At 47.9% G+C, this 540,786-nt stretch overlaps 3 protein-coding genes and 1 long non-coding RNA gene across 18 annotated transcripts in view; 1 reads left to right on the top strand and 3 right to left on the bottom strand.

Moving 5' to 3' along the window:
* Window positions 1–13,108: 13,108 nt before the first annotated feature.
* On the bottom strand, window positions 13,109–26,992 carry LOC142255997 (potassium-transporting ATPase alpha chain 2). 2 transcript variants are annotated; one of them, XM_075327471.1, is made up of 23 exons: window positions 26,875–26,992; window positions 25,431–25,595; window positions 24,771–24,830; window positions 24,029–24,232; window positions 23,457–23,570; window positions 22,934–23,068; window positions 21,743–21,860; window positions 21,313–21,581; window positions 20,802–21,000; window positions 20,597–20,706; window positions 20,377–20,511; window positions 20,102–20,294; window positions 19,829–20,004; window positions 19,486–19,622; window positions 19,242–19,392; window positions 18,879–19,047; window positions 18,068–18,222; window positions 17,801–17,924; window positions 17,569–17,714; window positions 15,893–16,026; window positions 15,595–15,696; window positions 13,725–13,816; window positions 13,109–13,357 (listed from the first exon to the last, which is right to left on the bottom strand). In XM_075327471.1, exons 1-23 carry the CDS (start codon window positions 26,887–26,889, stop codon window positions 13,329–13,331), a joined length of 3,132 nt encoding a protein of 1,043 aa, XP_075183586.1. In that variant the 5' UTR covers window positions 26,890–26,992; the 3' UTR covers window positions 13,109–13,328. The 2 variants fall into 2 exon arrangements, with proteins under 2 accessions (XP_075183586.1, XP_075183587.1); XM_075327472.1 differs by lacking the exon at window positions 26,875–26,992 and adding an exon at window positions 26,190–26,417.
* A 50,681-nt stretch (window positions 26,993–77,673) lies between these two features.
* On the top strand, window positions 77,674–115,938 carry SCN3B (sodium voltage-gated channel beta subunit 3). 2 transcript variants are annotated; one of them, XM_075327474.1, is made up of 6 exons: window positions 77,674–78,222; window positions 95,959–96,122; window positions 98,216–98,444; window positions 98,823–98,961; window positions 100,137–100,225; window positions 112,925–115,938. In XM_075327474.1, exons 1-5 carry the CDS (start codon window positions 78,159–78,161, stop codon window positions 100,201–100,203), a joined length of 663 nt encoding a protein of 220 aa, XP_075183589.1. In that variant the 5' UTR covers window positions 77,674–78,158; the 3' UTR covers window positions 100,204–100,225; window positions 112,925–115,938. The 2 variants fall into 2 exon arrangements, with proteins under 2 accessions (XP_075183589.1, XP_075183588.1); XM_075327473.1 differs by having other exon boundaries at window positions 77,676–78,222; window positions 100,137–100,242.
* Window positions 115,939–119,663: 3,725 nt separating this feature from the next.
* Window positions 119,664–380,218, bottom strand: GRAMD1B (GRAM domain containing 1B). 13 transcript variants are annotated; one of them, XM_075327717.1, is made up of 22 exons: window positions 306,154–306,228; window positions 292,552–292,601; window positions 290,676–290,719; window positions 231,436–231,646; window positions 220,912–220,935; window positions 195,316–195,336; window positions 145,147–145,231; window positions 143,738–143,841; window positions 142,016–142,111; window positions 141,811–141,891; window positions 141,618–141,733; window positions 134,949–135,102; window positions 134,645–134,822; window positions 134,236–134,379; window positions 133,662–133,780; window positions 133,316–133,458; window positions 133,127–133,230; window positions 132,268–132,471; window positions 130,534–130,618; window positions 125,923–126,030; window positions 125,723–125,843; window positions 119,664–125,276 (listed from the first exon to the last, which is right to left on the bottom strand). In XM_075327717.1, the coding sequence occupies exons 2-22, from the start codon at window positions 292,555–292,557 to the stop codon at window positions 125,193–125,195; spliced, it is 2,232 nt and encodes a 743-aa protein (XP_075183832.1). In that variant the 5' UTR covers window positions 292,558–292,601; window positions 306,154–306,228; the 3' UTR covers window positions 119,664–125,192. The 13 variants fall into 13 exon arrangements, with proteins under 13 accessions (XP_075183832.1, XP_075183841.1, XP_075183839.1 ...); XM_075327726.1 differs by lacking the exons at window positions 290,676–290,719; window positions 292,552–292,601; window positions 306,154–306,228 and adding exons at window positions 166,274–166,297; window positions 379,877–380,218; XM_075327724.1 differs by lacking the exon at window positions 290,676–290,719.
* A 125,341-nt stretch (window positions 380,219–505,559) lies between these two features.
* LOC142256361 (uncharacterized) overlaps window positions 505,560–540,786 on the bottom strand; it is a 243,463-nt gene continuing 208,236 nt past the window's right edge. The window contains exons 4-6 of the long non-coding RNA XR_012727519.1: window positions 533,094–533,248; window positions 506,366–506,573; window positions 505,560–505,625 (exon numbers count right to left, since the gene is read on the bottom strand). This is a non-coding gene — a long non-coding RNA (uncharacterized LOC142256361). The remainder of the gene's footprint in view (window positions 505,626–506,365; window positions 506,574–533,093; window positions 533,249–540,786) is intronic.

Genomic DNA, 540,786 nt, shown 5'->3' with positions numbered 1-540,786 from the left:
GCTCTGACGCCGGGCTCCATCCACAGACCCATTTGAACCTGCTGGATACGGAGCTGGAGTACCGTTCAGGGACATGGCCCTGCACCATTACAGGTACTCTGTGTCCCCGGACACACAGACACAGCACACTCCAGACTTGCTGGGTGTGCTAGTGCGCCGGGGACAGTAAAGGGTTACAGTCACTGCAGCTTTGCTGAGTGACTTTGTGTATTGGGAACTACCGCGCCGGACGCTCCGGGAGCGGCGGCGCGGCTGGGACTTGTAGTTCGCCGGGGACTGGGCGCCGACCGCGCTTTTACGGCGGCGGCGCTTATAAATCCAGTCCCCGGCTTCTGCGGCCTAGTGCCGCTTCGTTCCCGCCCCCTCCCTGTCACTCAGGGAAGGGGACAGACGCTGAGCAATCAGCAGCGCCGAGGGCTGGAGCCTTATTTACATGCTCCAGCCCTCTCACTGCACACTGTCGGACGCCGGATTCCCGCTCTGACTTGGGGCACGCCCACGGCCCGCCCCTCCTCACACGAGCTGGGGAAGACGCCGGCAGCCATTACTGCAGTCCGAGCTCGGACTTTCGGCAACCAGGCAGGACGGTGGCGACCATACACCCGCTTATAGGCGGGCGGTAAGCGGCACACATAGTGCTGACCCCAATATATACTGCAGTGTATACATGTGTATTTTAACTGCATAGGTCGCTATATGCCCGCTTGGAGAGCGACACATCAGCAGCAGGAAAGCAGGTGTGCTAAGGCACAGGCTTTCTATGCTGCTTGTATTGCACGTACTGAAGTGTTCATTTGTATTTATGCTTGTATGCTATACATTGCACTGTACAGTCGCTAGTCTTAGCTATATTCTCCTGGAATGGCTAGACTACAGCAGCAGAAAACCAAGGGTGCTGGGGCACAGGTTTTTTTCTATGCTGCTTGTATTGCATGGGCTGCAGTGTGCATTTGTACTCGTGCTTGTATGCTATACATTGCACTGTATGGTCACTCTTCTGGGCTATATTTCCCTAGATGACTAGTCTACAGCAGCAGAAGAGCAGAGGTGCCAGGGCACAGGCTTCTATGCTGCTTGTATTGCTTGTGCTGCAGTGTTCATTTGTACTTGTGTTTGTATGCTATACATTGCACTGTATGGTCACTCTTCTGGGCTATATTTCCCTAGATGACTAGTCTACAGCAGCAGAAGAGCAGGGGTGCCAGGGCACAGGCTTCTATGCTGCTTGTATTGCTTGTGCTGCAGTGTTCATTTGTACTTTATGCTTGTATGCTATACATTGCACTGTACGGTCACCAATCTTGGCTATATACTTCTAGATGGCTAGTCGGCAGCGGCAAAAAAGCAACACAGATTTTCAGTGCTGTTTTTACTACATGGGATGCTGTTCATGGCACCGTCCCATTGTGTGCATGCTCCCCTGTAGCACTTCGTCTGCCGGGGTCTCTAGCACTTCGTCTGCCGGGGTCTCTACTAGTCGTGGCCAAAGAAACCACCTGTCATCCCTGTCCAAGGACAGGGACGGAGTTGTAGTTTCGACAGATATATTGTCATAAGATAGAGACTTGCAGTCCAGACAGGCCATGGGCAATCTTCCTGACCAACCTCATTTGGAACGGGGGGGTCCCAGGAGGACTCTCTGTATGATAAGGCAGCTCTCCAGGACTTTGATCCTGACATCGCTATCAATCCGGATACACCGGATGGTAACGCCATACGGAATGATCCTATAGCGTCCATCAATGGAAGGTTGGATCTTTCTCCCTCAGCTCCCCCAGTGGAGGAGTCGGCTTCCCAGCAGGAGAAGTCCCTTTTCAGTATCTCAAACGGATATTGAGTATTTTTCTGGCCACGCTGACTTCAGAGAAGCAGTCCAGAAACACCACGCTTACCAGATAAGCGTCTTCTCCAAACGTTTTTTAAGATACACGTTATCCCTTTTCCCCTGACGTGGTCAAGCGCTGGACCCAGGGTACAAAGGTGGATTTTCCAATCTCCAGGCTTGCGTCTAGAGCCATAGTTGCACTGGAGATGGGGCTTCACTTAAAGATGTCATTCACAGACAGATGGACTCTGGTTGAAATCTGTCTAGGACGCTATCGGCGTGTCGGTTGCTCCGGCATTCACAGCCGTATAGGCAACCTAACCTTTTCAGCTGTTCTTGCGCAGCTGGCCTTGAGCACATGTACATCTGTACCGCAGAGGCGTCCGTAATCCCGCAATGTCTGCACTGCGACTTACCCTATTCATGCTGTCCTAAAAGTACAGTCGAGGTTTCGGTCCTTCCCATGCTCGGGCAGGTCCCAATTGTCCTCGTGCAAAAGGGCTACAAAACCTCAGACGGGCTCAGATTCCGGCCGGGCTCAATCACGCCCAAGGAAGGCAGCCGGAGGAACCGCTACCAAGGCGGTCTCCTCATGACTCTCAGCTCTCTCTCTCTCTCTCCGCATCCGCGGTTGATGGCAGACTCCCCCGCCTTTGGCGACATTTAGCTGCCACAGGTCACAGACCGGTGGGTGACGGACATTGTGCTCACGTGCACAGGACAGTGTTCTGTTCTCGTCCTCCGACTCCATTCTTCAGAACGGCCCCACCTCCCCACCGAGCAGATGCCCTGCTGCAGGCGGTGGACGCTCTAAGAGCAGATGGAGTGGTGATCCCTGTCCCCCCTCAGGAACGAGGGCGAGGGTTTGTACTCCAATCTCTTTGTGGCTCCAAAAAAGGACGGCTCCTTCCGTCCTGTTCTGGACCTAAAACTGCTCAACAAGCATGCGAACGCCAGGCGGTTCCGGATGGAATCCCTCCGATCCGTCATTACTTCAATGTCTCGAGGAGACTTCCTTGCCTCAACAGACATCAAAGATGCCTATCTCCACGTGCCAATTGCTACGGAGCACCAACGTTTTCTACGTTTTGTGATAGGAGACGACCATCTTCAGTTCGTAGCTCTGCCATTCGGTCTGGCGACAGCCCCACGGGTGTTCACCAAGGTCATGGCAGCAGTGGTAGCAGTCTTGCACTCTCAGGGACACCCGGTGATCCCTTACTTGGACGATCTACTCGTCAAAGCACCCTCCCTCGAGGCATGACAACGCAGCCTGAATGTTACGCTGGAGACTCTCCAGACTTTCGGGTGGATCATCAATTTGGCAAGGTCAAATCTGTCACCGACTCAATCACTAACGTATCTCGGCATGGAGTTTCACACTCTATCAGCGATAGTGAAGCTTCCGCTGAACAAGCAGCGTTCACTGCAAACAGAGGTGCAGTCTCTCCTTCAAGGCCAGTCGCACCCCTTAAGGCGCCTCATGCACTTCCTAGGGAAGATGGTGGCAGCCATGGAGGCAGTTCCCTTTGCGCAGTTTCATCTGCGCCAACTGCAAGGGGACATTCTCCGCCAATGGGACGGGCAGTCAACCTCCCTGGACAGGAAAGTCTCCCTTTCCCAGACGGCCAAGGACTCTCTGCAATGGTGGCTTATTCCCACCTCATTGTCACAGTGAAGATCCTTCCTACCCCCATCCTGGGCAGTGGTCACGACAGATACGAGTCTGTCAGGGTGGGGAGCAGTTTGTCTCCGCCACAGGGCTCAGGGGACGTGGACTCAGCAGGAGTCCACCCTTCAGGTCAATGTTCTGGAAATCGGGGCAGGGTATCTTACCCTACTAGCTTTCCAGCAGTGGCTAGACAGAGGGCAGTTCCGAATCCAGTCGGACAACTCCACAGCGGTGGCATACATCAACCACCAAGGAGGGACGCGCAGTCGGCAAGCCTTCCAGGAAGTCCGGCGAATCCTCATGTGGGTGGAGGACACAGCATCCACCATATCCGCAGTTCACATCCCGGGCGTAGAAAACTGGGAAGCAGACTTCCTCAGTCGCCAGGGTATGGACGCAGGGGAATGGTCCCTTCACCCGGACGTGTTTCAGGAAATCTGTCGCCGCTGGGGGGTGCCGGACGTCGACCTAATGGCGTCTCGGCACAACAACAAGGTCCCGGCATTTATGGCACGATCGCGCGATCACAGAGCTCTGGCGGCAGACGCCTTCGTGCAAGATTGGTCGCAGTTCCGGCTCACATATGTGTTTCCACTTCTGGCACTCTTGCCCAGAGTACTGCGCAAAAAATCAGATCCGATTGCAGCCGCGTCATACTCGTCGCCCCAGACTGGCCGAGGAGATCGTGGTACCCGGATCTGTGGCATCTCACGGTCGGCCGACCGTGGTCACTACCAGGCCGGTCAGACTTACTGTCCCAAGGGCCGTTTTTCCATCGGAATTCTGCGGCCCTGAACCTGACTGTGTGGCCATTGAGTCCTGGATCCTAGCGTCTTCAGGATTATCCCAAGGGGTCGTTGCCACCATGAAACAGGCTAGGAAGTCCACCTCTGCTAAGATCTACCACAGAACGTGGAAGATTTTCTTATCCTGGTGCTCGGCTCAGGGAGTGTCTCCCTGGCCATTTGCATTGCCTACTTTTCTTTCCTTCCTGCACTCGGGGTTAGAAAAGGGCTTGTCGCTCGGCTCCCTTAAGGGGGAAGTCTCGGCACTATCCGTGTTTTTTTTTCAGAAGCGTCTAGCACGTCTTTCTAAGGTGCGCACGTTCCTACAGGGGGTCTGTCATATCGTACCCCCGTACAAGCGGCTGTTAGATCCATGGGATCTCAACAGGGTATTAGTTGCTCTCCAGAAGCCGCCTTTCGAGCCTCTGAAGGAAGTTTCCTTTCTCGCCTGTCACAGAAGGTGGCGTTTCTCGTTGCGATCACATCGCTTCGGCGAGTGTCTGAGCTGGCAGCTCTGTCATCCAAGGCTCACTTCCTGGTGTTCCACCAGGACAAGGTAGTGCTGCGCCCCATTCCGGAGTTTCTCCCTAAGGTCGTATCCTCATTTCATCTTAATCAGGATATATCCTTGCCTTCCTTTTGTCCTCATCCGGTTCACCGGTATGAAAAGGACTTACGTTTGTTAGATCTGGTGAGAGCACTCAGAATCTACATTTCCCGCACGGCGCCCATGCGCCGTTCCGATGCATTTTTTGTCCTTGTCGCTGGTCCGCGCAAGGGGTTGCAGGCTTCTAAAGCCACACTGGCTCGATGGATCAAAGAACCAATTCTAGAGGCCTACCGTTCTGCGGGGCTTCCGGTTCCTTCAGGGCTTAAAGCCCACTCAACCAGAGCCGTGGGTGCGTCCTGGGCATTTCGACACCAGGCTTCGGCTCAACAAGTGTGCCAGGCAGCTACCTGGTCCAGTCTGCACACTTTCACCAAGCATTATCAGGTGCATACCTATGCTTCGGCGGATGCCAGCTTAGGTAGAAGAGTCCTGCAGGCGGCAGTGACACCCCCGTAGGGGAGGGCTGTTTTGCAGCCCTAACATGAGGTATTTCTTTACCCACCCAGGGACAGCTTTTGGACGTCCCAATCGTCTTGGTCTCCCAATAGAGCGCTGAAGAAGAAGGGAATTTTGTTACTTACCGTAAATTCCTTTTCTTCTAGCTCTTATTGGGAGACCCAGCACCCGCCCTGTTGTCCTTCGGGATGTTTTTGTTGTTTGCGGGTACACATGTTGTTCATGTTGAACGGTTTTTCAGTTCTCCGATGTTACTCGGAGTTAATTTTGTTTAAACCAGTTATTGGCTTTCCTCCTTCTTGCTTTGGCACTAAAACTGGAGAACCCGTGATACCACGGGGGGGTATAGCCAGAAGGGGAGGGGCCTTGCACTTTTTAGTGTAGTGCTTTGTGTGGCCTCCGGAGGCAGTAGCTATACCCCAATCGTCTGGGTCTCCCAATAAGAGCTAGAAGAAAAGGAATTTACGGTAAGTAACAAAATTCCTTCTTTATATTCCTAAGATAAGATGATAGTTGGTTTTTACAAGATTCTATGCAGAAAGGATGGGGAAGGATGAGCACTATCTCTAGGTCCTGCCTTCTACAATAGAATCTTCTTAGTAACTTCTGCCATCTCCTATCTTAGTAATATAAAAATTTGTATTCACTGAAGACAGATTTTACCCAGGAATTGAGAATTTGAGAATGAAAATCAGTTCAGGTTTGCATACTTGCATGTACCGTATTTTCGGACTATAAGACGCACCCTGGTTTTAGAGGAGGAAAATGGGAAAATAAAACTTTAAAGCAAAAAATGTGGTCATGACACACTGTTATGGGGCGAGGATCTGCTGCTGACACTGTTATGGGGGTAATGTCCCCAAATTCTCTACTAAGGTACCCCATCCTGGTAATGATCCTCCTGCCTTGTATATGATCCTGCTATAAACTCCCATCCATCCTGTTCACATACCCCCCCATCCATCCTGTTCACATACCCCCCCCCCCCATCCAGCCTGTTCACATACCCCCCCCCCCATCCAGCCTGTTCACATACCCCCCCCATCCAGCCTGTTCACATACCCCCCCCCATCCAGCCTGTTCACATACCCCCCCCCATCCAGCCTGTTCACATACCCCCCCCCATCCAGCCTGTTCACATACCCCCCCCCATCCAGCCTGTTCACATACCCCCCCCCATCCAGCCTGTTCACATACCCCCCCCCATCCAGCCTGTTCACATACCCCCCCCCCATCCAGCCTGTTCACATACCCCCCCCCCATCCAGCCTGTTCACACACACCCCCCCCATCCAGCCTGTTCACCACACACCCCCCCCCATCCAGCCTGTTCACACACCCCCCCCCATCCAGCCTGTTCACAACACACCCCCCCATCCAGCCTGTTCACACACACCCCCCCCATCCAGCCTGTTCACACACACCCCCCCATCCAGCCTGTTCACAACCCCCCCCCCATCCAGCCTGTTCACACACACCCCCCCATCCAGCCTGTTCACACACACCCCCCCCATCCAGCCTGTTCACACACACCCCCCCCATCCAGCCTGTTCACACCCCCCCCCCCCATCCAGCCTGTTCACATACCCCCCCCCATCCAGCCTGTTCACATACCCCCCCCCATCCAGCCTGTTCACATACCCCCCCCCATCCAGGCCTGTTCACATACCCCCCCATCCAGCCTGTTCACATACCCCCCCATCCAGCCTGTTCACACACACCCCCCCCATCCAGCCTGTTCACACACACCCCCCCCATCCAGCCTGTTCACCACACACCCCCCCCCCATCCAGCCTGTTCACACACACCCCCCCCATCCAGCCTGTTCACACACACCCCCCCCCATCCAGCCTGTTCACACACACCCCCCCCCATCCAGCCTGTTCACACACCCCCCCCCATCCAGCCTGTTCACACACACCCCCCCATCCAGCCTGTTCACACACACCCCCCCCCATCCAGCCTGTTCACACACACCCCCCCCCCATCCAGCCTGTTCACACACACCCCCCCATCCAGCCTGTTCACACACACCCCCCCCCATCCAGCCTGTTCACACACACCCCCCCATCCAGCCTGTTCACACACACCCCCCCCCATCCAGCCTGTTCCACACACACCCCCCCATCCAGCCTGTTCACACACCCCCCCCCCATCCAGCCTGTTCACACACCCCCCCCCCCATCCAGCCTGTTCACACACACCCCCCCATCCAGCCTGTTCACACACACCCCCCCCCATCCAGCCTGTTCACACACACCCCCCCCATCCAGCCTGTTCACACACACCCCCCCCCCATCCAGCCTGTTCACACACACCCCCCCCCATCCAGCCTGTTCACACACACCCCCCCCCATCCAGCCTGTTCACACACACCCCCCCCATCCAGCCTGTTCACACACACCCCCCCCATCCAGCCTGTTCACACACACCCCCCCCATCCAGCCTGTTCACACACACCCCCCCATCCAGCCTGTTCACACACACCCCCCCCATCCAGCCTGTTCACACACACCCCCCCCCATCCAGCCTGTTCACACACACCCCCCCCATCCAGCCTGTTCACACACACCCCCCCCATCCAGCCTGTTCACATACCCCCCCCATCCAGCCTGTTCACATACCCCCCCCCATCCAGCCTGTTCACATACCCCCCCATCCAGCCTGTTCACATACCCCCCCCATCCAGCCTGTTCACATACCCCCCCCCATCCAGCCTGTTCACATACCCCCCCCCCATCCAGCCTGTTCACATACCCCCCCCATCCAGCCTGTTCACATACCCCCCCCATCCAGCCTGTTCACATACCCCCCCCCATCCAGCCTGTTCACATACCCCCCCCATCCAGCCTGTTCACATACCCCCCCCCATCCAGCCTGTTCACATACCCCCCCATCCAGCCTGTTCACATACCCCCCCATCCAGCCTGTTCACATACCCCCCCCCCCATCCAGCCTGTTCACATACCTTCCCCATCCAGCCTGTTCACATACCCCCCCCCCATCCAGCCTGTTCACATACCCCCCCCCATCCAGCCTGTTCACATACCCCCCCCATCCAGCCTGTTCACATACCCCCCCCCCCATCCAGCCTGTTCACATACCCCCCCCCCCATCCAGCCTGTTCACATACCCCCCCCCCATCCAGCCTGTTCACATACCCCCCCCATCCAGCCTGTTCACATACCCCCCCCATCCAGCCTGTTCACATACCCCCCCCATCCAGCCTGTTCACATACCCCCCCCATCCAGCCTGTTCACATACCCCCCCCATCCAGCCTGTTCACATACCCCCCCCCATCCAGCCTGTTCACATACCCCCCCCATCCAGCCTGTTCACATACCCCCCCCCATCCAGCCTGTTCACATACCCCCCCCATCCAGCCTGTTCACATACCCCCCCCCATCCAGCCTGTTCACATACCCCCCCCATCCAGCCTGTTCACATACCCCCCCCATCCAGCCTGTTCACATACCCCCCCCATCCAGCCTGTTCACATACCCCCCCCATCCAGCCTGTTCACATACCCCCCCCATCCAGCCTGTTCACATACCCCCCCCATCCAGCCTGTTCACATACCATCCTGGTATATGGCCTGTTCACATACCATCCTGGTATATGGCCTGTATCCTATAGCAGAGAGAAAAAAATAAACGTTTATAGTCACCTTTTCCTCACTCCCTGCAGCCGATCATCTTCCTCTGTGCGCCACTGACGTGTGTGTGTGTGTGTGTGTGTGTGTGTGTGTGTGTGTGTGTGTGTGTGTGTGGAGCCATTCCCCTGCTGCATCGCGATGTCTTCCTGTCTGTGCCGATCAGCTGACCGACACACACAGGAAGACATCGCGTGCAGCAGGGGGGCGGCTCCACACACGGGGGACGGGTGAGTGTACTGATTCACTGCACCCCGCACTGGTAATGACACGCGGGGGGCAGTGAATACAGCCGCACATGATCACTCCAGGCTGTAATTGCCAGGGGTGATCATGCGGCCGGCTCTTTACTATGCGCGCGTCCCCGCTCATCCCTCCTCGCCCACCTGTCAGTGCCAGCTTCAGCGCTGAGAGATGGGCGGGAGGATGGGCGTGCATATGTAATGAGCGGGCCCACGTGGTCACGGCAGGCGCTGCTGCTGCCTGCTCGTGCCCCCGATGACCTGCAGCACCCTCATTCCCAGCCGCAGCCCTATAGTCAGACCATAAGACGCACCCCCAACTTTCCCCCAACATTTGGGGGAAAAAAAGTGTGTCTTATGGTCCGAAAAATACGGTATGTGTAGTTCTTCTCTTGTTAAACTAAAATGTTAATAAAAATTATCTGATTTAAAAAAAGAAAATCAGTTCAGGAGAAGAAAGAAGCACAAATATATACACAAACAGAGCAGAGGCATGGTATAATAAAGGGACATTTAAATAAACCCTAAGCTTAGAAACTGGATGCTTAATTAGCTTTGATTAGTGGTGTGAAAGTTTTATTGTCCCAATATCCAGGATCAGAGGCCTGGTGCTCACAGTCCAGACTCCTCAGATTCTCTAGTGACTCATAAATCCTCCTGACAGGTCGAGTTCTATGTGGAGAGAATCAAACATAAAAATCAAAATGTAATCAATTTGTGTTCCCAGACCCTTTGATCTGAAGTTGCCTTTTAATATGACAACTTTCATGTGGTTTATGTTGTGTCGTGGAGCACAGAAATGTTTGGCCACAGGTGAATGGTTTTTTTTTGTCTGTAATTGCGTGGCTGTGAGATCTTATTCTTGCTCTCAGTCTCTGTCCTGTTTCTCCAACATAGAGACCCCCAATAGGACATATAGTGCACAGGATTAAGTACACCACGTTGGAGGAGAAACGTGAATGTCCCAGGAATCTTATAGTTCTTGTGTGTGTTAGGGATCTGTATCCGGTGTTTGGTCTCTACATGAGAGCAGGTTTTGAACATTGCAAGGATAAGTTCCTCTTGGTGTATCTGAGGGCACAGAACTTCGGGTCATGATGCTCCTTAAATTAGGAGGTTGTCTGTAGCACAGCAATTGAGGATCTTTGAATATTGTTTTTAACCGGTCATCCTTGTGTAGAATGTGGTGCAGTTTCTTGGCCGTTCTTCTCAGTACCTCAAGCTGTGGGTTGTAGGTCACCACCAGAGGTACTCGACTATTTTCCTCTTTTTGTTTGTATTGCAGCAGTTCACTTCTAGGGGTTCTTGGGGCTCTAATGAGCTGATCATCTATAGAGGTGGGGTGGTAGCTTTGGTTTAGAAATGTCTTTTTAAGATGGGTTAAGTGTTCATCCCTGTCTGCTGGGCTGGAACAGATACGATTATATCTGAGTTCCTGGCTGTAGACAATGGATTTTTTTATGTGTTTTGTGTGGAAGCTGTCCCATCTGAGGTATGTGGGACGGTCAATAGGATTCCAATACACTGATTTCTGGATTGAGTCATATTGAATTTTTATGATGGTATCTAGGAAGTTTATTTGCATTTTTGAGTGGTCCAAAGTCAGGTTTATGGTAGGGTGAAATGCATTGAATTTGTCGTGGAATTTTAGAAGCTCTTGTTCGGACTTAGTCCAGATTATTAAGATGTCATCGATGTAACAGAAATAGGCCCATGGTTTGAGGGAGCAGGATGCTAAAGTCATTTTCCAGTTTTGCCATGAAAAGATTGGCATACTGTGGTGCCATTTTGCTGCCCATAGCAGTTCCAGTGCGTTGCATTGAGACAATAAACCTTTCACACCACTAATCAAAGCTAATTAAAGCTGGTGTCACACATAACGACGACGTCGCTGCAACGTCACCATATTCTGTGACGTTGCAGCGACCTCAACAGCGACGTCGCTGTGTGTGACACATAACAACGATCAGACCCCTGCTGCGAAATCGTTGCTCGCTCCTGAATGCTCGAAGTCATTTTTTGATCGCTGCTATCCCGCTGCGCCATGCTGATAAGCTGATAATCCTTGTGTTTGACACCGCAGCAGCGACGCTACGCTACGTCTGAAACCACACAACGACCGTCGACGTCGCTATGATCGCTGCTCCGTCGCTGCTTTTTCTAACATGTTTGACAGCTTACTAACGATCATCTATGGTCGCTGCTACGTCACAGAATATGGTGACGTTGCAGCGACGTTGTCGTCGTCGTCGTTATGTGTGACACCAGTTTAAGGATTCACTCTCTAAGCTCAGTGTTTGTTTATTATACCATGTCTCTGCCCTGTTTGTGTATATATTTCTGATTCTTCAGATTTGTTGTTATACCATGCCTGATGAAGACCTGAGAAGTCTGGAAAACTGCTCTGTAACATCATTTATTTTATTTTAGTTAGCCATTAAAAGGTATCACAACTACAAGATTATAATTTTGTTTCAATCACTGAGAACAATCAATCAAGCAGAAAAATGCAATGGGAATAACACCAATCCGCACACCTATGTGGTGAACATATGCAGTCTATCACATCAATCCACTGTTGTATATATTATTCCAAACCAAAATTACACAGTGGTCCACATAGAAATTACAGGGAAAGTGGAACAGTCATCATGTACGGTACTAAGCAAGCTTTAAGAAGGAAAGGTTGGCACTCACCGGTTTGCAATCATGTCTTAATTTCATCTGTATAATCGGATTGCAAGGAAGGGGGATGCGGGATAGCGGGTGGACGACAGTGGCTATTTCGCGCGAACACTCGTGTTTCAACAGTCATCATGTACACATATCAGGTAAAGTGCTGTGTGCAGATTCAGTGCAAGTTGGAACTTCAATCACCACTTATTCATGTAGATAGTTTTGTATGCAACTGACAACACACCGGCATCAAAGTCCATGCATGCGCAGGGGAACCCAGCTGTTACCATGGTTCCCAGACGCGTGCCTGTAGACCCGACGACGAGGGGAGCAGGGAGGGGAGTATCGCAGAAAGCACGCGCGGACACTGACCGATCACAATGCAGATTCTGATGCAAGGTGAGTGGTGGTGGAAGAGGTTGGGGGTGTGAGACGGTGGTCACGGGTGTGAAGGCACCGAGAAAACGTACCACATTGGTTTAATATCTAGTCATGTGACCATTGTCCCGGTGATTAAGGTCCTGTCAGTTGCATACAAAACTATCCCCATGAATAAGTGGGGATTGAGTACGCGAAACACGCATCGGTGCTCTTCACTTGGAGTTCCAACTTGCACTGAAGCCGCACACAGCACTTTACCTGGTATGTGTACATGATGACTGTTCCACTTTGCCTGGAACTTCTATATGGACCAGTGTGTTCTTACGTTGGGAATAATATTGATGTGATATACTGCATATGTTTACCACATAGGTGTGCGGATTGGTGTTATTCTCATTGCATCTTCCTTCTTAACATGGGTGTTTTTTGCTTTTGTACCTGTCTATATGTGTGAAGAGCTCACTATGTTTAATACTGTCTCAATAAAGCTAGTTATATTTTAATGACCAAAAACTCCTGTTCTTTTGGTTATTTTCATACATAGTATTGATTTATTAAATAAAAAGTTAAGCTTTGAGGCTTCTATCTATTCCCAGAAGAACCCCAAAAACATTTAGTTTTCTCCTATACAGGAAAGGACCTTGCTGGTCTAAAATGAGGACTGTGACTTTTGGGCTGTGCACACATCAGTGATGCCCTTTGCTCTGTGCATGAGGCTGATCTTTCCTATTAAATTTAACATATACAAGGATCGATTTGTCATGTAATAAAAACAAAGTAATTTCATGAAAAAGATTTTTATTGACACCGTTTGGTCTATACACAAAATCTACATGTCCAGTACTGAGGAACGGAGCAATGCTCTTCTTTTTACATGACTTTTTTGGTAAAAATATTTTTTTATAACAACTTTATACATCACATTTACAATATATAAGATTATCCTCCTTATTTGTTCAACAAACAGGACAGGAAAAATAATGAAGTGAGTCCACACCACCAGGGACGGTGCGAAATGGTCCAGCCACTTCAGTAATACATGTTCTGGTCCCACCAGCCTGGAAATAAGGAAAGACGGGTTAATTAAACATAACTGAAGTGGACAGATTGTATCAGAGGCTGCTAAATACAAGGTAATTACACAGCATTTCCTTCACTTTTACAGGATCCATGAGACGTGACTAAACCCATAGCCTTTTTTTGTGGGTCTCACTATCCGTTATAATGTCTGGGACCTTGATATCATGTGTAGGTAAGTTTGAGCTGCTTTCCCTCTTTAGTCATTCTTCTATAGGTAAGTAGGACAGTTACAAGAATGCCGGTAGACGTGAAAGCCCAGCAAGCTAAGGCCTATAATAAATGTTATATATATATATCTGTGGCCGTCCAACAAAAAGACCAAACACAAAGAAAAGTAATACTTACTGCCAGGATAGCGCCGTATGAACAGCTTCCGGATTTCATCATAGATAAAGATCAGAATTGCATATGGAGTGGCCACAAACCAGTACTGAGCCCTGAGCATAAGGAGGAGAGGACATTATAACACACAAGTTTTATACTCTAAATAATTATCTGAATTTATACAGATAAAACATTTGCCTAAAGTAGACTGCGTATTGTACCAACTCCACCCAACCCCATCACATGCATATGTCCTTGCTATTCCTTGTACATATATGATGGGCATGGGTTCAGCTACCTTGCTCCTTAAGGTGGCCATTGACATTGGTTTAGTAACCGATGCTGTTACTTTTAGTTGGTCAATCCTCAGATTCTGCTAAATCCATCTGCCTTGTGATAAAGTATAAGCCAGCAGGGACATCTGCGAGAACTCCCCAGCATAGGCCATTTATCTCCCTAGACCCACTTCTCAGCAAACTTTCAGATCAGACAGCAGCCTTCCAAGATAGAGTCCAAACACAAATCAGGTTCAAGGGTAAAACACCCTATAGACAGATTAAAGAAGGCATGTAATGGGTTTGACGACTCCTGACCCTCAGCAGATAGCTGATGCACTGAAAACCTGAGAACAGACAAGATGGCGCTATCATTGCTTTCATCAAAATGTTCACATTATTCCAAATGTACCCTCACTTACCCTTGCACATCCAAACCATTGCACTTTTCTACCACCTCTCCCTGCAAGTGGCAGTTGTGTCCAAACCCATTTAATTTACTATCTTTCAGCTCACTCTCTTCTTGACCTTTCACAATCTTGAATGTCTAGCCAGTCCACTGCTGCCTCCACCCTGTGCCAGTCCACTGCTGCCTCCACCCTGTGCCAGTCCACTGCTGCCTCCACCCTGTGCCAGTCCACTGCTGCCTCCACCCTGTGCCAGTCCACTGCTGCCTCCACCCTGTGCCAGTCCACTGCTGTCTCCACCCTGTGCCAGTCCACTGCTGCCTCCACCCTGTGCCAGTCCACTGCTGCCTCCACCCTGTGCCAGTCCACTGCTGCCTCCACCCTGTGCCAGTCTTTGCACTGGTTGCCAGTCCACTGCAGTGTCCAATATAAACTTACCAATCTCCTCTCTCACCTCTGTCTCTCACCGTACCTGACATCTCCATTCCACTAGTGATCTAAGACAAACATCCTCTATAATATGAACCTCCCATCTATGTCTCCAAGACTTCTCTCATATTGTGCCAGTTGTCCAGGGTAGTACAATCCAGAAAATTGAGTTAATTCCCAATATCCATGGTTTTAAGCATGCCCAACTCATTTTTATAGACTAGCCTATTACCTCACCTCACTCATCTAACTAGTCCCTGTTCTCCCTTCCTACATTTTCCTTAGACTGTGTTCCCTCCCGTAATCGGTTTCTACACCCACCATGCACTCATTAGCACTCTGTATCTGTATCATGCAGCATTATATGAATGCCCCTATTTATTATACTGATGGCTGGGCCTTACAGTACAACCAGTTTTTATTTATTGCTCTGTGTTCCCCCTCCCTCATTTCTTTATAGATTGTAAGCTCTTGAAATCAGGGCCCTCACTCCTATTGGTAAGTGTTGAATTATGTTACACTGTGATGTCTGCAGTTGGGAGGGGGCAAGTACAGATGATAAGGTGCTGTGGAATATGTTGACGCTATAGAAATACAAATAATTATTCCAATTATTACTAGTAGTTGAGACATCTCACAGGAGACGTTTCCTCACCCATCCCGACATTTGAGTTAAATGAAGGAGGATATTTTATTATATTCCTAAAAACCTTTCAAGCCCCAACTATGTCATAATCCAAATATAACAATTTGACTTTGCTCGTAGCTTGTAACACTTACCTTAATGGGGTAAATTTCAGGGCATCCGGCATACCAGGGCAATAAGACATAAAGGCTGCAATGATTATTTGTGATGCCAAACCCATCAGGAGAAATTTATTTCTGAAAAAACATCAAAAGCAGAGAGTGAGCGGATCAGATAATGTGAAGACGTCACGTGTCTTTCTACAAAAAAAAGTGTGTGAGGCGTTTGGCACACTCCACCACTTCATGTTGGCATGGATGTAGAATTCCAGGTATGTGTGCACAGTGGAGGCAGAATACCACGGCACAATGCAATCCCAAAGAAGCAACTTACTTAAATACACCTTGTTGGAATAGTGAGTTTCTCCTGGTCTTCCGGATGATCAGATCCGCCAGCTGCTCCACCACGATACTGACAAAGAAAGCCGTGTACACTGTCCACTCCAGGAACTGCCTCTGACGGAACGTCTGCAATAAGACCGGAGACACAGGATCAACAACAGATGGGTATTATTTGCCTTATTTTATCTTTATATAAATTGTAACTATATTTTCCTGGGGTTGCCTCTTCTAAGTAGAGGTCACATAACATCAGTGGTTGGAATACTTAGGCGGCTTTCACACCTCCGGTTTTAGCAGTGCGGCTAAATCCGGCTCTAAAACCTATGCAACGGATGCAGCAAAAAACCTGCATCCCTTGCATACGTTTTTACATGCGGCCCGTCCGGTTTTTGCCGGTTGCGGCACGCTACTGAGTATGTGCAGTGCAAAAAAAAACGCATGTGGCCAGATGCGGTTTTTGCCGCCTTGCACCGCATCCGGCGTCCATAGGCATGCATTGGAAAAAGTGCCGCATCGGCTGGATGTAGCGCGATGCGGGTTTTTTTTTTGCCGGACAAAAAAACGTGCCAGGCAACGTCCCATCCGGCCGCCGCATGGGCTAAATATGCCGCATCCAGAAAAAAACGGACCGAACGCAAGGCCATGCGGCACAATCCGGCGCTAATAAAAATCTACGTGGAAAAAACGCAACCGGCGGCAAAAAAAAAACAAACTGTTGCGTTTTTTCTGCAAAGAGCCGGATTGTCCGCACAGCCAAAACCGGATGTGTGAAAGCAGCCTTAGGGGACGATTCATCAAGGTGCTTGCTCCATAATAAGTTGTAATGATTAGGTTGGATTGTGTTTTTCATGTAGAACAGCACATTATGCTGCTGGTGAAGAGGGAAACAACAATTCTACTTTATACCTCGTAACTAGCTGTAGTACCCGGCGTTGCCCGGGATAGTAACTAAGTGTCTCCCTGTCTGCCTCTGTGTGTTTCTGTCTCTACCGCTATCATATCCCCTCACACATAAGCTTCTTAAAGTAAGAATGTGCTTCATTGCCTATAGCAACCAATCACAGCTCCTATTAATGACCTGTAGCTCCATTCACTTTAATGGAAGCAGGTTTTTTGGCAAATAACTGTAAAGCGCGGGGTTAATTTTTCACCTCAGAACATAGTGTATGATGTTTCCTTAGTCAAATGGGGTGTCTGTGCAAAATTTTGTGATTGTAAATGTGACTGTGCAGATTCCCTTAGCGGATATACATACATACATACACTCAGCTTTATATATTAAATAGAGAAACATGAATGCACTTGTAAGGCTCTGTGCACACGTTAAGTATTTGGTGAGTTTTTTTACCTCCATATTTTTAAGCCAAAACCAGGAATGTGTGAAAAATGCAGAAGTAGTGCTCATGTTTCTTTTATACTTTTCCTCTGATTGTTCCTATCGTGGTTTTGGCTTAAAAATACTGATCAAATATGATTATGATTCGTACTTCTTTATATTGTCTCCCGATGCACAGCAAGACCTGACCGCATAAACACAAAGACGCTGGGCAGTATAATGACAGATTACTTATGGTGCATGGTCGTATCACCCGGTGAGCAATCAGACACATATAGGGAATACTTTGTTTTCTACCCTTTCCCCCTCTTGACATGATTGTGAGCACTTACCCATTCTTGCCCATAACTGTCCTCCAAATCCTGATTATTAATTGCTTCCCAGGAAACACGAATGCCCAGGAGGGTGTAGGGCAGGAAGCCTTGTTCAGCCAGAACAGTGAAGTAGGTGAGAAAAGCTCCCACAGACTGGATGATCCCTGTGTGGAGAGCAGGCTCAGCATTAGATGGCTCACTCATCTCAGGTACCTACGTTTTCCTTCCAGGTGCGGCATTTTGAGCTCACCGATCTGCAGATAGGCATAGAGCGCCAGCTGCTGGTTCACCAGTCTGTCTATGTTCTTCCTGCGAGGTGGCCTGTTCATAATGTCTCTCTCTGCCTTCTCATAGGCAAACGACACGGATGGGATCTGTGAGAACAGTCATTGTACTTAGAAGCTGGATTCTTGAGGACAAAATTAAATAGATATCCACTATCAGCAGGACTATATGTACGGTGACTACAATATACACCGTTATCCTTCCCTCCAATAATTAAGACCATTGTACTCACAATGTCTGTGCCCAGGTCAATGAAGAGAATGGTGATGGTACCAATAGGCAGAGGGACGCTGGCAATGATGTATATCAGGAATGGGCAGAGCTCAGCAATGTTCTTAGTCAGGGTGTAGCCAATGGACTTCTTAATATTGTCAAAAATTAAGCGACCTGTGAAATAAAACATTGGTGAGACGGTGTAAATGTCCCATCTAGTACATGTGTATGGGTGCAGCGGTAGTGAGGAGTTCCTGAACTCCATGTGTCTGAGCCCTAAGGTGATTTTGATTCCCCGGTGAAGTAAGACTGAAAAACTTTAGTCCTTCGTTTAGTAACCACAACACACCTGTTCCAGGAGGATATACAGTAAGAGTCTGTTCATATCTAGTCTGAGCATTATGTCAGACTTGTACTTCAGAAGTATCCAGTGCACACCATGCTAAGCCCGGTTTCACACAACTTTCTTTTTGCCGGATTGGCCGATGCAACGAACTCAGTACAGTGTATACAGTACAGTGGCAGCACGACAAGCACCGGTCACATGCTGTCATGTGACCGGAGCATGTGACCCAGAAGTTACAGCTACAGCGCTGTCATTGTACCGTATACACTGTACGGGAGTTCACCGCATCCGCCAAACCAGCGAAAAGAAGGATGTGTGAAACCGGGCTAACAGATGCAAAAAATAAACTTTCAGCTTCTGCTGGGGAGGGGAATGGTGACTGCAGATGTATTTAGTGTTTGGGTACATACATCACACCTAACTCACCAGCACTTAGACCTTCTCCTGCCCATTATTATTCAACTGGATGAAGCCTATTCCTTACCTTCTTCTACTCCAGTGACAATAGAAGCAAAGTTATCATCCAGCAAAATCATATCTGCAGCATTTTTGGCAGCATCTGAACCAGCAATACCCATGGCGATACCAATGTCTGCTTTCTTCAGAGCCGGAGAATCATTAACACCGTCGCCAGTCACAGCAACCACAAAGTTCTGGAATAGAGAATGCGGCAATAGTAGATCACAGTCATGATGAGGAGACCTCCGGAGGGTCAGGAGGCCTGCAGGTGGTGAGGAGACCTCCAGAGGGTCAGGAGGCCTGCAGGTGGTGAGGAGACCTCCAGAGGGTCAGGAGGCCTGGCGGGGGGTGAGGAGCAGTCTGGATGGTGAGGAGATCACCCTCTTACCTGTCTCTGACATCCTTCCACTATGATCAGCTTTTGTTGAGGAGAGGTCCGGGCAAATACAATCTCCGAATGATTGGCCAGAATGTCGTCTAGGTCTTCAGACGACATGTCCTTCAGTTCTGCACCATTCACCACAGCTGCTTTTGCGTCTCTGTACCAGAAATAAAATTAACAGGTCAGGGCTCTAGCTGGGGACAGCCCAGTGGTCTCACCATCCCAGGAGACCCCCATCTATGGATCTTACCGATTATTAACCTGCTCCACAGAAATGTTAAGGCGTTTGGCAATCTCATCCACTGTCTCACTACCAGCTGAAATGATACCGACACTTTTAGCTATTGCCTTTGCGGTTATTGGGTGGTCTCCAGTTACCATTATAACCTGTAGGAAATAAACATGGTGTATTTAGTCAAAAAGACAATGGTTGTCCATGACTGTGTACACTGCTATGTATATAATTGCTAGGCGCTCTTTGCATCTAAGGGCTAGTCATCCCCAACACAAATTAACACCTGCTTGCAGGGAATGCTGAGCATTGTAATTCCACAACTATTGCATTATACAATATAGCCATTGATGATTCCTACCTTAATTCCTGCAGACCGACATTTGGAAACCGCATCCGGTACAGTTGATCTAGGAGGATCAATCAAGGATAGGAGCCCAACAAAGCAAAGGTCTGAGGTTGGAAAATTCATGGATTCTGAGTCGAATGCATAGGATGAGGGATATTCAGCGACCGGGAGATAGAAATGGCAAAATCCTATAACAAGGCAGGAACAGTGAGGTGAATGATAATTTACCACATACACAAAACATACACGTCCCATCCTCTTATACAAATCTTTATGGTACTGTACCTAACACTCTCTCCCCGAGTCCTCCGAGCTCCATGTACGCCGTCTGGAAGGCATCCTTCATAGTCTCATCCAAAGGCAGCTCCTTGCCTCCAATCATAATGGTGGCGCATCGGTCTAATATTCTCTCCGGGGCACCCTTCATGACTAGCAGGAATCTCTGGTCTTGGGGATCATCGGTCTCATGTATAGATAGCTGTACATACAAGCATCTTCCAGTTAGCTTACAAGACCCGTTTATGTCTGTATGTGTCTAAGATCAGTAGGAGATTTCATACCTGGAACTTGTTGGTGGAATTGAAAGGAATTTCGCAGACCTTGCAGTTCTGACTCCGGATGTCCATCACGTTCCCGGTGAGCACCTCTGAGAACTTTAACAGAGCCGTCTCCGAAGCATCTCCAACTACAACTTTCTGGAGAGATACAGAAGAGAGTTAAAGACCTACCGTATCTACAAGCAAGGACACATGTATCTATACACAGACAGAACGGATGTACCTTCATGACTGCCACGTCATCCTGGCCACCCTTGAACTCCGCGCGATTACACAAAGACACAATCTTGATTAATGAATTCCATGTATCAGACGTCTGCTCAAATGAGTGATCTGGAGAGAAGAACATCCTATGTAAAGACTACTCCATGACCTCTGATGCAGTGACAGCGAGGGCCAACGCTGCTCTTCTATATTTACACACGTACGTGATTGGTCTTCACTTGTGTCCGCTGCGTGGATATGATCATCAAACCAGAGATGGGCCACAGTCATCCTGTTTTGTGTCAGGGTTCCTGTTTTATCAGAGCAGATAATTGCGGTTGAGCCAAGGGTCTCCACGGCCTCCAAGTTCTTCACAAGACAATTCTTCTTTGCCATACGCTTTGCAGTTAGAGAAAGAGTTACCTAAAAGACAAAAGATCGCTGAGGGTCAATATTTGTCCTCAATACCTGTAGAGATCAGATCACCTTCCAGAGGAAAAGTTATAAATTTATAATTGCAAGGGACTCGAACACATGGTGACCCCACTGACCCCAAATCCCCAGTGATGTCATAATTTATCATATGTCTCAGATATCCGTGTTCTGTGTGGTTTATGGTGGTTTAAACGATATAAACTATAAAGTGATGTTGTCTCTGGTAAAAAGGTGCCATGTTTGTTTGTTTCATACTACCCCATGTAACACTAACTTGTCCTTAGGGAATAAAGTACTCACTGTCACAGTAGCGAGGAGACCCTCGGGCACGTTGGCCACAATGATGCCAATGAGGAAGATGATGGAGCTCAGAGCAGAGTACCCCATACACATTGCAATGATGAAGAACAGAACTCCGACTGACACAGCCACCCCAGCCACGATGTGAACAAAGTGCTCAATCTCTACTGCGATTGGGGTCTTTTCATTTCCCACTCCCGATGCCAGTGAAGCAATCCGCCCAATAATCGTCCGGTCACCAGTATTTATCACAAATCCTTTTGCTGTACCTACAGAAGAGAAGAGAACTTGTAAGAGGCCATAGCAATATCCACGATATGAGGGCAGAATGTCAGGAATGTCCCTGATGGAGCTGTGTGAGTCCCAACACTCCAGCAGGTCCTCATCCGTCAGCTTTACACCTCAGAATAAGCCATAGTAGTCTCCTTACCTTCCAGGCAGGTGGTAGAGTAGAAGGCGATGTTTCTCGTCTCAAGAGGGTTTTCATGTGTAAATTCACAGGATCGAGGTTGAGCTTCAGACTCCCCAGTTAGAGATGAATTGTCCACCTGGAATAGAGTCAAAGGTGAAACTCTGACTGATGATATATACATAGTAATCGGCCCTAAACGACCACCCGTGCTCATCACAATGCAGTGTACAGCCCCATATATAGATCATATATTAGCTTATATTTCTGCTACTTATAGCAAATAGACCCCTGAAGAGGAATTGTGGGGGGCTGTAAAATAAACTACATGAGACATTCTAGAGTATTGAAATATTGGTAACAGCTCCCTTGTGCTTAACTTGCAACTTGGTGATACTGCTGAGGGTAAACCATTGAGAGCATAAACTGTACAGACTTGTATAACATTAGACCAGGCAGCTGAGTAAATCAGTGCACAGAGCCGCTGTCCACGTCAAACAAGACTGAAGAGTTCGGCTATTAGGCTATGTGCGCACGTTGCGTAAATACATGCAGTTACGCTGCGCTTTGTAGCGCAGCGTAACTGCATGCGTCCTGCATCCCCTGCACAGTCTATGGAGATTGTGCAGGGGCCATGCGCACGTGGCGTTTTAGAGCGCAGCGCTTCGGCTTCTGCCGAAATTTCTGCAGCGATCTGAAGAGCACATGTGCGCTTTAAATCGCTGCAGAGATGTCCGTAGTGGAAAAAAAAAAAGCCGATTCCATGCGCTCTGCCTGCAGCTCCTGCCATAGACAGAGCGGGAGCTGCCGGCAAAGCGCACGGAAGAAGTGACATGTCACTTCTTAGAACGCAGCGCTTCGGCAGTAGCCGAAGCGCTGCGCTCTAAAACGCCACATGCGCACGGCCCCTGCACAATCTCCATAAACTGTGCAGGGGACACAGGACGCATGCAGTTACGCTGCGCTACAAAGCGCAGCGTAACTGCATGTATTTACGCAACGTGCGCACATAGCCTTACATGTCACTTCTTCCGTGCGCTTTGCCGGCAGCTCCTGCTCTGTCTATGGTACGGACATTTTTGCAGCGATTTAAAGCGCACATGTGCTCTTCAGATCGCTGCAGAAATTTCTGCAGTGACTGTACGCAATGTGCGCACATAGCCTAACCATTAAATAGGTCACCGATAACAGCGGGCCAGAAATGATTATTACCTTGCAGCCTTGGGCAAAGGTTAGCCTGAGATCTGCTGGAATTCGGTCTCCACCTTTAATCTCCACCAGATCTCCTACTACAAGTTCGGTGGCCGGGATCTCCAGCTTCTGTCCATCTCTAGTGATGAGCGCTTGCTGGGGACACATAAATAAGAGTTAGTTATCCTTGTAATTTACAGCTGCATTGTAATTGAGCCTCTCAAGAAACTGCAGCCAATTAATAAAACACATTCAGAAGCACGTCTTACGAGCAGACCATTTTGTGCTCCTTCCTTCATTGTGCCATTCCTCTGGACACTTTCCCTTGTACATGGTTTGCGTCTGGCATTGCACGTTACCTCTACTAAACTACATGGGGCTGAGGTGCAGTACCACACACAACCTGTAGTCAGGTGGGCGCAGTTTTCACATAAAAGCAGCCATGTTTTTAGAACCTCTTAAAGCAGCTGTATATTTTTTTGTTTTTACAACTCACACAGACAAAATAAAAATCCAGAACACTCCATGATCATTGTGCACGCACCTGTGGGATCATCTTATTGAAGCTTGCCATGATGTTAGTGCTTTTAGCCTCTTGAAAATAGGCAAAACAGCCGGTGAGAATGACAACCGCAGCCAGCACAATACCCAGGTACAACTGAGAATAAAAGCAAACGTCAGTCACAAAGGTGGAAAGTATACAAGGGACATATACAGAAGAGGGGTGTAGGATACTTGTGATATATCCGCAGGGATGATATCTTTCATCTCTTATATAACAGTAGTGATCAGAGCTGACTGCACCCTCCGGCCAGCAGTATTACCTCCCCCTTGTCTATTGTGTGCAAGTCATAGGATAACAGTACAAGAACCCCGTAAATTTACATTGTGTTTCCGTTCTTTGCACTTTCTCGATCGGTTGACAAGAAAGCCGAACATAATGTAGTTTTATTTTACTGAGGCTATATGGGAAGTTGTATCACTTATGTAAAACTTCATCTATAACTAGATCTGTGCCAGGGTAATTGATCGGCTTATCCCGGAGTATAATTGTCTCTGTGTAATAACATAACACAAATATCTGAGGTCTGTGGTGACCTGGTGGAGGCGGCTTACATTATCCCGGGGTGTGGTGTTGTCCTGAGCATACACAATTCCATACGCGATCCAGCAGAGAACGGCACCGGCCCACAGCAGGAGCGAGAAGCCTCCGATCATCTGCTTCATGAACTTAACGATTTCCGGGGTGCCTTTAGGGGGTGTAAGTGCGTTGGGACCATCACGAGCCAGAATCTCTGCAGCTCTTGCACTGGTGAGACCCTTTAAGGAAGGAAAAGTAAAACAACCATTAATTACTATGCACAGCAGGAGTCGTTACAGTGTTTTATATCTGCATGGTAGGGAAAGTGTTCAAAAACTGAGACCAAAGAACAAGTACACTCATCACCCAAAAGACAGATTGCTCCCGCGTGTTAATATAAATTGTTAAAATAACATAAGGGACTTTTACTGCTTATTCAGGTTGACCCCGATCAAAGTGACTGATGTGACCGATACAATTTCTGGAGACTTCTTGTTCGGTTCCCATTGACTATAAACTTTGTCTTCAAAATAAAGAATTCCTGGTGTAATTCTGAGTACTGATTAACCAGCGCAATATCCTGCAGGTCATGGGGATTGCATCGATAGTATCTTAACAGCGACAGTCATTGCAGCTGGCAGCCGCCCGGAACAGGCTCGTGTCTCCAGCCGGGCACAGGCTGGATGAAGCCACTTGTCGCAGGCAGATGCCTACATTCTCTGCCAAGCTCGTGAAAGGGATGACAGCCCACAATGCACTGGGATCCGCATTACTTACTTTAACAAGATTGGTTTCATATTTAGACTCCACTTCTTCAATGTCAAGTTTATGGTCTTCCTAAGAGTAAAAAAACAAAGCCATGAAAACATAGCAAGATAGGAGAGCACCAATATCATAACTATACTGATGTGTCTCCAATGGATACAAAGTAACACTACTGTCTGATTGCGATACCACGACATAAACCCACATTTAATACTCACAATGGAAACACTGTACTGCCTGGAAATTCTTCATTGGGAAACACCCCACAATGTACATAACCAAACCACTCACCGAGCACACGCCAGACTAGTACATGTATGTATGCTGCGGAGGAGACGAAGGCAAATACTACGCTAACGAAAGATCTAAAGGGCTGTGGAAGAGGGGCCCAGCAGAGTGCACAGGAGTAAGTGCATATGGAGCCTCGCCCAGCGCAGTCATACCAGCGCTATAGTAATGCCACCAACTACACTGCATCACCACATCAGATAAACGGCTACATAAAAGAGCTACTGGCATGAACTATACACAGGCTAAAGAATACAGCCTCGTTCTGCTCATCTTATAGTTATCAGTGTGTATATAAAATATTGTAAACATGACTATCTACTATGATATAAAGACGATTCTGTCTACTACAGCATGAAGATGTTGGGAGCAGTAGTTTCTCACCAGCTCGAGCTCTTGCTTCAGGTCATTAACCTTCTTGTCTTTCTTCTTTTGTTTCTTCTTCTTCTTCTTCACGTCCTGACCCAGGTCTTCATCATCCGTTCCCTTATCTGGTTTTTCCATGTCTTTTTTTCCATTAATTTCTACACTGAAATCATCAGGCTTCACCTGTAATAACCACAAGATGCCAACTTTATTAAAAGCACTTAGTAAATTACAGAAATGTGACAGAAGATTAGTAATAAACATTTACATTGCGAACGTAATTGGTGGAGGAAGGTTGAACTAGATGGACCTAGGTCTTTTTTCAACCTATGTAACTTATGTGATTATCAGTGATCGGAGATATCACAGAAGTGACAGTCTGATCTGAAATCTCCAGCATTGGGTATTATTTCATGTCAAAGTGATCAGTGAAATAAAGCAAATATTCGTCCATCAAACCTTGACTACATAACCAGTGACGGACCATAATGGACAGTGCAGTGGGTGCCGTTTGCTTTGACTGGAATTTATTTTTCTACTGCATTAGTCGTAAGACGTCCACTACTGAAGTCTGTCAATTTTCATCATTACCATGTAGACTCTGCAGCCACATCGTATCAGAGCCGAACGAGGATATGAAGTGAGATATGGCAATGGGCCGCAGTGATTTACATCAATCAGAACAATAAGGACATCATCTCCTCATCATCAGTGTTTTCTCAGGTTCTAACGTGAATATTTGCTCTAGTTTGTGCTTCTCCAGGTAGCGTGACTTACCTTGGTTCCCATTGTTTCTTATTTTATTTTAGATGCAGAAACCTGCTGCTCACTTCTGAAATAAAGTCACAGAGACACCAAGACCAGTAATGATATCAGGCCCGGGAAGGATTGCCCACTAGGTAGTGCAAATGCAAGAGCTTTAGAGGTTGTGGCTGTCCCAACGAGGAGCCAATGTTAGCTGCAATCTTCCCCGCACCTTGACATCTTGAGGCAGGACAGGAAGCCTTCCAGAGCCCTGTACCTGAGCATCCAGCCGCTGGTCCTATTTGTAGCTCTGAGCTGCTGCTGCGACTCCTCCCTACAGATAGGGATCTCCTGTAACCCTGCCCCAAATCCTCACCTGCCCAGGTGGAAAATAACTACACAAAAAAAAGACTCCTCTCCATGGAACCTGCTCTCGTGCCTCAGTGTCTATATATATATATATATATATATATATATATATATATATATATATATATATATATATATATATATATATACACATACACACACACACTCATAATTCTATATAACGTACACGTGCAGAATAATAATTTTATTGTTCTACATTTATTTTTCAAATCCACTATGTACAGACTATAGATATTTAATGCCTTGGAATCACACACAAGGGAGGAAGAATTGTACTGTGTACTTCGTGTGTGGCCCTGATCTATTTAGTCATATAGCATATACTTACAGTCATACACCACATACGAGCTGTCAGGGGGGCCACTCATCCGCCGGTGTAGTATCTGGGCATACACAGGTTATCTGCTTCTTCAGATTATAGGATCACAAGGAACACATGATGTGATCTACAACACAAAAAGGACATCCCTCGTTACTGCAGCCCCAACTCAATATTGTAGAGTACCAGTCATTAAAGGGGCAGCACGTGTAGAGTTGTGGCCAGTATGGCAATCGTGCTTCATCTGCATCGCTTATCTCACACAGCTGCTGATAAGCTGTACTTTAGCTACGATCAGTAATAAATACAAAGTGATCCAATTATTTTACTTTGCATCTTGGAATATTAAAGCCTAATATTTATTATAAGTCATTTAGTGGTGACAATCTTGTTTCACATAAGCACAGGCTGATGAGCATCATGCATGGCAGACAGGGGGCGCTGCACTCCCAGCAGTCAGGACACTGCGCGATCTCTACCAGACTGTTCTTTTTACATCATTCTTCAAATCTACACTTTAACTCTCTCTATACAAGATCATGATCATTAAATCTGAGAAATATGAAAAAATTATATCTTTCAAGACCATTATTTAAGGCCATGATGCTTTGTAGTGGGCACTATTTGGGCAGATCTACCATGAAGGCTGGGGAAGGGGAGTGACAACTATGATATAAGTGACCTTATATAAAAGTACATGACAGTATCCTTACAGCAAAAGGGTTTGGGTCCAATGAACGTCTAGATCAGGATTCCCCAGCCAGAATTATTTTCATGTGAATGATATTTTTCAGAAATTTCTTTGGCTATCTGAATTATGTTTGCAGAAATTCATAACCTGCAGCAAATACAAACGTACAAACGTGTGGAGCAGATACGTCAGACACAACCGATTGTGATACATATGAATGTAACCATAAGGGGCTTGGATGCCTTCAAACTCCAGGGTCAGGATGTGACCGACACATCTGTACACCCTATAGCTACACGTGTGTGTGTGTGTGTGTGTATATATGTATGTATGTAAATATATATATATATATATATATATATATATATATATATATATATATATATATATATATATATATATATATACACACACTAGAAGGTGGCCCGATTCTACGCATCGGGTATTGTAGAATTTACGTATTGTGTAGTTCATGTATGATTTTTGTTATATATATGTATAGATGTTGTGTGTAGTTGCCAAGTGTTTGTGTAGGCGCTGTACATGTTCTGGGTGTTGTCTGGGTGTGGTGGGGGTGAGAGCGGTGTTGTATGTGTGTTGCGTTGTTTGTGGAGCGCTGTGTGTCTGTAGCGTTGTGTGTGTGTGTGTTGCGCGGTTTGTGTGGGTGTGGTGTGTTTTGGGGGGAGGTATGTTTTGCGCAATGTGTGTGTTGTGCGGTATGTGCGTATATTTATGTATGCCGCGGTGTTTGTGTGTTGGGTGTTGTGTGTGTGCGGCGTTGTCTGTGTGTGTGGGTGTCTGTGTATGGCGGTGTTTGTGGTTCCCAGTGTGTGTGTGGTGTGTTGTGTGTGTGTGTTGGGGGGAGGTGTGCACCTCCCATCGTGCTCCATCCCCCATGCTGCGCACCCCCCATCGTGCCCCATCCCCCATGCTGCGCACCCCCCATCGTGCTCCATCCCCCATGCTGCCCATCCCCCATCGTGCTCCATCCCCTATGCTGCGCATTCCCCATCGTGCTCCATCCCCGATGCTGCGCACCCCCCATCGTGCTCCATCCCCCATGCTGCGCACTCCCTATCGTGCTCCATCCCCCATGCTGCGCACTCCCCATCGTGCTCCATCCTCCATGCTGTGCACTCCCCATCGTGCTCCATCCCCCATGCTGCGCACCCCCCATCGTGCTACATCCCCCATGCTGCGCACCCCATCATGCTACATCTCCCATGCTATAATAGTTCTCCTATTATACTCAGAGAGGAGTATAATAGGAGGACTATAATAGGAGGAGTAGTCCTGGGGGGAGAGGAGTATAATGCCGGCTCCCTGCACATGTGTACCGGGAGCCGGTGTACGCTGGTAACTATGATACACATCGGGTAACTAAGGGACCTTAGTTACCCGATGTGTATAATGGTTACCAGCGTTCACCGGCTCTGTCAAGATCCAAGCATCGCAAGGTTATGTCTGGCGCTGCTGGGATCCTGACGGAGCCGGTGTACACTGGTAGCTATGATACACATCGGGTAATTAAGGGACCTTAGTTACCCGATGTGTATAATGGTTACCAGCGTTCACCGGCTCCGTCACGATCCCAGCAGCGCAAGATTATGTCTGGCGATGCGTGCGGAGGGCCGGGGCAAGTGGCCAATCCATGCGGAGGGCGGGGCCAGGCCGAGGCGAGCGACCAATCCGTGTGGGGGGGGGGGGCGGAGGCGAGGCGAGCGGTCAATCCGTGCGGGGCCATGTCGAGCCCAGCGGCCAATCAGCTTTGGAGCAAGACAGACAGACAGACAGACAGACAGAATAAGGAGAATAAGGCAATTATATATACACACACACACACTATATATATTTATATATATTTATTTATTTTTATAGATGGAAAGCTTCAAAAGGAATCTGAAGACCCTCCTCTTCCGGCAGGCCTACAACAACCCTCCGGCCAGTACTGTACATCACTGCGCAACCAGCTCTGCCCTCACCTACTGTATCCTCACCCATCCCTTGTAGAGTGTGAGCCCTCGTGGGCAGGGACCTCTCTCCTCCTGTACCAGTCTGTGACTTGTTTTGTTCATGATTGTTGTACCTTTTATGTATACTCTTTTCACTTGTAAAGCGCCATGGAATAAATGGCGCTATAATAATAATAGATCAAGGATACCAGTAAGGCTTCAGATAATATATTATGTATTTGTTATTTATGCTGCGTTTCCTAATGTCAAATATAAAGAGAAGGGACTGGGTTCACACTGCAGCCAGGACAAGTATAGGAGAGGAGGAGCAGCAGGGAATGGCAGAGGGTGAAGCGTGGGCTAATGTTTCAGGGATAGGAGTTTCATAACATTCTTCCTTATCATTTTCCATTGTGTTCCAGACCTTTACTGAGCAGCATGGACCAGACGGGCAGGATGAGCAAGTCTCACTGCATAACTGTCACTACCAGCAGCTGCAAGAGGAGTGAAGGCCCATCAACAACCACCTGCCAGTGAGCGAGGGGTCGCTTACTAACCAATCACTGCACACTTAATATTGCGATTCCTCTCCAGTGCACTTGTCACTTTCATTTACGCTACGCAGGCAACACGGAGCCACAATCGCTTCTGCTTGGGAGAGATTGATAATCACAAATTAATTTACTTGGGGTCTGGCTGAACTGTCACGGTCCGGGAGCAGAATATGATCACGGACCGGTTGCGGGGCTCCTGTACCAAACTTGACTGCCTCGTATATGTCTATGAGGCCGCTGAGTTCTAGTTAAGGACCTGCGGCCGGTCCATGATCATGTAACACAGATATGTAAATGCAGCCTTGTGATGTGCAAGTGTTTGCTTAATTATTTTGACCAGTTTACTAAAATATAACAAGAACAGATCCGTGAACAGCATCCTACTGACTGTCTCCAGATTGTAATAGTTAACATTAGGAGATACTGTATTGTTAGCACTGTACAGAGAGCACATGTGCTAATATCGCATAATAGGGAAATATATACATAATTATCTGTGGAGCTGGTATCCATATCAACTGCAGCACGGCCCCAGGTAATACCTCTATATAAATGCAACAGATTAGATACTTACTGCTTTTCCTTTCTCATTTGTCAGTAGGAGCAGAGTATTGTGTAGGGTAAAACCGCCAATTCTGCAGCTATTATATGGTGATTTTCAGAGACAGAAGCTTTTCCATAAGAAGCAAAAATGAAAACTGGCGAATGTCCATGCGGAAAGATGCGAGATGGAAAGCTAGATGAATGTGAGAGACGTAATGGGGGGCTGCAGCCACAGATGGGCAGATACAGTATAGACAGCTTGCCATTAAAGTTATTGTAAATTCAATTTATTAGTGAAATGTCAAACTTTCTGCCGTTTGCAATAAACCAATAAATTAAGAACATTGAAAATATATACATTTTTTAATTGGATGAACTTTATATTAAAGATTTGTACAGTACAAAACATAGCAATAAAAACACCCACCCATCCTGCTCCTCTGTTAGCCATCTCTGGACACATTCAGTGTAATCTTATACATATATACTAATATCAGATTATATACAAGAAACAACTATTAGCAACATTAAAGGGAACCGGTCACCAGTTTTTTCCCTATTAAACCAAAAGTGTCACCTTCTGCAGCTCCTGTGCTGCATTCTATGAAGGTGCACCTTGATGCTGGCCCCCTTGCAGACCCCAAAAAGAACTTTATAAAATCTCACCGTTGTCTATGCAAATTAGTTCTGTTGGCCAGATGGGCGGGCTCTATTTCGTCTCCTGTACCCCCCCTCCTGCCATGATTGAAAAGGATGGCGCCGCCGTCATCATCCACTCTGCTGCCCAAGTCCCGCACAGGCGCAGTTCTCTCTGCCCCTATCGCGGACCGAGCATAAAAACACTTTCCCTCTCGCGCGCCAGTGATTTATCTGCGCAGGCGCGAGATCATGGTCGGCGCTGTGCATGAACTGCCAGCCGCGTCATCCTCGTTCACGATCATGATGACCATGCATGACACTATTGAAGATATTGGTAGAAATTTTTATGTAGGAGCAAAAACTCATCGCACACTTGCTGAAAACTTTTAAAGTTCCCATTCTCCTGCTTTTGGGCTATAAACTGGATTCCCCCTCGTTTCCAAGGATTAGTCCTTTCAGCCTAAACATCTCCAGGAGTTTGGGGTTTTGCCAAGTGAGAGTAATTGGAGTGTATCCATAATAATGCAAATATCGGAATACAACTCTCGTATAACAAGTATTTTCTCCAAATACACCACAAAATGCCATTTCTACGGCCTCCTACTGTCTCAGGATTATTCACCCTTCATGACCATCATTTTTAGCACTCAGAAGAGCTCCTCTGACTGTTGGACCCTGCTGCGGACATGTATAGACAGACACCAGCTTCTGGTTGTGTTCTTGAGGGGTCTTAGTCCATGCCTCATTGGCAAGGGCCTCCAGGTCACTAGTATTCTTGGGTTTCCCTGCTACTGCCGCCTTCCTAACACCTCATGGAAACTTTTCCATTGGGCGACTGCTCCAGGATCTTCCAGGACTTATGAAACTACTCCCAGGTGGACTGTGAGGTGTACTTGGGATAAGCCTGTTGGAAGATCTAATGTTTTCTCCTAGGAATCCCTGATATTTGATTGAATCCATCTTCCAATGCTTTACTGTAGCCATCATGATTCTTCAGTGTAGACCTCACTGACCCCCTCTGTGCTTCACTGTACACCAAGCCACCGTTATGCTTTACTGTCCAGCAAGCCTTCACTGTGCTTTACTGTACACAGAATCCCTCAATATGCTTCACTCTACACCGAGCCCCAGCCATCCTTCACTGTAGCCATCACAATTCATCCATGTACACCGAGCCCCCGCTGTGCTTCACTGTACACCAAGCCACCGTTATGCTTTACTGTCCAGCAAGCCTTCACTGTGCTTTACTGTACACAGAATCCCTCAATATGCTTCACTCTACACCGAGCCCCAGCCATCCTTCACTGTAGCCATCACAATTCATCCATGTACACCGAGCCCCCGCTGTGCTTCACTATACACCAAGCCCAGTTATTCTTCACTGAAACCCCTCCATGCTTCACTGTATACTGAGCCCCAGCCATGCTTCACTTTAGCCATCACAATTCATCCATATATACCAAGTGCCAGCCATGCTTCACTGTACTCCAAGTCTTTGTCGTGCTTCAGTGTACACAATGCCCCAGTTATGCTTCACTGTACGCCAAGCTCCCACCATGCCCCACTGTAGACATCACCAAGCCCCCACCGTGCTTCACTGTAGACATCGCCGAGCCCCCACCATGCTGTACTGTAGACATCGCCGAGCCCCCACCATGCTGCATTGTATATATCACTGAGTCCCCACCATGCTGCATTGTATATATCACTGAGTCCCCACCATGCTGCATTGTAGACATCCCTGAGCCCCCATTGTGCTTCACTTTAGACATCACCGAGCCCTTGCCATGTTTCACTGTAGACCTCACCGAGCCCCCACCATGCTTCACTGCACACATCACCGAGCCCCCACCAGTGACAACTTTTTATTTGTTTAACCAATATCATCCAAACCAATAAAGTAATACAAAAAATATTGAGCGTGCCATAAGCAATTGTAGATTATGTTGGTCATAGATAGGTGACTAATCCTGAGGCTGCCAGAGTAAGTAAAAGTGTCATTTTGTGCTGAATTTGGATAAACCACTTTTTATATTAGTCATGTTGCTATTTACATTGCTCTTCTTTCCGTTTATGCACAATACATCCAATTACGCTGTTCTTACCCCCAGTGTGAGCCATTCAAACACTGCAAGCGGAGAACCAAGTGTACCCGAGCACAGCGATGCTGGCTTGCATGGTTTGCATGCGCAAACCACCCGAACTCCGAACTTTAAGGCTCTGTGTACACTAGAAAAAGGATTTTTCTCAAGAAATTTCTTGAGTGTGAAAGATTAGCACACCTGCGTTCAAAAAACACATGCGTTTTTGGTGCGTTTTTTCCGCAGGTTGGTCCCTGCGTTATTTTACCATTATCTATGGCAAAAAACGCAGGTAACTGCAGAAAATAAGTGACATGCACATTCTTTTTCTCAAGAAATTCTGCAGAAAGAATGTTCTTGAGAAAAAAACGCAGTGTGCGCACAGCTATTTTTTTTTCCATAGGTTTTGCTGGGGAATGTCTGCAGAAAGGTTACAAATATTTTCTCAAGAAATTTCTGCAGCAAAAACGCAGGTAAAAACGCAGATAAAAACGCAATGTGCGCACATGGGCCTAAAGCTCGGATTAGCTCATCTCTACTCATTTCTCATTATAATTGTAGTTGTTATTAATAATTGACAAGATGATGAAGCTTGAATTGCATGCTGATAGTATAAACACATACAAGGGTTTGATGCCCAGTGAGCCAGGAATACGTTCTGCAATGTGTTATTAACTGGTAAAGCCCAAATCCAGCACAAGGTAACCACAGAGCCACCCTGTATATCTGGTCATTAATACCGGATTGTCTGCTAGCGGAGAACTAGATATTCCCAGTGTGATATCCTAACTATACCCAAAAATACATTTGGAAGTCATGACCCCAATCCAAACTTTATGACTTTCCAAAGGTTTAAAGGACCTGCTGAAAATCCCTAAAAAAAAAAAAAAAAGAAGGTCTATCCATTTCATAGTGATTGAAATAGTGCAACAAAGAGAATATCCCATAAACTCAGTTCACAGGCAGCAACTGGCCCACTGTATTTTAGAGGGACAGAAATCCCTTTACAAATCGGTGTCCGATAAAAAAAAAAATTGCGGACTGTTTACAAAACCATCCAACAGAACTGTGAGTGCAGCTCTGGAGTTTAATACAGGAGGTAACTCAGGATCAGTAATGTAATGCATCTACACAGTGACTGCACCAGCAGAATAGTGAATGCAGCTCTGGAGTATAATACAGGAGGTAACTCAGGATCAGTAATGTAATGTATGTACACAGTGACTGCACCAGCAGAATAGTGAGTGCAGCTCTGGAGTATAATACAGGAGGTAACTCAGGATCAGTAATGTATGTACACAGTGACTGCACCAGCAGAATAGTGAGTGCAGCTCTGGAGTATAATACAGGAGGTAACTCAGGATCAGTAATGTAATGTATGTACACAGTGACTGCAGCTCTGGAGTATAATACAGGAGGTAACTCAGGATCAGTAATGTAATGTATGTACACAGTGACTGCACCAGCAGAATAGTGAGTGCAGCTCTGGAGTATAATACAGGAGGTAAGTCAGTATCATTAAAGGAGTTGTCCGACATTTATCTGTGCTGTATTGTCATATAAAACACCCCTACATTGTTATTTTTTGTTTTCTAACTTTTGTTCCTCTTGAATTATGACTTTATTCTCTCAGCTGTTTGTTTACCTGCAGCTCCAGCAAACTGACCTCTTCCTGTGCTGAACCTCCCAGTCACGGCTGGCACCACCCGGCCTCACTGTCCAGCCCCGCCCCCTGCCAGCCCCGCCCTCTGCACACACATTCCCTGTCAGTATTCTGCCCCAGCACCTGAGCGGTTATCACTACAGCATTGGAAATAACAGCCCCACATCGGGCTCTACGCCCCACACCACATCAGGCTCTGCAACCCTCCCCCCACACACACAGCGCTCTGTACCGACCCCCTCACCATCGTACCATCGTTCTGTACCGACCCCTACCCCCATAGGGAACACATGTAGGCTACATTCACATAACTGTTCCATTTTTGCGGTCCGTTTTTTTTCACGGATGCCTCCGTGTGTCATCCATGTGCCTTCCGTTTTTTTTGCGGACCACAAAAAATGGAAGCAGCAAGAAAGATAAATAGATGAGTAGATCCAGAGATGGATAGATAGAGAGAGATAGAGGGATGGATGGATGAATGAACAGAGGGATAGATAATAAATGAGAAAGACCTATATAATGTCCCACCCCCCTGCATAGTCTAAGCTGGCACCCTTTAGTGACTTTCATGTGGCACTAAAGTGTGCTTAGCCTTGTATTTAAACAAAAAATAAATAAATAATTAACAAAAAACGACGTGAGGTCCTTCTTTTGTAGCCAGATAGGGTAAAGCAGATTGCTGCAGCCTGCAAACCACAGCTTCCAGCTTCACCTTGACTGGTAATCCAAAACAGAGGGCACCCCACGCTGTTATTTTACATTAAATAATTTAAAACAAAAAACGTGGGCTCCCCCCCAAATTGGATCACCAGCCAAGGTAAAGCGGACAGCTGTGGTCTAGTATTCTCAGACTAGGGAGGTCCACTGTTATTGGACACTCCCCAGCCTAAAAATAGCAGGCCACAGCCACCCCAGAAGTGGCGCATCCATTGGATGCGCCAATCCTGGCGCTTCATCCCAACTCATCCCTTGCCCTGGTGCGGTGGCAAACGGGGTAATATATGGGGTTAATAGCAGATGTGTAATGTCACCTGGCATCAAGCCCTGGGGTTAGTGATGTCATGGTGTCTATCAGATACCCGACATCACAAGCCCAGTCAGTAGTTAAAAAAAAAAATAGACAACAAATAAAGTTTTATTTGAAAAAATTACTCCCCACATTCCCTCTTTCACCAATTTATTGAAAAGAAAAATAAATCCGGGTCTGGCGTAATCCAATAAGGGGGTCCCACGACGATCCATACAATAGTCACTGTCCCAGTCAATGAAGAACAGAATGTTCCCCATTGGCTGGGAGAGCATCGCAGTGACCTGAGCTAACATCAATAGGTCAGCCCAGGTCACTGCAGGGGATGACGAGCGCTGCCATCAGGAGGTTAGATGAGATCATTACCTGCTGTGATGATCTCCTGCTCTGCTGACGTCAGCGCTGTCACTGACTTCTATGCCCGCCGCGTTCTCAGCAGTATCGCCCGTGACGTCACCGCTAGTGACGTGAGAATGCAGCGGGCATAGAAGGCAGTGACAGCGCTGACGTCTGGAGTGCAGGTAATGATCTCATCTAACCTTCTGACAGCAGCGCTCGGCATCCCCGCGGCTGCACGCACTGCAGCGTGACAAGCTGCCGATACTGCAGTGCACTCCTGCAGTATCAGCACTCCAGGGCTGGAGCGGGACACAGACTGCAGGTCACTCCTGCTATCCTGAGCAGGGGGCCCGGTGCTGGCAGCGACACTGTGGACGGGGAGAGTACGGGGTGCAGAGGAATGTGTGGGAGGGTGCAGACTCCATGCACTGTAGCCGCCCAGCAGGGCGGCAACAAGCTGTTCACAGATTTGCATGTCAACATGGTCCTGCCCATGTTGACATGAAATGACCGGAAGCAGCAAAATCGCGGCAGAAGCGGTTACATGACCGCTCTGAGCCGGGGGAGAGGGGCTGACAGCAGGGCAGGTAAGTGCTCACTATCTACTTACCTGACCCAATGTAGCCCAATAGGATAATAAAAAAAAGTCAAAATAAGTCGGATAACCCCTTTAATGTAATGTCCCATAAATCCACAATTATAATTCCCCATAATCAAAAAAATATATATCCCATGCTGTGCCACTGAATAAATAACTGCCCCCTCATTGTGCTTCTTAAACACCACCCTCCTCCATAATATCCCCCCACCCACAATGACCACCTCCATATTATCCCCCCACATTTCCCTTCTCCATATCGGCTCCCCACACTACTCTTCCCCTAATAGCTGTAATATTGCCCCCACTCCACCCACACTGCCCTTCTTCATAATATCCCCATATTGCCCTCCTCCACATTGATCCCCCAACACTGTCCTTCTCTGTGATATCACCCCACCCTTCACACTGACCTTCTCTATGATATGCCTCCTCAATCACACTGCTGAAGGATGCAAATACATTTGAATATACAAAAGAAGGGAGTACAGAGTGATGTCTGTATAATTCCTCATCAGTTTCTAGAGCTGTTTGCGGTTAGGTATTTTTGGTCAAGGCAGTGTAAATTTACTGACACGGGGGCCGGGCTTCTTACATTGAATCAAGTGAACAAAAACGTTTCCGGTTATTCACAGCAAGCAGAGATCTTGAACATGGTGATGAAAAGAACCATAAAGTCTACTAAGTTACAGACATTTCTCTGACGCCTCATTGGGGGACACAGGACCATGGTGTTATGCTGCCTATCCATAGGAAAACACTAAGTAGATGCAAAAGCATAGCTCCTCCTCTGCAGTATACACCCCCTGGCCGGGCCAGGCAACCTCAGTTTTAGCTTAGTGTCTATAGGAGGCACATCTCTGCAGACTACTGCAGCAAGAATTTTTTGTTTTTAGAGGGTGACGGTTCCTTCGGGGACCGATTTCCCAAAACCATCAACAGGCGGGAACGCGGAGTGTTGCCTCCCCGTACCACCTCCTGCGACGCTGGATCCTGGGCTGTTACTCACTGGACGACAGGTCTCATGGCACTGATTTTCTAGAGCCCAGAGCAGATGAAAACTTCCTCAGCCCCTCTTGCAGGCTCTGAGTTGATATTCGCTCCGCACCAGCGTTACCAGACTGCCATCTCCACAGCAGCTGAGGTGAGATAATTCCGATTTTTCCAGAGCCCCGGAGCATTCCTCAGTCCCTCTGGCAGGCTCTGAGTTGATACACGTTCTATGACCGGGCACAGCAGGCGTCAGAATCTGAACACTGGCTCCCTGACAGGAAACTGGAGCAAAGGTCACACTGATTGGATGCACATGGGCTGTGATTGCAGACACCTGCAGAGCATTCCACCTGTGGCGGGGGGAGGGGACAACTCCCTGGACTAAGTGCACCCGCAGCTGCGGTACACTTAGAGGTTTTTCTGTCCACCATTGTTGTACAGGGCTGGAGGGGGGAAGGGGAGTCCCTTCCCACCATTTTTTTGTTTATTATATTTTCTCATGCCTTGTCAGAGCTAAGCCCTGCCCCCTACAACACTCGATAAGCCACGCGCCCTCACGAAAGCACACGTAACCCTCCTCACACAGGATCTGCAGAGCATTGCTCCCTCTTGTTGTGATCAGAGCCTGTGGGCGTCTCCCAGAGCTGGCTTCCTCCTTCCCACAGGAACTGTGATGCAGGAGGGGGAAAGGGTCATCAGGGTTCTGGATGAGTTATAGCCTCACTTACATATTAACTCTGCAGAGCATTGCTCCCTCATTACAATCAGAGTTTGTGGTCATCAGCCAGGGGCTGCAGTCACATGTTTTATGCCCTGCACAACTACAGCAACAACTATAAGACTATTAATGTATCCTGCCACGCTGAGCTACTAGGGGATGATAGCACCTCTTCCTTCTGTGAGTCCTGTGCCTTTGTAGCCCCCCCACCCCCCTGCCACCACCGCAGCAACCACTGCCAGCCCAGAGCCTACGGCTTCCAGTCCCCAGAACCTGGTGCTGGCTATGCAACATCGTCCTACACCCCTCGGGGCCCCTGGACAGAACGCAGCCTGATGACACCTCTAAAGAGGGTCCTTCTGATAAGAATCAGCCCTCTGCTTCACCGGTTGCAGATCAGAAAAAGAGCATGACCCCCATGGGTCTCCCTCTGGGGTTCACAGATGGGGTTCTCCCACATGTTCCGCGGTCTCTGAGGAGCCGGAGGAAAGGGAATGATGTTTGTACCGGGATGATTCCTTGGTTTCAACCTCCCCGAGCGATCAAGCTGCGATGGACTCCCTTATTGCAGCAGTCTACCAAAACTCTGCATGTGGAAGATCTCCCATCCACTACTACTGACCCTGCGGTCTCCTTTAAAAGGGTAAAGAAACTTAAAAAAAAAAAAGAGCTTTTTTGACGCCGCTTCGGTATCCGTAAACTCATGGAGTCCCGGTACCCCTTTGGCTTAGCTGTCCCTAAGGGCTGGGCCGATTCGGCCTCGGTGGACCCTCACCCGGCTTCTGCCTGCCCGAAGGACCCTCCTGTCTTTTACTTGATGGATCCTCCTTCAAGGACCCGACAGACAGACAAGTGGAGCAGCTCGAGCGCTCTGCCTCGAGGCCGCGGGTCCCTCTCCCCTTCCGTGTGGGTCGCACATGCACCAGGACTACCAGTTTTCCTCAGACCCTCACAGATGTAACTGTTCACATTGCTGCGGTGGCGGAGTACCTCATGCAGGCCTCCCTCGGCGCTGCTACCTGCGCAGGTATTGCCGCCTCAAATACCATAGCCATCTGTAAGGCCCTCTGGTTCCGATAATGGAGAGCGGACTCTGTCTCTAAGAAGCCTCTCACAGTACTCCTTTCCAGACCGATGGTTTGCCGATCGTCTGGACAGGCTCTTTTCTTTTTGTCTTACGCCACGGGAGGAAAAGAGTACCTCTCTCCCCCAACTCTAGCCCAGGATGTTTTTTACTAGACACGCAGGGCCCGACCTTCTCAGCCCTCCCCGAGTCCACCTCGTCCTGGCAGTCTAGACAAAGACCGAGAAGTCTCGTCCTTCTCCATCTGGGCCGCCGCCTCAGAACACAAATGGGTGTGATACCTTGTGTCTTCCGGTTACCACATTGAATTCTGGACCCGATCCCCTGGTCAGTCTTTTCTCTCAAACCCCCACAAAAGCTCCAAAACACCACGAGGCCTTCTCCTCAGTAATCCACTCCCTCCAAACGGCGGGGGTGATGGTACCTGTTCCGGACGGCGTGAGGTTCAAGGCTATACCTATCGTAATCGCCAAAGAAAGACAGGTCAGTTCGTCCCATCCTGGACCTCTAACACCTGAGCAAACATGTGCACGTAAGGAGATTCAGAATGGACTTCTGTGAGGTAAATCCGGAGATATGACGATAAATCATGATATTCAAGTATGTCAGGAAGCCCTCTCCTGGTGTCACCCCCCCTTTCCTTCACACAACTGGTTTAGCAACAAATCCCATGGCCATGTCCTGTGATATGGAAATGAGGTGGTGTGGGAACAATGGACACAGGATGACTCCCTGCCGTCACCCTGTAGTAGGAGCTGCTAGCTAGTTAGCAAGGCTATGGAAATAGCCAGACAGAACGACTCCAGTAAAAAATGGTTCATATCTCGCAAGCCATATTTCCGATAAATATGGCAACCATAAAAATGGTGTCTCCGCATGCAGACGATGCCGGCACACCCTTTTTATGGGAGCAGGACATTGGGTAATGCCCCAGGCGTGATATCAGCCAATGGGGAACTGGCAGACAGGTCATGAGTCCCCTCGTTCTGTAGCTAAATTCATAACTGTCACAATGAGAGCATTGGCGTCCGCCTACGACGCTCCCAGGCCAAGTTATGGCCATATTCCATGTTGTGGATTTTGTCCATAACTCCAGCCAGGGGTGGAGCAGTGCTCCCTGTGAGGTCACTAAGGTAGGAGGGGACCTGGATTGCCCAGGTTGATAACCCTACTTCGGCCATTTTCCAGTGTTCTTCTGCTCGGGGGCCTGGTTGGGAAGACCTGTGAGGGAGTTCCTGGAAACCTGGTCTACAGCGCCCCCCTGTGGCCAGACGCAACAAGGTAACTGCTGGAACTGTGTATGCCTGTTTGTAACCCATGCTTTGATTGTAACTGTACTCTGACATAACTGTATATTCTGTAGATTCCCTATTGTATATATTGTAGTTCTAGTGTGCTTTAGGCTGATTAAATTATATAATTAATCTTGGGCTGTTCTGTTATCTCGATCTTGAATCCCACGTCTGTGTGTTCGGCTAATAGTTACCGTAAATCGGTTGGTGGCAGCGAATTGTGCCAAGGATTATTGTGGGGAGGCCAGTGAGATTCGGGGAGATTTTATATATTCCGCCCGCGGAGGTCGGGGGAATATATACCTTACTCTCACCGGGGACCCTTCAATAATCGGCATAAGTAGTATAGCGGCCTCCTTGCTTATTGTCGGGCAATTCCATAATTGGCCTGACTATAAGAGGGGCGCTAGAGAGCGCGTCACGTGCTCTGTCTGTCGGTCGGGAGGTATAAAGGAGGGGTGACCCCCACTTGTTACCCCCCGATTGTGACGTACTGGTAGCCAGCGCGGGGGATTTCTGAGTGACCCCCCCGGTGGTTTGTGACATATTGGTGGCAGCGGTGGGATCGAGATAATAGTGTGTGTGAGTGTGAGACCCATACTCCCAGACACTAAAGACTGCCTGCAGCAGCTGTGGCTGCTGGGGTCTTCAGACTAGCTCAACACTAGAGTGTCAGAGTGCAGATACTGTAAGGTGTGTGGAGGCATCAGGTGTCAGTTCTGTGTCAGTGACCAAAAGTCTGCAAGAATGGCTGATGGCACCAGGAGCAGAGCTATGCAACTGGCCAATGCTAAGGCAGGAGCCGAAGAGAGGGAGGACGGTGCTGTGGACAGCAATGAGGAGGTTGCCCACGAGTCCTCCAGGAGCTCGACGCCAGAAAACCGTTCTGCCGAGGACATTGCGCAACCTGGCACTGCTGGACAAGATGAGGAGGAGCTCACCCAAGGTTCCTCAACGAGCCAGATGCCAGCCCTCCGCTCTGAAAGGGACAGTGAATCGCCTAGCTCTGCAGCGTGCCGCAGATCACCACGTGCCATTCCACCGAGCCTGGGAGGCTCGGATAGCCTTCTTCAAATGGCTATGGCCCTTCTCCAGGCTGGAGACCAGAAGGGCTACAAGGAACTCCTGGCAGAGCGCAGGGCAGAGCGGCAGGCAGCGCGTGACGCTGAGGCTGCGGAGCGGCACGCAGAGCGTGAGGCTGCGGAGCGAGAGCGGCAGGCAGCGCGTGAAGAGCGAGAGCGAGAGCGACAGGCAGACCGTGACTACCAGCTGCAGCTAGCTCAGCTCCGGCCCTCATCAGCCACATGTGACCTTCAAAACACCAAACTTCCAAAGGTCCGTGTTGAGGACTTCCCAGTGCTGGAGAAGGATGGAGACTTGGACTCTTTCCTGACTGCTTTTGAACGGACTTGCTTGCAGCACCATCTGAACAAGGACCAGTGGGCCAAATACCTGACCCCCCGTTTAAGGGGTAAGGCCCTGGATGTCCTTGGGGACTTGCCTGCTGAGGCAGATCAGGGCTACGACACCATCAAGCGGGCCCTGATCCAACAGTACAACCTCACCCCGGAGTCCTACCGCAAGAAGTTCCGGAGCCTACAGAAGGGACCAAAGGACTCCTGGGCTGACCACAGGCGGGCACTTGCCCGAGCTGCCGACCACTGGACCCAAGGCCTGCAGCTTTCCACCGGACCGGAGATCCTGGACTTGTTCATCACGGAGCAACTCTTGTGGAACTGCCCTGAGGATCTCCGCCAGTTCATCCGAGACCAGAAGCCAAAGGGGTCCACGGCTACAGCTGCCCTTGCCGATGACTACACCAACAACCGGGCCCCTGAGGCCAGGAGAGCGGCCACCAGCAGCACCTGGAGAGGGGGTAAGATGAATTCTGTGACTGCCCCACCTGCCCCTAGACTGCAGGGGGTGTCCCCCTCAACTCCCCTCTCCAGGCCCGTGGCAGAGCCAAGACGGTGCCACCAGTGCAACCTACCTGGACACTTCAAGGCCATGTGCCCTCAGCGTCCCAAGGCCCCGGCTCCGTCCCCGTCCCAAGGGCCGCCCAAGGTGTATTGTGTGGGTGGGGGTGGTGGTAGGTCCCTGGACAGCTTCCAACCTGTCACCGTCGGCCGGTCTGTGACCATAGGACTGCGAGACAGCGCCTCGGAGGTGACTCTGGTGCGGCCTGAGATGGTGTCCCCCCAAGACTTGATCCCTGGAAAAACCCTCGCTGTCTCCGGGATTGGAGGCATTGACCCGGCGCTGCCTGTTGCTGACATTTATGTGGACTGGGGCGCAGGGCGAGGGGTGAGGGAGGTGGGGGTAACTGATCGGATCCCTGCAAACGTGCTACTTGGGACAGATTTGGGGCAGATAACCTCCCAGTTTGGGCCCCCCCCAAGGGCTGAACCTTCAGCCCGTACTGACATGACTCCTAACAATGTTAATGTGTTATCTATGAATGATGTAAGGGAGGAGGGAGTGAACTCTGATATTTCTGCTTGCATAGACACCATAGACACACACTCAGCTGCAGCTGTGACAGGGGAGGGGGTCAGAGAAAGGTGTGACAATGCCTCTACAAGTAACCAGCCTGTGAGCTGGGATCTGTTGCCCTCTGCAGGGATAAGCAGAGAGCAGGGTGCTGCAGGGGGAGGACCAGTGTGTGGGGTGGGGGCTACCACAGCAAATGTGGGGTCCCCAGAGATTTCACAGCGGGGTTCTGTTGCTGCAGGGGGGGAACAGGCAGGTGAGATTGGGGCCGGTCCAGGAGCGGAAGTGCTCCCAGGTAAGATCTCGGTGCATGGTTCCCCCACAACCGGGGTGTCAGGAAGCCAGGTAGGTCTGCCTGAACCGGCGACTTGGTCAGGAACGGAGGAGGAGCAGGCACGACCCACGGTCGCAGCGGCTGTGGCCGCTGTCACCCGCAGTGGGAGTGCTGGAAGCCAAGGGGCCTCCCGGAGGTCCGATAGCTCTTCCCCTTCTGACCAAGTGGCAGCCGAGTCAGGTGGAGGCCAGGACACAGGTCCCGGGGTACTGACTGAAGATGTGACAGTCTCGTCGATTCTGGCCACATCTAGTCAGGGGTTTCAGGCAGCGTTAGAAGCTGACGACAGCCTGAAAGCTCTTAAGGAGCAGGCGGCACAGCCTCCCTCGGACTCGGACCCGGAGCGAGTGGTCTGGGACCAAGGACGGCTGTACCGGGCCACGGTCCAGCAGGGTTCACCGGAGGCGTGGCCCAGGGACCGACAGTTAGTGGTACCCTATCCGTTCCGGACGGAGTTGTTGCGGATCGCACATGAGAGTCCGATGGCCGGACACCTAGGGATCGCTAAGACCAAGGCCAGGTTAAACCAGCATTTCTACTGGCCAAAAATGGGGGCCGATGTGGCTGCCTACTGCCGTTCGTGTGAAACCTGTCAGAGAGTGGGGAAGGCGGGGCCACGCCCCAAAGCCCCACTGGTATCTCTGCCAATCATCGATGAGCCTTTCAGGAGGGTGGCTGTGGATCTGGTCGGCCCGCTGGCCATCCCCAGCAGCTCCGGGAAACGCTTCATACTGACGGTAGTGGACTATGCCACCCGGTACCCAGAAGCAGTGGCCTTGTCGTCCATTCGGGCTGACAAGGTGGCCACCGCATTGCTGGAGATTTTCTCCCGAGTGGGTTTTCCCCAGGAAATGCTCACTGACCGGGGGACCCAATTCATGTCCCAGCTGATGGAGGCCCTCTGTAAGCAAGTCCAGGTGCGACATCTGGTGGCCAGCCCGTACCATCCACAGACTAATGGCCTGTGCGAGCGGTTCAATGGCACCTTAAAGCAGATGCTTAAGATGTTGGTCGACTCCCATGGGCGTGACTGGGAGCGGTATCTCCCACACCTGTTATTTGCTTACCGGGAGGTTCCACAGGCCTCAACAGGATTCTCACCGTTTGAGCTCCTGTACGGGCGACGTGTGCGGGGCCCCCTGGCTCTGGTGAAAGAGGCTTGGGAAGGGGATTTGGCCACCCCTGGAGTGTCGGTTATCGAGTATGTCATGCGCTTCCGGGACAAAATGCAGGCCTTGACGCAACTGGTACACGACAATATGGCTCAAGCCCAGGCCGATCAGAAGCGTTGGTACGACCAGAACGCTTGTGAGAGGACCTACCAAGTGGGTCAAAAGGTGTGGGTACTGGTCCCCGTACCACAGGACAAGCTTCAGGCAGCCTGGGAAGGCCCATACCTCGTGTACCAGCAGCTCAACCCTGTGACGTACCTGGTCACCCTGGACCCTGCCCGTGGAAGGCGGAAGCCCTTCCATGTGAACATGATGAAGGCACATCATGAGCGGGAGGCATGTGCGCTCCCCGTGTGCAACCTGCCCGAGGAGGGAGAAGCGGAAACCCTCTTGGATATGCTAGCCCAGGTTAGGGCAGGCGGATCCATTGAGGATGTGGAGGTTGGCCACCAGCTCTTGGAGGACCAACGGTCCCAGCTGTGGGCCACCCTACACCCCTTCCGGGGGTTGTTTACCAACCAGCCCGGAAGGACTGACTTGGCTGTCCATCACGTGGACACTGGGGATCATCCCCCGATCCGGCGTTCAGCATATCGGGTCTCCCTGGAGGTGCAGCAACACATGCGCCAGGAGATTGACGAGATGCTGAAGCTGGGGGTGATCCAGGCATCCAACAGCGCTTGGGCCTCGCCTGTAGTCCTCGTCCCTAAGAAGGACCGAACCACTCGGTTCTGCGTGGACTACAGGGGGCTCAATGCGGTCACGGTCGCCGATGCGTACCCAATGCCACGCATCGATGACCTGCTCGATCAGTTGGCCGGGGCTCAGTACCTGACCATCATGGATCTGAGCCGGGGATATTGGCAGATCCCCCTGACTCGCAAGGCCGGGGAACGCTCTGCCTTTATTACCCCATTTGGACTGTACGAGTCCACGGTGATGCCATTCGGGATGAGGAATGCCCCTGCCACCTTCCAGCGGATGGTCAACACCCTGCTCAAGGGACTTGAAGGGTACGCGGCCGCGTACCTGGATGACATTGCCGTCTTCAGTCCCACCTGGGAGGACCACCTAGAGCATCTAGCACAGGTGCTCGGGCGGATCCACCGGGCAGGTTTGACCATCAAGCCGGGAAAGTGTCAGCTGGCCATGAGCGAGGTCCAGTACCTCGGTCACCGGGTAGGTGGGAGAACACTGAAGCCCGAGCCTGAGAAAGTGGAAGCCATCGCATCCTGGCCCACCCCCAGGACCAAGAAGCAGGAGATGTCCTTCTTGGGGACCGCTGGGTACTATAGGAGGTTTGTTCCATGCTATAGTAGCCTGGCAAAGCCCTTGACGGACCTCACCAAGAAGAAGCTGCCCTCTGCAGTCGATTGGACAATGGACTGCGAGACAGCCTTCCGGGCCCTAAAGGACGCCCTGTCCAGCCCGCCCGTGCTACAGGCAGCCGACTTCACGCGGCCGTTTGTAGTACAGACCGACGCCAGTGACTTCGGCCTCGGTGCGGTGCTCAGCCAGGTGGACTCTGCGAGCCAAGAGCACCTAGTCTTGTACCTGAGCAGGAAGCTGTTACCAAGGGAAGTTGCCTATTCCACAATGGAGAAGGAGTGCCTGGCCATAGTGTGGGCCCTGCAGCGTCTGCAACCCTATCTATACGGGCGCCACTTCATCGTGGAGACGGACCACCATCCCCTCAGCTGGTTGCACACCGTCTCTGGGACGAATGGGCGATTGTTGCGATGGAGCCTTGCGCTCCAGCAATACAACTTCACCATTCGCCACAAAAGGGGCCGTGACCACGGTAACGCAGACGGGCTGTCCCGACAAGGAGAGGTCGCGGACGGGCGCACGGGGGAACACCGGAGTGTGCTGCCCCCTAGCGCCCTCAAAAGGGGGGAGGTGTGAGGTAAATCCGGAGATATGACGATAAATCATGATATTCAAGTATGTCAGGAAGCCCTCTCCTGGTGTCACCCCCCCTTTCCTTCACACAACTGGTTTAGCAACAAATCCCATGGCCATGTCCTGTGATATGGAAATGAGGTGGTGTGGGAACAATGGACACAGGATGACTCCCTGCCGTCACCCTGTAGTAGGAGCTGCTAGCTAGTTAGCAAGGCTATGGAAATAGCCAGACAGAACGACTCCAGTAAAAAATGGTTCATATCTCGCAAGCCATATTTCCGATAAATATGGCAACCATAAAAATGGTGTCTCCGCATGCAGACGATGCCGGCACACCCTTTTTATGGGAGCAGGACATTGGGTAATGCCCCAGGCGTGATATCAGCCAATGGGGAACTGGCAGACAGGTCATGAGTCCCCTCGTTCTGTAGCTAAATTCATAACTGTCACAATGAGAGCATTGGCGTCCGCCTACGACGCTCCCAGGCCAAGTTATGGCCATATTCCATGTTGTGGATTTTGTCCATAACTCCAGCCAGGGGTGGAGCAGTGCTCCCTGTGAGGTCACTAAGGTAGGAGGGGACCTGGATTGCCCAGGTTGATAACCCTACTTCGGCCATTTTCCAGTGTTCTTCTGCTCGGGGGCCTGGTTGGGAAGACCTGTGAGGGAGTTCCTGGAAACCTGGTCTACAGCGCCCCCCTGTGGCCAGACGCAACAAGGTAACTGCTGGAACTGTGTATGCCTGTTTGTAACCCATGCTTTGATTGTAACTGTACTCTGACATAACTGTATATTCTGTAGATTCCCTATTGTATATATTGTAGTTCTAGTGTGCTTTAGGCTGATTAAATTATATAATTAATCTTGGGCTGTTCTGTTATCTCGATCTTGAATCCCACGTCTGTGTGTTCGGCTAATAGTTACCGTAAATCGGTTGGTGGCAGCGAATTGTGCCAAGGATTATTGTGGGGAGGCCAGTGAGATTCGGGGAGATTTTATATATTCCGCCCGCGGAGGTCGGGGGAATATATACCTTACTCTCACCGGGGACCCTTCAATAATCGGCATAAGTAGTATAGCGGCCTCCTTGCTTATTGTCGGGCAATTCCATAATTGGCCTGACTATAAGAGGGGCGCTAGAGAGCGCGTCACGTGCTCTGTCTGTCGGTCGGGAGGTATAAAGGAGGGGTGACCCCCACTTGTTACCCCCCGATTGTGACGTACTGGTAGCCAGCGCGGGGGATTTCTGAGTGACCCCCCCGGTGGTTTGTGACAACTTCCTAGGGTCCATTATTACCTTTATGGTCGAAGGAAAATTCCTTGCTTCCCTAGCTATCAGGGATGTGTACCTGCACATACCCATCGCTCCAGCTCACCAAAGTTTCTCCGCTTCGCGGTTCAGGACTTCTTTTTTCATTTGTGTCCCTACCCTCGGCTCTGCCACAGCACCAAGGGTCTTAACTAAGGTCATGGCGGCCGCCATGAGTGCCCTTCACGCCAGGAGAGTGGCTGTTCTGCCATGCTTGGATGAACTCCTCATCAAGGGCTCAACCAGTGTGCAGATCTCTGTGGGCACCCTATCCCGCTTAGGGCGGCTTCTGACTCCAGTCAAATCATCCCCGGTTGCGTCAAAATCCATCACCTCCCTGGGCATGTCCCTGGACACTCTTCGGGGCTTGATATTTTTCCCTCAAGTCAAGGTGACCACTCTACAACAAGCGGTATACTGCCCTCTACGTACTCCTGTCACTTCATACGATTCAGTATGAGAGTGCTAGGTACGATAGCGGCAGCTATAGAGGCAGTGCTGCTCGCTTAGCCACACCACCGCCCACTGCAGCTTGCGCTTCTAGCTGCCTGGGACAAGAGCCCCTTTTCCTTGGACGAACTTTTCACCTGACACCTTCAGTCAGGTATGCGCTTTACTGGTGGCTTCAGTCCTCTTCTATATCGAGAAGGAGTTTTTCTCCCCCAAGTGGACTGGCTACTCCTGACCACGGACGCCAGCCTCTTAGTCTGGGGAGCAGCGTACTGGCTCCACACTGCTTCGGGACATTGGACACCCCAGGAGTCTTCCCTTCCCAGAAATCATCCTGAAAATCAGCGCGATCTTCACGCACTCAGGTCATTCCCCTTTTCTGCTAGCAGGTCGTTTGATTCGGGTCCAATTGGACAATGCAACAGCTGTGGCCTATGTCAATCAGCAGGGAGGTACCAGCAGCAAGACAGCTTATCTCGAGGTCCTCAGGATCCTCACCTGGGCCGAATCGATGGGGGTCTGTGTTTTCAACGTTACACATACCGGGAGTAGAAAACTGGGTGGCGGACCTTCTAAGTCGCCAAGGCCTGGCCGCCGGAGAGTGGTTTCTCCACCCAGAAGTGTTCCCACACATCTGCACTCACTGGAGTACACCAGACGTGGAATTAATGGTGCTCTACAAATAAATAGTAATAAATAATAATAATCTAATGGCCTCAAGGTTGAACGCAAAGGTACCCGCGTTCTTAGCCAGGTCACGTGACCCACAGTCCATCGGTGCAGATGCTCTAGTCTCCTGAAGTCGTTTCCGTCCAACTTACATGTTTTTCGCCTCTGCCCCTGCTGCCGCGAGTAATCAGGAAGATCAAGGCAGAAGGAGTCCTGGTGATACTAATAGCACCGGACTAGCCCAGGTGCGCCTGGTATGCTGAATTAGTACAATTGCTCATGGCGCCTCATAAGCTTCCCAGACCTGCTGACCCAAGAGCCCATTTCCCATCAGAACTCCAGAGCCCTGAAGCTGAAGGCCTGGCCATTGAGACCTGGACTTTAACAAGAGCGAGATTCTCTCCCGTGGTCATCTCCACCATGTACCGTGCCCGAAAGCCGGCCTTCATCCCAGATTTACCACCGTACGTGGAAAACTTTCCTTTCCCAGTGCAGGGAATCTAATGTCCAACCTATGCCTCTGGCGATCCCCAGAATTCTTGATTTTTTTTTTTTGCAGTCAGGTTGCAAAAGGGGTTGGCCCTCAGCTCCCTTAAGGGGCAGGTTGCATCTCTCTCAATATTCTATCAATACCGCCTAGCTTGCAATCAGCAAGTCAAGACTTTCCTCAAGGGTGTTTCCCATCTAGTTTCCCTGTATAAACGGTCGCTGGACCCATGGGACCTCATTCTCGTTTTGGACGGTATCCAGAGGTCCCCTTTTGAACCTCTTAAGGAATCTTCTCTTGCTCTTCTCTCCTGGAAGGTAACATTCTTAGTGGCGATTACGTCCATCAGACAAGTTTCGGAACTGGCATCACTCTCTTGCCGCAAACCCTTTCTGATCTTTCATCAGGACAAGGTGGTTCTACGCCCCTTCCGGTTTTTCTTCCGATGGTTATTTCCCCGTTTCATATGAACGAGGACATTGTTCTGACTTCCTTTTTGTCCACACCCAGTCCATAGGGTGGAAAGGTTTCTACATTCGCTAGATCTTGTGAGGGCTCTCAGATATTACGTACCCAGGACAGCCCCTTTAGGAACATAGACTCCTTGTTCGTCATTCCTGAAAGGCCTAAGAAAGGACAGGCAGCTTCATAGGCAACGCTGACTTGCTGGATTCGCTCTGCGATCCAGGAAATCTACCACTTGCAACTTAAGCCCATTCCTAGTGGGCTGCGGACTTATTCCCCGCAAGCAGTTGACGCCCCTTGGGCCATTAGGCATCAGCCTTCAGTGGAACAGAGGTGTAAGGCTGCGACCTGGTCTTGCCTACATACTGTTTCAAAGCATTACTGAATCTATACCCAGGCTTCGGCTGAGGCGAACCTAGGTAGGAAAATTCTGCAAACGATAGTGGAGTACCTATCTCAGTAGGCGCTCCTGGCTATCTGGGACTGGTTCCTAGTCCTTGGGTTGCGTTGTTTATTGTTTACCCACCCATGGACTGCTTTAGGACGTCCCATGGTCCTGTGTCCCCCAATGAGGCGTCAGAGAAAAACGGATTTTTGTGTACTCACCGTAAAATCGTTTTCTCTTAGCCATCATTGGTGGACATAGCACCCACCCTGTTGCCCTGGTTGGCCTTGGTGCTCTCAGTACCTATTTGGTTATGACTCTTTTTTCTCATGTTCCTCTGTTGAGGTAAGTTTTTACTGTTTTTTTTTCTCCTACTGCTTGTGTACTAAAACTGAGGTTGCCTGGCCCGGCCAGGGGGTGTATACTGCAGAGGAGGAGCTATGCTTTTTCATCTACTTAGTGTCCTCCTATGGATAAGCAGCATAACACCATGGTCCTGTGTCCCCCAATGATGGCTAAGAGAAAACGATTTTACGGTGAGTACACAAAAATCCGTTTTTCTATTACACTATTTACATAAAACAACGCGCTCCTTATAGTGCCATGAGCATCTTATATTTGCGCCCCCCTAAAGGAACATACATGGTGGGCTGCAATGGCGCATTCCTATGATTTCATTATTATGCCACGTTTTATCTATTTATAATCAGATACCATTAGAGCCAATGCAGGCCACAGCGCCACACTTTACATATCAGTGTCAGTCATGAGTCATCTATATAATTATATTGCTCCTCGTTACGTAGATTTCACAGCTATTCTACATAATCATCAGCTTACCTGCCGCTTCCTTAATTCCACAAGTATTTACATACTTCTGCAGCACAATGTATTCTCCCTCCCTGATGATCACAAGTTCCATCTGCGGGTGTGAAGGTGACAATTGCACCCGGCCCCGGTGTCAGTGTAAGAGGTTGCACACACCTGGATGCGGGTCGTGCTTGCAGACACCTAGCCTTCACGTTTTCATCTGCACATCACTTTAATTTCAAAAATGATGATTATTGCCTTCATATACAAATGTCAGTCAGGAGGGTCCCTGGTCAGCGTTGATGTGTGATGCTGCATGCCTCTATAGGAGGGACGAGTACAGTGCTGAAACAGCAGCAAAAAGTATATTAGGCCTTGATAGCTTGGAGGAGAGATAGTGGGCTGAGAGTATTGCCATTTCCACATTGCTGTACCCAACAGTGGGGAGTGACCAGACCCCGTGAGATACAAGCCTGATTAAAGGGAGACTGACCCCCGTGGTTGCCTGGTGCATGTGTTTGAAAAGGCTGTGTAGCCATGTGTTAACTGTAACCGCCAAGATGTGTGCCGTAGACTGTAACCACAAAGTACTGCCACCTAGACCGTAACCACCAAGTACTGCCACCTAGACCGTAACCACCAAGTACTGTCACCTAGACCGTAACCACCAAGTACTGTCACCTAGACCGTAACCACCAAGCTGTGTGCCGTAGACTGTAACCGCCAAGTACTGTCACCTAGACCGTAACCACCAAGCTGTGTGCCATACACTGTCACCAAGTACTGTCACCTAGACCGTAACCGCCAAGCTGTGTGCCGTAGACTGCAACCACCAAGACTGTCACCTAGACTGTAACCGCCAAGATGTGTGCCGTAGACTGTAACCACAAAGTACTGTCACCTAGACTCTGTAACCACCAAGTACTGTCACCTAGACTCTGTAACTACCAAGTACTGTCACCTAGACTCTGTAACTACCAAGTACTGTCACCTAGACTCTGTGACCACCAAGTACTGTCACCTGGACTCTGTAACCACCAAGTACTGTCATCTAGACTCTGTAACCACCAAGTACTGTCACCTGGACTCTGTAACCACCAAGTACTGTCACCTAGACTCTGTAACCACCAAGTACTGTCACCTAGACTCTGTAACCACCAAGTACTGTCACCTGGACTCTGTAACCACCAAGTACTGTCACCTGGACTCTGTAACCACCAAGTACTGTCACCTGGACTCTGTAACCACCAAGTACTGTCACCTGGACTCTGTAACCACCAAGTACTGTCACCTAGACTCTGTAACCACCAAGTACTGTCCCCTGGACTCTGTAACCACCAAGTACTGTCACCTGGACTCTGTAACCACCAAGTACTGTCACCTGGACTCTGTAACCACCAAGTACTGTCACCTAGACTCTGTAACCACCAAGTACTGTCACCTAGACCGTAACCACCAAGCTGTGTGCCGTAGACTGTAACCGCCAAGTACTGTCACCTAGACCGTAACCACCAAGCTGTGTGCCATACACTGTCACCAAGTACTGTCACCTAGACCGTAACCGCCAAGCTGTGTGCCGTAGACTGCAACCACCAAGACTGTCACCTAGACTGTAACCGCCAAGATGTGTGCCGTAGACTGTAACAACAAAGTACTGTCACCTAGACTCTGTAACCACCAAGTACTGTCACCTAGACTCTGTAACCACCAAGTACTGTCACCTAGACTCTGTAACTACCAAGTACTGTCACCTAGACTCTGTAACTACCAAGTACTGTCACCTAGACTCTGTGACCACCACGTACTGTCACCTGGACTCTGTGACCACCACGTACTGTCACCTGGACTCTGTAACCACCAAGTACTGTCATCTAGACTCTGTAACCACCAAGTACTGTCACCTGGACTCTGTAACCACCAAGTACTGTCACCTAGACTCTGTAACCACCAAGTACTGTCACCTGGACTCTGTAACCACCAAGTACTGTCACCTGGACTCTGTAACCACCAAGTACTGTCACCTGGACTCTGTAACCACCAAGTACTGTCACCTGGACTCTGTAACCACCAAGTACTGTCACCTGGACTCTGTAACCACCAAGTACTGTCACCTAGACTCTGTAACCACCAAGTACTGTCACCTGGACTCTGTAACCACCAAGTACTGTCACCTGGACTCTGTAACCACCAAGTACTGTCACCTGGACTCTGTAACCACCAAGTACTGTCACCTAGACTCTGTAACCACCAAGTACTGTCACCTAGACCGTAACCACCAAGCTGTGTGCCGTAGACTGTAACCGCCAAGTACTGTCACCTACACTGTAACCACCAAGTACTGTCACCTACGCTGTAACCACCAAGCACTGTCACCTAGACTGTAACCACCAAGTACTGTCACCTACACTGTAACCACCAAGTACTGTCACCTACACTGTAACCACCAAGTACTGTCACCTACACTGTAACCACCAAGCTGTGTGCCATACACTGTAACCACCAAGTATTGTCACCTAGACCGTAACCGCCAAGCTGTGTGCCGTAGACTGTAACCACCAAGTACTGTCACCTAGACCGTAACCACCAAGTACTGTCACCTAGACTGTAATTGCCAAGCTGTGTGCCATTTACTGTAATCACCAAGTATTGTTACATAGACTGTAACCACCAAGTGCTGTCACCTAGATCGTAACCACTAGAGTCGATGCTACTGCTGGGCCAAGGCACCGCAGCCCGATACCGCTCAAGAGGATGGCTGCATTCGGCATGGACCTCTATCGCTCTTATGTAGAAGAGGGATAGAGGTCCTCCTATAGGAAAGCTTTATGATCATTTCAGACCAGGGGGGTCTTCTTATGTCTGTCCCTATCCAAATGTCTTTTATACAGGTGTCTCTAATTCTTGCTATTACGTAAAGAGTCTGTTTCTCTGTAGTATAATAATAAGAGAGAGGAGAAGCTGCACAATTAGAGTTGAGCGGACTTCTAATAATCCGGGTCCGGCGGATTCGTCGCGGGTTAGAAAAGAAGTCCGGATCCGATCCGGACCAATGTATGTGAATGGGAAGCGGATCCTGGACGAGAAAGAGACAGAGAGAGAGAGAAAAAAAAAATCCGGATCGGACGCAAAAAACAGCACGGATCCGGATTTTTACAGTTCGGATCCGCTCAACACTAAAAATCATCACATTTTCTGAAGTCGGAGAAATACAATTTTTAGTTAAATCAGGAAAACAAAATATGTCTGTGATTTCGATGCTGCTGACAGGTGTATAACAATGTGACAACGTCCAGACAGAGGAGCCGGTAATGGATAATCCTAGTGGAAATCATGTAATGTTTTGTATGATGTAACAAAGAAAAATGAATATTAATAGTGGGACAAGCACAGAACAAGGCGGCAGAAGGTATATGGGTTAATGGTATCTTCAAGCAGCCATTTACTGCTCTTGGTCTCCACACCTTGATTTCTGCTTTGTACCTAGTTTTTTCTGGAACCGGGGCTCACCTATACATCAATCACTGGCGTCTAGGAATAATGACAAATATTGATGGAGAGCTGTATGTTCCGCATCTTAATATAGTAACAGTACTGGCTTTTATGGCTCTGGAAAGGAGGATCCCGCAGGTGTGGACAGGATTTAAGATGTTCATACACCTAAGATGCTGTCAGCTCTCCTTAGGATCGGTCATCAATAATGAATCAGTAGGGACCAGACGATCAGTGGTCTGGTGTGCACAGTGTATGGAGCCAGGACAGTACGGTTCTGTACTGTGCAATGTCCGTTGTCGGTACTGTAGCACAGATCCCAATCACTACAGGAGGGTCTGCGCTGCAGTAACAGAACAAATACAACAGTGTGAGGAGCTGAGGACCTACGCGTTTCGGAGTTTTGCTCCTTCATCAGAGCCAATGTAGAGAAAGAGAAGGAGGCTGGCTTAGCCAGTGAAATAGACAGTCATCCGCCATCACTCACAGTCCTAGTCATGTACTGAGCACAGGACCAGAAGTATAGTGTATGGGGACCGGATTATGGGGCCCTAACCTCGTCTATTCTGGTCTTCCTCTATTGGACACGTTACACTGTGATTTTCTGTTCTTTGCATCATTCTCTTTGGGCTGAGTCTCACATTATTGCACAATTGTCATACTGATAATACAAAGACAGTAATTATATTGGATGTACGCCATGTGCTGGGTACAATGAAAACTAGCACAATCCGGGCGTCTGATATCCCTCCAGTGATAAAAACTATCAAAATGTCAGTGTTTTAAGCTAAACCCCCAGACCCGCTCATCCTGTGGAAGACCCCCAGTCCGGTGGCCACGCCTGCCCTAGTGAGAAATGTGGCCACAATTTGCAATATTTACAGTTTTTAATTATATTTTATCTCCCATTTTTTTTATTTCACATTTCTTCTCTGTAGTTTGCCATCTGGATGTCGGGCCCTTGTACAGAACATCCCCAGTCTCTACAGGTACTTCTTATGGTGCCTCCCACAATAGTGTTACACATGGTCCCCTCTGTGCCACGACCCCCAAAAATGACAATACTAAAAAATACTGTACTACCACAGTACACCCCAAATATATTCATATATATATTCGTTATATATATTAACGTGCAGCAGATATTGATCCTCACAGGTTCACTGCCCCTTGGCAGTAATTCTCCATTATTGAAGTGGCCCACAGAAGCCCCCCAGTGCCCTTTTAGACATAATCACCCCACTGGCTGCACGCACCGAATCCAGAGCCAAAAGAAGCAGATACAAGTGTATGGAGCACTGTGTCCCCATCCTCCCTGTTTGGAGGAGCCGCTACATTACACCCCTATAGAAGCCGCACACGTCCATCCACTCTTCTTGTGGATACTCCAACGTCAATGATGAGACAATACTGAGCAATGTCTAAAGAAAACTGAAGTTGTGGGGGCGCCGAGCACAGATTTCTGATTACTGTGATCGCACAGGTCTGTGGCAGATCCTTCTACATTTCGGAATCTCTTTCACCATCTCGTATGCAATGGAAAATCATTCTGTAGGTGCAATCCCCACAGACGTGTTCTCTGCAGGACTAGATGGCACAATCTGGGTGAAAGTGCAGATTGGTGAAGCTAAGTAGGGCAGCGCCTGAGTCACACCGTGTAATTAATACCAGGAACGTAGAGACGCTGCCGAGATTTCCTGATCACGGACTCAGGCTCCTGATGTACTCAGTCCACCGATATCATCTGAATGATGGAGACGGATTTCCAGGTCATCCCCATTTCTCCTCTCTATGTAACACCCCCCTTCTATGTCACCGCGTCATTCACAGACTGTGACAAGTCCAGCCCGGGGCGGCCCGAAGGAATTAGCTCAAAAATGAAGCCAACGCTGATTGGCATAATTACTATTGTCCATTGTCTGAAGGAACAGAGGATTCTCCCATCTAACATACAGAACATTTAATGGGTGGGGACCAGGCAGAGTGATATTCATGTCCTTGGCTGTTGTATGATGGGGTTATTTTGCACCGGTAGATTCTACAATTAAAACCAATTTGCAAAAGCAACTAAAACCCTAAACTAACGACTAATTTAAAATATAACTTTTATTACTACATTAATAAGTGCACAGGGGATGACGATCAAATATTAAAAGCACTGAGTGCTGTGATGTGAAATCTCCCTGGGTAATACCATAGTATCAACAGTGAAGCAGAGTATTGCGGTCAGTTCCATATTGTAAGAGCGCAGCGTCTCTGCGCATATTCATCAACTATGCTTAAAGTATTCATCGGGAACCCGGATACCATTTGGGCTTCTTTTTTGGTGACATCTGCATTATTTTGCTATGTAATATCAGTGCTGATATTAAATGTGTCAAATTATATATATATATATATATATATATATATATATATATATATATATATATATATATATATATATATATATATATATATATATAGTCTTCCTAAAGATAGCTGGTGATCAATCAACCTGAAAAACACAAGGAAGTGTATAATGTGATGCCAGTAAGTGTCTCTAATTATAGAGATTACTGGAAGGGAAGCTGTACTGCATTTCTAGAGCAAATATGATCCCCACTACTGATAGGGCCCGATGGGAGAGAACATCGTTCATATATCCTCTGGCATCTGACCAGTTTGGTCTATAGACACATGGCCCCAATCTCCCCATAGAAATAGATTTAGAAACGTGCAGCAGAGGATACAGACAACACAGCCATATCCTGCAGAATAAAGCATTCATGGCGGTCAGTCAGGACAGTAGGAAAGTTCCTATAGTATACTTCAGAGCTGCACTCACTATTCTGCTGGTGCAATCACAGTGTACATAAATTATTGACCATCAGTTACATCCTGGTGCAGTCACTGTGTACATACCTTACATTATTTACCCTGTACTGATCCTGAGTTACCTCCTGTATTATACTTCAGAGCTGCACTCACTATTCTGCTGGTGCAATCACAGTGTACATAAATTATTGACCATCAGTTACATCCTGGTGCAGTCACTGTGTACATACCTTACATTATTTACCCTGTACTGATCCTGAGTTACCTCCTGTATTATACTCCAGAGCTGCATTCACTATTCTGCTGGTGCAGTCACTGTGTACACAGAGCTGCACTCACTATTCTGCTGGTGCAGTCACTGTGTACATACATTACATTACTGATCCTGAGTTACTTCCTGTATTATACTCCAGAGCTGCACTCACTATTCTGCTGGTGCAGTCACTGTGTACATACATTACATTACTGATCCTGAGTTACTTCCTGTATTATACTCCAGAGCTGCACTCACTATTCTGCTGGTGCAGTCACTGTGTACATACATTACATTACTGATCCTGAGTTACATCCTGTATTATACTCCAGAGCTGCACTCACTATTCTGCTGGTGCAGTCACTGTGTACATACATTACATTACTGATCCTGAGTTACTTCCTGTATTATACTCCAGAGCTGCACTCACTATGCTGCTGGGGCAGTCACTGTGTACATACATTACATTACTGATCCTGAGTTACCTCCTGTATTATACTCCAGAGCTGCACTCACTATTCTGCTGGTGCAGTCATCTTTACCCCAGACAGTATACAAGCTCCTGAGAACAGAACTCATTTTCCTTTAAATATGAGCGGATGATTGCAGAACATTTTCCTAGAAGAGATGGTTGCGTTCCTCTCCCCTATAGCACAGAATATAAATATAAACACCAACAAATATAACACAGGAAGAGATCATTGAAAGAATCATCAACACATAATTGTAGTTAACAACCTGCAAATGTTCTAGTATAGTCTCATAAACCACAAGAATGTACAGATCTGAGCCGGCCTGAAAGCCACAATTAGTAGAAAAACAAGAACCATAAAGCCAGAAATTGTGTGCACACTGCCTCCTAGTGATCCATGGGAGTAATAGCACCTGGTTTATACGCTCAATATAAAAATTGTTAAACCGTAATGGAAAAGTCATGGCGTTACGGAAATCACAGGATGGAGACATTACTGATCTGCAAATGAGAACAAAATGGACACATTTTCAAACCATTCATTCATTATAGAATATGAGCGCCATGTGCAGAAATCCAGCACTTACAGCCTGGATGAGGTTATTAATGGTCATCTGAGGAAGGTTCCACCACTGAATGCACTTGGGCATTGGTATTCACTGCCAGCAACTCCTGTGTAATCACCGACCAATGATGTTCCCTATGTGCTCGATGGGAGACAAGTCTGGAGACTCTGCAGCCATGGGACCACGTTTAGGCCACTTAGGAGGCTCACAGTATTAGGGACATATGGCCTGGGGTTGTCATATTGAAAAACAGCTTCTGGGACACTGTTGAGAAATGGCTGCAGCACCGGCTCCACACCGAGCTGTTAGTGCACCTGGAATGAAGACCAGAGTGGGTGGGCTACCGTACATTATGCCAACGCCCCCCTTCCCCACACCAAAATCCCAGGAGTAGGACCGGTGGTAATAGCTCAGAGTTCCATTGATTTGTTGTTGTTGGACCAGTGGTGCAATCATTTGTCAACAGTCTCCCAGGAGCTGTTTTTCAGCACAACGCCAGTATGTTCCTCATACTACTGTGAGCCACCTACGTGGCCTGAACATGCTCCCATGGCTGCAGCATCTTCGGAGTTTGCTCCCATGGTTGCAGCGTCTCCGGACTCGGCGCCCATGGCTGCAGCATCTCTAGACTTGGCTCCAGTGGCTGCAGCGTCTCCGGACTTTGCTCTAGTGGCTGCAGCGCCTATGGACTTGGTGCCCATGGCTGCAGAGTCTCCAGACTGGTCTACTGTGGCTGCAGCATCTCCAGACTTGGTTCCCGTGACTGCAGCTTCTCTGCTGGACTTGGCGCCCGTGGCTGCAGCATCTCCGGACTTGGTTCCCGTGACTGCAGCTTCTCTGCTGGACTTGGCGCCCGTGGCTGAAGCATCTCCAGACTTGCTTCCCGTGGCTGTAGCGTCTCTGGACTTGGTGCCCATGGCTGCAGAGTCTCCAGACTGGTCTACTGTGGCTGCAGCATCTCCGGACTTGGTTCCCGTGACTGCAGCGTGTCCGTACTCAGTGCCCGTGGCTGAAGCATCTCCGGACTTGCTTCCCATGGCTGCAGCATCTCTGGACTTGGTGCCCATGGGTGCAGAGTCTCCAGACTGGTCTCCTGTGGCTGCAGTATCTCCAGACTCGTCTTCCGTGTCTGCAGCATCTTTGGACCCGTCTCCAATGAGCACAGCTAAACATCATTGGTTGGTGATTACACAGGAGCTGCCATCAGCGGAGCCTGATGATTTTTACAAATGCACTCAGTGGCAGAACCATCCTCACGTGACCATTAATAACCTCCGGAATGGCAGACGAGGCTGGAAGTGATGAGATTTCTGCAGGAGGCTCAGACTCCAGACTAGAGAAATCCAGAGGTTGTGATAAAGTTTGTTTTGGAGTCATCCACTGACTTCCAGAATTCCACAACTTTTCTTTGTGATGCAATGTAAATATTGAGGAGTGTATAAAAACTATTGTGAGCCTTCAAAAAAACAACAAAAAAAAAAAAACAACCAAAAATCCGTTTATCCAGACCAGATCCCCTGTGACCGACGTTCAGTTCTATTATACGGTACACTGTGATTACTTGCCTTCTTGAAGACCATTTGTTTAATGAATCTTAGATGGTTCTCTGAAGCCCGCAGTCAGTAGGATGAGCTTCTCAGGTCCTCTGTTGCTCCTCACATACTGTATATAAAGAGAAACTACAAACAATCCCAAAAATACAGAGATTTCTCCTAGTGATCAGTGTTTCCCCAGGTGATGAGATGATAAATGTCCATGACAGGACAATGCCTCACCCAGTAATGTTCAATTCTCCAAACTCAATAATCCCCAATATCTTGTTACTGTAATAACCTCTGAGTCCGTGCGCTTCTCTAGTTACTGGCCCATTAAATACTAGGAATATACCGCCATCTGGTGGACAATCTTATTACCTCACCTATTAATCATGTACAGTATCAGTGATTAGTTTTCCAAACCCTTTTTCCACATGTAGAGATTTAGTAGCTGCTGACATGACAGCTGCAGCCTGTACAGACTATGGCACCTTTGTTATCGGGGCAGCACGCCGCTCCGTTATTGTGATTGATGTAGAAGGTCGGCCATCATGTTTACTGGAAAGAAGTCAGAGCACAATTGTATCATATAAAAGAGGCTGAAATCCCTCCAAAATCCAGGCAACGTGTCACTTCAGAGAGAAACTTGCATCCCTCCTATGCTCGGTCACACTCAGTGACCACTAGATGTAAATACAGTCACTATTGCGGCACCCAGCTCTCCCAGACTCCTGAAATACAGGTGCACACAATGGAGCTGATTTACCATCCCACAGGTAACAAAAACCTGGCTTCAGTTATGGTGAAAACCTGCTCCGGCTGTGACCACGTGCAGCACAGACCCAAAATGCGACTGTCCCGAAGCCGATCCTACATTCCTCAGTGGATCATTAGAAATTAATTGCTAACGGCTTAATTATTGGTCGCAGCTGCAGAATTTCTGTAAAACGTTGTGGCCATTACCAGTAAGAAAGTCGTTAGCAATCGATCTGTAATGAAGCAGCACTAAGCTGTGGGATGTGCAGGCAGCGGCTCCTCGGTAGTCGCGTGCTCCTCGCCGTCGGGCGCTGTCCGTATCCCCAGCAGGACATTTATTATGTGTTTTAAACACGGTTTTCGAGACACTCATCAGGGGGCTGGGAGTTTTGGGAACCTGGAGATCAGCCCTTTGTGGCAAAACTGTTCCATATTTTCCATTACATATTGACCCAAAGTAAATCTAGTAACGGGCGTGTAATCCAGTCTGGGCTCACACGGTCTAATGGTCGGAGAGTTGTAGTAAATCAGCAAAGTATCACTAATGTAGATATTAATAATTCAGGAATATATCAATTATGTTACTTAATAAATTAAAGGATGAACACACAGAACTGTGGGAGCACTTTACTGTGACCGATGTGCATTGCTGTCAGGATCTGTTCACACTATGGATCACCATTCACATATGTGTCACATGCAGCCATAGACGTCTATGGAGCTGAGGTATGAATGAATGTGTTGGTATACAGGCAGTTGCCTTTGTTATATACCTTGTCATAGTGACCTGATGAGGCTTCTACCAGTGTAGTGAATGTAACCCATTGCTGACCGGTGTATACATATCCTCATGCCACGTCTGGCTGCAAATAGGCCTCAATAAAACACATGTAATATCTTGGGTTTATGCTCCGTACAATCTGCACCTCTAGTACCACGCTAGTGTCTGCACCATGCTAAGTATATAGCGGCTCAGGGAGGTAATTTCATTTATTTAGGTGCATTGAGTCACCGCCACACGGGGGGCAAATCACAATCTGGGAATGGCGTCAGCTGTATGATCAGGCCAGGTCTGGACGCCTCTGCATGTACAATATAATCTGCAGACGTCAGTCGTATCAGTAGGACACCTGACAGTCTGCGGAGACGTCTGACTCCAGCTCCTGCACACATGGATGTCGGACATTTCACACTCCGGGTGCAGACAGATATTTCTGTGAATGATCTGAATTTCCGGTTGGTTTTTTATCATTGTGTCACCACTGGAGGACTGTTCTCACCGCCAAATGTTCCTTTCCTCCCACTCCTCAATCATTCTCTGGCAGCTTCTATTATAGGAGCCGCTACTAAAAATATCATTCACAGCAGAATGATTGTGGCGGGGGTTGTGAATGGGGAAACTCGGCCAATCTGTTGTCCGTACACGCAGCAGATCCAGCACCTTTACTACATGACAATAGAAGAGAGACCTCACCTGTCTGGAGACACGGAGCGCACGGCCAGAAGACTCCGCTACTCTAGAAACTTCCAGAATTTCACTCTACAAATGTAAAACATTCAAAAGGTTATTACTCCTCCTGGCAGTGTGCACATTCACAGTCAGTATCCACAGAAATGTATGGGAGACACAGAATCCACAGAACCACGTGCATGCTCACATTCACCGGCAGGAGCCACGTGGCCAGGTGATATCTTTGACACTTTCCTTTCACACTGAGTATATATTTTGTCAAAATATCACTCATCCAACATGTCACAAGTACAATATATAAAATACTAAATCAAAGACAGAAATGACCAAATGGACGACGGCCAACACAACAAAACACAGGACAGTATAACAACACATTAATGGGGGCGAAGCGACCCATAAAACATGGCTACAATCGTGCAGCGAGGCTGGAGCTAATGCGAGCTTTAATAGTTTAATTTTGGTGATCGCCCGTCACCTCCATCACTTGCACACAGGCTATGGAGGAACAGGAGGTTGTAGATGTGTACGAATGACAAGAAGATGGAAAATGGAAAAAACTATTAAGGATTCTATTTATGACAGCTTTCTTTTCATTGTGCAGCATAATTCCCACCTGCCTAACACTGTTGCACAGTACTGTATGTGTGAAGGTGGTCTGAGCTGTAGTATGTTTGTTTAAACATAATAAGAATATCTGTGTATGTAAATAATCAAAATATAGATGTAGTTGCATAATTATCTGTGTGTCTATGTAGCAATTGCACAGACCTATAATATAATTCAAAGCTGTATAGTCATGAAGGGGTTACCAAGAATAAGTGAACAGATGTACAAACGATGGAAGTCTTTTAATGATGAGTAAAAGTCTTATCAGTAGTGTTCACACAGAAAGAATGTACAAGGAACAAAGATGTATTTTATAATATGCTGAGAGAAATTAAGGAGTGGAATACTCCTTACTCCCTGTTTAGCTTCAAGGCCGAAGTGGCATTTTGTATAATTAAGTTTTCTTCAAAATACACGAGTTCAGTTGATGACGCTGGCTGAAGGAGAGAACATGTCTGTGTGTTCATTGTCTGATACATTGATATATCGGCAGATATACAGCTAATACGGCACCGGTCTCTGGATTCCCTGTATGAAGATATCATTAGCTATCGTTGCCCAAAATCTCTACCTTGACATATGTGTATAAGTATATATAGATAGATGGAGATAAAGTATATATGATACACACATGTATAGCCAGATTATATATATATATATATATATATATATATAATATATATATATATATATATATATATATATATAAAACCTTACAGTGGGAAATTCACCAAACCACAGCGTAACAAATGTGCCCAGTGTTGCTGCAGGGTGATATGGATTTTACCACCGGGCTTTGGACATTCAAGATTTTGTAAAAGATGGGTGAAAAAACAAATATATCACATTTGCATGATTACAGCACCCAATGCCAAGGACTGATCCGTTTGTATAGAATACCCATTGGACTGGTCCTGGCTAATTAGCAAATCATGAGCGGCAAAATCCAAGTGTTTTTCCCCCTCTAGTTCCCAAGTTTTCTCATACCAGACACTTGATTAAAATGCAGAGATGGCTCTGAATGATGTTGGTCCCTTTAATGAGCACACACTTGTATAAATGGATGGACGAGTGATAGAAGGATCGCTAGATATGGAATAAACAGATAGATCTATCATAGATAGAGAGCTGAGATAAATAGAGGAGACAAAGGCAGATAGCGTTCTCTGTACAATCTGTCCTCACTATTTTGTGGCCGGGAAGCTGACATTCTCCATCTGCATGTTCTTTCTAAGCAGTATTTTCTGTTGGAGGGCTGCTCAGCTGTCACTTTGCATAATTTAGCAGTCGGTAACCATGCAAAGCAATTTAAACTCATCAAAATTGCAAAAGATCAGGAAAAAAAGTGAAAATCAATGTTAAGTCTTTAGCGTCCAATCTGCTAATACATCCCAGGTCTGGAGAGCCAGGAGGGCAGCAGCCTGGTGAGAGCGGTGCGTTCCCGTCATCTGCTGGGTGGTACATTCATTTTGATGGGTTACAATGTTTCATATAGAAAGAGGCCAATAAAGCCTAATGACCGTATAGAATGAATTCTGTACCTTTCACGCATACTTTCTGCTTTAGTTTTGCATCTTTCTTTAGATTCTCTGCTTGCTTACAGTGAATGATAACCCCGCTCTATTCAGGTTGACTTGGTGAGGAATCGTTTCCAAACATTGACCGTAAACAGAATTATTTAATTTGTTGAAGTCAAGCGGAGATCTTGAAAATGTGTGTTCTGGCTGCAAGAAAGATACAAAGACTTCAAACAATGGAGAATCATCTGGAAAAATGAGAAGGATTAGTGCCTTATAGATCTCTGTGCCATCACGTGTGACCCGAGATCCCTCCACCTCTTCTCTCTGCTCCTGCTACACATGGCCTGAAATCCTTCTGCCCACCCAGTTATAAGTAATAATAGAAGAATAATCATCTTTATTTCTATTTTACAATTCAGAGGTTCATATACAAAGAGTCAAAAGTAACAGTTATAAAAAGTACAATAATTAAAGCAAAGACAAAGACGACCCTGCTCATAAAAGCTTACAATCTACAATGGGGTGGGGGTAACAGAGTACAGGGCCTTTTTTTTACAATGATGGTCCAGCCATCTTGAAGAAATGTTGGATAGATAAAGGCTGCATGAGTCGGTCACCAAAAAATATTTGTGCTGCTTTTTTTGAAGTTTGATGGAGAATTACGTTCAGAGAAACAGTGAATGGGCTGTGTATCAAAGGACTTCGATTAGGGAACGTGACAGGCAGCCCTAAAAAGATGCGTGTTTACGGAGCGTCTGAATCTGAGTAAATGTGGTTTGTCCTAGTTTCTTGAGGTAGAGCATTCTAAAGAATTGGTGCAGCTCGGGAGAAGTCTTGGAGCCGCGAGTAGAAGGTTCGAATTAGTGTGGATGTTAGTTGAAAGTCTTTGCGGAGCGCAGAGAATGGGTAAGGTGATAGACAGGGATGAGGGTGGAGATGTGGGGGTGCCGCACTGCGAAGAGCTTTGTGGGTGAGAACAAGAAATTTAAATTGAGTAACAATTAGCCAGATAGGTGAGCCTGGCTGCTGCATTAAGGATGGACTGTAAAGGAGAGAGTCTAGTGAGGGGGGCCAATTAAAAGATAATTACAGTAGTCAAGGCAGGAGTGGATCAGGGCTACAGGAAGGGTTTTTGTTGTTTCTATTGTGAGAAAGGGGCAAATTGTAGAGATGCTCTTCAGGTGCAGGCGACAGATTGTATATAGGAGAAGAAGGAAAGATTGGTGTCAAGTATAAACACCCAGACAGCGAGCCTGTGGCTTAGGCGTTATCGTGGTGCCGCACACAGGGAAGGATATGACAGACCTAGGGAGATTAAGCTGCTTTCACACATCAGTTTTTTTGGCATCAGGCACAATCCAGCAAAAAACGGATAAAACAGATCCAACGCCAGATGCGTTTTATTCCCCATAGACTTGTATTAGCGCCAGATTGTGCCGGATGGCCTTGGGTTGCATGCGGTGTCCGCCGCAAAATTTCTTCGACCGGCTGATGGAAAGGAAGCAGCATGGAATGTTTTTTGACGGCACCGTCCAGCATGTTGTATAATGGGAGCCTATGGGCGCCGGGTCCGTCGTCATCTGGCATATGCCTGAAACCATCAATGGATCCAGTTTTTGTTTCTGGGCATGCCCAGATGTGCAAATTTAGATCTGGTCACAGAAAAAGTCTCTCTCTCTCGCTCTCTATGTCGATCGGTCCCTCCTTCTCTCCCCCTCCCTCATACTCACCGATCACCGGTGCCTATGATTGGTTGTAGTTAGACGAGCCCACACGCTGAGTGACAGTTGTTTCACTGCAACCAATCACAGCCGCCGGTGGGCGGGTCTATATCTTGCAGTAAAATAAATTAAAAAAAAAAAAACGGCGTCCGGTCCCCCCCAATTTTGATACCAGCCAAGATAAAGCCACAAGGCTGATGGCTGGTATTCTCAGGATGGGGAAACCCATGTTATGAGGACCCCCCAGCCTAAAAATATCAGTCAACAACCGCCTGGAAATGCTGCATGTATTAGATGCGACGGTCACGGGACTCTACCTGGCTCATTGCAATTGCCCTGGTGCGGTGGCAATTGGGGTAATAAGGAGTTAATGGCAGCCCATAGCTGCCACTAAGTCCTAGTTTAGTGATGGCGGGCGTCTATGAGACACCCCCCATCACTAAACTGTAGTGAAAGTAAATAAACACAGACAGTGAAAAATCCTTTATTTGAAATAAAAGACAAAAAACACCCTCTTTCACCACTTTATTAATCCCCAAATACCCCTTCAGGTCTGACGTAATCCACACGAGGTCCCACGACGCTTTCAGCTCTGCTACATCGGAAGCTGACAGCGAGCAGCCACAGACCATGACCGCTCTCTGTCAGCTCTACAGAGCAACTGAAGTGAGTTGCGCTGTCAGCGGTGACGTCACTCAGATAGTGCCTGCATGTGTGCTGTGATAATGTGGGTGGTAGTGCCTGCGTGTGTGCTGTCATGATGAGGGCGGTAGTGCCTGTGTGTGCGGTGATGATGGGGGTGTTAGTGCCACTGTGTGCGGTGATGATGGGGGCGGTAGTGCCGGTGTGTGCTGTGATGATGGGGGAGGTAGTGCCCGTGTGTGCTGTGATGATGGGGGAGGTAGTGCCGGTGTGTGCTGTGATGATGGGGGCGGTAGTACCGGTGTATATGGTGATGATGGGGGAGGTAGTGCCGGTGTATGCGGTGATGATGGGGGCGGAAGTGCCGATGTGTGCAGTGATGATGGGGGAGGTAGTGCCGGTGTGTGCAGTGATGATGGGGGAGGAAGTGCTGGTGTGTGCAGTGATGATGGGGTCTCTCTCTCCTCCCTCTCTCTCTCTCCCTTTGGCATGAAAAAAAAAACAACAAAACCTGGATCCGTTTCTTTTGCTAGATCCGTCGCATCAGTTTTTACACAATCAGCGACGGATCTGTTGCATAAGGCACAAACCGGATTGTGCCTGACGGCAAAAACCAGATGTGTGAAAGCAGCCTTAGTAGAGAATGGGAGCAGATGACGTTCAGTTTTGGAAAGGTTGAGTTTCAGACAGAGAGTAGATACAGTGCTGGCCAAAAGTATTGGCACCCCTGCAATTCTGTCAGATAATACTCAGTTTCTTCCTGAAAATGATTGCACTCACAAATTCTTTTGTATTATCTTAATTTATTTTGCTTGCAATGAAAAAACACAAAAAGAGAATGAAACAAAAATCAAATCATTGATCATTTCACACAAAACTCCAAAAATGGACCAGACAAAAGTATTGGCACCCTTAGCCTAATACTTGGTTGCACAACCTTTAGCCAAAATAGCTGCGAACAACCGCTTGCGGTAACCATCAATGAGTTTCTGACAATGCTCTGCTGGAATTTTAGACCATTCTTCTTTGGCAAACTGCTCCAGGTCCCTGAGATTTGAAGGGGGCCTTCTCCAAATTGCCATTGTGAGATCTCTCCACAGGTGTTCTATGGGGTTCAGGTCTGGACTCATTGCTGGCCACTTTAGTAGTCTCCAGCGCTTTCTATCAAACCATTTTCTAGTGCTTTTTGAAGTGTGCTTTGGGTCATTGTCCTGCTGGAAGACCCAGCTTTCTCACACTGGGCCCTACATTATGCTGCAAAATTTGTTGTTAGTCTTCAGACTTCATAATGCCATGCACACGGTCAAGCAGTCCAGTGCCAGAGGCAACAAAGCAACCCCAAAACATCAGGGAACCTCCGCCATGTTTGACTGTAGGGACGGTGTTCTTTTCTTTGAATGCCTTTTTTTTTTTCCTGTAAACTCTATGTTGATGGCTCTTCCCAAAAAGCTCTACTTTTGTCTCATCTGACCAGAGAACATTCTTCCAAAAAGTTTTAGGCTTTCTCAAGTAAGTTTTGGCAAACTCCAGCATGGCTTTTTTATGTCTCGGGGTAAGAAGTGGGGTCTTCCTGGGTATCCTACCATACAGTCCCTTTTCATTCAGACGCCGACGGATAGTACGGGTTGACACTGTTGTACCCTCGGACTGCAGGGCAGTTTGAACTTGTTTGGATGTTAGTCGAGGTTCTTTATCCACCATCAGCACAATCTTGCGTTGAAATCTCTCGTCAATTTTTCTTTTCCTTCCACATCTAGGGAGGTTAGCCACAGTGCCATGGGCTTTACACTTCTTGATGGCACTGCGCACCGTAAACACAGGAACTTTTAGGTCTTTGGAGATGGACTTGTAGCCTTGAGATTGCTCATACTTCCTCACAATTTGGATTCTCAAGTCCTCAGACAGTTCTTTGGTCTTCTTTCTTTTCTCCATGCTCAATGTGGTGCACACAAGGACACAGGACAGAGGTTGAGTCAAGTTTAATCCATGTCAACTGGCTGCAAGTGGGATTTAGTTATTGCCAACACCTGGTTTTAATACCAAAGAATTTGTGATTGCAATCATTTTCAAGAAGAAACTGAGTATTATCTGACAGAATTGCAGGGGTGCCAATACTATTGGCCAGCACTGTATGATGTTGGAGACTGCAGACAGTCACTGGTGTTCTGTAGAACAGCGGGGGTGAGGTCAGGGGATGAAGTGTACAGTTGTGTGTCATCAGCATAGAGATGGTACTGGAAGCCAAATGTGCTGATGGTCTGTCCTATTGGGGTAGTGTAGAGCAAGAAGAGGGCCGAATACTGAACCTTGAGGGAACCCAGCAGTGAGAGGAAGAGAAAATGTAGATCAAGCAAATGGTACACTGAAAGAGCAGTCAGAAAGATATGGAGAGAACCAGGAGAGCAGTACAAGAGATAGGAAGAAAACCAGGAGAGAGCAGTCCGAGATATAGGAGGAGAACCAGGAGAGAGCAGTCCGAGATATAGGAGGAGAACCAGGAGAGAGCAGTCTGAGATATAGGAGGAGAACCAGGAGAGAGCAGTCCGAGATATAGGAGGAGAACCAGGAGAGAGCAGTCCGAGATATAGGAGAAAAATTAGGAGTGGTTGGTCCAAGTGATAGGAGGAGAACCTGGAGAGAGTGGTATGAGATATAGGAGGAGAAATAGGAGAGAGCGGTGTCCTTTAGGCAGACTGAGTGGAGCATAGTGAGTAGAAGTTGGTGGTCAACAGTGTTGAAGACTGCAAAGAGGTCAAGAAGAATAAGTAATGATAAAGTGTTTGAAGCAGGAGGGGAAGATACCAGAAGAGAGAGAGAGATTGAAGATCTTAGTTAGGTGAGTAATGACGACTGGAGAGAAAGACTGGAGTAGGTGTGAGGGCAAGGTTCAGTACTGCATGTAGTATGACAAGAAGAAGAACCTGGAGATGTCTTCCTCTGTGACTGGGTCAAATGTGGAGAGTGAGCCAGATGAGATATGGAGAGGGATGGGAATTAAGTCACTTAGTGACCGGGAGCCAATTTCTTTACAGATATTTTCTCTTTTCTCTGTAAAGTAGGAGGCCAGATCATCAGCACGAAGGTTTGTGATAGGGGTCTGCACTTTAGGACTGACTGAGGAGGGAGTGAAAGGTGTCGAAGAGTTTTTGGATTGTTGGATAGCGAGGAGATCAGGGTGGTGAAGTAGGTCTGTTTGGTGAGGTGAAGGGCAGAGTTACAGGTATTTAACATAAACTTATAGTGGATAAAGTACTCTGGTGTGCGGGTTTTCCTCCATCTATATATATAATTGCCTTATTCTATCTGTCTGTCTGTCTTGCTCCAAAATTGTGTCCTTACAGTGACAACCGTCGGATTGGCCGCTGGGCTCGGCCTGGCCCCGCCCCCCCACACGGATTGGCCGCTAGGCTCGGCCTGGCCACGCCCCCACATGGATCTGGCCAGGCCACGCCCCCTCATGCGGTGCCGCTAGGCCACGCCCTCACGCGGTGCCGCTAGGCCACGGCCCTCACACTGTGCCGCTAGGCCACGCCCCCTCACGATCCCGCCAGGCCACACCCCCTCACGATCCCGCCAGGCCACGCCCCCTCACACTATGGTGCTAGGCCACGCCCCCTCACACTATGCCCTTAGGCCACGCCCCTCACATTATGGTGCTAGGTCACGCCCCTCACACTATGGCGCTAGGCCACGCCCCTCACACTATGCCCTTAGGCCACGCCCCTCACATTATGGTGCTAGGTCACGCCCCTCACACTATGGCGCTAGGCCACGCCCCCTCACACTGTTACGGTGAACTCTTAACCAGAGATCACTAGTTGCCTACTGCCTGGTCTAATTGGTGTGGGTCGAGTGCATGCTTGAAAAATGAGATCAGACACAGTCGGATATTCATCTTTCCTCGACAGAAGTCAGCCCATGCTCTGCTTTATTACAACTGAGCTTGCTGTGATATAACCTTGCAAAGGGGCATGTCCGGATGTGTTCATTGGTCAGTGGGTCGAACAATGTATTAGTCCATGAGCTGATTGATAGGCGTCATTGTAGGCGGGTCTATGACATCATTGGATGGATCCATGGTGATGGTGATGGTGATGGGAGGGACGTCATCTGGTGGATCCATGCTGGATGGTCTGGTCTGTAATGTCATCTGATCTTTGGTTTGGTCTTCTCTTATATGGTATCTTCTTACACCTGGACATTCCTTGCATTCCAGGCAAGGTGTGGAGAAACAGGCAATGACAGCCACCTTTATATCTGTGTCATGTATATGATCTGAAACCTGAATTATGGAAGGCAAATCGACATATTTCCCACAATGCTCTATGTCCAGAGGTTAATTAAGTATTTCATTTTATGGCTCTCCTCAACAACACTATGGCACTAGGCCACGCCCTCTCACACTATGGTGCTAGGCCACACCCCCACTATGCCGCTAGGCTATTATACTCCTCTCTGAGGGGTTTGCAGCATGGGGGATGGAGCACGATGGGGGGTGAACCATGATGGGGGGTGCCCAGAATGGGGGGATGAAACACGATGGGGGGTTCGCAGCATGGGGGATGGAGCACGATGGGGGGTGCAGCATGGGGGATGGAGCACGATGGGAGGTTGAAACACGATGGGGGGTGCGCAGCATGGGGGATGGAGCACGATGGGGGGTGCAGCATGGCGGGGATGGAGCACGATGGGGGGGTGCCCAGAATGGGGGGGATGAAACACGATGGGGGGTGCCCAGAATGGGGGGATGAAACACGATGGGGGGTGCGCAGCATGGGGGATGGAGCACGATGGGGGTGTGCAGGATGGGGGATGGAGCACGATGGGGGTGTGCAGCATGTGGGATGGACACGATGGGGGATGGACACGATGGGGGGTGCACACCTCCCCCCAAAACACACACACACCGCCACACACACACACCGCACAACACACCACACACACTGGGAACCACAAACACCCCCCTACACAGACACCCAAACACACAGACAACGCCGCACACACACAACACACAAACACCGTGGCACACACAAATATACGCACATACCGCGCAACACACACACATTGCACAAAACATACCTCCCCCAAAACACACACACGCACCCCACACCCACACAAACCGCGCAACACACACAGCACCACACACAGACAACACTGCAGACATACAGCGCTCCACAAACGCAACACACACAACGCAACACACACAACGCAACACACACAACGCAACACACACAACGCAACACACACAACGAAACACACACAACGAAACACACACAACGAAACACACACAACGAAACACACAAACAACACCGCTCTCACCCCCCCCCAGACAACACCCAGAACATTTACAGTGCCCTACACAAACACTTGACAACTACACACAACAACATCGATATATATATAACAAAAATCATACATTAACTACACAATAAATTCTAGAATACCCGATGCGTTAGAATCGGGCCACCTTCTAGTAGGTGTAATAATAGGCGTAATAATAGTGCATAAGCACTCCTTGAGCATCGCTACAGAAATCAGGTTTCCGCTGTGAGCCAGGGCTGTTTTACTCTGTGTTTGGAGATTCTGAGGGTGATGGGCGCTACTCGGTCCAGGGGGCTTCTGATAGCGTCATTGTAGTAATTTAGAACCAGATCAGGACAGGAAAAAGAAAAGATTGGGGACAGTGATGAGTGCAGAGTCTGTGAGTGTATGAGTGTCAATGGCCTGTAGATTTCTGAATGTGCGATAGGTGGGGTGTGCTGGGGTGGGCGAGGGTTTGTCAGCCTGAAGGAGAGAATATAGTGGTCAGATAGGGGAAGAGGTGAGTTATCAACATGAGAGATTGAGCAGAGGCGGATAAAGACCAGGTCAAGGGTGTTACCGTCTTTGGGTGTCTCAGAAGTTGAGAGCTGTGAGAGGCCAAGTGAGGTGGTTAGAGATGGAAGCTGGATGTAAGTAAGTGACCTGGGGTCTCTCTGCCTCTGGTGTATGTGACCTGGGGTCTCTCTGCCCCTGGTATTTGTGACCTGGGGTCTCTCTGCCCCTGGTGTATATGGTCTGGGGGTTTCTCTGCCCCTGGTGTATATGATCTGGGGTCTCCCTGCCCCTGGTATATATGATCTGGGTCCCTGTGTCCCCCTGGTATATATCTTCTGGGGTCTCTCTGCCCCTGGTATATATGATCTGGGGTCTCTGTGTCCCCCTGGTATATATCTTCTGGGGTCTCCCTGCCCCTGGTATATATGATCTGGGGTCTCTGTGTCCCCCTGGTATATATCTTCTGGGGTCTCTCTGCCCCAGGTATATATGTTCTGGGGTCTCTCTGTTCCTAGTGTATATGATCTGGGGTCTCTCTGCTCCTCGTATATATGATCTGGGGTCTCTCTGCCCCTGGTATATATATGATCTGGAGTCTCTCTGCCCCAGGTATATATGTTCTGGGGTCTCTCCGCTCCTGGTATATGTGATCTGGGGTCTTACTACTCCTAGTATATGTGCCCTGGGGTCTCTCTGCCCCTGGTACATATGATCTGGGGTCTCTGTGTCCCCCTGGTATATATCTTCTGGGGTCTCTCTGCCCCTGGTATATTAGATCTGGGGTCTCTCCGCTCCTGGTATACATGATCTGGGGTCTCTCTGTTCCTGGTATATATGATCTGGGGTCTCTCTGCCGCAGGTATATATGTTCTGGGGTCTTTCCGCTCCTGGTATAGATGATCTGGGGTCTCTCTGCCTCTGGTATATATGATCTGGTGTCTCTCTGCCCCAGCTATATATGTTCTGGGGTCTCGCTACCCCAGGTATATATGTTCTGGGGTCTCTCTGCCCCAGGTATATATGATCTGGGGTCTCTCTGCTCCTGGTATATATGATCTGGGGTGTCTCTGCCCCTGGTATATATATGATCTGGGGTCTCTCTGCCCCAGGTATATATGTTCTGGGGTCTCTCCGCTCCTGGTATATGTGATCTGGGGTCTTACTACTCCTGGTATATGTGCCCTGGGGTCTCTCTGCCCCTGGTACATATGATCTGGGGTCTCTGTGTCCCCCTGGTATATATCTTCTGGGGTCTCTCTGCCCCTGGTATATATGATCTGGGGTCTCTCCGCTCCTGGTATACATGATCTGGGGTCTCTCCGCCCCCATGGTATATGTGCCCTGGTGTCTCTCTGCTCCTGGTATACATGATCTGGGGTCTCTCTGTTCCTGGTATATATGATCTGGGGTCTCTCTGCCGCAGGTATATATGTTCTGGGGTCTTTCCGCTCCTGGTATAGATGATCTGGGGTCTCTCTGCCCCTGGTATACATGATCTGGTGTCTCTCTGCCCCAGGTATATATGTTCTGGGGTCTCGCTACCCCAGGTATATATGTTCTGGGGTCTCTCTACCCCAGGTATATATGTTCTGGGGTCTCTCTGCCCCAGGTATATATGATCTGGGGTCTCTCTGCTCCTGGTATATATGATCTGGGGTGTCTCTGCCCCTGGTATATATATGATCTGGGGTCTTTCCGCTCCTGGTATATATGATCTAAGGTCTCTCTGCCCCTGGTATATATATGATCTGGGGTCTATCTGCCCCTGGTATATATGATCTGGGGTCTCTCTGCCCCTGGGATATATGATCTGGGGTCTCTCTGTTCCTAGTGTATATGATCCGGGGTCTCTCTGTTCCTAGTGTATATGATCTGGGGTCTCTCTGCTCCTGGTATATATATGATCTGGGGTCTTTCTGCTCCTGGTATATATGATCTGGGGTCTCTCTGCCCCAGGTATATATGTTCTGGGGTCTCTCTACCCCAGGTATATATGTTCTGGGGTCTCTCTGCCCCAGGTATATATGATCTGGGGTCTCTCTGCTCCTGGTATATATGATCTGGGGTGTCTCTGCCCCTGGTATATATATGATCTGGGGTCTTTCCGCTCCTGGTATATATGATCTGGGGTCTCTCTGCCCCTGGTATATATGATCTGGGGTCTCTCTGCCCCTGGTATATATGATCTGGGGTCTCTCTGCCCCTGGTATATATGATCTGGGGTCTCTCTGCCCCTGGTATATATGATCTGGGGGTGTCTCTGTCCCAGGTATATATGTTCTGGGGTCTCTCTGCCCTTGGTATATATGATCCGGGGTCTCTCTGTTCCCAGTGTATATGATCTGGGGTCTCTCTGCTCGTGGTATATATGATCTGGGGTCCCTCTGCCCCTGGTATATATGATCCGGGGTCTCTCTGTTCCCAGTGTATATGATCTGGGGTCTCTCTGCTCGTGGTATATATGATCTGGGGTCCCTCTGCCCCTGGTATATATGATCTGGGGTCTCTCTGCCCCTGGTATATATCATCTGGGGTCTCTCCGCTCCTGGTATACATGATCTGGGGTCTCTCCACCCCCCTGGTATATGTGCCCTGGTGTCTCTCTGCTCCTGGTATACATGATCTGGGGTCTCTCTGTTCCTGGTATATATGATCTGGGGTCTCTCTGCCGCAGGTATATATGTTCTGGGGTCTTTCCGCTCCTGGTATAGATGATCTGGGGTCTCTCTGCCTCTGGTATATATGATCTGGTGTCTCTCTGCCCCAGGTATATATGTTCTGGGGTCTCGCTACCCCAGGTATATATGTTCTGGGGTCTCTCTACCCCAGGTATATATGTTCTGGGGTCTCTCTGCCCCTGGTATATATGATCTGGGGTCTCTCTGCTCCTGGTATATATGATCTGGGGTGTCTCTGCCCCTGGTATATATATGATCTGGGGTCTTTCCGCTCCTGGTATATATGATCTAAGGTCTCTCTGCCCCTGGTATATATATGATCTGGGGTCTCTCTGCCCCTGGTATATATGATCTGGGGTCTCTCTGCCCCTGGGATATATGATCTGGGGTCTCTCTGTTCCTAGTGTATATGATCCGGGGTCTCTCTGTTCCTAGTGTATATGATCTGGGGTCTCTCTGCTCCTGGTATATATATGATCTGGGGTCTTTCTGCTCCTGGTATATATGATCTGGGGTCTCTCTGCCCCAGGTATATATGTTCTGGGGTCTCTCTACCCCAGGTATATATGTTCTGGGGTCTCTCTGCCCCAGGTATATATGATCTGGGGTCTCTCTGCTCCTGGTATATATGATCTGGGGTGTCTCTGCCCCTGGTATATATATGATCTGGGGTCTTTCCGCTCCTGGTATATATGATCTGGGGTCTCTCTGCCCCTGGTATATATGATCTGGGGTCTCTCTGCCCCTGGTATATATGATCTGGGGTCTCTCTGCCCCTGGTATATATGATCTGGGGTCTCTCTGCCCCTGGTACATATGATCTGGGGTCTCTCTGCCCCTGGTATATATGATCTGGGGGTCTCTCTGTCCCAGGTATATATGTTCTGGGCTCTCTCTGCCCTTGGTATATATGATCCGGGGTCTCTCTGTTCCCAGTGTATATGATCTGGGGTCTCTCTGCTCGTGGTATATATGATCTGGGGTCCCTCTGCCCCTGGTATATATGATCCGGGGTCTCTCTGTTCCCAGTGTATATGATCTGGGGTCTCTCTGCTCGTGGTATATATGATCTGGGGTCCCTCTGCCCCTGGTATATATGATCTGGGGTCTCTCTGCCCCTGGTATATATCATCTGGGGTCTCTCTGTTCCAAGTGTATATGATCCGGGGTCTTTCCGCTCCTGGTATATATGATCTAAGGTGTCTCTGCCCCTGGTATATATATGATCTGGGGTCTTTCCTCTCCTGGTATATATGATCTAAGGTCTCTCTGCCCCTGGTATATATGATCTGGGGTCTCTCTGCTCCTGGTATATATGATCCGGGGTCTCTCTGCTCCTGGTATATATGATCTGGGGTCTCTCTGCTCCTGGTATATATGATCCGGGGTCTCTCTGCTCCTGGTATATATGATCTGGGGTCTCTCTGTTCCCAGTGTATATGATCTGGGGTCTCTCTGCTCGTGGTATATATGATCTGGGGTCCCTCTGCCCCTGGTATATATGATCTGGGGTCTCTCTGCCCCTGGTATATATGATCCGGGGTCTCTCTGCTCCTGGTATATATGATCTGGGGTCTGTCTGTTCCCAGTGTATATGATCTGGGGTCTCTCTGCTCGTGGTATATATGATCTGGGGTCCCTCTGCCCCTGGTATATATGATCGGGGGTCTCTGCTCCCGGTGTCTGTGACTTGGGGTCTCTTCACTCCCCTCTGCTGTGTGCTCGGCTGTCTAGTGTATGACTCATCCAGCAGACGCTGCTCTCCACTGCCACCTAGCGCTTGCACAGATCATGTCTCCTCCTAGTCGCTGGGCTTGCTCTCCTGATAACCATTGTGCTCCCTGAACACCTTCAGGATCATTAGATCTGCGCTGGGAAGACGCTAATATTTCCTTAAAGGGACATGCTTATTCCTTCCTGCCACCCCGATCTCCTGGAGAGGAGGGGATAGTGACCGCCCATCTGCACGCCCGCTGCACTGCACGCCCGCTGCACAGACAGGCTGCACAGACAGGCTGCCGCTGCACAGACAGGCTGCACAGACAGGCTGCCGCTGCACAGACAGGCTGCACAGACAGGCTGCCGCCGCCGCCGCCACAATCTTCCCTGCATCTGTCACTGCTGCTCTCTCCAAGGTGCTGAAGACATCCATGACCCCTCACAGGGTCCCCACCCCGGGAACATGGCAGCGCTGAAGATGTAGGAGGAGGGGGTCTATCCATTACCATCATCATCCTTCTCCTCTTGCCCCAGTAACCTGACACAAATCCTGGCTCACGAGACCACCCTGGAAGGAATGAAGACCATCATGGCTACCTGCAGGCACCGTGTGCTGTGGGGGCTGCTGCTGCTGATGTGGGGTATGTGATCATTTCTAGGTCAGTGCTTGTGTGATCGCACTACTAATGGCAGAACAATGGAGGAGGCAGAGGAGAGGCAGAGCTCAGAGAAGGGGCCTGGGCCCCACATATCTGATACATGGGGGTCACTGGCACCCACCACATGTCTGATACATGGGGGTCACTGGCACCCACAACATGTCTGATACATGGGGGGTCACTGTCACCTACCACATGTCTGATATATGGGGGTCACTGGCACCCACAACACGTCTGATACATGGGGGGTCACTGTCACCCACAACATGTCTGATACATGGGGGGTCACTGTCACCTACCACATGTCTGATACATGGGGGTCACTGGCACCCACCACATGTCTGATACATGGGGGTCACTGGCACCCACAACATGTCTGATACATGGGGGGTCACTGTCACCTACCACATGTCTGATATATGGGGGTCACTGGCACCCACAACACGTCTGATACATGGGGGGTCACTGTCACCCACAACATGTCTGATACATGAGGGGTCACTGTCACCCACAACAAGTCTGATACATGGGGGTCACTGTCACCCACCACATGTCTGATATATGGGGGTCACTGGCACCCACAACACGTCTGATACATGGGGGGTCACTGTCACCTACCACATGTCTGATATATGGGGGTCACTGGCACCCACAACATGTCTGATACATGAGGGGTCACTGTCACCCACAACAAGTCTGATACATGGGGGTCACTGTCACCCACCACATGTCTGGTATATGGGGGTAACTGCCACCCACAATGTGTCTGATACATGGGGGGGGGGTCTGTCACCCACAACAAGTCTGATACATGGGGGTCACTGTCACCTACCACATGTCTGATATATGGGGGTCACTGTTACCCACAATGTGTCTGATACATGGGGGGGGGGTCTGTCACCCACAACAAGTCTCATACATGGGGGGTCACTGGCACCCACAACAAGTCTGATACATGGGGGGTCACTGTCACCCACCACATGTCTGGTATATGGGGGTAACTGCCACCCACAATGTGTCTGATACATGTGGACTGGTCACGGTCACCCACATCTGATATATCGGGGTCACTCTATATCAGTGAATGTATATATACAGGATCAGTCTATGGAGCCAATAACTAAGGCTGTTATATACATTTGTATAAGGATTATATATTGAATCCTTTTAGGATTTTGATACATTTCCATGCATTTGATGTCAGCGAGTTTTGGGAAAGACTCCAGACCCGCAGGAGGACTGTGCAACAGGAATATCAGAGGGACAGTAACTGAAGGATAGCCATCTTATTCCCTTTGTTGCACATACTGTATATACACTAAGACCTATATAGCATTATATTGCAGCCTCCACCCATGGGTCCTTATTCCTTCACTTGTAGACCAGAGACTGGCATCGCTCATGCCCAGGGCACATATACCAGCCGCCATGTGCGCACACTTCAGAGGCCCCATGGGGAGGTCAGATGTATGGTAACTCTGCCAGGTATGGACACTGAGGAGACAAGGCGGGGGCCACGGCCTTCCCAGTGGGTGGGATGATGGGAGTAGTAGGTCACAGGCTGGTAGCACTGGTGACGATGGCACGGACACCTTGTGTGGATCTCATCTCTTTCACTGCTCTAGTAAATTACAATATGTAAGGAGAGAAGTCATCTATAGACAGATCATGGGACTTTAGGGCCAGGTGTCAACTGGAAATTGTACCACCAACAGATAACCTATGCGGTTTATCCACCATGCTGCACACTGCAGCTCTGCCTGTTTAGACTGGGTCATGTGTATGGGGAGCAGATTTGTATTACTGCGAGAAGGGAACGATTAGATTTTTTCCCTCCATTGTGGATTAGTTACCTGTAGTTTATATAGGCATTCCCTGACCCCCGCACACATGGCAACAGGGGAAATGAAGAGTGTCCTGGGGATTAACAATAGGTGGAATACTAAATCAGCAAGTATGTAATTTCACTACACATAGCCCAAACACAGACCCTGCACTGCGCCCGCAGCGATCACCTAAAATACAGATCCAAGGCTGTGGGTCGCCTCATACACCAGCCCGATAGCCCCTGGGGACATTTCAGTGCAGGGAGGTCACTGGCTGCACCTAGAGGACGGACAGGACCCTGTACACACTAATGTCCACCTTGCATTGGCGCCGCTCAGAGGCCGCTGCCGGCTGCTCAGATCCACACTCTGGTCTTGGATCTTCTGCTGTAAGTATGCCCTTCTCTTATATTGTTACCATAATATGCCTGAAAGAGTAGCCGTCATTAGATCTTCTTTCATAAATCAATAGTACATGTTAACTTTGTAACAGATCTGATCAGAGAAATCTGCCCCTGCTCCTCCTGCATTTATCATTCATTCTCAATTCACAGGAAAAAACATGGATTATTACATTACAGAGGCAGAAGACGGCTGGTGCTCATAACGATCTATGGAGGAGTGTAACTGCAGAGAACTTGCAGCAGAATGTCTGTTTCTGGCTCCTCCCCCTCCATAAAACTTCATGAGCACCAACCGTCATCTCCTATCCCAATAATGGGAGAGTCTTGTCTTCACTGAAGGAATCAGTCCAGAAGGAGGAAGAAGCAGATTTCTCAGATAAGATAAAATACAAATGTGCTTATTTTCATGTGAACTATTGATTTATTAAATGAAAATTAAAACAGTTACTCTTTAATAATGGGCATTCACTCCACAGGCATTTATCCCCCACACACTGGGGGCAGCACTGAATTATGCCAGTCACGGACCATACAGGTGGAATATTTTGGCTACATTTATACATCCACACATCTACTTTCCATGTGTCCTCAGTTTTTGTATCCAGTTTTTCTTATCTGTGTTTCACATCTGAGGTAGACGGTCAGAATTCCTTTTTTCATTCATTCATTCATTCATTCATTCATTCATTCATTCATTTAATTTGTTTCATTGTTGTTATAAATGGATCAGTTAAAAATGTACAGAAAATTGATGAAGAATGTAAATGTTCAGATAGTCGTTTTTAACAGATCCCCATAGAATAGAATGGCCAAATCTGATCCGCAAGAAGTGATAGGACGTTTACTGAGCTTAACGGATGGGACACATGAATCTGTAAACAAATGTTATGTATCAATGGGGAACGAAGAAAGAAAAATTCAGCTCACCCGTATATGGATCCGCTCAGTTCAGATGGGATGCAGGATGTCCACCGGACAGGCAGGTCCGTAGAGGCAATAGCAAGGAGAAAGGGCGGGACTCAGCACCATTTCCAGGATAGGAAAAATATAAATCCAACAAAAAATATATAAAAGTGTAGAAACTTTATTCAACGATTAAAAATCCAAGAAAAACATCATCGGTTCCATAAAAACATCATGGCTTGACGCGTTTCGGACAGTTGGAATGTAGCTAAGTCCTTAATCATAAGCATCATTCTTATGATTAAGGACTTATCTACATTCCAACTGTCCGAAACGCGTCAAGCCATGATGTTTTTATGGAACCGATGATGTTTTTCTTGGATTTTTAATCGTTGAATAAAGTTTCTACACTTTTATATATTTTTTGTTGGATTTATATTTTTCCTATCCTGGAAATGGTGCTGAGTCCCGTCCTTTCTCCTTGCTTATGTATCAATGGGTCAGACAGTTCAATGATGAAACAACAGATGTGTACATTGGTAGACCTACAGTGCCTTGCGAAAGTATTCGGCCCCCTTGAAGTTTTCAACCTTTTCCCACATTTCAGGCTTCATACATAAAGATAAAATGTTAATGTTCTGGTGAAGAATCAACAAGAAGTGGACACAATTGTGAAGTTGAACGATATTTATTGCTTATTTTAAACTTTTTTAAAAAAATAAATAACTGAAAATTGGGGCGTGCAATATTATTCGTCCCCTTTAATTTAATACTTTGTAGCGCCCCCTTTTGCAGCGATTACAGCACAAGTCTCTTGGGGTATGTGTCTTATCAGTTTTGCACATGGAGAGGCTGAAATTCTCGCCCGTTCTTCCTTTGTAAACAGCTGAGCTGAGTGAGGTTGGATGGAGGCGTTTGTGAACAGCAGTTTTCAGCTCTTTCCACAGATTCTCGATTGGGTTCAGGTCTGGACTGTGACTTGGCCATTCTAACACCTGGATACGTTTATTTGTAAACCATTCCATTGTAGATTTTGCTTTATGTTTGGGATCATTGTCTTGTTGGAAGACAAATCTCCGTCCCAGTCTCAGGTCTTTTGCAGACTCCATCAGGTTTTCTTCAAGAATGGTCCTGTATTTGTCTCCATCCATCTTCCCAACAATTTTAACCATCTTCTCTGTCCCTGCTGAAGAAAAGCAGGCACAAACCATGATGCTGCCACCACGTTTGACAGTGGGGATGGTGTGTTCAGGGTGATGAGCTGTGTTGTTTTTACGCCAAACATATCGTTTGGCATTGTGCCCAAATAGTTCGATGTTCTTCCACATGTTTGGTGTCTCCAGGTGGCTTGTGGCAAACTTTACATGACACTTTTTACAGATATCTTTGAGAAATGGCTTTCTTTTTGCCACTCTTCCATAAAGGCCAGATTTGTGCAGTGTACGGCTGATTGTTGTCCTATGGACAGACTCTCCCACCTCAGCTGTAGATCTCTGCAGTTCATCCAGAGTGATCATAGGCCTCTTGGCTGCATCTCTGATCAGTCTTCCTCTTGTTTGAGATGCAAGTTTGGATGGACGGCCGGGTCTTGGTAGATTTGCAGTGGTATGATACTCCTTCCATTTCAATATGATCGCTTGCACAGTGCTCCTTGGGATGTTTAAAGTTTTGGAAATCTTTTTGTAACCAAATCCGGCTTTAAACTTCTCCACAACATTATCACGGACCTGCCTGTGGTGTTCCTTGGTCTTCATGATGCAATCTGTGCTTTAAACAGAACACTGAGACTATCACAGAGCAGGGGCATTTATACGGAGGCTTGGTTACACACAGGGGCTTATATTTATCATCATCAGTCATTTAGGACAACATTGGATCATTCAGAGATCCTCAATGAACTCCTGGAGTGAGTTTCCACTGAAAGTAAAGGGGATGAATACTATTGCACGCCCCAATTTTCAGTTATTTACTATTTAAAAAAGTTTAAAATAAGCAATAAATTTAATTCAACTTCACAATTGTGTCCACTTGTTGTTGATTCTTCACCAGAACATTAAAATTTTTATCTTTATGTTTGAAGCCTGAACTGCGGAAAAAGGTTCAAAAATTCAAGGGGGTCGAATACTTTTGCAAGGCACTGTATATTCTATTTGTTCAGAAGGTGTGGACAAGAGCTAGAAAGTGTGTGTGTGCCCTGCTGTGTGCACCCCCTGCCCCCTAACCAAATATCCTGCATGGGGCTATGCGGCTGAGCCCCATCACTGTGTCTAGTAATGGTGGCTGTAAGGCTAATAAGTTAGGGAGACTAGATGTGACATGTGCTCTGTGTATCCCCATGTCTTGCCGCAGCTTCAGACTAAGCTGACATATGTGCCGGATCCAGGGCACAGACTCTGCCCACGCTCACATATAAATATTTCACATTTGCTCTAGTTTCCCGATTTTTCTATGAAAAGCGACGTCTCGTCTAAACTTTCGACATCGGAGACATCAGAACTGAGAATACAAAAAGGAGAGATTCACACAAACTGATTGCTCAAGCATCTGCAGACTCAGGACTGTAGGGGGGTTTCTAATCAAAACCGTCTGTAAAGTTGCTTCATTTTGTTTTTATAGTTTTGATGCATCGGAACAGTTAAAAAAAAATAAAAACAAAAAAAAAACAGCTGCAAATGTGAGTGCAGTTTTCATATTGGAATGAGTGCAAATGTCAATCCCATAGCGGCTTCTGGGGGCTTAGAGTCGTCCTAAATAAATGCTCCTTGTACTTTCAGACAACTTGTCTCCATCCAAAAGCTACTGACCTAATTATCAAAAGCGCAAGTCACTATGTGACGTCTTCCATAAAATCTTACTAATGTGCTGTCCACTAACGGCCTCCACTGCTGGGAGCTGGGGTACGGGTATGATTCAATGAGGTGGATTTCAGGAAGCTGGTGCAGGTCTCTGATACCAGAACCGTACACAGACATGGCAGAGAGATGGGTTTTTTTACCTGGAGGCATGAATCTGATTGGACAATAAAAGCACTAAAGCCACTAAGGAAATGGATGTCCCAGAACATGTAGTGCTGGTAAGCTTCAGTGCTGTGGATTTGACCCGAATGCTGCAGTGGAATGTAAGCAGTGGTGTGGTAGTAAGTGGGCACTTTGACAAAATAGACAGACATGAAACAAAATCAAGTATTGTACATTTTAGCGCATGGAGCACCTCAGGCAATGATATCAGGTTTACTTGGGCCACAAGAGAACTATATCGATGTATCATTCTGGCTGGCGCTGGTAGCTGCAGGTCAGTAAATACACTTTGTACTGACTTCAGATACAGTGTACGCCAACAGCTGAAACACTATCCTCAGATAATGCATCGCTAATGTACATTACAGACATTACTCTGAGTGCTATCAGCACCTGAACAGCTGCCCATATGGCACCGCTACCGCCACATAGTGCCAACAGCTAATGCAGGGCAGATCACTGCGATGACATAGAAGAGCCACAAACCTTGAGAAATGATTATTACAGCTCCAGCTTCTGAATGGGATAAGCCCTGGTGTTACTTCAGACCTGTAGAAGACCTACATAACACCAGTACCATGGAACCGGTACCAGTATAGGATGATTGATGATGAGGATAATCATTGTAAAGCGCTGCGGAATATGTTGGCGCTATAGAAGAAGGGAATTTTGTTTACTTACCGTAAATTCCTTTTCTTCTAGCTCTAATTGGGAGACCCAGACAATTGGGTGTATAGCTACTGCCTCCGGAGGCCACACAAAGTATTACACTTAAAAGTGTAAGGCCCCTCCCCTTCTGCCTATACACCCCCCGTGGGATCACGGGCTGCTCAGTTTTAGTGCAAAAGCAAGAAGGAGGAAAGCCAATAAACTGGTTTAAGCAAATTCAATCCGAAGGAATATCGGAGAACTGAAACCATTCAACATGACTAACATGTATACCCCAAAAAAACAGGGGCGGGTGCTGGGTCTCCCAATTAGAGCTAGAAGAAAAGGAATTTACGGTAAGTAAACAAAATTCCCTTCTTCTTCGTCGCTCTATTGGGAGACCCAGACAATTGGGATGTCCAAAAGCAATCCCTGGGTGGGTAAAATAATACCTCGTGATAGGCCGTAAAATGGCCTTTTCCTACATGGGGGCAACCGCCGCCTGCAGGACTCTTCTACCTAGGCTGGCGTCCGCCGAAGCATAGGTATGCACCTGATAATGCTTGGTAAAAGCGTGCAGACTCGACCAGGTAGCCGCCTGGCACACCTGCTGGGCCGAAGCCTGGTGCCGTAATGCCCGGGACGCACCCACGGCTCTGGCAAAATGGGCCTTCAGCCCTGAGGGAACCGGAAGCCCCGCAGAACGGTAGACTTCAAGAACTGGTTCGTTGATCCACCGAGTCAGGGTGGATTTGGAAGCTTGCAACCCCTTACGCTGACCAGCGACAAGGACAAGAGTGCCTCCGAGCGGCGCAGGAGCGCCATGCAGGAAAAGTAGATTCTGAGAGCTCTCACCAGATCCAACAAAAGCAAATCCCGATCACATTGATGAACTGGATGACAAGACGGTAAGGAGATATCCCGATTGAGATGACAGGGGGATACCACCTTAGGGAGAACTCCTGAATCGGGCGCAGAACCACCTTGTCCTGGTGAAAACACCAGGAAGGGAGATTTGCAAGACAGCGCTGCTAGCTTGGCCACTCTCCGAAGAGACGTGACCGCCACTAGAAAAGGCCACTGTCCGTGAAAGGCGAGAAAGGGAAACATCCCTCATAGGCTCGAAAAGCGGCTTCTGGAGAGCTATTAGAACCCTGTTCAGATCCCAGGGCTCTAACGGCTGCTTGTAAGGAGGGACGATCTGACAAACCCCTTGCAGGAACGTGCGTACCTGTTGGAGTCTGGCCAGGCGCTTCTGAAAAAACACAGAGAGCGCAGAGACTTGTCCCTTAAGGGAGCCGAGCGACCAACCTTTTTCCAACCTGGATTGCAGGAAGGAAAGGAAAGTAGTCAATGCCAATGGCCAGGGAGAAACGTCCTGAGCCGAGCACCAAGCTAAGAATATCTTCCACGTCCTGTGGTAGATCTTGGTAGAGCTTGGTTTCCTAGCCTATCCCATGGAGGCAATGACCTCTTGAGATAATCCTGAAGACGCTAGGATCCAGGACTCAATGGCCACACAGTCAGGTTCAGGGCCGCAGAATTCAGATGGAAAAACGGCCCTTGAGACAGCAAGTCTGGCCGGTCTGGTAGTGCCCACGGTTGTCCTACCGTGAGATGCCACATATCCGGGAACCACGACCTCCTCGGCCAGTCTGGAGCGACGAGGATGGCGCGGCGGCAGTCGGACCTGATCTTGCGTAGCACTCTGGGCAACAGCGCCAGAGGTGGAAACACATAAGGGAGCCGGAACTGCGACCAATCTTGAACTAAGGCGTCCGCCGCCAGAGCTCTGTGATCGTGAGACCGTGCCGTGAAAGCTGGGACCTTGTTGTTGTGCCGGGACGCCATTAGGTCGACGTCCGGCATCCCCCAGCGGCGACAGATCTCCTGAAACGCGTCCGGGTGAAGAGACCATTCCCCTGCGTCCATACCCTGGCGACTGAGGAAGTCTGCTTCCCAGTTTTCTACGCCCGGGATGTGAACTGCGGATATGGTGGATGCCGTGTCTTCCACCCACGTCAGAAACCGCCGGACTTCCTGGAAGGCTTGCCGACTGCGTGTCCCCCCTTGGTGGTTGATGTATGCCACCGCTGTGGGGTTGTCCGCCTGAATTCGGATCTGCTTGCCTTCCAGCCACTGCTGGAAGGCTCGTAGGGCAAAATACACTGCTCTGATTTCCAGAACATTGATCTGAAGGGTGGACTCCTGCTGAGTCCACGTACCTTGAGCCCTGTGGAGGAGAAAAATTGCTCCCCACCCTGAAGACAATGAGGTGGGAAGAAGCCACCACCGAAGAGACTCCTTGGCCGCCTGAGAAAGAGAAACGTCCCTGTCGAGGGGACGTCGACTCCCCGTCCCATTGGCGGAGAATGTCCCCTTGTAGTGGACGCAGATGAAACTGCGCGAAAGGGACTGCCTCTAATGCTGCTACCATCTTCTCTAGGAAGTGCATGAGGCGTCTCAAGGGGTGCGACTGGCCTTGACGGAGAGATTGCACCCCTGTCTGAAGTGAACGCTGTTTGCCCAGCGGAAGTTTCACTATCGCTGATAGAGTATGAAACCCCATGCCAAGATATGTTAGCGATTGGGTCGGGGTCAGAATTGACTTTGAAAAGTTGATGATCTACCCGAAACTCTGGAGAGTCTCCAGCGCAACGATCAGGCTGTGTTGGCATGCCTCTTGAGAGGGTGCCTTGACGAGGAGATCGTCCAAGCAAGGGATCACAGAGTGACCCTGAGAGCGCAGGACTGCTACTACTGCAGCCATGACCTTGGTGAAGACCCGTGGGGCTGTCGCCAGACCGAAAGGCAGGGCTACGAACTAAAGGTGTTCGTTTCCTATAACGAAGCGTAGAAACGCTGGTGCTCTGGAGCATGTCCATTGATGCTAGGAACTCTTCTTGAGACATTGAGGCGATGACGGAGCGGAGGGATTCCATCCGGAACCGCCTGGTCTTCACATGCTTGTTGAGCAGTTTTTTAGGTCCAGAACAGGACGGAAAGACCCGTCCCTTTTGTGGCACCACAAACAAATTGGAGTAAAAACCGTGACCTTGGTCCTGGAGAGGAACAGAGATCACCACTCCTTCTGCCTTTAGAGAGCACCCGCCTGCAGACGAGCACCGGCTCGGTCGGGAGGTGGAGAAGTTCTGAAGAATCGGGTCGGAGGACGAGAACTGAACTCGATCCTGTGCTCTTGAGACAGAATGTCTCTCACCCAACGGTCTTTGACCTGTGGCAGCTAAATGTCCCCAAAGCGGGCGAGCCTGCCACCGACCGAGGATGCGGAGAGAGGAGGCCGACAGTCATGAGGAAGCTGCCTTGGTAGCGGTTCCTCCGGCTGCCTTCTTTGGGAGTGACTGAGCCCGCCAAGAATCTGAGCTCCTCTGAACCTTTTGAGTCCTTTTAGACGAGGACAATTGGGCCCTGCCCGAGCCTCGAAAGGACCGAAACCTCGACTGTCCCCTCCTCTGTTGGGGTTTGTTAGGTTTGGGCTGGGGTAAGGAAGAATCCTTAGACTTGAACTGTTTAACGATTTCATCTAATCTCTCACGAAACAGTCTGTCACAGAAAATGGCAATTAAGCACTTTTTTGGAAGCAGCATCTGCCTCCATTCCCTTAACCCCAAGGCTCTGCGTACAACCACGGAGTTGGCGGACGCCCCTACCGTACTGCTCGTAGAGTCCAGGACAGCATTAATAGCGTAAGACGCAAATGCAGACATTTGAGAGGTTAAGGACGCTACTTGCGGAACAGATGTACGTGTGACGATGTCAATCTGCGCCAGACCAGCTGAACTAATTTGTAGTGCCCATACGGCTGCGAATGCTGGAGCAAACGACGCGCCGATAGTTTCATAGATGGATTTCAACCAGAGCTCCATCTGTGTCAGTGGCATCTTTAAGGGAAGCCCCATCTTCCACTGCAACTATGGATCTAGTCGCCAGCCTGGAGATTGGAGGATCCACCTTTGGACACTGGGTCCAGCTCTTGACCACGTCAGGTGGAAAGGGATAACTTGTATCCTTAATACGTTTGGAGAAACGCTTATCTGGATAAGCGTGGTGTTTCTGAACTGCCTCTCTGAAGTCAGAGTGGCCAGAAAAGTACTCAATTTACGCTTGAGATACTGAAATGGAATTTCTCCTGCTGTGAAGCTGACTCCTCCACTGGAGGAGCTGAGGGAGAAATATCCAACATTCCATTGATGGACGCTATAAGATCATTCACCATGGCGTCACCATCCGGTGTATCCGGCTTGAGAGCGGTCTCAGGATCAGAGTCCTGATCAGCTACGTCTGCCTCATCATTAGAGTCCTCCTGCTGGGACCCTGACCAGTGATGAAGCCGAGTGCCGCTCCCAGCGAGCTCGCTTAGGCTGTCTGGGACTGTTGTCCGTGTCAGAGCCTTCACCCTGGGATGCATGGGACCTCCCCGGAGCACTGATTTGTTCCAAATGAGGGTGGCCCGGGAGCATTGAATCAACATTGCCCATGGTCTGTCTGGACTGCAAAGTCTCTAAGATGTTAGTCATAGTCACAGACAATCTATCAGCCGAAACTGCCACTCCGTCCCTTTCCCTGGACAGGGTTCACAGGTGGTTCCTTTGGCCACCTCTAGCAGAGACCCCGGCTGAGCGAGTGCTACAGGGGAGCATTGCACACAATGGGGGTCAGTGGAACCTGCCGGTGGAACGGTATCACATGCAGTACAAGCAGCATAGAAAGCCTGTGCCTTGGCACCCTTGCTTTTTTGCTGCTGTTGTCTAGCCATCTAGGATAGTATATAGCCAAGAATAGCGACCGTACAGTGCAATGTATAGCATACAAGCATAAAGTACAAATGAACACTTCAGCACATGCAATACACGCAGCATAGAAAGCTTGTGCCTTAGCACCCTTGCTTTTTGCTGCTCTTGTCTAGCCATCTAGGAGGGTATATATCCAAGAATAGCGACCGTACAGTGCAGTGTATAGCATACAAGCATAAAGTACAAATGACCACTTCGGCATTAGTGGGGTCAGCACTTCAGGTGCTGCTTACCGCCCGCACAAAAGCGGGTGTGTGGTCGCCAGAATCCTGTGACTGGTTGCCCAGAGCTTGTCTCCCTTCTCCAGCTCGGACTGCATGCAGGAATGGCCGCCGGCGTCCTGTGAAGAGGGGCGGGCCGTGGGCGTGCCCCAGACAAGAGCGGGAAACTGGCGTCCCACTGTGTCCAGTGAGGGGGCTGGAGAATGCAAAGCAGACTCCAGCCCTCGGCGCTGACTGTCTGTACAGCGTCCCGCCTCTCCCCTGACTGGCAGGGCTGGGGGCGGGAACGAAACGAAAACTAGGCCGCAAAGCCGGGGACTCGAGTAATAAGCGCGGCCGTCCTATGCACGGCCAGCGCGGAAGTCCCCGGCGCACCACAAGTCCCAGCCGCGCCACAGTGTAAAACACCCAGCAGCGGCCGGCGCGGCAGTTCCTAATACATAAATTCACTCAGCTAAGCTGCAGTGAATAAAAGCACAAGCGCTCCGCGCTGTTGTCCCCGGCGCACTAACACTCCCAGCAATGCTGGTGTGTGTGTGCGCGATGTGTACGGAGACACAGAGTACCTTAATGTAGCAGGGCCCTGTCCCTGACGATACTCAGCTCCATATCCAGCAGGTTCTCTGGGTCTGTGGATGGAGCCCGGTCTCAGTGCCTGGAGACCTGTAAGATCCCACTTCACCCAGAGCCCTGAGGGGGATGGGGAAGGAAAGCAGCTTGTGGGCTCCAGCCTCCGTACCCGCAATGGATACCTCAACCTTACAAACACCGCCGACAGAAAGTGGGGTGAGAAGGGAGCATGCTGGGGGCCCTAGTATGGGCCCTCTTTTCTTCCAACCGACATAGTCAGCAGCTGCTGCTGACTAAAAACAGTGGAGCTATGCGTGGATGTCTGACCTCCTTCGCACAAAGCATGAAAACTGAGCAGCCCGTGATCCCACGGGGGGTGTATAGGCAGAAGGGGAGGGGCCTTACACTTTTAAGTGTAATACTTTGTGTGGCCTCCGGAGGCAGTAGCTATACACCCAATTGTCTGGGTCTCCCAATAGAGCGACGAAGAAATAAAGATTATTATTATTATTATTATTATTAATGATAGAGTAGAAATGTGTACAGTATACTTTATACAGTGTGTCCATCCATATCCTGTATACACCACACCTATATACAGTGTGTCCACCCATATCCTGTATACACCGCACCTATATACAGTGTGTCCACCCATATCCTGTATACACCGCACCTATATACAGTGTGTCCACCCATATCCTGTATACACCGCACCTATATACAGTGTGTCCACCCATATCCTGTATACACCGCGCCTATATACAGTGTGTCCACCCATATCCTGTATACACCGCGCCTATATACAGTGTGTCCACCCATATCCTGTATACACCGCGCCTATATACAGCGTGTCCACCCATATCCTGTATACACCGCGCCTATATACAGTGTGTCCACCCATATCCTGTATACACCGCGCCTATATACAGCGTGTCCACCCATATCCTGTATACACCGCGCCTATATACAGCGTGTCCACCCATATCCTGTATACACCGCACCTATATACAGTGTGTCCACCCATATCCTGTATACACCGCACCTCTATACAGTGTGTCCACCCATATCCTGTATACACCGCGCCTCTATACAGTGTGTCCACCCATATCCTGTATACACCGCACCTCTATACAGTGTGTCCACCCATATCCTGTATACACCGCACCTATATACAGTGTGTCCACCCATATCCTGTATACACCGCACCTATATACAGTGTGGCCACCCATATCCTGTATACACCGCGCCTATATACAGTGTGTCCACCCATATCCTGTATACACCGCGCCTATATACAGTGTGTCCACCCATATCCTGTCCACCGCGCCTATATACAGTGCGTCCACCCATATCCTGTATACACCGCGCCTATATACAGTGTGTCCACCCATATCCTGTATACACCGCACCTCTATACAGTGTGTCCACCCATATCCTGTATACACCGCACCTATATACAGTGTGTCCACCCATATCCTGTATACACCGCACCTATATACAGTGTGTCCACCCATATCCTGTATACACCGCACCTATATACAGTGTGTACACCCATATCCTGTATACTCCGCACCTATATACAGTGTGTCCACCCATATCCTGTATACACCGCACCTATATACAGTGTGTCCACCCATATCCTGTATACACCGCACCTCTATACAGTGTGTCCACCCATATCCTGTATACACCGCACCTCTATACAGTGTGTCCACCATATCCTGTATACACCGCACCTATATACAGTGTGTCCACCATATCCTGTATACACCGCACCTATATACAGTGAGTCCACCAATATCCTGTATACACCTCACCTATAACCAGTGTCCACCCATATCCTGTATACACCGCACCTATATACAGTGTGTCCACCCATATCCTGTATACACCGCACCTATATACAGTGTGTCCACCCATATCCAGTATACACCGCACCTATATACAGTGTGTACACCCATATCCTGTATACTCCGCACCTATATACAGTGCGTCCACCCATATCCTGTATACACCGCACCTATATACAGCGTGTCCACCCATATCCTGTATACACCGCACCTATATACAGCGTGTCCACCCATATCCTGTATACACCGCACCTATATACAGTGTGTCCACCCATACCCTGTATACACTGCACCTATATACAGCGTGTCCACCCATATCCTGTATACACTGCACCTATATACAGCGTGTCCACCCATATCCTGTATACACCGCACCTATATACAGCGTGTCCACCCATATCCTGTATACACCGCCCCTATATACAGTGTGTCCACCCATATCCTGTCCACCGCCATTAACTTGAGAGCGGCAGCTATAGGCATAGAAGTGGTGTCTAGGTTTAGTAAAGTAGCCATGTGCTACTCAATGAAACCACCTATAGCGCCACCTGGTGGAAAACAACGGAATTAGCATTTTTATCTCAAAAACGGAACGAGGTAGAGACAAAAAGTGAATTACAAAGTTGTAGGGCATCATCAATTCAATATGAATCCACACTTTGCATACAGAAATGCTATGATTAGAACGTGTAAACCTCACAAGGCTGCGTACGTGAAGCGATACCTCATGGAGACCTTCCTACAAGTCATTGGGTATGGTGGCTGTGTGGAGTGGCCTCCGCTCACCTGACCTGACCCCATTGGACTTCTTTCTGTGAGGTCATATTAAACAGCAGGTGTATGCGACCCCTCCACCAACATTGCAGGACCTACGACCACGTATCACAGATGCCTGTGCAAACGTGTCACCTACCATATTGCACAACGTGCAGCAAGATACAGTATGCTGTGCAGAGGCCAGATGTGCATTGCAGCAAGATACAGTATGCTGTGCAGAGGCCAGATGTGCATTGCAGCAAGATACAGTATGCTGTGCAGAGGCCAGATGTGCATTGCAGCAAGATACAGTATGCTGTGCAGAGGCCAGATGTGCATTGCAGCAAGATACAGTATGCTGTGCAGAGGCCAGATGTGCATTGCAGCAAGATACAGTATGCTGTGCAGAGTCCAGATGTGCATTGCAGCAAGATACAGTATGCTGTGCAGAGTCCAGATGTGCATTGCAGCAAGATACAGTATGCTGTGCAGAGTCCAGATGTGCATTGCAGCAAGATACATTATGCTGTGCAGAGTCCAGATGTGCATTGCAGCAAGATACAGTATGCTGTGCAGAGGCCAGATGTGCATTGCAGCAAGATACAGTATGCTGTGAAGAGTCCAGATGTGCATTGCAGCAAGATACAGTATGCTGTGCAGATTCCAGATGTGCATTGCAGCCAGATACAGTATGCTGTGCAGAGGCCAGATGTGCATTGCAGCTGACGGGGGCCACTTTGAGCATCAAAGTTAAATGAGCGCCATATGCGTGACCAGCATTCAATGTTTTGGGGGGGTCATGGGTTTCATATCACAGCATTCCTGTATGCAAGGTGTCGATTCATATTGAATTGATTATGCCCTACAACTTTATAATTCACTTTTTTTCTCTATCTCGTTCCGTTTTCGAGATAAAAATGCTAACTCCGTTGTTTTCCACCAGGTGGCACTATAGGTGGTTTCATTGCGTAGCGCATGGCTACTTTACTATACCTAGACACCACTTCTATGCCTATAGCTGCCGCAGTTCTCAAGTTAATGGTGGTGGACAGGATATAAGTGGACACACTGTATAGAACGAGGGGCAATTTTCATCTACAACTAGTAGGTGCTAACAGTGTCAATACATACCCTCGTAACCAGAGTCAGTGCCATCGATACTGAGGTATAGCCGCGACAGTGCCATAAGGGCAGAGTCATATCTTCCAGTTTGCTGGTTTTAGTAAATATATTTGTATATTTATTGGCCACATTTAATATAGGTTGCTGGCTATATCCTAAATATTCCATTGTGTATTGGGCTATGAACACCTCTGAGCTCGTGCCCCCATCATTCCCAGGGTGTTTAGCACAGATGGATCCAGTCCTTCATCTAGGCACTTAAAGAGAGGCGAATATATAGTGTCCCATCTCAGGTGAGGTCGCCTTGTTGCTGGTAGGTGGGCTGATGTAATGATGATCAAAATGGCAACATTTCTCACAAATTGTACGGTTGTAGTTTTAGTGGACGTCATGTATCCATTCCTTGCAGTGCATTGCTGCAGCGTTTGTACTCGTCTCCCAGCGTGTCGCCAGACAGTGACACTTTAGACACAGGCATCTATAAGAGCCCAAGATGGAATTGTGCATGCAGAGGTGATGAAAGCCGCTTGCTCCTCCAATCTCTGCCCCGCTGTAATAACTCTTTCCTGCAGATAGCGCTTTGCATTTTGTGTAATAATATGTTGCTTGGCCAGTCCAGGTTCTTAGCTTTGGGGCCGCACTAACTATTGGAATGTGGAGGCAAAGCTCAAAATAGTCAATGCTGGGGATGTGACCCTGCAAACATAGCTGCTCTGAATGGGATATGTAAAGAGCCAAGTAAGCCATGAGCCATGCTGTCGCCATATCTCTAGAAACCGGTCATCAAAATAGCTTGAAGCGAGTGATGTGGGAGGTGTGGACGGCACCACGAGGGGCTGGGGTGCTGTGTGGGCCCACTACGGTCCTTCGCAGTTCTTACACCAGCTGTTCACTAATCAGCGTCTCCTAACGATCCAGCCCGCTGATCCCTGGAGCGTTTATGTGATCCTCTCATATCAGATTTGTGCTTCTCCTCTTGTATCCCTTACATTGTATTTATAACCTTCATTACTAGCATAAACATTGCTCCGCTGACCCTCTTCTTGACTTACGTGTCAGGCACGAGGTTCTTCTATTCTTTGCTGGGTAATACAATATGTTATAATAAAAGATCTTGTGTACATTTTGGAGAAGAGCTGGATGTGCTAGACGCGGCCAGGTTGCACTTACCATTGATGTGGAGCTTGCAGCTGCTATGGGCCTGTGTAAGGGGGGGTGGGAGGATTCCAGCTGGACCGATGGAGAAAACCACAGGATGGTCGGATCATTGTGAAATATCGCTGTAAACACAAAGTGGAGAATGTAATCTGCAGCCGGTGATATTGTGACGTGCACTAACCAGAGTATCTTCTTTTCTGTCTCCCTTTTGGTGTTTGTCCATGTCATGGTGTCGTTGTTTACCCCATTGCTGTTCCTACACTTGTCCATTCTGTTGTTTTTCCCTTTCTATTGTAATTGAACCTGTTGTGGCTGATCCGTCACTGTGTCCCACTACCTTTGATTTATCGTGTTTGCTCCTTGTGGACTGTTGCCCCCTCCCCGTTTGGTTTATGTACCACCCCCATCTTTCCCTGTGACCCTCTGCAGCGGGGCTGTGCTTACCTGTGTGTGTGGAGGTTCCTTCTGGGACAGAGGCCGTCCAAGGACACAATATGACCTTACTGTGCATCTCCTGTATGCAGAGAGAGGAAGTATACGCCGTTACCAATGTGGAGTGGTACTATCAACCTCGCAATGGAAACCGATCGCTTGTATGTATTACATATCTAATCTACATGTTGTCACGCCATGAGTCTGGTCATAAATGAGTTTGGGGCCACATCGACCTATTAGGGTAATAGAGAGCCCTGAGACCCCACTGTGCTGAGTAGAGAGGTGGGAAAAAAAGAAGCAGCGTATGGGCTGGGCATGCGGCTCCTTCCACTGAAGTCTATGTGAATATCCTGGAGCTCAGAGGTGTTAGTTAAGCAATGAACAACATGTATCACCTGTCCACGGGATTGGTGAAAACTGTATAATAGGAGGACGGTGGGTGAACGGAGTGGTAGTGCGTGTGTGCTCCTATTGATGGTGGTAATGCCCGCACCTGATCACAAAGGTGACTAGAGCGCAGCTGAAGGAGGCTCCATAACACTCCACTCACATGGCCCCCAGGGGCCCCACTGATCAGACAATTACCATAAGCGCAGTGGAAAGGTGATACAAGTGGTTTATGGGACAATCCCATTAAATATAGTAATGATATAGGGTAAATAAAAAATGGGCAAGTCTGTACTGACCAAAACATTATAATATATGTGCATACATACATATACACTAATATACACAACCCATAAAAAATTAGGGGTGTTATCTGGCTTTTGGGTGAAATTTCAGGATGATCCTAAATTGCCCTCCAATTATTTCACGTGACCTTAATGTGACCTTCTCTAAATTCTTGGATGCACATGTCCAACTGTTCAGTGTGGGCCGGTGTATGTAGTCAGTACAGAACTACCCTACACTGTGTGACTGGTACAGTGACAGCCCCTACTACTGGAATAATATCAGTAATCCAGTCAAAACAAGACCGGATTAATTTAATTTTCATGGAGGACAATGCTTCAGCTCATCGAGGTCACATCATTAGGGAACGGCTGCTGGAGACTGTGGAACCTCAAATGGAGCGGCTGCACTTTCTCCAGACCTGAATCCCATAGAAAACCTATGGCGTCAGCTGAGGCTGTAACTCTGTACCCCAAAACCTCAATGATCTGAAGTCTGCCCTTCAAGAAGAGGGGGATGCCGACCTCTGCATGTACTTTTTATGTTTTACCAGAAAGAATCCCCCGACAGCCAAATATCCTTAATTTTTTGTGAATAGTGTATATATATTATAGATTTATTTTAAAGAGTATTTATGTTAAAAAATTTTAACTGACTTCAACATTGACAATAACAGGAGATTTGCATGTCGCAGACTTAGGTTAGCTGTACTAACTGGCTATTCCCATCTCATACATATTTGCGACATTATGCCATAAATGTAGGATTGATGCGAATCCCCCTATCACACAGGCACTTGGTAATTTTCAGGACTCCCATACACCTGAATGAAGCATGCACAGCTACACCTTTTCTCAGAGTGCGATGTGGCCCATTCCTGTGATAGATCCGGGTCCTAGAGGTGGCCGCATCCATTACACATTTATTGCATGTATGTACAGAATGGGAAGCCTCCAGTGTCCTCCTGAGCTATAATCAGATGTGTGATTGTCAATAGCAATTTCTATGATTAGCTCATTACAGGGAACCAACCAGCAGGATTTTCATATATAAAGTAAAGCCACTGGTGCTGGGATGCTGGATGGAAGCATAGCTTGTGTACTGAGATTATATGTTTTCTTTCAGAAATATGTGTAAGTTCCAGCAATGCACTGCTATTTGATTGACAGGTGCAACAGGAAGCGAATATGTGGGTCAGGTTTTGTTATCTATTCCCACCCCTGTGTCTGTCTGCGCCGGAATGTAGGTCTATGACAGCAACGGGTGGAGGAAGGCCAGGGAGGCAGACAGGGTTGGGAATATATAGCAAAACCTGACCCCCATATTCCCGCCCCTGTTGCACCTGTCAATCAAATAGCAGTGTATTGCAAGAGCTTTACTTGCCCAGATTTCTGAAATAAAACCTCCAATCTCAGAGCACAAGCTATGCTTACATTCAGTATCCAGCACAAGTATAGCACTGGCTTTACTTTATATATGGAAATTCTGCTGGTTGGTTCCCTTTAAGTATTACTATTATAGATGTGTAAATCGATACTGCAGTGGTTGTATTCTGACGGTCGCTCTTCTACTTGTACAGATCTTTGAATACAATGAGGGAAAAACCCGCGAGCATTTGAGCCCATTCAAAGGTCGTCTGCAGTGGATCGGAAGCAAAGACCTGCAGGACGTGTCCCTCATATTACACAATGTAACCATCACAGATTCGGGGCTATACATCTGTATTGTTAATCGCACGCTCCATTTCGAGGCGCACCAACACTCAACCATGAGCAACGTGGAAATTGATCTGATGGTCTCCGAAATACGTAAGTAACATGACACCGCCGGGTAGGATACTCCTGGTCAACTGCACCCCCCTACTCTATCCATGCTGAGTGCGCACCTCATTTCCCCAAATACGTCTCCCCGCTGAGGGTTTGGACAATTCTATCCAATCTCAGCATTCATTGATGCATTTGTTGTTAATTCTTTAGTATCATAGGGTTAATATTATTGTACTAAACGAGGCACCTGGCTATTGTCCCGGCTGTCACCAATGTGACCACAGACGACAGGTTTGATATTTACGGTGAGGATATCAGAGTATCCGCTGCGAGGAGCCAGGAGAGAGGATGCGAGTGTTGATGTTACAGTCGGAAATGACGGAGCTCAGTCCTAACGATGGTCTGGCTGTGTCTCCACAGAGAGAGAAGACTTTACCTCTGTCCTCTCGGAGATCATGATGTACATCCTTCTGGCCTTTCTCACTCTGTGGCTCCTGATCGAGGTTGTTTATTGCTACAGAAAGATCTCCAAGGCTGAAGAAGTGACCCAGGAGAGCGTGTAAGTTTGTGCTCCTCTCAATACTGGAACATGAAAAGATGTATATTTATATATGCGGGTTTGCACCAAATAAAGGTAGTCTGTAATAACCCCACTTTACTCCTCGTACCCCCAATACATTCAGAGAACAGGAATAGTCTACAGTGTGGTTTACATCGCTCTCTGAAGTATATCATAATGCTAAACGTATGGCTCAGGATCAGACTACACGGGGATTGTTTGTAGTCTGTAACCATGGGAACACATTGCCTTGCACTGGAGTCTCAGACATAAAACAGGAGAGTTTTATCTAGGATTTGTTAGGCTCACGCCATTTCTGAGCTTTCCTTTAGAGGCACACGTACATTATCTACAATGTGATGTAAACTAACCATGACTCACATGTTTATTAGAGATTTGTGTTGTCCTCGTCTGGCGTCCAGTCCTCCGTGGTTTAGGCTAAGTTCACACATCCTGTGTTTTCAATCCGTCAGGTCCGTCAGCAACGGATCAGTCATTTTCAAGATGTCAACTGATGCAACTGATGTGTTTTTCACAGGATTCCTTTCACAGGAATCCTGTGAAAAAACTGATCAGTTGCGTCCGTTACATCCGCTGTGCATCCGTTTTTTGACGGATCAGTCATGATCCGTTTGTGTTTGGGACAGCCCAGTGGGCGTGCCAAACATGCTGGGCATGCTCAGTAGAGCATGGCGGAATCCAGCGCTGGATTCCGTCGTAAGACGGATTACGACGGAATCCAGCACCATAGACATACATTGCAAGTGTGGCGGATGGCGACGGATTCCTGCGCGGCGCGTTAATTTTGACGGCCCGAAAAACGTTACATTCTGCGTTGCTCCCCGCTCGGCGGTCAGTCAAAAACGACGGACCGCGACGCAGCGGATGCAACGCAGGGTCATCAGTCGCAATCCGTCGCTAATAGAAGTCTATGGGGAAATACAGGATTCCTGCAAAATATTTTGCAGGATTCCGTAATTCCCCAAGGCGACGGATTGTGACTGATGCAAAACACAGGATGTGTGAACTTAGCCTTAGTAAGAGCCGGAGGTGCCCAGGGTGTTTGTGGGTTGTAGAAGTGAAGACCCGGCTGCTGAGGACAGGACCCCAGACCAGGGCGGTGCAGATCAATCTGCTCATCTCTGATGTGTGCCGATATACCCTTTATCTTCCAGCACTGATTATCTAGCAATACCTTCAGAAAACAAGGAAAGCTGCCCTGTTCCAGTAGAGGAGCAATAGCTGGAAGCATCAACACACAGCGGTGGGTGTCATATCCTGGTGAGTACGACCGGGCTGCTCTGATGTAGTATCTCCACTGTAAGGCTATGTTCACACGTGGCACCTTTTTGCCAGTGCATCTTGAGTGAATGTTCAGTGCATCAAAAATGCACTAAAGTCGCACCGTGGCAAAAACACATTGCGTTTTTACCGCGTTTTTGCCCAATGTGTTTTTAAGTCAAATCTATTGACTGGAAGGGCTCAAAAACGCTGCAAAAATGCAAATATAATTGACAACGTGCATCTTCAAAAATGCAGCCAAGAAAAGATGCTCAGTGTGGACAGTAAAATAGAAATCTCATAGACTTTGCTGGAGGAAGAAAATGCTGCATATAGGTGTATCTCTGTGACCTCAGAAACACTCCAAAGATGCATCAAAACATGCCCTGTGTGAACTCTGCCTTACGCGGCCTCCTGTACACAGTATATATATCATATTCATTTAAAAATTCTGTGTCTGACATGCGTCCAATGGAGAATAATCTGTGCACCCAGCAGATCGGAAACATTACCTTTCAATGAAAACACAATGGATAGAATACCTTATGCAGTAAACTGCCACTAACGTAGCTTGGCACGGCCGAAACATCCCAATAATCAGGCACGGTCCCGTATTATCAGAATGGGCACTCAGTGGCTCCGTGGCAGCTCTGCATTGGTGTTGATGCGTGTGCACATAGGACATATGTGGAGCTTTTAGGGACTTCAGTACAGGGAAACATTGGGGGATGAGGCGACACATACATGTGTGTCCTAGTCCTTCTTATGGTGCAGAGCACCCGGTTATCCAGCACTTTGGCCGGATTATTAGGCTCCTAAAGAACGCACACGCCAGGCTATTACAGATAAGGCTGGTTTCACACTACGTCTTTTTAACATCCGTCCATAACGTTTTTTTAGCGGAAGTACGGATCCTGCTTTTACAGCAAATAACGTATGCAAACGCATATGTTATTTTGCAGGATCCTGCACTGGATGTTTAGGGGCGGGCATTGGAGTCATGTGATCGGGAGTGAGGGGAACTAGACTGGGAGGAGGCTTCTGACAGCTGCAGACGCTGGTAACCAAGGTAAACATCGGCCTTGGATACCCGATATTTATCTTGGTTACGAGTGTCTGCAGCTGCTAGGAGCAGGGCTGCCTGCACGCGTAACCAACGTAAACATCGGGTAACTAAGAGAAGTGGTTACGCGATATTTACCTTGGTTACGAGTGTCCGCAGCTCTCAGGTGGGGGAGAGGTAGGGAGGGAGGAAGGGGGAAAGACATAGAGAGAGAGGGTGAGGGAGGGAGGAGGAGAGAGAGACAGATCACGCGAGACTGGTTCTGGGCATGCTCAGTACTTTCTGGGCATGCTCAGTACAAAAGCAGTATCCTGTCTATCAGCACGCCAGCGTTCACCTGCGTTCGCGTGCGTTATAGTGCGGATCCGGTGACTTGCAGTATTTTGACGCAGCTCAAAAACGCTACAAGTAGCGTTTTTGAAACATGTTAAAAAACTGCAAGTCACCGGATCCGCACTATAACGCAGGCAAACGCAGGTGAACGGATGTTAACGCGAGTCCATTGCAAATGCATTGAAATGAAAACGCATTTGCACTGGATCCGTACTTCCGCTAAAAAAACGTTTTCAACGGATGTTAAAAAGACGTAGTGTGAAACCAGCCTAACCAGCAAATTTGTATGGGGCCTCCTGACACCCCCCCCCCCTGCCCCCAATAGATGATGTTGGGCAGATAATGATAAAATCAGCATTCAGCCGTCTAAGATATATGGACACCTTTATGATTGAGTATCTCATTTTGTTATTATATCTTCTTGGATGGAGTCACTGTGGAACGGTGTGTATTTAGATATGTTTTACCATATAGATTTCTATATAAGGTACATGTAAGCATTGCAGCTGCATTGTAGGAGCAGAATCCCAGCATTTCTAAAAGTGCATTACAAAAATATGCTTCAAATCATCCCCCCCTCCCGAAAAGAAGAAACCGCAACAGAAAATGCAGCAAAAATCGATGTTTTACCATATACACCCCTATATAAAATAGATGTAAACATTGCAGCTTCAAACCGAAACTGCAACAAAAAATGCAACAATTGATGATCAGAGAGGAATGCTATTGCAGATGAGCAGACACCTGCAGAAAAAACATACAGGAAAAAAGCCGCTTGTTTTGCAAGTTGGATCATAGCTTTAATCTACTGTGAATGATGATTATTTACCTCTATCATGACCGGCTTGCAGTCTCCGCTCCGGCCTCGCCTGTTCTGGAATCCGCCGTTATCTGGCCTCCGCTGTCACGGGACGCGGCGCGGGGCTGATGACAGCTGCGGCTTTCATTCCATGCACAGCGGAATAATAACACTGCTTGCTGGAGCCTGTGCAGATTTTTCATATTGAGAGTGTAGTTAATATTAAGCTGAAATGATAGACCCGGAGCTGTGGCCATGTATCTGCACATTCACAGTACGGGGTCCTATCAGCAGCTCTGCTGCCACTTTCCAGAGACACCAAGTCCCAATTCTGCCTTCTATATTGATTACATCTGTGGATATAAGGAAACTTGTGCTGGATGTCTCGTCTGGAAGATGCTCTGCTAAGTGCAGGAGCCACAAGACACAGACATTGTGGAGACAGTGCAGAAAATGAGGAGTCTGTGTACAGGCGGTATTATAATTATCCTCTGAGGTCACTGAACCCCAAAGTATAATAAACGGATGGGGCAAGGTCTAAAAGCTAAAAAAAAAAAAAATCCCATACTCCCCTGACCCCTCACCTTTTCCTGCGGTTGCAGCTCCCCTCCAGTCTTCGGCTGGATCCCTTGGCCCCTGATCCTTTCTGATCTCGCTGAGCTGTACCCCAGCTTTCCTGCTACTGGGAAGCAGCTTCACTGTAGTAGTAGTAGTGTATATCAGCTGCCGTGTAGTGGAAAAGCCGGGTTACAGCTGAGCTGTAGAGGGGACATGCTGTGATCATTCTGCTCCCAAATTTTGTACAGAGGGATTCTGAAAGTACGCTATGCACTGGAGCTCTCTCATGCACAGGTATTAGTGAATAAACTGTGGAAAAAAGAAGCGCAAATAGGGTCTTACCCCGGTAGCAATGGGGGAAAGAAGGAAATTTTGTTTACTTACCGTAAATTCCTTTTCTTCTAGCTCCAATTGGGAGACCCAGACAATTGGGTGTATAGGCTATGCCTCCGGAGGCCGCACAAAGTATTACACTAAAAGTGTAAAGCCCCTCCCCTTCTGCCTATACACCCCCCGTGCTCCCACGGGCTCCTCAGTTTTGGTGCAAAAGCAAGAAGGAGGAAAAAATTGTAAACTGGTTTAAAGTAAATTCAATCCGAAGGAATATCGGAGAACTGAAACCATTCAACATGAACAACATGTGTACACAAAAAAACAGGGGCGGGTGCTGGGTCTCCCAATTGGAGCTAGAAGAAAAGGAATTTACGGTAAGTAAACAAAATTCCCTTCTTCTTTGTCGCTCCTTTGGGAGACCCAGACAATTGGGACGTCCAAAAGCAGTCCCTGGGTGGGTAAAATAATACCTCGTAAGAGAGCCGTAAAACGGCCCCTTCCTACAGGTGGGCAACCGCCGCCTGAAGGACTCGTCTACCTAGGCTGGCATCCGCCGAAGCATAGGTATGCACCTGATAGTGTTTCGTGAAAGTGTGCAGGCTCGACCAGGTAGCTGCCTGACACACCTGCTGAGCCGTAGCCTGGTGCCTCAAAGCCCAGGACGCACCCACGGCTCTGGTAGAATGGGCCTTCAGCCCTGCGGGAACCGGAAGCCCAGCAGAACGGTAAGCTTCGAGAATTGGCTCCTTGATCCACCGAGCCAGGGTTGATTTGGAAGCCTCTGACCCTTTACGCTGGCCAGCGACAAGGACAAAGAGTGCATCCGAGCGGCGCAGGGGCGCCGTACGAGAAATGTAGAGTCTGAGTGCTCTCACCAGATCTAACAAGTGCAAATCCTTTTCACATTGGTGAACTGGATGAGGACAAAAAGAGGGTAAGGAGATATCCTGATTGAGATGAAAATGGGATACCACCTTGGGGAGAAATTCGGAACCGGACGCAGAACCACCTTGTCCTGGTGAAACACCAGGAAAGGGGCTTTGCACGACAACGCTGCTAGCTCAGACACTCTCCGAAGAGAGGTGACTGCTACTAGGAAGACCACTTTCTGCGAAAGGCGTGAGAGAGAAATATCCCTCATAGGCTCGAATGGTGGTTTCTGAAGAGCCACCAGCACCCTGTTCAGATCCCAGGGTTCTAACGGCCGCTTGTAAGGAGGGACGATGTGACAAACCCCCTGCAGGAACGTGCGTACCTGTGGAAGTCTGGCTAGGCGCTTCTGGAAAAACACAGAGAGCGCTGAGACTTGTCCCTTAAGGGAGCCGAGCGACAAACCCTTTTCAAGTCCAGATTGAAGGAAGGACAGAAAAGTGGGCAAGGCAAAAGGCCAGGGAGAAAAACCCTGATCAGAGCACCAGGATAAGAATATCCTCCACGTCCTGTGGTAGATCTTGGCGGACGTTGGTTTCCTAGCCTGTCTCATAGTGGCAATGACGTCTTGAGATAACCCTGAAGACGCTAGGATCCAGGACTCAATGGCCACACAGTCAGGTTGAGGGCCGCAGAATTCAGATGGAAAAACGGCCCTTGAGACAGCAAGTCTGGTCGGTCTGGTAGTGCCCACGGTTGGCCGACCGTGAGATGCCACAGATCCGGGTACCACGACCGCCTTGGCCAGTCTGGAGCGACGAGGATGACGCGGCGGCAGTCGGCCCTGATCTTGCGTAACACTCTGGGCAACAGTGCCAGCGGAGGAAACACATAAGGGAGCTGAAACTGCGACCAATCCTGAACTAAGGCGTCTGCCGCCATAGCTCTGGGATCTTGAGACCGTGCCATGAACGTCGGTACCTTGTTGTTGTGCCGGGACGCCATGAGGTCGACGTCCGGCACCCCCCAGCGGCAACAGATCTCCTGAAACACGTCCGGGTGAAGGGACCATTCCCCTGCGCCCATGCCCTGGCGACTGAGATAATCTGCTTCCCAGTTTTCCACGCCCGGGATGTGAACTGCAGAGATGGTGGAGGCCGTGGCTTCCACCCACATCAAGATCCGCCGGACTTCCTGGAAGGCTTGCCGACTGCGTGTGCCGCCTTGGTGGTTGAAGTATGCCACCGCTGTGGAATTGTCCGATTGAATTCGGATCTGCTTGCCTTCCAGCCACTGCTGGAACGCTTTCAGGGCAAGGTACACTGCCCGTATTTCCAGAACATTGATCTGAAGTGAGGACTCTTGCCGGGTCCACGTACCCTGAGCCCTGTGGTGGAGAAAAACCGCTCCCCACCCTGACAGACTCACGTCCGTCGTGACCACCTCCCAGGATGGGGGTAGGAAGGATTTCCCCTTCGATAATGAAGTGGGAAGAAGCCACCACCGAAGGGAAGCTTTTGTCGCCTGAGAGAGAGAGACGTTCCTGTCGAGGGACGTCGGCTTCCTGTCCCATTTGCGAAGGATGTCCCATTGAAGAGGACGCAGGTGAAACTGCGCGAAAGGGACTGCCTCCATTGCTGCCACCATCTTCCCCAGGAAGTGCATGAGGCGCCTCAAGGGGTGTGCCTGACCTTGAAGGAGAGATTGTACCCCCTTCTGTAGCGACTGCTGCTTGATCAGCGGAAGCTTCACTATCGCTGAGAGGGTATGAAACTCCATGCCAAGATATGTCAGCGATTGGGCCGGTGTCAGATTTGACTTTGGAAAATTGATGATCCACCCGAAACTCTGGAGAGTCTCCAGAGTAGCGTCGAGGCTGTGTTGGCATGCCTCTTGAGAGGGTGCCTTGATCAGGAGATCGTCCAAGTAAGGGATCACCGAGTGACCCTGAGAGTGGAGGACCGCTACTACAGTAGCCATAACCTTGGTGAAAACCCGTGGGGCTGTTGCCAGGCCGAACGGCAGTGCCACGAACTGCAGGTGTTCGTCTCCTATGGCGAAGCGCAAGAAGCGCTGGTGCTCTGGAGCAATCGGTACGTGGAGATAAGCATCTTTGATATCGATCGATGCAAGGAAATCTCCCTGGGACATTGAGGCGATGACGGAGCGGAGGGATTCCATCCGGAACCGCCTGGTCTTTACGTGTTTGTTGAGCAGTTTCAGGTCCAGGACAGGACGGAAAGACCCGTCCTTCTTTGGGACCACAAACAGGTTGGAGTAACAACCGTGACCCTGTTGCTGAAGAGGAACAGGGACCACCACTCCTTCTGCCTTCAGAGTGCCCAGCGCCTGCAGAAGAGCCTCGGCTCGCTCGGGAGGCGGGGATGACCTGAAGAATCGAGTCGGGGGACGAGAGGTGAACTCTATCTTGTAACCGTGAGACAGAATGTCTCTCACCCAGCGGTCTTTTACCCGTGGCAGCCAGGTGTCGCAAAAGCGGGAGAGCCTGCCACCGACCGAGGATGCAGATTGCGGAGGCCGAAAGTCATGAGGAAGCCGCTTTGGTAGCGGCACCTCCTGTGGTCTTTTTTGGACGTGACTTAGACCGCCATGAATCAGAGTTCCTTTGATCTTTCTGAGGCCTTTTGGACGAGGAGAATTGGGACCTGCCCGCGCCCCGAAAGGACCGAAACCTCGACTGCCCCCTCCTCTGTTGGGGTATGTTCGGTTTGGGCTGGGGTAAGGATGTATCCTTTCCCTTGGATTGTTTGATGATTTCATCCAAACGCTCTCCAAACAATCGGTCGCCAGAAATTGGCAAACTAGTTAAGCGCTTTTTGGAAGCAGAATCTGCCTTCCATTCCCGTAGCCACAAGGCCCTGCGGAGTACCACCGAATTGGCGGATGCAACCGCCGTACGGCTCGCAGAGTCCAGGACAGCATTAATAGCGTAAGACGCCATTGCTGACGTCTGAGCGGTTATGGACGCCACCTGCGGCGCGGAAGTGCGTGTGGCTGCGTCAATTTGCGCTTGACCTGCTGATATAGCTTGTAGCGCCCATACGGCTGCGAATGCTGGGGCAAAAGAAGCGCCGATAGCTTCATAGATGGATTTCAACCAGAGCTCCATCTGTCTGTCAGTGGCATCTTTGAGTGAAGCCCCATCTTCAACTGCAAGTATGGATCTAGCCGCCAGTCTGGAGATTGGAGGATCCACCTTGGGACACTGAGTCCAACCCTTGACCACGTCAGGGGGAAAGGGATAACGTGTATCCTTAAGGCGCTTAGAAAAACGCTTATCTGGACAATCATGGTGATTCTGGACTGCCTCTCTGAAATCAGAGTGGTCCAGAAACATACTCGGTGTACGCTTGGGAAACCTGAAACGGAATTTCTCCTGCTGAGAAGCTGACTCCTCCACCGGAGGAGCTGAGGGAGAAATATCCAACATTTTATTGATGGACGCAATAAGATCGTTCACTATTGCGTCCCCGTCAGGAGTATCAAGATTGAGAGCGGCCTCAGGATCAGAATCCTGATCAGCTACCTCCGCGTCATCAACCAGAGATTCCCCTCGCTGAGACCCTGAACAATATGATGATGTCGAGGGAATTGCCAAGCGAGCTCGCTTAGTCGGTCTGGGACTGGGGTCTGTGTCAGAGCCCTCAGCCAGGTTTCTATGATAATCCCCGGGGGGACATTGTTGGTCCAACTGAGGGGGGCCAGGGAACAATGATTCAACAGAGTCCCTGTGCTGAGATACCGGTCTGGACTGCAAGGCTTCTAGTATCTTAGCCATAGTCTCAGAGAGTTTATCCTTAAAGACTGCAAACTCCGTCCCTGTCACCTGGACAGTGTCAGCAGGTGGAGCCCCCTGGGCCCCCCCTAGCAGAGGCTCCGGCTGAGTAAGTGCAGCAGGGGCCGAGCAGTGCACACAGTGAGGGTCAGTGGAACCTGCCGGTAGCGGCGTCGTACATGCGGCGCAGGCAGCATAGTAAGCCTGTGTTTTGGCACCCCTGCCTTTTGTGGGCGCCATGCTATGTCTTCCCTGAGTAACACAATAGGGAATATAGCCAGAAAGCAACTGTGCACTATACAGTGTAAAATATCAAACATATAATTACACTTCTGCACACTGGGGCTAGCACCACAGGTGCTGCTTACCACCCGATTAAAACGGTTGTGAGGCCACCATAATCCCTGCCTGGGTCTCCCAGAATTTGTCCCCCTCTGCAGCGTCCGAGGAGCTGACAGGAATGGCTGCCGGCGTCCTGAGGAGATGAGGGAGCCGTGGGCGTGACCCAGAAAGTGCGGGAACTGGTGCCTCACAGTGCACAGTGAGGAGGGTGGAGTATGCAAAGCATGCTCCAGCCCTCAGTGCTGCTCGTTCTGTGCAGCTTCCCGCCCTTCCCCTGCCTGTCAGGGCTGTGGGCGGGAGGAGGAAACACTAGGCCGTACAAGCCGGGGACTCAAGTAATAAGCGCGGCTGCCATAAAAGCGCGGCCGCGCGGAAGTCCCCGGCGCACTACAAGTCCCAGCCGCACCGCAGTGTTAAAACATGGCGGCGGCGGTAGTCCCCCTACATAAACACACTCAGCGACGCTGAGTGTGTAATGGCACATTAACCCGGTCAGCGCCGCGGTCCCCGGTGCACTAGCACACCCAGCAATGCTGGGGTGTTGCTGTGCGCGGTCCCCACAGGGACACAGAGTACCTCCAAGTAGCAGGGCCATGTCCCTGAACGATACTCAGCTCCTATCCAGCAGGCTCCCAGGAGTTGTGGATGGAGCACGGTCTCAGTGCCTGGAGACCGATAGGATCCCACTTCACCCAGAGCCCTAAGGGGGATGGGGAAGGAAAACAGCATGTGGGCTCCAGCCTCCGTACCCGCAATGGATACCTCAACCTTAACAACACCGCCGACAAGAGTGGGGTGAGAAGGGAGCATGCTGGGGGCCCTATATGGGCCCACTTTTCTTCCATCCGACATAGTCAGCAGCTGCTGCTGACTAATCTGTGGAGCTGTGCTGTGCATGTCTGCCTCCTTCGCACAAAGCAAAAAAACTGAGGAGCCCGTGGGAGCACGGGGGGTGTATAGGCAGAAGGGGAGGGGCTTTACACTTTTAGTGTAATACTTTGTGCGGCCTCCGGAGGCATAGCCTATACACCCAATTGTCTGGGTCTCCCAATGGAGCGACAAAGAAAGAAAGAGATGGTGTTACTCACCTATAGGGGTTGTGACAGTCACAACTCCTATAACCGCATGTATGTTATTAAATCCACGTCCCGGCAGCAGTCCCTCGGTAGGCAGATAACAGAGAGCAGTAGATGGAGGGTTTTCCAGCCGCGCCAAGGACCAACCAATCAAGGTGGTAGATTAATGTTGCTTTTTATTCCATATACAGGTCAACGCGTTTCGGAAGGTACCCCTTCCTTCTTCAGGACCAACAGGCAAGAAAACATCAAATCTCAAACATCAAATCAGATTTGATGTTTTCTTGCCTGTTGGTCCTGAAGAAGGAAGGGGTACCTTCCGAAACACGTTGACCTGTATATGGAATAAAAAGCAACATTAATCTACCACCTTGATTGGTTGGTCCTTGGCGCGGCTGGAAAACCCTCCATCTACTGCTCTCTGTTATCATGCACAGGTATAGCATGTTAGATTAGTACTGTAAAAATGTACTTCACCCTACACCAAATGTCTGTCTGTACCAGAGGGAGGCGCTGCGCTCTGAGTAACCGCCACTAAATCCTACTAAAGTCAGACATTAGGTACAGCAGGCGGGGGGACATGAACCCTCCCTGATAGTTTCATGCTGCTCCCTAATACAGGGGAAGAAAATGAACTCTTTATAATAGTGTCTGATCATAAGATTGCTATTAGCTTTCCTGTGCTGCTATAATGCAGCACACAGATTGTACGGTAGTTACTATATCAGAGGCTTATACATGGCACAAGTTATAGGATGACACTTCACAGATTGCAGATAACCAGAACAAGCCCTATACACACTCTGAACAAGCAGGAAATGCTGGAATATTTTTGATCAAAGGCCTGCAAAATGGTGAGCGCAGCTCTGGAGTGTAATACAGGATGTAACACAAGATCAGTACAGGATTAGTAATGTATGTACACAGTGACTGCACCAGCAGAATAGTGAGTGCAGCTCTGGAGTATAATACAGGATGTAACTCAGGATCAGTAATGTATGTACACAGTGACTGCACCAGCAGAATAGTGAGTGCAGCTCTGGAGTATAATACAGGAGGTAACTCAGGATCAGTAATGTACTGTATGGACACAGTGACTGCACCAGCAGAATAGTGAGTGCGGCTCTGGAGTATAATACAGGAGGTAACTCAGGATCAGTAATGTAATGTATGTATGTATACAGTGACTGCACCAGCAGAATAATGAATGCAGCTCTGGAGTATAATACAGGAGGTAACTCAGGATCAGTAATGTACTGTATGGACACTGACTGCACCAGCAGAATAGTGAGTGCGGCTCTGGAGTATAATACAGGAGGTAACTCAGGATCAGTAATGTAATGTATGTATGTATACAGTGACTGCACCAGCAGAATAATGAATGCAGCTCTGGAGTATAATACAGGATGTACAGTTAGGTCCAGAAATATTTGGACAGTGACACAATTTTCGCGAGTTGCGCTCTGCATGCCACCACATTGGATTTGAAATGAAACCTCTACAACAGAATTCAAGTGCAGATTGTAACGTTTAATTTGAAGGTTTGAACAAAAATATCTGATAGAAATTGTAGGAATTGTCACATTTCTTTACAAACACTCCACATTTTAGGAGGTCAAAAGTAATTGGACAAATAAACCAAACCCAAACAAAATATTTTTATTTTCAATATTTTGTTGCGAATCCTTTGGAGGCAATCACTGCCTTAAGTCTGGAACCCATGGACATCACCAAACGCTGGGTTTCCTCCTTCTTAATGCTTTGCCAGGCCTTTACAGCCGCAGCCTTCAGGTCTTGCTTGTTTGTGGGTGTTTCCGTCTTAAGTCTGGATTTGAGCAAGTGAAATGCATGCTCAATTGGGTTAAGATCTGGTGATTGACTTGGCCATTGCAGAATGTTCCACTTTTTTGCACACATGAACTCCTGGGTAGCTTTGGCTGTATGCTTGGGGTCATTGTCCATCTGTACTATGAAGCGCCGTCCGATCAACTTTGCGGCATTTGGCTGAATCTGGGCTGAAAGTATATCCCGGTACACTTCAGAATTCATCCGGCTACTCTTGTCTGCTGTTATGTCATCAATAAACACAAGTGACCCAGTGCCATTGAAAGCCATGCATGCCCATGCCATCACGTTGCCTCCACCATGTTTTACAGAGGATGTGGTGTGCCTTGGATCATGTGCCGTTCCCTTTCTTCTCCAAACTTTTTTTCTTCCCATCATTCTGGTACAGGTTGATCTTGGTCTCATCTGTCCATAGAATACTTTTCCAGAACTGAGCTGGCTTCATGAGGTGTTTTTCAGCAAATGTAACTCTGGCCTGTCTATTTTTGGAATTGATGAATGGTTTGCATCTAGATGTGAACCCTTTGTATTTACTTTCATGGAGTCTTCTCTTTACTGGTGACTTAGAGACAGATACACCTACTTCACTGAGAGTGTTCTGGACTTCAGTTGATGTTGTGAACGGGTTCTTCTTCACCAAAGAAAGTATGCGGCGATCATCCACCACTGTTGTCATCCGTGGACACCCAGGCCTTTTTGAGTTCCCAAGCTCACCAGTCAATTCCTTTTTTCTCAGAATGTACCCGACTGTTGATTTTGCTACTCCAAGCATGTCTGCTATCTCTCTGATGGATTTTTTCTTTTTTTTCAGCCTCAGGATGTTCTGCTTCACCTCAATTGAGAGTTCCTTAGACCGCATGTTGTCTGGTCACAGCAACAGCTTCCAAATGCAAAACCACACACCTGTAATCAACCCCAGACCTTTTAACTACTTCATTGATTACAGGTTAACGAGGGAGACGCCTTCAGAGTTAATTGCAGCCCTTAGAGTCCCTTGTCCAATTACTTTTGGTCCCTTGAAAAAGAGGAGGCTATGCATTAGAGAGCTATGATTCCTAAACCCTTTCTCCGATTCGGATGTGAAAACTCTCATATTGCAGCTGGGAGTGTGCACTTTCAGCCCATATTATATATAGAATTGTATTTCTGAACATGTTTTTGTAAACAGCTAAAATAACAAAACTTGTGTCACTGTCCAAATATTTCTGGCCCTGACTGTAACTCAGGATCAGTAATGTAATGTATGTACACAGTGACTGCACCAGCAGAATAGTGAGTGCAGCTCTGGAATATAATACAGGATGTAACTCAGGATCAGTAATGTAATGTATGTACACAGTGACTGCACCAGCAGAATAGTGAGTGCAGCTCTGGAATATAATGCAGGAGGTAACTCAGGATCAGTAATGTAATGTATGTACACAGTCATTTTACCAGCAGAATAGTGAGTGCAGCTCTGGAATACAATACAGGGTGTAACTCAGGATCAGTAATGTAATGTATCTACACAGTGACTCCCGCTGCAGAATAGTGAGTGCAGCTCTTGACTGTAATATGGAAAACCATTCTTGTGTGAACTTTTCATCTCACATTATATATTTTTTTCCACATTATAAGCCTACTCACGTCAGGATACTGCTTTAATGATTGATGTCTTCACTTCCTAGGTGGCCGATCACTCTCCTATCAACGTGTGAACAGGAGTTAGCCATACAGACCCATCTCCCATATATCATATCTCTTACTGGCTATTACATGACAATCTCCGTCTATAATGCCTTACCTGCTTTTTAAACATTTACATCGTCTCACACATGTATGTAATGTGCTGTATGGAATCCTGAAGAATGCACCGAACAGAAAAGAAACATTACAATCCAGGACTTGAAGGCGCAGGGATCCTAACTATTGACTCGTTCCTGATCAATGGAGGAAAAAAAAAAAGAAAATCTTACAAAACAAAGCCGTTCATATTGAATATTTTGTCATGTCTAAAAAAGCCCAAAAAAACTAGTGCACGGAAAAAAAATGATATTTTCAGTAGCAACCAAAAACCTAAAAAAGATATAAGGGGAGATTAATTGTTCTGAGATTTTTTTTTCTCATAATGCAACATCCTAAAATTAATTTTATAGATCTGCCCCTTCCGGGTTTGGTGCTAGTGGCCCCATGAATGCACCTGACACCGGTCTAGGTAAAGCGGGGTATTTACTGGTGCCGGAAAATGTACACCATGGAAATACCAAACCACTGCTGCTACAATGTGGAAGCTGCAAGGAAGCAAAGCCGGTACATCAGCAGCTGAGGGACACATAAACCAGAAGTTTACATACACTAGCTATAAAGACACATCTGCAGGTTTTTCCCTCCACTCCCTATAAAGACACATCTGCAGGTTTTTCTCACTATCTGACATGAAATCAGAATACATTTAATTAGGAACCAAAATTATTTATATTTGCCAAATGCCAGTATAATGAGAGAGAGAGAATGTTTTAAGGCATTTTTATTACTTTAAACAGTATGGGACCGCCCATATGATGATGTCATGTCTTTGGAAGCTTCTGATAGGTTTATTGGCAACATCTGAGTTAATTAGAGACACACCTGTGAATGTATTTTAATGCACACCTGAAACACACGGCTTCTTTGTGTAGCATTATGGGAGAGTCAAAAGAAATCAGCCAAAATCTGAGGAGGAGAATTGTGGACTTGCACAAGTCTGGTTCATCCTTGGGTGCAATTTCCAGATACCTAAAGGTGCCTCGTTCATCTGTACAAAAAAATAATACGCAAGTACAAACAAGGTGGGAATCTCCGGCCATCATACCGCTCAGGAAGGAGACAGGTTCTGTGTACAGAGATGAACTTGCTTTGGTCAGACATGTGCAGATCAACCCAAGAACAAAAGCAAAAGACCTTGTGAAGATGCTGGCGGAATCTGGAGATTGTATCATTATCCACAGTGAAATGTGTAATGTAAGGCTACTCTGCCAGGGAGAAGCCATTACTCCAAAAGAAACATAAAAAAGCCAGATTAATGTTTACAAATGCACACAGGAACAAAAGACCGTAATTTTTGGAGACGTCCTGTGGTGTGACGAAACTCAAATTGAACAGTTTGGCCATAATGACCATTGTTACCTTTGGATGAAAAAGGGAGAAACTTTGAAGCCTAAGAACATCATCCCAACTGTGACACACGGGGGCGGCAGTATCATGTTTTGCTGCAGGAGGGACTGGTGACTTCACAAAAAATAGACAGCATCATGAGGAAAGAAGATTATGTGGCAATACTGAAGAACATCTCAAGACGTCAGCCAGGAACTGAAAGCTTGGGCAGAAATGGGTCTTCCGAATAGACAGTGATCCAAAGCTACTGCCAAACTGGTTACAGAGTGGCTTACGGATAACAAAGTCAATATTTTGGAGTGGCCATCACAAAGCCGTGATCACAATCCTATTGAAAATGTATGGGCAAAGCTGTAAAGGCCGGTGTGAGCAAGACAACCTCATAACATGGCTCAGCTCCACCAGATCTGTCAGGAGGAATGGGGCCAAATTCCACCAACTATTGTGAGAAGCTTCTGGAAGGATCCAAATCATTTCCCCCAAGTCACACAGTGTAAGGGCAATGCCACCAAATACTAATGAACTGGAGGAAATTTCACTGTGCAGAAAGGAAGAGAAATGCCTTAAAACATTCTCTCTCTCTCTCTCCTTATTCTGGCATTTGGCAAATAGAAATAATTTTGGTTCCTAATTGACTGAAAACAGGAAAAGTTTATTCTGATGTCATGTTGGATAGTGAGAAAAACCTGCAGATGTGCCTCTACAGAAAGCGGAGGGAAAAACCTGCAGATGTGTCTCTACAGAAAGTGGAGGGAAAAACCTGCAGATGTGTCTCTACAGAAAGCGGAGGGAAAAACCTGCAGATGTGTCTCTATAGCGAGCAGAGGGAAATTTCTGGTTTCATTTGTACAATGGGACATGGGGGTTGGGGCTCTTATCTGGCTGCTATTGGCAATATCACCATTTTCTGCTGCACTCGTATTATATGCATGACCTATGATATATCTATATAACAGCTGAATTTTGTGTAATGAACGGATATGGGAGTTTTTCACACTTTTGAAGCCACAATCTGGCATATCTCATGTATAGCACTGCCATCCTGTGACCAAAGGGCACGGGAACGTCTGCCGACCCTAATCCCCCTATAAATACAGCCCCAAACAGAAGGCTGGTCTAGTGAAGTTGTCTTATATCTGGCAAGTATCTGCTTTTACTGACTTGGCTCATCCGGTATGTTACAGTATAAAGCAATGGTTTCATCTCATCCTCTCTGATGACGTGCTTTGCTATTTTGTGACTGATGCCAGCGGACGTTGCGACCATCTTGTGACATTTCTGTGATTCCTGGCACCTTGTATGACTGGGCTGGCGCCACATCCACCATCTCCTCATCCTTTTGATATTCATAGTCACAGTCTGTCACTATCGCACAGAGTAGAAAACACAACCAAGACTGTTTACTTCTATAGGAGAGGATGTCACAATTGTCTTTTTTTCTCGAGGGGGCGATGTCTTCCTGATACTTTATTTAGCTGTTACCTGCCAAACACTTTTTAAGACAAATAAACTTGTGGTTTTGAAGTCTCTTTTGAAACAAAGACAATAAGAGATGTTTGTTTTTTGAAATTGTAAAGCAAGTAGGAGCGGGTGATCAGGGCGAGGAAGGAGCAAATCACAGGAGGAGCGGGCGATCAGGGCGAGGAAGGAGCAAATCACAGGAGGAGCGGGCGATCAGGGCAAGGAAGGAGCAAATCACAGGAGGAGCGGGCGATCAGGGCGAGGAAGGAGCAAATCACGGGAGGAGCAGGTGATGAGGGCGAGGAAGGAGCAAATCACAGGAGGAGCGGGTGATCAGGGTGACGAAGGATCAAATCACGGGAGGAGCGGGTGATCAGGGCGAGGAAGGAGCAAATCACAGGAGGAGCGGGCGATCAGGGCGAGGAAGGAGCAAATCACAGGAGGAGCGGGCGATCAGGGCGAGGAAGGAGCAAATCACAGGAGGAGCGGGCGATCAGGGCGAGGAAGGAGCAAATCACAGGAGGAGCGGGCGATCAGGGTGAGGAAGGATCAAATCACAGGAGGAGCGGGCGATCAGGGCGAGGAAGGAGCAAATCACGGGAGGAGCAGGTGATGAGGGCGAGGAAGGAGCAAATCACAGGAGGAGCGGGTGATCAGGGTGACGAAGGAGCAAATCACAGGAGGAGCGGGTGATCAGGGTGACGAAGGATCAAATCACAGGAGAAGCGAGTGATCACGGCGAAAAAGGAACAAATCACAGGAGGAGCGGGCGATCAGGGTGAGGAAGGATCAAATCACGGGAGGAGCGGGCGATCAGGGCGAGGAAGGAGCAAATCATGGGAGGAGCGGGCGATCAGGGCGAGGAAGGAGCAAATCACGGGAGGAGCGGGCGATCAGGGTGAGGAAGGATCAAATCACAGGAGGAGCGGGTGATCAGGGCGAGGAAGGAGCAAATCACGGGAGGAGCAGATGATCAGGGCGAGGAAGGAGCAAATCACAGGAGGAGCGGGTGATCAGGGCGAGGAAGGAGCAAATCACAGGAGGAGCGGGTGATCAGGGCGAGGAAGGAGCAAATCATAGGAGGAGAGGGTGATCAGGGCGAGGAAGGAGCACATCACAGGAGGAGCGGGTGATCAGGGCGAGGAAGGAGCAAATCACAGGAGGAGAGGGTGATCAGGGCGAGGAAGGAGCACATCACAGGAGGAGCGGGTGATCAGGGCGAGGAAGGAGCACATCACAGGAGGAGCGGGTGATCAGGGCGAGGAAGGAGCACATCACAGGAGGAGCGGGTGATGAGGGCATGGAAGGAGCAAATCACAGGAGGAGTGGGTGATCAGGGCGAGGAAGGAGCAAATCACAGGGAGGAGCGGGTGATCAGGGCGAGGAAGGAGCAAATCACGGGAGAAGCAGGTGATGAGGGCGAGGAAGGAGCAAATCACAGGGAGGAGCGGGTGATCAGGGCGAGGAAGGAGCAAATCACAGGAGGAGCGGGCGATCAGGGCGAGGAAGGAGCAAATCACAGGAGGAGCGGGCGATCAGGACGAGGAAGGAGCAAATCACGGGAGAAGCGGGTGATGAGGGCGAGGAAGGAGCAAATCACAGGGAGGAGCGGGTGATCAGAGCGAGGAAGGAGCAAATCACAGGAGGAGAGGGTGATCAGGGCGAGGAAGGAGCAAATCACAGGAGGAGCGGGCGATCAGGGCGAGGAAGGAGCAAATCACAGGAGGAGCGGGCGATCAGGGCAAGGAAGGAGCAAATCACAGGAGGAGCGGGCGATCAGGGCGAGGAAGGAGCAAATCACGGGAGGAGCAGGTGATGAGGGCGAGGAAGGAGCAAATCACAGGAGGAGCGGGTGATCAGGGTGACGAAGGATCAAATCACGGGAGGAGCGGGTGATCAGGGCGAGGAAGGAGCAAATCACAGGAGGAGCGGGCGATCAGGGCGAGGAAGGAGCAAATCACAGGAGGAGCGGGCGATCAGGGCGAGGAAGGAGCAAATCACAGGAGGAGCGGGCGATCAGGGCGAGGAAGGAGCAAATCACAGGAGGAGCGGGTGATCAGGGCGAGGAAGGAGCAAATCACAGGAGGAGCGGGTGATCAGGGTGACGAAGGATCAAATCACGGGAGGAGCGGGTGATCAGGGCGAGGAAGGAGCAAATCACAGGAGGAGCGGGCGATCAGGGCGAGGAAGGAGCAAATCACAGGAGGAGCGGGCGATCAGGGCGAGGAAGGAGCAAATCACAGGAGGAGCGGGCGATCAGGGCGAGGAAGGAGCAAATCACAGGAGGAGCGGGCGATCAGGGCGAGGAAGGAGCAAATCACAGGAGGAGCGGGCGATCAGGGTGAGGAAGGATCAAATCACAGGAGGAGCGGGTGATCAGGGCGAGGAAGGAGCAAATCACGGGAGGAGCAGGTGATGAGGGCGAGGAAGGAGCAAATCACAGGAGGAGCGGGTGATCAGGGTGACGAAGGATCAAATCACAGGAGAAGCGAGTGATCACGGCGAAAAAGGAACAAATCACAGGAGGAGCGGGCGATCAGGGTGAGGAAGGATCAAATCACGGGAGGAGCGGGCGATCAGGGCGAGGAAGGAGCAAATCATGGGAGGAGCGGGCGATCAGGGCGAGGAAGGAGCAAATCACGGGAGGAGCGGGCAATCAGGGTGAGGAAGGATCAAATCACAGGAGGAGCGGGCAATCAGGGTGAGGAAGGATCAAATCACAGGAGGAGCGGGTGATCAGGGCGAGGAAGGAGCAAATCACGGGAGGAGCAGATGATCAGGGCGAGGAAGGAGCAAATCACAGGAGGAGCGGGTGATCAGGGCGAGGAAGGAGCAAATCACAGGAGGAGCGGGTGATCAGGGCGAGGAAGGAGCAAATCACAGGAGGAGAGGGTGATCAGGGCGAGGAAGGAGCACATCACAGGAGGAGCGGGTGATCAGGGCGAGGAAGGAGCACATCACAGGAGGAGCGGGTGATGAGGGCATGGAAGGAGCAAATCACAGGAGGAGTGGGTCATCAGGGCGAGGAAGGAGCAAATCACAGGGAGGAGCGGGTGATCAGGGCGAGGAAGGAGCAAATCACGGGAGAAGCAGGTGATGAGGGCGAGGAAGGAGCAAATCACAGGGAGGAGCGGGTGATCAGGGCGAGGAAGGAGCAAATCACAGGAGGAGCGGGCGATCAGGGCGAGGAAGGAGCAAATCACAGGAGGAGCGGGCGATCAGGACGAGGAAGGAGCAAATCACGGGAGAAGCGGGTGATGAGGGCGAGGAAGGAGCAAATCACAGGGAGGAGCGGGTGATCAGAGCGAGGAAGGAGCAAATCACAGGAGGAGCGGGCGATCAGGGCGAGGAAGGAGCAAATCACAGGAGGAGCGGGCGATCAGGACGAGGAAGGAGCACATCACAGGAGAAGCGGCTGATGAGGTGAGGAAGGAGCAAATCACAAGAGGAGCGGGCGATCAGGTGAGGAAGGAGCAAATCACGGGAGGAGCGGGTGATCAGGGCGAGGAAAGAGCAAATCACAGGAGGAGCGGGCGATCAGGACGAGGAAGGAGCAAATCACAGGAGCGGGCGATCAGGGCGAGGAAAGAGCAAATCATGGGCGGAGCGGGCAATCAGGGTGAGGATGGAGTAAATCACAGGAGGAGCGGGCGATCAGGACGAGGAAAGAGCAAATCATGGGCGGAGCGGGCAATCAGGGTGAGATGGAGTAAATCACAGGAGGAACGGGCGATCAGGACGAGGAAGGAGCAAATCACAGGAGGAGCGGGCGATCAGGACGAGGAAGAAGCAAATCACGACTCGGAGACAGGCTGGAATATTTATTTTTATTCATAGTTGAGTTGTCCTAGCTATTTCACATTGAGTTTTGGCTGAAAAGCCATTGATATATCTATGCTACCAGGCCCCCTGGACACAATGCCCCTGCGCACAGCGCAAAGGTTTTTTTTTTTAAAGTGTTTTTTTGTATTTTTTTTCTTAAATATTTTTTACAGTTCAAGTTCCTGACGTTCAGAGGCCAGTAACTCAATAACACCATAGAACAACCAACATCCCCATAGATGATTGTAGAGATCTCTGGACTGACAGGCGGCACAAGTGCAATATATCTGCAGGAATGGACTAGTGGTGGTGAATGGGCAGGCGCCTACGATCTACTGCATATAAAAGAGTCATCTTTATACAGAAGCGGTGGGCTATGTGTTCACGGAGGGCGCTCACTGCTCGGATAACACTCCCTACGCTCCTGGGTGCAGAGACCCCACAACCTCAGTTAACACTATACCCCCTGGATAAACCTCTCGTTACTTGTCATTCCCTTAGTGACCTATAGGGGGCAGAAGTCAGTCTCCACAATAGAAAAGCAGCTTTGCCTGTCACGGGCACCCTCCATTGTCTGCATAAACAGAACTTGCATACGAATACCGTACAGTCCGCCGTCGTTTCCATACAGAAACCACTTCCCACGATACACAGCCACCGTCCCTTTAAATTTCACAAAAATATAACATCATCTCTGCGTCAAGCACAATAAATAGAGCAACGTCATCAATATACAATGTATTATTGTAGAACATAAAAATAGAACAATAAATGCCCAGTCCCAGTAAGCAGAGTTATTATCTTACCATATGTAAGCACCATCCATACTGCTCAGTGATAGCTCGTCAATGTATTAGCACCAGACAACTGTAATAATGGAGATAAAGGAGAACCCCGGGCCACACACGCAGAGGATTATGGGAAACATAGACCCTGGTGTACGGTGATGGCCTGCACGTGTCGGGAGCAGATTATTACCAACGTGGCCATACTGTGACTTATACTTTGGCCAGTCTGTGTGTGTAAGTATAAGAGGGTACACGTGTACCCTCCGTCTGGTGAATGGCGCCTGCGGGCACAGACGGTGGACTTCGCTTTAGTTTCAATGGAATGGAAAGTGCACGATACAGCAGAAGTGGATTTGTCAGATACAGCAGGTCTGGGTTTGTCATTTGGCACAGCTTACTGTAGTATCTCTATGCGGTTTTACATAGGACTGCGTGTAAAGTTAGTGAGTGATCACAATAAACAGATATGTGACAAATTAACCTCTGCTGTACTTACAGACGCCAGGTGTGCAGGTAATAGAGATGATGGGATGGCGGCGAGGGCTCATATACACGACTGAGCCCGGCTGCCAGGTAGAGAAGATGGCGAAAAAGACCAGGGATGGAAAGTATAATACTGCAGCGACTGTGAGAGACTGGTCAGTTTCCCCTATACATCCCTCCTACATAACACGCGGCGTCTGACGCTGCACCGTATAGCGGGCGCGCAGCAGACGTCTCCTCCAATTCCTCCCTAGTCCGGTGTCAGTGAATGGGAAATCCTCAACCTCCTCATGATAAAATCGTGTGCCTGTGTCATCTACACATCAATGTGCGTTTCTGCCTCCGTTCACTGACAGCAAGCAGAAAAAAAAATCTATAAAAAAAAGAAGCAAAATTGGATGAAACTAAAATACACCCTTAAAAAGCAAACGATACCTATGGAGATGAGGCGGGCGAGGAGGCACGAGGGTGGATAACCGGGTGATATAGAGCTACATGCCACCATGCTGGGTTGGAAGCCCATGGATATGTCGTCCGTGCAGACAGCGGAGTCACATTCCCTCACCATGGACAGATGTTCCCGGCCTCGTGCAATCCGATATCCCCATTAGCTCCATTCCAGAGCTGGAAACATTGTGTACAGGATCCACAAATCTACGAGGACGCCCAACTCCAAAACAACAAGCACGATGTGAAATCCTCCAACATTCAGAGATATCGCCCATTTTTTTTAGCTATTTTCTCTCTCTCTATTAAATCCCTCAGATTTTATTTAATTTATGCTGGAGATCAATGAGGAAATCTACAGTAAATATCTCCTAATATGTCGCCATCTACTGGGCATGCTGGGAGTTGTAGTGTACCAGCTGGAGACTCGGCCAGGAGACCTCTGACTGACGGTTACCGATATCCCCTTGTTTCTGCAATGAAATGTTAAGACTTTTGTTGTGCATAAAGTGCCAGATAATTGGGGGTCCGGGGTCTCAGGACGCCGAGGCTACAGGGGCTACTGGGATTTAGGCATGAAATCAAACCGAAACATCCCCCACAATAATCCGTTTCCACCCGCGCCTCTCCAGCTGTCCCCATTAGAGAGCTCCTCTCCGGGCCGGACGTGCGGAGAGGCCGGGACATTAATCTGTGTCCCCCATAAAGGGGTTGTCCAGGATTAGGAAAACAGGAACAGCACCGCACATTGGTTGCGTCTGGTATTTACATCTCAGCGATTGTGGTAGAGATGCAATACCACACGTGACCTGCGGACAGAGGCGGCGCTATTTTTTGGAAGAAGGCATTTTTACTTATCATGTGCAATCACTTTAATTGTCCAATTCTCAGATATTGAGTGGATCTACCCTGTGCACCGTTCTGTAGAGTACTATGTGGCGGTATTATCACAGGACACGGCATGCACAAACGCTTTATAAATTCCCTAGGGGCTTTAGCCATTCTACATCGACTACAGAAATGGCTCCAGCTCCTCTCCGAGCGTCGAGGCCTCGGCTACGTGTCGGCATGCAGCATCCTATTGTGCAGAATACATCTTATCGCCCGGACGTGTCATTCACCCCCTAAATAAACTAAACATGTAGGAAAAAAAAATCTGGGGCTACAGCCAAGGACAGGAAGCCTTAAGATTGCATTACCACAAAGGCAAACCAAAAATAGCAGCATGATCATTAACGCGAGACTAAGATAGGGCTACATTCACACTCCCCATTATCATCAGCTGCGGAGCTGGAGAAGATATCGGCGCGGGAGGAAAACATTAACTAGGACGTGGAAGGGAAAGGCGTCCATCCCTCGTCAGGTCGCGGTGTCCCCACGTAACAGGTCATGCCCCAGATAAGAGAGTCTATACAATCATCCGCAAGCCTAAGGTGACAAAACAGCTAATATCCATGCAAAGGGGACTGGACGCGCCAGAAGGGGACTGCTCCTACCAAAAAATAAACTGAAATATGCAGTTTAGATTTGTGCACAATTGGGTAAGGTCGGAGAAGCCTGCGGGATAAAAACCAAGAGCCTCAATGCAAAACACAAGCCGCGGGGAAGGGGAATGGATGGGGGCGGCTGAAAAGGGGTTAAATCGGGATCAAATACAAAACCATCATAATAAATAGCAATAAAAACTTTAGTCCAGTATATCTGCAGCGGTTATCGCCTATGACCCTGTATACGCGCGTCTCAATCCCTCAGTGGGGGGCAGCCGGGCGGGGGGACTGCACCCTTCAGCAATCTTTGGATTCTCAGACCTGCTCTATGGATTTGGAAGAACGAGCATGATTTTGTGACATGAGGATGGGTTCAGGGGCCGCGCTCACACCTCACTGAAGAGATAGGTGAACTTTTCAATCAAATGTCTTGCAAATTGTCTTGATTAAAAAAATATCCTATACAGCTCCAATGCGGAGCCATACGTCTCCATGGTGACAGACTACAAATCCATCCTTGTGTAGTCTGATCCTGCAGGGAGGGGTCACTTCACGCCATCAGTTATCTTCTTACCAAAAGATGAAGACTGGACCCGCTGTCCTGAAGACTCAGACGTATAAATCGCAGGAGAAGGAAGATTTTGTTTTTTTTTGATCATGACTATTTGCAATTTAATTTTAATGTAATGGAAAAAATAAAAAAAAAAAAAGGTAACAGAACCTCTAAACCCAACCTAATCGAGTCATGTAATGGGTTAATAAATAGAGCACAGAAACCTGCCCAGCTCTCCGACAACAGGCTGCAGAGTAACCGAGGCATACACCCCTGATCCCAAAATACAGGCAGCCAGCTACCGGACAGAGCATCCTCGGCTCCACTAAGCAGATATATGGCAGTGTCAACCAAAGCCTGCTGGTCAACAGAAAGCCCTTCCTAGGGGGGCAGGAGACCACACGAGACCGCTCCTGCCCCATCGTCTGGTCTTCATCATTGTCTTTAGATATTCGATAGTTTCTAGCAGCATTCCCTTATATAATCAGATTGGTTTTTTCCTCTAATCGGACACATTCATATTTTGCCGAACAGTCATTCATATAGTAAAGTGGAGCGACGGTTGTAATCATCACCGGTGAACGCTAAATACAATGCGGGACGTGTGGACGACACTCGGGAGACTCCTCCCAGATGCGTCCCCCTAATTAATTGGTAATTTACAATTATCTGAAATGTTTTTTCTAATTATTTTTTTGCATTGATGGAAATCATATTCTGTCCAGATTTTCTAGCGGATGACACCTCACGACTGGGCACCCCGGTAGATAAAAGTCCTAGAGTCCTCTGAACACTGGCTATCAGATCGAGCTGGAACTTGTAGATCACCAGATGCATGCGTCTTTTATACTCTGCACAGATATCATTATTTCCCCTCATTGTATTTAGGAAGAACCGACACTGATTAAAAAAAAAAAAAAAGGTAAAATAAATAAGGTACAAGTCGTAACCACCAAACATTGGTGTGACAAGGTTCCTCCTCGGAGCCTTTGAATCCCTGCAGCTGCCACGTGAGACGAGCTGGAGGCACTCCTGCTTATTCCAAGAAGGAATTCACATACAATTGAAATGTAAGACAAAGAAATCCCTAATATTCAAGCTTTAAATTACTGAAAAAAAAAAAAAAAAGAAAAAAACCCCTCAAAAATATTATAAAAACTTGCTTCTTCTATGTATTGCTCCGTACAGGAGACAGGACACTTCTCAGATTGCGCACTGTCGAGGTTGGATGGACCAGTGCTCGGTGGCAGTGGAGTCTTCACGGATTTGTCCTAAAGTTTGTGATGAAACAAGACATCCGTCTGGAGCGATTGTGCCTTTGGCTCCTCTTCTACTCCTGGATCTGGGGGTGACTCTGTTTGTCTCCTCAGCACCTAACCACTTGGGCACCAGCATAGACCTCTGCGGTGCCGGGCAGCGTCAGGCTGACATCGGCAAAGTTTGCAGGTGTCGGAGGTAGAGCAGCGGCGCAGAATTGTACACTGGGTGGAGAAAGGTCCTCGGATGGAGGAAGTGCTGCGCCAATCATTCTTCACAACGCTGAGAAAATAAAAGTCAGGAATCCTCATTCCCAGCAGCATCTCCGAGCCGAGAGTCTCCGGCAGCTGGAGGAAACATCGCCTCTGTGCAGCTGCTCGCTTGTAAAATTCATTCTAGAATATAAATCTGTATTCATAGTATACATATATATATATGTATCTACATATAAATCTTCTCTATACACATATTGCACACTATCTCCTTTCGTCCATTCTCACGACCTTCATTGGTACGATTTGTCCTCTGACTCGGAGCCAATGTCTCGAGAAACAATTCCATTCTGAAGGTTTATCAAGGAGTCTTTCATCTGGAGAAGGAAATACATTCACATGTCAGAGACAGTGCAAAAGTCTTCACACAGCAACGCGGCATAAGGTACAAGTGCACGACCAAAGGCAAGCGATGTGGAGGGAAAGGGAAGGCATTTTTGGAACTTGTCATACAGCAATAATCACCGGTGGAAACGGTTTGGAAAATGTCACAGTGGGCAGCCGTTCTATTTGCCCTGAGATAAGCTCGGCCGGTGACCTGTGACAGCAGCTCATCTATTTCCTCATCTTAAAGGCACAGCAGTTATTACAGGAGCTGCTGCCATGTAAATGCATCAGGAGGCTTTCCGCACCTCTCAGGATGTTCTGGGGGGGTTCAGTCAGCCTGGCTGATAACAGAGAACACCAGTGTGCATTGTATAGCTAATAAATAGAAGACCGGCAGGTTATACACGAGCGCTCCTCACTGGTTGCAATCATATACCTGGTCCAGAAGCATCACTGATGACTTAATGATCTGCCTCCACTTCTGCAGCTCGGAGTCGTGGTGTTTCTGCTGCGTCTCTAATAGCTGGGTCCATTCGGCTTGTGACTGTGGGACTGAGCTGTTAATGAGAAATTGGGGTTATAACCAGGAACGCTGAGAGATGCCCCTATTTTCAGAGTGGTTTGTGATTTATGTACCTTTCTTGTATTCGGAGGCCCTGCCATGTGGTAAGTGCTTGTGTGCTGTACTCCAACATCCACAGCTTGTAAAACAGCATCATGTTCAGCAGGACCAACAGCACCAGACTGCAGAAACAATGCCGGAGAAATCAGTGAGTGGTGTCCGGGGCGGACAGCTGCTCGTGGTGATACAACCAGCACTACTGGCAGCAGCCCTGGCGGGGGCGCCGTACACATCTGCTTCATATATACAATATGGATCACAAAGGGTTCCCTGTCTAAAACAAGGCTCCAGAGCTCGAGGTCCTTTACCTCTGGGTATTAGGCCCTCACTTTGAAAAAGTCTACAGGTAGAGAAAGAAAAAAAAACAGATACAGATTTTGCCCTCCATTCATAGTTACATGGAGACTGTTGATTCTACAGCAAATCCATTGTGGATATAAATGGGTCAAATCCACAGAGAAGATCTGCAACAGAACGGACATGCTGCAGATCTAGCAATGCGAGCATGCTGATCTAGTGCTGACTTTCTTCTCTTCGCCATATTGATGGGGTTTTCATGCCCCTCTGTCACATGCATTGTAGTGTAATTTACAGCAACCTGTGGCTGAGCAGCTTCTGCCGGTGTGAGGATGCAGGAGGCAAGGTCTGTAGTGATAGTGCCCATAAGGCCATACACACTGGTCAGATTAAAGGGACTTGGACAACCCTTAACCGGCGCAATTCCAGTGATGTCATTACCAGGTCTCCTGAGGCTTGCCTGACTTTATTATGCCACATGAGAGCTGCAACCAATCAGCAGCCACGAACAAGGCTCTCATAGATTAGCATAAAGTTGTGACCTCCATCACGCTCCTTTAAATACTGGAGCGGCCGACAAATCACAAAAGTGTCGGAGATTAAGGGTACCATCTCACTAAACGCCGTATCAGCGATTCCGACCACAATATGACCTGGTCAGGATCACTGGTGCGTCGCTACATGGTCGCTGGTGAGTTGTTAATCAGGCAGATCTCACCAGCGACCAGCCAGCAGCGACTCGTGGAAACGATGCTGCGCTTGGTAACCAAGGTAAATATCGGATAACTAAGCAAAATGCTTTGCTTGGTTACCCGATATTTACCCTGGTTACCAACGAACACCGCTTAGTGTTGGCTCCCTGCACTCGTAGCCAGGGTACACAGCGCTTCGCTTAGTTACCCGATGTGTACTCTAGCTACGTGTGCAGTGAGCCAGCACTGGCAGCCTGAGAGCGGCGTACGCTAGTAACCAAGGTAAATATCAGGTAACCAAGCAAAGCGCTTTGCTAAGTTACCCGATGTGTACCTTGGTTACCAGCGTCCGCAGCTTCCAGACGCCGGCTCCCTGCTCCCTGCACATTCAGATCGTTGCTCTCTCGCTGTCAAACACAGCGATGTGTGCTTCACAGCGGGAGAGCAACGAGCAAATAAATGAACCAGCACTGTGTGCAACGATCAGCGATTTCACAGCAGGGGCCAGATCGCTGCTAAGTGTCACACACAGCGAGATCGCTGATGAGGTCACTGGTACGTCACAAAAACCGTGACTCAGCAGTGATCTCGCTAGCGATCTCGCTATGTGAGAAGTACCCCTAACTGGAGCCGAGGAGATAACAGATGAAGACACCGGAGAGTAAGTATAAGATAAGGGGCAGGGGACTTAGAATTAAAGAACCACATAAAAAAAAACACTAGACTGGTGCTTTAAGAAAGGATGCCTGTGTAGTGGACAATCCCTTTAATGTCAGAGTATTCCACCAATTCTAACCAGATCCACCAAAAAGTAGAGGGCAGACTGAATTCTTATTTTTCCATCTTCCATTGATCCTAATATTGGTGATTTAAGATCACATTTTTTTCAGTGTTCACAAGAACACCCATTTTTGATGTATTTATGTTTTATAAAAAATTTTATATCTGCAACCTCCCATTTCTTATTGGGGCATCTGTGGCTAAAAAGACCTGGTAACAATAGAAACATTGTTAAACGTTTCCGGAATTCTAAATTAGGCTTATCTTATTTTTTCTGCAGGAGAAAGTGGAGATACCAGCTATCTCCTCCTCTACAAAACATCATGGATATTTATTTACAAATCAATATATATAATTGCCTTATTCTATCTGTCTGTCTGTCTGTCTTGCTCCAAAATTGTGTCCTTACGGTGACACAAAGCTGATTGGCCGCTGGGCTCGCCATGGCCCCGCCCCCCCGCACGGATTGGCCGCTTGCCTCGGGCTGGCCCCGCCCTCCGCATGGATTGGCCACTCGCCCTGGCCCTCCGCACGCATCGCCAGACATAACCTTGCGCTGCTGGGATCGTGACGGAGCCGGTGAATGCTGGTAACCATTATACACATCGGGTAACTAAGGTCCCTTAGTTACCCGATGTGTATCATAGTTACCAGTGTACACCGGCTCCGTCACGATCCCAGCAGCGCCAGACATAACCTTGCGATGCTGGGATCTTGACGGAGCCGGTGAAAGCTGGTAACCATTATACACATCGGGTAACTAAGGTCCCTTAGTTACCCGATGTGTATCATAGTTACCAGTGTACACCGGCTCCGTCACGATCCCAGCAGCGCCAGACATAACCTTGCGATGCTGGGATCTTGACGGAGCCGGTGAACGCTGGTAACCATTATACACATCGGGTAACTAAGGTCCCTTAGTTACCCGATGTGTATCATAGTTACCAGCGTACACCGGCTCCCGGTACACATGTGCAGGGAGCCGGCATTATACTCCTCTCCCCCCAGGACTACTCCTCCTATTATAGTCCTCCTATTATACTCCTCTCTGAGTATAATAGGAGAACTATTATAGCATGGGGGATGGAGCACGATGGGGTGCGCAGCATGGGGGATGTAGCACGATGGGGGGTGCGCAGCATGGGGAGTGCGCAGCATGGGGGATGGAGCACGATGGGGAGTGCACAGCATGGGGGATGGAGCACGATGGGGGGTGCGCAGCATCGGGGATGGAGCACGATGGGGAATGCGCAGCATAGGGGATGGAGCACGATGGGGGGTGGGCAGCATGGGGGATGGAGCACGATGGGGGGTGCGCAGCATGGGGGATGGGGCACGATGGGGGGTGCGCAGCATGGGGGATGGAGCACGATGGGGGGTGGGCAGCATGAGGGATGGGGCACGATGGGGGGTGCACAGCATGGGGGATGGAGCACGATGGGAGGTGCACACCTCCCCCCAACACACACAACACACCACACACACACTGGGAACCACAAACACCGCCATACACAGACACACACAGACAACGCCGCACACACACAACACCCAACACACAAACACCGCGGCATACATAAATATACGCACATACCGCACAACACACACATTGCACAAAACATACCTCCCCCAAAACACACCACACCCACACAAACCGTGCAACACATACACACACACACACACACACACACACGCTACAGACACACAGCGCTCCACAAACAACGCAACACACATACAACACCGCTCTCACCCCCCGCCACACCCAGACAAAACCCAGAACATGTACAGCGCCCTACACAAACACTTGGTAACTACACACAACAACATCTATATATATATATATATATATATATATATATATAACAAAAATCATACATGAACTACACAATACGTAAATTCTAGAATACCCGATGCGTAGAATCGGGCCACCTTCTAGTATATAAATATATGTAATGTGACAACGCAGCCAATCAGTATCCTGGAGTAGATTGATTTCCATAATCCCGAAGTGCATATCCTGAACTAAGGGGTACTTCTCACATAGCGAGATCGCTGCGGAGTCACGGTTTTTGTGACGCAGCAGTGACCTCATTAGTGATCTCGCTGTGTGTGACACTGAGCAGTGATCTGGCCCCTGCTGTGAGATCGCTGCTCGTTACACACAGTGCTGGTTCATTTTTTGGACCTTGCTCTCCCGCTGTGAAGCGCACATCGCTGTGTGTGACAGCAAGAGAGCAACGATCTGAATGTGCAGGGAGCAGGGAGCCGGCTTCTGGCAGCCTGCGGTAAGCTGTAACCAAGGTAAATATCAGGTAACCAAGCGAAGTGCTTTGCTTGGTTACCCGATATTTACCTTGGTTACTAGCGTCCGCCGCTCTCACTCTTCCAGTGCCGGCTCCCTGCTCACGTAGCCGGAGTACACATCGGGTAAATAAGCAAAGCGGCTTGCTTATTAACCCGATGTGTAATCTGGCTACGTGTGTAGGGAGCCAGTGCTAAGCGGTGTGCGCTGGTAACCAAGGTAAATATCGGGTAACCAAGCGCTTGGTTACCCGATATTTACCTTAGTTACCAAGCGCAGCATCGCTTCCACGCATTGCTGGGGGCTGGTCACTAGTCGCTGGTGAGATCTGCCTGATTGACAGCTCACCAGCGACCATGTAGCGACGCCCCAGCGATCCTGACCAGGTCATATCGCTGGTGGGATCGCTGGAGCGTCGCTAAAGTGTGACGGTACCCTAAACCCTCCGATATCTAGATTGGTAATGTTCCGGATGACTCTATACAGCTAAGATTATCATAGTAATTGGAACGTGTTGATGATGGAGGAGCACATATACACATCAGACGTATACGTACACGCAGCTGATCACCAGCAGGAGTTTGGAGATGCTCTGCAGCTGACTCTGTTTTTCTTCAGGAACATGTCGCGTCTGAGTGGAACCTAAATGAAATGAAAAGTTTAGAAAGACCAAAGAAAACCCAAGAGAAATGTAAAGTTTACCATTTCCCTTATCTGATTTGTGACCACCCTATAAATCTGCAGAAGCGGCATCACCCTGGTGCACATAGGTCTGCATGGGAGCTGCATACACTTTTTTTTTATTTTAGATGCATTGGAACAAAGAAAAAAAAAACGTGGTGGCAAAGTTGAACCTAGGCCTTAAATACTGAAGGAAATACTGGTTCTCATTTACATCTATGCTAAGGTCAGCTGCTCGTGTATATTCCCATGGATTCTTCTACTCATTTGCTATTCTTCAGGTGACTTTGCAGATTGTTACATGGCACAATGAGAAGACATCTCTGTCAGTAATGACAGCGCCGATCACCCCGGCAGCTCGCAGTCTGAATAACAACGCTGCCAGGTCTGACGCAGGTCAGAACAAAAATAGGATTTAATGGACTGAACAGAAGTGAAGGCGTCCTGTGCTGGGCGCTCACCAGATCTCCAGAGGAAAGTGGTGAATCTGAGGGCCGCTCTGACCTTACATATAACGCACCAGAATATGCCAGGTCACACAAGTTTGTAAAATAATTATCTAGTTTAATTCAATAATAAAGAGTCCTGTTACTCTGTATGATACTTTGTGCTTTGTTTCATCACCTCGCTTGCTGCCATGAATCCCTTCTCCTGTCTTGTACCGAGCCCCGCACCTGTGTCATCTGGACATGATCATGAGGGTATTTAGCCCCTAAATGTAAAAGGAACCATAGCAGCAAGCAGAGATCCTGACCGTGGTGATGAGTGGAATGAAAGAGGTTTTCTACAATCAATATGTATCAGCTATTCACAATGATTAAGGAGACATGTCTGATCACAGGGGGCTCCACTGCTGGGACCCCAGTGCCTAATCACTAAGGCTGGGGGGTCCCAAGTTATTCTCCCCTCCACGTTGCGCTCTGAATGCTGAGGAGGGGCTGGAATGGATCGGTGATCCAGCTGTCGTCCTGTGGATGGAAATAGATGACGGCAATGTCCAGGAGTCTCTGCCAGTCATATACAGTTTGATGTTACTGCTCTGTATATTCTCAAAAAGCCAACTGAATCCCTGGACCGGACATACTAGTGATCGATAGGAGGCTCAGACATTGAGCCCCCAAAGCATAGGTAAGGTAATAAGTGTCTGCAGTGGGAAAACCCTCTTAAGAGGTGTAAATTCACTGTCAGCAAACAGAGACCTGGATAATTTGAGCAATATAAAAAGTATAAAGGAAAGTTGCAGAACTATTATGAACTGAATAAGCATTTACAGAAAAACAGAAATGCAATTTAACTAATGAATCTGAGCTGCTGTTCTGGGCTCACATTACTGCCCAACGTGGTGCTTTACATTATATCGAGGGGCTTATTTTATTTGGGTAGTGCGCAGTTTGTTTAAGATGCACTGCATAAGTAGCATAAAGCGTTAAATCACCAGTCACCGCAGTAATCTAACCGCGTGCTGAGCAGGCATTTGCCGCTTGCTATATTTGTAGACCATGCCCTTTCAGGTTACAGAATTAATCTGAATTGGATTCTTGCTTCACACATAAATCATCTTTAAATCCATATCTAAGGTAAAGTACACAGAGAGCCGGACGTCTGCTGACCTGCTACATGTCGGACCCGATGTTGCCGCTCCTCGTCTGTGGGGGTGGTGACTGGGCTCAGCACTTCCTGCAGATGGGGGATCCGCAGGTGAGTATGAGGACGCTTCCTCCGGCGAGTAGACGTGATCTTGCTGCTCTTCTCTTTGGGGGACTGTCGATGGAGGTCAGACAGATATGCCGTTTCTGCTTTGGTCAGTTCATTCTCTGAAAAAAATATAATCCAATAATGAGTATACAGCAATTAAATTGTGTGAGCGTCTACTCAACACATCAGATTCATAAGACCCCCCCCCCCCTCCAATATCACACTCGGGGTACAGCCGCATCACTGCAGTAATTGAGGATCCTAGAAAACAGATTCTGCCTCCTGACCCAGCTTGTTCTGGATGAATTAATACTGCAAATTATAGATTTTGGGTGATTAAAAGGACATTATTAGTAGAAAAGGGTCAATATTGAACAATTATACAATATTGAAGCAGAAATGAATAGAATTTCTATTGACCATAGAATTTTTCAGTGACCAGAAACAGTCATAGGTTACATCCAGGAGCCGAGAACACGTAAGTGGAAGAGGTGCTCGGATATATGAACCTGCGTCTACAAGACATAGTCGTGAACGCCTTCAGCCTCTGAATTCAGGTAATGAAGGTTCCCAGTCAATGGAGTCAAGCGGAGATCTTGTATTTTCTTGTACACCGATTCTCTTTGATTACTCATTACCGTGCTAAACCCGCAGATAAATCTACTCCTGATATACAGGGCACATCACAGCTAAAGACTTTCTAGACTGTGAAAGTTAGAGGTGGTGGATTGTTGAGAAAACTGAAGATTACATTGCTTGGGGGATTAAACTAACCTAAATGGTGAAAATATTCATCGAGACCGCTCCAGAAGTTTTTCTCAATAAAGGTCTTGACAAGCCCCCATGGCTGTTTTCGGTAGCGGAGCTCTGTTGAAATCCTACAATCCAAGAGAGAAACTTGGGTTTGATGGAATGATCTTCATATTAAAGACTCACGCTGTAACGTGGCCGATGTAGACGTACCTTAAGCGGCTCTTGTTCCGGGCCACTCGGGTCAGCGTGTATCGGTTGATGGTGTAGAAGTAATCATGATAAGGGATATCGTGCGTCAATACCTCAGCATCGATCACGTAACATTCGCTTTCCTGACTGGCTTTGTATAACGTCTGAAAAACACAAACGTTGTGAAGAAGACTTAAAGAGAAGAGGCCACATATGTTGGCAAATACCACACTCGCTCCCTACACTGGATATTATTCCAAACTGACTCATTTACTCTCCAAACACGCTGCGCCCATTGTAATAAAGACAAATAATATCAGGGTATATGCATCCGATCCAATGCGAGTGCTCAGGAGGAATCACTTACTTGTGTTTCTGTTACTGTTGCCGACTTTGGTGCCAGAGGATTCGTCAGAGCAATGGTGTACAAGATAACCCGCGTCTGGTTTCCATTTTCTTCTTTCTTCCAAGGATGAAATATAACTTCTGTGAATAAATTTTAGTAAAATATATCAGACTTCTCTTGTTGTATATTATAAATGAAAGTCAATTTAAGATTTGGGAATACCACATTGATCGCTGGGGCTCAGACTGCTGGAACCCCTAGAGAGCACAGTCTTCAATGGAGCAGTGTGGAGCATGGCCGACCTCTGCTCCATTCATCGTCCATGGGACTGTCGGAAATAACAGAGCTCTGGTCTCGATTCTCCGGACAGTCTCACAAACAATAAATGATCTAGAAGTCAGGCAGGAACCCAATCATTTTATTCAAGAGGGGTCTAAACTCCAGCTCCACCTTCACATCCTCCTAAATTCAGGTCAGGAATTGATCCAAAGCAGAAAAACACTGATATACAGTAGGTGACATAGTACTAATGACTATATTTTCCAGAATCCTCATTCTCCGAGACCGGACTGAATACACAGAAGTAGTAGCTCACCTGTAAACCTTCTCTGCTCCATGAAATCCCTCTGGAACTGAGACTCTGTGAACAGGAGACTGAACAACTTGTCCACGCTGAAGTTGAAGACCTCGTTCATATACTGCCGGCCATTGAGGTCCTCATAGAACGCCTGCACTTCACCTGCAGAATAAATACATTATTATTGACTACAAAACGTAAAGCGAAACTGAACCATAAAGCTGTGTGAGGCCATCACCGCCATTATTACTAAAAAATACAGATGTAGCAAGCACCAAAAGTACCCCAGTATTGAGTGTGCAAACTGCGTATGACGGCCACTTAATTCACGTTGATTCAGGCAGCTGAGGACACAGCCATTGTTTGTAGACAGCCTTGGCCACACAAAAAGGAACTAAAGTCTACAAGAGGTGAAGTAAGAATTCACCTTCATCGTGTGTTTCTGAGGAGTCGCTGAGCTCGGTGGGTAAGTCTTCATTATCATTAAAGTCCAAGGATGGAGATGTGACGGGCGGCAGCAGCTCCACCTTCTGCTCCTCAAGGTTTGCAATTAGCATCTCCCTTTCTAATGAGCTGTCAATGTCATCAAGGAGGCCTCCATCAAACTATTAAGAGAGAGGATTCATCAACTAAAACTCAACCCACGGAGGATGTAATGTAAATGAAGACAAATCTATCTATAAAATGGTAACGTACGTCCAGACGTGGGCCCCTGCATGAGTTGTACATACCGTGGGGGGGTCACTACTGGTGGTGGATGGCACATTACTGCTTGTAAGAGATGGTTCCTGGAGGTTGCAGTTTGCTTCGGGCTTAATATCTCCGCTGCTTTTGGAAGAATTGTCATTTACTTCTACATCCTCCACTGGGATTTCTTCACAATAGCTGAAAACAAGCAATTCACGGATAGAAAAAAAAAAACAAGAAAAGCTAAGTACATCTGAAGGCATGCAATACTGATATCATATAGAACACTTACCATGTGAAAACCCACACTACCGCAAAAGATGCCATTCATTAATATATTATTAGATCTGATCTCCTCACAGAGGTCGCTCTACAGAGGACAAGACTCTGTCACCAGGGTATGATCATCAGGGCATGATCAACTGGGTATGATCATCAGGGTATGATCATCAGGGCATGATCATCAGAGCATGATCAACAGGGCATGATCATCAGAGCATGATCAACAGGGCATGATCATCAGGGCATGATCATCAGGGTATGATCAACTGGGTATGATCATCAGGGCATGATCAACAGGGCATGATCAACAGGGCATGATCAACAGGGCATGATCAACAGGGCATGATCAACTGGGCATGATCAACTGGGCATGATCAACTGGGCATGATCAACTGGGCATGATCAACTGGGCATGATCAACTGGGCATGATCAACTGGGCATGATCAACTGGGCATGATCAACTGGGCATGATCAACTGGGCATGATCAACTGGGCATGATCAACTGGGCATGATCAACAGGGCATGATCAACAGGGCATGATCAACAGGGCATGATCAACAGGGCATGATCAACAGGGCATGATCATCAGGGCATGATCATCAGGGCATGATCATCAGGGCATGATCATCAGGGTATGATCATCAGGGTATGATCATCAGGGTATGATCAACTGGGTATGATCAACTGGGTATGATCAACTGGGCATGATCAACAGGGCATGATCAACAGGGCATGATCAACTGGGCATGATCAACTGGGTATGATCATCAGGGCATGATCAACTGGGCATGATCATCAGGGTATGATCATCAGGGTATGATCATCAGGGTATGATCATCAGGGTATGATCAACTGGGTATGATCAACTGGGTATGATCAACTGGGTATGATCAACTGGGTATGATCAACTGGGTATGATCATCGAGGCATGATCAACTGGGTATGATCAACTGGGTATGATCAACTGCATATGATCATCAGGGTATGATCATCAGGGTATGATCATCAGGGCATGATCATCAGGGCATGATCATCAGGGTATGATCATCAGGGCATGATCATCAGGGCATGATCATCAGGGCATGATCATCAGGGCATGATCATCAGGGCATGATCATCAGGGCATGATCATCAGGGCATGATCATCAGGGCATGATCAACTGTGCATGATCATCGAGGTATGATCAACTGGGTATGATCAACTGGGTATGATCAACTGGGTATGATCAACTGGGTATGATCATCGAGGTATGATCAACTGGGTATGATCAACTGGGTATGATCATCAGGGTATGATCAACTGGGTATGATCATCAGGGTATGATCATCGAGGTATGACCAACTGGGTATGATCCTCGGGGTATGATCCTCGGCGTATGATCAACTGGGTATGATCATCAGGGTATGATCAACTGGGTATGATCATCAGGGTATGATCAACTGGGTATGATCATCAGGGCATGATCATCGAGGTATGACCAACTGGATATGATCAACTGGGTATGATCATCAGGCATGAACATCAGGGCATGATCATCAGGGTATGATCATCAGGGTATGATCATCAGGGTATGATCATCAGGGTATGATCATCAGGGTATGATCATCAGGGTATGATCATCAGGGTATGATCATCAGGGTATGATCAACTGGGTATGATCAACTGGGTATGATCAACTGGGTATGATCAACTGGGTATGATCATCAGGGTATGATCAACTGGGTATGATCATCAGGGTATGATCAACTGGGCATGATCATCAGGGTATGATCAACTGGGCATGATCATCAGGGTATGATCAACTGGGTATGATCATTGAGGTATGATCAACTGGGTATGATCATCAGGGTATGATCAACTGGGTATGATCATCAGGGTATGATCATCAGGGCATGATCAACTGTGTATGATCATCGAGGTATGACCAACTGGGTATGATCAACTGGGTATGATCAACTGGGTATGATCAACTGGGTATGATCATCAGGGTATGATCATCAGGGTATGATCTTCAGGGTATGATCATCAGGGTATGATCATCAGGGTATGATCATCAGGGTATGATCAACTGGGTATGATCAACTGGGTATGATCAACTGGGTATGATCAACTGGGTATGATCAACTGGGTATGATCAACTGGGTATGATCAACTGGGTATGATCATCAGGGCATGAACATCAGGGCATGATCAACTGGGTATGCTCATCAGGGTATGATCATCAGGGTATGATCATCAGGGTATGATCATCAGGGTATGATCATCAGGGTATGATCAACTGGGTATGATCAACTGCGTATGATCAACTGCGTATGATCATCAGGGTATGATCATCAGGGTATGATCATCAGGGTATGATCATCAGGGTATGATCATCAGGGCATGATCATCAGGGCATGATCATCAGGGCATGATCATCAGGGCATGATCATCAGGGTATGACCAACTGGGTATGATCAACTGGGTATGATCAACTGGGTATGATCAACTGGGTATGATCAACTGGGTATGATCATCAGGGTATGATCAACTGGGCATGATCATCAGGGTATGATCAACTGTGCATGATCATCAGGGTATGATCAACTGGATATGATCAACTGGGTATGATCATTGAGGTATGATCATTGAGGTATGATCAACTGGGTATGATCATCAGGGTATGATCAACTGGGTATGATCATCAGGGTATGATCATCAGGGCATGATCAACTGTGTATGATCATCGAGGTATGACCAACTGGGTATGATCAACTGGGTATGATCATCAGGGTATGATCAACTGGGTATGATCATCAGGGTATGATCATCAGGGTATGATCTTCAGGGTATGATCATCAGGGCATGAACAACTGGGTATGATCATCAGGGCATGAACATCAGGGCATGATCAACTGGGTATGCTCATCAGGGTATGCTCATCAGGGTATGCTCATCAGGGTATGCTCATCAGGGTATGATCATCAGGGTATGATCAACTGGGTATGATCAACTGGGTATGATCAACTGGGTATGATCAACTGGGTATGATCAACTGGGTATGATCATCAGGGTATGATCATCAGGGTATGATCATCAGGGCATGATCATCAGGGCATGATCATCAGGGCATGATCATCAGGGCATGATCATCAGGGCATGATCATCAGGGCATGACCAACTGGGTATGATCAACTGGGTATGATCAACTGGGTATGATCATCGAGGTATGATCAACTGGGTATGATCAACTGGGTATGCTCATCAGGGTATGCTCATCAGGGTATGATCATCAGGGTATGATCATCAGGGTATGATCATCAGGGTATGATCAACTGGGTATGATCAACTGGGTATGATCAACTGGGTATGATCATCGAGGTATGATCAACTGCATATGATCATCAGGGTATGATCAACTGGGTATGATCAACTGGGTATGATCAACTGGGTATGATCAACTGGGTATGATCAACTGGGTATGATCAACTGGGTATGATCATCAGGGTATGATCATCAGGGTATGATCATCAGGGCATGATCATCAGGGCATGATCATCAGGGCATGATCATCAGGGTATGACCAACTGGGTATGATCAACTGGGTATGATCAACTGGGTATGATCATCGAGGTATGATCAACTGGGTATGATCATCAGGGTATGATCAACTGGGTATGATCATCAGGGTATGATCATCAGGGTATGATCATCAGGGTATGATCAACTGGGTATGATCATCAGGGTATGATCATCGAGGTATGACCAACTGGGTATGATCCTCGGGGTATGATCCTCGGGGTATGATCCTCGGGGTATGATCATCAGGGTATTATCATCAGGGCATGATCATCAGGGCATGATCATCAGGGCATGATCATCAGGGCATGATCATCAGGGCATGATCATCAGGACATGATCATCGAGGTATGACCAACTGGGTATGATCAACTGGGTATGATCAACTAGGTATGATCAACTGGGTATGATCAACTGGGTATGATCAACTGGGTATGATCAACTGGGTATGATCAACTGGGTATGATCATCGAGGTATGATCAACTGGGTATGATCAACTGGGTATGATCATCAGGGTATGATCAACTGGGTATGATCATCAGGGTATGATCATCGAGGTATGACCAACTGGGTATGATCCTCGGGGTATGATCCTCGGGGTATGATCAACTGGGTATGATCAACTGGGTATGATCAACTGGGTATGATCAACTGGGTATGATCAACTGGGTATGATCATCAGGGTATGATCATCAGGGTATGATCAACTGGGTATGATCATCAGGGTATGATCAACTGGGCATGATCATCAGGGTATGATCAACTGGGCATGATCATCAGGGTATGATCAACTGGGTATGATCATTGAGGTATGATCAACTGGGTATGATCAACTGGGTATGATCATCAGGGTATGATCATCAGGGTATGATCATCAGGGTATGATCATCAGGGTATGATCATCAGGGCATGATCATCAGGGCATGATCAACTGTGTATGATCATCGAGGTATGACCAACTGGGTATGATCAACTGGGTATGATCATCAGGGTATGATCAATTGGGTATGATCATCAGGGTATGATCAACTGGGTATGATCATCAGGGTATGATCATCAGGGTATGATCTTCAGGGTATGATCATCAGGGTATGATCATCAGGGCATGAACATCAGGGCATGATCAACAGGGTATGATCATCAGGGTATGATCATCAGGGTATGATCATCAGGGTATGATCATCAGGGTATGATCATCAGGGTATGATCATCAGGGTATGATCAACTGGGTATGATCAACTGGGTATGATCATCGAGGTATGATCAACTGCGTATGATCATCAGGGTATGATCAACTGGGTATGATCAACTGGGTATGATCAACTGGGTATGATCATCAGGGTATGATCATCAGGGTATGATCATCAGGGTATGATCATCAGGGCATGATAATCAGGGCATGATCATCAGGGTATGACCAACTGGGTATGATCAACTGGGTATGATCAACTGGGTATGATCATCGAGGTATGATCAACTGGGCATGATCATCAGGGTATGATCATCGAGGTATGACCAACTGGGTATGATCCTCGGGGTATGATCCTCGGGGTATGATCCTCGGGGTATGATCCTCGGGGTATGATCCTCGGGGTATGATCCTCGGGGTATGATCACCGGGGTATGATCCTCGGGGTATGATCACCGGGGTATGATCACCGGGGTATGATCACCGGGGTATGATCACCGGGGTATGATCACCGGGGTATGATCACCGGGGTATGATCACCGGGGTATGATCACCGGGGTATGATCACCAGGAACCCAACCAATCTCAAAGACGGGGTGGGATGGATTGGTAGAGAGCATATGTGACCACGGCTCCATTTACTTCTATGAGCAGTGACAGCTGTTCCGTCAGTCCCATAAAAGTGAATGGTCACACGGGAGCACTAGTGCTCACACAATCGATTTTGGGACCCTGGTTCTTTTGGTTGGAGGGGTCCCAGCAGTCAGAATCCCAATGATCCATACTCTTACCACAATCCTTTGGACAACTGATAAATGTACTTTGTGTGACAGCCTGTTTAACCCCTTAAGGACAGAGCCACTTTGTAGGTTAATGACTGAGCCTCATTTCTTTACATCTGACCAGCGTCCTTTATGAGTTAATAACTCTGGAAAGCGTCAACATATCCCAAATTTTTATGAAAATTTCGAAAATTTGGCAAAAAGAATGAAAATGTCACAACTTGCAAACTTAGGAGTGTCCGAACTCCATATACAGAGCCACTAAGTGCCGGAAGAGCAAAAGCCTCCCTCAAATGACCCCAATTTGGAAATTACACCCCTCTGGGAAATTATCTACTTGGGTAGTGATGATTTTGACTTCATGGGTGTTTTCCAGAAACAAGCAGCAATGGATGTTGCAAAATAAAAATGGAATTCTGCTATTGTAGTGCCCATACATTGTAGTGCCTGTACATTGTAGTGCCTGTACATTGTAGTGCCCATACATTGTGCCCAGCTTGAGCTTCTCGGGACCTTAATTAAGCGGGCTGTCCTCAGTAATGTCAAACATGTGGATGCAAACGGTAGTTTAGGCGCACTGTGAGGCTCAGAAGAGGGGGCATTTGGATTTGGGAGTACAAATGTTGCTGGATTTCCTTGTCACTGGGGGAGTTACAATTTGAGGGTGTGTCTCTATTAGCCAATCAGAACTGACAGCACCAGAATCTGTAAAAACACACCCACTTGGCTATTGGCATGGTAACACCCACTTATCAATTTTTTCATACATTTCTTGGAGGAATAACAGAGGAAAGCAGAACACAGAGTTCTAAGAAGAATGATATTCCTCCTCAGTGTGAATGTGTCGATAACATTGTGCAGATACGCAGGTCCCCTCCACAATACGCTGCACACTCACCCCATGGTGTTGAAGTCGTCATCTGGTGGAACATAGTCTTCATCGTCACTCGTCAGGCCCAGCTCATTGCCGTAACACTGGTGGACAAAATGCCACAATTCCTTCGGACACAACGGCTGCAAGAAGCAAGGAACGCAAATGAGCAAGGAGCAAAGCTAAGGAATACCTACAAGCGTAACGTGAAGATAGCTACCTTTTCAAGCAAAGCATTCTGCCAGAGACGGAACATCATCATGTAGGTTCGATCTCGAGCCCCGAAGGATGTGAAAAAGTGCTAAGGAAAAAAAAACTCACATTGTCAGGACAGTCGGATATTTCTACAGGAAGCCTTGTAGAGGTGGGAGGACTGTAATGACACTAGTCTGCGGATACAGCGTGGATACACCCGGTCATCTCACCTTTTCAGTGTCTGTGCAAAGTTGGATTGCATTGGGAATGAGTCGTGCCGTCTTCTCCTTAGTCATTGAGCAGATGTCTTTTAAGCGTACCGTCAGCTAAAGGAGAAAAAAAAAGGTGCCAGTGATTGACAGACTGCAGGAACCCACAAAGTATTGGGGTCTGATACAATTTACAGCTAAAGTTCATCATCTAGAGAATCTTCATTACTGGGCCATGGAGAGCGACAACCAAAAAGGCAACCTGGATAAAGTAAATGGCCGATTCTAACACTCCCCAACATAGCCTGTGAAGGTGGTCTGAGCTGTAGTATGTTTGTATAAACGTAATAAGAATATCTGTGTATGTAAATAATCAAAATGTAGATGTAGTTGCATAATAATCTGTCTGTCTATGTAGCAATTGCACAGATCTATAAAAGTTGTATAGTCATGAAGGGGTTACCAAGGATAAGTGAACAGATGTACAAATAATGGAAGTTTTCAAATAATGAGCAAAAGTCTTATCAGTAATGTTTACACAGAAAGAATGTTTTAACGAACAAAGATATGTTGGGAGAAAATAAGGAGTTGAATACTCCTTACTCCCTTGTTCTAGCTTCAAGGTTAGAAATGCAGATTGTATAATTGGGTGTCTTAGAATACACAAGTTCAGTTGGTGATGCTGGCTCAAGGAGAACATGTCTCATGTATTCATTGTCTGATACATTAATATCGGCTCTGATATATATAGCTAATACGGCACCGTCTCTGGATATCCCAAACGAAGACTCCATTAGCAGTCTTCACCCAAATTTCTCCCTTGACAAGCCCACAAAAGACGAATCTTCCTAAATCGCATTGCTGGATCCTTACAAGCATCAGTTCCCTGCACTTCTCCCAAGCGGCAAGGTCAAAGATGCCTCTGCTGACACCATTGGAAGTGCCAGATATGGACCAGCAGTGTGACCATGCCAATACTCCAATACTCCTGTGCACTGCTCCGCCAACTGGATCCACACGTCCCCCACCTTCCTCACTGGTGATTCCAGGATATATTTCATCATCAGATTGTGCCCCCGGGGTAGGTGCGCGATTCTAGGCTTTACTGCAGTCCTGCTTGTAACTATTGATACAGGGGAAGTTTCTAGTAGCAAAATCATTTACTGTTATTTGTATCATGTTTTACAAATTAAGTGAAAAATTCCATAAACAACAATAGAAGAGAACTCTGTTTAATTATTGGAAAAATTCACCTGTAAGAAAAGTAACAAGCAATTCTCAGGACCGCACACCTGCCCGGCGGGCACTGTCCGTCCCTCTGATGATCCCATTGTATCAGGGACTCGACACTTGTGGGATTGTAAGCGCTAGGGTCATCAGTTCTTTGCCCAAACCAAATCTTAAAAATATCTTTTAAGTATTTGGTTTTGAAGAAATAAACCTTGCACTGCTGTTATTAGGCTGAATTATTGCAGGGCACATTTTTCCTGTCGGCCATGACTGAACTGATCACCTATATCGGGTGCACAGACAGGAGTCCGGACGTTTGCTCTAATAGGCAATGCTGAGTTAAAAGAGAGAAAAGCTGCATTTTAAGCAGCGTGTAGAGTAACGTCTGTCACAATGCAAGGCAAGACGAGCCTTTACCCAGGGGAAGGAAAGACAAGGCTTCTCAGATATTTCTGTAATTGATTGTCAATCAATGCAAACCTAAATGTGTCAGAAGATGAGTACGGCACTAACCAGAGTCTCCCAGCGGAAGATGTTACTGTAGAAGCAGATCCAGTTCTCAGACAGGTAGAGGCGTCCCTGCAGCAAGATGTCCCTCTGAAGTGCACAGGAGTAATCTGCAAGAGCAATCACAATCAGGAATAATACACCAATATCCTACGTACGGCCCTGATCCAATGCAGGAGGGGAACGAGGATTAATGCTCAGACACAGAAGCATGAGAAATTAAACTAAATAGACTGCAAGACCCCCCCGATACCTGAGAAACAGATTGTAACGTACTGAAGAGCAGCTGTCACAACAGCTGCATGGTACAAAAAAGCAGGCTAACAGACGCACATGTACAGTGACTGCACCAGCAGAATAGTGAGTGCAGCTCTGGAGTATAATACAGGAGGTAACTCAGGATCAGTAATGTAATGTACACAGTGACTGCACCAGCAGAATAGTGAGTGCCGCTCTGGAGTATAATACAGGAGGTAACTCAGGATCAGTAATGTAATGTATGTACACAGTGACTGCACCAGCAGAATAGTGAGTGCAGCTCTGGAGTATAATACAGGAGGTAACTCAGGATCAGTAATGTAATGTATGTACACAGTGACTTCACCAGCAGAATAGTGAGTGCAGCTCTGGGGTATAATATAGGATGTAACTCAGGATCAGTAATGTAATGTATGTACACAGTGACTGCACCAGCAGAATAGTGAGTGCAGCTCTGGAGTATAATACAGGAGGTAACTCAGGGTCAGTAATGTAATGTATGTACACAGTGACTCCACCAGCAGAATAGTGAGTGCAGCTCTGGAGTATATACAGGACATAACTCAGGATCAGTAATGTAATGTATGTACACAGTGACTCCACCAGCAGAATAGTGAGTGCAGCTCTGGAGTATAATACAGGATATAACTCAGGATCAGTAATGTAATGTATCTACACAGTGACTGCAGCAGCAGAATAGTGAGTGCAGCTCTGGGGTATAATACAGGATGTAACTCAGGATCAGTAATGTAATGTATGTACACAGTGACTGCAGCAGCAAAATAGTGAGTGCAGCTCTGGAGTATAATACAGGGTATAACTCAAGATCAGCATCAGTAATGTATGTACACAATTACTTCACCAGCAGAATAGTGAGTGCAGCTCTGGGGTATAATACATGATGTAACTCAGGATCAGTACAGGATACCAAATAGATTATTGTAACAAAGCTCTATATGAGCACTTGAATGGTACTGGATTCCCAATTTTAGGACAAAAGTTAACATTGAAAGTTGGATTATTGAAATGATCTTGATTTTCATATTTGGTCACAATTTTGCACCCATACGGAAACACATAAGTGGTCCAGGTTGTGTCTAATATCTATGGAAATTACCAGTGTGGTTCCTGTTTGTGCACAATAGGAGATCTCTTACCTACAATGAGACGCTCAGAGTCTGGCAGCTGTTTAAAGAGTTTCCGAAAATCCTCATTTCTTTGTTTATACGTTGGACTCAATACCTGGAAAAACAAACTTTAAATATTTAGATACAAAAAGAAAAGCCGCACGCACAAAAAGATCAGCAAGAGCGCAGGCTCAAGGGAAGGGAACAGAAGCACAGCAGCAGATAGATGTGTAGGGCATTGAGTGGGAGCCAGCCTAATAAAAGCAGAGCCAGGTCATCTCCATACTAATGTTACAATGAAAACAACTGTATCTGAAGGGCTAAAAGGATGCCCCCTGCAAACACTCGGGTTTCGCCAGCAGCATATCTGTGTGTTAGGGCTGCATGATCAGGTCGTGATGATTGTGTAACAGTATGGGTATTGGAAGCAGAAGCGGCGCTCACAGTGGTTTACTATGAGGGTATTGTAATCAGTCACAGTCTCATCCAGCTACAGACGGATTTTCAGGCTACTTCCACATTACAGAGGATGTGTCATATGGAAATCAAGCCAACAATTGTGCAATCGCCTCCGTTTTGTTTGTGTTTTTAGCTGCAAGCACTTTGTGATGTGAGCCCGTATATGACATGACCTATAGGCCGGGGAAGCTCTACGATCGGCAATGAGGACTTCAGGAGGAAAGGGGAAAAGGGGCATTGTGATGTGTGCATCCATGAGCCGGGCGTGCAAACTCCGCTCTGCACAAAGCTCCTCAACCGAAAGACCACAAATTACACAGGGGGCTAAACAAAAGGCACCGTATCTTTGAGAACAATGAACGTGGGGCATGTGTGGGTTTTCTTGGCAATAGGTGTCGCAATACAGATTAAAAGTGGGTAAAACACAGGGAATGTACAAAACGTACAGCTCCTGCAGCTGAATGTACGATGAATAGAGCAGACGCCGATAGCCATTATCCATCACCAGTGATTTCTGTATGATGCATGGACGTATCCTATTATAACTCGCTTATTAAAGGGCATTAGTCAGTAGGATCAACCCCCCAGGCAGGGGTCGCAGTGTTTTCTCCTAGGGCAGTGGCTCCGTTGGGGCTTATGTGTAAACCTCTGTGCAAAAAGGGATTTGTGCATATGCATTGACTATAATGGTGCAGATGTGCAGTCACAGTGCGCTCCTTTGTGCATCAGTTTTGGCTGGATACATCATATTGTAGGCAGGCAGCGAGATGTAGAGTCGACTCGGTCTTGGTGCTCGTCCCAACTAAATGTATATGGTTGAAAATGATGCACAACAGAGCACATTGTGGCTGTCTGGACCACTGTAGTCAATGCAAGCTCACAAATCATTATCCCGGACATAGCCCCAATGGAGCCGCCGATTGTAGGAGAAAACGCTATGTGAACAGATGCTGGGTACACGGGCGGAGTGCAGGCAGGGCCTGGGCACAATAATGGTTGCTGTCCGGCACTGGGAGGGTCAGTTCTGATATAGTCCTGGTATGTGTAGAGCTTGCTCCACATGCTGGGACCTGGGCTGGCCTCTATCCATAATTGCCTCTTTTGCAAAATAGAAGCGGTTATATACAGGTTACAGGTATGTGTGCTCCATTATGGTTCTGCTTTTAACTTTATGTAGGAGGCCGCATGGCACATGAAATACATAATATAGTGTAGGACCCCCCTATTGAGATTTGCCGTGACGTTGGCAGGGGTGGCTCAAAGAATAGATCAATTATTTGCTAAAAATCTCATTTTTTTATTGTAGTACAGTTGGAATAAATCTGTGAATTTGCACCTTTTATATGATGCATGCCAATTTCAGATCGTGTTGGCTCCCTTTTTTTCTCTGGTTACAATAAGGCACATACAGCTAAATAAGCCCCACATACAGTAGTATTCCCAAACCTGCCCTAATGTAGCAGCACCTTTGTGATTGGCCGAGTGCTGCTGTGCTCAAGATCTAAGTGCCAGAAACAAACATATTCTGTCACTTCCACCTTGATGTATGAGCCTTAAAGTGACCGGGCCCTGCCTGCACTGCCCTCGTGTACCCAGCATCTGCTCTTAGGTACAACCAGTATATGAGATAGGTGGGGGATTTTTGTGAATTCAGTTCACAACCATTAAAAAAACGATCCCTGCTGAGCCCCATGCCCCGTCTGATCACCCTGAGATTGAGAGAGATTGAGAGAAATAGAGATAGATAGAGAGAGAGATAGAGAGAGAGAGAGAAAGAGAGAGATAGCGAGAATTAGAAAGAGAGAGAGAGAGACAGAGAAAGAGAGAGAGAGAAAGAGAGAGAAAGAGAGAGAGAAAGAGAGAGAAAGAGAGAGAAAGAGAGAGAAAGAGAGAGAGAAAGAGAGAGATAAAGAGAGATTGAGAGAAAGAGATTGAGAGAGATAGAGATTGAGAGAAAGAGATAGAGATAGATAGAGAGAGAGAGGGAGAGAGAGAGGGAGAGAGATAGAGAGAAAAAACAAAAAAAAACGGATCCGGATCGTGCACCCCGGATTCCGGGGACTGGACGGACTCGGATCAGAACCTCGAACCGTGCGGATCCGGATTTTTCAGATCCGGGTCCGCTCAACTCTAGTCCCAATGACATAAAAGTTACAATCCTCGTGGCCAGCAGAGATCAGCAGCTACAGTGCTCCGATATCACGTCCTCATCCGGCCGTTGTACACCGCTGGGGGGCACCCAGGGGGCCGTGATGGGGGGACAATAAAACGTTTAGGAACATAAAACTTGGGATGGCCTAATATTTCCTTCTCTAATGACTTCTGATTTCTGTGGTTGATATTTGTGACAAGCCGAAAACACCTGTCCATCTGATCACATAGACCTATTGTAGGGCTTGATGCACGCGGCTGAGATGCACGCGGCTGAGATGCACGCGGCTGAGATGCACGCTCTGTCAGCCCCTCACAGTTTGATATCAAGCATCTGATGTTATGCACACTCATGTCCCCCACATTCACAGTCATAGTGTGTCGTCAATGTGAACGCTGCGGCCTATACATAGAGCATAGGAGGGGGATTCTCTGCATTCTTCTCATAGTCCCCGTCTATATTCATCTCCTGAGGAGTCTCCTGTGGATGGAGGAGGCACAGGGTGACCCCTGAGGTCGGGCAGTCGTGTAAGGTTACTCCGGGCCCCTCTGTCTGGATTCCAGATGTAGTGTTACCTTACATACTAGTACATGACACTGCCCGTCACTGCATGCCGCAGCACATTGCCCTCATGTTGCCACACGTCACTGCATGCCGCAGCACATTGCCCTCATGTTGCCACACGTCACTGCATGCCGCAGCACATTGCCCTCATGTTGCCACACGTCACTGCATGCCGCAGCACATTGCCCTCATGTTGCCACACGTCACTGCATGCCGCAGCACATTGCCCTCATGTTGCCACATGTCACTGCATGGCGCAGCACATTGCCCTCATGTTGCCACACGTCACTGCATGCCGCAGCACATTGCCCTCATGTTGCCACACGTCACTGCATGCCGCAGCACATTGCCCTCATGTTGCCACACGTCACTGCATGCTGCAGCACATTTTCCTCATGTTGCCACACGTCACTGCATGCCGCAGCACATTGCCCTCATGATGTCACACGTCACTGCATGCCGCAGCACATTGCCCTCATGTTGCCACATGTCACTGCATGGCGCAGCACATTGCCCTCATGATGTCACACGTCACTGCATGCCGCAGCACATTGCCCTCATGTTGCCACACGTCACTGCATGCCGCAGCACATTGCCCTCATGATGCCACACGTCACTGCATGCCACAGCACATTGCCCTCATGTTGCCACACATCACTGCATGCCGCAGCACATTGCCCTCATGATGCCACACGTCACTGCATGCCGCAGCACATTGCCCTCATGTTGCCACACGTCACTGCATGCCGCAGCACATTGCCCTCATGTTGCCACACGTCACTGCATGCCGCAGCACATTGCCCTCATGTTGCCACACGTCACTGCATGCCACAGCACATTGCCCTCATGTTGCCACATGTCACTGCATGCCGCAGCACATTGCCCTCATGTTGCCACACGTCACTGCATGCCGCAGCACATTGCCCTCATGTTGCCACACGTCACTGCATGCCGCAGCACATTGCCCTCATGATGCCACACGTCACTGCATGCCGCAGCACATTGCCCTCATGTTGCCACACATCACTGCATGCCGCAGCACATTGCCCTCATGATGCCACACGTCACTGCATGCCGCAGCACATTGCCCTCATGTTGGCACACGTCACTGCATGCCGCAGCACATTGCCCTCATGTTGCCACACGTCACTGCATGGCGCAGCACATTGCCCTCATGTTGCCACACGTCACTGCATGCCGCAGCACATTGCCCTCATGATGCCACACGTCACTGCATGCCACAGCACATTGCCCTCATGTTGCCACACATCACTGCATGCCGCAGCACATTGCCCTCATGATGCCACACGTCACTGCATGCCGCAGCACATTGCCCTCATGTTGCCACACGTCACTGCATGCCACAGCACATTGCCCTCATGTTGCCACATGTCACTGCATGCCGCAGCACATTGCCCTCATGTTGCCACATGTCACTGCATGCCGCAGCACATTGCCCTCATGATGCCACACGTCACTGCATGCCGCAGCACATTGCCCTCATGTTGCCACACGGGTAAAGCTGCGTCCTAAACCCTCTAGTGCCATAGATCACTATACGAGTGGGCAGGGAACCGAAGCCCCCACCACAAAAAAAGAAAAATAGCTCAAAACATTTATAGTGCAGTAATGTAATCCTAAAATACAAACTAGATGAAATGTTTTAGTAACAATTTGATCATTTGTGCATCGTGTCCCAATACTACATTACAGCAAGTTCTTCTGTTGGTACAGCCTCATGCACACAGGTGTATATCTCCGCATGAAGCCTGAACACGAGACCCCTGGAAATCCACGAAGTTCCAATGCAACAAAATATGATCCAACTGTGTACACCGTGATATGATCCATCATATGCCGGATCATTGCTCCCAGGGGAGAGAGTGGGCACCATATGGCAGCATACAGCATTCACAAGGGTCAAAGTAATGGAGTCGTAAGGACTCTATACATGATGGCTGGACAGCGCCCATAGGGGTGATGCTGAGCTCCAGACCAGGCACCAATGTCCTGGGACCCCAACCTCTGCAGACACCGCACCCAAAGCGTCTGCACAACCCGGCAACATGGAAGCAGAAGATGCATCCTAAAAGCAATGTATGGCTTGTAATTAGGGCTTGGTGGTCACCTTTGATACCAGTTCATTAGACATTGGGGTCTAGCCTGGTGTTGGTGCCCTTTGTGGCTTCATGACTCTAGTGCCCATCCCCTCCTGCCCGTAGTTTTGCAGCAAAGTGATGCAGCCAGTGGTCAGTGACAAATCAGTTTAGAAATCATCTCGTCCTGCTGCTAGCAGCATTACACCAGTGTGCGCAGCCATGTGTGCGCAGCCATGTGTGCGCAGCCATGTGTGCGCAGCCATGTGTGCGCAGCCATGTGTGCGCAGCCATGTGTGCGCAGCCATGTGTGCGCAGCCCTGTGAGGTTACTAGCGTGCATCTGAACAGCCCCGCACTATTCATGCTAGAACATCGGTCATGTGAAAGCCGCAATCTTTCCTGGAAAGCAAAATGCTCTCTCCCCTAACTGAGGAATTTAGCCTGCGGGGCGGACCCCACTATATGCCAGCGAGAGCAAAGGCGAAGGGGCGAGAAGGGGCTGCACCAAACAATAAGTCATGGGAGACGCAGGCACAAACACCAAAACATAGGGAAAGCGGACCCTGAGCCAAGCAGATGTGACTATGTGGCGGTGTGTCCTGTGTGTGACAATGTGGCGGTGTGTGTCCTGTGTGTGACAATGTGGCGGTGTGTGTCCTGTGTGTGACAATGTGATGGTGTGTGTCCTGTGTGTGACAATGTGGCGGTGTGTGTCCTGTGTGTGACAATGTGACGGTGTGTGTCCTGTGTGTGACAATGTGACGGTGTGTGTCCTGTGTGTGACAACGTGGCAGTGTGTCCTGTGTGTGACAATGTGGCGGTGTGTGTCCTGTGTGTGACAATATGACGGTGTGTGTCCTGTGTGTGACAATGTGGCAGTGTGTCCTGTGTGTGACAATGTGGCGGTGTGTGTCCTGTGTGTGACAATGTGGCAGTGTGTCCTGTGTGTGACAATGTGGCGGTGTGTGTCCTGTGTGTGACAATATGACGGTGTGTGTCCTGTGTGTGACAATGTGGCAGTGTGTCCTGTGTGTGACAATGTGGCGGTGTGTGTCCTGTGTGTGACAATGTGACGGTGTGTGTCCTGTGTGTGACAATGTGATGGTGTGTGTCCTGTGTGTGACAATGTGGCGGTGTGTGTCCTGTGTGTGAATGTGGCGGTGTGTGTCCTGTGTGTGACAATATGACGGTGTGTGTCCTGTGTGTGACAATGTGGCAGTGTGTCCTGTGTGTGACAATGTGGCAGTGTGTGTCCTGTGTGTGACAATGTGGCGGTGTGTGTCCTGTGTGTGACAATGTGGCGGTGTGTGTCCTGTGTGTGACAATGTGGCGGTGTGTGTGACAATGTGGCGGTGTGTGTCCCGTGTGTGACAATGTGGAGGTGTGTGTCCTGTGTGTGTCCTGTGTGTGACAATGTGGCGGTGTGTGTCCTGTGTGTGACAATGTGGCGGTGTGTGTCCTGTGTGTGACAATGTGGCGGTGTGTGTCCTGTGTGTGACAATGTGGCGGTGTGTGTGACAATGTGGCGGTGTGTGTGACAATGTGGCGGTGTGTGTGACAATGTGGCGGTGTGTGTCCAGTGTGTGACAATGTGTGTCCCGTGTGTGATGAGCTGGTGGAGCAGCCGTGTTATATGTAGAAGAGCAGGGATGGGTGACCGGCATCACCCTGGCACTCACAGCTGGCACCTCGTCGTGTTCGGAGCTGCTGTGCACCTGGTCATGCTCCTGGTACTGCAGTTGGTCCATATACCACAGCAATGCCTCCTCCGGTATGGAGTCCATCTGCCAGTCTGTCAGGCAGTCTTCAGTGTCCGTCATCTGCTGCTCCATGTAGTCCTCCTCATCCATCCAGGCAAGTGTCTCTGCTCCCGCCTCTTCCTTCATCCTCGTCCTGGGCTCCCCTCTTCAGGGGCTATTATTTCTAACGGTGTAACACCCTTCCTCGCTGCCCCGGCCAGACACCAGAGGACTCTCCATAGAAGACGCAGGGCGAGTATCTGCTGCTCACACTATGGCTATCCCTCACTAGTCACTCCCTCCCCCAGCAGCACCACGTGGGGCTGTGCCCTACAGTAACCCTGGCTGTGTCAGTCCAGCCCCCAGCAGATGTTAGAGAAAAACACAGCAGGAGCAGGCAGGAAGCGAGATAACACAGGCATCCCCAGCCAGGGAGTCACTATAGTGCACGACCTCCCTGCTCATCCAGCGCCCCACAACCTGCAGGAGGTCACTGACCGGGGACCGCACCTACAGCAACTTCCCGGATCATTAGTCACTCCGAGGTTTCAGTCAATACCTGGCTGCAATGTCCCGAAACCCGACCTGTGGCTCATAGCTCTCCCAATGATTAACCCCAGCCCTCGCCCGGTACACGATAGAGGCTGAAACCGAGTCCCATCATCACTGAGGCTGGCCATAGGTTTAGAGATGGGGCTCTGTTCACACCTTGCTCTACACTCCTCCATCACCGCCGCGCTACCAGCTGTGGCCTATCTTTACCCTCTAGGTCAGGGGCTCACACTCATTTTCACCAGGGACCACTTCAGCATTATGGTTACCTCCGCTGTAATTGTAAGGGTTCAGGCAGATCTCCATACAACACGGTACAAGCATGGACTGCAATGCTCAAACTGGACAGGAGCTGTAAGGCTATGTGCGCACGCTGCGGGGGTTTTTTTTTAACGTGTTTTGCAGTGCGTTTTTGGGCTCAAAACTGCATGACTTTGGTTCCCCAGCAAAGCCTATGACATTTCATTTTTGTTGTCCGCACAGTGCAGTTTTGTTTTGCTGCGTTTTTGTGCAGAAAAAAAAAAAATGAGCGTGTCAAATCTTTCCTGCATTTTCCTGCGTTTCTCCACCCATCCAATGCATTTGAAAAACGCAAAACGCAGCCAAAAATGCGGTAAAACACAATGCCTTTTTACCACTGCATTTTTTGCCGCGGGTGCGTTTTTTAGCGGCAAAAAATGCACAAAAACGCAGCATCTCAAAAAAGCAATGTGCGCACATAGCCTAAAAAAGCTGTCCCTGGGAAGAAGGTAAATACGAGAGCTGTCCCTGGCAAGAAGGTCAACATGAGAGCGGTCACTGGGTAGAGGGTCAATACAAGAGCTGTCCCTGGGTAGAGGGTCAAGACGAGAGCTGTCCCTGGGAAGAAGGTAAATACGAGAGCTGTCACTGGGAAGAAGGTCAACATGAGAGCTGTCACTGGGTAGAGGGTCAATACGAGAGCTGTCCCTGGGAAGAAGGTAAATACGAGAGCTGTCACTGGGTAGAGGGTCAATACGAGAGCTGTCCCTGGGTAGAGGGTCAATACGAGAGCTGTCCCTGGGTAGAGGGTAAATACGAGAGCTGTCCCTGGCAAGAAGGTCAACATGAGAGCGGTCACTGGGTAGAGGGTCAATACGAGAGCTGTCCCTGGGTAGAGGGTCAATACGAGAGCTGTCCCTGGGAAGAAGGTAAATACGAGAGCTGTCCCTGGGTAGAGGGTCAATACGAGAGCTGTCCCTGGGAAGAAGGTAAATACGAGAGCTGTCACTGGGTAGAGGGTCAATACGAGAGCTGTCCCTGGGTAGAGGGTCAATACAAGAGCTGTCCCTGGGAAGAAGGTAAATACAAGAGCTGTCACTGGGTAGAGGGTCAATACGAGAGCTGTCCCTGGGAAGAAGGTAAATACGAGAGCTGTCACTGGGAAGAAGGTAAATACGAGAGCTGTCCCTGGGAAGAAGGTAAATACGAGAGCTGTCACTGGGTAGAGGGTCAATACGAGAGCTGTCCCTGGGTAGAGGGTCAATACAAGAGCTGTCCCTGGGAAGAAGGTAAATACGAGAGCTGTCACTGGGTAGAGGGTCAATACGAGAGCTGTCCCTGGGAAGAAGGTAAATACGAGAGCTGTCACTGGGTAGAGGGTCAATACGAGAGCTGTCCCTGGGTAGAGGGTCAATACGAGAGCTGTCCCTGGGAAGAAGGTAAATACGAGAGCTGTCCCTGGGAAGAAGGTAAATACGAGAGCTGTCACTGGGTAGAGGGTCAATACGAGAGCTGTCCCTGAGTAGAGGGTCAATACGAGAGCTGTCCCTGGGAAGAAGGTAAATACGAGAGCTGTCACTGCATAGAGGGTCAATACAAGAGCTGTCCCTGGGTAAAGGGGCAATACGAAAGCTGTCCCTGGGTAGAGGGTCAATACGAGAGCTGTCCCTGGGAAGAAGGTAAATACGAGAGCTGTCACTGCGTAGAGGGTCAATACAAGAGCTGTCCCTGGGTAAAGGGGCAATACGAGAGCTGTCCCTGGGAAGAAGGTCAATACGAGAGCTGTCACTGCGTAGAGGGTCAATACGAGAGCTGTCCCTGGGTAAAGGGGCAATACGAGAGCTGTCACTGCGTAGAGGGTCAATACGAGAGCTGTCACTGGGTAGAGGGTCAATACGAGAGCTGTCACTGGGTAGAGGGTCAATACGAGAGCTGTCCCTGGGAAGAAGGTAAATACGAGAGCTGTCACTGCGTAGAGGGTCAATACGAGAGCTGTCCCTGGGTAAAGGGGCAATACGAGAGCTGTCCCTGGGAAGAAGGTCAACATGAGAGCTGTCACTGGGTAGAGGGTCAATACGAGAGCTGTCACTGGGTAGAGGGTCAATACGAGAGCTGTCCCTGGGTAGAGGGTCAATACGAGAGCTGTCCCTGGGTAGAAGGTCAACACGAGAGCTGTCACTGGGTAGAGGGTCAATACGAGAGCTGTCCCTGGGTAGAGGGTCAATACAAGAGCTGTCCCTGGGTAGAGGGTCAATACGAGAGCTGTCCCTGGGTAGAAGGTCAATACAAGAGCTGTCCCTGGGTAGAGGGTCAATACAAGAGCTGTCCCTGGGTAAAGGGGCAATACGATAGCTGTCCCTGGGTAGAAGGGCTGTATGAGAGCTGTCCCTGGGTAGAAGGTCCACACGGGAGCTGTCCTTGGGTAGAGGGTCAATACGAGAGCTGTCCCTGGGGAGAAGGGCTGTATGAGAGCTGTCCCTGGGAAGAAGGTCCACACGGGAGCTGTCCCTGGGTAGAGGGTCAATACGAGAGCTGTCCCTGGGAAGAAGGTCAACACGAGAGCTGTCCCTGGGTAGAGGGTCAATACGAGAGCTGTCCCTGGGTAGAAGGTCAATACGAGAGCTGTCCCTGGGTAGAAGGTCAATACGAGAGCTGTCCCTGGGAAGAAGGCCAATACGAGAGCTGTCCCTGGGAAGAAGGTCAACACGAGAGCTGTCCCTGGGTAGAGGGTCAATACGAGAGCTGTCCCTGGGTAGAGGGTCAATACGAGAGCTGTCCCTGGGTAGAGGGTCAACACGAGAGCTGTCCCTGGGTAGAGGGTCAATACGAGAGCTGTCCCTGGGTAGAAGGTCAATACGAGAGCTGTCCCTGGGTAGAAGGTCAATACGAGAGCTGTCCCTGGGTAGAGGGTCAATACGAGAGCTGTCCCTGGGTAAAGGGGCAATACGAGAGCTGTCCCTGGGGAGAAGGGCTGTATGAGAGCTGTCCCTGGGAAGAGGGTCAATACGAGAGCTGTCCCTGGGTAGAGGGGTCAATACGAGAGCTGTCCCTGGGTAGAAGGTCAATACGAGAGCTGTCCCTGGGTAGAGGGTCAATACGAGAGCTGTCCCTGGGTAAAGGGGCAATACGAGAGCTGTCCTTGGGGAGAAGGGCTGTATGAGAGCTGTCCCTGGGTAGAAGGTCCACACGGGAGCTGTCCCTGGGTAGAGGGTCAATACGAGAGCTGTCCCTGGGGAGAAGGGCTGTATGAGAGCTGTCCCTGGGAAGAAGGTCCACACGGGAGCTGTCCCTGGGTAGAGGGTCAATACGAGAGCTGTCCCTGGGAAGAAGGTCAACACGAGAGCTGTCCCTGGGTAGAAGGTCAATACGAGAGCTGTCCCTGGGTAGAAGGTCAATACGAGAGCTGTCCCTGGGTAGAGGGTCAATACGAGAGCTGTCCCTGGGAAGAAGGCCAATACGAGAGCTGTCCCTGGGTAGAGGGTCAATACGAGAGCTGTCCCTGGGTAGAGGGTCAATACGAGAGCTGTCCCTGGGTAGAAATGCTGTATGAGAGCTGTCCCTGGGAAGAGGGTCAATACGAGAGCTGTCCCTGGGTAGAGGGTCAACACGAGAGCTGTCCCTGGGTAGAGGGTCAATACGAGAGCTGTCCCTGGGTAGAAGGTCAATACGAGAGCTGTCCCTGGGTAGAGGGTCAATACGAGAGCTGTCCCTGGGTAAAGGGGCAATACGAGAGCTGTCCCTGGGGAGAAGGGCTGTATGAGAGCTGTCCCTGGGTAGAAGGTCCACACGGGAGCTGTCCCTGGGTAGAGGGTCAATACGAGAGCTGTCCCTGGGGAGAAGGGCTGTATGAGAGCTGTCCCTGGGAAGAAGGTCCACACGGGAGCTGTCCCTGGGTAGAGGGTCAATACGAGAGCTGTCCCTGGGAAGAAGGTCAACACGAGAGCTGTCCCTGGGTAGAGGGTCAATACGAGAGCTGTCCCTGGGTAGAAGGTCAATACGAGAGCTGTCCCTGGGTAGAGGGTCAATACGAGAGCTGTCCCTGGGAAGAAGGCCAATACGAGAGCTGTCCCTGGGAAGAAGGTCAACACGAGAGCTGTCCCTGGGTAGAGGGTCAATACGAGAGCTGTCCCTGGGTAGAAGGTCAATACGAGAGCTGTCCCTGGGTAGAGGGTCAATACGAGAGCTGTCCCTGGGTAGAGGGTCAATACGAGAGCTGTCCCTGGGTAGAGGGTCAATACGAGAGCTGTCCCTGGGTAGAAGTGCTGTATGAGAGCTGTCCCTGGGAAGAGGGTCCACACGGGAGCTGTCCCTGGGTAGAGGGTCAATACGAGAGCGTAGATGGTCAATACGAGAGCTGTCCCTGGGTAGAGGGTCAATACGAGAGCTGTCCCTGGGTAGAGGGTCAATACGAGAGCTGTCCCTGGGTAGAAGTGCTGTATGAGAGCTGTCCCTGGAAAGAAGGTCAACACGAGAGCTGTCCCTGGGTAGAGGGTCAATACGAGAGCTGTCCCTGGGTAGAAGGTCAATACGAGACCTGTCCCTGGGTAGAGGGTCAATGCAAGAGCTGTCCCTGAGTAGAAGGTCAATATGACAGCTGTCTCTGGGTAGAAGGGCTGTACGAGGGCAGTCCCTGGGAGGTAAGGCTGTATCACAGGTGTCCCTGGCTAGAAGGCCTATACAAGAGCTGTCACTGAGTTGTAAGACTAAGGGCAATGCCGCTGGGTAGAGGTCAATAAGAGAGCTGTCCCTGGGTAGAAGGTCAATACGATAGCTGTCCCTGGGTAGAAGGTCAATACGATAGCTGTCCCTGGGTAGAAGGTCAATACGAGAGCTGTCCCTGGGTAGAAGGTCAATACGAGAGCTGTCCCTGGGTAGAGGGTCAATACGAGAGCTGTCCCTGGGTAGAAGGCCTATTCAAGAGCTGTCCCTGGGTAGAAGGTCAATACAAGAGCTTTCCCTAGGTAGAAGGTCAATACGAGAGCTGTCCCTGGGTAGAGGGTCAATACGAGAGCTGTCCCTGGGTAGAAGGCCTATTCAAGAGCTGTCCCTGGGTAGAAGGTCAATACAAGAGCTTTCCCTGGGTAGAAGGTCAATACGAAAGCTGTCCCTGGGTAGAAGGTCAATACCAGAGCTGTCCCTGGCTAGAAGGCCTATACCAGAGCTGTCCCTGGGTAGAAGGTCAACACAAGAGCTTTCCCTGGGTAAAAGGTCAATACCAGAGCTGTCCCTGGGTAGAAGGTCAACACGAGAGCTGTTCATAAGTAGAAGGTCAATACCAGAGCTGTCCCTGGGTAGAAGGTCAATGCAAGAGCTGTCTCTGGGTAGAAGGGCTGTACGAGAGCTGTCCCTGGGAATAAAATCAATACGACAGCTGTCTCTGGGTAGAAGGGCTATACGAGAGCTGTCCCTGGGAACTAAGGCTGTATCACAGGTGTCCCTGGCTAGAAGGCCTATACAAGAGCTGTCGCTGAGTTGTAAGGCTAAGGGCAATGCCGCTGGGTAGAGGTCAATACAAGAGCTGTCCCGGCCTGGGTAGAAAGTTAATACGAGAGCTGTCCCTGGTTTGTAGGGCTATGCAAGAGCTGTCCCTGGGTAGTACGTCTAAGTGCGCTGTCCCTAGATTATACGGCTAAGGGCGCTGTCCCTGGGTTGTAGGGCTGACATGCTGTCTGAGTTGTAGGGCTAAAGATCTGTCCCTGGGTTGTAGGGTTAAACGTGCTATCCCTGGGTTGTAGAGCTAAGCGTGCTGTCCCTGGGTTGTACGGCTAAGTGCACTGTCCGTGGGTTGTAGGGCTAAGGACGCTGTGCCTGGGTTGTAGAGCTATGTGCACTGTCCCTGGCTTGTAGGGCTAACAACGCTGATCCTGGATTGTAGGGCTAAGCATGCTGTCTCAGAGGGCAAATCCCAATACAAGCTTGTCCCGCAGAATAAGACACACGGCATATCCCACCACAGACATCCACAAAGCATTATACACCACCTAAACCCGACATTTCACACAGGCGTCCCTCAAGCATTGCACACCCCCAAACTCCCACCAATGGCATCTCCCAGCAGTATAGATACCCAAATTACACCATTGGGGTCTCCCAAGCATCACACTCTCCCTAAACTCCCACCACAGGCATCCACACATTATAGACACCCAAAATCCCACAGTAGGCATCCCCCAGCATCCTACATCCCAAAATTCCACCGCAGTCATACCTACAGCATTGTACACCAAAAAAATTCCCATCACAGTCAATCTCCAGCATCATACGTTCCCTACATCGCAAGTCCCAACACAGGCGCTCCCCCAAGATTCGCACATCCCCTAAAATCCCATCAAAAGCATCCCACCTCATTGCACAAACCACAAATCCCACCACAGCCATCATAGACCTCCAAAATTCCACGGAAGGCATGCCCACAGCATTATAGACCCATAAAATCCCACCACAGGTGACCCCCAGAATTGCACACACCTCAAAATCCCATGACAGGCATCCCTACTGCTTTGCACAATAAATCCCCCCCCCCCAAAACCCAAGACAGGTATTCCCCACAGGATTGTAAACCCTTAAAATCAAACCACAGGCATCTCCCTAGCATTGTACACCCCCCAAACCCAAAACCCGTCACAGTCGTCCCCCCACAAATCTCACCAAAGGCATCCCCCTATATTATAGACTCCCTAAAACCCACCGCAGGCATCCCTAAACATTATAGACCCCACTAAACCCCATCACAGGTATACTCATGGCAGTATAGACCCCCCCAATCAATGCCTCCCTTAGACCTCTTTTACTTGCAGCTTGATTGATGAAGTGAATGAGGGTTAAAGATGGGGGGCGCACATCACGTCTCTCCTGAGTCCCAGCCACGCCATCCAATAGCACCTGCACTCCAGACCGAAGATGATGCAGACAACACGTGATGGAAATGACGGCACACCTACCAGGAGCCCATACATTCTAGCATCTAACGGTTGTACTTTGCATGGCAGCCACTTTAGTGACTTTAAAAAAATCACGAACGGGGCCTTTTTCTGCTGAACGCTATGGACATCAGAGAAAAGCACCCGGGTTTTACTGGCAATACAGCTCGTGGGCCACATAAAACGATGCGGTGGGTCCAATTTGTCCTGCGGGACCGGATGTTTGACACTAAAGGTTCATTTCTATTATTAAGGCTCTGTTCCCTACGAAGAGCTGTGCTTGGTGTGAACAGTCGTTATGTGCGGACAGAGCAGAACATTATTCCAGCACATCAGACATCCTAGATGCATGCTACAGATTCACACTGCAAACTGCACCCTAATCCTCTTGAGAAAGGATCAATATTGCATTTATTAATCCCAAACCTGCACATGTAGTGTTTAGTGAATATCAAAGCTGCTAAACTCGTATTACAAGTACGTCTGAGGGTAAAGCTCCCTTACTCTACATGCTACAAGATCATGCTACACTATATTAATCCTATTCACCCGGGCGAGAAATGACGGGGTCGTCTCAGTTTTCTATAAACATGTAAGGAAAGAATGTGCAGGAGATTGTGCTTCACTTTTTCCACATTTTTTATAGTGCTCATTGAATAGAAAGTCATCATTTACATACAAAGGTGGAAAACCTTGGTTTGTTAAAGGGGATCTCCGCTCAGGACAATCTCTTCTTATTAGGAGGGTCTTTTGATAAGTAGATCATAAAGGGTCCCTTTGCCAGGACTGTCAGTGATTACCATCATCTATGAGGAATCCTCGCATATTGAAAAATTGCCCCCAGCACCAACATAAAGCACAGTGCCCATACGTAACTAAGGGTCAGGTCCTCTTATAAATGTTCTCCACTCTCACCGAGAGATGAGGGATCCTGAATAGAGATGAGGGACCCTGAACAGAGATCTGGGATCCTGAACAGTCTCCTCCCTGAGAGATGAAGGACCCTGAACAGTCTCCTCCCCGAGAGATGAGGGACCCTAAAAAGATGTGGGATCCTGAACAGTCTCCTCCCTGAGAGATGAGGGACCCTGAACAGTCTCCTCCCCGAGAGATGAGAGACCCTGAACAGTCTCCTCCCCGAGAGATGAGGGACCCTGAACAGTCTCCTCCCCGAGAGATGAGGGACCCTGAACAGTCTCCTACCCGAGAGATGAGGGACCCTGAACAGTCTCCTCCCCGAGAGATGAGGGACCCTAAAAAGAGATGTGGGATCCTGAACAGTATACTCCCTGAGAGATGGGGGACCCTGAACAGTCTCCTCCCCGAGAGATGAGGGACCCTGAACAGTCTCATCCCCGAGAGATGAGGGACCCTGAACAGTCTCCTCCCCGAGAGATGAGGGACCCTGAACAGTCTCCTCCCTGAGAGATGAGGGACCCTGAACAGTCTCCTCCCCGAGAAATGAGGGACCCTGAATAGAGATGAGGGACCCTGAACAGAGATCTGGGATCCTGAACAGTCTCCTCCCTGAGAGATGAGGGACCCTGAACAGTCTCCTCCCCGAGAGATGAGGGACCCTGAACAGTCTCCTCCCCGAGAGATGAGGGACCCTAAAAAGAGATGTGGGATCCTGAACAGTCTCCTCCCTGAGAGATGAGGGACCCTGAACAGTCTCCTCCCCGAGAGATGAGGGACCCTGAACAGTCTCCTCCCCGAGAGATGAGGGACCCTGAACAGTCTCCTCCCTGAGAGATGAGGGACCCTGAACAGTCTCCTCCCTGAGAGATGAGGGACCCTGAACAGTCTCCTCCCCGAGAGATGAGGGACCCTGAACAGTCTCCTCCCCGAGAGATGAGGGACCCTGAACAGTCTCCTCCCCGAGAGATGAGGGACCCTAAAAAGAGATGTGGGATCCTGAACAGTATACTCCCTGAGAGATGGGGGACCCTGAACAGTCTCCTCCCCGAGAGATGAGGGACCCTGAACAGTCTCATCCCCGAGAGATGAGGGACCCTGAACAGTCTCCTCCCCGAGAGATGAGGGACCCTAAACAGTCTCCTTCCCAAGAGATATGGGACCCTGAACAGTCTCCTCCCCGAGAGATGAGGGACCCTGAACAGTCTCCTCCCCGAGAGATGAGGGACCCTGAACAGTCTCCTCCCCGAGAAATGAGGGACCCTACACAGTCTCTTTCCCGAGAGATGAGGGATCCTGAATAGAGATGAGGGACCCTGAACAGAGATCTGGGATCCTGAACAGTCTCCTCCCTGAGAGATGAGGGACCCTGAACAGTCTCCTCCCCGAGAGATGAGAGACCCTGAACAGTCTCCTCCCCGAGAGATGAGGGACCCTAAAAAGAGATGTGGGATCCTGAACAGTCTCCTCCCTGAGAGATGAGGGACCCTGAACAGTCTCCTCCCCGAGAGATGAGGGACCCTGAACAGTCTCCTCCCCGAGAGATGAGGGACCCTGAACAATCTCCTCCCCGAGAGATGAGGGACCCTGAACAGTCTCCTCTCCGAGAGATGAGGGACCCTAAAAAGAGATGTGGGATCCTGAACAGTCTCCTCCCTGAGAGATGAGGGATCCTGAACAGTCTCCTCCCTGAGAGATGAGGGATCCTGAACAGTCTCCTCCCCGAGAGATGAAGGACCCTGAACAGTCTCCTGCCCGAGAGATGAGGGACCCTGCACAGTCTCCTCCCCGAGAGATGAGGGACCCTGAACAGTCTCCTCCCCGAGAGATGAGGGACCCTTAACAGTCTCCTCACTGAGAGATGAGGGACCCTGAACAGTCTCCTTCCCGAGAGATGAGGGACCTTGAACAGTCTCCTCCCTGAGAGATGAGGGACCCTGAACAGTCTCCTCCTTGAGAGATGAGGTACCCTGAACAGTTTCCTCCCCGAGAGTTGAGGGACCCTAAGGGTATGTGCGCACGTTGCTTTTTACCTGCTTTTTACCTGCTTTTTTGCTGCTTTTTCTTCTGCGCTGTTTAATGCCAAAATGGATGTGTTCTTCTATTCAAGCAAAGTCTATGGGAATTTGGGTTTCTTGTTCACACTATGTTGTTCAAAATGCTGCCTTTTTGTGGCAGAACTTTGGTCAAAAACTCAGCTTTGCAGTGCAAAACCCAAATGGCAAAAACAATTGACATGTTGCTTCTTTGAAAAGCTGAGTTTTTGACCAAAGTTCTGCCACAAAAAGGCAGCATTTTGAACAACATAGTGTGAACAGGAAACCCAAATTCCCATAGACTTTGCTTGAATAGAAGAACACATCCATTTTGGCATTAAACAGCGCAGAAGAAAAAGCAGCAAAAAAGCAGGTAAAAAGCAGGTAAAAAGCAACGTGCGCACATACCCTAAAAAGAGATGTGGGATCCTGAACAGTCTCCTCCCTGAGAGATGGGGGACCCTGAACAGTCACCTTCCTGAGAGATGTGGGATCCTGAACAGTCACCTTCCTGAGAGATGTGGGATCCTGAACAGTCTCCTCCCTGAGAGATGGGGGACCCTGAACAGTCTCCTCCAAGAGAGATGAGGGACCCTAAAAAGAGATGTGGGATCCTGAACAGTCTCCTCCCTGAGAGATGAGGGATCCTGAACAGTCTCCTCCCTGAGAGATGAGGGATCCTGAACAGTCTCCTCCCCGAGAGATGAAGGACCCTGAACAGTCTCCTCCCCGAGAGATGAGGGATCCCGAACAGTCTCCTCCCCGAGAGATGAGGGACCCCGAACAGTCTCCTCCCCGAGAGATGAGGAACCCTGAACAGTCTCCACCCCGAGAGATGAGGGACCCTGAACAGTCTCCTCCTTGAGAGATGAGGGACCCTGAACAGTCTCCTTACCAAGAGATGAGGGACCCTGAACATTCTCCTCCCCGAGAGATGAGTGACCCTGAACAGTCTCCTGCCCGAGAGATGAGGGACCCTGCACAGTCTCCTCCCCGAGAGATGAGGGACCCTGAACAGTCTCCTCTCTGAGAGATGAGGGACCCTGAACAGTCTCCTCCCCGAGAGATGAGGGACCCTTAACAGTCTCCTCACTGAGAGATGAGGGACCCTGAACAGTCTCCTTCCCGAGAGATGAGGGACCTTGAACAGTCTCCTCCCTGAGAGATGAGGGACCCTGAACAGTCTCCTCCTTGAGAGATGAGGTACCCTGAACAGTTTCCTCCCCGAGAGTTGAGGGACCCTAAAAAGAGATGTGGGATCCTGAACAGTCTCCTCCCTGAGAGATGGGGGACCCTGAACAGTCACCTTCCTGAGAGATGTGGGATCCTGAACAGTCACCTTCCTGAGAGATGTGGGATCCTGAACAGTCTCCTCCCTGAGAGATGGGGGACCCTGAACAGTCTCCTCCAAGAGAGATGAGGGACCCTAAAAAGAGATGTGGGATCCTGAACAGTATACTCCCTGAGAGATGGGGGACCCTGAACAGTCTCCTCCCCGAGAGATGAGGGACCCTGAACAGTCTCCTCCCCGAGAGATGAGGGACCCTGAACAGTCTCCTCCCCGAGAGATGAGGGACCCTGAACAGTCTCCTCCCCGAGAGATGAGGGACCCTGAACAGTCTCCTCCCCGAGAGATGAGGGACCCTGAACAGTCTCCTCCCCGAGAGATGAGGGACCCTGAACAGTCTCCTCCCTGAGAGATGAGGGACCCTGAACAGTCTCCTCCCCGAGAGATGAGGGACCCTGAACAGTCTCCTCCCCGAGAGATGAGGGACCCTGAACAGTCTCCTCCCCGAGAGATGAGGGACCCTAAAAAGAGATGTGGGATCCTGAACAGTATACTCCCTGAGAGATGGGGGACCCTGAACAGTCTCCTCCCCGAGAGATGAGGGACCCTGAACAGTCTCATCCCCGAGAGATGAGGGACCCTGAACAGTCTCCTCCCCGAGAGATGAGGGACCCTGAACAGTCTCCTTCCCAAGAGATATGGGACCCTGAACAGTCTCCTCCCCGAGAGATGAGGGACCCTGAACAGTCTCCTCCCCGAGAGATGAGGGACCCTGAACAGTCTCCTCCCCGAGAGATGAGGGACCCTGAACAGTCTCCTCCCTGAGAAATGGGGGACCCTGAACAGTCTCCTCCCCGAGAAATGGGGGACCCTGAACAGTCTCCTGACTATTCGGATATACTAAAATGTTTATTTTTTCTAAACCATAAAAAGCTGCTTTAAGTTCATTTTTTCTATCATAGATGCAACCATGATTCCATTCACTGGTCAGCACGCAGATGTTTGTCAGTGCAACAGAAATTACCTTTATTTACATACTGGCTGTAGTACCCGGCGTTGCCCGGGATAGTAACTGTCTCTCTCCCAGTCTCTGTGTGTCGTTTTCTGTCTCTCTCTCTCTGTCTCTTTCCTTGGGTGTCTCTTTGCCCGGGCTGTCTCTTTCCAGGTCTCTCTTTGCCCGTCTATCTCTCTGTCTCTTTCCCCGTCTGTGTCTCTGTCTGTCTGTCTTTTTCTGTGTCTCTCTATCAGTCTCCCCACTGACATCTTATTACCTCACACATTAGCTTCTTATACTAACAGTTTATTTTGTTACTATAGCAACCACTGACAGTTGCTATTTATAGCCTGTAGCTCCCACCTCCATTCAGTTTAATAGAGGCCGGAATGTTGGAGAGTAAGTGTAAAGCGCGAGGTTTAATTTTCCCGCCCAAATATAGTCTATGACGTTCCCTGAGTCACATGGGGCATCTGTGCAAAATTTCGTGATTGTAAATGCAACGGTGCGGTTTCCTTTAGCAGACGTATTATACACACACACACACACACACACACACACACACACACACTCAGCCTTATATATTAGATTTGTTACCCATTGAGGAGAATATTATAAATTTTCTACACCAAACAATGTATCTATTTTCCTCTTTTGCGTTTTATGTCAGTTTCTCAGATGAACTGACCGTCCGATCGATGATCGCGTTGAATTTGCTTACAAAGGGAAATGATTGATTAATGATTGATTAATGTGTTCGGTGTGTGGAGGTTGACTTTGCACGTGTGCTCAGCGGGGTAGGCTCCCTACAGTAGCTCAGGTTATAGCTGGCTCACACTCAGATAAGGACCTGGAAGAGATAGAACATTAACTGTATGGTAAACAGACAGAGCCGGGACAGGCTGGTACCTCCTGGCCGGGGAAGGACAGGGGGCATCCTCACAGATGACAGATGGGGTTAGGCTGTGGCTTAATTAGAGGAGGAGCTGCTGATTGCAGAGTAATAAATGCTGTTTGCAATGTAATCAGGATAATGAAAGGTAAAAGGGAGGGGGAGAAGCTGCGGGGTGGTGGATTCCATATAAAATGTGGTAAATGTAGTATCATATAAGATGGGCAGCGGGGACAGATGTCCCATCTTATACTAATACTCTGCTCCTGTGGAAGAGGAGGATGGGAAGAGCACTACGGGAATCTTACTCTGCGTATGTGCTGCCGTTCATGCTGAGGAAGAGAAAACAGGAGACATGACAACATGCAGAAACAGAGAAACCAGAGACATAAAGACATTCGTAGGGCAATGCACACGTCCCATGCTCCCCATTATATGGTGAATTGCTCCTCCTCAGCAGACCAGATGGAAAAGAGCTGCGCACAATGCCGGCTTTCATGGTAACAAGCGGCCTCTTATTAGTTACCACTAATGAGGACATTTGTATTTGCATACAGTAGATGCACAGATAATAATGGCCGAGCGACGCTCCAGTCCCAGCAGATGAATCCTGTGTAAGGCACAATGCGCGCTCCGAGAGTGGCGGATCTGCCCCATATACCCATAGTAATAAAGCAGTCAGTGGTTCTATATAAAGGGCTGTACAATCTTATGTAAGAAAATATCAGCCCCCGCCCAGACCAATCCCTCCAATATCTTCACTGTCAATGCTTGAAAAGTTCACAAATCCTGCCAGGAACTTCTGAAGTCATTTTTGAGAGTTAACGGTCTTTCCTTAAAGACGTTGTACACTGCTGGACAACCCCATACGTAGCATCTCTGTCCGTGCTGCGTCTCCCTGCAGATACATAGTATTGATATCACCAGTCCCGGACTGACCACAGAGGGATAAGTGAAGCCCCCGGTGGCCCCAATGCAGCGATCATCCCCCAGCCTCTGCATAGGCAGCATAGACGCCACTATATACAGGTAGGCCACCTGCCATGGTATGAACCTGTATCAGCACTGCCATATATGCCCCCTCGCAGATCCTCACTTATCAGCACTGTATCCCACAGTGGAGATGTAGCTGCACACACAAAGCAGCCATCTTTCTATGCAAACATATAAAGAACCAAACTGATGTCCAAGAGGTAGAAATCTGCGGCAGACTCCATCCACTATTCCAAAGTGCTTTATTCCATCATGACGTGCAGTTAAAAGTAGCGGGGAGAGAGCCGGGTGCAGGCCCCCTTATGGACGACAGCCGTTTTGCACCTCCTTGCGCTTCAACGGGTCTAAAAGAACCCGTTGAAGAACGGGTTGGAAGGAAATTTGGGAACATGGGTAGTTATTATTATTATTTACTATTATAGCACCATTTATACCATGGCGCTTTACAAGTTCACTGTAGAGCGGCCCCCAGAATCAAATGTTATTGGAGGGTCCTTGGCCTCCCAGTCCAATTCTGCACATGACTACAGCAGACAGTCTGTGTGTGACATTTCAGAAATTTTACCTAAAAGTGGACAACCCCCAGTCTGCCCCTGCAGATTACAGGTAGATCACAGACCCGGCAGTGCATACAACTATGTAAAGCTCCTCACAGCAGAGTTTAGATGGATTATAGTGCTGGATAGGGATCCACAACTCCTGGAGTGTCTGTTTATTCAAGAACAGAGAATGTGAAAAATGAGGAGCGACCCAGAAGCGGATACAGAGGGATGGGAAGGTGGGGGAGGGGAGCTCACCCCTCAGGTCATGGGACCACATGCACTATCCATGTGTAGCTATGGGGCGCAGAGAACAGGACAGGCCATTTATTCCTGCTGGAGCCAATAAATGAGTTGGTCGCAGGCGTGAAGACCTGATGTACAATGGGGCTTATTTTCTTTCTTCTGTACAGTGAGCACGGGTGTTACCGCTATTCCCGTGGGCGGACACGGCGTTCTGCCACACATTGCTATCTATAGAAGTGGTATGAAAATCAAGGCGCATCAGTGACACCGGCAGCGACAGCCAAGTGCGATCAATATTATTCACAATTAATGCGGATCCTCTGACCACAGGAAGACATTTCTATCAATGGGGACTTTTATATGATCTGCTCGCCTTTTTATTGTTACTATTAATGTTATAATATATACAGTTAGGTCCAGAAATCTTTGGACAGTGACACAATTTTGGCGAGTTGGGCTCTGCATGCCACCACATTGGATTTGAAATGAAACCTCTACAACAGAATTCAAGTGCAGATTGTAACGTTTAATTTGAAGGTTTGAACAAAAATATCTGATAGAAATTGTAGGAATTGTCACATTTCTTTACAAACACTCCACATTTTAGGAGGTCAAAAGTAATTGGACAAATAAACCAAACCCAAACAAAATATTTTTATTTTCAATATTTTGTTGCGAATCCTTTGGAGGCAATCACTGCCTTAAGTCTGGAACCCATGGACATCACCAAACGCTGGGTTTCCTCCTTCTTAATGCTTTGCCAGGCCTTTACAGCCGCAGCCTTCAGGTCTTGCTTGTTTATGGGTCTTTCCGCCTTAAGTCTGGATTTGAGCAAGTGAAATGCATGCTCAATTGGGTTAAGATCTGGTGATTGACTTGGCCATTGCAGAATGTTCCACTTTTTTGCACTCATGAACTCCTGGGTAGCTTTGGCTGTATGCTTGGGGTCATTGTCCATCTGTACTATGAAGCGCCGTCCGATCAACTTTGCGGCATTTGGCTGAATCTGGGCTGAAAGTATATCCCGGTACACTTCAGAATTCATCCGGCTACTCTTGTCTGCTGTTATGTCATCAATAAACACAAGTGACCCAGTGCCATTGAAAGCCATGCATGCCCATGCCATCACGTTGCCTCCACCATGTTTTACAGAGGATGTGGTGTGCCTTGGATCATGTGCCATTCCCTTTCTTCTCCAAACCTTTTTCTTCCCATCATTCTGGTACAGGTTGATCTTTGTCTCATCTGTCCATAGAATACTTTTCCAGAACTGAGCTGGCTTCATGAGGTGTTTTTCAGCAAATGTAACTCTGGCCTGTCTATTTTTGGAATTGATGAATGGTTTGCGTCTAGATGTGAACCCTTTGTATTTACTTTCATGGTGTCTTCTCTTTACTGGTGACTTAGAGACAGATACACCTACTTCACTGAGAGTGTTCTGGACTTCAGTTGATGTTGTGAATGGGTTCTTCTTCACCAAAGAAAGTATGCGGCGATCATCCACCACTGTTGTCATCCGTGGACGCCCAGGCCTTTTTGAGTTCCCAAGCTCACCAGTCAATTCCTTTTTTCTCAGAATGTACCCGACTGTTGATTTTGCTACTCCAAGCATGTCTGCTATCTCTCTGATGGATTTTTTCTTTTTTTTCAGCCTCAGGATGTTCTGCTTCAGCTCAATTGAGAGTTCCTTAGACCGCATGTTGTCTGGTCACAGCAACAGCTTCCAAATGCAAAACCACACACCTGTAATCAACCCCAGACCTTTTAACTAGTTCATTGATTACAGGTTAACGAGGGAGACGCCTTCAGAGTTAATTGCAGCCCTTAGAGTCCCTTGTCCAATTACTTTTGGTCCCTTGAAAAAGAGGAGGCTATGCATTACAGAGCTATGATTCCTAAACCCTTTCTCCGATTTGGATGTGAAAACTCTCATATTGCAGCTGGGAGTGTGCACTTTCAGCCCATATTATATATATAATTGTATTTCTGAACATGTTTTTGTAAACAGCTAAAATAACAAAACTTGTGTCACTGTCCAAATATTTCTGGCCCTGACTGTATATATATTATCTATAAAAATGGATATCAGTGCAAAACATAAAATACAACTATGCGTCCTTCCCATGCTGCCCATAGGGGAATGAAGACACCAATATCCGGATGTCTGATCACCAGCCTTGCATCCGTGTCAGTTGGGATAGGGCTTTAGCATTACACGCTTGCCGCAGCAAGCAGAGATCCTGAAAATAGCAGGGAAAAGGCACAAAGTGTATTAGAAGTGGCAGAACTTTTCATTATTCAAAAACTTCTGGGATTATGTCTTAGGTAAATGGACGTCGTCATAGTGAATGGATGTTACATTAAATGGTCCCAATTAAGAGCCGCTTCCCTCTAGACTGACCCAACAGAACCAAGTAGTAACTCATCACCTATTCCTTTGTATCCATTTTTCCTCCGCTGCTCAGAGCTCCTGGATTTCCAGCTGCTTTACACCTCCCTAGAACTTTCTCAGCTGTTACTTCTATGGATTTAACAATAAAATGGATTTCTTTTTTTAATAACCTGACATTTTCATTTAGCTGGTAAACGCTCTTCGGTCTGGTGCCCTCTCTCGGGGATAGTTGAGCCATGGGTCACTGCTGACTTCATTATATAGATGACAGATACTCGTATTATTAGGAACGTGCCCCTCCGGAGACAGTACAGTGTGATCCGCCCTCCGTGCTGTTTATTTGTAGAAGAGCGGAGCGGGGTGGGGTGGTGGCTGCACCCCTGGAACCGACCCAAGGAGCCATGGAGGATTACACTCTGTGGACTTGGGAGGAGCTCGCCTTCCCCTGACCCGTGTGTATGTGGAATATATGGACTGCACCTTTATGGAAACGCGTTACAGAGTTTACATGCCGGCATCCTGAGGACGAGACATCTACAGGATAGTGATAGGACACATATACTGTAATGCTGTCATCTGCACAACAGTGACATGCACTCATTATAATGCTCTGCTCTGTAATATCAAAATGTATTAGGAAAAGGTCTCATCCTATAGGTCAGCGCTGAACATCGCATTAAGATATGCTACATCTGTTGTCTGTAAAAATGTGCTTCAGCCTCTGTGCAGTGATCTCCCAACACAGAGGTGAGGAAGAAGAGCCCATCATGTATGTGCTATAGGAGGGAGGGGGCTACAGAGAAGTATATATATATATATATATATATATATGTGTGATATAGGAGGGAGGGGGCTACAGAGATTATATATATATATATATGTGATATAGGAGGGAGGGGGCTACAGAGGTATATATATATATATATATATATATATATATATATGTGTGATATCGGAGGGAGGGGGCTACAGATATATATATATATATATGTGATATAGGAGGGAGGGGGCTACAGAGATATATATATGTGATATAGGAGGGAGGGGGCTACAGAGATATATATATATATATATATATATATGATATAGGAGGGAGGGGGCTACAGAGATATATATATATATATATATATATGATATAGGAGGGAGGGGGCTACAGAGATATATATATATGTGATATAGGAGGGAGGGGGCTACAGAGGTATATATATATATATATATATGTGATATAGGAGGGAGGGGGCTACAGATATATATATATATGTGATATAGGAGGGAGGGGGCTACAGAGATATATATATGTGATATAGGAGGGAGGGGGCTACAGAGATATATATATGTGATATAGGAGGGAGGGGGCTACAGAGATATATATATGTGATATAGGGGGGAGGGGGCTACAGAGATATATATCTACTAGAAGGTGGCCCAGTTCTAAGGTATCGGGTAGTCTAGAATGTGTATGTAGGTAAGCAGATTGAATAATAAGGTAATGAATGGACTGGATGGGTTAGGTTTAATTTAGTATATTCTTATAATTGTTTATTGGTTGATAGGCTCTTTAGCGCAAGCGGTGTGGCGATGGTTGTCACTGTAATGATGTCATTTTGGAGCAAGACAGACAGACAGAATAAGGCAATTATATGCAGCATCCTGGTCTGTGTCCCATCCTGGTATAGTCTCCATCCTTGTATGACCACCATCATGGTATGTGGGATGATGCTGTGATGTGGCCCAATACTGGTATGTTCCCCCATCCTGCGGGGTAATGTGTGCGGGGGGCGGAGCCGAGCGGGGCCATGGCGCTGAGGACGTCAGTGCCGGGACTGCATGGCTGGGGACAGGTGACTATCCAGGTGTGTGTGTTCAGTGTATACATGCGGAAGGAGGAGTGCGGGAGGGGGGGGGGGGCAGAGCCGAGCGGGGTAATGTGTGCGGGGGGGCGGGGGTGGAGCCGAGCGGGGCCATGGAGCTGAGGACATCAATGCTGGGGACTGCATGGCTGGGAACAGGTGACTATTCGTGTGTGTGTGTGAGTGTGTTCAGTGTATACATGCGGAGGATGGAGTGCGGGGGGGTGGAGCCGAGTGGGGTAATGTGTGCGGGGGCGTAGGCGAGCCGTGGGTATGTGTCGGCTGGGTTGCTGGTGTGGACTCCCGGGGATGCAGCACTCACCAGGGAGTTGGGGCTCCGTGTGGGTGCGGGGAAAAGTGTCGGGCGTTGTCCTGTCGGCCAGTAGTTCGGGCTGTTCAGTTAGCTGAGCCATTGGTCGCAGGCTCTTTAGCGCGAGCGGTGTGGCGACGGTTGTCACTGTAATGACGTCATCATGGAGCAAGACAAACAGACAGACAGAACAAGGCAATTATATTGTATAAAAATATATAGATATATTTATGTGATATGGAGGGAGGGTGTTACAGAGATCTAGATATATATATATATATATATATATATATATATATATATATATATATGTGTGTGTGTGTGTGTGTGTGATATAGGAGGGAGGATGCTACAGAGATGCATATATGTGATATAGGAGGGAGGATGCTACAGAGATGCATATATGTAATATAGGAGGGAGGATGCTACAGAGATGCATATATGTAATATAGGAGGGAGGATGCTACAGAGATGCATATATGTAATATAGGAGGGAGGATGCTACAGAGATGCATATATGTAATATAGGAGGGAGGATGCTACAGAGATGCATATATGTGATATAGGAGGGAGGATGCTACAGAGATGCATATATGTAATATAGGAGGGAGGATGCTACAGAGATGCATATATGTAATATAGGAGGGAGGATGCTACAGAGATGCATATATGTAATATAGGAGGGAGGATGCTACAGAGATGCATATATGTAATATAGGAGGGAGGATGCTACAGAGATGCATATATGTAATATAGGAGGGAGGGTGCTACAGAGATGCATATATGTAATATAGGAGGGAGGATGCTACAGAGATGCATATATGTAATATAGGAGGGAGGATGCTACAGAGATGCATATATGTAATATAGGAGGGAGGATGCTACAGAGATGCATATATGTGATATAGGAGGGAGGGGGCTACAGAGATGCATATATGTGATAAAGGAGGGAGGATGCTACAGAGATGCATATATGTAATATAGGAGGGAGGATGCTACAGAGATGCATATATGTAATATAGGAGGGAGGATGCTACAGAGATGCATATATGTAATATAGGAGGGAGGATGCTACAGAGATGCATATATGTAATATAGGAGGGAGGGGGCTACAGAGATGCATATATGTGATATAGGAGGGAGGATGCTACAGAGATGCATATATGTAATATAGGAGGGAGGATGCTACAGAGATGCATATATGTAATATAGGAGGGAGGATGCTACAGAGATGCATATATGTAATATAGGAGGGAGGATGCTACAGAGATGCATATATGTAATATAGGAGGGAGGATGCTACAGAGATGCATATATGTGATATAGGAGGGAGGATGCTACAGAGATGCATATATGTAATATAGGAGGGAGGGGGCTACAGAGATGCATATATGTGATATAGGAGGGAGGGGGCTACAGAGATGCATATATGTGATATAGGAGGGAGGGGGCTACAGAGATGCATATATGTGATATAGGAGGGAGGGGGCTACAGAGATGCATATATGTGATAAAGGAGGGAGGATGCTACAGAGATGCATATATGTGATATAGGAGGGAGGATGCTACAGAGATGCATATATGTAATATAGGAGGGAGGATGCTACAGAGATGCATATATGTGATATAGGAGGGAGGATGCTACAGAGATGCATATATGTAATATAGGAGGGAGGATGCTACAGAGATGCATATATGTGATATAGGAGGGAGGATGCTACAGAGATGCATATATGTGATATAGGAGGGAGGGGGCTACAGAGATGCATATATGTGATAAAGGAGGGAGGATGCTACAGAGATGCATATATGTAATATAGGAGGGAGGGGGCTACAGAGATGCATATATGTGATATAGGAGGGAGGATGCTACAGAGATGCATATATGTAATATAGGAGGGAGGATGCTACAGAGATGCATATATGTGATATAGGAGGGAGGATGCTACAGAGATGCATATATGTAATATAGGAGGGAGGATGCTACAGAGATGCATATATGTAATATAGGAGGGAGGATGCTACAGAGATGCATATATGTAATATAGGAGGGAGGATGCTACAGAGATGCATATATGTAATATAGGAGGGAGGATGCTACAGAGATGCATATATGTAATATAGGAGGGAGGATGCTACAGAGATGCATATATGTAATATAGGAGGGAGGATGCTACAGAGATGCATATATGTAATATAGGAGGGAGGATGCTACAGAGATGCATATATGTAATATAGGAGGGAGGGGGCTACAGAGATGCATATATGTGATATAGGAGGGAGGGGGCTACAGAGATGCATATATGTGATATAGGAGGGAGGGGGCTACAGAGATGCATATATGTGATATAGGAGGGAGGATGCTACAGAGATGCATATATGTAATATAGGAGGGAGGATGCTACAGAGATGCATATATGTAATATAGGAGGGAGGGGGCTACAGAGATGCATATATGTAATATAGGAGGGAGGATGCTACAGAGATGCATATATGTGATATAGGAGGGAGGATGCTACAGAGATGCATATATGTGATATAGGAGGGAGGATGCTACAGAGATGCATATATGTGATATAGGAGGGAGGATGCTACAGAGATGCATATATGTAATATAGGAGGGAGGATGCTACAGAGATGCATATATGTAATATAGGAGGGAGGATGCTACAGAGATGCATATATGTAATATAGGAGGGAGGATGCTACAGAGATGCATATATGTAATATAGGAGGGAGGATGCTACAGAGATGCATATATGTGATATAGGAGGGAGGATGCTACAGAGATGCATATATGTAATATAGGAGGGAGGATGCTACAGAGATGCATATATGTAATATAGGAGGGAGGATGCTACAGAGATGCATATATGTAATATAGGAGGGAGGATGCTACAGAGATGCATATATGTAATATAGGAGGGAGGATGCTACAGAGATGCATATATGTAATATAGGAGGGAGGATGCTACAGAGATGCATATATGTAATATAGGAGGGAGGATGCTACAGAGATGCATATATGTGATATAGGAGGGAGGGGGCTACAGAGATGCATATATGTGATAAAGGAGGGAGGATGCTACAGAGATGCATATATGTAATATAGGAGGGAGGATGCTACAGAGATGCATATATGTAATATAGGAGGGAGGATGCTACAGAGATGCATATATGTAATATAGGAGGGAGGATGCTACAGAGATGCATATATGTAATATAGGAGGGAGGATGCTACAGAGATGCATATATGTGATATAGGAGGGAGGATGCTACAGAGATGCATATATGTGATATAGGAGGGAGGGGGCTACAGAGATGCATATATGTGATAAAGGAGGGAGGATGCTACAGAGATGCATATATGTAATATAGGAGGGAGGATGCTACAGAGATGCATATATGTAATATAGGAGGGAGGATGCTACAGAGATGCATATATGTAATATAGGAGGGAGGATGCTACAGAGATGCATATATGTAATATAGGAGGGAGGGGGCTACAGAGATGCATATATGTGATATAGGAGGGAGGATGCTACAGAGATGCATATATGTAATATAGGAGGGAGGATGCTACAGAGATGCATATATGTAATATAGGAGGGAGGGTGCTACAGAGATGCATATATGTAATATAGGAGGGAGGGGGCTACAGAGATGCATATATGTGATATAGGAGGGAGGGGGCTACAGAGATGCATATATGTGATATAGGAGGGAGGGGGCTACAGAGATGCATATATGTGATATAGGAGGGAGGGGGCTACAGAGATGCATATATGTGATAAAGGAGGGAGGATGCTACAGAGATGCATATATGTGATATAGGAGGGAGGATGCTACAGAGATGCATATATGTAATATAGGAGGGAGGATGCTACAGAGATGCATATATGTGATATAGGAGGGAGGATGCTACAGAGATGCATATATGTGATATAGGAGGGAGGATGCTACAGAGATGCATATATGTGATATAGGAGGGAGGATGCTACAGAGATGCATATATGTGATATAGGAGGGAGGGGGCTACAGAGATGCATATATGTGATAAAGGAGGGAGGATGCTACAGAGATGCATATATGTAATATAGGAGGGAGGATGCTACAGAGATGCATATATGTAATATAGGAGGGAGGATGCTACAGAGATGCATATATGTAATATAGGAGGGAGGATGCTACAGAGATGCATATATGTGATATAGGAGGGAGGATGCTACAGAGATGCATATATGTGATATAGGAGGGAGGGGGCTACAGAGATGCATATATGTAATATAGGAGGGAGGGGGCTACAGAGATGCATATATGTGATATAGGAGGGAGGATGCTACAGAGATGCATATATGTAATATAGGAGGGAGGATGCTACAGAGATGCATATATGTAATATAGGAGGGAGGATGCTACAGAGATGCATATATGTAATATAGGAGGGAGGATGCTACAGAGATGCATATATGTAATATAGGAGGGAGGATGCTACAGAGATGCATATATGTGATATAGGAGGGAGGATGCTACAGAGATGCATATATGTAATATAGGAGGGAGGATGCTACAGAGATGCATATATGTGATATAGGAGGGAGGATGCTACAGAGATGCATATATGTAATATAGGAGGGAGGATGCTACAGAGATGCATATATGTAATATAGGAGGGAGGATGCTACAGAGATGCATATATGTGATATAGGAGGGAGGATGCTACAGAGATGCATATATGTAATATAGGAGGGAGGATGCTACAGAGATGCATATATGTAATATAGGAGGGAGGATGCTACAGAGATGCATATATGTAATATAGGAGGGAGGATGCTACAGAGATGCATATATGTGATATAGGAGGGAGGATGCTACAGAGATGCATATATGTGATATAGGAGGGAGGGGGCTACAGAGATGCATATATGTGATATAGGAGGGAGGGGGCTACAGAGATGCATATATGTGATATAGGAGGGAGGGGGCTACAGAGATGCATATATGTGATATAGGAGGGAGGGGGCTACAGAGATGCATATATGTGATAAAGGAGGGAGGATGCTACAGAGATGCATATATGTGATATAGGAGGGAGGATGCTACAGAGATGCATATATGTAATATAGGAGGGAGGATGCTACAGAGATGCATATATGTGATATAGGAGGGAGGATGCTACAGAGATGCATATATGTGATAAAGGAGGGAGGATGCTACAGAGATGCATATATGTAATATAGGAGGGAGGATGCTACAGAGATGCATATATGTAATATAGGAGGGAGGATGCTACAGAGATGCATATATGTGATATAGGAGGGAGGATGCTACAGAGATGCATATATGTGATATAGGAGGGAGGATGCTACAGAGATGCATATATGTGATATAGGAGGGAGGATGCTACAGAGATGCATATATGTAATATAGGAGGGAGGATGCTACAGAGATGCATATATGTGATATAGGAGGGAGGGGGCTACAGAGATGCATATATGTGATATAGGAGGGAGGGGGCTACAGAGATGCATATATGTAATATAGGAGGGAGGATGCTACAGAGATGCATATATGTAATATAGGAGGGAGGATGCTACAGAGATGCATATATGTGATATAGGAGGGAGGGGGCTACAGAGATGCATATATGTGATATAGGAGGGAGGGGGCTACAGAGATGCATATATGTAATATAGGAGGGAGGATGCTACAGAGATGCATATATGTGATATAGGAGGGAGGATGCTACAGAGATGCATATATGTGATATAGGAGGGAGGATGCTACAGAGATGCATATATGTAATATAGGAGGGAGGATGCTACAGAGATGCATATATGTGATATAGGAGGGAGGGGGCTACAGAGATGCATATATGTGATATAGGAGGGAGGATGCTACAGAGATGCATATATGTAATATAGGAGGGAGGATGCTACAGAGATGCATATATGTAATATAGGAGGGAGGGGGCTACAGAGATGCATATATGTGATATAGGAGGGAGGGGGCTACAGAGATGCATATATGTGATATAGGAGGGAGGGGGCTACAGAGATGCATATATGTGATATAGGAGGGAGGGGGCTACAGAGATGCATATATGTGATAAAGGAGGGAGGATGCTACAGAGATGCATATATGTGATATAGGAGGGAGGATGCTACAGAGATGCATATATGTAATATAGGAGGGAGGATGCTACAGAGATGCATATATGTGATATAGGAGGGAGGATGCTACAGAGATGCATATATGTGATAAAGGAGGGAGGATGCTACAGAGATGCATATATGTAATATAGGAGGGAGGATGCTACAGAGATGCATATATGTAATATAGGAGGGAGGATGCTACAGAGATGCATATATGTGATATAGGAGGGAGGATGCTACAGAGATGCATATATGTGATATAGGAGGGAGGATGCTACAGAGATGCATATATGTAATATAGGAGGGAGGATGCTACAGAGATGCATATATGTAATATAGGAGGGAGGATGCTACAGAGATGCATATATGTAATATAGGAGGGAGGATGCTACAGAGATGCATATATGTGATATAGGAGGGAGGATGCTACAGAGATGCATATATGTAATATAGGAGGGAGGATGCTACAGAGATGCATATATGTGATATAGGAGGGAGGGGGCTACAGAGATGCATATATGTAATATAGGAGGGAGGATGCTACAGAGATGCATATATGTGATATAGGAGGGAGGATGCTACAGAGATGCATATATGTGATATAGGAGGGAGGATGCTACAGAGATGCATATATGTAATATAGGAGGGAGGGGGCTACAGAGATGCATATATGTGATATAGGAGGGAGGGGGCTACAGAGATGCATATATGTGATATAGGAGGGAGGGGGCTACAGAGATGCATATATGTGATATAGGAGGGAGGGGGCTACAGAGATGCATATATGTGATAAAGGAGGGAGGATGCTACAGAGATGCATATATGTAATATAGGAGGGAGGATGCTACAGAGATGCATATATGTGATATAGGAGGGAGGATGCTACAGAGATGCATATATGTAATATAGGAGGGAGGATGCTACAGAGATGCATATATGTAATATAGGAGGGAGGATGCTACAGAGATGCATATATGTGATATAGGAGGGAGGATGCTACAGAGATGCATATATGTAATATAGGAGGGAGGATGCTACAGAGATGCATATATGTGATATAGGAGGGAGGATGCTACAGAGATGCATATATGTAATATAGGAGGGAGGATGCTACAGAGATGCATATATGTAATATAGGAGGGAGGATGCTACAGAGATGCATATATGTGATATAGGAGGGAGGGGGCTACAGAGATGCATATATGTGATATAGGAGGGAGGGGGCTACAGAGATGCATATATGTGATATAGGAGGGAGGGGGCTACAGAGATGCATATATGTGATATAGGAGGGAGGGGGCTACAGAGATGCATATATGTGATAAAGGAGGGAGGATGCTACAGAGATGCATATATGTAATATAGGAGGGAGGATGCTACAGAGATGCATATATGTGATATAGGAGGGAGGATGCTACAGAGATGCATATATGTAATATAGGAGGGAGGATGCTACAGAGATGCATATATGTAATATAGGAGGGAGGATGCTACAGAGATGCATATATGTAATATAGGAGGGAGGATGCTACAGAGATGCATATATGTGATATAGGAGGGAGGATGCTACAGAGATGCATATATGTAATATAGGAGGGAGGATGCTACAGAGATGCATATATGTGATATAGGAGGGAGGATGCTACAGAGATGCATATATGTAATATAGGAGGGAGGATGCTACAGAGATGCATATATGTAATATAGGAGGGAGGATGCTACAGAGATGCATATATGTAATATAGGAGGGAGGATGCTACAGAGATGCATATATGTAATATAGGAGGGAGGATGCTACAGAGATGCATATATGTGATATAGGAGGGAGGATGCTACAGAGATGCATATATGTAATATAGGAGGGAGGATGCTACAGAGATGCATATATGTGATATAGGAGGGAGGATGCTACAGAGATGCATATATGTAATATAGGAGGGAGGATGCTACAGAGATGCATATATGTAATATAGGAGGGAGGGGGCTACAGAGATGCATATATGTAATATAGAAGGGAGGATGCTACAGAGATGCATATATGTAATATAGGAGGGAGGATGCTACAGAGATGCATATATGTAATATAGGAGGGAGGATGCTACAGAGATGCATATATGTAATATAGGAGGGAGGATGCTACAGAGATGCATATATGTAATATAGGAGGGAGGATGCTACAGAGATGCATATATGTAATATAGGAGGGAGGATGCTACAGAGATGCATATATGTGATATAGGAGGGAGGATGCTACAGAGATGCATATATGTGATATAGGAGGGAGGATGCTACAGAGATGCATATATGTGATATAGGAGGGAGGATGCTACAGAGATGCATATATGTAATATAGGAGGGAGGATGCTACAGAGATGCATATATGTGATATAGGAGGGAGGATGCTACAGAGATGCATATATGTGATATAGGAGGGAGGATGCTACAGAGATGCATATATGTGATATAGGAGGGAGGATGCTACAGAGATGCATATATGTGATATAGGAGGGAGGGGGCTACAGAGATGCATATATGTGATAAAGGAGGGAGGATGCTACAGAGATGCATATATGTGATATAGGAGGGAGGATGCTACAGAGATGCATATATGTGATATAGGAGGGAGGGTGCTACAGAGATGCATATATGTGATATAGGAGGGAGGGTGCTACAGAGGTGTATATACAGTGGGTACGCACAGTTTTCAGACCCCTTTAAGTTTTTCATTCTTTGTTTCATTGCAGCATTTAGTAAATTCAAAAAAGTTCAATTTTTTTTCTCTCATTAATGTGCACTCTGCCCCATCCCCCATCTTGACAGAACCTCCCCCCCAGAAATGTAGACATTTTTGCAAATGTATTAAACAAGAAAAGCTGAAATATCCCATGGTCATAAGTATTCAGCCCCTTTGCTCAGTATATCACATGGTCATAAGTATTCAGCCCCTTTGCTCAGTATAAGACATGGTCATAAGTATTCAGCCCCTTTGCTCAGACACTCATATGTAAGTCACATGCTGTCCATTTCCTTGTGATCCTCCTTGAGATGGTTCTGCTCCTTCATTGGAGTGCAGCTGTGTGTAATTACACTGATAGGACGTGATTTGGAAAGGCGCACACCTGTCTATATAAGACCTCACAGCTCACACTGCATGTCACACCAAATGAGAATCATGAGGTCAAAGGAACTGCCCAAGGAGCTCAGAGACAGAATTGTTGCAAGGCACAGATCTGGCCAAGGTTACAAAAGAATTTCTGCAGTACTCAAGTTCCTAAGAACACAGTGGCCTCTATAATCCTTAAATGGAAGAAGTTTGGGACCAGCAGGACTCTTCCTAGACCTGGCCGTCCAGCCAAACTGAGCAATCTTGGGAGAAGAGCCTTGGTGAGAGAGGAAAAGAAGAGCCCTATGATCACTGTGGCTGAGCTCCAGAGATGAAGTAAGGACATGGGAGAAAGCTCCACAAAGTCACCTATCACTGCAGCCTCCACCAGTCGGACCTTTATGGCCGAGTGGCCCGACGGAAGCCTCTCCTCAGTGCAAGACATATGAAAGCCCGCATGGAGTTTACAAAAAAACACATGAAGGACTCCCAGACTATGAGAAATAAGATTCTCTCTTCTGATGAGACGAAGATAGAACTTTTTGGTGATAATACTAAGTGGTATGTGTGGAGAAAACCAGGCACTGCTCATCACCTGCCCAATACAATCCCCACAGTGAAACATGGTGGTGGCAGCATCATGCTATGGGTGCAGGAACAGGACGACTGGTTGCAATTGAAAGAAAGATTAATGCGGCCAAGTACAGAGATATCCTGGAAGAAAACCTCTTCCAGATGCTCTGGACCTCAGACTTGGCTGAAGATTCACCTTCCAACAAGACAATGACCCTAAGCACACAGCTAAAATAACAAAGGAGCAGCTTCAGAACAACTCTGTGACCATTCTTGACCGGCCCAGCCAGAGCCCTGACCTAAACTCAATTGAGCATCTCTGGAGAGACCTGAAAATGGCGTCCACCAAAATTCACCATCCAACCTGACGGAACTGGAGAGGATGTGCAAAGAAGAATGGCCGAGGATCCCCAAATCCAGGATCCCAAGAAGACTCATGGCTGTACTAGCTCAAAAGGGAGGGTGCCTCTACTCAATACTGAGCAAAGGGGCTGAATACTTATGACTAGGTGATATTTCAGTTTTTCTTGTTTAATAAATTTGCAAAATTTTCTAAATTTCTGGGGTTTTTTTCCTGTCAAGATGGGGGATGGGGGCAGAGTGCACATTAATGAGAAAAAATGAACTTTTTTGAATTTACCAAATGGCTGCAATGAAACAAAGAGTGAAAAATGTTAAAGGGGTGTGAATACTTTCTGTACCCACTGTCTGTGATATAGGAGGGCGGGTGCTACAGAGATTGCCCCATGTGTATCACTGCAGAGATGAGCGCTCCTGTCTATAGGGGAGTCGGAGTGAATTTCGGGGCTTTTTGAACTCTACTTTGTGGTATTGTTTCACACTAACTGACAATTTATTTTTCCTATTAACAGCTTTAAAAAGAACATTTCACCAAATGTTTCATATTGAACTGGTCACACGATGTAAGGCTATGTGCGCACTTTGCGTTTTTTCATGCGTTTCCGCAGCGTTTTGAACTGCAGCGTTTTAATGCCAAAATGCATGCGTTTTGATTTTCAAGCAAAGTCTATGGGAAATTGTGATTTCTTGTGCGCACAATGCTGTTAAAAACGCAGCGTTTCAGTTGCAGAAAATTTGGTAAAAACTCAGCGTTTAAAGAAGCAACATGTCAATTGTTTTTGCCATTTTGGCAGCATTTTGCTAACATTAGAGTCAATGAGAACTTTCAAAAAGCAACCAAAATCAAAATCCCAGCGTTTAACATGCGTTTTTGACTTTATAATAAGGGCATGATATGTCCCTTTACATACACACACAGTCCGACAATTAAATTATTGAAAATCCATAATTTAACGTAATGTTATGCATAAATATGATAACACAATAATTTTAATAAAATTAGCTATTTTGTGCATGATTTTAACCCTTTCAGCCCCAGAGCCTTTTCCGTTTTTGCGTTTTTGTTTTTTTGCTCCCCTTCTTCCGAGAGCCGTAACTTTTTTATTTTTCCGTCAATCTTGCCATATGAGGGCTTGTTTTTTGCTGGACGAGTTGTACTTTTAAATGAAACCATACGTTTTACCATATGGTGTACTGGAAAACAGCAAAAAAATTCCAAGTGTGGAAAAACTGCAAAAAAAGTGTGATCGCACAATAGTTTTTGGGATGTTTTATTCACCGTGTTCATTATATGATAAAACTGATGTGTTATTGTGATGTCTGAGGTCGGTGCGAGTTTGTAGACACCAAACACGTGTAGGTTTACTTGTATCTAAGGGGTTAAAAAAATTCACACGTTTGTCCAATAAAAGTGGCGCACGTTTTGCGCCATTTTCCGAAACCAGTAGCGCTCTCATTTTTCGGGACCTATGGCTCAGTGACTGCTTATTTTTTGCGTCTCAAGCTGACGTTTCTAACGGTACCATTTGTGCGCAGATGCTACGTTTTGATCGCCTGTTATTGCATTTTGCGCGAATCTTGTGGAGACCAAAAAACGTAATTTTGGCATTTGGAATTTTTTTGCAACTACACCGTTTACTGATCAGATTAATTGATTTTATATTTTGATAGATCGGGCATTTCTGAACGCGGCGATACCAAATGTGTATATTTTTAAATTTTTTAACCCTTTAATTTTCAATGGGGCGAAAGGGGGGGGGGGTGATTTGAACTTTTAGGTTTGTTTTTTTTTTATAAAAAATTTTTTAACTTTTTTTTTATTTTACTAGTCCCCCTAGGGGGCTATAGCGATCAGCAATCCGATCGCTCGCCCTATCTGTAGATCTCAGTTACAGAGCTAAGATCTGCAGATATGGTGCTTTACTCTCCGTGCTGGCACTATGCCGGCATTGAGAGGAAGTGACTCATGTTAGCTACAGGTGTCATCACATGACCCTGTGCTACCATGGCAACCACCGAAAGTCACATGATCACACACGTGACTTCCGGTGGGGGAGGCGGTAAGTAAATGTAATGGCTGCGCACATATACATCTCACTGCCAGACTTTGGCAGCAAGAAGTAAGCGGTTAAATATTGCGAGTGGAAGCGATTCCACTCGTAACATGCAGGAACACATGTCAGCTGTTAAAAACAGCTGATATGTGCGCAGATCGCCACATCCTGCCCGCGGCAGGGGGTAGGGCTTAATGTCACACGCTCCATGACGGATGGATCCGTCATTGGTCGTGAAGGGGTTAATCATGATATTTATCATTTTTTTCCATTTTTTTCATAGTGTTTGAATGTTTAAACTTTATTTAGTAGTGTATTTGTATTCAAAATGCATTTGACTTTAAGCAATGAAAAAGCATGTAAATCGCGGCTAAAACGCGGTAAAAACACGGTAAAAACACAAGCGTATTTATAGCGTTTTTGTGGTCAAAACCAAATTTGACAAAGACAATTTCTGCCAGAGGATGCGTTTAGAACTGCAACTACCTCGACGCAAAGTGCGCACATGGCCTAACAGACGCTGCAGAGCAGAATACAATATTCTTGCTTTTTTGTAATGTCACCTCTTCTTTGTGGAGATTTGAGCAATGTTTTTGGCCCCTAATGTAAATGTTTCTAGAAATGATTGTAAAATAAAAGCTGCTAAGAAAAATACAACACGTCGTACGGACGCTAGTTTGAAAAAAAATAAATAGAAAACGCACACTTGCATGACATATGGAATACCAAACGGATTTAACTTGTCTGGATTAGAATGGGAGCGATTTTTTAGACGCCAGTGTGAGCGAACCCTCACACGTCCGGGGTTCTCCTCTCCTAGTGCTGCCGACTCTGCCAAATAAGCAGGCATCCACACATAAGGGGAATAAAAATGCCCCCATGGTAGGTTAGAACAGGCTCTGTGTGAGACATGACAGTCTGCTCCCCCCAATGCAGAGTGGTTGCTGTATTTGTCAGACTAGAAGATGCACTTTTCCACCCCAATTTTGGGAGGAAAGTGGAGAGTGCGTCTTATAATCAAAATGTAGCGTACCTGGCTACTGTGGGGTGGCGGTGGAATGGGATTACGGCAGGTAGGAGCATAGTCACCTGTAGGAAGCCGGCAGCAGGGGCAATCACGTGTGCCCGCTATTTAGGAAAATGAATATTCACTGCTCCCCACACCCATAATCCCACCCACTGAAACAAGCACAGAGAGGTGCACAGGATTAGTAGTGAATATTAGTTTTGGATTAAGAGGAGGCAGGAGCAGAGTGCCAGTGATGCCCGGTCTGTCAGCGCCACAGCAGTGCAAATTTTCTTCAGCCGCCAGCACGCCAGGCTGCATCAGCCCTGTGCTCAGGTTAATGATTTCTCCCTGGCCCTGCCGCCGCGCTAGACGGGAGGAAGTGGTCAGTCTCCCATCCAGACTATAATGACGTAATGTAGAGGCAAAGCCGAAGCAGCACAGACTAGCAGAGTGCGCAGTGCCCCTGACTCTGCCCTTCATTAAGTCACTGCAGCTCGGGATCTGGAAGGGAGACGGCCACTTCCTCCTGTGTAACGCGGCGGCGGGGCCACGGAGAAGTCATTAACGTGAGTGCACAGAGAAGCTGTTAAGAGGTAAGGATTAAGCACTAAGAAAAAAAAAGAAGAGTACTATAAATAAAAGCATTGTACCACTCCTCACCCCTGTGGTGAACTATAACTCCCAGCATACCATAGGATCCGCAGGACATGCTGGGAGTTATAGTTCTCTTCAAAGGCAAAAGGCTAATGGTCAACCACTTGACATGAATGGCACCTATGGGATGTTAAATGGAAGCTGTCTGCCGGTACAGGCTGCCCAATCCACAGGCAGCATGCATCAGGTACTGGCTGTACCACTTCAGCGACATATGTGTTTCCTTGATACGCTGCGGCCGAGCTGCACTGAAGACTAGTCACCACATTTTTTGCTTCAAATTTTTTTCCCCTATTTTCAACCTCTAAAACCTAGGTGTGTTTTATGGTCCAATGCGTCTTATACGCTGAAAAATACGATACATGCGCCAGAGCACAACATACCTGCTCCAGCAGTCAGTGTGGGAGGAGGGGCAGTACAGCAGAGGTGACAGCACTGCACGCACTTTGGTTAATACAAAGGTATATTTAGTTCTGACAATAAAGCTCGCTAGATGTGTTTGTAATGATTCTCAACTTCTGCAGCACGGCCCCTCCACCCACACTGACTGCCAGGAATGGGAGGTCCGGCAGATAATCTTCCTCAGCTCTGCTGTTCTCCAGCAGATGTCTCCACACTGAGCTTGTCCTACGCTATATTGGGGCATGATCTTTCCCCAGTATGTTCTTGTCTGCTTATGATTGATCAGCATAAGGCCGGAGTCACACTTGTGAGGCTCGTGCGAGTCTCGCATCACATCACCCGGCACGGCCGCATGCTCTGCGGCCAGGAGCAGGTCGGCTGCATGTATTTCCAGCGTAAGTCTGGATTCAGACGTCCGTGTTTTAGGTGTGTGTGACATCCATTTTTAACACGGATGTCACACGTACACATGTTACCCTATTGTGTTTTCACACGGACCGTGTGGCCCCGCTATTTCACACGAAGACGTGTCCGTTTTTTTCTCTGGCAGCACGGGTGTCACACGGACCGCACACTGATGTGATTCGTGTGACATCAGTGTGACACGGACCGGAGAAAACACGGGTATTTAAATAAAAATATTTCCTATATTTACCTCTCCCCAGCGATGCTGTCTCCGGATCTGCTACCTCCCGCTCCTGACCCCCGCTCATTATTTTCATTGATTATTCACTGCAGTGGGCAGCTTGGAGCAGGGGAAGTGCGGTGACAGCGCTGGATACAGCACCGCCGAGGACAGCATCGCTAAGGACAGCATCGCTGGGGACATCGCTAGTGACAGGTGAGTATCCTGCCAGCAGTGTGTGTGTGCAGGGACGTCCAGGAGGTCATCGGATTTCCCAATGAACTCTGATGACCTCCTGATGACACACCTGCGACAACTGCGGAACAGCGAGTGTCACGATGGTGAATTACAGGGGTTCATGAGAGTTCATTGGGAACTCCGATGACCCCCTGGATGTCACTGCACAAACTGCTGTATACTCACCTGTCATCGGCGATGTCCCCGGCGGTGCTGTCCTCGCTGTCCCCGCAATACTCCGACTTCCAGATACTTGGGTCAGGAGCGGGAGGCAGCAGAGTTGAAGACAGCATCGCTGGATACAGATAAATATAGAACATCTTTTCACTGCAGAGACACGTGTTTTACTCGGTGTCACATGTATGCAAACACGGATGTCACACGTGTAACACACGTATGACACACGTATGACCATAACCATGCATGCGACTGGTACCTGATTAAACACGGACGACTGAAACCAGCCTAAGAGTAAGGAGTACACACACGCCTCAAGTGAAATCTCTCTGTTTATGCCCATTTGGATTTTAAAAAATATTAACCACTTAGGTGCAGAACAAGAATCTCAACAATAGAAAGGTAACATGAAAATAAAAAAAATACTGCTATGCAGCCAAAATTACATTATGTGTCCAATTCAACATCAATAACTTGGAGAAAGGTTCTCATTAATTCTTTTGTATTCAGTGTGAGTCCCTGCATTAAATTATGCGGGCACCCTGTTATTTGTGGGTTGTTGATGTTTGTGTTTTAATGTTTTTATTATATCTGTGCTTCACTTATTGTGTAGCATGTATACTTTACACTTTGTGTGATAACAGACTAGTTCCCTACATTATACAGAAGCTTTATACTTATACCGTGTGATATCAGACTTGCTTCCTCTCTTATATAGAAGCTTTATATTTATACCGTGTGATATCAGACTTGCTTCCTATCTTATATAGAAGCTTTATACTTATACCGTGTGATATCAGACTTGCTTCCTATCTTATATAGAGGCTTTATATTTATACCGTGTGATATCAGACTTGCTTCCTATCTTATATAGAGGCTTTATATTTATACCGTGTGATATCAGACTTGCTTCCTATCTTATATAGAGGCTTTATATTTATACCGTGTGATATCAGACTTGCTTCCTCTCTTATATAGAAGCTTTATATTTATACCGTGTGATATCAGACTTGCTTCCTATCTTATATAGAGGCTTTATATTTATACCGTGTGATATCAGACTTGCTTCCCATATTATATAGAGGCTTTATATTTATACCGTGTGATATCAGACTTGCTTCCTATCTTATATAGAGGCTTTATATTTATACCGTGTGATATCAGACTTGCTTCCTATCTTATATAGAGGCTTTATATTTATACCGTGTGATATCAGACTTGCTTCCCATATTATATAGAGGCTTTATATTTATACCGTGTGATATCAGACTTGCTTCCCATATTATATAGAGGCTTTATATTTATACCGTGTGATATCAGACTTGCTTCCTATCTTATATAGAGGCTTTATATTTATACCGTGTGATATCAGACTTGCTTCCTGTCTTATATAGAGGCTTTATATTTATACCGTGTGATATCAGACTTGCTTCCCATCTTATATAGAGGCTTTATATTTATACCGTGTGATATCAGACTTGCTTCCTATCTTATATAGAGGCTTTATATTTATACCGTGTGATATCAGACTTGCTTCCTATCTTATATAGAGGCTTTATATTTATACCGTGTGATATCAGACTTGCTTCCTATCTTATATAAAGGCTTTATATTTATACCGTGTGATATCAGACTTGCTTCCTATCTTATATAGAGGCTTTATATTTATACCGTGTGATATCAGACTTGCTTCCTATCTTATATAGAGGCTTTATATTTATACCGTGTGATATCAGACTTGCTTCCTCTCTTATATAGAGGCTTTATATTTATACCGTGTGATATCAGACTTGCTTCCTATCTTATATAGAGGCTTTATATTTATACCGTGTGATATCAGACTTTATGATATAGGGTTAGTTTCTCTAACAAAGAAATACAATGCCGGAAACCTAAAACTCTGGTGTGTTTTCCTGGGATACCCCCGATGTGTCATCCACCAATATAATCCTTATCTATTCTCTGCTATTCACAGAGACGTCGGTGCTGTCGGCATTTATTGAATGTCGCCCACACTCATAATCAGTTAGTAATAAAAACGCTCCTGATAACATTTCCATTTTTAGGTTTTATTTAGAAACAACTAATCAGAAATGTGTTGTTACAAAGGTAACAAAGACCCGTCACTCTGGGTTTATAGTGGCTATATGCACTGAAGTCTTCAGTCCGAACACAAGTCACTGTGATATAGACATTCAAGACTACGTGTTTTTATTGATAAGGAAAAAGATAAAGCATCTGAATGTATCTGTAACAGTCAATGTCCTAATTCAGGACAAACTTCGTCTCTGATCACATTACATTCAGGCCACGGCAGTGACACTGTTGGGGTTTCCATCTGAAGACCTGAAAAACAGGATTCAAGTGTATCCACCAACATGGCCATTGGGTTTGAAGAAGGAGATGGAAGTCACTTGAAGACTTAAGGCCCAGTCACACTAAACAACTTACCAGCGATCCCAACAACGATCCAACCTGATAGGGATCGCTGGTAAGTTGCTAGGAGGTTGCTGGTGAGATGTCACACTGCGACGCTCCAGCGATCCCACCAGCAACCTGACCTGGCAGGGATCGCTGGAGCGTCGCTACACGGGTTGCTGGTGAGCTCACCAGCAACCAGTGTCCAAGCCCCCAGCGCCGCGTGGAAGCGATGCTGCGCTTGGTAACTAAGGTAAATATCGGGTAACCAACCCGATGTTTACCTTGGTTACCAGGGCACACCGCTTAGCGCTGGCTTCCTGCACACCTAGCCACAGTACACATCGGGTTAATTACCCGATGTGTACTCTGCTACGTGTGCAGACAGCAGGAGCCGGCTTCTGAGGACGCTGGTAACCACAGTAAACATCGGGTAACCAAGAAGCCCTTACCTTGGTTACCCGATATTTACCTTCGCTACCAGCGTCCCCGCTCTCAGCTGTCGGTGCCGGCTCCTGCTCCCTCCACTCCTAGCGACAGTACACATCGGATTAATTACCCGATGTGTACTCCGGCTACATGTGCAGAGAGCACGCTACGGGTCACGGAATATGGCGAAAAACGTGCGCCATTTTTTTTGGACAAACTTCCGATTTTTTTTAACCCCTTATAGAAAAGTAAACCTATACATGTTTGGTGTCTACGAACTCACACTGACCTGAGGCATCACACCCACACATCAGTTTTACCATATAGTGAACACAGTGAATAAAATATCTCAAAAACCATAGTGCTATCGCACTTTTTTTTGCAATTTTTCTGCATTTGGAATTTTTTTGCCGTTTTCCAGTACACTATATGGTAAAACTGATGGTTTCATTTAAAAGTACAGCTCGTTCCGCAAAAAATGAGCCCTCACATGACCATATTGACTGAAAAATAAAAAAGTTACGTCTCTCAGAAAAAGAATGGCGAAAAAAAACCGGAAAGCGAAAAATCGGCCGGTCATGAAGGGGTTAACTAGTACCCGCAAACCGCCAGTGTCAACGTCTACAGTGAAGAGGCGACTCCGGGATGCCGGCCTTCAGGGCAGAGTGGCAAAGAAAAAGCCATATCTGAGACTGGCTAATAAAAGGAAAAGATTAATATGGGCAAAAGAACACAGACATTGGACAGAGGAAGATTGTAAAAAAGTGTTATGGACGACGAATCGAAGCTTGAGGTGTTTGGATCACACAGAAGAATATTTGTGAGATGCAGAACTACTGAAAAGATGCTGGAAGACTGCCTGACGCCATCTGTCAAGCATGGTGGAGGTAATGTGATGGTCTGGGGTTGCTTTGATGCTGGTAAAGTGGGAGATTTGTACAAGGTAAAAGAGATGTTGAATAAGGAAGGCTATCACTCCATTTTGCAACCCCATGCCATACCCTGTGGGCAGCGCTTGATTGGAGCCAATTTCATCCTACAACAGGACAATGACCCAAAGCACAACTCCAAATTATGCATGAACTATTTAGGGAAGAAGCCGGCAGCTGGTATCTATCTGTAATGGAGTGGGCGGCCCAGTCACCAGATCTCAACCCTATAGAGCTGTTGTGGGAGCAGCTTGACCGTATGGTACCAAAAAGTGCCCATCAGCAATCCAACTTGTGGAGGGGGGAAGCATGGGGTGAAATATCTCCAGATTACCTCCGCAAATTACCAGCTAGAATGCCAAAGGCCTGCAAAGCGGGAATTGCTGCAAAGGAGCGTTCTGTGCCGAAAGCCAAATGTGAAGAGAAAATTATTATTTCATGTAAAAATCATTATTTCTAACCTAGTCACTGTCCGGACGATATTCTCTATTCATTATGCAACTCATCTGATAAATAAAAGTAGGATTTTCATGGAAAAGACAAAATTGTCTCGGTGACCCCAAACCTTTGAACTGTAGTGTATGTCCTTATCCAGACAGAGCAATCATAGTGTGGCAGATAAAAGGGTAATTACTGACTTACTAATCATGGATATTCCCCTAATCATCTCACTGTCAGTTCACAAACATCTCATTGATCCACTGTGCACCCACTGGCTCTAGGCTTGGTAGGAGGTTGTATAGACTAGTGAAGTATATCTGGAGAGCATGGACTGTGTCATTGTGATCAATGTGCACCAGAAGAGAAAGGTGAATGCAACAGAGAATGACAAGAAATAGCTGACCTTCTTATAGCCGCAGGAAGTCACAACGGAAATAAAGAACAAGGTGACATCTTCAGATGTGTTACATCAATACTAGTGATGGGCGGGCGTGCTCGGCACTACTCGATCGAGTATCCTGGTGCTTAGGTGCTATGCTCGTCGTAATCTACGATCCAGGACTCCAACTCTGGCCGCAGTGATTAGCCGTAAAGTACAGCTCTTCACAGGCTCCGGATGACTAGAATACTCATCATCAGAGCTGCCGGCCCAACGTCGCACTCAGGAGACCTGGCAGCTCTGATGATGAGCGTTGTAGTCACCAGATGCTTGTGAAGGGCTCTACTTTATGGCTATTCACAGTGGCTGGAGTTGGGGTCCTGGATCATAGATTATGTGGGAGCTTCTGGAAACATTTTTTACTTAACTGGTGCACAAGGGAAAGTGTGACGGAGCCTTTATTCAAATAAACTATTTCTTTCCTGTGTGTTTTCTTTTAACTTTGCCCTTACAGGTTTAGTAACAGAGGCGTCTGATAGCCGCCCGTCAATTATTAACATCTGGGCTTGAAGCCAGCTGACGTTACACAGCTGACATCAACCCCATTAACCTATTACCCTGATTGCCACCACACCAGGGCAATCAGGAAGAGCTGGGCAAAGTGCCAGAATTGGCACATCTAATGTGATGTGCCAATTCTGGGGCTGCTGGGGGCTGATATGTTTAGGCTGTGAAGGGTCAAATAACCATGGACCTTCCCAGCCTGCTAATAGCAGCTCCCAGCTGTCTGCTTCACCTACCTTGACTGGTTATCAAAAATGGGGGGGACCCCATGCTTTTTAAAGAAAAAAAATACATTTTTTCCTTCCCAGCAGCAATCTGGGAGTCAGAGATGCATCCAGGTGTCTTCCCCATGCATTCTTCCAGCCTTCCATGCCCTCCAGCGGGGTCTGTGGGAAAAAGGCTAGAGTTCCCCATTGACTTACATTATACTTGTTACTCAAATCGAGTGGGTCCGAGAGTCAGACCCGCTTGATTCGAGTAACAACTACTTGAGGATTTTAGTGGTCGCTCATCACTAATCAATACATCAGAAAACTAGTGAGGGATCCAGAAGAGTGAAAGATATGGTCCTAGTGCTGCTTAACTCTCCTTCACTAAGGTAACACTCAAAAGATTTCTGATAAGTGCATGGCTTGGGAGGTGGGAGTGCGGGGCTCGGGAGGCGGGAATGCTGCATGGCTCGGGAGGGGGGAATGCTGCATGGCTCGGGAGGCGGAAGCACACAGCTCGGGAAGGCGAGAGCGCGTGGCTCGGAAGGGGGGAATGCATGGCTCGGGAGGGGGGTGCGCACGGCTCGGGAGGGGGGAAAGTATAGCTTGGGAGGTGAAAGCGCACGGCTCGGGTGGTGAGAGCGCACGGCATGGGAGGGGAGAAAGTACGGCTTGGGAAGCAAAAGCGAACGGTTAGGAAGGTGGGAGCGTATGGCTCGGGTGGCTGGAGCTCACGGCTCGGGAAGCTAGATAGCACGGCTCGGGAGGCTGGAGCACACGGCTCGGGAGGCTGGAGCGCACGGCTCGGGAGGCTGGAGCGCACGGGAAGCTGGAGCGCACGGGCTCGGAAGGCTGGAGCGCACGGCTCGGGAGGCTGGAGCGCACGGCTCGGGAGGCTGGAGCGCACGGCTCGGGAGGCTGGAGCGCACGGCTCGGGAGGCTGGAGCGCACGGCTCGGGAGGCTGGAGCGCACGGCTCGGGAGGCTGGAGCGCACGGCTCGGGAGGCTGGAGCGCATGGCTCGGGAGGCTGGAGCGCACGGCTCGGGAAGGGGGAGAGAGCATGACTCGGGAGGCGGAAGCGCACGGCTCGGGAGGCGGAAGCGCACGGCTCGGGAGGCGGAAGCGCACGGCTCGGGAGGCGGAAGCGCACGGCTCGGGAGGCGGAAGCGCACGGCTCGGGAGGCGGAAGCGCACGGCTCGGGAGGCGGAAGCGCACGGCTCGGGAGGCGAGAGCGCACGGCTCGGGAGGCGAGAGCGCACGGCTCGGGAGGCGAGAGCGCACGGCTCGGGAGGCGAGAGCGCACGGCTCGGGAGGCGAGAGCGCACGGCTCGGGAGGCGAGAGCGCATGGCTCGGGAGGCGAGAGCGCACGGCTCGGGAGGAGAGAGCGCACGGCTCGGGAGGCCTGAACGCGCGGCTCGGGAGGCCTGAACGCGCGGCTCGGCACCAGACAAGTTTTGAAAAGTATTTGTGTTCTGTATGACTTAACTATTCTTGAGTATAATTTCTTAGACCTCTGCTATGTATCGTTCCTCTATAATCCCTTCAAAAACCGTGAGACTAAATTCACAACAATCTTTCAATTTCGCTACCTTCCGCTATAACTATAAATGTTGTCAATTTGTTCCAAGATTGTTTCAACTGCTGAGAGGAGCAATACTGCACTGTGGCCTGCAGAGGGCAGCACTGACCAGTAATGTGCATGCAACGCGTTCATTTCATACAGTAAGGGTACTTTCACACATCCGGATTTTTGCTCTGCGGCACAATACGGCGTTCTGCAGAAAAACCGCAACCGGCTTTTGTAACGCCGATTGCGGTTTTTTTTTGCATTGACTTACATTAGTGCCGCATTGTGCCGTAGGGGCTTGCGTTCGGTCCGGTTTTTGCCGCATGCGGCAGATTTAGCCGATGCGGCGGCCGGATCGAACGTACCCTGCAACGTTTTTTGCTCCGGCAAAAAACACCGCATCGCGCCGCATCCGGCCGCTGCGGCGCATTTTTCAATGCATCCCTATGGAGGCCGGATGCGGCGCGATGCGGGAAAAACCGCATCCGGTCGCCGCATGCGGTATTTTCCACTGCGCATGCTCAGTAGCATGCCGCAACCGGAAAAAACCGGACCGGCCGCATGTAAAAACTGATGCAAAGGATGCGGTGTTTTCACCGCATCCGTTGCATAGTTTTCACAGCCGGATTGAGCCGCAGGGCTCAAACCGGATGTGTGAAAGTAGCCTTAGTAGGGAGAATCAGACACATTAGCATGCAGATAATAAGACATGGAAAATCGAAGTGTACTCACATTGTACCAGCTCTGGCTCTTCTGCAAAAAGAAGAAAAAAAAAAAGTTACTTCTTTATGATCATTTACATAGTGTACAACACAGCAAAAAAGGGTTAAATGAGGATTTTGGAAAAACTAGGTCACAGAGAGACATCACATGATATATTATCACTGCAAGAATGAATGTTCTTGTGTGGAAATCTACAGCACCCGCCATCTTCTGCAGCCGGGCACCCAGTGCCAGCCATACTGATATATACACACATACATACAGTATATATATATATATATATATATATATATATATATATATATATATATATATATATCATGTCTATATCAGTATGAATGGCAAAAGTCTTAGTACTCAGGTGACTAAAAAATGAGACATCATCACTCCCCAACAACTTTAAGATATGGAGATGCACTGACCCCGTCATCTCGACATCACTATTTGACTTTTGTTACATTGTTAACAAAAATAAAAAGCTTTACACGTAACTGATATACAGCTCGTCTGTGGTGTAATCACAGGCGTCACCAGTAGGAGGCGCTGTGGATGCCTGTATGTGCCAGTTACAATGTGGGTGATCTATGAAGATTGTGCCTAATCCATGCCCACGTGGCGTATTAGAACGCAGCGCTTCGGTTACTGCCCAAAGCGCTGCGTTCTAAAAAGCCACATGTCACTTCTTACATGCGCTTTGGATGCATCCCCCGCTCTGTCTATGGGAGAGGCTGCATCCAGAGCGCATGAAATCGGCTTTTCAGTACGCAGTGTTTCTGCAGCGATTTGCGACATGTGCTGTTCAAATCAATGCAGAAATTTCTGCAGGGACAGAACGCAACATTAGGTCGGGCTCACTCACTGGCCGTGGAGTGGGTTCAGTTTGGGTACTGGCTGTAGGGTGGGCTTAGTTTGGGTACTGGCCGTGGAGTGGGTTTAGTTTTCGCTACTGGCTGTAGGGTGGGCTCAGTTTGGGTACTGGCAGTGGGGTGGGCTTAGTTTCAGAACTGGCCGTGGGGTGGGTTTAATTTGGATACAGGCTGAGGGGTGGGATTAGTTTGGGAACTGGCCGTGGAGTGGGCTTAAGGTCCAGTCACACTAAGCAACTTACCAGCGATCCCAACAACGATAGGGATCGCTGGTAAGTTGCTAGGAGGTTGCTGGTGAGCTGTCACACTGCGACGCTCCAGCGATCCCACCAGCAACCTGACCTGGCAGGGATCGCTGGAGCGTGGCTACACGAGTTGCTGGTGAGCTCACCAGCAACCAGTGACCAGCCCCCAGTCTCCTAGTTACAGCACACATCAGGTTAATTAACCCGATGTGTGCTGCAGCTAAATGTGCACAGAGCAGGGAGCAGCGCACAATGCTTAGCGCTGGCTCCTTGCTCTCCTAGTTACAGCACACATCGGGTTAATTGCCTGATGTGTGCTGCAGCTACATGTGCACAGAGCAGGAGCCGGCAGCACAGGCAGTGAGAGCGGAGGAGGCTGGTATCAAAGGTAAATATCGGGTAACCAAGGACAGGGCTTCTTGGTTACCCGATGTTTACATTAGTTACCAGCCTCAGCAGAAGCTGGCTCCCTGCTCACTGCACATTAGTTGTTGCTGTCTCGCTGTCACACACAGCGATCTGTGCTTCACAGCAGGACAGCAACAACTAAAAAATGGCCCAGGACATTCAGCAACAACCAACGACCTCACAGCAGGGGCCAGGTTGTTGCTGGATGTCACACACAGCGACATCGCTAGCAACGTCACAAAAGTTGTTCGTTACCAGCGATGTTGCTAGCGATGTTGCTTAGTGTGACGGGGCCTTTAGTTTGGGTAGACTGTGGGGTGGGATTAGTTTTCGCTATTGGCCGTGAGGTGGCTTTAGTTTGGGTACAGACCATGGTTGGTGCTGGTCTGGTGACGGGGAGGGTTTTTTATAAGGGGAACCTTTGCTGGTCATGGGGTGAGTTTTGCCCAAGTGTGAAGAACTGTTAAATGAAGAAAAAGGAAGAGTTCTGCCCAGCGCAAGAAGGAGAAATACGTCAGTAAATTTCCAGGTGCTTTATTCTGCTTGGTTTCCAATAAAAACGGTCATATAAACATATGAACAGTTAAGACATAGTCCTCCATGGATATTGACACAACAGCGACGCGTTTCGGCTACTGGAGTGTAGCCTTTGTCAAGGCCAAAGCAGAATAACCAAGCAGAATAAAGCACCTGGAAATTTACTGACGTATTTCTCCTTCTTGCGCTGGGCAGAACTCTTCCTTCTTCATTATACACAGGTAACAGCACCTGCAGCCCGTGCAGCAGAAGGAAATCAGAGCACATGGAATGGGTGAGCTGAAAGTTTCTCTTTTTGTCTCGTTAAATGAAGAAAAGACCTTAAAATTCAGCCCCCAAACCAGACCTGTGTTCTTATTCCCCAATTCCTGCTCCTGACCCCTCTGTGTGCTACTGTCCAGAGCAATACAGGAGCTGGGGGCGAGAAGCGGTTAATCATAATATATAAATAGATAATGGTGTACTGTAGATTACAGGAAAAGCAGTGATCGCTTCCGCCTCTAAATCAGCTTTGGGGAAGGGCAATGTTGTCTCTGAGGCTACACCATTTACATCATCATAAACTTTCCAAAAACAGACTACCTGCACAGCAGTCCTATGCAAGACCCAATGAAACATCAGCAGGAGCGGTGCCTAATGACACCTTAGCTCAGCCGCATCTGTATTATTACCATCTGTGAGGTAAATCCAGAGATATGACGATAAATCATGATATTCAAGTTATGTCAGGAAGCCCTCTCCTGGTGTCACCCCCCCTTTCCTTCACACAACTCCTTCAATCAGAAAATTTACCACAGGGATAAACGGTTTGTTTAGCAGATAGGTGTCAAAGGAACTGGTCTGTGTTCCACTTAGGGTACCTTCACACTTAGCGATGCAGCAGCGATCCGACCTGGTCAGGATCGCTGCTGCATCGCTACATGGTCGCTGGTGAGCTGTCAAACAGGCAGATCTCACCAGCGACCAGTGACCAGCCCCCAGCCAGCAGCGACGTGCAAGCGACGCTGCGCTTGCACGGAGCCGCCGTCTGGAAGCTGCGGAGACTGGTAACTAAGGTAAACATCGGGTATGGTTACCCGATGTTTACATTAGTTACCAGTGTGCGCAGGGAGCAGGGAGCCGCGCACACTGAGCGCTGGCTCCTTGCTCTCCTAGCTGCTGTACACATCGGGTTAATTAACCCGATGTGTACAGCAGCTACATGTGCAGAGAGCCGGAGCCGGCAGCACAGGCAGCGTGAGAGCTGCAGAGGCTGGTAACTAAGGTAAATATCGGGTAACCACCTTGGTTACCCGATGTTTATCTTGGATACAGCTTACCTCAGCTGTCAGACGCCGGCTCCTGCTCCCTGCTCGCTTCATTTGTCGCTCTCTTGCTGTCACACACAGCGATCTGTGTGTCACAGCAGGAGAGCGGCTTTGAAGAAAACGAACCAGGGCTGTGTGTAACGAGCAGCGATCTCGCAGCAGGGGCCAGATCGCTGCTCAGTGTCACACACAGCGAGATCGCTAATGAGGTCACTGCTGCGTCACAAAAAGCGTGACTCAGCAGCGATCTCGGCAGCGAGCTCGCTGTGTGTGAAGCACCCCTTACACCTCCAACGGCCATCTCCTGTGATATGGAGATTAGATGATGTGGGAACAATGGACACAGGATGACTCCCTGCCGTGACCCTGTGGTAGGGGCTGCTATCTAATTAGCAAGGCTATGGAAGTATCCAGACAGGACGACTCCAGTAAAATATGGTTCATATCTCGCAAGCCATATTTCCGATAAATATGGCAACCATAAAAATGGTGTCTCTGCATGCGGACGATGCTGGCACACCTTTTTTATGGGAGTAGGACATTGGGAAGTACCCCAGGCGTGATATCAGCCAATGGGGAACTAGTAGACAAGTCATGAGTCCTCTCGTTCTGTAGCTAAATTCATAACTGTCACAATGAGAGCGTTGGCGTCCGCCTACGACGCTCCCAGGCCAAGTTATGGCCCATATTCCATGTTGTGGATATTGTCCATAACTCCAGCCAGGGGTGGAGCAGTGCTCCCTCTGAGGTCACTAAGGTAGGAGGGGACCTGGATTTGCCCCGGTTGATAACCCTACTTCGGCCATTTTCCAGGGTTCTTTCGCCGGGGGTCACGTGTAGGAAACATCTGTGGGAAAGATCCTGAAAACCTGGTCTACAGCGCCCCCCTGTGGCCAGACGCACAAGGTAACTGCTGGAACTGTGTATGCCTGTTTGTAAACCATGCTTTATCTGTAACTGTACTCTGACATATGTATATTCTGTAGATCTCCTATTGTATATATTGTAGTTTCTAGTGTGCTTTAGGCTGATTAAATTATATAATTAATCTTGGGCTGTTCTGTTATCTCGATCTTGAATCCCACGTCTGTGTGTTCGGCTAATAGTTACCGTGAAGCGGTTGGTGGCAGCGAGTTGTGCCAAGGATTATTGTGGGGAGGCCAGTGAGATTCGGGGAGGTTTTATATATTCCGCCCGCGGAGGTCGGGGGAATATATACCCTACTCTCACCGGGGACCCTTCAATAATCGGCATAAGTAGTATAGCGGCCTCCTTGCTTATTGTCGGGCAATTCCATAATTGGCCTGACTATAAGAGGGGCGCTAGAGAGCCTTTCACGTGCTCTGTCTGTCGGTCGGGAGGTATAAAGGAGGGGTGACCCCCACTTGTTACCCCCCGATTGTGACGTACTGGTAGCCAGCGCGGGGGATTTCTGAGTGACCCCCCCGGTGGTTCGTGACATATTGGTGGCATAGCGGTGGGATCGAGATAATAGTGTGTGTGAGTGTGAGACCCATACTCCCAGACACTAAAGACTGCCTGCAGCAGCTGTGGCTGCTGGGGTCTTCAGACTAGCTCAACACTAGAGTGTCAGAGTGCAGATACTGTAAGGTGTGTGGGCACATCAGGTGTCAGTTCTGTGTCAGTGACCAAAGTCTGCAACAATGGCTGAGAGCACCAGGAGCAAAGCCAAAGGAATGGCCGATGCTCAGGCCAGAGACGATGAGGAGGTTGTCCACGAGTCCTCCAGGAGCCCGACGCCAGAGAACAGCTCTGCAGAGGACATCGCACAACCTGGCACTGCTGGACAAGATGAGGAGCAGCTCACCCAAGGGTCCTCAACGAGCCAGATGCCAGCCCTCCGCTCTGCAATGGACAGTGAATCACCTGGCTCTGCAGCGTGCCGCAGTTCACCACGTGCCATTCCACCGAGCCTGGGAGGCTCGGATAGCCTTCTTCAAATGGCTATGGCCCTACTCCAGGCTGGAGACCGGGAGGGCTACAAGGAACTCATGGCAGAGCGCAGGGCAGAACGTGAAGCTGCAGAGCGCAGGGCAGCGTGTGAGGCTGAGGCTGCGGAGCGGCAGGCAGCGCGTAAAGAGCGAGAGCGCCAGGCAGAGCGTGAGGCTGCGGAGCGACAGCAACAGGCAGAGCGTGACTACCAGCTGCAGCTAGCTCAGCTCCGGCCCTCATCAGCCACCCGTGACCTTCAAGACACCAAACTTCCAAAGGTCCGTGTTGAGGACTTCCCAGTGCTGGAGAAGGATGGAGACTTGGACTCTTTCCTGACTGCTTTTGAACGGACTTGCTTGCAGCACCATCTGGACAAGGATCAGTGGGCCAAATACCTGACCCCCCGTCTAAGGGGTAAGGCCCTGGATATCCTTGGGGACTTGCCTGCTGAGGCAGATCAGGGCTACGACACCATCAAGCGGGCCCTGATCCAACAGTACAACCTCACTCCGGAGTACTACCGCAAGAAGTTCCGGACCCTGCAAAAGGGACCAAAGGACTCCTGGGCTGACCACCGGCGGGCACTTGCCCGAGCTGCCGACCACTGGACCCAAGGCCTGCAGCTTTCCACCGGACCGGAGATCCTGGACTTGTTCATCACGGAGCAACTCTTGTGGAACTGCCCTGAGGATCTCCGCCAGTTCATCCGAGACCAGAAGCCAAAGGGGTCCACGGCTACAGCTGCCCTGGCCGATGACTACACCAACAATCGGGCTCCTGAGGCCAGGAGAGCAGCCACCAGCAGCACCTGGAGAGGGGGTAAGATGAATTCTGCGACTGCCCCACCTGCCCCTAGACTGCAGGGGGTGTCCCCCTCAACTCCCCTCTCCAGGCCCGTGGCAGAGCCAAGACGGTGCCACCAGTGCAACCTACCTGGACACTTCAAGGCCATGTGCCCTCAGCGTCCCAAGGCCCCGGCTCCGTCCCCGTCCCAAGGGCCGCCCAAGGTGTATTGTGTGGGTGGGGGTGGTGGTAGGTCCCTGGACAGCTTCCAACCTGTCACCGTCGGCCGGTCTGTGACCATAGGACTGCGAGACAGCGCCTCGGAGGTGACTCTGGTGCGGCCTGAGATGGTGTCCCCCCAAGACTTGATCCCTGGAAAAACCCTCGCTGTCTCCGGGATTGGAGGCATTGACCCGGCGCTGCCTGTTGCTGGCATTTATGTGGACTGGGGCGCAGGGCGAGGGGTGAGAGAGGTGGGGGTAACTGATCGGATCCCCGCAAACGTGTTACTTGGGACAGATTTGGGGCAGATAACCTCCCAGTTTGGGCCCCCCCCAAGGGCTGACCCTTCAGCCAGTACTGACGTGCCTCCGGACAATGTTAATGTGTTATCTATGAATGATGTAAGGGAGGAGGGAGTGAACTCTGATATTTCTGCTTGCATAGACACACACACAGCTGCAGCTGTGACAGGAGGGGAGGGGGTCAGAGAAAGGTGTGACAATGCCTCTACAAGTAATCAGCCTGTGAGCTGGGATCTGTTGCCCTCTGCAGGGATAAGCAGAGAGCAGGGTGCTGCAGGGGGAGGACCAGTGTGTGGGGTGGGGGCTACCACAGCAAATGTGGGGTCCCCAGAGATTTCACAGCGGGGTTCTGTTGCTGCAGGGGGGGAACAGGCAGGTGAGATTGGGGCCGGTCCCAGAGTGGAAGTGCTCCCAGGTAAGATCTCGGTGCAGGGTTCCCCCACAACCGGGGTGTCAGGAAGCCAGGTAGGTCTGCCTGAACCGGCGACTTGGTCAGGAACGGAGGAGGAGCAGGCACGACCCACGGTCGCAGCGGCTGTGGCCGCTGTCACCCGCAGTGGGAGTGCTGGAAGCCAAGGGGCCTCCCGGAGGTCCGATAGCTCTTCCCCTTCTGACCAAGTGGCAGCCGAGTCAGGTGGAGGCCAGGACACAGGTCCCGGGGTACTGACCGAAGATGTGACAGTCTCGTCGATTCTGGCCACATCTAGTCAGGGGTTTCAGGCAGCGTTAGAAGCTGACGACAGCCTGAAAGCTCTTAAGGAGCAGGCGGCACAGCCTCCCTCGGACTCGGACCCGGAGCGAGTGGTCTGGGACCAAGGACGGCTGTACCGGGTCACGGTCCAGCAGGGTTCACCGGAGGCGTGGCCCAGGGACCGACAGTTGGTGGTACCCTATCCGTTCCGGACGGAGTTGTTGCGGATCGCACATGAGATTCCGATGGCCGGACACCTAGGGATCGCTAAGACCAAGGCCAGGTTAAACCAGCATTTCTACTGGCCAAAAATGGGGGCCGATGTGGCTGCCTACTGCCGTTCGTGTGAAACCTGTCAGAGAGTGGGGAAGGCGGGGACACTCCCCAAAGCCCCACTGGTATCTCTGCCCATCATCGATGAGCCTTTCAGGAGGGTGGCTGTGGATCTGGTCGGCCCGCTGGCCATCCCCAGTAGCTCCGGGAAACGCTTCATACTGACGGTAGTGGACTATGCCACCCGGTACCCAGAAGCAGTGGCCTTGTCGTCCATTCGGGCTGACAAGGTGGCCACCGCATTGCTGGAGATTTTCTCCCGAGTGGGTTTTCCCCAGGAAATGCTCACTGACCGGGGGACCCAATTCATGTCCCAGCTGATGGAGGCCCTCTGTAAGCAAGTCCAGGTGCGACATCTGGTGGCCAGCCCGTACCATCCACAGACTAATGGCCTGTGCGAGCGGTTCAATGGCACCTTAAAGCAGATGCTTAAGATGTTGGTCGACTCCCACGGGCGTGACTGGGAGCGGTATCTCCCACACCTGTTATTTGCTTACCGGGAGGTTCCACAGGCCTCAACGGGATTCTCACCGTTTGAGCTCCTGTACGGGCGACGTGTGCGGGGCCCCCTGGCTCTGGTGAAAGAGGCTTGGGAAGGGGATTTGGCCACCCCTGGAGTGTCGGTTATCGAGTATGTCATGCGCTTCCGGGACAAAATGCAGGCCTTGACGCAACTGGTACACGACAATATGGCTCAAGCCCAGGCCGATCAGAAGCGTTGGTACGACCAGAACGCTTGTGAGAGGACCTACCAAGTGGGTCAAAAGGTGTGGGTACTGGTCCCCGTACCACAGGACAAGCTTCAGGCAGCCTGGGAAGGCCCATACCTCGTGTACCAGCAGCTCAACCCTGTGACGTACCTGGTCACACTGCACCCTGCCCGTGGAAGGCGGAAGCCCTTCCATGTGAACATGATGAAGGCACATCATGAGCGGGAGGCATGTGCGCTCCCCGTGTGCAACCTGCCCGAGGAGGGAGAAGCGGAAACCCTCTTGGATATGCTAGCCCAGGTTAGGGCAGGCGGATCCATTGAGGATGTGGAGGTTGGCCACCAGCTCTTGGAGGACCAATGGTCCCAGCTGTGGGCCACCCTACACCCCTTCCGGGGGTTGTTTACCAACCAGCCCGGAAGGACTGACTTGGCTGTCCATCACGTGGACACTGGGGATCATCCCCCGATCCGGCGTTCAGCATATCGGGTCTCCCTGGAGGTGCAGCAACACATGCGCCAGGAGATTGACGAGATGCTGAAGCTGGGGGTGATCCAGGCATCCAACAGCGCTTGGGCCTCGCCTGTAGTCCTCGTCCCTAAGAAGGACCGAACCACTCGGTTCTGCGTGGACTACCGGGGGCTCAATGCTGTCACAGTCGCCGATGCGTACCCAATGCCACGCATCGATGACCTGCTCGATCAGTTGGCCGGGGCTCAGTACCTGACCATCATGGATCTGAGCCGGGGATATTGGCAGATCCCCCTGACTCGCAAGGCCAGGGAACGCTCTGCCTTTATTACCCCATTTGGACTGTACGAGTCCACGGTGATGCCATTCGGGATGAGGAATGCCCCTGCCACTTTCCAGCGGATGGTCAACACCCTGCTCAAGGGACTTGAAGGGTACGCGGCCGCGTACCTGGATGACATTGCCGTCTTCAGCCCCACCTGGGAAGATCACCTAGAGCATCTAGCACAGGTGCTCAGGCGGATCCACCAGGCAGGTTTGACCATCAAGCCGGGAAAGTGTCAGCTGGCCATGAGCGAGGTCCAGTACCTCGGTCACCGGGTAGGCGGGAGAACACTGAAGCCCGAGCCTGAGAAAGTGGAGGCCATCGCGTCCTGGCCCACCCCCAGGACCAAGAAGCAGGTGATGTCCTTCTTGGGGACCGCTGGGTACTATAGGAGGTTTGTTCCATGCTATAGTAGCCTGGCAAAGCCCTTGACGGACCTCACCAAGAAGAAGCTGCCCTCTGCAGTCGATTGGACAATGGACTGCGAGACAGCCTTCCGGGCCCTAAAGGACGCCCTGTCCAGCCCGCCCGTGCTACAGGCAGCCGACTTCACGCGGCCGTTTGTAGTACAGACCGACGCCAGTGACTTCGGCCTCGGTGCGGTGCTCAGCCAGGTGGACTCTGCGAGCCAAGAGCACCCAGTCTTGTACCTGAGCAGGAAGCTGTTACCAAGGGAAGTGGCCTATTCCACGATGGAAAAGGAGTGCCTGGCCATAGTGTGGGCCCTGCAGCGTCTGCAACCCTATCTATACGGGCGCCACTTCATCGTGGAGACGGACCACAATCCCCTCAGCTGGTTACACACTGTCTCCGGGACGAATGGCAGGTTGTTGCGATGGAGCCTGGCGCTCCAGCAATACAACTTCACCATTCGACACAAAAGGGGCCGTGACCACGGTAACGCAGACGGGCTGTCCCGACAAGGAGAGGTCGCGGACGGGCGCACGGGGGAACACCGGAGTGTGCTGCCCCCTAGCGCCCTCAAAAGGGGGGAGGTGTGAGGTAAATCCGGAGATATGACGATAAATCATGATATTCAAGTTATGTCAGGAAGCCCTCTCCTGGTGTCACCCCCCCTTTCCTTCACACAACTCCTTCAATCAGAAAATTTACCACAGGGATAAACGGTTTGTTTAGCAGATAGGTGTCAAAGGAACTGGTCTGTGTTCCACTTACACCTCCAACGGCCATCTCCTGTGATATGGAGATTAGATGATGTGGGAACAATGGACACAGGATGACTCCCTGCCGTGACCCTGTGGTAGGGGCTGCTATCTAATTAGCAAGGCTATGGAAGTATCCAGACAGGACGACTCCAGTAAAATATGGTTCATATCTCGCAAGCCATATTTCCGATAAATATGGCAACCATAAAAATGGTGTCTCTGCATGCGGACGATGCTGGCACACCTTTTTTATGGGAGTAGGACATTGGGAAGTACCCCAGGCGTGATATCAGCCAATGGGGAACTAGTAGACAAGTCATGAGTCCTCTCGTTCTGTAGCTAAATTCATAACTGTCACAATGAGAGCGTTGGCGTCCGCCAATGACGCTCCCAGGCAAAGTTATGGCCCATATTCCATGTTGTGGATATTGTCCATAACTCCAGCCAGGGGTGGAGCAGTGCTCCCTCTGAGGTCACTAAGGTAGGAGGGGACCTGGATTTGCCCCGGTTGATAACCCTACTTCGGCCATTTTCCAGGGTTCTTTCGCCGGGGGTCACGTGTAGGAAACATCTGTGGGAAAGATCCTGAAAACCTGGTCTACAGCGCCCCCCTGTGGCCAGACGCACAAGGTAACTGCTGGAACTGTGTATGCCTGTTTGTAAACCATGCTTTATCTGTAACTGTACTCTGACATATGTATATTCTGTAGATCTCCTATTGTATATATTGTAGTTTCTAGTGTGCTTTAGGCTGATTAAATTATATAATTAATCTTGGGCTGTTCTGTTATCTCGATCTTGAATCCCACGTCTGTGTGTTCGGCTAATAGTTACCGTGAAGCGGTTGGTGGCAGCGAGTTGTGCCAAGGATTATTGTGGGGAGGCCAGTGAGATTCAGGGAGGTTTTATATATTCCGCCCGCGGAGGTCGGGGGAATATATACCTTACTCTCACCGGGGACCCTTCAATAATCGGCATAAGTAGTATAGCGGCCTCCTTGCTTATTGTCGGGCAATTCCATAATTGGCCTGACTATAAGAGGGGCGCTAGAGAGCGCGTCACGTGCTCTGTCTGTCGGTCGGGAGGTATAAAGGAGGGGTGACCCCCACTTGTTACCCCCCGATTGTGACGTACTGGTAGCCAGCGCGGGGGATTTCTGAGTGACCCCCCCGGTGGTTCGTGACACCATCCATAGGATGGAGAATCACTGGACAACCAGTGGGTTAATATGTAGGGAAGTGGGGAGACATATATCCAGAAATAGAAAACCATTTACTTAATGCTGACAATCTGATCAAAAATGGCTGAGCGCAGCTGTTTCCAGACGCCACGCACAGCACCATGGGGTTCTTGTTCCTGAGGCTGTAATTACCATGGTGCTCACGCGCAACAAAGGAATGAAAGTTCAAGGATGGTTAGAAAAAACTATTTTTATTTGCAAATATTCACATAGAGAGCGCCATTGCCAAGTATATAAATCATATAAAATAGCAGGACCATAAAACAGAAAAATAAGGAGATGACCGGCTATTACGATTTTTCATCTCCTGATGGGTGAACTATAATGGCCAATAGCATAGATCTGTATCCGATCCACCCCGTCCGCTGAAGTCCTGACTCCTCGGTGGTGTACGTGTGCCTTGTGCTGGACAAAAACTTTCCATACCCCTCACATCAAGGGAGGTTTCTATCTTCACCCCTTTGTTCTGAAGGTTGTTTCCAGCACATAATGTAATATTGGAATCTGATTCACCATTGCCCGTTACTCCATGGAGCATCAGTGTAAAAATGCTCGCGTTTACCATTCACTTCCATTATAGTCGTTACTCCATTTGCACCCAAGAATACCGAGGCTCGATGGAGTACCGAGCAGTGGTGAGCACGCTCGCTCATCACTAATTATAATGTGCTGACAAATTCCCTTTCAGTAATTTCTACCTGTCTTATGCAAATCAATAACAGCCATCTGCCTCAGTCTACCGTCATAGGGAGCACCCTGGTTCAGGGGTCATTTGGAGATTATCACAACTTTATTATTAATTTAGCAGGTGCATTTCTGTGGCCTGTACTCTGCAGTGGCCTGTACTCTGCAGTGGCCTGTACTCTGCAGTGGCCTGTACTCTGCAGTGGCCTGTACTCTGCAGTGGCCTGTACTCTGCAGTGGCCTGTACTCTGCAGTGGCCTGTACTCTGCAGTGGCCTGTACTCTGCAGTGGCCTGTACTCTGCAGTGGCCTGTACTCTGCAGTGGCCTGTACTCTGCAGTGGCCTGTACTCTGCAGTGGCCTGCTACCATCTCATACACTTAACACAAAGCTCCTGAGCTCTATACTGGGATTGTATAGACAACCACGCTGATACTGGTCCTGATGCAGCCATCAGCTGAATAGCACGAGTTCACCTTCCAGCGTCCCCAAAAAGCAGCAGATTTTGTTGGACGGGAAGACACAAGCAAAGAGAGTAAGTCTGAGGTCATTGGCAGAACATAGGGCACTTGTGGGGTGATAGACAAGTATGAAGGAGGCCTGAGGTGGAGTACTGTGGAGAGGACTAGTAGGGTGGTAGAGATGAGGAGATGTCAGGTGGTGCAGCACTGTGGAGAGGACTAGTAGGGTGGTAGAGATGAGGAGATGTCAGGTGGTGCAGCACTGTGGAGAGGACTAGTAGGGTGGTAGAGATGAGGAGATGTCGGGCGGTGCAGCACTATGGAGAGGACTAGTAGGGTGGTAGAGATGAGGAGATGCAGCACTATGGAGAGGACTAGTAGGGTGGTAGAGATGAGGAGATGCAGCACTGTGGAGAGGACTAGTAGGGTGGTAGAGATGAGGAGATGCAGCACTGTGGAGAGGACTAGTAGGGTGGTAGAGATGAGGAGATGTCGGCCGGTGCAGCACTATGGAGAGGACTAGTAGGGTGGTAGAGATGAGGAGATGCAGCTCTGTGGAGAGGACTAGTAGGGTGGTAGAGATGAGGAGATGCAGCACTGTGGAGAGGACTAGTAGGGTGGTAGAGATGAGGAGATGCAGCACTGTGGAGAGGACTAGTAGGGTGGTAGAGATGAGGAGATGTTGGCCGGTGCAGCACTGTGGAGAGGACTAGTAGGGTGGTAGAGATGAGGAGATGTCAGGCAGTGCAGCACTGTGGAGAGGACTAGTAGGGTGGTAGAGATGAGGAGATGTCGGGCGGTGCAGTACTATGGAGAGGACTAGTAGGGTGGTAGAGATGAGGAGATGCAGCACTGTGGAGAGGACTAGTAGGGTGGTAGAGATGAGGAGATGCAGCACTGTGGAGAGGACTAGTAGGGTGGTAGAGATGCGGAGATGTCGGCCGGTGCAGCACGATGGAGAGGACTAGTAGGGTGGTAGAGATGAGGAGATGCAGCACTGTGGAGAGGACTAGTAGGGTGGTAGAGATGAGGAGATGTTGGCCGGTGCAGCACTGTGGAGAGGACTAGTAGGGTGGTAGAGATGAGGAGATGTCAGGCAGTGCAGCACTGTGGAGAGGACTAGTAGGGTGGTAGAGATGAGGAGATGTCGGGCGGTGCAGTACTATGGAGAGGACTAGTAGGGTGGTAGAGATGAGGAGATGCAGCACTGTGGAGAGGACTAGTAGGGTGGTAGAGATGAGGAGATGCAGCACTGTGGAGAGGACTAGTAGGGTGGTAGAGATGAGGAGATGTCGGCCGGTGCAGCACGATGGAGAGGACTAGTAGGGTGGTAGAGATGAGGAGATGCAGCACTGTGGAGAGGACTAGTAGGGTGGTAGAGATGAGGAGATGTCAGGTGGTGCAGCACTGTGGAGAGGACTAGTAGGGTGGTAGAGATGAGGAGATGTCAGGCGGTGCAGCACTGTGGAGAGGACTAGTAGGGTGGTAGAGATGAGATGTCGGGCGGTGCAGCACTGTGGAGAGGACTAGTAGGGTGGTAGAGATGAGGAGATGTCGGGCGGTGCAGCACTATGGAGAGGACTAGTAGGGTGGTAGAGAGGAGGAGACGTCGGGTGGTACAGCACTGTGGTGAGGGCTAGTAGGGTGGTAGAGATGAGATGTCGGGCGGTGCAGCACTATGGAGAGGACTAGTAGGGTGGTAGAGAGGAGGAGACGTCGGGTGGTACAGCACTGTGGAGAGGGCTAGTAGGGTGGTAGAGATGAGATGTCGGGCGGTGCAGCACTATGGAGAGGACTAGCAGGGTGGTAGAGATGAGGAGATGTCGGGTGGTAGAGATGAGGAGATGTCAGGCGGTGCAGCACTATGGAGAGGACTAGTAGGGTGGTAGAGATGAGGAGATGTCGGGTGGTACAGCACTATGGAGAGGACTAGTAGGGTGGTAGAGATAAGGAGATGTCGGGCGGTGCAGCACTGTGGAGAGGACTAGTAGGGTGGTAGAGATGAGGAGATGTCAGGTGGTACAGCACTGTGGAGAGGACTAGTAGGGTGGTAGAGATGAGATGTCAGGCAGTGCAGCACTATGGAGAGGACTAGTAGGGTGGTAGAGATGAGGAGATGTCAGGCGGTGCAGCACTGTGGAGAGGACTAGTAGGGTGGTAGAGATAAGGAGATGTCGGGCGGTGCAGCACTGTGGAGAGGACTAGTAGGGTGGTAGAGATGAGGAGATGTCAGGTGGTACAGCACTGTGGAGAGGACTAGTAGGGTGGTAGAGATGAGATGTCAGGCAGTGCAGCACTATGGAGAGGACTAGTAGGGTGGTAGAGATGAGGAGATGTCAGGCGGTGCAGCACTGTGGAGAGGACTAGTAGGGTGGTAGAGATGAGGAGATGTCAGGCAGTGCAGCACTATGGAGAGGACTAGTAGGGTGGTAGAGATGAGGAGATGTCGGGCGGTGCAGCACTGTGGAGAGGACTAGTAGGGTGGTAGAGATGAGGAGATGTCGGGTGGTACAGCACTGTGGAGAGGACTAGTAGGGTGGTAGAGATGAGGAGATGTCAGGTGGTACAGCACTGTGGAGAGGACTAGTAGGGTGGTAGAGATGAGGAGATGTCAGGTGGTACAGCACTGTGGAGAGGATTAGTAGGGTGGTAGAGATGAGGAGATGTCGGGCGGTGCAGCACTATGGAGAGGACTAGTAGGGTGGTAGAGATGAGGAGATGCAGCACTATGGAGAGGACTAGTAGGGTGGTAGAGATGAGGAGATGCAGCACTGTGGAGAGGACTAGTAGGGTGGTAGAGATGAGGAGATGCAGCACTGTGGAGAGGACTAGTAGGGTGGTAGAGATGAGGAGATGTCGGCCGGTGCAGCACTATGGAGAGGACTAGTAGGGTGGTAGAGATGAGGAGATGCAGCTCTGTGGAGAGGACTAGTAGGGTGGTAGAGATGAGGAGATGCAGCACTGTGGAGAGGACTAGTAGGGTGGTAGAGATGAGGAGATGCAGCACTGTGGAGAGGACTAGTAGGGTGGTAGAGATGAGGAGATGTTGGCCGGTGCAGCACTGTGGAGAGGACTAGTAGGGTGGTAGAGATGAGGAGATGTCAGGCAGTGCAGCACTGTGGAGAGGACTAGTAGGGTGGTAGAGATGAGGAGATGTCGGGCGGTGCAGTACTATGGAGAGGACTAGTAGGGTGGTAGAGATGAGGAGATGCAGCACTGTGGAGAGGACTAGTAGGGTGGTAGAGATGAGGAGATGCAGCACTGTGGAGAGGACTAGTAGGGTGGTAGAGATGAGGAGATGTCGGCCGGTGCAGCACGATGGAGAGGACTAGTAGGGTGGTAGAGATGAGGAGATGCAGCACTGTGGAGAGGACTAGTAGGGTGGTAGAGATGAGGAGATGTCGGGCGGTGCAGCACTGTGTAGAGGACTAGTAGGGTGGTAGAGATGAGGAGATGTCAGGTGGTGCAGCACTGTGGAGAGGACTAGTAGGGTGGTAGAGATGAGGAGATGTCAGGCGGTGCAGCACTGTGGAGAGGACTAGTAGGGTGGTAGAGATGAGATGTCGGGCGGTGCAGCACTGTGGAGAGGACTAGTAGGGTGGTAGAGATGAGGAGATGTCGGGCGGTGCAGCACTATGGAGAGGACTAGTAGGGTGGTAGAGAGGAGGAGACGTCGGGTGGTACAGCACTGTGGTGAGGGCTAGTAGGGTGGTAGAGATGAGATGTCGGGCGGTGCAGCACTATGGAGAGGACTAGTAGGGTGGTAGAGATGAGGAGACGTCGGGTGGTACAGCACTGTGGAGAGGGCTAGTAGGGTGGTAGAGATGAGATGTCAGGCGGTGCAGCACTATGGAGAGGACTAGTAGGGTGGTAGAGATGAGGAGATGTCGGGTGGTACAGCACTGTGGAGAGGGCTAGTAGGGTGGTAGAGATGAGATGTCGGGCGGTGCAGCACTATGGAGAGGACTAGCAGGGTGGTAGAGATGAGGAGATGTCGGGTGGTAGAGATGAGGAGATGTCAGGCGGTGCAGCACTATGGAGAGGACTAGTAGGGTGGTAGAGATGAGGAGATGTCGGGTGGTACAGCACTATGGAGAGGACTAGTAGGGTGGTAGAGATAAGGAGATGTCGGGCGGTGCAGCACTGTGGAGAGGACTAGTAGGGTGGTAGAGATGAGGAGATGTCAGGTGGTACAGCACTGTGGAGAGGACTAGTAGGGTGGTAGAGATGAGATGTCAGGCAGTGCAGCACTATGGAGAGGACTAGTAGGGTGGTAGAGATGAGGAGATGTCAGGCGGTGCAGCACTGTGGAGAGGACTAGTAGGGTGGTAGAGATGAGGAGATGTCAGGCAGTGCAGCACTATGGAGAGGACTAGTAGGGTGGTAGAGATGAGGAGATGTCGGGCGGTGCAGCACTGTGGAGAGGACTAGTAGGGTGGTAGAGATGAGGAGATGTCGGGTGGTACAGCACTGTGGAGAGGACTAGTAGGGTGGTAGAGATGAGGAGATGTCAGGTGGTACAGCACTGTGGAGAGGACTAGTAGGGTGGTAGAGATGAGGAGATGTCAGGTGGTACAGCACTGTGGAGAGGACTAGTAGGGTGGTAGAGATGAGGAGATGTCAGGCAGTGCAGCACTATGGAGAGGACTAGTAGGGTGGTAGAGATGAGGAGATGTCAGGCGGTGCAGCACTGTGGAGAGGACTAGTAGGGTGGTAGAGATGAGGAGATGTCGGGCGGTGCAGCACTATGGAGAGGACTAGTAGGGTGGTAGAGATGAGGAGATGTCGGGTGGTGCAGCACTATGGAGAGGACTAGTAGGGTGGTAGAGATGAGGAGATGTCGGGTGGTACAGCACGATGGAGAGGATGGGTAGGGTGATAAGAAATAAGAAAAATGTAGGGCGGTGCAGCACTGTGGAGAGAATGTATAGGGTGGTAATTAGATGAGGAGGAGCGGTGGAGATGTGAGTGATTGGATAAAAAGAGTGAAGGAAAGATCTGGGCTAAATATACAGTGGCTTGCAAAAGTATACACCCCTTGGCATTTTTCGTGTTTTGCTACCTCACAACGTAGAATTTCACCATGTCCTTTTTTTTTTTTTTTTTTTTAACATGCCTACAACTGTGTACATTTGCTGTTCTTTTTATTGTGAAGCAAACAACAAATAGCACAAGATAACTGAAAACACTTCAGTGCGTACTTTGTAGAGCCTCTGTTAGCGGCAATTACAGCTGCACATCGCTGTGGATAAGTCTCTGAGTTTTCCACATCTTGCCACTGGGATTTTTGCCCGTTCCTCAAGGCAAAACTGCTCCAGCTCCTTCAAATTAGATGTTTCCTCTGATGAACAGCGATCTTCAAATCTGACCACAGATTTTCAATTGGATTAAGATCTGGGCTTTGACTAGGCCACTCTGTTTACCCTTAAACCACTTGGGTGTTGCTTTAGCAGTCTGCTTTGGTTCATTGTCTAGTTGTAAGGTGAACCTCCGTCCCAGTCTCAAATCACTGACAAACTATCACTGAAACAGGTTTTGCTTAAGAATATCACTATATTTTGTACCATCCATCTTCCCTTGACTCACACCATTTTCCCAGTTCCTGCTGCCACAACCATGTTTCACTGTAGGGAGGGTGTTATTGGGGTGATGACCTTTGTTGGTTTCGTATCAGACATAGCATTTACCTTAGTTGCCAAAAAGTTCAAATTTGGTCTCACCTAACCACAGCACTTTCCTCCATACATTTGTGGAATCTCTCGTATGTCTTTTGGCAAACTTACAATTTTTATGTGTAAAGCTTTTTTCTAGCCTCTCTTCCATAAAAGCCACGTCTATGGAGTGTACATCTTATTGTAGTTGCTGGACAGATACTCCAGTCTCTGCTTGGGAACTCCGCAGCTCCTTCAGCGTCACCACGCTGTCTCTCTGATTAATGTCCTCCTTGCACGGGCTGAGAGTTTTGGTGGGTGACCCTCTCTTGGCAGGTTTGTTGTGGTACCATATTCTTTCCATTTGATAATAATGAATTTGATGGTGCTTCAGGGGATCATCAGAGATTGGAATATTTTTTTTAGACCCCAACCATTACTTGTACTTCTCAAAAACTTTGTCCCTCCTTGTTTGCAGATCTCCTTGGTCTTCATGGAGTTGTTTGCAGTTCTCCTTGGTCTTCATGGTGTTGGTTGGAGATCTCCTTGGTCTTCATGGTATTGGTTGGAGATCTCCTTGGTCTTCATGGTATTGGTTGGAGATCTCCTTGGTCTTCATGGTGTTGGTTGGAGATCTCCTTGGTCTTCATGGTGTTGGTTGGAGATCTCCTTGGTCTTCATGGTATTGGTTGGAGATCTCCTTGGCCTTCATGGTATTGGTTGGAGATCTCCTTGGTCTTCATGGTATTGGTTGGAGATCTCCTTGGTCTTCATGTTGTTGTTAGGATATCTCCTTGATCTTCATGGTGTTGTTTGGTTAGAGGTGCCTCTTGCTTAATGATGTTGCAGCCTCTGTGGACTTTCCGAAAAGTTATGTATATACTGACAGACCCCGGGACAGTTAGATTGCATACAGGTGGTTTTCCTTTCACGAAGCATGTGAGTTATGAAGGTAATTTCTTGCGCCAAAAATCTTAAGGGGCTTCATAATATAAGGGGTAAATACATATGCACATGCCAATTTTTAATTACTTGATGGCTTTAATTAAATTTTGGTGTCTATGTTTGTTACTTCACGAACAGACTATTTAGTGCTGATGCATCACACACAAATTGGATTACAAAAATATTTAAAAAACAGGTTGTAATTTAACAAAATAAATAAAAAGCCAAGGGAGTTAAAACTTTTGCAAGCCACTGTAACCCCAAGATGGCAGGCGCACTGCCCCAAAGGAAGGGTAGTACACTACACAATGAAATGGAAATATTATGCTTAGGTAAGTTAGCAAAAGGTAGAAAAACATAAGGGAAGAAATTCCCAGACAGACATGACTCTTAAATTTGGAGAATCTGGTACAGTCCGTGCAGCACAATTTATAATCTCCGCCGGCTCATAGCTCACGGATACTGGTTTAGATGCAGTACATTTCTTAGGGTGCACGGAGCCTTACCCCCCTCACACTAAATCCTGCTCAATAACAAAAAAAAAAAAAGTGGTGGAGGTGACGGAAGGGGATCGAAAGTACTTTCTCCAAAAATACAGGAATATAACTCCTGTATACTAGTATGAGGACAATGTATATAGAGAAATCTATATAACCTCTAGCCCACCCAATCCAGACTATATCCCGCATGGTCGTGCAGCAGGAGCTGCGGCTCGTCACATAACGCTCCGGGCGTGTATTAGATCCTCGCCTGACTTTGATACAAGATAACGAGGAGTTTTCCATTTCGATATTGTAGCAGAATCTGTAGTTCACTTCTCCAACATCAGCTTCATATAATCTACAGCAATTACCATCAATGGCCATAGAAACAGCTCGAGGTACAACCAGCAGACGCTGCACATCTAGGAGGAAAACCACTAGGGGGCGCTCATCCCAAAGACATTACTTTTTCCAACACAACAATCTGCACATTACTTGTAAAATCACAGGAGACGAATATATACATTGTGCCACTAGACAAAGCTCAAGCACATATAGTATATATCGCCTTAATCTACTATACAGAATCATACATCTAGCATGCCGTCAAAAGAGATCATATGAGAGACGGCATTTCTAGGACGGTGTATTGTATGGCAGCATTATGCTGGGAGCAAAAGGAGCAACACATTTCTTTTGTATCACTGGGGATTCGAGGAAATTGAGAGTTTAGTCAATTCTCACAAATTTAAAATAACAGTATTGTGTCCAGATGGCGACAGGACGCTGCTAAGGCTACTTTCACACATGCGGTTTGAGCCGTGCGGCTCAATCCGGCTGTGAAACCTATGCAACGGATGCGGCGAAAACACCGCATCCTTTGCATAAGTTTTTACATGCGGCCGGTCCGGTTTTCTCCGGTTGCGGCATGCTACTGAGCATGCGCAGTGGAAGAAACCGCATGCGGCGGCCGGATGCGTTTTTTTCCGCATCGCGCCGCATCCGGCGTCCATAGGCATGCATTGAAAAATGCGCCGTAGCGGCCGGATGCGGCGCGATGCGTTTTTTTTGCCGGAGCAAAAAACGTTGCAGGCAACGTTCCATCCGGCAGCGGCATCGGCTAAATCTGCCGCATGCGGCAAAAACCGGACCGAACGCACGCCCATGCGGCACAATACGGCACTAATGTAAGTCTATGCAAAAAAAACCGCAACCGGCGGCAAAAAAAACGTTTGCGGTTTTTCTGCAGAGCGCCGTATTGTGCCGCAGAGCAAAAAACGGATGTGTGAAAGCCAATCCCGTCTATGAAGGAGTAAAGATAAGTAAAAGACTAAGGGGTACTTTGCACGCTGCGACATAGCAAGCCGATGCTGCGATGCCGAGCGCGATAGTCCCCGCCCCCGTCGCAGCTGCGATATCATGGTGATAGCTGCCGTAGTGAACATTATCGCTACGGCAGCTTCACATGCACTTACCTGCCCTGCGACGTCACTCTGGCCGGCGAACTGCCTCCTTACTAGGGGGGGCGGGTCGTGCGGCGTCACAGCCACGTCACACGGCAGGCAGCCAATAGAAGCGGAGGGGCGGAGATGAGCGGGACGTAAACATCCCACCCACCTCCTTCCATCCGCATTGCAGCCGGGACGCAGGTAGGAGATGTTCCTCGCTCCTGCGGCTTCATACACAGCGATGTGTGCTGCCGCAGGAACGAGGAACAACATCGTAACGTCGCAGCAGCGGCATTATGGAAATGTCGGACCCTACACCGATGATACGATAACGACGCTTTTGCGCTCGTTAATCGTATGGAAAAGGCTTTACACACTACGATGTCGACAGCGACGCAGGAAGTGCGTCACTTTCGATTTGACCCCACCGACATGGCACCTGCGATATCGGAGTGTGCAAAGCCCGCCTACGACATCGCAGGTGCGATGTCGGTGGGGTCATGTCGAAAGTGACGCACTTCATGCGTCGCTCTCGACATTGTAGTGTGTAAATCCTAGATGATACGATTAACAAGCGCAAAAGCGTCGTAATCGTATCATCGGTGTAGCGTCGGCGAATTCCATAATTGCGCTGACGCGACGGTCCGATGTTGTTCCTCGCTCCTGCAGCAGCACACATCGCTGTGTATGAAGCCGCAGGAGCGAGGAACATCTCCTAGCTGCGTCACCGCGGCTATGCGGAATCTCCGCCCCTCCGCTCCTATTGGCCGCCTGCCGTGTGACGTCGCAGTGACGGCGCACAACCCGCCCCCTTAATAAGGAGGCAGCTTGCCGGCCAGAGCGACGTCGCACGGCAGGTGAGTGCATGTGAAGCTGCCGTAGCGATAATATTCACTACGACAGCTATCACAAGATATCGCAGCTGCGACGGGGGCAGGGACTATCGCGCTTGGCATCGCAAGCATCGGCTTGTGATGTCGTAGTGTGCAAAGTACCCCTAAGAGGAGCCTGATATGTCATGGACTTCAATCCCCCACCCTGGAGGAACCTCAATCCCCCATCCTGGAGGAACTTCAATCCCCCACTCTGGAGGAGCCTCAATCCCCCATCCTGGAGGAACTTCAATCCCCCACTCTGGAGGAGCCTCAATCGCTCACCCTGGTGGAGCCTCAATCGCCCACCCTGGAGGAGCCTCAATCCCTCACCCTGGAGGAGCCTCAATCCCCTCAATCCCCCACCCTGGAGGAGCCTCAATCGCCCACCCTTGAGGAGCCTCAATCGCCCACCCTTGAGGAGCCTCAATCGCCCACCCTGGAGGAACCTCAATCGCCCACCCTGGAGGAACCTCAATCGCCCACCCTGGAGGAACCTCAATCGCCCACCCTGGAGGAGCCTCAATCGCCCACCCTGGAGGAGCCTCAATCGCCCACCCTGGAGGAGCCTCAATCGCCCACCCTGGAGGAGCCTCAATCGCCCACCCTGGAGGAGCCTCAATCGCCCACCCTGGAGGAGCCTCAATCGCCCATCCTGGAGAAGCCTCAATCGCCCACCCTGGCAAGACCTTTAAAACCCACCCTGGAGGAGCCTCCATCCCCCACCCTGGAGGAGCCTCCAAACCCCACCCTGGAGGAGCCTCCAAACCCCACCCTGGACGGGCCCCTAACCCATCCCCATTTTTACCACTTGCTTTGGCAATGCCAACATGTACTTGGTCCTGTCAATAAAGCTATTTTGAATTTGAAATTTAATATACTTATAAAAAGTGCAATGCTGCAGGGAAATGAAGCCAATGTATGTTACACTGGAGGACTATAACCCTCATCAGATCATTAACAGAAAACATATGTTTCTAAAATACAGAAAAATCTGCAAATGTAATATCTGGAGGTTTAAGGGAGTTTGTCACCCCAAAATGACAATTAAACTGCATAACATTTATACAAAGGACGTAACCCCTAAAAAAATCTTACCAGAATACACGTGGACAATCTGCTGCATTTCATGGGGACGCACGAGAGTCTTCTCTAATGGTCACGAGAGTAATAATTTTTGTTTTCCGTTATCTGAATGGGTTGTTTTGAAAAGTAAAGTGTATATACTCCCACTAGTATATAGGTTAATAGTCATTTGATATTGTTTGTATTTTACATTGTGCTTTGCTTCTCGGAGGGTTTCCTAGGTGGAACCGTTTCACAACAGGAATGAGATGGTTTTAGACTATGTTTTCAGCATGAAATTTGCACATTTTGGCAGAAAAATACACAAAAAACGGATGCGTTTTTTTGGAGCATTTTTTTCATGCTTTTTTTATGAAGTCAATGACTGTAAGGGCTAAAAAACGCAGGTAAAAAACACCCCAACAATTCACATGCTGCAGATTTTTTCTGCACTAAATATGCAAGGAAAAACGCAATGTATGCTCGGCACTGCAGAAATCTCAGATTTTCATGACTTAAGGGTAGGCATGCAGATTTTGGTGCAGATTTAAAAAAAAACAAAAAAAAAAACCACCCCAAACAAACGCATAAAAACTAGAATTAAAAAAACGCACAGTGTCTACATAGCTTTAGGATACAAACCCAGGATCACTGTTTGCAGTGTTTTGGATGCAAAATGCTTCAGCTGCACCCAAAATGCTGCAATGTATAGTACAAGCACAGTGGATGGGATATGTAGAAATCCTGTGTTCACGTGCGTGTGCGGCCCGCAGCAAACACTGATCTGCGGTGCGGCTTTCCTGAGCCACAGGATGGCAATTCTTTGTTGCGGAGTCGCAAGCGTTCTCTGTAGGGAGAACAGTAGAGAGACCGCAGAGCACCGAACCCTGATCATGGGCAGCTGCGGTCTCCTGCATTCTCTTGTGGAGGAGCCTCATGGCCCCGCAGGTCAGGATCCTGATCGTGGGCCCATACCCTTACATTTGTGTAAACCTGCCATCCCCAGATATCCGTCCCACCACTCCGCACCGTGTCAGCGGTCTACAATCTTTCTTTGATATCTTATATGACATCAGTCATTTATTCTTTGCTGACTACTGATAAAAAAAAAAAGGAAAAAAGCCAAATAAAAATAACTAACGTAGATTATTAAAAAGTAAAAAACCAAAACCTTAAATGTCAGATATGCTTATAATGCCGTGGTCCTGCAATGGATGCTCTGGTGGATGTGAAGCAGCATCTGGTGCCCAATGAGGAGGAGAATAATGTCACAAAAGATTGACTATAACAGGGAAGCTCTGATCAGTCTGCGATCCAGCGGTCATCTCCCTCCACCGGGACCGGACGGGTACGCTCCTACGGCTGCAGCCTAACATAAGGGGCTAAACTGGATCTTTAGAAACCTGTGTGTGGCTGCTGACTCGGCCTCCTATTAGTATGGAATACCATAACCCTATCCGGACCACAGCTTAGAACAGAAGCCGTCCAATTTCATAGTTTCATAGTGTTTAAGGTTGAAGGCAAACTTAAGTCCATCGAGCTCAACCCACGATCTAGCATGTTGATCCAGAGGAAGGCAAAAAAAAACATGCAGCAGACAGTAAGCCCAGGGGAAAAAATCCTTCCCGACTCCACATACGGCAATCAGACGAGTTCCCTGGATCAGCGACCAATCACATCATCCAATCACAGAATCTGGTGCATTAATTGGGATCCCCTGAATATAAGTATTCAAAAATTTATGGGAAGGACTCTTTAATAAAGTGTTGAATTCCCCAGCAGCGCCCCTGCAGGAGAGATGAAGTAGTACACAGTACATATGATCCTTCCATCTAATCCATGGGCATGTTGGGTTCTCAAGAGATCCCCTCCTTATGTCTGCTCTTGATCTTATTAACCCATGAAGGTCCAGGACATATCCTCCCACCTATTAGCTGAATATGAGTTTTAGAAAACAAGATTTTACAAGAGTCAGATAACCCTTTTAAAAATGTGCTGTTTAACACTAGAAGTCCCAGAGAGGGGTCATTTAACATTTCTACCACTGGAACCCTATGGAGCTCGAAATTTCTGGGATTTCTAGTGTTAATGCAAAAAATGGGAAAGTTCATTGTTGTTTTTTTTGTGGAGTGTCCCTTTAAAGCCCAGAAGACAACAGGATGACTGACACATACTTGGAATATTTTTCTTTTTAGGCAGGGGTGGTCACTGGTTTTGCAGATTATGGTAACACAAGCAGTGGAGTATTTCTCAGGAGACATCGGTTATAACCAGACACTGTACACAAGGGCAGGCACATGAAGGATAAGGAAGCCGTCTAGCCACATACACTGGAGGTGATGCCCGCGGGCAGCCTAACCACCGCTAACTAGCTGCCATCTCTACTGAGCGAGGACCAGGGGAGGGGAAGAAGGTGACAAGATAAAGAGAACATCTTACTTTGATGAGGTTAAGTCTGTCATACTGAAATGAAAACACAGAGAAAATTAGAGCCAAACACTTTACAGAAGGCAGGAATATCACACAGCAATGGACGAACGCCAGGACGGGGCGGCCTCATCGCTGGGTTACTTATCGCTATTGGCAACGATTAATGCAGAGAAGCAATTTTAGCAAAAGATGGCTACCGACGCCAGGCTCATATGTGGGAGGCTGGAAAAAGCAAATATTGTGCTCTTCCCTCCGGGATCTGTTCCCATTTTTCCCCAGTCGTGAGCCTGGTCTCACTACTGGGGTTGTGCCTGTCTGGCTGTGCATGCAATATATGAGGACCACACATAGAAACATAGGAGCAAAGAGGCACTAAAGTAGGGACTGACTCTACAAATAACATCGCTCCATACAATAAAGCACAAATTAATGCGTTATGTAACCTTATAGATCCATGTTATGCAGACACTACCTCTGCTTTGATAGATCTCTTGTGCTGGGATAAGCATTGAAGGGTTAACAAATGCAGACATCTGCTGGAAAATGCTTTAGAGACAGAACATATTTTATATATATATATATATATATATATATATATACATACATATATACATAATATATATATATATATATATATATATATATATATATATATATATATATATATATATATATATATAGATAGATATATATATATAGATAGATATATATATATAGATAGATATATATAGATATATATATATATATAGATATAGATATGCATATGAAGATCCAGGGTCTGATAGAGTAGATTGTTAATAGATGACGGATCCAGAGCGGCGCCCTCTTGTGGTCACCAGCGCTACACACAGCTATTCTGTAAACTTGTTATTGATGACAGCCCATCGCCTGGACGAGGCCACAGAAGGATGACGGCTTCTATATCTGGTGGGGTCCATTACATTAGACATTTCAGAAGCAGATATGTGCTGAATGCAGCGTATAAAACCGCACCCCATATACAGTAAAGTGACATTAATCAGCTTTCCAGGAGATCAGGACACAAAGTAATGTGACATATATCAAGTAATGAGAATAAAGCCGATTCTACGGCATTACGCCCTCTGTCAGAGAACAGTCCACATCATTGTGGGAGAAAGAGGGAGATTCTGGGAGACAACCCCCGTTTGGCCATTTTCAGGTAATGCCGGGGTTGTCAGAAAGCTTTAGTGGGGGGATCTGAATAGGTATTTTGTTCATGAGGTGAGGGGCTCATCAATGTCGTCCTAAAAACCTGTGATGTTGGCATTATACCACCCCAATGTGTTGCCAAACACCCCACACGCTATAAGGGGACAGAACGATCGCTCTACAATGTGTACATAGCTGATCACACTCATCAAAATCTGCAAAAAGAGATGAAGATGGCCAGACTGTGGTCTTCTGTCAATGCAGTACACTAAAGCCCCCCATACACACAGCCATCTTTCCCGACTCACCCATACACAGGAGTGCCCAGTGGTCTCTATGACGGAGACTTCTAGACCCCTCTGGCATCAGCTTATCTCAGGGGAACTACAGAAGTCAGGTGTGCTGGATAATCCTCTCCTGACATCATCTGTTGGGGAGATTTGGAAGACCCCCATACACAGGCTGTCGATACCGGCGGGATCAGCTGACATAGGTCTAATGTGTATGGGGGTCTTTAGTATTGAGCTGCAGGGTGCATGTGTGACCCATCGCCCCGCTGCACTCCTCTTGGCCATTGTCACACATTGATCATGATCTGATAATTATCACCTCTATTCGGTGGATGCATGAACATTTCTGGAGACCACAAAACCCCCCAAGTATTATCATTAATCTTACAAGGAACCGGTCACCTCGAGAAACACTATACATCCGCAGGTGAGTAGTGTTTGCTTCCTGTGTATTCGGCGGCTCCTGCAGGCGCTCGCTTCCAGTCATCGGGGCGGCGCAGGGAGCAGCGCCAGTCACCACTCACTATACAGCCAGCTCTGCAGTGTCAGTGTGCAGTGCTGGCGGTCAATCTATATGGTGGGACGTGATGACAGCCACTCTCACCGTATAGTAAGCGGTGACTGCGAGCGAGCAGCTCCAGAGAGGATAGAACGTCTGCTCCAGTAAGCCGGCTACACAGGATTTATGTGCCGGTTACCCGCGGATTACCCCTATAGCTGCTGGTAAATAGCATTCCTCCATGTGACCACTTCCCTTTAAATTCAGAATATGTGAGGGATTTAATGGTGAAAATTTCTTCCATTTTGCAATAAGAAACCATTTTTTGCACTTTTCTTGTTGCTCTAATTCTGGGGTGATACAAAACCTACCACTGTTCTAATTGTGGACGTCAGCTCAGTTGGATAAGACAAAAAAAAAAAAAGGGGCCAAACAGTATCAAAATAAAAAAAAAAAAATAAATAATGTTAAAAAATGGAATCAAGTCAGATATACAGTGCCTTGCGAAAGTATTCGCCCCCCTTGAATTTTTCAACCTTTTCCCACATTTCAGGCTTCAAACATAGATAAAATGTTAATGTTCTGGAGAAGAATCAACAACAAGTGACACAATTGTGAAGTTGAACGATATTTATTGCTTGTTTTAAACTTTTTTAAACAATAAATAACTGAAATGTGGAGCGTGCAATATTATTCATCCCCTTTAAGTTAATACTTTGTAGCGCCCCCTTTTGCTGCGATTACAGCACAAGTCTCTTGGGGTATGTGTCTATCAGTTTTGCACATGGAGAGGCTGAAATTCTCGCCCATTCTTCCTTTGTAAACAGCTGGAGCATAGTGAGGTTGGATGGAGGCGTTTGTGAACAGCAATTTTCAGCTCTTTCCACAGGTTCTCGATTGGGTTCAGGTCTGGGCTGTGACTTGGCCATTCTAACACCTGGATACAGTTATTTGTGAACCATTCCATTGTAGATTTTGCTTTATGTTTGGGATCATTGTCTTGTTGGCAGACATATTTCCGTCCCAGTCTCAGGGCTGTTGCAGACTCCAACAGATTTTCTTCAAGAATGGTCCTGTATTTGGCTCCATTCATCTTCCCATCAATTTTACCATCTCCCCTGTCCCTGCTGAATAAAAGCAGGCCCAAACCATGATGCTGCCTCCACCATGTCTGACAGTGGGGATGGTGTGTTCAGGGTGAGGAGCTGTGTTGCTTTTACGCCAAACATATCGTTTGGCATTATGCCCAAATAGTTTGATTTTGGTTTAATCTGACTAGTGCACCTTCTTCCACATGTTTGGTGTCTCCAGGTGGCTTGTGGCAAACTTTAAACAACACTTTTTATGGATATCTTTGAAAAATGGCTTTCTTCTTGCCACTCTTCCATAACGACCAGATTTGTGCAGTGTACGACTGATTGTTGTCCTATGGACAGACTCTCCCATCTCAGCTGTAGATCTCTGCAGATCATCCAGAGGGATCATGGGCCTCTTGGCTGCATCTCTGATCAGTCTTCTCCTTGTTTGAGATGATAGTTTGGATGGACGGCCGGGTCTTGGTAGATTTGCAGTGGTATGATGCTCCTTCCATTTCAATATGATCGCTTGCACAATATGATCACTTCTTGGGATGTTTAAAGTTGTAGAAATATTTTTGTAACCAAATCCGGCTTTCAACTTCTCCACAACAGTATCGCGGACCTGCCTGTTGTGTTCCTTGGACTTCATGATGCTCTCTGTGCTTTAGGTCTCTTTCACATGTCCCTGAAAATCACGCACATTTTTCACGGACGTGTCAAAGGTGCGTATTGTCCTCCGTGTGCCGAGTTTATGACGCACGTGTGTTCTCCGTGTGTTATCCGTGATCACACACGGAGAACGGGAACTTTCTGCTCACCTGTCCCTGGCGTTGCTGTCTGTGGTGCTGATCTTCGGTCTCCGATCCTGCCGACTCCCCGCTGCTGCTTCCGGCCCGCAGTGGAGTGAATATGCAATGAGCATAATGAGCGGTGGTCGGAAGCAAGTGACAGCAGCGGCAGAGACAGCAGGGCTGGAGAAGGCGAGTATAGAAATTCTTTTTATTTCACAGGCACGTGTGTTTTCTCCGGTTCGTGTCACACAGTCCGTGTGACACCCGTGATGCCAGAGAAAAACGGACATGCCTACGTGTGGAGCACACGGGCACACGTATGCTCCACACGGACACACTTTCCATGGCAAATCACACACGTGAGCGCAGACCCATTGATTTTAATGGGTCTATGTGTGCTCGTGTCTCCAGCACGTGAGGAAACGGACCAAACACGTACCGGAGACACGGACGTGTGAAGGAGGCCTTACACAGAACACTGAGACTATCACTGAGCAGGTGCATTTATATAGAGCGAGTTTGTTGCACTGAAACTAAAGGGGATGAATATTATTGCACGCCCCAATTTTCAGTTATTTATTTTTTTTAAAAAAAGTATAAAATAAGCAATAAATTTCGTTCAACTTCACAATTGTGCCCCACTTGTTGTTGATTCTTCACCATAACATTAAAATTTTTATCTTTATGTTTGAAGCCTGAAATGTGGGAAAAGGTTGAAAATTCAAGGGGGCCCAATACTGTATGCCAACATTTGCCACGTCCTGTCAATGACATATTTCTTAAGGTCTCATGAGGAACTAGATGCTGGGAAGAAGGATTACTAAAGAGTCGGTACAGCGGCCCCCACGAACACTGACGCGCGTTTCGCAGCTGTGCTTCGTCCAGGAGTGACACGAAACGCGCGTCAGTGTTCGTGGGGGCCGCTGTACCGATACCTTATTTGGATACATTATTTTTGGTAACATGTTGTGTGTTTTGCATCTTTTACCTCACTGTCTTTATACATAGTAACTTTACATTTGATTGATATCTTATATACAACTATTAATATATAGACTGAGCTTTATTGCTAACCATACATTCAGTAATATCTCTTTACTATTCATTTTGGTATATGGTAGTATGATTATTTCACCACAGATGCCGTGTCCCCCATGTGAAATTATTCCATCCGTCATCTGGGTGGTTCCATTCAATTAATTTTTAACTAAAAACTTATTAATAAAGGATTTTTTTAAATCCAATTTTGCAAACTTGCTTGCTTTAGTTCTACATTGGTGGTCATATGTAGCAATCTCTTGGTAGTATTGTGGCATTGGTGTTATACATAGTGCTCAGTAAATCAGATTTTTTTTGCCCAAAGCTGATCATCTTAGGAGATGTCACTCATCTCAGGAGATCTTGAGACACTTTTATATTTGTTTGTTGTTGCTTTCTCCTAAATGCTACCATAATAATAGTAAATAGTAAATCTACCTATTCTGCATTGATACTAAGTCAGTTTGCCATGCAGGGTTATGAGAAAGCTGGGTGGCGTTCCCAGCAGTAGCCGTACTCTTGGCCTTTAGACGAGAGCTGAAGAGAGACAGCAGAGTATCACGTTTATCCACTTGACACAAGAGGACGGCTCAAGGACTTCGATTTACTGGAGATTTGGGAGATTTTAAAGGGGAAAGCTCTTTAATGACGCGGTGTTAGTGGCTGCACGGTGCACTCTGCTGTTTCAGCGACTCTGCTCTTCTCAGTAATGTACAAGCTTTAGCACAGAAATCATCCCCAAAACCTTAATCCGAAATTATAAACTACAACTTCCAGCAATTTGCTTCACCCATGATTTCTCCTTATAATGGCTGTGACCTTGGGGAGCGTGGCACGGTTCTGCCACTTGGGAGGTGACACAATGTCAGGAGTGTTTGGTTCCAGGATTGGATGTCGGGTCTTGGCACCGCTCCTTGGCTCCTGCACACAAGACTCGGGGAGGGTGACGGCTTTATTGGCTGTAACTGGGAGGCAACTGGTGATGACAACCTCTTGACTGCGGCTCACTGACTTGTAGTTGTGAGATAAAGCGAGGCTTCCTGGAAGGCAGCTGATACCCGCTGGAGAATATGAGATCCGGAAGCTTCCGTACAGCTCGCTATATGCCGCCATCTAATGCAGGGTATTATTATTTTTTTATATTCTCCGCAGACCGGCCACTTGGGGCTCGTCCCAGATAGCATGTAATCAGATTGAGCACAGATTGTACGCGGTGATAACTACTTATTTAAGGTGCAGATGACAAGTTATGAGGAATAGAGCTATCAATATACTCGCGAGGGGAGTCCAAACAAATAATACGGACCCCATAGACCCCCACGGTCAAAAATGTGTGTCTACCATGTACATAAATACACGTTATATTCACATCATTGGCTGGGGGTCCTGAGGAAGGGGCGACATGTTTGGTGCATTATATACAGATTGGATCCTGGCCTCTTGAGCAGTCAGATGAGCCAGGTTGGCCAATGTAGGGGGTTCTTCTGCCTGTGCAGATTTGAGGGTTACTGCATTCATGGGAAGCAAGGAGCTTAAAGGGGTCTCTCCTATAATCAGCATTTCTCATTCATCCATTAGAGGGTAAATGTATGATCGCTCGGGATATGAGGCTCCTGCCAATCCCAAGCATGGAGCAGTAGTGAACATGTGCGACCACCGCTCCTATAGACATCAAGTTGACTGCTCTACTCACGCACGGGACTCTAGGACCCCTGTTCCCTTGATCAGAGATGGTCCAAGCAGTTAGACTACCAGCAATTATACATTTTTCACCTGTGCAATGTTATTTCATGGGACAACCGCTTTAAGATGTTACAGTAAAAATAAACACTATGTCCTTGAGCCTCCACACATCCCTCTGCCGCTCATTAGTGGCCCTGGTTCTGAGCCTTGCATACTTCTCACGCTACTCTTAGGCCCGGGCTTCATGACATAAGGCATCCGGTCACCTTCAAAGTTGCATTGCTATCCAGCACAATGATGATTTAGAGACATTTACCCCTAGAGAGGGGCAGTAGATGCACAACGCTGAGCCCAAGCACCGTAACCCAGGTCTTATTGTATAAAACCATATCTCTGTGTGACCGGAGGGAAGTGGTGGTGGGTGAAGTGTTAGCATACAATCATCGCGAGGCCCGTCCTCCACCATGTGTCTGCAGATAGAGAACTCACCTCTATTTTTGGGATGTCTTTTTCTCAGACACCGCATCTATCAGTGAAGGATCTCTTCTCAGCAATACTGTAACTTTTTTTTAGTCCTTATTGTTAAATACCCTATTTCCAGTAAACAGTAATTTGCAGATTACAAGTTAATCATCCCCTATAGAGATAGAAGCTATTGCCTGAAAGATGGGTGGTCTGACAAGAGATCCAGTAGAAGTGTCATTATCCAGACCCTCACTCAGATTCAGCAGTCACAGATCAACTGAAATGTGTCAGGTTATGACAATAGAGGGCCGATGACCATAAGCAAGGTGCCCGTCACTAACAGAAAGGAGCCTGTCACTCTAAGTAATGAATGTGTGGACATAAGTAAGGAGACGTCACTGATAGCAAGGAAAACCCTGACCATCAGTGAGTGGACCCCAGGCAGGCAAGAGTCACGGGTGCACCGACAGGCAAGAGTCCCGGGAGTGCACAGGTAGGCAAAGGTCCTGGAAGTGCACAGGCAGGCAAGAGTCCCGGGTGCACCGACAGGCAAGAGTGCCGGGTGCACCGACAGGCAAGAGTCCCGGGAGTGCATCGGTAGGCAAAGGTCCCGGGAGTGCACAGGTAGGCAAAGGTCCTGGGAGTGCACAGGTAGGCAAAGGTCCCGGGAGTGCACAGGTAGGCAAAGGTCCCAGGAGTGCACAGGTAGGCAAAGGTCTCGGGAATGCACCTGTAGCCAAAGGTCCCGGGAGTGCATCGGTAGGCAAAGGTCCCGGGAATGCACCTGTAGCCAAAGGTCCCGGGAGTGCATCGGTAGGCAAAGGTCCCGGGAATGCACCTGTAGCCAAAGGTCCCGGAAGTGCAGGTAGGCAAAAGATCTGGAAGTGCAGGTAGGCAAAGGTCCCGGAAGCGCAGGTAGGCAAAGGTCCCGGAAGCGCAGGTAGGCAAAGGTCCCGGAAGCGCAGGTAGGCAAAGGTCCCGGAAGCGCAGGTAGGCAAAGGTCCCGGTAGCGCAGGTAGGCAAAGGTCCCAGAAGCGCAGGTAGGCAAAGGTCCCAGAAGCGCAGGTAGGCAAAGGTCCCAGAAGCGCAGGTAGGCAAAGGTCCCGAAAGCGCAGGTAGGCAAAGGTCCCGGAAGCGCAGGTAGGCAAAGGTCCCGGGAACTTTGGTAGGCAAAGGTTCTGGGCGCACCAGTAGGCAAAGGTCTTGGGAGCACCAGTAGCCAAGGGTACCGGGAGCACTTGTAGCTAAAAGGTCCCGGAAGCACAGGTCCTGGGAGCACCCATAGGCAGAGGTTCCGAAACAAAAGTTAAAAGGATCTGTGACCATAAGTAAGGGGTGCATGACCATTTTTGCCTTGATGTTCTCACTCTTGTGAATTGTATTCCTACTTACACGAAAAGAGCTCATAGGCAAAAGTCCCAGGAGCACAAATAGGCAAAATCCAGGGAGTACTCTTCGGCACTGGTAGGCAAAAGTCCCGAAACCAAAGGAAAAGGGTCTATGACCATAAGCAAGGAAACCACAATTATTTTTGCCCTCATGTGCTCCCTTTTGTGATTTGTATTGCTACTTACACTGCAAGAAAAGTGGCGTTATCAGATTCAGGTCAAATAAAAGTGATATGAAATGTGATAAACAAAACAAAAATAAAAACCTGGAACTCATGCTTGAACTTTCCCACTTTAAGGCTAGAGCAACATGATGGCCCATGGAGATATAACAAACCTGCAATGTTACAATACACCATGTCTATGACAGCTGGCGGATATCAAAGCTTGTAGGACCACAGTGCCACCATATTCATTATCATTTACTATATATTGGGCGACCACACATGGCCAAGCAGCATGAACTGTGTAACGGTTATCGGAGTTCCCATAATGCACTGCTCCCTGGTACATGGAAATGAGCAGAATAATGAATTTAGCTTTAAAGTGAACCTGTCAGGTGTAATATGCACCCGGAAGCACAAGCAATTCTGGGTGCATATTGCTAATTCCTGCCTAACCATCCCTGTATCTAGTAGCATAGATAAAGGGGTCTTTAGAAAGATCTAAAGATCTTTTATCGTCTGCTAATAAGGCCAGGGACTAGTTGCAAGGGCGTGATTTCCCCTGGCTAGCCGGCCCCTTAGCATGTTATTGCGCCCCTGTGGGTGTGATATCATGCTAATGAATGCGTAGCGGCAGAGGATCAGCGCGTCCGAGCCCTGGATTTGGGCTCAGTGCGCATGATCCCGGAGTTTCGGTCATGCGCACTACATGCGTTTGAAGCCAGGATTCGTACAGCCGGCGGTCATGCATGCTATAAAGCCGGGTGTATGTGTCCCGGCTTCAAACCCATGTAGTGCACATGACCGAAACTTTGAGATCATGCGCACTGAGCCCAAATCCATGACTCGGAAACAAAGGCAGCAGAGAGGTGAGTGCGACCATCCTCTGACGCTGCGCGTTCATTAGCATGTTATCACGCCCACAAGGGCGCACTAACATGCTAAGGGGCCAGCTAGCCAGGAGCAATCATGCCCTTGCGACTAGTGACTGCCCTCATTAGCATACGATAAAAGATTTATAGAATTACTTTTTCTAAATTTCTCTTTATCTATTCTACTAGATACAGGGACGGTTAGGCAGGGATTAGCACTATGCACCCAGAACTGCTCGTGGCTTTGGGCGCATATTGCACTTGACAGGTTCCCTCTACGCTCCATCAGTGAATAGGAGCGTAGATAGAAGTCAGCCCAAAATAAGAATAAGAATAACATTTTACAATTAGTTTGTTATAGTTAATAGTGCATTATACTAAGAAATCTCCCCAAATAAAAAGCAAGAATCACATCCTTCCCAACAAGTATTCATGGCGACGAGTGAGAGATCAGATACGTAGTAACAGAAGCGGAGAACAACTGAGTGTACAGGATCCTGCCCGGCCAGGACCAAGGGGGCCAAAATCCTCAAAGAAGAAGCTGAATATCGGATAGGACGTATTACTGCTGAGTGATGGGGGAGACTGAACCCACAGCACAGATGGGTGCAGCCCGACACCCTCTATAATCCAATACCAACGGCGGAAACTTCAGAAATTATCACCTCCAAAGTCCACAGTCACATTTAGTAACAATTAGTGAAGTGTTTTTGGCGCAGATCTTTGCCCATATGACAGTATCGAGGCGTAGAGGAGTTGAATTTTCCATTGCAAAATAGTAGATTTCAGAAAACCTAAATTATATAAATAACTAAGCACAGATTTATCTGCAGTTTTACGTAAAAAAAAAAAAACAAAAAAAACAAACAACACAATGTGTTATTGCAAGATGTCAGCCCTAGCTCTGCTACACTGCTCATATTAAATCATACAAACAACTAACCACGCCGATGCGGGAGGACTGGATAATGATGTTGTCTTTGCATCGCTATTAACCCTTTCTTCCCATATAGTATAGAGCACGTTCTCAGATCCTTCGGTCTATGTGACGCAGTTCTGCGGTATGTATTTCAGCCCTCAGAGGCAGCACGCACCTTGGAGTTCTTGCCTCCGCTGCGGCCTGACTGCGAGGATCCACTCCGCTGCACTCCGGGTTCTGGGGTCGGAGGTGATTTGTCTGATGAATGGTCCGAGCTTTTCTCCACCATGACTTCTCCTTCACTCTGCTGGGGTGTCGGAGAGCGGGAGCGCTTGCGCAGGATGGGGGAGCAGGCAGGCGAGCTTCGGTTCGAGTTACTTGCCGTGCTAAGGTGAAAAGAAAACATGGTTAACCGGCAAAAACGGATTAGTCTCCGATACATATCGGACCTCGCATAGGTGTTTTCCAGTTTTATGTAGATGAGGCCTTCTGCTATAAAATGAAAAGTTCTGCACCTTCCTAATAAACTGTTTCAATTTCTCACCATATTGATGGCCTAGTCCTGTCTGCAAAGCAGAGGGTTTCCTACAAATGTATCCAATCTGGAGCACACACATCTGCAACACAAGAAACCTCTGTCCACGTCAAGGTTTGTTACAATTAGCGGGTACATTTATTGTCCAACCCTCTTATTTTTTCTCAAAAAAGCAGGCCTAGGTCTAAAAATAAAAGTCTCTGCTCATGTTCCCATCCCTTGCCGCTTCTGTCTCTGTTCATGTTCCCATCCCTTGCCGCTTCTGTCTCTGTTCATGTTCCCATCCCTTGCCGCTTCTGTCTCTGTTCATGTTCCCATCCCTTGCCGCTTCTGTCTCTGTTCATATACCCATCCCTTGCCGCTTCTGTCTCTGTTCATGTTCCCATCCCTTGCCGCTTCTGTCTCTGTTCATGTTCCCATCCCTTGCCGCTTCTGTCTCTGTTCATGTTCCCATCCCTTGCCGCTTCTGTCTCTGTTCATGTTCCCATCCCTTGCCGCTTCTGTCTCTGTTCATGTTCCCATCCCTTGCCGCTTCTGTCTCTGTTCATGTTCCCATCCCTTGCCGCTTCTGTCTCTGTTCATGTTCCCATCCCTTGCCGCTTCTGTCTCTGTTCATGTTCCCATCCCTTGCCGCTTCTGTCTCTGTTCATGTACCCATCCCTTGCCGCTTCTGTCTCTGTTCATGTACCCATCCCTTGCCGCTTCTGTCTCTGTTCATATACCCATCCCTTGCCGCTTCTGTCTCTGTTCATATACCCATCCCTTGCCGCTTCTGTCTCTGTTCATATACCCATCCCTTGCCGCTTCTGTCTCTGTTCATGTACCCATCCCTTGCCGCTTCTGTCTCTGTTCATGTACCCATCCCTTGCCGCTTCTGTCTCTGTTCATATACCCATCCCTTGCCGCTTCTGTCTCTGTTCATATACCCATCCCTTGCCGCTTCTGTCTCTGTTCATATACCCATCCCTTGCCGCTTCTGTCTCTGTTCATATACCCATCCCTTGCCGCTTCTGTCTCTGTTCATATACCCATCCCTTGCCGCTTCTGTCTCTGTTCATGTTCCCATCCCTTGCCGCTTCTGTCTCTGTTCATGTTCCCATCCCTTGCCGCTTCTGTCTCTGTTCATATACCCATCCCTTGCCGCTTCTGTCTCTGTTCATGTTCCCATCCCTTGCCGCTTCTGTCTCTGTTCATGTTCCCATCCCTTGCCGCTTCTGTCTCTGTTCATGTTCCCATCCCTTGCCGCTTCTGTCTCTGTTCATGTTCCCATCCCTTGCCGCTTCTGTCTCTGTTCATGTTCCCATCCCTTGCCGCTTCTGTCTCTGTTCATGTACCCATCCCTTGCCGCTTCTGTCTCTGTTCATGTACCCATCCCTTGCCGCTTCTGTCTCTGTTCATATACCCATCCCTTGCCGCTTCTGTCTCTGTTCATATACCCATCCCTTGCCGCTTCTGTCTCTGTTCATATACCCATCCCTTGCCGCTTCTGTCTCTGTTCATGTTCCCATCCCTTGCCGCTTCTGTCTCTGTTCATGTTCCCATCCCTTGCCGCTTCTGTCTCTGTTCATGTACCCATCCCTTGCCGCTTCTGTCTCTGTTCATGTTCCCATCCCTTGCCGCTTCTGTCTCTGTTCATGTACCCATCCCTTGCCGCTTCTGTCTCTGTTCATATACCCATCCCTTGCCGCTTCTGTCTCTGTTCATATACCCATCCCTTGCCGCTTCTGTCTCTGTTCATGTTCCCATCCCTTGCCGCTTCTGTCTCTGTTCATGTTCCCATCCCTTGCCGCTTCTGTCTCTGTTCATGTACCCATCCCTTGCCGCTTCTGTCTCTGTTCATATACCCATCCCTTGCCGCTTCTGTCTCTGTTCATATACCCATCCCTTGCCGCTTCTGTCTCTGTTCATATACCCATCCCTTGCCGCTTCTGTCTCTGTTCATGTTCCCATCCCTTGCCGCTTCTGTCTCTGTTCATGTTCCCATCCCTTGCCGCTTCTGTCTCTGTTCATGTACCCATCCCTTGCCGCTTCTGTCTCTGTTCATGTTCCCATCCCTTGCCGCTTCTGTCTCTGTTCATGTTCCCATCCCTTGCCGCTTCTATCTCTGTTCATGTTCCCATCCCTTGCCGCTTCTGTCTCTGTTCATATACCCATCCCTTGCCGCTTCTGTAGTACTGCTTGGGTCGTCCATCGGTCGATCCTTTCTACCACTTTTGACAGGGACGGCACGAGACCGCTGAAGCCAATTGCTCAACACATTGGTCACAGCAACGGTCCCGCACTGTCCCCACTAGAAGAGGGATAAGTCAGACAGTAAAGCAGGGGATCGGCAGAAGAGTGTAGATTATTTTTTAGTTGACGAAATACCCAGTTTAAAAAAAGAATCTAAACAGGGCCTGAACCTCTAAAGGTATTTCCCCGGATTTTAGTGCAGGGATTGTCCCGCAAGGCTAAGAAGAATGAATGAAGACTTGTGATATTCAGTTTCTGGACGTCTAGATTTTTTGCATTCACTGACAGCAAGATTTTGCTAACGGTGAGAAATTTACACATAGTTCATCAGAAAGTTGGAAAACTTCATTATACATTTAAGCCTCATTTAGATAAAACTGCAGAACTCCATTCAAGTTTACAAGAAATATACAAAGGATACGTCTACAAGCTACAGAATACTATAAATTAAAGGCTCTAGATAAAGGTATATAAAAGTGCAGCAGCCGCTGTGCAATTGTAGTTATCGGGACTGGAAAGCAGAAGCAGAGACTCTGAATCACAGCGGAGGCCGAGCCCCGAGTCCTGAGCAGATCACAGGGTCAGACAATGATTTTATTAATGGTGAAGGAACAAATGATGCAGGATCTAGAGGCGAGCAGCCGGGGAATTGCACAGACCGGCAACGAAGAACACAGCCAAAGTCACAAAGCAGCAAACAGAAGGAGCTGCAAGCACGGAGGAGCGCAGTGTCCTGCAAGCATGGAGGAGCGCAGTGTCCTGCAAGCACGGAGGAGCGCAGTGTCCTGCAAGCACGGAGGAGCGCAGTGTCCTGCAAGCACGGAGGAGCGCAGTGTCCTGCAAGCATGGAGGAGCGCAGTGTCCTGCAAGCACGGAGGAGCGCAGTGTCCTGCAAGCACGGAGGAGCGCAGTGTCCTGCAAGCACGGAGGAGCGCAGTGTCCTGCAAGCACGGAGGAGCGCAGTGTCCTGCAAGCACGGAGGAGCGCAGTGTCCTGCAAGCACGGAGGAGCGCAGTGTCCTGCAAGCACGGAGGAGCGCAGTGTCCTGCAAGCACGGAGGAGCGCAGTGTCCTGCAAGCACGGAGGAGCGCAGTGTCCTGCAAGCACGGAGGAGCGCAGTGTCCTGCAAGCACGGAGGAGCGCAGTGTCCTGCAAGCACGGAGGAGCGCAGTGTCCTGCAAGCATGGAGGAGCGCAGTGTCCTGCAAGCATGGAGGAGCGCAGTGTCCTGCAAGCCATGGGTCTAGGAACAGGCCATGATACATGCAAGATAAAAGGAAGCAACGGGTCACGGGGAGTGGGTGCCAACATGGAGACACTAATTCCTTGATTGTGGGCTGAGGAGGAAAGAAAATGAGACAGGTCAAGGAAAAGAACGAGCACATATGAATGTAATGGTCTACAACATGTGGCTCTATGATAAAACTACAACTTCCAACATGGTCTTCAAGCTGTATCCACTGATACAAAGCATCTCCCAGTGCTCTGCGTAGGTGCCCACAAGTAATGACGGGTAGTCCTTCTGAGATGGGACAAGCACCGTGTCAATGTTTCACAGCAGTAATTGTGAACCGCATTTTTTCTCGCTAGTGTTAGTCACCCCCTTCCTGAGTGCACAGACTCCTAACTATGGCCACATCCATAGCTGAACTACTACTTCTGCCATTGACATATGGGGCCCTCTGACAACGGCTAACTAGTGATGAGCGGGCACTACCATGCTCAGGTGCTCAGTACTTGCAACTAGTGATGAGCGGGCACTACCATGCTCGGGTGATGAGCGGGCACTACCATGCTCGGGTGCTCAGTACTTGCAACTAGTGATGAGTGGGCACTACCATGCTCAGGTGCTCAGTACTCGTAACTAGTGATGAGCGGGCACTACCATGCTCGGGTGATCAGTACTCGTAACTAGTAATGAGCGGGCACTACCATACTCAGGTGCTCAGTACTGGTAACTAGTGATGAGCGGGCACTACCATGCTCAGGTGCTCAGTACTGGTAACTAGTGATGAGCGGGCACTACCATACTCAGGTGCTCTGTACTGGCAACTACTGATGAGCGGACACTACCATGCTCGGGTACTCGTAACTAGTGATGAGCGGGCACTACCATGCTTGGGTGCTCAGTACTCGTAACTAGTGATGAGTGGGCACTACCATGCTCGGGTGCCCAGTACTCGTAACTACTGATGAGTGGGCACTACCATGCTCAGGTGCTCAGTACTGGTAACTAGTGATGAGCGGGCACTACCATGCTCGGGTGCTCAGTACTGGTAACTAGTGATGAGTGGGCACTACCATGCTCGGGTGCTCAGTACTGGTAACTAGTGATGAGCGGGCACTACCATGCTCGGGTGCTCTGTACTCGTAACTACTGATGAGTGGGCACTACCATGCTCGGGTGCTCTGTACTCGTAACTAGTGATGAGTGGGCACTACCATGCTCGGGTGCCCAGTACTCGTAACTACTGATGAGTGGGCACTACCATGCTCAGGTGCTCAGTACTGGTAACTAGTGATGAGCGGGCACTACCATGCTCGGGTGCTCAGTACTGGTAACTAGTGATGAGTGAGCACTACCATGCTCGGGTGCTCAGTACTGGTAACTAGTGATGAGCGGACACTACCATGCTCAGGTGCTCAGTACTGGTAACTAGTGATGAGCGGGCACTACCATGCTCAGGTGCTCAGTACTGGTAACTAGTGATGAGCGGGCACTACCATGCTCGGGTGCTCAGTACTGGTAACTAGTGATGAGCGGGCACTACCATGCTCGGGTGCTCGATACTTGTAGCTAGTGATGAGCGGGCACTACCATGCTCGGGTGCTCGATACTTGTAGCTAGTGATGAGCGGGCACTACCATGCTCGGGTGCTCGATACTTGTAGCTAGTGATGAGCGGGCACTACCATGCTCGGGTGCTCAGTACATTGGAGCATGTGATTAATTAGCAGCAGTGATGAGAGGGCAGTAGGATGCTCGGATGGGCACAACTCAAGCACCCGAATATAATGGAAGTCAATGGGAAACTTGAGCATTTTTTTTGGGAAAACTTTCAGAAAAATGCTGAAGTTCCCCATTGGTTTCCATTATACTTGGCTACGTGAGTTGCGCCCATCCGAGAGTCTGACTGCTCGCTCATCACTGCTGCTAATTAATCACATGCTCCAAATGGATGGGAAAAAAACAAAGAGGTGGAAACTTCTGCAGGTCTGGTACAGTGTTATCTGCATCATCTAAGCACTGCGCAGATCTAGATTGCTTTTTTTTTTGTTAGCTGGCTAATATTTTTGGAAAAGACAAATCCATCCCACCCCCGTGATGTAGAGGTCCCCCCCTCCCTGTGCTCCTTGTAGGCCCGTACTGGTCAGTTTTCCTCCAGTCTGAGGACTTCTTGCCCCTAGGATATGTTGCATACACCTCTTACTTGCTGCATCTTAGGACATGCACATTGAATTAGGACCATTTTTGGTCCTAAGAAGGTAAACGGCCGTTGTGCGAGTGTCCATGTGGCAGAATGTAAAGCCAATGATCAGTAATGATCGCCGTGACTTCTCGGCCAGCATCAGACGCACTTCACAGCAATCTGCGCTGCTGTCTATACTTTTGCAGTGTCTTGTCCCTTGGTAACCTACCTTATGGGGTGAGTTTCAGGCCGTTCCCAGGAGGTATTTTAATAGAAGGGCAGGACACAAGGCATCCACCTGCTCATCCCCCCGGGAGTCGGCAGCTCACCAGCGTACAAGCATCGGCCAGCACAACTTCACAATCACAATGCCAAACTAGACACAAAAAGAAGAGGCGGCGACACCCTGAGTGGGCCCGATGCACCGCACGAGGCGCACCAGTCCCAGCTGGGGACAGGACATGGCACATGTGCGGGACATGGGCACCCTGCTCGCTTCCATGCACACTGCAGTGATACCCGGGATGACGCATTGGTAATTTAAGCATCTCTCGGGGCAGCCGCAGCCTTTGTCAGAGCACCGTTCCCAGCACAGCATGAAGAGGGGACAGCATCAAGTCCGCAGCAAAATGTGTCACAATGCAGAGATGGTCCCACAGCATGCACGGAGCATCGCTCAATACACCCCCGTCATGAAAGGAGGGGGCTGCTAGGACATGGATCCATCTGTGCATACACATCACTGCAAGGTCACAAACTGTGGGCAACATACAACACACAGAAGCGTCAGCAGCACTAACCTGGCAGCCATGAGAGGATGAGCCAGCAGCATTGCTTGATCCATTCATTCATGCAGAAAAAGCAGCAGGGGGCAGGGAAGACAGCAGCGGGCAGGAGGGCTACTCACCTCCAGATCCATCTCAGTGCCCCCGTTACCTAAACAAGGGGGTCTTAACAGGCTGCTCAGATAAAGGAAGGGAAAGCCTTTAATTTCAGCTGTTTCTCTGACACCCTCCTGCAGCTGAGTCTGAGCGATGGGAGGGAACAGTCATTCATGGACCACCCTCCTCCCTGACTCACAGCTGCTGCAGCCCCTCGCCTGTCATTACACTCTTCCCTTTACATTCCCCAATTGTGTTCTTCCCCAGGAGGATGCAGACGGATGCCCGCAGCTTGGATGCAGTGCCACAATCCTGCCTACATCCGTGGTGATGCCCGCTGTCACATGACCCTCACACCTGTGCATATAGCGGCACCAGCAATATACCCGGGCTGGGCCTCACACCTGTGCATATAGCGGCACCAGCAATACACCCGGGCTGGTCCTCACACCTGTGCATATAGCGGCACCAGCAATATACCCGGGCTGGGCCTCACACCTGTGTATATAGCGGCACCAGCAATATACCCGGGCTGGGCCTCACACCTGTGCATATAGCGGCACCAGCAATATACCCGGGCTGGGCCTCACACCTGTGTATATAGCGGCACCAGCAATATACTCGGGCTGGGCCTCACACCTGTGTATATAGCGGCACCAGCAATATACCCGGGCTGGGCCTCACACCTGTGCATATAGCGGCACCAGCAATACACCCGGGCTGGGCCTCACACCTGTGCATATAGCGGCACCAGCAATATACCCGGGCTAGGCCTCACACCTGTGCATATAGCGGCACCAGCAATATACCCGGGCTGGGCCTCACACCTGTGCATATAGCGGCACCAGCAATATACCCGGGCTGGGCCTCACACCTGTGCATATAGCGGCACCAGCAATACACCCGGGCTGGGCCTCACACCTGTGCATATAGCGGCACCAGCAATATACCCGGGCTGGGCCTCACACCTGTGCATATAGCGGCACCAGCAATATACCCGGGCTGGGCCTCACACCTGTGCATATAGCGGCACCAGCAATATACCCGGGCTGGGTAGCAGTGACTGCAGTGTATGGCTGGGCCTCACACCTGTGCATATAGCAGCACCAGCAATATACCCGGGCTGGGCCTCACACCTGTGCATATAGCGGCACCAGCAATACACCCGGGCTGGGCCTCACACCTGTGCATATAGCGGCACCAGCAATATACCCGGGCTGGGTAGCAGTGACTGCAGTACATGGCTGGGCCTCACACCTGTGTATATAGCGGCACCAGCAATATACCCGGGCTGGGTAGCAGAGACTGCAGTATATGGCTGGGCCTCACACCTGTGCATATAGCGGCACCAGCAATATACCCGGGCTGGGTAGCAGTGACTGCAGTATATGGCTGGGCCTCACACCTGTGCATATAGCGGCACCAGCAATATACCCGGGCTGGGTAGCAGTGACTGCAGTACATGGCTGGGCCTCACACTTGTGTATATAGCTGCACAAGCAATATACCCAGGCTGGGTAGCAGAGACTGCAGTGTATGGCTGGGCCTCACACCTGTGCATATAGCGGCACCAGCAATATACCCGGGCTGGGTAGCGGTGACTGCAGTGTATGGCTGGGCCTCACACCTGTGTATATAGCGGCACCAGCAATATACCCGGGCTGGGTAGCAGTGACTGCAGTGTATGGCTGGGCCTCACACCTGTGCATATAGCGGCACCAGCAATATACCCGGGCTGGGTGGCAGTGACTGCAGTACATGGCTGGGCCTCACACTTGTGTATATAGCTGCACAAGCAATATACCCAGGCTGGGTAGCAGAGACTGCAGTGTATGGCTGGGCCTCACACCTGTGCATATAGCGGCACCAGCAATATACCCGGGCTGGGTAGCGGTGACTGCAGTGTATGGCTGGGCCTCACACCTGTGTATATAGCGGCACCAGCAATATACCCGGGCTGGGTAGCAGTGACTGCAGTGTATGGCTGGGCCTCACACCTGTGTATATAGCGGCATCAGCAATATACCCGGGCTGGGTAGCAGTGACTGCAGTATATGGCTGGGCCTCACACCTGTGTATATAGCTGCACCAGCAATATACCCGGGCTGGGTAGCGGTGACTGCAGTGTATGGCTGGGCCTCACACCTGTGTATATAGCGGCACCAGCAATATACCCGGGCTGGGTAGCAGAGACTGCAGTATATGGCTGGGCCTCACACCTGTGCATATAGCGGCACCAGCAATATACCCGGGCTGGGTAGCGGTGACTGCAGTGTATGGCTGGGCCTCACACCTGTGCATAAAGCGGCACCAGCAATATACCCGGGCTGGGTAGCAGTGACTGCAGTGTATGGCTGGGCCTCACACCTGTGCATATAGCGGCACCAGCAATATACCCGGGCTGGGTAGCGGTGACTGCAGTGTATGGCTGGGCCTCACACCTGTGTATATAGCGGCACCAGCAATATACCCGGGCTGGGTAGCAGTGACTGCAGTGTATGGCTGGGCCTCACACCTGTGCATATAGCGGCACCAGCAATATACCCGGGCTGGGTAGCGGTGACTGCAGTGTATGGCTGGGCCTCACACCTGTGCATATAGCGGCACCAGCAATATACCCGGGCTGGGTAGCAGAGACTGCAGTGTATGGCTGGGCCTCACACCTGTGCATATAGCGGCACCAGCAATATACCCGGGCTGGGTAGCGGTGACTGCAGTGTATGGCTGGGCCTCACACCTGTGTATATAGCGGCACCAGCAATATACCCGGGCTGGGTAGCAGTGACTGCAGTGTATGGCTGGGCCTCACACCTGTGTATATAGCTGCACCAGCAATATACCCGGGCTGGGTAGCAGAGACTGCAGTATATGGCTGGGCCTCACACCTGTGTATATAGCTGCACCAGCAATATACCCGGGCTCGGTAGCAGAGACTGCAGTATATGGCTGGGCCTCACACCTGTGTATATAGCTGCACCAGCAATATACCCGGGCTGGGTAGCAGTGACTGCAGTACATGGCTGGGCCTCACACCTGTGCATATAGCTGCACCAGCAATATACCCGGGCTCGGTAGCAGAGACTGCAGTATATGGCTGGGCCTCACACCTGTGTATATAGCTGCACCAGCAATATACCCGGGCTCGGTAGCAGAGACTGCAGTACATGGCTGGGCCTCACACCTGTGCATATAGCGGCACCAGCAATATACCCGGGCTGGGTAGCAGTGACTGCAGTATATGGCTGGGCCTCACACCTGTGCATATAGCTGCACCAGCAATATACCCGGGCTCGGTAGCAGAGACTGCAGTACATGGCTGGGCCTCACACCTGTGCATATAGCGGCACCAGCAATATACCCGGGCTGGGTAGCAGAGACTGCAGTACATGGCTGGGCCTCACACAGGGGACACCATAATGACAGAGTCACTCAGGGCAAGATGACAATTAGATTCCTTCATAATTACTGCACAATGCGGCTGCCAGAAAAACATTATTCCATTGCCCCAATGAAATTTGTTTTCGATCTATATAAAAGTCCATGTAATTAGATGTGTTCTCGGCTCTTGTTCTGAGACTTCATATGCAGCGTTACTTATACACAGGGCGGGGGGACACAGAGGGGCTGAGGTCCGAAAATGAGAACCAGTAATCACACATCCCCCAAACCCCACAGAACTATGCCCCTGCTATCACCCAGAAAACACCACGGAAATAGAGAAGCTTTTCTATCCAAACACCATTATATAAAATGCATATTACTGACGATACATTGCCACTCGGGGTGCGGGACAGGGACACGGTGACGCTCAGGGTGCAGAACGGACACTCGGGGTGCACGACAGGAACACGGCGACGCTCGGGGTGCAGAACGGACACTCGGGGTGCAGAACAGGGACACGGCGACGCTCAGGGTGCAGAACGGACACTCGGGGTGCAGGACAGGGACACGGCGACGCTCGGGGTGCACGACAGGAACACGGCGACACTCTGGGTGCAGGACAGGAACACGGCGACACTCTGGGTGCAGGACAGGGACATGCTGCCACTTGGGGTGCAGGACAGGGACACGGCGACGATTGGGGTGCAGGACAGGGACACTCGGGGTGCAGGACAGGGACACTCGGGGTGCAGGACAGGGACACTCGGGGTGCAGGACAGGGACACTCGGGGTGCAGGACAGGGACACTCGGGGTGCAGGACAGGGACACTCGGGGTGCAGGACAGGGACACTTGCGGTGCAGGACAGGGACACTCGGGGTGCAGGACAGGGACACTCGGGGTGCAGGACAGGGACACTCGGGGTGCAGGACAGGGACACTCGGGGTGCAGGACAGGGACACGGCAACACCTGGGGTGCAAGACAGGAACACGGCGACGATTGGGGTGCAGGACAGGGACAGACCGATGCTCAGGGGTGCAGGAAAAGGACAAACCGATGCTCAGGGGTGCAGGAAAGCGACATACCGACGCTTAGGGGTGAAGGACAGGGACACTCGGGGGATATAAAAGAATGACACACTGCTGATCAGGGTGCAGGACAGGGACAGGCAGACAAATAGGGTGCACTACAGGGACTGACAGACAAATGGGGTGCAGCACAGAGACAGGCAGACACACGGGGTGCAGGGTAGGGACACGGCGACACACGGGGTTTAGGATAGGAACACGGCGACACACGGGGTGCAGGATAGGGACATGGCGACACTCGGGTGCAGGATAGGGACATGGCGACACTCGGGTGCAGGATAGGGACATGGCGACACTCGGGTGCAGGATAGGGACATGGCGACACTCGGGTGCAGGATAGGGACACATATAGTTTGTTAGCACTTATTACTGATACTTTATGTAGATCACTTGGAGTCTGGCTATCCTCACCTGTCACTGGCAATACACAGTACTGCACCTAAGGTACATGTTTTACCCCTTTTCATCACGTCATGCCCTTACATGTGAATACACACACTCGGACAAACACGTGGCAGCTATGGTCACAATGCCTATGGAAGGAAATAAAGGGTGATCACCTGTATACCTCCATCACCTGTAATACCTCCATCACCTGTAATACCTCCATCACCTGTATACCTCCATCACCTGTAATACCTCCATCACCTGTAATACCTCCATCACCTGTATACCTCCATCACCTGTAATACCTCCATCACCTGTAATACCTCCATCACCTGTAATACCTCCATCACCTGTATACCTCCATCACCTGTAATACCTCCATCACCTGTATACCTCCATCACCTGTATACCTCCATCACCTGTAATACCTCCATCACCTGTAATACCTCCATCACCTGTATACCTCCATCACCTGTAATACCTCCATCACCTGTAATACCTCCATCACCTGTAATACCTCCATCACCTGTAATACCTCCATCACCTGTAATACCTCCATCACCTGTAATACCTCCATCACCTGTATACCTCCATCACCTGTAATACCTCCATCACCTGTATACCTCCATCACCTGTAATACCTCCATCACCTGTAATACCTCCATCACCTGTAATACCTCCATCACCTGTAATACCTCCATCACCTGTAATACCTCCATCACCTGTAATACCTCCATCACCTGTAATACCTCCATCACCTGTAATACCTCCATCACCTGTAATACCTCCATCACCTGTATACCTCCATCACCTGTAATACCTCCATCACCTGTATACCTCCATCACCTGTATACCTCCATCACCTGTATACCTCCATCACCTGTAATACCTCCATCACCTGTATACCTCCATCACCTGTAATACCTCCATCACCTGTATACCTCCATCACCTGTATACCTCCATCACCTGTATACCTCCATCACCTGTAATACCTCCATCACCTGTATACCTCCATCACCTGTAATACCTCCATCACCTGTATACCTCCATCACCTGTATACCTCCATCACCTGTATACCTCCATCACCTGTAATACCTCCATCACCTGTATACCTCCATCACCTGTAATACCTCCATCACCTGTATACCTCCATCACCTGTAATACCTCCATCACCTGTATACCTCCATCACCTGTATACCTCCATCACCTGTATACCTCCATCACCTGTATACCTCCATCACCTGTAATACCTCCCCTATCATCGGAGATCTTAGCAGGTTTACAGTTTAATGAGAAACACTGACCATCTGTCCGTACAAGGCCCGTCCTATATTACACCAGACGCTTACAAAGCATCTCCTGATGGCGGCTTTCCCCCAGAATCTGAATTTCAGCATTACCGGCTCCACAGCTGGGCCACATGTGGTCTGCAGACTTCACCACAACTGATAAACTGCCACCCTCCGATAAATAAACCGAAAATAAATCACCTGGAGCCGTGAAGCCCGGAAACCATGTTCTCTAATAAACAGTATATGGAGTATAATACACAGCACGAGGTAGTGATAGTGAACCTCCGGGAGCTTCATGTGAGGAGGAGACGCTCAACAAGTAGATAACGGATGCCATATCCATAATCAACCACAGACCAAAGAACATATCCACAGGAGATGAAAACTAAAAAGATGGACTCATGTCATTAAGAATGGCAATCTGCAGGTTAGTCCTAATGATAGTAATAGTGATGCGTCCATTCACACATGACAGACTCAGTGATGCCGCACACATTCATTTTTCACATAGGAGAAAGAAAATGTCCCATTTGAGTGAGGCCTAAAAGTGATAAGTTAATATGTATCCTGCAGACGCTCTGGGTCACAGTCCGGGCAGGGGGAGCTGTACCCCCAGATTTCTGGACTGGCAATGTGAATAGTAGATTGATAAAGGCTGATATACCCTCTGAGGGTCTGCGTAGGGAGAGTAAGGGGTAAGGACAGACCCGGCATTTGCGCCCCGGCTGAGAAGTGCCGTGATCGTCTGCACCTGATGGCTTTGCTTCTCGGCCGTGGCACAATTGCATCTTTTGGCCTTACCCATAGGGGAGCAGAATTGTGGATATTCATACGTAGGGTTTTGATGTTATTTTAGGGGCTGCGATCATTTATTAACTGTTCAAAGATTTTCAAAAACCAACCTTAACCCTCCACACAATTAGTCTGAGAGGTGCGCTCGGCCCGCAGTGGGTCATCACATCTGAGCGGCACAAGGGCTCTGTCAGGGGCTCATGAATGGCTCCCAATTACTGAATGATTGACATTACATGGGAACAGGACGAGTAACGTGCCAATATACTGCTCTTACAGAGGGGCCTCTGATGTCTGCGTCTTTCACCGTTATTGACATTAATGGGGAAAATCATGACACAAAAAAACCCATAACTACATTCTCTACATGTATGTCTGCCACATTCACACAGCAGCTCTACCGCTGATCACCACTGAGCACCATGCCTTTCATTATGCCCTGCTGCAACACAATGCCTTATTGCTAATGAGGCAAACACTGCATGAAAATGCATGGATTTTTGTAGGAACCCTTGAGGTGGCCATATACATCAGAAACGCCGTATCCCCCCATACATGAGAAACGCCATTTATCCCGGCTCCTCCATACATGAGAAACGCCATTTATCCCGGCTCCCCCCATACATGAGAAATGCCATTTATCCCGGCTCCCCCATACACGAGAAACGCCATTTATCCCGGCTCCCCCATACACGAGAAACGCCATTTATCCCGGGTCCCCCATACATGAGAAACGCCATTTATCCCGGGTCCCCCATACATGAGAAACGCCATTTATCCCGGCTCCCCCCATACACATGAGAAACGCCATTTATCCCGGCTCCCCCCATACATGAGAAATGCCATTTATCCCGGCTCCCCCCATACATGAGAAACGCCATTTATCCCGGCTCCTCCATACATGAGAAACGCCATTTATCCCGGCTCCCCCATACATGAGAAACGCCATTTATCCCGGCTCCCCCCATACATGAGAAACGCCATTTATCCCGGCTCCCCCATACATGAGAAACGCCATTTATCCCGGCTCCCCCATACATGAGAAATGCCATTTATCCCGGCCCCCCCATACATGAGAAATGCCATTTATCCCGGCCCCCCCATACATGAGAAATGCCATTTATCCCGGCTCCCCTATACATGAGAAACGCCATTTATCCCGGCTCCTCCATACATGAGAAACGCCATTTATCCCGGCTCCCCCATACATGAGAAACGCCATTTATCCCGGCTCCCCCATACATGAGAAATGCCATTTATCCCGGCTCCCCCATACATGAGAAATGCCATTTATCCCGGCTCCCCCATACATGAGAAATGCCATTTATCCCGGCTCCCCCATACATGAGAAATGCCATTTATCCCGGCTCCTCCCATACATGAGAAACGCCATTTATCCCGGCTCCCCCCATACACGAGAAACGCCATTTATCCCGGCTCCCCCCATACATGAGAAACGCCATTTATCCCGGCTCCCCCCATACACATGAGAAATGCCATTTATCCCGGCCCCCCCATACATGAGAAACGCCATTTATCCCGGCCCCCCCTTACATGAGAAACGCCATTTATCCCGGCTCCCCCATACATGAGAAACGCCATTTATCCCGGCTCCCCCATACATGACAAATGCCATTTATCCCGGCCCCCCCATACACATGAGAAATGCCATTTATCCCGGCTCCCCCATACACACGAGAAACGCCATTTATCCCGGCTCCTCCATACATGAGAAACGCCATTTATCCCGGCTCTCCCCATACATGAGAAACGCCATTTATCCCGGCTCCCCCCATACATGAGAAACGCCATTTATCCCGGCTCCCCCCATACATGAGAAACGCCATTTATCCCGGCTCCCCCCATACATGAGAAACGCCATTTATTCCGGCTCCTCCATACATGAGAAACGCCATTTATCCCGGCTCCCCCATACATGAGAAACGCCATTTATCCCGGCTCCCCCCATACACATGAGAAATGCCATTTATCCCGGCTCCCCCATACATGAGAAATGCCATTTATCCCGGCTCCCCCCATACATGAGAAACGCCATTTATTCCGGCTCCCCCCATACACATGAGAAATGCCATTTATCCCGGCTCCCCCATACATGAGAAATGCCATTTATCCCGGCCCCCCCATACACACGAGAAACACCATTTATCCCGGATCCCCCCATACATGAGAAATGCCATTTATCCCGGCCCCCCCATACACATGAGAAACGCCATTTATCCCGGCTCCCCCATACATGAGAAATGCCATTTATCCCGGCCCCCCCATACACATGAGAAACGCCATTTATCCCGGATCCCCCCATACATGAGAAATGCCATTTATCCCGGCTCCTCCATACATGAGAAATGCCATTTATCCCGGCTCCCCCATACATGAGAAATGCCATTTATTCCGGCTCCCCCATACACGAGAAACACCATTTATCCCGGCTCCCCCATACATGAGAAACGCCATTTATCCCGGCCCCCCCATACACATGAGAAACGCCATTTATCCCGGATCCCCCCATACATGAGAAATGCCATTTATCCCGGCCCCCCCATACATGAGAAATGCCATTTATCCCGGCCCCCCCATACACATGAGAAACGCCATTTATCCCGGATCCCCCCATACATGAGAAATGCCATTTATCCCGGCTCCTCCATACATGAGAAACGCCATTTATCCCGGCTCCCCCCATACATGAGAAATGCCATTTATCCCGGCTCCCCCATACATGAGAAATGCCATTTATCCCGGCTCCCCCATACACGAGAAACGCCATTTATCCCGGCTCCCCCATACATAAGAAATGCCATTTATCCCGGCTCCCCCATACACGAGAAACGCCATTTATCCCGGCTCCCCCATACATGAGAAATGCCATTTATCCCGGCTCCCCCATACATGAGAAATGCCATTTATCCCGGCCCCCCATACACATGAGAAATGCCATTTATCCCGGCTCCCCCATACACGAGAAACGCCATTTATCCCGGCTCCCCCATACATGAGAAACGCCATTTATCCCGGCTCCCCATACATGAGAAACGCCATTTATCCTGGCTCCCCCATACACGAGAAACGCCATTTATCCCGGCTCCCCCATACATGAGAAACGCCATTTATCCCGGCTCCCCCATACATGAGAAATGCCATTTATCCCGGCCCCCCATACACATGAGAAATGCCATTTATCCCGGCTCCCCCATACACATGAGAAATGCCATTTATCCCGGCTCCCCCATACATGAGAAACGCCATTTATCCCGGTCCCCCATACACATGAGAAACGCCATTTATCCCGGCTCCCCCCATACATGAGAAACGCCATTTATCCCGGCTCCTCCATACATGAGAAACGCCATTTATCCCGGCTCCCCCATACATGAGAAACGCCATTTATCCCGGCTCCCCCCATACATGAGAAACGCCATTTATCCCGGCTCCCCCCATACATGAGAAACGCCATTTATCCCGGCTCCCCCATACATGAGAAACGCCATTTATCCCGGCTCCCCCATACATGAGAAATGCCATTTATCCCGGCCCCCCCATACATGAGAAATGCCATTTATCCCGGCCCCCCCATACATGAGAAATGCCATTTATCCCGGCCCCCCCATACATGAGAAATGCCATTTATCCCGGCTCCCCTATACATGAGAAACGCCATTTATCCCGGCTCCTCCATACATGAGAAACGCCATTTATCCCGGCTCCCCCATACATGAGAAACGCCATTTATCCCGGCTCCCCCATACATGAGAAATGCCATTTATCCCGGCTCCCCCATACATGAGAAATGCCATTTATCCCGGCTCCTCCCATACATGAGAAACGCCATTTATCCCGGCTCCCCCCATACACGAGAAACGCCATTTATCCCGGCTCCCCCCATACATGAGAAACGCCATTTATCCCGGCTCCCCCCATACACATGAGAAATGCCATTTATCCCGGCCCCCCCATACATGAGAAACGCCATTTATCCCGGCCCCCCCATACATGAGAAACGCCATTTATCCCGGCTCCCCCATACATGAGAAACGCCATTTATCCCGGCTCCCCCATACATGACAAATGCCATTTATCCCGGCCCCCCCATACACATGAGAAATGCCATTTATCCCGGCCCCCCATACACACGAGAAACGCCATTTATCCCGGCTCCTCCATACATGAGAAACGCCATTTATCCCGGCTCCCCATACATGAGAAACGCCATTTATCCCGGCTCTCCCCATACATGAGAAACGCCATTTATCCCGGCTCCCCCCATACATGAGAAACGCCATTTATCCCGGCTCCCCCATACATGAGAAATGCCATTTATTCCGGCTCCTCCATACATGAGAAACGCCATTTATCCCAGCTCCCCCATACATGAGAAACGCCATTTATCCCGGCTCCCCCCATACACATGAGAAATGCCATTTATCCTGGCTCCCCCATACATGAGAAATGCCATTTATCCCGGCCCCCCCATACACATGAGAAACGCCATTTATCCCGGATCCCCCCATACATGAGAAATGCCATTTATCCCGGCTCCTCCATACATGAGAAACGCCATTTATCCCGGCTCCCCCCATACATGAGAAACGCCATTTATCCCGGCTCCCCCCATACACATGAGAAATGCCATTTATCCCGGCTCCCCCATACATGAGAAATGCCATTTATCCCGGCTCCCCCATACATGAGAAACGCCATTTATCCCGGCTCCCCCATACATGAGAAATGCCATTTATCCCGGCCCCCCATACACATGAGAAATGCCATTTATTCCGGCCCCCCATACACGAGAAACACCATTTATCCCGGCTCCCCCATACATGAGAAACGCCATTTATCCCGGCCCCCCCATACACATGAGAAACGCCATTTATCCCGGATCCCCCCATACATGAGAAATGCCATTTATCCCGGCCCCCCCATACATGAGAAATGCCATTTATCCCGGCCCCCCCATACACATGAGAAACGCCATTTATCCCGGATCCCCCCATACATGAGAAATGCCATTTATCCCGGCTCCTCCATACATGAGAAACGCCATTTATCCCGGCTCCCCCCATACATGAGAAATGCCATTTATCCCGGCTCCCCCATACACGAGAAACGCCATTTATCCCGGATCCCCCCATACATGAGAAATGCCATTTATCCCGGCTCCTCCCATACACGAGAAACGCCATTTATCCCGGCTCCCCCCATACATGAGAAACGCCATTTATCCCGGATCCCCCCATACATGAGAAATGCCATTTATCCCGGCTCCTCCCATACATGAGAAACGCCATTTATCCCGGCTCCCCCCATACATGAGAAACGCCATTTATCCCGGCTCCCCCCATACACATGAGAAATGCCATTTATCCCGGCTCCCCCATACATGAGAAATGCCATTTATCCCGGCTCCCCCATACATGAGAAACGCCATTTATCCCGGCTCCCCCATACATGAGAAATGCCATTTATCCCGGCCCCCCATACACATGAGAAATGCCATTTATCCCGGCTCCCCCATACATGAGAAACGCCATTTATCCCGGCTCCCCCATACATGAGAAACGCCATTTATCCCAGTCCCCCATACACATGAGAAACGCCATTTATCCCGGCCCCCCATACACATGAGAAATGCCATTTATTCCGGCCCCCCATACATGAGAAATGCCATTTATCCCGGCTCCCCCCATACATGAGAAACGCCATTTATTCCGGCCCATTTATTCCGGGTCCCCCCCATACATGAGAAATGCTATTTATCCCGGCTCCCCCCATACACATGAGAAACGCCATTTATCCCGGCCCCCCATACACATGAGAAATGCCATTTATTCCGGCCCCCCATACATGAGAAATGCCATTTATCCCGGCTCCCCCCATACATGAGAAACGCCATTTATTCCGGCCCATTTATTCCGGGTCCCCCCCATACATGAGAAATGCTATTTATCCCGGCTCCCCCCATACATGAGAAATGCCATTTATCCCGGCTCCCCCCATACATGAGAAACGCCATTTATCCCGGCTCCCCCCATACATGAGAAACGCCATTTATTCCGGCCCATTTATTCCGGGTCCCCCCCATACATGAGAAATGCTATTTATCCCGGCTCCCCCCATACACATGAGAAACGCCATTTATTCCGGCCCATTTATTCCGGGTCCCCCCCATACATGAGAAATGCCATTTATCCCGGCTCCCCCCATACACATGAGAAACGCCATTTATCCCGGCTCCCCCCATACACATGAGAAACGCCATTTATCCTGGCTCCCCCATACACGACAAACGCCATTTAACCCGCCCCCCCATACACATGAGAAACGCCATTTATCCTGGCTCCCCCCCATACACGAGAAACGCCATTTATCACGGCTCCCCCCCATACACGAGAAACGCCATTTATCCCGGCTCCCCCCATACACGAGAAACGCCATTTATCCCCGATCCCCCTATACATGAGAAACGCCATTTATCCCCGATCCCCCTATACATGAGAAACGCCATTTATCCCCGATCCCCCTATACATGAGAAACGCCATTTATCCCCGATCCCCCTATACATGAGAAACGCCATTTATCCCCGATCCCCCTATACATGAGAAACACCATTTATCCCGGCTCCCTGTATACACATGAATGATCGGGAGGCCGCAATACATACACTGTGTGCAGAATTATTAGGCAAGTTGTATTTTAGAGGGGGTTTTTTATTATTGATCAAGAACTCCCGACGTATTGTGACCCCTCTATAAATCACTTGTAAGGCCACATCTGGAATATGGGATCCAGTTTTGGGCTCCACATTTTAAAAAGGACATTCAGAAGTTAGAGTCAGTTCAAAGGGGGCAATAAGATTATTACAAGGAATGGAGGCCGCCCGTATGATGACAGGTTGAAAAAGTTAGATATGTTTAGCTTAGAAAAAAGACGTCTCAGAGGAGATCTCATTTATATGTATAAATACATGTGTGGTCAATATAAAGGACTGGCACATGACTTATTTCTTCCAAAGACAATACTAAGGACCATGGGGCATACACTGCGAGTGGAAGAAAAGCGATTCCGGCAGCTAAATAGGAAAGGGTTCTTTACAGTTAGAGCAGTCAGACTGTGGAATGCCGACCACAAGAGGTAGTAATGGCAGACACTATAACAGCTTTATATCAGGGTCAGATGATTTCCTCAGTACACAACATTGTCTGTTATAAATGACTTAGTGACTAAATGTAGAACTGGTGGAGGAAGGTTCAACTAGATGGACCGAGGGCTTTTTTCAACCTAAGTAACTATGTTCGCAATCAACCCAAAATACTCATAAATATCAAAGATTAATATTTTTGGAAGTTGGAGTGGGGTTTTTTTTAGATTTGGCTATCTTAGGAGGATATCTGTTTGTGCAGGTAACTATTACTGTGCATAATTATTAGGCAACTTAATAAAAACCAAAATATATTCCCATCTCACTTGTTTATTTTCACCAGGTAAACCAATATAACTACACAAAATTTAGAAATAAACATTTCTGACATGCAAAAACAAAACCCCAAAAAATGAGTGACCAATATAGCCCCCTTTCTTTATGATGACACTCAGCAGCCGACCATCCATAGATTCTGTCATTGCTTGATCTGTTTACGATCCACATTGCGTGCAGCAGCCACCACAGCCTCCAGACACTGCTCCCAGAGGTGGACTGTTTTCACTCCCTGTAGATCTTACATTTTATGAGGGACCACAGATTCTCTATGGGGTTCAGATCTGGTGAACAAGGGGCCATGTCATTATTTTTCATCTTTTAGCCCTTTACTGGCCAGCCGCGCTGTGGAGTAGTTGGATGCATGTGATGGAGCATTGTCCTGCATGAAAATCATGTTTTTCTTGAACGATAGCGACTTCTTCCTGTACCACTGCTTGAAGAAGTTGTCTTCCATAAACTGGCAGTAGGTCTGGGAGTTGAGCTTCACTCCATCCTCAACCTGAAAAGGTCCCACAAGTCTATCTTTGATGATCCCAGCCCATACCAGTGCCCACCTCCATCTTGCTGGCGTCTGAGTGGGAGTGGACCTCTCTGCCCTTTAGTGATCCAGCCTCTGGCCCATCCATCTGCCCATGAAGAGTCACTTTCATTTCATCAGTCCATAAAACCTGTAAAAAAATCAGTCTTCAGATATTTCTTGGCCCAGTCTTGAGGTTTTATCTTCTGTTTCTTGTTCAGAGGTGGTGGTTTTTCAGCCTTCCTTATCTTGGCCTGTCCCTGAGTATGGCACACCTTGTGCTTTTTGATACTCCAGTAACGTTGCAGCTCTGAAATATGGCCAAACTGGCGGCAAATGGCATCTTGGCAGCTTCACGCTTGATTTTCCTCAATTCATGGACAGTTATTTTGCGCCTTTTTTGCCCAACACGCTTCTTGCGACCCTGTTGACAATTTGCCATGAAATACTTGATTGTTCGGTGATCACGCTTCAAGACTGCGGCATCCCTCTGCAAGACATCTCACAATATGGACTTTTCAGAGCCCGTCAAATCTCTCTTCTGACCCATTTTGCCAAAGGAAAGGAAGTTGCCTAATAATAAAGCACCCCTTATATAGGGTGTTGATGTCATTACACCGCACCCCTCCTCATTACAGAGATGCCATCACCTGATTTACTTAATTGGTAGTTGGCTCTCAGCCTATACAGCTTGGAGTAGGACAACATGTATAAAAAGCATCATGTGACCAAACTACTCATTTGCCTAATAATTCTGCACACAGTGTATTAGATGGATCGGCTGACTTTACTAAGGGGTCTATGGTAACATTACAATACAAGCCAATGATCAATTCCTGATTATAACAAAACAGCAGAGCGTGCGTATCATTACGTGGAGGTGCCGCTGATGGTGACAACCACATGTATATACACCGCTATATAATGCAGGGGTCAGGCACTTACACAATGAGACTCGCACACAATCATCACTCAGGATTCGCATCTTTGTAAGCGGAGAGCTTGGTTTATACAATGAAAGTTTTCTGAATGAGAATAAAGAAAATGACCGTGTATCCAACACTTCACTATGACTCTGAACACAGGGAACTGAGATACTTGACACTTGTAAGAAAAAAAAAAAAGCCAAAAAAACCCCAATGACTGGTGGCTGCAGTTTCAGGAATGAAACGTTAGACTGGATTTATAAAGACCCCAAATATTAATGAGAATAAACCTAGAAATGTTTCAGGAGAAGCAAACTACAACACACATTCCTGATGATGAAGCAGAGTCGAGGTGGTCTCGGGGACAGAATATTGTGCTGCATTATGTTAAAGGGGTTTTTCCAGGATCAGACACGGACGGCCTATCATTAGGTGTCAGATCACAGGGGGTTAGCTCTCGGTTCCCCCTTCCCTTTATGTTGGAGGAGCCTAGGTCCTCCACACTGTGTCCGCATATTCTGGGAGCTGTGATGGGATTTTGCTGCACTGTATCTGCACAATGTGATGCAGGCTCAGTTTGTGTTTGGAGAGAATAGCCTCGATGATGCAACGAGGGCCGACCAAGACTAGTCACCTCATGTGCCAATCCCAGTTACTATTAAATACTGCCTTGTTAATTGCCCGGGGGATACTACGGACATAATCTCCGACACAAACTAATGCTTTAATCCCTGCACTAATTTGTTGAGGGAAGTTAAAGCTACGTTATAAGGGGGGGGGGGCATCTATAAAGTGTGGGACATCAGGGAAAAGTTGCTTTGTGTTAAAGAATTAAAAATAATTTTTAGTTAAAAACCTAAAAGGTAAAAGAAAATAATATCATGTGATGTTCTGGGGGTATGGCCGCTATTCAGAAGCCAAGGCAAGGCAGAGTTAACCCAGAAAACCAGGAAAATAGGGGCCAGAGCGAAGATATTAATCCTGGAGGTCTGAGGGAGGGGAGGGAAGGAAGCAGGATAAATGTTAAGAGGATTATGGGCTCCGTCTACAGATGGCACCCGGCAGTCTCCCTGCTCTCTCACTTCTTGCCGTACATGTTACATGGCATGACGGGGCTATCAGCACAATCTATAGGAGGTCTACAACCTATAAGCCTCCTGACGGGTGTGAATAAGTCCCATACTCACATGAATCCGGGGCAGCATGCGTCATACTCACCTGAAGGGCAGGGTGCACCATGACAGGGGCTGCTGGCCATCCAGAAAGAAATACGGAGCTGAGGACAGATTCCCCCCATGCCCCCATGTCCATTTTTCTATTAATGGAGCGCTCTGTTTTATTAAGCGGTGATAACAGACATTGTAAGTGACAAGGCAGACATGTAAAAAGTGCAGACCAGGACAAACGGTGCACAGCGAGAGCGGACGGACTTTTAACTCCTTAGGCAGCAGCATGGCCACACAAGGGGTTAATCCATCGTTCATTTTACTACAGCCGACTCCTCTGGAGGAGAAATAAAAATCAGGATTTTCTTGTGACTTTAGAGGAGGGCAGGGTGCGGGGTGGTCGTGCGCTCCTGTACCTGCCGGGTGGTCTCGGTGCAGTTTTTCATGCATATTTCTTAGTGGAGATACATAGGATTACAATTCTGCTCATTGTGACTCCTATCACAGTTTTGGACAATAAAAGTGCACCGTGAGGACCCAGCCTTACTGAAATAATCCAGTGTAATGCTACAAGACACCGACAACTGGCACATGGAGTTACGCAACGCACTGCATCATACAGAGGACACATGCAGAGGAGTTTACTACATCTAGCATCTAGAAATCCCATCGAATCCTTGTACAGGCTATGACTAAGGCTTCTAGGGGATAATCAGGAGGTTGGGGCTCACTAGCCTAGTCTAGAACAGTACTAGCAGCATACGGAGCATGTAAAACCTGCAAGCCATCCTGCGGTCCTCCCAGGAGCTGGGCACAGTGCGTCTCTTCAGTCCATGGAGATGCTCCTGACAGCTGCAGTCTGGCAGCGGACGCTCACAGTAAGTGCTGCAGAAAACGAAGAACCACAAGCCAACTTCCCTCAGCCCATATCCAATCCAAAAAGGGGAGCGCTATGCCGGGATAGGGGGGTGTGATGGGGTGCTAGAAGGTGTGGAGAAGGACCGGTGTCTCCGCTTACCAGACAAGCCGGAACCCTTTCATTAGTGCAGAATATCTAAATCCTTGGGCACATTGCAGCCTGCCCACTCAGTGCTGTCTGTGTTCCAGGACATATTGGAGAAGATGAGGCGACTGATAGGCCTGATTGTTAATGTATATGTCCCCTCTTGTCCTCTCGCACTCTTCCTCTCCTCGCTCTCCCACCAGCGCTGGAGAACACAGCTCTGCAGCTGACAGTCTCGCCTGAGCATGTGCAGAATACAGCAAGATGTGGGAAGCACAGGGAGAATTGGCATTCCTACCAGACACACTGATCCTGAGTGGGAGGGGGAAGAATGGGGGGGGGGGGGGGGTCTTTAAAGTAGGGGACAAGATGGCAAGAGGTTCCTCAGGGATCCAAGGGCATAATCTTAGGATACAGTTGTGCGAGCCATCCTCTCCTGACAGTTTCCTCCTTGGTGCATCCCCCCCCCCCTGGACCATTCGCCTGTGCAGTAATTACTAGGACCGGGACACATGTTCAGCGAGTGATCTCGAAAATAACATCCTGCGCCCTATAGTTAACGCACTTCTCTCCCAGAACGTTTGATTATTCAGCCACAGACTAAACCAGCGGCTGCTTTTTTTGGCTTTCCTGTTCTGCAGGGGCTTTTTTTAGAACGGCTAATATAAAAGTAGAAAGGAGATTTTGTTTTTATATATATTTAATGACAGGAATGTGACAAATAGCTGGATCCATCCCCGTAACCTGTCCCCAATGTAAAGGGGTAATTATTTGGTGCTGTCTGTGCAGTGATGAAGCAGTCGTGTCATTGTACGGCATGATGTCACAGTGACCAGTGTGAACAGACACCTGTGACAACATACAAGCAGCTTTCTGTTTTGTACAGGCTCTGATTGGTTTATTATAATATTATAATACATATATAAGGAGAGTAGATTCGGAGAAAGAAGCGCTACAGAATATGTTGGTGCCACATACATCAAGCTTTCCTTACTTTGTTAAAAAAAAAAAAATAAAACCCGTAAATAGAGAATTCCTCTTTAAATCCACAGATGGACCTCCTGTTGTTTATATCATGGAAGAGGGACACAGGACGGCGTTTCCCCTCCAAAATAGAGAATGGCACAAATCCAAACTGGCTACAGCATTATGAAAAGTAAAGCAGCAATTCAGCCATTTTTGCACATATGGTAACTCAGTGGTGGTATTTTTGCTGTGTACATTGACAACCTTCCTCTGCCATCATCATCATCATCTATCAAATCCCTACTGGTACATCCCAAACCCCAGCCTACTTACTGTAAATGCACCCTACTTGTGGCTCTGTGTGCCCTCCCTAAAGGGGGCTTTACACGCTGCAACATCACTAGCGATAGCACCCGCCCCTGTCGTTCGTGCGACATTTGGTGATCACTGCCGTAGCGAACATTATCGCTACGGCAGCGACACACGCACAATCTCTCCTTTAAGGGGGAGGTGCGTTCGGCGTCACAGCTGCGTCACTAAGCGGCCACCCAATAGCAGAGGAGGGGCAGAGATGAGCGCGTGGAACATCCCGCCCACCTCCTTCCTTCCTCATTGGCGGTGGACGCAGGTAAGGAGATGTTCCACGTTCCTGCGGTGTCACACATAGCGATGTGTGGTGCCGCAGGAACGACGAACAACCAGCGGCATGCACCACCAACGATATTATGATAAGGAGCAACGTGTCAACGATAAACGATTTTTGAACTTTTTGCGATCGTTGATCGTCGCTCCTTGGTGTCACACGCTGCGATGTCGCTAACGGCGCCGGATGTGCGTCACTAACGACGTGACCCCAACGATACATCGTTAGCGATGTCGCAGCGTGTAAAGCACCCTTAAGGCTATGTGCGCACGCTGCGGATTTGCTGCAGAAAATGTGTCTAACATTGCTACAGTCATTCCCCAGCAAATCCTGTGTTTTAAAAAATGCTGTGCACACACTGCGCTTTTGGTACCTGCGGATTTTCCGATGCGGAATGAATGAGCATGTCACTTCTTCTTTTCCACAGGTACCTGCGGTTTTTGCCATAGATGATAGTAAAAATCCAAAGGGACAATCTCTCTTGAAGGTTGAAGGGCCCACGGGGTATTGGCCGCTATGGCGGAATCCGGAATTGCAAGAAGTACAGAGGTTGGTTGGCTTTAAGGGATGGGAAGACAAAGGGGTCTGCTTGGTGTCCCATGTTATGCAGTACAATGTTCTTAAAAGTTTTGAACAATTGCGGACGGAGTTTTGTCTTCCACATTCCTTTTTCTATCAATATCTGAAGTTGCGACACGCACTGGAGAAGCAGGGGAGGTTGGGCCCCGTGAAGGTGACACACAACTCCACGCTAGATACCTTAGCTATATCTGAATCCTCTAGAGGCCTCATATCCGAACTATATAAAAGACTGTTGTCCTCCCATTTGAATGGATTTCCGTTGGCGGTCAAGGCTAAGTGGGAAAAAGACCTAGGTCCCATAACAGATGACCAGTGGTCAGATATATTGGAACAAATTCCCAAAATGGCAGTCTCAGAGAGTCAGAGGCTTTCTCAGCTGTTTCTTATTCATAGGGTATACAGAACACCTAGGTTCCTGTTCAAGATTGGACTTAGACCAAATGCGCAGTGTGTTAGATGTGGACAAGAGGGGGCTCACTTGTTGCATGTAATGTGGGAATGTGGACACATAGGCGAATTCTGGAATGAAACCTTGGGACTCATAGAACAGGTGTATAATATCAAGATTCATCCCTCACCCCGTACTTGTTTGGTGAACCTGTGGGAGGATGGAGTGGATCCGGATTCCCCAGTGGCCCTGGGTATATCTCGCATCCTATACCAAGCGAGGAAGTTACTAGCGTATCACTGGCTTGATCCCTCGCCTCCAACCATAGTAGAGCTAAAAAATAAATTGAATAATTTACTTCGACTGGAGAGGGGAGTATATCTGAAGAGGAGTGCACTGGGCAAATTCTATAAGATCTGGCGGCCCTGGATGGATGTTCCTTGTCTTCCCTCCAATGTGTTAATACAAGATGGCATACTGGATAATTTGTTGTTATGTTTGCAGTAGGGGGGCACCACTAAGGTACTGGGGGCTTGGAAATTCCATATGGTATCAGAACCTCTGGGGGGTACTGAGAGAAACGGCAGAAATAATTTGATATACCGGGAAGGGAGGGAGGGTTAGATGTGACTGAATGGAAAATGTTATGGAGTGACATGGTCGGAGAAGGAGTGTTGAACGGGACAAACATGGTAGGAAAAATAACTTTTATCCTTAATAACTCTTTGTTTATTTAAAGAAGTTAAGTAGTTTAACTGGTTAGTTTATAGAAAATCAAAATACTATCATAAATGTGTATGAGGAGTAATTATATAGCTCTGCATAATATGATGATGTTTAACTTACTATGAAAATGTGTATTTGTTATGCAATGATTATTTCTCTGTTTTGTACCAATGTTTAATAAAAACGATCGGATTTAAAAAAAAAATCCAAAGGGACAACCTATGGCAAATCCGCGGCAAACCGCGACAAAACTACATGAGGATTTCGTTGCTTTTTTTTACCGCGGGTGCAGGATTCTTTCAGAGGGTCCGGTTTTTCCTTAAGAAAAAGTCACTTTGTATCGCCCACATGGCCTAAAAGCGGATTATTTGTGCTCCATATAAAAGCACAGCAGTATAGTAGACAAGTCCATACAATGATTAGCTGTAGCAGGTAGACACCCCTGTCTGTAGTGATGTGTACAGTCTCCAGTGTATTTATAGTAGATGCCAATACACACTACTGGTCCGGTCTATTGTTTAGTTAACAGGGAGAAACCTTTCACAAGCAGGGAGCAGGGAGACCGGAGACAGCTGCACCACAGAGGATACTATGACACTCTGCTATAGGCTGAGCACACCTGGCGAGAAAAACGGAGGGAGTGGAATGCGATAAAAAAAAAAAAAAAAAAAAAAATCACATTCCACCCGGATCCATGTTACTCTATGAGCAATTTTTTTCTCAGCCGTAATCGGACCAAGAACAGTCACAGCATGCTGCGGGTGGAATCTGATTTGTATTCACTCGCACCTATATAAGTCTATGGGTGCAAGAGAAACATCGCATTGCACTCGCATTACACCGGTGTAACGCGAGTGCAGAGCGAGAATCGCATCACCTGACAATGAAGGAGATGGGGAGATTATTCCCTCCCTCTCCTCCGCAGCGCCTGCCCTGTCCTCCTCGGCTGTGCTGTGATCGCAGGATCGCATCACAGTGGCATGACACTCGCATAACACTCGGCTTATACTCCAGCAGAGCAGGAGCCGAGTGTTATGCGACTGACTCACATTAATGCCCGTGTGTCCCCAGCCATAGCCATCTAATGGCCATATATAACTTTCCTGCATACACTACATAGGATACCCTGAGACTATGCTGTATACGTTACATAGGATACACAAACTGCAGTATAGATTAGATACACAGACTGCAGTATACATTACATAGGATATACTGAGTCTCTGCTGTATACATCACATAGGTAGGATATATAGAATGCGAGAGATTGGGGTCACAGTGAATTACACACGCAGCAGAGTTGGAGCCGAGTGTCATTAGCAGATCGTGTCTGATACTCTGCCATCGGATGCTGTATGCTCATGTGACCCCGACCCTAGATGTAGTATATAAATTACTTCCAAAACAAGCTCTTTTCTAAAGTATCGAGACCCTCTATAGCCCCATCAGAGACTGACTTTCTTGGCGATCTTAAGATGATAACCTCATCCCTGCTACATCAGTATAAACACCCCAATGCAGTGTCCAAATCCACTAATGACTGAATCTGCCTGCATGGCTACCTGGCCTGTCATATGTGCAAAGAAAAGAAGATAAATTTAGGACACGAGAGCTGTGAACGTGGGGCATCTGACCATCTGTTCCCTGTGTCAGATGACTGATCACAGCCAATCAAGTCTGTCCAATCGCTGTCAGATGACACGGCTCTGCTGTCACTCCTAGTAAGCATCACATTCTCTGCCTCTCTGAAGTATCCTGGCATAGCAAAACCATGGGCCGTGTGGTCATGTAGTTTAGTGCCCGGGTCAGGGTGGCACAGGAGTAAAAATCTAATCTGCATTGTAGGCAGTGCATTTTGTGCCAGCATCTATCCAGGTGACACTAGGTTAAAGCAGAAGAAAGCGTGTCACCACAGCTATTCACAGACTCAGCACCCGGGTGTACAGCGCTGCGCCTCGGGCAAAGCTGACTCATTTCAAGCACCAGGGAAGTGCAGATAATTAGGGCAGAGCAGGTGCCAGGGAGATGGTGCTTTTCTATGCATCTTCATTAGAAACGCTCTTTCTGTAGGAATCAGATTTGTGGAAACTGCACCTTAGTTTGTGGTCACACATAAATGTCAGCTTCTGGGGTAGAAGGCTCCACAGACACTGCGGCACCAGTAAATATAGTGTATACAGGTCAGGGTGGAAATAGACTGGATAGGACAGTGGACGTATTCATTCCCCAAGCAATGGGGATCTCAGTTATAAAGCATAAAAGGAGTTGTCTTAGGAGGAGAACATCGCTCCCCTGCATCCCGGCTTCCTACTTGGGGGGGCACTGCGCTCCTGATGACTGACGGGTCCTGCACGTGGCACAGTTATGGCCTGAAGTGTGCACTCTCTGATTGCAAGCTATATAGCAAACCGGTTGCAAGCCCTGCACTTCCTGCCTAGGAAACCAGCCTCCGATGACTGCAGAGGTGGTGGGTAACCAAAGCAACAAGCCGTAAACAATAAAATGAAATATCCCTCTGTTCTTGAGAAAAGAGAGGATTTTTACTAAAGTGGCAAACTGCTTGTACAAACAAGTTTACCAACTGACCCATCAGAAAACCCTTTACGGGCTTATCCAGGGCTCTGATATATTGATGGCTTCATTACAGAATGGTTTCTCCTCCCCCAGGGGCTGATCGGTGATGGATGTAGTGACATGCGATAGTTAAAGGGTGTATTCACACATAGAAGCTATGCCATATAGATATAGGAGTGAACCACAAGTGCTTTATCAATAATAACCCCACACTGCCTGCAGTGAAATAAGAACAATTTTGGTAAAAACGTGCATTTTTTTTTTTGTGTGCTAGAATTTGTTGCACAGTAAAGTAATACCAGTTTGGAGGTTTTTTTGTTTGATCATCACTAGTCTCCAAAAAAGAGGACATGGAGATATCACAGTCTTTACTAACATAAGTGTAAAGTCGTGGCCAAACATTAATCTGCATTTTTCTAGTTTCATTTTTTTATATGAAAAGATTTTTCAATAATTCATAAGACAACAGACATACAATGAGAATGACTATATGAGGATACGGGAAGTCAAAAGAAGTGGAATTCTGACCTATAACTTATCAATGGTTATAAAGTAATAGCACAAAGATAATTTGAAGAATTCCAAGAAATGTAGTAATGTAACAATTTCTAAAAGTTATCCCGTCATTGAGAAAATGATGTTTATGTATCGTAATTGCACAAATGGTATGTTTGTATGTTCACAACAGTTTCGTCAGTAAAACGGATTTGAAATAAAGTCGTGGCCAAAAGTTTTGAGCTGACATGAATTTTGGTTTTCACATTTTGCTGCTTCACTTTTCAATTTTATCAGATGTTTCCATAGAATTATCCGCATAATTTTTTTTTTTTTCTTTTATTGATAAATAGATAAAGTTTATGTAAAGACTCAACATTTTCAGCGTTGACCCTTGTTGATTACGACGTCTGCCCTTCTCCTCGGCAGCTGGATATCAGCTCCTGGGTCAAATCCCGACTGATGACCAGCTCTCGCCTAATCAGGGCTTGGAGTTTATCACAATTTCTGTGTTCTTTTTGGTACATGCACTTTTTAAGAATTGACCACAGGTCCCCCATGGGATTGAGATCTGGGAGATTCCCGGTCATAGAGACAAAATGTCAATGTTTTGTTCACTGAGCAATGAAGTTCTCACTTTTCAATTGTGCAGGGGAAAAAAAACAAAAAACTGTTCATTGCAACATTGCTCATGGAAGGTTGGGGGACGTTGCTCATTTACATACAGATCCGAATTCATGGACATGATCTTAAGCAACATCGTGAGTGAGCCCCCTCTCTGGATGAGACGCCCTCACAAATGAGCGGTCTCTGGATGCTTTACTGACCCACGACTCATGGGAGCGCTCACCTTTTCTTCCCCACACAATCATTCTTTGAGTTGTAGTCAAAGCAATCCAAGAATGTGGACAGAGACTCGGTCAACAGAAATATACAATTCGTAAGAAGATGATAGACCACAAAGTATCACAAGTGGGGTTTAGAATTATTGATGGCGTGCCCCTTTTAAAGCAGAGGTGATAGAAAGGTGCAACAAAAAGGGAATCCGTCAGCATTGCAGGCTTTTCCTATTACTCTGAATGCAGCATAATATGGGGACAGAGACGTGCCTCCTACTGGGCTGTTTGTTTTAGTTTCAATGAAATAAGTGTTTTATAAGCAGAAGATTATGATTAGAGGACTACCGTAGCTGTACTGTGCAATGTACAGAGGTCCTTCTGCTCTGCATAACCTCAAACATACCAATGATTAGTAACTTTATACCAATGTACACTGTACACAGAAAGCTGCCAATCAGCTGTGTGGATGGAGCTGTACAGAGCTCAGCATGTAGAGAACCGGTGGATCTGCAGCAGAGAAAACGGTCATTTTATAAAAACTGCAACAAGCAGGCAAGAAAGTAACACATAGCTAGAATCAGAGTCTCTGTCCCTACATCATGCTGCTGTAAGATAGCATAGTAAAAACCTGGTGTCATATTTTCTTTAAAGGGAGGTGTCATTCAGTCAGGTTCGGGGTTCGATCCAGTGATCTTGTTCTGCGTGGTCACTTTCCTTTCCTGTGGAGCCACAGCCTGGTCAGTCCATGTGCAAGTGCTTATGGTCTTTTACCTTTGCTTCTATCTTTTTGGTTTGCGGTTATCCAGTGTTCTCACTTGCTCATTTTCTCTGTCCTATCACATCCCTGGTGGGGCTATTTATACTGCCCTGATAGAAATATAGCACGGAGATGGCTACTATGTTAAATCCACTAAAGAGTTCCAGTCCCACTGCTAGGGATTTATTGCCTGTTAGACAGAGACCAGTGCGGTATTTGTGCTGTACTTTCTTGTGTATCTAACCTACAGCTTATTCCTGTTAGCAGTTAGGTTGTAGGAGGTTATGCTAGCTTGCATTTGCCATTTCACCTTTTCACTTGACCAAAAGTTTGGACACACCTTCTCACCTCTAGAACAACTGTTAAGAGGAGACTTTGTGCAGCAGCCTTCATGGTAAAATAGCTGCTAGGAAACCCCTGCTAAGGACAGGCAACAAGTAGAAGAGACTTGTTTGGGCTAAAGAACCCAAGGAATGGACATTAGACCAGTGGAAATCTGTGCTTTGGTCTGATGAGTCCAAATTTGAGATCTTTGGATCAAACCACCGTGTCTTTGTAGAAAAGGTGAACGGATGGACTCTACATGGCTGGTTCCCACCGTGAAGCATGGAGGAGGTGTGATGGTGTGGGGGTGCTTTGCTGGTGATGCTGTTGGGGATTTATTCAAAATTGAAGGCATACAAAACCAGCATGGCTACCACAGCATCTTGCAGCGGCGTGCTATTCCATCCGGTTTGTGTTTAGTTGGACCACAATTTATTTTTCAACAGGACAATGACCCCAAACTCACCTCCAGGCTGTGTAAGGGGTATCTGACTAAGAAGGAGAGTGATGGGGTGCTACGCCAGATGACCTGGTCTCCACAGTCACCAGACCTGAACCCAATTGAGATGGTTTGGGTTGAGCTGGACCGCTGGTGAAGGCAAAAGGGCCAACAAGTGCTAAGCATCTCTGGGAACTCCTTCAAGACTGTTGGAAGATCATTTCCGGTGACTGCCTCTTGAAGCTCATCAAGAGAATACCAAGAGTGTGCAAAGCAGTCATCAAAGCAAAAGGTGGCTACTTTGAAGAACCTAGAATATAAGACATATTTTCAGTTGTTTCACACTTAAGTATTTCATTCCATATGTTTTAATGCCTTCAATGTGAATCTACATTTTCAGAGTCCTGAAAATAAAGAAAACTCTTTGAATGAGGTGTGTCCAAACTTTTCGTCTGTACTGTATATATTATATATATTGTGGACGGATGAACCGGTTACGAAGAATCTTCTTTCAGCATGATACAGATCTTCCAGTTTTCTGTACATCTTTTAGTGATACATCCGTGCAAGTTTTATTTATTTATTTTTTGCTTATTTTGAAGCCATTTGGATTTGCCTGGAAACTATGGCGCGTAATAAAGGTTATGAATATAATCTCATTGATTATGGGCAGATATTGGAATTTATTTGCTATTTATTGATGACATGCTCCATCCCTCATGGCATGACTATGATTCTGTGTGTGCTAGGGGTGAGGACCCTACATTCACTCCATCACATTGTTTCCGGTGGTATGAGTTCCCTCACCCTGGTGCTTCTGTGATGATGATGTGGTGAACAGGACATTTTCCTAACCTATGTATTCATCCAATCTAAATGGATATATACGGTACTTTGTGGGTTGGAAATAATGCATATACGTTATTTAGTCAGTGAACGACGTGTTGTATTTTAATTTTTACCATAATATGCTCAGATAAATGCTTGTGATGCCTTGTACATCTTTATTTAAGTGCCCGGGGTCTTCCATGAATCCGCATATTAGAATATGTTGCTCTTCACTTCCTTATCTAGATGTTCTGTAACTATGGATACAGGACACTTAGATATAAAAAGTCTTCACACCCCTGTTAAAATACCAGTTATTTGTTATGTAAAAAAAAAAAACACATCCAGAAGAATCATCTCAGAACTTTTTCCACCTTTATTGTCCCCCATAATCTGTACAATTGTAAAATAGAATTTTTTCCAGATGGAAAAAGAAAATTAGTTTAAAGAACTAAAATAATGTGGTTGCATAAAAATGCACGCCCTTAAATTAATACTTTGTTAAATTCCTCTTTGAATGACAGCATTTGGTATTTTTGGGTCGGAGTCTGTCACATGGCACATCTAGAATTGAGGAGTTTTGCCCTAACTTTCTTGCCGTAGCTCCAAATCTGTCAGACTGTGGGGTCATCTCCTGTGTACAGCGCCCTCTTCAGGTCATAGCCTTAGATTCAGGGCTGGGCTCGGGCTGGGCCATTCCAGAACTTTCATCTTCTTCTGGATAAGCCATTCTCTGGTTCATTTGGATTTCACTACGGGTCGTTGTTGTGCCGAAAGGTGACATTCTTCTACATCTTCAGCTTTTTAGCAGAGGTCTGAAGGTTTTGAGGCAAAATTGAGATACTTGAAACTCTTCATAATTCCCTACTCTTTGACTAAAGACCCAGTTCCAGATGCCCAAAAAACAGCCGGAAAGCACTGTGCTGCCTCCGCCATGCTTTACTGTGGGTATAAGGTTCTTTTGGTGATACACCGTGTTGGCTTTGCAACAAACATAACATCTGGAATTAAGGCCAAAAAGTTTAACTTTGGCCAAAGTAGAACACATTTCCAACATCCTTTTATAAAAACATTATTGGGCTTAGAGGTTTTTCTTTGCAAGAAAAGGCTTCCATCTTGCCACCCTACCCCACAACCCGGACATACACTACCACAACTTGCCAGAAATTCCTGCAGCTCCTTTAATGTTGCTTCTTACAGCCTCCTTACCAATTGTCATCTTTTCTTTTTATAAATTTTTCAGTGGGGTCCAGTGCTAGGAAATGTCACGTTTGTCACAAATTTAAGTCACTTCTTGATGATGACTTCACAATGTTCTATGGGAGATCTAATGCCCTAGATTTTTTTTTGTAATTTACTCCAGGTTTATAACTTTTACAAGGAAATTCTTTGCTGTGTTGTAAGCTGTTTATGCACCTTGGCTTTTACTATAAAATGCAACTAAAAAATCCTCCTAGAACAGCAAAACTTTCTATGGGGTTAATCAGAAACCCTATAAATTTTGGCAGCCGTGCCCTGACTTATGTAAATTGAGGGTAAATGTGGTTGTATAATTCTGAACACAACAACATCTCCAATTATAAGAGGGTGTTCACACTTATGCAACAACGTTATTTTAGTTTTGATATTTTTTATTTCCCCTTTTCCACCCGCGCCTCTTAACTAGATTACATTGTCAAACTCGGACAGCGCAATCTAGCAGGCACCGGCAGGAATTGAGCCATTCCTCGCCACCAACGTCATGGGTTGACATGACAGCGCGGAGTCAGCTGAAGACCCCTGCTACTGTCATGACAAAGTTCCCATAAATGCCGGCATTCGCAGCAGAGCAGCATATCTGCTGTTCAGAGGGATCCTGAAGCATTGATCTGAACAGCAGGAGCGATCGGATAGCGCAGGCTTCAAGTCCCCTAACAGGACTAATAAAATCAATTAGAAAAAGTAAAAAAAAAAAAAAGGATTTAAGAATATTAAAAAAAAAAAAAAAGTCCAAAACTTAAAAGTTTAAATCACCCCCTTTTGCCCCCACTAAAAAGAAAAAAACTTTTTTTTTTAAAGACACACATTTGGTATTGATGGGTTCCGAAATGTCTGATCTTTCAAAATATAAGATTAATTAATCTGATTGGTAAAGGACATAGTGAGAAAAAAATTAAAACCGCCAGAATTAATTTTTTGGGTCGCTGCAACACTGCATTAAAACAGACATCAAAATAGCGCATGTACAAAAAAATAGTATAATTAAAAAAGTCAACACAAGAAGCAAAAAATAAGCTGTCACTGAGCCCCAGATCCCGAAAAATGTCAACACTACAGGTCTCAGAAAATGGCAACAAAAGCGCATTTACGTTATTTATTTATTTTCCAAATTTCTGAAATGTTTTTACCACTAAGGCCGCTTTCACACTGCGTCGTGACCTCTGCTCACTGGTCCCATGGGAGCTTCCACCCGAACTCTCCCCCCCCTCCCGCACAACGTGTTTCGAATGCATGCGCCGACAGGGCCATTGACTATAATGGTGCAGAAGGAGTCACCATGTGCTCTGTCATGAATCATTTTCGGGCGTATATGCTTTCGGGAGGCGGACACCCAGTAGACTGCAGAAAGCATATACGCCCGAAAATGGGCTCGGATGGACGCCCCCGATGGGACCACTGAACGGAGGTCAGAACGCAATGTGAAAGGGGCCTTAGAAAAAAGTAAAACTATACATGTTTGGTATCTACAATAATTGTTCTGAACTGGGGAATAATATTACCAGGTCAGTTCTACCATATAGTGAACATGGTGAATAAAAAAAAACAATTGTGGAATTGCGCTTTTTTTGCAATTTCACCGCACTTGGAAAGCTTTTTCCATTTTCCAGTACAATAAAGGGCAGAATGGGGCAGAATGAATGGTGTCATTCAAAAGTACAACTCGCCCGGCAATAAACAAGCCCTCATATCGCTATATTGCCAGAAAAATAAAAGTTATGACTTTTAGAAGAAAGGGAGAAAAAAAACGGGAAAATCGCCCAGGGGTGAAGGAGTTAAAATAATTTCACTTTGTTTCTCAATGGATTTGTACAGATAATGGGAGATATTTAAGGTGGGAAAAGTTCTGAAATTATTCTTCTTGGTATGATTTTTTTTCCTTTCGTCACGACAGCACCCACGAGAGAGGTGGAGCTCCCCTCGTGGACTCCGTCCTCCGGTGCATCTCGTCCTCTTTCTCCTGGTCCGGCTTTGCCTCCGGGAGATATGACGCCTGCAGCAGGGTGTGCTTCTACCAGACGTGTGCGCGGCGGGGGGGGGCCCTGCCGCGTCGAAGGTACACGCTTCCCTGCTGCAGTGACCCGGAAGTATACAGGAGCACTTCCGGGGGAGCGGCCGGGAAGGTTCCTAGTGAAGCCCGTGGTCCCCTCCATCCTGGCCGGACGCTGCGATGCTGGTGAGTCTATTGCGGTCGGGCCAGAGCCTGTCCCTGACGCGTGCCTGCGTCTTCACCGCCACACGGCGAAAAATCTGTGCTCGGAGGCCGGCGCCTCTCCCTGTGGCGCGGGCTGCGCCTTCCGGCTGCACGGTGGGTGCGTTGTGTCCGGGGCCGCGTCCACGCGCTGTCTCCTCGGCGGTGTCCCGGCAGTGCACGGGGGATCATCCCGGAGTCCCTGCCTGCGCTAGTCCGGGGTCGGTGCGTGGCTTCGGGCCGGGCTGTGTGGCTTCCTGATCGGGCTTTGGAGCTGGATTCTGCCGCATGGCCTGGGGCCCCTGTAGCCTCTGTGTTTGCCTGGCCCCCTGTGCCTCTGTGGACTCCTGGACCCTGTGGCCTCCGTGGACTTCGGGGCCCTATGGCCTCCGTGGACTCCAGGCCCCTGTGGCCTCTGTGGACTCCAGGCCCCTGTGGCCTCTGTGGACTCCAGGCCCCTGTGGCCTCTGTGGACTCCTGGCCCCTGTGGCCTCTGTGGACTCCGGGCCCCTGTGGCCTCTGTGGACTCCGGGCCCCTGTGGCCTCTGTGGACTCCTGGCTCCTGTGGCCTCTGTGGACTCCTGGCTCCTGTGGCCTCTGTGGACTCCTGGCCCCCGGGGGCCTCTGTGGACTCCTGGCCCCCGGGGGCCTCTGTGGACTCCTGGCCCCTGTGGCCCCTGTAGGCTCCTGGCTCCTGTGGGCTCTGTGGCCTCGTGGGCCCTGTCGGCTCCTGGCCCCCTGTGGGCTCCTGGCACCTGTGGCCTCTGTGGGTCCTGACCCCTGTGGCCTCTGTGGGTCCTGACCCCTGGGGCCTCTGGGGCCTCCTGGTCCCTATGGGCTCCGGGCCCCTGTGACTCTGTGTCTCCTGGCCCTTGTGGCCTGTGTTTTTCTGGCCCATGAGGCCTGTGTGTGTCCTCCCGGCCTCTGGGCATCTGTGCCTCCTGGCCTCTGGGCCTCCTGGCCTCTGTGGCCTCTGGGCCTCCTGGCCTCGGTGGCCTCTGGGCCTCCTGGCCTTATGTGGCCTCTGGTCCTCCTGGCCTCTGTGGCCTCGGGACCTCCTGGTGTCTGTGGCCTCTGTGTCCTCTGTCCTCAGGTCTCGCGCCCTCCTGGCCTCTGGCCTTCCCGGTCTCTGAGCCTCCTAGCCTTTGCGCTTCCTGGGGGTTGGATCTCTGGACCTCCTGGTCCCTGTACCTCCGGGCCTCTGGACCTCCTGACCTCGGGCCTCTGTGTCTCTGGGCCTCGTGCTCCGGGCCTCGTGCTTCATGGCTTGTGCCTCGGTTCCTCTGTGCTGCCTGCCCTTGGTCCTCTGTGCCTCTTGGCCTTGGTCCTCTGTGTTGCCTGCCCTTGGGCCGCTGGGCCTCCTGGCCTGGGGCCGCTGTGTCTCCTGGCCTGGGGCCGCTGTCCCTCCTGGCCTTTGGCCGCTGTACCTTCGGGCCTCGGGCCTCTGTGCCTTCTGGCCTCGGGCCTCTGTGCCTTCTGGCCTCGGGCCTCTGTGCCCTTCTGGCCTCAGGCCTCTGTGCCTTCTTGACCTCGGGCCTTTGTACTTCTTGGCCTCGGGCCTTTGTGCCTCCTGGCCTCGGTGCCTCCTGCCTTCGGGCCTCTATGTGTACTGTCTCTGTGCCTTGGGCTTCCTGGCCGCGCGCCTTGGTTGCCTCCTGGCCTCGTGCCTCCTGCCTCGGTGCCTCTGGCCTCTTGGCTTCCTGGTCTCTGTGGCTTCCGGGCCTCTGTGTGGCTTCCTGGCCTCTGTGTGGCTTCCTGGCCTCTGTGTGGCTTCTTGGCCTCTGTGTGGCTTCTTGGCCTCTGTGTGGCTTCCTGGCCTGTGTGTGGCTTCCTGGCCTGTGTGTGACTTCCTGGCCTGTGTGTGTGGCTTCCTGGCCTGTGTGTGGCTTCCTGGCCTGTGTGTGGCTTCCTGGCCTGTGTGTCACTTCCTGGCCTGTGTGTCACTTCCTGGCCTCTGTGTGGCTTCCTGGCCTCTGTGTGGCTTCCTGGCCTCTGTGTGGCTTCCTGGCCTCTGTGTGGCTTCCTGGCCTCTGTGTGGCTTCCTGGCCTCTGTGTGGCTTCCGGGACTCTGTGTGCCTTCCGGGACTCTGTGTGCCTTCCGGGACTCTGTGTGCCTTCCGGGACTCTGTGTGCCTTCCGGGACTCTGTGTGCCTTCCGGGCCTCTGTGTGGCTTTCTGGCCTCTGTGTGCCTTCCGGGCCTCTGTGTGCCTTCCGGGCCTCTGTGTGCCTTCCGGGCCTCTGTGTGCCTTCCGGGCCTCTGTGTGCCTTCCGGGCCTCTGTGTGCCTTCCGGGCCTCTGTGTGCCTTCCGGGCCTCTGTGTGGCTTCCTGGCCTCTGTGTGGCTTCCTGGCCTCTGTGTGGCTTCCTGGCCTCTGTGTGGCTTCCTGGCCTCTGTGTGCCTTCCGGGCCTCTGTGTGCCTTCCGGGCCTCTGTGTGCCTTCCGGGACTCTGTGTGCCTTCCGGGCCTCTGTGTGGCTTCCGGGCCTCTGTGTGGCTTCCGGGCCTCTGTGTGGCTTCCGGCCCTCTGTGTAGCTTTGGGGCCTCGGGGCCTCCTGGCCCCGTGCCTCTGTGCCTCCTGGCTTCCGGGCCTCTGTGCCTCTAGGCCTCTGTGCCTCTTGGCTCCGGCCTCTGTGCCTCTGTGCCTCTTGGCCTCTGTACCTCTTGGCCTTTGTGCCTCTTGGCTTCTTGGTCTCTGTGCCTTCTTGGCCCCTGTGCCCTCTTGCCCTCTGGGCCTCCTGACCCCGTGCCTCTGTACCTCCTGGCTCCGGCCTCTTGGCCTCGGTGCCTCTTGGTCTCTGTGCCTCTTGGCCTCTGTGCCTCTTGGCCTCTGTGCCTCTTGGCCTCTGTGCCTCTTGGCCTGCCGTGCCTTCCTGGCCTCTGTGCCTTCCTGGCCTCTGTGCCTTCCTGGCTTGGGCCTCCTGGCCCTATGCCTCCTGGCTCCGGCCTCTATGCCTCTGTGCCTCTTGGCCTCTGTGCCTCTTGGCCTTTGTCGTCTTGGCCCTTGTGCGTCTGTGCCTCTGGGCCTCTGTGCCTCTTGGCCTCTGTGCCTCTTGGCCTCTGTGCCTCTGTACCTCTTGGCCCTTGTGCCTCGATGCCTCTTGCCTCTTGGCCTCCGTGCATCTGTGCCTCTTGGCCTCTGTGCCTCTTCGCCTTTATGCCTCTATGCCTCTTGGCCTCTGGGCCTCTTGTCCTCCGTACCTCTGTGCCTCTTGGCCTCTTGCCCTCTGTGCCTCTGTGCCTCTTGACCTCTGTGCCTCTTGGACTCGGGGACTCTTGGACTCGGGGACTCTTGGACTCGGGGACTCTTGGACTCGGGGACTCTTGGACTCGGGGACTCTTGGACTCGGGGACTCTTGGACTCGGGGACTCTTGGACTCTGTGCCTCTTGGACTCTGTGCCTCTTGGACTCTGTGCCTCTTGGACTCTGTGCCTCTGTGCCTCTTGGGCTTTGTGCCTCTTGGGCTCTGTGCCTCTTGGGCTCTGTGCTTCTTGGGCTCTGTGCCTCTTGGGCTCTGTGCATCCTGGGCCCTGTGCCTGTGTGCCTCTGTGCCTCGGGACCTCCTGGTCGTGTGGGCCTGTGTTCTCATCCTGCGTCTCTGGGACTTGCGCTTTTGTGCTTGCTCCTTGCGGCGCTCCTGCCTTGCGCCTCTGCCGCCTTGCGCCTCCCTGGCTTTCCGCCTGGCCTGGCGCCTCGGGCTTCCTGCTTCTCCTCTGAGTCTCTTCTCCTCCTCGTCCGGTACGGTGCTGTACCTGTTCCTCTGTCTCTTGGTCGCCCTTGCCTCTCCTGGGCGTGTTCGCGCCTGTCCGGCCCTGTCCGTTGGTCCTTCCCTCCTTGGGGTGTTCCGGTTCAGGTTGTTCTCCTGCAGCGCGGGGTGTCTTTGGGTTCTTTCCCGCGCGGGGTGTTTTCTCCATTCCTTCGTTTCGGGGGGCTCTGTCCTCGCCTATGTCGCTAGGTCGGCCCCTTGGCGGGGGGGTTGGTCTTTGTTATTGTCTTTCAGGATTCCGGCTGTGGTCCTCGCGTGGCGTGCCGTCCCTTGTCCCGATGGCTGTGGGATGCTGTTTCCCTATCGTCTGTGGTGAAGCGAGTTCCTCTGGCCTCCTCGGTGTCGGATCCTTCTCCTGGGCGGTAGCCTCCCCCTTGGGTGGATGTGACCAGTGTCTCCATCGATGGTATTGTACGGCTGCGCCCTGGTCCTCTCCGTCCGCCTTTCCGGGCTCTGCCGGCTAGCCTTTGTTCTTCACCTGTCTTCCGTTGGAGGCTTGGCCCTTCGCGCAGTTTTTTCCCACCCTCTGAGTGTATTCTCTCTAAATCTCTCGTGGGTGCTGTCGTGACGAAAGGAAAAGACTATATTACTTACCGGTAATGGGATTTTCCTGAGTCCACGACAGCACCCTTTACACCCCTGCCCTTTCTTGTTTGTTTTTTTCACCATTTGGTGTCCTGGGATTTGTCTATTTTGTATATTCATTCATTGGCGGTTCCTCTCCCGGTTCTCTGCAACCAACTGATGAGGGAGGGGGACTGCCCCTTTTTTTATCTGTAGGTTTCCTGTCCTGAAGGGGGCGGATCCCTCTCTCGTGGGTGCTGTCGTGGACTCAGGAAAATCCCATTACCGGTAAGTAATATAGTCTTTTACATGACAAAAACTTGCTATTTTAACACGTGTGTGTAGACTTTTGATACTTGCTCTGCTTAGGAATGCAGTAGCAGAGTCACATGATCGGCATGTAGAGGTGTCATGTGACCACTAATAGAAGCATCCCTTGGTTTAGTTGTTGCTAGTTTTTCAGGTGTTTGGAGGTGGGCTATGGATGAGTTATTACTATGCACACATGGATATTTGAGGGTATTGGGCATCGGAAATAAAATGATTTTTGTAGGTTTTTGCCATATTTTGACCTTGCATTCTATGTATCTACACATGAGTTACTGTGTAATATTAATTGTACACTTACGATTAACATTTATACTTAAAACGTCCGTCCTAAATATCTAGCCTTACACCTTAACCCCTTTTTTACTTCACGTCCTGTAATGTTTCGCTTGGAGGAGTCTCAAACGGGATATCACAGGAGGCTCACTCGCTTCCCTGCAGCATCTATCGCCCACCCTGGAACAGGACGTCATCAGGGGGCAGCGCTGAAGTTACTACCTGCATCACCGCCCCTTTTAAAGATGTCATGGATCTATGGTGATAGAAGCTGTGGGAGCGGCGAGTGCAGCGCCGGCACTCTACTTCCATCACCGCTGCTGCATCATATAACTGTGAAACAAGACGTTGTCACGGGATGAAGATAGAAGCAGAGTGTCGGTGCTGCACTCACCTCTCCTACAGATTTTACACCATGGATTCAGGATGTGTTCATAGGGTGATGATGCAAGAAACACTAGTAAGTAACTTCAGCGCTGTCCCCTGATGACTTCCTGTTCCAGAAGGGGGTGAAACACATTGCAAAAAAGCGAGTGCAGCCCCCGACTCTTGTGACATCATATTTGAGACTTCACTTAAATTAAATGTCACAGGAAACTAAAACAAAGAAGTAATACAGGACTTGAACCTGCTGATGTCTGATCTCCTATTCTATATATTGCAATACCACTGTATTGTAGGATAAAGCTAAAATCAAGAGTCCTCTATGAAGCCCACCCTGCGGCTTCTGGAGTGTGCAGCAGAAATACAACCATGGCTGGCATGTACGGTATTCAGCAAAGACTACTATGCATACAGAGGAACATGGCAGGAGGGGTGGGGGGCATGGGGGCACGCTGATCAGGGATACATTGCACTCTGCTGGACGGAAATATTAATACATAGGTTCTCAAACACTGCTGCACGTTAATATAGGAGCACAAGACCACGTAATTCACAGCATTTGTCATCACTTTATGCTGCCTCCAGAAAGGGCAGAATTATAAGGTCCGCTTTAAAGGGAACCTCACAGCAGCATTTACTCCTAATATCTAATTACTGCGCTGCATTCAAAGGTTCTACTTTATGGACCCAAGTCGTTTATTTTTCGACCTCGGTGACTAAGCATTTGACATTTAACATCGATTATTAGTAACCACAATTTTAGACAAAGAACCCAGCATAAGCATAAAATCAGCTTTATAATTTTGTGGTGCCACATGGTATAATTATCTGGACTCGTCCAAGAGGTGTGCGCTTAGTGCAGGCGAGTCCAGAAAGCCGATATCGCGCCCCCTGTCTCCTGCGGGTTTCCTAAATTACAATAAAACACCCCAGTAACAGTCGTGACGTAAGGCATGGACCGAACTTCTGTTTATGTGCCACTGCCTTCGGGTCACACTGGACTTGCCCTAAGACATCAGACAATGAGCACAGTGGCATACCGCTAATAGTGGCAGACCACATGGCAGCTGTCAGGCCCATGAGTTGGAGGGGTCAACTCTGAGGCCCTCATACTATAGAGGAATAGTGGAGACAGCGTACTGTGTCAGAGGGCACTGCGGGGACAACATCCTGTGTCAGCGGGCACTGCGGGGACAACATCCTGTGTCAGCGGGCACTGCGGGGACAACATCCTGTGTCAGGGGGCACTGCGGGGACAACATCCTGTGTCAGCGGGCACTGCGGGGACAACGTCCTGTGTCAGAGGGCACTGCGGGGACAACATCCTGTGTCAGAGGGCACTGCGGGGACAACATCCTGTGTCAGAGGGCACTGCGGATACAACGTCCTGTGTCAGAGGGCACTGCGGGTACAACGTCATGTGTCAGAGGGCACTGCGGGTACAACGTCATGTGTCAGAGGGCACTGCGGGTACAACGTCATGTGTCAGAAGGCACTGCAGGTACAACGTACTGTGTCAGGGGGCACTGCGGGGACAACGTCCTGTGTCAGGGGGCACTGCAGATACAATGTCCTGTGTCAGAGGGCACTGCGGGTACAACGTCCTGTGTCAGGGGGCACTGCGGGTACAACGTACTGTGTCAGGGGGCACTGCAGAGACAACGTCCTGTGTCAGGGGGCACTGCAGAGACAACGTCCTGTGTCAGGGGGCACTGCGGGGATAACGTCCTGTGTCAGGGGGCACTGCGGGCACAACGGATTGTGTCAGAGGGCACTACGGGGACAACGTCCTGTGTCAGGGGGCACTGCGGATACAATGTCCTGTGTCAGAGGGCACTGCGGGTACAACATCCTGTGTCAGGGGGCACTGTGGGTACAACGTCCTGTGTCAGGGGGCACTGCGGGGATAACGTCCTGTGTCAGGGGGCACTGCGGGGATAACGTCCTGTGTCAGGGGGCACTGCGGGGATAACGTCCTGTGTCAGAGGCAACTGCGGGGATAACGTCCTGTGTCAGAGGGCACTGCGGGGACAACAACCTGTGTCAGAGGGCACTGCGGGCACAACGGAGATTGTGTCAGGGGGCACTGCAGGGACAACGGATTGTGTCAGGGGGCACTGCGGGGATAACGTCCTGTGTCAGGGGGCACTGCGGGCATAACGTTCTGTGTCAGAGGGCACTGTGGGCACAACGGATTGTGTCAGAGGGCACTACGGGGACAACGTCCTGTGTCAGAGGGCACTGCGGGCACAACGGATTGTGTCAGAGGGCACTACGGGGACAACGTCCTGTGTCAGAGGGCACTGCGGGCACAATGGATTGTGTCAGGGGGCACTACGGGGACAATGTACTGTGTCAGGGGGCACTGCGGGGACAACCTACTGTGTCAGGGGGCACTGCGAGGACAACGTACTGTGTCAGGGGGCACTGCGAGGACAACATACTGTGTCAGGGGACACTGCAGAGACAAACTAATGTGTCAAAAGCACCGCAGGGATAAAAAAATAATACATGTTTGATATCTACGTGCTCATACTGATGTGGAGAATCATATTGCCATGTCAATTTTACCATATAGTGAACATGGTAAATAAAATCCCCCCCGAAACAACTGCGGAATTGCACTTTTTTTTTCCCAATTTCACCGCACTTTAATTTTTTTCCTGTTTTCCAGTACAATATGTGGCGAAATAGAAGGTGTCATTTAAAATTATAATTCATCCCGCAAAAACAAAACCTTTTATGGCTATATTGGCAAAAAAACAAACAAAACAAAAAGCGCAAAACTGAAAATTGCATGGTCATAAAGAGGTTAAAGCAGAGTTTTGTCACACAATATTAATAACCATTTCCCACATCTACTTCACATCAGCAGCATTCTAGGAAGGTGGAAGGGCTCAAAGATTAATCAACAATTTCTCATTTTTCAAACAAAATTAGCAAAAAAATTTTAGGGACCACATCAGATTTCAAATAACTTTGAGGGCCTTATGTGATAGAAAATTCCCAAAAGTGACACCTTTTTTTAAAACCTGCATTAACCTTATTAACCATTCAGGTGCTTAACAGCAATTGAAGCAACGTGGAAAAATGAGTGACATAGATTGTGGACGCCATGTCACATTGGTAGATTCTCCGACATGCCAAAACAGCAGAAAGTCCCCACAAGTGAACCCATTCTGGGAACTACACCTCCCAGGGAATTCACCTAGGGGAGTAGTGAGCAAATTTAACCCTCAGATGATTGACAATTGTATAACATTGGGCTGTGGAAAAAAAAATACCATTTGTTTTCAGTAAAATGTTGCTTTGGCCCCAAGGTTTTAATTTTCAAAAAGGGTAATAGGAGAAAGCGGACCATACAATGTGTTACTTCACTTTATCCTGAGTGCGCCAATACACCGTATGTAGCCGAAAACTACTTTTCAGGCACAGCTCAGGAGGGAAGGAGCGCGATATCGGAGTGCACAATTTACTGGAATGGTTTGCGGGTGCCATGTCACATTGGCAGAGCCCCCAAGGTGCCAGAACAGCAGAAATCCCCCACAAGTGACCCCATTTCACAAACTGCACCCCTCAAATTGATCTAGGGATGCAGTAAGAATATTGAACCAAAAATGTGTCATAACATTTTATATTGTTAGGCAGTGAAGAAAAAAGAATTACACATTTTTAAATCACTAAAATGTTGTTTTAGCTCCAAATTTCCATTTTTCACAAGGGGAAGAGGTAAAAAAAAACAAAACAAAAAAAACCCACAACACTGCAGAGCTCTGGAGGGATGGCGCGCCCTTTGACTTTTGGAGCACAAATTTTCCTAGAATACCGTAATTTGTGGCCTCCATTTGCAGAGCCCCTCACTGCCAGAAGAGCACAAACACCATCAGATGACGACATTTTGGAAATTACACCCCTCTGGGAATTCATCTGCGGGTGTAGTGACAATTTTGTCTCTGGAAAATACCCATGGAACGCAGTGAATGTTGCAGAATTAAAAATTGCATCTAAGCCCCAGTGGTGCCCAGTACATTGTAGTGCCTGTACATTGTACCTGTAAATTAAGCGGTCTTTCCTCACTACAATAATAATGCCAAACACGTGGATGTTAACTGTGGTTTAGGCACATTGTGGGGCTCAGAAGGGAGGGGGGCATTTGGATTTGGGATTGCAGATTTTCTGATTTCTGTTTTTTGGAGGGAGCCATAGCACTTTTCCAGAGTATTTGTACTGCCAATTACGTGGCAGGGCCCTTTATTTCCATTAACAGATGATTGACTTAAGTGGTCTCTTGCTTTTTTTGGATTGAGTTGAATGCTTTTGGTCGAAATTTGGGGTGCAAAACATTTTGTATTAGTTCACATTTTTCCTGTGCTCTACACTGAGCGCTTACATAGGGTTGCCATGTACATCCCTGAAATACGTGATTCAGATGAAAACCCCGACAGATTCAATCCTTAATGAGACAGCAGAGTTACTCCAGACTCAGTTTGGCCTCTGTTTAGCAATGTCAATCTTCTCAAAAGGTGCAAAAAAAAAACTGTTGCTGACCGCACTTCTTTTTTAGCACACGTATAAAGATTAATACCGCCGGACCACAGGCCCTTACGAGGGTTCAAAATGACCCCCCTCTGCCTCATTACAGGGAATTTTCTATTTAGAATTTTGTCTGAATCAGGTTTTTCTGAGATTTACATGTAAACCCCAGAGTAAGCGCTCAGCGTATAGAGCGCAGGATAAATGTGATCTTTGGGAGGCATAATAAACAAATTAAAACCGGTAAACAAATTGGCTTTATCATTTTTATGACGTTCACCTTGCGGTATACGTGATTAGGCGGCTTTATTCCTCAGGTCAGTACAGTTACAGAGATACCAGATTTATATAGTTTGGGGGTTGTTTTTTTTGTTAGTTTGCTGTTTATTTTAGGTGTGGCTACTAGCACACAAAAAACCTCGCAAAAGTCTTTTTGCACCCCCGAATTTTGAAGTCTATATATAATTTTTTTTGTCTGCCGACAGACATTTGAGGGCTTTGTTTTTTTGCGGGATGAATAGGAGTTTTTATTGGTAGCATTTTGGGCACAATGTTGTTTGATCGCTTTCTATCCGCTGTTGGTGAAGCAGATTCAAGAAGAAACAGCAATTCAGGATTTTTTGTTTGTTTTTTTTGTTTACACCACTCACTGTCATCCAAGTGATGAGACAGCTTTATTCTTCGGGTCAGTATGAATACAACAATACCACATAATAAAGCACCTTTTCATTTATACTACGGACTGGAGCATCATCTTATGCAGAGCAGCGCAGATAGAGCCACGTTTTGCCAGGGTCCTGTTTATTTCCTTCAGCCTTAGGGCTCGTGGACCTTGCGGCAGCGGATATCGCTTTCATACTGGCTGCGTCACACACAAGGTGAGCGGCCGGCTTTTTCATCTATTTCCTTTATATTGGGTAAGACCCTATTGCGCTTGTTTTATCCACAGCTCTTTACACTGGTATGGACTCTGTAATGAAAGTGGTTCCTGTCCGGTGCAGAAGGACGCAGATACCATTACAAGTGCTGAGGACCAGTGCGGCCCACTGCCAAATGGCAAATGGCCAGTCCAGCATTGGCAGTACCTATAATTAAGTATTTTATATAATTGTGGCACCATGTGGTTCCTCTGTACAAAATCTGCCATACAATGCTACTGGCAAATTGCCACAATGTTCTTACATACTTTTATTTAAAATTTTGTAGAAAATACATAAAAATTGGTAAAGCCCCATAGATGTATATACACGACATATTACGCATACATACAACTCAAATCTAAGCTATGATCATGTATGCAAGTCAGAGGAAGAACAAAGTGCTGATATAGACCTAAAAGAAAACTAAAGTTGGAGAGAGCAAAACAAGTATTCTGACTGGTGAGGGAAGACTAGAGGTGCGGAGAGCAACACAACCCCATGAGTGACACAATGGCTTTATGGTCAGCACATTCATTTACATTAAGGATATTGCCAAATAATCAGGATGGGACATATGTCATAATGCCCTTGTTAATGTTAGGAACGGGCGGGGGGTAGCAGATGATGGCTTTGTCTGTCCGGTACATGTTCGGTGTATGGGAAGGGAGCTGTGATGACATTAGCAGATTGAAAGAGTCACATTACTCCGCGTTAGCAGAACAAGCCTTGTTTTGTGACAATCAGCAGAGCATTAATAAGGGTTGGGCTTGGCAAAATAATCCCACCGCCGGCACCCTGAATCCCCCAACTACAGAGATTCCTGTCTGATGTCGGTAAGTATTGAGCCACAGGTAGTAAACCATCCCAATGACAAGAATGTCCAAGATATATTGCCTATATATACTATTGCCTGGAAAAAGCAGTAAAAAAAACAGTTTACTGTCAAGATGCCAAGTGACAAGATAATCAAAAGCCAGGACAACGTATACGAGATGGTCAGTTAACATGGTTTAATAATGCCGCGCAGTGTCAATCCCTGAGGACAGATACCGGGACTGACTCTAACATCATTCCTGTTCATCACTAGGTAGATTAAAGGGACTGTCCAGATAACAATAACCATTTATACATGATGTTCGGGAATTCTATGTTAATGGCAGGAAGGGATCCCGTGCTCCGGATACTCCGCTCGTGGCCGGCATAGAGCGCGGTTACATAGAGCGTCTCTGGGGGACCTGTATGAAGAAAGTGCAATGCTTCAGATTCCCTGTGAAGCTGCTGCAAGAAAATTGCTTTTTCCACAGCTTACTGCGGATTGTTGGGGAGTCCAGCAGCAATTTTTGGGGGATGTGCTTATTATGGAACAGAGGACAATTCCCCCATTGTGACAGCTATGATATGGAGGTTATTCATTGCAGACATGTTCACTGTGCCAGCGCTTATATCTAAGTGCCGATTCAGAAAACACAATCTGTGGCCGACCACCGATCAGCTACATTAGCGGGCAATTTAAGGCCGGTTGGACAGGCAGACCGCACTTACAACGTGCACAGAACAATTAGTAACCGATTGTTCTGAGCGCATAGCCTGTCTTTGTTCTCCGCAGCAGACACGGTTTACACAGAATGATGAGCTGTCGAGAACAAGGAGTCTTTTTTTTACACCAGCCAAAAGATCATTTCAGCAGACAACTCCCTCCAGATAGCAAAATGGAAAGAAGTCAAAGGCTAAAGTGTCCATGAACTTTAGATAACTATAGGCAGCATGCACATTCAATCTACAGGTTTTCCTATTTAGTGTTTTCTTAAACGGGAGAGGGGAATAAGCCACTGTTAGGCATTTTGGCAGTGAATTAACGCCTTTAGAAAGAAAAAAAAGATTAAACATGTTGAAATCCAACATGCCCAACCCATCCCTACCCTAGAATCTGCAGAAGGCAGAGAGTTAAGACTTCCCTCATATACAGTCTATCATTGGGTGACATTCAGCACAGTCTATGGCAATGAAGTATCTTATGTATCATCCCAGCTTCTATCCGGCACTTATTTCCTTTTCCTCTTTTTCTAACCTCTCTGAGCCTCTACATTCTCGCTCCCCTATCCACAGCGTGGAGCTTCGTATACAACCACCTCCTTGCTGTAATGACAGAAGGGAGGGACGAGAAGGAGCTCTGAAATATTTGTATCAGTTTTGCAAAAGCACTAAATTAGCAACTTAGGCCGTTTTCACACTACGTTTTTTTTAACATGCGTCATGAACGTTTTTTTGCTGTAAAAGTGGATCCTGTTTTTACAAAGAAAAACGCATGCAAACGCATGTTATTTTACAGGATCCTGCCACTTGAAGTTTATGGGCGGGCATTGGAGTCATGTGATCGGGAGTGAGGGGAACTAACGTGATAGAAGGGGAGCTGGCATCTGAAAGCTGTGGACGCTGGTAACCAAGGTAAACATCGGGTAACTAAGCGAAGTGCTTTGCTTGGATACCCGATATTTACCTTAGTTACGAGCTTCCGCAGCTGCTAGAAGCTGGGCTGCCTGCTCCCTGCACATGTAACCAAGGTAAACATCAGGTAACTAAGCAAAGTGCTTTGCTTGGTTACCCGATATTTACCTTGGTTACAAGCGTCCGCTGCTCTCAGGCAGGGGAGAGAGAGAGGAGAGAGAGGGAGGAGGAGAGAGAGGGAGGGGGAGAGAGGGAGGGGGAGTGAGGGAGGGGGAGAGACCGATTACGCCAGGCTGGTTTCTGGGCATGCTCAGTAGAGCAAGCAGGATCCTGTCTATCAGCATGCCAGCGTTCACATGTGTTTGCATGCGGTTTAGTCAGGATCCAGCGATTTGCAGTATTTGGACGCAGCTCAAAAGCGCTACAAGTAGCGTTTTTGAAAAAAGTTAAAGAACTGCAAGTCGCTGGATCCTCACTATAACGCACGCAAACGCATGTGAACGCATGTTGACGCGAGTCCATTGCAAATGCATTGAAATGAAAACGCATTTGCACTGGATCCGTTTTTGCGTTAAAAAAACATTCATGACGCATGTTAAAAAAACGTAGTGTGAAAGCCGCCTTACTGACACACTTCAGAAACAAATCTGTTCTTTCTTTTAATTAAGGCCTTTAAGTCCTGCAGTTATGAATCAAATGAGTATTAAAATAAATTGTGTGCAAAGGGTCACAAAACAAGGTTGGTGTGAATCTGTGCATTATTGGTAACTTTTCAATACGATGCACGAGATGATGTGATGATGATGATGATGATGATGATGATGATGAAGTGTCTGATATCAGTAGTGTATGGCCGGGACAAGTCATCTGCAAATATAAGGAAATTATCGTAATCACATTTCACTTTTTTCTTCAGGACTACATGACAGTTGTCTAACCCTTGTCTACTTAATAAATAGACTTATGTGAAGAGTCCCAGGAGAAATAACAGAAGCGATAACATCAGACACAGTATTAACACCACAATGGTCATCAGCCGCCTGCACCTGTACAATAGTGCTGCACTCGGAAATGTTCAGCTCCGACCAGACCCTGAACTCGCACAGACCAGGACTATAAAGTCCACTGCAGAAGCAATGACCATTTCTATTAATGTGCTTCTGGCTTCATTTATGCAGAGAAAACAAAGGATAATTAAATGACTAACATGCAGATCAAAATGGAGCAAGTGCATCTTATTAAAGTCACGCACATCCAGCAGAGCGACACTAAGTAATTAGTAAAACATTGCATGAGGGTCCGCTTCACCAAGCGCAGCCTTTCTGTAGAAACACCTGGGGTGCGAGGTGCAGCTGCTGGAGGATCAGATAAGCTTTGATATCTAGTCCACTTCTGTCCATAGAAAAGAACTCTGGCGGAGCAGTGTCAGAGAACACGTACACAATCCTCTATTTAAACTGGGTTTCTCTCCACCACTAGATTGAAAACTGCACACCCTACCAGGCTGCGAGTGGTGGCGGATGGTGGGACAAAGTTTTTTGACACTCCAAAGGATGCAGCCGCATGGCTCGATACCAATGAAAAAGGACTGCGCAGAAATCACCGCTGAGGATTATTGCGGATTCCTTGCTGTTGGACTTGCTGAGGTGAACGTGCTATGTTTCCCGGCTGGAACACTTATGGACGGTTGGCAGGAGCCACCCAGATAGGTTACTATGCAGTTGATGACTGTTCAGGAATTTAAACCGTTATGTGCTCTTAGGGTTATGTTTAGCCCCACTTCCCTCTGTTTGAGAGGAATGTCCTGGTTTACTGCGTATGTTTTTATGTTGTTTGACCTTTTCGTTTTATGCACCTGTTTGGTCTATGCTCATCTATGGGAACTGCTGCAGATGGGTCCGGAGGTCCCCGCTTGCTGCCCCCTGCTGTTACATATGTGTACTCACCCTTATGGCGAAGGAGGTTACTATAGTGGCCTGGAATGTGCGAGGATTGGGTGAAGCCACTAAAAGATGTGCAGTTTTTCTGTTTCTACAGCAGCTTAAGCCAGACATAATATTCTTATCAGAAACGCACTTGGTGAAGGAGCGGCTCCACTTGCTCCACAAAAAATGGATAGCCCATGAGTATCACTCTGTATATACCACACATTCCAGGGGGGTGAGTGTCCTGATACACAGGACAGTGCCGTTTGAGTGTCTTAAAGCTTCTGTGGATCAGGAGAGTAGATTTGTATGTCTTTACTGTGTCCTTCATAATGTGCGCTGTGTTCTAGTTGCAATTTATATTCCGCCGCCATACACAGGGGAACCATTGAAACGTATTCTCAATTTTGTTGCTTCCCTCCCTGAGGTCCCCACCCTATTAGTAGGAGACTATAATAATTACTTGCACCCGTATTGGGATAAGTTACATACAGGGAATATCTCAGTGGGGGCGGCAGCTACATCCCTTGCCAGACTGATGGAGGAGGTGGGATATGTAGATATTTGGCGTATTAGAAACCCGCAGGTCCGGCAGTATTCATGCTATTCTAGTTCTCATCATTCACTGTCCCGGATTGACCTGGCCATTGGAAATGCTCAGCTGCTGCCTTGTGTAGCTTCAGTCACGTACCTGGCCAGGGGGGTGTCTGACCACTCCCCACTACAGGTCCGTCTAAGGCTTGGGGACCCGGACCGGCTGGCGGGGATACCTTGGCGGCTCAACCCTTTTTGGATACAACTGATAGGGGGCACTCTGACTGACACTATACGGGAATATTTTGTGACAAATGACGGTACGGCATCTAAACATATAGTGTGGGACGCAATGAAGGCGTATGTTCGTGGGACATATATTAGGGAAATTTGCACCCGAAAGGCGAAAACAAGAGAGCGCACTAAGTATCTGACGGACACTTTAGGTGATGCAGAACGACTTCTTATATCTAACCCTACAGATGATGCCAAGCGGAACTTAGAGAGGGCACAGAGAGCTCTGAGAGACCATATGACTTCCTTGGCCACTAACAAACGCTTTTTCCTTAAGCAGCGGTACTTTACGGAGGGGGAGAGTGTGGGACATCTCTTGGCTACAATTGCTAGGGCGCAGGAGGGATTGACCTATATCACCAAATTGAAACTTGACACTGGAGAGGAGGTGAGGGACAGCGGGAGGATTGTGGAGGTCATGCAACAGTATTACACCCAATTATACTCCTCTAAATCGCATTATGGGGATGAGGAACTGCGGGACTTTGTGGAGGAGATCACTCTCCCCAGTCTGTCAGATAGTGAGAGAGAATCCCTGAATAGAGATATAGACCTGGAGGAGCTGGAGGAGGCGCTCGGTCAAATCCAAAATGAAAAGGCCCCAGGTGCGGACGGACTCCCGGGTGAATTCTACAAATTATATACCCATCTGCTGCTGCCAAGACTCTTGGATGTGTTCAGAGATGCTGAGGAGAAGGGATCCCTCCCTGCATCCATGAGGGAGGCTATTATTGTTCTGATTTTAAAACCCGGGAAAGATCCGACCGCGCCTGACTCCTATCGCCCAATCTCGCTGCTTACATTAGATATTAAATTAATCGCTAAAATTCTAGCTAACAGGTTGTCCCGGGTGATCACGTCAGTGATCCACGAGGATCAGACTGGATTCATCCCCAATAAATCTACTTCCATTAATTTGCGACGTTTATTCCTGGGGATACAGCTAAGTTCTGAGGGGAGAAACAAGGAGAGAGCAGTCCTGTCATTAGATGCAGCCAAAGCCTTTGACAGTATTGAATGGAATTTCCTATGGGTAGTTTTGGAGAAATTGGGTCTTGGCTCCAGATTTATTGGCTGGGTCAAATTGTTATATGCCTCTCCGCGGGCCAGGATTCGAGTTAATCGTTGTACCTCCTCGTCTTTTAATTTGGCCAGGGGCACGAGACAGGGCTGTCCTCTCTCTCCATTACTATTTGCAGCGGCAATTGAACCATTGGCGGCTATGCTTCGTGCATCCGCTGGCGTAAAGGGGTTTGAGATAGGCGGTCTGGAGCATAAGGTTTCCCTCTATGCGGACGATTTGTTGCTGTATCTCAGGGAGGTGGGGACATCGGTGGGCCCAGCAATAAATATTATTATAGAATTTGGTAGGCGCTCGGGACTCCTAATAAACTGGAAGAAATCGGCCCTGCTCCCTATAGATCCACTCCCATCTAATTTTAGTACTCTGGGGCTGCCAATTCCGACGGTGGATAAATTTAAATACCTGGGGATTGTGGTTAGTGCCCGACCGCGTGATTACTACTCAAAATCTGGAACCAGTGTTGGCTCAGTTTAGGAACAAGATAGATGCCTGGTGTCGACTCCCACTGTCCCTTATTGGCCGTGCTAATCTACTAAAAATGGTACTGATGCCCAAACTTCTGTATCTTCTCCACAACGCCCCAATATGGATCCACTGGAAATTTTTCCGTAAAATCAACACTTTGTTTCGGGAACTCTTGTGGCAAAAGCAGCAGGCTAGAATCCGCCTTGAGACCCTGCAGAGAGGGAAGGAGGATGGGGGTCTGGCAGTCCCCAACCCGTGGGTTTATTATGTTGCGGCACAGATGCAGCACTTCAGGGGGTGGGGAAAGGATGAGGCATATGACGCTGGGGGCAAATTGGTGAGGGGCCTTGCAGAATGGGGACACCCAGTGGCTTTTTTGGATGCAGGATACTCACCCAGAGGAGGAACATTATATCCAACATTATCATTGATGTACAAGGTGTGGGATAGAGGGAAGCAGTTGCTGGGAATATCAGGAATGACTGAGTACTGGCCCTTATGGCATAATCGTGGACTGGCGGAGCTGCAGAGACTCCCGGGTTGGAGAATGTGGGTGAGCAGGGGGGTGCATCAGGTGTCTCAGATTCTTCAGAATAATATACTTAAAAGATTTGACCAGCTTCAAGCTGAGTTTGGGATACCGCACAGTTCCTTTTACCAATACCTGCAGCTCCGTCATGCCTATGAGACACAGACACGTCGTATGGACATTAGGATAGAGCGGAATCACACTCTTACTGAATTGTTGACATCTGATCGCTCCTATGGTATTATTTCTAGGTTGTATACAGTGATGTTATCTAGACACCTCGACAAATTCCCTTTGCAGGCTAGAGAGAAGTGGGAGAGGGACCTAGGCCCTATGACAGAGGAACAGTGGGGTGAGGTCCTGTCTCAGACTCCAAGCCTTGCCGTATCTGAAGGCCAACGACTGTCACAGCTATTCCTGTTACATAGAGTATATAGGACACCTAGTCTATTGCATAAGATGGGAGTTAGGATGGATGATCTGTGTCCTAGGTGCGGGCAGGAGGGTGCTAATCTGATGCATATGATGTGGTCCTGTGGGAACATTGAAGATTACTGGAGGGCAGTACTAGATTTGGTTAGACAAGTTTTCAATATCCGTCTACAGCCAAGACCTATTATATGTATCCTGGGTCTACTGGAGGGGGGGGTGGACTTGAGTTCGCCGGTAATGGTCGGTATTACACGTCTCTTGTACCAGGCTAGGAAACTGTTGGCCTACCACTGGTTGGACCCAGCGCCTCCGGTCATCGGGGATTTTAGGGAAAGAGTAAACGCTATACTTCGACTGGAGAGAGGAGTATACCTTAAAAGAAATGCATTGAAAAAGTTCTATAAGATCTGGGGGGCATGGTTGGATACCCCAGGCCTTCCCTCCTCGGCGTTACTGCAGGACAGTGCGAGCGACCAGGTCCTTCTCCTTCTGACCGGTTAACAAATTTCCTCAAATAGGGTGATATGCGTACTGCTGGAATGTGTGTGCATGTATATGTGTGTGCATGTATATGTGTGTGCATGTATATGTGTGTGCATGTATATGTGTGTGCGTGCGTGCGTGCGTGCGTGTATGTATATGTGTATATATATATATAATGTCATAATGATGCTGGGTAAGCTATACTATGGAGAATATATTGGGAAATAATATGCACTTTGAGACCCATATTGAAATGAGACGTGGACTGCGGGTGCATTGTTTATTATGTTATTTGTGTGGTTTTTCTTATTGACTAAAGGTTTTTTCCCTTTCTGTGATATTTCTATGGAGGGAATTATTTTATGTGTTGTATAATTTTGATGTTAAATAAAAATGAACCTGATTTAAAAAAAAAAAGATTGAAAACTGCACTGTGTGAACACGACCTTGCGTCTTCTGCGTGCTTACATTATTTTATTAGCAGAAGGATGTACTACTTCTTCCAGGAAGATGTCAATCGCATTACACACACAAAAAAAGCTTTTCAGCCCGTTAGTATTGTGTGAGTGAGGCTGAGCTTATTCCCATCCTAAACCCGGGCCCTGATCTGTCCCAGGAGATGCACACGCAGTAAACGGAAAGGTTTATTTTGAAAGTCTTCTGCCTACCACACGCTGACGGCTTAAAGCTCCTCACAGCAGCACCGGGGACACGTGCGGCCGCCATGAAGAGGTATTAAGGGAGATATATGCATTAATAGTTTTTGTGACTTCTCACAATAGATTAAAGTATATCTGTCAGCAGATTTTTGCTATGTAATTTGTGAGCAGCGCGATGTAGGGGCAAAACCTGCGGATTTATCTTGATTTTCCAGATAAATCCGCAGGTTAACACAAGTACAGACACTCCCCATGTTATCCTATGGGATTTGGGGAGTGCTGTATCAATGCTGCGGTATGTGCGGCTGTGGAATATGCTGCGGATTTCCCGCAGCCGCACGTAACTGCATGTCAATTATTCATGCGGAAATATCTGCGGATGTCCCGCCTTTCCACTATGGAGATACAGGGCGGGAATTCCGCAGGTATTTCTACACTTGGCCCGCAGGTTTACCTCAACAAAAATGTTCGAATCCCGCAGCAGCAAGATAACTGCATATTCCGGGGAGCAGCTGCGGGAAACCTGCGGACAAACCTGCGGCAAAGTCCGCGCATAGCCTTAATCTGTTTTCCCCCGTACTGTGTCATCTGTATCATGATCTATGTTGCACTTGTGCTTTTTTTCTTAACCAATAATAAAAAGATGAGCGTGGCTAATCCGGTGTAGAACCCAAGCTGGGAGCGAAGCTGCCAAAACCTGGGACTGGATCTATAGAGCACGGCACCTTTGAAAGCCTATTTCTACAATAGATACCTTTTTCCCCATTGGGTAACCTCTTTTAGTACAGAGATGTGCGTAACCTAACACATTAAACTATCAACGAGAGACTGAATATTCATTCCCAGCAAAATCACAATTTTTCTGATATGGATTTTACTATTGTGAAAAAATAAAACGCCCCAGACCAAATTAATAAAATGCTACTGACTTTACATGTTATTTTAGTTCCATTTCATTTAGCAGCGTCAGTCTCCATCTGATTGAATCCCATGAAGACGCTGCTGCATTTCTCCTAGAATCCTGGATGCCGATGCCCTGACCCCAATGAGGTGGATGGATATTTAGTTTTCTATTTTCACCATCTAATCATGCAGAATATTATAAACTGAGCACAACAGCAACTTACACCAACCTATTAGAGTTTATCAAAATGTCATATTAAGGAGTCATTATCTCTGGCCACACAGGGCCTAACAACGGCCATAGACGTATAGATGTTTGTTGCCAATCTAAACATATTGCATTGATTATTGATAATTATTATATCCGAGGTAAATGCAATTAGTTGTGACTGGGGGAAGCTGGTCACACTGGAAGGTCTAATCCTTCATACACGATTCAATTTACTGAATTTCGGGGGGAAGCTTTACCTCTATGGCCAGTTTAGGACCAGTGTGCAGAATTTAATGACCAGCAGATGGTTGCACCAATATTTCCACACTTCTGATCAGACACTCTTTAGCCGTGATTCCATTACTTTCATGCAGTGTTGCCTTAGAAGTGCACAGGCATAAAAAAAATGTAAGAAAACGAGGGACGTGCCACGTTGTGGGGGTGAGTCAGGCACAGGTGAGGGGCTGCGGCCCTCAGCTGCCCGCTTTGCATTCAGAAGCATGGATTCATTCTGGAGGAAGAAGTCACTTACGCACAGGGAGCAGGGCAGCATTTCCATCCTACCTTTGCTGTAACCACATCAGCCGCCTCCATGCTGTGCACTCGGCCTAGCAGTAAACAACCATTGGAGAGAGACGTGGATCAGGTGGGACAGTCTGTGCGAGGGTCCATGGAAGGGGTGTAGGTGTGCACAATGAAAAGATGATAGTTTGTGGCTTGTGTGGAACACGTGCGTGTATATGTAGTTCCAAAAACAGGATTGGGTCCCTATTTTTATAGTAAATCTATAACTTACAAATCTTGATACATTTTTAGCTTCCCGTCCCCGGCCATAGCACAAGCAGTGACCTGATAATTTGCTGAGGACATCTCCTTCACTGATTTGGCCTCTTAGGACAAATACAGCAATAAACTGGGTTAGATTATGAGCTTGGCTTCCTTACATTCACCACTAGAGGGCATGTTTCCGGCAGAGAGCACAGCGAGGAGCTGAGCAGTCAGCGCAGCCTGAAGCTTTTGTCAGCAGCATTTTTTTTTTTGCTAAATACACAAAGCACTGGAGTGAGGGTAATATGGAGACGGGTGCACTGACGGGGTCAAGCTCCGTGGCCTCCGCTCCTGTCCTATCTTCAGTGAAGCCACATCCGAATAATGATCCTCATTCATTTATTATCTATATTGCTTCTCTAACTTCTCTTCCCGTTACCAGCAGAGTATGATCTGGTGTCTGCTGTCTGAGGCAGAATACAGGCTGTCTGAGGCAGAATACAGGCCGTCTGAGGCAGAATACAGGCCGTCTGAGGCAGAATACAGGCCGTCTGAGGCAGAATACAGGCCGTCTGAGGCAGAATACAGGCCGTCTGAGGCAGAATACAGGCCGTCTGAGGCAGAATACAGGCCGTCTGAGGCAGAATACAGGCCGTCTGAGGCAGAATACAGGCCGTCTGAGGCAGAATACAGGCCGTCTGAGGCAGAATACAGGCCGTCTGAGGCAGAATACAGGCCATCTGAGGCAGAATACAGGCTGTCTGAGGCAGAATACAGGCCGTCTGAGGCAGAATACAGGCCGTCTGAGGCAGAATACAGGCCGTCTGAGGCAGAATACAGGCTGTCAGAAACGACAGGCGGCATCGTGCTAATAGAGTAAACATTTGATGGGTGCGGGGCTGAAAGTTTCAGGAGCAACTTCATTTTCGGAGAAGCTTTTGACATGATACATACAGTAATATGTCAGACGTGTTTGCTGGTAGGGGTCTGATTTCACTGATCTATAAAACAATGGTGCAAGTGCTCAGCCGAGCTCTTCTCTCCTCCGGTGCCCACAATATGATGACGACTGTCTCAGATTTTCTCTAAATCTTATAGATCGCCGCGGGCGACTGCTGATTGGCTGCAGCATTCAACAGTTTCACACAAGCCTGAGAATAGTGCTGTGTACCTGTGCGGGAGGGGAGTATCTGACATTTTTTATCTCTGCTGGGAATGTAGTAATTAAGAAGTCATTAAGTTGTCCATGTAGTGGATAACCAGAGAAGAGGAGGTGAGCTGTGACATCACCTACAGTGAATGTAGTATCCTGTATTATCTATATGTAGGTGATATCATTGGAATCCTGTCTGTGCTGATAATGAGATGCCTGCTAAGAACTGGGCAATACAGACCAGGAATCATCAGCCTGTTATGAAGGGACAACTGCAAGATTTAATGTTTGTTTTTTTAAATATAAATACAAATACTGACATGGATACCAAAATTCTTAAAAAAAATATGTACAGCATAAAAACAAATTTCAACAATAGAGACTTTTCTGGTGACACGTTCTCTTTAAAACGAATGTCCACCTTGTAACTTGTCGCTCCACAGATATCGTAATAGTGTCTCTAATACAAAGGTCCAGTTCCCATGCACAGTCAGACGTAAGACATAAAATCCTACCTACCTGCATCCACAAACTGGGGCAGTTCACTGCATGCTGGTTACATATTGAACCTGAAAATATAACATGATACAGTGAATTTCTAAACTCCCCTTAGTGGCTGCAGGATGTTATACGTTACAGGGATCATCCAGAACATATACATCGCTGACCCATACTTAGGGCAGGTCATCCATATCGGATTAGTAAGAGTCCGTTACCCGGCACCATAGAGTCCGATCAGCTGTTTGCAGATCCCTCTGCAGCCGGATGTAAACAGTGCACGGAGCTTGAACAACACAGCGCCACTCTCTATGTAGTGGCCATTCTCAGATACTGCAGCTCAGCTCCCATTTACTTCTATATGAGCCAAGCTGCAATACCTGATAATGGCCACAAAGTGTTGCACAGACCTTGCATTCTTCGCTCTCTACACTGTACATCTGGCCGGAGTCAAGCACACATCTAAATGGGTCGTCATTATACAAGTCGTGGACAGCACCCTGCAAAGGGAAGGGGTCGCCAAAAAAAATTTTTTTTCCAATAAGGCTGCTTTCACACTACGTTTTTTTAACGCAAAAACGGATCCAGTGCAAATGCGTTTTCATTCCAATGCATTTGCAATGGACTCACGTCAACATGCGTTTGCGTGCGTTATAGTGAGGATCCAGCGACTTGCAGCTTTTTAACTTTTTTCAAAAACACTACTTGTAGCATTTTTGAGCTGCGTCCAAATACTGCAAACCGCTGGATCCTGACTAAAAAGCACACAAACGCATGTGAACACTGGCATGCTGATAGACAGGATCCTGCTTGCTCTACTGAGCATGCCCAGAAACCAGCCTGGCGTGATCAGTCCCTCTCTCCACCTACCTCCCTCCCTCCCTTCCCCTGCCTCCCCACTTCCCTCCCTCCCCCTCCTCTCACCACTCTCCCCCGCCTGAGAGCGGAGGACGCTCGTAACCAAGGTAAACATCGGGTATCCGCGGTCTTAGTTACCCGATGTTTATCTTGGTTACGTGTGCAGGGAGCAGGCAGCCCTGCTCCTAGCAGCTGCAGACGCTCGTAACCAATGTAAATATCGGGTATCCAAGCAAGTTACCCGATGTTTACCTTGGTTATGAGCCTCCACAGCTGTCAGATGTCGGCTCCCAGTCTTTCACGTTCAGTTCCCCTCACACCCAATCACGACTCCAATGCCTACCCATAAACTTAAAGTGACAGGATCCTGCAAAATAACACATGCATTTGCATGTGTTTTTCTTTGCAAAAACAGGATCCGCTTTTGCGTTAAAAAAACGTTCATGACACACGCTAAAAACACGTAGTGTGAAAGCAGCCTAACTGAAAAAATATAACGTATTCAAGTTTTAATGTTATGTTTAAATCATTGTTATTAATTGAGAAAAATATATAAAAAAAACACAAACTAAAAGTTTGATATTTTCCACTCTTAAACACTAGGGGGAGCAGCTGCTGACATCCTGCTGTATAACTACTGTAGAACTAGCTCACATTACAGCTGCAGTAAAGGTGGCAGAATCGGGGGGCGTGTCTGGGACTCCATGGAGCAGGACGTGTAAGGGCTGAGCTCCTCCGCCCGGGATACCTAAAAGCCCTTAACATAAGCTTTGCATAAGCAGGAATGGGGGAGAAGAGACCCCCAAAAGCTACTAAGGATCCGGTGATCCCAGCACTGCTCACCCTGGACTCCTACCTTACAAAGGAGACGCCAGGGGAGCGGGAACAAGAGACGCCACAGGCAGCAGGAGCGCCACAAAGCAATCACCCCGGGACAGCCGCGATGGAGGATTGTGCAGGAGGGACGGAGCGGGGATTACCCACCCGAGCCGCGGACGGAGGAGAAGGAAGAGATCGGGAGCCGGTGGATCCCGGCGGGAGCGGGCCTTCCCTCGTGGGCAAGATGGCGGCGGAGGTGGCGGAGGCGGCGTGCAGCAACTCACCAGCACAGCTGCACGAGCCGGAGCATCGCCAGGCAAGTGACGCTGCGGATCTCCGGAATGCCGGCCCAGGTGAGAAGTATGTGTTCCCCCCTGACGCGAGCGCCGGTGATGCAGAGGAGATGGAGGTGATCATGCCGCCCCTCCCCCCCATAGAACTGTTGGAGCGTGGCGGTGGCTGGAGCCCGGCTGCCCACACAGATAGCGTGCAGAGGGGGTTGGAGCAGGCAGAATGGGCATATGAGGACATGGAGCTGAGGAGTGATGGCCCTGAGGAAACAAGAGATGAGGAAAGGAGCGACGGGGAGACTCTGGGGGAAAACTTGGGGCATGATAGGTCAGGCCTGCAGCCTGCTGGAACCCCCCGGCTCCCAGGGGATACAGTAAATATAACAACAAATGACATGCTCTCCCCATCGGGACCTCCAACATTACTAAGTGAGGCCCTTACACCCAGACCTCAAAGAGCCCATAAACCACCCAGGGACATAGGGCCCCGGAACCCGGGCCCCGCGGCTCGATGGAGGGGAGACCCTGAGCCACCCCCTGGCCCACCTACTCTGGAAAGCAACAAAAAAAGGCCCCCAGACAGTATGAAGGCCAGTTCAATGACCACACAACCGGGGTGCCCCCCACCAGAATGGTGGGAATTTATCAAACAAGTCCCCACCAAGACAGATTTCCAAACACTCATCTCAGAAGTCAAGGACGCCTGCAAATCTGAAATAGCAGCAGTCCGAAAAGACGTTCTTTCCATCTCCAAACGAATAAACCAACTGGAGAATGAACATGGTGAGGCTAGAACAACCATCCGCCACCTCCAATCCCAAACCTCCTCCCAGGCTGACGTCATAAGAGAGTTACAGCGCCATGTTGAAGATCTGGATAACAGAGGCAGGCGACATAACATCCGGGTCAGGGGCATGCCTGAGGTCCAATCAAAGGAAGACGTCACCACAATCTTGCAAACCATATTTAATTCGCTCCTCCAACGGCCCCCAGACAACCCAATACCCATGGACAGAGCGCATAGAGCTCTCTGCCCCAAAAATCTAAAGGGGAACCCAAGAGACATTATATGTCACATCATTGACTTTCAACTTAAAGAGGAAATAATGCTCAAAGCCCGACCGCCAAAACAAGTGATGTACCAGGGCACCAAGATCCAGCTTTTTCAAGACCTATCGTGGATAACATTACAACGGAGGGCTCTCCACCCTCTACTGTCATCCTTGCAGGCTCATAAGGTTCTTTATAGATGGGGGTTCCCGTTTAGCCTCACTGCACGGAGTGGAGAGGCGTCGGCCACAATCTTCTACTTACAGGTATGCGTCTCACCAAATGCAGAGGGGTTCATGGAGTGCAGTTTTTACACACACCAAGTCGAGGTACCGGGCACTAGCCTTTACATTAGAGTATGCTGAGATTTTGGGATGGCTAGGTTAATGAGCCTTAATGTTAAGGGGCTGAATTCTGATGTAAAGAGGAGGCTGGTCCTCCAAGAGATGCGAAAATCAAAGGCGGGGGTGGTGTTTCTGCAGGAGACGCACTTCACAGGGAAAAGTTCCTTTAAGGGTATGTGCACACGTTGCTTTTTTTTCCGCGCGGAAAAAAACGCACCCTCTGGCAGAGGGGAGAATTGTAAACAATGCTTTTTGAGAAACAACGCATCGAAAACGCATGCGTTTTTCATGCGTTTTTCATGCGTTTTTCATGCGTTTTTCATGCGTTTTTTTAGGTGCGTTTTTTAAGACTTGTCAGTGATAATAAAGTTGGTTGAACACAGACCTTTGGAAAAAAAAACCTGTGATGTCATTTCCTTCTCCACATTCTGTTTGGATAAATGGGAGGGCTTGGAATGGAAGGAGCACCATTTGAATTTTGGAAAAGTTGAAATAAACTTCGCGCACCAAGCCCCTTAGGTACCTATACGTCAGAAAACCCCCACAAGTGACCCCATTTTGGAATCTGCACCCATCAAGGATTTTATTCAGGAGTATATTAAGCATTTTGAATCCACAGCTACTTCACCCAAAATGTTGCTGTAGCAACAATATTCTCACTTTTAGGCCCGCTTCACATGTAAGTGAAAAACACTGACGTTTTTCACTGGCGTGTAAAACACGCACATGTCCCTCCGTGTGCCGTGAATCACGGCACACGTGGGTTGTCTAAGTGCAATCCGGGCTCCGTTCTCCGTGGCCCGTGATTGCACTTAGAGATTAACTCACCTGCACCCGCTCCCGCTCTCCATGGTGCTGATCGCTCCCGCGGTGCAGCATCCGGCCGGCGCTGACCCCCGCAGCAGCTGCTTCCGGGTCGGCTGTGTCGTGCATCATGAATATGCGCGTCAGTAATGGGCCGGCTCAGAAGCAGCAAGCTGCACGGGCTGCAGAGGACATCGCTGGAGCCGGGTGAGTTAAAATGTTTTTTATTTTAAAAGCACGTTTTTTTCTGGCACGTGTTTCACGGATCACACCACTGCGTGGTCCGTGGGACATCAGTGATGCCAGAAAAAAATGGACATGTCTCCGTGCGGCAATCACGCACACGCGGGTACGCCGCATGGAGACACGTGCAGTGAAAAATCACTGACGTGTGAGCAGACCCATTCATTATAATGGGTCTGCGTATGTCAGTGATTCTGGTACGTTTAAAAAAAAGCACAAACGTCCCAGAATCACTGACGTGTGAAAGGGGCCTAAGGCTATGTGGCCATGATCCAGCGACGCGGCGTCTAGTACACAGTGCCAGCCTTCCTGCAGCTGCCCATGCCCACGATTTGGGTTCAGGCTGCTGTGGAGCTCTATGCTACCTGCAGAGAACACTCTCGTCTCCGCAGCATAAATTGACATGCTGAGGCTCGGGAAGCCACGCTACCGGTCAGTTTATGCTGCGGAGAAAAGAAGCCCAGTGGGCATGGGATCTCCAAAAATCCTTCCACTGTGCTTCTCCTGCACAACGCAGCGTTATGGACGCAGGGAAAACACTCAGCGCCCATAACGCTGCAAACCCTGATTGTGGACACACAGCCTAAAAAGCGTCAATGGATGAAGGGATGTCAAATATATAGAACGTCCTACCCCCGCCTGCATATTCTAAGCTGGCACCTTTAGTACCTTTCATGTGGCACTAAAGGGTGCCTAGCTTAGTATTTATCCCAAAAAAAAACAATGAAAAAAATGGCGTGGGGTCCCCCCTATTTTTGATAGCCAGTCAGGGTAAAGCAGACAGCTGTAGCCTGCAAACCACAGCTGGCAGCTTCATCTTGGCTGGTGATCAATTTGGAGGGCTCCCCATGTTTTTTTTTTTATTTTTAAATAAAGAATAAAAAAAAAAATAACGTGGGGTCCCCCCAAATTAGATCACCAGCCAAGGTGAAGCTGACAGCTGGGGTCTGGTATTCTCAGGGTGGGAAGAGCCATGGTTATTGGACTCTTCCCAGCCTAAAAATAGCAGGCCGCAGCCGCCCCAGAAGTGGCGCATCCATTAGATGCGCCAATCCTGGCGCTTCGCCCCAACTCATCCCGCGCCCTGGTGCGTTGGCTAACGGGGTAATAAATGGGGTTGATACCAGATGTGTAATGTCACCTGGCATCAAGCCCAGCAATTAGTGATGTCACGGCGTCTATCAGACACCCGACATAACTCATTGACAGTAAACAAAAGCAAAAAAAGACAACAAAAAATGTTTTATTAGAAAAAACACTCCCCAAATCATTCCCTTGTTCTCCAATTTAATAAAAAAAAATGGGTCCGCAGAAATCCATATGGATGTCCCACGTCGCCTCTGGACCTTCTAGAATATGGGGGCACGTTCAGGAAACGTATCCCCCATTTTCTAGGAGGGCAGACCCTCCATTTGAGGAGAGTGGGTGCAAAAATCTGCACCCACTCTCCCCGGGTCACAGCTGCAGAGTGCGAGCAGCCAGCACAGCTCACACTGAACACTGTGCTGGCTGTCAGCTGCTCTGCACATGTGACCGGCCAGCGTGCACTGAAGGAGGAGGGGGCCGCGGGGGATCAGCGCTGCGACCGGACAGGTATGTATGACACCGGGGGGGGAATTGGGGTGAACGGGCAGGGCCTGGGGAACAGTTTTCTGTCGCATGTGTTATTGCACATGCGACAGAAATCATAGGAGCAGGGCGGCCGGTGCGCTACTGTGCGCGCGGCCATGTTGGATTTTCGGGAGGGGGGTCGGGGGTCGGGGCGGGCACTTTGGCGACACCGGGGGCTTTGCCAGGAAGTGAGGTCAACAGGAAGCCTCTTGACCTCACTTCCAGGTAAATGCCTGCGTTCTGGCGTGCCGACAAAGGCCGCGGACCGCAACAAAAAAGCAGGTCCATGCGTTGTGGCTGCGTTCTGACCCCACATCATTGATTTCAATGGGGGAGAGAACGCAGCCACAACGCACAAAAGAAGTGACATGCTGCTTTTCTTTCCGCACCGATTTTTGGCATCCAAAACGCTGCGGAAAGAAACGCAGCATGTGCACTGATTTTTCAGCTTTCCCATACACTTTGCTGGGAAAGCTGAACGCATGCAATTTGCCACTGAAACGCTGCGGTTCAAAACGCAGCGTTTCCGCGGTAAAAAACGCATCGTGTGCACACAGCCTAACTTTGCCCGCCACTGGTTTCCCCAATCCTTCTCAGCCACAACCACAAAGAAGAAGGCAGGAGTGGCAATACTGATCTCTCGCACCTGCCCACTCCAAGTGAGTAAGTGGGAAGCAGATCCCTCGGGTCGCTTTTTGATCATCCAAGGTACTCTAAATGGAATACCACTAATTTTGTGTAACATGTATGCACCAAACTCTAACCAGCTTAGATTTATTTCTTCAACGTTGTCACGCCTCCCGAGGGACCGTGGGATCATCCACATCATAGGAGGAGACTTTAATACGGTATTCTCAGACAAGGCTGATAGAATGCTTGCACCTTCACATTCGGCAGGCTCACATAGATCACCACATCTATCCACTGGGTTCCGCAAATTGATCCGCAAACATCAATTATTTGATCTTTGGAGAATCGATAACCCGACGGCGAGACAATATACCTTCTTCTCACATCCCCATAAATCGCATAGCCGAATAGATTACTTTTTGGGCAATATCCTTACACTTAGAGCACTCCAACATGCACAAATTGGCAGTATCACTTGGTCGGACCACGCTCCTGTGTTGATATCTCTTAATCTGACAACCCCTCTCCTGAAACGCACCCACTGGAGACTGAACGAATCCTTACTCACTAACACCACCTCTCGAGAATCTCTTCGTAGAGTCATACAGAACTACTTTACAGAGAATTCTCAGTCCCTCCCATCTTTCCCATTAATATGGGAGGCCCACAAGGCAGTAGTTAGAGGGGAATGCATAGCCCTGTCTTCTAAACTCAAAAAAGATTCACAACAGCGTTACCGTCAGTGCGAAAGGGACCTCCGCACAGCAGAGAATCAGCTTCAAACTCACCCCACTAAAACTCGCCTGAAAAAAGTGATAGACTTGAGAACTAAACTAAAAGAGATCTCGCATGGAAACATAGAAAGACTCCTGCGTTACTCCCGCCAGAAATACTATGAATACGGTAATAAGCCCCATACGATGCTAGCTAGGAAGCTTAGAGACCAAGCGATAACTAGTGCCCCATGCGCAATAAAAGATACTGAAGGCACCCCTCACTATGACCCCACGAAAATAGCTCAACTTTTCCACACATACTATACGTCGCTGTATTCTATCCCCCCGCGGTTACCAATAACGCATCCGAATAGAACACAAATATTAAATGACTATTTGACTGACTGTCACCTCCCAAAACTGTCTCAGGAGGCATTGGAGGACCTTAATCGGAGGGTGGAGCCAGAGGAAATTCATCAAATCATTAAGGACTTACCAGGCCACAAAGCCCCGGGTCCTGACGGGTTTACCTATCTATATTATAAGACCTTTGAGGGGGAGCTGTCCACCCATCTAACACACCTTTTTAACCTTTTCATGGAGGGTGACGCCATGCCAAACACATTCCTACACTCATACATAACTGTTATTCCTAAAACAGGAAAAGATCCTTTGGAGTGTGCGAGTTACCGTCCTATTAGCCTTCTAAACTCGGATCTTAAGATATTCACTAAACTACTGGCTGACCGTCTAAACAATTGTCTCCCACATCTGATCCATAAGGATCAGGTTGGTTTTGTCCGTTATCGCCAGGCAGGAGACAACACTCGAAGGATTTTGAATTTGGTGGACGTGGTGAATAAGGGGGGAATTGAAGCACTTCTTGTGGGGCTAGATGCAGAGAAGGCTTTCGACAGGCTGGACTGGTCCTTCATGTTCTCTGTTTTGGGCCATTTCGGCCTGTCGGGGCCATTTGTTTCGGCGCTCGGGGGATTGTATTCTTCTCCTGCAGCGACAATCCGCCTCCCCAATGCAAAATTTTAAGTACTCTTGGCGCACAGACTCTCTGCGATATCTCGGAGTCAAGATAACTTCTAATTACAAGACAATATATCAGGCAAATTTCCCACCCCTGATACGAGAAGTTGAAAATAGTCTAAAGAAATGGTCTTCCTTGCAGATCTCTTTTCTAGGTAAAATTGCCACAATTAAAATGTCAATCATTCCTAAATTCCTGTACTTGTTTGAAACTCTCCCAGTACGAGTACCCCTAGGAGTGCTAAAAAAGGTTCAATCATCGCTCTTGCGTTTTATTTGGCACTCGGGACGACATCGAATCCCAGATTCGGTCCTATGTGCACCACGCACTAAGGAAGGCTTGTCCTGCTCGAATATTACACTCTATTACTATGCTTCACACCTACGTTGCCTGGCCTCCTGGACGACTCTACCAGCCTTCAATAAATGGACAGAAATAGAGAAGCTTTGGATGGCTCCTTTTCATCCAAGCTCTCTAATCTGGGGCCGACCTGTCGAAACCCCCTCTAGAGATCTCCTGGGCCCAATGGCATTCACAAGAGACTTGTGGCGACAGTGTAGGATGAAGTTCCAGTTGGCATCACAGTCTTCCCTGTTGACCCCCTTCCTGTTCACCCCACATCTAACTTCAGGTATGAACCCAGAAGTGGTCGGGCGGTGGGCAGAGGCAGGTCTCTATTGCTTTCGGGATATAGTTAATCCAACCACATTAAAACTCAAGCCATTTTCGGACTTGCGACACCAATATAAGCTACCTTTTCACCTATATTTCTCGTATCAGCAGATATCACACTTCTATGCGGATGTTATGGGACAGAGGGAGGTAGGCCGCCCCTCGGCATTTGAGACTCTCTGCTCAGGCCGATCCTCGACCAGGGGACTAATCTCAGCCATTTATGCAATACTGGTGGCGGGGAATCCCTCGGACACAGTGAAGCACACATATATGAGGAGATGGGAGGGCTGGGTGGGGAGACCGCTGTCGGAGGCACTCTGGTCGGTCATATGGGCGAGGACATTCAGGTCCTCAATTAGTACTCTCTATAAAGAAAACCAAGTTAAAGTCCTTATGACATGGTACCATACCCCGGAGCTACTGCATAAGTTTAACCGTGCTTGCCCAGATGTCTGTTGGAGATGTGGGCTCAGCGGGGCATCCTTATACCATATATTTTGGACATGCCCAGCCATAGAAGGTTTCTGGGGGGAGGTGGAAACCCTGATAGGCAGATTGGTTGGTAAAAACATAAGCAGGGATCCGGTGGTCTACCTGTTGAATGCCCTCCCATCGTTTCTAAGTAAGCCAGAGATAAAATTGCTGCTTCATATCCTCACAGCTGCCAAGTGCTTGGTGGCTTTGTTCTGGAAAAGGGTGGCGCCTCAGTCGGTCTCAGATCTGTATGCTCGAGTAACAGATGTCAGATGTTTGGAGAGACTGACGGCCCAGCTTCATAACACAATGGATGGGTTTATAACAACTTGGTCTTTGTGGGACACTTTTGCGAATTCATACCAGATATAGGGTAATGACGGTCTCTATTGTATTGAATGTTTTTGCACTATATATTAACGAGATCTGAGAATTTGCTATTGAGACCTCCAGGTTGGGCTCTGACCTCTATCTTCTCTTACTCTTATATGGGATAACAAACTGTTTACTTTCCATTTTTCTTCTGATATGCCCCTATTGCATTGTATTTGACTGCATGCCTGAGAATTATTTCTGATACCTGTGTATTTGTCTTAATTTTTGGTTGTAAAAGATGTTAAAAAATCTTCTCAAAATAAAAAGTTGAAGAAAAAAAAAAGTGGCAGAATCTGCTCTCCTGGGTGTGAGGTCACAGCTCCCCCCCAATCTGTTTCCAAAAAGATAAGAGAGAATGAAGTTTAGGATCACAGTGCAGAGCCATTTAGTTGGTGCCCGCAAACTGATTCTAATATGTCTAAAGTGTCACTCAGGCCAGCTGCACAGTGCTCCCCTGTCTCCCTATGCCCCGCTCGCTGACTGTCTCCCAGGGCCTCGTTGTATTTCGCGCCCCCATATACTGTGCTGCCGGCCGGCACCAGAACTCACCCCATCCATCCCGGCGGGTGACCGGGGGAAAGTGGGGCACACAGCATACGCAGTGAGCTCCACAAAGATGGCGCTGATCTCCTCCCTCTGCTGTGATCTGAACAGTCCAGGGGGCGCGTCCATTTCACAGCAGACACTGTCTCTGTATTAAGTGTAGGGGTCGGAGTCTGACTATCAGAGTGAATGCCCTGGGGGCTGCCATAGTTACACACAGCAAATCCAAGATGGCAGCCCCCAGTGCTCCAGTAAAACTAGAATTAAATAAAACTAAATAAACTGTGAGTTTAATTTTGTATTAAAATACTTGATATAATAATCACTATTATTAATACAAAATAAAAAATGTGACACCTTCCCTTTAACTCTACAGACATGCAGGAGATTTGGTGCTCTGTATTAGCAATGCAGGAGATTTGGGGCTGTGTATTAGCAATGCAGGAGATTTGGTGCTCTGTATTAGCAATGCAGGAGATTTGGTGCTCTGTATTAGCAATGCAGGAGATTTGGTGCTCTGTATTAGCAATGCAGGAGATTTGGGCCTCTGTATTAGCAATGCAGGAGATTTGGTGCTCTGTATTAGCAATGCAGGAGATTTGGGCCTCTGTATTAGCAATGCAGGAGATTTGGGCCTCTGTATTAGCAATGCAGGAGATTTGGGGCTCTGTATTAGCAATGCAGGAGATTTGGGGCTCTGTATTAGCAATGCAGGAGATTTGGGCCTCTGTATTAGCAATGCAGGAGATTTGGGCCTCTGTATTAGCAATGCAGGAGATTTGGGCCTCTGTATTAGCAATGCAGGAGATTTGGGCCTCTGTATTAGCAATGCAGGAGATTTGGGCCTCTGTATTAGCAATGCAGGAGATTTGGTGCTCTGTATTAGCAATGCAGGAGATTTGGTGCTCTGTATTAGCAATGCAGGAGATTTGGGGCTTGTGTATTAGCAATGTAGGAGATTTGGTGCTCTGTATTAGCAATGCAGGAGATGTGGTGCGCTGTATTAGCAATGCAGGAGATTTGGGGCTCTGTATTAGCAATGCAGGAGATTTGGGGCTGTGTATTAGCAATGCAGGAGATTTGGGGTTTGTGTATTAGCAATGCAGGAGATTTGGTGCTCTGTATTAGCAATGCAGGAGATTTGGGGCTTGTGTATTAGCAATGCAGGAGATTTGGTGCTCTGTATTAGCAATGCAGGAGATTTGGGCCTCTGTATTAGCAATGCAGGAGATTTGGGGCTCTGTATTAGCAATGCAGGAGATTTGGTGCTCTGTATTAGCAATGCAGGAGATTTGGTGCTCTGTATTAGCAATGCAGGAGATTTGGTGCTCTGTATTAGTAATGCAGGAGATTTGGTGCTCTGTATTAGCAATGCAGGAGATTTGGTGCTCTGTATTAGCAATGCAGGAGATTTGGGGCTGCGTATTAGCAATGCAGGAGATTTGGGCCTCTGTATTAGCAATGCAGGAGATTTGGGGCTGTGTATTAGCAATGCAGGAGATTTGGGGCTCTGTATTAGCAATGCAGGAGATTTGGGGCTATGTATTAGCAATGCAGGAGATTTGGGGCTCTGTATTAGCAATGTAGGAGATTTGGTGCTCTGTATTAGCAATGCAGGAGATTTGGGGCTCTGTATTAGCAATGCAGGAGATTTGGGCCTCTGTATTAGCAATGCAGGAGATTTGGGCCTCTGTATTAGCAATGCAGGAGATTTGGTGCTCTGTATTAGCAATGCAGGAGATTTGGGCCTCTGTATTAGCAATGCAGGAGATTTGGGCCTCTGTATTAGCAATGCAGGAGATTTGGGGCTGTGTATTAGCAATGCAGGAGATTTGGGGCTGTGTATTAGCAATGCAGGAGATTTGGTGCTCTGTATTAGCAATGCAGGAGATTTGGTGCTCTGTATTAGCAATGCAGGAGATTTGGGCCTCTGTATTAGCAATGCAGGAGATTTGGGGCTGTGTATTAGCAATGCAGGAGATTTGGTGCTCTGTATTAGCAATGCAGGAGATTTGGGCCTCTGTATTAGCAATGCAGGAGATTTGGGCCTCTGTATTAGCAATGCAGGAGATTTGGGCCTCTGTATTAGCAATGCAGGAGATTTGGGGCTGTGTATTAGCAATGCAGGAGATTTGGTGCTCTGTATTAGCAATGCAGGAGATTTGGGCCTCTGTATTAGCAATGCAGGAGATTTGGGGCTCTGTATTAGCAATGCAGGAGATTTGGTGCTCTGTATTAGCAATGCAGGAGATTTGGTGCTCTGTATTAGCAATGCAGGAGATTTGGGGCTCTGTATTAGCAATGCAGGAGATTTGGTGCTCTGTATTAGCAATGCAGGAGATTTGGTGCTCTGTCTTAGCAATGCAGGAGATTTGGGCCTCTGTATTAGCAATGCAGGAGATTTGGGGCTGTGTATTAGCAATGCAGGAGATTTGGGCCTCTGTATTAGCAATGCAGGAGATTTGGGGCTGTGTATTAGCAATGCAGGAGATTTGGGCCTCTGTATTAGCAATGCAGGAGATTTGGGCCTCTGTATTAGGAATGCAGGACATTTGGGGCTCTGTAAATATTACCTATAATTAGCCCTTCTGGGTGACTGTTTTCCTGTGACAATTCCATTGTGGGATAATAGTAGTTGGCAATGTCGGGTAATATTTGCACATACAGATAAGGTTCCCTAAACTGGGTAATTAGTTGATTGAAACATTGAATGGGAAGTTATTCAATAATTGTAAGATGCTGTTATCACGATTATTTTGTGAATGGTCCATATAAATATTATGGTAGAAGTGGAGCACGGCATGCCCAAATGTGAGTGTCATGTGTACGTAGAAATGTAGCTGACGGGGCAGTGAGATACAAGTTGGCAGTGGATGGTATAATCTGGGTTACATGAGGCCGCAGTCGGCCACGCTTCTGATAGATGCAGCCAGTAAGCAATGGCTTTGTAATTTTGTGGTTGAGGGGGTGGGAGGCAGAATCTGGGTGCAGTAGGATGTGGCAGCATAATACTGGGTGTTGGTAGGGGGTATTTGGTGCAGAGGTCACAGCAATGAGAGGATTGTGTTGGACAGTGCAGAGGAGAGGAGGGGGTGATGCATTCACAAGCAGAAAGCAGAGTCTGAAAAATGCAAATCCCATCCAGCACTCACCTTATGCCTCATCCAAAACACAGGACCTCATTACTAGAGCCTGTCAGGGATTTGTTCCCATTGTGACAGTGCTGATGCTCCTCTGCAGAAGCTGCTCAGCCTCGCTGAAAGCTGCACAGCGATTGGATGATCCCCGTGACTTCATCCAGCCACATTCATCATTGTATACTCAATGTCCCCAGCACTGGGAATGCAGATCTGCCTTTGGCCTAGTTACACTGAAATCAATAGATGCCAGGAGACTACCTAAAACCGGATGATGGGCGCCTGGTACCAAGAATAAATGGCTGGGTGTCATCCGTACACACGAGTGCTCGCCTGCATCCCGGGCTCACATCATAGGCTTTATGAACTGCATGCTCAGCAATTAGGGGATTCATGGACAGCGTTCCTGATCTCCCCCACCTCGGATGACAGCACTGCAGCCTAGAGCGGGGTCTGCGGCCACTTCTCACAGCTCCAGGGTCACTTTCTACAGTGACAATGGTGCAGGCTCCCCCCGAACATCTGCTGATGGAGGAAAAGCCGGCGTGAACATTTATCATCAATCAACGTTCATTTCACGTGAATGAAGCGGATTACACTGCGACTGATGCACCGCTCTATATGCCCCTATTACCAGTGTGGGACTGGGGCGGATTACACTGCGACTGATGCACCGCTCTATATACACCTATTACCAGTGTGGGACTGGGGCGGATTACACTGCGACTGATGCACCGCTCTATATGCCCCTATTACCAGTGTGGGACTGGGGCGGATTACACTGCGACTGATGCATCGCTCTATATGCCCCTATTACCAGTGTGGGACTGGGGCGGATTACACTGCGACTGATGCACCGCTCTATATACACCTATTACCAGTGTGAGACTGGGGCGGATTACACTGCGACTGATGCACCGCTCTATATGCCCCTATTACCAGTGTGGGACTGGGGCGGATTACACTGCGACTGATGCACCGCTCTATATACACCTATTACCAGTGTGGGACTGGGGCGGATTACACTGCGACTGATGCACCGCTCTATATACACCTATTACCAGTGTGGGACTGGGGCGGATTACACTGCGACTGATGCACCGCTCTATATACACCTATTACCAGTGTGGGACTGGGGCGGATTACACTGCGACTGATGCACCGCTCTATATACACCTATTACCAGTGTGGGACTGGGGCGGATTACACTGCGACTGATGCACCGCTCTATATGCCCCTATTACCAGTGTGGGACTGGGGCGGATTACACTGCAACTGATGCACCGCTCTATATACACCTATTACCAGTGTGGGACTGGGGCGGATTACACTGCGACTGATGCACCGCTCTATATACACCTATTACCAGTGTGGGACTGGGGCGGATTACACTGTGACTGATGCATCGCTCTATATACACCTATTACCAGTGTGAGACTGGGGCGGATTACACTGCGACTGATGCACCGCTCTATATACACCTATTACCAGTGTGGGACTGGGGCGGATTACACTGCGACTGATGCACCGCTCTATATACACCTATTACCAGTGTGGGACTGGGGCGGATTACACTGTGACTGATGCACCGCTCTATATACACCTATTACCAGTGTGGGACTGGGGCGGATTACACTGCGACTGATGCACTGCTCTATATACACCTATTACCAGTGTGGGACTGGGGTGGATTACACTGCGACTGATGCACCGCTCTATATACACCTATTACCAGTGTGAGACTGGGGCGGATTACACTGCGACTGATGCACCGCTCTATATGCCCCTATTACCAGTGTGGGACTGGGGCGGATTACACTGCGACTGATGCACTGCTCTATATACACCTATTACCAGTGTGGGACTGGGGTGGATTACACTGCGACTGATGCACCGCTCTATATACACCTATTACCAGTGTGGGACTGGGGCGGATTACACTGTGACTGATGCACCGCTCTATATACACCTATTACCAGTGTGAGACTGGGGCGGATTACACTGCGACTGATGCACTGCTCTATATACACCTATTACCAGTGTGAGACTGGGGCGGATTACACTGCGACTGATGCACCGCTCTATATACACCTATTACCAGTGTGGGACTGGGGCGGATTACACTGTGACTGATGCACCGCTCTATATACACCTATTACCAGTGTGAGACTGGGGCGGATTACACTGCGACTGATGCACTGCTCTATATACACCTATTACCAGTGTGGGACTGGGGCGGATTACACTGCGACTGATGCACCGCTCTATATACACCTATTACCAGTGTGGGACTGGGGCAGATTACACTGCGACTGATGCACCGCTCTATATGCCCCTATTACCAGTGTGGGACTGGGGCGGATTACACTGCGACTGATGCACCGCTCTATATACACCTATTACCAGTGAGACTGGGGCGGATTACACTGCGACTGATGCACCGCTCTATATACACCTATTACCAGTGTGGGACTGGGGCAGATTACACTGCGACTGATGCACCGCTCTATATGCCCCTATTACCAGTGTGGGACTGGGGCGGATTACACTGCGACTGATGCACCGCTCTATATACACCTATTACCAGTGTGAGACTGGGGCGGATTACACTGCGACTGATGCACCGCTCTATATGCCCCTATTACCAGTGTGGGACTGGGGCGGATTACACTGCGACTGATGCACAACTCTATATACACCTATTACCAGTGTGAGACTGGGGCGGATTACACTGCGACTGATGCACCACTCTATATACACCTATTACCAGTGTGGGACTGGGGCGGATTACACTGTGACTGATGCACCGCTCTATATACACCTATTACCAGTGTGGGACTGGGGCGGATTACACTGCGACTGATGCACCGCTCTATATACACCTATTACCAGTGTGGGACTGGGGCGGATTACACTGCGACTGATGCACCGCTCTATATGCCCCTATTACCAGTGTGAGACTGGGGAGGATTACACTGCGACTGATGCACCGCTCTATATACACCTATTACCAGTGTGAGACTGGGGCGGATTACACTGCGACTGATGCACCGCTCTATATACACCTATTACCAGTGTGAGACTGGGGCGGATTACACTGCGACTGATGCACCGCTCTATATACACCTATTACCAGTGTGAGACTGGGGCGGATTACACTGTGACTGATGCACCGCTCTATATACACCTATTACCAGTGTGAGACTGGGGCGGATTACACTGCGACTGATGCACCGCTCTATATGCCCCTATTACCAGTGTGGGACTGGGGCGGATTACACTGCGACTGATGCACCGCTCTATATACACCTATTACCAGTGTGGGACTGGGGCGGATTACACTGCGACTGATGCACCGCTCTATATACACCTATTACCAGTGTGAGACTGGGGCGGATTACACTGCGACTGATGCACCGCTCTATATGCCCCTATTACCAGTGTGGGACTGGGGCGGATTACACTGCGACTGATGCACCGCTCTATATACACCTATTACCAGTGTGGGACTGGGGCGGATTACACTGCGACTGATGCACCGCTCTATATACACCTATTACCAGTGTGGGACTGGGGCGGATTACACTGCGACTGATGCACCGCTCTATATACACCTATTACCAGTGTGGGACTGGGGCGGATTACACTGCGACTGATGCACCGCTCTATATACACCTATTACCAGTGTGGGACTGGGGCGGATTACACTGCGACTGATGCACCGCTCTATATACACCTATTACCAGTGTGGGACTGGGGCGGATTACACTGCGACTGATGCACCGCTCTATATACACCTATTACCAGTGTGGGACTGGGGCGGATTACACTGCGACTGATGCACCGCTCTATATACACCTATTACCAGTGTGGGACTGGGGCGGATTACACTGCGACTGATGCACCGCTCTATATACACCTATTACCAGTGTGGGACTGGGGCGGATTACACTGCGACTGATGCACCGCTCTATATGCCCCTATTACCAGTGTGGGACTGGGGCGGATTACACTGCAACTGATGCACCGCTCTATATACACCTATTACCAGTGTGGGACTGGGGCGGATTACACTGCGACTGATGCACCGCTCTATATACACCTATTACCAGTGTGGGACTGGGGCGGATTACACTGTGACTGATGCATCGCTCTATATACACCTATTACCAGTGTGAGACTGGGGCGGATTACACTGCGACTGATGCACTGCTCTATATACACCTATTACCAGTGTGGGACTGGGGTGGATTACACTGCGACTGATGCACCGCTCTATATACACCTATTACCAGTGTGAGACTGGGGCGGATTACACTGCGACTGATGCACCGCTCTATATGCCCCTATTACCAGTGTGGGACTGGGGCGGATTACACTGCGACTGATGCACTGCTCTATATACACCTATTACCAGTGTGGGACTGGGGTGGATTACACTGCGACTGATGCACCGCTCTATATACACCTATTACCAGTGTGGGACTGGGGCGGATTACACTGTGACTGATGCACCGCTCTATATACACCTATTACCAGTGTGAGACTGGGGCGGATTACACTGCGACTGATGCACTGCTCTATATACACCTATTACCAGTGTGAGACTGGGGCGGATTACACTGCGACTGATGCACCGCTCTATATACACCTATTACCAGTGTGGGACTGGGGCGGATTACACTGTGACTGATGCACCGCTCTATATACACCTATTACCAGTGTGAGACTGGGGCGGATTACACTGCGACTGATGCACTGCTCTATATACACCTATTACCAGTGTGGGACTGGGGCGGATTACACTGCGACTGATGCACCGCTCTATATACACCTATTACCAGTGTGGGACTGGGGCAGATTACACTGCGACTGATGCACCGCTCTATATGCCCCTATTACCAGTGTGGGACTGGGGCGGATTACACTGCGACTGATGCACCGCTCTATATACACCTATTACCAGTGAGACTGGGGCGGATTACACTGCGACTGATGCACCGCTCTATATACACCTATTACCAGTGTGGGACTGGGGCAGATTACACTGCGACTGATGCACCGCTCTATATGCCCCTATTACCAGTGTGGGACTGGGGCGGATTACACTGCGACTGATGCACCGCTCTATATACACCTATTACCAGTGTGAGACTGGGGCGGATTACACTGCGACTGATGCACCGCTCTATATGCCCCTATTACCAGTGTGGGACTGGGGCGGATTACACTGCGACTGATGCACAACTCTATATACACCTATTACCAGTGTGAGACTGGGGCGGATTACACTGCGACTGATGCACCACTCTATATACACCTATTACCAGTGTGGGACTGGGGCGGATTACACTGTGACTGATGCACCGCTCTATATACACCTATTACCAGTGTGGGACTGGGGCGGATTACACTGCGACTGATGCACCGCTCTATATACACCTATTACCAGTGTGGGACTGGGGCGGATTACACTGCGACTGATGCACCGCTCTATATGCCCCTATTACCAGTGTGAGACTGGGGAGGATTACACTGCGACTGATGCACCGCTCTATATACACCTATTACCAGTGTGAGACTGGGGCGGATTACACTGCGACTGATGCACCGCTCTATATACACCTATTACCAGTGTGAGACTGGGGCGGATTACACTGCGACTGATGCACCGCTCTATATACACCTATTACCAGTGTGAGACTGGGGCGGATTACACTGTGACTGATGCACCGCTCTATATACACCTATTACCAGTGTGAGACTGGGGCGGATTACACTGCGACTGATGCACCGCTCTATATACACCTATTACCAGTGTGAGACTGGGGTGGATTACACTGCGACTGATGCACCGCTCTATATACACCTATTACCAGTGTGAGACTGGGGCGGATTACACTGCGACTGATGCACCGCTCTATATACACCTATTACCAGTGTGAGACTGGGGCGGATTACACTGCGACTGATGCACCGCTCTATATACACCTATTACCAGTGTGGGACTGGGGTGGATTACACTGCAACTGATGCACCGCTCTATATACACCTATTACCAGTGTGGGACTGGGGCGGATTACACTGCGACTGATGCACTGCTCTATATACACCTATTACCAGTGTGGGACTGGGGCGGATTACACTGCGACTGATGCACCGCTCTATATACACCTATTACCAGTGTGGGACTGGGGCGGATTACACTGCGACTGATGCACCGCTCTATATACACCTATTACCAGTGTGGGACTGGGGCGGATTACACTGCGACTGATGCACCGCTCTATATGCCCCTATTACCAGTGTGGGACTGGGGCGGATTACACTGCGACTGATGCACCGCTCTATATACACCTATTACCAGTGTGGGACTGGGGTGGATTACACTGCGACTGATGCACCGCTCTATATACACCTATTACCAGTGTGGGACTGGGGCGGATTACACTGCGACTGATGCACCGCTCTATATACACCTATTACCAGTGTGGGACTGGGGCGGATTACACTGTGACTGATGCACCGCTCTATATACACCTATTACCAGTGTGAGACTGGGGCAGATTACACTGCGACTGATGCACCGCTCTATATACACCTATTACCAGTGTGGGACTGGGGCAGATTACACTGCGACTGATGCACCGCTCTATATGCCCCTATTACCAGTGTGGGACTGGGGCGGATTACACTGCAACTGATGCACCGCTCTATATACACCTATTACCAGTGTGGGACTGGGGCGGATTACACTGCGACTGATGCACCGCTCTATATACACCTATTACCAGTGTGAGACTGGGGCGGATTACACTGCGACTGATGCACTGCTCTATATACACCTATTACCAGTGTGGGACTGGGGCAGATTACACTGCGACTGATGCACCGCTCTATATGCCCCTATTACCAGTGTGGGACTGGGGTGGATTACACTGCGACTGATGCACCGCTCTATATACACCTATTACCAGTGTGAGACTGGGGCGGATTACACTGCGACTGATGCACCGCTCTATATACACCTATTACCAGTGTGGGACTGGGGCGGATTACACTGCGACTGATGCACCGCTCTATATGCCCCTATTACCAGTGTGGGACTGGGGCGGATTACACTGCGACTGATGCACAACTCTATATACACCTATTACCAGTGTGAGACTGGGGCGGATTACACTGCGACTGATGCACCACTCTATATACACCTATTACCAGTGTGGGACTGGGGCGGATTACACTGCGACTGATGCACCGCTCTATATGCCCCTATTACCAGTGTGAGACTGGGGAGGATTACACTGCGACTGATGCACCGCTCTATATAAACCTATTACCAGTGTGGGACTGGGGCGGATTACACTGCGACTGATGCACCGCTCTATATACACCTATTACCAGTGTGAGACTGGGGCGGATTACACTGCGACTGATGCACCGCTCTATATAAACCTATTACCAGTGTGGGACTGGGGAGGATTACACTGCGACTGATGCACCGCTCTATATTCCCCTATTACCAGTGTGAGACTGGGGCGGATTACATTTTGACTGATGCACCGCTCTATATACACCTATTACCAGTGTGAGACTGGGGCGGATTACACTGCGACTGATGCACCGCTCTATATAAACCTATTACCAGTGTGGGACTGGGGCGGATTACACCGACTGATGCACCGCTCTATATGCCCCTATTACCAGTGTGAGACTGGGGCGGATTACACTGTGACTGATGCACCGCTCTATATACACCTATTACCAGTGTGAGACTGGGGCGGATTACACTGCGACTGATGCACCGCTCTATATACACCTATTACCAGTGTGAGACTGGGGCGGATTACACTGCGACTGATGCACCGCTCTATATACACCTATTACCAGTGTGAGACTGGGGCGGATTACACTGCGACTGATGCACCGCTCTATATACACCTATTACCAGTGTGAGACTGGGGCGGATTACACTGCGACTGATGCACCGCTCTATATACATCTATTACCAGTGTGGGACTGGGGTGGATTACACTGCGACTGATGCACCGCTCTATATACACCTATTACCAGTGTGGGACTGGGGCGGATTACACTGCGACTGATGCACCGCTCTATATACACCTATTACCAGTGTGGGACTGGGGCGGATTACACTGCGACTGATGCACCGCTCTATATACACCTATTACCAGTGTGGGACTGGGGCGGATTAAACTGCGACTGATGCACTGCTCTATATACACCTATTACCAGTGTGGGACTGGGGCGGATTACACTGCGACTGATGCACCGCTCTATATACACCTATTACCAGTGTGGGACTGGGGCGGATTACACTGCGACTGATGCACTGCTCTATATACACCTATTACCAGTGTGAGACTGGGGCGGATTACACTGCGACTGATGCACCGCTCTATATGCCCCTATTACCAGTGTGAGACTGGGGCGGATTACACTGCAACTGATGCACCGCTCTATATACACCTATTACCAGTGTGAGACTGGGGCGGATTACACTGCGACTGATGCACCGCTCTATATACACCTATTACCAGTGTGGGACTGGGGCGGATTACACTGCGACTCATGCACCGCTCTATATACACCTATTACCAGTGTGAGACTGGGGCGGATTACACTGCAACTGATGCACCGCTCTATATACACCTATTACCAGTGTGGGACTGGGGCGGATTACACTGCGACTGATGCACCGCTCTATATACACCTATTACCAGTGTGAGACTGGGGCGGATTACACTGCGACTGATGCACCGCTCTATATACACCTATTACCAGTGTGAGACTGGGGCGGATTACACTGCAACTGATGCACCGCTCTATATACACCTATTACCAGTGTGGGACTGGGGCGGATTACACTGCGACTGATGCACCGCTCTATATACACCTATTACCAGTGTGGGACTGGGGCGGATTACACTGCGACTCATGCACCGCTCTATATACACCTATTACCAGTGTGGGACTGGGGCGGATTACACTGCGACTCATGCACCGCTCTATATACACCTATTACCAGTGTGAGACTGGGGCGGATTACACTGCGACTGATGCACCACTCTATATACACCTATTACCAGTGTGAGACTGGGGCGGATTACACTGCGACTGATGCACCGCTCTATATGCCCCTATTACCAGTGTGAGACTGGGGCGGATTACACTGCAACTGATGCACCGCTCTATATACACCTATTACCAGTGTGAGACTGGGGCGGATTACACTGCGACTGATGCACCGCTCTATATACACCTATTACCAGTGTGGGACTGGGGCGGATTACACTGCGACTCATGCACCGCTCTATATACACCTATTACCAGTGTGGGACTGGGGCGGATTACACTGCGACTCATGCACCGCTCTATATACACCTATTACCAGTGTGGGACTGGGGCGGATTACACTGCGACTCATGCACCGCTCTATATACACCTATTACCAGTGTGAGACTGGGGCGGATTACACTGCGACTGATGCACCGCTCTATATACACCTATTACCAGTGTGAGACTGGGGCGGATTACACTGCGACTGATGCACCGCTCTATATACACCTATTACCAGTGTGGGACTGGGGCGGATTACACTGCGACTGATGCACCGCTCTATATACACCTATTACCAGTGTGGGACTGGGGTGGATTACACTGCGACTGATGCACCGCTCTATATGCCCCTATTACCAGTGTGAGACTGGGGCGGATTACACTGCAACTGATGCACCGCTCTATATACACCTATTACCAGTGTGGGACTGGGGCGGATTACACTGCGACTGATGCACCGCTCTATATACACCTATTACCAGTGTGGGACTGGGGCGGATTACACTGCGACTCATGCACCGCTCTATATACACCTATTACCAGTGTGGGACTGGGGCGGATTACACTGCGACTCATGCACCGCTCTATATACACCTATTACCAGTGTGAGACTGGGGCGGATTACACTGCGACTGATGCACCGCTCTATATACACCTATTACCAGTGTGGGACTGGGGCGGATTACACTGTGACTGATGCACCGCTCTATATACACCTATTACCAGTGTGAGACTGGGGCGGATTACACTGCGACTGATGCACCGCTCTATATACACCTATTACCAGTGTGGGACTGGGGCGGATTACACTGCGACTGATGCACCGCTCTATATACACCTATTACCAGTGTGAGACTGGGGCGGATTACACTGCGACTGATGCACCGCTCTATATACACCTATTACCAGTGTGGGACTGGGGCGGATTACACTGCTGACTGATGCACCGCTCTATATGCCCCTATTACCAGTGTGGGACTGGGCGGATTACACTGCGACTGATGCACCGCTCTATATAAACCTATTACCAGTGTGGGACTGGGGTGGATTACACTGCGACTGATGCACCGCTCTATATACACCTATTACCAGTGTGGGACTGGGGTGGATTACACTGCCGACTGATGCACCGCTCTGTATGCCCCTATTACCAGTGTGGGACTGGGGCGGATTACACTGCGACTGATGCACCGCTCTATATACACCTATTACCAGTGTGAGACTGGGGCGGATTACACTGCGACTGATGCACCGCTCTATATACACCTATTACCAGTGTGGGACTGGGGCGGATTACACTGCGACTGATGCACCGCTCTATATACACCTATTACCAGTGTGGGACTGGGGCGGATTACACTGCGACTGATGCACCGCTCTATATACACCTATTACCAGTGTGGGACTGGGGTGGATTACACTGCGACTGATGCACCGCTCTATATACACCTATTACCAGTGTGGGACTGGGGCGGATTACACTGCAACTGATGCACCACTCTATATACACCTATTACCAGTGTGAGACTGGGGCGGAATACACTGCGACTGATGCACCGCTCTATATGCCCCTATTACCAGTGTGAGACTGGGGCGGATTACACTGCGACTGATGCACCGCTCTATATACACCTATTACCAGTGTGAGACTGGGGCGGATTACACTGCGACTGATGCACCGCTCTATATGCCCCTATTACCAGTGTGGGACTGGGGCGGATTACACTGCGACTGATGCACCGCTCTATATACACCTATTACCAGTGTGGGACTGGGGCGGATTACACTGCGACTGATGCACCGCTCTATATACACCTATTACCAGTGTGGGACTGGGGCGGATTACACTGCAACTGATGCACCGCTCTATATACACCTATTACCAGTGTGACCAGTGTGGGACTGGGGTGCGTAGAGTTCACCAGTAGAAGAGACTCTAGGGGACCAGACTACAGTTACATGTTACATGTCAGTCATTATCCCATTATACTGTAAAGTACAGTTGGCTCCTGCACATCTAGGCCCACATCATAAAGGTGGTCTACAAATATGGTGGTTTGCAATAAAAGCATCTCTGACACAATGTAATAATGCATTTCCCAGGACAGGGAGGGGTGAAACTTTCAAGTATTTAAAGAGAAAGTCAGCAGAATCCCCCCAAACTATTTATATGTACATGTAATTGTTTCAATACCTTGACATGATCAGTTCTTTTCGCGGTTACTGAGAAATCAGCATGTAAATGATATGCAAATGTGGCTGAAGGGCTAGGGTAGATCTGAGGCCTCTGTCACTCCAGCTCTATTCCCCTCATCACTCACCCATCAACTCCTTCTCTTGCTTGGCTGACAGCCTCTTTGCTCTGTGACTTCGAATTAAGGAGCAGTCAGAAAAGGAGGAGGAGATAAAGTGAATCGGGGAAAAGAGCTGGAGTGACAAAGGCTTCAGATCTACCATAGCCCTTCAGCTTCACTTCCATATCATTCAAACAATGATTTCTTAGTAAGGGAGGAAAGGATCGGCCATGTAAAGGTATTGCTAGAATGGTCTTTTAAACACCTACATGCTCATAAAACACCTACATGCTCATAAAACACCTACATGCTCATAAAACACCTACATGCTCATATAAATAGTTTGAGGTTGGAAATAATTTGATCAGATTCACTTTAATTTCATAGGAATAAAAAAATCTACTTGTTGATAGCAGAGAACAGCCGTCTCTCTGAACACAGCAATAAAGATGTCAATCAGCAACAATATAGTTAGGGTTAAAAACTGCCACACCCTGACCACAAATCATCACAGGGTCTGAATACAACCACCATCCAGATACTAACAAAACACTCCACACACCTATAATACCAGCTACAAGGGAGAAATACCGCCACATCATAACCACATTAAGCACCTCATAGTGACCATATAATACCATCTAAAAGGGATAAATACAGCCACATATTAACCATCTCATAGTGACCGAATAATACCGCCATACTGATCATTAACCAGAACCCCAGTGACATTTTACACAGGAGTCTGTAGATGGTAAATAATAGTGTAAGTGTACAGGTAAATCCGGTCATCACCGGTGACATCTCCAGTTGACGTCATTCATTTTCGGCATTGCTTTTTCACCACTATCACTTCTTCCAGCCACGACTTGTCCTCGCAGAACATAACACGCACACATTGATGGCTTATCACTTCTAGAGCTCCCTCCACAGTTATTCCCCAAATTATATACTGCAATGGATGAAGAAAAAAAAGTGCCATATTGTCGCCCTTGTGCTGACACAGGCAGTGCTTATCTTTTACCCTGCAACACTATCCCTAAAAAAAACTTATTATAGTAGTGATTTCCCCTTTGAGACTCCCATTTAGTAATATTCCCTATTCTGGCCCTAATACAGTAATAATAGCCTCCATTCAGCCCCAATATAGTATTTGAAAAAATATATATATTCCTCCCACTTGTCCCCACTCCCATGGCAAGTAGCTGGTTCCGTCCTCTCTTGGTGCAGGCGATGAAAAAGTAGTGACATTGCGGTGCCTACGACAGGATGTGGCTTGTAATGGGCCTGCAGCTTGTAGAGGTGTTGCTGAGCAGAGACCCAGTGGCTCTCTGCTCCACAATATATTTCAACTGGATGTGTTTCTGAAAACTCTCATCCAGCTGAGAATAGCCGTCCGCCTGGGACCAGTGGCATCATCTGTAACCAAGAACGAACTGTATGTGATCAAAACCAGGGTTCAGATACAGAACCACTCGCCCATAGCGGTGTCTGGCATTACATCAGAGTCCCAAAAGAGGAAAAATATGATCAGCTACCCATACATCTGGCTGCGGTCTGTGGTATGTATACCCTCTAATGAGAGATCTACTGGAGGGGGGGTTACACAGGTGTGACCTGTGGTCTGCAAGCTACCTATACTTCATACATCTGTAGATAGTACGGAAGACTATACTCCGGGATGCAGGGTGCCCAAGGAATTAATGGCTCTGGAGCACTGCTGGCTAAAAGCTGAGACTAATGCCTGCTTTACACGAGACGACCGATTGTGCGATTTCACGATCGATCGTGTCCGTCGTTTGTGCGTCACGGGCAAATCGCTGCCCGTGTCGCACAAAGTCGTGGAACCCCCGTCACATGCACTTACCTGCTGAGCGACCTCGCTGTGGGCGGAGAACATACTCTTCCTAAAGGGGGAGGGACGTTCGGCGTCACAGCGACGTCAAACAGCCGCCGGCCAATAGAAGAGGAGGGGCGGAGATGAGCGGGACATAAACATCACGCTCACCTCCTTCCTTCCGCATAGCCGCCGGGAGCCGCAGGACGCAGGTAAGCTGTGTTCATCGTTCCCGGGGTGTCACACGGAGCAATGTGTGCTACCCCAGGTACGATGAACAACCGGCGCCATTTTAATTAAACAATTTTTTAAAACTGAGCGACGAGTACACGACTCACGATTTGTGAGCAATACTGCGTCGCTCGGAGGTGTCACACGAGACGACGACGTGAACGATGCCGGATGTGCGTCACGAAAACCGTGACCCCGACGATGCATCGCACGATAGCTCGTCTCGTGTAAAGCAGCCTTTAGAAAGGGATCGGCCGGTAATCCAGGAAGGATCATCAAAGACAGACATGTAGTCATTCCAGAGTGACATCTCCAAGCACTCGCCTTATACGTAAGCTTCTGGGAAAGAGCTGCTAAATAATTTATCATATATATTTATACACACCCACACACCAAAAACATAACATCACATAAAAATAGCAGAAGGCTGGAAGGGGTCCGTGAAAATTGAGTAACAAAAAAAAAAAAGAGACAGTTGCACTCTGCCTCTTTTTCTTAGGGGTCTCGCCTTCTGATTGAGCACTCCTGCTCTTCAGCCTTAGGGGATTTTAATTCTTCATTAGCAGGTTCCTGTCCGCCCATAAATTGGAGGGACGCATTAGAGTAGGCAGGAACCAAACAACAAGAGGTGGCCTTGGCGTTTGCTGTTGGGCTCACATAAAACTGCCCATTTGTGTGTGCTAAGTATTTCATTGTTTTGCATAGCAGTATTGTATGTCTATATACATTGTTACACATCTTAGCACTAGAGTGCAGTGGTCTTTTTTGTTACTATGTTTCATGCTCCGTATGCACCCATTCACATTAGAAAGTTAGGAAGTGCCATCAGTCATATTTAGTGAAGATTGCGGAGACCCTATAATATAAATGGGTTCGCAAGAGAGAACCAAATATTGTACAGGTGGGGATTGCCTTACAGCTAGGAGAAATGGGTGTTCCACAACTCTTCAATCTCCTAATTTGCACCAATTCTGTTCTACTCTGGACAATCCAGGCCCAAAGCAACCAAACTGGGAGTTAACCCCTCAACCTCCACCGCCAGCTCCTGTTTGGCAAAAGATCCAATCAAAGAAATGCCGTACCTCTCCTTTGGGGTTATATCAAGAAAGACATGGCCTGCTCGCCTGGTAAGGGTGAGATCACTGGGCTGGCACTTCTGTATGCTTCAATGACAATGTACTAAGATCACATCATTTTCTCATACTTTTTGGCTGTACAGGGACAAGAGAAGGCACCTTTATGGCAACATTCCAAATTTAATTGTCCCTCATAGTCTTTTTGATTTATTTTTGATTACTTTTCCCCATTGGGGCTCTTCCAGTTTCCTGGTGCCCGGTTTTGCATTAGAGATGGGCTTCATTAGAGCTTGCATGTTATTTCTTTTCTATTAGCCAGCCTCCGGGTCTGGATTTACTTTAAAGACTGGTTCAATGATGAAATTGTGACTAATGTGGTGGCCATTTTTGTGTTATTGTTCCCTTGTGTTTCATGTCTCGCCCTCCCTCTTTCCCCTCTCCATTTTTCCTTTCCTTTCTTCTCCTCGGGTATGAACATTGATGATACGTCTGGTGCTGAACTGCGCAGTCTGGTCGCACGTCCTATTTACGGATATGTGGGATTGAGGGATGGCGGAGTGGGCACGCTGACTGATCTTGCTTGCTACATATTCATAGCGCACAACCGAAGTGATTGGCCATAGTGCTTCTTCTTCCATCAAAAGTCAAGGGGCTGTACTCCAATGTTCAGAGGCGTCTGGTCCTACAGGAGTTAAAAACCTTGAAGGTGGATGTTGCCTTTCTACAAGAGACGCATCATGGCAAATTAGGTTCATTTAATTTTGCCCTTGCAAAATTTCCTACAGTATTGATATCTATGCAAAATAGAAAACGAGCAGGGGTAGCTATTTTGTTAAAGGTTGTCCTTTACATATTGACAAATCTGTATCCAACCCTAACAGGCGATATCTTATCTTGTATGGCACTTTTCGATGCCTTCCAGTCATACTATGTAACATTTATGACCTTAAATCTGGACAGTTTCCTTTTCTTGAGCGTGTTCTGGCTAGACTGGCCCTTCCGTTTTATGTTGGAGGTGATTTACCTTCTTCAGATAATTGTGATAGGTACTCTCTCCGTAGTCTCCCAACGCCTGTAAACCTGCTAAGGCTAGTTTCACACTTGCGTTGAACGGTATCTGTTGCATTGCGTTGTGTGACGGATGCAACGGATGCATTGCATATAATGGCACAATGGATCGTACAAAACAACGAATCGCTTTTTTTTTTTTTCTCCTTCTTCTTTACAGTTTTACCGGCAGCAGACTATTGTGAACGATCACCCGGCTGCCGGGCGCTCAGCTGAGCGCTCTCAAAAGCCGGCTGCCGGGCGCTCAGCTGAGCGCTCTCAAAAGCCGGCTGCCGGGCGCTCAGCTGAGCGCTCTCAAAAGCCGGCTGCCGGGCGCTCAGCTGAGCGCTCTCAAAAGCCGGCTGCCGGGCGCTCAGCTGAGCGCTCTCAAAAGCCGGCTGCCGGGCGCTCAGCTGAGCGCTCTCAAAAGCCGGCTGCCGGGCGCTCAGCTGAGCGCTCTCAAAAGCCGGCTGCCGGGCGCTCAGCTGATCGCTCTCAAAAGCCGGCTGCCGGGCGCTCAGCTGATCGCTCTCAAAAGCCGGCTGCCGGGCGCTCAGCTGATCGCTCTCAAAAGCCGGCTGCCGGGCGCTCAGCTGATCGCTCTCAAAAGCCGGCTGCCGGGCGCTCAGCTGAGCGCTCTCAAAAGCCGGCTGCCGGGCGCTCAGCTGATCGCTCTCAAAAGCCGGCTGCCGGGCGCTCAGCTGATCGCTCTCAAAAGCCGGCTACCGGGCGCTCAGCTGATCGCTCTCAAAAGCCGGCTGCCGGGCGCTCAGCTGATCGCTCTCAAAAGCCGGCTGCCGGGCGCTCAGCTGAGCGCTCTCAAAAGCCGGCTGCCGGGCGCTCAGCTGATCGCTCTCAAAAGCCGGCTGCCGGGCGCTCAGCTGATCGCTCTCAAAAGCCGGCTGCCGGGCGCTCAGCTGATCGCTCTCAAAAGCCGGCTGCCGGGCGCTCAGCTGATCGCTCTCAAAAGCCGGCTGCCGGGCGCTCAGCTGAGCGCTCTCAAAAGCCGGCTGCCGGGCGCTCAGCTGAGCGCTCTCAAAAGCCGGCTGCCGGGCGCTCAGCTGAGCGCTCTCAAAAGCCGGCTGCCGGGTGATCAGCTGAACATTCGGTCACCGAGAGACAAAATAAAGTTTCTGTGATAAAAAAAAAAAAAAAAAGAAGAAGATGAGCATGCGCAGTGAAAAATAGAGGATTCCGCCGCTCAAAAAACGTTAGATGCTGCGTTCCTTCCGCTCGGCGGAAGCAACGCAGCGTCGGCCAGTGGAAGCAACGCAGGTACATTTGGCACAATCCGTCATCCATACAAGTCTATGGGAAACAGCGGAATCAGTTAACGGATTCCGCTGTTTTCCAAAAGGGCGGATTGCGCCAGAAGGTAATTAATGCAAGTGTGAAAGTACCCTTAGACAGACAAGAGCTTTTGATAGACTGATCGGTTAACATGGTCTCTATGACCTATTGAGCACTTCTAACCAAACTAGATAAACGTTTCATTCACATCCTCATTACACACGCACCCCAATAGACGTCTTCTTTGGAAATCTCTCTGGTCTAAGATTGGCTTCATCAGCTGATCTAGGCTGAATATCTTGTGCAGACCATGCTCCACTTATACTGGACCTGTGTCCAGCCTCTTCTTTGAAAAGGGAATATTGAATATTTTGCGTGAAACATTGAAATTTGCGTGCAGAGACACTAAACTTAAATATGTAGGTGTATGGTTATATGGTTTATAGTTAACAGGTTCTTGTGAATTTCTTTATAGGCATAATTTTTCTGATTTTTTTCCAGGAGATTAATTTGTTACTCTCCAAATGGTGTAAATTGCCCATCTCATTTTTTGGAAGAGCAGCTGCAAATCAAAATGACCATCCTGCCTACATTTGTATATTTGCCAGAGACCCTGCCCATACCAATTTCACGACCAATACTTAAAACATTCCAGTTTTTCTTCCAAATTTTTTGTGGAAATATAGGCATCATAGTATAGGTAAATTTACTCTTTTATCAGCTATGGCAAGGGGAGACCCAGCGTTCCTGGACACTTGGCAGTACTGTTTAGCAGCACATTGTCAGCGGATCCCGCCCTAAACCTCATTAGGACCATATCAGTGGTCAGAAATTGAAAAATTGTAGATGGCTCCTATTCACCCTAATTGCTAGGTCTTATGTCCTTTACTCAAAATATCTGGACACAAAGTAGTAAAACTTAATCTCCTCCATATCTCCCATTATTCCATCCCTATTTACACCATTGCTATAGAACAGTCTCACAGTGACCAGGACACAGTCATGGTTACAAGCGCATCTTTATTATTATGCCGATATAGTGGGAGTATTTTGCCCTTTCAAACCATTATGAACAGTTTGAAATTCCTGGTAGTGCTCATTTCTCATATATGCAAATTCAATATTTGGCACTTACTGTACCAAAAAATACATTTTCGATGCCCACCGTTTGCACGTTTGTGTAAGCAAAAAGGACTCATCACAGAAATCTATAACAATTTGTCCTCTTCTGATCTTCCCTCTACACATTTATATGACTAAGTGGGAGGTGTTTGGACGGGGACATTTCTCTGCCTCTTTGGCAGGTTATTTGGTTGAGAGCTGCTATGTGTAACACAGAAGGAGAATCAGTGTAAAATATCAATGCATTGGTACCATACACAGGATGTCTTACATCGCTTTTCCCCTTCTTCTGACCAGTGTTGGGGGTGCTTTGGAGCGGTGGAAACACGGCCACATATATTTTGAGATTATACAATAATTTCACCATTTTGGCTAAAGGTTAAGAATCTCACACACCAAGTTTTAGCTGCTGTGGCCGCCTTAGGCTCGGTTCACATTTCCGTTGTTTTGCATCAGTCACAATCCGCCTCTCTGATAAACCACGCAATCTGTTTGGCGGATTCCGGTGTTTCCCATAGACTTATATGAGTGGCGGATTGTGACTAATGACGCTGCGTTGCATCCTCCGCCCGACTGATCAGTGAAGGAACGACTGATCGTCGGGCGGCAGGAACGCATAGAGTAACGTTTTTTGAGCAGCGGAATCCTTATGATTTCGCTGCGCATGCTCTCTCTCGGCGGCCGAACATTCAGCTGATCTCCCGGCCGTTGGCTTTTGAGAGCGATCAGCTGATCTCCCGGTGACCGGCTTCTGTGAGTGATCAGTTGATCTCCTGGCCGTTGGCTTTTGAGAGCGATCAGCTGATCTCCCGGCCGCTGGCTTTTGAGAGCGATCAGCTGATCTCCTGGCCGTTGGCTTTTGAGAGCGGTCAGCTGATCTCCCGGCAGCCGGCTAATGAGAGCGATCAGTTGATCTCCCGGCCGCTGGCTTTTGAGAGCGATCAGCTGATCTCCCGGCAGCCGGCTAATGAGAGCGATCAGTTGATCTCCCGGCCGCTGGCTTTTGAGAGCGATCAATTGATCTCCCGGCCGCTGGCTTTTGAGAGCGATCAGCTGATCTCCCGGCCGTTGGCTTTTGAGAGCGATCAGCTGATCTCCCGGCCGCTGGCTTTTGAGAGCGATCAGCTGATCTCCTGGCCGTTGGCTTTTGAGAGCGGTCAGCTGATCGCTCTCATTAGCCGGCTGCCGGGAGATCAGTTGATCTCCCGGCCGTTGGCTTTTGAGAGCGATCAGCTGATCTCCCGGTGACTGGCTAATGAGAGCGATCAGCTGATCTCCTGGCCGCCGGCTTTTGAGGAGCGATCAGCTGATCTCCCGGCCGTTGGCTTTTGAGAGCGATCAGCTGATCTCCCGGTGACCGGCTAATGAGAGCGATCAGCTGATCTCCTGGCCGCCGGCTTTTGAGGAGCGATCAGCTGATCTCCCGGCCGTTGGCTTTTGAGAGCGGTCAGCTGATCTCCCGGTGGCCGGCTAATGAGAGCGATCAGCTGATCGTTCACAATAGCCGGCCACCGGGAGATCATCTGATCGCTCTCATTATCCGGCCGCCGAGAGATCATCTGATCGCTCTCAAAAGTTGTCGGCCGGCTATTGTGAACAATCAGCTGATAGTTCTCGCTCTCTCTCTCGTTTTACAATGGAATCCGCTTTCTAATTCCAATTATTGTCATCCGTGGTACAACGCATCAGTCACAAGCGTCAAGCAACGCATGTGACTGGTGCAAAGCAACGGAAATGTGAACCTAGCCTAAGATGCTTTTACTTGTTTGCTGTTCTTTATATATTAACAACTACAGGTCTTATTGGAAATGAACTATTGCTTCCACAATTAAAGAACTGAAGATAAGGATTAAAGCGATGAAATGAATGGAGAATCTTACTGCATTAATAACCACCTTGATGTATATAACGTACATGGGCTTCATGGGACGATTAGGTTACTAGATGTTGGTATTGCTTTATCCTTTCCTGTTTTCTCTTTTCTTCTTCCCTTAGCCTTTCCCCTGGTCTGTAACCCACCCTTACACTTCTCTCCCTTTGTCATTGAAAATGTGCTAGACAGGATGGTATGAGAGCTGCTGTGCTTTGTATAACAGATTGTGCTCAGTCAGACGAGGGCTTTGACTATCTATTGATTGTCTGGTACAATAAGAATGCCTTTCAGCAGAATTGGCCCATATAAGCTTTGGCCACCATTAGTAAGCAGTTATATACAGCGTTCTAGAATACTGTATATAAGAGCCCAGGCCGCTATGTACACTATAAAAAACAACTTTTATTATACTCACCTATGGGGCGATCAGGTCCGATGGGGGTCACTGGTCTCGGTCCGGTACCTAGTCTCTTCTTGTGATCGCTGTCCTCCTTCTTGCTTCACGTGGATGATGCGTCCTATGTCATCCAAACAGAGCATGCGCACTTTTCTATGCCATACTAAGGGCAGATCAATGTATTGTAGTGCGCATGCGCGGACGTTCTTAGACCTTTCCCCGCTCCTTACAATTCTTTGCTCTGCCAGCAGTAGGGCAGAAAGAGGACGTATAACATGTCATCCACATGAAGCAAGAAGACAGGAGGCGCGCCAGACCAAGATCATTGACACCCATCAGACCAGACCGCCCCGCAGGGGAGTATAATAAAATGTTATGTTTTACAAAGTGGCCTGGGCTCTTATATACAGGATTCTAGAATACTGTATATAAGAGCTTACTGGTGGTGGCTGCAGCTTATAGAGGACAATATTAGTGACAGGGTCCCTTTAAATGTCATCTCTTATTGTTATGCTGACTGAGCGCTTTTTGTATTATTCAAATTCTTAAAATAAACAGTTAACGAAAAGGTTTTGTGCTGAAGTATTAAGATTTCCTTTTATTACAATTAAGAGGCCAAGTCCTGATAACAGCCCATAGCTTCTCCCTCCTCCACCAAACTGCACAGCGGGCACAATGAAGACAGCCGGGAAACATCCTCCTGGCATCACCAAATAATACTACTCCCAGGGAATGGAATATTTAGGAGGGAGGAAATGCTTTGATACATTGATGACGTCCTATTACAGGACCACGCTGGTATCAGAGAGCGCTTTAGCCCAGGCCAATTTGGCGCATCTTAGTAAAGGCAAAAAGGAAAAACAATTATTAAATGATTAAGACGTGCGTCTTTTCTTCATATAATGTATAGACATAATCCTTTTAATGCCAGAGTGCAGAGTGCAGTCAGAGCTCGTCCACTGCATTCAGCAGCTTTATTTAGGAGGCAACATAAATAAACATGTAGCCGGTAATACCACGGAGATGGCAGTCGCTTTTATCGTTCCAGTGAAACATCGCCTTTGATATACCTCATTACAGCTCATCCCTGCCAGGATTGTGTCAGATTTCAGACAGGAAGTAGAAGACGTCATCCTCATCCTCCATTCATCGCAGCATATTAATAACAGACTCGGATCTTATATCCTCATGATCTTCTCCACATGTAACAGCGTTAGAGGCAAAAAAGGCCCCGACACTTATTTTATTAGTTTGCAAATATTTAGAGCAGGGGATGTCATTACCTCGGAATTGTTCATTATTTGCGGTTTATTCCTTGCAGTATGTGGCGGGTTTTTTATTGTATGTTCTTTTAAGCTGTGATCATCAACTATTGAATATTGGAGTCTAAGGGCCGCTTAACATGCTACGACATTGCTAAAGTGATGTCGTTGGGGTCACGGAATTTGTAACGCACATCTGGCCACGTTAGCGATGTCGTTGCGTGTGACACCTTTGAGCGATTTTGAATCGTTGCAAAAACTTTCAAAATCGCTCATCGGTGACATGGGGGTCCATTCCCAATTATCGTTGCAGCTGCAGGTACGATGTTGTTCCTGCGGCAGCGCACATCGCTCCGTGTGACACCGCAGGAACGAGGAACCTCTCCTTACCTGCGGCCACCGGCAATGAGGAAGGAAGGAGGTGGGCGGGATGTTACGTCCCGCTCATCTCCGCCCCTCCGCTTCTATTGGCCGGCGGTGACATCTATCTAGTGACATCGCGGTGACGCTGAACGCACCTCCCCCTTGAGGGAGGGATTGTTCGGCAGTCACAGCGACGTCGCTGACAAGGTATGTGCGTGTGACACTGCCGTAGCGATAATGTTCGCTACGGCAGCGATCACCACTTATCGGCCGTACGACGGGGGCGGGTGCTATCGCACTCGACATCGCCAGCAAATGCTACCAATGTCGCAGCGTGTAAAGCGGCCCTTAGGTAAAGTAAAAAGCTTGTCTACTATTACACTGTGTGCACAATTATTAGGCAACTTGCTTTTGTTGACTATTATTGAACAACTCCAGTACTGTCAGTCAATCCAAAAATTTATTAAACCTGTAACCTGAATATTTAAAAACGAAATAGTGAAGTTTTGTCTTTTTTAAGTCGTCCATCCATGGAGTCTGTTAGTTTCTTAAATCACCTTTTGGGCAGCACCAGAGCCGCAGACACTGTCCAGAGAAGGGACGGTCCTCCTTCACCGCAAACTCTTTATAAAAAGGGCCACAAGTTATTAGTAGAGCTTAGATCCAGTAAGGACGTGGCCGAGTCATTATTCTCCATCCTTAAGGTCTTTACTGGCACCGAGAAGTGGAGACGTCAATGCTGCGATGGACCATTGTCCTGCGGAAAAATCAGGGTTTTCTTGAAAGGTGCAGACTTCTTCCTATACTACACCATGAAGGAAGTGTCTTCTAAACACGGGCAGTAGATTTGGGAGTTGATTTTGAGTCTTCAACCCAAAAAGTTCCAACTAATAATCCTTCCCATAGCAGGACTCCACCTCGCTGGTATCCGAGTAGAAGTGGAGGTCTGTGCCCGGTACTGATCCACCACCGCCCATCCATCTGCTCCATCAGGAGTTGCTCCCATCTCATCAGTCCATAAAATGTGAATAATCCGTCCTCAAAATGTTCTTGTCCCAGTCTTGAGGTTTCCAGATCTGTGTCTTGCTCAGTGGTGGTCGGGCTCAGCCTCCTCACCTCGGCCGTGTCTCTGGCCATCGATCTCTTGCACTTCTGTGTCTCTGGGGAGGTTGCAGACCTGGAATATGCCAGTGCTGAAGGGTAACGAGTTCCTGGTTACTTCACATCTGATTTTTCTCTAGTCTTTGGCAGTTAATATCAGCTTTTTTTTTTCTCAGTAAGTTTTTTGCTTTCTGGTGATTATTTTGCAACCAAACTTTTGATGTTTCTGTGATCGAGCCCCAATGTGTCAGCAATTTCAAGAGTGCTACATCCCTCTGTAAGACTTGTATCCATTTTTGACTTTTCAGAGTCAGTTAATTTTTTTTAGCCCATTTTGCCAAGGAAAACAAGCTGTTAAATAATTCTGCACACCGTGATAAAGGGTATTGTATCCTTGGACCCCAATCTCCTGATTACACAAATACTCATCACCTGATCTGCTTCAAATACTCACTTGCCTAATAATTGTGCACACCGTGTATTAAACTTGCTAATAGTTAGCCTATAGTGGTGCTAGAAAGCAAAACCTACTCACCTACTGGACTGCCATCACTCCTCCATACTGCTGCCTGTGTCACATATCAGTCTCCAGGCATCCTGACCTGATGGAGGGTTTTAAGGTGATTTCTACAGAAAGACTGCTGTGTGTGAGCAGCATCAGGTAGGATACACGGAGTCTCTGCTGTGTGTGAGCAGCATCAGGTAGGATAGACGGAGACTCTGCTGTGTGTAAGGCCTGTGCCACACATCCGTGCTGCCGGCACGTGTTTGTCATTTTTTACACGTACCGGCGGCACGGAGACACTTTAACCAATGCTACCCTATTGTAGCAGGCACACACACGTAAAACCACACGGAACGTGTGTCCGTGTGCGTTTGTACGTGTGTGCGATTTTCAAAGCGCTGACATGTCAGTGTTTTCTCCGGCAGCACGGGTGTTACACGGCCCGCACCCGCACCACACGGGTGTAGTGTGGATGCGGTCCCGTGTGACACGCGCCGGAGAAAACACACATGTCAGTGAAAAAAAAAAAAAACATTAACTCACCTTCTCCAGCCCTCCTGTCTCTGCCGCTGCTGCCTCTTGCTGCCGACCGCCGCTCATTATTCTCATTGAATATTCACTTCACTGCCTGGCAGCAGCAGCAGCGGGGAGACGGGAGGGCTGGAGACCGAGGATCAGCACCACGGACAGCACCGCGGACGTCAGGAAGGACCAGGTGAGTATAATAATTACTGATTCTACGTGTGCTATCGCGGATAGCACACGTAGAACACACGTGTCACGCACGTACCAGAGACACGTACTTACCTGCACACAACACGCAGGGAAAATACGTGTCTCTCGGCACGTGCGTGAAATTCACGTGAGTGTGGCAGAGGCCTAAAGCAGCATCAGGTAGGATAGACGGAGACTCTGCTGTGTGTAAAGCAGCATCAGGTAGGAATGACTGAGACTCTGCTGTGTGTGTAAAGCAGCATCAGGTAGGATAGACGGAGACTCTGCTGTATGTGAGCAGCATCAGGTAGGATAGACGGAGACTCTGCTGTATGTGAGCAGCATCAGGTAGGATAGACGGAGACTCTGCTGTATGTGAGCAGCATCAGGTAGGATACACGGAGACTCTGCTGTATGTGAGCAGCATCAGGTAGGATAGACGGAGACTCTGCTGTATGTGAGCAGCATCAGGTAGGATAGACGGAGACTCTGCTGTATGTGAGCAGCATCAGGTAGGATACACGGAGTCTCTGCTGTATGTGAGCAGCATCAGGTAGGATACACGGAGACTCTGCTGTGTGTGAGCAGCATCAGGTAGGATACACGGAGACTCTGCTGTATGTGAGCAGCATCAGGTAGGATACACAGAGACTCTGCTCTATGTGAGCAGCATCAGGTAGGATACACGGAGTCTCTGCTGTGTGTGAGCAGCATCAGGTAGGATACACGGAGTCTCTGCTGTATGTGAGCAGCATCAGGTAGGATGCATGGAGTCTCTGCTGTATGTGAGCAGCATCAGGTAGGATAGACCGAGACTCTGCTGTATGTGAGCAGCATCAGGTAGGATACACTGAGTCTCTGCTGTATGTGAGCAGCATCAGGTAGGATGCATGGAGTCTCTGCTGTATGTGAGCAGCATCAGGTAGGATACACGGAGTCTCTGCTGTGTGTGAGCAGCATCAGGTAGGATACACAGAGACTCTGCTGTGTGTGAGCAGCATCAGGTAGGATACACAAAGACTGCTCTGTAAAGCAGCATCACGTGGGATACACAGAGACTCTGCTCTATGTGAGCAGCATCAGGTAGGATACACGGAGTCTCTGCTGTGTGTGAGCAGCATCAGGTAGGATAGACGGAGACTCTGCTGTATGTGAGCAGCATCAGGTAGGATACACGGAGACTCTGCTGTATGTGAGCAGCATCAGGTAGGATAGACGGAGACTCTGCTGTATGTGAGCAGCATCAGGTAGGATAGACGGAGACTCTGCTGTATGTGAGCAGCATCAGGTAGGATACACGGAGACTCTGCTGTATGTGAGCAGCATCAGGTAGGATAGACGGAGACTCTGCTGTATGTGAGCAGCATCAGGTAGGATAGACGGAGACTCTGCTGTATGTGAGCAGCATCAGGTAGGATACACGGAGACTCTGCTGTATGTGAGCAGCATCAGGTAGGATAGACGGAGACTCTGCTGTATGTGAGCAGCATCAGGTAGGATACACGGAGACTCTGCTGTATGTGAGCAGCATCAGGTAGGATAGACGGAGTCTCTGCTGTGTGTGAGCAGCATCAGGTAGGATACACGGAGTCTCTGCTGTGTGTGAGCAGCATCAGGTAGGATGCATGGAGTCTCTGCTGTGTGTGAGCAGCATCAGGTAGGATACACAGAGACTCTGCTGTATGTGAGCAGCATCACGTAGGATACACGGAGACTCTGCTGTGTGTGAGCAGCATCAGGTAGGATACACAGAGACTCTGCTGTGTGTGAGCAGCATCAGGTAGGATACACAAAGACTGCTCTGTAAAGCAGCATCACGTGGGATACACAGAGACTCTGCTGTGTGTGAGCAGCATCACATAGGATACACGGAGTCTCTGCTGTGTAAAGCAGGATCACATACGAGACACGGAGACTCTGCTGTGTAAAGCAGGATCACATACGAGACACGGAGACTCTGCTATGTAAAGCAGGATCACATACGAGACACGGAGTCTCTGCTGTGTAAAGCAGCATCACGTAGGGGACACGGAGACTCTGCTGTGTAAAGCAGCATCACGTAGGGGACACGGAGACTCTGCTGTGTAAAGCAGCATCACGTAGGGGACACGGAGACTCTGCTGTTTAAAGCAGCATCACGTAGGGGACACGGAGACTCTGCTGTGTAAAGCAACATCACGTAGGGGACACGGAGACTCTGCTGTGTAAAGCAGCATCATATAGGATACACGGAGACCCTGCTGTGTAAAGCAGCATCACATAGGATACATGGAGACTTTGCTGTGTAAAGTAGCATCATGTAGGATACACGGAGACTCTTAAAATAAATAGGAGCTGATTTGTGGGACCCTTGAGCAGCGACTAAATAGTGCACAGAATAGTGCTGTTCGGGCCTCGTCCATCTATTACATCTAGTGCTGAAGTGGATAACAGCTGATTTCTAGGGGTGTTGGCTTTGAGTTCCCCACTGATCTGATATTAAAATGTCCTTGTCAGCATGCGGTCTGTGAAAAAATGAATCCCGATTGTGCTGTCCACCTGACAGAGGTGTAGGCCTTAATAGCAGGTTTCCTTGTGTCACTTACACACACAATACACAGCTCAGTCTGTAAGAGTAAAGAATTTGTTCTGCCACTAACAGCATGATGGGTTAAGTCCATGTGAGAAGAACAGATTCTGCTGCATATTTTAAATATTCACTGTCGTTTCAGCAAACTTTGCATAAATCAATAGTACAAGTGACTATAAAGAAATAAAAAAAGTCACTATATATCAGAGAAATCTGCTTTGCCTTATGGAGTACTGCTGTATAATGTCCACGACGCTGCTGCATTTGAGTGGTTTATCTCACCCCCAGAGCCGGATTCATAGCTACTTAGTGCTGCTGTTTAACGTCTTTCATGATGAACATGTATTACAATGAAAATAATTATCAATCCTAAGAGAGACTCTAAATAAGAACATACAATAAGCTAAAATCTGTACAATTATTACAACAAACACGGATCAAAGTTAGTGGTTAAAAAGGAAGGCAACTAGTTCTGCCCTGCATCACTTACTGCTGACATTTCTTAATAAAGGGGCCATCGTTGATCATGCGAGGGGATGGCAGTAATCCCCGTGTGGCCCCAGCCTTACCTCTGATCTTTCAGATCACTGTACCCTTTCAGGGGCTGGCACATTTTGGCATGGGGGCAATCACGAAGCAGTGGTCTTTGAATTGTGGTGGCCCATCTTTAACCTATCTCTGGCTGCTACATTAAAAGCTGAGTGACATCAGTTAGCCGTGGCCACGAGGGCTAACTGTGATGCGGCTCGGCCGGTACACACACAATTGAGGGCACAATGCCGGCCCGGTCCTGCACAGTCACTGGTTGGCCTGGGGGCATATGCCCCTCTACCCCCGGCCCAACCCCCCTGGGTCTCAACTCTATTGTCTTTTTATATACTTTTCTGTTTCTTCATACACTTGTACAACCCCATATACTTTTCTATGTACTTTTATTCTTTCATGCCTATAATGTTCCATAGGTTCTCTCCCCAGAGCCAATTGTGTTTCCCAGGACATTACAGTGGTACCACGATGTATCATTATACAGTATTTCCTCACATTTCCTATACTACCTCCTAGTCCCAGTGGAATCACATTACCTCTCAGGTGCATTATTACCCTATATCCTATGTAATTATCGTACCGCCTATAACTACCTACCTTTTACCTTGACATTTCAGTGCTGTATGTTTATTGTAATTCTTTGTACAGATTTATATACTGTATATTGTTATTTCAGGTCTTCCTTTGGATCCATATTGTTATTTTCATTGTCCCTAATGTACAGATAACCTTGGCTTAGACCTTACTGGTCGAACCGTTGGATGCCATATCTGTATCCTCACTGTTAGAATTATTAAATACAGTTGAAGCAATCACTCCAATCTGATCTACATTTCAGTGCCACAGTTGTCCATCTTTAGTTATGTGCTCCATAAAGAGGAGATATTGGAAATCCCTTATGGCCCTGTGCCCATGGGACTTTGTACCTGCGGATATATCCGCAGGTACGTCCGCAGGTTTCCTGCAGCTGCTCCCCGGAAACCACAGCTACCCATAAGTGCGGTATTCCAGTGAAATATCTGCAGTAAACCTGCGGACATTCGTGCGGCTTACCTGCAGAAGTCCCGGCCTCTATCTCCATAGTGGAGGGCCGGGACATCCGCAGCGATTTCTGCAGGAATAATTGACATGTAATTACGTGCGGCTGCGGGACATCCGCAGAATATTCTGCAGCTGCACATATCTGCAGCATGGACACAGACACTCCCCATGTCCCACAGAATAACATTAACCTGCGGATTTATCTGGAAAATCCAGGAAATCCGCGGATTTTCTGCAGATAAATTTGCAGGTAATTTCTCCCGTGGGCACGTAGCCTATGTCTGTGTGCAGCGTATGGCTGACATCACCTCTTCTCTTAGATGACAGAGAACTGATAATTATAGACTATGCAGAGGAGAAAAATGGGAAAAATGCAGGATACAAGGCATATAATGGCCAGAAATAAAAGAGTACCTATCCCCAGTCTGGGACCGTTATTATTTAGGAAATGAGAGAGTAGCCCCATAATGGTGATAAATGATCATAAGAACCCTAAGACCCTTCTAATGGAGCCGACTTTTTGTAGCAAAAGTTTGATCTGAACTTTTTGGTTGTGGGATCTCGGCAAAGTGGGATCCTACAATTCTTTCACTGTAAAAGCTCAAGATCTCCCTCTTTACATTATTATTATTTCCCAGCACTGTCGCGATCTGTACTAAGCAGTTAATGAATGGTAATCATTACAGCGGTTACAGTTTGGTTACTGCTTAGTAAATGATGCAGCAGTGCTGGGAAAGGTAAAAAAATCAAGATCTCATGAACACACTTGAGATCTTGCAATGTAATAGCGATGAGGGCTATGTAGGGCTGTGGATTCCCACTTTCCATGCCAGGATCACATAACCCGGAAATGCAGACAAAGTTGGCTTCTTTCGAGGGCATTAGGGACCCTTGTAACCACTTTTGATAACAGGATCAGCGTTCAAACTTGACCACCTCGACTCCAGAGGACCTAACAGGACCCCCCGCCCCAGGTCTACACAGCCCCTTTGTATCAGTGTGATGTGGTTTTGCCGTATGACACATTTCACATGTAGCAGTCATGTTCTCCTGGATGATGCATTACAATGTTGTGATATGGCAGCACACACCGTGCCTAATCCATGTGCTGTTCTACGGACCTAAAGATGAACAAGAAATCAAGATTTACAAGGAAACCAGGTTGTAGGTGGTCATTAGATGTGATGCTCTCCGCGGACTAATTCCTTATCTTCTGTACTTGAGAACTGGCGTGACAAAGGCATTTCTTAAATATAAAGAAGACTTTTTCATAAGAAAAAATAAGCAGCTGCAGAGAAAATGATTCCCGCTAATAAGTATACTCTGCACAAAGACGAGAACTGTGGTTAATATTGTCTATTCTCCTTAAAATGTCACCTCTGACTCACAGCGGTGCTTAGAAATGATCCTTAAATAAGGACAAAAGAGAAATAGGAAAGAAAACAGAGCGGTAGAGCGACAGCAGAATCACACGCTCATTGTGGGATGTATTGTGCAGAGATCGCCCGCCATTGCCAGGACTGGAGGGAAAATTTTCTCTTCTTTCTGTGTCTCATTAGTCATAGAGCTCCCCGAGGGTCCGACGTGAGATGAGTAATGTGTCCCGAATACAATAGGGTCTGCTAGTTGTAAATAATACAAGTGGTCTCATGGACAGGGAGGAGGGAGGCACGAGATTAAACATGCCTCATAGAAGGACTTTTCTGATATTTCATGCCCCTTATTACTGCACCCACACGGGTTGTCCCCACTTAACCTGCCTCTTTATATAACCATATGTGCAGCAAATCTCCCTGTCCTGATAGTTTATTGCAATGAATCAGTGCAGGTAAAGTGTATCAGCTTGGCGTCCAATCTGTTTAATAAGGGTTCGTGAACACGATCAGTGTTCACAGCAATTTGGATGTAGCATGCGTCAGCTGCGTCCAAAATGCTGCATTGTACAGTACAAGCACAGTGGATGGGATTTCTAGAAATCCCGTGCTCACTTTGCTTGTTTCTCACACAGCAAACACGGACCTGCGGTGCGACTTTCTGAGCCGCAGCATGTCAATTGTTTGCTGCGGAGTCCCAAGTGTCCTCCATAGGCAGAATACAAGTGAGAGACCGCAGCGCACCGAACCCTGATCATGGGCACGGGCAGCTACGGTCTCCTGTGTTCCCCTGTGGAGGAGTTTCGTGGCCCCGCAGATCAGGACCCACAGAGTCCAGGACGTGGCGAGTCCTGATCGTGTGCACATACCCTAAGAGCATTGCCTAAACTGGATATAATTGTAGCAAAAGCCCATGTAAGGCCCTGTGCGCACGCTGCGGTCTTTGCCGCTGTTTTGCTGCATGAATTACTGCAGAAAATGTTCATAACTTTTATGCAGTCATTCCCCAGCAAAGCCTATGGGGGAAAAAAATGCTGTGCGCACACTGCGTTGTTTTTCCCCTACAGGTTTTACTGCAGAATTTCTGCAACAAAAAGAATGTGCATGTCACTTCTTTTCTGCAGGTACCTGCGGTTTTTGTCACAGATAAGGCTATGTGCCCACGGGACGCTGTATCTGCGGATTTTTCTGCATCAAAATCCGCAGCTTTCCCCCGTAATCCACACCTTTTCATAGGTGCGGATTTGACGCGGATTTTGTTGTAGATTTTGTGATTTTTTTTTAATTTAATTGAATAGGCAAAATCCATACGAAAATCCGCAACAATAAGGCTATGTGCCCACGCTGCGGAAAATGCGCGGATTTTTGCCGCGGATTTCTTGCAGAAAAGCCGCGGATTTTCCAGAAATCTGCAGCACAGCTACTCCCCAGCCAATTCTATGGCATTAGGGAAATGCTGTGCCCACACTGCGGAATTTTCCGCAGCGGAAATCATGCGGATTTTCGTGCGGAAAAATCTGCAGCATGTCAATTATTGTTGCAGATTTTCGTGCGGATTTTGCCTATTCAATTGAATTTAAAAAAAAAAAAAACGCAAAATCCGCACCTATGAAAAGGTGCGGATTCCGGGGGAAAGCTGCGGATTTTGATGCAGAAATATCCGCAGATACAGAGTCCCGTGGGCACATAGCCTTTTTGACATGCTTCAGATTTTTCCGCACGAAAATCCGCACGGTTTCCGCTGCGGAAAAATACGCAGCGTGGGCACAGCATTTCCCAAATGCTATAGAAATGGCTGGAGAGTAGCTGTGCTGCAGATTTCTTGAAAATCCGCGGCTGTTCCGCGAGAAATCCGCGGCAAAATCTGCACATTTTCCGCAGCGTGGGAACATAGCCTAAGGCTATGTGCGCACTAGACCGTTTTTCCCGCGGATTTACCCGCGGATTTGCCCCGGAAATTTCTTGAGAAATGTCTGCAATCTTTGTGCAGACATTTCCCATGAAATTCAATGAGAAAAAAAAATAGCTGTGCGCACTGTGCGGATTTTTCTCAAGAAAATTTCTTGAGAAAATTTTCTCGAGAAACTTTCTTGAGAAAATGTGCATGTCCATTAATTTCCGCAGGTACCGGGGGTATTCCGGGGGTATTCCGCAGGTAGCAATGATGTGCGGTATACCACCGGAATAGCCGCGATTTACCTGCGGTAATGCCCATCGCTGCCTGCGGTTTTGCAGGAAGCGATGTCATTATGCCAGGAAGAGGAGCAGAGTAAACACAGACGTCACACTGCCTGGACGCCGCACAGAAGCACTTCCGTGCGACCTCCAGGTGTCTGTGCAGTGTGTGTCCTGCTCCGGCCTCGCGGCTGCCTGCACTGCAGGGTGTCAGTGTCTGCCCGCAGTGTCAGCAGCCTGTCACGCTGCAGCGCAGGCAGACACGGACATCCTGCAGTGCTGGGAGCCGCGGGGATGACGATCGCTGCTGTCAGGAGGTGAGATCATTACCTGCTGTGACGATCTCCTGCCTCCTGACGTCAGCGCTGTCACTGCCGTCTATGCCCGACTCGCGAGCGGCCCGAGACTGTCACTAGCGGTGACGTCACGGGCTCTCGCGATAAGTCAGTGACAGCGCTGACATCAGCAGTACAGGAGATGATCACAGAAGGTAATGATCTCATCTATGCTCCTGATGGCAGCGCTCGTCATCCCCTGCAGTGACCTGAGCTGACCTATTGATGTTAGCTCAGGTCACTGCATTGCTCTCCCAGCCAATGGGGAACATTCTGTTCTTCATTGACTGGGACAGCGACTATGGTATGGATCGCCGTGCCCCCCCCCCTTACTGGATTACGCCGGACGTGGAATTGATTGTGCTCTTTTTAATAAATTGGTTAAAGAGGGAATGTTTTGGGGAGTGTTTTTTCAAATAAAACTTTTTTTGTTGTCTATTTTTTAATTATTACTGACTGGGTTGGTGATGTCGGGTATCTGATAGACGCCTGACCTCACCAACCCCAGGGCTTGATGCCAGGTGACATTACACATCTGGCATCAACCCCATATATTACCCCGTTTGCCAACGCACCAGGGCGCGGGATGAGCTGGGGCAAAGCGCCAGGATTGGCACGTCTAATGGATGCGCCACTTCTGGGGCGGCTGCGGCCTGCTATTTTTAGGCTGGGGAGTGTCCAATAACAGTGGACCTCCCTAGTCTGAGAATATCAGACCCCAGCTGTCCGCTTTACCTTGGCTGGTGATCCAATATGGGGGGGACCCCACGTTTTTTGTTTTAAATTATTTATATAATTTAAAATAACAGCGTGGGGTGCCCACTGTTTTGGATTATCAGCCAAGGTGAAGCTGCCAGCGGTGGTCTGCAGGCTGCAGCCGTCTGCTTTACCCTAGCTGGCTACAAAAAATGGGGGGACCTCACGTCATTTTTTTTTAATTATTTATTTATTTTATGGCTAAATACAAGGCTAAGCACCCTTTAGGCTACTTTCACACATCCGGCTTGAGCTCTGCGGCTCAATCCGGCTGTGCAAGCTATGCAACGGATGCGGTGAAAACACCGCATCCTTTGCATAGGTTTTTCCTTTGCGGCCAGTCCGGTTTTTGCCGCTTGCGGCATGCTACTGAGCATGCGCAGTGGCAAAAACCGCATGCGGCGGCCGGATGCGGTTATTGCCGCATCGCGCCGCATCCGGCCGCCATAGGCATGTATTGAAAAATGTGCCGCATCGGCCGAATGCGGCGCGATGCGGTTTTTTTTGCCGCACGAAAAAACGTGCCAGGCAACGTTCCATCCGGCCGCCGCATCGGCTACATCTGCCGCATGCGGCAAAAAACGGACGGAACGCAAGGCCATGCGGCACAATGCGGCACTAATTAAAGTCTATGCAGGAAAATCGCAACCGGCAGCAAAAAAAACCGGTTGCGATTTTCATGCAAAGTGCCGGATTGTGCCGCATAGCAAAAACCGGAGGTGTGAAAGTAGCCTAAGTGCCACATGAAAGTCACTAAAGGGTGCCAGCTTAGAAAATGCAGGGAGGTGGAACATTATATAGGTTTTTCTCATCTATCTATCTATCTATCTATCCCTCTATCTATCTATCTATCTATCTATCCCTCTATCTATCTATCTATCTATCCCTCTATCTATCTATCTATCTATCTATCCCTCTATCTATCTATCTATCTATCTATCTATCTATCCCTCTATCTATCTATCTATCTATCTATCCCTCTATCTATCTATCTATCTATCTATCCCTCTATCTATCTATCTATCTATCTATCTATCTATCCCTCTATCTATCTATCCCTCTATCTATCTATCTATCCCTCTATCTATCTATCTATCTATCTATCTATCCCTCTATCTATCTATCTATCTATCTATCCCTCTATCTATCCATCTATCCATCCATCTATCCCTCTATCTATCTATCTATCTATCTATCTATCCCTCTATCTATCTATCCATCTATCTATCTATCTATCTATCTATCCATCTATCCCTCTATCTATCTATTCATCTATCTATCTATCCCTCTATCTATCTATCTATTCATCTATCTATCCCTCTATCTATCTATCTATTCATCTATCCATCTTTCCCTCTATCCATTATCTGTCTATCGATTATCTTTATTATTTATTGCAGGGACAAACCTGCGGTAAATCCGCGGTAAATCCGCGGCAAATTCGCGGCAAATTCGCGGCAAAAACGCGGCAAAAACGCATGCGGATTTGGTGCGGATTTTTTCCGCAGGTCCGGAAATCTTTCACTGGCAGAAGTTTCTCAAGAAATTTTCTTGAGAAACTTCACATTTCTAGTGCGCACATAGCCTAATGGTCAAAAACCGCAGAGAACAACCCGCGGAAAATTTGCGGCAAAACTGCACCAAGACCGCAACAAACCGCGGTAAAACCGGATGCGATTTTCGGGTGCGGTTTGCTGCGTTTTTTTGTCGCAGGTGCGGTAATCGTTCAGAGGGTGCAGAATTTTCTTAAGAAAATTCCATTTTCTATTCCACACATAGCCTAAATATACCGCCAGACAACTAACAAGCGGAATACGTATTAGTCAGCTGACTGAATTGTTTATGAAGCCCCTAAAATTATTGTTATTGGCAGCACCTTGCCCCTTGTAATTAGGGGTAGTGCTGTCGAGAACACTCAAAACTGGAAGGGGATCGATTGATCTTGATCTGATTAGGATTGCTTAGTCCCCATGTAAAGCGCCGATCAACATGATAAAAAAATAAATTGATCAGTGCTGCTTATGGGGAGCAATCTGCCTGTGTAAAGCAAGTCTGTGCAGGGTCTCTGCCCCTGGAAAGCTTCATGTGTTGAAAGCAAGCGGAGGTCTTGTAGAAACATGAAGTTTATTAAAAAGTTGACAACTTTATTATGTTATGACTCCCTTAATTATTTACATAAAAGCTTCAAAATGTGAGTATGATGTCTGCAGGAGCGGAATAATGACTCGGAGTCACTCCCTGGACTCTCTGGTGGCCGTGTATCATCTATGACGGATCACACTCCGACACATAAGCTGGCACTTCTGTAATGGAGATGGTGGTTAAATCTGGCGCTAGACATCAGACTGTGGAGGCAGATAGGCGCTTACAGCACTCATGTCTTTGCCAGTTTCCAGCCAATCCTCTATTGTGCCACCATTGGAGGCACATGAGCCACTTACCACCCATTCCTGTTTTTTTTTTTGTTTTGTTTTTTTATCAAATCAGAGAATGGTGTGGCTTATTTTACATCTATTGTATTCTCTGCTTTCATTCAAGTGCCCAAATCTATTGTCTGCTTTTATCAACCATTGCCAGCGGGGGAGTAAGTGTAGATTGTAGAAAGTGGAGTTCTCTATCAGGATCACCACATTTCCATATTTTGTGTCATAAGCAACAACTGGAAAACCATGGGCCCATCAACCATCACAAACCATGTACAGTACTGACTTTTTAGCAAATGGCCTTTTGAGGGCCCCTCATGTACAGAGGTGTGGATATGGCCTGAACCCCTGTAGTGTGGATAAGGCCTGAACCCCTGCGGTGTGGATAAGGCCTGAACCCCTGCGGTGTGGATATGGCCTGAACCCCTGCGGTGTGGATAGGGCCTGAACCCCTGCGGTGTGGATAGGGCTTGAACCCCTGCGGTGTGGATAAGGCCTGAACCCCTGCAGTCCGGATAGGGCCTGAACCCCTGCAGTCTGGATAGGGCTTGAACCCCTACGGTGTGGATAGGGCTTGAACCCCTGCGGTGTGAATAAGGCCTGAACCCCTGCGGTGTGGATAGGGCTTGAACCCCTGCGGTGTGAATAAGGCCTGAACCCCTGCGGTGTGGATAGGGCCTGAACCCCTGCGGTGTGGATAGGGCCTGAACCCCTGCGGTGTGGATAGGGCCTGAACCCCTGCAGTGTGGATAAGGCCTGAACCCCTGCAGTGTGGATAAGGCCTGAACCCCTGCAGTGTGGATAAGGCCTGAACCCCTGCAGTGTGGATAAGGCCTGAACCCCTGCAGTGTGGATAAGGCCTGAACCCCTGCAGTGTGGATAAGGCCTGAACCCCTGCAGTGTGGATAAGGCCTGAACCCCTGCAGTCTGGATAGGGCCTGAACCCCTGCAGTGTGGATAAGGCCTGAACCCCTGCGGTGTGGATAAGGCCTGAACCCCTGCAGTCCGGATAGGGCCTGAACCCCTGCAGTCTGGATAGGGCTTGAACCCCTGCGGTGTGGATAGGGCCTGAACCCCTGCAGTCTGGATAGGGCTTGAACCCCTGCAGTCTGGATAGGGCTTGAACCCCTGCAGTCTGGATAGGGCTTGAACCCCTGCAGTCTGGATAGGGCTTGAACCCCTGCAGTCTGGATAGGGCTTGAACCCCTGCAGTCTGGATAGGGCTTGAACCCCTGCAGTCTGGATAGGGCTTGAACCCCTGCAGTCTGGATAGGGCTTGAACCCCTGCAGTCTGGATAGGGCTTGAACCCCTGCGGTGTGGATAGGGCTTGAACCCCTGCAGTCTGGATAGGGCTTGAACCCCTGCGGTGTGGATAGGGCTTGAACCCCTGCGGTGTGGATAGGGCTTGAACCCCTGCAGTCTGGATAGGGCTTGAACCCCTGCGGTGTGGATAGGGCTTGAACCCCTGCAGTCCGGATAGGGCTTGAACCCCTGCAGTCTGGATAGGGCTTGAACCCCTGCAGTCTGGATAGGGCTTGAACCCCTGCAGTCTGGATAGGGCTTGAACCCCTGCAGTCTGGATAGGGCTTGAACCCCTGCAGTCTGGATAGGGCTTGAACCCCTGCAGTCCGGATAGGGCTTGAACCCCTGCAGTCCGGATAGGGCTTGAACCCCTGCAGTCTGGATAGGGCTTGAACCCCTGCAGTCTGGATAGGGCTTGAACCCCTGCAGTCTGGATAGGGCTTGAACCCCTGCGGTGTGGATAGGGCTTGAACCCCTGCAGTGTGGATAGGGGCTGAACCCCTGCAGTGTGGATAGGGCCTGAACCCCTGCAGTGTGGATAGGGGCTGAACCCCTGCAGTGTGGATAAGGCCTGAACCCCTGCAGTGTGGATAAGGCCTGAACCCCTGCAGTGTGGATAAGGCCTGAACCCCTGCAGTCTGGATAGGGCTTGAACCCCTGCGGTGTGGATAAGGCCTGAACCCCTGCAGTCCGGATAGGGCCTGAACCCCTGCAGTCTGGATAGGGCTTGAACCCCTGCGGTGTGGATAGGGCCTGAACCCCTGCAGTCTGGATAGGGCTTGAACCCCTGCAGTCTGGATAGGGCTTGAACCCCTGCAGTCTGGATAGGGCTTGAACCCCTGCAGTCTGGATAGGGCTTGAACCCCTGCAGTCTGGATAGGGCTTGAACCCCTGCAGTCTGGATAGGGCTTGAACCCCTGCAGTCTGGATAGGGCTTGAACCCCTGCGGTGTGGATAGGGCTTGAACCCCTGCAGTCTGGATAGGGCTTGAACCCCTGCGGTGTGGATAGGGCTTGAACCCCTGCAGTCTGGATAGGGCTTGAACCCCTGCGGTGTGGATAGGGCTTGAACCCCTGCAGTCCGGATAGGGCTTGAACCCCTGCAGTCTGGATAGGGCTTGAACCCCTGCAGTCTGGATAGGGCTTGAACCCCTGCAGTCTGGATAGGGCTTGAACCCCTGCAGTCTGGATAGGGCTTGAACCCCTGCAGTCTGGATAGGGCTTGAACCCCTGCAGTCTGGATAGGGCTTGAACCCCTGCAGTCTGGATAGGGCTTGAACCCCTGCAGTCTGGATAGGGCTTGAACCCCTGCGGTGTGGATAGGGCTTGAACCCCTGCAGTCTGGATAGGGCTTGAACCCCTGCGGTGTGGATAGGGCTTGAACCCCTGCAGTCCGGATAGGGCTTGAACCCCTGCACTCCCTTTGGCTGGAATAGATAAAATAATCATGAAATGATCCCAAATGTAAAAAAAAAAAAAAAAAAAAAAAAAAAGTTCATCTACTGCTCACCAAGGTAAAATAAAATAAAAAAATAAAAAAAGGAAAAAGCAAACTTCCTCCACCATTGTCCCCATTTTTACCTCCACCGTCTGTTGTGCTTTGACAGTAAGGGGTGCTTCACACACAGCGAGCTCGCTGCCGAGATCGCTGCTGAGTCACGCTTTTTGTGACGCAGCAGTGACCTCATTAGCGATCTCGCTGTGTGTGACACTGAGCAGCGATCTGGCCCCTGCTGCGAGATCGCTGCTCGTTACACACAGCCCTGGTTCGTTTTCTTCAAAGCCGCTCTCCTGCTGTGACACACAGATCGCTGTGTGTGACAGCAAGAGAGCGACAAATGAAGCGAGCAGGGAGCAGGAGCCGGCATCTGACAGCTGAGGTAAGCTGTATCCAAGATAAACATCGGGTAACCAAGGTGGTTACCCGATATTTACCTTAGTTACCAGCCTCCGCAGCTCTCACGCTGCCTGTGCTGCCGGCTCCGGCTCTCTGCACATGTAGCTGCTGTACACATCGGGTTAATTAACCCGATGTGTACAGCAGCTAGGAGAGCAAGGAGCCAGCGCTCAGTGTGCGTGGCTCCCTGCTCTCTGCACATGTAGCTGCATTACACATCGGGTTAATTAACCCGATGTGTACTGTAGCTAGGAGAGCAAGGAGCCAGCGCTTAGTGTGCGCGGCTCCCTGCTCCCTGCTCACACTGGTAACTAATGTAAACATCGGGTAACCATACCCGATGTTTACCTTAGTTACCAGTCTCCGCAGCTTCCAGACGGCGGCTCCGTGCAAGCGCAACGTCGCTTGCACGTCGCTGCTGGCTGGGGGCTGTTCACTGGTCGCTGGTGAGATCTGCCTGTTTGACAGCTCACCAGCGACCATGTAGCGATGCAGCAGCGATCCTGACCAGGTCAGATCGCTGGTCGGATCGCTGCTGCATCGCTAAGTGTGAAGGTACCCTTACTGGATGGAATAATGAGGGTTCGCGGACAGATGTATCTACTTGCATAATGTGTCAGATAAAGGAAATCGCTGCAGGAATCGTGTGCTCCTTTACACAGGGATGCGAAGGTCACACGTCAGCATTATCACTTGATGTCATTAGAAAGTGTACACAGGGGCCGGTGAAATGTAACTGCGGAGAGATGGGACATCAGTGTCAGACCGAACAATGGTCGTGACAATAAAGGTGAACGTGTTACATCACAGGACGATTCACCGGACACGTCAGCGCTTACACCCACTGAGAAGGACGCAGACGACCCAGCTTCTCTGCTGCATCAGTCCCACGGGGGATGAAGGCTTATAGGCTGCTCAGTGATGCCACCTAGAGGTGCGCCCGGCAATAGCACGTTAAGATTAAATGTCATTCTCCGTAAAAAGTAACTGACTTCCTGCAGCAGTTGTGAAACTACAACTCTCAACATGCTGCAGGGTTACTCACCTTCTGTGCATTTTTCCAAACTGAGTGATCCGCACCAAAATATGGAGACATGTACGATTTTTACCACGGATCAAACTCGCCAATCTTGAATACAATCCGTGTGTCATCAGAATGTTTTCAGATTGTCATTTTTCTTTGATGGGGGGGGGGGGGGGGTTGTGAAAATGTCTTGTGTGAAAAAAAAGGACACTCAGAAAAGAGGACACGGAGAACTGAACACGGCTGAAAATTGGTCCGGTTTTCTGTTTTTCTGCATTTCATATAAATCCCGAAGTCTGATTGAGCCCTGACATATCCCCGCCCGTGGCTCTAAGACTGATTTGTTTCATCACACATTGTACTTTATGTGAATAGTAAATTTAGATCTATAGGTTTTAAATTAATTGAGAAAAAAAACCCTGACATTTTTAAAGAAAAATGTGTATGTTTTTTTAATTTTTCAAAACTTTTAATGTGGCTGCTCTTACAACTGACACTTAATAGTTTTTCCAAAGAAATTGGTACCAGTTTCTGCTATTTACGGCAATACCCTATATGTGGCCAGACTCTACTGTTTGGGCCCACTAAGGCTCAGAAGGGACTTTTGGAGAGCTGATCTTGTTTAGGGGTAAGTGAACAGTAAAGCCCGCGGTTCGTACCGGACATTGGTGTCCAGGATTCAAACTCAAACACGGACTATTAAAAAAAAAAAGCCAGTGTCCGAGTTCGGCTGCTGTTCGTATGCTAATGAAGTTTGCTGAAAGGCTGCAGCACAGCTAATCAACAAGCTTTATTGCATAGGAAAGATGACTGTGTTGTTGTGAACAATAAAGGTTAAAAAAAAAATTATGCAGGCCCCACCTATTTTTGATAATGAGTGTAGGTAAAGAAGACAACTGCAGGCTGCAATCCTCCACAGTCTGCTTTACCTTGGCTCGTTATCAAAAAGAGAGGGCATCCCATGGTATTTTTATTAAATTATTGAAATAATAAAAAAAAATAATAAAACAGCGTGGGGTGTTCCCTATTTTTAATAACCAGCCAAGGTAAAACTGACAGTTGGGGTCTGGTATTATCAGGGTGGGAAGGTTCATGGTTATTTGTCTCTTCCCAGCCTAAAAATTGCAGCCCGCAGCAGCCCCAGAAGAATTGGCGTATCCATTAGATGTGCCACTTCTGGTGCTTTGTGCAGACCTTCCTGACTGCCCTGGTGTGGTGGCAATCAGGGTAACACTTGTGGATTTGATGTCAGCTGTGAATTGACAGCTGGCATCAAGCCCAGGGGTTAGCAATGGAGAGGTGGATATGAGACACCTACATTACTAACCCGGCAAGTATAGAGTTAAAAAAAAGTTTATTTGAATAAAGACTCCCCCAATCTCCCTCATTCACCAATTTATTAACTCAAACAAAATAAATCCTGGAAATTCCAACGTAATTCAAGGTGTAATGTCCCATAAAGTCCATCGATTCTTATGGAGCTCCATAGGTCACTCCCTCGTTCAGTGGCAGGCACAGAATTTTTCATGCGCTTGAGAAAGTCCATGTCGGCCACTAACTGGGAGGAACCTAATCTTGTTAGATTTATTTTCATTCACCATATTGCATTTACAGAACCCCTGCAGTATTACTACAGAGGAAACCCTCTGAAGGGACCCCATTTCGGAAACTACATTCCTCAAGGAATCCATCTAGGGTTATAGTGAAAATTTTTACCCCGTAAATTTTTTGCAGATTTCTTTACCACTTGCCTGAGACCAGAGACATTTTTCCTTATAATATTATGTAGCTTTAGCGCAAAATGTTTAATTGTCTTAAAAAGGTAATAAGAGAAAATGTATGGTGTCATTTATTACTCGATTTATCCGGAGTACAGTGAGACCCTATATGTGGCTGTACTCTACTGTCTGGGCACACGGTGAGGCTCAGAAGGGAAGGAGCGACATTTGGAGAGAAATTTTTGCTTGAACAGTTTCCTGTTGCCATATTCAATTCAAAAACTTATGCCCCAAGAACGAAAAAAATATTTTAGGAGTGATACCTTTATTGGCTAATCTTAAAAAATATATCAACTCAAAAGACTAAATATCAAAGCTTAATATTTTTGGCAGTTGGAGTGGAGGTTTTTAGATTTGGCTATCTTAGGAGGATATCTGTTTGTGCAGGTAACTATTACTGTGCAGAATTATTAGGCAACTTACTAAAAACCCAATATATTCCCATCTCACTTGTTTATTTTCACCAGGTAAACCAATATAACTGCACAAAATGTAGAAATAAACATTTCTGACATGCAAAAACAAACCCCAAAAAATGAGTGACCAATATAGCCCCCTTTCTTTCTGATGACCCTCAGCAGCCGACCATCCATAGATTCTGTCATTGCTTGATCTGTTTACGATCCACATTTTGTCATCTTTTAGACCTTTACTGGCCAGCTACGCTGTGGAGTAGTTGGATGCATGTGATGGAGCATTGTCCTGCATGAAAATCATGTTTTTCTTGAACGATACCGACTTCTTCCTGTACCACGGCTTGAAGAAGTTGTCTTCCAGAAACTGGCAGTAGGTCTGGGAGTTGAGCTTCCCTCCATCCTCAACCCGAAAAGGTCCCATAAGTTGATCTTTGATGATACCAGCCCATACCAGTGCCCACCTCCACCTTGCTGGCATCTGAGCCGGAGTGGAGCTCTCTGCCCTTTACTGATCCAGCCTCTGGCCCATCCATCTGCCCATCAAGAGTCACTCATTTCATCATCCATAAAACCTTTGAAAATCAGTCTTCAGATATTTCTTGGCGCAGTCTTGAGGTTTTATCTCATGTTTCTTGGTCAGAGGTGGTGGTTTTTCAGCCTTCCTTACCTTGGCCATGTCCCTGAGTATGGCACACCTTGTGCTTTTTGATACTCCAGTAACGTTGTAGCTCTGAAATATGGCCAAACTGGTGGCAAATGGCATCTTGGCAGCTTCACGCTTGATTTTCCTCAATTCATGGGCAGTTATTTTGCGCCTTTTTTGCCCAACACGCTTCTTGCGACCCTGTTGGCTATTTTCCATGAAACGCTTGATTGTTCAGTGATCACGCTTCAAAAGTTTGGCAATTTCAAGACTGCTGCATCCCTCTGCAAGACATCTCCCAATTTTGGACTTTTCAGAGCCCGTCAAATCTCTCTTCTGACCCATTTTGCCATAGGAAAGGAAGTTGCCTAATAATAAGGCACACCTTATATAGGGTGTTGATGTCATTCCACCGCACCCCTCCTCATTACAGAGATGCACATCACCTGATTTACTTAATTGGTAGTTGGCTCTCAGCCTATACACAGCGAGGAGTAGGACGACATGTATAAAAAGTGTCATGTGATCACAATACTCATTTGCCTAATAATTCTGCACACAGTGTATGTGGAAAGGTCCCCATCAGCTTCACACGTGGAGGCTGTATAGTTTGACCCCATTCTTCACTGCTTAGTTGTGTCGAGTCGTTCGAGGCCTGGGAATTCAGCTATTTATAAGCCGGGCGACAATATCCCAATTTAAGTAACTGAGGAAGGGCTCAAATATAAGGAAAACATTCCCAACATTAATATCCCAGCTAAAACTACGGTGAACTGCGAATTCCTCATCCAAAGAAAAATTGAAAAGCGTTATTTAAAAAGTGACCAGCAGAGGGAGCTAGTACATGGTGCACTATGGGGGGGGGGGCCACATCTACACGGGGGACCTGACCGCCACTGTCGCGGGCGGAGGAGGGGACGCTGCGCTCTCCCACTGCTCGGGTCCGGCTGCCGCGGCCTGCTGCTGCTCGGTGGCTCGAGCGATGGGCCGGATCCCGGGGACTCTAGCGGCGCTCCTCGCCCGTGAGTGAAAGGGGGTTTGGGTGTGGGGATTGTTTATTGTCCGTGACGCCACCCACGGTTGTGGTGATTGAGTGTACACCACCGCTGCTCTGGCTGGGGGATCCCGGGAGTGATGGTACAGTTGTTGTGTTGCCCCTCCGTGGGTAGGGGTTGGTGATCCCGGGGCCCAGTGATGGAGTTGGGATGGTGGACAGGCGGGCTATGGGGCCTGTGGAGGTGCAGGGGCGCAGGGACAGCGCTGTGCCGCACGGCACGGAGGTACTCACTCAGCCAGTAAACACGACACAGTTCTCGGTAAAAAAACGGCTGGTTGGACGGGTCCCTCAGACGGTTACGTTGCCGATGTCCCCTACAGTTGACGGTGACTGTCTCTTCCCTGCACCTATGTGTTGTTGTTTGGTAGCGATGGGTTCCCACCGGTAACCCGCTCCCCAGCTTGGATATGAACCGGAGGAGCTCCACTCTTGCCCGCAGGCGCTGGCCCTGGGAAACTGGTGCCTTGGCGGTGGCGGTGTCTCCCCTCTACGGCTGGACTGTTGCCTTCAAACGGGACTTGGTTGTTGGGAGACAGTCGTCCCCTTCACTGACGGATTTGGCAAATTATGGCGACTCCTAGCCTTGCCGGGATCCGAAAGGTCCCTGCCCTGGTGCTGACTAATCTTCGTATACCGCTCCGGTACCGCCGGGTCACCACCCGTCCACGGTCCTTTCGGCAACTTCCAATCAGTCTCGCCTACAGACGGTCACCGCCGTCTGCCAACCTTGCTGTCTCAGTCCGGGGCACACACCCGGACCAACTTCAGGCTTCTTGCTGTCACTTTCTCTGTTGCTCTTACTTTGGCTCCTCTACCACTTCACTTCACTTCCTTTCACTTTCAACTCTCAAGCTCATCTGCCTGGTTTTCCCGCCTCCAGAGCTGTGAACTCCTCGGTGGGTGGAGCCAACCGCCTGGCCCACCCCCGGGTGTGGACACCAGCCCCTGGAGGAAGGCAACAAGGATTTTAGTTTTGACCTAGTGTGTACCTGCAGGGAATGTGGGGTGCGTGTGGTGTTGTGACCTGTGACCCCTGGCTTGCCCAGGGCGTCACATTTCCCCTTAGCAAAACGCAGACCGTCCTCGGGCTGCCCATCCAACACCGGTTTTATTTTCCTTTTTGTTTTCTGTGAAAATAGTAGAAAAACGGTAACATATTTACAATTTATGACATCATTCCACATCGGGAGGCACATTTCTTAAACGTTGCAAACGGTTTACGGTTACGGTCTCCGCTCTCTCCCACCCAAGCAACCTGGCCCTGATGCTGCCCCTAAAACCCAGGAAGCACCCCTTGACCCCAGTCCAGCACAAGTTACCCGAGCGGGATCTGTCCTTCCCCTCCAGAGGGTAGCCACCGGTTCCTGTGGTGGCTGGGCCCCAGCCGGCTCTACTGCGGGCCCTCCCTCCAACCTGCCTCTCCGGAGGCGGCAACTGCGGAAACGGTAAAACAACTTATTTACATGCCACTAACGTTTGTGGTTGCCCTGCAAGTTCACGGGCTTGTCCATGGAAAGTTCTCCATGCAACTTTTTAAACGGTCCCCACGGGGACAACGGTGCCGGCAACGGCCGGTTTTCTCAATCACGGTAGGACATTCAGGTGACTTTCATGGTAATCATCTTTGCTTATCATCATTTTAAACTTTCAAACAAACACAGTCAAACTTCAGTCCCAACGGGGACGGTGCAACGGTGCTCCGCTGCCATTACTGGGCACTTTCGTCCTCCTCACCCGGCTCAGGGTGTAAGAACACGGGCACCAGCCCCTCCAGTGCATAGCAAGCACGGCGTGGAAGGGCCGCCCGATACCCGTTGTTTCCACTTCGGGGGACATACGTGGCCTCCATGCCATGCAGGGCGACGACTCCTTCATCCTCTTCCGAAACGGGTTCGGTATCAGACCCAGAGTCACTATCGTCCGCCCTTGCGTCAGGCGGGTTGCCGCCAGCTGCCCCAGCTTCCTGGCTTGCCACTCTCTCCGCCACAGTCACAGAGGGGTATACGCCCGACGGGCCAGGCGCAGTGCGGTGCACGAGCAAGGAGGACGGAGGTGGCGTGGGGGCCAGGGATAGACCGGGTCCCTCAGCCGCAGCGGCCGGTCCCTCGGGGACACAGGGGCGTGGGTCACTCACCAGCTCCTCCATCATGGCCTCCATTCCATACACTCGCGCAACAGCAGCTATCGCCTCCACCTCCGCGGTCCACTGCTCCATCAGTCTGCAGATCTGGCTCCGGTAGTGACGGCAGATCCCCGCCGTCCGGGCCCTCAGCCATGCCGCTGTCCCGGGCACCAGCTCGGTAGCCTCCGCATAACTGGGTGGGGCGGACATTCCTTGCCAGGGTCGGCGGCCCGTGGGGTCTCAGCGTTTGTTTGTACCGCCACACTCACATGCAGCCAGCCGCCATCGCGTCCCCCTTAGCTTCTTTCCGGCCCCTCCTCTATCGGGGCGGGGTTTTGGCCTTCGCGCCTCCACTACTCGAGAAGACACTCGAGCGGGGACTTTTCGCGCCAAAGATGGCGGCTTCTGAAATTTTCTGGCCGCACACCTCCGGCGGTAACAAGGCGCACCTCTACCAAACGGCAGAGCGGTAAGATCCTGTTCGTGACGCCAAGTTGTCGTGGGCGGAGGAGGGGACGCCGCGCTCTCCCACTGCTCGGGTCCGGCTGCCGCTGCTGCCGCAGCCTGCTGCTGCTCGGTGGCTCGAGCGATGGGCCGGATCCCGGGGACTCTAGCGGCGCTCCTCGCCCGTGAGTGAAAGGGGGTTTGGGTGTGGGGATTGTTTATTGTCCGTGACGCCACCCACGGTTGTGGTGATTGAGTGTACACCACCGCTGCTCTGGCTGGGGGATCCCGGGAGTGATGGTATGGAGCAGCCAGTTGTTGTGTTGCCCCTCCGTGGGTAGGGGTTGGTGATCCCGGGGCCCAGTGATGGAGTTGGGATGGTGGACAGGCGGGCTATGGGGCCTGTGGAGGCGCAGGGGCAGCGCGGTGCCGCACGGCACGGAGGTACTCACTCAGCCAGTAAACACGACACAGTTCTCGGTAAACAAACGGCTGGTTGGACGGGTCCCTCAGACGGTTACGTTGCCGATGTCCCCTACAGTTGACGGTGACGGTCTCTTCCCTGCACCTATGTGTTGTTGTTTGGTAGCGATGGGTTCCCATTGGTAACCCGCTCCCCAGCTTGGATATGAACCAGAGGAGCTCCACTCTTGCCCGCAGGCGCTGGCCCTGAGAAACTGGTGCCTTGGCGGTGGCGGTGTCTCCCCTCTACAGCTGGACTGTTGCCTTCAAACGGGACTTGGTTGTTGGGAGACAGTCGTCCCCTTCACTGACGGATTTGGCAAATTATGGCGACTCCTAGCCTTGCCGGGATCCGAAAGGCCCCTGCCCTGGTGCTGACTAATCTTCGTATACCGCTCCGGTACCGCCGGGTCACCACCCGTCCACGGTCCTTTCGGCAACCTCCAATCAGTCTCGCCTGCAGACGGTCACCGCTGTCTGCCAACCTTGCTGTCTCAGTCCGGGGCACAAACCCGGACCAACTTCAGGCTTCTTGCTGTCACTTTCTCTGTTGCTCTTACTTTGGCTCCTCTACCACTTCACTTCCTTTCACTTTCAACTCTCAAGCTCATCTGCCTGGTTTTCCCGCCTCCAGAGCTGTGAACCCCTCGGTGGGTGGAGCCAACCGCCTGGCCCACCCCCGGGTGTGGACACCAGCCCCTGGAGGAAGGCAACAAGGATTTTAGTTTTGACCTAGTGTGTACCTGCAGGGAATGTGGGGTGCGTGTGGTGTTGTGACCTGTGACCCCTGGCTTGCCCAGGGCGTCACACCACCATCACTACTATGAAAGTAATCCAGCAACTGTGCATCACTGTGATTGTATCTTCAGGGAAAGAAAAAAGGATGGGAGGAGGGAGAGGAGAGCGCTGCAGTTCACAAAAGTGTGGGCGGTGTAATCGTTAATTGTATGGATCACACCAGACACCGCAAAGAAATCTGAAAAAACATTGAGATCTGGAGCTTCAAAGCTGCTATTAAGGAACAGATACACACAAATCTCACACTACAGATGACAAAACGCTGCACGGTGGCGGGCGGGATCGAGACAGAAGCAGAGGTAGACGCAGGCCCCGTGTGCAGCGCTCCGGGACCGCACACAGATGAAACGCTCAGCGGGAGTGACCCAGAACCATTGCCTGCAGCGGGCTCACACACACAGGTCTATAGTAGTGGGGCTCGCACTACTGTACAAGATTAATGCTGTGCTGCCGAGGTAAGAGAAGCCAAATGAATGATAACCCGTCAGCCCTGAAGATTAAAGCCTCAGAAAAAGTAGATGAAGGCAGGAGCTTTACTAACAGACAAGCGAGTGAGATCTAGAATACAACGTTTCCACCTTTTGGTCTTTCGGGGATCGGGCATTTTTCTGCCTGAAGACACCTAGAAGCCACTAGGGGAAATCAACACACAATAATGCAGATTTTGGTAGCAATTTTTTTCCTCAAATGTGACATGGTCTAGTTGAAACAGTTATTATACATTTCATTTTCCATTTGCCGCACAATAGACAAAAAAAAAGCATAAAAAGATTAATGTGTTTTAAAAGCTGTGCCACAAATGGAAAAAAAGAAGTTGCAGGTATTTTTATAAGCTACAAAAAAAAAAAAAAAATATTGTGCGTAATGTTAACTCCAAAAAATTAAAAGCATCAGTTAAAAAAATATCACAAATGTAGGAATTTCTATAGGACAAAATAAATTATATTTATTTTCCCCCAGGGAAGATCGGGTACATCAAAGAGAGGGCACACGGTGCATCATAGATGGAGTGCATAGTATAGTACGTCACAGACAGTATATGTGGTACATCACAGGGCACGTGGTACTTCAAAGATTGAGCACATGCTACGTCACAGAGGTCACGTGGTATGTCGTAGATGGGGTACACAGTATGGTATTGTACGTCGCAGAGGAAGCACATGGTACATCAGAGGGCACGTGGAATTTCACATATGGGGCACTAACTATGTTGCATAGGGGGCACATGGTACGTCAGAGACGGCGAGTGGTACATTGCAGGAGGCACGTGGTACGTCACAGAGGAAGATACATGGTACGTTGCAGAGGAGGCAAGTGGCAAATCATAGAGGGGGTATGACGTATGTCACAAAGGGGAGTGTGGTATGTCACACGTGGTACGTCGCAGAGGGGGCGCGTGGTAAGTCGCAGAGGGGGCGCGTGGTACGTCGCAGAGGGGGCGCGTGGTACGTCGCAGAGGGGGCGCGTGGTACGTCGCAGAGGGGGCGCGTGGTACGTCGGAGAGGGGGCGCGTGGTACGTCGCAGAGGGGGCGCGTGGTACGTCGCAGAGGGGGCGCGTGGTACGTCGCAGAGGAGGCACATGGTATATCACAGAGGGGACACGTGGTGCATCAAGGTAATATGTTCCACTTTCACAGTATCATGTAGTCACTGCCGTAAATTATTGCAGCAAATAATGTGGTACTTGGGAGGAGGTGCAGAAGAAAAGTAAGTGGTGCCCTTCTGCAGAATCAGACTACACTGTATTTGTAGTCTGTAACTATGGAACATCTCTCCTTGAAGAAGAAAAAAAAAAAAGGGAACATGGTGGCAATATAGGACACAATCTAAGATTGTAGGGTGCAATTACATTAGCCAATCACAGCCGGTCTATATTAGGGGCTCCATGTACCCCACACCCCCGGTGCTGCAATCCTTAGTCATAACATGTAGATAAGATACAATGAGGCCATTAAGCCTGGGATACGTTCTGGAGGAAGCTGGCTTTGTACAGTTTGTGCCAGTCCCTGCATATTCCTGACAAGGTCCGATAGTCAATGATGTGTCAGCTCATTATTAAGAGATGTTCTGCTCGCAGCTCTGCAGCCACAGGTAAGCCTTCACCTTCAGAGCCTCACATCCCCCATTAGCCTCAGCTGCCCCTTCTCTCCACATTACAAAGAGAAGACTCAATTATAAGGTCTCCTCGGTGCGGCCGTTCCCTACCTGATGCCACACTGCGGAGGTCTGGGAAAGCCAGGCTGGAGTTTATATACAGATATTACTTAGATAACGGTCCTACAGCCGTGGTGCAGCTCCTCGTCATCGCTGACATCTGGCAGTCTCACAGAGAAGGGCAAACCGGATTAAGGTCAAGGTTAACTCTGCTTAAAGTGACCGTCTTTCCTCTAAATGTGGCTGTCCATTTCCCGGGTCCTCGGTCCTGCAGCTGCGGCCTTCCTCAGCCGTCTCGGTGGCCTCTTCTTCGGCATGGCTGCCACAGAGGGGAGCGCTGTAGAAGGTCTGCAGCTCCTGCCCTGCCTGTGCCGGTTATCGGTGCTGGTCCATCCCTTGCCTATGTAAAGGCAGGTTTGGCTCAGACTCTCCATGGCGCTTCCCGTGCCTTTATGGCAGCAGAGTTCTAGAAAAGGAGAAAAGCTGACAAAGGAAGGCATCAGTCACAGGACAGAGGACAGCAGGTATCATGGCTACACACGGGAGGGGAATAGTGACATTTAGGCTCACGAGTAGAAGGTCACTTTAAAACATCAGGTTTCCACTTTCCAATCTGGGGGCAGCATAATGTAGGGGCGGGGACCTGATTCTATGGCTCGGTCACTTACTGGGCTGCTTGCTGTGGTTTTTATATTATCAGTTATACCTACTGGAGCTCTGCTAGTAGTCTCATGGATGAGCTTCGCCTTTCTGCCTCCACCACTGATTGTCTATGCAGATTGTAGGCAGGACACTGTCAAAGAAAGCTGCCAATCTGGGGAGAGGCTATAATAGAGCTTATGAATATGGATGACCACATAGGAGGAGCTCTTCACTGAGAAGACTTGCAGAGCTGCAGACGATAACACAGTGTAACTACAACAGGAAGCCCAGTAACCGACCCAGCGCTGAAGATAGCCTTTACCTTCTCATCTTCACCCTCTTGCCGAAAAAATAACGATCATTACTGTACTTCCAGATTGCAAATAATCTACCACAATTGAGTGTAATGTCCCAGAGATGGCGCAGGACCTGTGCCCATGACAGATGTAATGCAAGGCTAAGCTCCAGCTGCATATACTAGGACTGGAGCGAACTCTGATCCCAGCACGTTAACCTCTCACATGCTACTAAATAGTGACAGCGGCTTATGAGGAACTTGACAGAGGGAGATTGTTCCCTCTGTCAACCAACTGGCATCCCCCATCGCGATTGCAGGGTGCCAATGGGCTGCTTTACCATCCCAAGATCTAACAATGGCCTCCACGTCTGCCATATCCCTTAGAATATTAGATCCTGCTAATTGTGGGGTCTAATAGGCTCCTTGTCAGTCAAACACGGACCAGAAACAAGTGAAAATCAGATCCAGCTCACCATAAGTCCGTATCAGTAAAATATCAGTCTAGTGAATTCAGCCTTCTATAAAGAGGGCGGCAAGGTGGCTCAGTGGTTAGCACTACAGTCTTGTGGTGGCTCAGTCGTTAGCACTGCAGTCTTGTGGTGGCTCAGTCGTTAGCACTGCAGTCTTGTGGTGGCTCAGTCGTTAGCACTGCAGTCTTGTGGTGGCTCAGTCGTTAGCACTGCAGTCTTGTGGTGGCTCAGTCGTTAGCACTGCAGTCTTGTGGTGGCTCAGTGGTTAGCACTGCAGTCTTGTGGTGGCTCAGTCGTTAGCACTGCAGTCTTGTGGTGGCTCAGTCGTTAGCACTGCAGTCTTGTGGTGGCTCAGTCGTTAGCACTGCAGTCTTGTGGTGGCTCAGTGGTTAGCACTGCAGTCTTGTGGTGGCTCAGTGGTTAGCACTGCAGTCTTGCAGCGCTGGGGTCCTGGGCTCGAATCCTATCAAGGACACCATCTGCAAGGAGTTTGTATGTTCTCCCCGTGTTTGGGTGGGTTTCCTCCGGGTACTCTGGTTTCCTCCCACACTCCAAAGACATACTGATAAGGAATCTAGATTGTGAGCCCCAATGGGGACAGTGTTCCTGATGTACGTAAAGTGCTGCGGAATATGTTAGCGCTATATAAAAATAAAAAAATTAAAGATTTAAAGAGGACCTGGGAAGGGATTTCACCAGCTGCCAATGAAGCGTCAGATGTGCAGAGATCTACTCAGTGCTGGATCTAAGGTGGTCAGATCTCTCCATTACTGGTCATTTGCTGCGGGAACTATAAACCAAGAAAAGGGACAACATGTAAATGTCTTTTCTCAGGGGGGGGGGAGTTTACATTAATTTCCAATACTGCACCGTCCACTCTGTGTGAACGAGACCTGAACTAATCTGCTATTTCTGCAGTTTCCATCCCATACTTTCCACATTGATTTTCCTTATCCAGTCCCATTCACATCTCATCTAATTAAAAAGCAGAGAAAATCCAAAAATATCCGCAGCAAAACAGATTGTTGTGTTATTGGAAATGAGGGCAAAGTGAAATGAGATGTCAGATGCAATGAGATGTGAGAGGCGCAGGATCTTCTGCGGGTTCTCAGGTATAGAAGTGTCTGGAGAATGTGTGGGCAGAAGTATCAGGGCATGGAGGCATAGAGACGTCTGCTACAAGCGATCGTACGTCCACATGACCATTCTTCTAGGCTGCCACATGTGCTATTTTTCTGAGAAGAGAAGACTAGGAGTATACAGAGACTTTGCTCATGACACACATTGTGCAGCCAAAGATGGCACTATAGATATCCAAAGTCTGATGGACATCGGGCAACTTGTATGCCACGGGCGCAGCAACCGTCTGGTCAATACAAGACCACATTCACCTCCGTTATGGTACAATGTAGCATCACTATAGTGGGATCAGAGCAATGTGGTGTAAAGGCTGCTTTACACACTGCGATATCGCTAGCGTGGGTACCCGCCCCCATCTGTTGTGCGACACGGGCAAATCGCTGCCCATGGCGCACAACATCGCCCAGACCTGTCACACATACAGCACTTACCTGCCAGCAACGTTGCTGTGACTGCCTCCTTTCTAAGGGGGCGGTTCGTTCAGCGTCACAGTGACGTCACAGCTGCGTCACTGAACCGCCGCCCAATAGAAGCGGAGGGGCGGAGATGAATGGGACGTAACATCCCACCCACCTCCTTCCTTCCGCATAGCAGCCGGGAGGCAGGTAAGGAGAGCTTTCTCGTTCCTGCGGTGTCACACGGAGCGATGTGTGCTGCCGCAGGAACGAGGAACAACTTCGCTACTGCTGCAGTAACGATATTTGAGAATGGACCCTCATGTCACCGATGAGTGATTTTGCACGTTTTTGCGACGATGCAAAATCGCTCATCGGTGTCACACGCAACGGCATCGCTAATGCGGCCGGATGTGCGTCACCAATTCCGTGACCCCAACGACTTCGCATTAGCGATATCATAGCGTGTAAAGCCCCTTTAAGTCGTGGACAACGTGGCCATACAGTCCAGGACTACACTGTATTTTGAGCCTGGCTAAGCACTAGAGCCTTAGGTCTATATTCTGAAATACATTCTGATTAGCCTGTGATTCTGGCACAACTTAAGGGTCGGGTCCAGGAATTCAATATTAATGATCGCCATCGATGTGATTTTGATGAACTCTCCTGAGGATTTGTTTTCCCTATAATCAAAATGTGTCACCCATCCGCAGTGTGAGATCATCACAGGGCCCACTGAAGACCCCATGAGAACAGCAGTCCCATGTCCCCCATATGAAGGCAGGAATCAAGCACGGACCCTGCAGCCCACATCAGTGTATAAGTGACAGACGTAGCCGAGTGCTGAGACTTGCCATCTCCATCTGAGTGTGAGTGCTCCCTAATATCACCTGTCCTCATGGTGCGGGGGTTCCTGATACAATATTAATGAACACATTTGGATCTGCAGCGTTGTTCACTGCTCTTTAATGTGATTTCACACAACTTCCTGAAAGGGACAATTAATGTTCCTCTGAGATTCCTAATTGGACAGGAACATATTGAATACGGCGCTCAGGTAGCACTCGCTGGTAATTGGACCTCTAGAGCCCCCGCTTTGGAGCCAGGAATCGCAGTCTTTCTCACCGGTTTAGATACAGATCACTGGGCCATGCAGTGAAGCAGAGGGCCCGGAATACCCAGTGGACCCGGCACCAGGGACGGAGCCTTCAAAGCAAACAATCCCCCAGTGCTTGTCAGAGCTGCAGCCTGCGGGATAGTCATTAGGAGCAGAACTCGTGAAGAAGCCTCCTCCGTGCATTACTGACAGCAGAGCGTGAAGGCAGATGTGCAGCCACGGGAAGAGCAATGCAAATCCACCATAAGGGGTGCAGAGTCACACACACGGAAATTAGGTATTTTATGTCACATATGGTGACCATTCACTGAGCGCTTTGGAGCCCTGGAAATCCGCAGCAGTGTTTTGTTTTTCTTTCCATAGACCAAAGACCCATGCACTTTTACATGTTTGTGTATCTGCTGCTCTATACAGCATCATATAATTGGGGGTATTGTCCCCCGCTGCGGAGTGTCATAGCATCTGAACAGACCACGTATGAAATCCTGGCATATGTGGGTCCAGTAGGCCCCGACCCCGGTCGCTGGAGGTCATAATTCCCCACTGGACTGGCCCCTACAGAGGATCTGTTACCAGGTTTTGCTGCTCCATATGCAACAGCATATAGTAGGGGATTCACGTTCACGAGCTCGGGCTAGTCCTGCACTCACCAATGATCGGCAGCTTTCTGTCTATGCACAGTGTAGGCTAAGAGCTGCCAATCAATGAGGTGGGGAAGGCTGTAAAAGCTCAATCACTGGGAGGACTAGCAGAATGCAATGGTGATTTATCAGGATTTCAGCAAAGAGCCCAGTAGTAGGTGGCACAGCACTGGAATCAGGGTCTATGTCTCTGCTGTCCTCATATTGGGAAGAATAAACCTGGATTTCCTTTAAGACGTTAGCCTATTGATATGGACATCATTGAGGGCATTTTTTTATTTAAATCTAATTTTTGCAATGGGTTTTCTGTTGAAAATGTTTCCCCATTTAACTCCTACAGTATCAGAGTACATTAAAGACGGCAGAATAAATTACCAGGAAACAGTCTCATCTGCTAATGCTCAGCTGTCTCTGAACTAGCGCTGTAATGTCTCCCATACACTCCACAGGCAGAGAGTTGAGGAATTCCTGCTCCCGTCTCTACGTAACACATGTCCAGAAATAGCAATAGTACAGACGTACTGTGCAGTGTAGCTGTGAATCCAGCTCTGGAGTGAGATAAAACACTTACTGGAAAGCAGCAGCTTGATCTGCGTCTCCCTCTGCCTGTTGTCTCATTTAGCTCCTTCAACTCCCCTCTCCATAGACTTCAATAGGCAGCTGTAATCTGATCTCTCATTGAGCTGGCGGTCTGACTTGTTTTGACAGATTTTTGCAGTTTCTCAGAGTGACTGAAGAGTTAAGAAGGCAGAAGCAAGTGCAGTGGTGGCTCATAAGTGGACAAAAAAGACTATTAGAATGAATGTATTGCAATTTTTTTTTATATTTGAAAACCTTTCTTGAAACAATTGGGCCACTTAAGTTAGAAAGACAGCCATATTACAGCCATGTGAAAATGGCCTATATAGGACAGTTTCCAAATTTATTGAGTGGGTAACTTGATGGCCACAATCAGTGTTTCCACGGCATGAAGCGTTTGCAGGCCTGTATTTGGTATCTGACCAGGCAGATTAGTAATATTAGGCTTCCTGCATACTATCAGAATACCACATAGAAACTTCCCACACTGAAAATACCGTCTGTTCCAACCGACTTTTCCACTGCACTCTGTTGACAAGCACATTTTCTAACTTTCATTTTGAAACCTTATATAAGCCGCAATAGGAATGTAACACTGCTGCGGTTTTATAGTTTTATCCTATTTGTGGAACATTTCAATATACATAATTTTTTTTTTTTAAAAGTATAAGATGCCCCAGAATAGTCATCGCTGCCAGGTCCATATAGTGAACTCGGCTCCCATCCCCCTTGTGGTCTTCTTGCTAAATGATGCAAATGATAACATTAGGTTCTCGCCGCAGTCACGGGTAGAGGACGACACAGGAAAGGCTTTAGTTGTACTTTAGGGTGCACAAGTTGAGTTTTGTTTCAGCTTCTGCACATAACAGAGAACCTCATTGATGGTCGCACTAAAACCAACACAAGTGCACACATCTGACAAATAACTCCAGGACATTCACTATCCACCAAGGTTTCCTACAAGGGTAAAAATATATCTCGATTTCAACTGTATCTCCATCCTTAGGAAGCAGGGAACGGTCATCTGCACCTTCAGCAACGCCTAAAGCTGGTGTCACACTAAACGACAGCGACAACGACGTCGCTGTTACGTCACCATTTTCGGTGACGTAACAGCGACCTTGTAAGTCGCTGTTATGATCGCTGCTTAGCTGTCAAACACAGCAGAAGCAGCGATCATAACGTCGCTGTGCTACATGTGCAGAGAGCAGGGAGCCGCGCTTAGCGCTGGCTCCTTGCTCTCCTGCAGCACACATCGGGTTAATTAACCCGATGTGTGCTGCAGCTACATGTCACAGTGCAGAGAGCAGGGAGCCGCGCGCACTGCTTAGCGCTGGCTCCTTGCTCTCCTTGCTACAGTATGCATCGGGTTAATTACCCGATGCATACTGCAGCCACATGTCACAGTGCAGGAGCCGGCGCTGGCAGCAAGAGCGGAGGCTGGTAACCAGCGTAAACATCGGGTAACCAGGGAAAGGTCTTCCCTTGGTTACCCGATGTTTACGCTGGTTACAGCTTACCGCAGCTGCCAGTGCCGGCTCCTGATCGCTTCATTTCGTCGCTCTCTCGCTGTCACACACAGCGATGTGTGTGTCACAGCGGGAGAGTGACGACCAAAAAATGAAGCTGGACATTCAGCAACGACCGGCGACCTCACAGCAGGGGCCAGGTCGTTGCTGGATGTCACACACAGCGACAGCGACGGGACGTCGCTGCAACGTCACAGAAAATGGTGACGTAGCAGCGACGTCGTTGTCGTCGTCGTTATGTGTGACACCAGCTTAAGGCTCGGAGCAGCAGGCGCAGCAATGTGATCAGATCATAGAGCAGCACAGGACGAGTAGACGGTGGCTCATTGTGGGAACAGGACCAGGGGAAGGCTTTTCTTAATATTAACTACATATTTAGTAGTCTGCGCCCTATTCTGAGAAGGGAGGTGGCACACCATAATGTGGGGTGCACCTGTCACATCATTATGTGTGGATACTGGATGTGTGGCTTACCCCAAAAAATAAGTACAAGTGTCCCCCCTTTTCCTACCTTTTGAAGCTGGAGGTATGGGGAGGTCATTTTGTGTCTAAGACGTCCTGATGACTCAGAATGGTGCGCTGTCCCCCATATTATAGATGTATTAGTGGTGCCCAGAAGCAGATGAATGGGGAGAGATGTAAGGAAATGGCAGCTTGCTCTCGGCTTGTGTACTGTGTGATAATGGTGAAGCAGAAGTAGGTTGCATCCTTCTTCCGTTACACATTTCTATTACTGGTTTCAGCCTATTGTTTAACAGGTTCAAAATAGTATATTACAGGGTGTAAAATTGTCAAACAAAGGAAAACCCCAATAAAAGATATTTATAGGTTCTGATTAAAAGCAACAAACAATGATATCCAAATACATAAAAAATGACCTAGTGGGTCAAATTGGACATTCACCTAAAAAGTAGAATGTGGGGCTAGCAGGGAAGCGGGTAAAATATTTCCTTACTATATCCTAAAGGTGACCCTACCTGGCTGTGGAGGTTGGCACCCCAAATAAGCCATGCAAGTGATGGTGCCCCTGCCCACTGAAGTCTGATCCGAATTGCCCTAGACAGCCCTACATATGGATGAATGTACAAACCCCCCTGTATAAAAATTAAAAACGCCATTGTATCGGGCAAAATATCCATACAATCAAACAGTCCAAAAATAAAATAATAATCCAGAGGGATGCACGAGTAGGAGATATATATCATATATATACATATATATACATATACACATATATTATATATGTGTGTGTATGTATATATATATATATATATATATATATATATATATATATATATATGTGTGTATGTATATATGTGTGTATATATATATACCTACACACATATAACACACACACACACACACACATATAACGTTAGGAGACCCACAGAAGATGAAAACAGACGTATGTACATCCTTATTTATAATGGTTCACTTTATTCACCAAATGGGCCCCATTACTAAGGAATATAGCACCAAACAGAACTATATAACATAACTGATCCTCATGAGGAAACGAGAGTGAAACGCGCGTCGAGGTGCCCGGTTGTCATCCCTTGGCCACGGTACACTGGTGATTTACATGGTTAGTATCACCACTTTTATTATTTGCCAGTTTAAATGATCCCAGTCCGTGAATGGATAGTACTGAGATGGGGTGTATTAGTGCCTATTCTTGTTTCAGAAGTATAGGTGGTACTTAGCCTTAGCACGTTATGTATTTATAAAAAAATGTTTAATGCTTTATGCTAATATTTAAAATACAATTGGTGTTATTGTAGTGGTCAATTGGTGATACCGGTAGTGGAACACCTGCTTATTTTTATAGATTGTTTTTTAAAAAAATTATTATTATTTTTTTTATTTAAATATATAAATAAAGTTTAATTTATTATATTTTGGATTGGCATTTGTCCTCATTTCGATCAGTTATGTTATATTATCCTTATTAATAAGGTGCAATTCATGCCGTAACTTAATCTGGATTATTAAATCATACAGCAGCATATAGGGGTATCAATGATACAAGAAACCCCATAACTGTTGCTTCACCATTTCCAAGGTTATCATATAATAACAGAATTTGGGTAATACAGGACCTCAGGAATCCATTGGTTTACTGCGACTTAATAGCCGTCAGATCACCACTACCTTGGCACGTTTCGCTGTTGCGATGGTGGTTCATCAGGAGGTACTGAAAGAGGAATACATCACAAAGAAGCTGTGTGGTGTGGGGCACATGGAGAGCAGCGTGCCCCTCAATGGTGGAAGAGGTGGCATGGAGCCCAAACAGAAGATGGTATAGAAGAATATCGAGACTACGTATCATATCTAAGTAGTACTTTCAGCCATCAGAAAGAAAAAAACAATGGTGTTTTAGGGACCACAAAAATGGCTGACTCTGACCAATCAAAAGCCACAGTGCGTATCCACATTTGCTGCCCGTTAAGGACCGGATATTACATTGTCCCCATCCCACACCTACATATCCAGGACAATGCGGTCAATGGGGCACACCATTTGTTATCAGGGCTCATAGCATGGCACCCAGCAGCTGCTAATGTCACAAAAAACAGCTGTGTGCAGCAATGTACGGTATATCGCTTGAAGGACAGTGGGGGTAGACAAACAAAGATGGCCGTCCACACATGTGCAGTGTTCATGACTGATCTACTTAAAAATGGTCACTTGTACATGCGCTTAATCCGCAGCAATTTAGCAGCTGAGGACCAGAATGCGCCCAGTATAATAAATTATCCTAGTCATAGCTACATCTACCGGACATTTAACCCTTAGTTTTATAAAGCAAACCTGATACAGGTAAAAGATAACAAAAAGGGGGGCCAATTTGTTGTCAACGTAATTAGATCATATAAAATACAATATTTAAGGTTGACATACTGTATATAACAGCCCGTACTTAGTTATTGATTATAATATAGGCTGCAGACTATCACCCTCTTTCCTTTTCTTTTTCCTGCACATATGCGCTACAATATGGACAAAATGAGGGAAGATTGGAACAAAAGATAATGGGAGATATCCGAGTACCCCAAATGTTGGGTATTATAAAGATTTACAAAGTATTGCAAAGCATCTATTCCCAGGCTAATAGCACAAAGCAAAATTGGATACAGGGATAGAGCACAATCTGTTTATAGTAATATCTATTCCTGGTTTCAGGCTACAACAAATAAAATCACAGAACAATTAATGTAATCTTTATGTAGAAACGAGTAACATCCATCCTGGAGCGCAGGGACATGTAATACACCAGGGTATTATAAAGCGGAAGCTCCATACGTCTACACATATCTTACACCAAGTTACAGACTGGATGTTATTTAGGATAAAATATATAATTATGCACTTTTTCTTGTAAATGCATTAATACGCTCCTGACGTCCCACGCTGCAGATATGGATGTGGTACATATGTGGTGTTGCACTGTGCAAGTCGTATATGCAGCATCTCCCACAAGGGACTCATTTTGAGGGGCACTGCAGCCAGAAACTTGAGATGCTGCCCCCTGACTGCTGGCCCCTATGCATGTTAAAATGAGGTCTCCCCCTGGAAAGACACTGACCTGCCGCCCCCGCCTTCTGTGGTGTGACTGGCCTAAGCCCCGCCTCCTGGATACATATCACCGTGCTGCCCAGCTTCCGGCCTCTCTGCTGCAGAACCCGGACCTGTTTGGGCAGCCGGACACAGGGACCCGCTCCTGGAGGCGGTAAGAGAGCTATCAGCAGGGAGGTAAGCGTTTCAGCTCACAGCGCTGTTAGCTGTGAGCGGCTCCCTCTCTGCTGAGGCACAAGCGATGTGTGCCGGTGAGCGCGGCGTTCTAAGGGAACTACCCGCCCGCTGGTCCGCTTGTGCTCGCCATTATTTAACACACACCAATGTTAGCTATTCGCATAATAATTATGCCCACTAATATTTTCTGGACAATTACTTCCACATAAATATTCCAAAAAGTATAAATTCACTTTTAGTTTCGTGTGCTTTGCATGGATTGGGGACGCTGTCCCCATTGGGGCTTACGGTATGGATCCCCTACCTGTATGTTTATTGGGGTGTGGGAGGAGGCCAGAGTGCCTGTAGGAGACCCACGCAGACACGGGGAGAACGTGCAGGCTCCTTGCGGAGGGTGTCCTTGGCGGGATTTGGTCCCAAGACCCCAGTGCTACAGGGCTGCAGCTAGCCACTGAGCCACCGTGCCATGCCATAATAGTTTCATGAGCAGGAACAGACAGATTTTTAGATGGAGTATTTCCGGCGTCGCAGGGCCGGCTGTTTGGGATTATTTGCAATTCAAAGTGTTTATATAATTATATATAAAAAAAAATGCTCCTTATGCTGGGCCCGGGGGGCATGGTCCAATAACCTAACTTTGATTGCGCCTTTCCCCCTATTTAGGTTCCAGCTAAACAAAAGGGGGGGTGGACTGGGAAATAGTAGGATGATCTGTGGTTCGACGATGCCGGTGGGTAAAAGCCTTAACCAACTACAGCCCCTTCTTCAAATAAGTAATCAGGCTGATTAGGTTTTTTGTGGCTCGGAATGCCTAGGGGTCAACGCAGGGTTGAAGGCAAAACAGGCATCTGGTTTCCGGGTTGGTATCGCTCACCCTATTGCAATTCCAATCTCAGGTATTTTGGTAACTCCACCCACCAGTAGGATCAAGGCTTGGAGTTCTCAGCCAGATGGTGGGGTGTTTGGTGAAGTTAGGCCTATGATCTGGGCCCCCATTTTGCATTGACCTGACGGTTCTATGGTACGTTATGCAGCGGGTGTTGCTCCGGTGTTGATGTGCGTGACGATTTTCCAAGCCACCCTCTAGTAATACACACCCTGCAGTATTCTGAGAACGTGCACCATTTTTGGTTGCAAGCAACCTGTTACGAGGTCGGTCTTCCCATTTTTGAATTGTGGAACGGTACCGAAGCGATGAGGGTCTTGTGGTGTGTAAGGCATTGAAGGGTTGGATGATTATGGTAAGCGAGTGGAGCACAGCAGGCCTATTCTTTTCTAGCCGTAGATTGTTTAAAAAAAAAAAAAAAAAGGGGGGTTTGGATTGTTTGCCCCATTGCAAATTTATACATTGATATTTTGGATCTTTTTTCCCTCACTCGGCGGGTGTCCCGACGGTGTCGGTTATGTCTATTAGGCGAGCGGGTGTGATGGGACCAGTTTTTACCCCCTTCATTTTAGCGTCACGGAGTTAGTCCTCCTTTTTGTGGGCTGGTTTGGTTTGTAATGCGACGGTTCCTCGTCATTTTGGTGTTTGCCAGCCGTGGTACCCAGTACGTACTCTCCCAGTGTTGGGGTGTTCCAAGGCTTCAGGGGCCAGCATACATGAGCACAGTTTCAGGGGTTTAGGTGACTGCAATGGAAATGCATTATGAGGGACGTCAGGACTGAGTTGGTTTTCCGAAATCGGGTTTTTCTTAGACACGTAAGAAGATTCAGAACAGCGTACAGGGCTAATGTAAAATGACATGATGTGATTTTGTTTATTTATAAAAAAAAAAAAAAAAAGTTGTGGGTTTTGCCAGTACCACCTTGAAGAGAAGAGGTGTTTGATGGTTACGAGAATTCTCTGTTCTGACAGTGTTTTTCCTTTCAGATCCAAGTCGGCCTAGTGACTGGGTCCGAGGTTACTTCCATATATGTTGGCTGCGAGGAGAGCGGATCTTCGCCTTGGTGGTCGGTCTTTTGTTCCCTTTACAGTGGATGTAATTGGAGAGGCCTACCCAGGTTGTGCTGTTAATAAAGTGTTATAAAAAAAAAAAAAAAAAAAAAAAAAAAGTTGTTGGTCTGGCACCGCCAGCTGGAAGGCAATATTTGGCTGTCCTTAAGCTTGGATGGGTACATCCCAAATGATGATGTTATGGATATGGTGGTTGCGGAAATGCCTGGGACGGCTCAGGTATTTTTTAGTTTTTTGGGGGGGTCGCAGCTTGCTGGCGCTGTGCTGCTCCTTGGCGGAAGGGGTAGGAAAAGTGGTGGTGAATTACCCGCGCCGGACGGCCGGAAGGCGGTACATTTACCTGAACCCCGTGATGTTGGCAAGTTAATGCCTGGTTAAAAGCTGCGACCAAATTTTATGCCAAAAGATGAGAGTGTTTTTTTCCCCATGCCTCTCTCCAAAAATATGGAAAATTCAAATAAAAGTATTTTAATTTATAAGAGAACGGTGTCGTGTATTTCCATGGGGGAAAATGGTGGTAGTTGGGTCCTGGCAGTCATCACACCGACAGGAAGGAAACTGGGACCTAAACTTCCCGCCCATCCTCGCACCTGTCACCACCCACAAAGTGGAGGGAAGGGAATTCAGAGGCTGGTCAAATCGGAAAACTGAGGACATGACTACATCTATGTACAGCCCCAATAACCTGCCTGCACCGACAGGTGACCGAGCTGCGTGCCATTGAAACTAACATTGTCAGTCCACAAAATAGATGCGACAAGTGCATGCTGGGAAACTAAGTGATGATATTCCATTCTTCAGTCACCTGACCACTGCTGAACCAGTCATTGGCTGCACATGTCACAAAATAGACGCGACAAGTGCATGCTGGGAAACTAAGTGATGATATTCCATTCTTCAGTCACCTGACCACTGCTGAATCAGTCATTGGCTGCACATGTCAGGTGACTGGAGCGGGATGTCATCACTACTGGCGGGGTGTATAGTTTTGTTATGTTTTCAAAGGCAAAGTGTTACAGCCACAATAACACGGTTTCAAAGAATTTTTTTTGTATGATGTCGATACATTTATATTTTTTTCACAATGAAAGTAAAGTAAAAAGGAAGAAATGAGAAAATGTGTCAGTCAGCGTCTGAATGGTGCCCAACTTGTGACCCCCTTGTCACTGCTCGGCGAGACAACAACAGCTGGAGACCAAGGGTAACCTGCTCTTCATACACCGAACTGAAATGAATTCTAATCTGGAGCGAAGACAGGTCTACAAAATGATTACGGCACTGACCTATATTCACAGCACAAGGCTGGCATTTCCTTATCCAGACAGATACAAAAAAACGAAGAAGCCCAGGTGAGGAAAACAAGTCACAACCACATCAAAGGGCCTCATACAGAAGCTGCCAACGAATGTGAGGAGCATGGCCAACACAATAAATAAACAAATAAATATCAAACCTAAATGTATAACATATAAAAAAATATAAAATAAAATGGTATCATAATATCTAGGAACATGTCACTGGTGATAAAGACACGGCTCGTACATAGTCTGGTCTTTTCTGTAGTCAAATATTGATGCGAAACCTGGTCAATAAAGAAATAAGACAGATGAAGAATCCACTTCTGAAAATATGCAGCTGGAGAAGGATGTTATCAATACCATGGATGGCGAGAAGAACAAACAAATAAAGCCAGACCTGTCCCTCGAAGAAAGGATCACCAAGCCATGACTTCATCATACAAAGAGAGCAATCACTGGAGCAGACATCATGGTCGGAAGAAGGCGAAGAGGAAGACCAGCAACCCGATGGTTTGATACTATCAAGATATCGGCAGAGAAGACCCTGGTGGACCTATCTAGGCGGAAAAGACCCTGGTGAACCTATCTAGGTGGAGAAGAAGACCCTGGTGGACCTATCTAGGTGGAGAAGAAGACCCTGGTGGACCTATCTAGGCAGAAAAGACCCTGGTGGACCTATCTAGGCGGAGAAGAAGACCCTGGTGGACCTATCTAGATGGAGAAGACCCTGGTGGACCTATCTAGGCGGAAAAGACCCTGGTGAACCTATCTAGGTGGAGAAGAAGACCCTGGTGGACCTATCTAGGTGGAGAAGAAGACCCTGGTGGACCTATCTAGATGGAGAAGACCCTGGTGGACCTATCTAGGCAGAAAAGACCCTGGTGGACCTATCTAGGTGGAGAAGACGCTGGTGGACCTATCTAGGCAGAAAAGACCCTGGTGGACCTATCTAGGTGGAGAAGAAGACCCTGGTGGACCTATCTAGGTGGAGAAGACCCTGGTGGACCTATCTAGGTGGAGAAGACCCTGGTGGACCTATCTAGGTGGAGAAGACCCTGGTGGACCTATCTAGGTGGAGAAGACGCTGGTGGACCTATCTAGGTGGAGAAGACCCTGGTGGACCTATCTAGGTGGAGAAGACGCTGGTGGACCTATCTAGGTGGAGAAGACCTTGGTGGACCTATCTAGGTGGAGAAGACGCTGGTGGACTTATCTAGGCCGTACAAGATTAATCCACCTACAGAGCGTTCATCTATCAAGTCACCATGGCTCCAGATCAAGCTGAGGGCCATAAAAAAAATAAAAAATATAATTATATATTATAAAATACACAATATCAAATGAAATATAGATGTAACAAATAACTACAAGACATATCTAATAAGTATTTAATATACAGTCTGTCATAAAGGTTAGTACATCCCTCACATTTTTGTAATATTTTATTATATCTTTTCATGGGACAAGACTGAAGACATCACACTGCCTTATTAAAGAAACTGAGGGTAAACAGCGGCCGGCCAATAGAAGCGGAGGGGCGGAGATGAGCGGGGATGTAACATCCCGCCCACCTCCTTCCTTCAGCATTGCCGGCGGCCGTAGGTAAGCTGCAGTTCATCGTTCCCGGGGTGTCACACCCCGCGATGTGTGCTGCCCCGGGTACGATGAACAACCGGACGTTCGATTTTTAGAAAATGAGCGGCGTGTCAGCGATGAACGAGAAGGGGAGTATTTCTGCTCGTTCATAGCTGTCACGCGCTACGATATCACTAACGAGGCCGGATGTGCGTCACTAATGACGTGACCACGCCGACATCTCGTTCGATATATCATAGCGTGTAAAGCCCGCTTTACAATCCCCTGGATGTAAAATAAAATAGAAATCTTGTAGTTACAATTTCTCAGCACATACCAAGGAAGCTGGTGAACACTTGTGTGGCATCCGCACATCACTTCATACATCACCATACATAGTTTCCATTAACCCTTTAGTGACGGAGCTAATTTTCACCTTAATGACCAGACCAAATTTTGCAATTCTGACCAGTGTCACTTCATGAGGTTATAACTCTGGAACGCTTCAACGGATCCCGGTGATTCTGAGATTGTTTTTTCGTCACATATTGGACTTCATGTTAGTACCAAATTTAGGACAATATTTTTTGTGTTTATTTATGAAAAAAATTGAATATTGGCAAAAATTTTGAAAATTTAGCAATTTTCAACTTTTGAATTTTTATACCGTTAAACCAGAGATTTCTGTGACACAAAATAGTTAATAAATAACATTTCCCACATGTCTACTTTACATCAGCACAATTTTGGAAACAAAATTTTTTTTTGTTAGGAAGTTAGAGGGGTTCAAAGTTTATCAGCAATTTCTCATTTTTACATCAAAATTTACAAAACCAGTTTTTTAGGGACCACATCACATTTGAAGTGACTTCAATAGGCCTAGATGACAGAAAATACCCAAAAGTGACACCATTCTAAAAACTGCACCCCCCAAAGTACTCAAAACCACATTCAAGAAGTTTATTAACCCTTCAGGTGCTTCACATGAACAAAAGCAATGTGGAATGAAAAAAAGCAAAAATTAAATTTTACCTAAAAATGTTGCTCTAACCCAAATTTATTCACTTTTAGAAGAAATAACACAACAAAATGGACCTCAAAACTTGTTCCCCACTTTCTTATGAGCGCGCCGATACCCCACATGTGGTCAGAAACCTCTGTTTGGACAAATGGGAGGGCTCGGAACAGAAGGAGCAATATTTGAATTTTGGAAAGCAAATTTGGCTGAAATAGATTGCGGGCACCATGTTGCATTTACAGGTCCGCTAAGGTACCTAAACAGAAGAAATCCCTCACAAGTGACACCATTTTGGAAACTAGACCCCTCAAGGCTTCTATCTAGGGGTATAGTGAGCATTTTAGATCCACAGGTACTTCACAGATTTTGTTAACGTTACGTTGTCATATTGAAAATTTTAATAATTTTCTCAAAAATGTTGCTTTAGCATCAATTTTCTCACTTTTTCAAGAGGTAATTCCAAAAATTTGACCTCAAGGTTTGTTAACCACTTTTTTATGAGCGCGGTGATACCTCACATGTGGTCTGAAACCTTTGTTTGGACAAATGGGAGGGCTTGGAACGAAAGGAGCAATATTTGAATTTTAGAAAGGAAATTTGGCTGAAAAAGATTGCGGGCACCATGTCGCATTTGGAGGTCCCCTAAGGTACCTAAACAGCAGAAACCCCGCACAAGTGGCCCCATTTTGGAAACTAGGCCCCTCAAGGAATTTATCTAGATGTTTGGTGAGTACCCTGAACCCTCAGGTGCTTCACAGAATTTTATAACGTTGAGCCATGAAAAAAAAAAAATAAAATTTTACCACAAAATTGTTATTTCAACCAGGTAGCTTTTTTTTTACAAGAGTAAAAGGAAAAAATTCAGCATAACATTTATTGTGCAATTTCTCCTGAGTTTGGCGATACCTTATATGTGGTGGAAATCAACTGTTTGGGCGCATGGCAGGGCTCGGAAGGGAAGGAGTGCCATTTGACTGCAAAATTGGCTGGAATCAATAGCGGACGCCAGGTTGCATTTGGAGAGCCCCTGAGGTGCCTAAACAGTGGCGGTCCCCCACAAGTGACTTCATTCTGGAAACAAGACACCTCAAGGCTTTTATCAAGGTGTATAGTGAGCAGTTTGAATCCACGAGTACTTCACAGAATTTGATAAGCTTAGGTTGCCATATTGAAAATTTTCATTTTTTTCACAAAACTGTTGCTTTAGCATCAAATTTCTCACTTTTTCAAGAGACAACAACAAACCGTGGACCCCACAGGTTGTTATCCAATGTCTTATGAGCACAGGGATACCCCACATGTGGCCAAAAACCTCTGTTTGGATAAATGGGAGGGCTTGGAATGGAAGGAGCACCATTTGAATTCTGGAAAAGTTGAAATAAATTGCGCGCACCATGTCACATTTGCAGGGCCCCTTGGGTACCTATACATCAGAAAACCCCCACAAGTGACCCCATTTTGGAAACTGGATTTTATTCAGGAGTATAGTAAGCATTTTGAATCCACAGGTACTTCACAAAAATGTTGCTGTAGCAACAAATGTCTCACTGTTAGGCTCTGTGGCCATGATCCAGCGACACGGCATCTAGTACACAGTGTCAGCCTCCTGCAGAGATGTGAGTGTTGTCCACGGGAGAACGCAGCTGCCCATGCCCACGATTTGGGTTCAGGCCGCTGTGGAGCTCTATGCTACCTGCAGAGAACACTCATCTCCGCAGCATAAATTGACATGCTGAGGCTCGGGAAGCTGCGCCACAGGTCGGTTTATGCTGCGGAGAAAAGAAGCACATTGGGCATGGGATTTCTAAAAATCCTTCCACTGTGCTTCTACTGCACAACGCAGCGTTATGGACGCAGGGAAAACACTCTGCGCCCAAAACGCTGCAAACCCTGATTGTGGGCACACAGCGTAAAATGCTACAATGGATGAATGGATAGATGTCAAACAAATATAACGTCCCATTCCCCTGCATATTCTAAGCTGGCGCCCTTTAGTGCCTTTCATGTGGCACTAAAGGGTGCCTAGCCTTGTATTTAGCCCCCCAAAAAATTAATAATTAAAATAAACGACGTGGGGTCCCCCCTATTTTTGATAGCCAGCTAGGGTAAAGCAGACAGCTGTAGCCTGCAAACCACAGCTGACAGCTTCACCTTGACTGGTGATCAATTTGGAGGGCTCCCCAGGCGTTTTTTTAAAAAAAAAAAAAACGTGGGGTCCCCCCCAAATTAGATCACCAGCCAAGGTGAAGCGGACAGCTGGGGTCTGGTATTCTCAGGGTGGGAAGAGCCATGGTTATTGGACTCTTCCCAGCCTAAAAATAGCAGGCCGCAGCCGCCCCAGAAGTGGCGCATCCATTAGATGCGCCAATCCTGGCGCTTCGCCCCAGCTCATCCCGCGCCCTGGTGCGGTGGCAGACGGGGTAATATATGGGGTTGATACCAGCTGTAATGTCACCTGGCATCAAGCCCTGGGGTTAGTGATGTCACGGCATCTGAACAGATACCCGACATCACTAACCCAGTCAGTAATAGAAAAAAAAAAGACAAAAAAAAAATTTATTTGAAAAAACACTCCCCGAAACATTCCTCTTTTACCAATTTATTGAAAATAAAGAAATTCCGGTCGCTGTAATCCATTTTGGAGGTCCCGCGCCGACTCTGGATCTTCTAGAATATGGGGGGCACGTTCAGGGAACGTATCCCCCATTTTCTGGAAGAGCAAGCTCTCCATGAGCAGTGTGGGTGCAGTAATCTGAGAATACTGCACTCACACTGCCCCGGTCCAACCTAGGGCAGAGTGACCTGCAGTAACCTCATTCCAGAATATGAGGGGCACGCTCACAGAACGTACCCCCCATTTTCTGGAACAGCAGCCTCTCCATGTGAGGAGTGTGGCTGCAGATCACTGCACTCACCCTCCCCCGGTCCACAGTGGAGCCTGTGCATCAGCGACGTCAGCAGGATCCCTGCTTGCAGGGATCCAGCTGACAGCCGCTGTCTGCGCATGCGCCGCCAGCATTGAAGAAGGAGGCGGCGATCGCGGGCCCGGAGCGGCAGACAGGTAACGTATAACCGGGGGCTTGGGGGGGGGGTGACGGCGGGACCTGGGGACAACTTTCTGCCGCATGTGACGTGTCACATGCGGCAGAAAGAGCAGAATGAAGGCGGCCGCGCGCTGTGCGCCGCCATCTTCCACGCTCCGGAGGGGGGAGGGGGGTGGTGGCTCTGGAGAACCGGAGGGGGCTCCGGTGACCAGAGGGCTCCGGTGGACCGGAGGAGGGGTCAGGGGGAGGACATTTCCCTCCGATCTGAAATGTTTGATCATTTCAGATTGGAGGGAAATGACTGCAGAGCCGGCGCCGGCGGCAGTTTTCTGTGCGCTTCGGCGCCATTTTGGATGTCCGGTGGGGGTGGGGGGACTCTCCGGTTCCCGGGGGCTTTGGGGGCACTAGGGGGTTAGATTTCTTTCTCATCTGACATGTTTGATCATGTCAGATGAAAAAGAAATCAGTTTTACCGGCCATTTCTTTTTTTTTCATGTGTTCGTCGGTATACGGTGTATACCGCCGATCACATGATCGGGGTCCAAAAAAAACACCCCGATTCATAATCTGGGGGGTCTCAGCTACCCCCGGTAGCTGAAACCCCCGAGATTTTCGGTCGCTGGGGGGCGCTACAGGGTTTTTTCGGGCCGCCGCTTTAAAGCGGCGGAACAGAATAAGTACCCTGTTTTGCCGCCGCTTTAAGTCGTACGGCCGTCGTTATGAGGTTAAGAACCCCGCAAAAGAAAAAAACAAATACACCAGTGTTCATTCCAGCAGATGACGATTGTTATAGCGCTCCGCAAGCACAGGGATATCTTATCCCTCATGTAAGATTATAAACCGAGGTCAAGGGGGCATCTAATGGACAAAACATGACGACTACGGCATAAAAGAAGCTGAACAGCTCAGAACGATCCACTGAAAGCCTGATTATTATAGGAACATGATTTTTGGAGAGTTAGACACCAATCTAATGTATAATTTCTAGCAAAATAGCGAGTGCAGCTCTGGAGTATATTACAGGATGTAATTGAGGATCAGTACAGGATACGTAATGTATGTACACAGTGACTGCACCAGCAGAATAGTGAGTGCAGCTCTGGAGTATAATACAGGATGTAACTGAGAATCAGTAAAGCAATGTTTGTACGCAGTCCCTGCAACAGCAGAATAGTGAGTGCAGCTCTGGAGTATAATACAGGATGTAACTGAGAATCAGTAAAGCAATGTTTGTACGCAGTCCCTGCAACAGCAGAATAGTAAGTGCAGCTCTGGAGTATATTACAGGATGTAATTGAGGATCAGTACAGGATATGTAATGTATGTAAACAGTGACTGCACCAGCAGAATAGTGAGTGCAGCTCTGGAGTATAATACAGGATGTAACTCAGGATCAGTAATGTAATATATGTATACAGCGACTCCACCCGCAGAATAGTGAGTGCAGCTCTGGAGTATACTTCAGGAGGTAACTCAGGATCAGTAATGTAATGTATATACACAGTGACTGCACCAGCAGAAGTGAGTGCAGCTCTGGAGTATACTTCAGGATGTAACTCAGGATCAGTAATGTAATATATGTATACAGCAACTCCACCCGCAGAATAGTGAGTGCAGCTCTGGAGTATACTTCAGGAGGTAACTCAGGATCAGTAATGTAATGTATGTACACAGTGACTGCACCAGCAGAATAGTGAGTGCAGCTCTGGGATATAATACAGGATGTAACAGAATTAATCAGCTTTGGTTTAATTGTCCCCAAGGTGCATGTTGTTATGGTAGAGAAATTACACAGTAAAGTCAGATAATGACTGAGGTAAAGGAATAAACATTAAATTTATTGTAGTTTATTACGTAAAATATTGGTGCTAGTTAATAAGGAATAATAAGTACCTACTAGTCACAAGTGAGAGACCAAACAATTAGAAAAAATAAATAAATGTAGGGAAGCCAAAGACACAAGTAAGTAAATTTGTCACTGTATATCCGGCACCATAAAAGTCATTAAACCGGTTTAGCTGTGTATTGGCTGAGAGTTCAGAGAAGGAGCAACTTGCTGCTTAGATTAAATCCCTCACTTTTTGGGCCGGGATGTAATCCTATAACACAGCCATCTTGGCCATTTAAGGAAAGATTGTATAAGATTTATCTGTTCTTAAGGAGCTTTCTGCATCTAAACAAAATACAAGAAACACCTCGATGGAATAACAGAGAATAAAGAGGGCCCACATTGAAAATATGACTCTTATGAGCATATGCCCCCCCCAGGTGGGGTCACGGGGGCTAAACGCTTTTGCATGTTCCCCACCTCTCTTATTCTTTGTAGCACAGGAGGTTGGAGAGTCCCCTGTGATCGGCGGGTCTCCCCTCTCCTGTTTGCTAATGTTGAGGATCTGGGGAAGGAGGGTGCAAGTCTCCACTCGTTGGGCGATGAAGCAATGCAAAGTTGGCCCCCAGGTAATATAACTGAAATAAGAACGGCTTTTCAATGAGTCAAAAAGCAGAGAGCGGTAGATTTCCATTGAAACAAGTCACAAGTGTATTTCTTATGAGGTCTGGGGAGTGCAGGGAACAGATCGCTGGCAGCAGGCGCAGAATGTGTGTAAACACAGATTGGATGGTATCAACTTACAGAGGCACGGTGTGACCGAGCTGCCCAATACATCTATTAAATTCACATCTACTAATAGCCACTGATGACACATGTATTATCAGAAGTTACATCCTGAGAGTTTCTAAATCACTACATGGTAAAAATACAAACGGCGAAGCGCAGTAAGAAAGGTAAGCGGAGACAACGTTATGGGCTGGGGCAGAACATGTGACATGGACAATCAGCAACAATGGATGACGAGGACATCAGGAGTATCGCAAAACACTGAGCAAGTTACAGACTTATCAGAAGCTTTGATTACTGTGTGTTTTGCTGTCAAGACTCTCGAAAATTGGGCAAAAAAGGGGCAAATGCATTGAACCCCACGCTGCTCCCCACTAAGACTGAAGATAGCTACATACAAAGAATATATCATTTCATAGTCTCCTATAGACTTCTAGGCTCAATCTGAACATAGCTCTCTTTTTTTATTGCAGAAAATCGTAGGGTATGTGCCCACGGGACAACGTACCCGCGGATGTTGCAGCAGGTTTACCGCAGCTGCTCCCCGAAATCCACAGCTATCCATTGCTGCGGGAATCGAGCATTTTTGTTGCGGTAAACCTGCGGGACAAGTGAGGAAATACCTGCGGAAGTCCCGGCCTCTGTCTCCATAGTGGAAAAGTGGCACATTCGCAGAGATTTCCGCATGAATAATTGACATGCAGTTACGTGCGGCTGCGGGACATCTGCAGCATTTCCCGCAGCCGCACAAACCACAGCATTGATACAGCACTCCCCATATCCCATAGGATAACATGGAGAGTGTTTGTTCTTGCGCAAACCTGTGGATTTATCTGGAAAATCCAGATAAATCCGCAGGTTTTCCGCGGCAAAATCTGCGGGTACAGAGTCCCGTGGGCACATAGCCTAAGAAGCTCTACAAAACTCTGTGTGTCGAGGCCCCATTAGGCCATATTCACAAAGAGCTTTTATAAGGAGCATGTGGAGAAATCTACTTTAGGAAACTATGAGGTTCTTTACAACTTTTTCCAGATCTAATGAGGGTTTTGAAGCTTTTTTTTTCCCCCTATGCATTTTTTTCTGCAGCCTTTGACTTGACCAGGTGATATTTGGAGAAGATTGCATGATAATGCCGCATCAAATAAGTAACAGGTCACTTATTTTGTACTGAGGTTTCAGAACCCCATTGGGGAAAAAAACTTGCTGTATGAACAGTGACGTGGATTTCCAATTGTTATAATTGGATGATATTTCAAGAGAAGTTGAAGAGGTTTTTGATGTGGATCAGATTCCAAATGAAAATCTAAGTAATAAGCTCCAAGTCATGATCTCCTGAAAGATCAATTCTGAGTAAGAGGAGGTATCACGCCAAGACAATCTGACTTTTAAGCAATCAGACAATGAGAGGGTCAATAGACATGAAATACATATATCACACACATATACATAGGACACACATGGTGTTCATGACTCTAGGAATACTGCGATTCCCTGTCTGATACATTAGAGTAGCAACCCCCCCCCCCCCCCTCCCTCCACCAAAAACAGCACAGTGCAAGAAAGTTTCCCAGTGTTTCCATGGGATTATACTGGTGGTAGTGGTGCCTTGTTGCCATGGAAACACAAATACCTAAATTAGCATCCTCAGTAGGAGAGTTATTTCCCCGTGATCTCCTCCAGGGAAGTCTAGAAAGGCTAAGGCAGCACAGCTGGACGATACTCGTAACAAGGCACAAGAGAGGACTGTAAACAGGCTTCATGCCAAGCAGTGCCCTGCACTATAGAGGTGCCCGCTCTGCTGTACACTAACTATACATATAAAGCAGGTATGCATAAAGGTAAAATCAAACATTGGAATTAGCTGCTGGAAACCTTACCTGTTCCCACTGTTCCCGAGCACGTCCAATTCACTGCTATCCTTCCTACTCCCCCAACTTTTGGGTCGGAGGCCATGGCGCCTTGGCGAGGTGCTTGGTGTTGAGGTGTTTGACAGGGCACTGTCCTCGTCACTGGACGGAGTGATCTCGATGGAAGGAAGTTGCAGGTATTCCAAATTTCCAGAGCAATCCGAAGTGTCTGCATTGTCTCGATTTCGTGCAGTCTTGGATCGCCTCATTCTGAATCGCCGCCGGCGTTGGCTGGGGGTGTTTGCGTTGCTGGTGGCTGAAGTGTTGTCGCTTAGACGAGGGACCTGCAGTTCTGGAACCCGAAGGGTCTCATTTAATTCGGCAGCCAGCATTGTTAAGCCCCTAAGCCAAGCAGACCCAGCAGAGGAGAACCAATCACACAAGTTTCCGGGTAACACTACTATAAGAGTGACAGGAAGCGTCTTATCACAGCTGCGAGCTCCCTCTGATCGCGAGCTTGCTCCTCTGAACTGGCTGCAAGCGTGTTTTCATCTAGCCCGGATATAATCGACCCCTCAGGAGATCCTGCAGGCGAGAGGAGAGAAGTAAAAAAAGGTCCGAGCCCATGCACAGAACCAACAGACAGAATAAGAGCAGAAGATACGGATATTAAAGGCGTAGAATCGGTGACAGACATGGGGAGAGGGGAGGAGGGGGTAGATAGTGTCTCTGTGGAACGGATACCAAATGCAGTAGCAGCAGCTGCGCGGTAACCCAAGCTCCTCTGTAGCCAGACGCTGTCACAAGTCAGCACAGAATAGATGGAACTTAGGTAAGCAGTAACTTTACACACCTGCCTATTGTCCTGGAGCGCGGAGGGCAGACAATAAGCAACGCGCACAATGCCCACAAATCCACAGGAAGAAGAGAAGGAGGGCATGGAGACGGGCAGGGGATAACACACAAATCCCGCATCTATCCTCTGCTCTGAACCTGACTGCTGGCAGCACCTCAGCATCAAATATCATCACTTCCCAGGGAGTATGGCACAGCGAGAGAGAAGTGTAACTAGAACGCCCCCTAGTGAGGGGCCGGGGGGCTGCACGAATCACACTCCTGACATACCCGGGCTGAGGCTGCCACTACAGGTGTCTATGCGCCATTATATATACACACACACTACTCCTCTATGGGGTTGTAAGCGCCCCCAGCCCTCCTCTGCCCAATTACGGGTATTACGTCAGCCCCCTCACCTGGGTGATACTTTGTAGCCCAGCATCAGCCAATGACCGGATCTATCTATAGATCATCATCACTACATGGAGAGGTGTCATCTCTCATTATAGGATACAGGATGAATTAATTGCTAAGAAATCAGAGGTGTATATATACCGGCAGGAAGGTGTGAAATACACAGATACGGGGGCATGTATAGATATTTAGGGTATACTGCATACTGATAGTCTTTGCAGGAGGTTTATTTAATTATTTATTTTTCTTCATAGTAATAGGAACATATCCCTACACCTATAAGCAGGGCGTAACTATAGTGGGTGCAGGAGCTGCAATCGCACCCGGGCCCTGGGACCAATGAAAAACCTATACTATTAAAGACCCAAGATCACTGGGGGCCCTGCGAGAGATTCTGCACCGGGGCCCAGGCGGTTGTCGTTTTGTCAGCCTGTAAGGGTGTGGGCAAATGGTGCCTCTGACAGGAGCCGCCGGGATCAGTGCGAAATAACTAGGAAAAAAAATGAAAATAATGCACAGCAATGTGTAAAGACTCGTGCATAGGTTTCCTCTTTTTTAACCACTTGAGGCTTCGGAAGGCATGAAAGGGCTAAAAGAAGTGACCTGATCATTCCTCAGGCGGCTTACACTCGGACGCTGCCATCATTTTATAAATGGAATAAAAGACAAAAACGAGCTGCAAAGCCTCTGCAAAAACAGAAAAAAGGGACAATAGGCACGACACCAGGAAAAACACCACCTGCGTCTCCAGCTTCAAAAACTACGTGGGTATAAGGTGCCGTGTGCACAACCCCTTAGGGTAAGCGCACATTACAGTTTTGTTTCTCCACTGAAAAACGCATCCTCTGGCAGAGCAACGCACCTCCAGCCAAAAAAACGCATAAAAAATATATGCGTTTTTTGCCGTGTTTTCGGTGAGTTTTTGCCTGCATTTTTTTAACATTGTAAATGGCAAAGCGCAGGGGAAAACGCAGAAAGGAAGTGACATGTTGCTTCTTTTTTTCTGCAACCAAAACTGCAGGTAAAAAAAAAAAAGCAATGTGCGCACAGCCTTTTGGATTTCTCAGACTTTGCTGGGGAAGGTCATACATGCACGCTGCACCCATACAACAAACTGCACCCAAAAGTGCACCAAAAAAAAAAAAAAAAAAAAAGCATTGTACGCACAAGGCCTAATACTGGTTTTACTTTACGTATGTGTACCACTATTCGTCATGCTTTTTCGGGCTGGACATAATGGTGAAACCCGTTATATCCTAGTAGGTGTACAGTAGGTGTATGGGCACACTTAGGCCAAGTTTTCTCTAGCGGAAATACCTTGTGGCTTTTTTGCAGGTGTCTCCAACAAAGTACACAACAGCAATCTGCTCTGATTATTGTGTCTTTGCTGCAGTTTTAATGCATTTTTGGGAAGCAATTTTTAATAATTTTTTTTTTTTAGTCCAGAAACACTGAAATTCTGCAACTACAAACACAAATGCGTTCTTACATGCGCACTTTTCAGTCTCCCTAGAGAAAAACGTATAGGAAGGAAAAAAATGCACCAAAAAAGATTTTTTTTCCCACGCAGAGCAGTCAGGAGTTTTCATGAAGTCACATCCACTTAGTTTGGACGTTTAATGCAGCAAATTTTCTGCAAAAGAGAAAAAGAAAGGAATGTGTAGGATTTGCGGGAACACGGCCTAGGGGTGTCTGACAACACCGCATATTTTTCAGTGGAAACGTGGCTGGATTCTCTGCACATTTCACGTCCACTGTGGTATTTGCACCATAAAGCGACATGTTGCAGATTGCAAACGTGTATAGCCGGTCAACGTGGCCATTCAGGAAATCTCATCCACACTGCCGATGCAATTATACGGTCTGGTATATTTACCACTGATGAGCTCCTCATGTACAGGTGCCCTAAATAGTGCTCATTTGGGAAAACAAATGCTAATTAGCTAATGAATGAGAATTGAATTGCGATGCTGACAGGCACCATGAGAGTGATCCCAATCTGTGGACAGCACTGAGGGATACGGTAATATCAGGAAACAAAGTATCAGTCAAATGGAAAAAAAAAGCAAGCAACACATAAATCCATCCACTGTACCTATGGCACATCAAAGTGTATCCATTGTGCGGCGGCTCTGAAGTGGCGCCAGCCTTGTGCCACTCCTCCCTACTTCTATTCTGACTTTGTTTTCATCTCCATCCATCAGAATGTGATTTTTTTTTTGTGTTTTGCTGCTGAACACAGAACACATGGCCGCCTTTCATCTGCAACAAGATCTATGAATCTCCCAGCTCAGGCACAAGAGAAATAAATCCAGAAATTAATGAACTTGTCTTAAAGCTGCAGTGACCTAATTTTCTCCTCATTTGATTTCTGCAGATATTACATTGGTCGTCCGCTCACCTGTTTCCTCTGACTGTACCTGGCTCTTCTCGGTCAGCAGGTAAAGGGAAGGATTCATAACCTGTAACTTTCAGAGCCCAGGATTCGGCGCTCACATTCCTAGACTGAGGAATCAGAAAAAAAACAACATTCATTAGTGCCGGAATTTATAAATCAAAAGCAAAGAAACCAGTCTCCATAGAAACCCGTGATTGTGAGTAACCTGGGCCGGCAGGATCACTCCAGAGCGCAGCTTCCCGGGTCTATTCTGGGACTGACCGTGGAGAGCGATCAGCCCCGATACCTCCCCGGCTCCGTCATTACACTGTGCGCACAGCCGGCTGTCATTTCACACAATCGTACAAGGTGTAAAACAGATAAAAGCGTTCGTTATTATTACACAAAAATAAAAGTATAACTCACTGCAGAGGTAAAAGGTCACGGTGCCCATAGCAACGAATAATTCTATAGAACGCAGGTCTCACCTCTGCTGTAATCAGCTTCGGGGAACTTTGCAGACAATATTAATTATAATCACCTTTTATCCTCTGTATGGGCCCGACCACATCGCTGCACAGCGGCATCAGATGCATTTCACAAAATGTAGATAAAATGATCAGCAATATAGATCTCTGGAAGACGAGTGTCCTGCAAAGATGTAAGTGACAAGGGGTCCCCGGCTTTGAGGTGGACTCGCACCATAAGAGCAAGTTCACACATATACAGATGATTCTGATCCAAAAGTTGCAAACTTTGAAAAATCCTCCCATCCATTTCAATGAGAAAACACTCCTGTAGTGCGGAGCAGGGCTGTGGAGTCGGAGTCGTGGAGTCGGAGTCGGAGTCGGAGCTCATTTTGGTGGAGTCGGAGTCGGTATAAAATGCACCGACTCCGACTCCTAAAATATATAATAAATTGGGGACAGGAGTGCAATGCAGAATGTGCTGAATATTTTACTAAATAACAACATTTAGTATAATGCTTATATTTAAGTGAAAAATTTATTGTAGTACAATGTGAACATCAGACATTTAATTGTTTTTATGATACAATAATCAAGATATTTGGATAGAACATAAAATATTTATTGGAATACAACTTTAGAACACAAAAAACTAATAAATTGTAAATATGTAATATATATATATATATATATATATATATATATATAGTGTATATACACACACAAGATATATATGTAATCTACTGTATATTACATAGTGTATTACATATTTACAATTTATTACAGTTTTTTGTGTTCTAAAGTTGTATCCAATAAATATATTTTATGTTCTATCCAAATATCTTGATTATTGTATCATAAAAATTATTAAATGTCTGATGTTCACATACACATATTCATGTACTACAATAAATTTTTCACCTAACTATAAGCAATATATGTAGGAGTCGGAGTCGGAGCCGGAGTCGGAGTTGGTGCAAGAGAATTTGAGGAGTCGGAGTCGGAGTCGAAGGTTTGGCTTACCGACTCCACAGCCCTGGTGCGGAGGGTGCTGGGCTGTTCCCCGCTCCCCCATGTGTACGGATAGGAACTAATTAAAGTTGTACTGCAATGCTATTTTCAGGGGAATCTGTCAGTAAGATCGTCCCTCCTCAGCAGGCTAGGAAGTTTAATAAAACAATATCTTGATATATGCGATCAGATATTTTATTCCAAGTTTTCCTTTATGTGTAATGAGCTGATAAGATCTATGGGCCGGACATAGATCCCAGGAGAATCCATCTCCAGACATTATTGTAAAGGAGTGTGACCATTACCAGTGTGAGACATGTAGATCCGGAGAGCGGACTGTCAGTCATTACATGTCTCACATCCTCTGTCATATCCAATAAGCTCTGGAGGAAGATTCTCAGGAAGATCAGTGTCCGGCCCATAGATCTTAACAGTTAATGTACGTTTAAGAAAATGTTGATTTCTCCGAATAAAACATTGGATCGATGATATCATGATATAATTTTATTCAACCTCCTAATGAGCCGCATACACATAGGGTCTGTGTGCACAGTGAGTATTTGGTTGCAGGAATTTCTGCACCATTTCTGCATCTCTTGGCAGGAAAAATGTAGCACAAAAGTGTGTATTTACAGCGTGTTTCAAATTTAATTAATTGGGTGGAAAACGCTGAAAGAATTTACATGCAGCAGATTATTTTCTGCACCAAATCTTCAAGCAGAAAATACTCAACATCTGCACAAGACGTCAGGATTCTCATTGACTGCTGGCATCAGGATTTGCTTGCAGTTTTGTGACAAAACTGAAATTTAGAAAAAAACTGAAAAAAAAAAAATGCTTTAAAAATGCGATATAACAATCCGGTGTGCACATGGCCTTAGCAGGGCGGATCCTACTGACACACTCCCTCTAAACTGAGGCCGGACGGTGCAGCTTTGTTGAGCCCAAAAACCATTGTGCAATTTTTGCATAAACATGCATTTTTATTTATTTATTTTTTTAACGGCTTGTTGTTTTTCAAGGTAATTACCCCATCTGTTCCTTCTTGAATTAATTGGCCTATTAAATTTTGGTCATGTAGTCAAAAAATGCACCAAATATATCCATGCAAACACAATGCAGTTTTTGAACTGATCAAAACTGTGAGCAATACCCTCCCGGCCTCACCCCTGTGATCACAGGCACAAGCTGCGCTCGCCATTCACATGGGCTTCTCATTGTGCGACTTCTCCAGGTGTCCAGTGACAAGATTGAAGAGATCACAAAAAATCCTGTCATTACAAGCAACTACAAACAAGCACTTAATCAAAATCTGCAGCAAAGAAGGAATTAGGCTGCTTTCACACATCCGGATTTTTGCTCTGCGGCACAATACGGCGTTCTGCAGAAAAACCGCAACCGGCTTTTGTAACGCCGCTTGCGTTTTTTTTTGCATATACTTACATTAGTGCCGTATTGTGCCGCAGGGGCTTGCGTTCGGTCCGGTTTTGGCCGCATGCGGCAGATTTAGCCGATGCCGCGGCCGGATCGAACGTTCCCTGCAACGTTTTTTGCTCCGGCAAAAAACACCGCATCGCGCCGCATCCGGCCGCTGCGGCGCATTTTTCAATGCATACCTATGGAGGCCGGATGCGGCGCGATGCGGAAAAAACCGCATCCGGTCGCCGCATGCGTTTTTTTCCACTGCGCATGCTCAGTAGCATGCCGCAACCGGAAAAAAACGGACAGGCCGCATGTAAAAACTTATGCAAAGGATGCGGTGTTTTCGCCGCATCCGTTGCATAGTTTTCACAGCCGGATTGAGCCACAGTGCTCAAACCGGATGTGTGAAAGTAGCCTTAGGAGTCACACCACCTCTGCATCAGGACTACAGATTTTCAGGGCAATTCCTGGACTGGAGCGATCTTTGATGAGGCAAAAAACACAAAACCTCAGTGACGACCCCACATCTTACCAAAGGCTCACCAGTACTGTACTGGTCATGGTCTGGTTAAGGCTGCTTTTACACATCCGGTTTTTGCAGTGCGGCTCAATCCGGCTCAAAAACCTATGCAACGGATGCGGCGGAAAAAAACGGATCCATTGCATAAGTTTTTCCATGCGGCCCGTCCGTTTTTTTTACAGCAGCGGCTTGATACTGAGCATGCGCAGTGCAAAAAAACGCATCCGGCCGCCGGATGCGGTTTTTGCCACAGGACGCCGCATCCGGCGTCCTCAGGCTTGCATTGTAAATCTCGCTTCATTGCGACAGATCCGGCGCGATGCGGTTTTTTTTGCCGCACAAAAAAATCGTGTCAGGCAACGTTCCATCCGGCCGCCGCATGGGCTAAATATGCCGCATCCGGCAAAAACTGGAAGCACCGCAAGATAATGCAGCACAATACGGCGCTAATGCAAGTCTATGCAGAAAAAATGCAACCGGCAGCAAAAAAAACTGTTGCGTTTTTTCTGCAAAGCGCCATATTGTGCCGCTCAGCAAAAACCGGATGTGTGAAAGCAGCCTTAGATGATTTCCTGTAACAATAAGGCCAGAGTCACACATCCATGTACAGTGCCTTGTGAAAGTATTCGGCCCCCTTGAATTTCTCAACCTTTTCCCACATTTCAGGCTTCAAACATAAAGATAAAAAAATTAATGTTCTGGTGAAGAATCAACAACAAGTGGACACAATTGTGAAGTTGAACGAAATTTATTGCTTATTTTAAATTTTTGTAAAAAATAAATAACTGAAAAATGGGGCGTGCAATATTATTCATCCCCTTTACTTTCAGTACAGCAAACTCACTCCAGAAGTTCATTGAGGATCTCTGAATGATCCAATGTTGTCCTAAATGACTGATGATGATAAATATAAGCCCCTGTGTGTAATCAAGTCTCCGTATAAATGCACCTGCTCTGTGATAGTCTCAGTGTTCTGTGTAAAGCGCAGAGAGCATCATGAAGACCAAGGAACACAACAGGCAGGTCCGTGATACTGTTGTGAAGAAGTTTAAAGCCGGATGTGGTTACAAAAAGATTTCCAAAACTTTAAACATCCCAAGTAAAAGCAACACAGCTCATCAACCTGAACACCCCATCCCCACTGTCAAACATGGTGGTGGCAGCATCATGGTTTGGGCCTGCTTTTCTTCAGCAGGGACAGGGAAGATGGTTAAAATTGATGGGAAGATGGATGGAGCCAAATACAGGACCATTCTTGAAGAAAACCTGTTGGAGTCTGCAAAAGACCTGAGACTGGGACGGAGATTTGTCTTCTAACAAGACAATGATCCTAAACATAAAGCAAAATCTACAATGGAATGATTCACAAATAAACATATCCAGGTGTTAAAATGGCCAAGTCACAGTCCAGACCTGAATCCAATCGAGAATCTGTGGAAAGAGCTGAAAACTGCTGTTCACAAACGCCTCCATCCAACCTCACTCAGCTCCAGCTGTTTACAAAGGAAGAATGGGCGAGAATTTCAGTCTCTCCATGTGCAAAACTGATAGAGACATACCCCAAGAGACTTATGCTGTAATCGCAGCAAAAAGTGGCGCTACAAAGTATTAACTTAAAGGGGTTGAATAATATTGCACATTGCAATTTTCAGTTATTTTTTGTGGGAAAAGGTTGAAAAATTCAAGGGGGCCGAATACTTTCGCAAGGCACTGTATCATTGTCCAATGCAAAGTCCGGCTGCAGGTCTCCTGTCACGTTCACACAGCCTCATATGGCGACCCGATCTCAGGAGACCCCGACCGATCCATGCAATGTGCTCCTTACTTCGACTGTGACTTGCGGATGTGTGAAAGGGAGAGTGATCAGGAGACCGGTGAGATTTCTGGCTAAGTAAAGTCACAAACTCTGACGCTACTCTGAATTGTAGAAACCCCTCCCAAAAAATGGTGACTTTTTATGCGGTTCTTACCACTTGTTGAAGAGAAGTACTCGGTGGGAGGATTGGGGCCGCCCTCCACCACGCAGATCTTAGATCATTCCGCCATGTTCCGGAATAAAATTGTAGAACAAATCTACATCTGCTCACTTGGAGTTTGGAAAGGTAACAATGCGACATATATACAAAAGGGCCAACGCCTCCTAATAAATCTGTCACGTTACTCTATGATGGTGTACCATACCCTGGGCGGCACGGTGGCTCAGTGGTTAGCACTGCAGTCTTGTGGTGGCTCAGTGGTTAGCACTGCAGTCTTGTGGTGGCTCAGTGGTTAGCACTGCAGTCTTGTGGTGGCTCAGTGGTTAGCACTGCAGTCTTGCAGCGCTGGGGTCCTGGGTTCAAATCCCACCAAGGACACCATCTGCAAGGAGTTTGTATGTTCTCCCTGTGTTTGGGTGGATTTCCTCCGGGTTCTCTGGTTTCCTCCCACACTCCAAAGACATACAGATAGGGACTCTAGATTGTGAGCCCCAATGAGGACAGTGTTGCCAATGTATGTAAAGCGCTGTGGAATTAATAGCGCTATATAAATGAATAAAAATTATTATTATTATTATTATTATTATTATTATTATACCTGGTGTCCGTAGTGGGTATTTTTTGCAGACATTTTTAAAGGCTACTATATTTTTTTCCCCCAGATGTTGCTCTAAAGTTTATGTACATTATTTAACACTTAACAAGGAACGCAATTATTTGTTGGGGGGAGCCAGGAGGCAGCGAGCCCCAGAATGGGTGCCAGTATATCCACCAGATGTAATATCAATCAGAACAGTTTTGAGTCTCACTCGGACGCCTGTAACATGGCCACTTTTTTGTTTGTTTGACGCCTGCAAATCCCATAGAAAGTCCAGGTAAAGTATCTAAAAACATAAGGTGGCTTATCTGCACCTGCCAAGGTGAAACACATGATCTTATGTTCTGTCCTAATAGATTTATTTGATGGACCCTTCAGACCAATGGCTTTCCACAAAAAAATGGAATCACTCATCATAAAAAAGCCCAAAGGCAGAAGTGATAGCCCCATCTTATCCCCCAGCTTACACTTTCCTCCCAGTGATGGGCAGGACACAGGTCAGAGCTTAGGATCCATCACACAGTGTCAGAGATACAACGGTGTCACCTCTGTCATCTGATTACCCAGGTTCTCACTGATGAAGGATTTATCGTCTGCACTCCACTGACCAGACTGTTATATAACGAGGGCTCGTACAATCATGTGTCCAGCACGGAGACCTCCAGATCCCCCCAAGTGAATGTGCCCAATCACAGAGGAAGTCTGTCCTGGCTGCATTTCCACGTACCCAGGACAGGAAAGGACACTGCCATTGAGACTTCAAAGGAAATTCATACACTGGTGCAACTGTAGCACCCCAGGGGGTCGGGGAAAAATACTCGTCACCAGGCCGGTGAGGGTCAGGGGATGTCACGGGTGGCCCTGCCTGGTTTCGTGACCCCGTGATCTCCTCAGGTGTGTGCACAAATCATGCAGTGAAGCGAGCTTGTGCGGCAACAACGTGCTAATAGAGCACACAGGAGCACTCGACCAAACTCGCGCTCCTGTGCATGGGACAGCCGGCCAAGATGGCTGCTGGATGATCGATAGTACAGCCAACAGCCAGACAGTGTGTATGGCGGCCTATAAAGCCTCAGTCAGATGTCCGTTTTTCACATGTGTGTTTTTCATTATAATCGACTGGTTATTCACGTTTCTGTTTTTGTTTTTTTTGTGCACAACGTATTCGCAAAAAATTACAGAGATATGACAAATTTTAATCTGCGTCACAGGATGAAATTACCCATGAAAATCACGGATAGCAGCAGATACCATAAAGTGTAAAATCACTGATCAACACGAATGATAAAAACTGGCACATAGGAATACTGATGAAACTGGTATCCAAAATACTGATACGAGAAAAATCATGGACATCTGAAAGTGGTCTCCAAGATAGAAGTGAAGACACTACTATACAGCGTCCGGAGGCTGGAAAAGCAGAATGAGCACGTGCGAAACCGGGCAGTGCTGCCATCAGTAGCACTGCCAGCCCGCGCTGCTGCGGCCCATACCCACAATGCATCGGCCAGGGCCGTGTCTGCCGTCTGCTCCGGCCCGGTGATTACTCTGCATGATGACTGTGTGCCACTGATTGACCACTCTAAATCTGCTGCCACCATCCTGAAGAAGCTGGAAAAAACAAACCTGGAAGATGTGAAAAGGAAGATAAACCACTGTGTGCACCATGGGTACAGACACTACTATGCTGCATTATTATTGGGGGGACACCGTTAGCCCTGTTGGCTTGTTATTTATTTTCAGGCACACTTTATCCATTAGAGGACACTGGAATAATTATTTTGAGGCCACTGATAACAGCGGTTACTGGCAGGACAATGTCTGCTTACAATTAAGGGTGACTATGTGCGGCAGTATTATTTTTTTTCCATGGACTACTATGTATATGGCAATAATTGGGGTGATTTTGAGTACAGCACTTATCTCTGCAGTACTGCATTAGGGGGCACTGGGCAGCATATTATGTGTAGTAGAAGGATGGTGGCATTGTTATGGCACAGGGATGGGGAGGAGGATAGAACAGAGATATCTAAACAGCGAGCTCTACAGATGAGTAGTGGCACAATGGGGTGTCATGGTGGTCTGGACTGAGATAAGCGGAACAGGAAAGAGAAGGTCGCCAACCAGAGAAGAGACCGCGGGATAGACGTGTGTATTTTACACTGACTCGGGTCGGTGGTTTACCCTGCAGTATATGTCCTGGAGAACAGCCATTTGGGGACATTATATGCCCAGCAATACATCCCTACTGCAATAGAAATACCTAGCATTGCTCCATAGGCGGAAAGGGTTAAGAGATGAACCCATAAGAGATGAAGCCATCCGACATTCGCCACCATCCCACTCCTGTCTCTGTGGAGTTATCGCATCGGCTGCAAGGTTTGAAAGAGCCTGAAAAAGTTATAGATATTCCGTGGTTTTATGTTAATAAAAAGTTTCATCATCTGCAACTTTATAAAAGATATTGGGGGACATTGTGCCCTGTGTGATTATTGTGGCATTAATAGGGCACTTTTTTTGTTTTTAAAAGCACAACCCATGCGTGGGTATGAGAAGTCATTGGGGCTTAGCAGGAAGGGATGGGGCTGTCCCTCATGAATTTATTATTTACATTTCGGGATTTCTGCTGGTAGATTTATATTCAAAGTATTTGCTAAAATCTGGATCCCGTGTGAACACCTAAAATATGCGTTCTGACCTATCAGCAGACGCATGTGTGCCCTAATTACACCTCCCTACCCATCCTTGTGTTGTAAAATTGTATAATATGAAAGTAATAAAAAACGTTTTATTACCTTCATATTTCCTAAGTAAATTAGAGAGCTTCTGGTCACAGGGGCAGCGCCTTGCCCTATGGACGTCTGCATACTTACCGTGGTATCACATGAGTGACATCACCGTTGCTCATTCTATCCTGCGCGCACTGTGGCAGGCTTCTTTTCCGGGTGTTCACGCACTGGCTTCAGACGCGCACTGCGCATGCGCAGGGCGCGTCTGAAACTGACAAGCAGAACCCAGAAGAGAAGCCTGCCGCAATACTAAGTGTAAACGTGCACAGGATAGAATGAGCGACGGGGACGTCACTCATGTGACTCCAGGGTATCACGCCCACAGGGGCGTGATACCACGGAAAGTATGCAGACGTCCATAGGGCAAGGCGCCGCCCCTGTGACCAGAAGCTCTCTAATTTACATATTTCCTATTACTTTCATATTATACAATTTTATAACACAAGGATGGGTAGCGAGGTGTAATTAGGGCACACATGCGTCTGCTGATAGGTCAGAATGCATATTCTAGGTGACAGGTTCCCTTTAACATTCATGAAAAATATCCAATAAATATTTACCTTTTAATGTGAATGCTGATGAATGGGATGCAGATATTATCTTATTCGGCGCAATAATTCTATTTACATTTTTTACAGCATACAGGTATCAATATCTGCATCCCACTCATCAGCATTCACATTAAAAGGTGAATATTTATGGGATATTTTTCATGAATGTTAAGCGCAGTGGGTTTTTAGCATTATCACCTACAGCAATGGTTGGACATTTCCAGGCTCTGGTTATATCTAAACTGTGATTCATCAAAACAAGTAATTGCTTTGATTTTAACAAAAAACAACATAATTTTTGAGCAATGATGAGTTCCCTAAAAAAGTTGTGACTTAGCTTTTTTTTTTTACAACAGTACCTCTATTGTTCTCTGTTTGCAGCAGACTCAGACAATAAATGGAGCTGAGGTTGAGCATGTACAAGTCCGCTACAATCAAAGCAGAGCTGCAGAGCCCCAGGGGTCCAGAGCCCTGACATTGGGATCACTGGGGTCCCAGCACATAAGGAATAACTTGAGTTTTTTTGGGAACATCTCTTAAGCAAAATCTATGGGACTAAAATGCTACAGTCAGATGTTGAAGACGACAGAGAAGTTTTGTGCTTGTGATTTAGTGTGTGGAGGAGGCCGGGGGGCTGCAGATGTAGACGTCTCATATCAGCTATACGTTAGGAAGCTGCAGAACGTTTCACGATTTGATTAAACTTCAGTAATATATCAATATTGTTCTAAAATATTCCCTTGGTACGTCCTTGTATAAAATTCTGGGTGTCACTGCATCATTTTGATCATCCTACAAAACCTTTGCCTTTCTGACAATCTTCACCCATCCCCCCCCCCGTGTTACTTCACTAGTCCCCTTATTTATCTATTACAAAGCAGAATGCATTTTCCGAGTCACACACATCCCGGATTTTCCTGACTTTTACCTACTCCCAGAATCCTCGTACATAGGGAAGAAGCCATAATCTATAGTTTACAGTTGTGACTTGTCTTTCCTTATTACAATGCTGATCACATTTTCCAGCCTCTTCTTCTTTAGTTACTGATTTATAGTTGCCCCAAATTAGCCACAGGGTGAACTAACCGTACAGAAAACTTACTAAACTGCATGAATACATGTACCCACCGTCACTATGTAAATCCTCAGCAGGAGCGTCACAGACCTGAGTGCTGAAACCTTCTCTCCCCTTTTCTGCTTCTCAGGATATTTTAGCTCCACACCAAGGTCATTTCATGACACTAATCAGCAGAAACTCTGCCTGTGACAGGTGGAATGCAGCTCATTTCAATGTGAGACATTCAAGCTGCAATTCCAGGTAGTACCACAGAGGGGCAGGCAAGTGCCACAGTAAGAATAAGGGTATGTGCGCACGTTGCTTTTTACCTGCTTTTTTGCTGCTTTTTCTTCTGCGCTGTTTAATGCCAAAATGGATGTGTTCTTCTATTCAAGCAAAGTCTATGGGAATTTGGGTTTCTTGTTCACACTATGTTGTTCAAAATGCTGCCTTTTTGTGGCAGAACTTTGGTCAAAAACTCAGCTTTTCAAAGAAGCAACATGTCCATTGTTTTTGCCATTTGGGTTTTGCACTGCAAAGCTGAGTTTTTGACCAAAGTTCTGCCAGAAAAAGGCAGCATTTTGAACAACATAGTGTGAACAAGAAACCCAAATTCCCATAGACTTTGCTTGAATAGAAGAACACATCCATTTTGGCATTAAACAGCGCAGAAGAAAAAGCAGCAAAAAAGCAGGTAAAAAGCAGGTAAAAAGCAATGTGCGCACATACCCTAAGCCCTGCTCTGGGAAAAGCAGAGCCCAGCAGTAATAATGGGAATCACTCACCTATTACACGACCATTCAGTTCAGCAATCATCTGTAGGTGTCATACTCTCCCATAGGGCTGGATGGGGCTCATCATGGCGGCTGCTCGCACTGTAGCTGCTTGGTATGGCAGTGGTAAATTGGAAACTTGAAAGAGTTGTGCTGAAATGAGAGTAAAAACAGAACAGATAAATAAAAATATCAGAAACTCCATTAGGGTGACACAGACATTGGCACAATTCTGTCCCTCTGACTGTCATTCATGGGACAGAGCGATATGGAGTATACTGCAACTTTTCATGGGACAGTGCTCCGGAGTCCTGACTACTATAGTGTGACATGGTGACTATTTCCATTATCCATAGAGCTCAATAATTAAAGTGAAGGCTCACGATGATCTATGGTCATTGAGGATTAGAGAAGGTTTTATTTGTGGGGTCTGTGACTGTATCGGTAACGAAGAGGGATCAAGTATAAGGCTATGTTCACACACTGCGTTTTTTACCTGCGTTTTGGGTCCGTTTTTGCTGCAGAAATTTCTTGAGAAATTCTTGTAACCTTTCTGCAGACATTCCCCAGCAAAACCTATGGCAAAAAAAATTAGCTGTGCACACACTGCGTTTTTTTCTTAAGAAAATTCTTTCAGTAGATTTTCTTAAGAAAAAGAATGAGCATGTCACTTCTTTTCTGCAGCTAACTGCGTTTTTTGCCATAGATAATTGGCACAATAACGCAGGGAGCAACCAGCGATAAAAACGCACCAAAAACGGACCGAAAACGCACCAAAAACGCGGCAAAAACGCAGGTGCGTTTTTGGTGCGTTTTTTAAGACAGGTGCACTCTTAAGAAATTTCTTAAGAAATTTCTTAAGAAAAATCATTTTTCTAGTGTGAACATAGCCTAAGGCCGGAGTCACACTTGTGTGTCTCGCATCGGCATCACCCGGCACGGCCGCACTCTCTCCTGACAGGAGCTTGTCGGCTGCATGTATTTCTATGCAGCTGAGATACTCCTGTCTGGAGAGTGTGCGGCCGTGCCGGGTGATGCCGATGCGAGACTCACAAGTGTGACGCCGGCTTAATGCTACAACAAGACACCGGATGCACAGCTCAGATGTTATGAATGAAACAATGGTGCTGCATCCTGCATGAAACAACATGAGTGGGAGGGAAAGGGGAAAGCTCATGCATAGTGGACGCGCAACCAGTTGTAATAGTAACAATGACTAAGGTTTGTATAATTCACATAAATACAATTTATATTAGGTCCAAAAAGGCACACACACACAAGTGTACATTAAAAACAATTAAAATGTGCAAGGATAGCACAGGTACAAACACGTTCCCCCTGTATACAGATGGAAAATGTATTACCACACATAAAATACAAGGTAACATACACAATTTTCAAAAATAGTGGTTATCTATGCCTCCAAGGTTTCTCAGTAGGGCTAATCTAGGGTTAATCTAGCCCACAGGGTTTATAATATAGTAATGGCAAAAAACACATACTATATCACATGTGATTCTTGGGGTATTAGACCACAAGCGCATACATGATGAGTCCCTAGTAGTTCAACTGAGCAATATCACTAATGAATCAACATGTAATGATGAACAAAGGACAATATCCACTCCCACATAGCAGCAGTCTGGGATGTGAAAACCCGGAAGGATCTGTCAATGAGTCCCTATGAGGGTTTGAACAGAAATGCCTTACAGAATCATATATGTCAGCCTCACCACCTACTCAGTAGAAGAAGAGAGGGAAAAGAGGGATGAAAAGAGGGAGAGGGAGAGGGAGAGGGGGAGGGGGAGGGGGAGGGGGAGGGGGAGGGGGGGGAGGGGGAGGGGGGGAGGGGGAGGGGGGGGGAGGGGGGGGAGGGGGAGGGGGGGGGAGGGGGGGGAGGGGGAGGGGGGGGGAGGGGGAGGGGGGGAGGGGGAGGGGGGGAGGGGGAGGGGGAGGGGGAGGGGGAGGGGGAGGGGGGGAGGGGGAGGGGGAGGGGGAGGGGGAGGGGGAGGGGGGGGGGGTTTGGCTATGCCAAAGTGGTGGTATAATACCCAATTGTAGAGCATAAGTCAGAGGTCATGGTGGTATCGGGAAGGTGGCAGGCCCCACGCGTATCGCTGCGGACAGCTTAGTCAGGGGACGGCTTAACGCTATGTGCACACGTACCAGATTTGCTGATTTTTGTCTTGCATATTTTAATCAATACTGCAATGAAAGAAAGCATCCCAGCAAAGTCTACGAGAATCCTGAAGCGCTGTGCACATGTTGCTTCTTTTGTCCTTGCAGATTTTAGTGTTGAAAGAGAAGTAGCATGTCAATTGTATCTGCTTTTTTCCCAGTGTTTTCCGTATCCCAATATTGATAAAAAAAAAAAGCATGAAAAAAGCATAAAATGTGGCAAAAAAGGCGCTTTTTTTTTCCTGCCAAGAGATGCAGTTTTATGTGCAGAAAAAAAATCTGATACGTGTGAACAGAGCTAGTGAAGATAGCCCTGTAATATGATGGTGGTCAGCAGGGGTCTCAGCACATCCTGCAGACTAACAGCTCTTCCTTCCTCGATAACATTACAAGCACCTGAAACACACCTGACCATTAACAGCCAGAGGGACCCATGGAGAATGTGGTTTTCCCAATGCTGCTGGAATGTGGAGAGCAATTTTTCTGATTTTGCAAGTGTGAATAAACCCCAATACCTAAACTAACCAAATAAGAGGAGTAACTCAGATGAGGCTGATTTCTCTACATTGCAGAAACTGCCGAAAACCTTCCTCCAGTGCAATGTCTCCCAGTGAGGCAATTTTCTGAAAACTATGACTACACCATGGTAGTACAAGTGATGCACATTACCAGCAATCAGAGTACATGACAGTCTGTGCTGCAATTACCGGCCACAGAGCTTGCCTTCATTAGAGGACATTTTGGCCAATACATTTATATATATATATCACAGACTGGATATTGAGGAACGTTTGCGTCTGTCGCATTCATCACAATAGAATGGATTTTCACTCAGAAATTAATGCAACAGAATCTGTGATAATATCACCTGGCGAAAGCAAAAAAGCAAGAGAAGAGGGGCAATATATGTAAAAAATCTATCTGAATAAAAAATATGTATATAAAAACGTAAATCCATATGTAAGTAATGCACATGTACGTATAAACATATTAGACCTAATGAGGTCCAGACCGATCGATAACACTGGGGAACAATTTGAAAAAGAATTTCTGTTGAGTTAGGTTTTTGAGCTGATTTATACTAAAACTGGCATGCTGATTCCAAAAACGTAGTCAGTTTTTTTCTATCACGTCAAGTTTTTCCTTCTCAACTTACCTGCCATAGAAGCACAATTGCACTAATTTCTGTAATAAGACTTGTTATCTGAGTACAATTCGACTCATATAGAGCTACGTGGCAACTTGTAAGAGTAGTCACAACTGAGACAGTATATATATATATTTCATTTTTTGTTCATATTTGTACTATTTAAAAAAAAACAAAAAACACTTTTTAGGTACAGTAGTTTACATATTTTTGAGAAGACAAAAATCCTATAGTTCAAAAACTTGACGTGATAGAGAAAAACTGAGATCATTTCTGGATTCAGCATCCAAAAATTAATTAAGAACAGTTGTCTGACCTAAGTCCTAAAAAATTGCGTTCCCCAGTGTTAAGCAAACACCAAAGAAAAGACAAAAAATCCGATCATATGGTAGAAAGTAAACACCAAGGGAGTAATGAAAAAAGTATACTTTAATGATACCAGTAAAGGGGAAAATAGTGGATATACAACAATGGGGTGCACAACCCCAAAATACATAAAAATGAGTAAATGTCAATTGTAAATGAAGAGGGAGCAGAATTTAGTGAAAACTTTTTTTGGCACCCCAGCAATTGTAGACTATGAATCTGCGCTCCCCGGTTAGGGCAAGTAAACACAATGGCACGTGTGGATATTAGCTAAATCATAAAGTTAAGAGATTACATGTATTGTAAGAGAAGATTTCATTAAATCAATAAAGTAGCGGGAGTACTGCAATATATACCTGATGTAGATTAGCTCCCATAGATGAGTGGTGCCTACCCCGACGTGCGTTTCAGCAACACCTTCGTCAGGGAAAGCTGCTGAAAAAATTTGAAGCCGTTTATCCCCATCAAATTACATAACCTTCTTTGTTTATTGCTGCTTTTTTTTTGCACATTTTCTTTTGCATTTGACGCATTTTTGGTGAAGATTTTAAGCTGGTTTTTTTTGTTTTGTTTTTTTTAAGTACAGAAAAGCTTTGATTCTGCACTTAAAAAGCAATTGCATGTTTTACATTTTGTTCAGGCTCCCCATAGAGTAAAAAATGCATCTAGATTGCACAGTTCAACAGTGTCTGTAATGTTTAGTTAGTTGTTCGGAATCCATTGGACTGCAAGTCAGTTTGTTTTAATCATAATATAAAAGGCAGGTAACCAACTGTTTTGGCAGTTTCCTGGCTCGGTCCCCTCTTTCCTCAGTGCATCACAAGAGACGGAGTTGACTACACGTGTCACGTCGAGGTGCTGCGACTAATTATGTAAGTATCTTTGGTGCAACTAAGTGAATGTTGGAGATGAGAGCGGGCGGTGACGTAACTGCAAGTATTCAATATGCGTCCATGTGTACAGCCCCACTGTAAAATAATATATATATCCACACATAATTTGTGGATGTAAATCAAAAGCTTCCAGAACACAACCATTGATTTATGTAAATTAAAGCATTGATTATTTAAAGGCACGGTACTTCAATAATTGCTGCCTCTATTTTTATCTACTAGGAGATGGCAGCAGGTCAGAGTCCCCGGATAATGCCGCTATACTGTAATGATGTCAGTATACACAACCAATACTGCACGTTCGGAACAAGGAATTATTTCACACCCTACAAATGTCAGGCGAGAAATCATTGATTTCCTATCATCAACGAATGGCAAACAATAAACCTCCTTGTATATTATCAGCAATGGCCCCTAATCCTATATGAAATGATTGGGCAAGGGATAGAAGAAATCCCTCCGCACTCCCTACCTGTCACTGCTTTATGCACTGCAAAATCTTTGAAACATGATGTATTAGAAGGCTGTATTCACAAGTCATTTTGAGGCAGTTTTAGTTGGTTTATTGCCCAATTTTAAAAACCATCCCCTAAACAGATCACTCCAATATCATAGAATGATCAAATGTTAGAGTTGGAAGGGACCTCCAGGGTCATCGTGCCCAACCTCCGGCTCAATGCAGGATTCACTAACCCATATGTAGAAGCGCCTCAGTTTTGAAGCATTTGCAAAAAATCTCTGAAGAAAAATAAAATAAAAACAATTCTTGAAAAACATCTTCAAGTGACTGTCAGCACAGAATGACTGTTCAAACCAAGCACAGGCGCTCAGTGCATTATGGCAGCCAAACATTTACACCCTCAATCTCCACCACCCCCTTCTTTGATTGACATCTGTGGCTTCATAGAGGTAGAGAAATGGAAAATAAGCAGGCAGCTTTTAGGGTATGTGCGCACGTTGCGTTCTGCAGTGTTTTGTCACTGCATGTACATTTCAAAACGCAGCCAAAAAGCTGCGTTTTGGAAGTATTTTGAATGCGGAATAGATGCAGAATTAATATGTTCTGGATGCTTGCTCTGCCATAGACAGAGTGGGAAAAGCATCCGGAACGCACGAAAGAAGTGACAAGTTGCTTTTTAGAACGCATTGATTTTGTAAAAAATTTGGCACCCAAAACGCTGCGTTTTAAAACGCAATGTGCGCATGGAATTTGCAAAATTCTCAGACTTTGCTGGGGACGCAGAATGCATGCGTTTACACTGCAGCTTGACACGCTGCATAAACGCATGAAAAAAACGAAACGTGCGCACATAGCCTAAATGTTTTGGCGCCATGATGCAGGATACACATGGATTTTTGGAAGCTTAATTTCGATGAATTGGGCAGTCACAGAGCTTGCTTGTTAACAAACCGTGAGGCTAAGGGTACTTTTACACCTCCGGTTTTTCTTCTGCGGCACAATCCGGCACTTTGCAGGAAAATCGCAACTGTTTTTTTTTGCTGCCGGTTGCGATTTTCCTGCATAGACTTTAATTAGTGCCGCATTGTGCCGCATGGCCTTGCGTTCCATCCGTTTTTTGCCGCATGCGGCAGATTTAGCCGATGCGGCGGCCGGATGGAACGTTGCCTGGCACGTTTTTTCGTGCGGCAAAAAAAAACCGCATCGCGCCGCATTCGGCCGATGCGGCGCATCTCTCAATGCATGCCTATGGCGGCCGGATGCGGCGCGATGCGGCAAATACCGCATTCGGCCGCCGCATGCGGTTTTTGCCACTGCGCATGCTCAGTAGCATGCCGCAAGCGGCAAAAAACGGGCGGGCCGCATGGGAAAAACTTATGCAAAGGATGCGGTGTTTTCACCGCATCCGTTGCATAGCTTGCACAGCCGGATTGAGCCGCAGGGCTCAAGCCGGATGTGTGAAAGTAGCCTTAGTTCCCATGCTGAGTATTTGGGGAGTTCTTGATGTTACAGATTTTTTGCACCTAGCTTGTGGGTTTTTCTTCACGTACATATTCTATCCATCCCTGAGAAAATGTAAGTGTGAGGCGACATTTACTGATCTGCTAATTAAAGTGGTGTGTCATGGTGACAGCTTTACTGTCCATCTACAGTAGAGTAAGGCTATGTGCGCACTTACCGGATTTTTCGCGGATTTTGCCGTGGATTTGCTGCATGTTTCGCTGCAGAAAATGTTCATAACATCTCTGCAGTGAATCACCAGCAAATCCTATGGAGAAAAAAAATCCTGTGCGCACTGGGCGGAATTTGACAGCTGCATGTTTTGCTGCGGGAATCCCGCAGCAAAAACAAGTGCATGTCACTTCTTTTCCGCACATCGCTGCGGGATTTCACTCCATTGACTCAATGTTAATCAAGAAATCCCGCAGGGAATAACGCAGGCAGCAAATTCTGTGCGGTTCACTGCGTTTTCCTGCGTTATTCCCTGCGGTATTTTGCGGTTTACCTCCGGTAATGTGCATCACTTGCTTGCGGTTTTGCAGGGAAGTGATGTCATTACAGGAAGAGGAAGCCGTGCAGAGTAAACACACACAGATCACAGACACAGACATCACAGACACATAGATCACATCACAGACACATAGAACACACATAGAAAGAAAACGGAAATATAGGAAAAAAAGAACGTGGGCTCTGCTGCATATTTACCGTCCAGCCGAGGTAAGCACACAGCGGCGGCCCGGTATTCTCAGGCTGGGGAGGGAGAGGGGCAGGGTTAATGTCCCCCGCCTCCCTCCCACCTCCCGCAGCCGAGAATATCAGCCGCAGCTGCCCCGGCACTGTCGCATGCAATATGCGGCAGCGCCGGCGTGTCCTCGGCTCTTCTTGCCACCGTGTAGCAGTGGTGGCAAGGTAATACAAGGGGTTAATGGTGATGGGGGACCACCGCCATTAACCCCAGGCTTGATCATGGCAGCGTCTATGTGACAGCTGACATGATCAACCCGTAAGTAAAGTGAAAAAAACACAGACACCGAAAAATCCTTTATTTTAAATAAAACAAACAAGCCTCGTTCACCATTTTATTAACCCCTCCCGCAACAAAACTCCGGCGTAATCCAGGTCCGACGTCCAGCGCTGCTTCCATCCAGCCGCGACTGTCACAGACACAGGCTGAATGAAAGCAGCAGAGGTAATTACCGGTCATTTCCCACGGCCGGTAATGTGAACTCACTGCCGACCGTGGGAAATGCAGCGATCTGTCATCTATCTCTCTATCTATCTATCCCTCTGTCTATCTATCTATCCCTCTATCTATTCTTCTGTCTATCTACTCTCAGAATTAAATGACTTTTTTTTTTTTTTTTTTTTTTTCTTCAATGTGCTTTATTGCATTGAATGCAATAAAGCACATCCCAACCCGCACGCGGCAAAACCGCGGCAATACCGCGAATAATACCGCGGTAAAACCGCAGCAAACCGCGGCAAACCGCATGCGGTTTTCGGGTGCGGTTTCCCGCGGTTTTTTACCGCGAGTGCGGTAATCTTTGAGGGCATGCGGAATTTTCTCAAGAAAATTCCACTTCCCAGTGCGCACAGAGCCTAAGTCACAGTCTGCGCAGCGTGTGCTGCGTATAACCCATCTCAGACATCATGGGGGGGGGTGGATTTTAATGATTTATCTTTTCTTATTCTAATTCCAAATCAATAAGGAAAATCATTGTAAAAACAATAGTTTGTCAGTGAGGCCGGAGCTGTTAAACAGATGGCAATCTTGTTATCTGCACTGGAGAGAACAGGTTATAATCTAGTAAAATGGACATTTTAACATTTAGGACTCGCGGCTTGTTAATCAGTGAAGGAGTCAATGAAAGTCACATGACGCACATTCTCACCCGGCTCCGCTAATAACGCACATTCTCACCCGGCTCCGCTAATAACGTGGGGACCTTTGTACTTAATCTTTCTCTCCTTTGACCCTAGCCACTGATCAGTGAAACTAGCTGCTCACATTTGTTATGGCCAGGGCTGGTCAATACCGGGCGCCTATAAATCTACATAGGCAATATCCCATACGTCCAGTTGATAGACATAGAGGGGTGTCCTTAGATGCATTGTGCACTGACCGAAAAGGAAGAAGTCTGAACGACCCCATCTAGGGCATGAAAAATAATCCAGAGAACATGAAATCTGCTGCACTGGTCAGGGTAACTAGATTACATCACATTACAATGTGGCCAAATGCAATTTCCTGCCACAATTCCCATCACATTGTGGCCAAGTGATGAGTTTTACCCAAAATCTTGTCTTTTTACTACAATTTCTGGTGATTGTGGTAAACTGGGATCAGGCATTATTATGGGAATATGCCGACAGTACAGTTATATTATACCAGCACACCAACACTGCCAGTCTGTGTGTTAAAGGGGTTGTCCTTTTTTTTATTATAAAAGAAAGGGGTCTATGCTGGTAATGCTTTAAAATAACAAAATAAGCATAACTTGGTGGAAGAGGTTCCTGCTGATCCATCACTGCTGCAGTCAATCACTGGCCTCAGAGGTCTCATGCTATCTACCTCAGTGATCGGCTGCAGCGGTCTGCGGTTATAGACAGGATGTCACTGCTGCTCACCTCCTTAGGCGAAAGTGAGTTTGGCTGCGCAACCGTTTTTTCCTGGAGATACATGGCAATGTGTTGTGCTACCCAAAAACTCAGAGCAACTCGTCTGTGGCTATTTTACAAATGTGAATTTGCGGTTAATAAATGGCTAAGTCGCCCACATCTCGCAGTCACATGAAACTGGGAGTCATGTGCAACTTGCGACCAGCAGCAGAATATCCAACACCTTAGGAAACATTTGTGACTCTACCTCGCCGGTCACAATGCCACACCATAGTAAGTCATTAGATGCGATGCTGTGTGGCCCGAGCCTGAAGGACGCCGGCTTTGTATGGAGGCTTATTGGCCATGCTCTATGGGAAAGTATATACAGAAGAGAAGAAAAAAAAGCTAATGCCACCTATTGAATAATAAGTGGCACTAGCAAGATCATTTTCTTTCCTTCTGGGTGAAAACTAATATACATCTTATATCTTATTTATATTTAATTATCTTATTATGTATCTTAGTACATGTACCCAAAAATGCCAGTGTGACCATCGACATTCACACCTATGCCTTCATGTGTCTTATGGAATTTCATAGCAGGCACCAATAAGATGCTGCAATATCTTCTGAAGGATATGGCTAGAATCTGACCGCCTTCCCATGGCTTCTTCTGCTATGTTCACACACTGCTTTTTTCTTAACCGCAAAGATGCAGCGCATTTAGACCCAAAAAATGCCCCCGCGGAGAAAAAAAAGGAACAAAAAAACGCATATGTTTTTGATGTGTCTTTACCGCATTTTGGCCAATGAGTTTTTTTCTGTCACATCTATTGACTGGAAGGGCTCAAAACCGCTGGAAAAACGCAAAAAGATGATACACTGCATCTTGAAAAACGCAGCCAAGATGCAGCCAACAAAAGATGCCCAGTGTGGACAGCAAAATAGAAATTTCATACGCTTTAGGCCGCTTTACACGCAACGACATCGCTAACGCGATGTCGTTGGGGTCACGGAATTCGTGACGCACATCCGGCCTCGTTAGCGACGTTGTTGCGTGTGACACGTACGAGCGACCGCTAACGAGCAAAAATACTCACCTTATCATTGCTCGTTGACCGTGCTCCATTCCCAAATATCATTGCTGCTACAGGTACGACGTTGTTCGTCGTACCTGCGGCAGCACACATCGCTATGTGGTAAGTAGTGCGACGGGTCCGAGTCATGTTGTGCGCCACGGGCAGCAATTTGCCCGTGACGCACAACTGATAAGGGCGGGTACGATCGCTAGCGAGATCGCAGCGTGTAAAGCGGCCTTTAGTTGGGAGAAGGAAATGCATGCATTTAGGTGCATCTTTGTGACCTCAAAAATGCACCAAAAGATGCAGTGTGTGAACATAGCCTTAAAGCTGCGAATAGGTAGAAATAATAAGCTGCTCACAAGACTTTGCAGAATAAATTTGGTTGGCGCAGACCAGGCGGTGGCACAGCTACTTGGAAATGACACTGATCTGCAGAGGATGAAGCTTATGGACTGATCTACAAGGAAAACCTCTCCTCTGGCCGAGACCTGAGGGGCTTGTCAGGTGGAATCAGTGCAAACAGGGAACAAGAGGCAGGAACATGTGGCGACGCTGTGGAGTATTCCTAAAAGACAATCTTCGCACCTGTCACCCACAGGTGTCCCGTCTTCTTTCCTCTACAATATCCTCTGAGCCTTTAATACTCGTACAATTCCAGGTTCGTCTCGTTTAGGGGTAGGTGCACAAGGATGAGATATGAAGAGGATTTTCCATCCAATATTCTGCTTAATAAAGTAGCAGCATTGTGGATGGCATGCTACAATCTTATTCACACATTGATCATCTATCGCCTAAATTGACCGAACTGTGGATTCAACACCAGTTTATGTTGCACAAGTCACTGAGGACCTCGCCCGCTGCAATACAAAGGGTTTAACGTGCAGCAAATATGTATCTTTTCTACAACAAATTCCACTGTGGAAAGATTTTCATGCAGTTTTTCAGTTTATAGATAATTAGAAAAGGTGGGCCGGTGTGTAGAGACCCCATTGCCTTCCTGGGATATCCGTGTGGCTATCTGAGGCCTCTTTCACGAGTCCGTGTTTTTGGTATGTGTAATGTCAGTTTTCACATGTACCAGAGACATAGACACAAGTAAAACCATTAATTCTATGGGTTTGGGCACACATCTGTGATGTAACACGGACGATGTGGCCATGTAGAGCACACACGTGTCCATGTGCCCACACGGCGACATGTACGTTTCTCACTGGTCTGGCAGCACAGGTGTCACACAGACCACACACTGATGTGATCCGTGTAACTCGTACCATAAAAAACACGTGTCACATACAATTAAAGAATTTTTATACTTACCATTCTCCGATGCTGCTGTCTCTGCCTCTGCTGTTACTTCCTGGCCGCTCATTATGCTCATGAATATTCACTCAACTCACCGTGGACCCGGAAGTAACATCAGTGCCAGAGACAGCAGCACTGGGTCAGGTAAGTATACAAGTTCACGCTGTCCGTGTGCTATCCAGATGTCACACGGATAGCACAGGGACAGCACATACAACGCACACACATACGCATCTTCAGCATGGACCGTGGGTGTGTGATGTACGTGGACGTGTGAAAGAGGCCTGACTTGGTAACGCTCTGCAGAGTCGGATGTTATAAGATGTGCAGTTTCACTCAAGCACTCCTTTAACTAAGTGGTGATTTCCAATAATGATGGTCATTTTAATTAAACCAGTTGTTACAAGCCCCACTGAGCATTGATAAACCTGGGATATGTCTGAAGAGCAGCATTTACAAGAGGCCAAAATTCAGGGAAGGAGCAGGACCTCCGTAAACATCAGGCTGCAGAACTATTCCTATTAGTACATGATCTCGTCTCTCAGAATCTAAGATACATTTACATGAGACGTTTTGGACACACATTTGTAACCATATAAAAAAGCACAAGCAGATTTACAGTAAATTGAACTGGTTTTGTTCTGCAGCTTTTGCCACACTTTTCCATAAGGCCCCGTGTACACGTTGAGTATTTCATAGAATGGTATAGTTGGAATGGACCTCAAGGGCCATCGGGTCCAACCCCCTGCGAGTGCAGGCTTTCCTAAATTATCCCAGTTATATATGTTCATCCAGTTTCCGCTTGAAGATTTCCATTGAGGAAGAGCTCACTGCCTCCCGTGGCTGCCTGTTCAACTCCCTGACTGCCCTCACAGGCTTGATGAGTTTTTTACCTCAGTATTTGTAGCTAAAACCAGGAGTGGGTGAAAAATGCAGAATTGGTCAGTGTCCATTTTGGTGGAGTAGGAGTTGGTATAAAATGGACCGACTCCTAAAATATATAATAAATTGGCTACAGCGGTTCAATGCAGTATGTGATGAATATTTTTTCATGTGAATTTGGGAAAGTTATGCAATGTCCTATAAATGTCTGTTCTATTCCTGATCTGAGGATCTCGGCTTTTAGTTGGGATGAATCTGTGCTGCTCTTCAGCTACATGATATACAGTTAGGTCCAGAAATCTTTGGCCAGTGACACAATTTTGGCGAGTTGGGCTCTGCATGCCACCACATTGGATTTGAAATGAAACCTCTACAACAGAATTCAAGTGCAGATTGTAACGTTTAATTTGAAGGTTTGAACAAAAATCTCTGATAGAAATTGTAGGAATTGTCACATTTCTTTACAAACACTCCACATTTTAGGAGGTCAAAAGTAATTGGACAAATAAACCAAACCCAAACAAAATATTTTTATTTTCAATATTTTGTTGCGAATCCTTTGGAGGCAATCACTGCCTTAAGTCTGGAACCCATGGACATCACCAAACGCTGGGTTTCCTCCTTCTTAATGCTTTGCCAGGCCTTTACAGCCGCAGCCTTCAGGTCTTGCTTGTTTGTGGGTCTTTCCGTCTTAAGTCTGGATTTGAGCAAGTGAAATGCATGCTCAATTGGGTTAAGATCTGGTGATTGACTTGGCCATTGCAGAATGTTCCACTTTTTTGCACTCATGAACTCCTGGGTAGCTATGGCTGTATGCTTGGGGTCATTGTCCATCTGTACTATGAAGCGCCGTCCGATCAACTTTGCGGCATTTGGCTGAATCTGGGCTGAAAGTATATCCCGGTACACTTCAGAATTCATCCGGCTACTCTTGTCTGCTGTTATGTAATCAATAAACACAAGTGACCCAGTGCCATTGAAAGCCATGCATGCCCATGCCATCACGTTGCCTCCACCATGTTTTACAGAGGATGTGGTGTGCCTTGGATCATGTGCCGTTCCCTTTCTTCTCCACACTTTTTTCTTCCCATCATTCTGGTACAGGTTGATCTTTGTCTCATCTGTCCATAGAATACTTTTCCAGAACTGAGCTGGCTTCATGAGGTGTTTTTCAGCAAATTTAACTCTGGCCTGTCTATTTTTGGAATTGATGAATGGTTTGCATCTAGATGTGAACCCTTTGTATTTACTTTCATGGAGTCTTCTCTTTACTGTTGACTTAGAGACAGATACACCTACTTCACTGAGAGTGTTCTGGACTTCAGTTGATGTTGTGAACGGGTTCTTCTTCACCAAAGAAACTATGCGGCGATCATCCACCACTGTTGTCATCCGTGGACGCCCAGGCCTTTTTGAGTTCCCAAGCTCACCAGTCAATTCCTTTTTTCTCAGAATGTACCCGACTGTTGATTTTGCTACTCCAAGCATGTCTGCTATCTCTCTGATGGATTTTTTCTTTTTTTTCAGCCTCAGGATGTTCTGCTTCACCTCAATTGAGAGTTCCTTAGACCGCATGTTGTCTGGTCACAGCAACAGCTTCCAAATGCAAAACCACACACCTGTAATCAACCCCAGACCTTTTAACTACTTCATTGATTACAGGTTAACGAGGGAGACGCCTTCAGAGTTAATTGCAGCCCTTAGAGTCCCTTGTCCAATTACTTTTGGTCCCTTGAAAAAGAGGAGGCTATGCATTACAGAGCTATGATTCCTAAACCCTTTCTCCGATTTGGATGTGAAAACTCTCATATTGCAGCTGGGAGTGTGCACTTTCAGCCCATATTCTATATATAATTGTATTTCTAAACATGTTTTTGTAAACAGCTAAAATAACAAAACTTGTGTCACTGTCCAAATATTTCTGGACATAACTGTATCCATTGACCTTCATTTAGTGTTACCTGAGGGTTGGCCATGTATACAAGAAAGGGTTTCAGCTCAAGCAATCGCTCAATCATTAAATAAGTGCTGCCCCACCGAGTGGCTTGATTGACAATTGCCGCTTATCCAGCACGTCTCTTCAAGATAGAATACATTTTAGGGGTTCTGGCAGCAATAACCAATTTCCTCACTTTACAAATCAGAGTTCCAGCCTGTCCCTCTTGCAGACGATCTCTTATTGCCAGCTGCAGCGTCTGCACAGCGCATGTGATCAATAGGAGAGAGATGTAAAGAAGCTTTAACAAGATCATCTCATTCTAAAGGATCATTTTGCTGTTTATTGTAAGTTTAGACTTGCTTTAAGAAGTACTTACCTTAATCCTACTTTCCTGTTCACTCTGGAGTCTCTAGCAGTTCTGAGATGATTGCAGGCATTCTTTGTGTCTTTGTTTTACCCTTCTCTGTAGAAGAGGAGCTTCACTACTTACAGTTAGGTCCAGAAATATTTGGACAGTGACACAAGTTTTGTTATTTTAGCTGTTTACAAAAACATGTTCAGAAATACAATTATATATATAATATGGGCTGAAAGTGCACACTCCCAGCTGCAATATGAGAGTTTTCACATCCAAATCGGAGAAAGGGTTTAGGAATCATAGCTCTCTAATGCATAGCCTCCTCTTTTTCAAGGGACCAAAAGTAATTGGACAAGGGACTCTAAGGGCTGCAATTAACTCTGAAAGCGTCTCCCTCATTAACCTGTAATCAATGAAGTAGTTAAAAGGTCTGGGGTTGATTACAGGTGTGTGGTTTTGCATTTGGAAGCTGTTGCTGTGACCAGACAACATGCGGTCTAAGGAACTCTCAATTGAGGTGAAGCAGAACATCCTGAGGCTGAAAAAAAAGAAAAAATCCATCAGAAAGATAGCAGACATGCTTGGAGTAGCAAAATCAACAGTCGGGTACATTCTGAGAAAAAAGGAATTGACTGGTGAGCTTGGGAACTCAAAAAGGCCTGGGCGTCCACGGATGACAACAGTGGTGGATGATCGCCGCATAGTTTCTTTGGTGAAGAAGAACCCGTTCACAACATCAACTGAAGTCCAGAACACTCTCAGTGAAGTAGGTGTATCTGTCTCTAAGTCAACAGTAAAGAGAAGACTCCATGAAAGTAAATACAAAGGGTTCACATCTAGATGCAAACCATTCATCAATTCCAAAAATAGACAGGCCAGAGTTACATTTGCTGAAAAACACCTCATGAAGCCAGCTCAGTTCTGGAAAAGTATTCTATGGACAGATGAGACAAAGATCAACCTGTACCAGAATGATGGGAAGAAAAAAGTTTGGAGAAGAAAGGGAACGGCACATGATCCAAGGCACACCACATCCTCTGTAAAACATGGTGGAGGCAACGTGATGGCATGGGCATGCATGGCTTTCAATGGCACTGGGTCACTTGTGTTTATTGATGACATAACAGCAGACAAGAGTAGCCGGATGAATTCTGAAGTGTACCGGGATATACTTTCAGCCCAGATTCAGCCAAATGCCGCAAAGTTGATCAGACGGCGCTTCATAGTACAGATGGACAATGACCCCAAGCATACAGCCATAGCTACCCAGGAGTTCATGAGTGTAAAAAAGTGGAACATTCTGCAATGGCCAAGTCAATCACCAGATCTTAACCCAATTGAGCATGCATTTCACTTGCTCAAATCCAGACTTAAGACGGAAAGACCCACAAACAAGCAAGACCTGAAGGCTGCGGCTGTAAAGGCCTGGCAAAGCATTAAGAAGGAGGAAACCCAGCGTTTGGTGATGTCCATGGGTTCCAGACTTAAGGCAGTGATTGCCTCCAAAGGATTCGCAACAAAATATTGAAAATAAATTTTTTTTTTTTGGGTTTGGTTTATTTGTCCAATTACTTTTGACCTCCTAAAATGTGGAGTGTTTGTAAAGAAATGTGTACAATTCCTACAATTTCTATCAGATATTTTTGTTCAAACCTTCAAATTAAACGTTACAATCTGCACTTGAATTCTGTTGTAGAGGTTTCATTTCAAATCCAATGTGGTGGTATGCAGAGCTCAACTCGCGAAAATTGTGTCACTGTCCAAATATTTCTGGACTTAACTGTACATGTGGCGAAAATGAAGGAATTCCTTCATCACCCATTTACAGTGACGAAAAAATTACAAGCTGAGGATTTAACTCCCTACATTTTCATAAGGGAGTGGAAAAACTTGTTGTTTTGTCTGTCCCAAAGAGGAGGTTTAATTACAGATGGCATTGCTGCTTCAATGAAACAGAGAGACATTGCTATTAGAAAATAAAATTCTTCTGGCAGCTGTGTATGTGGACCCAAGTCATCGTATACTGCTTGATGATCAAAAGCTTACTAAAGGAAAAGAAGCTCCGACAGAAGTAGCAGTTAGGCCGGCTTCACACTTGCGATTAACTTGCACGAAAATCTCACATTGTACTCGGACCAATGTTAATCAATGAGGCAGCTCCCATCTGCTATTTTTTTCTCACTTCAAATCGGACTGAAAAAAAACGCAGCATGCTGCGTTTTGGTGAGTTTCTAGCACGAGTCTCTTCAATGCAAGTCTATGGGTACATGAAAAAAAAAGCATGTCACACGGACGGCACATACACCATCCTAGGGACATGTGTTTTTCTCAATACATTTCACGCATGTAGCAGAGAACACTGTAAATGCTCCTGTACATAACAGTACATGAGTAGCAGCTGCTGAGGATAAAAACTGATTGCACACTGACAGCATACTGATGAAAAGTGAACTAATATCGTCCGACTTTCCAGCATGAGAATCGGACCGATTTTACACTCGCAAGTGGGATTCCAGCCTTAGGATGAGTGGGTCAGAGGATGGCCAAGAGCAAAGAACTTGGATCCTGCTAGTGCTACTGCTGCCGTATCTTCAGCCTCATCAGATGAGGAGTTAAATTTTGAAAAGTATTTGGACGACATGCAGCAGGCAAAGCATTGCCGCAAGGAAAAAGATTCCATTCCCATAGCAAACTGATTGACCATAATTTAGCAAAATAAATTTTTCCCTTGCTCTCAAAGAAGTAGAAGAGTTCAACCGTTCATCAAAACTGACTGTGCGATGAGGCAATTCCTTTATACCCTGAAATTGTTAGAGATGTTGCCCATGTGGTCACCACTATGTCACCAAGCCAAGTTAGTTTAGAGAGGTTGTTCTCTAGCCTTAAAATAATGAGGTCAGATTTGAGGTCATCTATAAAAGAGAATCTGATGCAGGCAATTCTATTTCTCAGAACAAATTCATAGACTGCACAAATCTTATTCTATACATTTTTGTTACTGTTTTTTCCCACTTACTGCATAGTGTATTGAATATTTACAATTTATTAAAGTTTTTTGTGGTCTCAACTTGTATCCAATAAATATATTTTATTATCTATCTAAACAGCACGATTATTGCATCATAATAATGATTACAAGCCGGATGTCACCATTTTACTACAATAAATTAATCACAAACATGAGACATGTATGAGGGAGTTGTGCAGTCAGAGGTTTGGCTTACTGACCCCACAGCCCAGGTTCTGGCCTCAGTGGTTTAGCTGCAGCGGTGACGTTACGGTGACATGTAGATCACTGCTGTAGCCATCACCGCGCTCAGTGGCTTTGCTGATGTACTGATTGGCTACAGCAGTCATGAAAGCTATCAACATAATGTCAGACAAAAGAACAAAACCCGAGCAGCGGCAGAGCGCCGGCGCTGGAGTGGGGCGCGGGTGTGTACTATCTTTGTTAATTAAAGGAATTGTTTGGGGTTCACTTTTCTAAAGTGGAAAAATCCTTTAGGCTCTGTGCGCACTAGGCCGTTTTACCCGCGGATTTGCTGCGGAAATTTCTTGAGAAATGACTGCAATCTTTGTGCAGACATTTCCCAGCAAATCCTATGAGAAAAAAAAATAGCTGTGCGCACGCTGCGGATTTTTCTCAAGAAATTTCCTTGAGAAGATTTTCTTGAGAAAATTTCTTGAGAAAATGAGCATGTCAATTCTTTTCCGCAGGTACCTGCGGATTTCTGCAGTACAGCCTGCAAAATCCGCAAGGAACAACCTGCGGGAAAATCGCGGCAAATTCCCGGCTAATCCGTGGCAAATCCGCATGCGGATTTGGTGCGGATTTTTTCCGGAGGTCCGGAAATCTTCCACTCCCAGAAGTTTCTCAAGAAATTTTCTTGAGAAACTTAACATTTCTAGTGCGCACAAAGCCTTACATGGAATCAGTCACCGGGTTTTTGCTAAGTAATCTGAGAGCAGCATAATCTAGCAACTGAGACCCTAATTCCAGCAATGCGTCACTTACTGGGCTGCTTGCTGCAGTTTTGATAAAAATCGCTGTTTATCCGTTTCAGATCAACCAGTTCTCTGAATGCGGAGCTCTGAATAACTCACCCCCACTATGGATTGGCAACTTTCTTGTACGCTGTGCATAGTCACAAAGCTGACAATCATTCGTGGTGGTGGAGTTAGACAGATCAGGAGGATTGCATTACATGAGACAATAAGTCTTTTAGTGATAATCTCCTGCTGATAAAACATTGATTTTACTGAAACTACAGCAAGCAGCCCAGTATGTGACACATTTCTGGAATCAAGGTCTCTGCCCCTGTATTATGCTGCTCTCAGATTGAAGCGACTGTCAGCACAGAATGACTATTCAAACCAAGCACAGGCGCTCAGTGCATCATGGCGGCAAAACATTTAAGTGCACCTTCCTACCTGCTTATTTTCCATCTATCTTCCTCTTTCTTATTTGACAGCTCTTGCTTCAAGGAGCAAAACAAAGGTGCAGATAGATGGAAAACAAGCAGGTGGGACAGTGCCCATAAATGTTTGGCCGCCATGATGTACCGAGCGCCTGTGCTTGGTCTGAACAGTCATCATGTGCTGACAGCGTGCCTTCAAGATTATATAAAAAATAATAAAATTCAGGTCTTCAATAATTTCCGGAAGTCTACTTTTTTGTGTGGCATTTTTGAGAACACATATGGTCTAGGTATGGGTTTTTTTCATGCATATTTACATTGGCTTCTCTAAAGAGCTAAGTGGTCTCCCCCCCCCCATAGTAGCAAATTGTCACCTATCCATAGGCCTGCAGAATAGGTGGTAACTTTCTGACTGATGGGCCTGCTCTGATCCTCAGAACGGCAGAGCTCCTGTTTGCTACTACAGTATTGATGAATCGACCCCTTGATGTTTTTAACAAGCTAAAAAAAGCCATAACAAATGTGTGTATGAATGAAGCTTCAGGCCAGGTTGTAAATAACTCTCTCTACAAGTGAGATTCTAGTGTATTGTGTGAATCTGTCCATGCAGACTGAAGGCCTGGGTGGAAAGTCGCCCGGGTGGAAAGTCGCCCGGGTGGAAAGTCGCCTGGGTGGAAAGTTGCCTGGGTGGAAAGTCGCCCGGGTGGAAAGTCGCCTGGGTGGAAAGTCGCCCGGGTGGAAAGTCGCCTGGGTGGAAAGTCGCCCGGGTGGAAAGTCGCCTGGGTGGAAAGTCGCCCGGGTGGAAAGTCGCCTGGGTGGAAAGTCGCCCGGGTGGAAAGTCGCCCGGGTGGAAAGTCGCCCGGGTGGAAAGTCGCCCGGGTGGAAAGTCGCCCGGGTGGAAAGTCGCCTGGGTGAATTTGTCCATTGATTGGTCTGTGCGCTGTATGATTTGCAGACTGACCACAATGACACTAGTCTGAAGAGGTCCTTTATTGTAGAATCTCGCCCTATAACCCCCTCATATTATATACGGGGTGTCTGTCTGTAGGTGATGCCAAGTTCCATATAATATGGAGAGTCTGTGTCCCTGGATAAAGCTCCTAGGATACAAGACCTTATAATACAAGCTTTCTTTATTGCAGGCCTATGCCCCCCTGATAACCCCCCCACCCCCGGTATTGCAGTGAGGGGTCTGGATCACCGGAATGTAAGTCACACGCAGTCTGTCAGCACTTTCAGGAACAGGTGTAAATTAAATGTTCTCCAATACTCATCTGTTAATTGTGTGAATGTTACTAGCGCGCAGATTGTAGCATTTCCTGTGCTGGTTTCCGCTTTACCCCGGAGGGATCATTTATAATACTGACACACGTCTGCTGCGCACAACGGCACGTTCAGAGCCACGGACATAAGGCCGGCATGTAATAAACAGCCTGATGTCAGGGTGAATAGTGCAATGTATATGAAACAGCAAAAACCCCAAAGATCATAGAAAACAATATATTGTGGGGCTAAAGCACCGAACGGACAGGACATTACAATAATGGTGGGTATCGGCAAGAGTTCCCGAGTTTCCTCTGAAGGAGCGGGGAGAGGCATACCGTAGTTTCATGGCTGTTGCATTATTTGCAGGGCTCAGGTACACATCCTTTACATGGCTGGGCTGTGTGCGGTCACGTCAGAACATGGGAACCAGGCAGCTAATGAACCAGAAATGTATGGCTGGCACCTGACTCCAAAAGAATAGCCATCAAAATGGTTACCAACAAGATACATTAGTGATCTATTTCAATTGTTAATTCGGTTAATGTTGATGATTATGGCTGACAGCCAAAGAAAACCCAAAAGTCATTATCACAGAATATTAGAATAATTACCACAAAACACCTGCAATGGCTTCCTAAGCATTTAAAGTGGTCCCTTAGTCTGGTTCAGTAGGCTACACAATCATGGGGAAGACTGCTGACTTGACAGATGTCCAGAAGGCAGTCACTGACACACTCCACGAGGAGGGTAAGCCACAAAAGGTCATTGCTAAAGAAGCTGGCTGTTCACAGAGTGCTGTATCCAAGCATATCAATGGAAGGTTGAGTGGAAGGAAAAACTGTGGTAGAAAAAGGTGCACAAGCAACCGGGATAACCGCAGCCTTGATAGGATTGTTAAGAAAAGGCCACTCAAAAATTTGGGGGAGATTTACAAAGAGTGGACGCTGCTGGAGTCAGTGCTTCAAGAGCCACCACAGACAGATATACCCAGGACATGGGCTACAAGTGTCACATTCCTTGTGTCAAGTCATTCATGACCAATAGACAACGCCAGAAGCGTCTTACCTGGGCCAAGGAGAGAAAGATCTGGACTGTTCTCAGTATCCAAGGAATTGTTTTCAGATGAAAGTAAATTTTACATTTCATTTGGAAATCGCGGTCCCAGAGTCTGGAGTAAGAGTGGAGGCCACAATCCAAGCTGCTGAGGTCTAGAGTGAAGCCTCCACAATCAGTGATGGTTTGGGGAGCCATGTCATCTGCTGGTGTAGCTCCACTGTGTTTCATCAAGACCAAAGTCAGCGCAGCCATCTACCAGGACATTTTACAGCACTTCATGCTTGCCTCTGCCAACAAGCTTTTTGGAGATGGAAATTTCATTTTCCAGCAGGACGTGGCACCTGTCCACACTGCCAAAAGTACAAATATCTGGTTTACTAACCACAGTATTACTGTGCTTTATTGGCAGCAAACTCACCTGACCTAAACCCCATAGAGAATCTATGAGAAACACCAATGCAGACGAGCTGAAGGCTGCTATCAAAGCAACCTGGGCTTCCATAAGCAGTGCCACAGGCTGATTGCCTCCATGCCACATTGTATTGATGCAGTAATTCATGCAAAAGGAGCCCCAACCAAATAATGAGGCATTTACTGTACAGACTTTTCAGGAGACGACAACATATAGTATAAAATCATTTTTTCAGTTGCCCTTATACAATATTCTAATTTTCTGAGATAATGACTTTTAGGTTTTCATTGGCTGTAAGCCATAATCATCAACATTAACAGAAATAAACACTTCAAATAGATCCCTCTGTGTGTAATGACTTTATATAATATATAAGAAACACGTGAAATAGATCCCTCTGTGTGTAATGACTCTATATAATATACGAGTTTCCTTTTAGTATTGAATTAATCAAATAAATACATTTTTTGATGATATTGTAATTTTTTGAGATGTACTTGTAGTATCGCCTCCATCAGATCCTCCTTCATAGGTGACCTCAAATCTGACCTACTTATAGGCTAGAGAACAACCTCTCTGTACTGACTTGGGTGGTGGCAAAGCGGTGACCACATGGGCAACATCTCTAACAATTTCAGGGTATAAAGAAATTGCCTCATGCACAGTCAGTATTCATTAACAATTGAACTCTTCTACTTCTTTGAGAGCAAGTGAAAAATGTTGCTATTTTGCTGAAATATGGTCAATCTGTTTGCTATGGGACAGGAATCTTTTTCCTTGCGGCAACGCTTTGCCTGTTCCATGTCATCTAAATACTTTTCAAAATTAAACTCTTCATATGATCAGGCTGAAGATACAGCAGCAGTAGCACTGGCAGTCCTGTAGCTGCTCATCCCAACTGCTGCCTCTGTTAGATCTTTTCCTTGAGTAAGCTGTTGATCATCCAGCAATATATGATGACTTGGGTCCACATACAAAACTGCCAGAAGAATGTTATTTTCTAATAGCAGTGTCTCGCTCTGTTTCATTGAAGCAGCAATGCCATCTGCGATTAAACCTCCTCTTTGGGACAGGGAAAACAGCAAGTTTTTCCACTCTTATGAAAATACCGGGAGTGAAATTCTACACTTGTAATTTTTTAGTCACTGTAAATGGGTGCTGAAGCAATTCTTTCAGTTCATCCACCTGTGTCCATTGACCTTCATTTAATGTTACCTGAGGGTTGGCCATATCTACAAGAAAGGGTTTTAGCTTAATCAATCACTCAACCATTAAATAACTGCTGCCCCACCGAGTGGCTTGATTGACAATTGTCCTTTTTCCTGCACGTCTCTTCAAGATTAAATCAATTTTAGGGGTTCTGGCAGCAATAACCAATTTCCTCACTTTGCCAATCAGAGTTCCAGCCTGTCTCTCTTGCAGACTCTCTCTTAGGTCTTCTTCACACGTCCATGTCTCCGGTACGTGTTTAGTCCGTTTCCTCACGTGTCAGAGACACGATCACACGTAGACCCATTAAAATCAATGGGTCTGAGCTCACCTGCATGTTTTGCCATGGACCGTGTGGAGCAAACGTATGCCCGTGTGCTTCACACGTAGACATGTCCGTTTTTCTCCGGCATCACGGGTGTCACACGGACTGCACAGGGATGTGATCTGTGTGACACGCACCGGTGAAAATACACATGCCTGTGCAATAAAAAGAACTTCTATACTCACCTTCTCCAGTGCTGCTGTCTCTGCCGCTGCTGTCACTTGCTTCCGACCCCCACTCATTATGCTCATGAATATTCACTCCACTGCGGGCTAGAAGCAGCAGCAGCGGGGAGTCGACAGGGCCGGAGACCGTAGATCAGCACCACGGACAGCAACGCCAGGGACAGGTGAGCAGAAAGTTACCGTTCTCCGTGTGTTATCACGGAGAACACACGTGTGCCATAAAAACGGCACACTGAGGGCAATACGCACCTTTGACACGTCCATGAAAAACGTGCGTGATTTTCACAGACGTGTGAAAGAGGCCTTATTGCCAGCCACAGCGTGTGCACAACACAGCGTATGTGATCAATAGGAGAGAGATGTAAAGCAGCTTCAACAACACCATCTCATTCTAAAGGATCATTTTGCGGTTTATTGAAAGTTTAGACTTGCTTTAAGAAGTACTTACCTTAATCCTACTTTCCTGTTCACTCTGGCGTGTCTAGCAGTTCTGAGATGATTGCAGGCATTCTTTCTGTCTTTGTTTTTACCCTTCTCTGTACAAGAGGAGCTTCACTACTTATATCATGTAGCTGAAGAGCAGCACAGATTCATCTCAACTAAAAGCCGAGATCCTCAGATCAGGAATAGAACAGACATTTATAGGACATTGCATAATTTTCCCAAATTCATATGAAAAAATATTCATCACATACTGCATTGAATTGCTGTAGCCAATTTATTATATATTTTAGTAGTCAGAGTTGGTCTATTTTATACCGACTACACCAAAATGGCCAATGACCCCACGACTCCGAATCCACAGCCCTGGCCAGAACAGAGGAGGAGCAGCGATACTGGAGCGGGAGGAGGGCTGTGAGTATTATCTGTTTGCACTATCTTATAGTACAGGAATTATTAGGGGTGCACCCCTTTAATATAATGCCTGCTGAAGTAAGCTGCACCTGTTAATAAAATAGAAGCATCTCTCGCTCTGTGTGCCAGCCAAAAAAAAAATCACATCTACACTCGCCATGGGCTGGACGATAAATTAAACCAATTTCTGGTGCAACTTATAGTAAACTTTTAAAGTGGGCACGTGGCTCGCCCTTTCCTTTAAGCTATTAAAAATGTCTCACGAGTAGCACAAAAAAAAAGTCACAAACTATGGCGTAAATCCGGCACGCGCTGTAATTTGTGATTAATGTGCTGGCAGAAAACTGCGTAGAGGGATGGATAAATTGCCCTCTCTGTTGTGTTGCATTTTATACCCCTATGGGTTTACAATTAACATCGAGCGGCATATTTTTGAAACAAAACCTGAAAAGAGACTGAGAAAATCTGCTGTAGACGGATTTTTGGACATTTTAAAGTCACATGTCAGTTTATGGCTTGGTGGGTTTTCATTCCTCTTTGCAATGCAGAGGGCACATTTGGTGGCATATCACAAACTGCAGAGGGGACACACACAGACCTGCCCCAAAAAAAATCTATAGGAGGAAATCTGCAGATGTGAATACAAAGGGGTTAATCGTGTGATATTAGTCAAATACTACTTCATCAGGGCAGTGTGCGACTCCTCAGCTGCCTGGCTCTGGGCTGCTCAGGTCTCTGCACTCATGAATAATAGGTTTATTTGAGTATTTTACTCTGTGGTCATCCATCTCACCCATGAATGATTAATCTTGGGTCTGACACTTTATTAACCTGTGCTGCACTGGACAATCCATCAATAATCATTTCCTTAAGTCAAGATTTATCTGCTGAGAGCAACGCTCCCCTATAAGAGAAAAGCAGCCGTGGACTCGTACAACAGTCCAGCCTTATAGTAATCATGGATCTATCTGCTAGAAAACAATTCTCCACCACAATCTGCAGCACTGAGCCTCCAGAGTTCAGGACAATCTGTAGATTACCCACAGACGTGTACATAGAAGAGAAGGCTCCACACTGCCGTGCATGGTTCCCCTCCTGTGACACCAGTGGACACTCACAGATTTCAGGATAGTTTTTTTTTACATACAGTAGATAATGAAATGTAAAATAAAACGAGATCCTGCAAATATTTAACATAAAACCTTAACAATAGGGAATTTACTGATAATGAATCCCTTTAAACAGCCTACCTCAAGTCTGCGAGTCTGGTAGACCCTGTTTGTACAGAGGTGGATCAGCACAGCTCCACACACTGTGCAGTGGCCGTTCTCAGTACTGCAGCTCAGATCAGATTCACTTCAATAGGAGCTGAGCTGCAGTACCTGAGACCTGACAGCTGATTGTGGGGGTGCAGAGTGTCAGACCTCCACAGGTTTGGTCTAGGGATAAGTCACCATTATTGTAGTCACGCTCACCCCCTGTATTTTGTGTAATACAATTAATATTCCAATATCTACACATCTGCACTGTCACAATAAAGGTCAGATTTAGGCAAGATGTACACAAGCTTCCTACAGGCCAGGAAACATACCTTACTTCATAGTGAGATTGGAACTGTTTGTGGACATTTACAGAGGTTCTCCACATGGGACAAAGACATAAAATGATGAATTTAAGGCCCAAGATTTTGCTATAATTTCTGTTTGTAAACTCATAAAAGTACACTAGAATGATCCTTCCTGTGACTTGGAGAGGCTGATAACAGAGAGCAACACATTAGATCATTTATTTGGCAAAGACTGAAAAGACAGATTTACTTTCAGTCAATGGGTACTTCTGGTTTTAGGTAACTTTTCAGAGAAATCTGTCCTGTGTGTACATGAGTAATAACACTAAGGGGTACTTTGCACGCTGCGACATCGATAGCCGATGCTAGCGATGCCGAGCGCGATAGTCCCCGCCCCCGTCGCACATGCGATATCTGGTGATAGCTGCCGTAGTGAACATTATCGCTACGGCAGCTTCACATGCACTTACCTGCCCTGCGACGTCGCTCTGGCCGGCGACCCGCCTCCTTCCTAAGGGGGCGGGTCGTGCGGCGTCACAGCGACGGCACACGACAGGTGGCCAATAAAAGCAGAGGGGCGGAGATGAGTGGGACGTAAACATCCCGCCCACCTCCTTCCTTCCGCATAGCCGGTGGAGGCAGGTAGGCGATGTTCCTTGCTCCTGCGGCTTCATACACAGCGATGTGTGCTGCCGCAGGAACGAGGAACAATATCATACCGACATTATGGAAATGACCGACACTACACAGATCGCCGACTTACGACGCTTTTACGATTGTTTATCGGCGCATCTAGGCTTTACACATTGCGACATCGATACCGGCGCCGGATGTGCGTCACTTTCGATTTGACCCCGACGATATCGCAGTAGCGATGTCACAGCGTGCAAAGTACCCCTAAGGCCATTATGTGACTTGTATCCTACATTTTCACCAGTTTTCTGCTTTGCAGACTTTACCTCTAGTTTTCAGTAGTCCCTAATCTCATGGGTGGCCATGATGTCTCCCAGTCACAGCCCACACAGGAGGGATTACTGCTCTCCTGTCTATATGTAGTACATGGCCAGCAGCAGCATGGAGGACATTATGCAGCAGTACTGAGCAGTGTAGCTGCACATCCAGCACTAGTGTGAGATAAAACACTTTCTAGAAAGTATATTTCCCTATCCATGCTTCTTCCTCTCCCCCTCAAACTTTAAAAAAAAAAATGCTAAATCTTACTTTGTCAAAACAAAACGGAATGCAGCTCATTAAAGAAAAAAAATCATTGCTGCCTATTAAGCGTACAGTGGAACCTCGGTTTATGATTAACTTGGTGTGCGAGTATTTCGCTATACGAGCAAAGCTTGCTGTAAATTTGTAACTCATACTCACAGACTAATGGCAGAAGATGTAAACTGCCCAGGCCAAAAAACTAATGCACTGCCAGGATGCAGCAAGACCTCCAATGAATGGAGACATCACAGGTGCAAAAGGAGCTTGATGGTAAAATTGCACACTTGTGGCTTGCATAGGGCACTGTTCACACATGCAGGTTCACAGTATCTGGTAAGCAGCCTATTAGTTATGCCCATCCCAATAGATGCAAGCGGGCTGCGCCAGTACTATATATATGTGCTCCATGCAGGGACAGTGACTATAGTATGCAAGGCCTAACATAAAGAGGCTGCATCCTGTACAAAAAGTTCTGTGCAAAAGAATAAGTAAATATATGAGGTAGGCCTTGCATACTATAGTCACTGACATCTAATTAGGCCTTAATCATTCCCAGAAATGTAAGCAGCTACTGTATGTGTTCAGGAGGCAGGGAAGGAGATGAAGTGGCTCATAAGTGGAGAAAATACCACATTTCCCTCAAAAGAGTTATTACAAAGCTTCTTCTATTCACTTGTAATATTGATTTATTAAACGTTTGCTGAGACATCAGCGACCATTTATACGAAGATAATAAAAGACGTTCTGACACTGGCGAGCTGTGAATTCACCTACAGGAGTCTGGTTGCATCTCCTGCGTTACCGCACCTTTTATGGTGATTTCCAATGACACAACGCCCGGTGTTAGCCAAGGTCTCCCTCCTCACTGCGCTCATTGTTTGCACCTCTTCAGTAAATACGTCCTGTTCACGATTACACCGGAGGCTCAGAACAATCTGTTTGTGTATAGTAAAAATACAAGATGAATTCTCTATCTCTGGAAGTTTACACGTGAGTCATCCTTAATGTGCTAGTAATGGAATATCGCCAGTGTTATTATAATGTGCAACAAACCAGGAGCCCTGAAAGCCACAGCTCTATACACACAAGGAGAGGATTGGGAGTCAGTGTTACATTAGACGTCTCACGGTGGTGCCAGGTTAAGAAAATAACTACACCAGGTTATTTGTGAACATTTGTTTGATTGAAAGCCAGAGATCATATATGAGGGTGCCGCCTATAGGAAGCTCTCTCCGAAAAGATAAGGGTCCCAACAAATGTTTCCTCAATGGATCAAAAAGCCAAAGCAAAGGTCGGAGAACAGCGGACCATCGTCATCAAAGTCGATGGCGAGCCAATATAGCTCCTGGATTTGCCTGGGCCATCACCCCACTGACCTCTGGGAGCCTCAACCTATTGGTCTGCTCTCCCAGAAAAAGGGGAACAAGGGTTAAAATGGCACAGCCGATCTGATGGAAGCTGGTGACAAATCAGATACAGGCAGGGCCGTATTTGCCACTAGGCACCCGTGGTCCCGTGCCTAGGGCGGCACGTTGCGGGGGGCGGCACTTTCTGGTAGCAAAAAAAAAAAAAAAATAAATAACATATATATAAATTTTTTTTTTTTTTTTTTACATCCCCGCCCCCCGTTCCTCCCTCCGTTACACTCGGCTGTGTTCTGGGGGGGGATTTTGGGAGGGAGGAGAGGCGCACTTCTGCTGTCTATTTAAATACATGGCGGGCGCCAGGCATAGTGAGCTGACTAACCCCGGAAGTTCCATGGCTTGCACTTCCGGGGTCAGAGGCGCGCGGGCGCGACAATCAGCTCACTGCCCCGTGCTGCAGCGTCCAATGCTGCAGCTGACACACGCCGCGGAGGAGGACGCGTCTTCAGCTGGAGCAAGCCAGCAGAGGAGCCAGCCAGAGCAGGGCGGCGAGCACAGGAGCAGGTAAGGCAGAGGCAGAGCCTAGAATGTATGGGCTCCTTACAGGTTAGTTTATGATCGTTGCAAATTGCGATGCCTCTTTTTGTCCACTGTAATCATGCAAGGGGAGGCTGGGGGGAGAGAGGCTGAGGCTGGGGAGGCTGGGAAGAGAGGGAGGCTGGGAAGAGAGAGAGGCTGGGGGGAGGCTGGGAAGAGAGAGAGAGGCTGAGGCTGGGAAGAGGGGGAGGCTGGGAAGAGAGAGAGAGGCTGGGAAGAGAGAGAGAGGCTGAGGCTGGGAAGAGAGAGGCTGAGGGGAGGCTGGGAAGAGAGAGAGAGGCTGAGGCTGGGAAGAGAGAGGCTGAGGGGAGGCTGGGAAGAGAGAGAGAGGCTGGGAAGAGAGAGAGACTGAGACTGGGGGGAGGCTGGGAAGAGAGAGGCTGAGGCTGGGGGGAGAGAGGCGGAGGCTGGGAAGAGAGGGAGGCTGGGAAGAGAGGGAGGCTGGGAAGAGAGGGAGGCTGGGGGGAGGCTGGGAAGAAAGAGAGGCTGGGGGGAGGCTGGGAAGAGAGAGAGGCTGGGGGGAGGCTGGGAAGAGAGAGAGGCTGGGGGGAGGCTGGGAAGAGAGAGAGGCTGGGGGGAGGCTGGGAAGAGAGAGAGGCTGGGGGGAGGCTGGGAAGAGAGAGAGGCTGGGGGGAGGCTGGGAAGAGAGAGAGGCTGGGAAGAGAGAGGCTGAGGGGAGGCTGGGAAGAGAGAGAGAGGCTGAGGCTGGGAAGAGAGAAAGACTGAGACTGGGGGGAGGCTGGGAAGAGAGAGGCTGAGACTGGGGGGAGGCTGGGAAGAGAGAGGCTGAGGCTGGGGGGAGGCTGGGAAGAGAGAGGCTGGGAAGAGAGAGGCTGAGGGGAGGCTGGGAAGAGAGAGAGAGGCTGAGGCTGGGAAGAGAGACTGAGACTGGGGGGAGGCTGGGAAGAGAGAGGCTGAGGCTGGGGGGAGGCTGGGAAGAGAGAGAGGCTGGGGGGAGGCTGGGAAGAGAGAGAGGCTGAGGCTGGGGGGGAGGCTGGTGGGAGAGAGAGGCTGAGGCTGGGGGGAGAGAGAGGCTAGGGGGAGAGAGAGGCTGAAGCTGGGGGGAGGCTGGGAGAAGAGAGGCTGATTCTGGGGGAGGCTGGAAGGGGGAGGCTGATGCGGAGGGAGGCTGATGCTGAGGGAGGCTGGGAGGGGGAGGGGGAGGCTTGGAGGAGGGAGGCTGATGCTGAGGGAGGCTGGGAGGGGGAGGGTGAGGCTTGGAGGAGGGAGGCTGATGCTGAGGGAGGCTGGGAGGGGGAGGGTGAGGCTTGGAGGAGGGAAGCTGATGCTGAGGGAGGCTGGGAGGGGGAGGGTGAGGCTTGGAGGAGGGAAGCTGATGCTGAGGGAGACTTGGATAAGGGAGGCTGAGGGAGGAGGGCGGCTGAGGCTGGGAGGAGGGAGGCTGAGGCTGGGGGAGGCTGATGCTGGGGGAGGCTGGGAGGGGGAAGGTGAGGCTTGGAGGAGGGAGGCGGATGCTGAGGGAGGCTGGGAGGAGGGAGGCTGATGCTGGGGGAAGCTGGGAGGGTGAGGCTTGGAGGAGGGAAGCTGATGCTGAGGGAGGCTTGGAGGAGGGAGGCTGATGCTGATGCTGAGGGAGGAGGGAGGCTGATGCTGAGGGAGGAGGGAGGCTGATGCTGAGGGAGGCTGGGAGGAGGAAGGCTGATGCTGGGGGAGGAGGGAGGCTGGGAGGAGGGAGGCTGAGGCTGGGAGGAGGGAGGCTGAGGCTGAGGCTGGGGGAGGCTGGGAGGAGGGAGGCTGATGCTGGGAGGAGGGAGGCTGAGGCTGGGGGAGGCTGGGAGGAGGGAGGCTGATGCTGGGGGAGGCTGGGAGGGGGAGGCTTGGAGGAGGGAGGCTGATGCTGAGGGAGGCTGATGCTGGGGGAGGCTGGGAGAAGGGAGGCTGATGCTGGGGGAGGCTTGGAGGAGGGAGGCTGATGCTCAGGGAGGCTGGGAGGCTGATGCTGGGGGAGGCTTGGAGGAGGGGGGCTGGGAGGAGGGAGGCTGATGCTGGGGGAGGCTGGGAGGAGGGAGGCTGATGCTGGGGGAAGCTGATGCGGGGGGAGGCTGGGAGGAGAGAGGCTGATGCTGGAGGAGGCTCATGCTGGGGGAGGCTGGGAGGAGAGAGGCTGATGCTGGAGGAGGCTCATGCTGGGGGAGGCTGGGAGGAGAGAGGCTGATGCTGGAGGAGGCTCATGCTGGGGGAGGCTGGGAGGAGAGAGGCTGATGCTGGGGTAAGCTGGGAGCAGGGAGGCTGATGCTGAGGGAGGCTGGGGGGAGAGAGGCTGATGCTGGGGGAGGCTGGGAGGAGAGAGGCTGATGCTGGAGGAGGCTCATGCTGGGGGAGGCTGGGAGGAGAGAGGCTGATGCTGGGGTAAGCTGGGAGCAGGGAGGCTGATGCTGAGGGAGGCTGGGGGGAGAGAGGCTGATGCTGGGGGGAGAGAGGCTGCTGTTGGGGGAATGGGAGAGAGGGGCCAATGCTAGAGACAGAGGACAAGGGTTGAGGGATAGAGCAATGACAATATCGATGGGGGGAGTGTAAGGACTCAGAATAAGAGGGGGGCAGCATTGGGAGCTCATTATGGAGAAGGGGCAGCATGTGTGGCCTCAGTATGGAGTGGAACAATGTAGGGGGGAGTCAATATCAAGAGTGGGGTAGTGTGTGTGTGTGTGTGTGTGTCTCAGCATAAGCGTTAGTGTGGTGGTCTTAGTATGATGAGTGGGGCAGCATGGAGGTGTCATTATGGAAAAGAGGAAGGCAGCATTAGGAGCTCATGGAGAGGGGCAGCATGCATGGGACACTGTGAGGAGGGGGCAGCATGCATGGGACACTGAGGAGGGGCAGCATGCATGGGACACTGTGAGGAGGGGGCAGCATGCATGGGACATTGTGAGGAGGGGGGCAGCATGCATGGGACACTGTCAGGAGGGGGCAGCATGCATGGGACACTGAGGAGGGGGCAGCATGCATGGGACACTGTGAGGAGGGTGCAGCATGCATGGGACACTGTGAGGAGGGGGCAGCATGCATGGGACACTGTGAGGAGGGGGCAGCATGCATGGGACACTGTGAGGAGGGGGCAGCATGCATGGGACACTGTGAGGAGGGGGCAGCATGCATGGGACATTGTGAGGAGGGGGCAGCATGCATGGGACATTGTGAGGAGGGGGCAGCATGCATGGGACATTGTGAGGAGGGGGCAGCATGCATGGGACATTGTGAGGAAGGGGCAGCATGCATGGGACATTGTGAGGAGGGGGCAGCATGCATGGGACACTGTGAGGAGGGGGCAGCATGCATGGGACACTGTGAGGAGGGGGCAGCATGCATGGGACACTGTGAGGAGGAGGCAGCATGCATGGGACATTGTGAGGAGGGGGCAGCATGCATGGGACACTGTGAGGAGGAGGCAGCATGCATGGGACATTGTGAGGAGGGGGCAGCATGCATGGGACATTGTGAGGAGGGGGCAGCATGCATGGGACATTGTGAGGAGGGGGCAGCATGCATGGGACATTGTGAGGAAGGGGCAGCATGCATGGGACATTGTGAGGAGGGGGCAGCATGCATGGGACATTGTGAGGAGGGGGCAGAATGCATGGGACATTGTGAGGAGGGGGCAGCATGCATGGGACATTGTGAGGAAGGGGCAGCATGCATGGGACATTGTGAGGAGGGGGCAGCATGCATGGGACACTGTGAGGAGGGGGCAGCATGCATGGGACACTGTGAGGAGGGGGCAGCATGCATGGGACACTGTGAGGAGGGGGCAGCATGCATGGGACACTGTGAGGAGGGGGAAGCATGCATGGGACACTGTGAGGAAGGGGCAGCATGCATGGGACATTGTGAGGAGGGGGCAGCATGCATGGGACATTGTGAGGAGGGGGCAGAATGCATGGGACACTGTGAGGAGGGGGCAGCATGCATGGGACACTGTGAGGAGGGGGCAGCATGCATGGGACATTGTGAGGAGGGGGCAGCATGCATGGGACATTGTGAGGAGGGGGCAGCATGCATGGGACATTGTGAGGAGGGGGCAGCATGCATGGGACATTGTGAGGAAGGGGCAGCATGCATGGGACATTGGGAGGAGGGGGCAGCAAGCATGGGACATTGTGAGGAGGGGGCAGCATGCATGGGACATTGTGAGGAAGGGGCAGCATGCATGGGACATTGGGAGGAGGGGGCAGCAAGCATGGGTCATTGGGAGGAGGGGGCAGCATGCATGGGACATTGTGAGGAGGGAGCAGCATGATGGGAGGTCAATGTGCAGATCATATTTCGTAATTGAGGAAGGTGTGGAGGGTATAATTTATAAGGGAGGGCAGTGTGTAGTTTATTAGGGGCAGTGTGACAGTCACAGTATATAAGTGGGGACCGTGTGGTGGGAATATTTTATACCCATGCTATGTTTTGATGTGCCCGTGGTGATCCCCATGGGGGGGGGGGGGTTAGTGCCCTTCATTTCTCATTTATACTTTTTAAAGTGTTTTACAGAGTAGATCTGCCTTAAACAGATGTCGTGTGCGAAAACTCAGTGTTACGTTGTCAATAAGGGGCGCGACCACTTAAAGTGCCTAGGGCAGCATGAAGGCAAAATACAGCCCTGGATACAGGTACAGTATATAATAACCCTGGCTCCAGCAGACACAATATGAAGATACAGTAAATTGTCAGCATTAGGGAATGTCTCTCACATCACTCTTTTGTCTGAAGGATTTTTGCCTTAGCTTAGGCAGGTATAAACAGCTATAGGGTCTGAAATGGCCCCTCTGAGAAGGTTATGAACGCTGTGTGTGCAGCAAAACTAGATTAGAAGTTTGCGCAACTGACCGATATGAACTAAAAATCCACCATGTCTTACGAAATGTGCTCAAAAAATACTATAAAATCTGGGGAGCGTGGCTGAATACACTGCTGCAGGATACCATGGGAAATCAAGTCCTTCTTATTACTGGTTAATTAATTTGTGATCAAGGGTGTTCTTCAGTATATCTCTGATTTACATATGGTGGGGAACGATGTGAAATGGTTCGGTAGAGATGAGTATGGTAAAGTGATTCATATATTCTGTGACGTGTATTGATGGTGGATGTGGGTTACAGGTGTACTGTTTGTTTATGTTATTTAATTTCATTGTATATAACCAATGTTATTCTAGCGGCTGGAGACGGTCTTATCCCTTCTCCCGAATTGTCTTCCTAGGGGAAAAGACTGTTAAGGGTGCTTTACACGCTGCGACATCGCTAACGATATATCGTCAAGGTTAGTGACATCGCAGCGTGTGACACGAAGGAGCGACGTGCAACGATCGCAAAAATGTCTAAAATCGTTGATCGTTGACACGTCGCTCCTTTTCAAAATATCGTTGGTGGTGCATGCCGCTGGTCGTTCGTCGCTCCTGCGGCATCACACATCGCTATGTGTGACACCACAGGAACGACGAACATCATCCTACCTGCGTCCACCGGCAATGAGGAAGGAAGGAGGTGGGCGGCATGTTCCCGCCACTCATCTCCGCCCCTCCTCTGCTATTGGGCGGCAGCTTAGTGACGCCATTGTGACATCGCTATGACGCCGAACGCACCTCCCCCTTCAAGGACGGATTGTTCGGCGGTCGCAGTGATGCCGCTGACAAGGTATGTGCGTGTGACGCTGCCGTAGCGATAATGTTCGCTACAGCAGCGAGCACTAAATGTCACACCAACAACGGGGGCGGGTGCTATCGCGCACGATATCGCTAGCGTTGTCGCAGTGTGTAAAGCACCCTTTACATATACCATGAGCTTTTGTTGATTATTATTAATAATAATAATAAAAATGAACCTGATTAAAAAAAAAATCAAAGGGGAAATGGTGACAGGATGCCTCCTTGCCTGACAGCTCGCTCTACTTTGAGCCATGCAGAGTCACCGTTTTGATGCAGGCAAAATGTATCAGCAATGGTGAGTACCTGAGAGAGGAAGGTCTGGACCAGCGCTCCTCAAAAGGTCAGTTGTTGGCTCGGCACAGTTTGACCATAAACATTTATAAGCCGCACATGTCTTACTGTGGTGATGCTGATGTCTGTTAAGCAACATATCGGACCCCTTTAAAATGATCAAAATGTTTTATTGGGTTTAGGAGACAGATTTTCAGGTAAAATTAGGACCAATATTTACCAAGGACTAAAACCATTCAAGAGGCCTTCGAAGAGAAAGACTGAGAAGTACTCGGGCAATAAAGGCTACTTTCACACATCCGGTTTGAGCAGTGCGGCTCAATCTGGCTGTGAAAACTATGCAACGGATGCGGCGAAAACACCGCATCCTTTGCATAAGTTTTTACATGCGGCCCGTCCGTTTTTTTCCGGTTGCGGCATGCTACTGAGCATGCGCAGTGGAAAAAAACGCATGCGGCGAGCGGATGCGGTTTTTTCCGCATCGCGCCGCATCCGGCCTCCATAGGTATGCATTGAAAAATGCGCCGCGGCGCGATGCGGTGTTTTTTGCCGGAGCAAAAAACGTTGCAGGGAACGTTCGATCCGGCCGCGGCATCGGCTTAATCTGCCGCATGCGGCAAAAACCGGACCAAACGCAAGCCCCTGCGGCACAATACGGCACTAATGTAAGTCTATGCAAAAAAAAAACGCAACCGGCGTTACAAAAGCCGGTTGCGGTTTTTCTGCAGAGTGCCGTATTGTGCCGCAGAGCAAAAATCCGGATGTGTGAAAGCAGCCAAAGCTGGCCAGATCAGGCCACTGCTGCTAGACTGCAACGGAGGCCAGGTAAAGACAACAATCATTAAACAAAATTAAAAACACCATAGGATGGTTTATGCATTATGACTAGTGATGAGCGAGCACTACCATGCTCGGTGCTCAATACTCGATAAGAGCAGGTGGATGCTTGGATGGGTTATGACTCCCGCACCTGAGTATAATGGAAGTCAATGGGGAACTTCAGCATTTTTCAGGGAAATCTTCCAGAAAAATGCTTCAGTGCCCCATTGACTTCCAATATATTCATGTACTCAAGTTGCACCCATCCAAGTATCCAACTGCTCATAACAAGTTCCGAGCACCGAGCATGGTAGTGCTCGCTCATCACTAGTTATGAGTTTTTGCAACAATGCATTTTTGCCTGCATTGTGTGAATACACCCATAAGTAAATTAGATTGCTCAGTGTACCTAGGAGCTCCCAATCACCATCTGTGAGTGTGCCACAAAAGCAACAGGAAACTATAAAATATGAGAATAACACTACACGTAGTGACGGCCAGGTTCACACCGCCGCATTATGAGTGATATCACCGCGCTGCCAGATTGCAGCATGTTTTATTTTTTCATGGACCCCTGGGTATTGCTGTCATACAGACTGCACAAATGGAAGAAGGGAACATTCAAATCAGTTAAATGTGTTTTGCATTAACGCTGCATAAAACAGACCGGATGCCAGAAACTCTACAATCACAATGAAAAATCATGAAAAAAAAATAACCAAAATGATATTTTTTTACTCTGCACATAGTGAATGTGAATCAAGAGGGAGCTTAAAATAAAGCTTTATAATTTCTGCCATGTTAGTGTATTAGATATATTCTTAGAATTTGTAAGGGAGAACCAATAATAATTTGTGGCGTTATGGGATATTTTCACTTTCAGTTGCGATAGGAATATGGCTACCTGTTTTTTTTGGTCATCATAATGACATTGAAGCACTCCTAAATGTAAAGGGTTTTTACCATCTGAGATATTTACAAAACGCCAAAACTACATTCCATAAATGTATGATACGTGCGGGTTCAATGACTCCTGCCTATGAGAAGAACAGGAACTGCCTTGCCCTCATCCGCCAGTCCAGAAAGGAGACTTTCATGCAGTTCTACATAATGTAAGACATAGTATCTAACAGAGTCAAATTTGTAATAATCCCGGGAAATACAGGCATGTGCTAGACAAAATAGAAAGCAAAAGCAGGCATTTCAGTCCAATTTGGATGTTGGGCAGCCTGCAGTCCTGGGAGCAGAATGCAAAAGTCCCCATTTTGACATCCATTGTGTGGTAAGTACAATAACATATGGGAGCCCGGCCCTGCATTTAATACGGATTTGTCTTTAGATTCTACCAAACATAATGCATACATAATTATATGTCTTATGTTCACACTGAGTTTTTTCCTTCATAAAAAAAAAAAAAAACTGTTTCAAAAACTGCAGGCGGACTTTTCTAATGCATTTCTATGGCAAATCCACTTTATGTGTTAATATGAAGACATTTTGGAGCTTTTTTTCTGAAGGAGAGTGAAGGGTTTTCCAGTTAGGAAAATGATGCAAAAAAAAAAATAAAATATTATAACATGTCTTTATTAATTAGCTTACAAAAGTTATAGAAAAAGCAGCCTAAGAATATGAGACAAAAAGGGGGGGAGGGGACTACGTGTTTCGTTAAGTAAACTTCACGGACCATGATGTTTAAATAACGAAACGTGTAGTCACCTCCCCCCTTTGTGTCTCATATTCTTATGCTTGTTTTCTATAACTTTAAAGCTAATTAATAAGACATGTTTTATTTTTTTATTTTTAGACACTTTTTTCCCTGCTGGAAAACCCTTCTCTCTCCATCCTTGGATTACATACGTGGTGCGTTGCTCCCCCACCTCCGTGTGGGGAATACACGGGGATCGAAAACTGCGACTGCAACCTGGACAACTTTGTGAATGGTGAGTTGGCATTTTTACGTTTTTCTTGTGTTTTCTGAAGAAGTTTTGAAAAATGCCTGCTGGCTTCTTAAAGGAAACCTCTCCACACTGGGCGCTGTCCAATAAAAAAGCTGCAAAGAACAGTTCAGGCTAAAAAAAACCTTTTCCAAAACAGATTCAAGCAATATATACTTCAGGAAATTAAAACTCCTGCAAAAGCTCCCCAAACTAAGAGTTTCCTGATTCAGTTTCTGCTTGAAAATGTATTTATTTATTTATTTTTTTAAATTCCTGGAAAAAACCCAAAACCTTAAGGGTACGCTCACACGAGCGTATAACTCGCATGAGTATCGGACCGCATCACCCGGCGCGCCTAGCTTCTCTGCTGACAGGAGCGGCTCAGCTGCATGTATTTCTATGCGGCTGACATGCTCCTGTCCGGAGAGTGTGCGGCCACACCGAGTGATGCGGTCCGATACTCATGCGAGTTATACGCTCGTGTGAGCGTACCCTCAGTGTGAATATAGCTTTAAAGCTGATGAGGGTTTAAATACTTTGCTTTAATCACTTTGAAGATCCATGACAGAATGGGTATAAAAAACCTGGCTGAAAGTTCATTTCAATCTCAACCCAACTATTCTGGTGACCTTCCTCCTTAGATCTCACACTGCTCAATGTAAATTGCAGCGGGCAGTCAACTTAACTGGGCGGAGACTGAATAATTGTCAGTAAGGCTTGGTGGGTGGAGACTGAAGAGCTGTCAGTCAGGCTACATGGGCGGAGACTGAAGAGCTATCAGTCTGGGATGGTGGGCGGAGACTGAAAAGCTGTCTGCCAGGCTAGGTGGGCAGAGACTGAAGAGCTGTCAGTTAGGCTAGGTGGGTGGAGACAGTATAGATGTCAGTCTGGATGGTGGGCGGAGACTGAAGAGCTGTCAGTTAGGCTAGGTGGGCGGAGACAATATATATGCCAGTCTGGATGGTGGGCGGAGACTGAAGAGCTGTCAGGCTAGGTGGGCGGAGACAGTATAGATGTCAGTCTGGATGGTGGGCGGGGACTGAGGAGGTGTTGGTCAGGCTAGGTGGGCAGAGACTGAGGAGCTGTCAGTTAGGCTAGGTGGGCGGAGACAATATAGATGCCAGTCTGGATGGTGGGCGGAGACTGAAGAGCTGTCAGTTGGGCTAAGTGGGCGGAGACAATATAGATGCCAGTCTGGATGGTGGGCGGAGACTGAAGAGCTGTCAGTTAGGCTAGGTGGGCGGAGACAGTATAGATGTCAGTCTGGATGGTGGGCGGGGACTGAGGAGGTGTTGGTCAGGCTAGGTGGGCGGAGACAATATAGATGTCAGTCTGGATGGTGGGCAGGGACTGAGGAGGTGTTGGTCAGGCTAGGTGGGCGGAGACAGTATAGATGTCAGTCTGGATGGTGGGTGGGGACTGAGGAGGTGTTGGTCAGGCTAGGTGGGCGGAGACTGAGGAGCTGTCAGTCTGGATGATCGGTGGAGACTGAATAACTGTTGGCCAGGCTAGATTATTGGATTATTACATTTTCATGTATTTTTCTCAGGGTTTTTTTTTGTTTTAAAGCAGCTTTTTATTTTGCAACAATTTCTTAATATCAGTAGCACCTATTTTGAAGTCTATTTCCTACTTGTTAGGCCCGTTTCACACGTCAGTGAAAAACACTGATGTTCTTCACTGACGTGTAAAACACGCACATGTCCCTCCGTGTTCCGTGATTCACGGCACACGTGGGTTGTCCATGTGCAATCCGTGATCCGGTGATTGCATATGGACATTACTCACCTGCCTTCATTACTGCTGTCCATGGTGCTGAAGTCTCTGGCTCTGCAGCGTCCGCCCCCCGCTCTCAGCACCTACTTCCTGGTCGGCAGTTCCTGCTTTCATGAATATTCATGAGCCAGGCAGGAGCTGCCGAAAGCAGAGGCTGCAGAGCGAATCGCAGGCAAGGTAAGTTGAAAATGTTTAATATTTAATATGTCCGTGATTTTCATGTACGTGTTTCACTGCTCACACACGGATCACACCATAGTGTGGTCCGTGGGTCATCAGTGATGCCAGACAAAAATTGACATGTCTCCGTGCAGAATCACGGCCAAGGGTGCACGCTGCACGGAGACACGTTCAGTGAAAAATCACTGATGTGTGAGCAGACCCATTGATTATAATGGGTCTGCGTATGTCAGTGATTCTGGTACGTATGAAAAAAAAAGCAAAAACTTACCAGAATCACTGAGGTTAGGTTCACATTTCCGTTGTTTTGCATCAGTCACATGCGTTGCTTGACGCATGTGACTGATGCGTTGTACAACGGATGACAAAGAGCAGAAATTCATTGTCAGACTCCGTTGTGTGCGGGGGGCGGAGCCGAGCGGGGCCGTGGCACTGAGGACATCTGTGCCGCGGGGACTGCAGGGCTGGGGACAAGTGAGTGTGTGAGAGTGTGTGAGTATACATGTGGAGCGCGGGAGGGGGCGGAGCCAAGTGGGGAAGTGTCAGCCTCCTTGCACACGTATCCAGGGTAAATATCGGGTAACTAAAAGCAAAGCACTTTTTGCTTGGTTACCCGATATTTATCTTAGATACCAGCGTACACCGCTTAGCGCTGGCTCCCTGCACACGTAACCACTGTAAATATCGGGTAACTAACCAAAGCGCATTGCTTTGCTACTCGATGTGTATCCTGGTTACGGGTGCAGGGAGCCAGAGAGAGCATGCGCAGTGAAATCCTACGGATTGCGCTGCTCAAAAAACGTTACAGGCTGCGTTGCTCCCGCCCGGCGGTCAGTTAAAAAACGACTGACTGCGACACAGCGGATGCAACGCAGCATCATCAGTCACAATCCGTCACTACTAGAAGTCTATGGGGAAAAACTGGATTCCTGCAAAATATTTTGCAGGATACCGTAATTCCTCAAGGCGATGGGATTGTGACTGATGCAAAACAACGGAAGTGTGAACCTAGCCTTAGCCTGTTTTGTTTTTTCTTCTCACCATTGTGGGCCTGGTTTTTGTAAACCAGATGTTTACGGCAGTGGTGGACTCAGACTTTAGAGGGCCCCTGCACAAGGAATGTGTCAGCCCCCCTCCCTCCATACAATAGCAAAGTTATCTAAACAGATTTTACATGTTATTACTACACAAGTATCAATGATAAACAATAAACTTCCAGATTTCACAACTTGTGACTACGTCTTGGAACCCACCTCTAATAGGCGGATACAAACTAAAACAATTTCCGACAGTACACAAGGACTCCGCCTGAATCATTATAATCAACGGCCTAGTCAGTGCAAATGTCTGAATCACATTTTCCAGGGTTTCAGACATTTTTTAAATGGGGAAGCCGGCAGCAGCCTCGCTCACCTCCCCCACTTGTCTCCATCCAGCTCCTCCGAGGCATGTGGCTCTGCAGGCCGCGCTGCATGATGGACGTCACTTTACCAGACCTAGCCGCGCACAGTGCACACTCACACTGCTGTAAATACATCACAAGAGAGGCTGGGGGCTACATTATATATATCTCAGGGGGGGCTGGGGGCTACAGTATATACATCATCATAAGAGAGACTGGTGGCTACAGTATATACATCACAGGGGAGGCTGAGGACTACAGTATATACATCACAGGGGAGGCTGGAGGCTACAGTATATGAATCACAGGAGGGGCTGGGGGCATAGACATTGCTGAGGGGCATACACCCATTACTGGAAGGCATACTACTGGGGGGGCTGAGAGTCTTACAAGTTATTTTTACTTGGAGGCATACTTCTCTGGGGGGGGTGGCTCATACAGGTCTGGGGGGCCCTTCGTAAAGTTTAATCTGACCAATTCTTGCCTTTCTGAAGCATCCCCAGATCATCACCAATCCTCCACCAAATGTCACAGTGGGTGCAAGACACTGTGGCTTGTACACCTCTCCAGGTCTCTGTCTAACCATTAGATGATCAGGTGTTGGGCAAAGCAAACTTTGCGAAGGACATATGAATCAAGTCGCATACAAGGTTATCCTGACAAAACAGTTGCTTCCTTCTGCTCAGACAATGTTCCCCAACTCTGAGGACTGGTTTTCCCAGCAGGACAATACGCCATGCCACACAGCTAGCTCAATCAATGTGTGGATGAAGGACCGACACATCAAAACCCTGTCATGGGCAGCCCAAACTTCAGACCAGAACCCCATTGAAAACCTCTGGAATGTAATCAAGAGAAAGATGGATAGTCACAAGCCATCAAACAAAGCACTGCTAAGATTTTTGCACCAAGAGTGGCATAAGGTCACATAAAAGCAGTGTGAAAGACTGGTGGAAACCATGCCAAGACGCATGAAAGCTGTGATTAAAATTTATAGTTATTCCACAAAATATTGATTTCTGAACTGTTCTTGAAGTAAAACATTAGTATTGTTGTGTATCAATGATTATGAACTTGTTTGTTTTTTTTTTTTGCAGTATTTAAGGTATGAAAGCACTGTGCATTTTTTGTGTTATTTTGACAGTTTCTCATTTTCGGAATATAAATAAAAAATGTATTGCTTGGAAATTTGAAGACGTCAGTAATTTATAGAATAAAAAATAAAAGAACAATTTACACTGGTCTCTTAATTTTTGCCAGCGCTGTATATATATATATATATATACACACACACACAGAAAATCTGTGTGTGGAGCCCGTTGAATACAAAACCACAGTTTTCACCTGCTTGGAGTGAAATATTGAAACTCAAAATCTCCTCCCCTTCACGAGATTTGCCCCCCCCCCCCCCCAATTTAGACTGTAGAAACAAAGGAGAAAATGGATGTGTGTGTGTTGAATGTAAACCCACAGTGCCACAAGAAGAAGTCTATGTGCCCACGGGACAACGTACCCGCGGATTTTGCCGCGGAAAACCTGCGGATTTATCTGGATTTTCTAGATAAATCCACAGGTTCTAGCAAGTACAGACACTCCCCATGTTACCCTATGGGATTTGATGAGTGCTGTATCAATGATGCGTCTTGTGCGGCTGCGGAAAATGCTGCGAATTTCCCGCAGCCGCACGTAACTGCATGTCAATTATTCATCCGGAAATATCTGTGGAATTGCAGCTCCGCCACTATGGAGATCCAGGGCGGCAATTCCACAGGAATTCTGCATGAAATCGGCACTGTTTCTGCAGGTTTACCGCAACAATTCCACAGAAATACCACAGCAATGGATAGCTGTGGATTCCGGGGAGCAGCTGCGGTAAACCTGCGAACAAACCCGCAGCAAAATCCGCGGGTACGTTGTCCCGTTGGCACATAGCCTAAGGCTGTGCACACGCTGCATTTATTTCTTCTTTTCGCGCTTCTTATTCGTTTTTATCAACCTGCAAGGGAAATGCATCCCAGCAAACTCTATCAGAATCCTGCTGTGCACACATTGCAGATTTTTTCCTTGCAGATTTTGGTGCAGAAAAAATCTGCACCAAACAATTGACATGTCAATTGTTAACTGCCCTATTCATGCTGCAGTTTAGTCCTATCTAGAATACAAAATCACTGCACATACTTTCTGCTGGTATTGTATTGACTTGGCAACATAGCCAGAAATGATGTAAGACTAAGCTGATGCTGTTTAGTGCTTGCTGGATGGGATTGCTTTTGGCTTCTCTCCTGGTTATACCTCCCAATTGTTTCTGACATCAAGTTTCATTTTAATATATCTTGTTTATTGATATTAATAAAGTATTTGCAATTTTTTTATGAATATAGTACTCCAATTGTTGTTTGCACATAGTTTGCATACACAGCATTATATACACTATATCCTACATAAACACTTTATACAATATATGTAGTATACAGACTATTACAAGTATATACCTATGTTGAAGTCATTCAGTCTCCAGAAGCAGCGGTATCTTTACACACCTGCCCTGCCCCCATCCCAGGACAGCAGCCATTACAACTGCAGGTCACTGGTTTCTTAACTTAAAAAAAAAAAAAAAAAAGACAGCACAGAGCAGACAGACCTGAGCTGCCCCTGCAAACAGTAGCTGCCATGTCCTCCCATCCCTCTGCTCTCAGTCCCGACTGCCTCTTTCTTACTTTCCATTGCTTTTCCTCCTCCCCTGGATGTAAACTGTACAAAGCTGGTGTCGGGGAGCACAGAACAGCCCCACCCCTCCATTGCAAACCGTTCAAGGCTGGTATCTGGGAGCACAGACCTCTCCCCTCCTCTCCATTGTAAACAGTACAAGGCTAGTGTTCAAGAGCACTGAACATCCCCACTCCCCCCCCACCTCTGGTCTTGAGCATCAATTACAGCTGACACCAACGCCTCCTGCAGGTCATCAGTGGGGTTATTGTCTGAGGAGGATTAGCATCTAGAGTTGATCGAATCCGCCAAAATTCGGGACCGGCGGATCACTGCCGGATTGAAAAAAATATTCGGATCCGCTCCGGAATCCGGTGCCCATATAAAAGTCTATGGGGTCCAGAATCCAGAGATTAAAAAAGCTTGTGGAGGGGATAGGGGGGTAGAAGCGTGTGGTGTACTCACCCGAGGCTGTGTCATGGCAGCAAACTCCTTCCGGGTCATGCTTTTCTCCTCCGGAGCCGACAATTCACTATTCATCATTTTGCCCACCCACCGGCGCGTGTAATTGGTTCCGGTGGGCGGGGACAGCAGTGCAAGTGTCTGCGGGTCAGTATAGTGAACGTGCATGTGTTTCAGAAACACATGCACGCTCCTGTCAGAAATTTCCGCGGCTGTGACGGTGAAGTGGCTTTTTTTTTTTTTTTTAATTTAAATAAATGTTAAAAAAAAAAAACAAAAAAAACACACGTGTGGTCACCCCTAATTTTCATCCCCAGCCAAGATAAAGCCAGCTGGGGGCTGGTAGTCTCAGCCCGCAGCCACCCGGTATTGCCGCATCTATTAGATGTGACACTCCCGGTGCTTTACCAAATCTTCTCGATTGCCCTGGTGCGGTGGCAATCGGGATAATAAGGGGTTAATAGCAGCACACAGCTACTACTAAACCCTAGATTAGTGATGGCACAGGCATCTATGAGACACCTGCTTGACATTAACCTGTAAATGAAAGTAAATAAACACAGAGAAAAATCCTTTATTTGGAATAAAGTACAAAACACACACCTCCTTTACCTCTTTATTAACCCCCAACACCCTGCAGGTCCGGCGTAATCCACACGAGGTCCCACGCCGCTTCAGCTCTGCTACATAACACAGCCAGCGGACATAGAGCACAACCGCTGGCTATGCAGACAATGACTGAGCCGCGATGACTGCACGGCAGGCAGATACTGTCACAGGCTGGGGGTGCATCTGCCTGCAACCAATCACAGACGAGAGGAAGGCCGGTGGGTGAGGAAAACACGGAAAGCTGTGTGTATACGATGCACAGTACAGGAAGTGAATGCACGACCCGGAAGCAGTGTGCCGCCATGACATTGAATCTCGTTAAGTCTGAAACGCTGTTTTATTTCTGCTCTTCTTATTTTTCAATTATTTTCCCCAGTGCCGGATCCGGATCGTGCACCCGGAATCCCGGATCCGGGTCCGGCACCCGGGCATCTTTGAAACCACGCGGATCCGAACTTTTACAGATCGGATCCACTCAGCCCGATTAACATCTCATTCTTCTTGAAGGGCGGTCCTCAGGTCATTGAGGGTCTGGGGTACAGAGTTACGGCCTCTACATAGTGACTCAGCTAATCCCATAGGTTTTCTATGGGATTCAGGTCAGCTCCATTTGAAGTTTCCCAGTCACCAGCAGCCATTCCCTAATGATGCAACCTCGATGGGCTGGAGCATTGTCCTCCATGAAGATGCCATTAGGCCGGTATTATCCATGCAGAGGCACAATGACTGGATTAATGATGTTATTCCAGAAGTAGGGGCTGTCACTGTACCAGTCACACAGTGTAAAGCTGTTCTGTACTGACTAGACACACAGGCCCACACTGTAACACCACCAAAGGCTGATCTGGTGACATCAGTGGCTGATGCACAGCACTCTCCTTGACGTTTCCAACATTATTGACAATCATCATTTCTGCTCAGCAATAATCGACGCATGTGTCTGGTGGAGCAGTCAGGTACTGCAAGTCATCTAGCACGCAGAGTACACCGATGGAAACGCTTTTGTATGGTCTGACATGACAATTGGGGGCTTCTCATCTCCCTTAAATGTTGCTGGAGTTGTTTGGCATTCATCATCTTGTTCTGAATGGAATTGTTCACAATGAAGCAGTCATCAGAGTGGGATGTGGCCAAAAGACGTCCACTTCTCTGTCTTTCTGTGACTCTTCCACTCTCTCTGTATCTCTGTACAACCTGCTGGTGACACTCAGTGACTCTCTAAGCTCAGTGGCCACTTCGTGCTTGAAGCCTTGAAATGGCGCGGTACTGCTGATCCATTGTTAGGTGTCGTCTAGGCCTCATGATGTCAAAATATGAACAGCATGACGAGGACTCTTTAATACCAATTCTAATTGATCCAAGAATCGCCCAATAAATTTTGGGGTTCAAGCACCTGTTGAGAATTTTGCCACTAAGTGCCTTGTTAGACAACAGGAAGTTGTGCAAAAGTCCTGAAACAGTGAATACTTGGACATGAGTATCGAAAAGGTCAGACAAGGTCACATTAAGTTCACCTGAAAAGGTCAGAGGGCATTTTAGGATCATCTGGAAATTTCAGCCAAATATCCCTAACGTTTTGTGAGTAGTGTATTAGGCAAAAAAGTTACCAAATACTCAAAGTGTACACATGGCCGTAGATATCAGATTGCCTTCATATAGATGCAGCTTTGGGGATCATTTAAAAAAAAAGAAACAAAAAACATCATGACTGGTCATCAGCAGAGGGTTAACACACAATCTAGTATATGTTCACTTAGTAAGCACTGACCGATAGCAGCAGATAATATAAGGCAAGCACTTCCCGCAATAAGAGGGCTGGAGATATAGCACACAGCTGCAGGATGGATTTAAAGAACGCGTCACGCTTGCATTACATTTTGCAGTTGAGAATTAAAGATCTGTAAGAAACAACCTAGATTTATGCAGACACAGCAAGTTCTTGCCCAAAACAGCTCACACTGGGAATGAGAGGCCCCAGGCGCCCAGTGATGAAGTCACAAGGCCAAGGTCGCACCAGCAGAGCAGAGACTTCAACCTGTTTTATATGCTTTTAGACCTGTTTTATTGTGGTGCAGCGTCTGCAGCAGTCGCACAAGAGCGCTGCCCTCCGCAATAAATCTGACAAGCAATATATGGAATATAGTCACTTCCCGTAAAAGCAGATCTTGAGATATTAGTTTTATATGGAAAACATCCCTGATATTGATATAGGCGCATATGTCATTAACTTTATATTAAATAACTAAATTTAATCTTGGTAGAACGTGAATCGATGCTTCCGACTCCAAACGAAAGGGTCTAATAAAAGAAATGCCACGCTGCCTGCCCTTGGAGACAGAAATGACAATTTGTCACATGTCAAGAGGCAGCCAATTTTATAGGGAATGATGCCGGGGACGCCATGAAAGATTCATGGAAAATGAAAGCGCTTTGACGATTAATACACATATGGAAAGCTTCAGCTTCAGTTGGGGCCGGATACAATCAATGTGAATGGTGTATGACGCTCAGTCAATGTGTCCATTTGTCAGTGTCAACTGCCTTCCAATTAACAGATCAATGGCACCAGATGCCCCCGGCATTGCCCTCACTTAGTGCCACAGTCACATTCATTTTGCTGGTATTTATCACACGACAGAACAAAGACAAACTCATCAGATGAGGGGGTAATGGGATATTTCTTCTAGTCTGAGAGTCTAACATACAATTTAAAGGGTATCTCATCCCTAAATACGGCCAATAGTCCAACTGTGAATTTAGGAAAGTAAATTGGATCAGTTACTAAATTTCACAATATAAACTACATACAGTTGAAACCAGAAGTTTCCCTCCGCTCTCCAGAAAGACACGTCTGCAGGTTTTTCCCTCCGCTCTCTATAAAGACACATCTACAGGTTTTTCCCCCTGTTCTCTATAAAGACACATCTGCAGGTTTTTCCCTCCGCTCTCTATAAAGAAATATCTGCAGGCTTTTCTCACTATCTGACATGAAATCAGAATAACGTTTCCCGGTTTAGGTGAATAAAGGCTGCTTTACACGCTGCGATCTCGCTAGCGATTTCGCTGGGGAAAGCACCCGCCCCCGTCAGTTGTGTGTCACGGCAAATCGCTGTCCGCGGCGCACAACATCGCTAATACCGTTACACATACTTACCTGCCTAGCGACATCGCTGTGGCCGGCGAATCGCCTCCTTTCTAAGGGGGCGGTTCGTGCGGCGTCACAGCGACGTCACTAAGCGGCCGCCAAAAGAAGCGGAGGGGCGGAGATGAGCGGGCCGAACATCCCACCCACCTCCTTCTTTCCTCATTGGCGGCGGCCGCAGGTACGATGTTGTTCCTCGTTCCTGCGGTGTCACACATAGTGATGTGTGCTGCCGCTGGAACGACGAACAACCTTGTACCTGCAGCTGCAACGATATTTGAGATTAGAACGGCGTGTCAACGATCAACGATTTGGTGAGTATTTTTGATCGTTAACGGTCGTTCCTGCGTTTCACACGCAACAACGTCGCTAACGAGGCCGGATGTGCTTCACGAATTCCGTGACCCCAACAACATCTCATTAGCGATGTTGCGTGTGAAGTGGCCTTTAGAAACTAAAATTATTTCTATTTGCCAAATGCCAGAATAATAAGAGAGAGAGAATGCTATGAGGCATTTTTAATCCTTCCTGCACAGTGAAGCATTTGGTGGCATTGCCCTTACACTGTGTGACTTGGGTGAAACATTTTGGATCTCCTTCCCCAATCTTCTCACAATAGTTGGTGGAATTTTGGCCAATTCCTCCTGACAGATCTGGTGTAGCTGAGCCTTGTTTGGAGGTCACCGCTCACACCATAGCTTTGTCCATACATTTTCCATAGGATTAAGATCAGGGCTTTGTGATGGCCACTCCAAAATATTGACCTTGTTATCCTTAAGCCACTCTGTAACCAGTTTGGCAGTAGCTTTGGGTCATTGTCCATTTGCAAGACCCATTTCTGCCCAAGCTTTCAGTTCCTGGCTGACGTCTTGAGATGTTCTTCAGTATTGCCACATAATCATCTTTTCTCATGATGCCATCTATTTTGGGAAGTGCACCAGTCCCTCCTGCAGCAAAACATGATGCTTCTGCCCCCGTGTGTCACAATTGGGATGGTATTTTTAGGCTTCAAAGTTTTTTCCTTTTTCCTCCAAACGTAATAATGGTCATTATGGCCAAACAGTTCAATTTTAGTTTTGTCAGGCCAAAGGACATGTCTCCAAAAATTAAGGTCTTTGTTCCTGTGCATTTGCAAACATTAATATGCCTTTTTTTCTGTTTCTTTCAAAGTAATGGCTTCTTCCTGGCAGAGTGCCCTTTCAGCCCATGTTGATACAGTTTCACTGTGGATAATGACACAATTTTACCAGCTTCTGCCAGCATCTCCACAAGGTTTTTTGCTTTTCTTCTTGGGTTGATAAGTACATGTCTGACCAAAGCACGTTCATCTCTGGAACACAGAACCCATCTCCTTCTTGAGCGATATGATGGCTGTTTGTACTTGGGTATAACTGTTTGTACAGATGAACGAGGCACCTTCAGGTATCTGGAAATTGCACCCAAGGATGAACCAGACTTGTGCAAGTCCACAATTCTATTCCTCAGATTTTGGCTGATTTCTTTTGACTTTCCCATGAAGCTACACAAAGAAGCAGTGTGTTTCAGGTGTGCATTACAATACATCCACAGGTGTATCTGTAATTAACTCAATGTTGCCAAGAAACCTATCAGAAGCTTGCAAAGACATGACATCATCATCATATGGGCTGTCCCATATTGTTTAAAGGCATAGTACTTTTAGTGTATGGAAACTTTTGACTTTGCAGAAAGTAATAAAAATGCCTGAAAACATTTTCTCTCTCCCTCATTATTCTGGCATTTGGCAAATAGAAATAAGTTTGGTTCCTAATTGACTTAAAACAGAAAAGGTTTATTCTGATTTCATGTCAGATAGTGAGAAAAACCTGCAGATGTGTCTTTATAGGGAGTGGAGGGAAAAACCTGCAGATGTGTCTTTATGGAGAGGGGAGGGAAAAACCTGCAGATGTGTCTTTATAGAGAGCGGAGGGAAAAACCTGCAGATGTGTCTTTATGGAGAGCGGAGGGAAAAACCTGCAGATGTGTCTTTATAGAGAGTGGAGGGAAAAACCTGCAGATTTGTCTGTTGAGATAGTGTATGTAAACTTCTGGTTTCAACTGCAAATTATTAAAATAGATCTCTTACAATTGTTGAAGCACTTATTGTAAAAGTTCATGTCAGAATGTAAATATAATACTTTTTGTAATTGTCTACCACCTACAGTCATGGCCAAAAGTTTTGAGAATTACACCAAAATGCTATTTTCACATGATCTGTTGCCCTCTGGTTTTTAATTGTGTTTGTCTGATGTGTACATCACATACAGAAATATAATTACAATCATATTATGAGACCAGAAGCTTCTATTGACAGTTAGAATGAGTTAATGCAGCAAGTGAATATTTGCAGTGTTGCCCCTTCTTCTTCAGGACCTCTGCAATTCTCCCGGGCATGCTCTCAATCAACTTCTGGACCAAATCCTGACTGATAGCTGTCCATTCTTGCATAAGCAATGCTTGCATTTTGCCAGAATTTGTTGGTTTTTGTTTGTCCACCCGTCTCTTGATGATTGCCCACAAGTTCTCAATGGGATTAAGATCTGGGGAGTTTCCAGGCCATGGACCCAAAATCTCTATGTTTTGTTCCATGAGCCATTTAGTGATCACCTTTGCTTTATGGCAAGGTGCTCCATCATGCTGGAAAAGGCATTGTTGGGCGCCAAACTGCTCTTGGACAGTTGGGAGAAGTTGCTCTTGGAGGACATTCTGGTACCATTCTTTATTCATGGCTGTGGTTTTAGGCCAGACTGTGAGTGGTGCGATTCCCTTGGCTGAGAAGCAACCCCACACATGAATGGTTTCAGGATGCTTAACAGTTGGCATGAGACAAGACTGGTGGTAGCGCTCACCTCTTCTTCTCCTAATAAGCTGTTTTCCAGATGTCCCAAACAATCGAAAAGGGGATTCATCTGAGAAAATGACTTTACCCCATTCCTCAGCAGTCCCCTCCCTGTACCTTTTGCAGAATATCAGTCGGTCCCTGATGTTTTTTCTGGAGAGAAGTGGCTTCTTTGCTGCCCTCCTTGAAACCAGGCCTTGCTCAAGCAGTGTCCGCCTCACAGTGCGTGTAGAAGCACTCACACCAGCCTGCTGCCATTGCTGCGCTAGCTCGGCACTGCTGGTAGTCCCATCCCACAGCTGAAACAGTTGTAAGATTCGGTCCTGGCGTTTGCTTGTCCTTCTTGGGCGCCCTGGAGCCTTTTTGGCAACAATGGAAGCTCTCTCCTTGAAGTTCTTGAGGATGTGATAGATTGTGACTGAGGTGCAATCTTTGTAGCTGCGATACTCTTCCCTGTTAGGCCATTTTTGTGCAGAGCAATGATGGCTGCACGTGTTTCTTTAGAGATAACCATGGTTAACTGAAGAGAAGCAATGATACCAAGCACCAGCCTCCTTTTAAAGTGTCCAGTGGTGTCATTCTTACTTAATCATGACTGATCGCCAGCCCTGTGCTCATCAACACCCACACCTGTATCAATGGAACAATCACTAAAACAATGTTAGCTGCTCCTTTTAAGGCAGGAATGCAATGATGTTGAAATGTGCTTTGGGGGTTAAAGTTCATTTTCTTAGCCAATATTGACTTTGCAAGTAATGGCTGTTAAGCTGATCACTCTTTATGACATTCTGGAGTATATGCAAATTGCCATTAGAAAAACTGAAGCAGTAGACTTTGTAAAAATTAATATTTGTAGCATTCTCAAAACTTTTGGCCATGACTGTAGTATTAATATGAGCTAAACTCAATCTTAAGGTACTTGCACACGTTTCACAGCATTTCCACAGCAAAATGTGCTTTCTACATTAATGAATTAATCATTTGCATTGCAGGGAGTAAATCCACAGAAATAATTCACCTGCTGCAGAGTTAAAAATCGACACATCCGCTCAACTTATGTGGCGGAAATATCTGTAAAGTGTAGATTCGGTTTTAAAACCTCGTCTACTTATCTGGTACAGTAATAAGTTGCAGATTTTCCACCTGGAAGTCTAACAGAATATGCATTAACTATAAGAGTATATTCAGACAATGAAATAGTGTTGCATTTTTTGGAGGACAAAGTCAAGTGCAGTACTAAGTTATCACCAACAGTCCCATAGACAATGAATGGAGGTCCGTATACTCAAACGCTACTTCACTCAGATGAGGCGCTGCAGAGTTCTGTTCTCAGGATCTTTGGGGGTCCCATTCGTGAGACCCCAGCAATAAGTAAATAGGGCCGGTTATGGTTTTATTACTTTTAAGTAGTGTTGAGCGGACCCGAATCGGCAAAATCCGGATCCACACGGTTTAAGCGGCAGATCAAAGTCCGGACGCGGGATTCCGGGTGCACTATCCGGATACGGTTTCTTGGGGGGTTTTTTCTCTCTCTGTCTCCTCTCTCTCTCACCCTGCGACATAAATCAGTAATCCTCATATAGAGGTAGAGGTTAGGGGACCTTCACACACCAGATCCCACATAACCCCCACACCACTGATGTCCTCATGAGCTGCTCTCAGTTGTCCCTCTGCTGCACTGCTCTGCTACATCTGTCCCTGTAGAACACACTGATACATATAGCCTTACTGAGGCTGCTTTTTACGATTCAGTCTCCTGTAGTGAAAGGGAAAGGCTTGGAGTCATCGTCCTTCTTGTCGCTCTCGGTCCCAGGCTGCTTTCTGGGACTAGTTTCCAGACAAGTTGTTTCCAGGTTTGATACTTGCGCCGTTGTCATAGCATTGTGCGTGTGCTGGAGATTTTCACGGCTGACACCTGCCACTTTACATTGAGTTTGGATGAAAAGCAGCCATTGTTGGAGTTTGGATAAAATACAGCCAGTGCTAATGTCAAAAGCAAAGAAGCGGAAGAAAAAATCCCACCCCCCTGAGTTCCAGAAGGAACTGGAGCAGTGACGGAGTCTCGCTTTACCTTTTTTTTTTGCCATTCGATGGGGAGGTAGAAGGAAAATATCTCCAGGATGAAAGAAGATGTGTTCTTAATTCATTTATGACAGAGGTGGTCGCATGTTACACAACATAGGTTATTTTTAATACGAACTCTCCGTGAGCAGAAAGGGAAAATCTGATGCTTTTTACACTTATCTGCAAGTCACTGGTGCAATATTATCTAGCAGCCGGCCATCAATTATTAATATGTACAACACAACAACACATGTGTGCGCTGGATGTCTGCCCAGTATGCAGGCTGCTGCCAGTGCGTATAGGAAGGGAGGTTGATGGAGCCTCAATGCTTGGCCCAACCACAGGGCTCCTGACCAGAAATTACACCATCATGAATGCCTATGAGGCCGGCATTCACGTCTGTCTGAACAAGGACCATAAAATATAGCTGTATGGATGCGACCTGTCCATCTCTAACACATAAAAGCGGTTTTCCCATGACTAGGATATGCCATGCAAATTAGCTTTCCTCCGGGAGGAAGATTAAATGTCTCTCCAGTGTCATCTATGTAAAGCAGAGCATACACATACACGTCTTCCCAGGGAGCATTGTCTGGCGTGTAAGACCCCATCTGGCTGTTTCTGCGAGGAGAAACACCACGTCTTCTTTATGTAGCCAACCAGTGTCCTGCCCTGCACTGATGAGGGGTAAGGAGTCTGACAGCTGCCTACAGATGGGTGTCTTTTGCTTTGGTTTGGGGAATATCCTACATCATGTTGAAGGGAATCTGTCACCAGATTTTTGCCACCTAATCTGAGAGCAGCATAATGTAGGGACAAAGACCTTGATTCCAGCAATATATTGCGTCCTGGCTAATTAGTGTACTTTTATCAACAGGGGATTACTACTGAGGACTAGTAAACCTGCTGCCATTTAGTCCTCCATATTCACGAGCTCTGTATAACTCTGCCCACACCACTGATTGGAAGCTTTCTGCCTATGCAGTGTACACAAAAAGCTTACAATCAGTGGTGTAGGCAGGTTATACAGGGCTCAGTATTCAGAGAACTGGTAGATCTGCAGCAGAGAAAACAGCAGTTCTATCAAAACTGCAGCAAGCAGCCCAATGACATAGCTGGAATCTGCCCCTACATCATTCTGCTCTAAGCTGGGCGAGCAAAATCCTGGTAACAGACCCCCTTTTACAGGGCCATACGCTGACGTATAGACTATTTACGCCAATAGGTGGCATTAGACAGTTTTCACTGCTTCTGACAGGAGTCCTTTCTGCAGCTGCTCTCCCTAGTTTTCTTAAGAAAATGATCTAAAATCGATATTTTTCAATTATCAGAACATTTAGGACTTACAAAGATTAATTAGAATACACATAGAGCCTCACTTTCACCTTTTAACTGCCCAAAACTATCTCATATAATAAGTTGTCATTTAACCATCCTAACCACCGGTAATGTTAGGTGACATTGGCTGAACCCACAATCTCAGAACCTCAGCTATTACCACCTCAGCAGCACTGATGTAGTAGATACGTTGCCTTTATAATGTGGTGTACACAGCGCTTTTTTTTGTAAAAAAAAAATATTTGCTGGTACGCATCTCTGAGGCGAGGAGCAGGGTGGGGTGCTGTCAGGTGCCGGCGGCCGAGACTGAGGAGCTGGGGGGCAGGATCTGTCAGCTGGCGGCCGAGATTGAGGAGCGGGAAGGGTGCTGTCGTGCTGGCGGGCTGCCGGGAGATCCTGTGCACGGTTTACCTGTTAAAACACTGGGCGGCGGAAATCACCTGTCCCCATACAGCTCTGCCCCCCCAGCCGCATTGCTGCCCCCCTAAATATAGTGCTGCCTGAGCAAAGTGCTCAACTTGTCCAATGGATGGTGCGGCCCTCCATTTTCCATCCCCCTGCTCCTTCCATCCTCGATCCCCCTGATCTCTCAATTCTCCATACCCTTGATCTCACTCTATCCCCCCGGCATCCTTCTTCCCCCTGCACAGCCTGCCGCCCTCTGCACCCCTCTCTCACATACCCTGCACTCCTCCGTCTTCTCCAGCTTCTTTCCCGCTGGGCAAAACTCCATGGCTCCGCCCACCCGAGTCACATGTACATGACATCATCGCAGGTCCTGCAGTTCCAGTAGCTGCTCTGCTTGTGCCTCCACTCCACACATGGCTAATTTGTATAGTTTACAAATTAGCCATGTGGACAGAGCCAGGGGTGCTGGCCCTTAGCGCTCTTCAGATGTTCTGGTACGCTGTACAGGCACGTACCGCCGCAAAAAAACCACCGGGTGTACATACGGAGGTCCTATTTGGACAGTGTACAGTGGTTTTATGGCTTCCATATGTGACAGCCACATGCCGTCATAGCAGTGTCAGTGTGCGGTGGCCATGACTATATGATAATGAGGGTATAACTGAGGATTTTCGTCTGGTCATGGTATAGACGTGTTTCTGACCGGATGCACCTGCCGCAGTGTGACAAGCTCGGCTGTTTGTCTACACCATCGTATGAGTAAATCACACTCATGCAAATCGAGCCGCTCTCGCTTTCATCATGGCTCGCTATCACCCACTTTAATCCACTAGGTTAGGCCAAATGCCCACATGAATCAGTGGGAAAAAACTAAACCTTGGAAATGCTCTCCTGCAACAAAAGCAAACAAAAAGAGAGGGGAGACCAGCACGATCTGAAATTGGCATGCATCATATAAAAAGTGAAAATTCACAGATTTATTCCAACTGTACTACAATAAAAAAAAAATGAGATTTTTAGCAAATAATTGATCAATTTTTTGAGCCACCCCTGCCAACGTCACGGCAAATCTCAATAGGGGGATCCTACTCTACATTCTGTATTTCATGTGCCATGCGGCCTCCTAGATAAAGTTAAAAGCAGAACCATAATAGAGCACACATACCTGTAACCTGTATATAACCGCTTCTATGTTGCAAAAAAGGCACTTGTGGATAGAGACCAGCCCAGGTCCCAGCATGTGGAGCAAGCTCTGCACCATACCAGGACTATATCAGAACTGATCCTCCCAGTGCCAAACAGCAACCATTGATAAAGGCGGACCAGATCCAAGATGGTGCTTAATTAGCATTGCCTGTGGAAAGGGGTGAGGTAACTGAATCTGAACAGCTACCAACAGGAGGAATACATAGCAAACCAAAATCAGGCGTGCATGGCATGGTGGTGACCGGCCACCAGAATTTGTAGCATAACTACGACCAAACAGGCAATGCTAATTAAGCACCATTCTTGGATCTGGTCCGCCTTTATCAATGGTTGCTTTTTGACACTGGGAGGATCAGTTCTGATATAGTCCTGGTATGTGTAGGGCTTGCTCCACATGCTGGGACCTGGGCTGGTCTCTATCCACAAGTGCCTTTTTTGCAACATGGAAGCGGCTATATACAGGTTGCAGGTATGTGTGCTCCATTATGGTTCTGCTTTTAACTTTATCTAGGAGGCCGCATGGCACATGAAATACAGAATGTAGAGTAGGACCCCCCTATTGAGATTTGCCGTGACGTTGGCAGGGGTGGCTCAAAAAATTGATCAATTATTTGCTAAAAATCTCATTTTTTTATTATAGTACAGTTGGAATAAATTTGTGAATTTTCACTTTTTATATGATGCATGCCAATTTCAGATCGTGCTGGTTCCCTTTTTTTCTCTGTTTTGACCGTAGTTATGCTACAAATCTGGTGTCTGACCAACACCATACCATGGACGCCTGATTTTGGCTTGCAATATATTCCTCCTGTTGGTGGCTGTTCAGACTCAGTTACCTCACCCCTTTCCACAGGCAATGCTGATTAAGCACCATTCTTGGATCTGGTCCGCCTTTATCAATGGTTGCTTTTTGACACTGGGAGGATCAGTTCTGATATAGTCCTGGTATGTGTAGGGCTTGCTCCACATGCTGGGACCTGGGCTGGTCTCTATCCACAAGTGCCTTTTTTGCAACATGGAAGCGGCTATATACAGGTTGCAGGTATGTGTGCTCCATTATGGTTCTGCTTTTAACTTTATCTAGGAGGCCGCATGGCACATGAAATACAGAATGTAGAGTAGGACCCCCCTATTGAGATTTGCCGTGACGTTGGCAGGGGTGGCTCAAAAAATTGATCAATTATTTGCTAAAAATCTCATTTTTTTATTATAGTACAGTTGGAATAAATTTGTGAATTTTCACTTTTTATATGATGCATGCCAATTTCAGATCGTGCTGGTTCCCTTTTTTTCAAAAGCAAACAAAAGCATAAGCCAGTGACAAATTTTAAAAGGAAAACATAAAGGGATTGTCCAGGATTAGAAAAACATGGCTGCTTTCTTTCATTAACAGCACCACATGGGTTGTGTGTGGCTTCACAACTCAGCTTGATTCACTTAAACAGGGCTGGGTTGAAGTATCAGACACTTCCCATGATTAGGGGTGGCGCATGTTTTTCTAATCCAGGACAATCCCTTTGGCCGAAAACACACTTCCGCATAAAAAACGTACGTGTGACACGGTCTGTTTTTCGGGTCCGTGTTCCGTTTTTTTGGGGCGTTTCTCCGGTACGTATGCCATCCGTGTGATTGCGTATGCTATCCGTGTTTGCGTGTAAAATGTCTGTGTGTGCATGTAAAATGCCCATGTATGTGTACGTGGAATGTCCGTGTGGAATGTCCGTGTGTGTGATGTAAAATGTCGTTGATACATGTCGGCTGACAGCAGACAGAGTTGCGCGATGAGAATGAACTCGGGTGAACTTCACTCGACTTCATTGTCATGCTGCGGCTCTGTCTGTGTTCCGCGTACTGATTAGCGGTCACCAGTGAAGGACTCACCGGTGACCGCTAAGCCCCTGAGTGACTGAAGTGAGCAGCCCTCTCTCATACTTACCGTTCCCCGATCACTGTCGTGGCGCTGCACGGCTGTTATAAAAACTCCGGCGGCTTTTACTATTTTGAAAATGCCGGCCGCTCATTAATCAATCTCGTATGCCCTGCTTTCCACGCCCACAGGCGCCTGTAATTGGTTGCAGTCAGACACGCCCCCCACGCTGAGTGACAGCTGTCTCACTGCACCCAATCACAGCTGCCGGTGCGCGTGTCTATACTGTGCAGTAAAATAAATAAATTTAAAAAAAAACGGCGTGCAGTTCCCCCCCATTTTAATACCAGCCAGATAAAGCCATACGGCTGAAGGCTGGTAATCTCAGGATGGGGAGCCCCACGTTATGGGGAGCCCCCCAGCCTAACAATATCAGTCAGCAGCCGCCCAGAATTGCCACATACATTATATGCGACAGTTCTGGGACTGTACCCGGCTCTTCCCGAATTGCCCTGGTGCGTTGGCAATCGGGGTAATAAGGAGTTAATGGCAGCCCATAGCTGCCACTAAATCCTAGATTAATCATGTCAGGCGTCTCCCCAAGATACCTTCCATGAGTAATCTGTAAGTTACAGTAAATACACACACACACCTGAAAAAATCCTTTATTTGCAATAAAAAACACTAACAAATACCCTTGTTCAACACTTTATTAAGCCCGAAAAAGCCCTCCATGTCCGACGTAATCCATGGAGGTCCAGCATCGCATCCAGCTCTGCTACATGAAGGTGACCGGAGCAGCAGAAGACACTGCCGCTCCTGTCAGCTCCACGAAGCTACTGAAGAGAGACGCGCGATCAGCTGAGCTGTCACTGAGGTTACTCGCGGCCACCCCTGGATCCTCCAACTGTGACAGCAAGTCGCCTGTGACTTCATCGCTGTCACTCGGGCGACTTGCTGTCACAGGTGGAGGATCCAGTGGTGGCCGCGAGTACCCTGAGTGACAGCTCAGCTGATCGCGATACTCACCTCAATTGCTGCGTGGAGCTGTCAGGAGCGGCGGTGTTTTCTGCAGCTCCTGTCACCTTCATGTAGCAGAGCTGGATGCGATGCTGGACCTCCGTGGATTACGCCGGACATGGAGGGCTTTTTCGGGCTTAATAAAGTGTTGAACAAGGGTATTTGTTAGTGTTTTTTATTGCAAATAAAGGATTTTTCAGGTGTGTGTGTGTTTATTTACTTTAACTTACAGATTACTCATGGAAGGTATCTCGGGGAGACGCCTGACATGATTAATCTAGGATTTAGTGGCAGCTATGGGCTGCCATTAACTCCTTATTACCCCGATTGCCAACACACCAGGGCAAATCGGGAAGAGCCGGGTACAGTCCCAGAACTGTCGTATCTAATGTATGCGGCAATTCTGGGCGGCTGCTGACTGATATTGTTAGGCTGGGGGGCTCCCCATAACGTGGAGCTCCCCATCCTGAGAATACCATCCTTAAGCCGTATGGCTTTATCTGGCTGGTATTAAAATGGGGGGGACAGCACGCCGTTTTTTTTAATTATTTATTTATTTATTTTAATGCACAATATAGACACGCCCACCGGCAGCTGTGATTGGGTGCAGTGAGACAGCTGTCACTCAGCGTGGGGGGCGTGTCTGACTGCAACCAATCACAGGCACCTGTGGGTGTGGAAAGCAGGGAATACGAAATTGATTAATGAGCGGCCGGCATTTTCAAAGTAATTGTTGCCGCGTATTCTCTGCACAGCTGTTCCTCGCCGCGCTGGGGATCTGGGAGCGGTAAGTATGAGCCGGGGGAAGAAACAGACCGAGCGCCAATGTAAGTATGACTGCGAACATCATGAAAAAAGATAAGTATACTGAATTAAAAAAAATAAATAAATAACAACGTTCGTTTAAAAACGCACACGGACGACACATGCTGAACACGGACATACTCCGTGTGCAGTCTGTGCAGGCACGGACCCATAGACTTTAGCAGGTCCGTGCCTGCGTGCTGCCGGCCAAAAACGGACATGTCGTCCGTGTCGAAAAGCGCACACACGTACTTGCCACAAGGATGCACGTTCCGTGTGATTTTACGCTTGTGTGCCATCCTCCATAGAGTAACATTGGTCTCCGTGTCTCCGGTACGTGCAAAAACTTACCAAACACGTACCGGAAACACGGATGTGTGTTGCAGGCCTTTAAGGAACTAGAAAACTCTTAAATGAGTCATTAAAGCGCAATTAACCTCCGGTCATAAAATGTGCCATCATTACGGTCTCCTGCGTTTATCCCTTTCCTCTTTAACCCCACTGAAATGTATGTAAATTTATGCACTTTGTTTTCGTGTGATCTCAGCTTCCGCTGCCACTTTTAGCTTCTTTTTTTTTCATGTTAATGGATAAAAAGGTTGACACCATTTTATATTTATCTTTTTCCTGTCCTTAAAGCCATTTTCACATGATGACATAGTACCGAGTGTGCCATCCCCTGGGGCGTATAGACCCCCTCGCTCTGTCACCAGTGGAGTCAATCACTTAGTGCTGCACTGTGCCTCCTCCTGACCCCTCAGCAGTCACTTCCATCCTGTCACCGTGTGTAACCTCTTTAACTGATTTCATTAATTACTCGCTACTGACTTTTCAGCAGATCTCATGAAAATGTGAATTCCATCATCTTAAAAAGCCAATTTAGTGGAAAGGTGTAATCATCAGAGCTGCCATTTTCTTCTGCTATTCCACATGTGCCAAATATAGCAATTAATGTGCTATAGGGAGTGGATTATCTGAATCCTATAATCCTGCAGCAGTCACTTATTCTGTATATTGGTCCCAATTCACAGGGCCAATTCCACCACCATTTCTGAATTAGACAGTAAGGCCGGAGAATGAAATGGATAGTTCTCATCTTTTCTCCTGATGTGTCTTATTAAATATCTAAAAATCAGAAATGCAAACATCCAAGTGACTATTCCAGTATCTGTGCGCAGAAATGTGGCACCGGCTCCTATGAGTCAGTGCAGAGCGTTGCTCCACTGGACCCGGCCCGACCATGTAATACGGCAAGATTCATCTGTAAGCTAAATGCTGGGATTTGGAAAAACAAAGTCCTGGCAATCACCTCTGCGTCACCAAAAGTTTTAGTTGCAAAGTGGAAGCCTTAATTATTGAAAAATTATAGGAATTTATTTACCGAAAGGAGAAGCTATCACACGCTGGCTACATCCAGAGGATTAGTAGAATGGATCTACATTAATAATGAGGTTTACATCACTGTTTCACAAAAATAAAGCTTCATTTTTGTTTTATTGTATGTCGCACAGGACTCCCCTGTAGTCTCTGCCCTGTCGCTTCACAGCAGCAGTCGCTTGCGGTCCGCCTCTCACTGTAGTCTCGGTTTTGCATCATACGAGATGTTTACATGAATTCATGTCCTACCAGAGCTTTTATCTGACATTATCAGGACAGTTAGACATGTCCCCTAAAGGGTTTTATGTATCGTGTGTTTTCCCCCGCTTTATTCTGGAGTGTTCAAGGCCTTTGTGTTTTGTACTTACAATTAGCTAAAAGCAAAAGGCAACCTTTGAAGCGACAGAGTCTTTGCTTTGCATCAATCAGTAGTCACGTATTTACAGATGGACAAGAAAAAGAAAAACGACAGTGGCAGACGACGAGAAAAATAAAGGGAAATCTCCTCCAAGACGATGCAGAATCAAGCCGCACTCCCAACTATACAAAGACTACCAATTACTCTTGGACATTAAGGTTTGCTGATGATAAAATTGATACTAGATAATCTTGAACATTCTATCTATAGATAGATAGGTAAGTAGTTAAATAGATAGATAGAAATAAAGAATTTCTAAAATTGTCCGTTAGTTATTTTTTTAAAAAAAAGTTTATAAAAGGTCTGATATATAATTTTCTGATATAGAGCTCCAAACTCCCTCTGCAGATAATGTACATACTGTATATACATATGCTCCACTGCCAAACTCCTGATGTTCCTCCACACCGCTACCTGTATCCTTCACTCATTGCTTTCTCTCCTAGTGCCATCAGAGCCAGACATTACAGCACCTGCACTGCTCGTCTAGCCAAATGCTGGAAGGGCAAAGCAATTTTTTTGTTAATGACAGAAAATGAAAAAAATGCCAACCAATTGTGGTGCTGAGTTAAGAGAAATTTAGACTAGCAATATTACACTATATACAGTGTGTGTGTGTGTGTGTGTGTGTGTGTGTGGAGGGGCGCGGAGTCATTAATAGAGCTATGATTACATTTAAGGCTAAGTGCACACGCTGCGTTTTTTTGACGCTGCATTTTTGTGCATTTTTGGCCACTAAAAACGCACCCGCAGTAAAAAGCGGCAAAAAAACGCATGCGTTTTTACCGCGTTTTGGTGTGTTTTTGGCTGCATTTTGCGGCGTTTTTGATCTCTGCGTTTTGCTGCATTTTTCCAATGCATTGCATGGGGGGAAAACGCAGTAAAACGCAGGAAAGAATTGACATGTCCATTTTTTTTTTTAAGCTCAAAAACGCAGCTTAAAAAAAAAGTTGTGTGCGGACAGCAAAAATGAAAACTCATAGACTTTGCTGGGGAAGCAAAGTCATGCCGTTTTGGGGCCAAAAACGCACCCGAAAAACGCTGCGAAAAACGCACTGTGTGCACATAGCCTTATTCTCTTAAATTTTTCGTTTCATTCACCTTTTCCGTTCTAATATTTTACAACCTGAACGACCATGGCTTGCCCCCCCCCCTAGTTTGGATCCTGGGTATGCCCATGTATACAGTGCTATGCAAAAGTTTGAGCACCCCTGGTCAAAATTACTGTTATTGTGAACAGTTAATCAAGTTGAAAATGAAATGATCTCTAAAAGGCATACTCGTAAAGTTAAAGATGACACATTTCCTTTATATTTTAGGTAAGAACAAAAAAAATATTTTCATCATTAACATTTTAAAAACTACAAAAATGAAGATGGGCCAATGCAAAAGTTTGAACACCCTTCGAGATTTGTGTGCTCAGATAACTTTGACTATTATTTCAGACCTTAATTAGCCTGTTAGGTTTGTGGCTTGTTCATTATCATAGTTAGGCAAGGGCAGGTGATGCAAATTTCACAGCTTTATAAAAAACCAGCTTCCTCTAACCGTGTGCAAATAAAACAGCAGCCATGGGTTTTTCAAAGCAGCTGCCTAGCACTCTGAAAATCAAAATGGTGAAGGCCCACAAAGCAGAAGAAAGCTAGAAGAAAATAGCAAAGCGTTTTCAAGTAGCCCTTTCCTCAGTTCGAAAAGTAATTCAGAAATGGCATTTACAGAAACAGTGGAGGTCAGGATAAGGTCTGGAAAACCAAGCAAAATTTCTGTGAGAGCTGCTCGTAGGATCGCTAGAGGCAAATCAGAACCTTCACTTCACTGCAAAAGTCCTTCAGGAAGATTTAGCCGACTCTGGAGTTGTGGTACATTGTTCTACTGTTCAGAGACACCTACAGAAAAATGGCCTTCATGGAAGAGTCATCTGAAGAAAACCTCTCCTGTGTCCTCACCATAAAATTTAGCATCAGAAGTATGCAAAATAACATCTAAACAAGACTGATGTATTTTGGAAACAAGTTGTGTTAACTGATGAGGTTAAAATAGAACTCATTGGCCACAATGATCAAACCAAATGTTTGGGAAAAAAGGAGACAGAATGTCATGACAAGAATATCTCGCCAACCATTAAGCATGGGGGTGGATTAATCATGCTTTGGGTTGTGTTCTATCCAATGGCACTGGGAACATTTCACGGGTAGAGGGAAGAATGGATTCAATTAAAATTTAACAAATTCTTCAAGCAAACATAACACCATCTGTAAAAAAGCTGAAGTTTAAAAGAGGATGACTTTTACAAATGGATAAGGATCCTAAACACAATTCAAAATCCACATTAGCCTATGTCAAAAGGTACAAGCTGAAGGTTTTACAATGGCCCTCACAGTCCCCTGATCTGAACATCATTGAAAATCTGTGGCTAGACCACAAAAGAACAGTGCATGCAAGAGGACACAGGAATCATACAGAACAAGAAGACTTTTCCAAGGAAGAAAGCATGAAAATCCCTCAAACAAGAATTGAAAGACTCTTGGCTGGCTACAAAAAAAACATTTACAAGCTTTGATACTTGCCAAAGGGGGTGCTGCAGGGTACTAAGCATGCAGGGTACCCAATAGTTTGCATTGGCCAACTTTATTTTTTGTTGTGAATTTAAAAATGTAATATATATATATATATATATTTATTTATTTTTTTGTCTAAAATGCAGAGGATATGTGTTATCCTTAACTTTATGGCTTTTACAGATAATTAGATAATTTCATCTTCAACTTGCTTAATTGTGCAGAATATCAGTAAACTTGACCAGGGGTGCTCAAACTTTTGCATGCCACTGTATATATATATATATATATATATAAGGGGTTAAGTGATGCTATTCTGCCACCACCAGAGGGCGCTTACTGTATACTGCTTGTACAATGAACTGATCAATAAAACCCCTGCAGCAGTGAACGCCCTCTAGTGGTGGCAGGTGATTTGAAACTTGTATTGTAAACTGCTCCGACCGCTACAAAGTTGTATGAAGAAATCATACAGAAGTGGTGGATTCTCACTCTGGGGCATATCTGTATCCCCCCCTCAGATTATTCTTCAGGAATATAAAGATATTCTCCCCCTTCATTGCTCTCCGGAGGGGAATTACACTGCCTCACAAAGGCACCATCTGGCACTGTGGACCTGTAGTGCAGACCGTGCCTTGCAGAATTTTCTGTCTCCATGACTGCTAATATATGTCCATACATCCATTCATTATTAAAAGCCTAAAAAACATCTATGTGAATGATATTATCAGCTCTTGTTGCCATCATTTTAGAAACAGCTGACTTTAGCTGCCTCTTCTAGTGAAGTCCATGTGGTATTCCATATAACGTAGACATTGTGTGCGTGCAACCGTCACCCTCCTATCCTCTGAATGTTAATCTAAAGAAGAAGAAAAAGCCTTTAAACACATAAGCACATATGTTTCTCCTTAGGAAACACAATGTCCTGGCCCTGAAAAATGATGATTGCATAATAATCCAAACCCCTGGATGATGCAACATTAAAAACACCATGGAGAGCTGGGAACAAACTACAACAGAAACTGCACTGAAAAACTGCAGATTTATTAAACCCATGATTTATGAACTCGATGTGACACAAATCATCTGTAGGAAGTAAAAGCCAAGTTACACTCAGCCGGACAACCCTGTGACACATTCTTGTCTACAGCAACGTTCCTCCTACAGTTACAATCTTCCAAAGGCTCCAAATGTTCATAGTTCTGACCCTTAAATGTAAAATGTGGTGCAGCTCGGAGTCCATGACAGTTTTCCCCTACATAAGAAAGGCAGAAATTCAGTAATGGCTCTAGTATACAGACCAATAACAGCCCATTCCAGATCACTGGCCTGTACGTGGGAGCGATCAGCAGACAAATGAGTAAAAGCCTATACATTGGCCGATCATATCCTTTATGCAGGCTAAAAAACATCACTGAAAACAATGTACATGCTGCTGACAACAAGCAAATGGTATCAAGTCCAAACAATCCCATCCCAATAACCTGTCCTCATATAGATCCCACCAGCCCAAATATAAGGACATTTAAATGAGAGATTATCGACTTGTTTATTGTTGCTCATTATTGCAAAAATGGAACCGGCTAAACTGGGTTTCACCAAACAATTTGTCAGACTTAGGCCCTGTGCGCACTGGTGCGTTTTACCCGCGGATTTGCCGCGGAAATTTTTTGAGAAATGTCTGCAATCTTTGTGCAGACATTTCCCAGCAAATCCTATGTGAAAAAAAAATAGCTGTGCGCACTGTGCGGATTTTTCTCAAGAAATTTCCTTGAGAAGAATTTCTTGAGAAAATTTCTTGAGAAAATGAGCATGTCCATTATTTTCCGCAGGTACCTGTGGAATACCCCCGGAATTTCACTCCATTCATTGTAATGTAATTGCGAAATTCCGGGGGTATACCGCAGGTAGCAAATGATGTGCGGTATACCCCCGGTATAGCCGCGATTTACTTGCGGTAATGCTCATCGCTGCCTGCGGTTTTGCAGGAAGTGATGTCATTATGACAGAAGAGGAAGCGGAGCAGAGTAAACACACACGTCACACTGCCTGGACGCCGCACAGAAGCACTTCCGTGCGACCTCCAGGTGCCCGTGCAGTATGTGTCCCGCTCCAGCCCCGCCGCTGCCAGCACTGCAGGGTGTCAGTGTCTGCCCGCAGTGTCAGCAGCTTGTCACGCTGCAGCGCAGGCAGACACTGACAAAGGCAGACACTGACACTGCACTGCAGGGTGTCAGTGTCTGCCCGCAGTATCAGCAGCCTGTCACACGGCAGCGCAGGCAGACACTGACACCCTGCAGTGCTGGCAGCCGCGGGGATGACGATCGCTGCTGTCAGGAGGTGAGATCATTACCTGCTGTGACGATCTCCTGCCTCCTGACGTCACTGCGGTCACTGCTGTCTATGCCCGTCTCGCGAGCGGCCCGAGACTGTCACTAGCGGTGACGTCACGGGCTCTCGCGATACTTCTGACAACGCGGCGGGCATAGAAGTCAGTGACAGCGCTGACGTCAGCAGTACAGGAGATGATCACAGCAGGTAATGATCTCATCTATCCTCCTGGCAGCAGCGCTCGGCATCCCATGCAGTGACCTGGGCTATTGATGTTAGCTCAGGTCACTGCATTGCTCTCCCAGCCAATGGGGAACATTCTGTTCTTCATTGACTGGGACAGCGACTATGGTATGGATCGCTGTGCCCCCCCCTTATTGGATTACGCCGGACGTGGAATTGATTGTTCTTTTCAATAAATTGTTGAAAGAGGAAATGTTTTGGGGAGTGTTTTTTCAAATAAAACTTTTTTTGTTGTCTATTTTTTATTTCTTACTGACTGGGTTGGTGATGTCGGGTATCTGATAGACGTGTGACATCACTAACCCCAGGGCCTGATGCCAGGTGACATTACACATCTGGCATCAACCCCATATATTACCCCGTTTGCCACCGCACCAGGGCAACGGGATGAGTTGGGGCGAAGCGCCAGGATTGGCACGTCTAATGGATGCGCCACTTCTGGGGCGGCTGCGGCCTGCTATTTTTAGGCTGGGGAGTGTCCAATAACAGTGGACCTCCCTAGTCTGAGAATACCAGACCACAGCTGTCCGCTTTACCTCGGCTGGTGATGCACTTTGGGGGGGACCCCACGTTTTTTGTTTTAAATTATTTATTTAATGTAAAATAACAGGTGGGTTGCCCTCTGTTTTGGATTACCAGCCAAGGTGAAGCTGCCAGCTGTGGTCTGCAGGCTGCAGCCGTCTGCTTTACCCTAGCTGGCTACAAAAGATGGGGGGACCTCACGTCCTTTTTTTTTTTTAATTATTTATTTATTTTATGGCTAAATACAAGGCTAAGCACCCTTTACTGCCACATGAAAGTCACTAAAGGGTGCCAGCTTAGAAAATGCAGGGGGGTGGGACATTATATAGGTCTTTCTCATCTATCTATTCATTATCTATCTATCTATTCATCTATCCATCTTTCCCTCTATCCATTATCTTTCTATCGATTATATTATTTATTGCAAAACCGCAGGGACCAACCTGCGGTAAATCCGCGGCAAATCCGCATGCGTTTTTCCCGCGGATTTTTCCGCAGGTGCGGGAATCTTCAACTCCCAGAAGTTTCTCAAGAAATTTTCTTGAGAAAAATCACTTTTCTAGTGCGCACAGAGCCTTAGAGTCACAGTCCAGAGGAATACAATGTGTTATCTATTGTGCTACCATTCAACACAATGTCAAGAAGAATATGGGGGAAAAAAGATTATACAAGTTATAGGTGATTCAGAAGTCTATTAAAATCCCAGTTGTCAATAATAAAAGGGGTACTCCAGCCGGGGTCCACACATTAATTTGGGAGCTAACCCACCTGTGGGCTGACATCTGCATACTGCTGATTTGAGTCCTCCAAAATTAGAGGTTTTCTATGCTAACAAGGCAAGGTCTCAGATGGGGGAACAGCTATGGGGGTTGATATATAGACACTGCGCCCCTCAGGCATTTCTTTTAAATCTGGCTTTACTTACAAAGAAAATGGTGGCTTGTATTTAAAGGGAACCTGTCGGTAGGTATGTAGATATATGTGGACACTTGTCCCAAAATAAAATGATACCTTTTTGGTAGGGATCAGATGTGCCAGGCATGGTAAATCTAGTGTATCAGTTTGGAAGTGTCAATGCACTTGGATCTGCATCTTCTAAGTGCACTGACCCGCCCCAGTGCACTGCCTGCCTGATTTGCATTGTATATTTCTCCTGACTGGCACATGGCACATCGGATCACTACCAACAACAGATCTTATTTACTGGGAGACAAGCGCTTATACAGTGTAAACATGAGCTGATAGGATGACTTTATGTGATTGGAAACTTTCAGGATCATCTCCAGATGCTTAATGTTCTTCGAACAAGCTGGATCTTGTCTTCATTTTCAAGCTTACAGCTGAAAAAAAAAGCTTTATAAAGTGTGGCCTTTTATAGGAAAAACAATACGGAGGAGGAGGTAAAATCTACAAAATAGTCCCAAGGGCTCAGTCTTTTCTCTTAAAGTCTTTGCTTCACACTTAAAACTGCTGATGTTTTCACAGCTCTGACTGGGCTGGAGTTACTCGCTTGCCAATGTTTCTTCCTGGCTGAACGCTTTAACCCTGATGACAAGTTGGAGAATGTGATAGATGGCATGCATCATCATTACATGGGGGACAAGTGATGGGAGGCAACGGGAAGTCACAAAAGCTCATCTTAGGCGGGCTTTGCACGCTGCGACATCGGTAACAATGTGTTACCGATGCTGCAGCGATAGTCCCGCCCCCGTAGCACGTGCAATATCTAGTGAAAGCTGCCGTAGCGATTATTATCGCTACGGCAGTTTCACACGCACATACCTGCCGTGCGACGTCCCTCTGGCCGGCGACCCGCCTCCTTCCTAAGGGGGCGGGTCGTGCGGCGTCACAGCGACGTCACACGGCAGGCGGCCAATTGAAGTGGAGGGGCGGAGATGAGCAGGATGTAAACATCCCGCCCACCTCCGTCCTTCTCATTGCAGCCGGGAGGCAGGTAAGGTGATGTTCCTCGCTCCTGCAGCTTTACACACAGCGATGTGTGCTGCCGCAGGAGCGAGGAACAACATCGTACCTGTCGCACCATCGGCATTATGGAAATGTCGGAGGCTGCAGCGATGATACGATAACGACGCTTTTGCGCTCGTTCATCATATCAAAAAGGTTTTACACGTTGCGATATCGAATGCGACGCCGGATGTGCGTCACTTTCGATTTGACCCCATCGACATCGCACGTGCAATGTCGCAACGTGCAAAGCCGCCTTTAGGGAAGAATAAACACTAACACCGAGTCACAACTAAACACGGCCTAAGGACTTGTTCAGACATGCACCCGGACCGCATACGGAAAGCACATGGACAAATTGTAGCCTATGTGCCATCTCTGGGCAGTTGGAAATATTGAGCATGCCTTGTTCTGGCCCAAAATAGTGAGTGCAATAAAAGGCATCTCCTGCACCCGTCCACCTGTGGATGAGCACACAAAGCCATTCACACTGAACTTAACCCATAATAAAAATCAAATGACTATAATTCTCCCTCGAATTAAGTACAACTTTGAATCCCCCATCATGCAGCCAAAGACTTTCACAAACATCATTTTTCATGAATCTTTGTAGGGACCTCCTCATGGGACAAGTTAAGTGATATCAGCCAATTACAAATTTGCTAAGAAATATTCTGGAGGAATAATAGTGACCATTGATTTATAATAATCTTCCATCAGGTTTCACAATAACGTCCGAAATCTTAAAGGAGCTAGCTGTCTACTATGGTTCGTGCAGCTTCCCTTACAAACTGACCAGGCATACTGTAAAAAAAAAAAAAAATGGCCGCTGATGGAGGAGCATGTGACCGGCCCAGCCAATCAGCCTCCTCCATTCAAAAAGCATCTTTCCCATGTGAGGCGTTTCACCATTAGATGAGGCCGATGCTCAGGTTTTGGGCACTGCTTCTCCACCAGCAGCCATTGTATGGGCAGATGTGCTGGGGCAGTTTGTATGAAAATCTGCACTAATAAGAGAAAGAAGGTGACCCCTGCAACATAAGGAATAGCATTGCATTCTGTGCTGCTCTTATTGTCACTTCCAATAAATAAAAAGTGAGTACACCCCTCACATATTTGTAAATATCTCAGATAACTGAAGATCTGACACTTTGATACAATGTAAAGTAGTCAGTGTTCAGCTAGTATAACAGTGTAAATTTGGTGTCCTCTAAATCAGTGTTCCCCAACTCAAGTCCTCAAGGCCCACCAAAAGTGCATGTTTTTGGGATTTCCTTAGTATTGCACAGGTATAATTTAATCACATGCAGGGGTGATGATTCCAATACTTGTAGCCATACTAAGGAAACCCTGAAAATATGCTCTGTTGGTGAGCCTTGAGGATCAGAGTTAGGGAACACTGCTCTAAATAACTCAAAACACAGCCATTAATATCTAATCTACTGCCAACAAAAGTGAGCACACCCCCAAGTGAAAATGACCAAGCTGTGCCACAAGTGTGAATATTTTGTGTGGCCATTATTTTCCAGTGCTGCCTTAACTCTCTTGTGCATGGCGGTCACTAGAGGTTAATAGGAGCCGCTGGATCCTCTTCCATCCTCCACGATCACATCCCGGAGCTGGTGGATGTTAGAGACCTTGCGCTCCTCCACCTTCCATCTGAGGAGGCCCCACAGATGCTCCATAGGGTTTAGGTCTGGAGACACTTGGCCAGTCCAGCACCTTCACTCTCCATTTCTTTAGTGAGGCAGAGGGGGTCTTGGAGGTGATTGGGGTCGCTATCATGTTGGAATATGAAGGGAGGAGATCATGCTCTGCTTCAGTATGTTTCAGCACATGTTGGCATTCATGGTTCCCTCAATCAACTGTAGCTCCCCAAAGCCGGCAGGACTCATGCAGCCCCAAACCATGACCCTCCACCACCATGCCTGACTGTAGGCAGGACACACTTGTCTTTATCTTTCTCAACTGGTTGGTGCCACACATGCTTGACAACATGTAGACCAAATAAGTTTATCTTGGTCTCATCAGACCACAGGACATGGCTCCAGCAATCTATGTCTTTAGTCTGTCTTCAGTAAATGATTTGTGGCTTTCTTGTGCAACATCTTTAGAGGAGGCTTCCTTCTGGGACGACAGCCATGCAGAGCAATGTGATGCAGTGTGGGGTGTATGGTCTGAGCACTGACAGGTGAAACCCCCACCCCTGTAACCTCTGCAGCAATGCAGGCAGCAGTCATACGTCTATGTTGAAAAGACGACCTTTGGATATGATGCTGAGCACATGCACTTGACTTCTTTGGGCAACCATGACGAGGCCTGTCCAGAGTGGATCCTGTCTTGTTAAATCACTGTATGGTCTTGGCCGCTATACTGAAGCTCAGGCTTAGGATTCTGGCAATCTAGTTAAAGCCTAGGTCATGTTAATGTAGAGCAGCAAATCTTTTTTTCAGATCCTCAGAGAATTCTTTTCCATGAGGAGCCATGCTGAACTTCCAGTGACCAGTATGAAAGAGTGTGTGAACGATAACACCAAATGTAACACCCCTGATCCCCATTCACACCTGAGACCTTGAAACACTAATGACTTACATGACACCGGGGAGGGAAAATGGCTAAGAAGTGTACTCACTCTTGTGGCCAGCGGTTTAGACATTAATGGCTATGTGTTAACTTATTTAGAGGACACCAAATTTACACTGTTATACAGGTTGCACATTGACTAATGTACATTGTATGAAAGGGTCTGATCTTCAGTGTTGTCCTGATAAAGCGGTCATGAATTTACTGTGATGCAATCTAATTGTGCATCTACCTTAAATCTGTCTGCATCCAAATTAGAGTCATTTGGTAGTAGCATGCATACTATTGTTCCATTCAGACCAGAGACATGACACGGATCTGCATTGAATAAAATGACTGTTTAATACGGAAGTGGACAATACATTTAAAAGGAGTTATTGGCTAGGAGCCAATAATACGTAACACGTCTCCTATTGGGTAACCTATCCTTATTCTGTGATATGGAATATACTGTAATGTGCTTGGTTTCTCATTTATTTAAGCTATATCAGCACGATTCACTTGTCACCAGACTCAGACTGTCTGAGTCTTATGTCTGAAAGAGATATATGTGTGGTACAGTTCAAACACCATCTTAAATCCTGTTTTTTTGGATATCTTCATATAACTCTTATATACTCATAATAGTTCATAATCTTGTCCATAACAGTTCCATGAAAAAATATAAAATATTTTAAAAATGTGAGGGGTGTACTCACTTTTGTGATGTACTTTACATAGAAATAGTTTCCTGAGCTTTCAAATCAGAGGTGAACAGTGACCAATGAGAAAATATGTTCCAGAAAGAACACATGTATTTACTAAAACAGATGTCAGGAGAGGGGACGGGTTCTCTTCGACATGGTACAGGCTTTTCTTCCATGAACATGCAGACGCTGCGTTTTGCGAATTAGCTGTGTTTTACAGTAGATGCCGTAGACACAATTCGATATTGTCTGACATATTCCTGAGATTTGTACAATTCAATTTCATCTGGTGAAAGTAGTTGGACAATGTTTCAGGCTTTGATTTAATTTAGTGGAAACCATTGCACACAATGAATTGTGTCTGTTCTGAATTGTGCTCATTACACGGGTTTCCTGACGCAGGCTCGTGTGATACAGAGATAAGGACTTCTGAACGCTCCTCACTGACAGACCCTGGGCCGAGCTGATCTGATTGAGCTGACCTGACAGTATAAATGGGATTGTTACGAGGCGTGGTATAATTGTCTCACTGTTACTGGGTAATGCGACTGGAGGAGAAACTAGAGCCCATGTTTGTATAGGTATCATCCTCACAGATCACTAATCTGGGGTGGCGGTGCCCTGCTATGAATGGAAATACATAAATGTTCATGTAGAAGGCTGCACTGAGGATTACAATCATTTATCAAGACACATGAAAGACGCAGCAAAGCGGTGAAAATAAGCAGCAAATTCTAACAAGTAACTCTCGATTATTCTGTAAATCAGATGGAACGATGATATTTACTACCACATTTGCCACTTGTCACTGTTTATTAAAGTAAATGAGGTTTTTCTGTTGCATCTGGTGTGGCTAAGTTATTGCCATTTCCACTTTGCTATCAATACCCCATATTTTCCAGCAATGATGCAGTATATGGTGCAACCTACAGTATATAAAAAGCTTCATATAGCATCGTTGACTACTGTTTGTGAAAGTAATTGAAAAGCTCTGGCCAAAGGCATTGCAAGGGGTAGAAAGAGGAGGTATAATGAGGGTTAGGTGGCGCTGGCAGCTGCTCAGGACACCATAAAGGGGGGCAACACTAGAGATTAGTGAGGAAGGAGCAATCAGACAATGATTCTCCACTGGGCACCTATCATGCTTAAAGGAGTTACTGTTTACAATGTTGCCACCTATCTAAAGAATAGGTGATAAATCCAAACTCCATACAGTGCGTGTGCTACTGCTGAGACCCACACAAATCATCAAAATGGAGTAGTTTTGTCCTCCATCTGAATAGGGAGCGCAGTGCACATACTCAGCCAGTCTATACATTCAGTATAGGACTGCCTGAGGAAGCCGAGGAAGCCTGAGGAAGCATTAATGGAAGCTGAGTAGACCCTCACTGATCTAGAAATCATCATCACCCATTCTGTGGTTAACTGATGACTTCTTGTAACTGGAAATCCACTTTAACTTCTGGTCATATCTTGAAAGCTGTAATTGGCCACCACAGGAGCTTGTCACACACCAGATCTAGGCCTGGCTATACTTCAATATTCCAGTTTATAGTTAGGATTTAGAAGTCTTCTTCATCAGGTTGGTCACCTGAACAGATCATAAGAAAATCATCAGAATTAAACAGAAAGAAAACAAAAAACACTAAAGACAATCTTCCAGGAAGGAATCTGCTTTGCCGTTGATTGTCTGTAACATCATTTGTGTTTCACAACAAAGTAAATTAAATCTTCGTCTCTTGCTCCGTGGAGATATTTTCTTTAGCCCTGAGGGATCCGCTACGTATATCTAATTACATATACCAACTGTATCCTCCTCACTAAATCTCTACTTTCCCCTCACACACCGCATCTCATAGGTTTCTTGGTTTTAAAGATAATCTAAAAGCCCCTTTAGGGTCCAGACATGTGTGGCCCTTGGATCAGCTATATAGAGGCAAGCGGTTTTACAACAAATCCGTGCGGTTTCCAATCGGATTGTTGATACTTGTACAATTTGAGGCAAAACCAAGCACAGTAACAATGAATCGGAAAACTGATAGGATTTACTATAAACTGGACGCCTTTACGGTCTTCTCCACATAGCAGTCGTATATCGGTCACCCAGGCCGAGGTGTGGCCATTATGTCCAAAACAGGTACAAGAATCAATTACGGTGGTGTTACAGGGCTACCTTTTCTGCCTGTGTTCCCATGACAACACTTTGTGACCTAGTTCCACTCAAAGCTGATGGTTTGCTACAATCTTCTCATGTTTTCCCAGGGAGCATTGCTTGTAAGACTCCCTACATCAGCTGGATCTCTACAGGGAGAACCAGCATCTTCCAAGAACTAGAATACTTCTTAGGCCTGTCTTACACTACGTTTTTACATGGTAAACAAAAAACCTGATCTGTTAGAAAACGGATGCAAACGGATGTATTTTAAAGCAGTATATCCAATTTTTTTAACTTACCTATTACATCCATTTTTTAAATAGATCTATTTAACATACCATTGCAGTGTTTTTTTATTTCACTGCTGGAGCGGTGCTTTATATCTACGTCCCCTGACCCCGTTCTTATACTCACCCTCCGGCGTCTTCATCTTCTATCAGGATTGCTGCAGTCGGTTTCTGGTGATTTGTGACCTGCCGACTGTTCCAGTGTTTCATGGAGGCGCCATAGGTCACAGCTCAATACAAGTCTATGAAAGCCTCATTCTGGCACTCATAGACTTGCATTGAGACCTTGCGATGATTGACTTTCGAGGAGTCAGAAGTTGAGGTCACAAGGTGGCACCTCCGGAGCATCATCGGTAAAAGGTGAAGATGCAGGAGGGTGAGTATAATGGTTTGGTCAGATGGACATATAACACGGCTGATGGACGCTTTGCAATGCTGGGACTGGCTGGCGGCTCTCCTGACCCCAGTGTAGGGGCTGCCTAAAAATACATGCTGTGATGCTCAGCCAGGAAAGCTGACTGAGCATTGTGATGCGATCCTCAACCGTGTTATAAGTTAACCACTTCTTGACCTTTGACACATGTTTACATCAAAGGTTGTGTTCCTGCCTTTGATGTGGGCAGAGCCCAAATCGTTCCCCCGCACATGACAGCTGATCTGATCAACCGACATGTGCCTCTAACAGCCACAGGTGGATCAGCAAACCCGTAAAGTGATCGACTGGCGCCGATGGGTTGTCATGACAGCAAGGGGTCAGCTGATGACCCCTGTGCCTGTCATTATGATCACACACCGGCTGCGAGTTGGCATTCATAGGAGATTGTGATTTCTGCTGTACAGAGCAGTGCTGACCCCGACGCTGATGTCCTGTTCTGTACAGCACAAGTGATCGGATGATAGCAGCTTCAGAGGTAAAGGCACTAGTAAATACAATCAAAAGTGAAAAATAAAAAAATGTTCTGGCCCTTGGAAGAAGTGGAGGGAAAAACAGAAAATGGCAGGGTCATGAAGGGGTTAAAGCATCACTCCAGTAAAGAAAAACAAAAAATAAAACGCTGGATTGGTGATTTAAATATTATTTTGTAACATAAACTAATATATGTCAAGTAGAGCACTAAAATGTGGTGAGAATCAGGCCTAAGATCTGAGCTAGACAGACGTTTGGGAGTATCAGACTTCTATATGATCAGATACCTTAGTAATGCGACACACTGTATACATCACTATGGTTTCCATTCAATCCTATATCCTTGAAAACTGACTATCAAGGTCATATTTAGCCTATGTCTGCATGGATGTTGCAAAGGGAATATAGATATCGTATGTCTTATCTACAAATCCCTTGTGATAGTCATGATATAAAAATAGACTGTAACAGTGATAACCGTACGCTCCCCATGGGAAGAGACTCTGTAAGTGGGATCATCCTGCCTGTGGCCCCCTCATCCTCTGCTGGAGGCACCACTGACATCAGAAAGATAAGGGATAACGAGTCTCCTGCTCAGATAGCCATCAGTGATCATGCAGGATACTCTGTGAACTACCCAAGTCAGCCCTAGGGAAGGGGAAGCTTGTTACTCACATCTGGAGCGCTGTCAGTTTGGACAGGGCCCCAGTGGCAGCTGTACCTGAGTTACTGATCAGGAGACAGTGAACCTGCAGCTCCACATACTACAAGTTTCAATATTTTAATTAGCTATTTGCTTTGAGGAGCGCAGGGGTCTCTTTGTGTGATGTTGATGTGTTTGCGAGGTGATAAATGTATTGACAGCTGTACTAGAGATTATGCAAATTAACTAAATCAAGCAAATGAGTTAATTGCATATTCGTAGGCGTGATGTAAGTCGTCACATTAAATTCTTTGCACGCGGTCAGGTCTCTATAGATCCAGCTTCCGTACATTAAACGTCAGACTGCTGAAGACAATGTTCCTGATCTGTCATTACGTTTCTAATGATTTATCACCTGTTTGAAAGATTGAGTGAGATAATATATTATTAAAGGACGAGCGTCCTATAATGTTCTCCGGCTTCTCTACCTCTAGAATTTAATATATTAGCCGAATCCATTATGAACAATTTCCTATTTGGCCTCATGCACATGAACTTATTAAGAGATTTATATCACACGGATCTGCTACTAAATTTCAAGGTGGCCATGCAAATCAGCAAATAACAAAATATATATATATATAATATATATATATATATAAAAATAACCCACAGTAATAATACTTTATAAGGCTATGTGCGCACTTACCGGATTTTGCCGCGGATTTTCCGCGGATTTGCTGCATGTTTCGCTGCAGAAAATGTTCATAACATCTCTGCAGTGAATCACCAGCAAATCCTATGGAGAAAAAAAATCCTGTGCGCACTGGGCGGAATTTGACAGCTGCATGTTTTGCTGCGGGAATCCCGCAGCAAAAACAAGTGCATGTCACTTCTTTTCCGCACATCGCTGCGGGATTTCACTCCATTGACTCAATGTTAATCATGAAATCCCGCAGGGAATATCACAGGCAGCAAATTCTGTGCGGTTCACTGCGTTTTCCTGCGTTATTCCCTGCGGTATTTCGCGGTTTACCTCCGGTAATGTGCATCGCTTGTCTGCGGTTTGCAGGGAAGTGATGTCATTACAGGAAGAGGAAGCTGTGCAGAGTAAACACACACAGATCACACACACACACACAGACATCACAGACACATAGAACACAGACACAGACACATAGAACACAGACACAGACACATAGAACACACATAGAAAGAAAACGGAAATATAGAAAACAAAGAACGTGGGCTCCGCTGCATATTTACCTTCCAGCCGAGGTAAGCACACAGCGGCGGCCCGGTATTCTCAGGCTGGGGAGGGAGAGGGGATGGGTTAATGTCCCCCGCCTCACTCCCCCTCCGGCAGCTGAGAATATCAGCCGCAGCTGCCCCGGCACTGTCGCATCCATTATGCGACAATACCGGCGTGTCCTCGGCTCTTCTTGCCACCGTGTAGCAGTGGTGGCAAGGTAATACAAGGGGTTAATGGTGATGGGGACCACCGCCATTAACCCCAGGCTTGATCATGGCAGCGTCTATGTGACAGCTGACATGATCAACCCGTAAGTAAAGTGAAAAAAACACAGACACAGAAAAATCCTTTATTTTAAATAAAACCAACAAGCCTCGTTCACCATTTTATTAACCCCCCCCAAACAAAGCTCCGACGTAATCCACAGCTCCGGCTCCTGCGTCCTGCGCTGCTGACATCCAGCCGTGACTGTCAGACACAGACACAGGCTGAATGCAGCAGACAGCAGAGGTAATTACCGGTCATTTCCCACGGCCGGTAATGTGAACTCACTGCCGACCGTGGGAAATGCAGCGATCTGTCATCTATCTATCCTTCTATCTATCTATCTATCTATCTATCTATCTATCTATCTATCTATCTATCTATCTATCCCTCTGTCTATCTATCTATCCCTCTGTCTATTCTTCTGTCTATCTACTATCTCAGAATTAAATGACTTTTTTTTTTCAATGTGCTTTATTGCATTGAATGCAATAAAGCACATCCCAACCCGCACGCGGCAAAACCGCGGCAATACCGCGAATAATACCGCGGTAAAACCGCGGCAAACCGCATGCGGTTTTCGGGTGCGGTTTCCCGCGGTTTTTTACCGCGGGTGCGGTAATCTTTGAGAGGATGCGGAATTTTCACAAGAAAATTCCATTTCCCAGTGCGCACAGAGCCTTACACTGTATATTGGACAGGGTTTTTCTCTGGATGTACTAACATCATTGCAAAGCCTCACCTACACCAGAAGTCTGATAATACTGGGCATAATCACTATAAATATTCAGTATGTGCATTGTATTCTCTATTGTAATAACTGGATAAAAGCAAACATTCAAGCGTTCAATCCAAAACTGACAAGAAAACCTACAGAAGGTCTGAGATTCCTCAAAACCAATCAATTTTCCATGTGTTATCAATGGTGTAGAAAAAAGAGAAATGTGATCTTTTCTACCTGTCCTGGTAAATCTGATTTCTTCCCTGGTGAGACGTCAGAAAGGACCCGCAGCAGCCGCCCCTGTACAGTGGATCTGACACTGCTGTGCCTCATTGCATAACCAGTCCAGGAGGAGGCATGAAAGTAGCTGTTTTCTTAGGTGACCGATCTCCTTTAATTGCTAACCAAGTAAACAGATTCATTGTGGGCACATACAGTATTGTGAAAAAGTTTTCAGCAGATGTGGAAGAGTGCTGCAAAGTAAAGCTGGGTTCACACATAGCGACAGCGACATCGCTGTTATGTCACCATTTTCTGTGACGTAGCAGCGACCGTGTAAGTCGCTGTTATGATCGCTGCTTAGCTGTCAAACACAGCAGAAGCAGCGATCATAACGACACACGTCGCTGTGCTACATGTGCAGAGAGCAGGGAGCCGCGCACACTGCTTAGCGCTGGCTCCCTGCTCTCCTAGCTACAGTACACATCGGGTTAATTACCCGATGTGTACTGCAGCCACATGTGCAGAGAGCAGGGAGCCAGCACTGGCAGCGAGAGCGGCGGACGCTGGTAACGAAGGTAAATATCGGGTAACCAGGGAAAGGTCTTCCCTTGGTTACCCGATGTTTACCGTGGTTACACCTTACTGCAGCTGCCAGATGCCGGCTCCTGCTCTCTGCTCGCTTCATTTCGTCGCTCTCTCGCTGTCACACACAGCGATCTGTGCTTCACAGCGGGAGAGCGACGACCAAAAAATGAACCAGTGCAACGACCAGCGACCTCACAGCAGGGGCCAGCTCGTTGCTGGATGTTACACACAGCGACAGCGACGGGATGTCGGTGCAACGTCACAGAAAATGGTGACGCAGCAGCGACGTCGTTGTAGTCGTCGCTATGTGTGACACCACCCTAAGACGCTTTCAAAGATAAAAGTGTTAATAGTTTACTTATATCAGTTAACAAAATGCAAAGTGAATGAACAAAACAGAAATATAAATCCCTCCAGTATTTTACGACCGTCCGTCGCCTTCATCACTTCTCCTAGGTACAGTAAATATAGTAGAGAATAAAGGGGGCTTAAGGGTACCTTCACACTTAGCGATGCAGCAGCGATCCGACCAGCGATCTGACCTGGTCAGGATCGCTGCTGCATCGCTACATGGTCGCTGGTGAGCTGTCAAACAGGCAGATCTCACCAGCGACCAGTGAACAGCCCCCAGCCAGCAGCGACGTGCAAGCGACGCTGCGCTTGCACGGAGCCGCCGTCTGGAAGCTGCGGAGACTGGTAACTAAGGTAAACATCGGGTATGGTTACCCGATGTTTACATTAGTTACCAGTGTGAGCAGGGAGCAGGGAGCCGCGCACACTGAGCGCTGGCTCCTTGCTCTCCTAGCTACAGTACACATCGGGTTAATTAACCCGATGTGTAATGCAGCTACATGTGCAGAGAGCAGGGAGCCGCGCACACTGCTTAGCGCTGGCTCCTTGCTCTCCTAGCTGCTGTACACATCGGGTTAATTAACCCGATGTGTACAGCAGCTACATGTGCAGAGAGCCGGAGCCGGCACTGGCAGCGTGAGAGCTGCAGAGGCTGGTAACTAAGGTAAATATCGGGTAACCACCTTGGTTACCCGATGTTTATCTTGGATACAGCTTACCTCAGCTGTCAGACGCCGGCTCCTGCTCCCTGCTCGCTTCATTTGTCGCTCTCTTGCTGTCACACACAGCGATCTGTGTGTCACAGCAGGAGAGCGGCTTTGAAGAAAACGAACCAGGGCTGTGTGTAACGAGCAGCGATCTCGCAGCAGGGGCCAGATCGCTGCTCATTGTCACACACAGCGAGATCGCTAATGAGGTCACTGCTGCGTCACAAAAAGCGTGACTCAGCAGCGATCTCGGCAGCGAGCTCGCTGTGTGTGAAGCACCCCTTACACGCTGCGACATCGTTAGTGATAGCACCCGCCCACGTCGTTGTTTCGTCATGGGGGTGATTGCTGCCGTAGCGATATTGTTCGCAGGCACCCCCACCCCAGCGTCACACGCACATACCTGCTTAGCGACGTCGCTGGAGACACCGAACAATCTCTCCTTTAAGGGGGCGGTTCGTTTGGTGGCACAGCGACGTCACTAAGCAGCCGCCCAATAGCAGAGGAGGGGCGGAGATGAGCGGCCGGAACATCCCGCCAACCTCCTTCCTTCCTCATAGCCGGTGGACGCAGGTAAGGAGATGTTCGATGTTCCTGCGGTGTCACACATAGCGATGTGTGCTGCCGCAGGAACAACAAACAACCAGTGGCATGCACCATCAACGATATTATGAAAAGGAGCGACGTGTCAACGATCAACGATTTTTGACGTTTTTGCGATCGTTGCACGTCGCTGTTTTTGGTCACACACGATATCGTTAACGACGCCGGATGTGCGTCACGAACACCGTGACCCCGACGATATATCGTTAGCGATATCGTTGTATGTAAAGTACCCTTAAGATCCCCCGCTATTGCCAAGGACAGGATAGAGGCCGTATTGACACTATATCTAAGCGACTTCAATATAAACATATGCACTCATCATGTTGTATCATTTAAAAGCAGATGCTCATTTTACTTTTTTTTTTATTCCAGTGTATGAGTAACCAATCATAGAAAACAGGTGATAATCATCATTTACATATGTAGGTTGAAACAGTCATTAACAGAAAACAGCTCTGTAGGAAACTGGGTAAAGAGCAGGCAAGCTCTGCTACAAAAGAAGACATCTTTGTGTAACAGGTCATACACCATGGCAAGACGGAGCCCAGCAGCAAGACACAAGATAGTTACACCGCATCAGCCAGGTCTCGCCCAGGAAAACATTTCACAGCAAACCGGGGTTTCATAATGTTCTGTTCAAGGACCATAGACGCAGTCGTCGGCCAAAGAAACTAAGTGCAGCAAATGAAAGACACATCATGTTACTTACCTTCAAAATCGGAAGATGTCCAGCAATGCCATCAGCTCAAGGCTGGCAACAACCAGTGGGACCAGCTACTCATCTACTGTTCAGAGAAGTCTGACCAGAAGTCGTCTTTATGGAAGAATTGCAACCAAAATCCATACCCTTCTACAAGGAAACAAGGTAAGCGACCCACCTATGCAGGAAGACAATAGACTGGGGGCAGAAGAATGGCAGCAGGTGCTCTGGACTGATCAGTAAGATGTGACATACTTGTTGGTAACAGAGCAGAACTATAATGAGGGCCTGCAGGGGTCATTGGAGGGTCCTGCAAGTTTAGGGCTGGAGTTCAGCAAATGCAATTGGAGATTAGGTAAGGAATAATGGTGTCCTTTAATGGTGAGACATACAGATATTTACCATCATGTAATACCATCATCAAGGCGTCTGATGGGCTCCAAATATATTGTACAGCCAGATAATGACCCCAAATGTCAATTACAAAAGATGACCAGAATAAAAAAAAAGAACAAGGAGTCCTGGAAGTGATGATCCGACCCTTGCAGAGCTCTGATTCCACATCATTCCGTCTGTCTGGGATCACATGAAGAGACACAAGGATCCGCACAAGTAGGATCTGCCTCATACACACAAGGTCTGCGGTCGGCTCTACAAGTTCTTTGGACCAACTCATGTCGAGTTCCTTCAAAAACTGTACAAGTGACCAAGAAGTGATACTTTGATGGTGTTTGAAGGTGATTGGCGGTCACCACATATTGCTGGGATTTAAATTGTCTTTTGTTCATTAATTTTGTTAGTTGATACAGATAAACTATTAACACTTTTATTTTTTAAAGCATTCTATTTTGTTTGCAGCATTTTTTTTACACCTGCCTAAAACTTTTGCACAGAACTGTATATGCTCAGAAGGCTGACAATGAAACTGGCTCGGTTTAGGCCGCTTTCACACTTGCGTTCAGCGCAATCCGCCGCTATGGAGAATAGCGCAGTCCATTAACGCACTGCGCTATTCTCCATAGACTTGTATTGACGACGCACTGTAACGCAAGTGTCTGCGTTTCATCCGCTGGACGACGCTGCATTGTTATTTTGATGCAGTGTCGAGCGGAGGGAACGCTACATGTAGTGTTTTTTGGGTCGTTAAAATAACGCACCTTTACGGATTCCGTTGGAATCCGCCAAGGTGTCAAATGATTGTCTATGGTGGCGGATTCCACCGCTATGCGCTAAGCGGCGGAATATGCTGACGGATTCCGTCACGTTCTACTGAGCATGCTCAGCATGTCCAGCAGAACAATCTAAATCGTTTAAAATCACTCCTGGTCTCTCTCCCCCTTCTCACCCCGTCTCTCATACTCACCGATCACAGGCACGACGCTGCACAGTTGTCATACTGCTCCGGTGGCTTTTCCTCTTTTGAAAATGCCGGCCGCTCATTATTCCATCTAGTATTCACTGCTTCCCCCGCCCACCGGCGCCTATGATTGGTTGCAGTCAGACCGGCCCCCACGCTGAGTGACAGCTGTCTCACTGCAACCAATCACAGCTGGCGGTGGGCGGGTCTATATCGTGCAGTACAATAAATAAATAATTTAAAAAAACGGCGTGCAGTCCCCCCTAATTTTGATACCAGCCAAGGTAATGTCATACGGCTGAAGGCTGGTATTCTCAGGATGGGGAGCCCCACGTTATGGGGAGCCCCCCAGCCTAACAATATCAGCCAGTAGCCACCCGGAATTGCCGCATCCATTAGTTGCAACAGTCCCGGGACTCTACCCGGCTCATCCCGAATTGCCCTGGTGCAGTCGCAATCGAGGTAATAAGGAGTTAATGGCAGCAGCCCATAGCTGCCACTAAGTCCTAGGTTAATCATGGCAGGCGTCCATGAGACACCCACAATGACTAACCTGTAAGTGAAAGTAAATAAACACATACACCCGAAAAAAATACTTTATTTGGAATAAAAGATAAAAAAAACACCCTCTTTCATCACTTTATTAATCCCCAAATACCCCTCCAGGTCCGGCGTAATCCGCTCGAGGTCCCGCGACGAATCCAGCTCTGCTATATGAAGCTGACAGGAGCGGCCGTAGAACACCGACGCTCTCTGTCAGCTCCAGGCAGCAACTGAAGTGAGTCTCGCTGTCAGCGGGGACGTCACTGAGGTAGTGTGTGCAGTAATGATGGGAGCGGTAGTGCCGATGTGTATGCGATGATGAGTGCGGTAGTGCCGGTGTATGTGCGGTGATGATGGGTGCGGTAGTGCCGGCATGTGTGCTGTGATTATGGGAGCGGTAGTGCCTGCGTGTGTGCGGTGATGATGGGTGCGGTAGTGCCTGCGTGTGTGCGGTGATGATGAGTGCGGTAGAGCCTGCGTGTGTGCGGTGATGATGAGTGTGGTAGTGCCTGCGTGTGTGCGGTGATGATGAGTGCGGTAGTGCCTGCGTGTGTGCGGTGATGATGAGCGCGGTAGTGCCTGCGTGTGTGCGGTGATGAGTGCGGTTATGTCGGTGTGTGTGCGGGGATGATGATGAGTGCAGTAGTGCCAAGGTGTGTGCAGTGATGATGATGAGTGCAGTAGTGCCGGGGTGTGTGCAGTGATGATGATGAGTGCGGTAGTGCCGGGGTGTGTGCAGTGATGATGGGGGCTCTCTCTCGGCTTAACGCAACGCGTTATTTCACAGGAATCCGTTGCCTTTATATCACACTATTTACAACGCATCCGTCACATGTGTCACACAACGCATTGTGACGGATGCCGTTCAACGCAAGTGTGAAAGCGGCCTTACTTGGCTAGCAATTAAAGGAGACCAGTCCCCTAAGAAAACAGCAATTTTCTGTGTCTGATTCAATATTCGTGAATATGCTTATTGCCTCATGCCTCAGGGAAGTCACTAGTTTATTGTGAAGTGATAGGCTACAATTGCAAGCTGCATCTGTCGCGGGCGGGGAGGAGGGTGTCAGCACACCGCGCTCACCCCTTCTGCTCGGGTCCGGCAGTTGCTCCTGGTGGCTCGAGCTGCGGGCCGGATCCCGGGGTGTCTCGAGCGACACTCCTCGCCCGTGAGTGAAAAGGGGGGGGGGGGGTGTTTGTTGGGATTATAGTTCGTGACGCCACCCACGGTTGTGGTGATGGCACCACCGCTGCTCAGTGTGGGGGTCCCGGGGTTGGTGATGGGAGCAGCCAGGTGTTGTGTTGCCCCTCCGTGGGTAGGGGTTGGTGATCCCGGGGCCCGGTGAAGAGATGTAAAGTGTAGGGCCTGGAGGGCGCAGGGACGCGGGGGCAGCGCTGTGCCTTGCGGCACTGTGGTACTCACTCAGCCTGAGACACGGACACAGTTTGTACGGTAAACCAACGGCTGGTAGGACGGTCCCACAGACGGTTGCACCTGCACTCCCGGTAGGTGACGGTGACGTCTCTCTTCCTTGCACCTGTTTGACTGATGGTAGCGGTGGATTCCCTCCGGTTACCCGCTCCCCGACTGCAATCTGGGCCGGAGGAGCTCTACACTTTGCCCGCAGGCGCTGGCCCTGGGGAAACTGGTGCCTTGGCGGTGGCGGTGTCTCCCCGGTAATGGTCGGGCTGTTGCCGTCAATCGGGACTTTGTTGCTGGGGGATCTGCGTCCCCTTCACTGACGGATTCGGCAAATTGGGCGACTCCTAGCCTTGCCGGGGTCCGAGAGGCCCCTGCCCTGGTGCGGACTGTCCTTCGGAACACTGCTCCAGACCACCGGGCACACAGCCAACGGGGTCCTTCCAGGAACTTCCAAACGGTCCCCCTCCGGACAGTCACCGCCGTCGCTGACCTTGCTGTTCTAGCCCTACACACAGCTGGGCTCTCAGGCTTCTCCTTCTCTCTGCTCTGTCACCACTTCTTGCTTTCCTGCTGTTCCACTTTCCTTTCCTTCACTTTCACTTCTTGTTGTTTACTCTAGCCCCTGCCTGGGCTACTCTGCTTCTTTACTCAAGCCCTGCCTGGGCTAATCTGCTCTTCACTCCTCCATGTCCCTGAGCTTTCTGCCTGGTAACTTCCTGCCTCCAGAGTTGTGAGCTCCTTGGTGGGCGGAGCCAACCGCCTGGCCCACCCCCTGGTGTGCATCACAGACTCCTGGAGGGAGGCAACAAGGATTTCTGGTTAGCAGGTGTGCCTACCTGGAGTGTGGGGTGTAGTGGTGTTGTTATCTGTGTCCCCTGGCTTGCCCAGGGCGACACATTCCCCCTTAGCAAAATGCAGACCGTCCGCGGGCTGCCGTCCTACACCGGTTTTATTTTTCTGTAAAAAGGGGATAACAGGGTTAAACATAACATAAGCATTTTCAATCAACTCTTCCCAAGACGGGAGGCACATTTTACTTTTAACGTTTCAACGGTGTACGGTCACGGTTTCCGCTCTCTCCCACCCAAGCAACCTGGCCCTGATGCTGCCCCTAAAACCCAGGCAGCACCCCTTGACCCACAGTCCAGCACAAGTCACCCGAGCGGGATCTGTCCTTCCCTCCAGAGGGTAGCCACCGGTCCCTTTGGTGGCTGGGCCCTGGCCTGCTCTGCTCAGGGCCCTCCCTCCAACCTGCCTCTCCGGAGGCGGCATTGCGGAAACGGTAACGGTAACCAACATATTTACAAGCCACTAACGTCTGTGGTTGCCCTGCAAGTTCACGGGCTTGTCCATGGATAGTTCCCATGCATTTTTAAACGGTCCCCACGGGGACAACGGTGCCGGCTCCAGCCGGTTGCAAATCACACGGTGAATCAGATGAAACTTCGGTCATCATCTTTTCATATCATTTTTCAAAACTTTTCAAACTTTTTCAACAACAGGTGGTCCCAACGGGGACGGTGCTGCGGGCATCCGCTGCCCTATTCCGGTTCCTCTGCTAAGGGAGACCCACCCTCTGCCACCAGCACATCAAACATGCACTGACATGCCTGCTGTGACAGGGGTACCCGGTACCCATTTCCACCGGTACGCGAGGTATGGTAAACCACGGGGTCCCCCACATAGCGGGAACGCTCACTTGCTCCTTCAGCTGCAACAATGGACTCGGAGCTGGGGCAGGAGTCATCCTCTCTTACTCCTGCGTCAGGCGGGTTGCCGCCAGCTGCCGCAGCCTCCTGGCCCCCAGCATCCAACACTTCAGCCCCTTCTGCGGTAGCATGGAGCAGCATAGTAGGCGAGCTTATACTGAGGCGCCCCGTAAGTGACGGCAAGGGCGATGCAGAGGCCGAGACTAGGCCGGGCCCCTCAGCCGCAGCGGCCGGTCCAGATAGGACATAGGGACGTGGGTCACCAGTCGGTTCTGCTACATCTATTCCCCTTTCGCACATCGGGGCAGTTGTAATCAGCTCCTCCACCTCGTTGGTCCACTGCTCCAGCATCCGGAAGATCTGATCCTGCTGACGTTGGTGGAATTGTATCACCCGGGCCTTCATCCAAGCCACGGTCCCGGGCTCAGGGTCTGGCACAGTCTCTACTGGGACTTCTGGCACCATGCTGTTATGGGGCCGCGGCTCCAGCGGTTCCCCTTGGTGTACTTCAGGGACGTCCCGGACGTCTGCAGCCGGCTGGTCCGCCGGAGCGGCTGGGCAGGGTATCGCTACCGGTTGGGCAGGTAGCGGGCCTAATGGCGGGGCGGCAGCAGCTATTACGGGTAGCAGGGAGAGAGGTAGGGTGAGCGGAAGCCGGCCGGGCCCCTCAGCTCCAACAGCCGATCCCTCAGGAATACAGGGGCGTGGGTCGCTTACCCGCTCCTCCAAATCCTCTTCTGCCTCGCGTCTCCACATAGCAGCCACCACGTCCGCCATGTCGGTCTCCCACTCCTCCAGGAGGAGTTGCATATGAGCCTGCAGACGGTTACTCAGCGGGACGGTCCGGTCCCTCAACCACGTCGCCGTGCCAGGCGCGGGGGCTTCCTCGTTGGGAGTTGGGTTGTTCATCTTGGCAAGCGTGCCTTCCAGGAACCCAGTATCGTTGCAGAGTCCTGGCGTCCCTGCTTCCACAGCCGCAGCTACATGCGGCCAGCCGCCATCGCGTCCCCCTTAGCTCTTTTCGGCCCCTCCTCTCTCGGGGCGGGGTCTTGGCCTTCGCGCCTCTACTGCTCGAGAAGACGCTCGAGCGGGAACTTTTCGCGCCAAAGATGGCGGCTTCTGCAATTTTTCTGCCGGATACCTCCGGCGGTAACAAGGCGCACCTCTACCAGACGGCAGAGCGGTAAGATCCTGTTCGTGACGCCAAGTTGTCGCGGGCGGGGAGGAGGGTGTCAGCACACCGCGCTCACCCCTTCTGCTCGGGTCCGGCAGTTGCTCCTGGTGGCTCGAGCTGCGGGCCGGATCCCGGGGTGTCTCGAGCGACACTCCTCGCCCGTGAGTGAAAAGGGGGGGGGGGGTGTTTGTTGGGATTATAGTTCGTGACGCCACCCACGGTTGTGGTGATGGCACCACCGCTGCTCAGTGTGGGGGTCCCGGGGTTGGTGATGGGAGCAGCCAGGTGTTGTGTTGCCCCTCCGTGGGTAGGGGTTGGTGATCCCGGGGCCCGGTGAAGAGATGTAAAGTGTAGGGCCTGGAGGGCGCAGGGACGCGGGGGCAGCGCTGTGCCTTGCGGCACTGTGGTACTCACTCAGCCTGAGACACGGACACAGTTTGTACGGTAAACCAACGGCTGGTAGGACGGTCCCACAGACGGTTGCACCTGCACTCCCGGTAGGTGACGGTGACGTCTCTCTTCCTTGCACCTGTTTGACTGATGGTAGCGGTGGATTCCCTCCGGTTACCCGCTCCCCGACTGCAATCTGGGCCGGAGGAGCTCTACACTTTGCCCGCAGGCGCTGGCCCTGGGGAAACTGGTGCCTTGGCGGTGGCGGTGTCTCCCCGGTAATGGTCGGGCTGTTGCCGTCAATCGGGACTTTGTTGCTGGGGGATCTGCGTACCCTTCACTGACGGATTCGGCAAATTGGGCGACTCCTAGCCTTGCCGGGGTCCGAGAGGCCCCTGCCCTGGTGCTGACTGTCCTTCGGAACACTGCTCCAGACCACCGGGCACACAGCCAACGGGGTCCTTCCAGGAACTTCCAAACAGTCCCCCTCCGGACAGTCACCGCCGTCGCTGACCTTGCTGTTCTAGCCCTACACACAGCTGGGCTCTCAGGCTTCTCCTTCTCTCTGCTCTGTCACCACTTCTTGCTTTCCTGCTGTTCCACTTTCCTTTCCTTCACTTTCACTTCTTGTTGTTTACTCTAGCCCCTGCCTGGGCTACTCTGCTTCTTTACTCAAGCCCTGCCTGGGCTAATCTGCTCTTCACTCCTCCATGTCCCTGAGCTTTCTGCCTGGTAACTTCCTGCCTCCAGAGTTGTGAGCTCCTTGGTGGGCGGAGCCAACCGCCTGGCCCACCCCCTGGTGTGCATCACAGACTCCTGGAGGGAGGCAACAAGGATTTCTGGTTAGCAGGTGTGCCTACCTGGAGTGTGGGGTGTAGTGGTGTTGTTATCTGTGTCCCCTGGCTTGCCCAGGGCGACACACATCCACTGCGTATAGGTGACAGGTCTGCATTAATGGCTGCCTGTAACATCGAGCACAAGCTCTCACAGCCAACTTTGTCAGGTCCGATCGACGTTAGACATGGAAATGAACTAGATGCAGAGAAAATAAGCAGTATTATAAATGCCAATGAGCAGGAACTAAATACAATATCCGCATCTGTTACAATATAGCTTACGGCGCCACTGCAGCACAATCCAATCATGGAGAGAGGCATGGATCAACATATTTCCCATAATTTTCCTATATTGCACCTGTCACAGTGTGGCTGATACAAAGATACAATCGGATACTAAATATGATATATAAATAAATAAAAGACAAATGTAAGGCTCAAAAAAGCTGGAAAAAATATCTAATTTGTTGCCTCCAAGATGTGAGCGTTGGTGGGTCTTTGTTGCTCTTGGACAGGGCGGTATTAGAATGTGTCATTAGGGGTCTTCACATACACTTCCCTGCTAGTCACAGGCCTTTCCTTCTATATCCCGACCACTGCTGGGAAGTAATTGGTTTAGCTGTATACAGTAGAGAGGTGAAACCGTCTGGAATTAATGCAAAGAGAACATTTATTTGTAGAAATCACATCTTTTGAGCGCGGTATAAATAAATCACAGCTAAGATCGGCCTTTGAAGGATTCTAGATTCAGTCTAGCTTGACAGGAAAATTGTTGGCTTGTCTAGTGGGGGGATCAGCCTACACTTGTAGTTGGGGGGTCTCATTCTGCAGTTTTGAGCATTACGGTATCTGGAGATAATAGTTCAGATAGGAAAAACACTGATCCTTTAAAACTATGCAGGTGGGTGAAAAGATGATGAGTTGTGTCCTGGCATCTGTTTTTTAGCCTAAGGGCATGTTCAGATACAGTTTTTTTATGTAGATTTTTCACGCTGATATATCTCCACATGTAAAAAAAAAACCGCTTCTAACAGACGAGCTTTTTGGATCAGTTTTGTACAAACACATTTTTTTCATGCTGTTTTAATGTGGTTTTGACTTATGTCTGTGTTTTGACGTTTCTACTACAAAGAACTTGCAAAAATGCATCAAAACCACGGCAAGAAATGCAATTTGAAATTTAAGGGCAGATAAAGCTTTGAAAAACTTAAATGATGCGGTTTCTAAAGTTATGTTCACATAGCGTTTTAGTATAGTTTCACTGCATCCATCAAGGCTCACGTATTAAGCCCCCCCAACGGAATTCAGGCGTATGTGCTGACTATAATGATGCAGATAGAGTCAATGTGTGTCTCTCAGACATCCTTTTTGGCTATACAGTGGAACCTTGATTAACGAGAACAATCCGTTCTGGGACTGTGCTTGTTAACCAAGTTACTCGTTCAGCAGAGCAAGATTTCCCATAGGAAGTCATTGCAATGTAGACAATTCCTTCCACAACTTGTTATATGTCCCATCCTGGTCCCCTATAGTGCCATTCCACACATGCACAAACACGCATATACACACACAAATTCACACAAACACACAAGCACACACGCACATATTATGCTCACCTTACCTTCCGTTCAATCGCCGGTCTCCTGGGACTTGCTGTTCTCTGGTACGGGCTGTGTATCGGGTTACCATAACGACGAGGGAGGAACTTCCGCTGCCAGAGCGCTGACGTCAAAGGCAGGAGCCGCTTGCCTCTGATTGGCCAGCGAGCTGCCTTTGAGTAGCGGTGACAGAGGAAGTTCCTGCTTCGTCGCTATGGTTGCCGATGCACAGCCTATACCGGCGAACTACAGGACCCAGGAGGCCGGCGATGGAACGGAAGGTACACATATTATGCTCACCTTACCTTCCGTTCCATTGTTGCCGGCCTCCTGGGTCTTGTAGTTTGCCGCGAGGACGTCGTGAAGTACCGGCGGACTACAAGAACCATGAGGCCGGCGGTGGAACGAAAGGTAACGTGAGCATAATTCTGTATGTGTGTGCGTGCGTGTGTGTTTGTGCGTGCTTGTGTGTGTTTGTGTGGACTGCAAGTGCGGGTCAGAGCGCGGTGGATGTACGGAACCGGAAGTGTCTGAGGTGAGGATTTTGATCGTACAGCAAAGCTTTCTCGTAAACCGAGTTACAAATTTACAGAAAGCTTTGCTTGTTAAGCGAAATTCTCGTTAAGTGGGTTACGGGCGGCACGGTGGCTCAGTGGTTAGCACTGCAGTCTTGTGGTGGCTCAGTGGTTAGCACTGCAGTCTTGCAGGGCTGGGGTCCTGGGTTCAAATCCCACCAAGGACACCATCTGCAAGGAGTTTGTATGTTCTCCCCGTGTTTGCGTGGGTTTCCTCCGGGTTCTCCGGTTTCCTCCCACACTCCAAAGACATACAGATAGGGACTCTAGATTGTGAGCCCCAATGAGGACAGTGTTGCCAATGTATGTAAAGCGCTGTGGAATTAATAGCGCTATATAAATGAATAAAATTATTAAAATTATTATTATTATTACTCGTTAAGCAAGGTTCCACTGTATACACCTAGCTCAGGAAGGCACCAAAGCCAAAGTCTACTACATCTTGCTGCCGCCTCAACTAGGTGTATACGGCTAAAAATGATGTCTGACAGACACATAGTGACTGATTCTGCATCATTAGAGCTCATTAACTATAATGACGTCTGAGTTTTGCAGGACTTCAGATGTGAGCTTAAGGCCCGTTTCACACATCAGTGAAAAACAGTGACGTTTTTCACTGGCGTGTAAAACACGCACATGTCCCTGCGTGTGCCGTGATTCACGGCACACGTGGGTTGTCTAAGTGCAATCCGGGCTCCGTTCTCCGTGGCCCGTGATTGCACTTAGAAAACTACTCACCTGTGCGCGCTCCCGCTGTCCATGGTGCTGATCGCTCCCGCGGTGCAGCATCCGGCCGGCGCTGACCCCCGTAGCAGCTGCTTCCGGGTCGGCTGTGTCGCGCATAATGAATATGCGCGACAATAATGAGCCGGCTCAGAAGCAGCCGGCAGAACGGGCTGCAGAGGACATCACTGGACGCCGGGTGAGTTAAAATGTTTTTTATTTTAAAAGCACGTTTTTTTCTGGCACGTGTCTCACGGACCACACCACTGCGTGGTCCGTGGAACATCAGTGATGCCAGAAAAAAATGGACATGTCTCCGTACGGCAAACACGCACACGCGGGTACGCCACACGGAGACACGTGGAGTGAAAAATCACTGACGTGTGAGCAGACCCATTCATTATAATGGGTCTGCGTATGTCAGTGATTCTGGTACGTTTAAAAAAAAAAAAGCACAAACGTACCAGAATCACTGACGTGTGAAAGGGGCCTAAGACGGAGCCGCTTAACGTGAACTAAAACGCTATGTGAACACAGCCTAACGTGTGTTAAAAAAATGCGATGTGCACTATAGGCATGTTTTCGTATCAAAATATAAGAAGCTTATTGAAGGCAGAACTGAAGCATATTTACTTAATGTACATTTTGGCACTGAACCCAAGTAAACTCGGTGTAAATATATCGTAATAAGCCAGGTTTATATTTTGGAGTAAAAAACGTCATACATGTGCCTGCACAGATGTATAAGCGCATTATTATTATAAAGCTAGAACAAGGTTATCGGTGCTGTCATTTTTCATTAAGACTGGGAACTTTGCTCCAGGGATAGTAGAAAAAAAAATAGAGAGAGAGAAAACTGGTTGTAATTTGCAGAGCAATGATGTTGTACAGAATGGCCAGAGGCTGGCAAACTTCACCAACATCCAAGATCAACTTCCAAATAATGATGATGTGACTATAAAGGCCAGTGACATTATCCAAAAAATTGGAGAGACTGCAAATTAAATGCTGCATGATGAATAGGAAGGTAGGGTGAAGTGGGCAAACTGATGGATGGGAGACAGCAGGGCGAAGAAGGAGAGAAGCTGCAGACCCGTCAGAGGACGGCTCGGTCTATTACGGGAGCATATACAGAGGCCACGTCTATCAGAGGCGTAATGTAAAGAGACAAGCTCAATACCGGCTCTGTTCCCACAGAGAGAGGCATTCTGCAATTCAATGTATTATTTTCATTGATTTATGTTCTTTCGCAGATCCAGTGAACCGTTTAAAGAAAGTGCTCTCAATTTAATTACCCAACAAAGCATCAGGAGCAATATCTACACTCCGACACATCCGCATGCAAATAATCAGGAAAAGCTATCACTCAATTCTCAGAGGTGCTTGCCATAAATCGCTAAATGTGCCTCCACCAGGTTACATCCAGGGGACCCATGTGGAGGAATTGTTTCTTTCTTCTTTTTTTTTTTTTAAGCCATCAAATCACATATTTTAAATCTATTTTCTTTTAGATCCGCTGTCACCATGGCAACCTTTGTTTGCTTGACTTGCTGAGGCCATTTTAACTACCCAGGGAGGTAAGTTCTCAGCGTGTAATATCACCAGGACTTAACTGGAGAATTGATTACATGTGAGATTGCAGAGAAAACCATGTCATGATTAATGCGCACAGAAAACGAGGGAACTGCACCCAGGAAAATAAGTCTGGCTTCATTACCTCTAAATAATGTCTCGCCTTCGATGTGACTTCTTACAACCTCCTGACATTTACATTCAAACAGATCCGCGTAAAACTGCACAGAAAAGTCTCCTATTTAACCCTGATCAGGCCAGCGTTTCCATGGCTTTGACTTTTGGGATGCTGTAGCAATCACTGCAAAAAAATCTCAACAATGGAAATAAATTTCCAAAGCAGAAATGTATCAATACTGTACTGCAAATGTAATTCATGTACACAGAACTGTACACGTTCCACCATTGCTCAGAATGTACAGTTTTAGTAATAGACAAATAGATTTGTTAGAGGTTTTGTCTGATTTGTATAAGGGGCACTCTGCACACTACGACATTGCAAGCCGATGCTAGCGATGCCGAGCGCTATAGTCCCCGCCCCCGTCGCAGCTGCGATATTATGGTGATAGCTGGCGTAGTGAACATTATCGCTACGGCAGCTTCACATGCAGTCACCTGCCCTGCGACGTCGCTCTGGCCAGCGATCCCCCTCCTTATTAAGGGTCCGGGTCGTGCGGCGTCATAGCGACGTCACACGGCAGGCGGCCAATAGAAGCGGAGGGGCGGAGATTAGCGGGACGTAAACATCCCGCCCACCTCCGTCCTTCCGCATAGCCGGCGTGAGCCGCAGGACGCAGGTAGGAGATGTTCCTCGCTCCTGCGGCTTCACACACAGCCATGTGTAATGCCGCTGGAACGAGGAACAACATCGTAACATCGGTCATTTGCAAATTATGGAAATGACCAACGCTACACCGATGATACAATTACGACGATTTTGCGCTCGTTAATCGTAAAGGCTTTACACACTACGATATCGCCTGCGACGCCAGATGTGCGTCACTTTCAATTTGACCCCACCGACATCGCACCTGCAATGTCGTAGTGTACAAAGTGCCCCTAAGGCATTTATGAAGAGTCCCCCGATGATACTCAGCAGGGTCCTCCGATATCCTCACATTCAGGGATCTGTAATTTGGGTAAAAGGAGCACTGCAGTCCCAACTACATCAGCTGCACAGAGAGGATAGGGGAATGAGCGCAAGCGAGTACAAATCATGGACCCAGAATTACCGGTCACCGCTATACTATTAGGTGCATTGCCACATGTAAAGGCCACCAAGAGGAACAATGATTTGCAACCAAACATTAGAATTGGGGCTAAACCAGGGAGCAGAGGCAGAAGGATCATGTGTCCTATATCACTAACCCCTGCAGGTGGTGCAGATTCTCCCATAAGGCATTCCCCGGTCACTATCCCAAAAATAATTACAGTTATCAGGTAGATAAACTCAGCAAATAAAGTTCCAGGCAGGAATGGTATTCAGATGGTGACAGATGAAGGCAGGCGGAGTTGGGTAGTAAGTGGTAGAGATGAGAAGAGAGCGGACAAGAAAACTTGGTTCAACAAAACAAGTCAGGTCGATACCAAACAAAACAGGAACAAACAGCAGTTTGCAGTCAAAGTGACCGCTCAGACGTCTGTTTTTCGCATACGAGTTCTATCCCTGTTTTTCATACTATAGACAGGGCTAATACTCATTATAGGCCAAAGAGAGAAGAAGAAACACGACCAGAAGCCCAATTGCAAAAGTGAAAAAGCTTTATTAAAGTAAATGGTGAGCGGCACAATCACAAGAGACACCGATGTCAGAAACTCCCGGTAGATGGAAAATTAATCACTTAGGAAACATATACTTGTTCGCCATATACACAGTAGAGATGAAAATGGTTTTATTCATGGTATAAAGGGCAAACTTGCCAAAGCACACAGGCATACATGTATACAAGAGCAGATAGTGGGGCACGTGTAACAATAATCACCACGTGGACTTTTATAATATATTAAATATAGAGACCATATCGGCCACAGAAGAAGCTCAAAAGGAACAATGTCCAAAGGAATAAATATACCTGTTTAGAGACCGGGAGGCCTGGACCGGCGTTCACCCGACGGCCGTTTCGGCGGGAAATGCCTTCGTCATTATAGTCTATGGGCTGTTCATATATCTGAGGACACATGGCCGATATTTATCCATGTGTTAGATCAAAATCAGCAATGTAAGTCAACAAGTCTAAAAAAACAACACAGGGGTGCCATCGAGAAAAGAGAAACATTTTTTTTTCTCATTTGAGGAAAAACTGATGAAACTTGGACTAAAGTCATATGACACACTGCTGAAAAATTGCATGAAACTGGACAATGTACTGATGAAACAACAGTTTTTCTTGTACATGAAAATGATGTCTGAATAAGTCTTAAGTGACCTAAGGATCTTACTGCTTTAGGCCTCCTTCACATGTCAGTCTTTCTGGTACATGTGGTGTCTGTTTCCACATGTACCAGAGACACGTAAACACATTAAATTCAATGGCTTTGTGCATACTCGGTGATATGTCCGTTTTCTGCTGGCAGCACTGATGTGATCCATGTGACATGTACTGGAGAAAATGTGGCGCCCTAGGACCTGGTCGCCACAACGGCATTGCCCTCCTGAGGGTTAATGCTGAGCCTGGAGGTAATGGGGAAATCTACTGGCCAGTAAATTAACATCCACCGCAGTTTCTCCCTCAGGCCAGTAGGGGGAGCTCTGAACCTGAAGTTTCAGGGAGCTTCCTTAAGCCTGACCTGGGGGAGGAGTTAGTTAGTCTGTAGGGAGCAGCAGAAGTGAACAGACACAGAGTGAGCTGTCCTGTGAATCTGGGGCCTAGAGCTGGAGCAGTTTGGCCCAGAGAAGCAGGAGTAGCTGAGAGGCAGCAGAGAGACTCGGACATCGGAGTCTGTGGTTGCCAGGGTATAAAATCCGTCCCTGGTAGCCGAATCCGAAGGGCAGGGGAGCTGCAAGCCCCTGGCCCAGACACATCCAAGGTACAGCTGCAGCATCAGGGCCCGGTGTGGACCCCAGCGGAGAAGCACCAGGGAGTGGGCCTGCGCAGCCACCTACAGAGGGAAGGGACGTGCTATTGGTCCCAGCAGCGAAGAGGGCCATTGCTGGATTCAGAGAAGCAGGGTCCTATCATCACCAAGAAAGGTACAGGAGTAGGCCTCATACTCAGCTGGCCAGAAAGATCACCCCAAGTACTTCCAGGCCGACCGGATCCCCATCACCACCTGTAACGGTCTCCCAGGACTGGACTGTTCCCAGAGTAAAAGAGGAAAAGGTAAAGAGACTGTTGTTTGTGCCTGGTTCTTTCCTCGCCTGTCGGCCCTGCACCGTGTTAGTCACACAGCACCATAGACTTTCACAAGCACCAACTGTGCCCCGGGCATTGCTCCACCTGTGGGGAGCAGTACCATCATAGCTGCCATAATATCATCCCGGAGGCCTCACACAGCAGCGGCGGCTTATTAGCCGCATACCACAGGTGGCGTCACGAACACAACCATTAACAAGCAAGCCACATATTCTACTGACACCCACCAGGGCCACGGAGCCGGGCCCAGCCACCACTGACTACCACCGGACTAGTCCAGCCCGGCACCGGGTGTCCCATAGCCCTGGGGTGGGCGAGTCAACTTTTGGCGTCACGAACAGGATTTCGTGCCCGGTCCCACCGGGTACTGTGCGCCTGCCGGAATTGTGCTTAAAAGATTGTGTACTGGCTGCAGACCACCGCCGCCATTAGCCTCGCCGAGCGCAGGAAGAAGGGGGGCGTGCCTGACAAAGAGCACGAAGGGAGCGCGCCATCAGAGCAGAGCGCTGTTAACCCCGCGCGACCCGGAAGAAAATTTGAAAAGTGAACGGAGCCTGGTAAGGTTCACTAAGGGGGAGGAAGATGTCCGACTCAGAGGGAGGGCAGGTGGCTGCCATAGCCCGAGACGCCGCAGCACCAGCAGAAGCAATCCCAGTCGCCGTCGCCCCGGCCCCCACTGTAGCGCCGGTAATGCCGATCACCATGCCATACATACCGGGAGCAGAATGGCTGCCGCAATACTCCGGGGAGTCCCATACCTTGAGTGACTTCAGAGAAAGCCTGCACAGCTTATTCCGGGTGTATCCGCTGACTGAGAGCCAGAAGGTGGGCATATTAATGGGACAGCTAGCCGGCGCAGCCCAGCGTGAAGCGAAGTCATGGCCTGATACAGATAAAGGGACAGCAGCCCAGATACTGGCCAAGCTAAAGAGTACGTTTGACACCCGCACCGCAGCAGAGATAAAGATGAGATTCTTTGGGTGCAAGCAGCGGGCCACAGACAGCATAAGGGACTATGCCCTAAACCTGCAAGAGGCCCTGAAAGCAGTTAAACAGGTGGACCCAGAGAGTGTACGTGAAGAAGACAAACTCCTAACTGAGCAGTTCATAGAGGGGCTCCTGTCAGATGCCCACAGGACCCAGCTGCGTATCCTGGTCCTGCAGAACCCTGCTCTGGACTTTGCCAAGTTTAAGGACCAGGCCATCAGGCTACTGAGAGAATCTACGCCGAATGACCCAGTACCCCTCCGGCCTCCTGCTATCACGTACCCCGGGGTGGTGCCTGCAACACGAGCCACTGCAGGGGCTGAGGCGCAGTCCCTGGATAAGGATCCCACTGCGGAGCTCAGACAACAGGTCCAGGAGCTGACCAAGACTGTGGCTGCCCTTGCCAAGACCGTGCAGTCTCTACAAATGACCCCCTCGCCTGCGAAAATCGAGTTGGCCTCCAGCCCAGAGGACGTCCCATGGATACGACAGAGAAGGATTCCGCCGACCCGAGGCAGAGACACAGACCGGTACGATTCAACAGGACAACCGATCTGCTGCAACTGCAACCAGGCGGGCCACATTGCACGACGCTGTCCTTTAAATGGGCCGAGCCTGGGGCCAGGAGCCGACCCCCAGGTGTAAGGAAGCCCGGCTCAACCCCCAGCCGCAGCAAGTATGTGGGAGGACGACCGGTCCTTCCTATTGTGCTGGATGGAATCCCTTTGAATGCCCTCCTGGATACGGGGTCCCAGGTAACAACCATCCCCCACAAACTGTACAAAAGATATTGGGCCGATTCAGACATTGACCATGGCCCAGATGATGATTTAACAATTGTGGCCAGTAATGGTCAGCCCTTACCTCAGATTGGGTACAAAGAAGTAACCATTAAAGTGGGGCGGGTGGAATTGCCATGTCAGGGGATGATAATTGTAGATATTGATCGCAAAGAATCTGACCCACTGCTAACTCTTGGTACAAATGTGATAGAAAATTGTATTGCCGAAGTGATAATTTTGTTACAGCAGGCGTCTGAAACTGCCAGCTCCGGGCAGCAGCGTGTCCTACAGAGGGAGATCAGAGCCCTGATGAGGAGGCAGCAGGTAGAGCTGGCCGGAGGAGAAATTGGCAGTGTGAGGGTAAGTGACCCCCTCCCCATTGTAATACCCCCAAGAAGTGAAATGTTGATATGGTGTCGGGCAGCAATAGGCCTCAAGGGTCAGGATTACCATGCCTTGGTAGAACCAATGTATTCAGACAGTAGGCCTGGAGTCCTGATAGCCAGAGGGGTAGCGGACGTCCGCAAGGGGAGAGTGCCCGTCCGTGTCCTGAATTGTGGGGAGGAGGAGGCCAAATTGCCCCGGTATGCCACTGTGGCAAAATTGTACACTGTCAGCAACAATACCATTAAAGCAGTGGAACCCTTGATCCCGTCCGACCAGGCGGAAGACAATGGCTCCAAGGGGCAGCCGGAAGACTGGTGCCAAAAATTACATGTGGGCACCGACTCCACCCCCTCACACCAAAAGCATGGGGTTTACCGGGTGGTACAGGAGTATGAGCGGGTCTTCAGCAAACACCCCCTAGATTTTGGGCAGGTGAAAGGGGTTCAACATCAAATCCCCACGGGTGATCATCATCCCATTAAAGAAAGATACCGCCCTGTACCCCCCGCACAGTATCAGTGTGCCAAGGAAATGTTACGGGAAATGAAGGAGGCTGGGGTTATCAGAGATAGTTGTAGCCCCTGGGCAGCTCCACTAGTGCTCGTAAAGAAAAAAGATGGTACAATGAGAATGTGTGTAGATTACAGGCAAATTAACCGCATTACACATAAAGATGCCTATCCACTACCCAGAATAGAGGAGTCACTAACAGCCTTAAAGTCAGCTAACTATTTCTCCACCTTGGATCTCACCAGTGGGTATTGGCAGGTTCCCGTGGCAGAGGCGGACAAGGAGAAGACTGCATTCACGACACCAATGGGTCTCTGTGAGTTCAATTGTATGCCATTCGGGCTCTGCAACGCCCCAGGGACATTCCAACGGTTGATGGAGTGCTGCTTGGGCCACCACAACTTCGAAACCGTGCTGCTGTACCTGGATGACGTAATAGTCTACTCCAAGACTTATGAGGACCACCTGAAGCACTTAGCAGAAGTGTTTGAGTCCTTGTCGAAATATGGCCTGAAGATCAAGCCGTCCAAATGTCACCTCTTGAAGCCAAAGGTACAGTACCTGGGTCATGTGGTCAGCGCAGAAGGCGTGGCACCTGATCCGGAGAAAGTCACGGTAATTAAGGACTGGCCAAGACCCACCACGGTGAAGGAGGTGCGGCAGTTCCTTGGACTGGTGGGCTACTACCGAAGGTTCATTGATGGGTTCACCAAGATAGCAGCGCCCCTTCAAGATCTCCTGGTGGGCCAGCCGAAGCAGGCTAAGAAGCAGAGCCCTCCATTTGAATGGGGCAGCCAACTGGAAACATCCTTTGTCCGGCTGAAAGGGGCTCTCACGGGAGAAGAAATTCTGGCCTACCCTGACTACAGCCAACCGTTTATACTGTACACAGACGCCAGCAACGTGGGACTGGGAGCAGTTCTGTCCCAGGTACAGGGAGGCAGAGAGAGGGTAATAGCGTACGCCAGTAGGAAGCTTCGGCCCACGGAAAGGAATCCTGAAAACTACAGTTCCTTCAAGCTGGAGTTCCTCGCTATTGTGTGGGCAGTGACTGAACGCTTCAAGCACTATCTGGCATCGGCCAAGTTTACCATCTTCACGGACAACAATCCGTTGACACACCTGGCAACAGCCAAGTTAGGTGCGATGGAACAGCGATGGATGGCCCGGCTGTCTAACTTTGACTTTACCATCAAGTATCGAGCTGGCAAGAAGAATAACAATGCTGATGCGCTGTCCAGAATGCCTCACTTACCCGAGTCTGGAGAAGACCTGGATGAACTCGAAGAGATAGAGTTACCGGCTTTCCATCACCAGGGTGTTTCACAGTGTGAGCATGCTGTGGGAGTGAAGCGCTTAAACCAGCACGAGGTCTCGGTCAATCCATTACTCCACCATAATTGGGAAGAAACACAGAATGGTGACCCGGCCGTGCGATTGGTCAAAGAAAAGCTAGCGCAAGCTGAGACCCATCTTGGCCCAGACGCTCCAGAGGAAGCCCAGCAGCTGTGGAAGGAGAGGGGACGACTGTTCACCTACCAGGGCAAGCTCTGCAAGAGATATGTCAACTATCGAACAAATGAACTTGTCTGGCAGATAGTGGTTCCGCAGAGGGATGCTCCAATGGTCCTAGCAGCGTATCATGATAACGCCGGGCACTTCGGGTGGAAGAAGTTGGAGGCCTTACTCCGTGATCGGTTCTACTGGGTGCACATGAGAAAGATGATCGAGAAATGGTGCCGAGACTGTGGCCCGTGTAACTTGAGGCGGAAGGATGATGCCAGCCAAAGGTCTCCCCTACAGCCAATTGTCACGAAGCAGCCCCTGGAGTTGGTGGCCCTGGACCACGTGAAGTTAACACCAAGCCGGTCAGGCTATGTGTACGCCCTCACCATTGTGGACCATTACTCTCGTTTCCTGGTAGTAGTGCCTGTGAAGGACCAGACAGCCAGGACGGCAGCTAGAGCGTTCCAGGCATCCTTTTGTCGACCGCACGGCTATCCGGAAAGGGTACTGACGGATCAGGGTCCTGCATTCGAGGCTGAAGTGTTCCAAGAGTTCTGTAACATGTACGGTTGTAAGAAAATTCGAACCACACCGTACCACCCCCAGACCAATGGACTGTGCGAGAAAATGAACCATGTGGTTATTGATATGCTGAAGACCCTACCGCTGGAAGAGAGGAACCAATGGCCAGAAAAGTTGCCAGATCTGGTAGACTTGTACAACCACATCCCAGTGAATTCGACCAACTGCAGCCCCGCTTACCTGATGCGAGCCAGACCAGGCAAGTTGCCTGTAGACTTTGAGATGGGGACTGTGTCGCCTGAGGCGGTTCAAGAAATAGAGGATTGGGATGCAGAACGGCAGCAGCGGTACCGTAAGGTCCAGGAGTGCGTGGAAAGGAGCCTGTCTCAAGCAAGAACGAGACAAGAACAGCATTACAATCAAACAGCCCCAGCAACTCCCTTAGCACCTGGAGAACAAGTCCTCAAGAAGAAGCGGAAGACGCATAAGTTGGATGATCAGTGGGAAAACGAGCCCTACACCATTATCCCCTCCAACTTTGACAATAGTAAGGTATGCCTCATAAGCAAAGATGAAGGCAAGACCTGTCAAGCAATTTCCCGAGACCGCCTGAAAGCGTGCCCTGAACGGTGCCGAATCCAAAGAGAAATGGAAGGAGTACAAGGAAGTCCCCAAAGTCAAGAGAAAGAAGGGGAGATGATTCAAACCATCCTTGGGAAGTTCCCCAAAACTTGGACCCGAATCAACAATGCCATAGTGGTACCAGTTTTGGCGTTTCCGCAGTTGGTCGAGCCAGAAACAGAAAAGGTTCCGGATCCACCTAAAGAATCGTCCGCTCCAGCACGAGATGACACGCCAGCAGTGGAACAGGAGGATCAACCCCCTGTCAGTGGTGAACCTGTCATACCCTTGGCGACTCCTGGACCACAAAGGCAACCATCACGCTTACCTATTGGGGTTAGGCCCACCTGTAGTGCTGAGATAGAAGACGTACCACGTAGTCAGGGGCAAACACCAGAGCTACGTAGGTCCCAGCGCAGCACTCGGGGACAACCCCCTCTAAGGTATAGGGAGTCTACTGTATAAAGTAAAGAGTACTTATTAGAGTGTAAATAGTTATGCAAAATGTCTGTCATGTTGTGCACAAAATGTTTTCTTTTTCTTTGATTGCGAAAATGGACAATTGGGCCACTGGACTATGGGTGGTGTGCTCAAACACCCCTGAAGAAAAACCCGTCCGGCGTGCATAGAGTGGGGTCATCAATGCTCTGACGCACGCCCAGAGCCTACGTTGGGGGTTTGATCGCGGCGGGTCCCCCATGGAGCAGTGTAATGGACACCCGGCAGGGAGCCACACTGGACTCTTATAGAAATGTTTAAGATTGTAACGTTAAAGAGAATGTGCCTCCCATATTGGGATGAAATGTATGACATGTTATGTTTTGTTTCTACAGTCCGGGAGTACTGAATTTAACTAAGGGGGAGTGTGGCGCCCTAGGACCTGGTCGCCACAACGGCATTGCCCTCCTGAGGGTTAATGCTGAGCCTGGAGGTAATGAGGAAATCTACTGGCCAGTAAGTTAACATCCACCGCAGTTTCTCCCTCAGGCCAGTAGGGGGAGCTCTGAACCTGAAGTTTCAGGGAGCTTCCTTAAGCCTGACCTGGGGGAGGAGTTAGTTAGTCTGTAGGGAGCAGCAGAAGTGAACAGACACAGAGTGAGCTGTCCTGTGAATCTGGGGCCTAGAGCTGGAGCAGTTTGGCCCAGAGAAGCAGGAGTAGCTGAGAGGCAGCAGAGAGACTCGGACATCGGAGTCTGTGGTTGCCAGGGTATAAAATCCGTCCCTGGTAGCCGAATCCGAAGGGCAGGGGAGCTGCAAGCCCCTGGCCCAGACACATCCAAGGTACAGCTGCAGCATCAGGGCCCGGTGTGGACCCCAGCGGAGAAGCACCAGGGAGTGGGCCTGCGCAGCCACCTACAGAGGGAAGGGACGTGCTATTGGTCCCAGCAGCGAAGAGGGCCATTGCTGGATTCAGAGAAGCAGGGTCCTATCATCACCAAGAAAGGTACAGGAGTAGGCCTCATACTCAGCTGGCCAGAAAGATCACCCCAAGTACTTCCAGGCCGACCGGATCCCCATCACCACCTGTAACGGTCTCCCAGGACTGGACTGTTCCCAGAGTAAAAGAGGAAAAGGTAAAGAGACTGTTGTTTGTGCCTGGTTCTTTCCTCGCCTGTCGGCCCTGCACCGTGTTAGTCACACAGCACCATAGACTTTCACAAGCACCAACTGTGCCCCGGGCATTGCTCCACCTGTGGGGAGCAGTACCATCATAGCTGCCATAATATCATCCCGGAGGCCTCACACAGCAGCGGCGGCTTATTAGCCGCATACCACAGGTAGCGTCACGAACACAACCATTAACAAGCAAGCCACATATTCTACTGACACCCACCAGGGCCACGGAGCCGGGCCCAGCCACCACTGACTACCACCGGACTAGTCCAGCCCGGCACCGGGTGTCCCATAGCCCTGGGGTGGGCGAGTCAAAAACACCTATCCGTAAAAAAAAAAAAAATAAAAAAAAATGTATACTTTACCTGTCTCCGGGGCTGCGGTTGCTTCCAGGTCCCGCTCATTATGCTCATGTATATTCACTGCACTGACCGCTGACCCAGAAGTAACAGGGAAATAACAGCAGCACCAGAGACAGGTGAGTATACAAGTTCATACTGTCTGTGTGCTATCCGGATGTCACATGGATAGCACATGAACAACAAACAAAGAACATACACATGGACACACGGACAACCATACTGACCTGCCCCATGGACCGTCTCACACATGCATTAAATGCATGGGAGTGTGAAAGTGGCATTAGGCATTGAGTATTGTAGGAGGGATGCTAATAAAGTCCGGGGCAGTTACCATTGACTGGTGCATGCTGACTCTCTTAACCCTAGAACGCATACCTGGGGCCTCGCAGGCCTGCTAGGTCATTTGTTTTCTATGGTAGATTGAATTGCTTGCGCGTTCTAGGGTTAAGAGGCTTGAAACCAGTGCAGGCACTTCAGAAAGAAAGGTGGTGATTTCTTTAAAAAACAATGTGCAATGCAAGGTAATAAAGGTATCACTCCTAAAATACTTTTGTCATTCTTGGGACATAGTATTTCAATGTATTCTGTAAAAAAACAAGAAGGCGTTTCTATTCTCTGGTAGCGAATAGGGTTTACAAAAATGTTCCTCCTTATAAATATAGGGTGAAGAATTAGCAGCAGCAGGGAAGAGGGACACTGAGGAGTTTAGTGGTGAACACTGAAAAACCATTCAAAAAAAGATTATACGGCCATTCTAAAATGTATTATCACAATAAATACATCAGCCTCCTCAACCTCAATGCTGTGAAATCTGGCGACAGATACTGTACACATATCTGAGATATGCTTCTGGCATTCCTATAAAAATCAATAGGATTGAAATACTGTTCCAAGTTCCCCTTCCTCGCAGATGATACCCTCTAAACTGACTTATTGACATGTGAAAAGCTGGCTAGAGGTGCATATACTATATAGTCAATAGCATGGCTTGAAGACTAAGCATCACTTCTGTTGGCTATCGGGTCCTCTGGGCTTCCATCTGGGTCACTGCTGTGCTTATTAGTCATCATAGTCTCCGAGTCCTCCCATTAACAAAGCTGCTAGAAAAAAATAGATATTTCATCATGGGACATAAAAGTGATCTACGTTATATGAACTGTCAAAATCAAGTCTGGATGAGCAAGTCCGAATGCTACCTAAGACAAATCAGTCCTTTAGTCAAATATATAGTGAAAATGCAGGCTGAGGGCAGCGAAGAATGGAAGGTTAGTATGAATTAGACCCAAACTATGAAATAATTCCAGATAGGGAAGATTTTAGTCCAAAATCAACATTCTCTGCATCCACATGTTTAGACAAATCCAGAGCATTTCCACTACAGAAATAATGTAAATATTGTAAAGAACAGTGAAAAAACAACAGCAAAACACGTCTAATCATTACAAATACAGTAGATCTCCTAACTGAAGTCTTGCAGATATATGTAGAGATCTTTTTCTACTGATGAACGTTTATTACCATATCTGCCGGACAGCAGGAGCTGCTTTATATTCATAGCTAAAAGCAGTTGTTTAGAAATATACAGCGGGATGGTTGATCCTCGGCTTCACCATGACTTCCAATTTGCATAAGCTGTAGAATATTAAAACATCCTTTGTAATTCTAAATAAACCTGCCCATAGACTGTAAGGCTGCTATTAGGTGGACTAAGACCTCATGGAATTTTGCTTACTGTGAATTCCTACGTAATCATTGTGTTAACAGATGATTTTAAACGCCAATTTCCTAAAAAGACAGATATCTCCAGATGTTCTTCTGTCCTTTATTATTGTGTTTAGCCATTGCTGAGTTGTCTTGGTTTGATTTTCTAGGCAGAGATGCTGGGTGACTACCACTAATCGCCGTTATTAAAGTGCCTGTCAGGGTTATCCTTAGGAGATCTGTGACCTGAGCTGTGGAACATGTGGCACCTGTCTGGTGGCAAATCTTCAGCAGAAACCCAAGGAGCAGTCTCTGACTTTTGCTGTGAATTTCTTTTCTTCAAACCAGCATCTGAACATGCCCCAACTGTCCAGAAATATCACTGGACCTTCCTGAGCTTTTTCCCTCCAGATTAAAGCAGCTGTGCTAAACTCAGCAAAGCTGGTGAGGTGCGAGGGCAGTGCGGGGCAACACCCGTCCATCAAAGTTGGGAGAAGTGGTAGCATTTCTCAAGCAGCTGATGCTACTCTAGTCCCTGACTGGAGTAGTATTTTTGGCAAGACATATGGAGGCGCACGTCACCGAGAAGATGCCCCAAATTCGTTACGCCATTCTTAAATGTATCAGCTGCATAGTGTCACGGATGTGTCACGGGTGACAGATAGTCCTGTGGTGTCCAGCTATAGAAGATTGCAGCGTTTGGCTGCGCAAACTGCTCCTTGACTTTTTATTATTTCTGCTTGGTGTATATGGTACCATATCTTATGTATCTCCTCTGCTTGGGGTTCATCCTTTTCCCTTTAGGACCCTGCAAAATTCTTTACTCTTTCAGCTTTTTTCATCAGCACTTCCCTTTGTGTCATTAAATACACTCATTCCCTTCTGGTCTGTGCTGGTGATAGCTCTAACTCCCTACAGATCCTGAGTGCAAGCAGTCATGTGCATTCATCTGGAGTAACTTTGTTGCTTGTTGCAGTCCCACTCCCTGAATGTTCTTGGAGATAAGTTGTTTATTTTCCCGTTTGTTATCCTTGTGTGTCCTTTAGCTCTGGGTGAGGTTGAAGAAGAGCTCATCCCATCTGTTCCCTACCTAGGGCACAGATCAGGGTCAGCCTAGGGCCAGGTATCCTGGGTGGCGCATAGATGCAGAACCTAACTAGGGCGGTGAGGAAGCCAGGGACCATCGGTAGGCTTGGTCAGGGGTCACCATCTCTCCCTTCCCTTGACACAGGGTCTCCGTTGTCTTCCCTTTTGATGGGTACTTCCCGATACCTAGCATGACAGATAGTCCATACATAGAGCTCATTATTTACAGGACTCTGCCATATGGAACAGCAGGGTTCTTGTAAAGTATTTATTACCTTAATTTATATTTGCTAAATATGATAATTTAGTACGTACATCGGACAACTAAAGTGTGATGTGACACGGTCTTACGCAGTCACGGTATATTGGCTTTATTTGAACACTATTTGATACTTTGTGTGATACTGCAACCCATAATTGTGTAATATATGATGGTGATGGCATCTTATAGCACGGTTATTGAGTTCAATGTATGGGAGTATTAACTGGATAATGCAGGGCACTGGTATTGGAGTACCAAACTGTATTATTAGGCCACTGTATAATGGGGTAATTTGCATGCTGTATAACTGTATAGTATCAGCAAGTATTAGAAGGGCACCATCAAAACTAAGGCCAACCAGATGATGCAGAGGGGGTCAGTCTTCTCAGGCGCCAGAAAGCTGAGAATTAAGGGTATGTGCGCACGTTGCGTACTAGCCCAGCACCAAAAGGTGCGCTTCAGAGCGCAGCTGAAAAGCTCCGTTCTGAAGCGCATGGTGCCGGCGAGAACGTGCGCTCTGCCTGCAGCTCCTCCCATAGACAGAGCAGGAGCTGCCGGCAAAGCGCACGGAAGAAGTGACATGTCACTTCTTTTTGCGCAGCGCTTCGGCAGTAGCCGAAGCGCTGCGCACTAAAACGCCACGTGCGCACGGCCCCTGCACAATCTCCATAGACTGTGCAGGGGACGCAGGACGCATGCAGTTACGCTGCGCTGCAAAGCGCAGCGTAACTGCATGAATTTACGCAACGTGCGCACATAGCCTAAGAGTGAAATAGATCTACTGGAATGCATGGTTAATAAATGTATTTCTTAACAGCTTCATACAATCAATTTCCCCATCAAAATAAGACTTGAAATGTGAATGTGTTCTGTAAAACAGAAGTCGCCCCTAACTGACAGGACACCAAGCGGAATAATCCTATTTATTAGAGGGAGACCATGAAAATAGCTTCAATTAGCCTGATCCAATCCATAATTCCTTTGGGATTTACATGTTATCATATTAGACCCTGTAAAACAGAACCATTCCTCATCAATGTGAGCACAGAACCTTTCCTCATCACTGCACACGTGGACGTGAGACTGGGAGTGACACGGGAAGCTGCTCGTCTTCACATATATAGATTTTATATCCAGGAGATTTATTCATGGCTTTGGGGACGGCTTTCTACTAAAATGTATGTATTTGTCTAAAAATAATTTTCATATTAGGGCTTTATTAAAAACTTTGCACCCTTTATTTTCTAAATTCTTTATGTATTTCAGTACATAACAGACTGCAGAATAAATGAGCTGTCAGTGATCCATCAGCGAGCTCTCTCTGGTCTGTAACACTTAACTCTCTTCTCCTGAACCATCTTCCAAGATGATTTATGCTCATATCAAAACTGAGCCATGATCTTGTACTTGTGTTAAATCAGAGATTAGTATCCTACAATTTTCACCACTTTTCCCCTCTACAAACTCTATGCAAAGTTTTCAGTTGTCTGAGCTAGTATGTTGAGATCAAAGTCTCCCATACAAGAGTAAATCCAACGTCCCATGGAGAAATGGGTAGTTAAAAAAGTGAAAATTTTATTGTGTCCATTTAAAATTTCCAAAATAACTAACACACGGGAGAAAGTCTCCCATACACAGCTCACAAGACGTAAGGGATACCTGCTATTCTGTCTTTTTGTAGCAGAAGCAGCAGCATGGAGGACATTCAACAGCAGTACTGAGAGGTGTAGCTGTGAATCCAGCACTGAGGTGAGATAAAACACTTACTGGGAAGATATATAAACTACATTATACAGAAGTATTGAAAAATGTGCACTGATGAGCAAAAGGGTAATAAGGTTTTGAACATTTGACTATCAGGCTCCATATCTCTCCATCCTCTACAGCATTGTGTGTGAGACGACCTTCATTTTATAGAAAATCATCTTGGCTATCTCATACATACATTTCACTAGCAAATATTTAGCATATAATTAGTTATGCAGATTCTTGTCATGTCACTGCATTGTTATTGTTTTGCTCCTAATTTTTAATATATTGTTTGTATATTGTACATCCATCTTTGGCTTTCAACACTGCCTGAATCCTTTTGGGCGTGCTGTTGACCAGATTCAAGCATGTATTGACCGAAATCTTATCCCAGTTCTCTTCTTCACCTTTCTAATTTGACAGTTCCTTCAATTTCTCGATCCAATAGCCCCTATTTTTGCCTTATTTCAACAAATCATCCGTTTCCAATCTTCTACTGTCCACTTTTCGTACTTTTTTGCAGACTCGAGACGACGCTTCTTATGATGATATGGAAGCCAAGGCTTCTTGTCCTTTTTTCGAGCCACTATCCCAGACTTGTGTAACGTGCGTCACTTGGTGCTTGCATGGACGTCTGTGGTGTTGCTATTATGAAGCACACGAGCCGCCTCCACTGCAGGGTTTGTCACGAAAGACCTGATAGACCTTGTGATGAGCCATCTTGTTGACTCCGATATTTTGCCTGGACGTCCACCTCTTGGCTTTTGAATGGATGGACTTTGTTTCACATTCTTCTAAGTACCCAAGAGACCGCCATCGATGAGCTGTATGATGCTATTTCTATTTTCTTGGGAAATCTTCTTCATTACGGCTCCTTGATTCGAACCAGTGACCTTTCGCTTGGGAGTCATCGTGATAACACACTGAGCTATTAAGGAATGTGAGAACAAGTTGCAATTTGTAGTATAAAGGAAAGAAAAGTTTTGCAAACACCAGGAGCAGTAACAATGCGGTTACATGACAAGAATCTGCATAACTAATCTCATGCTAAATAGTTGGAAGTCAAATTTATGTATGAGATAGCCAAGCTGAAAGCTGTAGTGGATGGTGAGATACAGAGCCTGAAAGTCAGTTCAAAACTTTACGTGTTAACCTTTTGCTCATCAACGTATCTGTGAATTCAACACGGGGTAAGGTCAACACTTTAATGAAAGCAGCAGCATGATCTGTCCTTCTGCTTTCCCCTCCCCCTTCCTCTCTCCATAGACTTTAATAGGCAGCTGTAATATGATACCTCAGTGATCTGGAAGTCCACCTTGATTTCAGCACTAAGGATTTTAGCTGAATTTAGTGAATAATGAGTTCAGGAGGTAAAGGGTGGAAAAGAAGTGACTTATTTGTTGAATAAAAAAAAAAAAAGCATATTAAGATACATAACATGTTATCTTTAAACTTATCTTGAATTATGCATAGTTTGCAGAAAGAGCAAGACCAAGACCACAGCTCCAGTTGTGATCCACCCCATACAGTCAGGAGTGAAAGCTGTCAGTTTTTGCACCTATCATTTCAACTATAATTAGTCGAGGGTGGATTGCCACTAAAGTCAATATTCTAAGCTGAAAAACATGACCAAGATCTGTACATGAGGCTGTGATCCAACCTTAGGCACAATCATTGGTAACAAAGAGATAACTCATATGTTCTTGGCTATGTTATGGGCTCACCTGGTAAAGAGGGTTTTCTAAGCTGTAGGTCAGGGTTAACAACATGAACCAAAGGCAATGGCACAGTGGGCAGGACTTGCTGGCTATCACATGGATCAGTGAGGACCAGAACAGCAGGGTATGCTGGATAACGGGCAGAGAAGCAGAGCAGGAAACACAAAAAAACACATAGTGTACATATACACAGAGGCTAGAGGTGTATAGGCAGTCCTGGACCTATAGCAAATGCTCTCAGAAGTCAGATGGCCTTTGGCAAGGATATGTTTGAACAGACAAGTTGCTTGTGGAAAAGATAAGAATGGTTGCAGCAGTGTCTGTAGTGTGAACAGCACAGAAAAAAGTGTGTTAAACTTACAGCAGATGAAGGGCTAATCAGCAAAGAAATAATTAAGCACAGGCAGCAGTGAACAAACAAACTGAATACTTGTGTCACCAGGAGGTTTTTACAAACATCACCGACTGTCATGGCGGTGTCAGGATCTGTGGAGATTACAGATTCTGGCACTCTGCCTGCTAAGTTCTCTGATGTCTGTGATCAGCACAGGCTGATTCGGGTGTTGACCAACAGACTTGTAGTTCATAGGCAGGCTAGCAAGACAATCTCTGCTGGGCTGCTTGTTAGTCTCCTTTGATCACATGGTGTGAAGGAGCCAGTCACATTCACTCCCCTCCTATATATGCTGGCTGGTCACTTCACTTCCTTTAATGCCAGCTATAGCTTCTCTATACTGGTCTGGTAATGTGTTGTGATTCAGACTTACTTGTGATAGTAGTACTTTATTGCTGTGAATCATTGTAGAGTTAACCCTTGTTGTCCTTTTGTTGCTGCCTTACTTGTCTTGCTTTTCTCCTTAGTTTCTTACCGTTTCTTCCTGTGCGTTTGCAGTGTGTTCGAGTTTAGTTTTTTTCCCGTGTCTGTCTTTATCTGTGTTTCCATCACACTCATGCCCCTTCCTTCCTTGGGGGTGGGTGGGGGACTGTTTAGTTCTTGTCCGTAGAATAGTAAGGCACGTGACTCCGGCATCTCAACCATCAGGGGTATTCCAAAGGTTAGGGATAGCTTAGGGTCCCCTAGCGTGAGGGAAAGCATATGAGCCCCCTGTCCATTGCTATACTACAGTCACATGGTAACAACTTTTTTGTAGAGAGGAGACACACTGTTGCTGCAGAATTTGTAGTATGAACAGCACCAGAAAAGAATTTGTTATGCTCACTGCAGATGAATCAGCAGTTCTGAGCCAGGAAATAAATGCAGATGTAGAGAAACAAACAAGAGTTTGCTGCAGAAATGAATGCCAGCTTACAGAAATCGGATGGTGGAGTAAACTCCAAAGAACCAAATACAAAGCTTGCTGAATACTCAAACAGCACATGGCTATCTGAGTCATTCTTAAAGGAAAGGTGTCTTAAAAAAAAATATAACTGAAAAAATCTGAAGTATTAATGTTTTAATGTTTTGTTTAAATATTATTTGTTTTTAATTGAGCAAAATATAAAAAAAATAAAATGTTTGATATTTTCCACTGTTAAACACTAGGGGGAGCAGCTTCTGAAATCCTACAGAAATCCTACTGTAGAAAAAGCCTGGATTACAGCTGCAGTAAAGTGGGCAGAATCTGCTCTCCTGTGTGTGATGTCACCTCCCCCTCCCAACCTGGGTGTTTACAAAGGAACAGAGAATGAAATTCAGGATCACAGTGCGGAGCCATTTTGTTGGTGACCAGAAATGTCTAAAGTATCACCAAGGACAGCTGGAGTATCAACCAGGATAGGATTAGATACAGCAACTCAGCAGACAGTATCACACAGGATAGGATTAGATACACAGCTCAGCAGACAGTATCACACAGGATAGGATTAGATACAGCAACTCAGCAGACAGTATCACACAGGATAGGATTAGATACAGCAACTCAGCAGTCAGTATCACACAGGAGAGGATTAGATACACAGCTCAGCAGACAGTATCACAAATGATAGGATTAGATACACGGCTCAGCAGACAGTATCAACCAGGATAGGATTAGATACACGACTCAGCAAACAGTATCACACAGGAAAGGATTAGATACACAGCTCAGCAGACAGTATCACACAGGATAGGATTAGATACACGATTCAGCAGACAGTATCACACAGGATAGGATTAGATACACAGCTCAGCAGACAGTATCACACATGATAGGATTAGATACACGGCTCAGCAGACAGTATCACACATGATAGGATTAGATACACAGCCGTGCAGACAGTATCACACAGGATAAGATTAGATACACAGCTCTGCAGACAGTATCACACAGGATAGAATTAGATACACAGCCCTGCAGGCAGTATCACACAGGATAGGATTAGATACACAGCTCAGCAGACAGTATCACACAGGATAGGATTAGATACACAGCTGTGAAGACAGTATCACACAGGATAAAATTAGATACACAGCTCAGCAGACAGTATCACACAGGAGAGGATTAGATACACAGCCCTGCAGACAGTATCACACAGGAAAGGATTAGATACACAGCCCTGCAGACAGTATCACCGGTACACACACAGGCCGACAGGTGGAAGGGGGGGTTGAGCGGGGGGTGTTTTTGGAGACGGTAGCAGCGGCGGTACTCACATGCAGAGGCACACAAACACACACAGCAGTGGCGGCGGGGGGGGCAGAGCGGGGGCTGGGTTCATTGGAGACGGTAACGGCGGGGGGAGGGGTGGCGGCAGCAGTAGAGGGGGCAGAGCGGGGGGTGGTAGAGCGGATTGATGGGGTGTCATTGGAGACGGTAACGGCGGGGGGAGGGGCGGCAGCAGTAGCGGGGGGCTGGGTAGAGCGGAGGGAGGGGGTGTCATTGGAGACGGTAACGGCGGGGGGAGGGGAGGCAGCCCGTACTCACACATCCCGGCGGTTGACAGGGGTAAAGTGGAGAAAACAGCATACGCTGTGAGTCCACAATGATGGCGCCGATCTGCTCCCTCTGCTATGATCTGGACAGCCCAGGGGGTGCGTCCAGGTCACAGCAGACGCCTACTCTAACGTTACTAAATGGGGTGGATCCCGACAACCGTTCTCGATGCACAGGGGCTGCCATAAAGGAGTAACTGTCGTTACACACACAGCAAATCCAGCATGGCAGCCCTCAGTGCCTTCAGTAAAATTAGAATTAAATAAAAACTAAATAAGCAGTGATTTTAATTTTGTATTAAAAATACTTGATTTCATAATCATTATTTTTAATACAAAAATAAAAAACCGCGACACCTTTCCTTTAAAGGGGTTTTCCAGCCTTAGGCTACAAGACTGCATCACTCTATGTGACTGCAGACTTGTGAATCCTTACATCACATGCACTACACACTGTGGGGATTCTCCGGTTTACATTTTTATTGTGTGTCTCTTTGAATTTCTGGGTGTGTCAGTTGAATTCTGTAAGCTACGTGTTACAATTCTTTGTCATGATAATGCTGTTTTCCAGAAATGATGAGAAATTGCTAAGGAATCTCTTTCTGCAACACCCTACAGAATAAGCACACATCAGGAGGCGCTGGATTGAGCAAACTGTCTAGAGAACACAGAAAAGTCGAAGAAGAAGCTAAACATATTCCACCTTCAAATAAAAATACATTTGCAAAAAAACTGGTGCCATATAATCTGTTCTATTCAACTGATAATAAACATAAGGCTCCCTATCAGACATCTGGAACGTTAGCACACATGAGCGTGTGAATCTGGCTTTGACATTTCAGTCCAGAATAGACTGTACATTGAATAATTTTACAGGGTAAAGTATTGCTTTGTTGATTTGTCACAGAATTGACGTCTTGTCATTCATCTTTCTAACCATGTCAGGAATCAGCTCCTCTGCATACAAACAATAGCATAAAATCATTGAATATGCATTAGAAAAAGATGTGTGTTGCTGTATGCAGAGCCTGCTGGAAAAAGGATAAGAGCCACCATATGTCCATCCAGAGCGGATAATACACAGTGGGAAGAAGCTACATTATTGTAGATTTCCATACCATAATTTTAGCAGCACCGAGTAAGTGAAGATAACAGTAAAATTGTAAATTTATGTCATCTTCGAATATGAAACTGACAGTGACTGACCTGAGAGCATGAATGGGAGATTTATCAAGCCTCATTCCCCGTCACCATATCATGGCATCTTCCCAGTAACATTGACTGGTTCCTCAGTGAAATCTACAGTTTATATGCTGCATCCTTAACTTCTAAGACCGCTGCAGCCAATCTCTGTAATTAGCAGTGATGCCAATGTAGCTAGGACAACTGCTGAGCGCAGTGATTGGCTGCACCGGTCACATGTGCTGTGGTTGTGAACTCACAGCGGTGGAGAGCCAATACTGGAGCAAGGCAAGGTGAGTAACAAGGATTTTAGTATTTTTAGGTAATGTAAGCCAATGGGCTGAAGTGAGATGAGAGCAGAAAACCCTCTTTAAAAGAAATGTGTCCTTAACACTAGAAGTCCCAGAAATTTCAAGCTCCCCCCTGAAGTCCCGAAAGAGGGTCAAATGACCCTTAGTCCAAACTGTAATTAAGGCCATTACTGTCGCACCACAGGAGGTTGGAAAACAACAACCTCCTGTGGTGCGACAGTAATGGCCTTAATTACAGAACAAAAGACGGTGATTATATGATGTTAGCTAAAATCCTTCAGGTCATTCCACCCGTCTCTGGGTTCCAAAAGGTAGAAATGTTAAATGACCCCTCTCTGGGACTTCTAGTGTTAAAGAACAACCTACCATGTAAATCACGTTTTAAACTTTTTTTTTTTTTAATTTTAGGTGGTTCTTTTCATATTCAACCTAAAGTAAGATAATATCTGACCCCAGGTCTCTTTCACACATTCCCAGTGTTGCTGTATACTGGTCAGGTCTCTTTCACACGTTCCCAGTGTTGCTGTATACTGGTCAGGTCTCTTTCACACATTCCCAGTGTTGTTGTATACTGGTCAGGTCTCTTTCACACAATCCCAGTGTTGGTGTATACTGGACAGGTCTCTTTCACACATTCCCAGTGTTGGTGTATACTGGTCAGGTCTCTTTCACACATTCCCAGTGTTGGTGTATACTGGTCAGGTCTCTTTCACACATTCCCAGTGTTGTTGTATACTGGTCAGGTCTCTTTCACACAATCCCAGTGTTGGTGTATACTGGTCAGGTCTCTTTCACACGTTCCCAGTGTTGGTGTATACTGGTCAGGTCTCTTCTCGACATTCCAGTGTTAGTATATACTGGTCAGGTCTCTTTCACACAATCCCAGTGTTGGTGTATACTGGTCAGGTCTCTTTCACACATTCCCAGTGTGGGTGTATACTGGTCAGGTCTCTTTCACACATTCCCAGTGTTGGTGTATACTGGTCAGGTCTCTTTCACACGTTCCCTGGGTTGGTGTATACTGGTCAGGTCTCTTCTCCACGTTCCCAGTGTTGGTGTATACTGGTCAGGTCTCTTCTCTACGTTCCCAGCGTTGGTGTATACTGGTCAGGTCTCTTCTCCACGTTTCCAGCGTTGGTATATACTGGTCAGGTCTCTTCTCCACATTCCCAGTGTTGGTGTATACTGGTCAGGTCTCTTCTCCATGTTCCCAGTGTTGGTGTATACTGGTCAGGTCTCTTCTCCACGTTCCCAGTGTTTGTGTATACTGGTCAGGTCTCTTCTCTACGTTCCCAGGGTTGGTGTATACTGGTCAGGTCTCTTCTCCACGTTCCCAGTGTTGGTGTATACTGGTCAGGTCTCTTCTCCATGTTCCCAGTGTTGGTGTATACTGGTCAGGTCTCTTCTCCATGTTCCCAGTGTTGGTGTATACTGGTCAGGTCTCTTCTCTACGTTCCCAGGGTTGGTGTATACTGGTCAGGTCTCTTCTCCACGTTCCCAGTGTTGGTGTATACTGGTCAGGTCTCTTCTCCACGTTCCCAGCGTTGGTGTATACTGGTCAGGTCTCTTCTCCATGTTCCCAGTGTTGGTTTATACTGGTCAGGTCTCTTCTCCACATTCCCAGTGTTGGTGTATACTGGTCAGGTCTCTTCTCCATGTTCCCAGTGTTGGTGTATACTGGTCAGGTCTCTTCTCCACGTTCCCAGTGTTTGTGTATACTGGTCAGGTCTCTTCTCCATGTTCCCAGTGTTGGTGTATACTGGTCAGGTCTCTTCTCCATGTTCCCAGTGTTGGTGTATACTGGTCAGGTCTCTTTTACATGTTCCCAGTGTTGGTGTATACTGGTCAGGTCTCTTCTCCACATTCCAGTGTTGGTGTATACTGGTCAGGTCTCTTTCACACGTTCCCAGTGTTGGTGTATACTGGTCAGGTCTCTTTCACACGTTCCCAGTGTTGGTGTATACTGGTCAGGTCTCTTTCACACGTTCCCAGTGTTGGTGTATACTGGTCAGGTCTCTTCTCCACGTTCCCAGTGTTGGTGTATACTGGTCAGGTCTCTTTCACATGTTCCCAGTGTTGGTGTATACTGGTCAGGTCTCTTCTCCACATTCCCAGTGTTGGTGTATACTGGTCAGGTCTCTTCTCCATGTTCCCAGTGTTGGTGTATACTGGATAGGTCTCTTCTCCATGTTCCCAGTGTTGGTGTATACTGGTCAGGTCTCTTCTCCACGTTCCCAGTGTTGGTGTATACTGGTCAGGTCTCTTCTCCATGTTCCCAGTGTTGGTGTATACTGGATAGGTCTCTTCTCCATGTTCCCAGTGTTGGTGTATACTGGTCAGGTCTCTTCTCCATGTTCCCAGTGTTGGTGTATACTGGATAGGTCTCTTCTCCATGTTCCCAGTGTTGGTGTATACTGGTCAGGTCTCTTCTCCACATTCCCAGTGTTGGTGTATACTGGTCAGGTCTCTTCTCCATGTTCCCAGTGTTGGTGTATACTGGATAGGTCTCTTCTCCATGTTCCCAGTGTTGGTGTATACTGGATAGGTCTCTTCTCCACGTTCCCAGTGTTGGTGTATACTGGTCAGGTCTCTTCTCCATGTTCCCAGTGTTGGTGTATACTGGTCAGGTCTCTTCTCCATGTTCCCAGTGTTTGTGTATACTGGTCAGGTCTGTTCTCCATGTTCCCAGTGTTGGTGTATACTGGTCAGGTCTCTTCTCCATGTTCCCAGTGTTGGTCTATACTGGTCAGGTCTCTTTCACACATTCCCAGTGTTGGTGTATACTGGTCAGGTCTCTTCTCCACGTTCCCAGTGTTGGTGTATACTGGTCAGGTCTCTTTCACATGTTCCCAGTGTTGGTATATACTGGTCAGGTCTCTTCTCCACGTTCCCAGTGTTGGTGTATACTGATCAGGTCTCTTCTCCATGTTCCCAGTGTTTGTGTATACTGGTCAGGTCTCTTTCACATGTTCCCAGTGTTGGTGTATGTGAGGTAAATCCGGAGATATGACGATAAATCATGACATTCAAGTCATGTCAGGAAGCCCTCTCCTGGTGTCACTACCCCCTTCCCTTCACACAACTGGTTTAGCAACAAATCCATGGCCATGTCCTGTGATATGGAAATTAGGTGGCTTTAGGACAATGGATACAGGATGACTCCCTGCCGTCACCCTGTAGTAGGAGCTGCTAGCTAGTTAGCAAGGCTATGGAAATAGCCAGACAGAACGACTCCAGTAAAAAATGGTTCATATCTCGCAAGCCATATCTCCGATAAATATGGCAACCATAACAATGGTGTCTCCGCATGTGGACGATGCTGGCACACCCTTTTTATGGAAGTAGGACATTGGGAAACACACCAAACGTGATATCAGCCATATGGGAACTCGTAGACAGGTCATGAGTCCCCTCGTTCTGCAGCTAAATTCATAACTGTCACAATGAGAGCATTGGCGTCCGTCTACGACGCTCCCAGGCACAGTTATGGCCAAAATCCCCTTTTCTGGATAATTCTGATCCATGCAGGGGGAGTGGCAGTGCTTCCCCGTGAGGTCACTAAGGTAGGAGGAGACCTGGATTTGCCCAGGTTGATAACCCTGCTTCGGCCATTTTCCAGCGTTCTTCTGCTCGGGGGCCTGGTTGGGACAGACCTGTGAGAGAGTTCCTGGAAACCTGGTCTACAGCGCCCCCCTGTGGCCAGACGCACAAGGTAACTGATTGAATTGCATACCTGTTGTAAACCATGCTTTATCTGTAACTGTACTCTGACATATGTATATTCTGTAGATTCCCTATTGTATATATTGTAGTTTCTAGTGTGCTTTAGGCGATTAAATTATATAATTAATCTTGGGCTGTTCTGTTATCTCGATCTTGAATCCCACGTCTGTGTGTTCGGCTAATAGTTACCGTGAAGCGGTTGGTGGCAGCGAGTTGTGCCAAGGATTATTGTGGGGAGGCCAGTGAGATCCGGGAAGATATTATATATTCCGCCCGCGGAGGTCGGGGGAATATATACCCTACTCTCACCGGGGACCCTTCAATAATCGGCATAAGTAGTATAGCGGCCTCCTTGCTTATTGTCGGGCAATTCCATAATTGGCCTGACTATAAGAGGGGCGCTAGAGAGCGCGTCACGTGCTCTGTCTGTCGGTCGGGAGGTATAAAGTAGGGGTGACCCCCACTTGTTACCCCCCGATTGTGACGTACTGGTAGCCAGCGCGGGGGATTTCTGAGTGACCCCCCCGGTGGTTTGTGACATATTGGTGGCATAGCGGTGGGATCGAGATAATAGTGTGTGTGAGTGTGAGACCCATACTCCCAGACACTAAAGACTGCCTGCAGCAGCTGTGGCTGCTGGGGTCTTCAGACTAGCTCAACACTAGAGTGTCAGAGTGCAGATACTGTAAGGTGTGTGGAGGCATCAGGTGTCAGTTCTGTGTCAGTGACCAAAGTCTGCAACAATGGCTGATAGCACCAGGAGCAAAGCCAAAGGAATGGCCGATGCTCAGGCCAGAGACGATGAGGAGGTTGTCCACGAGCCCTCCAGGAGCTCGACGCCAGAAAACCGTTCTGCCGAGGACATTGCACAACCGGGCACTGCTGGACAAGATGAGGAGGAGCTCGCCCAAGGTTCCTCAACGAGCCAGATGCCAGCCCTCCGCTCTGCAATGGACAGTGAAGCACCAGGCTCCGCAGCGGGCCGCAGATCACCACGTGCCATTCCACCGAGCCTGGGAGGCTCGGATAGCCTTCTTCAAATGGCTATGGCCCTTCTCCAGGCTGGAGACCGGGATACCTACGAGATACTCATGGCAGAGCGCAGGGCAGAGCGGCAGGCAGCGCGTGAAGAGCGCCAGGCAGAGCGTGACTACCAGCTGCAGCTAGCTCAGCTCCGGCCCTCATCAGCCACACGTGACCTTCAAGACACCAAACTTCCAAAGGTCCGTGTTGAGGACTTCCCAGTGCTGGAGAAGGATGGAGACTTGGACTCTTTCTTGACTGCTTTTGAGCGGACTTGCTTGCAGCATCATCTGAACAAGGACCAGTGGGCCAAATACCTGACCCCCCGTTTAAGGGGTAAGGCCCTGGATATCCTTGGGGACTTGCCTGCTGAGGCGGATCAGGGCTACGACACCATCAAGCGGGCCCTGATCCAACAGTACAACCTCACCCCGGAGTCCTACCGCAAGAAGTTCCGGACGCTACAGAAGGGACCAAAGGACTCCTGGGCTGACCACCGGCGGGCACTTGCCCGAGCTGCCGACCACTGGACCCAAGGCCTGCAGCTTTCCACCGGACCGGAGATCCTGGACTTGTTCATCACGGAGCAACTCTTGTGGAACTGCCCTGAGGATCTCCGCCAGTTCATCCGAGACCAGAAGCCAAAGGGATCCACGGCTACAGCTGCCCTTGCCGATGACTACACCAACAACCGGGCCCCTGAGGCCAGGAGAGCGGCCACCAGCAGCACCTGGAGAGGGGGTAAGATGAATTCTGCGACTGCCCCACCTGCCCCTAGACTGCAGGGGGTGTCCCGCTCAACTCCCCTCTCCAGGCCCGTGGCGGAACCAAGACGGTGCCACCAGTGCAACCTACCTGGACACTTCAAGGCCATGTGCCCTCAGCGTCCCAAGGCCCCGGCTCCGTCCCCGTCCCAAGGGCCGCCCAAGGTGTATTGTGTGGGTGGGGGTGGTGGTAGGTCCCTGGACAGCTTCCAACCTGTCACCGTCGGCCAGTCTGTGACCATAGGACTGCGAGACAGCGCCTCGGAAGTGACTCTGGTGCGGCCTGAGATGGTGTCCCCCCAAGACTTGATCCCTGGAAAAACCCTCGCTGTCTCCGGGATTGGAGGCACTGACCCGGCGCTGCCTGTTGCTAACATTTATGTGGACTGGGGCGCAGGGCGAGGGGTGAGGGAGGTGGGGGTAACTGATCGGATCCCTGCAAACGTGCTACTTGGGACAGATTTGGGGCAAATAACCTCCCAGTTTGGCCCCGCCCCAAAGGCTGAACCTTCAGCCAGTGCTGACATGACTCCGGACAATGTTAATGTGTTATCTATGAATGATGTAAGGGAGGAGGGAGTGAACTCTGATATTTCTGCTTGCACAGACACCATAGACACACACGCAGCTGCAGCTGTGACAGGGGAGGGGGTCAGAGAAAGGTGTGACAATGCCTCTGCAAGTAACCAGCCTGTGAGCTGGGATCTGTTGCCCTCTGCAGGGATAAGCAGAGAGCAGGGTGCTGCAGGGGGAGGACCAGTGTGTGGGGTGGGGGCTACCACAGCAAATGTGGGGTCCCCAGAGATTTCACACCGGGGTTCTGTTGCTGCAGGAGGGGAACAGGCAGGTGAGATTGGGGCCGGTCCAGGAGCGGAAGTGCTCCCAGGTAAGATCTCGGTGCATGGTTCCCCCACAACCGGGGTGTCAGGAAGCCAGGTAGGTCTGCCTGAACCGGCGACTTGGTCAGGAACGGAGGAGGAGCAGGCACGACCCACGGTCGCAGCGGCTGTGGCCGCTGTCACCCGCAGTGGGAGTGCTGGAAGCCAAGGGGCCTCCCGGAGGTCCGATAGCTCTTCCCCTTCTGACCAAGTGGCAGCCGAGTCAGGTGGAGGCCAGGACACAGGTCCCGGGGTACTGACTGAAGATGTGACAGTCTCGTCGATTCTGGCCACATCTAGTCAGGAGTTTCAGGCAGCGTTAGAAGCTGACGACAGCCTGAAAGCTCTAAAGGAGCAGGCGGCACAGCCTCCCTCGGACTCGGACCCGGAGCGAGTGGTCTGGGACCAAGGACGGCTGTACCGGGCCACGGTCCAGCAGGGTTCACCGGAGGCGTGGCCCAGGGACCGACAGTTGGTGGTACCCTATCCGTTCCGGACGGAGTTGTTGCGGATCGCACATGAGATTCCGATGGCCGGACACCTAGGGATCGCTAAGACCAAGGCCAGGTTAAACCAGCATTTCTACTGGCCAAAAATGGGGGCCGATGTGGCTGCCTACTGCCGTTCGTGTGAAACCTGTCAGAGAGTGGGGAAGGCGGGGCCACACCCCAAAGCCCCACTAGTATCTCTGCCAATCATCGATGAGCCTTTCAGGAGGGTGGCTGTGGATCTGGTCGGCCCGCTGGCCATCCCCAGCAGCTCCGGGAAACGCTTCATACTGACGGTAGTTGACTATGCCACCCGGTACCCAGAAGCAGTGGCCTTGTCGTCCATTCGGGCTGACAAGGTGGCCACCGCATTGCTGGAGATTTTCTCCCGAGTGGGTTTTCCCCAGGAAATGCTCACCGACCGGGGGACCCAATTCATGTCCCAGCTGATGGAGACCCTCTGTAAGCAAGTCCAGGTGCGACATCTGGTGGCCAGCCCGTACCATCCACAGACTAATGGCCTGTGCGAGCGGTTCAATGGCACCTTAAAGCAGATGCTTAAGATGTTGGTCGACTCCCATGGGCGTGACTGGGAGCGGTATCTCCCACACCTGTTATTTGCTTACCGGGAGGTTCCACAGGCCTCAACAGGATTCTCACCGTTTGAGCTCCTGTACGGGCGACGTGTGCGGGGCCCCCTGGCTCTGGTGAAAGAGGCTTGGGAAGGGGATTTGGCCACCCCTGGAGTGTCGGTTATCGAGTGTGTCATGCGCTTCCGGGACAAAATGCAGGCCTTGACGCAACTGGTACACGACAATATGGCTCAAGCCCAGGCCGATCAGAAGCGTTGGTACGACCAGAACGCTTGTGAGAGGACCTACCAAGTGGGTCAAAAGGTGTGGGTACTGGTCCCCGTACCACAGGACAAGCTTCAGGCAGCCTGGGAAGGCCCATACCTCGTGTACCAGCAGCTCAACCCTGTGACGTACCTGGTCACCCTGGACCCCGCCCGTGGAAGGCGGAAGCCCTTCCATGTGAACATGATGAAGGCACATCATGAGCGGGAGGCATGTGCGCTCCCCGTGTGCAACCTGCCCGAGGAGGGAGAAGCGGAAACCCTCTTGGATATGCTAGCCCAGGTTAGGGCAGGCGGATCCATTGAGGATGTGGAGGTTGGCCACCAGCTCTTGGAGGACCAACGGTCCCAGCTGTGGGCCACCCTACACCCCTTCCGGGGGTTGTTTACCAACCAGCCCGGAAGGACTGACTTGGCTGTCCATCACGTGGACACTGGGGATCATCCCCCGATCCGGCGTTCAGCATATCGGGTCTCCCTGGAGGTGCAGCAACACATGCGCCAGGAGATTGACGAGATGCTGGAGCTGGGGGTGATCCAGGCATCCAACAGCGCTTGGGCCTCGCCTGTAGTCCTCGTCCCTAAGAAGGACCGAACCACTCGGTTCTGCGTGGACTACAGGGGGCTCAATGCTGTCACGGTCGCCGATGCGTACCCAATGCCACGCATCGATGACCTGCTCGATCAGTTGGCCGGGGCTCAGTACCTGACCATCATGGACCTGAGCCGGGGATATTGGCAGATCCCCCTGACTCGCAAGGCCAGGGAACGCTCTGCCTTTATTACCCCATTTGGACTGTACGAGTCCACGGTGATGCCATTCGGGATGAGGAATGCCCCTGCCACTTTCCAGCGGATGGTCAACACCCTGCTCAAGGGACTTGAAGGGTACGCGGCCGCGTACCTGGATGACATTGCCGTCTTCAGTCCCACCTGGGAGGACCACCTAGAGCATCTAGCACAGGTGCTCAGGCGGATCCACCGGGCAGGTTTGACCATCAAGCCGGGAAAGTGTCAGCTGGCCTTGAGCGAGGTCCAGTACCTCGGTCACCGGGTAGGTGGGGGAACGCTGAAGCCCGAGCCTGAGAAAGTGGGGGCCATCGCATCCTGGCCCACCCCCAGGACCAAGAAGCAGGTGATGTCCTTCTTGGGGACCGCTGGGTACTATAGGAGGTTTGTTCCATGCTATAGTAGCCTGGCAAAGCCCTTGACGGACCTCACCAAGAAGAAGCTGCCCTCTGCAGTCGATTGGACAGTGGACTGCGAGACAGCCTTCCGGGCCCTAAAGGACGCCCTGTCCAGCCCGCCCGTGCTACAGGCAGCCGACTTCACGCGGCCGTTTGTAGTACAGACCGACGCCAGTGACTTCGGCCTCGGTGCGGTGCTCAGCCAGGTGGACTCTGCGAGCCAAGAGCACCCAGTCTTGTACCTGAGCAGGAAGCTGTTACCAAGGGAAGTTGCCTATTCCACGATGGAGAAGGAGTGCCTGGCCATAGTGTGGGCCCTGCAGCGTCTGCAACCCTATCTATACGGGCGCCACTTCATCGTGGAGACGGGCCACAATCCCCTCAGCTGGTTGCACACCGTCTCTGGGACGAATGGGCGATTGTTGCGATGGAGCCTTGCGCTCCAGCAATACAACTTCACCATTCGCCACAAAAGGGGCCGTGACCACGGTAACGCAGACGGGCTGTCCCGACAAGGAGAGGTCGCGGACGGGCGCACGGGGGAACACCGGAGTGTGCTGCCCCCTAGCGCCCTCAAAAGGGGGGAGGTGTGAGGTAAATCCGGAGATATGACGATAAATCATGACATTCAAGTCATGTCAGGAAGCCCTCTCCTGGTGTCACTACCCCCTTCCCTTCACACAACTGGTTTAGCAACAAATCCATGGCCATGTCCTGTGATATGGAAATTAGGTGGCTTTAGGACAATGGATACAGGATGACTCCCTGCCGTCACCCTGTAGTAGGAGCTGCTAGCTAGTTAGCAAGGCTATGGAAATAGCCAGACAGAACGACTCCAGTAAAAAATGGTTCATATCTCGCAAGCCATATCTCCGATAAATATGGCAACCATAACAATGGTGTCTCCGCATGTGGACGATGCTGGCACACCCTTTTTATGGAAGTAGGACATTGGGAAACACACCAAACGTGATATCAGCCATATGGGAACTCGTAGACAGGTCATGAGTCCCCTCGTTCTGCAGCTAAATTCATAACTGTCACAATGAGAGCATTGGCGTCCGTCTACGACGCTCCCAGGCACAGTTATGGCCAAAATCCCCTTTTCTGGATAATTCTGATCCATGCAGGGGGAGTGGCAGTGCTTCCCCGTGAGGTCACTAAGGTAGGAGGAGACCTGGATTTGCCCAGGTTGATAACCCTGCTTCGGCCATTTTCCAGCGTTCTTCTGCTCGGGGGCCTGGTTGGGACAGACCTGTGAGAGAGTTCCTGGAAACCTGGTCTACAGCGCCCCCCTGTGGCCAGACGCACAAGGTAACTGATTGAATTGCATACCTGTTGTAAACCATGCTTTATCTGTAACTGTACTCTGACATATGTATATTCTGTAGATTCCCTATTGTATATATTGTAGTTTCTAGTGTGCTTTAGGCGATTAAATTATATAATTAATCTTGGGCTGTTCTGTTATCTCGATCTTGAATCCCACGTCTGTGTGTTCGGCTAATAGTTACCGTGAAGCGGTTGGTGGCAGCGAGTTGTGCCAAGGATTATTGTGGGGAGGCCAGTGAGATCCGGGAAGATATTATATATTCCGCCCGCGGAGGTCGGGGGAATATATACCCTACTCTCACCGGGGACCCTTCAATAATCGGCATAAGTAGTATAGCGGCCTCCTTGCTTATTGTCGGGCAATTCCATAATTGGCCTGACTATAAGAGGGGCGCTAGAGAGCGCGTCACGTGCTCTGTCTGTCGGTCGGGAGGTATAAAGTAGGGGTGACCCCCACTTGTTACCCCCCGATTGTGACGTACTGGTAGCCAGCGCGGGGGATTTCTGAGTGACCCCCCCGGTGGTTTGTGACAGTGTATACTGGTCAGGTCTCTTCTCCATGTTCCCAGTGTGGGTGTATACTGGTCAGGTCTCTTTCACACGTTCCCAGTGTTGGTATATACTGGTAAGGTCTCTTTCACATGTTCCCAGTGTTGGTGTATACTGGTCAGGTCTCTTCTCCACATTCCCAGTGTTGGTGTATACTGGTCAGGTCTCTTTCACACGTTCCCAGTGTTGGTATATACTGGTCAGGTCTCTTTTACATGTTCCCAGTGTTGGTGTATAGTGGTCAGGTCTCTTTCACACGTTCCCAGTGTTGGTATATACTGGTCAGGTCTCTTTCACATGTTCCCAGTGTTGGTGTATACTGGTCAGGTCTCTTCTCCACATTCCCAGTGCTGGTGTATACTGGTCAGGTCTCTTCTGCACGTTCCCAGTGTTGGTGTATACTGGTCAGGTCTCTTCTCCACATTCCCAGTGTTGGTGTATACTGGTCAGGTCTCTTCTCCACATTCCCAGTGTTGGTGTATACTGGTCAGGTCTCTTCTCCACATTCCCAGTGTTGGTGTATACTGGTCAGGTCTCTTCTCCACATTCCCAGTGTTGGTGTATACTGGTCAGGTCTCTTCTCTACGTTCCCAGTGTTGGTGTATACTGGTCAGGTCTCTTCTCCACATTCCCAGTGTTGGTGTATACTGGTCAGGTCTCTTCTCCACATTCCCAGTGTTGGTGTATACTGGTCAGGTCTCTTCTCCACATTCCCAGTGTTGGTGTATACTGGTCAGGTCTCTTTCACACGTTCCCAGTGTTGGTGTATACTGGTCAGCTCACTTGGGTATGTATACAGCTTTGTATTTTTCTCTATCTACAAGCATTTAATTGATTTGAGGTCTGGGGTCTGTGAGGACAATCCAGCTCCTCTACTTCATGGTCACTGAACCATTTCTTTTCCAGTCTCGCTGTATGCTTCGGGGCATTGTCCTGCTGGAACACCATGTCACCCTTTTCATACCCATAGTACTAGAGTGTATGAAGTGACTTGTGTTGTAGGATACTCACATATAGCTCAGAATTGGCACTACCATGGATCCTGGTCAAGTATCCTATGCCTTCGACTGTGAAACACTCCTGTATCATCAGTCTTCCTCCACTGAACTTGACAGTTCCTTCAATTTCTCCATCATTTAGCCCCTTTTCCTTTGTTTCTTCCAATCTCAGAGCCGTCTATTGACTTTCGTTTCACTGCTCCAAGTCACGTTTCCAATCTTCTACTGTCCACTTTTCATACTTTTTTGCAATCTCGAGCTGACGTTTCTTGTGATGATATTGAAGCCTAGGCTTCTTCACCTTTTTTCGGGCCACCATTCCAGATTTCTGTAACGTGCGTCGCATGGACATCTGTGATCTCACTATTATTAAGCACACGAGCCATCTCCACCGCAGTGTTTGTTGTGTCAGAACTGATAGACTTTGTGATGAGCGACTTGTTGACTCTGATATTTTGCCTGGACGTCACCTCTTGGCTTTTGAATGGATGGACGGACTTCATTTTGTATGCTTTCCACTGTCATAGCACTCACAAGATGCAGTTTGACTATTTTCTTGTCTGAGAGACCGCTATCGATGAGCTGGGTGATGTGGTTTCTCTTTTCTTGGGAAATCTTCATGGCGTGTCCTCGATTCGAACCAGTGACCTTTCACTTGGGAATCAACCTAATAACACAGTGAGCTATTAGGGAACGTGCAATACTGTTGAGTAACAGCACAATAGGCTCTTACCCAATAAAAAGAAGGGAATTTTGTTACTTACCGTAAATTCCTTTTCTTCTAGCTCCTATTGGGAGACCCAGACGATTGGGTGTATAGCTACTGCCTCCGGAGGCCACACAAAGCATTACACTAAAAAGTGTAAGGCCCCTCCCCTTCTGGCTATACACCCCCAGTGGGATCACTGGCTCACCAGTTTTAGTGCAAAAGCAAGGAGGAAAGCCAATAACTGGTTTAAACAAATTCACTCCGAAGTAACATCGGAGAACTGAAAACCATTCAACATGAACAACATGTGTACCCGAAAACAACCAAAAATCCCGAAGGACAACAGGGCGGGTGCTGGGTCTCCCAATAGGAGCTAGAAGAAAAGGAATTTACGGTAAGTAACAAAATTCCCTTCTTCTTCGGCGCTCCATTGGGAGACCCAGACGATTGGGACGTCCAAAAGCTGTCCCTGGGTGGGTAAAGAAATACCTCATGTTAGAGCTGCAAGACAGCCCTCCCCTACGGGGAGGCAACTGCCGCCTGCAGGACTCTTCTACCTAGGCTGGCGTCCGCCGAAGCATAGGTATGCACCTGATAATGTTTGGTGAAAGTGTGCAGACTCGACCAGGTAGCTGCCTGGCACACCTGTTGAGCCGTAGCCTGGTGCCGTAATGCCCAGGACGCACCCACGGCTCTGGTAGAATGGGCCTTCAGCCCTGATGAAACCGGAAGCCCAGTAGAACGGTAGGCTTCAAGGATTGGTTCCTTGATCCATTGAGCCAGGGTGGATGTTGCAGCCTGCGATCCCTTGCGCTGACCAGTGACAAGGACAAAGAGTGCATCCGAGCGGCGCAGGAGCGCCGTGCGGGAATGTAGATTCTGGGTGCTCTACACCAGATCCAACAATGCAAAGCCATTACATATCGATGAAATGGATAAAAGGAAGGTAAGGAGATATCCTGATTGTGATAAAAAGGGGATACCACCTTAGGGAGAAACTCTGGGATCGGACGCAGCACTACCTTATCTTGGTGAACACCAGGAAGGGAGCTCTGGATGACCGCGCTGCTAGTTCTGACACTCTCCGAAGAGACGTGACCGCTACCAGAAAGGCCACTTTCTGTGAAAGTCGAGAAAGTGAAAACAACCCTCAGAGGCTCGAAGGGCGGCTCCTAGAGAGCAATTAATACCCTGTGCAGATCCCATGGGTCTGACGGCCTCTTGTACGGAGGGACAATGTGATAATTCCCCTGCAGGAACGTGCGTACCTGAGGAAGTCGTACTAGGCGCTTCTGAAAGAATACCGACAGCGCTGCGACTTGTCCTTTAAGGGAGCCGAGCGACAAACCTTTTCCCAATCCAGATGCAGGAAGGGGGGGAAAAAGGAGACAATGCAAATGGCCAGGGAGACACTCCCTAAGCAGAGCACCAAGATAAGAATAACTTCCACGTCTTGTGGGAGATTTTGGCAGACGTCGGCTTCCTAGCCCGTCTCATGGTGGCAATGACGTCTTGAGATAATCCTGAAGACGCTAGGATCTCGGACTCGATGGCCACACAGTCCTGATCAGGGCCGTAGAATTCAGTGGAAAAAACGGCCCTTGGGACAGTAAGTCTGGCCGGTCTGAGAGTGCCCACGGTTGGCCGACCGTGAGATGCCACAGGTCCGGGACCACGACCTCCTCGGTCAGTCTGAGACGACGAGGATGGCACGGCGGCAAGCGGAGCTGAGCTTGCGTAGCACTCTGGGCAACAGTGCCAGAGTAGGAAACACATAGGGTAGCTGGAACTGCGACCAATCCTGAACTAGGGCGCCTGCCGCCAGAGCTCTTTGCTCGTGAGACCGCGCCATGAAAATCGGGACCTTGTTGTTGTGCCGAGACGCCATTAGGTCGACGTCCGGCATCCTCCAGCGGCTACAGATTTCCTGACACCATACTGGGTGCAGAGGCCATTCCCCTGCGTCCATGCCCAGGCGACTGAGGAAGTCTGCTTCCCAATTTTCTACGCCCGGGATGTGAACTGCGGATATGGTGGATGCTCTGTCCCCCACCCACATCAGAATCCGCCGGATTGCCTGGTAGGCTTGGCGATGCGTGTTCCGCCTTGGAGGGCGATGTCTGCCACCGCTGTGGAATTGTCCGACTGAATTCGGATCTGTTTTCCTTCCAGCCACTGCTGGAAGGCTTGCAGGGCAAGATGCACTGCCCAGATTTCCAGAACATTGATCTGAAGGATGGACTCCTCTGGAGAGAGTCCTTGACCGTCTGAGAAGGGAAACGTTCCTTTCTAGGGACGTCGACTCCCCAACCCATTGGCAAAGCATGTCCCATTGAAGTGGACGCAGTGAAACTGCGCGAAAGTGACTGCCTCTGCATGAGGCGTCTTAAGGGGTGTGACTGGCCTTGAAGGAGAGACTGCACCCCCGTCTGTAGTGAGCGCTGCTTGTCCAGCGGAAGCTTCACTATCGCTGAGGGAGTGTGAAACTCCATGCCCAGATATGTCAGCGATTGGGTCGGTGCCCGATGTAACCTTGAAAAGTTGATGATCCACCCGAAACTCTGGAGAGTCTCCAGCGCCACGTTCAGGCTGTGTCGGCATGCCTCTTGAGAGGGTGCCTTGACAAGTGGATCGTCCAGTAAGGATCACAGAGTGACCCTGAGAGTGCAGGACTGCTCCCACTGCTGCCCTGAACGTGGTGAAAACCCGTAGGGCTGTCGCCAGACCGAAGGGCAGGGCTACGCACTGAAGATGCTCGTCTTCAATAACGAAACGTAGCAAACGCTGGTGCTCTGGAGCAATCGGCACGAGGGGATAAGCATCCTGATGTCTATTGATGCTAGGAAAATCTCCTTGAGACATTGAGGCAATGACGGAGCGGAGGGTTACATCCGGAACCGCCTGGCCTTCACGTGCTTGGTGAGCAGTTTTAGGTCCAGAACGGAACGGAAAAAGCCACCCTTTTTTGGCACCCCAATAAGATTGGAGGAAAAAACCGTGTCTTGTTCCTGAAGAGGAACAGGGATTACCACTCCTTCTGCCTGCAGAAGAGCATCGGCTCGGTGGGGGGGGTGGGGGGGTGGGGGGGGGAAGCTGAAGAATCGAGCCGGAGGACGAGAACAGAGCTCTATCCTGTACACGTGAGACACAATGTCTCTCACCCACCGGTCTGTGACCTGTGGCAGCTAAATGTACCCAGAAGCGGGAGATTCTGCCACCAACCGCGGATGCGGGGAGAGAGAGCTGAAATACATGAGGAGATCGCCTTGGCAGCGGTTCCTCCTGCTGCCTTCCTTGGGCGTGAATGAGCCCGGCCGGAATCTGAGCCCCTCTGAGCCTTTTGAGCCCTTTTAGACGAGTACAATTGGGACTTGCCCGAGCCTGGGAAGGACCAACCTCGACTGTCCCCCTAGGACAGCATTACTAGGGTAAGTCGCAATGCAGACATTGCGAGGTTAAGGACACCACCTGCGGCACAGATGTACATGTGCTCAAGACCAGCTGCGCAAGACCAGCTGAAATAGGTTAGGGTGCCCATACGGCTGCGAATGCCGGAGCAACCGACACGCTGATAGCTTCACAGACAGATTTCAACCCGAGGTCTATCTGTCTGTTAATGGCATCTTTAAGTGAATTCCCATCTCCCCTGCAACTATGGATCTAGCCGCAAGCCTGGAGATTGGGGGATCCACCTTTGGACCCTGGGTCCAGGGCTGTACCACATCAGGGTAAAGGGATAACGTGCATCCTTAATACGTTTGGAGAAAACGTTTATCTGGTAAGCGTGGTGTTTCTGAACTGCGTCTCTGAAGTCAGCGTGGTCAGAAAAAGTACTCAATCTACGCATGAGTACTGAAAAAGGATTTCTCCTGCTGTGAAGCTGACTCCTCCACTGGGGGAGCTGAGGGAGAAATATGCAACATTCCATTGATGGACGCTATAAGATCATTCACTATGGCGTCACCATCCGGTGTATCCGGATTGAAAGCGGTGTCAGGACCAAAGCCCTGATCAGCTACGTCTGCCTCATCATACAGAGAGTCGTCCTGCTGGGACCTTGACCAGTGATGAAGCCGAGTGTCGTACCCAGCGAGCTAGCTTAGGCTGTCTGGGACTGCCGTCCGTGTCAGAGCCTTCACCCTGGAATGCCTGGGACCCCCCCGGAGTACTGAGTACGTTCCAAATGAGGGTGGCCAGGGAGCATTAATCAAGATTGCCCATGGCCTGTCTGGAGTGCAAAGTCTCCATCCCATGACAATCTCCGTCCCTGTCCCTGGACAGGGTTCACAGGTGGTTTCTTTGGCCACTTCTAGTAGAGACCCCGGCTGACCAAGTGCTACAGGGGAGCATTGCCCACAATGGGGGTCAGTGAAACCTGCCGGTGGAACAGTATCTGCAGGAAAAGCAGCATAGAAAGCCTGTGTTGCTTTTTTGCTGCTGTATTCTAGTCATCTATGCAATGTACAACATACAAGCATAAACACTTCAGCACATGCAATACAAGCAGCATAGAAAGCCTGTGCCTTGGCACCCTTGCTTTTTTGCTGCTGTTGTCCAGCCATCTAGGAGAATATAGCCCAGAGTAGCGACCGTACAGTGCAATGTATAGCATACAAGCATATATACAAATGAACACTTCAGCACATGCAGTGCAAGCAGCCTATAAAGCCTGTGCCTTGGCACCCATGCTTTTTTGCTGCAGTTGTCCAGCCCTCTAGGAGAATATAGCCAAGAATAGCGACCGTACAGTGCAGTGTATAGCATACAAGCATAAGTACAAATGAACACTTCAGCCATGCAATACAAGCAGCCTAGAAAACCTGTGCCTTAGCACCCTTGCGTTTTTGCTGCTGTTATCTCGCCATCTAGAAGGGCATATAGCCAAAGATAGCGACCTACAGTGCAGTGTATAGCATACAGGCATAAAATACAAATGGACACTTCGGTAGTTAGTGGGGTCAGCACTTCAGGTGCTGCTTACCGCCCGCCTATAACGCGGGTGTGTGGTCGCCAGAGCCCTGTGTTGGTTGCCCAGAGCATGTCTCCGTTCCCCAGCTCGGACGGCGTGCAGGAATGGCTGCCGGCGTCCTTCTCCAGCTCGTGTGACGAGGGGCGGGCCGTGGGCGTGCCCCAGACAAGAGCGGGAAACTGGCGTCCCACTGTGTCCAGTGAAGGGGGCTGGAGAATGCAAAGCAGACTCCAGCCCTCGGCGCTGACTGTCTGTACAGCGTCCCGCCTCGCCCCTGACTGGCAGGGCTGGAGGCGGGAACGAACCGAAAACTAGGCCGCAAAGCCGGGGACTCGAGTAATAAGCGCGGCCGTCCATGTGCACGGCCAGCGCGGAAGTCCCCGGCGCACCACAAGTCCCAGCCGCGCCACAGTGTAAAAAACACCCAGCAACGGCCGGCGCGGCAGTTCCCAATACATAAAGTCACTCAGCAAAGCTGTAGTGACTAATAGCACGAGCGCTCTGCGCTGTTGCCCCCGGCGCACTAACACTCCCAGCAATGCTGGTGTGTGTGTGCGCGCTTGCCCGGGGACACAGAGTACCTTAATGTAGCAGGGCCTGTCCCTGACGATACTCAGCTCCATATCCAGCAGGTTCTCTGGGTCTGTGGATGGAGCCCGGTCTCAGTGCCTGGAGACCTGTAAGATCCCACTTCACCCAGAGCCCTGAGGGGGGATGGGGAAGGAAAACAGCATGTGGGCTCCAGCCTCCGTACCCGCAATGGGTACCTCAACCTTACAAACCGCAAGTGGGGTGAGAAGGGAGCATGCTGGGGACCCCATATGGGCCCACTTTTCTTCCATCCGACATAGTCAGCAGCTGCTGCTGACTAAACAGTGGAGCTATGCGTGGATGTCTGACCTCCTTCGCACAAAGCAGAAAACTGGTGAGCCAGTGATCCCACTGGGGGTGTATAGCCAGAAGGGGAGGGGCCTTACACTTTTTAGTGTAATGCTTTGTGTGGCCTCCGGAGGCAGTAGCTATACACCCAATCGTCTGGGTCTCCCAATGGAGCGCCGAAGAAAAAAGGGGAAAGAGAGAGCGGGCCTCTCGCCTTGTGTGGTTGTATGGCACATAAGCAGTTTAGAAGCATTAGAAGCAAAAACAGCTACAGCAAGACCCATGAGTTTTAAGGCTGGAGGTAACAAATGGAAGCCGGTAGAAGCGTGGAACAATCTGTGCTTCTGTGGATAAACTGAAGATCCTGTAAGAAACAGCAGAGTGCTGCTTGTTACAAGAAATGATCATTTCTCCCGGTCTGAGCGGTGCTGCTCTGATCGGGAGAAATGAATGAGCAATTAGACAGCTGATCGTTAGAGCCACCTGGGGGGACTATTAAAGTAAAAAAAGGTTTTAAAAATTAAAAAAAAACAAAAACAAAAAACAACAGTTCAAATCACCCCCCATTGAAAATTAAAGGGTTAAATAAAAAATACACACACATTTGGTTTTGCCGTGTTCAAAAACACCCGATCTATCAAAATATAAAATCAATTAATGTGATCGGTAAACGGCAAAATATCCAAATGCCAAAATTACGTTTTTTGGTTGCCTCTAATTTTGCACAAAATGCAATAACTGGCGATCAAAATATAGCATCTGCGCAAAAATGGTACAGGTAAAACATCAGCTCAAAACGCAAAACATAAGCTGTCATTGAGCCATAGAGCCCGAAAAATGAGAACGCAACAAGTCACGAAAAATGGCGAAAAACGTACACCACTTTTTTCAACAAACTTTGATTTTGTTTTAACCCCTTAGATAAAAGTAAACCTATGAATATTTGGTGTCTATGAACTTGCACCGTCCTGAGGCATCACAGCAACACATCAGTTTTACCATAAAGTGAACACTGTGAATAAAATATCTCAAAAATAATAGTGAAATTACACTTTTTTTTTGCAATTTTTCCGCATTTGGAATTTTTTGGCCGTTTTCCAGTACACTATATGGTAAAACTCATGGTTTTATTGAAAAGTACAGCTCGTTCGCAAGAAACGAGTCCTCACATGGCCATATTGACAAAGAAATAAAAAAGTTACGTCTCTCAGAAGAAGAGTGGTGAAAAAAAACGGAAAGCGCAAAATCGGCCAGTTGTGAAGAGGTTAAGTGTTTTGGTGTGAAACCCCACTCTTTCATCAGAACAGGCAGCTTTTGAGTTAGCATGAGTGCACACTAAAAAATTGACTCTTCTTAAGAAAAATCCGCACTCTCTGGTAGACTACCGCCCCTGCGACAAAAACCGCACCCGCATTTTTGCTGCGGTTTGGTCTCTGTCGTTTTTTACCATTAGCTATGGCAAAAACCGCAGGTACCTGCAGAAAAGAAGTGACAGGCTCATTCTTTTTGCTGCAGAAATTCTGCAGCAAAACCTATAGGGGAAAATAACGTAGTGTGCGCACATCATTTTTTTTTACCATAGGTTTTGCTGGGGAATGACTGCAGAAAGGTTATTAACATTTTCTGCAGCAATTCATGCAGCAAAACCGCAGCAAAAACCGCAGGAAACACCGCAGCGTGCGCACAGGGCCTACGTTGGAGTGTTTAACTTCTTACCAGCAGATACTTTTTTGCTCCTGATTAAAGTTCTAAAACAATACTCTTTCAGGACGACTAAAAATAGTAACAAAAAAAAATTCTCATTCTATACATATATGATTTATCCATCTCATATAATAAATGTGCATAATACTGATTCATATAACCTGTGTGTAGGCGGTAGCCTTGGTTAATTGAAGTAACTACGGTACATAAAAGGATGCTACTGACAGGGAAAACTTGAAGCAAATACTTGAAAGTATATTATTGTGGAAAAGTATCTATATATACACCAACTGTACTCCCACCTCACACACTGAGGACACAGTACAGACTTTTATACAGTCTTTTTTAGTCACAGAGATACATTGTCAAATCTGAAAATAACATGTTCTTGATACTTTAGCATACACACCTAAATTTAAAGAGAACCAAAACAATAAAACAAACACAAGACATACACATGAAGAGGTAATCTCAAATTCCCTCCCAGGAACCAGATTTCACCTGCAAACATGAAGACACAATTATATCCCAGAGTAATTAAATGTGTCTGTGACTTAAGGCCCCGTTACACGCAGCGACGTATCTAACGTTATATCGCCGGGGTCACTGATTCCGTGACGCACATCCGGCATCGTTAGCGACGTCGTTGCGCGTGACACCAGCGAGCGTCTGTTAACGATGGAAAATACTCACCAAATCGTCCATCGTTGACACGTCATTCATTTTCAAAAAATTGTTGATTGTGGAGGACGCAGGTTGTTCATCGTTCCCGAGGCAGCACACATCGCTGCATGTGACACCCCGGGAACGACGAACTACAGCTTACCCGCGGCCGCCGGCAATGAGGAAGGAAGGAGGTGGGTGGGGTGTTATGGCCGCTCATCTCCAACCCACCGCTTCTATTGGGCGGCCGCTTAGTGACGCCGCTGTGACGCTGCTTGAACCGCCCCCTGAAAAGGAAGTTGTTCGTCGGCAACAGCGACATCGCTAGGCAGGTAAGTCCGTGTGACGGCTCCTAACGATATTGTGCGCCACGGGCAGCAATTTGCCCGTGACGCACAAACAACGGGGGCGGGTGCTTTCACCTGCGTGTAAAGCCCTCTTTAATCCATAACAATTGCCTGCATAGTAATCCTACAGAAATGTGGTACACTGACTATTAAAGGGAATTAACTATTATTTAAATCAAGTTTTTATGTCATTATTGTTTTCATTTCATTTTTGGTAATTTTTAAAAATGTTCCATGCTATTATCCCGAAATGTATATACACCACTCACGAAAAGTTAGGGATATTTGGCTTTTGGGTGAAATTTATGGAAAATGTAAAAATGTCATGCTACAGTGAAAGTCGGGCATTTAAATAGAAGCATGCAATGGTGATTTCCTCATCTCAAACAAAAGCTAACACCAGCGCTGGGTATACACCTCCACCCCCCGAAAAATGTCAGTGCCTCAATAACTTGTCGTGAGGCCTTCAGCATCCATTACAGCTGACAACGACGCCACCTGCTGGTCACCAGTGTAGTTATTGTCAGCGGAGGTCGGCATCCCATTCATTTTGAAGGGCGGCTCTAAGGTCATTGAGGTTCTGAGGTACAGAGTTACGGCCTCTACATGGTGACTCAGCTGATCCCCTAGATTTTCTATGGCATTCAGGTCTGGAGAAAGTGCAGCCGCTCACCAGTCTCCAGCAGCCGTTCCCTAATGATGTGACCTCGATGGGCTAAAGCATTGTCCTCCATGAAAATTAAATTAATCCAGTGTTGATCATGCAGAGGCACAATGACTGGATTAATGATGTTATTCCAGTAGTGGGGCTGTCACTGTACCATCACACAGTGTAGGGCCGTTCTGTACTAAAAAGACACACAGGCCCACAATGTAACACCTTAACCACCACCAATGGCTCGTCTGGTGACAACAGCGGCTGATGAATAGCGCTCTCCTGGACGTCTCCAACATTGTTGGCGGCCATCATTTCTGCTCAGCGTGAATCGACTTTCATCAGTGACCAGCCCTGAGGCCACTGGTCCCTCGTCCAGAGTAGATGATGCCTGTGTCTGGAGGTGTGCTCTGGTACTCTTGCACGTCATCTAGCACGCAGACGTAAAGTGTTTCAAATTGACTAACATGACACTTGGATGCCTCTCACTTCCCTTAAATGTGTCTGCAGTTGTGTGGCATTCAACATCTGGTCCCGAAGGGCAATGTTCACAATGAAGTGGTCATCAGTGTGGGATGTGGCCAAAGGACGTCCACTCCTTTGCTTTTCTGTGACTCTTCCAGTCTCTCTGTATTTCTGTTGCAAACTCTAAGCTCAGTGGCCACTTCTGTGTGAGAACGTCCTGCATGAAGCCTTGCAATGGCGCGGTGCTGCTGATCAATTGTTAGATGTCTAATGGAACGCATCATTTATTGGGCAATTCATGGATCAAACACCGGTTGTGGATTTTGCTATTACGCTCCTTGTTAGAGAACAGCATGTTGTGTAAAAAGTAATGACACATTGAACAGTTGGACATGAGCATCCAACAAATTTGAGAAGGTCACACTAAGGCTACAGAGCATTTTAGGATCATTCTCAAACTTTACCTGAAAGCGAAATAGCCTTAACTTTTTGTGAGTAGTGTAGATAACACAGGATCCATCTTTCGCAGGTCCATAAAATTCTGCCATAAACAATAATAGATTAGAGTCTCAGATCTCCCTCTTCCCCTCATGACACAATAATCTCTTCACAGGTCCAAGAGAATGAATATAAATCTCTCCCATAAGAGGTAATGGTCACAGATCATCTTCTCACAGCATGGCCACATTATCATAAAAGACACTACGGAGTGGTCACAGATCACCTTCTCCCCCTCACTGCACAATGACCTCTGCCCAGTTCAAAGCACTCAAGCATCTGCAGTTTATTGTTGTCTGTGTTGCTGCTGTAAAGCATTTATCTGAAAGCTGTTAAAAGCAGCTCAGGGAGGGTGACCGACTCCATAAAATTATATATTAATTAGAAATATAAAAAAAATCTCACAAAAAAAAAGAAAACATTAGAGAAGGAAAAAGGATATTTAACATTACACGTTTTACATTTGGAAAGATACATAGGTGACAAATTCCCGATATTGTGCTTACCTTCATGCTGATCTCCTCTAGTGGCAGCACGTGGAGTGACGTTTCCTGTAGGTGGTACAGGGCCATCGAGTCCAACACTTTCCTGCAGGTTTTACAAAGGCACAAACTACCAGGAAATCCCAGAAGATAAGCCACAGTCCTCATAATAACGTGTCCTATGATTGCAGACATATCAATAATGTCAGACCGCGGATGCATTTTGTTATATATTACATTTTTAATGGAAAAAATAATAAATATGCAAACTATTTATTGGTGCATCAAACAGTATTATACCGGTCTCCATAGATTAGTCAAGTAGATGGAATATATGGGGCACAACCAGTGACTATGAGGTAACTGGACAGGGTTGTCCGTTTCGCTCAATGTATCGGTGATGTGCTTGCCAGGAACTGACTTTCAGACTTATTTTAGGAGTTATGTCGGCCGCCTTCAATGTCTATGCATCGCCAGTAATGGAGAAGAAGGCTGCCCCCTGCAAACACATCCCCTGTAATGCTGGGCTCACACAGGTGTATTTTGTGTTTTGTATATGAACTCCAGTCTCTGTACTGACTGCAGGTCTCCCAACACAACTTACAGCTACATATACAGTAAGTGTGGGCCAGGTCTGTATACAGACTGTGAAATATTCTCTTGTGAACCCGAGAGTAAGGGGCCCTTTGCACACTACGACATTGCAGGTGCGATGTCGGTGGGGTCAAATCGAAAGTGACGCACTTCCTGCGTCGCTCTCAACATCGTAGTGTGTAAATCGTTTTAACTAAGATTACCAAGCGCAAAAGCGTTGGTATCGTACGATCGGTGTAGTGTCGGTCATTTTCATTATTTTGGCTGCAGCTACGGTACGATGTTGTTCCTCGTTTCTGCGGCAGCACACATCGCTGTGTATGAAGCAGCAGGAGCGAGGAACATCTCCTACCTGCGTCCCGTCTGCAATGCGGAAGGAAAGAGGTCGGCGGGATGTTTACGTCCCGCTTATCTCCGCCCCTCCGCTTCTATTGGCCGCCTGCCATGTGACGTCGCTGTAACGCCGCACGACCCGCCCCCTTAGGAAGGAGGCGGGTCGCCGGCCAGAGAGACGTCGCAGGGCAGGTAAGTGCATGTGAAGCAGCCGTAGCGATAATATTCGCTACGGCAGCTATCACAAGATATCGCAGCTGCGACGGGGGCGGGGACTATCGCGCTCGGCATCGCAGCATCGGCTTGCGATGTCGTAGTGTGCAAAGTACCCCTAAGCCATCTCCTGTGTTGAAGCCCAAAGTAGAAATGCTGAGACCCAGGACTGGGGGGGATTGTTAAATCTTATATAATTAAAGTGCATTAAGATAGAATCACTGTCATTGTTAAACGTTAACACATCTGGAGCCATTTTTATTTTATCAGGCTCAACAATCCCTTTACGGTAGAGAATAATAAATACAAGTAAAATATCAGTAACATTTTCCTCTGTTTCAACACAATACTTATATAATCTTTTACCTTTGAGCCCAATGTACTAGGTACAAAGCCATATTCACACACTGAGAACTTGGAGTGTTATTAAAATCCACAGCATGTTCATTATTACTGCAGATTTTGCACTAAAAAATTACAAATTTGTTTCACTAAATTAAAATTACAATAGAGCCAATCAGATTTATGGGTCATTAGCAGCAAATATCGGCGTTTGCTTACGGTCATATATGCCATAACAACATGACTTTCAGGTCCATTTGCAATTTAGTATGGCAAATATGATTGGGATTACCATTGCATTTAGATGACAGGATTGACTTCTTATATGGTGGAAATGTTTGCTGGATTTTCCTGTAGCCTCACATTACTGGAGATGTCACATAATGTGTGAGAATGTGCTGCATGGAAGTGACAATCGTGCACACACTGCTTGACATGCCTGTTACCCTTGAGGAGCACAGCACTAGGGTTTATAATGTGACCCGCTCCTGCGGCTACTGTTTCATCACACCATGTTTGACTTCATTATCAGCTATTTTAGATTTCTGCTATTAATGATATAAGAAAATAACAATAAATGTGCTGTCACATTCCTCTGTGAATTGCCTATGAGCTCAGGAAGGACGTAAAAGCATCATTATTGTGTTGTGCGATTTTTATTTTACGTCCCACTCTCCACGAGGACAGACAGACATCATTCTATAGTGTGGATACGCACATAGCCTTCTACTACAAAGAACTGACGATACAAACCACAGCATGAGTATAGTATACAGAACGCATAGGGATGACGTCACGGTCATATCTCTGTTGTAGAGACTAGTGACAGGTTCTGGGCCAGAGTCTCTTTGCCTTGAGACTCTACATATTTAATGTGTTCCCTTTCCTTAGGGGAGGAGAGGGTTAATATCAGTATTTCTTCCCAGCAAGAATTCTCATTACCTTTCCAGGTGTTTCTGGTTTGGACCACTCCCAGTCCCTATATATACCCTATGCTCCCAGTAGAGGGTGCCGGTTATTCTTACTCATTTGGATGCTTGCTCTGGAGGTAAAAGGAGGTGGTGGATCCCTCTCTGCAAGTTAATGTCTTGGTGCTGACTGCAGCAGTCTTGGTGCTGACTGCAGCAGTCTGTTTGTTGTGTTTCTGCTTGTCTGTCTTTTTTAACCTTGGTGTTTTATTAGTGCAGCAGTGGTGCTAGTGTCCCTCACCTGCCAGCTCACTAGCCAGGGCTATTACAGGGTCTGCCAGAGTCTCAGGTATTCTGTTCGGCGAACCTGTATAGGGACTGGTTAGGAGTGAAGGAGGTGTCTCATCTTTTCCTTCACTAGCGCTAGTGCCCACTGTTGTTAAGATGTCCCCGGTGTACCCCTTGTGCTGTAGAGTGTTGTGTCGTGCGCCATACTTCCTTTGCCACTTGTGTGACAGGGTCACCCTAATTGAAGAAATTTAGTAAGGTAAAAGTAGGTTTTGATAGGTTTTGATACCAGTCCCCAATAAGGGTCCATGATTTACTAAATAATTTAAAGGGAACCTGTCATCAGAAATTTCGCCCAAAAGCTAAAAGATTCCCCCTCTGCAGCTCCTGGGCTGCATTCTAGGAAGATCCCTGTTATTATTGTGCCCCATGTGAGACCAAAATAAAGCCTTTATAAAGTTCTACCTTTTTGTATGCAGCTTCTGTAAATCCGTCACGGGGGCGGGCTCTCTGCCGTCCGTTATTCTGCCTCCTGGTCCTGTATGCCGCCCCCATCGCTCCTTTCCATATCTGATGCACCGCCCACTGCTCCAGCCATCCCCGCGCATGCCCAGTGCCAGTCTCACAGGACTGAGCAGTTTGACCGCTGGTGACGTGTGCGCAGGCAAGTGATTATGGACGGGACTGTGACTGTTATCAGCAAGTACCCGGCCATAATCTCTTGAGCGCGCAAACCTCTCCAGCGGTCAGACACACTGTGCTCAGGGTAGTGCTAGACTGTATGGGCTGCTTTCAGGGATGACGTCCCTTTGTCATGTGATAGGGGCGTGTTCAAAATACTATCACATGACAAAGGGACGTCATCCCTGGAAGCAGCCCATACAGTCTAGCACTACCCTGAGCACAGTGTGTCTGACCGCTGGAGAGGTTTGCGCGCTCAAGAGATTATGGCCGGGTTCCCTTTTAATCTTCCATTAACTTATGTTATTAAGACATATACACGTATAAAATGGGTTTGACTGAGAAACACTAAAGCCCTAATACATGAAGCAGATTCTGCCAGAATTCTGGTGTTAAACTGTTCTCAATATGTCACAAAAGTCTTGTGCAACTGAAGTTTTGCAACTTTTGCCATTATTTTTTACACCAGTCCAGGCCGGTTCAACCAACTTGTTGAAAAGTGGTTGGACCTTAGGTAGAATGTGTCATGGCTAAATGTGTGACAAATTCACAATGGTTCCAAAAATTAAGGCAGAAATTTTCTCCAGCCCATGGGTAGCATAAATTTCTGATGGTGGAGCATGCACATTGAAAGATGTGCCAAAATCACATCTTAATGAATTTGGTGTTCATTGTTTGAGGACTTCCTTCATTAAGACTGGAGTATCAGGGGCCTACATCAGAGGGACTCCTGTCCTCAAATCTTGATCATATTCCACTGAGTTTGCCTAATCTACAGGTTGTCTTCCACCTCAGTCCTGTCCACTTGTAACCCTTCAGGAATGGCGATGACTAATAATCTCTGGTGTTATGTAAATGATAGTGCAGAGAGCGCACGCAACCTGGCAAACCTCCCAATGTTCAGGAAACTATATCCACAAGGACTCAGTGGGGACGCAATCCTACACTCACTTTAACCAAAGGAACGTCGCCTGACTCAACAGTCTCTTCAAAGCTCACAAGATTATGTAACAAGTGAATTCACCCCTGGCGATATGCCCATCTCTCTATCATGCCATTTCTTAATAAAAAAAAAAAAGTGTCCCCCAGTTTTGCAGACACAGCCCTTTTTGTATATATCACAATGAGCCATTTATTTGAAGGGCAGACGTATCAAACGCGCCATGGCGATTATTCATCAGAGGAGGAGTTGTCTTCAAGAGACAAGCCTTTTATGTATCCCTATTTCCATTACAACGTATCCACCACTTAATATAAAATAAATAGGACAAGATGTAGATCACATGTTTAATTATTTACATTCGTAGTGAATCCTTTTTGAGACAAACATCCAAAAATTGTATCAATAATAGTTTTTATAGGCTGGTCCTTTCAAAAAAGATGGTCAGTATATACAATATATACTGTAACTGAATATCTGTCTACAAAAAGCTGGTCTCAATAACGAAGGTGGTCACAATGTTGTGATGGTCAAAAAAGTTAAAGGGAACCAATCACCAGGATTTTCGTATATAACCTAAGGCCAGTGCTATACTGGCACTATCAGGCTGATTCTATACATACCTGTAGTGGTCAGCTCGGATGTTTAGGTTTTGAAATCCAAAAAAGTAAAGTTTATAAAATGAGCAGCTTCTTGAGTGACAGTTGCACTGGAGCAGATCATATATTCATAGTTATCCCCTCCCTCTGTTAGAATTAGCATAAATATTATACAAACGACTCACTTTGTCTAGCAGGACCTGTGTGAGGTCATACCCTGTGACCTGGTATCTAGCTTTGGTGGCTGAGGCCCCGCCCCTTCTGGTCACATGGGTATGACCTTACCACAGGTCCTGCTAGACAAAGTGAGTCGTTTGTATAATATTTATGCTAATTCTAACAGAGGGAGGGGATAACTATGAATATATGATCTGCTCCAGTGCAACTGTCACTCAAGAAGCTGCTCATTTTATAAACTTTACTTTTTTGGATTTCAAAACCTAAACATCCGAGCTGACCACTACATTCATGTATAGAATCTGCCTGATAGTGCCAGTATAGCACTGGCCTTAGGTTATATACGAAAATCCTGGTGATTGGTTCCCTTTAAAGAGGGGTATAGATGGTTTATAGATAGTACATTTATGGAGATGGGAAATGTAATCATAGGTTTACTGGAAAGGAACTTGTCAGTGATCCTTGGGAGAGGTTTCACCATATAGACTTATGAACTGAACAGCGCATCCCCTATACACCATGTTCCAAATTATTATGCAGATTGGATGTAAGTGTCCTAGCGATTAATAATGAAACTCATTGATGGATTGTGTCTCAGGGTTCTTTGGATCACTGAAATCAATCTCAGATCCCTGTGATAATTAGTTTGCCAGGTGAACCCAATAAAAGGAAAACTGGATGTTTCACAATATTAACCCCTTCAGCCCCCAGGCACTTTCCGTTTTTGCGTTTTTGTTTTTTGCTCCCCTTCTTCCGAGAGGCGTAACTTTTTTATTTTTCCATCAATCTTGCCATATGAGGGCTTGTTTTTTGCGGGACGAGTTGTACTTTTAAATGAAAACATAAGTTTTACCATATAGTGTACTGGAATATCGCAAAAAAATTCCAAGTGCGGAAAAATTGCAAAAAAAGTGTGATCGTGCAATAGTTTTTGGGATATTATATATTTTATTCACCGTGTTCACTATATGGTAAACCTAAGGTATCTATGTGATGCCTCAGGTCAGTGCGAGTTTGTAGACACCAAACATGTATAGGTTTACTTGTATCTAAGGGGTTAAAAAAAATTCACAAGCTTGTCCAAAAAAGTGGCGCACGTTTTGCGCCATTTTCCAAAACCCGTAGTGTTCTCATTTTTCGGGATCTGAGGCTCAGTGATGGCTTATTTTTTGCGTCTCGACCTGACGTTTTTAACGGTACCATTTTTGTGCAGATGCTACGCTTTGATCGCCTGTTGTTGCATTTTGCGCAAAATTTGCGGCGACCAAAAAACTTAATTTTGGCGTTTGGAATTTTTTTGTTGCTACGCCGTTTACTGATCAGATTCATTGATTTTATATTTTGATAGCTCGGGCATTTCTGAACGCGGCGATACCAAATATGTGTGTATTTTTTATTTTTTTAACCCTTTAATTTTCAATGGGGTGAAAGGGGGGGTGATTTGAACTTTTAGTTTTTTTTATGTTTTTTTAAATTTTTTAAAACTTTTTTTTTTTTACTTTTTTTTTTTAATTTTACTAGTCCCCCTAGGGGGCTATAGCGATCAGCAACCCGATCGCTCTGTACGATCTGCAGATCTCAGCTACAGAGCTGAGAACTGCAGGTTTGCTGCTTTACTTTCAATGCTGGCTGTATTCCGGCATTGAGAGGAAGTGAGTCATGTTAGCTACAGGCGTCATCACATGACCCTGTGCTACCATGGCAACCACCGAAAGTCACGTGATCATGTCACGTGACTTCCGGTGGGGGCGGGGTAAGTGACCGTCATGGCGGCGCCCATATACATATCGCTGCCAGATTTTGGCAGCGAAATGTGAGGGGTTAATGGCCGCGGGTGGAAGCGATTCCACCCGCGGCTAGCAGGCACACGTCAGCTGTTGATAACAGCTGATATGTGCATGGATCGCCGCCGCCTGCCGGCAACAGGGGGCGGGGCTTACCGGCACACGATCCATGTCATACCCAGTACGTCATGGGTCGTTAAGGGGTTAAGCAGCCACAGTTTTCAAGTAACATGGGAAAGAAAAAGGATCTCTCTGCTGCCAAAAAGCATCAAATAGTGCAATGCCTTGGACAAGGGATGGAAACATTAGATATTTCACGAAAACTTAAGCGTGATCATCGTACTGTGAAGAGATTTGTGGCTGTTTCAGAGCACCTGCGTGTTTGTGCTGATAAAGGCAGAATGAGGAAGGTTTCTGCCAGGCAAGTTCATCGGATTAAGAGAGCAGCTGCTAAAAAGCCATTACAAACCAGCAAACAGATATTTGAAGCTGCTGCTGCCTCTGGAGTCCCTCGAACCTCAAGGTGTAGGATCCTTCAGAGGCTTGCTGTGGTGCATAAAACTACTATTCAGCCTCCCCTAACCAGTGCTCACAAGCAGAAACGGTTGCAGTGGGCCCAGACATACATGAAGACTAATTTTCAAACAGTCTTGTTTACTGATGAGCTTCAAGCAACCCTGGATGGTCCAGATGGATGGAGTAGTGGATGGTTGGTGGATGGCCACCATGTCCCAACAAGGCTGTGACGTCAGCAAGGAGGTGGAGGAGTCATATTTTGGGCCGAAATCATGGGGAGACATCTGGTAGGCCCCTTTAGGGTTCCTGAAAATGTGAAACTGACCTCTGCAAAGTATATAG

This window comes from Anomaloglossus baeobatrachus, chromosome 11, assembly GCF_048569485.1.
Source record: "Anomaloglossus baeobatrachus isolate aAnoBae1 chromosome 11, aAnoBae1.hap1, whole genome shotgun sequence".
Taxonomy (NCBI): Eukaryota; Metazoa; Chordata; class Amphibia; order Anura; family Aromobatidae; genus Anomaloglossus; species Anomaloglossus baeobatrachus.
The sequence above is the reverse complement of the archived record's forward strand: the minus strand, read 5'-3'. Positions and strand labels throughout refer to the sequence as shown.

Coding starts and splice junctions, on each gene's coding strand:
- LOC142255997 (XM_075327471.1), bottom strand. Junction 24,233..24,770: donor ATGAAACCAATCTTGTTAAA/GTAAGTAATGCG, acceptor CCTTCCTTAAAG/GGTCTCACCAGTGCAAGAGC. Junction 20,707..20,801: donor CACAAGTGAAGACCAATCAC/GTACGTGTGTAA, acceptor TCTTCTCTCCAG/ATCACTCATTTGAGCAGACG.
- SCN3B (XM_075327474.1), top strand. CDS start 78,159: ATGAAGACCATCATGGCTACCTGCAGGCACCGTGTGCTGTGGGGGCTG. Junction 96,123..98,215: donor GCAATGGAAACCGATCGCTT/GTATGTATTACA, acceptor CTACTTGTACAG/ATCTTTGAATACAATGAGGG. Junction 98,962..100,136: donor GAAGTGACCCAGGAGAGCGT/GTAAGTTTGTGC, acceptor TTTATCTTCCAG/CACTGATTATCTAGCAATAC.
- GRAMD1B (XM_075327726.1), bottom strand. CDS start 380,115: ATGAGGCGATCCAAGACTGCACGAAATCGAGACAATGCAGACACTTCG. Junction 141,892..142,015: donor TTTGCACAGACACTGAAAAG/GTGAGATGACCG, acceptor TTTTTTCCTTAG/CACTTTTTCACATCCTTCGG. Junction 125,844..125,922: donor GGCCTCCGAATACAAGAAAG/GTACATAAATCA, acceptor TCTCATTAACAG/CTCAGTCCCACAGTCACAAG.